The following is a 526382-nucleotide window of genomic DNA, read 5'->3' on the forward strand; positions in this document are numbered from 1 at the left end:
CTTTGGATTACCTAAAATTTCCAGTAATCTTTCCCCTTCAGCCCGTAGAATGATTGCATTTCTTACTTTAATGGCGAAAAGATGTATCTTACAACATTGGAAAGAGCCTAATGCTCCAACTATCTTTTTTTGGTTTTCCCAGACGATATTATGCTTAAATTTGGAGAAAATTAGAAGTAATCTTTATGATTCCTCACTTAAATTTGAACAGACCTGGAGATCTTTTATTCAATATTTTCATTTAATGTAATTTTTTTTCTCTTTTGTTCCATTTTTATATTCCCTTCTTGCCTTTTTTTAACTGTTTTTAATGGAGGTCGGGTTTGAGGACGTCATTTTAAGTTCTTTAACTCTGCCTGTTTCCAAGTTAGCCCATTGCTTTGCTTTGCTTTTAGTTTAGTTGCACGGTGGGGTTTTTTTTGGGGTCTTTTTTGGGTTTTTTTTTTCCTTTTCTCTATTGATATATATATATATATATATATAAATTAGTATACTATTATTTTACCATATTATTTTATGTTTAAATTGCACTGTTTGTATCAATTTTTTCTTCTGTATTAATATCTACTGTAATTTCTAACAGTGTATTAGTGCCTTTATGGTTTACCCTTTGTATACTTATTCAATAAAAAGATTTAAAAAGAAAGAAAGAAAGAGACATACAGTGTGGAATAGGCCCTTCTGGACTTCCAAGATACATTGCCCAACAACCCCTGATTTAACCCTAACCTAATCACAGAACAATTTACAGAGACCTACTAACTGGTACATCTTTGGACTGAGGGAGGAAGCTGGAGGACCTGGAGAAAAACCATGCATTCCACAGGGATGTAAAGACTCCTTACGGATGACAGCAGAATTGAACTCCAAACTCCAAAGCGCCCCAAGCTGTAATAGCATCATGCTTACCCCTACACCACCATGGACTCTGGTTAACCTATCTTACAAGTATTTAGGCAGTAGACTGTAATATGTGACAGTCAACACCCTGCAACATTCAAGTTGAGCATGATTGTGTTCCTACAGGACACATGAGGTTACATATAAGCTTCATGGATATCACAAATCTCAAAGAGAACAATGAATGTAATTTTAGGTTGGCCCTTTAAATAGGAGAAATGGGATTTGCAAGGCCAGGTTTTTCAATGAATAGATAAGATCTATGATATTTTAGAACGGTGAGGATAAAGACAAATGGAAGACCCTGATCACCCATGTCATACAACATTGCACGGTAATAATGAGGATGAAAATCTTACTGGAGTTGAGTTTTGCATCTTGCAACACTGTTGACATCACTCACAAAGTCAAGCAGCACCTGTGGGAGGAAAAGTACTGTCAGTGTTTCAAATGTTGAAACCGAGCATCAAGACTGATACTGTGGTTAACAATCTTTCTTCAGGTCATTCCAATTTCAGATGCAGCATTCTGCTTTTCAGTTGTTCAGGCAAGAATGGAAGGAGGTAGTTTATCAGCTTTAATGTTCTGTTGTTGACATCATTTGAGAGTTGTAAAAGAGCGCCTGAAGGCTTTGAGTGTCAATGCAAGGTGCATTCGTAATAAGGTGGATGAATTGAAAGTGCAGATTGTTATTAATGATTATGATATAGTTGGGATCACAGAGACATGGCTCCAGGGTGACCAGGGATGGGAGCTCAATGTTCAGGGATATTCAATATTCAGGAGGGATAGACATGAAGGAAGGGGAGGTGGGGTGGCGTAGCTGGTTAAAGAAGAGATTAACGCAATAGAAAGGAAGGACATAAACCGGGAAGATGTGGAATCGATATGGGTAGAGCTGCGTAACACTAAGGGGCAGAAGACGCTGGTGGGAGTTGTGTACAGGCCACCTAACAGTAGTAGTGAGGTCGGAGATGGTATTAAACAGGAAATTAGAAATGTGTGCAATAAAGGAACAGCAGTTATAATGGGTGACTTCAATCTACATGTAGATTGGGTGAACCAAATTGGTAAAGGTGCTGAGGAAGAGGATTTCTTGGAATTTATGCGGGATGGTTTTTTGAACCAACATGTCGAGGAACCAACTAGAGAGCAGGCTATTCTGGACTAGGTTTTGAGCAATGGGGAAGGGTTAATTAGCAATCGTGTCGTGAAAGGCCCCTTGGGTAAGAGTGACCATAATATGGTGGAATTCTTCATTAAGATGGAGAGTGACATAGTTAATTCAGAAACAAAGGTTCTGAACTTAAAGAGGGGTAACTTTGAAGGTATGAGACGTGAATTAGCTAAGATAGACTGGCAAATGACACAAAGAATTGACGGTGGATATGCAATGGCAAGCATTTAAAGGTTACATGGATGAACTACAACAATTGTTCATCCCAGTTTGGTAAAAGAATAAATCAAGGAAGGTAGTGCACCCGTGGCTGACAAGAGAAATTAGGGATAGTATCAATTCCAAAGAAGAAGCATACAAATTAGCCAGAAAAAGTCACTCACCTGAGGACTGGGAGAAATTCAGAGTTCAGCAGAGGAGGACAAAGGGCTTAATTAGGAAGGGGAAAAAAGATTATGAGAGGAAACTGGCAGGGAACATAAAAACGGACTGTAAAAGCTTTTATAGATATGTAAAAAGCAAAAGACTGGTAAAAACAAATGTAGGTCCCCTGCAGACAGAAACAGGTGAATTGATTATGGGGAGCAAGGACATGGCAGACCAATTGAATAATTACTTTGGTTCTGTCTTCACTAAGGAGGACATAAATAATCTTCCAGAAATAGTAGGGGACAGAGGGTCCAGTGAGATGGAGGAACTGAGCGAAATACATGTTAGTAGGGAAGTGGTGTTAGGTAAATTGAAGGGATTGAAGGCAGATAAATCCCCAGGGCCAGATGGTCTGCATCCTAGAGTGCTTAAGGAAGTAGCCCAAGAAATAGTGAATGCACTAGTGATAATTTTCAAAACTCGTTAGATTCTGGACTAGTTCCTGAGGATTGGAGGGTGGCTAATGTAACTCCACTTTTTAAAAAAGGAGGGAGAGAGAAACCGGGGAATTATAGACCGGTTAGCCTAACGTCGGTGGTGGGGAAACTACTGGAGTCAGTTATCAAGGATGTGATAACAGCACATTTGGAAAGCGGTGAAATGATCGGACAAAGTCAGCATGGATCTGTGAAAGGAAAATCATGTCTGACGAATCTCATAGAATTTTTTGAGGATGTAACTAGTAGAGTGGATAGGGGAGAACCAGTGGATGTGGCATATTTGGATTTTCAAAAGGCTTTTGACAAGGTCCCACACAGGAGATTAGTGTGCAAACTTAAAGCACACGGTATTGGGGGTAAGGTATTGGTGTGGGTGGAGAATTGGTTAGCAGACAGGAAGCAAAGAGTGGGAATAAACGGGACCTTTTCAGAATGGCAGACGGTGACTAGTGGGGTATCGCAAGGCTCAGTGCTGGGACCCCAGTTGTTTACAATATATATTAATGACTTGGATGAGGGAATTAAATGCAGCATCTCCAAGTTTGCGGATGACACGAAGCTGGGTGGCAGTGTTAGCTGTGAGGAGGATGCTAAGAGGATGCGGGGTGACTTGGATAGGTTGGGTGAGTGGGCAAATTCATGGCAGATGCAATTTAATGTGGATAAATGTGAAGTTATCCACTTTGGTGGCAAAAATAGGAAAACAGATTATTATCTGAATGGTGGCCGATTAGGAAAAGGGGAGGTGCAACGAGACCTGGGTGTCATTATACACCAGTCATTGAAAGTGGGCATGCAGGTACAGCAGGCAGTGAAAAAGGCAAATGGTATGCTGGCATTTATAGCGAGAGGATTCGAGTACAGGAGCAGGGAGGTACTACTGCAGTTGTACAAGGCCTTGGTGAGACCACACCTGGAGTATTGTGTGCAGTTTTGGTCCCCTAATCTGAGGAAAGACATCCTTGCCATAGAGGGAGTACAAAGAAGGTTCACCAGATTGATTCCTGGGATGGCAGGACTTTCATATGAAGAAAGACTGGATGAACTGGGCTTGTACTCGTTGGAATTTAGAAGATTGAGGGGGGATCTGATTGAAACATATAAGATCCTAAAGGGATTGGACAGGCTAGATGCAGGAAGATTGTTCCCGATGTTGGGGAAGTCCAGAACGAGGGGCCACAGTTTGAGGATAGAGGGGAAGCCTTTTAGGATCGAGATTAGATAAAACTTCTTCACACAGAGAGTGGTGAATCTGTGGAATTCTCTGCCACAGGAAACAGTTGAGGCCAGTTCATTGGCTATATTTAAGAGGGAGTTAGATATGGCCCTTGTGGCTACGGGTGTCAGGGGGTATGGAGGGAAGGCTGGGGCGGGGTTCTGAGTTGGATGATCAGCCATGATCATAATAAATGGCGGTGCAGGCTCGAAGGGCCAAATGGCCTACTCCTGCACCTATTTTCTATGTTTCTATCATTTCAAGATTTGCCCCAAAAAAAAGTTCTGGAGAAAGAAAGACACTGTTGGGGAGAATAAAAATCCCACTGAAGGTTTAGAAGACAAGTTTTCCAGGCTGTCAATATGTTCATGAATTTACTCAATTCTGGATCAAACTAATTTTTAATAGCATTCAGAAGTTAAATATCCTACTGGCCATATTCACATGGGGGAGAAGGACATATTCAAAGGAAGAATTAAAGCATAATTCAAAATATAATTGTTAAAATAAAATAGAAACAGGGGTCATAATATTTCAGGCTGATGATTCAGTAAGGTACAAGCTGAATATAGAGGAGAAAGGAAATAAGCTGGGCTAATTGAGTGTATGAGAACAGATTAGTAGGTAAGGAAAATAAATACGTCTCTAAAAAACGTGTAAGGTGCTCCTTCCCTCTGCTGGCCTGCAGGTCACCCTTGAGCAAGGTGTAGCACCTGCTTATCAACACCCCCCACCCCAATTAGGGTCACCTGAAGCCATGGGAGCAGGTGATAAATGGTCACATGAACAGCTGGTGTATATCACGTCCTGGTTATGTGACCACTGACACCAGGCAGACAAACTCTGAAGACTGTTGATAATGGCTGAGGTTAACCTTCTTGTAAAGACACTGCCCAGAAGAAAGCAATGGCAAACCACTTCTGTAGAAAAATCTGCAAAGAGCATTCATGGCCGTGGAAAGACCATGATCACCCATGTCATATGACACGGCACATAACAAATGCCGAATGAATTAATAGACAAAAAAAGAATGAAGTGAATTAAGGACCAAATGTAAGATTTTCTGTTGATCATTGAGGTGATAGTTGGGTTACCAAATCTGCACATGCTGACTCTGTATTGCAGAGAAATTTTTTTTTTTTAATCAAGGTCATATTTTAAAAGTCTGCAGACTTCAATCTAAATGTCACCAGGACCATGGGCTAGTTAACAGGTTATTGTGGGAAGCTTATGTTAAAGGATGGCTACAAATTTCACAGATGTGGGAATGGTACGACAGGACAGCAAATGGTACATTCTATTCAAAATAATGTCAAGAGATATACCCTGCAGCTAAAGACTAACAGCATTATGGCAGTTGCAGAAAGAGGTCATAATCAGGACAGCCAAATTCAGATATTAATAAAAGGCAGTACTAACTTTTTAGAAGAAAATAATATCTGATTAACTTGATTAATTTGAAGATGGAATATAATACAAATGGTTAAGACTCTTGGCAGTGTGGAGGATCTGAGAGATCTTGGGGTCCATGTCCATAGGACACTCAAAGCTGCTGCGCAGGTTGACAGTCTTGTTAAGAGGCATATGGTGTGTTGGCATTCATCAACCATGGGATTGAGTTCAAGAGTCATGAGGTAATGTTACAGCTATACAAGACCTTGGTCAGACCCCACTTGGAGACCTGGTCACCTCACTACAGGAAGGATGTAGATACTATACAGAGAGAATGCAGAGGAGATTTTCAAGGTTGTTTCCTGGATTGGAGAGCATGCCTTATGAGAATAGGTTGAGTGAAATTGGTCTTTTCTCCTTGGAGTGATGGAGGATGAGAGGTGACCTGATAGAGGTGTATAAGATGATGAGGGGCATTGATCATGGGGATAGCCAGAGGTTTTTTCCTAGGGCTGAAATGACTAACACGAGGGGTCTTAATAATGAGTATGAAATTAGACAAAGAAAAACAAAGTGAATTGCAAATCAATTAGAAAAGTGAGAGGTTTGAAGAAAAGAGACAATCTTTCAATCTGCTTAGAAACATAGAAAAATAGTAGGATTAATCGCAGAAGTGAAGACAGCTCCACTAATCGATGAATCAAAACAGTCCTCCATCTCAATACAATATCGTTACTCTCTCTTCACTCTCCTTGATGTGTTTTATGTTTATGTGCTGCCATGTTCAGGAAATCAAGATGCAAAATTCCCCATAAGGTCCCCAGTTTTCCTCTTGCTTTCTGGGAGTAATCTGGGATAGATCGCTATTGCTCATGGATTCTTATCAAGCCTTATGTCCCTCATGACATCTAACATCCCTTCCTTAATATTCACTTCCTCAAGATTATACCTCCTCAAACTTTCTATCTTCTATGTCCTTCTCCATGCTAAATACAGCCGACAGGCATTCAGTAAGATCACTCCTACATTGCCTGGTTCCACATATATATTACCCCTTTGATCCTTAAAGGGACCCACTCCTTGCCTGGTTTACCCTCTTGCTGCCAATATACTTATTCCTGATAAGTAACCTTCAGGAGAATCACAATACATTCTATATTTCATGACTCCTTTTGACTCTTGAAATTTTATTCTTAAGTTCTTTCCCAATCTTATTTCCAATCATTAGCAATATATTTCCATCATTGAAATGTTCTCACAACCTATGGACTCACTTTCAAGGACTTTTCATCTTATGTCCTCAATATTTCTTGCTTACTTATTATTATTTTTATTTTCACAGTTGTGCACTCTGGTTGAATGCCCTAGTTGAGTGGTCTTTCATTGATTCTGTTATGTTTATTATTCTATAGGTTTATTGCATAAGCTCACAAGAAAATGAAACTCAGGGTTGTATATGGTGACATATATGTACTTTGATAATAAAAATTACAATAGACAATAGGTGCAGGAGTAGGCCATTTGGCCCTTCAAGCCAGCACCGCTATTCACTGTGATCATGGCTGATCATCCACAATCAGTACCATTTTCCTGCCTTCTCCCCATATCCTTTGACTCCGCTATCTTTAAGAGCTCTATCTCTTTCTTGAAAGAATCCAGAGAATTGGCCTCCACTGCCTTCTGAGGCAGAACATTCCACAGAACCACAACCCTCTGTGTGAAAAAGTTTTTCCTCAACTCCGTTCTAAATGGTCTACCCCTTATTCTTAAACTGTAGCCTCTGGTTCTGGACTCCCCCAACATCAGGAACATGTTTCCTGCCTCTAGCGTGTCCAATCCCTTAATAATCTTATTTGTTTCAATCAGATCCCCTCTCATCTTTCTAAATTCAAAAACAACCCCAGTCGCTCCAATCTTTCAACATATGACAGTCCCACCGTCCCGGGAATTAACCTCATTCATAATTACTATGAACTTTGTCTTTCATCCTTACCAGAACATGCTGGCCTTGAACTCATCTATCATTATTCTAAGTTTTCCACTCATTCTCATTCCATAACTATGTTAAAATGTGTTGAATTACAGTCACTGTTACCAAAGTGTTCCTCACCTGTTCAGTTTCATTTCTTAAGACACAGTACTGTCCAGTTTCTACTTGGACTTGCGATAGCAAGTTATTAAAAAGCATAAATATGATTTTGTTTCTCATTTGGGAAATGAATGACTTTCTTTACTAGAACAGAGAGGACCAAGGATAGCTTGACAGTAATGTAATTCAAGATCATGTGTTGCCATATTAAATTCACCACTAAAAGCAGACCTACCATTCAATACCTTATCCTTATTGGGAGGTGGGAGAAAATCTCAACAGTTAGTCTTTAGAGAAGTATCAAGCTCAAATGCGAGTCTCTTTTAAACAAGCAGAATTATAGATTTCTGTCATGGGGGTAAAACACAGCATCAGGAATAGATAAAAATACAAAATGCCTTAAAGACAGGAATGATGGTCAGACAGCATTTATGGGGTAATGGAAAGCAGTTCAGATTAATGTGCTTTATCAGGAGTGAGAAAAGGAATAACAATTGAAGAGAAGTGCTGGAGTGATCCACAGGCAAGATCTGTTACGGGGTGGAAAGGCAAGGCAATCAAATAACATGTTGGTGTAAGGCAAATAGCAACTGACTTTATAATTGTGATCCAAAGAATATTGGCAAATTACCTGCCACATATGCTCAATAAAATAAATGGAAATATGTGTGATCCCTCAAACTCGGAGGATAATTCGCCTCAACAAACAGAACCATCAGTCCTCTCAAGCGCATGCGCGCTGTCAACCGGATTAAAAAACTTTCGGAGAATTCAGCCTTCTACTCTGATATTTTTCTTTGTAATTGCGTATTTCGTCTATTCTGTGTAAATTTGCAAAGGGTATGTATATTATATGTTTTTAAGAAGGAAAAAAAGAATGTTAGATATGTCAGTGCGACTGTAGTGGGCTGGTTGCTGGGGTGAAAGGTCGTTACCCAGGCTGCCCGGCCCTTTGGCGCGAGTATTTTCCCGCGGGCTGGCTCTGTGAGCGGAGAGAAACTCGTGTGTTGTTGTGGAGAGGCCTCCTAGGCTCGGTGCTGGGCAATGCGTGGATAGACACGGCTGTCCGGTAGGGACGCGGGAGTTTTGGTGTCGGGGGGCAGGGTGGAGAAGTGACGGGCTCCTCTTTATTTTCCACATTTTTTTTGCTCCCCCCCTTCCCTTCCCGCTCCTACTATGCTTCTCCTGAGTCCGAGCGGAAGGCAGTCAACCTCTGTTCAAATAGATATCTCCTCTCAGTAAGGGAGGAGTCGGGCCTTTGAAAGGTGAGGGTCGGGTGAGGAGTAAGGTGGTGGTGGGGAAGAGAGTGCAGAGAATGGTGCGTAGTGGTTTCTGTCTTTTTTTCCCCCAAAGCTGGTCTCTGTTGGTACTCGAAAATGTTTTGCAAGCAATTATATTCATGCCTTGCAGGGTCTTAAACCTGACCTGCTCAGCGTTTTTAATTAGATTTCATTAACACAATTACTAAGAATGTGTCCATAAACTCTGTGGTTTCGTGCTTTCAACGTGCAGTCTTGGAAGGTTCGATCTATTGACAGGTTGCAGCTAAGCATGCCCCTTTTGATGATGGTTCAGATTTTACAAGAATTGGTCCAACTTCATGAAAATACTTTGACGTGTTTCAGGTATTTTCTTGGAATAATGAACAACCAGTCCTCTTCAGACTTTTGTCATTTGTATGTTATTATGAACTTGCAATAACACTCTTATTTTCACTCAAAAGCCACAACTGGTTTATTGGCAAATTTGAGAGCAGATTTTCATTTTAAAGTTGTTATTACAGCATGTTTAGCCAAGTTAAATATTACAAAAATGTAATTACACAATTATCTTAAGTTAACAGAAGACATCAAAATATTGCAGTTATTTCTTTGGATGCTCTGGGAAATTGTGATTGTGACAGCATGGAGGAAAAGATGATGGCAGTGGCAATGTTCAGTGGGAAAATGTTTTCAGTTATTTATAGTTGGTGTCTTGCTACGTGTTCTGAGGTATAATGAGAAGCTTGTCCTGCATTACTGCTTATACTGATCAAATCAATATGCAGTACCGTTTGAGGCTGTACAAGGTAAAACAGTAATCTAGAGTAAGTGGCAACAGCTGTAGAGAAAATGCACTGCAGGTAGATAAAGTGTAAGATTGTAATGAAGTAGATTGGGAGTTCAAGTGTCCATCTTATTCTACTAGGTAAACATTCAATAGTCTTATGACAATAGGGTAGAAGCAATTCCTGAGTCTGGTAACATGTTTCAAGCGTTTCTTCTGCCCAGTGGGATGGGGCAAAGAATGTCCAGGGTGGATAAAGTCTTTGATTATGCTGGCTGCTGTACTGAAGCAGTAAGCAATGCACACAAAGCCCACGGAGGGATGGCTGGTTTTCGTGACTTTTGTGAGCTGTGGTCACAGGCAGAGCAGTTGCCATACTAAGCTGTAATTCATGCAGGTGGGATCCTTTCTGTGGTGCATCAATTGGTAAGGGTGGACAGGGACATGCTAAGTTTTTTAGACTCCTAGGGAAGTCGTGGTGTTGTTAGCTTTATTGGCTGTGACGTCAATGTAGTTAGACTAAGACAAGGCCACCGGTGATTTTTACTCCTGGAAGCTTGAAACTCTCAACCCTTTAACTTCATTATTGAAGTAGACAGGAGCTGTAGTCAATCAAGAGTGGTCCAATGTGCATGTCGTTATTGGTCCGGTGCTCCTGAGATGAGTTTAGGACCAGTTTCAGCAGTAGGTGAATTGCAATGAGTTGAGGTTGTCTGGGAGGCTGGAGTTAATCCATGCCATGATCAGCATCTCAAAGCCTTTCACGTCTGTGGATGTCAGAGCCGTTGTCAGTAAGCCGTGTTACCTTGCTTCTCTTTGTTACCGGAATGATCACCTTAACGCAGATGGGAGCCTCAAATTGAAGCAGAGTAAAGATAAAATTGTCCAGAAGCACATCTGCCGGCTTATCTACACTGTCTAAGGACACCAACCAGGCCAGGTGCTTTCTGCAAGTTCACACTTTGGGAGACTGATCCTGTGTCTGCAACAGTGATTGTGGATTCAGGTGACATATCAACCCTCTTCTATTCAAACGCATAAAATGTGTGAAGTTAATTGGGAGGGGATGTGTAATTGTTGGTGATGATGCAGACTTAATTTTGTAGCCCGTTGTATCATGTAAGCCCTCCCACAGCTGGGAGTCTATATTGGACTGCTGTTGTCTCTTGGGTTCTTTGATAGTTTTGTGGATGTTGTTTCATGATTCCTTGTGAAGGTCAGGGTTGCCTGTTTTGAATGTTACGGTAAGGACTGGATCTCCTGGTTCCTTTGCTTTCCAGTTTGGGGACACCCAGATTATTCTGTTTGGTACAGTCCTCAACACACTTGCTGATAAAGTCTGATGTTGGTGACATACTCATCTAGGCTGGCAGATGAGGCTTTGAATGTGACCAACTTTCTGACTCAGCAGTAATTTAGCAGCTCATCTGTTTCTTTGGATACATGTATGACTTTCTGTACTCATTCTTCCTATTGCAGCTTTTTGTAAGCAGCCTGGTGGATGATTTACTGAAGTGTGAGTGGAAGCTAGTTTGGTAGGCATCATTATTTTTGTTTAGCAATGGCAGGGGTGTTTGCGATCCTGATAAGACAGGAGATTATTTATTTAAAGATGTAGTACACAATAGGCCCTTTTGGCCCCTCGAGCTGCACCTCACAGCAACCCTTATTTAACTCTAAACTAATCACGGGACAATTTACAATGACCAATTAACCTATGTGCGTCTTTAGACTGAGGGAGGAAACTGGAGGACCTGGAGAAAACCCATGCATTCCACAGGAGGATGTGTAGACTACTTACAGGTGATGTCAGAATTGAACTCTGTACTCTGTCCTGAGCGGTAATATTGTTTTACTAAACCTCTATACTATCATGCTGTAGTATTTTGATAACGCTCTTGAATTTGGCCTGGTTGAAGTCACTGTCAATGATGAAGAGGGCTTCAGATAACCAGTAAATCCAATTGCTATATTAATTACACTAATGCTTTCTTGTTACAATCAATACCATTAAGTGAGTCATGTTAGTATTTATTAATATTCATACTAGGTCACACAAATCACAACTTTGTTTACTGGATGTGGAAAAAGATATAGTTCTCATCTACCAAAAGAAGGGTAAAAATGGATCATCTGTTAACGCAAACTCATTATCTTTTAATTTCATCATTTGACCCTTTGGTCAAATTTGTTTAAATGCTGATTGTGATCTCATGGTGTAATATAGCACAGAAACAGGCCTTTCACCCCCCGACTTGTCCGTATTGACCAAGGTGCCCACCTAAACCTGTCCCATTTGCCTGCATTTGGCCCATATCCCTGTAAGCCTTTCCTATCCACGTACTTGCCCAATAGCTTTTAAATGTTGTTATTGTACCTGCCTCACTACTTTCTCTGACAGCTTGCTCAATATATGAACTACTTTCTGTGTAAATTTGCCCTTTGGATCCCTTTATAGAGTTTATTTCCTCTCATCTTAAACCAATGCCCTCTAGTTTTTGGGTCGCTTTCGCTGGAGAAAAAGGCCAGGTCCTTTCACCCTATCTGAGCACTTAATGATTTGATACACTTGTGTTTAAAAGTTGCCAGTCACAATTGTAGAAAAATACAGCACAGAATCATCCCTTTGGTCCATCTAGTCCATGCTGAATCATTTAAACTGTCTATTGCCATCAAACTGCACTTTTGCAAAAGTCCTCCATACCAATACCATTCATGTATCTATCCAGATTTCTCTTAAGTATTGAAATGGGGCTCGCATGCATCACTTGTGTTGGCAGTTCATTCCACACTCTCACCACCCTCTGAGTGAAGAAGTCTCCCCTCATGTTCCCCTTAAATTTTTCACCTTTCACCCTTAATCCATGACCTCTAATTGTCTGATGTGGAAAATGCTTGCATTTATTCTACATAAACCCCTCATAATTTTGTATACTTGTACTAAATCTCTCCTTTATCTTCTATGTTTCAAGGAATAAAGTCCTAACCTGTTCAGTCTGTCTTGTAACTCCTGTCCTCCAGACCCGGCAACATCCTTGTAAATTTTCTCTACTCTTTCAACCTTAGTTACATTTTTCCTGTAGGGAGGAATAATTTTAAGTCCTAAGTTCCAAGAAATAGTCTTTTTTTTTTATATTGACATACAGCATGGAATAGACCCTTCCAGCCCTTCGAGTTATGCTGCCCAACAATCCTCAATTTAATCCTAGCCTAACTACAGGACAATTACCCTACCAACCTGTTCGTCTTTGGACTGTGGAGAAAATTGAAGCACCTGGAGGTAACCCACACGGTCACGGGGAGAACTAGCGGTACAAACTCCTTACAGGATTGAACCCTAGTCCCTTGTACTGTAAAGTGTTGTGCTAACCACTACACTGCTGTGTCCAACCTCTCCCTATATAATTCAGATGCTTGAATCCTAGCAGCATTCTCACAAATCTTCTTTGCACTTTCCAGCTTAATGGTGTCTTTAATAAGTTAAGGTATATAAAGCTGTTCAGTATGCCAATTGGAATAAGTTCCTGTGGGTTGTCATCTCGTGTCAGCTGCTGAGCATTTCTCCACCTTTGTGTCCAGATGATAGTTTCAAAGTAAAAATGAAATTTGAATGAGTGCATGAGTGGGGCCAGGATCACTAATATTTCCGTGACCATAAAGATTTTTTCCTATTGCTCGCTGGTCTGCTTTGGAATATCTTGTAGTGGCCTGAGTTTCAATCTCTTATTTGCATACTGCCATTACAACATAATGCCTAGAAGAAGATTGGACAATACAATTGAGAGCAGAGGAAAGATCTGATGGCGGTTTATAAGATGAGAGGAATACAGTGTTTTTTTTTCCAAGGTTGAAATGTCTTTATACGAGAGGGCATGTATTTAAGGTGAGAGGGGGTAAGTTCAAGGGAAATGTAGGGAGCCAGTTTTTTTTTACACAGTGGTGGCTGTCTGGAATGTGCTGCCTGTGGTAGTGGTAGAGGGAGATACATTAGGGATTTTTAAGATACGTTTAGGTAGGCACATGAATGTGAGGGGAATGGAAGAATATGGATATTGTGTAACTGAAGAGATTAGTTAGCCATTTAATTACTAACTTAATTGGTTCACCATAACATTGTGGACTGAAGGGCCTGTCCCTGTGATGTTCTGTTTTATGTTATATACTCTGATCTGTAGTTACTTGTGACATGAGATTATATGAATACCATCAGATTGGGATGTCAGAGCTGCCTGTATATAGAGGAAGACTCAGTACAGGTCCACAATCCCTTATCTGAAATCCTTGGGGCCAGCTGCATTTCAGAATTCAGAATTTTTCAGATTTCAGACCCCCCCCCCCGATACCAAGAAACACGTATGCTCAAGTCCCTTATTTAAACTGTCTCAGTGCGGTGGACTTTAGGACCCGGCGGCGCACCAAACCTACGTACATCCTCCCGTATACTTTTAAGTCATCTCTAGATTACTTATAATACCTAATACAATGTAAATGCTATGTAAGTAGTTGTTATACTGTATTGTTTAGGGAATAATAATTTATTTCCAACAAAATCATTCAATAAAACAAAAATGTACAGCTTCAAATGAACCGAATCAAACACAGGGTAAATGACCTATTGGAATAAATGTGGAACGTCACTGTCACTGTCACAATAAAACTTCAGTAACTTGTCTTTGTTTATTTAAATCATATACAGTGGTAGTCCCGACACTATTTTCCTCAGTAAGATGCCACACAGACACACCACGATCAAGCTTCTGCAGTAACACCACTTTCTGTGTTATTGATAATGATAAATGCTTCCTTCTCTTTTTCTCATTGTTACCCATAGGGATATCTGCAGCTCTTTTTGACATTTTCACAGTGAAATTGAACACAAAGTCAACAGTGAACAACAAATGCACGTGTAACCAGTACGAGCGCTGAGCCACAACTGATGTCTGGCGGACTCTGCTAGTGCTGCCACGTCACACCTGAGTGACGTCAGCTGTTGGCGAAAAAAAACTTGGGTTTTTGGAGCTTCTTTGGATTTTGGAATTTTGGATAAAGGAGTGTGCACCTGTATTATATCTTGCCCCCATGGGAAAAGTGCACAAAGCAGTTATTATCTCTGGATCTGTTATCCATAGCAGCTTGCTGGTGCTGTGACAATCAGACTGCTTGCTTCCATCTCTGAAACATCAGTGCTTTTACATTTCCACTCTTCAGTTTGAAATTTTTATTCATGCTAGTCTCGGTAATGATTTTAATCCAACTTCTAATTTCTCATTGTTCTGCTCGTCTCCGGTGCCTCTGATCTGCAGTCTCCATTATTTTTAAACTTGCTCCATCACTCAGCCTATATCCTGTGTAGAGAAGGTTGGGTGCATATAGGCATAGCCGTGGTTATTTGGACAAACCTAATCAAGCTTAAAAAGCAATCAGAAGCACAAATATGTTAGATATTCCCACTCTTCCCCTTGGCAGAGATGGGTAGAGTGCACATGCAAATATATATAAATAGTAAATAACGACAACAGGATATAATGAGACTGAGTCCTTAAAGTGAGATGATTGGTTGTAGGAGCATTTCATCTACCTGTAGTGCTGCCTTCTTGGACATGTAACCAAGGTGCCTCTAATCCACGGTCCTACCATTCATTCTCTATGCTAATATCCCGGATGGTGAGGGTTATTAATGATAGATGTCTCCTTTGATGTCCTCTGGTGGAGAGCGTTGTTCTTGTGATGGAGCTGAGTCTACAGCCTTCCGCAGCCTCCTTCAGTCTTGTGTGTTGGAGCTTCCATACCAGGCAGTGATGTAACTCTCCATAGTACATCTTTAGGGTTTTGCTAGAGTTTGGTGACATACCAAGATTCCTCAACTCCTAATGAAGTATAGCCACTGGCATGCTTTCCTCTTGTGACGAAGTAAACTGGAAATTTGGATTCCAGCATCTCATCTACCTCTGAGTCCACCAAATCATCCCATACTACCTATCTTTGTGTAGTTTAGACTTCTATCTCTCTTCCCTGAATTCTCCAACTAAATGCTCTTTTGCAAATATGTACAGGTGAGAAATATTCAGTCAAGTCCTTGCCTAGTTTCTGGTTCCAGGCACAGATGGCATTTTTTTTCCCTAATAGGTCCTACTATTTCCCTGGTTACCCTTTTGCTTTTGACATAATTAAACCTTTCTTTAATCGTGCCCACCAGTGGCATTTCATATTGGCCCTGAAAATGCTCTCATTCATGATGTTTGTTGTTTGCATTCATCTTTCTCACTGGTTTCCTATGCCTGCTGATCGTAGCTGCTTCCAATTCACTTTTCCCTGCAATTGGATGCTGGACTTCTTAACAGTAAGGCCGCAGTCATTCTGTGTGGGCGGCAACATCTCTTGTCCCATTAGGCTGAGCTCTGGTACTCCCCAAGGCTGTGTGCTCAGCCTGCTGCTGGCACGTACCTGTGTTCCAGCATCCAGCTCAAACTGTGTCATTAAGTCTGCGGTTGACACAACAGTGCTTGGCCTTATCAAGAACCATGACAAGATGGGATATACAGAAGAGGTGGAACTGCTGATGGGTTGATGTGAGAAGAACAACCTAAGCTTGAATGTGGAGAAGATAAAGTAAATCGTTGTGGACTTCAGGGAGGTGCGGACAAACTATTCCCCTCTGCGAGTACGTGGCTCCTCCATAAAGAGAATTCAGTGCACCAAGTTCCTGGGAGTTCATGTCACAGATGGCCTCACCTGGTCCCTTACTATCACCTCGCTAAAGAAGGCAGCACAGCACCTCCACTTCTTAAGAAGATTAAAGCAAGTAAGGCTCCCATCCTCCATTTTGAGATAATCCTGACAAGTTGCATCTCCATCTGATAAGGGAGCAGTCGAGCATTGGACCTGACATCCCTACAGGGGACTGTGAAAACAGCTGAGAGGGTCGTTGGGTTCTGTCTACCATCCATCAAGTCCATCTATCAGGAGGACCCTTAGTATTATTAAGGATCCCTCCCATCCATCCAGCATCCTCTTTAACTTTCCACTATGAGGCAGGAGACTATGATGCATAAAAACAAGAATGGTCAGAACGAGAAATAGTTTCTCCCCCAGGCCATTAGACGTCTGGACTCCTGGCCGTATTGTATTCGAAGTGTCACTAGCTAATCTGCTCTGTGCCTTACAATATTAATGCACTTTCATTTGTTATTTATGTATGGTTCATCTGTAGATTTCATTCTTGCCTTCATAAGCTATCGTGTGCTATGTGCTTTACACCCTGATTCAAAGAAACATTGTCCTGTTTTTATGTACATGTAGTTAAATGACAACAAATTTGACTTTTGATAGGTTGCATCTTGTTAAAATCAACCTCCACCCCTAGTCTGGACCTGAATTTCTAGTCTGCCCTTGCCTTTCTCCCTAACAACCTTAATTTACAACATATAAATTTTATGTACTTCTAGCATGAGACTTTTTTTACATTAAAAATAATAAAGCAAGTTGTTGATGTCAATCATCTTGGATCCTAGATGAGACCACTGTGCCCACATCCTCCTTGTGGTGCCTTCAGTGTTATTTTCCCCTTCCTTCCCACAACCACCTCTCCACTTTCTCTGCCTGCATTTCATCCATGCTGTGAAAGTGAACACATTGTATCGCTCCAAATGTGAACACACACGTTGTACTGGAAATATGGGCTGTGTTGGGAAGAAAAGGTGAAGAAAGGCATGAATTTTTGGTAATAGTGTGTGAAAAGGAGTTTTGCATATGCTGCACTTGAGAAGAAAATTAACGGAGAATATGGGGATTGCACTGTGAAGACCATAGGATAGAGGAACAGAATTAGGCCATTTGGCCCCTTGATTCTGCTCTGCCACTATAGCATGACTGATCCAGTTTTCCTCTCAGCTCCATTCTCCTGCCTTCGTGCCCTGACCTATCCAGAATCTATCAACCTCTTTCTTAAATATACATAAAGTCTTGTTGCTACAGGTGGCTGTGGAGGCCAAATTCCACCAATTCACCACTCTGGCTAAAAGCAGAAAGAGTGTTATAATCTTTTGAAATCTTCATTTCCGATATTAGAGACTTCTTTTTGCCCATTTTCTCCATCCAGATGTGTCTAGTAAGGAGTACATTTTATTGATTACCATACAATGCTAGATTTAATAAAATGTAACTTAATTTGAAGGGGTCTGTAGAACTTGTGACAACAAATTTATACTTGGGCTGTTGGTTCCCATTAGGCTATCGATGACCTCCTCACTCCGTTGTCCTCTAAAGTCGATGGTATGGTTCAAGTTCATCGGTGCTTCTGCAATCCATTGCATCTACTCTACAGAGGATTGGCCTATAGAGGTTCACCATAGCCTTGTTGGCCAGCCTTGCCCGTATCCACCCTACGGGGATGTAGGGTTGAAACTTGATAGCCAACAAAGTTATAACGGGTTTTTAATCATGGCTGAATTGAAGCTTGTAAGTCTGAAACATGGGTTCTGGTGTTTGTAGGCTAAATAGATTAGTGAAGAATAGCCACATTAAACATGAGTGGAAGTAAGCTATTTTCTGCCTTGGGTGACTGCTTTAGAATTAATAGCCACAGAAAACTTTTTGGCCAATAATCAACTCATACAAACTCTTCTTCCTCCTGCCATCTGGCAAAAGGCACCAAAGCATTTGGGCTCTCACGACCAGACTATGTAACAGTTTCTTCCCCCAAGCCATCAGACTCCTCAATACCCAGAGCCTGGACTGACACCAACCTACTGCCCTCTACTGTGCTATTGTCTTGTTTATTATGTATTGTCTCTTTTCCATTGCTGGAGAAATGGTCCAGTATTCACTTCCATAAGTCAGGATAGAATAAATGTAGCACTGCAGTATTCTGTTTTTAGTGTACGTGCTCATCTTTCTGTCTGTTAATATGATCTTCATTTTTTGGAAAGCTTCTTTCACCATTGCTATTCTGTATTTGATATCTGTGTTACACCTGCCATTACTTGTTGTTAGGCTGCCAAGATATTTGAATTTGTTGACTTGTTTGATGTTTGTATTTCCGATCTTGATCACACATTGTGGGATGTTTGTCTTTCTGGAGATGACCATGCTTTCTGTCGTCTTGGTGTTGATTGAGAAGCAACTGAATTATGGTTCTACAGGGGAATGTTAAAAATATCATGGACCACACACACATCAAATGAAGAAGTTCTCAGAAGAGCCCAAGCAGTTCGATCACTCATACGAACATAAGAGAAAGACAACTCAGATTCCTAGGACACACCATGCAGAAAGATGAACTAGAAAAACTCATACTCTGGAAAGATTGAGGGGAGCAAACCTAGAGGAAGACCTTGGCTTCTGTACATCAAAAGCATAGCCAGGTGGCTACACATAGAGGAAATGGAAGTCATCCAAAAAGCGAAGGATAGATCTATATGGAAAACCATGGTCACCAGAGTCCGCATCGGATATGGTACCTAGACATATTATTTACTGTAATGCCTGCACTGTTTTGTGCACTTTATGTGGTCCTGGGTAGGTCTGTAGTCTAGTGTAGTTTTTGTGTTGTCTTACGTAGTTCAGTGTAGTTTTTGTATTGTTTCATGTAGCACCATGGTCCTGAAAAACATCATCTCGTTTTTACTGTGTACTGTACCAGCAGTTATGGTGGAAATGACAATAAAAAGTGACTTGACTATATATTAAGGGTGTTGTACACATTGGATATATGGTTTAGTGTTGATAAAAATAGAATCTTGTGACAATCCAGCAAAGCAGAAGGTTCCTTTCTGGATGGTTATTAATCTTCTTGTCTTAATTTGTTTGGCTTCATTTCTTGTAACCGTGCAAAGTTTTTGCTGTGTAACTAAAATTCTTGTTTAAGACCGTAAGTTATAGGAGCAGAAGTGGGCTATTCAGCCTGTTAAGTCTGCTCTGCCATTCAATCATGGGCTGATCCAATTCTTCCAGTCATCCCCACTCCCCTGCTTTCTCCCCATACCCTTTGATGCTCTGGCTAATCGAGAACTTATCTATCTCTGCCTTAAATACACTCAATGACTTGGCCTCCACAGCCGCTCGTGGCAACAAATTCCACAGATTTGCCACTCTTTGACTAAAGTAATTTCTCCGCATCTCTGTTCTCAATGGACGTCCTTCAATCCTGGAGTCATGCCCTCTTGTCCTAGACTCCTCTACCATGGGAAGTATCTTTGCCGTATGTAATCTTTTCTCTCCTTTTAACATTCGGAATGTTTCTATGAGATTTCCCCCGCCCCATTCTCCTGAACTCCAGGGAATACAGCCCAAGAGTGGGTTCCTCATATGGTAACCCTTTCATTTCTGGAATTTTTCTTGTGAATCTTCTCTGAACCCACTCCAATGTCAGTATATCCTTTCTAAAATAAGGAGCCCAGAACTGCACACAATACTCCAGGTGTGGTCTCACAAGTGCCTTATAGAGCCTCAACATCACATCCCTGCTCTTATATTCTATACCTATAGAAATGAATGCCAACATTGCATTCGCCTTCTGCACCACAGACTCAACCTGGAGGTTAACCTTTAGGGTATCCTGCACAAAGACTCCTGATTCCTTTGCATCTCTGCATTTTGAATTCTCTGCAACTAAATGAAAGTCTGCCCATTTGTTTCTTTCACCAATGTGCATGACCATACACTCTCCAACATTGTACTTCATTTGCCACTTTGCCCATTTCCCTAAACTATCTAAGTCTCTCTCCAGGCTCTCTGTTTTCACAGCACTACCCACTCCTTTACCTATTTTTGTATCATTGGCAATTTCAGCCACAAATCCATTAATACCATAGTCCAAATCATTGACATACATTGTAAAAAAAACAATGGTCCCAACACCGACCCCTGTGGAGCTCCGCTGGTAACCGGCAGCCAGCCAGAATTGGATTCCTTTATTTCCCCCTCTGTTTTCTGCCTATCAGCCAATGCTCCACCCATGTGAGTAACTCCTCTGTAATTCCATGGGATCGTACCTTGCTAAGCAGCCTCACGTGCAGCACCTTGTCAAAGGCCTTCTGATGTGATACAGTGCACCACATCTCCTGCATCTCCTTTGTCTACCCTGCTTGTAATTTCCTCAAAAAATTCAGGTAGACTAATCAGGCAGGATTTTCCTTTCAGGAAACCATGCTGGCTTTGGCCTATCTTGTCATGTGTCTCCAGGTACTCCATAATCTCATCCCTAACAATTGATTCTAACAACTTCCCAACCACTGATGTCAAGCTAACAGGTCTGTAGTTTCCTTTCTGTTGCCTCCCACCCTTCTTAAATACCAGAGTAAAATTTGCAATTTTCCAGTCATCCGGTGCAATGCCAGAATCTGTTGATTCTTGAAAGATCATTGTTAATGCCTCCAATCTCTCCAGCTACTTCCTTCAGAACCTGAGGGTGCATTCCATCAGGTCCAGGAGTTTTATCCACCCTCAGACCATCAAGCTTCCTGAGTACCTTCTCAGTCGTAATTTTCACTGTACGAACTTCACTTCCCTGACGTTCTTGAATGTCTGGTATACTGCCGATGTCTTCCGTTGTGAAGACTGATGCAAAATACGCATTCAGTTCCTCCGCCTCTCATTACGATATCTCCAGCATCGTTTTCTATTGGTTCTATGTCTACCCTCAACTCTCTTTTACCCTTTATATACTCAAATACACTCAAAAACCTCTATAGTTGTACTGTGGAGAGCATTCTGACCGGCTGCATCACTGTCTGGGATGGAGGATCTGCTGCACAAGACCGAAAGAAGCTGCAGAAGGTTGTAAATCTAACCAGCGCCATTGTGGGTACGAGCCTACAAAGTACCCAGGACATCATCAGGGAGTCTCAGGCTACGTCCACACTAGGCTGGATAAATCCGTAACCAAAGCCTTTTCTCTTTGTTTTGACCCTCTGTCCACACTGAAACGGTTTTTTCCTCCCCCGAAAACAGCTTTCTAAAACACTCCCCAGAGTGTTTAAATCTGAAAACGCCAGTTGGGCGTTGTAGTGTGTATGGGGTAACCGGAGGTTTTAAAAAAAAAAACCTGCTGTCCCTTTCATCGGTGAAGAGACTATGGCCGAAGGAAATGTTTCCAGGGTGACCCCTCTGTGGGAATGGGGAAGATGGTGGGGCCATTTGGGGGGTCTGTGTGTCTGTATGTGTAGCTATTGTAGTGGCTGTGAGGCTGGTATTGTGGCGGTGAAAAGTACTGGGGGGGGGGTGGGGGAGCCATCGTATTCCTCATCGTTGCAAATCCCTCTGCAACAGAGTTAATCAGTTTTTCAATGTTGGTCGTCAGCCGGGTCATACTGTCCATGAACTCCCTGTCGGTTGCTTCTATATGCTCCAGTATTTGTTGTTTTAGTTTTAAGTCCTCCTGCGCGAGAGCCAACAGCTGTCCGTCGTTTGGCAATTTCTTTTTAAGTTTTTCTAGTCTGTAACTGGACAAGCGCGCACCAAGTATACAGTTTCCTCTTCGCTTGTTTTCTGTAGATGTGTCCTGCGCATGCCCAGTAGGAGGAGGTTTGCCCAAATACCCATTCTAATGTGGACGGAGGTATTTTCAAAAACGCCTAGTGTGGACGCTTATCATTTTTACGCAAAACGGGCATTTTCAAAATTTTCCAGTCTCGTGTGGACATAGCCTCAGAAGGACACCGTCCATTATTAATGACCTCCAGCACCCAGGGCATGCCCTTTTCTCACTGTTACCATCAGGTAGGAGGTACTGAAGCCTGAAGGCACACACTCAGCGATTCAGGAACAGCTTCTTCTCCTCTGCCATCGATTCCTAAATGGACATTGAATCTTTGGATGCTACCTCACTTTTTTTAATATATGGTATTTCTGTTTTTGCACATTTTTTGATCTACCGTATATCCCGGAGTATAAGCCAACCCCTTTTGTAGAGGTTTTTGATTTAACCAGGAAAGATCACAAGATCTCACATGTATGTACTCAGCTTTGCCAGATCCAGAACCTGGAAATTTTGTAAACCAGTACCTGCTAAGAAAACAGGCCTACACATTGTAAAGTGTTATAAGTGAATTCTTAATAAATAAATCAGGGAAGGAAATTTTGGATTGGGTCTCCAATGGTAAAGAATCCTCTGAAATGTAACCCCCATGAAACCATTTAGCGCCCATCGTAATCTCGTTAAAACATAACACGGGGTGGTGGGATCAGACGTGTACTCAGTACTGAGTTTGCGACCACCATATACAAAAGATTAAAATGAATGTGATATGATGCTGGCTTCAAGCTGAAGGTTGTTGATTTCGCTAAAGGAATGAATAATTCTGCAGCTGCTAAGAAATTTAGTGTAAACGAGAAACAAGTGAGAGAGTGGAGACAGGCACTCTGAGGGAAATGCCAAAGATGAAATGTGCAAACCGCGGGAAAACATGCCAGTGGCCAGAACTGGCAGAAAAAGTTTTAGAGTGGGTGAACCACCAGTGATTGTCTGAATACATTGTTACCAGAGAATGGTAACAGAGAATGATTCAAGTTCAAGTGTTGAAATGGGACGAAAAACACTGTGAGGTCAGCGAAAATTTCAAAGCTACGCGAAGTTGGTGCACCCGATTTATGAACAGACGTGATCTTGTGTTGAGACAAAAAACAGATTGCTCAGAAAATTCCTGTGGGGTGTTGTGTACATCCAAAAACGCTGCGGGATGGACGAAGCGGGTTGCTTGAAGTGGGTTAAAGAGGTGTGGCGTCGACGTCCCGAAGGTTTCGGGAAGGAAAAGTCGCTACTCGTCTGGGACATGTTCAAAGTGCACTTGTCAGGTGAGACAAAAGCAGCATTGAAAGCTGCAAGTACGGACATTGCAGTCATCCCCGGTGGTTTGATGTCCGTGCTCCAGCCACTAGATGTGAGTTTAAACAAACCATTCAAAGAATTCTTGCATCGACATTGGAACGAATTTGACTCAAAAACAGCCAATAAGTATGATCTGTGTTCCGTGTATTCGCTTTTCCAAAGTTGGCACCCTCTGTACAAGCTGACCCCCTGATTTTAGGACCAAAATTTAGGGCCAAATTCTCAGCTTATATGCCGGAATTTATGGTATTCAATATATGTAATTGATTTGTTTATTATTTTTTCTCTTTGCTAAATTATGTATTGTATTGAGCTGCTGCTGCTAAGTTAATAAATTTCATGTCACGTGCTGGTGAAAATAAGCCTGACTCTGATTTTAAAAAAAGCTTTTGGTAACTTCTTTAGTTGCCAGCTTCCTTTTATAATCCATCTTTTACTTCCTAATGATCTTCTTAGTTTCCTGCTGCAAGTTTTTAAAAGCTTCCCAATCTTCTATCTTCCCACTAGTTTTGGCTTCCTTGTATGCCTTCTCTTTTACTTTTACTTTGGCTCTGACTTCACTTGTCAGCCACAGTAGTGTCCTTCTTCCCTTTGAAAATTTCTTCTTATTTGGAATATATCTGTCATTTTTCACAGAAACTCCAGCCATTGCTGCTCTACTGTCCTTTCTGCTAGTATCCCTTTCCAGTCAACTTTGGCCAGTTCCACTCTCATGCCATTGTAATTTCCTTTATTCCACTGAAATACCGACACATTGGAATTTAGTCTCTCCTTCTCAAATTTCAAAGTGAGCTCAATCATGTTGTGATCACTGTTCCCTAAGTGTTCCTTAATGTTAAGCTCTCATCCTCTTAGGATCATTGCACAAAACCCAGTCCCCTAGTAGTGTGCTCAACAACAAGCTGTTCTAAAAAGCTTTCCCTTAGACATTCTAAAATTCTCTCTTGAGGTCCAGTACTGGCCTGGTTTTCATATTAAAATCCCCATTGATTATCATGACACTGCCCTTCTGACATGCCTTTTCTATCTCCTGCTGTAATCCACATCCTGGCTGCTGTTTGGAGGCCTGTATACAATGACCATTATGGTCCTTTTACCCTTGCCATTTCTTAACTCAACCCATAGAGATTCTACACCTTCCAATCCTATGTCAACCCTTTCTAATGATTTAATATTTTATACACAGGGCCACACCACCCCTTCTGTCTACTAACCTATCACCGTATATCCTTGCATGTTCAGCTCCCGGTGGCAGCCATTCTTTAGCCAAGTTTCAGAGATGGCCACAACTTGCCAATCTGTAGCTGGATTTTGCCATTTTGTGCAGGAAATCTTTAACAGGCAAAATTGTGGTCTCCTAATGATATAATAGCAGCAGCCCTTGGAAATAAAACAAAATAAAATGAGATTGAGAATCCATTTTTCTACTTGTGTTTCCTTGCACTTGTGTAAATAAATTGTGCAAATAATCCACCAGAATGTACATTTCAACTTCTCAACCTGGATGAATCAGGAAAGAGCATTTTGAATGTGTTAGACTCGTATGCCGTCAAGATGTCCTAATGAAGGATCTCTACCTGAAACATTGACTGTTTAATCTTTTCCATAGATGCTGTCTGGCCTGCTGAAATTTTCCAGGCCATTGGATGTTGCTCCTGTTAATACCCTGAAACACTTATAATAATTTTATTTTTACATTCTCTGTGAATTTACCCAGAAAATGTGTCTCCAATGAGTTTGAAGAAAGTGTGCAAAATTATACCCTGGCACATTTGGAGGGAGTGAGGTAAAGAAATTAGTGAAATACAGAATACTGGAGGAACTCAGCAGGCCAGGCAGCATCTAGGAACTCTTTTCCTAAATGCTGCTTGGCCTGCTGAGTTCCTGCAGCATTTTGTGTGTGTTACTCAGGTTTCCAGTATCTGCAGGTTTTCTCTTGTTTGTAAGGGGTTCAGTAAGCTGAATACCAAAGAATCTGAAAATGGGTTATTGGAGTTTTTACTTTAGTATAATTACAATGAAGATATGTAGAGTTACCTTTAAAGAAGCACCTTGCTCTATATGGGCTCCTCTCATTTCTATTTTGGTCTCATTTTACCCTTTTACCCTTTTTTTTATTGTAACTTGCAGTAATTTTTAATGTCTTGCACAGCACTGCTGCTAATTAACAGATCTCATGACTTTGTCAGTGACAATAAATCTGATTCTGATTCATTGAGAGACAATTTTAAAGATGGTAGTTTTAACAATAAAGAGCAAATTAGTATTTTTACTGCTTCATATTTATTGCATGAATCCCATCTCTTAATCCTGATAAATGTTCATGCATTTAATATTCACTGTGAATGTTTAGCCCTTAAAAAGATTAATGTCCCATAATTTACTCTGTGGGTCTTTGCATGTGTACTAGGAGCAAAAATTTGTTATTTTTCTTGAATCTTTGATTCTGATTGCACTACATTCTCTCTAATCTTAATGAATTTCATTTTAACGTAGTTTTTTTTGTCATTGAGTGACAGAATTATGCAGCAAAGTAGCAAGTCCGTTTGCTCAATGATTTTGGTATACTGTTCCATGTCAGTCTCCTGCCTTTTGCGTGTTGAGAATATAAAAATTGGAAAATCATTTTGCATCTGTTTAAAACTTCGATTAGGCACCGTTCACCAGGATGTTGCCTGGATTAGCTACACTGTGAGATTGGGCAAACTTGGATTGTTTTCTCTGGAGTGTTGAAGGCTCAGGGGAAGTGAGGCATAGGTAGGGTATGCAATCTCTCTTTCCAGGATGGCAATGTCAAATACTAGAGGGTAGAGCTTTATGGTGAAAGGGGAAAAGAAATCTCCAAGGCAACTTTTCTACATAGTGTTGAGTGTTCTGGTTTAAGATATTGCTGGGCTTCACCAGCATCTACTTATTGTTGGCAAATAAATTTGACTCAATACTTCATTAGTGACATTTTTCTGGTTTAAATTTATGGTAAACGATTACTGCACACAATGTGGAGGTGAGCAAAGGTGAGGCTGAGTTGAGGGTCAAAGCAAGCTGGTGTGATGTGAGGTTAAGGGAGATTTAAGATGAACGGAGCTGAGGTAGAATTGAGGGCCATCAATCTAAGCGCTGGTGTGGCTGATGTGGAAAGATCGGGTATGGGCGGAAATGTGACAGCAGATCTAGGCCCAGAGCATATTGAAGCAACGGAGCCTGGATCCTAGAGTGAGGAATGACCTGATGTTTGGACGATTTAAACACCAGGTCAGATGAATTGAAAAGGCAAGGTGTTAAGCCTAGAGGGGAGGATTGGGACAGTTGTGTTTGCTCCTCTGTGGTGTTTACTCAGTTCTGTGTTGAACTGAAGCTGTGGCCTGCTCCAGGTTTTGTGACTGGGTTCACTTTGTTCTGGATGCTGTTTGCTCATTTTTATTGTTTGCATGATTTTGTTTTTTCCTCTCTGCACATTGGGTGTTTGGTCATCTTTTTTAATGGGTTCCATTGGGTTTCTTTGTTATGTGGCTGCCTGTAAGGAGACAAATCTCAAGTTCGTATTATATATACATACTTTGGTTAATAAATGTACTTTGAACTCTGAAGTGCCTGGAATTTGCTGCCTGGAGAAGTGGCAGAAACTGAAGGAGTAGCAATGTTTGAGGCATTTGGGCGTGAGCAGACAGGAAGCGGTGGGGGGGGTACAGTGTATAGGCAACGTGCAGGCAGCCTGTCCCTGTGCTATACAGTTCGGTTTTCCCTCAATGATCCCTCCGTGTCCTTTCCATTCATCCTGTGCTTAATGTAAAACTTGCACTCGGCAAAAATAGTCTAGAATTCCCTCACTGGGTAGATTAATGTGTTTGTTTCCTCCTAAGTCAAAACATCCAAGGTAGGGGCTGAGATAGGAGCGATACAGTTGAATGCATATATACCCATGAAGTTTACTGATAGTTAAAGGTATTTGTTCAAATGATTTAAATACCTTTATCTTGCTTTCATTCTGCTTTTATCATAATCAGAGTCACGTTATCTGCTTGAAGTGATTCTGGTTGCCTCAGATCTACAGTTTAAGGGGTGTAATACGTTTCTGTTTAGTTTTTAGTGGTATTGTGAAACCTTTATTGCCTTCCCCCTTCTCAGTCCTGAAGAAGGGTTATCAATTGCTTATTCATTTCCATAGATGCTGCCTGACCTGCTGAGTTCGGATTTGATGATGATCTTGATCAACAGGTTTCTTTGAGAAGGAATTAAGAATGTCAAATTGAAACTAAGGATAGTTTTGACTGACTTTGTTTCATTCCCCCAGAGTTCTGAGCACCAGAATGATGGCTGCTGTTCATCCAGCCGCTTCTGGCCTGTTACCACTGTTGGCGACCTTGGAAGACTCCTCTGTATCATCTACAGAGCAGGTTGATGCCTACCTTACCATATCCAGGTCAGTAGAAATAATAGTCAGCAATTTGAAAAAGGTGACGTGACTCTGAAGATAAGATGACCCTTTTTGTCTGATATGGCAGTTTTTAGTTTCTTTTGAAGTTTACAGTATTTAAAGATTCTGTTGTTTCTCGCTACAACATTGAGGGCACCTAATAAATTACATCTTATCAAAATTAGGTGTGTATATATTTTAATTTTGTCCAGTCAGTTACCTAGTTTGTAGAACAGTACAGCACAAAATGGGCCCTTCAGCCCATGAGGTTGTGTTGACCTATATAAACCTACTTCATCCTTCCTGATACTTCTGGCAGGATGGCACTGATGAGACATGGCGGCGTTTTGCGGGGAGCAAGCAAAACTAGATATTCTATTAAATATTTTTTCTGGACTACGATTGCTGCAGTCTGCAGCCTGTCGTCCTACTGAAGGGTCTCGTCCGGAAACATCGACTGTTTTTTTTTTCCCATAGGTGCTGCCTGGCCTGTTAAGTTCCTCCATTTAGTGTGTTTTGCTTGGACTTCTAGCATCTACAGATTTTCTTGAGTTTGCAGCCTGTAGTTGTCCTTTGGGAGTTGTGCTAAACAGAGGTTTAGCGGACTTGAGGACCAAGCCAGGTTAAGGTGTCAAAGCGGAAGCGATGGATGAACGGCTGTTCATCTCACTACTCTGTGAGCCTTTACTCGCCCCAGCTGTGAACTGACTCAGCAGTCATTGGCACTCACCGCAGTGCTGGACCTGGCTCTGTGGATGCGGGCTCACTTTTGGGGGCTGTACAGTCCATGTTCTTTCTGTTATTTGTCTCCTTTTTAATATTTGCACAATCTTTTTTTTTACTTTTAGACATTGAATGTTTGATCTTTGTGGGTTTTTTCATGGATTTTTTTTTGTGTTTTGTGGCTGCTTGCAAGAAGATGAACCTCAAGGTTATGTATGGTATGCATACTTTGATAATAAATGTACTTTGAACACAGCCCATAATCCTCCATTTTGCTTGCATCATATGCCAAGATAAGAATCTCTTAAATCTCCTTCCACCATCACCCCTCGCAGTGTGTTTCAGGCACTTGCCAGTCTCTGTGTGAAGCTACCTCTGACATCTCTCTAAACTCCCCTCCGCCTGCTTTACATGGATGTCCCTCTGATGTAGAGGAGGCTGCACTGGGGAACACTGGGTACGGTGGATGACCCGACAGATTAGCAAATGAGGGGTTACCTCACCTTGAAGGAGTGTGGGGCCCTGAACGGTGGTGAGGGAAGAGGTATAAGGGAAAATGTTGCACTTCTACTGCTTGTAGGTAAGTGCCAGGAGGGAGATAGTTGACCTGGACACTGATTTCTCTAACTTCTAGTAATTTCTCCCCCCTTCCCTTTCTTCCATTTCCCCATTCTTGCTCCCCTCCTACCCCTTTTCTTTGCCTCACCTCCCTATCCCATCTCTCTGGTGCCCCTCCTCCTTCCCTTTCTTCCATGCTGCACTCTCCTTTTCTATCAGATTCCTTCAGCCCTTTACCTCTTCCACCTATCACTTCCCAGTTTCTCACTTCATCCCTCCTCCTCACCTTGTCTCACCTTATTACCTGCCAGCTTCCCTTCCCACTCCCTAACTTTTTATTCTGGCTTCCTCCTGTTTCAGAACCGATTAAGGGTCTTGGCTGGAAACATGGACTGTTTATTCACTTCCATGGATGCTGCTGAGTTTCTCTAACATTTTGTGTTGCTTTGGAATTACAGCATTTACAGAAACTCTCGTGTTTATGGAAATGCTTAACAGCTTAGGGAGCATCTGTGCATAGCGAAACATTGTTAACATTCAGGATGAAAACCATATTTCCAGCATTTGCAATTTTTTTTTTTCTCGATTTAAATCTAAAATACTTCAGCTAATCTTTGTAGAGTAACTAATCATGTTGTATAATAATCATGTTGTATTCATTCATTATTTAAGTCGCCTTAGTGGAGAAGATGGAAAGGAATTTGCTGGTGCAGTTGGCAAACAGTTTACTCGACTCTGTGACGTACTTAAAGTAAGTTTTGGTGCATCAAGGTGAAATTTTACCAAGCCGCTTTCATAGGAGTGTTGAAATTTAAGAATAATTTATTGAGTCTGTCCCCTTGCTGTTTAGTTAGCACTGATGGATCTGTTTAGTCTTGGCATGCTTTTGATTAGTCAGTCTTTCCAGAGAAATTTATTTAGCGGAGCAGGCCTTTCTGGCTCTTTAAGCACCACCACCCCAACAACCCCTGACAGCCCTGATTTACCCCTAACCTAATCACGGCACAATTTACAATGACCAGTCAACCTATCTATCTGGTACATCTTTGGACTGTGGGAGAAAACCAGAACACCCGGAGTTAACCCACGTATTCCACAGGGACAATGTACCAATTCCTTAGAGGTGATGTCAGAATTGAACTCTGCCCCGCTAACAACTACACTACAATGGCACCATCCAAATTGTACAGGTCCCTGTGTTCCAGGAATCCAAAACCTTTCTGCCCATACCATCTTTCTGCACTTTGCCCTATCTGCACTCACTAGTTTGTAATCCAGACTTTATTCTTTTTTTAGAGATTACTGTGCAGAGTAGGCCATCTAGCCCTTCAAGCGGCTACCTCCGATCAGCTCTAACCTCATCACGGGACAATTTACAATGACCATTAAACCCATCCGACACGCCTTTGGGCCATGGGAGGAAACTGGAGCACCCTGAGGAAACCCACACTTCCCAATGTGAGGATGTATAGAGGCTCCTTACAGAGGATGCTGGGATTGAACCCCAAACCCTGACACCCTGAGGTGTAATGTTGTATTAACTGCTACACTACTCTGATTTGATTTTTACTATAGTTTAGATTTGACTTCAAATTGGGAGGGGCTTTAGGCTGGCTTGAGTGCAGTCTGACCCAATACTTCTGCTAGTCTTTGTCACATTAATCCACAGCATGTCTAATTGTAAGCAATTTGAAAGTGAGTTAAATCTTATCTGTTAAAAATATTAATTGTTACTAAATTAAGAACATAATGCATAGATTTTGTGTATTTTTTTTGTTTCTTTAAAACAACTTTGAAATGAATGGAATTGTGCTCAAGATGGGTGAAATGTGACCATGTATAAGTTTATTTGCCCCTAATTTGTGAGTCCAGTAACAAAATGTTTCTCAGCTTAAGCATTGTTGCTACAGTATGCAAGTGTGGAAATCTGCAATGTGCTGACTCAAGCACTAGAAACTTGCACAACCACCAGCGAGCTGTCAGCACCATCTGGCCTCTTGCAGTGAAAGAATTCACTTCTTTGCTAATTGCTTTCATTTAGAAAGTGGAAAACTAAATTAACTAGGAACACTAGAATAAGTTGTTTATTCTTAGCATTCAGTAATTGCAAGCTCTTTGAAAGGCTCCTATCCCTGGGTTGGGGTAATATGTTTCATTTTTGTATGTACATTCCTTTCTGATAACTTGGACATAGCTAGCAGAGGGTGGTTAGTGGAATTGTAACTATGTAAGATAAATTGTATATTTGTTTTTGATATTTGCATTTCTGATGAAGTATTTGTTGGAAAAGTGTGAAGAATATGAACCCATCGGTCTTTCCCTTGGTCCATTTATTAATTTGAATGAGTTGCCAGACAACTCATGGATTAATTTTCCTTGTGTGTGGGGTACCTTGAATGATGAGCAGTATTGCAGTTTTCTTGGTGATAAGCAATTGCTGGTGAGTAATTTGAGAGCCAATCACAGCATGTGTTATGCTGCAGAATGATGCAAATGCCCCAAAAGCCTACCATCCTCCTGTTAGTTAACTTGAAAACTCTCATCATTAATTAGTTCAAGAAAATGCTCTTAGAGTGGAAAAAGAACATGTCATTTGAATTAACAGCAAGTGCGATTGCTGCTCCTCTGAAGCTTGGTTGGCCACATAATAAGATTGTAACTTCAGCTTGACTCTTGAATCTTTTTCATCCCCCTTGCTATATCTATCTGTTGTCCCTTTAAAACTATACAGACTGGTGAGCAGGAGTCCTACAGACTCATGGGAAAAAAAGATTTGCTTTCTTAAAAGAGTGACCTTTACTTTAAAATGGTTGTCTTCATTTCTAAAATATTCCACTAAAGCAGGAATTCCCAACACTTTTTTAATGCCATGGACCAATACCATTAAGGGGTTTGTGGACCTCAAGTTGGGAACTCCTCCACTAAAGGAACCATCCTTCTTTGTCATGGCCCTATTGGAACTCATTTCAGTCAAGTTGCCTTATGCTCTTAATCCCAGTGGAGTTGCTTGTGGAGTGTTCTGGCCTTGTTTTTACAAACATTGGTTGGAGTAGATGGAACATAATGTGTGATGGTTATCTGACTAGAAATTATCTGATAACACTGCTCTAGGTTGTAATTTTTATGCTTCTCTTGGAGTAAATACTTGCTGATATTACCGATTTTGTTTTTCTCTCTTTCTATCTATAATAATAGCTTCATGACTCCATTTTTTAATATGTTGTGCCATTTTACTTAAAAGCCTACTTGTTGATCATGAAATTTCATTTTCTCTTTGTTCATGAAGGGTCATCTTTCCAATTTGGATTTGGAACTTTGTAATGCTGCGCTACAGGCCTTGGGATTTTGTGTCTTTCACAGTAGTATTAGTGCTGCGTTGTCAGGTACTTCTCAATTACAGCTGTCTTTGTGCGAGGGTTTTACAATAGTTTAATGTGTTTTCTGATCAATTGAGATTTATCATCATAATGTGTCATATCATAATACGTGGGTGATCATGTCCTATCCATGACCATGATTGTTCTTGGCAAATTTTTCTACAGAAGTGGTGTGCCTTTGCCTACTTCTGGGCAGTGTCTTAGAAGGCAGGTGATGCCAGCCATTATCAATACTCTACAGAGATTGTTTGCCTGGCATCAGTTGTCACATAACCAGGATTTGTCATATGCACCAGCTGCTCATATGACCATCCACCACCTGCTCCCATGGTTTCTCGTGATGCTGAAGGGGGGTGGGGGGTGGTTGGTGGGGTGCTGAGCAGGTACTACACCTTGCCCAAGGGTGACCTACAGACTAGCGGAGGGAAGGATCACTTTACTCCTTTGGTAGAGACATATCTCTACCCCGACACCCAGTGAGATTTATATTTTTGTTTAATTGTGTAAATTATCCAGTAGTATAACTGCCTTATGCAGATCCCATTCACTTGTTCTGAATTTCCTAGTGTAGTGATAATCTGGCCATACATTTTATTGTAGTATTTAACATTAGAATACCCTCTTTTCTGTTTCCCCTGCAGCACCTGAAGCTAAACAGTTGCTTTTGACACTCTGTGACATTGCAGTCACCTCAACTGATAAGAATACGTGTACAAGGGCACTTTGGGTAATGGCTAAGCAGACCTTTAGTCCTGAAGTCATTGAAAAAGAGGTGAGTTTTACAATGTAAACATCTTTGAATTTTTCTATTTATTTAATTAAACCAAAACAAAATACACCATCCGGACTTGGGATATGCAAGGATTGTAGATCTGAAATATAGGGAGGAGGGGGATTATCTGCTGAAGGATCTCAGCAGGTTGAGCAGCATTTATGGGGGTTAAGAGGGAATGAATTGTCAAAAGCCTGCATTAGGACACAGCAGAGAGGTCAGATCCTCATTATAAAGACGAGAGAGGGTGGGATGAAATGATTTGTCGGTGACAAGTTTTTATGCTTGAAATACGATTCTCATAGCAAGTTTGTTGCTTTTACAAAAGAAATTGTTCAACTGGTTCACACCAGCATTATGACTCAGCTAGCTCCATCATGGGCACAGCCATCCCCATCATTGAGGACATTGTCAAGAGACAGTGCCTTAAGAAGGTAGCATCCATCATAAAGGACTCTCTCTCAATCAGGGACGTCCTCGTCTTGGTACTAATATCCAGAATGAGATACAGGATCCTGGAGACCCATACTCAATGACTTCTTCCCCCTCTACCATCAGATTTCTGAATAGTCCATGTGTACTACCTTCTTATTTTGCACAGTATTTGTTTTTCTAATCTGTAGAATCTTCTACCCTGTACTGCTGCAAAACAGCAAATTTCAAATCATATGTCAATGATCATGATTGATTCTGATTGTATGAATTAAATCTCCATGTTTCAGTTTGAGTATTTGATTAAAAGTAGTTCACTTTAAAATGTGTGCATTATACTTTGGTATATTTAGGTTCCAAAAATACTTTCAGCAGTGGAAACAATATTTACTAGAGATCAGCAGTCAGTGGTTGTTGAACATGAAGCACTAAATCTTATTGTGAGGTAAGTGTGGGGTCAAAGTAACATTGTGTTCAGGTTTTGAAATGTATCTTGCAAAGTAAAGACATTAAATTGTCAATATGGAAGATTTAGTTTAAGATGCAATTCATCAGTATTGTGATTCTAGTAAAAATGTGTACACATTTAACCATAAGGCATGGAGCACCATTCCATTGTGGCTGATTTATTATCCCTCCCACTGTCATTCTCCTTCCCTGCCCCCATAAACCTTTGCCCTTAGTTATCAAGAACCACTTCAAATATACCAAATGACTTGGCCTTCACAGCTGTCTGTGGTAATGAATTTCACAGATTTGCCACTCTGACTAAAGAAATTCCAATCCAGAGTGGTCTCACTTTTCCCAGGAGAAGTGAAACTAGGTCCAGTGCTAGTCTGGACTGACTGGTTGTGAAGATCAGCACTTGGTTTCTTCAGTCCCAATCGTCCAATTGCCAATGTACATTGCTGTTGGGTGGATGTTTAGTAAATAGAGACACAAACAAAGCAGCAGCATTGTGATTCGATACACCATTGCTTTATTCACCTAGTACAGTGGGAAAAGTGAATATTAAAATTTCCATAGGTTAAGTTACTTTGCCATTTAGCATAAAATATCACAAGGAGTACATGTTCGACAGACAGAACACTTGAGGAACTTAAGTCAGGCAGCATCTATGGGGGGAAACAAACAGTTGAGATTTTGGGCCAAAGCCATCAGGAAGGCAGCAAAAAGCTAGACTGATTGTAAATTCAGATTTCATGATTGTATGTTTAGACTTTCAAACTTGTAAAGAAGACATTAGATTTAAGATTGACAGTGACAGAATTTTGCAGTCTCTTTGGCTGAAAGAAGTGTTAGCATCATCTGATTTTCTGTTGAAAATTCCTCAGTTGTGGAGCATTGGGAATAGTCAATTATGAAATATTAAGATTGCAAAATCATTCCTGCATAAACTTTGCAGTTATATTGTGTGAGGGGGAAATTTATAATCATGTCACCATTAAGAAAGTTAACCTTGCACATCCATGTTGTGCAAAATTCCAACTTGCAGAATAAGTTTGTTTTTTTAAAATACTAGTGGTAGGATCCTACTACTAAACATCTTTACCTCTCTTCCCCACCCCTCCTGGCACTTATTCCTGCAAGTGGACTAAGTGCTACACCTGCTCACGCACCTCCTCCATTCAGGGCCCCAAACAGTCCTTCCAGCTGAGGCAACACTCACAAGTGAATCTGTTGGAGTTGTTTATCATGTCTGGTGCTTCTGATGCAGCCTCCTCTAAACAACGAGACCGATCATAAATAAGGGGAGTACTTCAAACACTTCCACATCATCGGCCACGAGCAGGGTTCCTGTTCTGACATGTCGATCTGTGGCCTTCTCTTGTGCCAAGATGTTGCCACTCCCAGGGTGAAGGAGTAACACCTTGTATTCCGTCTGAGTAGGCTCCAACACGATGGTAAACAGCTTTCCCTTCCTCCCACTTCCTCTTTACCTCACCTGACCTTTTACCTATTCTTACTTGCTGTTTTATTTTCTCTTTCCTCTGGGTGCCTCCCCCTGCCCCCCCATCTCCCATGGTCCACTCTCCTCTCCTGTCAGATTCCTTCTCCAGCCCTTGACCTTTCACACCCACTTGGCTTCACCTATCACCTAGCGAGTCTCCTTCCTCTCCCCACAATTTTTTTTTTAAAGTTACAGCACTTTCCCCCATTCTTCTCAATCCTGGTGAAGGGACTCAGCCCGAAACATTGTCTGTTTATTCATTTCCGTAGATGCTGTCTGACCTACTGAGTTCCTCCAGTGTTTTTGTGTCTGTTGCTCTGGATTTCCAGCATGTGCAGAATTTCTAGTGCTTGGGTGGCTTGATAGTATTAATATCATTTATAAGATTTTGATCACAATTGTACTTTTTCCAAATAATTTGATCTTGATATTTAATGTTTTGTAGGCTCTTTAATTGTATTTGACAAGTTTATATCTTGAATCTTAATTAGTAGCTAAATGGGCCACAGTTTTCAATAGCTTAATACAATCAGTGTGGAATATCTGTAAAGATGAAATATTTCCTTTGTTAGATGAATCCTATGCTGTTCACACAACGAAGTAAAAGAGATGGCACTGTTCTGAAACGTTGCTTTTTTTGCTTTAAAGGCTTTTGGAGCAGACGCCTGAACAAATGGGACAGCACGCTGTTCAATGGGTCAAGCTGCTACTTCCTCTCGTCGTTCATTCTGCTCCCAAGGTTCGGTTGCGGGCAGCAACAGCGTTGGAATTGGGGCTACCGCTTCTGCTCCAAAAGCAGCAGGAGGTGGCAGTTGTAACTGAGCCTTTAATGATGGCAGTAAGTATGATACCAGACAGTTCTTTGTATCACAGGAAGAGTCAAATTGTGGCTTCCATATAGAATATGATTGATGTCATCTTTCAGTGACATTTTGTTGTGTGTAGTGCCAACACCACAGCATTTTCCTAATACATGTAAATGTATATGGCAAATAAAGTTGATTCTTGATATTATACAGGGTAGCCCAGAATGTCTGGTTAACAACAACTTACCCCCGCCCCCAAGGCTAAATCAAAGCATGATAACTTTAACCCTCACCCACTTAAAATCCAGCTTCTAAGCTTCATTCTGGAGCCCTGGCAACTTAATCCCCAGGGCATTGCGCAAACCACCATAGTAACGTGACACTATTACTGCTCGGGCCATCGGAGTTCAGAGTTTAATTCTGAAGTTGCCTGTAGGGAGTCTCTACGTCCTCCCTGTGGAATGCATGAGTTTTCTCTGGGTGCTCCAGTTTCCTCCTAGTTTAAAGATATACTGATTGGTCATTGTAAATCGTCTCATGATTGGGCTAGGGCTAAATCAGGAATTGCAGAGTGGTGCGGATCGAAAGGCCAGTGGGGCCTATTCTGATGATGTCAGTGCCTGTTCCAACAATGACAAGTGACAGATAGCAACTGTACCGAACACAGTGATGTGAATTTCATCAGTGAATCAAAAGTTGGAATTCAGATCATTGTGTTCAGTCAAGTTGCTATTTTTTTGGTCTGCAGTGATACTGCTGTTTTATTTAAAATACTGAGACACAGGGGCATGACTCTTGTCAACTATTATTCAGTAGTAATCCTGGGTTCTAGTCCTGAGCATGTAATCTGAATTGCCAAGTGCAGTATAGTTACATGCTGCAGTATTACTTCTCACAATTTATTCCTCAAACTGAGTGACCATATTCCATCTCTATTTGATCAAAAGTAGTATTTCAATTGGCAAGTCATTCTCGTATGTCTTGACCAATATCTGTCCTTTGTCCTTTGATCTTGTATATTTAAAATTAAAATAAAAGGCAACGTAAAATATCATATTACTGAGAGGATGATGAAACTTCACTCCATGGTGGAAGCTAACTTTCATTGTTTAGACCAGCCAGTGAGATCAGGAAAATACTGAGACTACTGGAAACTACGGGATTAGGTGCTTCCCAGCTGTAGTACTGAAGACTTGACCAGCTGTCATTGGCAAAGCTGTTCCAGAGCAGTTACATTACCATCTCCTCAAACAGAACTTACTTAGTAATTGCTTGCCAATTTTCAATTTGGGTTTTGTCAGGACCTTGAGGTTCCAGATTGCATCATAGCCTTTGTAGAAACATGGCCAATTCTAAAGGCAATGTGAACCATGATGGACTTTTGCTATCATGGCAGTATTTAACTGAGTGTAGCAACCAGAGGTAAATACTCACATTGGAGAAAGCCAAATTGCTTCAAGGGGAGTTGCAGCACTGCGGACCATCTGTAGGCCAGGATCCGATGAAACGCCCTAAGGATAATTGAAGAAATGTTAATCAGGCGGAAATCTGATGGAGAAGACAGATCCCCGGAGTGGTTAGGCACCAGGGTTATGCAGGAATGCTTCGGGGGGAAGGAAGATCACCCAGGCAAAGAAGAATGTTGTAGTAGGCCGCCAGGAACGAGGGGTTCATCCTGTGAAGATGATCACAGCTCACTCTATCGGGGCCGGCTGCTGCCCCCGATATACCCCCAATAGCGGAAGATACATCAGAGGGGTCAATAGGTTGCAGCAAGTCCCAATTAACTGGTCTTTCCTTGCACAAGAGGTGTTCGTTGGTGACCAATCATCCCAGCACCAGAATATTGCTGGCAGGAACTCCTCAGGACGCATCTTCATCTTGCGGAGGTGATGGAGTTCTTACAACTCTTAACATTTATGGATTCCCATCCCAAAATGTATGCTATTAATGGACTGGAAATGTATCATTACTGTGGAGTCCAAATCCAAGGACTCTGACCTCAACAGTGAAAGGCTACTATGGCACAAAATGATAGCTCACTTCCACCATTTCTAAGAGCAATTAGAAATGAGAAGTAGATGCTGGTCCTTCCAGTGACAGGTAACAAAGGTGAATTTAATCACTTGCTTTGTTCTTGCAGTATATAATTTTGCTTTCTATATTTTGTACTGAACAGCTGCTGCATTCAGCACAGACTGGTGCAGACATGTGCATTAATCTTCCATTTTGTACAGTATTTTAAGTGGAGTAATATTCTAAACCTTTTTTTAACTCAGAAAATTATTCCAGAGATGCAGAAGCTATTTACATCGAAAAATGAAACATATGTGCTGAAGTTGTGGCCACTCTTTGTGAAGCTTTTGGGAAAGGTAAGATTATAAGTGCCATTGCTTCTGTTTGCTTCCACTAAGAGAAATAAAATTAGAGAAAGGTGTATCAAATAATACTTTCAATTCATGTTACTAAGGATTTTCTGGTTTGTATGAAACTGTTTTATCTGTAGAGAATGTGGGTGGGATATGCAAGTTAATGTTTTGGCCTAAGCTTTTCTTACTGATATTGCAAGTTAATTTAACTGCATGTTTTCCATAAAAATATTTTTAAAAAAAATTTACAAGTGCTAGAAATCTGAAATGGCTCATGGTGGAAATGTTCCAATAAAAGCCCACTTATAGAATTTAAAAATAAAAAAAAAATACTATAAATCAAGAATTGTATCAGAAATTGCTAAATGATGTTTGTTAATAAATAAATTTCCCAAGTTTTCAGAATGTTAAATTAACTTTCACTTTAGCAAAGTAATCATTTTTTCTGCTTGCTTTCAAGTCGTTGCATCGTGGAGGAAGTTTCATTAACTCTCTCCTGCATTTGGAGGAGTTGGGATTTCGTAGTGGTTCTCCAGTTGTGAAGAAAATAGCTTTCATTGCTTGGAAAAGCTTGATTGACAATTTTGCTTTAAATTCTGGTATGTAAAGACTTATTTTTTATTTTGAGGAAATGAGATTAAAAATTAAATATTCCTTGTACTTCACACGCTTTCAAACTGTAGGAAAATACAGTGGATTCTGGTTAATTGGGGTGCATCAGGATCAGTACATCTTGGCCTAATTAGGTGGCTGCCCCAAATAGTTGGAAGTTTCAAGGAAGTAGTTAAAAAGGTATTAAAAGTCAAACTACCATTTAACTAAGTAACAAATTATGTATTTAAATGAATTGCAGAACAAATTATAACACCTACAATACTAAAACAGTATTATAAAACTGTATTAGTTCCTAATTATTGTTGACAGGAACTCATCCAATGTACCTATACATTGCAGCTTTCTTTTGATTAACTAAATGAACAAAATCAGCATGAATACATAGTGCAGATAATCGACTGTCTTTATGCAAGGCTTTCAACGATTGCATCCTCCATTTTCATTGCAGCATTCAAGATGATTGTCGATACCTTCAAATACTTCGTAGTTTCTAACTTCACTGAAGTTGTTTCATTTTCACTCCTAGCAGTTTCTGGTATCTTCAAGCCTGAATGGAGATGACTGTTCTGCTCACTCGGAAACCTCAGTGAGCAGAACAGTTCTGAATTGTCATTCTGCTTAATTTTCACCAGCTATTATTGACAAAAATCACTGATTATTGAACAGAAACTGCTGATTATTAAAACTGTTCACTTGAAGCATGGTGTGGAATCTAACAGTCTTGCTAATGCACGAGATCAACACTAGGTAGAAACTATTTGGCAAGTCTTCTGTCCCCAGTTAAGCAGCATAGTATCCCAAATAAATAAAGGTAATACCGGCTATTTTCTTGATTAGTTTTTAAGTTTTCCCAAATAGGCAGCTTCTCTGATTAACTGATGACCCAATAACTCAGAATCCACTGTACACCATATCTGTTTTTGTGTAGCAGTTACTTTGTTTGCAATCATTTAAGTAATACTGCTGTGCTGTCAAAAAAAAATCTGATCTTGGGTTTCTGACAGTTTGCATAGCTCTTAACTAAGTTGGGCTCGGTCCCTTAAGCAGTAGCTATATGTGAGATAAATATGGATGAGAAAGGAAATTTGTCTTAGTTATAAATTCTTCCAGTTTCCCAGTATAACATTCAGTAAGACTAGTTTTCACTTCCTCCCTGCCTTAGATTTACTTGGTATGGAGAACTTTGATAGAAGCTCTTTGTGAAAGATAATCGGAGTTGTTTGAGTGTGAGGTGCTTTTATCAGTGTCATCAATTCATTCAAACTTAGTTTCCCACTGCAACATGTGTGGTGTATAGAACAGCTTTATAAACATGAAGAAAGGCTTTCAGGAATTTATTTCTGATAATTATTTCTGTCCCTACATCATCCTCTTCAGTAAATCCATCTTGCCTTTTTTTTTTTTGCTTGCAGATATCCTTTGCAGTGCAAAAAGGCTCCGTTTGCTCATGCAGCCACTGAGTTCTATTCATGTTAGGACTGAGGTTCTTGGCCTTGCCAAGCTGGAGGTGTGGTGGTATTTGGCTTTGCGGCTGGGTCCCCAATTATCTGCTAACTTTGAACAGGTAGGAAGTATCATCCAGTTGCATGCAAAGAGGGGAAATGTGCACTTTGACTCTTAAGTATTTTGGCTTTTTGATTCAAGTTCCTTTGTACTCTGGTTTTAAGTGTTTTTACCAATGCTTGTAAGTTGGCATTACCCAGAGCCTGTTCAGGTAGCTCAATGGTTTTGTGTGGGGAAATGTTTACTTTGAAACCAGTTTCTTTTCTGACACAGTGGTTCTGAAACAGTTCTGCAAAATAATGACTGTTATAACTTTTGTATTTGGCGGGACAGTCTAATGTGGGTTATCGTCAAATCGCTGGGCACTGAGATTTGTGCTACAATGCTCAACTATACTTCAAGAGGAATAGGTAATCTTATTTTCAGTTACTGAGATTGCAAAGTTGATCCCATTGCATCTCAGTTAATTTGGATCAGTTTTGGTTTAGCAGAAATTATTAAATTGCCCAATTTTTATTTCAAAATTAGCTTTTTGGCTTAAAGAAATGGGGCAGGTTTGTTGGGGTGGGGAGCATGGGAAGGATAACAAAGGAACAAATTTCTGACAATAGATCATCTCCTGAAGTACAAGTAGATTTCACATCAGATCAAGATTGCTGTGGAATATGAGTAATGCAGGGGGTGGGTGTGCCATGGTTTGAGTGGTTAGCATTTGTGGTGTAACACAGTGTATCATTGGCATTATTTGCTATGTTTTTCAAGTTTATATGTGCAATATAAATGAAACTTGTGTTATGGCAGGTGTGTGTCCCAATGCTACTGAATGCTTTTGGTGCTGATGGAACTACACATTCAACAAGCATATCTTGTAGAACTTCAATCTGTACACCTACAACACCTGCCTCTGCACAGAAGCCAGGTTAGGATTTGTCAGCTGTGTCCCTCTGTAGTGCATAACCGTGTTACCTTTTCATTGTCCTTCCTTACTGATGGTCATGTGTATGAATTCCCTTCAGCCTTTCCTTTTCCAAGTCCCGCAATGTCAAGAATGCAAAATAATTCCAGCTTCTCTCTCATGCCAGTAATGCAAGCCATGCAGCTTGTGGGAGTCGAAATATTACTTCACTTCCTTACGGGTCCTGCAGTCACTGATCTAGTGAAACAGAACAATCTTCAACTCAGCCTGGGTATGTATTGTGCTTGTTGTCATAGGGTTGTTTTGGTTTAATAACGCTTTGTGCAGTATCTGTGCTCAATGACGACCAGATCAAAGTAGCAGTTTCATTTATGTTGCTGTGAACATCAGCTTGGTATAGTGAGCTTCGCAATTTTTTAAGTTTTAGGGCTTGATAGTTGGTTTTAACGGAGAGGCCTTTGTAACAGAATTTTGTTTAGAGATGCAGTGCAGAACAGGTCCTTTGAGCTGTGCAACCCTGCAATTCTTGATTTTAACTCCATCTAATCACAGGACAGTTTACAATGACCAATCAGCCTACTAACCTGTACATCTTTCAACTGTGCAAGTAAACCAGACCACCCAGAGTACAGACTCCTTACAGATAATGTTGAAACTCCAATGCCTCGAGCTGTAATAGTGTCACGCCAACTGCTATGGTACCATGGCAGTTAGCACAACGCCCTGTGGATTAGTTTGCTGGGACCCAGGATGAAGCTCAGAAGCTGGATTTTAAGTGGGTGAGAGTTAAAATGAACATGCTTTGCTTTAGCTGTTAGGAGGGATAAGTTGCTGTTAACCAGATATTCTGGGCTACTCTGTATGATATCAAGGATTAACTTTATTCACCATATACATTTACATATATTGGGAAATTGCTGTGGTGTGTTGGCACTAGACACAATTAAAAGACAACATTCAACAGTTATGCAGAATAAAGAATTACATAAAAATAACAGTACAGATATTGAAGAAAATGTGTATAAGTATCAGCATGTATTTACAATGTAAAGAACATTATAAAAGATGGATTAGTGTGTGCAGTGCAATGCCAGAGGTAATGAGAGTGGGGTCACTAACTAGAATGGCTGATCAGATGAACTGCCTGGGGGGAAGAAATTTCTGATTGTGTGAAGTTTTTGTATTATTAGCCTTGTAGCACAAAGTCAATCTTGCTAGCCCTGGAGCTTTCAAAAGTTCCCTTACTGTGTTCAGTGCTGTGTGAGCCTGCAAAAAATTCTGTGCAGGGACTGGTGTAGCAGCTTAATGGCACCAAAGTGCAATGTACATCTGAGGTGTTCATTTCAAATTCTGTATTCCTTTTGTACCCAAGGATGCACCTGAATAGGCTTATTCCGAAATATCAATGTTTATTCACTGCATATGATGGTTCTGGACTGGTACTGGCTAGAATTTAGAAGAATTGGGGGGCGGGGGGGGGTAAATGATCTCATTGAAACCTATCAAATACGGAAAGGCTTAAATAGTGTGGATGTGAGGAGGATGTTCCCTGTAGTGGGGGAATCTAGGACCAGTATGTAGTGAATCTGTGGAATTCATTGGCATAGATGGCAGTGGAGTTCAAGTGATTGGGTATCTTAATTAGTAAGGGGTTCAAAAGTTATGGGGAGAAAGCAGGAAAATGTGTTTGAGGGGATTATAAATGAGCCACGATGGAATGGCAGAGCCGACTTGGTAGGCCGAATGACAATTCTGCTCCTGTACCTTAAGTTCTTATCAAGGATTTGATTTAGGTATCAAGATGGAGCTGAACAAGAAGTCAGCAGGTGATCACAGCTGGGATTAATTTTCTTTAATCCAATATTGTTAATCTGGCTGGATCAAAGCACTTTGGAGATTAACTCCAGTTTAAGCATGCATAGTATGTTCCGGTAAACCTGTTACACTGTTTTTGCCCAATGACACGTTTTGTTTTTAACTACTTTCATGTTCTGTCAATAATATATACCTCTGTTTCCGACAGACCCTCTGCAGCATCCGTTAATTAACAGCCCTTCGTTCTTTTGCAAGCATGCTGGCACACTGATCAATGCAGTTAAAGATGCATTCATTTCTGTTGGCAAATTGGGTGAAGGTAAATGGTCTCATAACATCAGTTGATGTAATTTATTTTATCTTAATTGTATCCAGTAATAGAAACTAAGGTGTCTTGGCTTTCTGATCTGTGACACTAAGTGAAAGGGTATTGAAGGTAAATATTGAAAATTGGTATCAGTACCTTTTTATTATTCAGGAAAAACAATAGGAACAAGCCAGGTAATTGTAGGTCACCAAGACTAATGTTAGAGGTCAGAAAATCGTTGGAAAAAGCAAAGGGATGAGGTTATTCTTCACTTGGAAAAGTAGATGATTAATTTTCATGGACTGCAGAGATTCATCCAGGGATATCAGCGAGACTTTGATAGGAGATCCTATCTGATTAATTTTACTTTGGAAAAAGTAGCAAAAAGTGTTGAGTTCCTTATTGAAACTTCAGTACAGCTTATAGGGGAGGATGGCCTTGGGCTTCAGAATGATGTTGATCAGCTTGCAAGTAGGCTGGAACAATGGCAAATCAAATTTAATCTTGATAGGTGTATGTTAATGCATTTTGGGAGGTCTAATAGGGAAAGGATATACAGTATGCCATAGGGAGCATTAAGTGACACAAAGGGCCTTGGCGTTTTGGCCCTTAGATCCCCAAAGGTGGTGTTACAAATAGATATGGTAATTTTTTTTTTTTTTTTAGTATGTGTTTGCTAACTTTTCCTTGTTGTCTTCTATAGATACCCTGCTTAACCTTATCTGGCAGCATCTGATCAGCTATGTGAAAAATGGTATTGAGTCAGGTTGGTTGAGTTTTATGTATTTATTTAGCGATACAGTGTGGAATGGGCCCTTCTGAATAGTGACTGAGGCATGCTGCCCCATCAACCCCTGACAACACAAATTTAACCCTAACCTAATCATGGGACAATTTACAATGACCAATTATCCTACCCAGTACATCTTTGGACTGTGGGAGGAGACTGGAGCACCTGGGAAAACCCACGCATTCCGTGGATCAGACGTACAGAAACTCCTTACAAACTGTGCTGGAATTGAACCTGAACTCCGATGCCCTGAGCTGTAATAGTATCGTGCTAACTGCTACACTACTGTAGTGTCTAAGGATAAGGTCTGTTCAGGATCACACCCATATAAACTTAAATGTCTTCCTGGCCACATTAGATATTCTGAAATGATTAATTTCTTAAGTGTGATGTAGGTAGTTACACTGCAACCTTGGAAACTTTACCAAAGAATCTGAAAGCCGAAGTTTCTAATTTTAAGTTGTACTTTAAATTCAGGCTCAAAGAAGGAGCGACAAGTATCGGAGCTATTGACGCTGCTACTACAAGCATTGCAGCAGGTGGTAACTTTGGACGCTGTCACAGCACACAGAGCTTTAGTAAGTACAGTAAACCTTTGGGAAATGTGCTGTACTTTTTATATACAGGTTTCCCCCACTATCCGAATGTAGAGTGTTCCTATGAAACCATTCGTAAACCGAAATGGCGTAAAGCGAAGCAATTGCCATTAATTTATATAGGAAAATTTTTTGAGCATTCCCAGACCCAAAAAATAACCTACCAAATAGCACATAAAACCTAAAATAACACTAACATATAGAAACCTAGAAAATAGGTGCAGGAGTAGACCATTCGGCCCTTCGAGCCTGCACCGCCGTTCAGAATGATCATGGCTGATCATCCAACTCGGAACCCTGTACCTGCCTTCCCTCCATACCCTCTGATCCCTTTAGCCACAAGGGCCATATCTAACTCCCTCTTAAATATAGCCAATGAACTGGCCTCAACTGTTTCCTGTGGCAGAGAATTCCACAGATTCACCACTCTGTGTGCAGAAGTTTTTCCTAATCTCAGTCCTAAAAGGCTTCCCCTTTATCCTCAAACTGTGACCCCTCATTCTGGGCTTCCCCAACATCGGGAACAATCTTCCTGCATCTAGCCTGTCCAATCCCTTTAGGATCTTATAGGTTTCAATAAGATCCCCCCTCAATCTTCTAAATTCCAACGAGTATAAGCCTAGTTGATCCAGTCTTTCATCATATGAAAGTCCTGTCATCCCAGGAATCAATCTGGTGAACCTTCTTTGTACTCCCTCTCTGGCAAGAATGTCTTTCCTCAGATTAGGGGACCAAAACTGCACACAATACTCCAGGTGTGGTCTCACCAAGGCCTTGTACAACTGCAGTAGTACCTCCCTGCTCCTATACTCGAATCCTTTCGCTATGAATGCCAGCATACCATTCGCCTTTTTCACCGCCTGCTGTACCTGCATGCCCACTTTCAATGACTGGTGTATAATGACACCCAGGTCTCGTTGCACCTCACCTTTTCCTAATCGGCCACCATTCAGATAATAATCTGTTTTCCTGTTTTTGCCACCAAAGTGGATAACTTCACATTTATCCCACATTAAATTGCATCTGCCATGAATTTGCCCACTCAGCTAACCTATCCAAGTCACCCTGCATCCTCTTAGCGTCCTCCTCACAGCTAACACTGCCGCCTAGCTTCGTGTAAAAGCAGGAATGATATGATAAATACACAGCCTATATAAAGTAGAAATAATTTATGTATGGTGTAGTTTCACTGAACAGAATCGGGAAATTTGAGCCAAAATCGATTTGTCGGGGAAAAAAAAAATGAGTACGTACATGCATGTGCACACACCATCCTGCGCAAGGCTTCATGGTCATGGTAGTCTTTCTCGGGGTAAACACAAGTTTAAAGCGAGCATCTTTTTTTGTAAAAGTGAAAATCCTCTTTCAGTTAACGAAAACAGGTACTAATGTAGGTCTTTCGTAAAAGCGAAATGTCGTAAAGAGGATGTTCAGAAAGCTGGGGACACCTGTAATCTCACTTTAGTAGTGAAGGATTATCCATACAGCATTTTAGAAACCTTTTGTAAGGTATATCATCTGTGTATGATCAAATGAAACTGGATATTGGTGGTACACTATGATTCTGTGGACAAAGCAATAAAGTTAAAGATTTATAATTCAGTAGTAGACAATTTGTCCTGGCAGATCCACGCTGACTCTATCAAAGAGCAATCCAATTGGTACCACTTTCATATTTTCCCTGCTATTATTTTCCTTTTTCTAGCATTTTTAAGTTTTTCTTTTGGGAAACCTGAATTAGATTTGACTCTTTCAATTCCATAGTATATTCCATAGAAGATACTTTCCCTCTAGTCACCTTTGTCTCCTTTGTGTTCTTCTATATTTATTTTGCATCCTCTCAGTTCTTCACTCTTCTGTAAGTGAGAAGCTGTTGACTGTTACTTTTATACTGAGCTCATCCAATATGACCAATCTGTTTTATCTCACTCTGAAATTCCTTTTGAAAGTCAGTAACATTAGCGCAGCCCTATTTGCCTCACCAACTTTACTTATTTATTGAGATACAGTGCAGATCATGTCTAACCAGTTTTGGAGTTTTTCGAGGAAGCTACCAGGAAAGTTGAAGGGAAGTAGTGAATGTTGTCTACGTGGTCTTTAGCAAGCATTTGACAAGGTCCTGCATGGGAGGTCAGTCAGGAAGGTTAAGTAGCAGAGTATTCAGGATGAGGAGTAAATTGGATTAGATGTTGGCTTTGTCAGAGAAACCAGAGAGGGGTAGTAGAGTGTTCCCTGTTTCACTGGAGGCCTATGTCTAGCGGAGTTCTGCAGGGGATTGGTACTGGGTCTGTTTATCATCCAGATCATTGATATTGATGACAAACAAAAACAACAGACCCAGCACCGATCCTTGCTGATCCAGTTAAGCACATTGTCATCCAGATCATTGCTGAGTCTGTTGTTGTTTGTCACCTATATCAACAGTCTGGATGATAGTGCTTAACTGGATCAGAAAATTTGCGGATGACGGCAAGATTGGGGTTGTAATTGGTGAGGAAGGCTGTCATGGCTTGCAGAGGAATCTTCATCAGTGGGAAAAATGGGCTTAAAAAAAAATGGCAAATAGAATTTAATGCAGACAAATGTGAGGTTTTGCACTTAGTTTGGACCATCCTTGTTCTTGCACAGAGAACAGCAGGGCAGCGAGGAGTGCTGTAGAACAAAGGGATCTTGGAATGCAGGTCTATAATTCATTGGAATTGGTGTCACAAGTGGACAGGGTTGTAAAGAAAGCTTTTGGCACATTGGGTACAGGAGATAGGATGTTGGAAAAGACATTGGTGAGGCCTAGTTTATAATATTGTGCGCAGTTTCGGTCACTTACCTACAAGAAAGATGTAAATAAGGTTGAAAGATTACAGTGAAAATTGCAAGAATGTTGTCTGAACTGGAGGATCTGAATTATGAGGAAAGATTGAATATGTTAAAACTTTATTTCTTGGAACGTAGAAGGTTGAGAGGGATGTGATAGCGGTATACAAAATTGAGGGATATAGATGGGCTAAACACAAGTGTACTTTTTCTACTGAGGTTGGGTGGGACTTCAACTTGAGGTCATGGTTTAAGGGTGAAAGGTGAAAAGCTTTAAGAGGAACATGAGAGGAAGTCTCTTCATATAGAGGGTCGTGTGGTTGCGGAACAAACTATTAGCACAAGTCGTGCACGTGAGCTCGCTTTCAGCTTTTAAGAGAATTTTGAATAGGTACATGGATGGTGGGGGTATAGAGGGCTATGGTCCTGGTGCATGTGGATAGCAATAGGCAGTTTAAATGATTCTAGGCTAGAAGGGCTGAAGGGCCTGTTTCTGTGCTGTACTTTTCTATGACTTTCAACTTTATTTTAAATTTGCAGATCAGAGCTGTTTACTGGTTTGAGAGAGATTTGTAATTTTTTCTTGACTTTTTAATCATAATTTCCTTAATCTGATTAGTTGCTCAGCTTGCTTGATGACATACCAAGTCTTCTGTTTTGACATACGTCAGCAGCAGTTTGTTGCTACAGGCTTTCAGTGAATCCTTTGAGTTTTCTTCAAGGTCATTAGCAAACTCTTATTGTGCTGCAAGTTATAGGCTATATCATTTGGGCACGTGAGTAGTTTCAAAACAAGTCAATTGCATGTACTTCATAATTTCTACTCAAATATGTGTAATTGAAAGAAGCTTTGGTGTAGCAGCTATCACAATTCTTCCTTTAGTCTAAAGGTTTTTTTTGCATTTTGTTACCAATGCTAAACAAAATGTATAAACCCAACATTGAGGATGTTTTAGATCTTCTTGCCCTTTTTTGTTAAAACTTTTCTGTTAATCCTTGGGCACCTTGCCCCCCACCCCCCCCCCATGGTACCATGCTTAAGGGCATCAGGTTTGAGCCTTGTGAATATTGAGAGCATGATGAAAGAAAATATCTGTGCACTTGTCCACTGAAGGAGCTAAGAACAAACATTGAACTCTTCCTATTAGCCCAAACTGGAAATATGAATCTTTGGCTTTGTTCTTTGTATCATTTACACTCTGCCTTTGTCAGCTGAACCACCTAGAAAACTGATTTACCTGCTGAAGGTTTTTTTTTTTGTTGTCCAGACAGCTTTGGGAGTTGTTTTTCTCTGAAATTGAATTTTGCCTGATAAACTACGGTATAGTGGATTGAATAAACAAAATAAGAGTTAGTGGCGGGGGGGGGCGCGGGGGAATCAGTTTATGAACACGTGTTATGACTTGTTTTGGTTTTATTTCTAGGGTCTTATAGAAGCAACTATCAAAGGACTCCCTCAAAAAGTCTTGGGATCACCTGCATACCAGGTTGCCAACATGGACATTCTGAATGTATGAATGTACTTTGTGCTATATTGTGATGTGAAAGTAGGAAAAGAGATGACTGGAATGAGTGAAATACAATTTTTTTTTTTTTTTGACACAAGTATGCATGAAGATGTTGTGGAGTTTTTGTAGAAGGAAGTCTGAAAAATGAGTGCTTCTGTAAAGTTGTGCATGAATTAAGCAATCTGTGTTCATTTTGTTAATTAGAATTGTGTAGCTTTGCGTATAACAAGCATATTAGGTGGCTCAACATCGCCCTTCCCTCTTCATTTTAGATCGTGTCTGATTGTTCATTTTATCAACATTTGTATTTTCAGGGCACTCCAGCACTCTTCCTGATCATCTTGCTCTTCCACAACAGTTTAGTGGAATGTTGTGTGGTTGAAGAAAGGTACATTTCAAGTAATGTGATATTATAATGTGGTATTATAAATGTTAAGGATTTTTTACAGTTGCTGTTATTTTGATTACCTTACTAGATGTGTTTTGAGATGCATTGTTTTTTAATATTTTCAGCAACATGAGGTGGTATGGTAAGTGTAGTGGTTAGCACAACACTTTACAGCACAGGCGACCTGGGTTCAATTCCTGCCACGGCCTGTAAGTTCTCCCCATGTGCTCTGTGTTTCTTTTCCAGGTGTTCTGATTTCCTTCCAGTCCAAAAACGTAGCAGTTGGTAGGTTAATTAGACATTGTAAATTGTCCCATGATTAAGCTAGGGTTAAATCAGAGGACTGCTGGGCAGTAAATAATAAATGAGGAGCCTTTTAAGTGAGTTATCACTCTAAAATTTTAAAAAGGAAAAGTATAGGCCCATGGGGAATAGCAGGGTAGACTCTCAAATTGCTGACCAGTCACTTGTACAAAATGGAAGCGGGTCTTTGGGCCCAACCTCTACCTGCCAACCAGTTAGTACCCTTCTGTATTAATTCCATTACCCAGCACTTGGTCTTTGGCTCTCTGTGCCTCAGTGATTCATCTGCTCATCTAGTCATTCATGATTTCATCAACACAATTACAGGTGGTGGGGGGGAGGGGGGGGGGAATCTTCCTGCAGTCCACTCAAAATTTTATACACTTAATCAGGTCCTGACTTGTCTTGTCTTTGCTCCAGGGAGAACATACCTAGGTGCTAGTCTCTACTCATAACTACTTCATCCCAAGTAATGTCCTGGTGAATTTTCTCTGCACTGTTGCATCTTTGCTATACCTTTGTGACAAGACTGAATGCGGTCCTCTCAGCTGAGGAATCCTAACCATATTATCTATCTGTACAAACAGCTTCAAGGATCTGTGTCCTTGCATTCGGACCTGCTGCAGGGGCGCAACTAGAAACATCAGCTATCCCTTTGTCTCCACAGATTCTACCTGACCTACAGAGTTCCTACAGCAGCTAGCTTGCTTTTTTTGCTCTCCTTTTCCATAATCTGCCACCCCACCCCAAGGGGAAAAAAACTTCCTCCAGCTAATCAAGCTAAATTTCACGAGGGGGAGAGGTACATTTCAATTCTCAGCCTGTCAGCAGCTCCTTAAAATTTGTAACTGTCTTCATTTCACTGCCATTGTGACCTGTATGCCTATACTTCATCATTACAAAGATTAAAAACTGATCTTGGTACTAAATTTTAGGGGTTTGCAGTGTATGTTGAAAGTTTAGGAAGTCTTCATTGCTATTCTTCAACCTCTTCTTCTTAAACCAGAGTTCTCCGTTTGGAGTCCAGGGATCCCTCAGTTAATGGTAGGGGTCTATGGTGTTTTTAAAAAAAGGAAAAGTTGGAACCCCTGTTTCAAAGTTTAAAGTAAATTTACTATCAAAGTACATACAGTATTTTGGAAAAGACTTTGTACTTTTAAAATGTAAAGCAAAGATGCTTTCATAAATGAAAAGTTTCTGAATATCAAAGTTTGCTATAAAGAGCATTAAACAATAAAAAAAAATTAAATCAATATTTGGTTTGACCACCCTTTGCCTTTAAAACTGCGTCAGTGCAGTTTTGCAAGAAAATTGGCTTGTAGGTTGTTCCAAGCATTTTGGAGAACTTCAGTTTTTTTGCAGACTTCAGCTGTCTCAGTTGCTTCTGTCTCTCCAGGTAGTCCCAGATAGCCTCATAGAATCATAGGAAAACCTACAGCACAATACAGGCCCTTCAACCCACAATGCTGTGCTGGACATGAACTTACTTTAGGAAATACCTAGGGTTATCCATAGCCCTCTATTTTTCTAAGCTCCATCTACCTATCCAAAAGTCTTAAAAGACCCTATTGTATCCCCCTCCGCCACTGTTGTTGGCAGCCCTTTCCACGCACTCACCACTCGCTTGGTGTTAGAGATCAGGGCTCTGGAGATCATTCCATCTGAAACCTTTTTTTTTTTAAATACCTAGAATAGTTAGAAATGGTTCATTTATGTGTGCCATCGTCTTATTGCCAGAGAATTGTTTAATATTCTTAACCACTTGAAATCTACCTGCAGTACTTCATTCCTTTCTCTGTGGGTTTAGGCTTGTGGCTTTTCAGTTTGTTACTTCAGAATTTTCTGCAGCCACTTTATGATGACCTTATTAAGACGTAGGAGTAGAATTAGGCTATTCAGCCCATGGAGTCTGCTCTGCCACTGCATCATGGCTGATCCCGGATCCCACTCAACCTCACACACCTGCCTTCTCGCCATATCCTTCGATGATCTGACCGATCAGAATACTATCAACTTCCCCCTTAAATATATCCAGGGACTTGGCCTCCACCGCAGTCTTTTCCACAGATTTACTACTCTAGCTAATAACAAAAATCCTCCTTACCTCTATTCTAAAGGGTCACCCCTCAATTTTGAGGCTGTGCCCTCTAGTTCTGGATACCTCCACGATAGGAAACATCCTCTCCACATCCACCCTATCTAGTCCTTTCACATTCGGTAGGTTTCAATGAGATCCCCCTGCATTCTTCTAAATACCAAGTGAGTACAGGCCCAAAGCTGCCAAACGCTCCTCACATGTTAACCCCTTCTTTCTTGGAATCATTCTCATGAACCTCCTCTAGACTTTCTCCAATGATAACACAACCTTTCTGAGATATGGGGCTCAAAATTGTTGACAATATTCTTATCACTAGGTATGATTCTGGAATTGTTTCTACAACTGCGAATAGCTATCTGCTCCTCCAACTGTAGAAACCCCTAAACATGCTCTCTAGACTTTTCCTCCCTCCTGACCAAAGAGGCGCTTGTGTGGAGGATAAAGCAAATAAATTGCTCCCATTAGATTCTTCTGGACATGGGAATAAATAAATTTAAGGGGTTTTGGGAACTGAATTTGGTTGCTATCATGCACTTAATATATATGTAAACTCCAAAGCTGATTTTGTTTTGTGGTATTTTGGGTGGATAATACTTAATTTTATAATTGAAGATGTTGAAGTTTGCAATAGTACCTTAACAATTAATTAGTTGAATTTTTGTATTCCTGACAAATTAAGGAACATTTCCAGTTGACATGCAATTCTAATTTTTGTTTTTAATATACAATTTAGATTTTTCACTATTCTTGAAACTCTCGTTGGTTACGGATTGTCTGGCCCCACGTGCTCACTGGCATTCAGTGAGTCAGTTTTAAATGTTGTTAACCAGTCTGCAGCCCTGGCAGCAAACAAAGAGCACCTCTGGAGAATGTGGAGCATTGTTGTTAATCCGCTGACCGATCGGGTCACCCAGGTATGTATGAAGGAATACTGTCATTTTCCATTCCAACTCTTGTAAATAGCCTTCAAGAGTTAAGGTGTCATTCCCTGAATAGTTCTGAACAATCTGTACTTTTCACTTTTTGAAGTAAAGCAGTGATTTTATTTCATATTTTTGTGACTTGTATCATTCTTTGCTTCTTTAGACAAATGAGGTAAATCAAGGAGACGCATTAGAGCATAACTTCCGTGCTATGTACATTGCATTGACACTACCAATCAACCACTTGTTTACCAAACAAAATCTTCCACAGGTAATGTTGACTTTAGGTATGGCAAAACTTGTGTTGTATCTTGTTCTGGCCTCAAGTTATGGAAGTTTAGGGTCAGGTGCAAACAAAAATTTGATATGAGGGATTATGGAGCAATACACACAGAATGCTGGCCAAGGCTCTTCATCAGGACTGGAAAGGAAAGTTAAAACCAGAATCCCTCCATAGATCTACCTGACTGCTGAGTTCCTCCATTGTTTTGATTCCTGCACTTGCAGTCTTGTGTCAACAAGGAATTTCTCTTCCTTTATTGTAGAAAAATTAGAAAGTTTTCCTTTAGCAGAGGGGGAGGGAGGGAACGTCGACTCAGACCGTGAGAGGCCTGCATCGGGCATTTTCATGCCTTACAAGGCGAAGATTGGAAGTCTGTATGGGGCGCCACTCCTCGCACAGACACTAGAGCAGTGTGTGGTTAAGTGCCTTGCGCAAGGACACAAACACGCTGCCACAGCTGAGGCTCGAACCAGCGACCTTGAGATCACTAGATGAACGCCTTAACCACTTGGCCACGTGCCCCACACAGAGGATGTGGAGTAACATGATAAAGCTCCCCTAAAGAGGCTTGACAGGGTGAGAATTGATATGCAGTGGCACATAGAATCAACATCGTACATTTAATAGATAATTTGAGAAATCTTGTTTACTGCACTTTGGATTTTAAAAAAGTCCTAAAAGGATGGTGGTGAGGCATTATTAATCTGTTAATAGTCTGAAGAAAGGACATTGGGCATGCTGTCAGGGGTTCCCAAACTGGAGTACACAGACTCCACTGTTAAAGGTAAGGTTTCATGGCATACAAGTTGGGAACCCCTGCTTGTATGTGGTTTTCAGTAGTATTTAGTATTTGTCTATTGATGCTGAAGTGAGTTTAGGCAGGTTTTTGGATAGATAACTTAGATTGGGAGTTTAGACTTATTCTACTAAATAGCTTCACGTAGGGGATGGTGGTGAGTGGATGGACATAAGAGTATTCTGAAAGTCCATTGACTACAGCTAGAACCATTTTCAATCTGCTTAATTGTACAGGTATTTGCTTTGCTTAGTCATTGAAGGTTCCATATACAAAATGGTTTATGTTGAATGTAAATGCTTTTCTTGTAATCTCATGAAAACTGAATTTTATTGTACCCTCCTTCCAGTCTACAGTGAAGTCAGCACTAAGAACATGGGCTGAGTTGTATAAAACATTTGCACGTTGTGCGGCTTTGGTGGCAACAGCAGAAGCCAACGTCTGCTGTGAGGAGCTGAGTGTCAAAATTTTAGCAATACTGGATGATGACTCTTTTTCTGTAAGTATCTTTTTGAATTTAGCAAGGCATTTATTGGATGACATCAAATAGCTGTGGGTACATATGGTTAAGAGTCATAGAAAACTGCAGCACACAAATAGGCCGTTGGGGTCCATCGAATAATTCAACCTGCATCCACTGCTTGTGCTGGCAGTTTGTTCCACATTCTCACCATTCTCTGAGTTTAGAAGTTCCCCCTTAAACATTTCACCTTTCACCTTTAACCAACGACCTCTATTTGTAGTCTCACCCAACCTCAGTGGGGGGGGGGGGGGAGGGTGCTGCTTGAATTTATCCTATCTATACCCCTCATAGTTCTGTATACCAAAACATCAAACTTTCCCCTCTAACTTGGGTCCTCAAGTCCTGGTGAAGTCCTTTTAAATTTTCTCTGCACTCTTTCAATCTTATTGACCTCTTTCCTGTAGGTCCTATAAATTTGATTTTGTTTCCATTGTTATCAGATTTTTCATGGGCAGTTCAATAATTACAGTTGGCGTTGAGATTGGCAGTTTTTTTTATATGGATGCTGGAACAGTAAATCACTTTTAAAATCATAACTGCCAATTTGTGATTTATTCTATAATTACTATGTCCTTTATAGGCATTAGCAGATAATTTTCAGGATGGGCCATGGTGTGTGATTTACCATTTAGTGCATTGTAAATGTAGGCAGTCCCATGTCCATTTCTGCACCTACACATCTCTTGCTCAACATATACTTGCTATAATTAATCTTATTGAATATTCACCCTAATACAAATTAAGAAATTGGAGTTTGAATATATTTTAAACATTGGGTTTAAAAAGGGTTTTACAGAACTGAGTTAATTTGAGTAAATTGATCTCTTATCTCTAAATCTGGCAATATATTAACCAAGTAAAGGAATAGCTGTATTATTAAATTTTCTTTCTCTCTTCAGAGCTTATCTTCGTTGGAGGCAATTGTTCATATCTTAAATGTGATGGTTGAATGTGTTGACTTCTCTCAGTTCTCAAAGTTTCAACAAAAAGCCAACAGTAAGTATTAATATCACACCTCACTGCACTGTCTATTGCAGTATTGGAACCAGTGTGTAGATTTGTGCATTCAATTTTACTGAATGAATTAGTTCTCACACTGATTTAATTTGAGACCTGAGGCAAAAGATCCCTTTGCTGCTTTAAATGGGGCAAAAGATAGCACATTCTGACATTAGAGTTCAGGTTCTTTTTGAAATTAAATGTTTAGAAGTTTTTTCCTTTTATTACACAAACCTGATTTAAATCTGTATCAAGTGAATTATACAAAATTTGCATTCCATGGAGTAATAATCTTACTCAAAGGCTAAAATCATAATTTCAGAAATGTTGAATTTGTTGCACAAATAGTATACTGTCCTTTGTGATTGGATTTGAAAGATTGAATCTGCGTTATGATCTGGACTGAGACAGAGTAAAGAATACATGTTTTATCAAGGGTTTTTGCCTGTGGTATATATGATGCATTTTAGTAGATCATGGTTGCTCTTTACCAAAAAATTGATAAGTCTAAGGCTGTTTCAGCAACAAAAGGATTGTCATAAATAATAGAAATTTTTTCTCTTTTTTTTTCTCTCTCTAGCACCACACACACCTACACACTGGTTAAAGAAAAAACAGGAGCCTCTTGGAAATCTCACTTCATTGCTTAAACTTCTAGTGAAAATCACAGATGCTTTTCATGAGCTAAGTTCCAAGGAATCTCAGTTTGAAATGTCAGTTTCTGGAATGGTATCCATTGGAGGTGGCATTGTCGGCATTCTCTCCAATGTCTTCACTCACCTGTCCGTGGCATCGGCAATTGAAGCAGTGTTCACCAGCTTAGCAGATTCCATATCCACCTTCTATGAAAGGACGTCAAAGTATGTATAATTTTTATGTTCAGTTTGATTTTCTATAGCATTTCACTTGGGTAATCAAAGCCAAGTGCAGAACAATTCTGTTCCTAAGGAATAGCTAGCTATAAGTACTATCTGTTCAATACTATATAGTGAGTTTCTTACTCTTAATCAATTTAATTGAAATGGTTTGTGTATCCAGAAGCTGCTTTAGATAAGAAAAAAATCAATTCAAATTCATAGATAAGACTCAACCAATGAGAAAGCTCCTATTCAAATAACTCAGCACCAAGAGAAGCTTTCAGAGCTTTCCCAAATAATACCAATATAACTACTAGTGAACACACTGAACAACTGCATATACATACTTTGACCACTAAGAAGCATATTAAACTGTTACATGCATATATGAACTACTTAAAATACAAACAGATAATTAATTGTTAAGCTGCAAAGAATTAGAAACAGTTTAATCTAAGAATAAACAGTTGGATACAACAGCATCAATGTCTTAGAGAATCTATCCAACTGGACTGAGAGTGGGAAGGGGGCAGGGAGAGAGGAATCATGGTTGGGAAAAGGGGAAGGGAGAAGAGAGACAGTGGGAAGACCAGAGAGACACTCTCTAATGATCAATAAACTAATTATTTGCAATCGTGACCTTGCCTGGTGTATCGGGGCTGTATGTGTCTGCACCCATGCCACCCTCAGTCCTTGGCACTCCTCTGCCACCTGTGCCATACCCCTTCTGTGGCTCTCCACCTTTGCCTCACCATTCCCAACATCCTGCCAAATGGACTCTCTGCATATTGACAAATGCACTACTGTGCAAATGTCTTAGGCACCCTAGCTATATATACACTGCCTATAAAATGTATTCAGTACCCCCCCGCCCCCCCCCCCCCTTAGAAGCTTGTGTTTTATTGTTTTACAGCATTGAATCACAGTGCATTTAATTTGGCATTTTTTATTTGACACTGATCAACAGAAAAAGACACTTTGGTGCCAAAGTGAAAACAGATCTCAACAAGTGATCTAAATTAATTACAAACATAAAACACAAAATAATTGATTGCATAAGTGTTCATCCCCTTTAATACAACACACCAAATCATCGCTGGTACAGTCAATTAGGTTCAGAAGTCACATAATTAGTTAAATGGAGATCACTTGTGTGCTGTCAAGGCATTTCAATTTGTAGTAAAAATAATGCCTGCATCCGGAAGGTCCAGCTGCTGGTGAGTCAGTATTCTGGCAAAAACTACATGAAGACAAAAGAGCATGACTAGCAACTCCGTGAAAGCATTAATGAAAAGCAGAAGTCAGGAGATGGATATAAGAAAATTTGCAAGTCATTGACTATCCCTTAGAGTACAGTTAATCATCAAGGAATGGAAAGAATATGCAACATCTGTAAATCTGCCTAGAACAGGCTGTTCTCAAAAAATGAGTGACTCCGCAAGAAGGGGACTAATAAGGAATGCTGCCAAGAGACCTATGGCAACTCTGGAGGAGCTACAAGCTTCAGTGGCTGAGAAGAGACAACAACTGTTGCCTGGGTGCTTCACCAGTCACAGCTTTGAGAGTCTGGCAAAGAGAAAGCCACTGTTGGGGGGGGGGGGGGGGGAGATTCAAATGAAATCTCGGCTAGAGTTTGACAGAAGGCAAGTGAGAGACTGAAGTCAGCTGGAAGGAGGTTTTATGGTCAGATGAAACCAAAATTATGCTGCTTGACCATCAGACTATACGCTATGTTTGTTGTAAGCCAAACACTGCACATTATCAAAAACACACCATCCCTACCGTGAAGCATGGTGGTGGCTGCATCATGCTGTGGGAAAGACGTGTGAAGGTGGAGGTGAAATGAATGCAGTAAAATACAGGGAGATCCTGGAGGAATATCTGATACAGTCTGCAAGAGAACTGCGACTTGGGAGAAGATTTGTTTACCAGCAAGACAATGGCCCCAAGCGTAAAGCCAAAGCTACACGGGAATGTCTTTAAAAACAACAACGTTAACGTCCTGGAGTGGCCAAGTCAAGAGTCCAGACCCTTGTCCAATTGGGAATTTATGGCTAAACTTGAAAAAAGCTGTTCACTCACGATCTGCGTGCAATTTGACAGCTTGAGCAGTCTTATAAAGATGAATGGGGGAAAAATTAGTGTCCAGATGTGCAAAGCTGATAGACTAATCCACACAGACTCATGGCTGTAATTGCTGCCAAAGGTGCATCTACTAAATACTGACTTGAAGGGGATGAGTTATGTTGTGTTTAATAATTGTAATTTAAACCAATTTGTCTTTTCAGTTAATCAGTGTCAAAAAAGCCAAATTAAATACACGGTGATTCAATGTTGTAAAACAATAAAACATGAAAACTTTTAAAGAGAGGCAGGGGAGAATACTTTTTATTGGCAGTAATGTAGGGCAAAATACTGCATGACTGTATATAAGTATGCATCTTTATTAAACTTTAGGTGAGTGCAACAAATGTTTCTATTTCTGGCTTATGTTACTTTGGAAGAATGGTTATTAAAATGTGAAAAGTTTGAAGTAAATTTATTATCTATACAGTATATGTTACCATATACTACCCTGAGATTTATTTTCTAGCAAGAATTCACATTAGAACAAAGAAATGCAACAATCAATGAAGCACTATACACAAAGTATGATGAACAACCAGTCTTTTTCAAATCAAAGTATTTTCTAATTAATAGCTATTTAAAATGAAGTGAAAATTTCCATGGAGTGACCAAACAGTAGCCTTGGTTCATGTAGAAGCACAGTGCAAGCAGAGTAGGGTGTCACAGCAATGTAACAGTTAACGCAACACTATTACAGCTCAGGCATTGGAGCTATGAATTCAATTCCCACCGCTGCCTGTAAGGAGTTTTTATGTTCTCCTCGTGACATCATGGGTTTTCACCCGTAGTCCAAGGATGTACTGGTTAGCAAGTTAAATGGTCATTGTAAATTGTCCATGATTAGGGTAACATTAAATAGGTGGGTAACACACATCAAAGTTGCTGGTGAACGCAGCAGGCCAGGCAGCATCTGTAGGAAGAGGTGCAGTCGACGTTTCAGGCCGAGACCTTTCGTCAGGACTGCACCTCTTCCTACAGATGCTGCCTGGCCTGCTGCGTTCACCAGCAACTTTGATGTGTGTTGCTTGAATTTCCAGCATCTGCAGAATTCCTGTTGTTTGCGTTTAAATAGGTGGGTTGCTGGGCGGTGTGGCTTGTTGGGCCAGGAGGGCCTGTTTTGTGCTGTATCTCTAAATAAATATCTCTTCAATTAACTGCATTCTCTTAACTGGGCTCTTTCACTGCTTTTGTGCCCCACTTAATGTAGTTGGCATAATGTAGCAAAACTAATTTAAAAACAAAATAATTGCTGCTTGTCTGTGACCGTACGGACTGTTATACTTGCGTGATCTGCCCACAGTGCCAATGATTGCTCCAAAATTCAAACCGTTTATTAGCACTTAATAAATATACAATTGAGCATTATCGCAGTGATATTAAACAGTCTGCAAAAGATCCAACCTCTGCCAGTCCCAAGCTACAAACGGCATTGAAATATGCAAGAATATGTTACTACTTCCCTTTGCCTTACCATGCCCACTCTCATGTAACCAGTTACCATAATAAATGTGCAACATGGGATACAAAGCAGATGGAGAACAGATGCATGGCTCTTACAGTAGTTATGTTGCTGCCTATATGTGCCTTTAATAATGTTCATGTTACTACATTATCCCTAATTTTTCTTTCTTTCTTTTTTTTTTAGCCCAATTAATGGAGCTTCAAAGGTGTACACGACTCCACTGTCCAATAAGGTATCAAGTTGCATATTTAGCTTTTTAGTGTTTTACCCTGTGCCTCTATCTACTGGCATCGCATGTGAGTTCTTGACTGAAAAGAGTAGATTTATATTTTACTTTGGGATAGTAATAACTTGGTGTTTTGTCTTCAGTGTCCCCCTTCCCCAGGAGCTAGAGTGATGAAGGTAGTGAATGAGAACTGGAATTGTTCATTTATTCTACCCACCGTATCCCTAAAGCAGTGTCAACATGATGTTCTGTGTAGTTCACAATCACCATTCTGGAATGTTTTTCTCCTCTTCTCTCTCCCCACCCCCAACTTGTATTGTCTCTCTCCCCCCCCCCCCCCCCCATGTAAGTTCCAGCTAGTGTTTTTCTCAGGCTTTGACATGAACAGTATCAAGTAAATCATTTTAGACCCACTTCAAAAACACTCCTTCCAGCTCTCAGATCCCAATGATTCACCCTATTTTGACTGCTCATTTGAACTGCATTAGAATTTTTGGTCCTCATGTATGTCACTTTGAAATGTGCATCCTCTTTCCATTTTTACCAGTGTTGTATCACCCTTTGACTGCTGTATCTTGTTCCTGGTCTATCTTTCGTCATTTAACCCTCAATTTTGCCACATTCATCCCATGTTCAGAATGTTCTTCATCACCACCTGCTTCATTGCTTGTATCTGCTATACATTGAATTGCCACTAGCCCTTTCCGACTGGTTTTTGTCCGAGTGATTATTGCTGTTGATTTCTGGTACATGTTGGTTAAACTAAGAGTTTTCTCTTTGGAGTGAAGGAACAAAGAGGAGACTAGATGGAGATATCCCAGATGAGAGGCACAGATAGTCTTTTTCTAATTGTCTAATGTAACAGGGCATAATTTTAAGGTGAGTGGAGGGGAGTATGGGGGTTGGTTATGAGGTAAGTTATTATGAGTGGTGAGTTGTGTGGAACACCCTGCCAGGTTGGTGATGCGACAGATACATTAGGAGCATTAAAGAAACTCTTAGCTGCATGGATGATAGAGAAATGAAGGGTTGTATTGATCTTAGAGTAGGTTCAAAGGTCATCACAGCATTGTGGGCTGAAGTTGCCTGTACTGTTCTGTTCTAAATGTAATGATACCAGAGGTATTATTTTTTTTTTTTTTTTGAGGGGGGTGGGGGGAGAAGAATATCAGCATGTCACTTTTGTCCTTTTCCATGTATGCCAGAATATTAGAGATGGATATTGCAAAGATCAGAATGAATTGATACCATTGATGCAAAAGGATCAAATGTTTTTGACATTTTTTTATTTTATAATGTTAGGTGCTTGGTTGATGCAATAGTTTAAATGTTGTTTTCTCTCTCCCTGCAGCTAGAGAAGTTGCATGCAGACATTCTTCATTGTTTGCAGTCCCGTTACACCTCGGCCTATGACAGCAGCTTGCTGGAACAGTTGTCATCACTACTCAGCACCACTTTCTTGCACAAGAACCGGCAAATCAGGAACCAGACTGCACAGTTTTGGAATGCTACTTTTGCCAAAGCAACAACACTAAACTACCCACAGCAACTGAAGTGAGCGTGCATTTAATGTGTGTGGGGTTGGGGATTGAGAGAGAACTATTTGAAATGTTCACTTGTACTTGTTCTTGATTTTTAAATGTGCTTTCAGATGTTTGGCATATTCCTGTGGTATTTTCGATTTCAGAGCAATGCACAAAATGCTGGCACAATTCAGCAGGTTAGGCAGCATTTATGGTGAGGGATAAACACTTGGGACAGAGACCCTTCAGAACTGAAAAGGTAGAGGGAAAGAGCTAGAACAAGATGGGGGAGGGGAATGAATACAAGCTGGTAGATAATAGGTGTGGGGGGAGGTGGATGGTAGGGGAGGGGTGATGAAGGAAGCTGGGAGGTAATAGGTGGAAAAGGTAAAGGGCTGAAGAAGGAACTGTGAAAGGAGAGGGAGAATGGATGATGAAGGAAAGGAAAGAGGAGGGGCACCAGAGGGAGGTGATGGGCTGGTGAAGAAGAGGTAAGAGGGGAGCTGGAGAAATTATTGGAAGTTGGAGAACTCAATGTTCGTGTCGTCAGGTTGGAGGCTACCTAAGTGGAATATGAGGTACTTCCCATTAATTTGATACTGCCTCTGTCTTTGCATTTTAAACCTGAGCACGTTGATACTTTTCCCTCTAATGCATGTCTTAACAAATTTCAACGTTTAACATTTGATATGGCATTGAATCTGAAAGAAGAATTGCTGTATTTGTTCAGTTGATTTTCTTCTATCGTATACAGCAAGTTTTTGCTTCACCAAAACCTTCCCTTCACTTTAGGCCAATATTAAGTCGGGTCAAGCAGAAAACTCCCATAATTTTGCCTGGTTTTGAGGCATTGGAGTTGACAGAAGAATCAAGTGGCCCTTATTCAGATCTGGTAAGTTGTTTGTGCCTTAGCACAAACCAAAAATTATAGTGCAAGCCAAGAATTCAATGCAAAAGAGCCAGTTTGCCTCATTTCAGTGTCTTTACAGTTGTCTTTCACTAATGGTTATGAGAATGTTTGTTGTCTGTGCGTACAAAATCTGCCATTGAATGTGACTCTAGAGGTTGCTAGCAAATAATAGTTATTTTTTGAATTTGAGAAATGGTGCTGCAGTTGGCAGTAAGGTTCCTTGAGCTAGCTTCATTGTTCACTCAAGTCATGACTGATCTGTCTTTGGCTCTGCTCTCCTCTCAAGTATTTTTTATAGTCCAGAAATCACTTTATTTTGATTAGTGAAATTTTCTAGTCAGAAACCTGCAAGTACTATTCTTTTGCATAGATTCACAACCGTTGCATTAAATGGCTTGACATCTTATCCTTAGATTGTCCCTATGCTCTTTAGCACCAGTGGAAGTATCTTCTATTCGTCCTCTCCCTTCCCAATCTTAGGTCATTTCAGTACTTGTTTCTGAGTTCTCTGAATAATTAAGTTCATCACAGGATTGCTGTTGCATTAAATCTTATCTGGCTGCTTTTGATGTAACTTTGTGACTGATTTCTTAAAATAAAGGCTACTACGTTTTTGTGGCAGCTACACAACAGACTATTGTTATTCAAAAAAGTAGTCTTCTATTCTTCTATTGGTACAGGTAAGAATAGGCATTTAATTTTATTTGGTGATTGAGATGGTGTGGAATAGGCCCCTCTGGCACTTCGAGCTACGCTGCCAACAATCTCCTGATTTAATCCCAGGGCAATTTGCAATGACCAGTTAACCTATCAATCAGTATGTCTTTGGAAACCATAGCACCTGTAGGAAACCCACGCAGTGATTGCAGAGTAACTTGAAATAAAATGGATTTTGTTTTTTCTACTGGGCAAAACAGTTGGTGTGTTCTGATTTTATTTTGTGTGATTTTGAACAGTTTTAGCTATGAAATTTTCCTCTAAAAGTTTCATCCTTTCTGTTAGATCTTTCTATAATTAGGAAGCAAGACCATAAGGCTTTTAATTTATATTTATGATGAATAATCATCAAGTCCCTTTCACTTGCAGGATAAAAATGATTGGATAGAAAAGTAAATGTAGAAATTTGCATAATTATGTCATTAAACTACAGAATACCAGATTGCAAAGCTTGAACAGTCTTGATATCCTTTAGTACACTTTGTTGACTTAGTAAATGCCATTGCTGACTACCAGGTACCGTGTAGAAAATCCTATGTTTGTTCAGCTTCAATGTTGACCGTATCTAATTTTTTGCAGTCAGAAAATTCCCAGCTGGATGCTAAAATCAGTGGTGTGGAAGTAAATTCTGTTGGGAAAAGAAACTCGCTGCTAGCTAAAGCTGAACAATTGAAAGAGAAAACATCCCTTCAAACTCCAGCAAAAGTAGGTTGAATTGCTTTTGAGGGTTAGATTGATCATGGAGTGGGTTTATATAGGATGGTGCATCATCATAGGCCTAAAGGCCCATACTGTACTGTGCAGTTCTGTGTACTCTAGAGGTTATAATTCTGTGCCTCTTGTCTACATTTATTAAATTTTGGAGAGCTGAATTAATACTTAATATAATCACGGAGCAGGATGTGGATCATAGTGAATCAGAGATGGGTATGTTGATATTTTGGAGCAAGTCTTCAAGGATGAGGAGATGTTGCATATCAAGGGATGCATAGGTGTTAATAAATTGCTGGGGTTCTCAATCTATCCCAGGTTGCAGTGAGAAGGAACAGGATAGCTGGACCCCTGATGGCGATCTTTACATCTTCATTAGCTGTAGCTGAACTGCCTGAAGACTGGGTGCTCTTTAAAGTGATTTCTTTATTTGAGAAGGGTAGCGGGGATAAACCAGCAAACTAGGCTAGTGAGCCAGCAAAGTCATTGAAGTTCGAAGGGATAAAGTTAAGGGTTGATTGGGGATGGTTAGCATGCCTGTCTGCTAATTTGATTGAACGTTCTGAGGAGATAATGAGGAAGATTGAAGGCAGGATAGCAGATGTCTAAATGGACTTCAGTATAACATTTTACAAGGTCCTGCATGGTAGGCTGGTTCAGATGGTTAAGGCACTTGGGATCTAAGTTGAACGTGGAATTGTACAGCCCACAAAGTCTTATTTTTAATTAGAGATGCAGCATGGTAACAGGACTTCCAGCCCAGTAATTCCCATTCCCATTCCAACATGTCAGTCCGTGGACAACTGTTGTGCTACAGTGAGGCCACACTCGGGATGAAGGAGCAACACCTTGTGTTCTGTCTGGGTAGCTCCAACCTGATGGCATGAATATCGAATTCTCCTTCTACTGCCTGCTCTGACCTCTTCCCCCTTTTCACCTGCCTAACACTTCACCCTGAGTTCCCTCCTCCCTTCCCTTTCACTTATGGTCTACTCTCCTTCCTCTGATTCCTTCCTTTCTAGCCCTACTCGCCTGACGTCACCTATCACCTTCTAGCCATCCTCTGTCCTTTCTCTCCTGCCTTTTTTTAGTCTGATGTCTTTCCCCCTTGCCTTCCAGTCCTGAAGAAGGGTCTCAGCCTGAAATGTTGAGTGTTTGTTCCTCAGAGACTGCCTGATCTGCTGAGATTTTCCAGCATCTGCAGAATCTCATGTTCAAATAGGGGTAGTTCATATAGAGTAAATGGTAAGGGCACTAGGGAATATTGCTGAACAAAGGGATTTCTTTTGAGGGGGATTAAAATAAGTGACAGCACAAATATAGAGAATTGGAGGGGTCTGAAAGCATGTTTTCCTTTACATTGTGGTATAGAGATGAGGTGTTAAATTCAATCTTTATAAGATGCTTGTTAGGTTGTATTTAGGGTTGCACAAATACGAGAATGTAGTTCTGGAGAGAATGAAGAGATTAATCAAGATGTTATCTATATTGAAGACTTGATTTATGATGAGAAGGTGGTGAACTTTTTTCTTTGAGCAAAAGAGCCTGAGAGTAGGACCTGATTTAAAAAAAAAATAAATAATATAAGACATAGAAAAGTTAAGGTGGTCAGAATATTTCCATGGTAGGGATATTTATATAAAAAAAAAGAGGGCATAGATTTAAAATCTTGCAGTAGTTGATATCTAAAGCATGGTGTCGGAGGTGGTGGTGGAATCGAATAGAATCAGATACGTATCTAAGAGATACTTGGACAGAAACTCAAGTTGGCGTAGCATGGACATTGTGCGTTAAAGGGGGCCTGTATAACTCTATAATTGATCTAAATCATTGAATGAGTTTCCAATAGGCACATTTGTCTCTTTCAAACAAAAATAACCTTTTTCTTTTATCTAGTTGAAACTAGATTTCTCTCCCAAAACTCCACAGCGTGAATTTCTTCTGGAGGAGGAACAATCATTGGACTTTGTCTTTATACCACCTGAACCAAAGCAGAGGATACTAACCGAGCATCAGAAAGAGGTGTTGCAGACAAAGAGGCAAGTTAAAGAATCTGGTGGTCAATATTTTCTTGCCTTGTTTGTTAAGGATGTGTGGGTGGAATGGGCTTTGCCTTTTCACCATTGGTTGGGGGTGAAAGTTATTTATTGAGATAGAGTGGGGAATAGGCCCTTCGAGCCGCGCTGCCCTGCAACCCCCCAGTTTAACCCTGGCCTAATCATGGGATAATTTACAATGACTAATTAACCTATCAACCAGTATGTCTTCGGACTGTGGGAGGAAACCATGCAGTTCACAAGGAGAACTTTAAACTCCTTACAGGCAGCGGCAGGAATTGAACTCTGGTTGCTGGCACTGTAAAGCATTGTGTTAACCACCACACTGCTGTTCTGCCCCAATGGAAAATATTTTACCAGGTCTACTTCCTTGATGCTGTGTTTTGGCCTTTTGGTATGGGCTTTGTTTTACCACTCTAAAGGCTGATTCATACTTGTGCGTACTAGCTTGTGCCATAGTCTAGGCAAGTGGGCTACGCCATTGTGAGCATTTATACTTGTGCGTTGGTGTGTCTGCTTCTCTCTGCAATTCACCACCAAAACGTTAGTTGGCGGTGGGGTTTCTATGCTACTGTGTTGAGTTTCTTCGTGTTGAAACTCAACATGAAGAAACTCAAACTTCAAACAACGGCAGCTGAAACTGAAGGAGGGTGAATTTTCTGTGCTTGTCCAGCCACTGAGAGACATGGATGACAAAATGCATTTCAAATATTTTTGGATGTTGGCAGGTAGATTTGATGATTTGGTTCATCATCTCCAACCATTTATTTTGCATCAGTATTCGCACAGTATACTCAGAGACTGGCAATCACCATTCGAGTTTTAGCTTCAGGTAGAAGTCAACAGGCTGTAGCAGCTAGCTACAAACTAGCGTCAAGCACAGGGTCCTCCATCATTTCGGAGGTCTGTAAAGCTTTATGAAAAACACTGCAGCCAAAGTTCCTTCCCTGCCCTTCAGTCACCCAATGGGAAGCTATTGCAGCGTAGGAGGAAATGTGATGCTACTAAGCAGACCAATCACAGTTGTTGCGGTCTGCGTCGCCGCGACGCGTAGTTACATTTTGGGAGAGGTGCGCATTAGGCTACAGCGTAGGGTTCATGGCTACACCATACCTACGGCATACATTTGATACACAAGTATAAATCAGCCTTAACAGTAGATACAACCGTACTGTTCCACAGCAAGACGTACAGTCTATTTCCAGTAGCCTCATTTTTAATTACTTTAGTTCAGAAACACACTGTGGGGATCTAACACTGTAGACACAAAGAACTGCAATTGTTGGGAATCCTGGAGCAACACAAAAGCTTAGAAGAACTCAGCAGGTCAAGCAGCATCTATGGAGAGAAATGGACAATTGATGTTTCGGATTGAGACCCTTCATCTGGACTGGCTTGTTTCCCATCACGCTTGCTCTCTCACTTTGTAGTTCACTGAAGGGTCATTAATCTACAAAGTTAACCCTGATTTTTCTCCCTGCAGATGTTGCTTGGCTGCTGAATTTTTCCAGCATTTTTAAAAAATTATTTTTCAGATTTCCATATTTGAATTACTGTTCTGCATGTGACTTTAAACCTTTCTGGGTGGTTAAACGTCTCTTTTGGCTTGAACGGGGATTAGTGGTGGGTGCAATTGGGGATGGTCAATACATGCTGCCATTACCAGGAGCATTCCCATCCCATGAATAAATAGGGAAAAATTAATCATTTTTAAAGGGCTTGTTGATTTGAAAATTTATTTCCCACAAAACAGGACTGACATTCCCGCAATGTACAATAACTTGGATGCGTCCCAGGATTCTCACTTGTTTTCCCAGTATGCAGAGTCTCAGGAAGGAAGTCTGTAAGTAGATCATCTTGCATGGTATCTAATAAACCTTTAGTTGGCATGTTTATAACGTTTGTTAATCCCCAGAGTTCCAGTAATGTGATTGAAATTTCAGTTCGTGCAACCTTCGTATTCTTTTAACGAACCCATACCATCAAAAATAATGCAAAGTAACTTTAGCAGGCCATAACAATCAGAATTGCCACTGTGATGTGGATTGGGCAAATGTATGCTGTAGCTGAGTAATTTGTTCAGGTTAGCTTTAGTGTTAAAAGATTTCCACTACTGTTCAATTATGTCTAAGCTTTATTCAAGTTATGGCACAAATAGACCATTTATTCCAGCTGGTCTATTCCAATTTTATTCCATAGTCATTTTGCTGCCCCCTCCATTTTAATGCTATCATTTGTTCTTCAATTTCTTTTCTGTAGTTATTTAATTTCCCTTTTAAATCTACTCATGCCATTGTACTTTCAGTAATTTTCCAGTTGTAGTATTAATATTTTATCTAGGCTCATCACATTTGAAATGGGTCTTCCAAAAAAAAACCCAATATTGTCCTAGTATTTTTATAGAAGTGACTCTGGCAATTGCATATTTTAGTTTTAATTTTGTAAGTACTAGATAATGAGTCATAAGTTGGTGCAGCAAAGAGCCCTCGATTGCTATGCTGTTAATTCTGCTATCTCTTGACCCTCCCCCAATCTTTCAGAGAAAAATTGGCAGGAGAAGTTGAGCAAGTGGACAAAACTTCTGACAAGAAACAGCAGGTGAGTTATTTTACTGCAGGTAATCAAAGCTTTTAAGTGATTATCTACATACTATATGCAATCTGCAGAAAATGAAGGGTGAATATTGGGAGCTCTGACTTGATGTGCATGAGCAATTGATTTGATCTGAAAACAGATAAGCTGCTCTTAAGATTCAACACGATATTACAAGTGGCTCAGCTTAGAATGACCTTGCTCTACCTCAACTTGGGCCTTAACCCTTGGTGTTCAACAAGATGGCCTATTCTGAAGCTCACGAAATGGGTAACAAAGAACTGCCAAGACTTTTTCAGATCTTCTATTTTTTTTTTTGTATCAGTGTAGTTTGGTATATAAGTCTAATCTTCAATTAAATTAGTACTCTTCTGATACATAGTACAACTTCAAATATAGCTTATTGATTAGTATAGTTAAGGCAGTTCGTGGCCATACCTTAATTTGAGGTGAAAACTGCTCTTGGATCAAAAATTAGTTTAATGGAAGACTAAGCAGATGGGTGTCTAGATAAAGATTGCAAAATCCTGAAACGTGTGTGCATCAACATAAAATTTAATTAGAATTTGGTGCAATGAGTTATCACTCATCTAAATTCTGGGTGTTGAACAGGGTAAAGGACTGATTGTGGCACAGGATTGATCCGACTCGGGCCTACTTAAAGGAATGTGCACATGTTGTTTGGAAAGTGTTTTAATTTTGATCCTACTTTGTTCTTTGTAAAAATTTCAAAAATGTATTTTTTTATTTTTTAGGCTGACAGTGTGGTAGCAGAAAGTGAGGTGATTGCCCCAGTTACAACTGAAGAAGGCACTGGAAGCATATTGCTTGATCAAGAAGAACTGCAGGATTCTGCTGATCAGGAGAAAAGTGGAATTCCAATTTGTCTAGATTCTAAAGGTTCTGATGGCAGTGACGAACAGGAGGAAACTAGAAATGGTGCAGCAGTTTCCCCATCAGACTGCATTAGGGGTGACGTTGAAGCAGTCAGCCATGCAGATGTCAGTGGCAGTTCCACCTCCTCTGAAGTTGTCTCTGGGACACCACAAAAAACCAGCAGTCGTCGGCAGTCATTTATCACGCTGGAGAAGTTTGATTCTTCTACCCCGTGTTCCTTCAGCAAGTCGCCAATAAGTAAATTTACTCAGGTAGCTGCTAAAGCTCCTGTTCCTCTGCAGGGTGAAGTAATGGAGGTGGAAGATACACCACAACTTGAAGTGGGTAAGGTTTGCCAGGAAGTCTCTCTGAACACGTCGCTCTCTAGAAGTAGACGAAGTAGACGCTTAGGAAATAAAAATGAACAGTCAGTCATGGAAAAGGCAACCAAACGCAACAAGACTTCTAAAAGTATGAGGTCTTCTGAAGAAGAGTCATCTGACATCAAAGAAAATTCTTCAGCTGATAATGTACATACATTAAAAGAAAGCGATTTGCCTGAGGTTGACTGCAGCCAAAATTCTGAGTGTCAACCAGTAGTTGTTGGGGAGAGAAAGTTGGCTTCTGCTGTCATCTCAAAGGAAAATCCATCATCAGAAAGACCTCCAAGTATGCAAGATAAGGCTGATGAACAAAATTCTAGAACACCACTAATTAAAACACGAAGGCAATCTTCTAGGAAGCATTTGGAAGTGACAGTGACTGATCCAGCTATTAAAAAGGTAAAAAGTGAGAGTTGCAAACTTCATAAAAGATCACAAAATGATGGTGTGGAGTCTCCTCAGAATGGGTCCTCTGGGAGTGATGAGTTGACAAAGGAGGAAGATAATTCTAAAACTTCATCTGACAACTCAGAAACCAAAAAGAGCAATGCTTCAAAAGCTAACTCTCAAGAACCTCTTGTCAAATGCCGTCCTCGCTACCTCACTCGTAGGTCGTCCCAAGGCCTATCTGAAGCAGAAAACAGCTGTTGTGATGTGACTGAAACTGAGAGTTCTGAAAGCAGCTCCAAGCCTCAGAAAGGGCCAAAGAAAAGGAAAGTATTCAAGGGAAAAACAAAGACAAAAGAGCTGTCTCCTGAGAGCAGCAAGACAAAAACAGCAAAGCAACACAAACTAATGATGGGTGGTCAACCATGCTCAGAAACTGAAACTGGTGAGGTTAAAATTTTGAAGGAAAAAGAGGTGGAGCATCAGGATGTATCAGCGACACAAACTGACGATGCAAGTGATGTTAATCCTGTGCAGAAAGCTATGGAGGTTCAGGCAGTTGAAGAGTCAAGTGTAGAGATGGATCCCAAAATGGACCCAGTAGCATCTGATGAGAGGGAACAACCTGAAGCTGTTGAAAATGTGAAAGTTGCAAGTAATTTGGAGCAGTGCAAATTTGAAGAAGCTAGCCCAGTGGTCAATGTTGAACCTTTGCCTTCTGAGGCAGGAAATTCATCTTCTGAGATGTCATTTAGTGATTGCTCAAATCCCCCGCATGAGCAGCATATACACAAAAAGGACCAGCAATTAAAAGGGTGCCATTTGAGAAGTAAAAGGACACGGAAAACTAAAAGCTGTGATTGTTGCCAGAATCCCTTGCAACAGCATGGGAAGTCGCTAGCTGAAAGCAAAGAAAATACTGCCAAGCAAGATTCGCATTCTGATGGGCAGAAAGAGCATAATTCACACCTGATTTTTTCCATATCTTCTGCAGAGAGATTATCAGAAGGTTCTGAGTTGATTAACACTGGAACTGATGACAATGGACCGTGTGCATTCAGCACACCCATAAATGAGAACAGTGCAAAACATCCTTTTGGTCCATCCTTCAGTACGGTTACATCCAAAGGGGATTCCAGTGAAGAAAAATGCATTTTACCGGGCTTTGAAGCCTCTGCAGAGCAGAAAGTGGAGCCACGTTCTGCAGAGCAAAAAATAGAAGAAGCTTTGCATTGTGAAAAGAATGAGCAAGTGGAAGTGATGGAGGCAGGGGACACTGCAAATCAGAAGTGTCACATGTCAGAACCAGTAACTGAACCAGTGCCAGTACCAGAACCAGTTACTGATAATGCTGGGGAGCCTGCTGCTTTGTTAGGTGAGCCATCAGTGATTAAAGAAGCTCAAGATGACAGCTGTGTTTTAGACCATGGTCAAGTGACTAAAGCAAGTGAGTCTGCCTCACTTGACGAAGTGACTGATGTACTGGCTGGACCAGATGAGAGTGAAGAGATGAGTGCTGTCGACATGCCTATGCAAGGTGAACCGGAAACTGCAGTGCAGTTCAAAGATGCGGAATCTGGCGAAAATGAAGAGTCACAAACCGAGGCAGAAATAACAGCAGCAGTTGATCTCCCCAAACCGGTGATACCTGATAATAATGAACACAAGTCAGAGCAACTCATGGAATCACCACAGAAGATAAAAAATGATGGCATGTTTCTGACAGGTTCAATGCACAGCCCTTCAGGAATGCAGGCATGTTGTGTCTGGTCACCTACAGCCTCACCTTCCACAAGTATTCTTAAGAAAGGAATTAAGAGGCAGACTGAAACTGATTCTCCTTCACCACTGAATAAGGTATGTAGCCCCCTGGTAAGCCTCAGGTTCGCTCAGCTCACTTTTGTCTAGGGGGAGCAGCCTTTGGCCCCGCCAAACTGGGTAATCAAGTTTGTGTGGATGCTGTGTGATGTACCCCACCCCGCCAAATAACAGATAATACACCATATGCGATTAAATGATTACACTTCATAGATCTTACTGGAACTATAGAGATAAAATATAAAAGGAAAGTAAAAGGCGCTAAACTTATCAGAGTTCAACCACTTCGTGCACAACCGTTGGAGCTCAATTAATGGGGTCCTCTTTCCACCATTCGATCTCCTCCGACTTCCTCGACCCGCCGCCTGGGACCAACCATGGTGGTCAACCAGACGCTCCACAGGAGTCTGTATTCGTCTCCTCTCCTCGCCGAAGACCCTGGGCCGTGGGATCCGTCCCGCCGCCCAGCTTACAGCTTCGCGTCTCCTCTCTCTGTCCCCATCCACCTTCTGCCCTAAAGCCCGCGAAACAATAGCTTACAGACACACAAGAAAGAATAACATCTATCCCAATTGGTTAGCAAATGAATACAATGCTCTTATCAGTAATATAACCCAAACAAACTGCGAGAGAAAAGCACTTTCTCAGCAGTTAACGTAACAAAGAAGGCATTTTATTCTAACATAACAAAGAAGCCATTTTTATTAGCTTTGGCAGTAACATAAAAGAAGAAACTCGTTACAGGTAATTGCATATTAAGGTTTTCAGCTTGGAAATATATGCTTGCCAATTTGGATTTGACAGGCTGAATTATGAATATTACATATTTTGCCCTTGGTCTGTACTGAATTGACTAATTTTCAAGAAAGTGTCTGAAATGCCTGCAGTGTCTCCTTGGGAAATTGATCATTGTATTTCATTGACCCTTGTTTGGTGAAATACGTACGTGGGCTTGGCTGTTTCTGATAGATTATTGGGCTGCTCACACACTTGAAGAATGGTAGCTTCTGCCATTAAAATTGTTGATTGTGACATGTACTGAGATGCGTTGAAAACCTTGTCTTGTATACTCTCCAAATGTCAAGTTATTGCAGTGTATTGAGATAGAACTGGATTTATAAAAAATCAGAATGCAGAATAAAGTATAACATCTGCAGAGAAAACATAAGATGCCAGCCATAACATAATTAGACCATAAGACATTGGAACCTAATTAGGCCATTCAGCCCATTGAGTCTACCATTTGATTGTGGCTGACTTATTTTCCCATTCTCCCTTCCATATGGTACTGGTACTATACAAAAGTCTCGGGCATATGCAATGCCTACAAGAATCACCCCCCCCCCCCCCCCACCGGCCCTGGAAGTTTTCATGTTTTATTGTTTTACAACATTGAATCACAGTGGATTTAATTTGGCTTTTTTGACACTGATCAACAGAAAAAGACTTCCTTTGTGTCAAAGTGGAAACATCTCTACAAAGTGATCTAAATTAATTACTATTATAAAACACAAAATAATTGCTTAAGTATTCACCTCCTCCTTTTAATATAACACACCAAATCATCGCTGGTACAGCCAATTGGTTTTAGAAGTCACATAATTAGTTAAATGGGGATCACCTGTGTGCTGTCAAGGTATTTCAATTGATTGTAGTAAAATTACACCTGTAACTGGAAGGTCCAACTGCTGGTGAGTCAGTAGCCTGGCAAAACTACACCATGAAGACAAAAGAACGCTCCAAGCAAATCCATGTAAAGGTTATTGAAAAGCACAAGTCAGAAGATGGATACAAGAAAATTTCCAAGTCACTGAATATCCCTTGGAGTACAGTTAAGTCAATCATCAAGAAATGGAAAGAATATGGCAGCTTTAAATCTGCCTATGACAGGCCGTCCTCAAAAACTGAGTGACCGTGCAAGAAGGGATCTAGTGAGGGAGACCACCAAGAGACATATGACAACTCTGGAGGGGTTGTGGGCTTCAGTGGCTGAGATGGGAGACACTACACCTACAACAAATGTTGTCTTGAGTATTTCATTAGTCACAGCTTTATGGTAGAATGGCAAAGAGAAAGCCAATTTTGAAAGAAGCTCACATGAAATCTCACTACTCTGAAGTCAGATGGAAGAAGGTTCTATGGTCTGATGAAACCAAAATTGAGCTTTTTGGCTATCAAACTAAACACTATGTTTTGCCTAAGCCAAACACCACACATTATCAAAAACACACCATCCCTACTGTGAAGCATGGTGGTAGCTGCATCATGCTGTGGGGATGCTTCACTGCAGAAAGCCCTGGAAGGCTTGTGAAGGTAGAAGGTAAAATGAATGCAGCAAAATACAGGGAAATGCTGGAGGAAAACCTGATGCAGTCTGCAGGAGAACTGTGGCTTGGGAGAAGATTTGTTTTCCAACAAGACGATGGCTCCAAGCATAAAGCCAAAGCTACACAGGAATGGCTTAAAAACAACAATTTCCTGGAATGGCCAAATCAGGCCAGACCTCAATCCAACCGAGAATTGGTGGCTAGATTTGAAAAGGGCTGTTCACTGACGATCCCCTTGCCAATCTGACAGACCTTGAGTAGTTTTGTAAATAAAAATAGGGAAAAATTGCAGTATTCAGATGTGCAAAGCTGATAGAGACCTATCCACAGAGACTCGAGGCTGTAATTGCTGCTAAAGGCGCATCTACTAAATACTGAAGGGGTGAATACTTATACAATCAATTATTTTGTATTTTATATTTGTACTTGATTTAGATCACTTTGAGATGTTTTCACTTTTACACGAAAGAGAAATTTTCTGTTGACCAGTGGCAAAAAAAGCCAAATTAAATCTATTGTAATTCAATGTTGTAACAATTAAACATGAAAACTTCTTGGGGTGGGGGGGGAGAGTGAATTCTTTTTTTAATAGGCACTGTATAGCTAGGGTGCCCAAGACTTTTGTATAATACTGTAGTTGTCAACATGGAGTGGAGATTTTGTAAATCTGGCTGGAGCAAAGGATGTTGGGAATGGTGTGGGACAGATGGCAGAGGAAGGCCGGGGGTGGGGGGGTGCAGACACACCCAGTTCTGAGGCACCAGGTGAAGTCATTTGTTTCTGAACAGTGTACTGAACATTATAGAATGATTTCCCCCTTCTTGCCTCTTTCCCACTCTCAGTCCACAATAGAGGCCCAAATCAGAACCAGGTTTATCATCACTGACATATGTCATGAAATATGTTTTTTTTCCCCCAGCAGTACATTGCAATACGTAAATTTACTACAATAATGTGCAAATATCTTGGGCACCGTAGCTCTGTCTGTGTATGTATATCCCTTTAGAGCAGATGACAAGGGATTTCTTTAGCCAGAGGATGGAAAATCGATGCAATTTATTGCCGCATAATGGCTGTGGAGATCAAATCATTGAGTATATTTGAAGCATTGGTTGATAGGTTCTTGATTAGTAAAAGCATCATGATAACATGGAGAAGGCAGGGGAATGGAAGATAATCCAATCATTAATTAGTGGATTGTAGCGGTGGCTACACACAGCGCTAGAATAACCACACGGAGTCGATGAGTTAGAGTTGCGATGAAAGAGATTTATTCAAATTTCGCGGCCTGCTTTAAAGCCTTCCCGTTCCCACCCTGCCTGGGGCGGGACTGCTGTGGGGAATCATATTCCCAGACCCTTTCTGCGCGCGGGATTTTCCCCCTGCTGGTGAAGATGGCCTGGCGCCCTTTTTGGGGCCGGCCCTCTGCCTGCACGCGCTGTTGTGAGCCAGTTCGTGGGTGCCAGAAAGTGGGTCGCCACATAACCCCCCCCACCCCCAGAACCGGCGATACCTCCCCCAATGTCCACAGTCTGGATCAGCCTCTGTTTGGGAGGTCTGCCCCTGCGCCGCGGTGCCTGAGCCTGGACCGGCTGCGCCAAGTCCACATGGGCCGGTTTGAGTTGGTCCACCGTGAAAACATCCTCTCTTCCCCCCAATGTCCAGCATGAACGTGGACCCGTTGTTCCTGATCACCTTAAACGACCCCTCGTAGGGCCGCTGTAGCGGTGCCCGGTGTCCGCCCCGTCGTACAAAAAGAAACTTACAGTTCTGCAGGTCTTTGGGTACGCAGGTCGGGCTCTGTCCGTGCTGTGAAGTGGGGATGGGGGCCAGGTTACCGAGCCTCTCCCGTCGTCTGTCCAGGACTGCTGTGGGTTCTTCCTCTTGCCCCCTTGGGGCTGGTATGAACTCTCCTGGGACTACCAGGGGTGCGCTGTACACCAACTCGGCCGACGAGGTGTGCAGATCTTCCTTGGGCACTGTGCGGATTCCGAGCAGGACCCAGGGAAGCTCGTCCACCCAGTTAGGCTCCTCCAGGCGGGCCATGAGAGCCGATTTCAGGTGACGGTGGAAATGCTCCACTAGTCCGTTTGACTGTGGCTGGTAGGCAGTTGTGTGGTGTAGCTGAGATCCTAAAAGGTTGGCCATAGCCGACCACAGGCTGGAGGTGAACTGAGCGCCCCTGTCGGAGATAATGTGGGCTGGTACCCCGAAGCAGGCTACCCAGGTTGCGATCAGTGCTCGGGTGCAGGATTCAGAGGTGGTGTCGGTGAGCGGGACTGCCTCTGGCCATCTGGTGAACTAGTCTATCATAGTTAGGAGGTACTGCACTCCTCGCGACACTGGCAGGGGCCCCACGATATCCACATGGATGTGGTTGAATCTCCGGCGGGTGGGTTTGAACCGCTGTGGCGGAGCCTTGGTATGCCGCTGCACCTTGGCCGTTTGGCACTACATGCACGTTTTGGTCCATTCACTGACCTGCTTATGAAGTCCATGCCACACGAACCTGTTGCCGACTAGCTGGACGGTTGTCCTGATGGAGGGGTGCGCTAAGTTGTGAATGGACTCGAAAACCCGCTGGCGCCAGGCTGCTGGGACGACGGGGCGGGGTTGGCCGGTAGCTACGTCACACAGTAGGGTCCTCTCACCTGGGCCTAAGGGGAGGTCTTGGAGCTGCAAACCGGAGACTGCAGTCCTGAAACTGGGGATCTCAGCGTCTGCCTGCTGTGCCTCTGCCAGCGCTGCATATTCCACCCCCTGGGACAGGGCCCGTATGGTAGGTCTGGAAAGTGCATCCGCCACGATGTTGTCCTTTCCAGAGACATGCCGGATGTCCGTCGTGTACTCGGAGATGTAGGACAGATGTCGCTGCTGGCGGGACGCCCAGGGGTCGGACACCTTCACGAACGCAAAGGTAAGCGGTTTGTGGTCTGTGAATGCGGTGAAGGGCCTACCTTCTAAGAAGTACCTGAAATGCCGGATTGCCAGGTATAGTGCCAATAGCTCCCGGTCGAAAGCACTGTATTTGAGTTCAGGTGGTTGTAGGTGTTTGCTGAAGAAGGCCAGGGGTTGCCAGCGACCCTCGATGAGTTGTTCCAGCACTCCACCGACTGCTGTGTTGGATGTGTCCACCGTGAGGGCAGTAGGAACATCCGTTCTGGGGTGCACTAGCATCGCGGCGTTTGCTAAGGCTTCTTTAGTTTTAACGAAAGCGGTAGCGGCCTCTTTGTTCCAGGTAATGTCCTTGCCCTTACCCGACATCAGGGTGAACAGGAGGCGCATGGTTCGGGCTGCTGAGGGGAGGAAACGGTGGTAGAAATTCACCATACCCACGAATTCCTGCAGGCCTTTGATTGTGTTGGGTCGGGGGAAGTTGCGGACCGCGTCTACCTTGGCGGGCAGCCGGGTTGCCCCGTCTTTAGTAATCCTGTGGCCCAGGAAGTCGATGGTGTCGAGTCCGAACTGGCATTTGGCTGGGTTGATTGTAAGGCCGAATTCGCTCAGGCGGGAGTAGAGCTGGCAGAGATGGGACAGATGCTCCTGCCGACTACTGCTGGCTATGAGGATGTCGTCCAGATAGATGAATGCAAAGTCCAGGTCGCGTCCCACTGCGTCCATTAGCCGCTGGAAAGTCTGTGCGGCATTCTTTAGACCAAACGGCATTTGGAGGAATTCGAAAAGTCCGAGCGGGGTGATAAGTGCTGTTTTGGGGATGTCGTCCGGATGTACAGGGATTTGATGGTATCCCCGGACGAGGTCTCCCTTGGAAAAGATCCTTGCGGCCGTGTAGGTTTGCTGTGAAGTCTTGAATGTGCGGCACAGGGTAGTGGTCTGGCGTTGTAGCCTCGTTCAGTCTGCGGTAGTCACCGCATGGTCTCTAGCCCTCCCGTTGCCTTGGGCACCATGTGAAGGGTGTCGGACCGTTGTATGATCCCCAATTCCTCCATCTTCTTGAACTCCTCCTTCGCCAGTCGGAGCTTGTCGGGGGAAAGCCTTCGAGCACGGGCTTGGAGGGGTGGTCCTTGGGTCGGGATGTGGTGCTGTACTCAGTGTCTGGGCATGGCTGCCGTGAACTGCGGTGTCAGTCCTGATGGGAAATCCGCCAGGACCCTGGTGAATTCGTTGTCGGACAGCGTGATGGAGTCCAGGTGTGGGGCTGGCAACTGTGCTTCACCCAGGAAGAACGTTTGAAAAGTCTTGGCGTGGACTAATCGCTTCCCTTGCAGGTCGACCAGCAGGCTGTGGGCTCGTAGAAAATCCGCCCCCAGGAGTGGTTGGGCCACGGCGGCCAGTGTGAAGTCCCACGTGAACCGGCTGGAGCTGAACTGTAGCCGCACCGTGCGGGTGCCGTAGGTTTGTATTGTGCTGCCACTTGCGGCCCTCAGGGTGGGTCCCGGTTCTCTGTTGCGGGTGTCGTAACTCGGAGGTAAGACGCTGATCTCGGCTCCGGTGTCGACCAAAAAGTGGCATCCTGACTGCTTGTCCCAGATGTCCAGGAGGCTGTCCTGATGGCCAGCCGCCATAGCCATCAACAGTGGCTGGCCCTGGCGTTTCCCGGGAATTTGCAGGGTGGTCTGCAGCGGCGGGCCTCTGTGCCCCACCGCTGGTGGTAGAAACACCATTGTTCGTTGGTCTCCTCACTCCCTTTGCCGGGTTTTGTAGGCTCTGCTGCCGGGCCTGGTCTGGTCTTTTGGGCACGCGGCTTGGTGATCTGTGCGACGGATGCCCCTCTCTCTTTCCTGGCATTCCACAGCACATCTGCTCAGGCCGCCACCTCCCGGGGGTTGCTGAAATCTGCGTCGGACAGCAGCAGGCATATGTCCTCGGGCAGTTGCTCTAGGAACGCCTGCTCAAACATGAGACAGGGTTTGTGTCCTTCAGCCAGGGCCAGCATCTCGTTCATTAATGCTGATGGCGGCCTGTCTCCCAAACCATCCAGGTGCATTAAGCGGCAGCTCGTTCGCACCGTGAGAGTCCGAAAGTCCTTATGAGCAGGGCTTTGAATGCTGTGTATTTGCCGTCCTCCGGGGGCGACTGTATAAACTCCTCGTGCAGCTGTCTCCTGGTCGAGTGAGCTCAGCATATAGTAGTAACGAGTGGACTCCGAGGTTATCTGCTGAATGTGGAATTGTGCTTCTGCTTGCTCGAACCATAATTGGGGTCGCAGCGTCCAGAAGCTTGGCAGTTTTAACGAAACTGCGTGAACAGATGCAGCATCGGTCATCTCTGGCCCAAATATCGTTTGGGCCGTCGGGGTCACCAATTGTAGCGGTGGCTACACACAGCGCTAGAATAACCACACGGAGTCGGTGAGTTAGAGTTGCGATGAAAGAGATTTATTCAAACTTCGCGGCCTGCTTTAAAGCCTTCCTGTTCCCGCCCTCCCTGGGCGGGACTGCTGTGGGGAATCATATTCCCAGACCCTTTCTGCGTGCGGGATTTTCCCCCTGCTGGTGAAGATGGCCTGGCGCCCTTTTTGGGGCCTGCCCTCTGCCTGCGTGCGCTGTTGTGAGCCGGTTCGTGTGTGCCAGAAAGTGGGTCGCCACAGGATAGTTAATATTCTATTGTTTTAGAAAGGCTCTAAGTATAAGTTTGGAGATTAGAGGCTGGTGATCTTGACATCAGTAGTGGGTAAATTATTGGAAGGTATTCTAAGGACCTTGCTATATAAGGATATTTGGCTAGCTAGGGCCTGATAGGAATAGTCAATGTGGCTTTCCGCATGGTGGGTCATGTCTAACCGATCTTGAGTTTTTCAAGACAATTACTAGGAAAGTTGTCGAAGGCAAGGTAGTGGATGTTGTCTATATGGACTTTAACGTAGTCCTACATGGGAGACTGGTCAAAATGAGAGGGATCTTCACTCAGAGTGGTGTTAAGTGTGGAGTGAGCTGCCAGTGCAAATGGTGAATGCAGGTTCAGTAGTAATATAAGAGAAGCTTGGATGGGGATATGAAAGGGCTGTGGTCCAGGAGGGACTTGGCAGAATATTAGTTTGGCATAGTTTCTCTGCTCTAGTGCTACAGGACTCTTATGACCTATAACTATTGACTCAAGAGTTGAAAGTTTGAAATTACTTGAATCAACTTTGCAATTTAGGTTTGGTTAAATCTTTTTTTGTTTAAACTCTAATCCTGAAACTGAGACACAGGAGACTGCCAATACTCAAATCTGGAGCAAAAAAAACCAGTTTGCTGGAGTAACTGCATGGTTTGGCAAACGTGTACCTGTGACCAAGAACCTTACAGATTGTGACTTGACGGTCACCTGGTTCCCTTGTACAATTCATCACCCAGCAGACGTCGTGCATGTACGCAGCTTCACCTGCTGATTTCCTCAAGCAGTTTGTTTTTTTCTTAACTTTCTGCTCTATAAACATGAGCAAAAAAAGCTATTTTTGGCTGAAGTCCATTAGCTTCACTAATGTCCATTTGCTTCACTAATCTGCTTTCTTAAAAGGTTTGAGCTATTTGTGACTCGAGGTGTTTTAATGTTGTATGGTTGTCTTAGGAATGGTTTAGAGAGTAAACCGGAATTGACAGCACATTGGTGCTTGCATCTCCTGAGTCACTTTTTTTAGGAAGTGATTTGAGTCTGCTACCAACGTCCTTTGATCGTAGATGATCCACAGGTCATGTGCGGTGGTCAGTACCTGGAATTCACTTTATATTTTCTATAAATTTGTGTTTTTGTATTATTCATTGAAGGAAGGTCAAACATAACCTGCATGAAATAATTTGCTATTAGCTTGTTCTCCTTCCTCATCCCCCCCCCACCCCCCCATTTTCCACTTTCCTTCCTAGTCCTGATGAAGGGTCTTGGCCCAAAACATTGGCTGTTTATTCATTTCCATAGATGCTGCCTGACCTGCTGAGTGTGTTGACAGATGGAGTTCGCATTTCAAAATCATTTGTGTAGCATTGTTGCTTAGTCACTAGTATATTTTGTGAGGGATGTTTCTGTTAATAAGCCATTTTGTTAATCCACAAACTTTGGCAGCTTTTACATTTTGGTAAGAAAACTTAGAAGTATTATAAATAGCTGTATTTGACCAGACTTGCTGAAATGCGGGTTTCCATTACAAATAGCTTGGATTTAATCTGTATTAATGTTGTCAAAATAATTATTCATCATATGATGAAAGAATCATGTAAGTGCTTTTGTGTTGAATAAGGACTCAGAAATTTGTCGCCAATGTGTAATTTGTGCTATTTTCAATAGCATTTGATAATCTAGCGTGGTGAGCTCTACCACTTAGAACTTTGGAGAAATTGGAAACCCATTTGGTTTAAGCAACTGTTTAAAATTAGTATTTTTATTTTGCATCATAAGATTCCAGTTATTTTTACTAATGCACTTTTTTCCTTTTTCCAGATCCGTAGAGTTTCATTTGCAGATCCAATTCATCGGGAAGGCTTGGCAGATGATATTGATCGTCGTAGCCCAGTAGTGAGATCCCATTCTTCAGGAAGTTCCCCTGCATTAAATCACTCAATCTCTAATGGTTCTATTCGGTCCAGTTTTCAGTACAAGGTAGGGGTCATCGTCATTCCTATCAGATAGGATACAATAGCTATTTTGCATCTCAATTAGTCCTTCCAGATGGATCCAACAGTTTTTGCCATCTCTTAGAATTACTTGTGTCTGTACTTGAAATCAGCTAGCATTGTAAACATAGAATTTTTCTCTTAATCATTGTTTCCAAACCACCTTCAATTCAACTGCTACTCTCAGTTTAGAATCATAGATAATACTGACTATTTTGTGGGGTTTAATATGCAAATATTAATTGAAATTGCATGTATTATTAGTGCCAACTGTTTTGGCTTTAGAGCTTCAGTATAACTCCATTCTAATGTTACTGCTAAGTTTAAATCAGTTATCTAAGATTCATATGTTCCAAGGCCCTCTTTGGGTTAAAACTGTAACATGGCTATAAGCTACCATTTTTGACAGTGACGTTAAACTAAGGACCAAATGTCAAGATGCACAATGAAGGCAGTTTTAGTGTCATCCAACATTGAAGACCAAAAGACATGGCCCATTTGACCCATTGAGTCTGATCCAACATTACATGATGACTGACTTATCCCCCCTCCCCCCTCCCCACTCCAGAATCTATCACCCTGTGCTGTCAATAAATGCAATGGCTTGTCCTCCACAGCTGTCTCTGGCAATGAATTCCACAGACTCACCACTGGCTGAAGAAATTCCTCCTCACTTCTGTCCTAAATGGACTTCCCTCTATTCTGAAGCTGTGCCCTATGATTGTAGACTCACCTATGCTACAGGAAATATCCTCTCCATATCCAATCTATCTAGGCTTTTCAGTATTTGATCAGTTTCAGTGAGATTCCTGTCATTCTTCTAAACTTCAGTGTGTACAGGCCCAGAGCCATCAAATGCTCCTCATACATTAACCCTTTCATTCCCAGAATCATTCTCACGAGCCTCCTCTACATCCTCTCCAATGCCAGTACACCATTTTTTTTAAGATGAGGGCCCAAAACTGCTCATAATACTCCTCTGACCAATGCCATATAAAGCCTCAGCATTACATCTTGTTCTTATTTTCTAGTCCTCTCAAAAGGAATGCTAACATTGTATTTGCCTTCCTCACCGCTGATTTCAAACTACAAGTTAACCTTCAGGAAGTCCTGTACAATTCCTTCTACCAAAGTGCATGATATACTTTACTACACTAAATTCTATCTGTCACTTTGCCCATTTTACAAATCTGTCCAAGTCTTCTGCAGCCTCCCTGCTGCTGCTCCGCCCATCTTCGTATCATCCACAATCCTGGCCATCAATGCTGTCTTCCAAATCAATGAGATATTTCTTGAAAAGAAGTGGTCCCAGCACCAACAGCTGCAGAACAATACCAGACACCAGCAGCCAACCTGAAATTCCCCCTTTCTCATGCCAGCCAGCCAGTCTTCTATCCATTTTGGTCCTGTAATATCATAGGCTCTTATCTTGTCAAGCAGCCTCATGTGTGGCACCTTGTCAATGGCTTCTGAAAATCCAAGTAAATAACATTCACTGTTTATCTTGTAAGCAACACCAGAGTGGCATTAAACAGATTGTCATTGGTGTATATTTCAGTTGTTAACCTTTTTTAAATGTGTGATCTCACCTTTATTAACTTACTAAAAATGATAAACTGGAGTATTGTTTGCATTGTAGGATTTTGCATTTGCATTTGTCTGTTCATTAATGAAATTGAGTCAAATCATTGGTATTTTCTTTTTGGAAAAAGTAGTCTGCTCATGTTCCTGATTTTTACTGCGGCACAAAATCTATTTTATTTTTGAATGGCAGGCATCACTTTGTTTCCAGCCTACCAGGAACTACAAAAACACTTGTTATTTTGCAGCAAAACCTCCCCATTGCCTGATTACTTTCTCAACGATTTTATTGGATAGTTTTATTTAATAATTTAAAGTAAGTGTAAACACGAGGCAACACCTCACCTGTGAATCTGCTGGGGGTGTCTAATGTAACAGGTGCTCCCAATGTGGCTTCCTCTACATTGGTGAGGCCCGTTGTAAATTGGGAGACTGCGTCGTTGAGCATCTCTGCTCCATCTGCCAAAAGTGGAATTTCCTGTTGGCCCAACATTTTAATTCAGATTCCCATTCCCACATAATCATAGTCATACTTTATTAATCCCGGGGGAAATAGGTTTTCGTTACAGTTGCTCCATAAACAATAAATAGTAATAGAACCATAAATAGTTAAGTAGTAATATGTAAATTATGCCAGTAAATTATGAAATGTCCAGGACCAGCCTATTAGCTCAGGATGTCTGACCCTCCAAGGGAGGAGTTGTAAAGTTTGATGACTTCCTACGACGCTCCATGTTGCATCTCGGTGGAATGAGTCTCTGGCTGAATGTACTCCTGTGCCCAACCAGTACATTATGTAGTGGATGGGAGACATTGTCCAAGATGGCATGCAACTCAGACAGCATCCTCTTTTCAGACAGCACCGTCAGAGAGTCCAGTTTCATCCCCACAACATCACTGGCCTTACAAATGAGTTTGTTGATTCTGTTGGTGTCTGCCACCCTCAGCCTGCTGCCCCAGCACACAACAGCAAACATGATAGCACTGGCCACCACAAACTCTTAGAACATCCTCAGCATCGTCCGGCAGATGTTAAAGGACCGCAGTCTCCTCAGGAAATAGAGACGGCTCTGACCCTTCTTGTAGACAGCCTCAGTGTTCATGTCAGTCCTTAACCTCTTGTGCCAAGATGAGGCCACCCCAGGGTGGAGGAACAATACCTTATTCCTGATTGGGTAGCCTCCAACCTGATGGCATGAATATCAATTTCTCCTTCCGGTTTTAAAAAAAAAAATCCCTCCTCCTCCCCTCTTCTGTTTCCCCACTGGCCTCTTACCTCTTCTCACCTGCTTATCACTTGCCCCTGGGTCCCCCCCCCTTCTTTCTCCTCCTCTTTTTCCTATGGTCCACTCTCCTCTCCTATCAGATTCCTTCCTCAACAGCCCTTTACCTTTCCCACCTGTCTGGCTTCACCTAGGAACCAGCTATCCTCCTCCTCCCTTCTCCCTTCTCCCCTCCCCCTTCCTTTCCAGTCCTGTAGAAGGTTCTTGGCCTAAAACATAGTATGCTTATTCTTTCCTACAATCCCTTCCTGCTTATGTTTGTGGCACTTTTCACGCTCTTAAACTTTTCGATGATTTTAAGTTCCCTGGCCCCCGCCACTTTATTTTCACCATGGATGTCCAGTCCCTATATACTTCCATCCCCCATCAGGCTCAAAGCTCTCTGCTTCTTTTTGGATTCCAGACCTAACCAGTTCCCCTCTACCACCACTCTGCTCCGTCTAGCGGAATTAGTCCTTACTCTTAATAATGTCTCCTTTGGCTCCTCCCACTTCCTCCAAACTAAAGGTGTAGCTATGGGCACCCGCATGGGTCCTAGCTATGCCTGCCTTTTTGTTGGCTTTCTGGAACAATCTATGTTCCGTGCATATTCTGGTATCTGTCCCCCACTTTTCCTTCGCTGCATCGACGACTGCATTGGCGCTGCTTCCTGCACGTATGCTGAGCTCGTTGACTTTATTAACTTTGCCTCCAACTTTCACCCTGCCTTCAAGTTTACCTGGTCCATTTCCGACACCTCCCTCCCCTTTCTAGATCTTTCTGTCTCTATCTCTGGCGACAGCTTATCTACTGATGTCTGCTATAAGCCTACTGACTGTCACAGCTATCTGGACTATTCCTCTTCTCACCCTGTCTCTTGCAAAAATGCCATCCCCTTCTCGCAATTCCTCTGTCTCCGCCGCATCTGCTCTGAGGATGAGGCTTTTCATTCCAGGATGAGGGAGATGTCCTCCTTTTTTAAAGAAAGGGGCTTCCCTTCCTCCACCATCAACTCTGCTCTCAAACGCATCTCTCTCATTTCACGCACGTCTGCTCTCACTCCATCCTCCTGCCACCTCACTAGGAATAGGGTTCCCCTGGTCCTCACCTACCACCCCACCAGCCTCCAGGTCCAACATATTATTCTCCGTAACTTCTGCCTCCTCCAACGGGATCCCACCACTAAGCACATCTCCCCCCCCCCCCCCCCGCTTTCCGCAGGGATCGCTCCCTACGTGACTCCCTTGTCCATTCGTCCCCCCCGTCCCTCCCCACTGATCTCCCTCCTGGCACTTATCCTTGTAAGCGGAACAAGTGCTACACATGCCCTTACACTTCCTCCCTTACCACCGTTCAGGGCCCCAGACAGTCCTTCCAGGTGAGGCGACACTTCACCTGTGAGTTGGCTGGGGTGATATACTGCGTCCAGTGCTCCCGATGTGGCCTTCTATATATTGACGAGACCCGACGCAGACTGGGAGATCGTTTTGCTGAACACCTACGCTCTGTCCACCAGAGAAAGCAGGATCTCCCAGTGGCCACACATTTTAATTCCGCATCCCATTCCCATTCTGACATGTCTATCCACAGCCTCCTCCGCTGTAAAGATGAAGCCACACTCAGGTTGGAGGAACAACACCTTATATTCCGTCTGGGTAGCCTCCAACCTGATGGCATGAACATTGACTTCTCTAACTTCCGCTAATGCCCCACCTTCCCCTCATACCCCATCTGTTATTTATTTATATACACACATTCTTTCTCTCTCTCTCCTTTTTCTCCCTCTGCCCCTCTGACTATACCCCTTGCCCATCCTCTGGGCTTCCCCCCCCCTCCTTTTCCTTCTCCCTCTTTTCCTTCCCCCTAGGCCTCCTGTCCCATGATCCTCTTATATCCTTTTGCCAATCAACTGTCCAGCTCTTGGCTCCATCCCTCCCCCCCCACCCCCTGTCTTCTCCTATCATTTCGGATCTCCCCCTCCCGCTCCCACTTTCAAATCTCTTACTAGCTCTTCCTTCAGTTAGTCCTGACGAAGGGTCTCGGCCCGAAACGTCGACTGTACCTCGCCTGGCCTGCTGCATTCACCAGCAACTTTGATGTGTGATGCTTATTCTTTTTCTTTATTTTTTATTTTAATTTTTTATTTATTACTAACAAATGAACAAAAAAAACACAGCACATCCACAAAAACCACAACCATAACAAACTCAAATCTAATTAACTATTGAGCAGCAAAAGGGAGAAAAATATAAAGGCAAAAGTAAACATACACAGCAGAGGTGCACTGCACCAAAAAACCTCAGTCCTCACCCCGTAAGAAAGCCAATACAGGGCCCCATATCCTTTCAAAGATGTCCCCTCTGTCCTCATTACATAGACTCAGTCTCTCCAAATGTAAAGTATTTGCCAGTTCTCTCAGCCACAGATCGTACGTAGGCTGATTTTCCACATTTGCAGGATTAACTTGTTAGCAATTACAATTCCAAACAATACAGCTGCTTTTTCATACATATTGGCTGAAGATAGGGAGTTTGTTGCTCCAAGGATGGCTATGAGCGGGTCTGGTTCCCACCGCTTCCCAAAAGCCTCAGAGAAACAATGAAAAATACTTTTCCAGTATGCATAAAGCTTACAACATGACCAGAATGAATGTGACAAGTTACTGTTCACAGAATTACACCTATTACAAATTGGCGAAACATCAGGGTAGAAATTGCAACTTTTCTTCGGAATAATGGAGTCTATGTAGTGTTTTAAACTGTATAAGTCTGTGTCTGACGTTGACCGAACAATCAAAAGTCAATATTACGTTAAACGTAATGTTGACTTTAGGAAAACCCTTCGAATTTCTTTGGTGGGGAGGGTTAATGCAATCAAGATGATTGTACTGCCATGATTTCTTCATCTTTTCCAGTCAATTCCATGGTCTATTCCTCTGTCATATTTTAAGCAATTGGATTCAATTATTGTACCTTTCATTTGGAATTATAAAGCCATTAGAATTACTAAAAAAAACACTTGTCAAAGCCCAAGGAAGTAGGTAATTTTGCCTTACCAAACGTTAAAATGTATTACTGGGCTGCCTACCTATCCATTCTTGGTGGAAAGAAGGCCCACCCTCTACCTCAGACTCGTGCCCAGCATGGTTATTCATAGAGCAAATGTTTTGTGAGAAAACTTGTTTACCAGCTCTCCTTAATAGCCCCACTGCAGTTAATAAGTCACATTTTAGTAACAGCTTCGTGGTCAGCAGCACTATAAGAATTCAGAAGCAGATTCAACTCCACATTAAGGCCCCAAAAACTTATATTGACACTTCGATCTGTGACAATAGTTCATTTTTGTCTGGCCTGAGTGATACTGTTTTTTCCACCTGGAAATAGAGAGTCATCTGTAGTGTAGGTGACCTATATATTAATAGAAACTTTGCCTCATTAGCCCAGTTACAAGCGGTTTACAATATCCCTGCATCTAGTTTTTTTTTTAGATATCTACAAATTCAAGATTATGTTAGGAAATATATACCTAACTTCGAGGTTTTAGACAGACATGGGTCCCTGGAGGCAATAAGTAAATTTGATCCTGTTATTCGTAGTGCGTATCCTATTTTTATCAGATCCTACATAATGGAGCTCGGGTGAATACTGCAGGTCTTAAACAGGCATTGGTGGATGAACTGGGTATAGATTTGACAGAGGAGGTCTAGGATGAGTGTTTAAAAGATTGTCCGTCAACGTCAGACACAGACTATATAGTATGCTTATTCATCTTTATAGATGCTGCCTGAGCGACTAAATTCCTCCACCTTTTTGTGTGTGTCACCTTTAACTGTAAAGTACTTTCAAGATAAACTTGTGCATGTTCATTTAGGAATTTCAGAAACCTGCATACATTAATAAGTAAAATACTGTGTGCTTGAAATCTGAATGTAAGGCATTGCTGGAATTACTCAACACAATGTGTAGAGGAAGCACCAATTACTATTTCAATTCCATGACCTGTTATCAGATCATTGCCCTTTTAACAGTAACATTTTTTTTTGCTCTGGAGACCTGACCTGAGTATCTCCGTATTCTGCTAAAGATTAGCTTTAAAACACAAGCACAGTTGAGTGTTAGTGTTGGTTATGGTGGTGCTTTTACCTTTGGATGAAAGCAGCTAAACATGTTGCTAGTAAAGAAGGTAAGTGGCGTGTTAGCCTTAATTAGTTGAAGAATTGAGTTTGGGAAGTTGCATTGTGGTTTTTCAATGTATATGTGATAAATAAGTTAACCTGAAGTTTTATTACATTCTAGTTCGGCTGTATCTGAGCATTTAATTCAGTTTTGGTTGCCCCATTGTAGGGCGTATGTCAACACTTTTGGAGCGGGCACAGAAGTAGTTTTAACAGGATGTTGCCTGGATTAGAGGGAATGTGTTATAAGGAGAAGTTGGACAAACTTGTAATTTTTTTTCCACCTGGATCGGCTCGGGAGATCTGATGGAATTTTGAGATTAAGAGGCATGCTGTACATAGAATAGCTAAGTAGTATCTTTTTCCCAGCATTGAAATGTCTAGGACATGACATGTAACAGGATGAGTGCAAGTTCAAAGGGGATTTATGGGGCTAGCTTTTTTTAAAGAGTAGTAGACTCCTAGAGTCCACTGCTTGTCGTTGTGGTGGCAGCAGCAAATACAATAGACGCTTTCAAGAGCCTCTTAGATAGGCTTATAAATGTGCAGGAAGTGGAAGAATACGGATGTTGTATAGGCGGAGGGATTAGTGTAGTTGGGCATTTGATGACAAATTTAATGTGGGACAGTTTTGGCTGAAGGACCTTTCCTGTGCTGTACAATTCATTGTCATAATATTAAGATATAAATCTACTTGCCATCTTTTTGATAGTAATGATTACAGTTCAAAAGTTGTCAAACACTTTGGCGTTACCTCGGTGGCATTTCTTCCTCCATGTTCTTGGAACAGGGTTTAGTTTTGTCTTGCCTAAAGTTAAACATGTGAAAATGCAGAGTATTAAATGTAAACAAAATGCTGGAAATACTTGTAAACAACAGGAATTCTGCAAATGCTGGAAATTCAAGCAACACACATCAAAGTTGCTGGTGAACGCAGCAGGCCAGGCAGCATCTCTAGGAAGAGGTGCAGTCGACGTTTCAGGCCGAGACCCTTCGTCAGGACTAACTGAAGGAAGAGTGAGTAAGGGATTTGAAAGTTGGAGGGGGAGGGGGAGATCCAAAAAGATAGGAGAAGACAGGAGGGGGAGGGATGGAGCCAAGAGCTGGACAGGTGATTGGCAAAAGGGGATACAAGAGGATCATGGGACAGGAGGTCCGGGAAGAAAGACAAGGGGAGGGGGGGAACCCAGAGGATGGGCAAGAGGCATACCCAGAGAGACAGAGGAAGAAAAAGGAGAGTGAGAGAAAGAATGCGTGCACAAAAACGAGCAACCGATGGGATATGAGGGGGAGGTGGGGCCTTAGCGGAAGCCAGAGAAGTCGATGTTCATGCCATCAGGTTGGAGGCTACCCAGACGGAATATAAGGTGTTGTTCCTCCAACCTGAGCGTGGCTTCATCTTCACAGTAGAGGAGGCCGTGGATGGACATGTCAGAATGGGAATGGGATGTGGAATCAAAATGTGTGGCCACTGGGAGATCCTGCTTTCTCTGGCGGACAGAGCGTAGATGTCCAGCAAAGCGGTTTCCCAGTCTGCGTCGGGTCTCGCCAACATATAAAAGGCCACATCGGGAGCACCGGACTCAGTATATCACCCCAGTCGACTCACAGGCGAAGCGCCGCCTCACCTGGAAGGACCGCCCGGGGCCCCGAATGGTGGCAAGGGAGGAAGCGCAAGGGCACGTGTAGCACTTGCTCCGCTTACACGGACAAGTGCCAGGAGGGAGATCAGTGGGGAGGGATGGGTCCCATGATCCTCTCGTATCCCCTTTTGCCAATCACCTGTCCAGCTCTTGGCTCCATCCCTCCCCCTCCTGTCTTCTCCTATCTTTTTGGATCTCCCCCTCCCCCTCCAACTTTCAAATCCCTTACTCACTCTTCCTTCAGTTAGTCCTGACGAAGGGTCTCGGCCTGAAACGTCGACTGCACCTCTTCCTAGAGATGCTGCCTGGCCTGCTGCGTTCACCAGCAACTTTGATGTGTGTTGCTGGAAATACTTGTGTTAGTTATCTGTGAAAGTGAAACAGCACCTAATACTGTAGATCTTCTGTCAGAAAATGCTTTATTACTATATGTTTATATAGTGTGATTACCTTAGGGTAATTCTTTCTAATTATCCGCGTACTTAATTTTCTTAGTACAACACTACTCCAACAAAAGGATTCCAGAGTCCAAGTACTCGCAATTCAGGCTGTAAGAGTTCGAAGAAATGTCTGGTAAGTTTTTGAAGGCAGTCACACATCAAGAAGATTTGTCTTGGTGGTAAATTATGAGAGCAAATCATTTGTTTTTCTTTCTTTATATGACTAATTATGTTGTACAACCCCATAGATGCTAAATGCCTTGTTATGTCACACACGCATAAACCAGTTATTTAAGTGCAATCATTCAGACTGCAGGGAAATCGCAATTGAGCCCTATTCTTGTCACAATGACTGTTCATATTCATTCATTTTCACCTGGAATAATTTGTATTTAAGGCAGCTTTTTATGGTCAAATATTGGGGCATCAAAGATGCATGTACAAACGAGATCCGCCACAAAGTGAGTTGGGAGCATTGAATGTGTAAGAGGCTTTAGTGTTCTCATTGTGTTCCAGGAATGACTGGTACTGTTTCTCATTATAAATGCTCATTCGATAGATATCATACCACGAGATTTTTTTTTTTAGCAGATTTTGTTTCCTACCCCTCCCCATCTGCTTTCTAGAGCAATTGAATTAGCTGTTCAGTTAAGATTAGTTAATGCCACTCAGTCTACAATAAAGCCCGTGGACTTTCTCATTGAATTCTGAATGTTAGAAAACAGGCCACTAATTGATTGAATCTGAAAGCATTAGCTTTAGAATTGAACTAGGTCTCCATTGCTGGAGATGTTGCAAATGGGAGATTTGTACATGGAACCCATGCTATACAGTAATAATGGCATTGTTATAAATAAGTACAACATTGTGATTATCCTTTCATTCTCCCAAGATCTCTGAGATGAGCAAAGAGTCTGTGACATCATCTTCAGCACGTGTGTATCCTGCTCTGGTTAGCTGTTCTTCACCCGTCGAAACTATTCTACCTCAGCTTGCTTCTAATATGTGGTATGTAAAGGCACTTGTTCATGGTGCGTATTGTGGCATCCTAATTAAAACTACAACAATTTTGATAAACTTCCTGTAGTTAATCACTTAATATTAAACTGATCAATACAGGGTGTTGCTAATTACTACTGGTGTCCTTGCGTTGGGCGCCACGGTAGCAGTTAGCGTGATGCTGTTACAGCACGGGGTGTCGAGAGTTCAAAGTTCAGTCGTGGCATCCTCGGTCAGGAGTTAGTACTTGCTCCCCGTGGAATGGGGGGGTGGGTTTCCTCCCACAATCGTAACAACGTACAGGTTAGTAGATTAATTGGTAATTGTAGATTGTTCTCTGATTAGGCTAAGGTTAAAAACCGGGGGGTTGCTGGCAGCGTGGCTGGAAGGCATATCCTGTGCTGTATCTCAATAAAATAATATAAACTCCTGTGTTTTCTTTCTCTCTCCTAATAGGGCCCGAGGTTTGGGCCAACTTGTAAGAGCTAAAAACATCAAGACTATTGGTGACCTGAGCTCGCTCACAGTGGCTGAAATTAAGTTGCTACCGATCCGTTCCCCAAAAGTCTTTGTAGTAAGAAAGGCTCTCAAGGCCTTTTATGAACATCAGGTGAGTTGATTCCTATGAACTTGCAGATTCCATCTGAAGTTGGAATATGCTAAAAAATTTAACCCAAATCCCCAAGTCTGTTTCAGAATCAGAATCCACTGTTGCTACTTAAGTCACCCCAAGGTGCCTCGGAAGAAGTACTCCAGTAATTTTTGTGTGAAGGATACTTTGAAATGCTTTTGTGTTTTTTTTAAAAAAAAAACAACACATTTCAGGGTGCTTGATGGTTAGTGCAGACTGGGTGAATTGAAGGACCTGTGACTGCTGCACCTACACTAATATTTGATTATTTGTTATCAAGTCATAGAATACGACAGCACAGAAACATGCCCTTCGGTCCATCTAGTCCTAGACCATCTAATTGCACCCCAGGCCATATCTTAGCAAACCTCGTTCATCCATTCACCTATCCAAGCTTAAATGTTACAATTGAACCTGCAGCTTCTACTTCAGCTGTCAGCCTGTTCAGCATTCACATCACCCTCTGACTGAAGAAGTTAGGCAGAATGTAGAATAAATCACTGTGTCTTGATTGTTGGATACAGTTAAGAAAAATGTTTTGGTTTGTTTTTGCTCCAATACTAAACTGTTTAGCAGCCTCCTATTTGAGAAGCTGCGCAAAATAATGAATCTCAAGCTACAACTGCTATTTTAAATTTAGTCTGTTATTTTAATTTAACTTTGTATCCTGTTAACTTTGCATTAGCTCTTTTCCCTAAACACCACTTTATAAGGTTGCAGAGCTTTTTATTGCTAGTGCCAATGACTCGAGCTCTCCTCTTTTTTTTCTGTTACACGTATATGATTAAGTTCAACTTGAAATTTGATAGGGAGAAAGTAAAGTCTGACATAGCAGTATTTTAGTGGAAATTAATGGTATGAGAGAGGAGTTGGCCAAAATAAATTGGAAGGAGATGTGGGCAGGGATGACAGTAGAGCAGCAATGGTGCGAGTTCGTAGGAGATGAAGGATAGATGTATTCCAAAATAAAGAAATACTCAGTTGGCAAAATAATACAACCGTGGCTGACAAGGGAGGTCAAGGCAAATGAAAAAGCTAAAGAGAGGGCATACAACAAAGTTAAAATTAGTGGGAAGATTGAGGATTGGGAAGCTTCTTTAAAACTTACAGAGAGCAACTAAAAGATCATTTGGAGGGGAACGATGAAATATGAAAGCAAGCAGTATCAAAGTGGATAGTAAAAGCTTTTTCAAGTATGTTTTTTTTAAAAAAAAAAAGAATATAAGGGTATAAGAAATAGGAGCAAGAGTAGGCTAAAGGAACTTGGGAGTCCTTTTGCAGAACAACCTAAAGTTCAACTTGCAGGTAGAGTCGATGGTGAGGAAGGCAAATGCAATGTTGGCATTCATTTCAAGAAGTCTAAAATACAAGCACAGGGATGTGATGCTGAGGTCTTATAAGGCACTGGTGAGGTATTGTGAACAGTTTTGGGCTCCTCACCTAAGAAAAGATGTGCTGGCTTTGGAGAGGGTTCAGAGGAGGTTTGCAAGGATGATTCTGGGAATGAAAGGGTTATATGAGGAATGTTGGGGTCTGGGTCTATACTCGCTGGAATTTAGAAAGATGGTGGGGGTTAGTGGCATCCCATTGAAACTTTTCGAATGTTAAAAGACATACAGAGTAGATGCGGAAAGGATGCTTCCCATGATGGGGGGTGTCCAGGAAAAGAGGGCACAGCCTCAGGAGAGTGGGTTGTCTATTTAAAACATGCAGAGAAATTTCTTTAATCAGAGGTAGGTGAATTTGTTCCCACAGGCAGCTGTGGAGACAAGGTCTTTGGGTGTATTTAAGGCAGGGGTTGATATGTTCTTGATTGGACAGAGCATCACAGTTTACAGGAAGAAGGTCAGGTAATGGGGCTGAGGAAGATTCAGCCATGATTGAATGGCGGAGCAGAGCTGATGGGCCATATGGCCTAATACTACATGTCTTACGGTCTTATTATCTTCATAGCAGCTAGAGTTGTACTTTCCATGACTGTCCAGTGCTTTGTAAGAATTTTTATTACCTCTTGGATTTGTCATTTAGTTGTAATGGATTTGTATACAAGTATTTCTAACTTAAACTAGTAGGAAGACATTTATTGTTCCTTTTTCTTCTCCAAAGGAAGGGGGAAATTTTTAACAATAGTTATCCAATATTGATTACTTTGCAGCTCTCAGTGACAGTTGGAGTACAATTTTATCATTGCCCTCAGAGCACATTTTTATCTTGTCAGCATTACCTTTATTCAGCATTCTTAACAATTTTGAGGGATGTGTTAGGGTAGCAGAATTTTTGGATGTATCCTTGATGTGGATCCTGTGATTTATTTATTCTCCCCCTGTCAATAACTCCCACTCCTTTCAACTCCACTATTCCCAACCCACATCTATCACTACTCTTCATGAGGAAACTATAATGTCACGGACATTTCATAGTGCATGCAGTTCCAAGCATGTTGTTTGGTGCAGTTGGTCGGAAAGAAAACATGACCAAAGACATGGGGTTTTAAGGAGAGAAGAGATTATTGGTATCTTTAGACAAGCTGTCAATGGACAAAATAGTGGTAAGGGGCTGTTTTGGGCCCCCTTGTTCAAGAAAGGATGTGCTGACACTGGAGAGGGTTCAAAGGATGTTCATGAAAATGGTTCCAGGGTTGAAAGACTTACCATATGAGGAGCGTTTTATTTGGGATTCAGAAGGTTGAGGGGTGACTTCATTGAAAGCTATTAAATGTTGAAATGCCTCGAGTGGATGTGGAGAAGATTTCCTGTGTTGGGGGGGGGGCAGGTTATACTAAGGCCAGAGGACACAGCCTCAAAATAGAGGGGTGTCCACTTAGGATGGAGATAGGGAGAGAAATTCCTCAGCTAGACTGCTGAATCTGTGGAATTCGTTGCCACAGGAGGCTGTGGAAGCCAAGTCATTGTATATATAGAAGGTAGAGATTTATAGATTCTTGATTAGTCAGGGCATGAAGGGATATGGAGAATGAGGCTGAGAGGAATTGAATCAGCTATGATGAAACGGCAGAGCAGAGTCTATGGGCCAAATGGTACATTTGTGCTCCTATATCTTATGGTGTTATGGAATGAGAGGAATGTAGCGTTTTGAAGAAATATCCAATGGATATAATTTCCAATATTTACAGCATATCAAGATTTAACAGCAGTATCACATTCAGGCAGCTGACTCAGGACTGAAGACATGCAATTTATGAAGACAGTCATACCATCACAATCTTTCATCTCTGTACTTGCTGTTATACAGTGGCTCAAGTTTCAAATTCACTCATGCTCATATTTCTCTCAACCTATTTTAATAAACCAAATAAATCTTCTGTAAATATTGGAAATTGTATCCATTGAATATTTCTTCAGTATCACGGAGTTCTGGATTGCCTTCCTGGTGTCTTGTTTTCTATATTATATTAATTGTTTAATCCTTTATCCCCCTGCTCAATGCCCCACCAGAGAAAATCTCTTTGTTTAGAAGAAGACAACGTATTTGAAGGTGAAAAATTGGTAAATGGCACAGATGACACCATCAACTCCAGTGCTGATGAAGAAAAGCTGGCCACAGGTAATGCTGATTATCAGTTGTCAGGGTGTGGGGGGAATTACTGAACTGTAACATTTCCAGTCAAATTGTGTGTTTGTTTTCCCACAGAGCTTTCACTTCTGAAGTTAGTTTCTCTAATGTTGGTATCTTGAGGCTTCTATTTATGCAACGCCTCGTCAGGTTTTTATTCTTGCTTTCAAATCTCTTTCCTGTTACCTGTCATCTTTACCCCAAATAACATACCGTTGTAATCTCCAAAATGTAACCAGAATTAAATAATTTTAAACACAAGGAAATCTGCAGATGCTGGAAATCCAGTGCAGCACACACAAAATGCTGGATGAACTCAGCCCTACTTCAGGACTGAAAGGAAGGGGGAACATGTCAGAATGAAAAGGTGGAGGGACGGGAAGGAAGATAGTTAGAAGGTGATGGGTGAAGCTAGGAAGGTGGGAAAGGTAAAGGGCTGGAGAAGAGAGGAGAAAGGGAAGAAGATGAGGACCCAGGGGGAGGTAAGAAAAAGCAAGAGGCCAGAGTGGGGAATAGAAGAGGGGAGGGAGAGTGATTTTTTTTCTCCGGAGGGAGAAATCGATGTTCATGTCATCAGGTTGGAGGTTACTCAAACAGAATATAAGATGTTGCTCCTCCACCCTGAGGGGGACCTCATAGTGACACAAAAGGAGACCATGGACTGACATGCCGAAATAGGGATGGTAATAGGAATTAAAATGTTTGGCCACCAGGAAGTTCCACTTTTGGCAGATTGAGTGGAAGAATGGGTTTATTTGCTGTGCCTCGTTTTCATAGTAACTTGGGCTATGCTAAAATTGGGTTTCACCAAGCTTCAGAAGTTGAAAATTAGGGGAATCTAAGGGGTTAGGTGGAAACATACAAGATCAAGATCGTGGCTAGTTTTGAACAAGTTATTGAAACAAGACTTCTTTCATTAGAGAATGGCTCAAAAACCAGGGGACTTGGATTCAAAAAAAAATATTTTTCTTGGCAGTTATAATCTGGCATTTATTGCATGTAGGGTTGGTGGAAGAAGTGTTTTCAACATTAGGCATTTGAAATGAATAACTTGCAGAGCTATTGAATGGCAGGGGATAATGTTCTACTTGAAGTAAACCATAGGCACTATGGGGGGAGGGGGAGGTGGGGGGGGGGATTGAACTCAGTGCTTATGCCAGAGTATTTCTGTGCTCCTGTTCTCATCACAGACTTGTCCAGACTGCAACAAAAGACTTGCTTTCTAGGGCTAAGAATGCCCTTCACGTGAAGCGGCACTTAAGTCATTATGGCACTCATGAGCTCTAGTAAAATAAAATCTGCAACTTTACGATGGGATAGCCGGCAGTTTGTGGTTGCTGGAGGCCAGATATTAACCCTCAGACATCACTGAACACAGCGATGTCCTAGACCCGGCCAATTGCTGATGCTAAATTTATGGACTTGTAAAGTACTAATGAATTTAATGATTACTGTTTTCTGTTTCATTGACACTCAACTAGATTTTGAAATAGTTTAGCAAGCTACAGAATTGTAATTGCAATTTCATTGAAGTAGAGAATAAAACTTAAGTGGCTCATTTTCAGCTCCTCCCACTTTCCACTCAGCAGTTACTTTTGGCTCCTCCAATTTCCTCTAAACCCAAAGTGTAGCCATGGGCACATGCTTGAGCCCTAGCTGTGCCTGCCCTTTCAGTGGCTATGAGGAACAGTCCATGTCCCAGGCCTTCATTGGTAATACTCCCCATTCCTTCTGCGCTACATTGGCTACTGTATAGTGTTGTCCCTGAAAATTTGACTCTGTGTCTTCAGGCTCCTGTACCACCGCCTTGATGGTAGCAAAGGAGGGGGCATGTCACGTATAATGGGGGTCCTTAATGATGACTGCTACCTTTTTGAGAGTGACCTCTGCTGGGGTGACTCGTGCCCATGGTGGAGCTGGCTGAGGTCACAGCTTCCTGCAGTCTTTTCTGATCCTGTGCAGTGACCCTATCCAGTCCAGGCAACGATGCAACCTGCATTTGACAGAGCAGTGTAATGCATTTTATCCATCTTTTGTATAGAGGCAAAAGGGTAGTTGATTAAATTATCAAAACACCATTTAGTATTTGTTTAAATTAACTAGTCTAAACTGTTGACATTCAGCAAGATGTAGCTTTGTTGGGACCATTGGTGGGATTAGAATCCGGCACGCTGATTTTAGAGGGAATTTATAGCTGTTAAAAACATGGCACACCAGTCTGGACATGTGCTATTTTCCAGCAAGCTAAGGCAGTACTTGTATGCTGCTGCTTTCAGTGTAGAAACTTCTATTAATTTGGCTTTTGTATTCTTTCAGACTTAAGTGAGACTGCTCCACCTCCTGTTACTCCTCCTTCCCTCGTCTCTGAAGTTAATGCGCTCCATGCACGCTTTTTCTCTGAGAACTTGAATGAGCACTCCGGGAGTCAACTCTTCACGATGCATCATCAGCTGAGTGGTATGATGGACTGCATCATGGAAAACCTGCAGTCTCGTTGGAGGTCCCTACCACATGAAGCTGCAGACTGATGGTGTCAAGCTGTGTGAACTGGTAAAACTCGTCTTAAACAGTGGAGGTTATTAAGCTGCCACATCCCATCCCCTTAAAACAAGCTACAGCTTATTATCGGGTAACTATTTGCCACAGTGTTTCATCCCAGCTTTACTCATGGTAAATATCAGTCTTACATTGTGCTCAGGTGTGTCCTGTTGCTCTGCCTCCATTTTAAGAATTGTGACCTTGAATTCCAGCCTTATCTGGTGTTCAAACTTCATTTTTCTTGAGGATATCCTGGTAAAAGTGGCACTGGTCATTGGGGAATAAGAAATCAGCCGTGAACAGCACCTTCTCTGTAGAAGCTTGTCCTCCTCTTAACTGCTCGGGCTGGTTTCAGAAAGAGCAATTTTCTTGGTAAATGGGGGTAAAGTGTGATGAGGATATTGTATAAAGGAGTTGCCTGTAACTAAGTATTATTTTGATAGACTGCTTTATAGAAAGATAAAGTCAGTAGTAATTGCAGAGCAACAGTGGTGAAAATGGATGGAATGATCTTTCGTAGAAGCAGTGGGATAGAATAATATATATACTAAAAGGACCACACAAGGAGATTTCAATGAGTGTCTCATTGCCATTATGTACATTGGGAGAAGTTATAAAAAATGTATTCGAAATTTTCTGCAAGGAAAATAATTCTGTGATGTTAAATTATATTATTTTACCAATAAAATTTTGCATTTTTTTTGTGAACAGAATACATCTGTTGTTTCTCTCTCTGGCCATTTCTTTTATAGTGATGTCTATAGATGCCAGAGTAAATTGGGGCACAGGAATGAAATCGGAGCTGCACATTTTTAAAAAAAAAAAACAACTTTTTTTTAAACCTGTGCTTGAGCTCACTGTATACTCTTGTACAAATAAAAACCATTACAATTTCTCTTGTCTGTTATGTTTTCAATTTTGTTTGCTGCTGATTTAGCTTGAGGTTTACGAGGATCACTTTTCTGAAAACAGTACAGATCTTGGTGAAGGCCTTAGAGCTGTGTTACAATGAGGATGTAACGGTTATCTGCACTGAGCCAACAATTGGCATTCTGAGATCTGAGAACCCGGTAGATTGGGAATGAATCTCCAGTGGATTAAAGTCGCACCTTCACTAGTGGGTTATAAAGACCATACAGTGGTGTAGCATAGGAACAAGCCCTTTGGCTTATGTGCTGAGCTACTGCTGCCTTGGTACACTAGTCCCTAATTCAAGCATGTAATTCTGATCCCTCTAATAGCTGCTTATCTATCTGTTTATCTAAGGGCCTCTTAAATGCCTCTATCGCATCTGCCTCTTCCACAAATCCTGGCTTTCAATTCTGGGCACCCACAGTTGCCTTTAAAACCAAATGCCCTACACATCTGAACATTCACCTGCTCATCTTAAATGCATGCCCTCTTGCATTAGACATTTTGACACTGGGAAACAGATACTGGTTGTCTGCACTTAGCATTGTCTCTTGTAATCTTATAGATTCTCCTCAGCTTCTTCCGCTTCAAATGAAAGTTTGTCCAATTTCTCTTATTAGCGCATGCCCTCTAATCCAGGCAGCAAAACCTCAAACATTCATCCTATAATGGAGTGATCAGAATGAATGCAGTACCCTAGATGTAACTGATCCAGAATTTTTTTTTAAAGCTGCAACATAACTTCCTGACTCTTGAACCTGATGCTTCATATGTTTGAAAGCTGATTTCTGTAGGAGTTGGTGGGCAGCATTTCAAGCCCAGCTATCTGCAGATGCTAACTTTGAATTCAAGGGTAGATGAGAAGTTGGGTATTCTACAGTGAATTATTTTCCCCAAACTTGCATCATTCTCCTTCCTCTATTTTTATTCGGCACATTCTGAAGTGCAATATAACTTCTGCCTTGATGGACTCAATACTAAAGTACCGATACATAGGTGGCTGCATTGTACACGGTTCCTAGGATGTATGGCTGTAAGTCATCACAGCCAGGATGTTGGAGCAGAGGCTGGCTGGGGTGTCGGAGGAGCTGACCTGGCTGCAAGTATTGTTGCTGCCTGCTACGTGGAAACATTGGCGCAGTATAACTAGGAGATTGTCTCGGACATTTCACTTGCGATCAGAAGACGAAGACAGTGATAATGGAAGTCACCACAGGCCTTTACCCTTGTCTGATGGAGGGACAGACAACATGGCAGCTGAGTAGCCTTGATTGTTGCGAAGGCTAGGCCTCAAGCTTTGGGCTTGTTTGCTGCTGCAGACCAGGTGAGAAGATACAGAAGTGTTACAGCATGATGTCCGCGCTTGGCTGGGGCCTGGCCCCTCGTCGGTGCTGCCCTCCTGTGTTCGAGCGGTGGAATGACAGACTGGATTTCACATGTCCGCTCACTGCCAGGAGACTGTATCATCAATTGCTGGGCATTATCTCTCAGGGTCTTCGACTATATGTATATGTATTTTTTTTTTGAGTGAATATGCTTTGATTGCTAGTTTGAATTGTGTTGCTCACTATTTTGAATGTTTCACACCTTAGCCCCAGAGGAACGCTGTCTCATTCAGCTGTATCTATGTATGATTTGAATGATCATTAAACTTGATTTGGTTTTCATCTTGAGCTTTTTCAACAGCTTTGCCAAACTCTGACCACCTACAAGGAAAAAGACAGTTGCAAGTAGTCCAAGTTGAAGCAGGCTGAGAACTTGTTTGTCCCTGTTCACTATCACTGACAAACAAAATATGCAATTCATTTCGGTAACAATGTGAGGAATTAATTTCCTGTGGTTCAAAAATTTCATTGATTTTAAAGCCACTATAAGTGCTTGGTTTGGATGGTAATCGTTTCAGATTACAATTCTTTAAAGAAGGGTATGAATGGCAGTCCATAGCATTGCATTTTTTTTTGCTGAAAATACATGAAGTAAGCCACAAGAAATGGAATTGTAACTCTGCAAATTTGTAGTATTTTAATCTTGAATACAGTTATTCAGCATTTAATTTTGCTGACCTTTGTTGGGAAATGTTGCATTGCACAGCACTATACAAAACTGGGTTGGGTAGAAGTCTGTAAGGTGGATTTCCTCTCTGTAGTGAGGTTCTCATTAATGGGAGAATGTGATCATGAGAGAACTTGTCTGGCTTAAATTATAGTTAATTGCTGTTGAGGGGGAATGTGGGTTCTGAGTTTTTCCCTCTAATTCAAAAGAGGGCACCACTAGCTTAGTGGTTAGAATGACGCTATTATAGCTGGGGATGTCGGGATTCAATTCCGATGTCATCTGTAGGGAACCTCCATTCGCGTGGATTGTGAGTTTTCTCTAGGTGTTCTAGTTTCCTCCCACAGTACAAAGATGTAGTAGTTGGTAACTTAATTGATCATAGTGTCCTGTGACTAGGGTAGTGTTGAATTGGGGGTTGCTGGGGCAGTTCAGCTCAAAAGGCTGGAAAGGTGGGGAGTTTGATGTGGAACTATAAACTACACCAGATAATGTAGAATAATACTTTGTCGAACTGTTTGCCAACATGCAAAACTAGCAACATTAAAGCTATAGATTACAGATCAAGTCCTCAGGGAAATGTATGGCAGAAATGTGGAAAATGTCCAGGGGATATTTGCATGGTGTTCTGCATAGGTACGTTCCAATGAGACAGGGAAAGAATGGTAGGGTACAGGAACCATGGTGGACAAAGGCTGTTGAAAATCTAATCATGATGAAAAGAAAAGCTTATAAAAGGTTCCAAAAAACTAGGTAATGATAGAGATCTAGAAGATTATAAGGCTAGCCCGAAGGAGCTTAAGAATGAAATGAGGAGAGCCAGAAGGGGCCATGAGAAGGCCTTGGTGAGCAGGATTAAGGAAAACCCCAAGGCATTCTACAAGTATGTGAAGAGCAAGAGGATAAGACATGAGAGAATATAGGCATCTGTTTGTCTCGTGAGATTTGTGCCTTGGAAGGTTTCCAGGGCGCAGGCCTGGGCAAGGTTGTGTGGAAGACCGGCAGTTGCCCATGCATCCCCTCTCCATACCACCGATGTTGTCCAAGGGAAGGGCACTAGGGCCGGTACTGTTTGGCACTGGTGTCGTCGCAGAGCAATGTGTGGTTAAGTGCCTTGCTCAAGGACACAACACGCTGCCTCAGCTGAGGCTTGAACTGGCGACCTTCAGATCACTAGACCGATGCTTTAACCACTTGGCCACACGACAACACGTGAGAGAATAGGACCAATCATGTGTGAGAGTGGAAACGTGTGTATGGAACCGGAGGAGATAGCAGAGGTACTTAATGAATACTTTGCTTCAGTATTCACTACGGAAAAGGTTCTTGGCAATTGTAGGTTCTGAATTACAGCGGATTAAAATGCTTGAGCATACAGACATTAAGAAAGGGGATGTGCTGGAGCTTTTGGAAAGCATCAAGTTAGATATCCCCTCTGGGATCGGATGGGATATACCCCAGGCTACTGTGGGAGGCGAGGGAGGAGATTGCAGAGCCTCTGGCGATGATCTTTGCATCATCAATGGGAATGGGAGAGGTTCTGGAAGATTGGAAGGTTGCAGATGTTTTTCCCTTATTCAAGAAAGGGAGTAGGGATAGCCCAGGAAATTATAGATCAGTGAGTCTTACTTCAGTTGTTGGTAAGTTGATGGAGAAGATCCTGAGAGGCAGGATTTATGAATATTTGGAGAGGCGTAATATGATTAGGAATAGTCAACGTGACTTTGTGAAAGGCAGGTCGTGCCTTACAAACTTGATTCAATTTTTTGAGGATGTGACTAAACACGTTGATGAAGGTAGAGCAGTAAATGTATATGGATTTCAGCAAGGCATTTGATAAGGTACCCCGATTCTGCAGGGAGCGCTCATGGAGTGAGGTCGTCTCTCTGGCTTTGCTCCATTCCCGTTATCCTTTTTAACCTATGATCTCCTTGATCTAATCAACTTTGAGTACACCAGAAGACTTACTTTATCTCTCTGAATTATCGATTAATTGACTTCCTTTTGTCAATCGCAACTTTTGAGCTTAAAGAAATGAGTACGAGATCTAAAACCAAAGATGGGAAAGACGCTGATGGGAACGGAGGAAAGAAGAAAGGTGACTCTAAACCAACGGAATTAACTTACGAAGTTATGGTGAAGTGTTTGGAGGAAATGTTTAAGCAGCATCGGATAAAATTATCTGAAAGTTTAACTGCTCAATTTGAACAACATCGTCAAAACCGTAATGAAGATTTAAAATCAATCACGGAATCTTTGAAATTCCTGAATGCTGATGTTCAAAAACACGATGCAAAAATTTCTGAGCTGGATACTAAATCTCAGAAGACGGATGCAAAAGTTGAGATCTTAGAGAAGAATCTAGCTTAGACTACTAAACAGCTCCAACAACTTAAATCCAAAGTTATTGATCTTGAGAATCGATCGAGGAGACAAAATTTACGTTTAATTGGCCTACCCGAGGATGTTGAGGTTGGAGATCCTGTAATATTCTTTGCTAAACTTTTAAAGGATTCATTCGGTTCAGTTTTTCCCAACGATCCTTCATTACTCGATCGCGCCCATCGTATACCGTGGGTAAAGTCGGCAGCGGCTGTTTCCAAACCCAGACCAGTTATTCTTCGTTTCCATTATGTTAATGTTAAAGAACAACTTCTCCAGATCGCTCGTCGACAAGGGATGATCAAGTATCACCAGCATTCCTTCAGAATAGTTCAAAACTACAGTCCTGAAGTGATGAAGGAACGACTGACTTTTAAACCTTTAATGTCGGAATGCTATCAAAAAAATCTCAATCTGGCACTACTGTATCCTGCACGACTCAGAATCTCTCTTCCCGATGGAAATCGTCGTGTTTTCCACTCTACAACTGCCGCTCGGAGCTTTTTGGATGATAATTTCCCATCTGATACAGATACCCTCTCTTAATCTGTGTTGGGTGCTTCCAGCACCAATTTTTTTTCTCTCTGGTGTTTTCCTTCAAAATAAACCTTCTACTACTGTGCGATGAAGGTTTTTTATAAGTTTAAGATTTTTGTTCTTTGTTCTTTACTATAGTGATTATTCTATAACTTATATAGAATATTTATCTTCTGTGAATAACATCACTTTCCCTTAGTTAACCTTTTGTTTTAATTTATCCTTTTTTGATATTACTAATGATCCGATCCGACGGTCATTTGTAGTTATATGCTTCCTATTTTTGATTTTCGCATAATTAAAATGACGACTTGTCTTTCTTTTTCTATAATTTTTATTTTTTTTTCGGGACGCCATCTTCTTATGCTTCTTCTTCCCATAATCCATTTTTCTTATTTTGGAAGCGTTTTTTTATTTACTCGTTTATAATTAACTAATTATATGCACTGATACTGGTTTCTTTTATTTTATATATTTTAGTAATTTTTACTATGGAGACTAATTTACAATACTGTTTATTTATCACATATTAGTCTTTGGGAGGTCACTTATCTAACATATATTTTTGGAGTTGCCCCCTGCAGAAATGGGGTTAAAGTTAGTATTAGCGCTTTTTTCAGCCTTCTCTGGCTCAGTTCGGGTTTCTATTTGGGGTTGGGGGAGGGGGTGGTCTTTTTCTTTTTTAATTTTTTCTATTGGGCTGATTCAGAACTACAAAGATGTCCCCAGTGTCGAGATTTCCGGTTCCTCTCTAATCATGTATTCCTCTTCCGATTTCATGAGCTCACATTATGGTTAACCCCTTACTCACCAAAGGGTTAATTTTTAGTTATGGCTCACTCTATTAATTTTGTCTCTTGGAATACAAATGGTTTAAACCATCCAATAAAACTGAAAAAGATTTTCAAAATATTCCAAAGACTGAATGCTCATATTATCTTTGCTCAAGAGACTCATGTAAGGAAAGAGGACAGTCAACGCTTCTTTAAGTTTTGGAAAAGACAACAATACCACTCAAATGCTCAAGCCAAAATTAAAGGCGTTTCAATTTTTATTGATCCCTCAATTACATTCATTCATCAAGACATCATTTCAGATCCTAATGGCAGATTTCTGTTAATTACGGGGGTACATTTTAATAAAAAGGTCGCTATGGTTAATGTTTACGCTCCGAATGTGGATTATCCTGAATTCTTTAAACATTTACTTACTTCCCTTCCTAATTTAAATGAGTATATGTTGATAATGGGCGGTGATTTTAATTTATGTTTGAATCCCATGTTGGATAGATCCACAAGTAGTCCGGCTTTACCGAATAAGTCGGCTACTATTATCAACTCTTTTATGTTGGATGCTGGGATTTCAGAAATTTGGAGATTTCTACATCCAAATGATAAGGAATTCTCCTTTTTTTTCACATGTTCACCGTTCTTTTTCTCAAATTGATTATTTCCTGATTGACTCTCGTTTGATTCCATATGTAGTTGATTGTAATTATGACATTATTGCTATTTCAGATCATGCTCCATTGAAACTTTCCATCAAGTTAATGGATACCTTTTGTACTACCAGACAATGGCGATTTAACCCTATTTTGCTTCAAGATCAGGCCTTTGTCAAATTTATAAAGGAGCAGATTGATTTCTTCTTTTCAACTAATACTATGGATGAAGTTTCCAACGGAACTGTTTGGGATGCCTTTAAAGCTTATATCCGTGGTCAGATTATTTCCTATTCGGCCGGTTTGAAAAGACGTATTAACAATGAAATACTTCTACTGGTTGATAAAATTAAAGAAGTTGATGATAAATATGCTATTTCTCCTAGCAAGGAGCTGTACAAACACAGAGTTGAACTCCAATTGGAACATAGCTTATTATTAACATCCTTGATCGAAAATCAATTAATGAGAACTAGAAGTGATTTTTATATTCATAGTGATAAATCGGGTAAATTACTGGCTAACCAATTGAAATTTGATTCGGTTAAACGTCAAATTACTAAGATCCGCAAACAGGATGATACTTTCACAGTTGATCATGTTGGGATAAACCAAACCTTTCAAGAATTTTATACCTCTTTATATCATTCTGATTTTCCTCATGATTCTAATTTCATGCATGATTTTTTAAGTAAATTGAGTTTTCCGAAACTATCTCCCAAAGATTGCCTATCATTAGAAACTTCCATTTCAGAGGAAGAAATAATAACTGCAATCTCATCATTAAATTCCGGTAAAGCACCCGGTCCCGATGGGTTTACAGTGGAATTTAAAAAATTTGTTTCCTCCATTCTTTCTTCTAAGTTGTCTAGAATATTTAAGGAAGCAATTAGTTTAGGTAAATTACCACAATCGTTTTATGAAGCCTCTATTTCCTTAATTCTTAAAAAGAATAAAGATCCTACAGATTGTGCATCCTATAGACCGATATCTCTTCTGAATGTAGATTCAAAAATTTTTTCAAAAATTCTAGCTACTGGACTGGAGAAGGTGTTACCTCAAATTATTTCCATGGATCAAACCGGATTCATCAAAAATCGCTATTCATCTTTTAATATTAGGAGGTTAATGAATATTGTTTATACCCCCTCACTTACTACCCCGGAATGTATTATCTCATTAGATGCTGAGAAAGCCTTTGACAGAGTTGAATGGCCTTATTTATTTAATGTTCTTGAGAAATTTAATTTTAATTTGACATTTATATCTTGGGTTAAATTGTTATATTACTCCCCGGTAGCCTCGGTCTGTACAAATAATTATAGATCTCCTTTTTTTTCGTCTTTTTCGCGGTACTAGGCAAGGTTGCCCTCTTAGTCCTTTACTATTTAATATTGCTCTTGAACCTTTAGCAATTGCTATCCGTGACTCGCCAAATATTGTTGGTATTACCCGTGGAAATTAAATACATAAACTATCATTATATGCAGATGATTTGTTGTTATATATCTCTAACCCGGAGAAGTCAATTCCTGCTATCTTAGATCTGTTAGCTCAATTTAGTAACTTTTCTGGTTACAAATTGAATCTTAGTAAGAGTGAATTATTCCCTTTAAATAAGCATGTACCTATTTATGGATGTTTACCATTTAAATTGGTTACTGATTCATTTATATACTTAGGGATAACAATTACCAAAAAATATAAAGATTTATTTAAAGCTAATTTTTTACCTTTAATTGATCAGATTAAACTTTTATTTACCAAGTGGTCCCCAATCTCTTTGTTTTTGATTGGTCGGATTAACGCTATTAAGATGATCATTTTGCCTAAATTTTTGTATATATTTCAATCGGTTCCAATTTTTATCCCAAAATCTTTTTTTGATAACGTGGATTCAAAAATTTCCTCATATATTTGGCAGAATAAAAATCCTAGGTTAGGTAAAAGATATTTACAGAAATCCAAGAAGGGGGGGGGACTTGCCCTCCCAAACTTTAGATTATTATTGGGCAATTAATATTCGATATTTAAAATTTTGGCTACAAGATTTGGATGCATCTTTAAACCCTCATTGGGTAAATCTTGAATCTAATTCATTACAAGGGTTTTCCTTGGGTTCGGTTTTAGGAACTTTACTTCCTTTTACTTCTTTTAAATCATATAAACGAATGAATAACCCAATAGTTAAACATACTTTACGTATATGGTTTCAATTCCGAAGATTTTTTGGGTTTAATCAATTCATTCTAGCAAGTCCCATTATATCAAATTTTCTTTTTCAACCTTCCATGATGGATCAAGCTTACTTTGATTGGAAAACCAAAGGTAAAATATCTTTTCGTGATTTATTTTTGGATAACTGTTTTATGCCTTTTGATCAACTTTCTAATAAATATAACTTACCCAGATCTCACTTTTTTAGATATTTACAGATTAGAAACTTTTTAATTACTGTCTCTCCTAATTTTCCACACCCATATCCAATGGACACTTTGGAAAAAATCTTAGACTTAAATCTTTCTCAGAAAGGTGTAATAGCAATTGTATATAATATAATTATGAATTTATGTCCTGATGCCTCTAATAAAATTAAAGCTGACTGGGAAAGAGAACTTGAGATTAATATACCAACTGAAAAATGGGAAAAAATTCTTCAGTTGGTGAATTCATCCTCTGTATGTGCTAAGCATAGGTTGATACAGTTTAAAGTAGTTCACAGGGCTCATATGTCCAAAGATAAACTATCTCGTTTTTACTCTTATATTAATCCAATATGTGACAGATGCCAGTCTGAGATTGCTTCTTTAACTCACATGTTTTGGTCATGTCCCTTGTTGGAGAAATATTGGAAAGATATTTTTGATATTATTTCAACGGTCCTAAATCTAGACTTACAACCTCATCCAATTACTGCTACCTTTGGATTACCAATGATAGACTCAAATAATTTAACCTCTTCATCACGAAGGATGATTGCATTTCTTACTTTAATAGCTAGAAGGTCCATCTTGTTGAATTGGAAAGAGATCAACCCTCCTACAGTATTTCATTGGTTTTCACAAACTATGGTGTGTCTGAATTTGGAGAAAATTAGAAGTGCAGTTTATGACCCTTCTATTAAGTTTGAAAAAATTTGGAGGCCATTTATTCAGCATTTTCATTTGATGTAATTTGATCATTTCCAAACTGGTTTTATTTCTCTGTACTGTTGTTGGAGGGGAGTGGAGGCGTCGACACTGAGGTTTTCTTCTTTTCCATTTTTAAGTTGTTAGTTTTGCCCAAGTCTTTTAGTTTAGTTTAGTTTTTTTTTCTTTTGGGATGGGTTTTTTTTGTCTTTCCTTTTTTTTTTTGCTTTATATTATCCGTGATCAGTTCTACACGTATGGGAGTTTTGGTAATTTCCACTATTTGGTTTTGCAATTACTCTTTTTTTTAAATGTAACAATACATCTCATATTATCTGTATTATTGCTATGTTTTGTTTCTATATTTTGAAATTAATAAAAAGATTGAAAAAGAAAGAAAGATAAGGTACCCCATGCAAGGCTTGTTGAGAAAGTAAGGAGGCATGGGATCCAAGGGGACATTGCTTTGTGGATCCAGAACTGGCTTGCCCACAGAAGGCAAAGAGTAGTTGTAGACAGGTCATATTCTGCATGGAGGTCAGTGACCAGTGGTGTGCCTCAGGGATCTGTTCTGTGACCCCTACTCTTGGTGATTTTTATAAATGACCTGGATGAGGAAGTGGAGGAATGGGTTAATAAATTTGCTGATGACACGAAGGTTAGGGTTGTTGTGGATAGTGTGGAAGGTTGTCAGAGGTTACAGTGGGACAGTGATTGGATGCAAAACTGGGCTGAGAAGTGGCAGATGGAGTTCAACCTAGATAAGTGTGAGGTGGTTCATTTTAGTAGGTCAAATATGATAGCAGAATCATATTAATGGTAAGACTCTTGGCAGTGTGGAGGATCAGAGGGATCTTGGGGTTGGAGTCCATAGGACATTCAAAGCTGCTGCGCACGTTGACTGGTTTAGAAGGCATATGATGCATTGGCCTTCAACCGTGTGATTGAGTTTAGGAGCCGAGAGGTAATGTTACAGCTATATAGGACCCTGGTCAGGCCCCACTTGGAGTACTGTGCTCAGTTCTGGTCACCTCACTACAGGAAGGATATGAAAACTATAGAAACGGTGCAGAGGAGATTTATAAGGACGTTGCCTAGAGCAGCGGTCCCCAACCATCGGGCCACAGAGCATTTGCTACCGGGCCGCAAGGAAACGATATGATTTGGCGATATGAGTCAGCTGCACCTTTCCTCATTCCCTGTCATGCCCACTGTTGAGCTTGAACGCACGCGTGGTCATTAACAGCGCATCATCCATGTCAGCGCAGGAAGAAGATCAAGTCCTCGAGCTTGCAAATGACGACGGGCTGAAAAGTATGTTTGACATAACATCTCTGCCGGCATTCTGGATCATAGTCAAGGCAAAATATCCTGAGATAGCCATGAAAGCGCTGAAAACGTTGCTTCCATTTCCAACATATCTCTGCAATGAATGCAACGAAAACTAAATAGACTGGACATAAGGAACCTCCGAGTATCGCTGTCTCCCATCACCCCTCGATAGGACCGTCTTGTTGCAGGGAAACAAGCCCAGGGCTCCCACTGATTCAGCGATACTGGTGTGTTGCAATGATTTTATATGTTCATACGGGGAAAATATGTGCTGTGTGTTTAATATCCAAACGTTACTTAAAATGTTATGATGCTATTGACTGATAAGTGACTTGTATAACCATATAACAATTTAAGCACGGAAATAGGCGATCTCGGCCCTTCTAGTCCGTGCGGAAAGCTACTCTCACCTAGTCCCACGGACTCCATTCCTTTCTTGTCCATATACCTATCCAATTTTTCTTTAAATGATAATATCGAACCTGCCTCTACCACTTCTACTGGAAGTTCTTTCCCCGTCCTTCCCTGATGATTGACTTATCACTATATTCATGCGAGGAAAATATGCGCTGTGTGTTTAATATTAAATTTGTTAAATAAACCCTCTTAGAAATGAAATTGAGTGTATTATTACCAATATTCCGGTCGTGATGAACACCCCCCCCCCCCCCCCCCCCCCGAGCAGAATCGGCAAAAACGATTTGCAGAGAATAATATCGGCAGGTACATGTATGCGCACTGGTGCCTGCGCAAGGCTTCATGGTCATTGTAGTCTTTTTTTGACTGCTATTCTTGTCTGTTGGTACCCCCCCCCCCCCCCACCCCGGTGTGCCGGTCCGCAAGAATATTGTCAATATTAAACCGGTCTGCAGCGCAAAAAAGATTGGGGACCCTTGTCATAGAGCAACAGGGGATGAGAGGTGAGCTGACAGAGGTGTGTAAGATGATGAGTGGCATTGATCATGTGGATAGTCCGAGGCTTTTTCCCAGGAGTAAAGTGGCTATCATGAGAGGGCACAGTTTTAAGGTGCTTGGAACTTGACACAGAGGAGATGTCAGGGGTAGTGTTTTGCGCAGAGAGTGGTGAGTGTGTAGAATTGGCTGCCGGTAATGGTAGTGAAGGCAGATAATTTCTAGGTAATTTCTAAAGTACGTACATGTTCGGCACAGTATTGTGCTGTAGGTTTTTTGTTTCTAAGTTACAACTGTATAAAACAAAGTCACAACAATGAGTTCCTTGCAGAAACAGCTTTATTTGACCCCACAGTTGGTTATCAGATGAGATAACGGTACATATACAAGTCTGCCATTAGTGTGAAAGGTAGGAGGCTTAATCATTTGAGGGTTTAAAATTTTGGCTTTTAAGATCCTTTGGTGACATAGATTTTTTTAAAAAATGCAATCAAGATTTCTTGTACGTTGAAGAGTTTGAGAGCTTGTAGTTGAACATGAGTGAAATTCTAACATTATAGTACAAATCTGCCATTCAAAAAAAAGTCCTAGTGAATGAGATTATCTAATATGGTTTGAGTGCACATAATCAAGGTCAAATTTTAATCAAAGCACAGATTTCATTACTATAGGAAAACAGTTAATGCAGGGGCAAAACCTATGGACAGCACTTTCATGTGCCTAGAGTTCATCATTCTCATTCATTTCTGTTTTTTATATAATCTGCTGGAGGGTAAATTAACTTAATTAGTTATAGTCCATTTCTATTTACTGCCCCCATTCATACCCAGCTACAAAATCAGGGAATTCTATTTGAAAGGACCAAGCACTAAGTTTGGTGTTGCATAGGTTTTGCATATTGCTTTGGAGTGGGGAGGTTGAGAGCTATCTTATATAATTGGCCTGGTTTATATGGCTTCCACATAGTTGGCAGGTAGCATGCCTGTCACTCCTGTCCTTTGCACGGTTCCGTACATCCATCCTTCGTCAATAGACTGAACGTTCATAAGGACATCACCATCTTTGAAAGAGACTTCATCTGCGTCAGCTGCTATGTAATCATATATAGCACGGTAGGTTTTCTGTGAAGGGGAAAATAGAATTCACATTACTAGATGTTATTAGTAGGAAGTTTAACTGTACAATGCACATGTCTCTTCCTGAATTGCATAAATGTTTTTGTATCCACGTATCAGTACTCAAGTTACAAGTTATGCTCTGTCTTGTATTGCCAGTCAAAGTTGATGTATAATGATCGCAAAAAGTACAATCCTGGGTTCATGCAGATTGGGTTACAGAGAACAAGCACAAAAGGCCAGTTGATGAACATTACATAATTTGTGGCCAATACAAAACTATGCAATGTTCTACAGAATAAGTGCCATGATGGACCATGGAGGGGAGGAAAGAGACACAGAATAAACAGTTGTTTGAGGAGAGTATGAAGTTAATTGAACATTTATTTTTCTCTAACGCTTGTGTTCTAACACCCTACATGAAGAAAACAGGTGACAGAGGAGGAGTGCCGGGGCAGGGGGGTGGTGCAGGTACAAACACATCCAGCCTTGGGACACCAGGGAAGATCATTTTGATTCCAAACATTTGCTTTATTGGTCATTACAGATTGTGTCTCTGGTACTTTCCACTCCTTCCCCTCTACCTCTCGCTGTCCCCTTCCCACTTTTAGTCCACAACAGAGACCCATACCAGAATCAGCTTTATCATCACTTACATATGTGGGCTTCTCTAAGCAGCTGCCTAGCACTCTGAAAATTTAAATAATTGATGCCCACAAAGCAGGAGAAGGCTATAAGAAGGTAGCAAAGCATTTGCAGGTAACCGTTTCCTGAGTTCGTAATGTAATTAAGAACGGTTGAGGTCTGGAAGACCAAGAAAACTTTCTGAGAGAACCGCTCGTACGATTGCTAGGAAGACAAATCAAAACCCCCATTTGACTGCAAAAGACCTTCAGGAAGATTTAGCAGACTCTGGAGTGGTGGTGCATTGTTCTACTGTGCAGTGCCACCTGCACAAATATGACCTTCATGGAAGAGTCATCAGAAGAAAACCTCTCCTGTGTCCTCACCACAAAATTCAGCATCAGAAGTTTGCAAAGGAACATCTAAACAAGCCTGATACATTTTGGAAACAAGTCCCATGGACTGATGAAGTTAAAATAGAACTTTTTGGCCTCAATGAGCAAAGGTACAGTGGCATGCAAAAGTTTGGGCACCCCTGGTCAAAATTTCTGTTACCGTGAATAGCTAAGCAAGTAAAAGATAACTGATTTCCAAAAGGCAAAAAGTTAAAGATGACACATTTCTTTAATATTTTAAGCAAGAAAACTTCTATTTCCATCTTTCACAGTTTCAAAATAACAAAAAAGGAAAAGGGCCGGAAGCAAAAATTTGGGCACCCTGCATGGCAGTACTTAGTAACACCCCCCTTTGGCAAGTATCACAGCTTGTAAATGCTTTTTGTAGCCAGCTAAGAGTCTTTCAATTCTTGTTTGGGGGATTTCTGCCCATTCTTCCTTGTAAAAGGCTTCTAGTTCTGGGAGATTCTTGGGCCGTCTTGCATGCATTGCTCTTTTGAGTTCTATTCAAAAGGTTCAAAGGAACATCTAAACAAGCCTGATGCATTTTGGAAACAAGCCCTGTGGACTAATGAAGTTAAAATAGAACTTTTTGGCCGCAATGAGCAAAGGTATGTTTGGAGAAAAAAGGGGTGCAGAATTTCATGAAAAGAACACCTCTCCAACTGTTAAGCACAGGGGTGGATCGATCATGCTTTGGGCTTGTGTTGCAGCCAGTGGCACTAGGAATATTTCACTGGTAGAGGGAAGAATGAATTCAATTAAATACCAGCGAATTCTGTAAGCAAACATCACACCATCTGTAAAAAAAAAAAGCCGAAGATGAAAAGAGGATGGCTTCTACAACATGATAATGATCCTAAACACACCACAAAATCCACAATGGACTACCTCAAGAGGGGCAAGCTGAAGGCTTTGCCATGGCCCTCACAATTCCCTGACCTAAACATCATCGAAAATCTCTGGATAGACCTTGGTGAGACCACACCTGGAGTATTGTGTGCAGTTTTGATCCCCTAATCTGAGGAAAGACATCCTTGCCATAGAGGGAGTACAAAGAAGGTTCACCAGATTGATTCCTGGGATGGCAGGACTTTCATATGAAGAAAGACTGGATGAACTGGGCTTGAACTCGTTGGAATTTAGAAGATTGAGGGGGGATCTGATTGAAACGTATAAGATCCTAAAGGGATTAGACAGGCTAGATGCAGGAAGATTGTTCCCGATGTTGGGGAAGTCCAGAACGAGGGGCCACAGTTTGAGGATAGAGGGGAAGCCTTTTAGGACCGAGATTAGGAAAAACTTCTTCACACAGAGAGTGGTGAATCTGTGGAATTCTCTGCCACAGGAAACAGTTGAGGCCAGTTCATTGGCTATATTTAAGAGGGAGTTAGATATGGCCCTTGTGGCTACGGGGGTTAGGGGGTATGGAGGGAAGGCTGGGGCAGGGTTCTGAGTTGGATGATCAGCCATGATCATAATAAATGGCGGTGCAGGCTCGAAGGGCCGAATGGCCTACTCCTGCACCTATTTTCTATGTTTCTATGTAAAAGAACAGTGCATGCAAGATGGCCCAAGAATCTCACAGAACTAGAAACCTGCAAGGAAGAATGGGCGGAAATAGCCGGCTACAAAAAACGTTTACAATCTGTGATACTTGCCAAAGTGGGTGTTACTAAGTACTGACCATGCAAGGTCCCCAAACTTTTGCTTGGGGCCCTTTTCCTTTTTTGCTATTTTGAAACTGTAAAAGATGGAAATAAAAAAAAGTAATCTTAAAATATTAAAAATGCGTCATCTTTACCTTTATTCCTTTTGGAAATCAGGTCATCTTTTACTCGCTTAGCTATTCACAGTAACAGCAATCTTGACGAGGGGTGCCCAAACTGTTGCATGCCACTGTATATGTGCCTGTACTGTACAAGGTCAGAAATCAAAAGGTTGAGCATGGTGGGACTTGTGCTCTGAGCTGCATATATTTTAATGCAAGGGGTATTGTAGGAAAAGAGATGAGCTTAGGGCACGGTTCAGCATATGGAATTATAACGACATGGCCATTAGCGAGACTTGGTTGCAGGAGGAGCAGGACTGGCAGCTTAAAGTTCCAGGGTTCCTTTGTTTAGATATGATAGAGTGGGAGGGATTAAAGGGGGAGAAGTGGCAAAATTAGTCAGGGAAAATAACACGACATGCTCAGACAGAACAGACTAGAGAACTGAGGAATGAGGGTTTATGGGTAGAACTGAGGAATAAGAAGGGTAAAACCACATCAGTGGGATTATATTATAGATGTTCCTAACAGTCTGTGGGATTTAGAGGAGCAAATTTGTGGAGAGAACGTAGACTGTTGCAAGAAACACAAGGTTGTGTTCAAGGGGGATCTACTTCACGCAGGGTGGCGAGAGTGTGGAACGAGCTGCCAGTGCAAGTGGTGGATTTCAACATTTGAGATGAGGATAGATACGTGGGTGGCTACAGGAAATTGGACACCATGTTTGAATAGCAAGAGGACAGGCTTGCTTGGATCAATGCCACCATGCAGAATGACTGAAGAAATTGGGAGTTTTGTCATTCGACTAAGGCCATACAAAGAACAAACTCCAGTAAGTGCAGGGAAGAGCTTTGGAATTAAAAATATGAGTCAGGATGAGGAATGCTTTCTTGCAACTGCTGTCAAAGGCAGAGCTGAATGGTTTTGATACACAAAATTAATGCTGGAAATACTGGAGGCAGCATTTTCAACAACAGCTGTAGAGGAAGAATCATAACATTCATGCAATAAGCCATAAGTTAATGGTAGCAATAACAATGGTGAAACTGACTGTGAGTTGTGGTTGATGGCAATGTGGACATATAATGGAGGAAAGGCAAGGACAAAGAAACAGGTTCTCCCCGGGTCATGTACAACCTGTACGTAAAAGAGACCAGCACAACAGATTTACTGGATTCTGTGAGGCTACAGAGATCTTCTATTACCTCTAACTAAGAGAAAGGCTTTATTTCTGTGAATGGGTTGTGACCAAAGTTTCCAAGTTGCAGGTTTGGAAATGCAAACTGAGTTAAAGGCAATCTGTTAAAAAAAAAACACTCCTGTGTTATACCTAACATGTTATAGAGCATGTAAACTTTAAATTGCTCTGTACCTACACTTGCACTAAACCAGAACTAATGGATAAATTCATTGTAGAAATCACTTACGCCAGTTGTTGAAGGGTGAGAAGGAATAGATGACACGGTGGTCTGTTGTGTAGCAACAGAGGATGATCTCTGCTGTGGCAGCACGGTGGTTTTGGCTTGTTGGTACGCTGAAATAAATCAAGGATAGATTTTTGTGAATCAGATGAAGTCGATCAATGACAGCTTTCTCCGAGCAGTTTTTGAAATGATTGTCAGTTATTTCAGCTCAACACTTGGTAGAAATTTAACCCCAGTCACTTTAATAAAGACTGTCTTGTACCCTTGGGTTCTAGTGACTTTTGCAATATGTAGCATTAAGTAAAGCAGAAATTGGCTCTGAAGTCCGATGAGTATGTTTAGGATTATGGCTCATGCTGCAGTTTGCCTCCTTTCCTTTTCAGTGCTGGTATTCCTTTGTTCTAAGCCCAACTTACAAAACTACCAATTTTCATCTTGAATATACTGTACAAATGAACACTTACAGCCCTCTAGTGTAGGAGATTGCAAAAATTTTTAAACCATCTATATAATGTAGCCCTTAAGTGACTGTAGTTAAACTCTTCAGGCTGAAGATAGACCTTTGCATTTACCCTATCCAACCATTTTTTAGAAGTTTGTGTTTCAGTGAGATGACATCTTGATTATAAAGACCTGACTAAGTACACAATGTATAAACTTTAATGCATTGACGTTGATAAATGCAGTTTGTTGGAAAGTTCCAGCTCACAAAACTAATACATTGAAAAGCACTGTCCAACAAAATAAATATAGTAGAAGTAATTTGCCATTGCTATCCAACTATCTTTTGAATTCTGTGGGCTCAAATGAAAAGAAAATTATAAGCTCAGAGTTCAATTAAGGCTATTTCATTCCATGCCTTGCCTATTTAACTGTGTATCAATGCTTCTTAAATGTAGTAATTGTACGTGAATTACAGATAACAGATATTCTGTATGTTTAAAAATAAGCAATCCTAAGATTGCCTTTAAATCACCTGCCTCTCTTCATAAACTATACCATGGGATATCTATTCTATCTATGCCTTTCATACCCTTCTACCACTGTCTGGTCATATCCTGGCCTCCTTTGCACCAGGGGAAACAATTCCTGCTTTTCTAAGCTCTTGCCATAACTGAAGTTCTCTAATCCAGGCAATATCCTGGTGAACAATCCAGAACAATCACATCATTTCCAGTGGGGTATTCAGAGCAATCCCAAGTGCAGCCTATCCAGTGCTTTGAAAAGCTGTGACATACAGTAACATCCCAACTCTTGTATTCTATGCCCTGACCTATGAAAGCAAGCATACCACATGCCTTCTTCATCACCTTATCTCCCTGTGTTGCCTCCCTCAGGGAACTATGGACTTCAACCATATCAAGATCTACCTGTTTGTTCATCAACATACCTTAGTGTCCCACCATTTGCTGTTTGACTGCTTTTATTTGACTTCCCAAAATGCATCACTTATCAAGATTAAAGTTAAATGTTGAGAAACTCAAGAACTTTGTTGTTCAGCAATACTAGGGTGTCCTTGTACATTAATCACTGAAAATTAACATGCAGCAACTACCAACATTTAGAAAGGCAAACACTATGTTGGCCATTACTGCAAGAGGATATGAATACAAGAGTAATGACATCTAATTTCAACTACATAAAGCCCTGTTAAGATCATACTTAGACCACACCATCTGTTCTTTCTAGCAAAAGAAGGGTATTCTTGGCTAAGAGATTATGCAGCTGATGTGTACCAGATTAAGTTCTAGGATGGTGGGTTTCTCTTATGTGAAGGAGAGTAATAAAATTCAGCTGATAATTTCTGAAATTCTTCATTCTAAGAAGTATGAGATGTGATGTGTATTTGGAAAAATTAGGGCACCAGGATAGTGTAGCTGTTAGTGTGGCCCTGTTCCAGCTCAGGGCATCAGAGTTTGATTCCAGCTTCCTTTGTAGGAAAGTTTGTACGTCCTTCCTGTGAAACACGTGGGTTTACACCAGGTGCTCCAGTTTCTTCCCACAGACTAAAAGTGTACCAGTTAGTAGGGTAGTTGGTCATTGTCAATTTTTCCTGTAATTAGCTAGGGTTAAATCAGTGGGTTGCTAGGTGGCATGGCTTTGGGCTTGAAGGACTTGTTCCAAATTGTATCTCAAAATAAAAAAAAAGTCTTGCATTTTATTTTAGTTTTTTTATGTTATCTGGCAAAGTAGACATATGGATAATGTTTCTTCCGTTTGGAGTATCTGGAACCGGAGGACACAATGTCAATTTAAGGGATCACAAAACTGGGGTGACAGGAAATGCCTCCTATTGAGCAACGAAGCTTTAGAAATTATCCAAGAAGGGTCAATGGAAGCAATGGCTAAGTATCTGTAAGGGCAAGATCAATAGATTGTTGGTTATTAAGATTGAGTTTATTAAAGAAAGGTGACACTTCCAGTCATGATCTTTAGTGAACGGTGCATGAGGCTCAAAGGACTTCATGGGTCACTCTCTGTACTTTTTATGTTTCGTGGACTGGAGACGATGCCTTACGAGAATAGGTTGAGTGAACTAGGCCTTTTCTTCTTGGAGTGACAGAAACTCTCGCTGCTTGGCCTTAGCACTGCCATATGTCGCTGGATTCTGGATTTCTTCACAGAGAGACCACAGTCAGTCCGTGTTGGCAGGAACATCTCTGACTCCATCACACTGAGCACTGGATCCCCACAAGGCTGTGTGCTTAGCCCATTGCTGTTTACACTGCTAACACATGACTTTGCAGCCAGATTCAAGCAGAACCTGATCATTAAATTTGCAGATGATACCGCAGTGGTAGGGCTCATTAGCAAAAATGATGAAACTATGTACAGGGAGGAGGTCAAATACCTAGAGAGCTGATGCAGGGATAACAACTTGATGCTTAATGTCACCAAAACCAAGGAGATGATTGTCGATTTCAGACGGTCTCAGCCTGAGCACACACCCCTCAGCATCAGCGGTTCCACAGTGGAGAGAGTGGAAAACATCAAGTTCCTTGGAGTGCAGATCTTGGACAATCTTACCTGGTCCAGGAACACCACTGGGATTGTGAAACAGGCCCAGCAGAGATTGCACTTTCTGAGGAAGCTTAAACAAGCATCACTCCCCACTAACATCTTAACTACATTCTACAGAGGTGTAGTTGAGAGTGTGCTGACCTTTTGCATCACAACCTGGTACTCCAGCTGCAGTGCTGTCGACAAAAAAGCCTTGCAGAGGGTGGTTAGGGGAGCAGAGAAGGTTATTGGGGTCTCCCTACCTTCTGTCCAAGACCTCTTTCAGAGTCGATGCCTCCAGAAGACACGGTACATCATTAAAGACCCCTCACACCCTCTCCATGAACTGTTTGTTCTTCTGCCATCAGGCAAACGTTACAGGAGCATCAAAACTAAAACCACAAGGCTACTAAACAGCTTCCTCCCACAGGCAGTCAGACTGCTAAATAGCTGACTCTGCTTTGGACACTTTTAACTTGCACTAGACACTTACAACTGACGTGGCTGTTGTGTTTTACTATTTATTGTTATGTTTATTATTTAGTGTTGTGTTTGTTATGTTATGATTTCACTGCCCCTGAGAAACGCTGTCTCATTCTGCCCTGCAGAGCTGATGTGTAGTTAGAATGACAATAAAGTTCTTTGAATCTTGAATGAGAGGTGACCTGATATAGGTGTATAAGATGATGAGAGGCATTGATTGTTTAGATAATCAGAGGCTTTTCCCCAGGCTGAATTGGCTAACGTGAGGGGACATAGTTTTCAGGTGTTTGGAAATGGGTATAAGTTAAGTTTTTCCACACAGAGTGGTGGGTGCATAGAATGCATTTCCAGTGAAGGTGGTAGAGGTGGGTCCAATAGGGTCTTTTAAGAGACTCTTAGATGGGTACATGGATCCTAGAAAAATAGAGGGCCGTGTGGTAGGGAAATTCTAGGCAGTTCCTAGAGTAGGTTACATGGTTGGCACAACATTGTAGGCCGAAGGACCTGTAATGTGCTGTAGATTTCTATGTCACAAGATTAATCATGGATTATCAATCATTCAGTCTATCAACCATTATACATTTTCAACCACACACCCAGGTCTTCTTCTATTCCCTTTTCCAATACTGACATCTTTAATACTTCAAATTCAATTTGATGAGTTGTACCAAATGTCAAAGATTTAATTAAAAATATTCCATAAACTTTTGGAAGCATAGTAAATGAAGTAAGGATTTTACTTGATCTGGCTGCAACATTATCTTATTTAATATAGAACAGTAATTAATTTTAAACTTGGTTACTAACTTATGGTTGATGGTGACTGGAATAAGTTGTTTCCATTGTAATAGCTAATGGTGTGTTCAGGTTCAGAAAGTTCAGATTTCTCGTCGCCTCCACTCAGGCTCAGGGCGCTAGCAGAACGTGAGTGTTCACGGCTGCGACGCTGGGCTTGAACTGAAAGCAAGCACATCACAATGAGTGAGCAAATAGTTCTGATATCTGCCCAACAGCACAATATCTCAAAACACCATCAGCGCCATCGTATTTTATTTTATTACAATGATTAGTCACAAATGTATTTCTCATTTTCAAAATTTAATCAAATTTTACACTTAAATATCTAATTCTTAATTGAAGGTAAAACAGACTTACAATCTTGCTTCATGTAAAATAAAACAAATTTGCAACAACAAAGAGCATGCCAGAAAGTCTATTGTACAGAAAAAAAAATTGGTGTGTACATACTGCTCAACATATGTAGACTCCGGGACTGAATGTTGTCTTCAGCTGGGTCATAATCAAAGACAGAGCCAGGATTTGTACGCCATACACGTAGACCTGTTGACACAGAATTTATGGGCTTAAATATACAATTGATAATGGCCAGGGTAGGTTATATCATAATAAAATCAGAAATTGCTGACAGTACTAAACAGATCAGGCAGCATCTGTGGAAAGAAAATCTATTTAATACAACCATGAAGGTCCTTTGACCTGAAACATATCTGAGTAATAATCTAGCAGCTCAGACAATTTATCTTTGGGTTTGAACTCTACCATGTCACAGGTGTTATTAAATTTAATTAAATTATTCTGACATAAAATGTTAGTATTAATAAACTACTGGATTTTAATAAAACTACATTTGATTTAGGAGTGTCATCCATTACAGAGGGAAATCTATTATCCATTCATGCTACAACCACGTTGTGATTTTTCTTCTGCCTGAGGTAGCCAACAAGCCAGAACTTGGGTAATAACTGCTGACCATGCCAGTGTAGTTCACATCCCTAGATGACTAAAGAAATGGAGTAAACCGAATTATATCAGATATCAGATAAACTGCTCACATTTTATTTATTTCATAATTATTGCTTTATCATAAATTTACAATTTGCCATGAATTCTGATGACTTGCTCTACCAGAATTCTATATCAGAATGACGATGATATTGGAATATGCACATCAGGAAAATGGAATTAATGTTTTAAATTAACAGAACAATCCATGTAACGATGTTTGTGACTTCATGAAGATGATATTCCTACAATATAGAACAGATTAATTAACACACACAAAATGCTGGAGGAATCAGCAGGTTAGGCAGCATCTATAGAAATAAACGGTTGAACTATTGTGCAACTTTCTGAAATCTATAGGCACATTTTATATAGCTTATTTCTATTTAAAGAAATTGTCAGACAGAACTGGATCATTTGCTCTACATTAAAAGCAGCTTGGAGGTGCTCTGTGAACGTAAGTACTATGATGATATTCTCCAGGAGATACCAGGAGCTTCAGAAAATGTGAGTACATTTTCTGCCTTACAAAAAAGAATCATCACATTGATGATGTCATCAGTACTCAAGTACACATACAGCTTGAAGAGGATACTTGGGCTGATAGTAAAGTCAGTCAGAATGCTGCATATTTTAGTCTAAGAAAGAAATAACAACAATCACTTCTCTTTGTAGTTCTTAACTCTTTCATTTAGATTATGAGAACACTCAGTCCTCTTTTATTGTCATTTAGAAATGCATACATGATTAAGAAATGATACAATGTTCCTCCGGAGTGATATAGAAAACAGGACAAACCAAAGACTAACACTGACAGAACCACATAATTATAACATATAGTTACAGCAGTGTAAAGCAATACCATAATTTGATGAAGAACAAACCATGGGCACAGTAAATAAAGTCTCAAAAGTCCCCGAGTTGATCGACTCCCAAGTCCCCGATAGCAGGCGGCAAAAGGGAGAGGCTCCCTGCCATAAACCTCTAGGTACCGTCAACTTGCTGGTGCCCTGGAAGCAGCCGACACTGAGTCCATCCGTCCAAAAACTGCAAGCTTCCAAACTGCCTTTCCGATACAGCCTCCCGAGCGCCATCCTCTGCCGAGCACCTTCGACCTTGCCCCAGCCGCTGAAACAAGCAAAGCCAAGGATTTCAGGGCCTTCTGCTCCAGAGATTCCAGTTACCACACAGTAGCAGCGGCAGCGAAGCGGGCATTTCAGAAGTTTTCCAGATGTTCCTCCGTACTCTCACGTCCATCTCCATCAAATCAGAATTGTGCATGGTCCCCTACTTGACAGATAACAGACATCACCACCAAAGTGGCCACGCGCGCGGCCGTCGCGCCGCCATCTTCTCCTCTTCTCCACTTCAACATTTTCTCATGTTGTCTGAACGGCTTCCCAATGAGTGTGAGGATGTGAATCACAGTTAAGCTTTTTTGTCTCAGCTGCTGTCTCTACTTGCTCCTTTGTTCTGGGCAGATTCAAACACGTTCGGTCTGAGATGCTTCATCTGTGATCTTCCAGCAAATTATGTTGTAGAATGTGGCACTGTATGATACTTGAATATATTAACTTAAAGATTCATGGTTAAACTTGAAAAAATGTATGACTTCAATACTTATGAACACTCACGGAACCATTGATCAAAGCATTTGAAGTGGAGTGTTACGTCGGAATGAATAAATGCCTGTTTTTATTGCAGATTGCGAAGGTATAACAAAAGTTGTGGCCTGTTTCTGATACCAAATCTACAAGGTCTCACATCCTTTTACCAAGAGAGCTGACAAAGAAGTTGTCACTATCTTTAATTCATCAATATTAGCTCTTGAATGTTTCTCCTGTCCTTTGAATCCTCTTGCCAAATTTGTCATTCCACTAATTGTCTCAATTGAAATGACCTTACAATTTCTGCATTTTTTCAGTAAACAAAACACCTTTTGACTTTTTAGAGCAATCCCTAGCCAATCTTGGTCAAAAGCACAGCCTTCCTTTGCTCTCTATGCTTGCCTTCAAGAATATGGTGAAGAACATTCCTACCCTCTCCATTTACTCTATGAAGGGGCATACATGATTGATATGCTCACTCCTGGGCCACTTACAATATCCTACCTCCCCTGAGCTGCCATATTGTTCAATTTCTTGCTTAAACTCTTCTGTGTGTTTGAATATCCGGTTAATGGAATCTCCTCGAATATCCCACTGAGTTTTAATTTAAATTGTGTTGTCCATTTGGGGTTGCCAACTTCCTGTGCACTCTGAGACGTTGATGCCACAGCCATTTTTTCTTCCTTGATTGAGTGCTGTGGTTGGCGCCAATGCTCAGTAGGTGATTTGAAGAGCTTCTTCAAACTACAGTCATAAGAGTCGATTGTCATCTCTGCTGATTGAAGTGTATTTAGAGACAGTCTGTTTGCCAGCATTGTACAGTTGTTAAGTATTTCCTAGGATTGGAGGCACCAATAGGTTCATGACAGTGTGCATGGTGGTTGTCCATCGTATCTGACAATGACAGGAAACCTGTGCGTGTGAGTTTTTAAAATGGTAAAGCTGTTGCGCTGGCTCAGTTCCATTCTCTCGACCATGGAGGTCAGGGTCCAGTGGTATGACTAGTCATCATAAACTGGGGTCTTCCTCGGTCGCAGTGGATGTTCATGAGTTCTTTGGTGCCTCTTCATGCACTTTGCTCTCCACGGAGTGTTGGCAGAGCCTCCTTCCTGGCTTCTGAATCTTACTGTAGATCTCATCCACCCAGTCTGCCAGAGCAGACCTCACATGCTAGGAGAGGCATATCCCTATCTCACCAGGGTACGAGGCATCACTGGCTACCCTCACCTGTCGAAACAGTGCACCAGAGTGTGGTGGCTGTTGCATGCAAACAGCTACTAGGAGCTACAGGTGAGAGCTGAGTTTCCCATGTGGACCAAAGGTGAGTGACTGCCGTGGAATGGACACGACAAGCCCCTTTACCATAGGTGCTACACCCTTTTCTGGACAACCACTACGCCCATATTATACCATGTATACTCCATTGCATTTTATCCAGTACTATGTGAATTTCAATCACACACAACATTGATGGGCCAAATGGCCAAATTCTGCTTCTATTCCTTGTAGTTGATTATCAGCTAGTGTCGCTTGTACTCATTTAGTCACATGTTTAATTATAAATATACAACATATCATACTTGCTCTTTTTCCATATCTTCATTCTCTTTCCCTTAACAATCTATCTAATCTATTTTTAACTGGTGGCTGTGGTGAGAGCTTTGAGTCCTTCCTGATGGGGGATGGAGGTGTATAGGGACAGGACATCCATACTGAAAATGAGACGACTGGGGCCAGGGAACTTAGTCATTGAAAAGGTCAAGATCGTATGAAGTGTCACTGATGTAGGTAGAAAGGGTCTGAACCAGCGGGGATAAAACATTCTGGGTAGCCGCCAATCTGATGGAATAAACATCAATTTTTGAGCCGGTAATTGCCCCACCCCCTCCTTCACTATTCCCCCATTCCTGTTCCCCTCTCTCTCCTATCTCCTGACATGCCCATCAATTCCCTTGGGTTCCTCCCCCCCCCAACCCCCAACCCTCCTTCCCTTTCTTCCATGGTCTTCTACCTTCTATCAGATTCCCACACCTCCAGCCCTTTATCTCTTTCACCAATCAACTTCCTAGCTCTGTACTTCACCCCCTCCCCCCCTCGCCCAGTTTCGCCCCTCACCTGACACCTTGTACTCCTTCCTTCCCTTCCCCACCTTCTTGCTCTGACTTATCTTTATTTTCCAGTCCTGATGAAGGGTCTCAGTCTGAAAAGTTGACTGTTTGTTCATTTCCATAGATGCTGCCTGACCTGCTAAGTTCCTCCAGCATATTTTTTTTTACTTTTAACTGTCACCTTTGTCACCTTTGCTCACGTGGTCTGCAGCCAGACAAGGTTCACTACACAAGAGATGGTGATACAGAGAGAGGAAGGAAAACATAACAAGAGGTTAGAAATGCATTCATGGGAAGATGTACTTCCTGTGAGTACATTTTTAACTTCTCACTATGTACTTCCTGGGAAGACAACAGAAAATAAGCATTCATTATTCCCTTTCCAGTTCCTGACTTGCTGAGTCTGGCAATGATCTTGTTGCCGAAATATTCCAGCTTCCCAGCAAGCAGAAGAATAGTTCAGGGAAATATGGGATCTACCAGTTCTGCAACGCCATCCAGTCATGGGGTAACTACACTTGAGCTGACATAAAGTTTAGTTTGGGCAAGAAGAGAGTCACCTTCCCCATCCTGCAAATCTCTCCTTTATCCCACAGAAGAGGAGGGTAAGAAGATAATAAAAACTCCATCACAGCAGTACCTTTTTTTTAATTTTCTTTTAATAATGAGTCAGCTTGCAGTTCCTGCAGGAAGCCTTAGGGTGACAGTGGAGGACACATTTAGCTTCTAGTAACAAGTGGGGGAAAATGCTCTTCTAAACATAAAATATTGATGGTGTAAGGAGATTGTAATGATTTTACTCCTGCCAAAAGTCCAGAAGACGTTTAAGATTTCAATGTCCCACAGCCCTGAAACAGTGAGGCTTTACAATTTGATCTAGCTAATGGCATGTTTTGTATTTTGAGAGCAAACATCTCTACATACCTCTGAAAAAGATAAGGTCCTCTTTATAGATAATAGATCAGCAAACCCCTCCAGACTTGTCAGTAATTCTCTACTCACTTCCCTCCATGCCAGTGATTCCTCTGGGATAGTTATTCCTTCTGATATAAGATTTTCCTCTCAATCCTCCTTTGTCCCCTCTCTTTTCCTGTTATTCCTCCACTCGACTCTCCCTCCTGTTTTTGCCTGCCCCTCTCACTTTCTTTCCTCTCATGATACATTTGAGATTTTACTAATACAAACGAGGGAGAGCCAAACCTGAGACACAATTTATGAATTATTTACCGGTCAGGACAATTCATTAATAATTTGTAGAGCAAGCTCAGGATGTTTCATTATTTACAGGTCTCCATCCATAGTTCTGATTTGTATATTGGAATAGTCATTTATAATGCTGGAATTGAAATAGATTCATGTGACTGAAGAGCACAGCAGTGATCCATTCGGCCCATTTCCCCTGTGCCAGTTGCTTTATAGCACCACAATGCAATGAGAATGTATTTTATGTTAGATTTAAAAATATTCCAAAAGAATGCATCAGCAAAATTAAATATTTATACACTGCTCCCTTACAGCTTACAAGAAAATAATAGCCTGAGAAAAGAAAGTGTTATCGATGTCAATATATCCAATGATAAATTAAATTTCTGGAGGAAGTCAGCAGGTCTAGCAGCATCTGTCAAATCCCTACATCTGAAATGTAGGTTCTCGACTTGAAGCATTAATGATTCCTTTGCCACCTCAGATGCTGTTAGACCTGCTGAATTCCTCCAGCCAGTTTGTTTTTTTTTTGTTTCGGATTACAGCATCTGCAGTCTTATTTCCAGTGAGATAGCTGATCAGCCAGGAGAGCCTCTAGTCTCTGGTGAATACTTCTCAGTTTGAATCTGAAGCAGAATGGACCAAAGAGCGACTGATTATAGCACTGAACTGTGTATCACATGGGAAATTAATGACACATAGGATAAGTGCACATTGTAGAAATGTGCTGGAAAGAAAGCAGAATAGGGAAAGGTAAATGAATGCAAATAATCAAACACAAATACAAAATATTCTGGCCGCTGGACATCTGAAATAATAACAGAAAATGCAGGAACTATCCAGAAGGAGAGGTAGCACTCGGGGAAAGAATAAGTTGATATTTCAATTCAATGATGTTTCATTAGGTTGGGAAAAGTTTAAAAACAAGATGCAGAGACAGTTGGAGATGGAGAAATTTTCTCAATTGGATAATCCGTTCAACAATTTTTTGTCATTGACCGCTTAAGGAAGAGAAGCTTTCCAGCATTCTCAATTTATTAATTGTTACTTTAGCTCAGTAACCCCCTCCTCAAATGGCTGTTTGTTTTCATATTTCTCAATTATCCCACTTCTTTGCCTCTTTCTCTTGCCGCCTCTCATCATGAACCATTGCTTCTGATCTTTCTCCCTTTCTCTGTACCCATAAAACCTATTTTCTTCCTACTTTTCACCTCTTGTGTAACTGTTTATTTGTTTACTGAGATGGTGTGGAATAAATCCTTCTGGCCCTTCAAGCCACATCATCCAGCAATCCCCCGATTTAACCCTATCCGAATTATGGGGCCATTTACAATGACCGATGAACCTACCAACTGGTAAGTCTTTGGACTGTGGGAGTAAATCCATGTGGTCACAGGAAGAAAGTAGAAACTCCTCTTGGGCAGTGGCAGGAAATGAACCTAGATTGCCTGTACTGTAAAGCACTGTGCTAACCACTACACTACCGTTCTGCTCTTCTTCTACTGACTGTCCTGAACGTTTCCATCATTTTCAGGAAATAATAATAAATAACATCAAACACTTCCCAAAGGCAGTGATGTAAGAATGGGGGAGACCATTGCCGCGCCCTCTGCTCACATACGACTGCATGGCCAAATACCCAGGTAATCACATTGTCAAGTTTGCTGATAACAGCCATAGAGAACAAGGTGGATGATCTTAAAGGGAGACTCACCTACTGCAGGGAGATGCAGAACTGCTGTGTATTCTGTTTCACCGAGACCTGGCTCTCCCCTGCCACCCCCGACTGTGCCATCCGACTGGAGGGATTTTCGATCCATCGGATGGACCGCACGGCATCTTTGGGCAAGGGGAGGGGAGGTGGTGTCTGCCTACGGACCTGAAACACCTGTCGGTGAGGTGTCGTCCCTACTATCTGCCATGGGAATTCACCTCGGTCATACTGACAGCGGTCTACATTCCCCCCACCCCAGGTGGACATGGAGTGTGCTCTGAACACACTGTATGCCAACATCAGTGAACTTGAGACCAGGTATCCGGAGGCTTTGCTCATTATAGCCGGGGACTTTAACCAGGCCAACCTCAGAAAGGCGCTGCCAAAGTTATACCAACATGCCTCCTGCCCCACTAGAGGCCCGAATATACTTGACCACTGCTACACAGCAGTCAAGGATGCCTACCATTCCGTCCCACGACCTCACCGGAAAATCGGACCATCAGGCTGTACCCTTCCTCCCGGCTTACAAACAGAAACTGAAGAGGGAGGTTACGGTGTCAAAAATAGTGTCGCATTGGACGGAGGAAATGGATGAGGTCCTCCGTGACTGCTTTGAACCGGTAGACTGGTTAGTATTCAAGGACTCGGCAGCTAATCTCAATGAGTGTGCCTCAGCTGTCACGGACTTTATTTGGAAATGCATGGAGGACTGTGTGTCTCACAAGACGATCCGGGTATTCCCTAACCGGAAACCTTGGATGAATTATGAGGTCAAGTCCCTTTTAAAGGCTAGAGCTGTGGCTTTTAGGTCCGGGGATACCAGTCGCTACACGGAATCCAGGCGTGAACTCCGGAAAGCCATTAAGGGCGCCAAGAGGCAATATCGAGCCAAGTTGGAAGCACAGGCTAACCAGAGGGATGCCAGTAGACTATGGCAGGGTCTAAATGAGATCACTTGGTGCAAAGAAAAGGCTGGGAATATCAATAACTGTGGCGCTTCTCTTCCTGACAAACTTAACGTATTCTACGCAAGATTTGAACAGAAGAGGAGCATCCCGCTCCCTCCGGATGAACTGGACCTGGTGGCATCGAGATTCATCATCACCGAGGAGGATGTTAGAAGGGCCTTCCTGAAGATAAATCCAAGGAAGGCGACGGGCCCAGATGGCGTCCCAGGACGGGTTCTCCGGGCCTGTGCAAGCGAGCTAGCTGGAGTGTTTGCTGACATCCACTGCTCCTTGCTTCAGTCTAAGATCCCCTCGTGTTTTAAGAAGGCAATGATAATCCCGGTGCCGAAGAAGAGCAAGGTGGCATGCCTGAATGACTATTGACCTGTGGCTCTGACATCAATTGCTATGAAGTGCTTTGAGCGATTGGTTATGGCACACATCAACCACAGCCTACCGGTCAACCTCGACACTTCGCAATTCGCCTACCGGAGCAACAGGTCAATGGCAGATGCCATCTCTCTGGCCCTACATTCCTCCTTAGAACACCTGGAGAATAAAGACGCATACGTAAGGCTCCTTTTCATTGACTACAGCTCTGCCTTTAATACCATCATTCCAAATAAACTGATTCCTAAGCTCCTAGGCCTTAGCACTCAGATCTGCCGCTGGATCTTCAACGTCCTCACAGACAGGACCCAGGCTGTAAAAATAGGGGACAAGCTCTCCTCTACAATCACTCTGAGCACCGGTGCCCCACAAGGTTGTGTACTCAGCCCCCTGCTGTACTCACTGTACACCCATGATTGTGTAGCCAAGTTTCCATTGAAATCAATATATAAGTTTGCTGATGACACAACAATTGTCGGCCATATCTCAGGTAATGATGAGTTTGAGTACAGAGAGGAAATTAAGAACCTGGTGGCATGGTGCGAAGACAATAACCTATCCCTCAACGTCAGCAAGACGAAGGAATTGGTTTTTGACTTCAGAAGGAGTAGCGGACCACACGACCCAATTTACATTGGTGGTGCGCAAGTGGAACAGGTCTAAAGCTTTAAGTTCCTTGGGGTCAATATCACAAATGACCTGTCTTGGTCCAACCAAGCAGAGTTCACTGCCAAGAAGGCCCACCAGTGCCTTTACTTCCTGAGAAAACTAAAGAAATTTGGCCTGTCCCCTAAAACCCTCACTAATTTTTATAGATGCACCGTAGAAAGCATTCTTCTAGGGTGCATCACAACCTGGTATGGAAGTTGTCCTGTCCAAGACCGGAAGAAGCTGCAGAAGATCGTGAACACAGCGCAGCACATCATACAAACTAATCTTCCGTCCTTGGACTCACTTTACACCGCATGCTGTTGGAGCAGTGCTGACAGGATAATCGAGGACGCGACCCACCCAGCCAACACACTTTTCATCCCTCTTCCCTCTGGGAGAAGGCTCAGGAGCTTGAGGACTCGTGCGGCCAGATTTGGGAACAGCTTCTTTCCATCTGTGATAAGACTGCTGAACGGATCCTGACCCGGATCTGAGTCATACCCTTCAAATATCCAGACCTGCCTCTCGGTTTTTTTTTTGCACTACCTTACTTTCCATTTTTCTATTTTCTGTTTATGATTTATAATTTAAATTTTTAATACTTACTATCGATTTGTAATCCAGAGAGCGGGAAGCGCAGAATCAAATATCACTGTGATGATTGTACGTTCTAGTATCAATTGTTTGGCGACAATAAAGTATAAAGTATAACAGTGGTGGGGCTTATCACCACCACCAAGATGCCTAGAGGGAGGAGGTGGAAGAGCTCGAAGTCTGGTGACAGGCAATCAACCCCTTCCTCATTGTCATCAAGATAAAGGAGATGGTTATTTACTTCAGGAGAACTCGCACCATTCACACCCCCTTTTATATTGGCGGCAGAGCAGTGGAAACAGCAAGCAGTTTCAAACTCCTGGATATGCACATCTTACACAACCTCTCATGGTCCCAGAACACATCATATACAATCAGGAAAGTTCACCAACACCTTTTACTTTGAAGGTGCTGAAAAGAGCTGGCCTGTGCTCACCAATATGCACAACCTTTTGCAGACGTGTAGTAGAGAGCATCCTAGCATGCTGTATCACTGCATGGTACAGAAACTGCAGAAAAAGGTTTTTCAATGGTTAGTCAAAACTGCCCAATGCATCACCAGCACCAGTCTACCTGCCATCAAGAACATGTACTCAGAAAAGTGCTGGAAAAGGGCCAGTAACATCATGAAGGATCTCACCCATCCTGCTGATGAACTGTTGGTCCCACACCCATCAGGGAGGAGGTTACATAGCATCCACACCAGGAGCATTAGACTCAAAAACAGTTACTTCCCCCAAGCGGTAAGACTGATCAACACCTTCACCCACTAACCCACCTCCACTCCCCCAACTACCACTACTTTATCATTTCCTGTGACAGTCACCTTGTGTGCAGGCACTCCAGCATCTAGCATCATGTTATGGACATACAATCAATCTATGTATATAAGTTGTGTTGAGTATTTATATTTATTGTGTTTTTTAATTATTGTTTTCTTTATCTCATTGTGTTTTTTTTGTGCTGCATCAGATCCACAGTAACAATTCTTTTGTTCTCCCTTACACTTGTTCTCCAGTACACTTTCAAAAACACCCAAACAATAATCCCTCCTACCTACTCAATGTCCATATCCCTCCATCTTCCTTACATCCATGTTCCTATCCAAACAGCTCTTAAAAGCCTATAATGTATTTGCCTCTACCACCATACCAGGCAGCACATTCCTGGCATCCACCACACTTGGAGTAAAAAAACTTACCGTTCGCATCCCTTTTGAACCTACTCCCTCACACCTTCAATGCATGCCCTCTGGTATTAGACATTTCAAACCTGGGGAACAGGTGCTCCCAGTCTGTTCTGTCTATGCCTCTCATCATCTTATAAACCTCTATCAGATCTCCCCACAGCCTCCGGTGCTCCAGAGAAAACAACCCAAATTTGTCCAGCCTCTCATGATAGTACGTGACCTCTAAACCAGGTAGCATCCTAGTAAATCTCTTCTGCACCCTCTCCAAAGCCTCAACATCCTTCCTATAGTGGGGTGACCAGAGCTGTATGTAAAACTCTTCCAGTATTTTTAATCACCTTGAGCAAATCACTCCTCAGTCATCAGTGTCTGAGGGGACACATGGCAAAATGTACACTTCTCTGTTTTTGTAACTATCTGATTGAAGTAGAATGGGTTATAAAATTATTCATGCCCACTAAAGACCTGTGAGGCTTTCTTCGTTTTCCACACGTCGCCTCTGCATCTCCACAACCCGTCTTTGGATTCCACGGTAGCTTATGTCACTGAAATCCTGCATGTTTTTCTTCACACGCTCCGTGATGGGATCGTTAACTACAGAAGTGAAGCTTCCCTTGGTCTTCTCAAAGTCTTCATGGTATTTTACCTTAATATTAGAAATACATTGCCAATGAGTAAACCTGCTCTACAGATTGAATTAATCACATAAACTAGCCAAAACTAAAATGCTGGCTTATTAAAAAACAAGGCAACAGAACTGGCACATCCATTAGAATGCTTAAATGCAAAAATCTCTGATTAGAAGGGGAGAATTCATTCTGCAAGAAAATGAATTTCAAGGTAGTATATTGTAACATAAACGTACTTTGATAATAAATTTACTTTGACTTTGAAAGGCAATAGCTTTATTGCGTCACTCAATATTACTCCAATTGACTTCAGTGCAGTATGCCCAGGACTACTGCAGGATCTGAGCCACACAAAGTTTCAAAGGACATTTGTTATCAAACTATGTATACCACATACAACCATGAGATTCGTCTTCCTGCAGGCAGCCACAAAACAGAAAAAAACACAATGGAGTTCATGAAAAAACCCAAACAATCATACATCCAAAGTATAAAAAAGAAAGAACCAGTTGTGCAAACGATAAAAAAGCAAGCAAACAGTCCACAGAAAATGAATTACAGAGATCCTGAAAGTAAGTCCACCGCCACCGAGCCCGATGGCTGCAGGACACGGCCACGGAGCCAGTTCAGAGCCTGATGGCTACAGGACACAGCCACAGGGCCAGTTCAGAGCCTGATGGCTGCAGGACATGGCCATGGAGCCAGTTCAGAGCCTGATGGCTGTAGAACACAAGCCACGGAGCCAGTTCAGAGCCTGATGGCTGCAGGACACGGCCACAGAGCCAGTTCAGAGCCTGATGGCTGCAGGACATGGCCACAGAGCCAGTTCAGAGCCTGATGGCTGCAGGACATGGCCATGGAGCCAGTTCAGAGCCTGATGGCTGTAGAACACAAGCCACGGAGCCAGTTCAGAGCCTGATGGCTGCAGGACACGGCCACAGAGCCGGTTCAGAGCCTGATGGCTGCAGGACACAGCCACAGAGTCAGTTCAGAGCCTGATGGCTGCAAGACATGGCCACAGAGCCAGTTCAGAGCCTGATGGCTACAGGACACAGCCACAGGGCCAGTTCAGAGCCTGATGGCTGCAGGACATGGCCACGAAGCCATTTCAGAGCCTGATGGCTACAGGACACAGCCACAGGGCCAGTTCAGAACCTGATGGCTGTAGAACACAGCCATGGAGCCAGTTCAGAGCCTGATGGCTGCAGGACACGGCCACGGAGCCTGTTCAGAGCCGGATAGTTGCAGGCCCCAGCCATGGAGCCAGGTTTAGCACTGAGGCGAGTGCTGATGCTCGCAGGCCGCAGCTGAAGAGTCAGTTCAGTGCAGAGGTGAGTAAAACCTCAAGGAGTAGTGGGCTGAACCCTAACCTTTTCCTCAAGTGTGAGGAAAACCGTTACTGGGCAGTCTCTAACAATTTGCTGACTGTTATGAAATGCAAAGGGGCTGGAGTTTGGAACAAGGAACAGAATGCTGGAAGAACTTAAACAGTCAAGCAGCATCTGTGGAGGTAAAAGGTATACCTTAACAATTCAAGTTAAGACCCTGCATCGGGACCTTTTTGGACCCACTGCAATCTTCCAGCATTCGTGGCAGATTAGGAACTGACTATGTCACCAGCCATACACTGGAACTCTTTATGGTTGACACTAGATCAAGTGGACAACAAAAAAAAAGTGGAATTTTGAAACAAGGCTACAGCAAAAAAAAATACAAAGGTTCTGCATACCACTTCATATTTTAGTTTATTACACTATTCCAATCCACACTAAACACAATTTCAGTGAAATAGATTACACTGAGTTCACACAAAAATATTTATCCACACACATTTATGCATATTTGTGTGGTGGTCAAGGCTAATACAACAGGGACAGTTCAGAGACTTTTAGGTAAGCACTTGGACGTCAGAAAAATGGAGTGTTATGGGCTGCATAGAAGGGAAGGGCTAGAATGATTATGGAGCAGGCTTGTATAGGTCAGCACAACATCGATGGCTGACATGGGTCTGCGCTATGCTGCACTGTTCTATGAACAGGAAAGAAAATAGGTGAAGGGTCACAGTCTTATCTCTTTCTATGAGGTGAGGAGTTATTAAATTGAAACTTCAAAAAATCACATGATAAAGTTTTGAGTGAATGAGGTGATTTATCCTCAGTTGTCTGTTTCACAGAGGAACCTTGGTGTACAAGTCTGCACAGTTTCAAGGCATCATTGGTAGGTAAGGCATTCAGAATACAGGAGTTCATTAGGTGGGACATCAAACTTGAGTGCAGGGAGACTAGGGGTAAAGTATTTCAGAAGAACAGACTTGACAGAAGTATGAACATTTATGAGCTAAATAACCATAACAGACATGGACAGTCTTAAGGTATGGGAAGGAAGGTTCAGAAGGTTCTGTTCTGTGTCTAACACAGAGACTTGTTGGAAGCTCAGATATACTGACAAAAGGGTGGTGAAGGTAGGATAGCTCGTAGCACTCAAGAATTCTTGTGAGCAGTTTTGGGGCCCCCTATCTAAGAAGGAATATGCTGGCATTGGAGAGGGTCCAGAAGAGGTTCACGAGAATGATCCTGAGAAAGAAAAGGTTAACATATGAGGTGCTTTTGATGGCTCTGGGCTTGTACTAACTGGAGTACAAATATTGAAAGGCTTGGAGAGTGTGGATATGCAGAGGATGTTTCCTATAGTGGGTGAGTCTAAGGTCAGAGATCTTTCGGCTTCTGATATTTTAATCTAAGGTTCTTTCAAAAGTCAGGAAAAAAGCGTGAAAATTTGTTGCTTCACAATCATTTTATTAAGCCAATAGAAGAAAGAGAAAATTGAAATGAACAATGAGAGTGGTCTACTAAATGAAGGGAACGACAAAAAGCTGAGATGGTGCTAAGCATGGAGGAGCTATTTTTATACCCATAGATGAGGAAAAATTCCATTCAAATTCATAGATAAGAGGCAACCAATAAGATACCCCCTGTTTGAACATTGCAGTACCAAGAAAATTTCTAGAATTATACCGTATGACCACTAGAGGACACCGTGAACCACTGCATATACCCACTGTAACCAGTAGGAGGCATATTAAACTGTGACATGCAAATAAGAACTATATAAAGTATAAGCAGACAATTGTTAAGCTGCAGAGAAAATAACAGTTAAGCAGTCTAATTTAAGAATTAAACAGTCAGATCCAACAGGTCTCAGCCTCAGAATAAAGGGACATCCATTTAGAACAGAGCTGAGGAGGAATGCCTTTAGCCAGAGCGTAGTGAATCTGTGGAATTCATTGCCACAGCTGGCTGTGGAGGCCAAGTCACTGGGTTTACTTAAAGGAGGTTTATAGGTTCTTGATTATTCAGGGTGTCAGAGTGAAGGCAGGAGAATGGGGTTGAGAGGGATAATGAACGAGCCACGATGGAATGGTGGAGCAGATACGATGGACAAAATGGCCATAATTCTGTTCTTATGCCTTATGGTGTTATGGTCTAAGTATGTACACGAGCAGATGAATTATCAGGGCATTCAATGTCATAGTTCAGTCGCTGTAAAAAGAGATTAGTAGAGATGATTGTCATGCACATGGTGGACCTAACAGTCTGGTTCCAGACTATATGACCCTATGGAACAAGATATTAGGGTAAATATGCCTAGTTCAAGAGATCTTTTTTAATAGGCATCCATTAGTCTCATGAGACCATGGATTTGCGCCTTGGAAGGTTTCCAGGGCGCAGGCCTGGGCAAGGTTGTATGGAAGACTGGCAGTTGCCCATGCAGCATGTCTCCCTTCTCCACACTACCGATGTTGTCCAAGGGAAGGGCGCTAGGGCCGATACAGCTTGGCACCGGTGTTGTCGCAGAGCAACGTGTGGTTAAGTGCCTTGCTCAAGGACACAACACACTGTCTCAGCTGAGGCTCAAACTAGTGACCTTCAGATCACTAGACCGATGCCTTAACCACTTGGCCACGCGCCACACTAAAAAAACCCCTTTGGGAAATTCATTATTAACTATCGGGGAAAAAAGACAATACAAAAGCCATTACCACAGGTACAGAAACATGAGAGAGAGGTGGGGGGGAGGGGGAGGGAGAGGGCATTTGCTGGAATCTAGAGAACAGGAAAAACATACCGTAGATATGTTGCGCTGAGAATCCCGTACACGCCTCATCTCTGGTGTGTCCAGCACATAAGACGCCCTGCCTTGCACTTGTTTGCGGAAGCTGTCGGAGTACAGAACCTGCAAGGTCAAGAGTGAAATGCTGAGTGCAACCTCCACATGACAGATACGCATAACTTATCTAACAACTCTGCACTGGGGTGCTGGGTTAGCTGCTTTGAGGTTAGGAGTATGACTGAAGCGAGTTAATGAGTTTAATTTTCAGTCTTTGGCTTTAAGTTACAAGAGGGAAAAAACAATAGTATATTTCTGTATGATATCACAATGTTTCATGTCCAATTGTTTGGTATTCGGTGGTGGAAGTGCAAAATCATGTAGCATTCTTATTAGTGGTGATTATGTGTTTTCTCTAAAATTACATCCATATTGATAGTCAAGGTTTGTTTATTTAAAACTGTAAACAAAAAAAAAGCCAAATAAATCAGAATGACGCCATCTTTCATTCCCTGATGCCAGCTGGAAATTTTCATTTACCTCAGAACATGCTTCACAACTGGAACAGTCACTTGCTCACAGGTTTCTGCCAATACCCATCTAGGCCCAAAAACATTCGATTTTCCAATAACCCTACATACTACCCTGTGCCAGCACTGCCACAGTCATGAGCATTGGCAAGGCATTATATGAAGACCATGGTAGAGGGAGAATTATCAAAATATCGAGTACAGGAAATGGGATGTCAGGCTGAAGTTGTATAAGACATTGGTGAGGCCTAATTTGGAGTATTGTCTGCAATTTTGGTCACCTGCCTACAGAAAAGACGTAAACAAAGTTGAAAGAGTACAGAGAAAAGTTACAGGGAATTTGCCGGGACAGGAGGACCTGAGTTATAGGGTGAGGCCTCTGCTCAGTGGAATTCAGAAGAATTGGGAGGGGGGGGTGGTGACCTCATTGAAACCTATTGAATGTTGAAAGGCCTCGATAGCGTAGATTTGGAGAGGATGTTTCCCAGGGTGTGGGGAGTCTATAAGACCAGGGGATACAGCCTCAGAATAGAGGGACATCCATTTGCAATAGAGATGAGGAGGAATTCTTCAACCAGAAAGTGGTGAATCTATGGTGAATTCATTCCCATAGGCAGCTGTGGAGGCCAAGTTATTGGGTATATTTAAGGCAGTGGTTGATAGATTCTTAAGTCAGGGCATGAAGGGATGCAGGAAGAAGGCAGATGATTAAGGCTGAGAGGGAAATGGATCTGCCATGATGAAATGGTAGAGCAGACTCGATGGGCCAAATTCTGCTCCTATGTCTTATGGTCTCAGGGCCTTAAAATGAGCAGAGGTCTTATAGAGGCATATAAAATTATGAGGGGTATCCTGTAGACATGTGGACGTTTTCCCCTTAGGTAGGGTGAGACTAGAACTAGATGCCATAGGTTTAGGGTGAAAGGTGAAATATTAAGAGGAACCTGAGGGGGAGCTTCTTCAGTTAGAGTGTGGTGCAAGTCTGGAACACGTTGCCAATGGAAGTAGATTCAACTGCAATATTGAAGAAAGATTTGGATAGATATATGGATGAGAGGGTTATGGAAGACTATGGTTCAGGTAGGTGGGACTAGGCAGTAAAATAAGTTAGCACGAAACAGATGGGCCGAGGGGCCTGTTTCTGTGCTGTAGTGTTCTGTGACTATAGTCTTTTTCTCCACGTTTACAGTTTCAGTGCATTACAATGATTTCGATAATTGTCTACTTCAGCGTTAACATTTCCATAACTGAGTAGCTGAAAAACAATCAAACAATGAGAACAACAAACCAGGTGTTCCCAACCTGGGGCCCACAGACCCCTTGGTTAATGGTAGAGGTCCATGGCATATAAAAGGTTGCGAACACCTGCAATAAAAGGTCTTTTTCTGTGTTTTCCCTCTCACGCCATAAACTAGTTTAGTTGGCACTGGGCAGCCCAATGTTACTACCATATAGGGTTTTAGTTCATGTCAGTGGCACACTAGCCATTCAAAGTGAAATGCCGTGGGTCAATATGATATTAAGAATTTTTAAAAGAGCATCAAGATAAAAATGGGGGTGGTTAGAATGCAACAGAAAACACTGAAAATGGTTCTGTTCTTAAAGCTGCAGAAAGTACCGAGCTAATGTTTTCTTGATTGCGTTTAACGCGTTGCATCTCTGGTGTATATACCACTGAGGTCCCTTTACCCAGGTTTTCTTTGTACAAGATCTGCAGAAGCAAAAAGCACCCAAAATAACAAGATAAAAATCCAGCAGTCTTTTGCAACTTAACAGAAATAAAATCAAAATCAAAATTTAAAATCATGAGTTATTGAAAAAAGAATATTAGTTTCAACTGAAAACGATGAGATGGATTTAGCAAGAAGGTGATGGATGAGAAAGGAAGGACAGGGCTATGCCAAACTTCAATCTAGAAAATTACTGCTTCCTAATAGCAGTTACCATCCAAGGAAGCCTACATATCAAAAATGTTAATATTGATTGATCAGTTAATCACTTCAGCACAGATATGCATTGATGAGATAACTCCAGATATCTTATAACATTTATAAGTATAAAAAATGTGTCTATCCAGCATGAAATTAACCTTATCAGGGGTTGTATTTCAGGAAGTTCAGAATTCAAATTCTGGAGGAGCTCAAATCTAGTGTCCCCAAGGGATCCTAACCCCAATGGAAGATTGGTTCCAAAGAGTTCCCATCCACTGGAGGATTAGTGCAAATAATCCTGAGGAGTTGTTGTAAAATCTAGAGGAGGAATCATTGTAAAAATGGAGGATCTCACGGAAACCTATTGAATATTGAAAGGCCTGGCTACAGTGGACCTGAAGTGGATGTTTCCTATAGTGGAGAAGTCTAAGACCAGAGGGCACAGCCTCAGAATAGAGGAAGATACATTTAGAACGGAGATGAGGAGTAACTTCTTTAGAAAATGGGTGGTGAATCTGCAGAATTCATTGCCATGGATTGCTGTGGAGATAGAGTCATAGAGTATATTTAAAGCAGTGGTTCTTGATTAGTAAAGGAGTCAAAGGTTATGGTGAGCAGACAAGAATATAGTTGAGACGGATAGTAAATCAGTCATGATGGAATGGTGAAACATTTTCAATTGGCTATTTCTACTATTTCTACTCCTAAGGTCTTATGGCTAAAATATCCCAAATTTGATGGAGGATGCAGTGACTCCCAAATATGGTGGAGGATTGGTTTTAGTGAATCCCAAATCCAATGGAAGATTGTTTATAAAGGATCCCAAATCCATTGGAAAACTGCTTCCAAAAGATCCCAAATTAATGGTTCCTAAGTGAGCAAAATCCAGTGGAATATCTGTTCATTGTTCCTGGATTATGTTTTTAAATTAAAAAGGTAGTTTAAAATTAATTCACATTCCTACAGAAGCCTTCTATTGCATATCATTGAATTATTTATAATACTTGGCACAGCCCCAATGTAAGTTACACAAAAGGTCACTCATTTCACAAATTAGCATATTGAAAATATAAACATGAGATGAGGAAGCAAGAGGAGAGAGTTGTGCAACTTGTGTTTAGCATTGTGGTAGAAATGGATAGTTATTGGGGTGAAATAATTGGTTAGCACAGGAAATCAAAGTAGCAGCTACCGAGCTGATGTTCTTCTGTGTCTCCTTTATACGCTGCACCTCCGGCAGGTCAGAGATTGCAGTTCCATGCCCAATACCTTCCTTGTATTTGATCTACAGAAAGTGTAGATCAAAAGAGAAAAGGCAAACTGTGAGCACACCAACAAACAGAAAAGCACAGACTGCAACAAACTACATATGTAGTTCCGTTAAAGAAAACTTCAGACAATATTATGGAAAATTAATATTAACTATTCTCAAAGCAGTCACAGTCATAAATAAACATAAGGAAAAATTAGTCAGACCTTCTGAAATACAAAGTGATAATGTTATGAAATGAGGCTGGCTTAAAGTTGAAAGTTGGTTAGTTAGAAAATGGAATATTGGTTAATTGAAATCATACCTTGTTCAAAAAATACAATTTAAAGCTGCATCATTAGTTTAAAGCTGCTTAACAGAAGATAATTATAGAGGAGGAATCCACAGGTCATGACTCTGAAATTTCTAAAGTTTACATTGATGAAATTAATGCCACCAACACTAACTCCCGTTTATCTGTTCAGAAATAGCGCAGTTCATTTGTACAAGTCTGTTTGGCACAGTATCAACTTCAGATACTTCTCTGGCAGCCAAAAATCCCATGGAACCATAAATCTTTGTCCATTTCCATTCTACAATAGGTTTACCTCCTAAGGTCTGTGCTTCTTTATTAATGTGGCCTATACATAGGCTTGTGGTAGTCATGTATGCACTTGGCATCACAACTCTCCATAATGTACTGGATAACCCCCAGGCGCAGGAGCAGGAAATCTTACCTGATTGAGTCCCTGTTGTCACCCATTCTAACTTATCAGGGAAAAGCAGAAGCCTCAATCCTTTAAAAATCAGTCAGACACCTCCCAGATATAATGGGAAAACTGTGAAACCAAGTTTTATTATTCTTCCAGTAATTGGGCTAGAGATCAAGCCAGAGACTGGCAGAAGCAATGTGGAATTCTACTTGCTCTCCTCCCAGATACGTTGAACTAATGGTCGAGCTTAATTACATGAAACACATGAGACTTTAAAAAAATATATAAGCTGTTTACTTTAAAAAGATGCCATAGTTCTAAGTTCTGAATGTAGAAAAGTTTGGACAATGGTGCCATTTTAAATCAATTACCCTGCTGGCACCCAGCACACATGTACACTCTGTTCAAATGCTCTGCTACCCCTCACCCAGACTCATTCACCAACATGCTCATCCTGACCTGGTCACCTTTCATGGTTTTTTGATGCTGTTTCACATATTTATACAACTGTTTGTCTTATTATAATAATTGAGTAACATTATACTGTCTTGCACAAAATATGCACCTTGCACTTTATGTCAGCCTGTCAATCTTCAGTCCATGTCACCCAGGGACTTGCGTTAATACTGTTTTGTGACTCCATGTCCTAGATCATAGCTGTATGTGCTGTGTGTAAAACATATGCAATGTTTTGAACCTCCGCCCCAGAAGAACAATGTTTGGCTACTGTATGTATGGTTGAATGACAACAAAATTGAACTTGAATTTACACTAAAGGCACATTATTTTACTGCTTAGGCTGATGTTGAATCATTGGATCCATAAATGAAAAAAAATTCATAACCTAATCTCAAACTCAAATAATTACTTTCATGGTTTTCAGACTTGGAGTTCAGCCTTAAATACCACCCGTTGTCCTATTGTCCTATTCAGTCGATTATCATCATCATTATGTGCTGTGTCGATCACGGTCTATGACCATGATTGTTCTTGGCAAATTCTGCAGAAGTGGTTTGCCATTGCTGCCTTCTGAGCAGTGGCTTTACAAGATGGGTGTCCCCAGCCATTATCAATACTCTTCAGAGATTGTGTGCCTGGCGTCTCTGGTCATATGCCCAGGACTTGTGATACTTGCCTTAAATATCGGTCCTTTTGGACATTGGACTCTATAAAATCAATGTCCTTCAAAAGTGAGGCATTTCAGTGAAAAGTTAAAATGTTGCAATGATTAGAGAGAACCTTTTAAAAGAGCATTGACCAAAAATACAGACAAAAACTCTCACTCTAGTGTTAAAAGGGATCAGGTAGAAAGGCAGGTTTGGTGAGTTAATAGGGATCAAACCAGCAACTACCGAACTGATGTTCTTCTGTGTCTCCTTAACACGCTGCACCTCAGGCAGGTCAGAGATTGTTGTTCCTTGTCCAACACCTTCCTTGTATTTGATCTACAGTACATGTCGATCCAGGGGAAAAGACAAACCAAAAGCACATGACAGACAGCACTAACACTTTACATTTACACAGCACCATTAACAAAGTAAAGTAGTCCAAGACATTTCACAGCAGTCATGAGGAGAAGAATTAAGACAGTCAGGAAGACTTTGATAAGAAGAAAAGTGAGAGAGAGTGGTGAAGTCACAGATGGAATTTTAGAGCTACAGTAAGCATGCAAACTTTACAGAGCTTCAAGCTACAGAATGAACCAATTTACACATTAGGTTCTCTTCAATGTTCTCATTGGTAAAGGCATTGTCTAATCCAGTACAAAGTCAAATGAACCAGATACGGCTTTGATTTAGATCCAGGTGTTGAGAGTGCTGCACAGTAGCCTATTAGTTAGCACAACGCTTTACGGTGCAGGTGACCCAGGTTCAATTCCCGCCGTTGCCTGTGAGGGGTTTGTACGTTCTCCCCGTGACTGCGTGGGTTTCCTCCCACAGTCCAAGGACTTATCAATTGGTAGGTTAATTGGTCTCTGTTAACGTCCTGTGATTAGACTAGGATGAAATCAGGGGGATTGCTGGACGCTGGGGATCAAGGGGCCCAGAAAGGTTGTATCTCAAAGGTATGGTATGTTACCATTGACAAAACACCCCTGGGGAAGGAGAGGGAGAAAGGAAACTCATATGTTAGTCTTTGTTGAACAATCAATCTAAAAGATTGAGTTCTATAGTACAGTAATCAGCATTGAATAAGTCCTTCATCATCTAAGCTCTTACAAGAAGGATCACTTGGATGCTGGAGAACTGCCAGAGTTTGAATCTCCAGCCTGTTCACAACAGAGGAATACAATAGGGCAGCAGTAAGTCACTAGACCCCTCCAGCCTGCCCTGTCATTCATTGATCTACACTGGCTTCTATCCCTCTTCTGTATTGGTTCCTCATAACCTTCAATTCTTCAATCTTTCAAATATTTATCTATATCTACCTTAATGAAATGGCCTCCAAGCTCTTCAGAGTGGAGTATTTCAGAGTTTCACAACACTCTACATGAAGAAATTTCTACACACAGTATTTCAGGTTTAAATGACCAGCTCCTTAGTTGCTATGTTCCACAACTTCCCCGTTAGAGAAAATTCATTGTTCTCTATGTGAGAACCAGCTTTCAATCCATGCTAATATACCCCCTGCGGTAATTTTGGCTCTTAATTTTTCTACCAACCTCTTAAGTGGCATGTTGACAGATTCCTTTTGGAAATCTAACTACCTGACATCTATAGGCTCCCCTCTATCAACTCTCTCTGTACATTCCAAAGCATGTGGGTAAATGTGTCAAAAACTTTCATAAAACTTGACTTAATAATATTCAGTTTTCTCAAACAATTATTTATTTCCTCTTTGATTTAGCATCTTGCCAATGACAGATGTTAAACAAGGGAGGACAGAAAGGTGGGGGAGGGGAGGGGTATGATTGGGTGTTTTATTTATAGAGTATTCCAAACGACATAATAGAATGACATGGAATGTCACTTTAAACATTTATAGCTGGAATTGCCACTTTACTTTTGTACTTCTGGATGCAATGTAGAATAATCAAACTCTGCCAATCCCAATGGAGCTGAATTGCGGAGGCAGAACATAAAATGCTGATGTCATTACATCACAAAGTCAGCATTGCTGAACAAGGGGAGAAATTCCAGGGAATAGCTAGTGTCTGAGTTTCAATAGGCATTTATTAATAATAAATATATAGAACAAACTATGGTCTACCACTTGAATCTAAGTTCATATTTTATTAATTGACTATTTTTTTAAACATAAAGTTTGTGAAATGCTAGTTAGTTTGAATCTTAGAAAACTAAATACTACATTTTATATATAAGTGAATATACCCTACTTTACCATGTAAGTTCAGCACAATGACTGCAGTACCTAAAAATTATTTATTAGAGCCATCTGTTTTTGCTATCATCATCATCGTTATGTGCCATGATGTATAACATAGGCGATCATGGTCTTTCCATGACCACAGCTGTCCTCAGCAAACTTTTCCACAGAAGCAGCTTGCCATTGACTTCTTCTGAGCAGTGTCTTTACAAGATGGGTGACCCCAGCTATTATCAATACTCTTCAGAGATCATCTACCTGGTATCAGTGGTCGCAAAACCAGGACTTTGGATGACAATTTAGGCGCTGGGCTAGATTGAAAAGGTCAGGATGTTGGGTCCTTAGGCGAGGGATGGGATGGTTCAGCTTGCAGCTTGATCAGTGCTGAACTAAGGGTTTAGGGATGGACTCTCTATTGACCTCAGTTCAGAATGTTATTTGCTTGCATATAGTGTTTGCATGATTCGTTTTCTTTTACTGCACATTGGTTGTTTGACAAGGTTCTTTTTTTTTAAGGTTCCTTTTCAGTTCTTTTGCCTGTAAGGAGATGAATCTCAAAGTTGTATAACGTACACATACTTTGATAATAAATGTACTTTGAACTTTAAACTTTGTGATATGCATCACCTGTTTTCATTATTTTCATTATTTCATTAAATCCTAGATTTGGAAAAAGTGAAAATCTGGATTGGAAATTTCAAATATTTAATCAGGAATCAAAGATGTTAAAAAGTTTCCCATTTATGTGATGCATCGTAACCACCGGTAACTGATGCCTACACATATATTTTCTTTCATCTCAGTAGTCCGTATGTGGTAAAATTGATAGTTAAGAAGTTATGTCAACTCCACAGCAATGCTTCAGTAATTAGAAGAGTTAAAACTGAAAAATAACATTGGAAGACATAGTATTAATGGCATTTAGTGAAGGGAAGTGATAAAGAGGAAGGGGAACGAAATTCTGGAGTAACAGAGGGAATCAAATAGGCAACTACCGAGCTGATGTTCTTCTGTGTCTCCTTAACACGCTGCACCTCCGGCAGGTCAGAGATTGTTGTTCCTGGTCCAACACTGTCCTTGTATTGGATCTACAAAGTGTGCAGATCCAGGGGGAAAAGACAAGGCCATAAGCATATGATGAACAATGAGCACCCACACCTTTGAGAGAGCAGAACACTTCATGGCGACAAAAGGAACAAATATCAAGCAAAATATCACATCAAGCACATGTTGAGGAAAGATAGGACAGAAATGAAGGAACACCTTGAAGGAAAGAATAGAGGTTTGGAGAAGAAGCTCAGTACAAGTGACACACAATCCTTACACAAACATTGTCAAGTAACCGAATGCACAGGTTATACAATGAATGCTCCTATGTAGTCCAGTAGGTAAAGATGTTTCACACCAGAATGCACAATCCAGAAAGTGGTTTTGCTTTAATTTAGTATTGAGGAGGCAACATATTAAATATCACAGTTGGCTTCAGTGTCCCTGATTAGCTGACATTGCCTATGCAAGTTTCTGTTTATGCAAATTTAGGATTCATTGTTACAATGATAATCCTTGTAGATGAACAGCCTACACTCTATCTAAATTCAGAGGGGAAGGCTGAGATTGTGAGGGTGGGGGGAGGTGGGTGATGCTGGTGGAGACTGAGTCTGTAAAGCAATATATGTCAGCCCCTTCAATGTAACAGGGTCAAAAGAGTGAATATACTGCATATGGGCAGCAGCAAACTACACACAGCAGGTGAAAAAGGGAGCCGCTTGTAAAACAAGTAATTTTATCACATTCACTCTCTTATGATAAACTCCAATCCCTCCAACGCCCAAAAAAAAAAGGCTAGCACATCAATTTTTTCCCTTTCTCACTTACAAAATTAGAAGTCACGGATTCAAGATAAGAGAGTAGAGCTATAAGAGCTCTGAGAGGTAACTTCTTTACAAAAAAGGTGGTGAGTACCTGGAATAAACTGCCAGAGGAAGTGGTTGGTGTGGTTACAATTGCAGCATTTAAAGAGGCATTTGGAGAGGGACACAGGGGGAGGGGCTTGGAGGCTTATGGGCCAAATGCAGACAGCTGGGACTAGCAGGGAGGATCTTGTGGTCAACATTGGTCAACAGGTCCCTCTCTATGCTGTCTGGCTCTCTGACTATATTTACAAAGTGGAACAAAAAACAATCCACAAGAACACCTGAGGAATTTGATAAAGGTTTTGAAAAAAGGATTTAATTGTAGTTAGTGAAATAAAGTGGTAAGTGCTGGGTAGTAAGGAGAAGTGAGTTCTATACTACTGAAGGGAAATATCATATGGGCTGCTACCGAGCTGATGTTCCTCTGCGTCTCCTTTACACGCTGCACTTCCGGTAGGTCAGAGATTGCCGTTCCTTGCCCAATAGCTTCCTTGTACTTTATCTACAAAGTATGTAAATATGGGGGGAAAAGACAAACTGTAAGCACATGACAGATAGCAGCAACAACATCTTGGATTGACACAGTGACTTCAACACAGCAAAATGCCTCCCGATGCTTCACCGGAAAAAGTATAAAAGATGATTTCACATAAAGCCACAAAGTAAGCTTTGAAGGAGTACCTCATAGGAGGAGAAAGATCTAGAGAATAGAAGAGATATTGTGGAAAAAAAATCTGGAGGTAGAATGGCACATAGACTTTATGCAAATACTGAGACATGGAATGGACCAAACTATAGACTTGGCTGTCGGACTTTGGCTTAGTGCATAACAGTAAAAGGCAGTCTACAGTTAAACCCCACAATCATTCGCTTCAATTGTCTGTATTGATGGTGTATACACCGAACTGCGCAAAAGTACTGTGCACATAATATATAGCTAGGGTGCCTAAGATTTTTGCACAGTACTGTATTTTTCAACGTGGAGTGGATCTAGTGGGAGCAAAGGATGTTGGAAATGGCAAGTGTGGAGTGCCACAGGAGGGACGTGGGGCAAGTGACAGAGAAGGAATGCCGGGGTGGGGGACGCAACAGGTGTAGACACACCCAACCCTGAGACACCAGGCAAGGTCAATTGATTCTAAACAATTGGTTTATTGATCATTACAGAATGTCTCTCTGCTGCTTCCTGCTCCCTCTTCTCTCCTTTCCCCTTTTCCCAACCATTATTCCCCTTCCCACACTCTGTCCATAATAGAGACCCATATCAGAATCAGGTTTATCATCACTCACATATGTCATCAAATCCCATTTTTTCCCACAGCAGTACATAAAATTACTACAGTATTGTACAAAACTGAAAGACACCCTAGCTATATAAAGTATACCTGCCCAAGACTTTTGTACAGTACTATATGGCAACATATGCAGAGCTGTAAATGTCAGAGATACTGTTTCAGGAAGGGAATCAGGCACCTATCCCAAAATTAAAAATACAAGAGATTCTGCAGATGTTGAAAATCTTGAGCAGCAGCCACAAAATGATGGTCAACATTGGTCAACAGGCCCCTCTCTATGCTGTCTGGCTTTCTGACTATATTTACAAAGTGGAACAAAAAACAATCCACAAGAACACCTGAGGAATTTGATAAAGGTTTTGAAAAAGGATTTAATTGTAGTTAGTGAAATAAAGTGGTAAGTGCTGGGTAGTAAGGAGAAGTGAGTTCTATACTACTGAAGGGAAATATCATATGGGCTGCTACCGAGCTGATGTTCCTCTGCGTCTCCTTTACACGCTGCACTTCTGGTAGGTCAGAGATTGCCGTTCCTTGCCCAATAGCTTCCTTGTACTTTATCTACAAAGTATGTAAATATGGGGGGAAAAGACAAACTGTAAGCACATGACAGATAGCAGCAACAACACCTTGGATTGACACAGTGACTTCAACACAGCAAAATGCCTCCCGATGCTTCACCGGAAAAAGTATAAAAGATGATTTCACATAAAGCCACAAAGTAAGCTTTGAAGGAGTACCTCATAGGAGGAGAAAGATCTAGAGAATAGAAGAGATATTGTGGAAAAAAATCTGGAGGTAGAATGGCACATAGACTTTATGCAAATACTGAGACATGGAATGGACCAAACTATAGACTTGGCTGTCGGACTTTGGCTTAGTGCATAACAGTAAAAGGCAGTCTACAGTTAAACCCCACAATCATTCGTTTCAATTGTCTGTATTGATGGTGTATACACCGAACTGCGCAAAAGTACTGTGCACATAATATATAGCTAGGGTGCCTAAGATTTTTGCACAGTACTGTATTTTTCAACGTGGAGTGGATCTAGTGGGAGCAAAGGATGTTGGAAATGGCAAGTGTGGAGTGCCACAGGAGGGACGTGGGGCAAGTGACAGAGAAGGAATGCCGGGGTGGGGACGCAACAGGTGTAGACACACCCAACCCTGAGACACCAGGCAAGGTCAATTGATTCCAAACAATTGGTTTATTGATCATTACAGAATGTCTCTCTGCTGCTTCCTGCTCCCTCTTCTCTCCTTTTCCCTTTTCCCAACCATGATTCCCCTTCCCACTCTCTGTCCACAATAGAGACCCATATCAGAATCAGGTTTATCATCACTCACATATGTCATCAAATCCCATTTTTTCCCACAGCAGTACATAAAATTACTGCAGTATTGTGCAAAATTCAAAGACACCCTAGCTATATAAAGTATATATGCCCAAGACTTTTGTACAGTACTGTATGGCAACATATGCAGAGCTGTAAATGTCAGAGATACTGTTTCAGGAAGGGAATCAGGCACCTATCCCAAAATTAAAAATACAAGAGATTCTGCAGATGTTGCCAATCTTGAGCAGCAGCCACAAAATGATGTAGGAACTCAGCAGTAACAGCACCCAATGAAGGGTCCCAGCCTGAAACGATGACTGTTTTCTCCTCTCCATAGTTGCTGCCAGATTGCTGAGTTCTTCCAGCATTTTGTGTGCATGTCCCAAAATTAATACTTGTCAAGAAAGTTCTGCTAACACAAGTACTGGAGATGAGGCTTACATTGCTGGTCCTGATAGATGAATGCCCTGTTCCTTACCTATATGATCCAGATGAAATTTATTTGAACTCTAGGGGTACACAGTGGCCAAGTGGTTAAGGCATCTGTCTAGTGATCTGGAGGTCACTAGTTTGAACCTCAGCTGAGGCAGCATGTTGTGTCCTTGAGCAAGGCACTTAACCACACATTACTCTGCAAAAGTACCGGTGCCAAGCTGTATCGGCCCCAGTGCCCTTCCCTTGGACAACATCGGTGGCGTGGAGAGGAGAGACCTGCAGCATGGGCAACTGCCGGTCTTCCATACAACCTTGCCCAGGCCAGCACCCTGGAAACCTCCCAAGGCGCAAATCCATGGTCTTACGAGACTAATAGATGCCTACTTTTTTAGGGGCACACAGTCCATAACATGTAATTTATGAAATGAGTGCTGAACTGATATTGTAATCATGATTTTGTGAAATACCTCTGTTTATATTTCTCAATGTAGATCACTGTAAAGTATGTTTTAAAACATTTGACTGGTTAACTTATTTCCATCAAGAAAAAACCTTAGTCAGTCTCACAATCATGTTCCAATAATCAGCAAGGTTTAAAATATAAAACTTCTTTAAAATAATGAGACCATTATTTTGTTTAGTGGCAGGAATGGGAAGTGGTAAGGCAGGGGAACAATGAAGTAAGGGAAGAGCAAAATCAAACTGGCATCTACCGAGCTGACGTTCTTCTGTGTCTCCTTAACACGCTGCACCTCCGGCAGGTCAGAGATTGCAGTTCCATGCCCAACACCTTCCTTGTATTTGATCTACAATGAATGTAGATCCAGGGGAAAAGACAAACTGTAAGCACATCACAGACAATAACCACCATTTAAATGCACATTTAACATTTTAATACATCTAATGGCACTTGACAGTGGGGATCACAAACAATATTTGACGTTAAGCAACAGAATTAGACATTAGGCAGACTTTAAGGAAGGTTTCTTACTGGAAGAACTAGAGTGGTTTAGTGAGGTGATACTGGAGATACTATAATATTTATGTAGTACATGCAAGAATGAATTTCTCAAAACATACCACTTAATTCAAAAGAAATGTATGACTAAATTGAATTTAATAGTTTCAAAATAGAGAAAAAAATCTTCATTAAAAATAGCTGACTTGATTTTTTTTTTCCCTTTTCTGAATCCTAAAGATAAAAAAATCAGATTTTGATTTGGAGGTCTCTTAATTTGGATTCACAAACAGTAAAATCTCAGTTCTGATTTCAAAATGGACTGAGATCTATCAATGCACTAAGCACATGGTTTTTCAGTGTGGGATATGACCTATGATGTTGGTGGTGTTCCCTGTCACAAATATAATTTTGTTCAATCACTTTCCATTCATCTAACTCTGCTGCAGATGGTCACAAGCCAGGCTGCAAAAGGAAGAGGGTTGTGCATGGGGCTAGCAACCCCATCCTGTGAAAACCTAGAACTACAGAAATGCCAACAGAAGCTCCAAAGAGCCCATCCCTGGGACATCACAAAGTTGGCTGCACCTGGAGTCAAGGTGAAAGACTGGCCCAGGACAGAGGACTCTGATAAGTAGCTGTCAGTGGCCTATCCCCCCCATAGGGTAAGTAAACACTTTTCACTCATCTACTGCAATGGCCTGCACAAGAGGGTGAGTAGTTTCAAGTTCTTCGGAATACACATCACCGAAGATCTCACCTGTACTGTACATACCAGCTGTGTGGCAAAGAAAAAGCACAACAGCGTCTGTTCTACCTCAGGTGACTGTAGAAGTTCGGCATGAGCCCCCAAATCCGCAAGACCTTCTAAGAAGGGCATTATTGAGAGCATCCAAACTGGCTGTATAACCGTCTGGTACGGGAACTGCACCAATCTTAATCGCTGGGCACTGCAGAAGAGCAGTACAGACAGCCAAGCGCATCTGTGGAAGTGAACTTCCCTTCACTGAGGACATTGAGGAGTGTAAAGGAGTGTAAAGAAGGCCTGGAAGATCATCTGGGACACCAGTCTCCCCAACCATTAACTGTTTCAGCTGCTTCCGTCTGGCAAACGGTATCACAGCATTAAAGCCAGGACCAACAGGCTACGGGATAGCTTCTTTCTTTAAGCCATTAGACTTATAAACTCACATGTCTATACATTGCGACGAAGTCATATTGAAAAAATTTTACTCCTTAATATTCTGGGACGAATGTAAGATTTAAATAAATTCAAATTCAATTTCAAATATATTTTAAACTCTACTTTCAAACTGTTTAAACCTTGATGACTTTCCCTTCAACAATATCTGAATGTTGAAAGAAAATAGCAAAAAGCAAAGTAAATCTCACAAATAAATTTCAGGAGTTAGAATAAATTAAAGAAGCCTAACGATTAATGACATTAATTGTATTCAGTGGTAGGAAGCCAAAGAGCAGTAACACAGTGAGGGAGAGTAGTCATCGATGAACAAACTGGTAACTACCGAGCTGATGTTCTTCTGTGCCATTTTTACACGCTGCACCTCCGGCAGGTCAGAAACTGCAGTGCCTTGCCCAACACCTTCCTTATATTGGATCTACACACGATATAGATCCAGGAGGAAAGGACAAACTGTAAACACATGACAAACAGCACACACAGACTTTCTGCAAACAAAACCTAGACAGACAATGCATGAAGCTATTTGCACAGTTTTCTCTCCTCTGGCTTGGTTTTACTGGAATCTTCCAATCTATCCAAACCATAGAATCCAAGGAGACCGACAAATATGCTGGGAAACGAAGGCTGGTAAAATGGGTGAAGTTACTCACCCGCTCCTTTGCGTCCCCAACTCATATAAATTCTAAAGTGCCATGAAGCTTCTTATTCTCCATGGAGTTTTCATTAACATTCCCAAATCAAAAAATGTAGAAGATAAAATTTGAGATCTACTTTTTCTATTTCTATTACAATCTCAGGGCTGCATACTTCGATAATAAATGTACTTTGAATCTTAGGTAAACTGCTTTTCTTGTACTGATGAGAGGCCATCAACCTTCGTCTCTCTCGCCAGATTTTCTGCCTGCCTTGCTAAATACTTCCACCATTTTCTATCACAGTTTTTTTAAGATATGCAGTTTCAGTGCCAATTAGGTAGCTGTGACTGAGCTGCCATTTTAACCCAAGGTCTGAAAGTACAAGTTAAAACTACTGAAGTGGGTAAGGTTTCAAAATTGCACACGTAGAAGGGCAATGAGTTAATGAGGCTGGCACAATGAGTAGTCAATTAGTGAATGAGATGTGATGAATTTTGGCTGAAAGATGAAGGTGAGACAAGGGGTTAAAAAGGCACAGTGTATGCAGGAACTGACAACTCTGATGTAGGTAAGAAGAAGCCCTTTGAACCTTTTCTACCATTCATCAAGATCTTGGCTGATCTTCTACTTGAGTACCATTTTGCAGTAACGTTTTCATTTCATATTCTTAGATTCTCTCAGTAAGTGGGGACAGGAGAGGTTCCAGATGATTAGAGGGTTGCAGATGTTGTTCCCTTATTCATGAAAGAGAGTAAAGATAGCCCAGGAAATTATAGACCAGTGAGTCTTACTTCAGTGGTTGGTAAGTTGATGGAAAAGATTCTGAGAGGCAGGATTTATGAACATTAGGAGAGGCATAATATGATTAGGAATAGTCAGCATGGTTTTGTCAAAGGCAGGTCGTGCCTTACGAGCCTGATTGAATTTTTTGAGGATAAGACTAAACACATTGATGAAGGTAGAGCAGTAGATGTAGTGTATATGGATTTCAGCAAGGCATTTGATAAGGTATCCCATGCAAGTCTTATTGAGAAAGTAAGGAGGCATGGGATCCAAGGGGACCTTGTTTTGTGGATCCAGAATTGGCTTGCCCACAGAAGGCAGAGAGTGGTTGTGGATGGGTCATATTCTGCATGGAGGTCATTGACCAGTGGTGTGCCTCAGGGATCCGTTCTGGGACCCCTTCTCTTTGTGAGTTTTATAAATGACCTGGATGAGGAAGTGAAGGAATGGATTAGTAAATTTGCTGATGACACAAAGGTTGGGGGTGTTGTGGATAGTGTGGAGGGCTGTCAGAGGTTACAACAGGACATCAATAGGATGGAAAACTGGGCTGAGAAGTGGCACGTGGATTTCAACCCAGATAAGTGTGAGGTGGTTCATTTTGGTAGGTCAAATATAATGGCAGAATATAATATTAATGGTAAAACTCTTGGCAGTGTGGAGGATCAGAGGGATCTTGGGGTCCGAGTCGTTAGGACACTCAAAGCTGCTGCGCAGATTGACTCTGTGGTTAAAAAGGCATACGGGGCATTGACCTTCATCAACTGTGGGATTGAGTTTAAGAGCTGATTGTAATGTTACAGTTAAATAGGACCCTGGTCAGACCCCACTTGGAGTACTGTGCTCAGTTCTGGTCACCTCAACTACAGGAAGGATGTGGAAACTATAGATTGGGTACAGAGGAGATTTACAAGGATGTTGCCTGGATTGGGGAACATGCCTTATGAGAGTACGTTGAGTAAGTCACCAGGCACCTCAGGCCTGCCTCACTATTCTATGTAATCATGGCTAATCTGCCCCAGGGTCTGACACCTCTTCTGCACTAGTTCCAAAGAGTCCTTAAGTCCCAATCTTTAAAAAAAGTATTTATCTCCTATCCACAGAATTCCAGAAATTCACATTCTCTGCAAAAATTAATTCCTACACATCTCAGTTTCAGTGATCCGACAGACCCTTCCCTTGTACAGATGCGACACCTTACCACCTAACATGTCAACACCCTCCCTCCTTGTGATCAATAACCCTCATTTTTCAAGCTCATGCAAGAGACTGTACTAGGGAATTGAGAGATTTGAATTAAGGCTGGGATAAGTTCGCTCCTTAAGAAGAAGGTTGTGAATGGAATGCAAAATAAAAATACACAAAATACACAATTAGATTAACAAAGACAACTACAGGTTAGGTACGTTACTTGTCTGCACTTTTTCTATATCTCTTGATAGGATACGTGATTAATCAGGGCATGGTTCAAAAATGCACACAATATGACAAAACACACAAAACGCTGGAGGAACTCAGCAGGTCAGGCAGCATCCATGGAAATGAATAAGCAGTCGACATTTTGAGCCAAGAACCTTCTTCAGGACTGAGCAGGAAGCGAGAAAACCCCAGAATACAAAGGTGGGAGGAGGGGAAGGAGAAAGCCATCAGGGTGGAGGCTACCCAGATGGAATACAAGGTGTTATTCCTCCGCCCTGTGGGTGACCTCATCTTGGCACAAGACGAGGCCATGGACCAACATGTCAGAAGGGGAATGCGAATTGGAATTAAAATGTTTGGCCACCAGGAAGTTCTGCTTGTGGTGATTGGTGCGGAGGAACTCAACGAAGCAGTACCCCGATTTACAACAGCTCTCAACAATGTAGAGGAGGTCACATCAGGAACACTGGACATAATACACAACCCCAGCAGATTTGCAAGTGATGCGTTGCCTCACCTGGAGCCCTGAATGGAGGTGAGGGAGGAGATGCACGGGCAAGTGACAAGAACCAGCTTTTTTGATCCAACCAGTCTATGATGGCATTTAAACTTCTCATATTTTCTCCTGTCTTTCCTTAATTAAGTGCATCAGCACAAGCTTCTATTCCCATCTCCCTGAATGCATCCCCACTTTTCCCTCAAATGCATTCATACATTATGATCTTGCAATTTATTGTCTACCTGAACGACACTTTCACTATTGTTTCACCTTGACTGACCTCAGTCATGATGTAATGAACTGATCAGTACAAATAGTATTCATAACAAGCTTTCACTGCTCCTTCAGACATGTGACAATAATAACCAATTCCAATTCATACTACTGGCTTTAACCATTCTCTATGGCAGAAGATTCCACATGCTCATCATTCTCTATTTCAAGAAGTTTCTTTTGAGATTTCTATTGGATTTCTTGGTGACCATCATATATTAATAGACTCTAGAACAATCTTCAGTTCAGGTGTAAAAAATATATATTCACTCTGTCAAAGAATTGTCATTGCTTTAAATATTTCAACTCTCTGTCTTGATCTCTTCAAATAAAGTATTTATCTTGTCAAGACTTTGGTTAATGCAATTGAGATCAAAAATTAGAAAATATATTCAAATTAATCTGAAGAAAAAAGACAAGAAAAATAGATAAATTGTATTTAGTGCTAGGAAGGGTTTGGTAGTAAAGGTAGATTATGGTGTAACACAGGGGGAATCAAACCAACAGCTACCGAGCTGACGTTCTTCTGTGTCTCCTTTACACGCTGCACCTCAGGCAGGTCAGAGATTGCTGTTCCTTGCCCAATACTTTCCTTGTATTGGATCTACAAAGTGTGTGTAGATCAGGGAGGAAAGAGCATATTGTAAATTCCAGACAGACAATGACAAAGCCGAACTGTACATCACAACATATTAGACACTGCAACAAACCACCACTTCAATCAGCAGTACCATATAGACAAACAGAACAAACGTGAAACTAATCAGCTAAAATTAATTTGGTTCTATTATATTAACTTGCTTGTAATTTTATGAAACTTTGAACATTTTATTTTCAAAAACTGATACATTAAACAATTGATTTTCCTAAACAGATTGTTCAATTAGTTTTAATCTTCCAAAAGATTTTATGTTTTGTTAAATTAGATGTGTGGTTCCTGCTCTTGTGTTAAATAATTGCAGCAATATAGTGTAACTACAAGAGTTTTAAAGATATTTTTTAAGTGTGACTAGGCTTTTCCAGTTCTGAATATTAGCTTGAATAATGAACTCTGCTTTTCTTTTCTCATTGGTGTTGTCTGACCATGTAAATATTTTCAGAATTTTCCGTTTTAACTTAGAATTTCTCAATTTTGATTCATCATTTACAGGTTGGGGAGTTGTGCAGGGCATTCCCAACTAGCTGAAGTAAAAAAAGCCTCCATCATTAGCCTTTTGTTAAAGAAATCATTGATTAAGCTAACACAAAAGCCTGAAAATGAATTTGATATTCTTGCAATAATGGACTACTATCAAGTTCTAAGTCCATACCAGCGGTTTGATTTAAATATTCAAACACTAGCTCTAAGCTTGCATTTCCAAATAATAATCATGCTTGGATCATCCCAGCATTCCTGTTTTATCCAATAACTCCTAACAGTTACTAATTAGGAGATCTCAAATATGAAACCATTTTGGAAATTGCAATAGTTAATGCTGTTTTATGTGAATTCGAGAGTGATTCCTGATTTGAAGTTCCCAACAGCGAAAACTGATTTGGAGTTCACAATGCTGTGACATATCTTAATAATCCAAATAGTGAGTCTTGAATTAGAGATCTAAAACCCGGTCATCTAAATCTGAATTGGAGGATCTGATTTAGATTCCTTCAATAACCAACATCCCCCACCAGTTGTTTTTCTTTTGTCCACAAGCCGTTTGATAACTTCATCATGTAACCTGTATACCTGCAGAAACATACATCTACAACCAACATCCTCTGGCACTAGGTCACTTTTCGTGTGAGTCTACCTCTTCCAATGTACCTTCCTCATGTTGCTTAGCAAAACCCGTAAAGCTGTTCTAAATGACAATGAGGTTTAAATGATTTGAAAAGTAAATATCGGAAAACAATCCAAATAGTTTAGTTTAGTGAGATAATAGTTAGATAGTGGGGAGGGAATGTGGGTTAACACAAGAGAATGAAACCAGCAACTACCGAGCTGATGTTCTTCTGCGTCTCCTTTACACGTTTCACCTCAGGCAGGTCAGAGATTGCTGTTCCTTGCCCAACACTTTCCTTGTACTTGATCTACAAAGGGTGTAGATCATGGAGGAAAGGACAAACAGTAAGCACATTAAATAATAGGATACATATTTTAGACAAATTACTAACCACATTAAATCACACGCTAAGTTGGATCACAGATCCAATGAACCACATCACACACAGGTTACTGGGCTGGGGATTAATCTGCACACTGCATTTGAAAGAAAGGTTAATCAAACTGATAAATGTCAAAACTCTTCCCATAATATTTGTTTTATACCATTTATACCATTTGTGTTAACATTATCATTAACCATATACTCAAAGTGTAACTTATTTAATGCTTTGGAGCAAAATTATGATTTAATTTCAAAGGATAGTATGTAACATAAAATTAAGTATTTTAGCTGGAGGAACTAAGAGAGCTTAGAAAAGTTAAATGTTGTGCTGCTATTAACTGACTGCACCCATTTACAAATAATTAAACTGGCCAGTGATGTAGTAGCATCGCACTGGACTTCGAGGCGAGTGGTCTGGGGTTCAAACCTGTGCTGGGTTGAGCACTGAGCTAACAACTGGTCCTCATAAAAAAAAAGACAAATGCTAAAGGAATGGCAAGGTTGCCACCCGATATGCCACAAGGCACGGTAAGGAACAACAATAATGACTTATTTAAAATTAAAGGGGATGAAATCCTGATTATCACCCATAGCTTGGTTGGAAAGCGTTGAAATCTATTGTTCTTTGCTTTCATTTGCTCCCTGCCAACTTTGTGATAGAAGAGCAGGAGAACGGAGATGAAACTCTGCTCTCAAGTTCTTTGTGAAGGTGACTAAATACAAATCAATACACACAGGATAAATCTAGAACTAGGACACTAGCTTTCCTCATCGATAGAGTAACCCAGCCTATGCTTTAGTATGTTTAAGATTTGAGTATTTTTATGACTCTTGAAGCAGCTGACAACAACAAAATGCTCCACACAAAGGTGCTTAACTCTGCCAAGAATGTTCCCAAGCCTGGCTGCAAAAGGAGGAGGGTTGGGTATGGGGTCAGCAGCCCCCACCTGTAAAAACACAATGCCACAGAAACTCCCAAGACCTCATCCCTGGGAGAAGAAGGATCTTCACCTAGAAGACGTATGAAGTCACGAGGTGAAAGCGAATCATCGGCCTGGACCAGAGGACTCTAGCGAGCTGCTATGCCCCAGCAGAGGTGATCCACCACAACTTTGGCCATGATGGACTTAAGAAGAAGAAGACACAAAGTGCTTTCACTATTTATTTAATGCTCTTAGGGCATTATTTATTTTAGCCAGATTCCTAGATTCCTAGATTCTACCATTGTTGATCTGTTAACTAAGATCAACAATGGTAGAATCTGTTGATATTATGTTTGCTTTTATGGATCGGCCTTTGATTAGGACAAGTTTTGATTCCATTTTTGGGTGGTGTACTTTACTAAACCTACAGGTTATTTGGGAGTGGGTTAGATTTTATTTACTCCTGTTCCTTTTGCATTATTCAGGATGATTTGAGCAATAAGCAAAAATGTTTTATGAAGCCTTTGTGATCAAAGCTGGTTTTTGCTCTGAATAGTTTCACAAAGCGTTAGATGTACTGGTGCTTTAAATATGCTTTGCACTTACAGAGGTATGGGACTCAGAGCTCTGAACTAATGATAAAGCAACTCAGAAGCATAGGTTTTTAATATTGGATGGTTACTTTAAAAGCAAGTGCGCTTGGATTGTAGTTCCCAAATGATTACAGCACTGGTTTTTTAGCCAAGAGTCAATACGTGGACCTTCAAAAACCATTGGGTTTTGTTGCCATGAGGGAAAATAAACCTCCAAGAACCACATCCTTGTCATGGTTTGGAGGCTTGTATGCCTCATTGACCTGGAGAGCTATGTTGGCTGGAATCAGGGTTTTATGCTTTGGCTCTTGGCTGGGTCACCAGTGCCAAACAGGTCAAAGGCTAAGAGTGGTCCACCAGTCCACCAGGTTCGGGGGTTCAGATCAGGGCTAAAAACCCTAACTGGTAAAACAAAACTGTTATGGAAACAGCAATGGAGAATTGTTCTGCATCTAAGTGTAATGGTATTCTGGAGTCTCCAACCAGGACTTGCATGACTGACCACGAGGAAGCTAGTGACACAATGAAAGAACTCTGAATATTGCCGGAGATGGAGGACCTCCCGCCAGTGGCATAACAGGCAGTAAGAAAGTAAGAGAAAACAGAGAATGGTAATTTGTCATTTGTTGCTAACACTAAACATTTGTCAGAGTTTTGGTCACTGGTTTTATTTCTCATTCAATATCCAGTTCACCCACAATCCACGGGGAGGATGTACAGAGACTCTTTATAGAATGGCGCCAGAATTGAACTCCGAAAACCCTGAGCTGTAATAGCGTCATGCTAGCTGCTACACTACCGTTCCTCCAACATTTTGGTGTGTGCTATCCAACAGCAATGTTGCAGCTCAGTCTGAACTATAAAACAAACCTCACTGAATCAGATCTTCCTTTTCAGGATTTGGCCATTTCTGCCAAGGCCTGCTTTTATTGCACTTCCTCAACCGTGCGGAGAATTTGTCCCATCAAATGCATTTGATCTATATAAGTGGGTTATTTTAACAACACATACGGGACGAAAAAAAAAGAATAGCTTACAACTTCTTTAATTAATTAATTTAATTGTCTATTCTATGGGCATCGTTATTTATTTTTCTTTTAAATTTACAAACTGGTATCGTGTGACTTAAACTTGTGTTTTCTGCATAAGTAGTGTTCTCCTCTGGATTATAGTAACATAATAATTATACTACTGTGTCACTGCCCAGAGTCCCTTTAACATCAGAAAGAAAGAATTGGTAATAAAGACTTTCAAAAATAATTCTTCAGCTTGGAATCATAAATCATAAGCTGGGTTACATGTGAACACGACGTATTCTATAACTGTTACAGTTAGGAGGTTAAATGTCACACCAGTGAAGGAATCCATGAAAGGCTGGGAGTACTATAATTAGGGGATTATCACAAACTAGGGAATGGAGGATTGGGGCCATCAGGGATTATACCGAGCTAATCGCTTCTTGGGTCCTTTTGACTCTCTCCATCTCTGGTGTTTCTTTAATTGATGTTCCAGTACCAACATCTTCCTTATATGCGATCTTTACACACAGAAGTAGGGTATAAAAATGAAGGTCAGAGAATTTCATCTTATTTTCTTACTTTGGCACTGTAACTGAGTAGGTTGTGATTCGTTAACAAGTGGAAAGACAACTGAAACAATAATACTTAAAATAGCTGAAAATAATCGAAGTAGCAGAGTTAACTAACCAAACCATGAATTAAACAAGGACAAGGAAAGCCTTTAACAGGTAAAAGCAGATGAGGCTACTGTTAGAATATGTTCAGCTGTGGAAAGAAACTAAAATGATTGTTAGATTACTGCAAATTGATAAATTTTGTTAACATGTGTCTCTGTATATTTAAAAGGAAAGAATAAATATTCAAAGGGTGAGTATGTTAGCACTGGAAAAGTATTCAGGTAAAAAGTACCAAGCTGAAATTCTTTTGGTTTTCTTTAGCTCGCAGGATTTCAGGTGTGTCTTTTACTGTGGTGACCTTTCCTTTAATATGTTTAAGCTCTGAAGTGTACTGAAGCTATAAAACAGAGTGAAAATTAACAGTGAGAAAACAGGAAAGAAAAGTTGCAAAGACAACAGGGAGAGACGGATCTGCTGTCGCCAGTGGTAGGTGTTTGCCACCTACCCTACTCAGCTCCACTGACACCATTGGAACCGATTGTGTAGAGGCGGCAGGTGGGGGGAGATGCAAACTTGCACCCACTTACCACTGATGACAGAAGATGAATTACAACCCATGATAAAGCTGACGAAATTCTGGACTGTAACAGAAGCTTTAGATAAGAGTGGATGGAGAGCGGATGTTTCCTATAGTGAGGGAATCTAGACCAGAGGCACAGCCTCAGAATAGAGGGACATATCTTTCGAACAGAATTGAGGAGGAACTTCTTTAGCAAGAGGAAGCAGAGGGCAAGCCTCAGAATAAAAGGACATCCCTTTAGAACAGAGATAAGGAGGAACTTCTTTAGCCAGAGGGTACTGAATCTGTGGAATTCTTTGCCAAAGGTGGCTGTGGAGGCCAAGTTATTGGATATATTTAAGGTGGAGGTTGATAGTTCCCAGTTAGTCAGGGCATCAAAGATTATGGGGAGAATGCAGCCGAATGGGGTTGACAGGGATAATAAATCGCATGATGGAATAGCAGAACAGGCTCAATGGGCCGGACGGCCTAATTCTGCTCTTATATCTAATAGTCTTAATCTATATGTTCACATGTCGTCTGTTACAATGTGATCAATTGGGAAAGGGTGGAAGGTACAACACCAGATGTTTTTGCATCCTAGTCACTGCAGGGAAGTGAAAGGAAAACAAATAATGCTACAGGTGCTGGAATCTGAAGCATAAACTGAAATGCTGGAAGAACTCAGCTTGTCAAGCAGCATCTGTGGAAAGAGAAACCAAATGAAGTTTGAAGTCAGTGAAGTTTTCTATTTCAACAACATCATCTTTGTCTGGTAGAGCTTTCCCAGCATTTCTGCTTTTGTTCGAGGCGATCATGAAGGTAGACCAGGTGCATGTTGGCCTTCCTTGTCAGAGAATTCAGATGCAGGAGTGAGATGCATTACTGCAATTGTACAGAGTGTGATGGAGTGCCATTCGAGTGGGCTTTGTCTTGGATGACGTTGAGTTTCTGCAGTTTGTTTCGCTGCACTCTCCGAGATGGAAGCGGTGCTCAGACACAGTGGTCTCTCTGGGTCCAATCAGTTGTTCATCCTTTACGCCTTTTTTACCATCGCAAAACACTGCTGGTTATCAAGAACATTAAAGTACTGCAGGTCTATCCCACTAGCGAGTTGTTCAATAGTGATGGAGCTAGACTTGTTGCAAGCGGCGTCGCATCCTGTTTCAGCCACCAGGGAAGGAGGTACCAGAGGCAGTGTGCGGAGACAATGCACGATTGTCTGGGATGTTTTCCTTGCAGTCACAGGACCCTGTTGGACATCAGTAACGCGGAGTACTGCAAATTTGCTTCACTGGTTCATTAGTGAAATTGACAGCAGGGAGCTGCCTGGCCTCAGTTGTAGTGTGAACCAGGGACTGTTGCCGCCCATGGAAGGAGATGCCGGAGGCCGTGTGGCGCAGTGCCTGCGCTGGGCTGGCCCCTCCCGTTGGTGCTGCTCTCCAGTGTTTGCTTGGTCGAAGACAAGTTGGGTTGCGTTTGTCTGCGGCCGCACTTTTTTTTGTGCAATGGTCGGACTGCTGTGGACTTGTTCTTGCCAACAGCATCCTATGCATTATCAGTCTACAGGACATGACACTCAATATATTTTTTTTATGTGATTGTATGTTCACTGCCATCTTATAAATGCTATGTGTGCCCTGTGCTGTGTATGACCTGTCAGTACCATGTTGTGCACCTCGGCCCCAGAAGAATACTGTTTCGTTTGGCTTTATTCATGTATAGTTGAATAACAATTAAACTTGATCTTGAATTTAAGTGGGGACTATTCCTATACGTCTTGCAGATGGTGAAAAGGAATTGGGATTAGGAGGCCGCTCAGCGGAGGAGGGAAAACGAGTGAAAGAAATGCTCCTCCATCTTGAATGAAAGTAGTCTTTTGTTACAGCCCTTTTTGAATTTCGTGAAAACATACAAAGCAAAGAATATGCACAAATAGAATGCATGTTTACCATCTCAGGTAGACATGTTGAACACCAGTTGTCCAGACAGTAACAATGACAGTGCTAATCTCTTTCCAGGCCAACGACAACAATCTTGCAACCTGTCTCAAACCAAGGTGGGACTTTTAATCTCTAGACTTGCATTACACTGAATAGACGACATGGCAACAATGCCTTGTTCTCTGTTCCTTTCCATGGCCCATGTCTTTGCAATGGCATAGCCAGGTTGATCCAACAACCAGAAAAAAAGTCAGAAACCAGAAAAAAAAAGTCTTGGTTCCTGAAGAAATAGCCCAAACTATGTGTCAGTGAGACTTTTTGACTTACCATGCTGATGTTCTTCTGGTTTTCCCGGACTCTCTGTATCTCAGGTGTGTCAATTACGGGAACGTAATGAGACATGGTCTTTTCTGCTTCGGCCTTGTATTGTTTCTGGGATAACAATTCAGAGCAGTATGAGACATAGCAACACACAGGCAAATTTCTCTCTGTGTTTCAGAAGATTCACAACAGTAACACTTCACCCAAAATAAACAGGAAGCCCCTGTACTGTAAAAGGAACAACATTCTCCTGTGCTTTAGTTTAATGAAGTTGCTTATTTATTGGGTATTACTTTTAGTTAAATAGAAAAAAGGAATTTTATCGGAGAGCAAAGATGTGTTTGCTACCACTAATTGCATATGTACCTACCAACTGGCTTAGTCCTCCTCCTGTTTCATAGACTCTTACGAAACATAATTTTAATGTATTGGCCATCAACTTGACTCACTTACGTTTGCTTATAATTACTTATTTAGGAATACAGCGCAGAACAGGCCCTTCAGGTGCTTCGAGCCGCTGCCCAGTAACCCCCACTCTAACCCTAGTCTAGTCATGGGACAATTTACAATGACCAAATAACCTACTTACTGGTACATCTTTGGACTGTGGGCAGAGACTAGAGCACCTGGAGGAAACCCACACACGCACACGAGGAGGAACCCACAGACTTGCTTACAGGGGATGCTGGAATTGAACTCTGACAAACCAAACTGTAAACGCATCGCGCTAACTGCTAGACGACCTTGGCACCCCACTTATTCACAGGAATTTTTATAGTCAGAATTATTCAAAGGCATCTGTCAGATCTTCACCAAATCGCATGCCATCCTTTCTTTGAAATAAACTTTATGTCCTTCATAGTTGCTGGGTTTAAATTGTGCAAGTCTCTATCTGATGACAATGTGGGATCACTTTCACTAAAAAACACTGCAGAGGCTGAAGGAGGGAACTCAGCAGCATCTAGCTACTGAAGGGCAATGAGCAAAGCAGAATAAATATCAGGAATGCTCACAACTAATAAATAAATACAAAAAAAGTGTAACTTTAACATTGCAAAAAAATACAACACACAACTTCAAATATACCTTGACCGCAACTTCATGCTCTGGTATCAAACGATGCACTGGCACCCAGCAGAGTGGTGAAGTATCATATTGCATTTGGTCCTGGACTTTGAATGCTAATTCACATACCCATAATGCACTTTAAAAATATATCAACTTAAATTGTGTATCATGTACGGTAGTGTGGTAGTTAGCACAACGCTTTACAGTACAAGAGACCCGGGTTCAATTCCCCTCACTGCTTGTGAGGTGGTTTGTATGTTCTCCCCATGACCACGTGGGTTTCCTCTGGCGCTCCGGTTTCCAAACAGTCCAAAGACTTACTGGTTGGTAGGTTAATTGGTCATGGTAAATTGCCTCGTGATTAGACTAGGGTTAAATCGGGGCATTGCTGGGCAGCGTAGCTCAAAGGGCTGGAAGGGCTTATTCTGCGTTGTACAGTATCTCATTAAGTAAATAGAACGAGGTATTCGGCTCATTGAGTCTGCTCTGCATCCAATCAAGGCTGGTTTAATGGGTCAGGGCAATGGATAACGGATCACAGACACCACAAGTCAGAAAAATGAAGCTACATTGTGATTTGCTCTATTTAATGCAGACAGGTGCCTGGGAACCATCCTCTTGTGCAAAAAAATATTATATAATAATCATCACTGAGTAACACTGGCAGTGGGGGAGGCATTTGTTAATTTACTAGCTCATAGTGGTACTTAATATTTTGAGAAGTCTATCCAATAAAACTTTCATTACAAATAACGTTATGTAAAGCTAGAAGAAATAGTTGCTACTCTAACAGTACCATGTGGTTGGCTGTGGTTACACACTGATTAGTCAGGACATCAAAGTCACAGGGAGAAGGCAGGAGAATGGGGTAATAAATCAGCCATGATGGAATGGCAGGGCAGACTTGATGGGCTGAATGGTTTAATTCTGATCTTATGTGTTATGAAAATTGACACAAACTTGTTCCCATTGATTTTAAACTCCTGCCATCTATACCTCTACTCATAGGGGTCTTGTCTCTTCTTAACTCAGCTGCATAAACATGGGATGTATTTGTGCTCTAATTCTGCACTGTTGGACATCACCCAATTCATTTGGTTCCACTTTGGGCAGCAATACCTTCAGCTCCCCTGGACCCAAGGTCAGGAAGCCTCTCTCTAAATCACTCAGCTTCTCTCCCTCTCCTTTCTCTATAATATTTAGCATTGCTTTTGGTCAGTTCCCTGATACTGATATCTCCTTAGGAATGATTTGCTATCTTGAGAATACTACAAAAGCAAAAGTTGCAGTTATGGTACTGTTGTGGTAGGAGAGCTGGAAATACATGATTTATCAAAGATGCAGAAATAAGACCTTTGGCTCATCAAGTCTATACCAACCATGAAGCATTCATATACATGAATTTAATTTTATCCACACACCCCTACATCGCCGTCAACTTACCCCAGATTCCACCTCTCATTTATTACCTAAGGCAAGGATTCCCTACCTCTTTAATGCCATGGATGAATACTATTAGGCAAGGGGTCTGTGGAACCCAAGTCAGGAACACCTAGATTTTAGGGGTAATTGAAAGTGGCCGTTAGACTTAACAATCTGCATTTCTTTGGGATATGGAAGGAAATCAAAGAACTGGAGGCAGACACAAACAGACACAGGGGAAATATACAAACTCCACACAGATTGGGCCAGTCACTAGGAATGAACCCTGTTTGTTGGGGCTGTAGGTCCCAGCTCAAATAGCCATGACAGGCTGCTGGTCTTAATTTGGTGTGGCAAGTAGATTTCTCCAAGGGTTCCCAAGTAAATGGGCTGAACTTCGGAAAACATGACATATATGCAGAAATCAAGACAGCCAAAAACTGTGTAGTCCCTAGGCCAACTATTAAGGCAATAAATCCCAGTGGCCAAGCTTTTCAATTCCTATCCCCAGTAGCTAACCATTTCAATTCCTACCACCATTCCCGTTCCAATATGTTGGTCCATGGCCTCTTTGTTGACCAGTTAACCTAGCCAGTACATCTTTGGACTATGGGAGGAAACCAGAGCACCAAGAGGAAACCCACATATACCATGGCGAGGATGTACAGAGGACGCTGGAAATGAACTGCCAAACTCTGACGCCTCAAGCTGTAACAGCGTGGCACTAACCACGATGCTATCATGGCACGCATTCTGGCACCATCTCCCTTCCTTTCCAGTCCTGATGAAGGTTCTTAGCCTGAAACCCTCCACTGTACATTCACTTCCATAGATGCTGCCTGACCTGCAGAGTTCCTTCTGCATTTCGTGTGCGTTGCTGGGGAGAGAAATGTGCTGGGAACAGAGGAGAATCATCTCTGCACCATTTGGTAGTGCACAGTTTCCACATGTCAGCCATCCGCTGGGAAAGGATGGCTCACCCTCTTGCTAATAATATCCCAGCATATGTCTTGCTCCCATTCTTTCCATACACATTTGGGGTCTTCCCTAACCCAGTGGGCAGTGGAAGATCAGTCATCATCTCTAGTCGAGATGTGATCAAAAATATCTGGTTTCTGAGAGGATATGGAGATTAGTCAGAAAAGATCAGCCAGAACCAGGCTGAAGTGCAGAGCAAGCTTAATGATACATTGGACATATACTTACTTATTTATATATTTATTGAGTTACAGTGCAGAGTAGGCCTTTCTGCCCTTCAAGCCACGCCAACCAGCAAACACATGATTTTTTAAACGGTAGCGTAATCACAGGATGATTAACAATGACCAATTAACCCACCAACCGGTACATCATTGGACTGTGAGAGCATCTGGAGGAAACCCATGCTGTCATGAGGAGAACGTACAAACTTCTTTCAGACAATGGTGGAAATTGAACCTGGGTTGCCTGTGCTGTAAAGCGTTGTGCTAACCACTATGCTACTGTGCCACCCCTTCCTGCTTCGAGTCCTGATGTAACCATGCCTTAAATGGTCTTAAATACTTCCAGTAAGGTGACAGCGCATGCAAACGAAGCGGCTTCTCAGGGGCCGACCAAAGGTGCTTTTTTCTTTGTAGAATTTGTTTTTTTTTAAGATTCAAAGACAATTCTACTCCAAAAACGTTGGATACTGCAGGGCTACTCCATCAGTGAGCTGGCTGGTGATTGGAGTAACTGGACTGGTGTTGGCAGCAGAGCCGGCCGAGGTGTCAAAGGAGCCGGTCGGGATATCAGAGGAGCTGGTTGGGATAGCGGAGGAGTCCACTGGTGTGTCCGAGGAGCTGGTTTTGGTACAAAGGAGCTGACTTGCCTGCAGACCATGTTGCTGCCCGCTACTCGGAAGCATTGGACTTGGTGCAGTATAATTGGGGGCTGGTTGTCTCAGATACTTAACTTGTGATCGCAAGACTCCATTGGACAGTGATAGTGTAAGTTGCCGCAGGCCTGTTACCCTTGACTGGTGGGGGGACAGTTGACATGGGAGCTGTGTAGCCTCAGTTGCAATGAGAACTAGACCTCAAGCCTCGGGCTTGTCTGCAGACCAGGTGAGAGACGTGGAAGAGCTACAGCTTGGTTGAGGTCGTCTGGGGCTTGGCCTTGCCATGGGTGCTGCCCTCCTGTGTTCGAGTGGTGAAATGACAGGCTGGATAGCGTGCATCTATACACTGCTAGGAGCCTATTCCAGCAATTATTGGACATTGTCACTCAGGGTCTTGGACCATATATGTTTTTTTGAGTGAATATGCTTCTTTGCTTACTATTTTGAATTATGTTACTCGCTATTTTTGAATGCTTTATTTGTTATTTTGAATAGTTTCACACCTTGGCCCCAGAGGAGCGCTGTCTCGTTTAGCTGTATCTACGTATGGATTGAATGATAATTAAACTTGATTTGATTTGATTTGAAATATGTAGAACGAAGGATGGGTGCTTTGCCTGAAGTTGGTCCCGCTCTGTCACTTACGATGATGGACAAGACACAAACACACAACAGGAATTTCACAGGGGCATCAGATCATGTTTATCAAATACACAGGCTGTGGAGCCAATGACAAATGGAGAGGGATTGATGTGTATTTACCTGACTGCTCAGGTATTTCACATTTTGAGCATGGATAATGTCAGGCGTGTCAATGACTGTGGTGTAGTTCGACTTCTCCTTTTCAGCCAATTGTTTGTATTTTACCTAAAAATAAAAGATCAGGCATTAGAAAACATCTTGGTAATATTCCAGTCAGCTAATGAATCAAAATCAAGAAACTCAGCAAATGCTGGAAATCCAGAGTAAAACACACAAAATGCTGGAGGAACTCGGCAGGTCAGGCAGCATCTATGGAATGATAATCAGTCAATGTTTTGGGCCGAGAACCTTTTCGGGATTGAAAAGGAAGGGGGAAGATTCCAGAATAAAAAGTTGGGGGAAGGGAAGAAGGATAGCTAGAAGGTGATAGGTGAAGCCAGATGAGCGGGAAAGGTCAAGGGCTGGAGAGGAAGGCATTTGATAAGAGATGATAGTGGACCATGGGAGAAAGGGAAGGAGGAGGCGACCTGGGGGAGGTGATCAGCAGGTGAGACAAAGTAAAAGGCCAGACTGGGGATTAGAGCAAGAGGGGAGGGAAGAGAGCTTTTTTTCACTGGAAGGAAAAATCTGTATTCATGGCATCAGGTTGGAGACTACCCAGATGGAATATAAGATGTTGCTCCTCCACCCTGAGGGTGGTTTTATCTTGGCACAAGAGGAAGGCATGGTCTGACATTCGGAATGGGAATGGGAATCAGATTTAAAATGATTGGCCACCAGGTGGTTCCGCTTTTGGCGGAAGGAGCAGAAATGATCGACAAAGCAATTTACGACGTGTCTCACCAATGTAGAGGAGGCCACATCAGGAGCACTGGACACAATAGATGACCCCAGCACATTCACAGGTGAAATGTTGAATCAATTTAGTTTACTGATCAGCCAAGCTGAACCAAGTAAACATTGTCTTAAATCTGTTGTTTGAATGCTGTTTCTGTTCGCTAGGTTGTAGGCAGAGATAATGAAGGAGGCAGCAATTCACATCTTACAAAATCCTGTAAATATTGGAAGCGACTTTTCAAATATATTTCTGCTTTGTACTTTCCTTGCTGTCTTGGTAACAATTTAAAATTAATAAACTCACTTTGGGATTCCTAAAGAAAAAAAGTCACGATTAGATAATTGTCTGTAGGATCTTGATGTGCACTGATTAACTGCCATGATTTTCATATTAAAACAAATCTGGGGAGGTTGGAATTTGTGAAAACCACTTTTTTTTTTCTATTTTCTCTTTTTGCTGTATCAAAAACTTCACTGGTGTTCTCCTTCTTAAAATATAAATGTAGGAATAAAAGTTCCGAAATGTTACGTGCTGAAACTAATGCCACGTGGCTGGAATGGGGATACAACCCAGCTGACAAATCTTTGAATTCTGTGCAAGCGAAATTATCATTAAACATTGTGCCAAGCAATTACAACTCAAAATCAATCACTAAGTTAGACAATGATTGCTATTACGTTAATGGGACGTTACTGACATTAGACCATAGAACATTACAGCACAGTAAAGGCCTTTCAGCCCATGATGGTGTGGCGACCATTTAACTTAACGCAAGGACATAAATAAAATTTTTATATCCACCATCTACTCACCTGGCTTAAAATATCTGTGGCGTTCTTTGCTCTGGCCATGTCAGGTGTTTCGTTTGCATGTGCCACGAGCCCCTTACCCTTTATTTCTTCCTCCAACGATCTCTTGTACTCTTTCTGAGATAAGAGAAAGAAGAGACAACTTACCACATTGTTTTATAACTCTGTGGAATTAAGGACTGTGGAAGACCTGCAGTCATGAATTATTTGAGAGTTGTTAAGTTCAAGCAGAATTGTGTTGGTTACATATATAATTCTATTTCGAGCATTGTAGTGGCAAGTTGCTGCTGCTGGCAACCCTGATTGATTTGTATGACGTGCTCTCCACTCCCGTAATGATTGTTCTAAAAGTTGATTATATGTATTCAATCCTATATTAGCAGTTAGGAAACATACAATCTTGAAGCGATAAAAACTTAAGTGTGAGTTAAACGTAATTGAGTGGTCAACAAAAGATATGACATCCCCAGCTGCAAAATGCCAAATACGTAACTTATTCCCTTTGCTTTTACTATACCCCACTCATGTGACCAGTTACCATAATAAACATGCAAAACAGATAGAGAACAGATACATGGCTCCTACAGGTTTAAAAATTACTTTCCATGTTTTTCACTCCAACAGCGATGTTAAAGACTTTGATAAATAGGGAATCTGGACACATTTTATTTAAAGGAAGCTAAACATACTGATTAACCTACAGATGAGGAAATAATGAAGAAGAGTTATTTCCTCCTAGTTAGATCTGCGCAAATTTAATGGCTCTGCAGAATCACAATCTGAATGTGCTATTTCGTGGCAGCAATATGGTGCAATACCCAATAAAAAATAATTAATTACAGTAAGTATATACGTATACAAAAATTTAAATTAATTTAGTGTAAAAAGAGAGGAAAATTAGCGAGGAAGCGTTCAAAGGTTCAATGTCCATTCAGAAATCGGATGGAAGAGGGGAAGAAGCTGTTCTTGAATTGTTGAGTGTGTGCCTTCAGGCCTCTGTACCTCCTTCCTGATGGTAGCAATGAGAAGAGGGCATGTCCTGAGTGATGGGGGTTCTTAACGATGGATGCTGCCTTTCTGAGGCATCACCGTTTGAAGGTGATTTATTATATATGTGGTAAAACAGGTGTACACTTAAGGTAACCACATATGACATAGTTTTGCTATTGATACATTTGTACCAAAGGTGTTAGATTGACTGTTGTTTATTTAATACTTCAGCAGTATTGTAAACATATGATTTTTGTAACTGGAATTAAGTGTAATTGAGCAAACTTAAGCAGGCTTAAGTGTGTTGAAACAATTTAAATGTAATTAAGTGATCAACAAAGAAGATATTACCCTTAGCCCACTCCCCAGCTACCCATAATAAACGCACAACACAAAATACAATGCAGACAAGAAATAGATACATGGTTCCTACCTAAGTGCATCATTTGCTTTAAGTCTAATAGGCGAGAATTTACTGGGCAGCTAGTAAGTATTCCCACACTTTGGATGCCAACATAGCATATCTACAACTCACTAACCCTAACCACATGTCGCTGGAATGTGGGAGGAAACCGGAGCATCTGGAGAACGTACAAACCCCTTACAGAGAGAGGCAGGAATGAAACCCTGATCTTACACTCAGTGCCATAGAGCATTGTGTTAACCAGCATGCTACCGTGCCTAGCTCCGTGGTGGGTGGGACTCTGAAAGTTACTTAACAGAAATGACGGTGGAGTGATAGATCTTCACCACATTTACATCAAATTGAACATTTGCCATTGTCATAGCAAAGTACTGCACTGCCTCAACACACCAGCATGCCGGGTTCAATCCTAAACTCTGTTGTGGAGTTAGCACAACACCCCTGCAACCGTTATCCATAGATGCTCAGGTTTCTTCCCACATCCCAAGCTCATGCTAGTTGTGAGGTTAACTGGCTCTTGTAAATGACCTAGCCACAGGTGGCTGGAGGAAGAATCACAGGATGTGTGAGTGAAAAGATTTATTCATTGAGAAAAGGGGTTCCCAACCTTCTTTAAGCCATGGACCAAAACCATTAAGCAAGGGGTCCCTGGACCCTAGGTTGGGAAACCCTGATTTAGAGATACAACACAGAACAGGCCCTTCTGGCCCAATGAGCCACACCGCCCAGTAACCCACCTATTTAACCCTTGTCTATTCACAATGACCCAATGAGCCACACCGCCCAGTAACCCACCTATTTCACCTTTGTCTATTCACAATGACCCAATGAGCCACACCGCCCAGTAACCCACCTATTTAACCCTTGTCTATTCACAATGACCCAATGAGCCACACCACCTAGTAACCCACCTATTTAACCCTTGTCTATTCACAATGACCCAATGAGCCACACCGCCCAGTAACCCACCTATTTAACCCTTGTCTATTCACAATGACCCAATGAGCCATATCACCCAAGAACCCATCTATTTAACCCTTGTCTATTCACAATGACCCAACAAGCCTTATCACCCAACAACACACCTATTTAACCCTTGTCTATTCACAATGACCCAGCGAGCCACTGCACGCAGGAACCCACCTATTTAACCCTTGTCTATTCACAATGACCCAATGAGCAACATCACCTAGCAACCCACCTATTTAACCCTTGTCTATTCACAATGACCCAATGAGCAACATCACCTAGCAACCCACCTATTTAACCCTTGTCTATTCCCAATGACCCAACGAGCAACATCACCTAGCAACCCACCTATTTAACCCTTGTCTATTCCCAATGACACAACAAGCTGTAGCATCCAGCAACCCACCTATTTAACCCTAGTCTAATGACAGGACAATTTACAATGACCAATTATAGCAAGAAATATGTGTAGGAATGGTACTGATGGGATTGCTTTGAGAGCTAGAATAAACTCAATGGGCTGAATCACCTTCTTCTAGGACATTGGAAAATGTGGAAAAATAACCTGCAGGGCCACTGACCAATGTGCCAGCAATAACACTAAGAACTGTATAGCAAGGGAGTGCTTTGGTTCTCCAATTATAACACCCATACCTCATTCAAAATGTACGTCGCATTCTTTGCTCGTATCATCTCTGGAGTTTCCTCTAATACCGTTAAGCCTCTGCCCTTGACTCCATATTCCAGATCCTTCCTGTACTCTTTCTAGGTAAGCAAATGAAAGAAAAGGAAAGCTGCAAAGAATCTGGGAATAAATCCGATTTACTGCTCGTCATGCAATATTACCATCAAGTTTTTGCACAGCCACTAAGGCAAGAAAGACAACAGAAAAAACTAACATCTTTGCGGTATAAAAATGGAAGAGATTACAAGCACACAGTTAGATGACAAGAATTCAGGGTTTCACAGAAAACAGTCACAAAAGTACGTTGGATGAGCTGTCTTTAAATAGTAAAGCCCTCTAATGGCTTGGTTACACACTTAGCGGTAAGTGAATAGGCAAGCCAAAGAGTAGTATATTACTTCAAAATGTTTAAAAATTATATAGTAGCATCTTTCCCATGATTTATTGCAATAAATATTTTAAATTTTATGTAATTCAACAAAATCTAAAGGTATATATTAGTGATTATACTTTCACATTGTTAAAAGGAAAAAGAAGAAAATGGCTGTCTACCTCACAGCCTATCTTAGTAGCATATCTGACATGCAACATTGCCGGTGTAATCTCCAAGCCAGAAAGGTTCCTGCCTTTTATGTGCTCTTCCAAATCCTTTTTATATTGTTTCTATTGATATTTGGAAGAAAGAGAAGAATCAGAGAAAAGCTTTTTAACGTGAAGGAAAAGTATATTCAACAGGCATTCAATAATTCTCTGAGATGACCCCTGGAAAGAGTGTCTGTATATAGGAGGGTCATGGAAACTGGTTACAAATCATCTGTTGACAAGTCACTGAAACTTAAATGATAAAACAACATCAATTGAGAACATTTGTAAAAAGTTTCAGGCTGGCTGGAATTTGAAGGTGAGGAAACGAGGTTTTCCTTGCGGAGATGATGATGGCAGAAGACGAGAGATCTGAAAGTGTTATGTGCCGAGAAAGCTTTGGAGAGAGATCATCGAATGCAAGGTGGAACTTAGAGGATTAGGGGAACTCACAAGTCATCAAATAAATTCTCTTTGCAAATAGAAGTGTGATACACGCAGTGGCCAGATTATTTGGTAGACCTGCTCATTTACGCAAATATCTAATCAGCCAATCATGTGGCAGCAACTCAATGCATAAAAGCATGCAGACATGGTCAGGAGGTCCTGTTGTTGTTCAGATCAAACATCAGAATGGGGAAGAAATGTGATCCAAGTGACTTTGACTATGGAACGATTGTTAGTGCCAGATGGGGTGATTTGAGTATTTCAGAAACTACTGATTTCTTGTGGTATTCACGTACAACAGTTTCTAGAGTTTAGAGAGAATAGTGTGAGAAACAAAAAAAGAACATCCAGTGAGCGGCTGCTCTGTGGGTGAAAACATTTTGTTAATGAGAGAGGTCAGAGGGGAATAGCCAGACAGGTTCAAGCTGACAGGAAAGCAAAGGTAACTCAAATAAGCATGCGTTACAACAGTGATGTGCAGACGAGCATCTCTGAGTGCAGAGCACATCGAACCTTGAAGTGAGTGGGCTACAGAAGCAGAAGACCAACCTGGGTTCCACTCCTGTACCTAATAAAATGGCCACTGAGTGTATACGTCAGCTTTCTTTTTAAATCGTGAAGCAAGATAGATGCAGGGAAACACCTTTCATATTTGGATTAATTCTTTTGTCATTAAAATACTTCCGTGCCTGGCAGCAAATCCTTGTTTTCATGAGACATTTTAAGTCAACAATGAAACACTTAACATTGAAGGGGTCAGGCTCAAGTTTAACTGTTGATGGGAAGCCTGCTTCATTCCATTTATTTATTTATTTAGCAATACAACATGGAACTGGCTCTTCTGGCCCTTTGAGCTGTGCTGCCCAGCAACCCACCAAAAAGATGCTGTACCTCAGAGCAAACTTAATGAAACAGCCTGTAATATTTCCCTTAATGAGAAAGAGTCAATGGAATTCTAATAGATTCATTAACTTGCATTGAAAATACTGAATCACTGTGAGAGTAAGGGATTGGAATAACTTAAGAGCATGTGAGGCATTTGGAAGTAAAATCACACTTCAATATTTATAAGGCTTGAATTTAAAATTTTTTACTTTTTGGCTTGGTTTTCATGTTTTCTTTTCCTAGTCATAATGTTTGTCAAAATCAGGCATTTTCAGTAAGTAAGAACTTTAGATAAAGGCTTTGGCTTTCAGCTTCTACGTTAATTGTTCGTTCATTACGTGCCGTGTCATATGGTGTGGGCGATCATGGTCTTTCAATCACCATGATTATTCTTGGCAAACTTTTTCTACAGAACTGGTTTGCCATTGCCTTCTTCTGGGCAATGTCTTTACAAGACAGGTGATCCCAGCCATTATCAATACTCTTCAGAGTTTGTCTGCCCGGCATCAGTGGTTGAAAAACCAGGACTTGTGATTTGCACCAGCTGCACATATGACTATCTGCCACCAGCTCCCATGGCTTCACATGACCCTGAACAGAGGGTGGGGGGTTGGCTAAGCAGGTGCTACACCTTGCCAAAGGGTGACCTGCAGGCTAGCGGATGGAAGGAGTGCCTTACACCTCCTTTGCCGGAGACGTATCTCCCAACCCTGTCACCCACTTTACAATATAAGTAGTAGTACAATGAATTTGAAGTAGTAAAATGGATTCAGCAGTGGCTGGATGGGAGACACCAGAGAGTAGTGGTGGATAACTGTTTATCAGATTGGAGGTCGGTGACTAGTGGTGAGCCTCAGGGATCTGTACTGGGTCCAATGTTGTTTGTCATATATATTAATGATCTGGATGATGGGGTGGTAAATTGGATGAGTAAGTATGCAGATGATACTTAGATAGGTGGAGTTGTGGATAATGAAGTAGGTTTTTAAAGCTTGCGGAGAGATTTAGGCCAGTTAGAAGAGTGGGCTGAAAGATGGCAGATGGAGCTTAATGCTGATAAATGTGAGGTGCTACATTTTGGTAGGACTAATCAAAATAGGACATACATGGTAAATGGTAGGGCATTGAAGAATGCAGTAGAACAGAGGGATCTAGGAATAATGGAGCATAGTTCCCTGAAGGTGGAATCTCATGTGGATAGGGTGGTGAAGAAAGCTTTTGGTATGCTGGTCTTTATTAATCAGAGCATTGAGTATAGGAGTTGGGATGTAATGTTGAAATTGTATAAGGCATTGGTAAGGCCAAATTTGGAGTATTGTGTACAGTTCTGGTCGCCGAATTATAGGAAAGATGTCAACAAAATTGAGAGAGTACAGAGAAGATTTACTAGATTGTTACCTGGGTTTCATCTCCTAAGTTACAGAGAAAGGTTGAACAAATTGGGTCTTTATTCTTTGGAGCGTAGAAGGTTGAGGGGGGACTTGATAGAGGTATTTAAAATTATGATGGGTATAGATAGAGTTGACCTGGATAGGCATTTTCCATTGAGAGTGGGGGAGATTCAAACAAGAGGACATGAGTTGAGAGTTAAAGGGCAAAAGTTTAGGGGTAACATGAGGGGGAACTTCTTTACTCAGAGAGTGGTAACTGTGTGGAACGAGCTTCCAGCAGAAGTGGTTGAGGCAGGCTCGATATTGTCATTTAAAGTTAAATTGGATAGCTATATGGACAGGAAAGGAATGGAGGGTTATGGGCTGAGTGCAGGTCGGTTGGACTAGGTGAGAGTAAGAGTTCGGTACGCACTAGAAGGGCCGAATTGGCCTGTTTCCGTGCTGTAATTGTTATATGGTTATAATATAAATGGTAAAGTTGTAACTAAATTGTTAATCATTAAAACAATCCCTGCGCAATCAAATTCTTCTATTGCATTGCTCAACACAATTTAGTAATTTCGTCCCCTCTCTCTCCTCGAGTTACCCTCTCACATTACTGGCCATTATGTTCCAATAAGATTTACTTTCTTGTAAGTTGCAGGAAAATGAGTCTCATGATGACATATATAAATTGTCATAATAAATTTACTTTGAAATTTGAAATACATGAGAAACCTGACAGGAGTTGAGGGCCCAACTTACAGGAGGAGGTTTGTCAGGCTCAGACTTTATTGAAGGGTAGGAGACCGCGGGGCAACCGAATAGAGGCATACCAAATCACGGGGGGCGTAGAGAGGGTGAGCAGACATGGTCTGTTTCCAGGGGAGGGGAACATAAAATCAGGAGGGCAGAGGTTTAAGGTGAGGGAGCAATGATTTAAAAGGGACCCGAGGGGCATCTAGAGGGTGGTGAGTATATGGAATGACTTGTCAGAGCAAGTGGTTGAGGCAGGTATAATAGTAATATTTAAAAGACAATTGGACAGGCAGATGGATAGGAAAGTTTTAGAAGAACATGAGCCAAATTTGGGCAAATGGGACCACTTTAGGTGGGCAAGTTTGTCAGATTGGGAACACCTGCTCTATGACAATTAAATGTGAGTGGACAGTCATCAGACAACATCAGCATTTCAGGAAGTACATTATCAAAGCAAGAAGCATTTTTGATAAGGGTACAAGTACTGAATTTTAATTATATGGAAATATACTTTAAAATTACATTTTTGAAGTAGTTCTTTGGCAGTGTTTGTTCAGTTACTATAGGTAAAATTAAAAAACTTCAAGCCACAGTGACAATGTACAGTTATAAAACTTAATACAAGTTTGACAGAACTTGTATATAAGTATCATTCCAATTTCCAAATAAAACATTCTTCAAGACCATTGGAAGTGTCCAGTTAGTTGAAGAATACAAACACCTAACATTTGGAAATCTTGTATAGTTCTCTTCAAAGACAGTTACTGTTGAAAAATACCACTAACAGCAGGACAGAGACATTGCGTAGGTTCCCAGTGATAATGCTCCCATTTCTTGGCCTTACCTCACTCTGCATGTGCTGAGATTCCTTGGCAGTGATGTAAACAGGTGTTTCAAAGTCCAACATTGCCTTCCCCCTTTCCTTCTCGTATTGCTCTTTGTATTTGATCTGAAACATTGTACAGTGTGGCCACTCTTAGTAAACGATGATGCTTTACGTTTTGCCTTTACAGTTCCTATTCTACCCTATACCCCATCCACTAAAGTCCTAGTAACTAACTCTTTCAATAAGCATATGTGGCCCATGTAACTTTAACATCATAAGTAATTGGCTCAACAAAGAATAATTAACCCAACAAATAATTTAGAAAGTTAATTGTAATTAAATATGATATTAACCAAACATAGTGATGGATTTCACTGTTAAAATAACACTTTGATGCCAATGTATTTCCTAATTTTGTAAAACAGAATGTCCTGTTAATGTACAAGGCTTCACCAAACAGTGTTGAAATTGCTTTGGACCAGTAAGTTCTAGATCCAGTTAAGTAATAATTTGTTTTTGTAAATAATGGTAGTTCTATTCTCAGACTTGAAGTTCAATGATGTTTAAAATAGGACAGGAGGGAGCAGGAAGTCAATGCTCCTATCCTGAGCATTAACAGGGACTTGGTGACACTGCTCCCTTGCACCTTCAGGGACCTGGATTTGATCCTTGGGTGCTGCTTTTGTGCAGCTCATTTGATTTTCTTCCTGTGTGTTTCTGTCAGGTGCTCACATTTCTTCAAATGTCTGGAAAGCTACTGTAGATCAATGTAGATAAGTGACAATAGCATCATGGAGAAGCTGATGGGCATATAAGAGGGATAAAGCGCAGGGAATATGTATAAAAGGAGAAAAATGAGATGGACAGGATGGTCCTGTTGGAAAATAACACCAATGTCATGGTCTTTACAGTTCATGTTCTCAGTATTACTTTTATTTGCAGTTTGGGGCTGAGAGGGAAATGGATCAGCCATGAAGAAATAGTGGAGCAGAATCGATGGACTAGATGACTTAATTTCTACTCCTATATCTTATGGTCTCATGTTCTAGTTCGTCTCCTTTTGCATGTTGGTTATTTGTCAGTCTTAGTTTATGTATAGCTTCTCATAAAATTATATTATATTCCTTTTTTCCAGTCAATGCCTGCAAGAAAATGAATCCCAAGCTGGTATATGATAACATGTAAGTACTTGGATAATAAATGTATTTTGAACTTGAACTTCGAACTTATGCTTTGATATTGGCACTTACTTTGAACTTACAGTAGAACTTCAGTTTCATAGTAAGCATTCTGCTATTATACCTCCTAAATTCAGGATGGGACTGACCACAGTGAATAGAATAAAGTTAGACATGCATCTGTTCACTTCTCTTAAGCTGACTTACTTGACTCTGTAACTCAGTCGCCTCTTTCAGATGAAGATGCCCCGGTGAGTCGGCCACCAGCTGGTAGTGACCTTTACTCTTCTCAAACTCCTTCTTGTACTGGTACTACAGGAGGGTCAAAAACCACCTCAACAAAGAGACTACAAAATCTGTACAGTTTGGCCCACCTACAAAAATGTGCTAAAATATTCATTAAATGTAAAAAAGGAAAGGAAAGAAATCCAACCAAAAAACCAAATATGGTGGATAGATTATGACCCATTTGAGTACACACAATGGTTGTGAACATTTCCAAATGGAAAGAAGCAGAATTACCGAGAAATGCCTTCTTTTTTTTGGCTGAGCAGACACAGCAACCATTAACAAAGTGATTTCCTTTGAACTGATTATGCCACAGATGTTGATTAAATTGATTTGCTAAAAGTCAGGGAATATTTTTAAAACATAAAACTAATTATAGGAGAGTTTAATGTTGTAATTGAAGCAAAAATGTTAAAATATGCATTTATATTATGTACATTATGACAGAGATCATTTTTGAAATGTTTATCCATGAATATTTAATATTTTTGAATTTTTCAATAGATAATGAAAAAAATTAATAAGATTCTTTACACAGCTATTGTTGGAAATGCCTTGTAAATTTTTCAAAGTATTTTAAATCTTTGCTTTTCTTTCCCAATTTTGTTTTGGTATCCTTTGTGGTAAATTTATTTTCTTCCCTCACAGAAAGCTGAAAACACAGTTACTCTTGTCAAAGTGTACATTTATGTAGGCAGTTATCAATGGTTATTCCAGGGATTAATCACTACTGTAGCCATTTATTCAGTACCTCAATTCTGTTATGTAGAGACTTGTTGAGGTTCATCGCCATCACTATCAAGCATTTAGCTGCACAGTTGTTAAATTTTAACAAAAATTTTGGTCATGTTTTGGTCTCTCTTTGTATGTCTCAAGAACTGATAACCATTCATATCAGTTCTTGTTGAATTATTTCAATATTGACAATGTTAATATTATAATAATTTCACAGGAACTAACAGGAATGGTTATCAATACAACCATTGGTTAATAATATTACTATTATTTTTGATTAATATTGTTAATAATATTACAAGATTTTTATGCTAACAGTGCTTTATAAAAGCAATATTTTTGTTAAATTACTCCAAAAACAAACATATTTTGAAAATTGTTGGCTATTCAGAACCAGCGTCAGGTTAATATCACCAGTTTATGTTGTGAAATTTGTCTGTTCCAATATTGTATAACAATTTGTTTCCCATTCAAATACAATCCAATGAGTTAATCCACTCCCAGCTCTCTCCCTGGGGAAGATGAGGGGAGTGGAAGCCCTACAAATCTAAACATTTTCTGATTCATGCGAAACTTTGGCTTTCTAATGGTTGGCCCTTCATCATGGGAAACTTTGGCTTATTAATGGTTGGCCCACCTTCAAGGGAAACTTTGGTTTGTTAATGGTTGGCCCACCAAATGACATCATGTCACTTTGTCTGTCACTGCTGTGCATTCCATTCCTCAAACACAGATGTTTAAAACCCACATCTGAAAATGTTAATGTTCACGTCTGAAAAAAAAGATTTCATTCATTTCCTGAACAACTGCAAGAATAGTGGAATTGTATTTTTAAGAAAAAATTATAGTTTGTTAGAATTTTAAAAAATGTGAAAGTTATGGATTTTTCAAGGGTGGAAATTAGTAATTCAAAAAGAAAAGTAAGTTTAAAAAGATGTGAGGTTTTATCGACTATATATTGTTATTTATGACTGATAAGAAAAAAACAATAGCAAGGGATGGTAAGTAGGTCACTACCAGGGGTGTCCAGCTGAAAAATCTAGTCAGTTTTAGACAGGAGGCAAAGTGTTAAAGATTTTGAACGCATATTAGACCAAGCCAGGAATGAGTTATGATGTAAACATGGATTTGTTAGCTCAAGTGCTTACTTGACTTGACAACTTGCTAGTGGAGAGGTTATGCTGCATCTGTAAAGATTCAGACATATCTGTCACAGGCTTGTGCATCTTCTTCAGATCCTCCTTGTACTTAATCTAGAGGAGAAGGGGAGAATGAAACATTAGCTACATGATTCAAAGATTGATAATGATTCATATCAGTTCTTGTAGAATCATTTCAATATTGTAAATATTTCACAGAAACTGATAAGAATAGTATCAATAAAACCATTGGTTAATAATATATCAATATAATGCATTACAATACTATGTTAACAATACTATCATTGAAGTATTTTAGCTGCAAGATATACTCTTAACTTGCCAAGTTTGAGCCACTGCACTACAAAGATCCACCGGCTTTACCATCAGTGTTTATCTTCAAAACATTCAATCTAAAAATACTTCTTTTCCCCCAATATTCAATAGCCAAGTGTTTTGATAACCTTGTTAATTTGAGTCAGCACTTAGTGGATGAGTGAGAGAAAGCACTAGTTTCTCCTTCCTTTGTTGCATCTGGACAATGAAGTTTGTGACAAGCAAACTTGTAGAAAAGAGACAATTATACAATTGATTCATGCAACTGGGTGGAAGTTATTTACTTGCCGTCTAACCCTTCTAGTTTCTTGAGATGTGATTCTATGTTCAGGCCAGGGTTGCCTCTGCTGATATTCTTCAGTGCTGGCTGGAATTTGTAGGGGCAATAGATAGGGACATACATCTGTGGATGAGATTATGACCATGGGTACTGATTTACTGTCAGCCAAAGCCTCAAAGCTCCAGGGACCTGTGTTTGATCTTTAGATGCTGTGGGTTTCTTCCCATGAATGAAGAACTACAGCAGGTCGATATAGATAGGTATCAACTGCATCACAGGGAAGCCGATGAGCATGTAAGAGAGATGAAGCTATGAGGGGTGATTGATAAGTTTGTGGCTTAAGGTAGAAGGAGTCAATTTTAGAAAACCTAGCACATTTATTTTTCAATATCACCCCCTCCTACATTTACACACATAGTCCAGCGGTTGTGGAGCATACGGATCTTGGATCTCCAGAAAGTGTCCACAGCAGGAGTGATTGATACGTTCGTGGCCTAAGGTAGAAGGAGATGAGTTATACAGCTCTCGTTACATGCACGTGCAGTTCAACTCTTTGAGTGATTATGCAGAAGGTTTGAAGTTAATAACTCATTTCCTTCTACTTTAGGCCATGAACTTATCAATCACCCCTGATGAGTTATTAACCTCGCTTGGATGTTGTTAGGATGCTGCTTGGCCTGCTGCGTTCACCAGCAACTTTGATGTGTGTTGCTTGAATTTCCAGCATCTGCAGAATTCCTGTTATAAGTGGATAGTTTATAACTTCTTCCTCGGGAAGATATTGTTAAGATTGGCACAAACAAAACAATCAGATGGCACTGTGACAGGGCAGGAACACTTGCTGTCATACAATTCCAGTATTCCTCATTCAATTCCATCCTCTGTACATGCTCCCACAGTGAACTCATGGGTTATGTCTGTGTGTCCTGGGTTCTTCCCACATCCCAATGGTGGACTGATGGGTTAATGGGGGGGGGGCTAATGGGCACGAGAGGGAATAGGATTTAGAAAAATACATCCAGGAATGGGATTGATGAGATTGCTCTGAGAACTGGCATAGACTTAATAGGATGAGTGACCTCCTTCCACATCAAAACAAAATATGAATATCAGTTGCTTTCAGACCATCCTCCTCTCCGTCCTGTTTTTCATTAAATGGGAATCTGTATAAATCCACAGCATGAATTGTGTATTTTTAACCATAGGAGGTCAACGATTGTTAGTTTTTTTTACTGACTAGAGTAACACTTTTTTTGTCTCCTGAACCTTCAAGCCATTTAGAAAACATAGTTTGACTCTGGAAGGGGAAATTTCTCAATACTCACTTCACTGGCAAAAATGGTTGCATCTTTCATTGACTTGTATCCGGAGCTCTCCTTCAAATCGAACTGTGGTCTCTTTCCCTTAACCTCCTTATCAAACTTTTCTTTGTATTTAATCTACATATGAATTAAAAATCCCTGTTAGTATCCGTGCCGCTCCCACAATGGAAATGTCAATCTGTTGAATTCAATACGATCAAAAGAACAGTAAGCGGAGTGGTTATTGAACATTTTCAAACAAATAAAGGTGTGGAAAGGAGTGTATTTATTACTAATCAAATTACAAAGATAAGGCCATTCAGGGATATCAGTACTGGCAACAAAATGGACAAACAGCTGCAAAAAGAGGTCACGAAGGAAGGAATAAGTAAGAATGTGGGCAAAAAATTGCTATTCATTCAAAAATCATCATTGAAAAAGGAAAACCCAGTCTTGCCAGATGTTTTCAGACACTTGCAAGAAACTTGTGGATGTTCAATGCCCGAATATGAACGACTAATGACCAGGCCATGTAACAGTGGTGTTGCAGAAACATCCTTCCACTCAACCATCAGTAAGACCAAGGAATTGATTGTGGACTTCAGGAAGGGGAAAGTCAAGGGAAATGCACTCGAGTCCTCATCGAGGCATTAAAAGTGGAAAGGGTGAGCAGTTTCAAGTTCCTGGGTGTCAACATCTCTGAGGATCTGTCCTGGGCCCAACATATTGATACAATTTCAAAGAAGGCACGACAGCGGCTATATTTCATTTGGGGTTTGAGGAGAATTGGTATGTCTCCAAAGACACTTGCAAATTTCTACAGATGCACTGTGAAGAGCATTCTAACTGATGGCATCACTGTCTGGTGTGGGTGGGGTGGGGGGGGCTACTGCACAGGATTGGAAAAAAATGCATAAAGTTGTAAACTCTGCCAGCTCCACCTTAGGCACTGCCCTCCCCAGCATCCAGGACACCTTCAGAAGATGCTGTCTCAAAAAGGTGGCATCCATCATTAAGGCCCCATCACCCAGGACATGCCTCTTCTTATGGGTATCAGCAAGGACGAGGTACAGGAACTTGAAGACACACACTCAATGTCTCTGGAACATCTTTTTCACCTTTGCAATCAGTTATCTGAATGGACAACGAATCCTTGAAAGCTATCTCAGTATTTTTTTCTCTCTTTTTACATTACCTATTTATTTCTTTTATTTAAGTAAATTTATTGTAACTTATAGTTTTATTATTACGTATTGCAATGTGCCGCTGCTGCTAAATGCCAAATTTCACAACGTATGCCAGTGATATTAAACCTGATTCTGAATCAAATTTTCATAACGTACTAGGATTGATATTATGAATAGACACAAAATTTTTCAATGTTCCACTTCTGGCCGTGGGGCACAAAATGCAGATGGTAAAATCCTTCAGAAATCCTCAATTCCTACAAAAGTGGGAGTAAACACTTCAAGAGAAGGGAGAAAACATTCACTCAAAATAGTTCAATATGAAAAAAAAAGGTATCCTTCCTTCTGTATATCCTAAAATAGAATGCAATTGGTCAGAAAATGGAAAAAAGTCAAAGATTAAAGAAAAAAGGGAGATTTCAGAAATTCTCACCCAGCAGCTATGAATTCCACTGTACTGAACAAAAATCAGAATTTACAAAAATGTAAGTAATTCAAAAATAAGGAAAAGAACAATGAAGTATTAAAAGGGGAAAAGCTGGGAAGAGGCGAGAAATGTATTAGTGTCTCAGACAGTTAGCTGGAATTATCGAGGAGGCGCTGATTTGAGAATTATTTAAGAAACAGCAAAATATTTTTATCTGATAGGTCAAAACCTAGTGAAAAATTGATATATGTTCATAGAAAAAGACTCAACAAAGAAAAGAATGTTTGTCCTTTGTTGAACAGTGGGGCAAAATAGCTATCTAAATTGTGCGTGTGGAGTCATACAGGGTAAATTAAGCAGCAAAAAAATGACTGCACCCAAAAGGTTGGGTTCTTACCTCAAATATTTCCCTTTACTATTCAACTGATCTGGCTTCTTTGTGAACGTGCAAATATCCTTGGGTTGTATATCAAGTTTTATAAGTACAAACTAATAAAGATTAACTCTCAGAGTACAATACAAACTGCAGGAAGACTGTACAGGGACTCTTGACACTGAAGTTTATCTTACATCGCTTGAGAGTATGTTTGCTTTCTTTGCAACCCTCATCGTAGGAGTGTCATATGAAGCAGCTCCGTGGCCTCTGAGTTTCTGTTTGGTATATTCCACCTATGAAGTGTATCAAGATGGGCATGATCAGAGTGATAGTCAATATTTATTAAGGGCTGCTCAGATATAACTGCAAGCTTGGCACAAAGAAAGTATTAAATTCACAGCAGTTAGTTATGGTTTTCACTCCTGGACTAATAACAGGTTAGAAGCAATATAGAAATTGGTTCTACTACAAGGAAAAAAACTCGTAATAAAAATACGTTTAACAACACATCCTTAAGGGTGAGATTATTCCTTTGTATGTTCCTTCCTGCTTGTTACACTCAGAACCAACCTTTGAAATGAAACTTTGGAAAGTGAAGAACAACCAATACTGCTCGATGTCATTTTTTATACTCAATATAATACATTTTGGCTTTTCTCAAATGCTTTTGAGGTAGTTATTGTTTCCTCATAAATGCAGTGATTGGAACTTTTGTCTACCAGTTGTAGGAACTTTTTTTTTTGCAACATTGTGGTTACTGGGGCATCATTAAATTAATAAGAAAATACCCTCACAAAAGCACTCAGAGGCCACTTTAAATAGGTACCTTGTGTACCTAATAAAGTGGCCACTGAGTGTATGCTCATGGTCTTCTGAAGCTGTAGCCCATCCACTTCAAGGTTCAGCATGTTGTGTGTTCAGAGATGCTCTTCTGCACACCATATTGTAGTGTGTGGTTATTTGAGTTACTTTTGAGTTTCTGTCAGTTTGAGCCAGTCTGGCCATTCTCTTCTAACCTCTCTCATTAATAATGTGTTTCCACCCACAGAACTGCCACTCGTCAGATATTTTTTTGTTTTTTGCACCATTCTCTGTAAACTCTTAAGACCGTTGTGCATGAAAATCCCAGGAGATCAGCAGTTTCTGGGATACTCAAAGTACCCCATCTGGCACCTACAATCATTCCACGGACAAAGTCACTTAAATCACATTTGCTCCCTATTTTGATGGTAGATCTGAACAACTGAACCTCTTGACCATGTCTGCATGCTTTATGCATTGTGTTGCTGCCACATGATTAGCTGAATAGATACTTGTATTAATGAGCAGGTGTACAGATGCACTTAATAAAGTGGCTACTGAGTGTATGAAACATGGCCTCTGAGTGATGGGTATAAAAGGAAGGAACAAGTTACACGTTTATGTATTGGACATACTAGGATGAATAATTCCTTGCTCAGAATTTATATGTGTAACATGGGCATTTGTAGGGAGTACACTTGCCAATAAACAATGCAGTATATACTATTTTAATCCAGTTCCTATGAGGTGCAAAGGAACCATCTAATTGCTAAATTGAGATCTTTGGGACAGACACAGTTTAACATGTAAAGTTTGTTTGACGTGAGTGTGGAGTGTGGAGCAAATAGGCAGGAAGTATACCCACTAAGTTCCCCTTCCCAAAAATGAGAGAAGTCAGAGGAGAATGGCTAGACTGGTTCAAGCTGACAGAAAGGCAACAGTAACTCAAATAACATGTGTTACAACTGTGGCGTGCAGAAGAGCATCTCTGAATGCACAGCACATCAAACCTTGAAATGGATGGACTACAGCAGCAGAAGACCACATGACCACTCAGTGGCTATTTTAGTAGATACTGCAGATACCTAATGAAGTGGCCACTGTGTGTTTAATGACTTCTTTACACTTGCTTACACAAACCAATGGTTAAGTGTCTGTCTGAATCTCTAAATTGATTTTGTTTTTTCTATCCCTTACTGGCCCATTATACATAATAGTCAACACATGGAAAGGATTGTGTTGTTTCCTTCTGTGCCTTATGGTGCACTGGATGACATTTTTTGCCATTTCCATAGCAATTGACTTTTTGCCACTTCCGTAGCATTTCACTGTTTTTTAACGAGGCCAGGCTGCTAGCTTGATGCTCAAGCCAGCATGAATAGAAAGTGTGCAAAGACCACTCACCTCGAAGTCTGGTGTTGATGCCATTACATGCTGGCATACATGGCATGGATAGTCAGTCCAAACAATTATAGAGTCACTGAGTCATAGATCACTAAGGCACAGAAACAGACCCTTCAGCCCATCTGGTCCATGCCAAGCTGGTATTCTGCCCAGTCCCATCAACCTGCACCCTGGACCATAGCCCTCCATACCCCTCCCATCCATGTACTCATCCAAATTTCCCTCAAATGTTGATATCAAACCCACATTCACTACTTCTGCGGGCAGCTCATTCTACACTCTGAGTGAAGTTGTTAACCCTCATCTTCCCCTTAAACATTTCACCTTTCACCCTTAACCCATGACATCTTGTTCTAGCCTCCCCCCAATCTCAATAGGAAAATCTTGCTTACATTTACCCAGTTTATACCCCTCATAATTTTTTATACCTCTATCATTATACCTCATTCTCCTACACTCCAGGGAATAAAGTTCTAACCTGTTCAACCTTTCCTAATATCCCAAATCCTCAAGTTCTAACAACATCCCTGTCAATGGAAGCATAGTTATTCCCCAGTCAAGGGTGCATTCATCTGTTCCCCGTTTAATTCTATCAGACTATCCCTCTCATTTTTAATCAATTAACCAATACTTGCTTTAAATTAGTATAATTAACTTATTGATTACACTGTTCACCTTAGCTAGTCATTGCAGTAGCGAGTTTCATACTCTAACCTTTCTTTGGGTGATGATGTTCGGTGTTTGTGTCTGAATTCCTTATTTTCTATTAATGGCCCCTGTTGAGTTGAGTTTTGCTCTTCTGCATACACTCTCTGATTCTGTTGAAACCTTTTCTAAATGTAGAGGCCTCTATTAAATCACCTCTCAGCCTTCTCTGTTTCAGAGACCCCGGCAGCTAATCTAGTCTACCCTGCTTATCCCTGCCAAATAATTGGGCTCTGTGGTAAGGTAGCAGTTAGCATGACGCTATTACAGCTTGGGGCGTCGGAGTTCAGAGTTCATTCCTGACATCCTCAGTAAGCAGTCTCTGTATGTCCTCCCCGTGGAGAGCGTGGGCTTTCCCCGGTTGCTCCAGTTTCCACCCACGGTCCAAAGACGTACGGGGTAGGTTAACTGGTCATCGTAAATAGTCCTATCATTGGGTTAGGGTTAAGTTGGGGTTGACAGGGGTTGCTGAGGCAACGTGGCTTGAAGGGCTGGATGGGCCTACACCATGCTGTATGTCAATAAGTAAATAAATAAACAGGAGGACTAGTTTAGTATTACTGTGCTCCCAGTTACATCTATTATCTAAACAAAGTCCAGGCACTTACCCCAAAAATATATATATATATATACAGATTGATAGCAAATGTCCTACACAAATAAATAATAAGCAAGGAAGAAGTGCAAATTACGGCGTAAGAGGTTATACGAGAAACCTATTACAGGTTTAATAGCTAACATGAAGTGAGGGTAGGGAGAATTCAAGTACAAATGAATCCTAGATCAGAAGTTCCCAACCTTGGTCCATGGACCCTTCTGTTAATGGTAGGAGTCCATGGCGTAATAAAGGTTGGGAACCCCTGCAACAGATTAACCTTCATGATTTATAATACAATTTGTATTAACTTAGTTTGACTGACTTAGTTTTGCTTCTTGAGGTTTGTCATAGAAACCAGTAATGGTAACAGTATCCAATAATGGAAACTCCCACAACAGTAGAATTATATTCTGTACCCTGTTATTGCTTTTCTCTTGTACGTCTTCAAAGTTCTCAGATTTTTGAAATCATATTTCTGGGTGGTTTGCAAAATAAGTTTTTCACTGTACCATGCTACATGAGACCTTACAAAACCAATATGTCTAAAGCAGTTAAAGACAGCTTGAGCATGCTGAGGATTGATAAGATCTGATGAGATATAACTGAGTCTGTTGCATTTTGACTTTATCGATAATCTTAATCCTCACAGACTTGTCATGCTTGTCTGGTTATTAAAAATATCCCAGCTTTTTGTTTACATGTCTCTTTTACCTGGCTGGTAAGTTTGGAGACCTCTTTGGCAAGTTCAATATCTGGGCGTCCAAGGCTGATTATACCACGGCTTGCCTCCTCACGTGCTTTTGTTCTATATCCAATCTGTCAGAACATATAGAACTCCTGTAACTGACTGTACAAGTATCTGGGAAACATTTAATAGTGTTTTGTGCAAAACCATGAAATGTACTTACATCACTTATAAGCTTGGCAGCCTCAGTGGCTTTAATAATATCTGGTCGATCTGCCACAGAAGTGTATGCCAACTGGGATTTGGCCTCCTTCTTGTACTGAATCTGAAAGATGGAAATATTTTTCATCATCACCACAGTACCTCATGAGACTGCAGCTTGCTGAATCACTTCTACACAAATTGCTTGTCCTTTTGTTCAGGTTTGTTTGTTTTGTGTACTAAAGAGAAAAATAAACAACAGCTACTTGAGTTTGTGGTATCAGAATATAAGACAATGAAGATATAGGGACCTATTTAACGTTGGAAGGCGTCAGTAGAGTGGATGTGGACAGAATGTTTCCTATGCTGGGGGAAACTAAGACCAGAGGACACAGCCTCAGAATACCTTTATTTTATTACTTATTGATATATAGCCATGCCGCTCAGCAACCCAGACTAATCACAGGACAGTTTACAATGACCAATTCATCCACCAACTGGTACGTCTTTGGACCGCAGGAGGAAATTGGAACACCCGAAGGAAACCCACGCAGTCATGAGGGTCATATTGAGGGACATCCATTTAGAATAGAGATGAAGGTGGAATTTCTTGAGCCAGAGGATGGTGAATCTGTGGAATTTGTTACCACAGACAGCTGTGGGGGCCAAATCATTGAGTATATTTAAAGCAGAGGTTGATAGGTAAGGCCATCAAAGGTTACAGGCAAAGGCAGGAGAATGGGGTCAAGAGGTATTATAAGACAGCTTTGTTCAAATGGTGAGATCAGACATGATGGGCCAAATGGCCTAATTCTGCTCCTACGTCTTATGATCTTCCAGTTCTCTTGAACACTACCCCATTATTCCTTTTTATACACTATTTATTCTGGGGATTTATAGAAGTTTATGTCTTTGCACTGGACTGCTGCCACAGAATGACAAATTTCACGTCGTATGTCAGTGATAATAAAAGTGTTTTTAAACCTTTATTTGATTTTGATAAAAGATGGGGATCATTTGTTCGTTATTATCATTTGAGTTAGTTGATATAATTTTTCCACGATCTAATCGTAAATTTTTTTAGTATATTTTCTTTTCTTGCTGGCAGTTTGATGTTTATTTTTAGAAGCTTTTTGTATGACGCATGGCTCCGGGGTTGTATACCTAATGGGTTCTTTTCTCTTCTCACTTTTCTGCTTAGTAGGTTTTTTTTGTTATCACAAAATTTTTTTTCAATCTTTAAGATAATGTTTTTTTTGAGGCATTGTAAGTGTTGTTACTTCGATGTACTCGTTATTTTTCCTGTATATAACAATAGAAAGATTTGAAAAGAAAGAAAAAGTGATTTTGATTCTTTAATATTTCAAAGCCAGGGAGAGAAAAGGAGGTGAAAAGAGGAGTAAAGGAGGAAGTAAGAGGAGTCCTGGTGAAGGCTCTCGGTCTGAAATGTCAGCTATTTATTCCTCTCCACAGATGCTGCCTGACCTGTTGAGCATTTTGTATATGTCACTAAGGAAGAGTAAATAGTACTAATAACTGGTAGATAACGGTACTAGGGCATCACAGTGGCCCAGCAGCTGGGGCACCTCTATTACAGCTCAGGCGTGCAAAGTTTGGAGTTCAATTCCGGTGCCATTCTGTAAGGAGTCTCTGTACGTGGAATGTGTGCTGTGATTAGGCTAGGGTTAACCAGGTCTGTTGGGGGTTGCTGGGACCACATGGCCCTACTGTGCGCTGTATAACTAAATAACAAAGCAGACACTGGACCATTTTGAAAGGCACCAGATAAGGTGACTAAAGTTTTGATGGAACATATTAATTTTGACATCTGTGACCTTTCTTACAATGAAGTCAAATATTAGTTCAAAATCTGCCCAGTTTCTAATTATTGTTTGATTGAAAACCTGTGCAGTTAACCTAGATTACCAAAGTTCAAAAAGTTCAAATTAAATTTATTATCAAAATATATATATGTCACCATATAAAACCATGAGATTTCTTGTGGGCATCTACAGTAAATAGAAAGAAGTACAGTGGAATCCTTGCAAATCCGTACATGACAGAGACAGACAAACAACCAACGTGCAAAAGACAACAAACTGTGCAAATACAAAAAGAAAAAAGAATTATAATAAATAAGCAATAATTATCAAGAACATGAGTTGTAGAGTCCTTGAAAGTGAGTTCATGAGTTGTGGAATCAGTTCAGTATTGGGGTGATTGAAGTATCCCCTCTGGCTCAAGAGCCTGATGGTTGAGGGGTAATAATTGTTGCTGAACCTGATGGTGAGGGACTTGAGGCTCCTGTACCTTTTCCCTGACGGCAACAGTGAGAAGGGGACATGGCCTGGGTGGCAGGGGTCCTTGATGATAGATGCTGCTTTTCTACAACACCGGTGAATTAACTTCTCACCTATTTGCGGCAAATTAAAGCTCAGCGGATGTTATCTGTCTTAATTCAACAGATGCCTTACTTAAATTATACTGGTTCAATTGCTGCCTTAGGCTGTGACAATAGTTAATTGACTGATTGCATCATGTAGGATGAATGCATAGGTATGAGATAGCTTCACCCTAAGAATGGTTCTGGGTCTTTACTCACTGGAATTTAGAAGAATGAAACCTACCACACATTGAAAGGCCTAGATAGAGTCGACTCAGAGAGAATGCGTCCAATAGTGGGAGAGTCAAGGACCAGAGGACACAGCCTCAGAATTAAAGGATGTCCTTTTAGAACCGAGATGAGGAAGAATTATTTTTAGCCAGAGGTGGTGAAACTGTTGAATTCATTGGGTGTAGTTAAAGTGGAGGTTAACAGGTTCTTGATTAGTAAGGGCATTAAAGGTTACAGAGAGAAGGCAGGAGAATGGACTTGAGAGGGATAATAAATCAGCCATGATGGAATGGTGGAGATACTCAATGATCTAATTCTATTCATATCTCTTATGGTCTTGTGGTCCAAGAACACTTGTCCTTAGTTTATTAATATGGACCTCATATTCACAACTCATCTATAACTGGATTTCATTCCGCAAGAAGATGAAGACTACAGAACACTGAAAATGGGGAAGTAAACATATTTGAATGCTTACATTACTCTGAGTCTTGGCCACATTCATCGCGTGTCTCACTTCAGGAGGTTCCATCATTATGGAATAGGAGGACTTGCCTTTATCTCTCTCAAACTTCTCCTTGTACACTTTCTGTGGTCAAACAAAGAAATACAAACATTAAATGATGCTTTCTTGAATTCTTAACAATCTCTTGTTTATTCAAAACTCCAGGTGAAATGGAAGAACATTAAAGTTGAAGAATGTTAAAAAATGGCAGCTAGCTTACCTGTTACACTCACTGTTGAGTCTTTCCCATGTTAAAATGATGATGTAACACACTGACACACAGACAAGCTGCATCTTATCCATGATGTAGGAGAATTATACCCACATGCAGAACACTCAGTTTTATTTCAGCTGTGCCAAGTTGAAACACAGGACAATCCTGCAACTTAGTCAATCATTTCTAAGACATTCGGGCAAGTTGGAAATCAACCACCACATCCACCTCAAATTTCTTATTCCTGTCCAGGAATCCCATTGACCACAAAGCTGTCAACCACAGATAGTCTGGAATCTGTTCAGATTCCTGACTCGAGCGGAGAGGAATGGATTCAGTTGGATATTTTCAAATCGTCATAACATTTGACAAAACGTCACACGATCAGAACTGCCCAATGCACTGTAATCCACAGTTTGGACAACAATGAAGAAGGCCTATCTTGTGGGTGTCCTTTCAGCTTCCTAAAAATATCAGTAACATGACAAACTGTGACAAGAAAGAGACCATCACCAGCCTCCTGATGGACTGCCCAGCTTGCATAGAAGGTGTGGAGTTACTATAGATACTTCAGTACCTATTCTGCACCATCAAAAGCTCGATATCAAACAATTCTGAGCTCCAAGGGACACACACTGATACTGACATAAGATTTTGCTGAAATTTTGGTGAGAGGCCCTGTGATCTGCTCAGAGCTTGCTGACCTTCCAGCAGGGTGAACTATCCACAACTCACTGGGTTGTGGCTTTGCTCATTTCACGGTTCAGGGGTACATGGTAGATCCAAGTGAGCTGCAATTGATGCAAAGGACATATGGAAGAAGGCTGCTGAACAATGCCACCCTCACCGAAACTCAGTTCATTCACTGTGTGAGAGAATATAACCCACATTGTATGTTATAATAAAGTTTCCTCAATATGTGGAGGACCTGAGTTATAAGGTGAGGTTGAACAGGTTTGGTCTTTATTCCCTATAATGTAAAAGATTGAGAGGAGATTTGACAGAGGTATACAGAATTATGAGGGGTATAGATAGGGTAAATGCCAGCAAGGCTTTTTCCACTGAGGTTGGGTAGGACTACAACTAAAAATCGTGGGTTAAGGGTGAAAGGTGAGAAGTTTAAGGGAAATATGAGGGAAATCTTCTTCACTCAGAGGGTTGTGAGAGTGTGGAATGAGCTGTCTGTATAAATGGTGCATGCAAGCTTAATTCCAACATTCAAGGGAAGTTTGGATAGGTACATGGATGGTAGGGGTATGGAGGGCTATGGCCCCTATGCAGGTTAATGGGACTAGGCAGTTTAAATGGTTTGGCATGGACTAGATGGGCCAAACTTTTCTATGACTGTTTTGATAGTAATGGACAAATTAAAAATTTATAAGATTATGAAAGGCATCAACCGACAGCTGGGTATCTTTTTCCCAGGGTCGAAATGTCGAATACCAGAGGGCACAGTCTCAGAATTGAGGGATGTCCATTTAGAATGGAAATGAGCAGGAACTTCTTTGGCCAGAGGGTGGTGAATCCGTGGAATTTGTTGCCAATGAGAGCTGTGGAGGCCAAGTCATTGGGTATATTTAAGGCAGAGGTTGGCAGGTTCTTGATTAGTCAGGGCATGAAGGGATATGCGGAGAAGGTAAGAAATTGGAGCTGAGAAGGAAATGGATCAGCTATGACGAAATGATGGAGCAGACTAGACTGGCCAAATGGTCTACTCCTCTCCTATATTTTATGGTCTAATATAGAGTCAAAGAAGGAAATTGGAACTGTGAACATACAATTGTGCTGGAGACTGCACTGAGGAACCTTAAAACCCATTGAAGATGCGTAACCTCTGAATACAATGAAATCTTCACTGAGCAATAGAATGGAGGGAGAAGAGGTCATCACAAGTCTTCATTTTGGAATAATAGCCTTGATTCCCTATGGGTATCACTTCCAAGGCCATAAAGAAAAGTAAGAAGACAGGATAGGAAATAAAACAACTATGTACACACAACAGTTGAACACTGAACAGTTAGTGTGTCCCCGAATTTCACTCTTTTAGGTGAGGGGCACAGAGAATAACATGCCAAGCTAATACAGAATGGTAACAACTTACGATAGCCTAAACATCTCACTTGGTCAGGACTTACCCCACTGAGTAACTTGGACACCTCCTTTACATGTGAAGTTCCACGAGTCTCAGGTAGCTTCATGTAAGCAGCATTGGGAAGTTCTTTCTTCACAGCCTCTTTGTACTTTTTCTGAAATGGAAGAATCAATGAATAAGCAATGAAACAAAGACATTCCAAACATACTTGCATTGGAAGAAAATGAGTAAATCATTTCAATGGCTTTAACAGATAATAATAATATAATATCTTAACTTCCTCAAAATAGGGAAGTTCTACTTTATCAGAATTTACCAACTGCAGAGTAAATTATAGAAATGGCACTTAAACACATGACGGAAACATCAATGCCTTTGAATGGAAAAACCTACAAAAAGCAGTGGATACGACCCGGTCCATCACGGGTAAAACCCTCCCCATCTTTGAGCACATCTACATGGAGTGTGTTGCAGGAAAGCAGTATCGAATCATCAAGGACCGCCCCCCCCCCATCACCCAGGTCATGCTCTCTTCTCGCTACCTCATTCAGGAAGAAGGTACAAGAGCCTCCGGGTTCACGCCACCAGGTTCAGGAACAGTTATTGCTCTTCAGCCATCAGGCTCTTGAATGAAAGAGGATAATTTCACTCAACCTCACTCTCCCCATCACTGCACTGTTCGCACAACCTGTGGACTCACTTTCAAGAACTCTTCATCTCATGGCCTCAATATTTATTGCATATTTATGTTTTGATTTTGTATTTGCGGAGTTTGTTGCCTTTTGAACATTGATTGTTTGTCTGTCTCGTTGGGTGTGGTCTTCCATTTATACGATTGTTTCTTGTATTTACTATGAATGCCTGAAAGAATCTCAGGGTTGTGTATGGTGACAGATATGTATTTTGATAATAAATATGCTTTGAACTTTGAAGTTTGACAGTCTGAATTCCTGTGATCAAGGCGAGCTTTGGGGTGCAAACCATCTCTTCCCACTTTCTGTCAGATCACTAAGTGTGGAATTTCTATTAGCAGGATGCACAATGCACCCTCTTTCCATTCTTCTGTGTCAAAGGACATGGCCAGAGGAGTCAACACATCTCTTTGAATCCCTCCACTCACCCCGTTATAAGCCATAGCAGAAGGATTTGCTAGGAATGGATTCAGGAGAGTATTTTCATCTTCTGCCCCTTAGGAATGGAGAATAAATCTTTGTGACAATGTGGTATCTTGTGTTAAATTATTGTAACAAGTGCTTAACTGAAGATTCGATGATATGATTTCAATGAATTTTAATGTTATAGAACAATGAGTGGGTGGTGGAGTGGAGATACATTTCTAGCAGAGGAGGTGTAAGGAGCTCCTTTCCTCTGTGAGCCCATAGGTCACCCCTGGACAAAGTGTAGCACTGAGCAGTGTGTATATCACAAGTCCTGGTTATGCGATCACAGATGCCAGGCAGACAGTTCCTGAAGAGTATTGATACTGGCAGGGTTCATCCTTCTTGTAAAGACACTGTCCAGAAGAAGGCAAGAAATTTGCCAAGAATAAACATGTTCATGGATGGAGAAAAGAATAACAACAACGTGAAGGGGTCCTCCCCACTGGCAATGACCCCTTGCAGATTAAGGAGAGATGGAAGAACATGATCGCCCATGTCATATGTCATGGCACATAATGATGATGATGAGACCAATGGGAAGATATGAACACTATAAATGGATTAAAATAAATATAGTCTGTAAGAGCAAAATACGAGTATATCACCATCACATTTGGAACTAATTTACATGTTTATGCATGCTTGGTGATGTCAATGCTATTTGAAGCGTGTGCAATGTTTTGAGATAAACCCGCAAGGCATTTTTTCAGTGATTGCTTTGGAGATTTATTCTGGTTTTCACTGATTACTTTTGAGCCTTGGTCTGGTGTGTTATTGACAGGTGAATTTCCACTCTCAGAACCTCGTTTTTTTTAAACCTAATTTGTGGAGAATTGTTTCAGTTTCTTGGACATAATAGTTGTCAGTAAACATTTGCACTCTAACAACAGAAACAAAGGAAAATTTGCAACTTAATCATACGGCATGAACGAGTTAAGAAAAGAAGATAGGGAAGGAAATTGTCCCGAAATGCTTGAAAACCCTTCAAATACCACATACCCACTAGCGTATCTTCTTGGTCCCATGAAGAACCTTGTGGCTTGAATGGGAGACATGAAGTACTTAGTATCACTGAGGCCTCCATTAGTCAGGGTCGACCATGGATGTTGTGTCCTAGCTCTCTTGATATGCACACCAGGGCAGTACAATATGGAAAGTAAGGTCTTACCTGTGTGGCCAGCTCCCCCTTTCCACACATCTGATGAACCCAAAGGGACAGCAGAGACCAATGCACTTTGGTACCAGCAGCATCGCAGGAGATGCCAGTCAGCATTGAACTCAACGTAGGACTGCCTTAGGGACCCGAGCACCTCATTCGAGCTCCTTCCCCATGAGAGGCTATAGCTGCAAGGCAGCGGACATATGAGATGAGAATTTTCCTTCTTCTAGATGAGCTGCCAATCGTGGCTGGTAAGCCCCATCTGCCTAAAGGTCGCATAATAATGCATACCACCCTACTTTTATAAAGCTGTACATTCTCCAAAAGCAACAAGAGAAAAGTAGATCTGTTGACCATACTAAATGCACCAGAGCCTTATCATGGCTTATGAAAGCATTATAGCAAGTAATCACAGTACCTCAGACATGAGGGTAGAGACAGATTTAGCATGAAGCATCTGTGGTGTGTCTGGAACTGGTTGGTAGATGCCTCTTTCCTTTTCATGTTTCTCTTTGTATTTCACCTGGGAATGGCATCAAACAAAGAAAATATTAGAATCAAAGTCACTCTTACAACATCATATAACAAAGATGAACCCCCTCAGACCCCTGCACAAAAGTGAATTGATACTTTCTCCGGCTCTTCTCATGGAACCCTCAAATCCTTCCTTTCCTCTGCCAAATTTGGTGCTAACAGTGTAGGAGCTCATGAATGTTTCCCCTGCTCTGCACCATTAATTAAATCATGGACTCTTTTTATTTTGACTGTAGTGGATACTTAATGAACAAACTAAAACTGCTAAGAGACTGAGGAAGGGAATTAACACTATGCAACATGCTTCCGGAAATAACTGAATTCCAAGTCAAGAGAAGGATGTTCGATCCTTTATCACGAAACCAGCAAAGGCGAGTGATCTCACCTGGCGATACTAGGGAAACTAGCAGAATTAGTGATAAAGGCGAAATAAATGAAATAAGTGGTCAACAAAAATATTAATTCCCTGGCCCATCCCCCCAACTAAACTAAGTTAACTGAGGACAAAGCGTGACTACGTGACTATATTCATTTGCTTCTGTCATGTCCCCACCCACATGACAAATTACCATAACCCAATGGTTTTAAGAACTCCTATATCTATCTATCATGTATCTATTTTCTGGGACGGCACAATAGTGTAGTGGCTAGCACAACACTTTAAAGTACAGGCAACACGGGTTCAGTTCCCACCACTGCTTGTAAGGAGTTTGTACGTTCTCCCCGTGAACGTGTGGGTTTCCTCTGGGTGCTCTGGTTTCCTGTCACAGTCCAAAGACATATCAGTTGGTAGGCTAATTGGTCATTCTAAAATGTTCTGTGATTGTGCTATGATTAAATCGGGGGATTGTTGGACAGCACAGTTTGAAGGGCCGGAAGGGCCTACACTGTGCTGTGTCCCAATAAATCAATCAATCAATCAATAAATAAAACATGCAACACAAAACACAATACAGACAGAAAATAGATACATGGCTCCTACAGTGACTATTGGAGTTCTTAAAACCATTGGTTTACTCTTTTACTCTTGAAATAATGACCCTTCTCAGTGGAACTGCATGCAAAATCTTGCCCTGCTTGCAAAATGTAGAGCAAATGGCTTCTTCTAAAACTTGCGCATTTGAGCAAGTGTTGCTGTGGTTAGTATTGTGTGTAGCATGAAAAACAGAGAACTGAAAACCATGCGTGTAGATTTTGAAAGCAATTTTATTTCAAAATACATATATTGTAGAAAAGGGTGTACCTGTACTCATTATATATTAATATGACAGGGATAATTATTCATACACCTGAACTAATTGAACTAAAGGTAATTTCACTATGATTGCTGAGGAAATTAAAATCTGGAGGACAACCTAACATCTGTCATGCACCTGGCCCTTATAAGGACACTTATATTGGAATGCTGTTTCTGGATTTCATTCAACACTATTGTTCCATAAACGTTGTTGAACAAACTCCTGCTCCTCAGTCTAAGTACACCACTGTGTAACTGGGTGTTGGACTTGCTAACCAACAGACCTCAGACAACTGCCCCCCCCCCATCATCCTCAACACGGGTGCCCCCCCACCCCCAGGGCTGTGTGCTGTGTCCATTGCTGTACACTCTGCTCACACGTGACTGCACGACCAAACACCTGAGTCATCCCATTGTCAAGTTTGCCGTGACATGATAGTTGTGGGGCTTATCACCAACATGGAGGAGCTGGAAGTGCTTGAGGCCTGGTGCTAGGCAAATAACCTCTTCTTCAATATCAGCAAGACACAGGAGGTGATTATTGCCTTCAGAAGAACTTGCACTATTCACGTTCACCTTTACATCGGTGGCACAGCAGGGGAAATTAAGAGCAGTTTCAAACTCCTGGGAATGCGTATCTCACACAATCTTCCTGGTTCCAGAACATATCCTGCACAGTCAGGAAAGCTCACCTACATCTCTGCTTTCTGAGGAGGCTGAAGAGAGCAGGGCTACGTAAATCCATACTCACATCATTCTACAGGTGCACAATAGAGAGCACCCTGACAAGCTGCATCACTGCCCAGTACAGAAACTGCACTGTGGCAGACGGGAAGGCTCTACCACCGGTAGTCAAAGGTGGCCAAAGCACCGCTGGCACCACCATCAAGGGCATGTATACAGAAAGGTGCCAGAAAATGGCCAGCAACATCAGGTAGGATCCCACACAGCCTGTTCGCGGACTGTTTGCCCCACTCCCAACAGGGAGGAGACGAGGTAGCATCCACGAACAAGAGCTTGCTAGGAATCAATAACAGTGATATTTCTTACTTTAGTGTGGTGTTGTGCAACGGATTCAAGCTGAGAATTGGGACTTTTGAACTTAGTTCACATGAAGAGAATGAAAAGCTTGAAGCCTGAATTGTGAATGTATTCCAACCGTGAAAGATCCACGTTCTAATTTACACAAATCAGCACTTACGTCACTGGCCAGATCTGTATTTTGTACGGCCAATGTCATGTTCTTGTCTCCCAGAATGGGCACGGAGATCTTGCAGCCCTTCAAGTATTCTCTGTCAAATTTGTAGTCCACCTATCACAAACAATAAATAGATTGAACTAGCAGGTCCGTGCACATACCAGTATCATTTAAGAGATTATTGTGCTACTGAGTGATTCAGCACTTCACCTAAGGCATATGGTGTCACATCCTGGAGCCTCAGAAAAGCTCGATACAAATTACTTGCGACTGCTTTATTCTAATAGGCTATCTTAGATCAGTTGTTTTACAATGTTTAACATAAATTCTTGGTACTGTGAATTGTTGTTTTTATTTTGAGGTTCTTATGAAAAATTCACCTGCGGCCATATTTTGTTATTGCAAGATCACAGAGATATATAAAATCACCGCATGAAGAATTTTTAAAATTCCACTAGACAACAAAGATTTTTTCTTCCTGAATACTTCTGGGTGTACCTTATGGATTTTGGGGTGCTGATCATGGAATCACCATGAAATTTCCCTATCACACACTAGTTTTCAAAATCACCTCCATTTGTTACTTCAATTCATAATTCATGCCATTATGCAATTAAATGCATTATGTTCAATAAGAGTTAATTTCTTGTTTCTCCAAATTCCTACATGATACAAGTAGTCTGAAATTATATTGCATTAAGTTTCAAGTGGTCTATCATCAACAAAACATTTCGGAGGAAGCAGCACTTTCAAAAAAAATTGTTGTCCAGTGATAATGAGTCCTATCTCTTTTGGTATCCAGATTTTTCAACTGGATCAGGAGACAAACTCACCAGTACAGAAATATATACATTTCTGAAAAGAGGCATCGTTGAATCTTCCACATACCTCGCTCTGCTGCTGTGAAGCCTTGGATGCCTGCACAAAGTCAGGTCTGTCCATGGTCCATATCCATTTCGCCTTGGTGGCCTCATATTTCTTCTTATAATCAAGCTGCAGATCAAGTCAGGGAAATACATTGAAAACCAAGTACATGCTATCATGTATAATGCTACTCAGCTCAAGGTAGCTTTCATATCTCCTACAGCCCAGCCAATTCAACACCAGCTCTGTCAGTGACTCCAACTTTTAACTAGTGATCAATGCTCTTCACCCCTGACACTACTAACTAATCCTCTCCCTAACACCTCTTCTGATGTACTACCTTCTTGCCTAACTCTCCTTCCATAACACTAGTGACTTGCTCTGCACCGGTTAATCAACAGTGCATTTGACTTTCATCCACCACTGGGTTTGTACAATGTGAAAGTGGTTTTAAATGAATGCATTATTTTAAATATATATGGTATATTTCTAACTGTTTCTAAAGTCTACATGGAATTCAGTAAAGCTACTGACAAGGTCCCACATGGAAGACTGCTCAAATAAGGTTAGATAAGGCTCATGGGATGGAGGCAATTTGGGAAAATGATTAACAATTAAGATTAAAGATTAGTTTTATTTGTCACATGTGATATGAAACATTGAAATGTATAGTGAAATACGTAATTTGTGTCAACGTCCAACATGGTCTGAGTATGTGCTGGGAGTAGCCCGCAAGTGCTTCCAGCGACAAAATAGTATGACCACACCTACCCATACATCTTTTTTGGCATGTGGAAGGAAACCAGTGCACCCATCGGAAGAATTCCACATGGTCACGGAGAGAACACACAAACTTCTTACAGATAGCAGCGGGAATTGAACCCTGATTTTACAGTTACACGAACTGCTACACTACCATTAATCCATAATTCATTTGGTAATAAATGACAGAAAATGATGGTGGAAGGTTGCTTTTGGATTGGGGGCTGGTGACCATGGTGTACCACGTAAACTAGCAATGGGACATTTAATCTTTGTCCTATATATGAACAATTTGGATCTGAACCTAGGAGGTACAATTAATAAGTTTTCTGATGACATATAAATTGGTATTATTGTAGCTTTAGTGAATAATATGGATTAACTGGTAAATTGGGAAGTGTAATATACTGTATCTGGGTGGGGGGGGTGATGTGGAGATATGTCTCTACCAAAGGAGGTGTAAAGTGTTCTTTCCCTCCACTAGCCTGCAGATCATCCTTGGTCAAGGTGTAGCACCTGCTTAGCCCCCGAATAGGGTCACGTGAAGCCATGGGAGCAGGTGGTGGATGGTTGTATGAGCCACTGGTACATATCATAAGTCCTGGTTAAGCGACCACTGACGCCATACAATCTCCGAAGAATATTGATAATGGCTGGTGTCATCCATCTTGTAAAGACACTGCCCAGAAGAAGATAATGTCAAACCACTTCTGTAGAAAACATTGCCAAGAACAATTGTGGTCATGTATAGACCATGATCGCCCATGTCATACGACACGTGACATAATGATGAAGATGAATATGCTGTACGTGGATTTTATTCTGAATAAATAATGTATTTGGGAATACCAATAAGGGCAGGACATATATCATGAATGGTAAGGCCATTGGGAGAAACAGAAGCATAACGCAGACTCTGCCTGTGAAGTTTCCACCCCTTGAGCAAATTAAAAAAAGATGTTCTTTAAAGTTAGGCTAGTCTGCTACTGTGCAGCTTACAACTTCAGGCAATGTTAATATTACTCCTAGTGAGTGCCTACAGATCCTTTCTTCAAACAAGTGGATTGTGAAGGCTCGATCATAAGAGATAGTTAAATAAGAGATAAATAAAATTTAGAAAGATTGGGGAATTGAAAACTATATGAACACCCGGAGAGGAGGTGTTAAAGCCTGAGGAAAATAATCATATCAAACATTAGGGTTGTCTTGAGGGCCCAGGTGGTCGACTCTTGCTCTTATTGTCTAGTGTAAATGTGTCAATAGTTTTATTATTGCCAAAGTCACATTCTGAACTTGTAGTGTATGAACATAAGGGATTCTGCAGATGCTGGAAATCCAGAGTAATACACACAAAATGCTGGAAGAACACCGCGGGTCAGGCAGCACCTATAGACGTGAATAAACAGTCAATGTTTCGGGCCGAAACCCTTCATCAGGACCTATTGTCATCAGTCTTGATGAAGGGTCTCGGCTCAAAACATCATCTGCTTATTCCTTTCCATAGATGCTGCCTGACCTGCTGAGTTTCTTCAGCGCTTTCTCGTGCATGCACTCTGTGTGAAACATTGCAATACGCAACAATATAACCTAATATTACCTGAAATATTTGTTTGTAGATTTTATGAAACATTGCAATAATGCAACAATATAACCTAATAGTATCTGAAATATTTGTTTGTAGATTTTATGAACAAGAGCCAAACTGAGATTTAGACACGAGGTTTTCTAAAAGTCTTTGCACTTAGGATGTAACAAGATTATTAAGCAATTTAAAACCAACCTGCCAGTCAAGGAACTAGCAGGATCTGGCACTTCGGAACTGACTAAATTCACTGCTGCCATCAGGTAGAAGGTACAGGTACCTCAGGACTCGCACCACCAGATTCAAGAGTAGTTACCGCCCCTCAACCATCAGGCTCTTGAACAAAAGGGGATTAACTCCACTCATTCTATTTCTGGTGTTCCCACAATCTATGGTCTCACTTTAAGGACTCTTTATCTTGATATTTCATACTAATTTTTTTATTGCTGTTTGTTTATATTTGCATTTGCATAGTTTGTTGTCCACTCATCCTGTTTACAATTCCTGTTCTATAGATTTGCTAAGAATGCCAGCAGAGAAAGAATCTCAGGTTGTATGTGGTGACGTGCATGTACTCTGATAATAAATTTGACTCTGAACTCCATTACATGGATTCCTTTCAGCTCTTTGCTTAAATATTACTTGAGTATATCAAGTATTATTAGGGTTTTCATCCCGGGAATACAACGTTTGCATTTCTTACTTGCTGAAATGCACAGCTTTTTTAAGTGGTCCAAAAATCCAATAATGTTGTCCTCCAAAAGCAAACTGTATTCAGGAAATGGGAGCATCTCTGCAGACTCTGTTGTTGGAAAGGCATTTGTGGTTTTATTCAAGGGATATAAACATTGATTTTGTGTCTTATATGTCCAGTGACAAAGAAGGAAGCCAATTGGCCCAGTGGATTCATTGGCACCCAGAACAGCAACTACATTAATTCCATTACCACTCTAATTGTCTTGCACCTGCACAACTTAATCTTCTTCATACTCCCCCATCAGATTCCCTTTTGATTCTGTTTGGCCACTCACTTGCACTAATGGTAATCCATCATAACTAATTAACTTACCCATACATCTTTGGGAAGCAGGAGAACAGCAGCATTTGGCAGGAATCTACACACTTATGGAAGTACATATAAACACCACAAGCACAGCACTGGAAGATCAAACGCAGACTCCTGGAATCCTGAGGCAGCAGTACTAACATTCAACCGCTGTTTCACCTGCGACTCTTCACTGACTTCATTTGAAAACTGTTCCTTACCCTTAGCAATAAAGTACTTTTGGATTCCTCACTGTAGAAAATGCAATATAAACATTTCTTAAGTTAAAATATTGATAACACCTACATTAGTTGTGTTCTTGTATGCATTCTTGGCAGACGTAATTTGCATGGCATCAGCATCAATATTGATTTGAGATTTGTTCTTTTCATATAGTTCTTTGTATTTCAACTGTCAATGAAGAACAAGTAAAATTCTGTTAGCCACAGGAATTCTAATGTTATCTTTTATAGGACCATTTGGTCTGCCAGGAGTTTTACACTAAACGAATAATTGGCAGACAGGCAAGCACTAGAACATGTTGCTATTGGCTTCTACATTCAAAGTTCAACCTTACCAGTGTCAAGATTTGTTTTATTCAATTCAAATAGCTTTCAATCTTTTGATTTTATTTAATACAGAATTTCTGAGAAAACAACCTTGAAGGGCTACCTGGAAGGTTATACTCTGTTAATAACAAAATACACCTGGTGTCTAAATTACACTTTATTAGATACACCTGTATACCTGCGTGTCAATGCAAATATCTAAGCAGCCAAACATATGGCAGCAGTTCAATGCATAAAAGCATGCAGACGTGGTCAAGTGGTTCAGTTGTTGTTCAGACCAAACATCGGAATGGGGAAGAAATGCAATCTAAGTGATTTTGACCATTGGTGCCAGATGGGGTGGTTTGAGTATCTCAGAAATTGCTGAGCTCCTGGGGATTTCACCCATAACTGTCTCTAAAGTTTCCAGAGAATGATGCAAAAAACAAAAAAATAAAAGTCCAGTGACAGGCTGTTCTGTGGGGGAAAAATGAGAGACGTCAGAGGAGAATGGCCAGACTGGCTCTAGCTGGCAAGAAGGTGACGGTAACTCAAATAACCATGCGTTACATTAGTGGTGTGCAGAAGAGCATCTTTGAACACACGACACATCGAACCTTGAAGTGGATGGGCTACAACAGCAGGAGACCATGAACATGCACTCATTGGCCACCTTATTAAGTACAAGTGATACCTAATAAAGTGGCCACTGAGTGTAGCAGTCTGGCCAGTGTCAGTTGTTTGTGGTGAATTGTGTGACTGAGGCGGATAGTACGGAAGAGTTAAAGTTCAGACGGAAAAGGTGCGAAAGGAAAGACGTTTGTGGGCTGTGGATGGAAGATTTATTCAGACCAAACCTAAAGCTGATTTCAGTTGTTACCACTAACAATTCTGATTCAGATATATTTTTTAAAAAGTTGATGCACCTTTTTATAGATCTGCCAAAAACTAACACAAGCTGCAAAGTTTTCCCAGAACTGAATGGAAAATTAAAACAATAAGATTCAAACCATAAGGATAAATAATTCAAGGAGAAAGCTGTGAAAACATTGATAAAAGAAGAAGGCATTGCTAAGGGGTATGAAGGTGTAGGAAGGAGCTTATGCTGAACATTTCAACAGAAAGTTGGGATAGTCAATAAAATCAATAAATGAATGGAAAAATGTACACTTTCCACTGTATTAATATCCACATAACATTATTTAGTTACTACCTCTCAACAAGAGAAGCTGAATTTAACCTTCTTGCTGGTGTCATCATTTATATTAATATAACCTTCCCTATTCAGCATGACCCACTAAAATAAAACTCAGTCTAATTTACTACATGAGGTATATTGTAATGAGCTTACCTATCACAGAAAATAATTCTGAGTTTGGACCATTACATACTGTAGAATATTTCTGAGTAAATACTCCTGGAAATATAACAGTGTATTAACAATAGATACAATGTCATGGATAAAAGAGTCAGAGCCTGCAATCAGCAGCCACGGATGGCAAAGTCCCTGCTGATAGACTGACATGGCTCTAATTTTGCTTCAGACAAAAAGTCTCCTTGTCATTGTTGAGTAATTGCTGAATTTGCACATTAATTGCCCATTAAAACCCATCACAATAAGCTGGCAACAAAAGCTAACGGTGTAGGTTAGTTTTAACTTTGTGATTTTTTTAATGAGGGGCCACTAAACACACCTACTAATAAATTGCTGAGTATATTTTTGCAAGGAATCATTTTCTATTCCTAGATTAGAAATTTAAAATATTAATTTTATTAATGTTTATTAATTTATATTAATATGATTTTTCTTAATTTCTCTTGATTACTTTTTAAGCATGTAATATGACCAATTAATCCTTTTATCTTAATACAATTTTCCTTTATTTCTCTTGATTCTTTTTCAAGTATGTAATTTGACATCAATTAATCCACTTAATTTCTACCATATCTTACCGATTAAGGTCCCTCTGACCCATGGCCCCCAGTTGCATTGTTCTTATCTTGTATGTCAACAGTTAAAGTACTAAGGGCTCTAGTGAGACTGGTAACATTACTTACTTCCCCTATAAGGAAAATTTGCAATTTGCCATTGTAAAGAGTGTCATTGACATGACCAATGAACATTAATACGTTAAGTAACTTTCCACAATGAGTTTAATGCACAGTTAATAGGCAAACCAATACTTTCTCAGAAGTCATTTAGACATTAAAAGGGAAATGTTGTTTGAAAGGAGCAAATGTCAGAGCTGTATAACCAACTGTATAAGCTGTATAAGCAGAAGTCTGCAACTCACAGAGAATCACTTAATTCACTGACATATAATGTAAATGGCTCGAGCGACTAAGTGTGCAGATACTTACAGCACTGATTCTGTCCTTCACCTTCTGCATGTGTAGCAGCATTGGTGTATCGTGGATAGAGGTATATCCCTTGGGTATATTCTGGATGTGTTCCAGTTTATACTTTATCTATAAATGCAAAAAGAAATGGTAAGTTTTAAAATAAAATTGTGATTAGGATGAAAATTCTTTACCTGAATTACAGAAGACCCTACACTCTTCCTTGGCTCCACATCTTAGAAATTCAGGGAAGTATGTATATTTTCCCATGTATAAAATAATCCATTCATTCAATTGCAATGCTATACATCCAATAGGTGGTGGGGTAGAGATACATCTGTAGCAAAGGAGGTGTAAGGCGCTCCTTCCCTTCGCTAGCCTGCAGGTCACCCTTGGGCAAGGTGTAGCACCTGCTCAGCCAACCGCCCACCCTCTGTTCAGGGTCACGTGTAGCCACGGGAGCAGGTGGTGAATGAGCAGCTGGTGCACGTCACAAGTCCTGGTTATGCGACCGCTGACAATCACTGAAGAGTATTGATAATGGCTGGGGTTACCTGCCTTGGAAAGATGCTGCCCATAAGAAGAAAGTAGCTTCTGTAGGAAAATTTGTCAAGAACAATCATGGTCATGGAAAGACCATGATTAACTGTGTCATACCACATGAAACATAATGAACAAACAAATATCTCTAAGATGTTTGTCATACTAATTTATTTGCAGAAATTAGAATAACTAAATTTTAAAATACCATGCAAAATTGGCAAGTCTGAAAATAAATTAACATTGGTAAACCAGATAGAAATAATAGACCTATGAAATAGTGATATAATGGCAAGGTTATGAGTTACAAAAACTGTATTGACTGCATGAAAAGTAGACAACTCACATCACTGATCAAATTGGTCGCTTTTTTAGTTCGGATGTTGATGGGAGTGTCCAGAATGGATGTATATTTGTCTTTTGTCTTTTCGTAGTTCTTCTTGTAGTTCCACTGTACACAAGGAAAGCACAGGGTTAATGTGGAACAGCAGACACAAATCCAATGCACGTGTTTAATCAAGAGCAAAGAAGCTAGCAGGTTATGGAAAAGAAGTGATTCCCTGTGAATTATAACCATATAACAATTACAGCACGGAAACAGGCCATCTCAGCCCTTCTAGTCCGTGCTGAACTCTTACTCTCACCTAGTCCCACTGACCTGCACTCAGCCCATAACCCTCCACTCCTTTCCTGTCCATATATATATATCCAATTTAACTTTAAATGACAACATTGAACCTGCCTCAACCACTTCTGCTGGAAGCTCATTCCACACAGCTACTACTCTCTGAGTAAAGAAGTTCCCACTCATGTTACCCCTAAACTTTTGCCTTTTAACTCTCAACTCATGTCCTCTTGTTTGAATCTCCCCCACTCTCAATGGAAAAAGCCTATCCGTGTCAACTCTATCCATCCCCCTCATAATTTTAAATACCTCTTTATGAACTAGCAATATTTGTAGCCCAGCTTTCACTGCTTATTCCTTGGCATTGTGAAAGAAGTTCCAAAAGCTCTCTTCTGGAAAGCACTTTAGGGTTATTAAACCAAAAACTGCATGCTATCTTAAAAGCTTCTTCCCCCAGGCAGTTTAATCTGATCAACACACATCAAAGTTGCTGGTGAACGCAGCAGGCCAGGCAGCATCTGTAGGAAGAGGTGCAGTCGACGTTTCAGGCCGAGACCCTTCCTGACGAAAGGTCTCGGCCTGAAATGTCGACTGCACCTCTTCCTACAGATGCTGCCTGGCCTGCTGCGTTCACCAGCAACTTTGATGTGTGTTGCTTGAATTTCCAGCATCTGCAGAATTCCTGTTGTTTGAGTTTAATCTGATCAACTGTTCCAGTTATCTACCATCCCCCATCCCCTCTATCTGTTACCCCAGTCACTCATTACACTATAGACACTTCAAACCACTTTTTATAATGCTGTTTACATTGTAAATACATACAGGTATCTATGTATCTAAGCACATTCTATTCCATATCTGTCCTTTATCCTCAAGCTTCATTTTTTATATAATTCTTTATTATTTATAATCGTTGAATTTTTTTTGCATGTAGCACCCTACCCTGACCAATACACCAAAGCCCAAATTCTTAATACCTGTAAATGTATTTTTGTGACAATATTCTATTTGAGCATGCATTCTATCTAAAACTCAAAGCACAGAAAGTTGAGGATGTTAATTGTTGATGACTACAATTTGACCTCCCTTTCCCAGTATTAAGGAATTGCAATTAAAGAATTGGAATAGTAGTACTTCTGTTTTATAAGTTTATATAATTAAGGAATGAACAGAAGCAAGAAGCATTTTACAAAAACAATAGTTTTACCTGGCTTCCCAACACCGTATTGTACTTGGCAGTCAGTATCTCGGGACGCAAAGGTTCATTACATCCTCGTCTCAGTTTGAGCTTGGCCTCAGATTTGTATGTTTTCTGTAAAAAAAAATGCACATGCAATCAAATGATGGTATTACATTAAATAATTCAAATAAATTACCTAGAACTCTGTTAGTAAAAAGACCCTCACAGGCTAATAAAGGTCAACCCAACAAAGTAAGGCCAATATTCCAATACAACTTCTACATAAAGTACTTAACGGCTAGTCAGTCTGAACTTTTTGCTAGAAGGTTTTGTAGGATTATCCAGGATTTGGGGTATAATACGAAGTCTGTCAGTGAAATGCACAAAAATTTTGAGAGAGTTTGGATAGGGGAGATGCTCCCTTGTTGATTCCTTATGCTGGGTTGGCTTGAACAAGTAGCCACACTCTCCTAACAAGAAGCACAGGGGACTGAAGTGAGAGAAAAGACATTTTAGCACAGAATTTAGTGACAGTACAAAGGGCTGTAGAGGTTCAGTCACTGAGAATATTCAATAAGCAAATCAGTAATTTAAAGATATTGAAGGATTCAGATTTGTGGTGTTAGTGAAAGGAAAGTGAAAGTGGGATGATAGATCACCCCTGAATGGTGGAGGAGACACAAGAGACAAAGGACCTGTTCCTGTTTCTATTTTGCAGAAATACTCTTTTTCTTTCCAGAGAAATGCTAGACTTACTTAAAACACCGATCATCACATTTCCTGAAATAAAAGAGAAACCAGGGCATAAAAATTATATGCTCTGACTCCAGGACAAGTCTGAAGAAGGAAACTGTTCGTAGTCACTTGTACAAAGCCAACATACACAGATTGACTGTATGAGGCACTCAGTTAGAGGGATAGAGTTCCTCTTGTCCTCACCTATCACCCCATGAGACTCCGCATCTAACACATCAATCTTTACAACGTCAGTCAACTTCAATGGGATCCTACCATCAAACATTATCTTTATCTCACCCCACTCTCCACTTTCCTCAGGGATCACTCCCTTCATGATTCTCTTGACCATTTGTCCCTCGCCACTCATCTCCTTCCAGGTAAGAGACAGAAATGCTACACCTACCCATTCACCTCCTCCCTCACCTCCATTCAGGGGTCTAAACAGTCCTTAGAGGTGAGGCAACACTTCACCTGTGATTCTCTTGGGGATGTTTATTATATCCAGTGCTCCTGATCCTTCCTCCTCTACATGGTGAGAACTGCTTCATCGAGCATCTCTGCTCCATCTGCCAAAAGCAGAATTTCCCAGCAGCCCAACCTTTTAATCCCGCTTCCTGTTTCCAACCATTTTAATTCCTTTCTCTATTCCTGTCCTGACATGTTGGTCCGTGAAATTCCCTTTTGTCATGATGAGCTCTCACAGGGTGAAGGAGCAAGACTTCATATTCCGTTTAGGTAGCCTCCAACCTGGTGGCATGAACATTGATTTCTCCTTTCGGTAATTTTTACCTCTCCCTTTCCTCTTCCTCTATTCCCCACTCTGACCTTTTACCTCTCCTCCTCACCTGCCCATTACTTCCTTCTGGTGTCCCTCCTTCTTGCCTTTCTCCTATGGTCTACTTTCCTCTCCTATCAGGTTCCTTCTTCTCCAGCCCTTTACCTTTCCTATCCACCTGGCTTCAACTATCAACTCCCAGCTATCCTCTCCCCCTACTCCCCACCCACCATTTTATTTTGGCATCCTCCCCCTTCCTTTTCTGTCCTGGAGAAGGGCCTCAACCCAAAACATCAACAGTTTATTCACTTGCCTGATCTGCTGAGTTTCTCCAGCGTTTTGTGTAGGCTGATAGACAGATATAGTTGCAATTTATATTCCATTTCCAAATTCAGACATATCAAATCAGTGAAACTAAAATTTGGAAACACAGGCCCCAACACAATCAGCCTCATCTATGAGCCTCTGGCACATATTATTGAGAATTCTATACCTGTGTCCTCAGGAAATTTTACTTTGACTCAAAAGGTCAAAGCGTTGATATCTGGGCTAAAAAAGACTCCAGAAAACTTCCTTTTAGTTACCTGAACTCAAAGAATCAAATCCTCATCTTATTTCCACTAAAGCTGTGCTGTTGACTCTTTACAACAGTTTAGCCAATCATCGTTAGGTCGCATCTGGAATTTCCAGCTGACGGACGATTTCCCTCCACGCCGCTCTGTCCCGACACTTGTCCACAACATCCCTAGTCTTGTCCAGCTTGGTACAATCCTTGATGTTATCCAGTCACGTTGTTCTTTGCCTTCCTCTTCCTTTCTTTCCCTCCACCTTTCCACATAGCAAGTCCGACAAGATGTTATCTCTTCGCGTAACGTGTTCACAATAAGAAACTTTTAACATCATGATATTCTCCAGCAGTATCCGTGGTCTATCAACTTTGGACAAAACCCTCTCATTTGAAACTTTCTCTACCCAGCTGATCTTCAACATTCGTCGATAGTACCACATTTCAAAAGCATTAATTCGTTTCACGTCATCCTTCTTCAGTCTATGTTTCTGATCCATACCTCAGTACTGACCATACGTACGTAACACTAGAGGAAATGGATTCTACTTTGGATGTCGACCTTCTGAGTGCATAGTAGATCTTTTAGCTTCATGAACTGGGTATTAGCCATACCTATTCTCTTTCTGATCTCAACTTCACATCTCCTGTCATCTGTCAGACAACTGCCAAGTTAATCAAACTTTCGCACCTGTTCAATGTCTTGTCCATTCACTTGTAATGATACCATCATGAATAAGCCAGTATTACAGCTAAATCTTAAAATTTTGCATAACCGATATTGTAAATATTAGTTGTTCACCGTCTCATAGATTCATAGAGCCAAAGAGTATGAAAAGTGCCTATATTTATGTATAGGAGCAAACAGTATGGAGACAGGTCCCTTGACCCACCAGTTTATAAAGGAAACTACTTAGAAGTTAAAAAGTCTTTGGTCAAATTTGAATGAACTGCTTTAAGGAAACACATTTTCTCTCGAGGTGAGAAAAGTTCATTTTTTTAAAACCAGAATTTTACCTTAAAATAACCTCTTGGTTCCTCTGTGCAGCAGTTCAAAAAAGTCGCAAATAAAAGAAGAAAATGATTAGTTAAGGTATAAATGTAAACTACAAAGATGACAAAAGGTTGAGTGACATTTGCCAGTGGTTATTTGAGGCATGAGAATTAGGAAGATTAAAAAAAGTATCTCTAGGCCCTCAAATAGTTCATATCAGCGAGAGACATCAGTGCAATATGAACGGAGATATCAAGGCTCCCATGATTCAATCATTGGGGCTCCATGTGGCCCTAGGGTCACAATGTTGGTCACCTATAACATCAGTAAGTATCATAAGCATACCCTCCTCAACATCACATACCTCATCTAAAATGGCCATTGCCTCCTTCGCGTGTCTGATGTGTGGAGTATCTGCAGTGTACTTGAAGTTGTTTCGGAGTTTTGCGACAGATTCCTGGTATTTGTTCTGCAAGAAAGTATATTTTAAATTTGTCACTGGCATAGTAAAATAAATATTGTAACAGAATGAAAGATCAAGATATTTATTTATACTTGGCAAACAAATTGTAATTCAGTATGCATTTTACATCTGGAATTAGTAAAACCTATGTGTTCCTTTCAAGGATAATAGGTATTTTCCATTACTTAAACCACAAGCGCAGGTGGCGGGGAGGAGATACGTCTCAACCAAAGGAAGTGTAAGGCACTCCTTCCCTCCGCTAGCCTGCAGATCACCTTGGGCAAGGTGTAGCACCTGCTTAGCACCCCACTCAACCTCCCCCCTCCTCCACCGATCAGGCTCATGTGAAGCCGCGGGAGCAGTGGTGGATGGTCGTATGAGTAACTGGTGCATAACACAAGTTCTGGTTATGTAACCACTGACGCCAGGCAGACAATCTCTGAAGAGTATTGGTAATGGCTGGGGTCACCTGTCTTGTAAAGACACTGCCCAGAAGAAGGCACATGTCCAAAGGTGACCTGCAGGCTAGCAAAGGGAAGGGCTAAATTGAGGGTCGCTGGGCAGCGCAGCTCAAAGGACCGGAAAGGCCTATTCCGTGCTGTATCTCAATTAAATAAATAACCAAAATTTGTTCATGTAAATATATTAGCCTTACCTGGCTGTAGAGCACCTTGTTCTTCTCTGCCAGCATCAAATCAGGAGTGTCCCATGCATAACACCCAATTCCTTTCAACCATTGCAAGTCTTCCTTATATTTCACCTGGTTGAGAAGAAACAATTATTAGAAGTAACAATTATTGGAATTCTTTGAGGAACTAACAGGCAGATTTGACAAAGGACAGTCAGTTGATGCTGTTTAGTTGAACTTTCAGAAGGTCTTTGACAAGGTGCCACATGTGAAGTTGCTAAAATAGCCAAGAGCTGATAGAGTAACAGGAAAGGTACCAGTATGGACAAACAATTAGCTGATTGGCAGAAGGCAAAGAATGGGAATAAAGTGGGCCTCTTCTTGTTGGCCGCTGGTAACTAGTGGTGTTCCGCCGGGGTCAGTATTGAACCTACTACTATTTACATTATATGAGAACAATCTAGATGATAGAATTGATGGCTTTGTGGTCAAGTTTGCAGATGATACAAAGAGAGGGAAGAGACAGGTAGTATTGTGGAAGCAGGGAGTCTGCACAAGGATGTGGACAGATTCTGAAAATGGACAAAGAAGTGGCAAATGGAATACAGTGTTGGGAAGTGTACAGTCATGCACCTTGGTAGAAGAAATAAAGGCGAAGACTATTTACTAAGCGGGAGTGCTTCAGAAATTGTAGATACAAAGTGACTTGGGTGTCGACTTCGGATTCCCTAAAGGTTAACTTGTAGGTTGAGTAGGTGGTAAGGAAGGCAAATGCAATGTTAGCATTCATTTTGAAAGGAGTAGAATATAAAAGCAAGGATATAATGTTGAGGCTTTAGAAGGCATTAGTCAACCACTTTTGGGGTATTGTGACAGGTTTGGCCCTCATTTCTAAGAAAGGAAGTGTTGACGTTGGACAGGGTACAGAGGAGGTTTACGAGAATGATTCCGGGAATGAAAATGTTAATGTATGTGGAGTGTTTGATGGTTCTAGGCCTGTATTCACCGGAGTTTAGAAGAATCGTGGGTGGGGGGGGGGGTGGAATCATTGAAACCTACCGAATATTGAAAGGCCTAGAGTGGACATAGTGAAGATGTTTCCATTAATGGAAGAGTCTAGGACCAGAAGGCACAGAACACAAGGGCACCTCTTTAGAGCAGAGATGAGGAGGGATTTCTTCAGTCAGAGGGTGGTGAATATGTGGAATTCATTGCCGCACACAGCTGTGGAGGCCAAATCACTATGTATATTTAAAGCAGAGGTTGATATGTTCTTGATTAGTAAGGTTACAGGAGAATGAGGTTGAGAGGGAAAATAAATCAGCTATGATGAAAAGCAAACTTAATGGGCTGTATGGTCTAATTCTGCTCCTATGTCTTATCGTCTATTATTATTCTGAGAGAAATGTCTTGTGAATAAATGGTGCATAAATCAACCATTTCAGATTCAGATCAGAATGAAGACCCATTTGACATGAATGAGTAAGATCACCTGTTTGCTTTCAAAAATGTTTCTGAGGGAGAGGGGGAGAGAATGAGAAAGAATGAAAGAAAGAGAGAAAGCAGGAAAGAGAGAGAGAGAGAGAGATAGATAAACAGTTTTGTACACTTTCCAGTCTTACAGATTAATAATAATCGCATGGATATGAATTGAACCCAATCAAAAGTTTTAGAGGCAGGAGAGAGACAAGATACAATACAAATGATATTTTTATCAAGCAAATATATATGGTTCCTTCAAGATTTATAGATATGAACATCATAAAGATGTTTTAAAAAGTTATTGTGACACATATTGAGTGGAAAATCAAAAAATACCAGTGTAAGAATCTAGTTGTATGTGTCATATGAAGTAATGTATAAATGCTGAATTCTATTTTTGAAATTTGATGGCATGATCTCAGCATTTTTGTATATTTAGTACATCCAAGAGAGGGAAAATATCTAATGAAATTATTGTTTTAAACTAGGAGTTCTGAACCTGAAGTCCACAGACCCCTTGCTTAGTAGTATTGGTCCATGGCATAAGGAAGGTTGGGAGACCCTGTTTTAAACCAACACTTACTTTGAATACATTTTACTACATTCCTTAAAATACTAGTTTGTCTCTAAGTATTATTTTTCACATTATCCAACTGTGCATCATTTAAGGTGCTGATTAAAACTATCACTCTGAGATTGCTATGACCATTACATTTTCTGGTGAAATCGATATACAACTGAAACAAGAGACTCACATCGCTGATCGCTTCAGTCACAATCTTGTGATGGAAATACTCGGGTAGATCAGCAATTGATCTCCACAGCCCCAGCTGTTGGTTATACTTCTCCCTGTATTTCACCTGGGATCAACAGAAGGAAAATGCCATTATCCAGAGAAAAATAAATAAGTTAGGAAACAGTCTGCCCAGGGAGTAAGGGATCTGACTTTTTCTAATGTGGCCATCTTGGTTTCTTCATGAATGCCCATATTGGATATTGTTTCGAGTCTTTTGTGTAAGAAACCAAGAAACAGGATTTCACTAACTTCTGGTAATGTTCCCAACCCTTCTCTCTTCATCTATTCCTCACTCTTGCTCCCATCACAGGTAAAGTCCTTCCTACCATTGAGCACATCTACATGAAACACTGTCATAGGAAGGCAGCATCCATCATCAGGGACCCCCACCATCCAGGTCATGCTCTTTTCTCACTGCTGCCATCAAGAAGGTACAGGAGCCTCAGGACTCACACCACCAGGTTCAGGAACGGCTGCTATCCCTCAACCATCAGGCTCCTGAACCAGCGGGAGTAACTTCACTCACCCCAATCACCGTATTGTTCCCACAAACTATGGATTCACTTTCAAGAACTCTTCATCTCATGTTCTCAATATTTATTGTTTATTTATTAGTATTGTTTGTTGTCTTTTGCACATTGGTTGCTTGTCCTATTGGGTGTAGTCTTTCATTGGTTCTATTGTGTTTCTTGAATTTACTGACCATGCCGACAAAAAAATAAATCTCAGGAGTGTAGATGGTGATATACATGTATGCTGATAACAAATTTACTTTGAACTTTGAAATTTATTTTAAAACTATGTATATGTCACCATATACTACCTTAAGAATCATCTTCTTTCAGGTGTTCACAGTAAAACAAATAAAATACAATAGAATCAATGTAAAACTACACACAAAGACTGACAGACAACAAATGTGCAAAAGAAGACAAACTGTGCAAATAAATAAATAATACTGAGAACATGAGTTATAGAGTCCCTTGAAAGTGAGTCTGTAGGTTGTAGAATCAGTTCAGAGTTGAGGTGAGTGAAGTTATCCACACTGATTCAGGATGGTTGAAGGGGAATAACTGCTCCTGAACCCGGTGGTGTGATACCAAATGCTCTTGTCCTGATGGCAAGATGGCATATAAGAGATTCACTCTGACTGCATTATGCAAATTCTTTCAACTATGTTGTAAGATCTGTTTGGAGGAATGCTAGGGAAATTGTAAACAAAAAGTTATGGGAAATCTCCTCCACTCTGCAGAAGGGCAAGGAGTTCCAGGAGTTAGACCCAGCTACGATGAAGAGGGAATAATATATTTCAAGTGCATGATTATGTTTTATTTGGAGGGGCATTTAAGACGAATTTGCAAGTGATATGGAAGCAACAGGCTTGGAAGCCACTTGCTGATTTAATTTCAATTACACAACTGTCAATTTATCAATATCACCTCCCTGCTAAGATGGCAAATAAGAGGTTCACTCAGAATTGAACTCTGAACTCCAACACCCCCAGCTGTAATGGCATTGCATGAACAGTTATGCTACCATACTTTATGAAGTAAGAAATATTTATACGATCTGTATCTACATATATGCATGTGATTTTATAATTATTTTAAGAAAAGCTATATTTTGTCTCCAAATCTTTATCTTGCCAGGGTAAACCTACACAAAGCTGCAGGACAGGACAATATACTTGGTCAGGTACTGAGGGACTGTGAGGCCCAGCTAACAGAGGTCTTAACGGACATCTTTAATATCTCTCTGAAACTGTCCACTGTCCCTGCAGCCACCATCATTCTGGTCCCCAAGAGAGAACAGTAGCTGGCCTACGTGATTATCGCCCTGTAGCACTGACTTCAACAATCATGAAGTGCTTTGAACAGCTGGTAATGGATCATATAAAATCCCACCTTCCAGCTACATTGGACCCTTCCCAATTTGCCTACTGCTCAAACTGGTCCAGTAAGGATGCCATAACCTCAGCCTTCCACTCTGTCCTTGAAAACAATGCCTTGTTTTTCATCGACTTCAGTTCAGAGTTTAATGTGATCACTCCTCAGAGACAGGAAGGTAAACTGACCTCGTTGGGACTCATCACCCCTCCCTTTAACCGGATCTTGGACTTCTTAACAGTCAGCTTTAGTTGGCAACAGGATCTGAAGCTGCATCACGCTGAGTACTGCTGCCCCCTCTCCCCCACCCCGGGGCTGCGTGCTCAGTCTGCTGCCTCAGGACAGGACTGTACTGCCAGATCAAGTTCAAACCACATCACCAACTTCAGTAATGATACGACAGTGGTTGGCCTCATCAGCAACAGAGAGGAGGAAGACAGACTTGTTAAATGGTGTGAAAACAACAACCTGAGTTTCAATGTGGACAACACAAAAGAGATGATTGTGAACTTCAGGATGACACAGGTTGACCATTCTCCGCTGCTCATGAATGGCTCTGCCGTGGAGAGAGTGAAGAGCACAAAGTTCCTTGGTGTGCACCTGACCTGGTTGCTCAACAGCTCCTCACTAGTCAAGAAGGCACAGCAGGTGTCTACGCTTTCAGAGGGGGATTGAACTGTGCATGGCTCCTTACTCCATTCTAACAATTTTCTACAGGAGCATCATTGAGAGTGTCCTGCCTGGCTGCATCATCGTGTGATACGGAGGCTGCAAGGCATCAGGCCACAGGGCCCTACAGAGGACAATAAAAACTGCTCAGAGGATCACCTGGCTCTCCCTCCCCACTCTTTGTGGTATTCTTCTCATGAAGTGAGGGGGTTTACTCCCACTGCTCAAAGATGTAGCAGTTAGTAAGTTAATTGGTCATTGTAAATTGTTCTCTGATTAGGCTAGGGTTAAATTGGGAGTTGCTGAGTTGGGTGGCTCGAAGGAGCATAAGGGCCTATTCCAGGCTGTATCTCAATAAGTAAATGATGAAATCCAAATACCTTGATAATTAAATAGACAGGTCTCCAGGGTGCACTCCTGATCTCAGACATGCATTCAGATGCTGATGTAAAGTTGGTGATACTCTTTTCTCCACAGGCAAGAGCCAGTACTGAAATGAACATCACTGCCATATGGGTAACACAAGAGCGTAGCAGTTAGTGCCACACAGGGACTATGACATGGCTTCAAGTCTGCCGCAGTCTGTAAGGAGTTTGTACGATCTCTCTGTGACTACAGAGGTTTCCCACATCCCATAGGCATGCAGGTTAGTAAGTTACGTGGGTGTGAGTGGGCTGGGCAGGCTTGTTGAGTTATAAGGGCCCGATCGCTAACTAAAATAAAACAACTGGTTCTTTTGGCTTTTTCTTCAAACAAGGCCACTATTCCACTTAACATACTGATTCAATATGACCTTTAAAACAAAAAAAAAAATCAGAAGACACCATCCACTCAAAACATGCCAAAATACCTCACTGATATCATCCGTGACCTTGCGATGGTAGATGATGTTCAGAGCATCTTTCACTGTTGCGCACCGCCCTTTAGAATGTTCAAAGGCTTCCTTGTACCGTAACTTTGAGGAACAAAGAGTACACGGATTTAACACTCGAACAAAAACAGATGAGCACTACGCAACTTTTACAGTGAAAAGCATAGAAATTCAATACATACATCACTGGCATTGACATAGGCTTTCTTGCATGACAACAGCATTGGTGTGTCTGGGATCATTACGTATTTGCTCTTCATCTTTTCATATTGTTCCTTGTATTTTTTCTAATAGACAGAAGAAAAAGGTCAATCAGAATAACTGCTATCTAAACATTTCACACATATTATTATTCAGCACTGGGTGGCAGGGTGGAGATCTGTCTCTACCAAAGGAGGTGTAAGGCGCTCCTTCCTTCTGCTAGCCTGCAGGTCACCCTTGGGCAAGGTGCAGCACCTGCTTAGCTCCCCCCCACCCCCTGGATCAGGGCCATGTGAAGCCATGGGAGCAGGTGCTAGATGGTCGTATGAGCAGCTGATACACGTCACAGATCCTAGTTATGCGACCATTGACGCCAGGCAGTCTCTGAAGAGCATTGACACTGCCCAGAAGGCGGCAATGGCAAAGTACTTCTGCAGAAAAATTTGCCCAGAACAACCATAGTCACAGACCATACCCGCCCATATCATGACACGTCACATAATGACGATGGTCATTCAGCACAAGGATTAGTTGTATTCATTGCAATTGTGCTTTTATAATGTTTATAAGTTTATGTTTTATTTTAATGCTAAACTTTCTTGTTTAAATAGCTGCATACAAGTGCTTTGAACATACAGGTAGAACATTCCAGAAATAGGAACGGGGTATACCATGACCCCCTAAGCATGCCTCACTATTCAATCCCACCATGTCTGACCTGTACTACCCCTCCCTCCCTTCTCTGTGCCACTTCCCTATAGCCTTTAATTCCATGATCTTTCAACAAAAAAAATCCATCTCCAAATTAAAGTCTATAGCTATCCAGCTTCCCCAGTCCTCTGGAATAGAAAACGCCTGAGATTCAACAAATGACAGTTTTTTAGCAAAGGAGTGTGGAACTGCGAGTTCAAATTGGACCTTTCAGCAAAAGATGACTTCCATGGCCATTAGTAATCATAGGAATACAAAGAGACCATGCAATCTATTACTGCTTTCCAATGTAACCCCGTACATTTTATTTCATTTGCAGTGTTTTGCTATAATCTGGACCTGCCTCATGTCCAATTTGAGGTTGTTTTGACAGCAGTAATGGTGAGGATTCTTGGTCAATAAGATTCAGCTCAATAACTTTTCAGTAAAATTATATGATTTGATAGTCAATTTCTTTTATTTTCTGAAGTGAATACATAAAAAAGACACATATTTCTTCCATCGGCAAATATCGACCGCTTACCTCACTGGCAAAGTGTTTGACATGCTTGGCATGTTCCAGCGATGTGGTTTGTACATGAGGTGTGTAGTGTGGTCTGTCCTTTGTAGCTAATTCAACATACAAGTACTGGTGGAGAAAATGAACCAGAATTAATAAAGGATGTTATAATAAACTATACATAGCAGGTCTCACACAGTCCATGCATTATTTCAAACCAGCACGCCAAAACTCTAGAACTGAACCTTCGAACCTCTCATCTCTGCTAATGAATCATTTGCTCTTTTGAATTAGAATATTTCTGACTGAATTAAGGAGAGAAGTAAACCATCTGGTTATTTAAAGCAGCTTGGATCCTAACTGTTATGTTTTGTCACTGCAAAACATTAAACTAATTCAAAGGAAGACAAAGGAGTCTGAAATGCGGGTCTATACTTCGAGATTACTTTCAGCAAGGTGCATGCGTATCGTGTGATAGCATGAGGACGTATGCAATTCACATATTTCTCCATATTACCTGCAATTAATTATTTAAATGAACAAGAATGCTTAATCAAACAATATATATGCAAGATCACACAAATATTACTAAAGTATTAAATACACAACACTAACATTTGTCAGTCTTTAATTTATAATCTTACTTGAATTATTAACTTTAAATCTGTGTCCTTAATATTACCTACAGCTAATTCAATTATTCTGAGCAATTCCATATAAACCTAATTATTTTTCACCTTTATTTTGCACCCATGAATACCCACATCTGCAAATTCCAGTTGATAATTTTCTTTTGATCAGTGGAATAAACTGGTTCTAAATCATCATTATTGTTATTATTTGAGCATCTGTAATCAAAACTGGCATTAAAGGTGACAGTATAATGATTAGAATATTCCCAAAGAAGGATGAAAGGGAGCGAGTGTCAGAAATCACAGTCAGAATGCCCTCATGCAGGAGTTCTCAACCTTTGTTATATCATGGAGCCTTCCCATTAACTGAACGATTGGTGGGCCTCAGGTTGGGAAAACCTGCTTGAGTGGAGGGATGGGATACGTACCTGGCTTTGAATATGCTGACCATATTTGGCTCGGTTGAGATCCACCGTTCCCAGTGTTGTTGTGTACCGAGTCTTTGCTTTGTCTCCTGCAGCACGGTACACCAGCTAAAATTGGCAAGAAATGTGTAAGTGTGTGATGAATGCCAACAAAAATAATAATAAAAATGGCTTATGTTTGAACCATTCTCAGATCTGAGTGCATAATACAATTCAAAATCATACCATAAGTACTTCTGTAATGAGTTAAATCCTCATGTAGCAATTGTTATGAATATAGACCGCACATATTATCCCTATTCCTGGAATAGATGTGGTCCCTCCGCTTGATTTTTGTTCGACAAAGGGGAGATGGAATTATGAGAGGTAAACAGTATCAAGGGCCAAGACGGCCCCGATTTACCAGAATGGCCAAATAGACTAAAGAGATTGCTTTTGCTAAAGATACATTCTTCCAAAGAACCCAGGTGAGGTTGGTAAGGACAAATATTAAGGATTCCCAAATGCCTAATGGAGCGGCAAGTCATAAACAGAAAGAAGTCTGCAGGTGCTGGAAGTTGAAAGGAACACACGAAATACTGCAGGAACTCAGGTCAGGCAGCGTCTATGGAGAGGAATAAACAGTCGACATTTTGGGCTGATGACCCTTCTTCTGGACTGGAAAGGAAGGGGGAAGATGCCGGAATAAAAAGGTGGGGAGAAAGGCTAGCTGGAAGGTGATAGGTAAAGAACAAGATGGTGGCGAAGACAAGCTTCCAGGAAGGATATGTGGCCGTGGAAGCAGGTCCGGGTCAGTAGATAGTCAATGAGTCAGAGGGCAGCTGAGATCACAAAGGGAGAGCAGTGAGAGAGGGTCTCATTGAACACCTGTCGAAGAAATTTAAACGTCTTCAGGGTAGGCATAGCTCAAAGAGACTTCGCAGTAGAGCAGCCAATTATAGAACATAGAACAGTACAGCACAGTACAGGCCCTTTGGCCCATAATGTTGTACCGACCCTTAAACCCTGCCTCCCATATAACCCCCCACCTTAAATTCCTCCATACACTGTCTAGTAGTCTCTTAAACTTCACGAGTGTATCTGCTTCCACCACTGACTCAGGCAGTGCATTCCATGCACTAACCACTCTCTGAGTAAAAAAACCTTCCTCTAATATCCCCTTTGAACTTCCCACCCCTTACCATAAAGCCATGTCCTCTTGTATTGAGCAGTGGTGCCCTGGGGAAGAGGCACTGGCTGTCCACTCTATCTATTCCTCTTAATATCTTGTATACCTCTATCATGTTGCCTCTCATCCTCCTTCTCTCCAGAGAGTAAAGCCCCAGCTCCCTTAATCTCTGATCATAATGCATACTCTCTAAACCAGGCAGCATCCTGGTAAATCTCCTCTGTACCCTTTCCAATGCTTCCACATCCTTCCTACAGTGAGGCACCCAGAACTGGACACAGTACTCCAAGTGTGGCCTAACCAGAGTTTTATGGAGCTGCATCATTGCCCCGCAACTCTTAAACTCTATCCCTCGGTTTATGAAAGCTAACACTCCATAAGCTTTCTTAACTACCCTATCTGTGAGGCAACATTCAGGGATCTGTGGACATGTGCCCCCAGATCCCTCTGCTCCTCCACGCTTCCAAGTATCCTACCATTTACTTTGTACTCTGCCTTGGAGTTTGTCCTTCCAAAGTGTACCACCTCACACTTCTCCAGCTTGAACTCCATCTGCCACTTCTCAGTCCACTTCTGCATCCTATCAATGTCTCTCTGTAATCTGCAACAATCCTCTACACTATCCACACCACCAACCTTTCTGTCGTCTGCAAACTTGCCAACCCACCCTTCTACCCCCACATCCAGATCGTTAATAAAAATCACGAAAAGTAGAGGTCCCAGAACTGATCCTTGTGGGACACCACTAGTCACAACTCTCCATTCCGAATGTACTCCCTCCACCACGACCCTCAGCCTTCCGCAGGCAAGCCAATTCTGAATCCACCTGGCCAAACTTCCCTGGATCCCATGCCTTCTGACTTTCTGAATAAGCCTACGGCGTGCAACTTTGTCAAATGCCTTACTAAAATTCATATAGATCACATCCACTGCACTACTTTCATCTATATGCCTGGTCACCTCCTCAAAGAACTCTATCAGACTTGTTAGACATGATCTGCCCTTCACAAAGCCATGCTGACTGTCCCTGATCAGACCATGATTCTCTAAGTGTCCATAGATCCTATCTCTAAGAATCTTTTCCAACAGCCTTCCCACCACAGACGTAAGGCTCACTGGTCTATAATTACACGGACTATCCTTACTAACTTTTTTGAACAAGAGAGGACAACATTTGCCTCCCTCCAATCCTCTGGTACCATTCCCGTGGACAATGAGGACATAAAAATCCTAGCCAGAGGCTCAGCAATCTCTTTCCCCGCCTCGTGGAGCAGCCTAGGGAATATGCCGTCAGGCCCCAGGGACTTACCCGTCCTAATGTATTTTAACAACTCCAACACCTCCTCTCCCTCAATATCAACATGCTCCAGAACATCAACTTCACTCATATTGTCCTCACCATCATCAAGTTCCCTCTCATTGGTGAATACCAAAGAGAAGTATTCATTGAGGGCCTCGCTCACTTCCACCGCCTCCAGGCACATCTTCCCACCTTTATCTCTAATTGGTCCTATCTTCACTCCTGTCATCCTTTTGTTCTTCACATAATTGAAGAATGTCTTGGGGTTTTCCTTTACCCTACTCGCCAAGGCCTTCTCATGCCCCCTTCTTGCTCTCCTCAACCCCTTCCTATACTCCCTAACATCCTGCAAGAAATCCCTAAACATCGACCACGTGTCCATAGTACATTTCCCTGCAAAAACTTCATCCCAATTCAGACCCGCAAGTTCTAGCCTTATAGCCTCACAATTTGCCCTTCCCCAGTAAAAAATGTTCCTGTCCTCTCTGATTCTATCCTTTTCCATGATAATGTTAAAGGCCAGGGAGCAGTGGTCACTGTCCCCTAGATGCTTACCCACTGAGAGATCTGTGACCTGAGCTGGTTCATTACCTATTACTAGATCTAATATGGCATTCCCCCTAGTCAGCCTGTCAACATACTGTGACAGGAATCCGTCCTGGACACACTTAACAAACTCTGCCCCATCTAAACCATTGGAACTAACCAGGTGTCAATCAATATTAGGGAAGTTAAAGTCACCCATGATAACAACCCTGTTATTTTTGCACCTTTCCAAAATCTGCCTCCCAATCTGCTCCTCAGTATCTCTGCTGCTACCAGGGGGCCTATACAATACTCCCAATAGAGTAACTGCTCCCTTCCTGTTCCTGACTTCAACCCATATTGACTCAAAAAAGGATCCTGCTACATTACCCACCCTTTCTGTAGCTGTAATAGTATCCCTGATCAGTAATGCCACCCCTCCTCCCCTTTTCCCCCCTCACTATCCCTTTTAAAGCACTGAAATCCATTCCTGCCCTGGTGCCAGCCAAGTCTGTGTAATGGCCACTACATCATAATTCCATGTACGTATCCAAGCTCTCAGTTCATCACCTTTCTTCCTGATGCTTCTTGCATTGAAGTACATGCACCTTAGCCCTTCTACCTTACTACCTTTACACCCTTTATTCTGTTTCTCTTTCATCAAAGCCTCTTTATATGCTAGATCTGGCTTTACTCCATGCACTATGCTTGCAGTTCTTGCATGACCTTTATCCTCCTCCACCTCACTATCTGCTCTAACACTCTGGTTCCCCTCCCCCTGCAAATCTAGTTTAAATCCCCTGGAGCAGCACTAGCAAACCTTCCCACAAGGATGTTAGTCCCCCTCCAGTTCAGGTGCAACCCGTCCTGTCGGAACAGGTCCCACCTTCCCCGGAACAAGGCCCAATTGTCCAGAAACATGAAGCTCTCCCTCCTGCACCAACTCCTTAGCCACGTATTTAGCTGCATTATCTTCCTATTTCTAGCCTCACTAGCATGTGGCACAGGCAGCAATCCTGAGATTGCAACCCTGGAGGTCCTGTCCTTCAACTTTGCACCTAACTCCCTAAACTCTCTTTGCAGGACCTCCTCCTTCTTCCTGTACGCGTCACTGGTCCCTACATGGACCATGACATCTCACCCTCCCTCTTGAGAATACTGAGAACTCAATCTGAGTTATAAACACTAAGACTTCACAATTCATCAGTCAAGAGTATGTGTTAGCTGTGCAGGGCTTGCCTGGGTAAAGTCATCTGTACAGATGGGTTAACAACTCTGTACTGGTGACAAGTAAGAAGATCCTCAGACACAATGATAGGTCACTTAGGTTAACTAGGCTGAACTGACACTCAATAATGCCGTGGACCTCTTTGGCTATGGTACTGGATTGTCAAGTCTACCACAGAAAGTGGCTGGCTCCAATTAGGAATCTGAAGTTTGACTTCACCTCTTCAGTCAGAACAAACACAAAAGGATTTGGGCCTTGATAAGGAGGAGAGAAGAATAGAAACCTCCGACGAGCAACACAACAAAGCATAAACAATGTGAATGCAAACGTCGATGTTTCTCACCTTGATACGGGCTTAATGTCTGGGAGTGCTAGATGGATCCAGGCCTAAATTCGACGGAGCTCAGGAGATCGGAGGGAGGGATCTCAATGAAACCTAGCTGAATACTAAAAGGACTGGTTAGAGAGGATGTTTCCATTTGTAGACAGGCACATGGATGTAAGAGAGATGGAGGGTTATGGGATATGAAGGAGGGAAGGTTTAGATTGATGGTGGACCTGATTTATATAGGATGATACAACATCATGGGCCACAGGGTCTTAGGTACATACATATAGCTAGAGTGCCTAAGCAGAGTACTGTAGCAGTTTTATGTGTTGTACTGTACAGCTGCCACAAATTTCATGACAATGTGAGTGATGATAAACCTGCTTTTGATATGGGTTTTATTGTGGACTGAGGGTGGGAAGGGGGCAGGGGCGGGGGAATCCTGGTTGGGAAAAGAGGAAGGGAGAGGGGAAGGAGCAAGAAGCATCAGAGAGACACTCTTAATGATCAATAAACCAACTGTTTGGATTCAAATGACCTTGCCTGGTGTCTCGGGGCTGGGTGTATTTGCACCCACTCCAACATCCACCCCTGGTAATCCTTCTCTGTCACCTGTCTCAGACCCCTCTCATGGTGCTCCAACCTTACCATCTCCAACATCCTTTGCTCCCAACAGATTTACGAACTCACTCTCCACTCCAAGTTGACAAATGCAGTATTGTGGAAAAGTCTTAAGCAACCTAGTCATATATATGTACCTAAGACTTTCACACAGTACTGTTGGAGAGTCTAGGTTCTGAGGACACAGCCTCAGAATAAAGGGACGTCCCTTTAGAGCTGAGATGAGAAAGAAAATCTTCAGCTAGAGGGTGGTGAATCTGTGGAATTTGCTGCTACAGAAAGCCGTGGAGGCCAAGTCACTATTTAAGGAAGAAGTTGCTATTGTACTGAATGGTCAGGGGTTAAGGGTTATCTCTGACCCATGACCTTAAACCTACGCCCTCTAGAATCATTCTACACCATCCTAGAATTTTAAATAACTACCCATTAGCTATTAAAAATGGCAAAATATTGTATTCTCTTGATCAGTATGGGGTGACCCCAAGACTATATACTTACATTGCTCAAGTGAGTCTTCAGTTCTGTCACACGTCTGTATTCAGGAGTATTCAGAACAGAAGTATGTTTGTCAAGCATTTTCTTGGCAACTTTGTCATAGCCAGACTGAAAAACATACAAAAAGAAGTTAAAATGAAGGTTTTATTTTCTTTATTTCTTTTACTACATTACGTGCTTAAATGATTTCAATAATGTCATCTACTTAAATACCCGTTGTTGCTGGACTACAGATTTCTTTTAAAAGAACTAATGAAAGCCCTTCATACTGACAATTTACCAAGAGTTATAGAAAAGTACAGCATAGAAACAGCCCTTCAGCCCATCTAGTCCGTGCCAAAATGTTTAAACTGTCTACTCCCATCAAGCTACACCAGGACTATAGCCCTCCATACCCCTCTCACCCAAACTTCTCTTAAGCATTGAAATCAAACTCGCAAGCACCACTTACATTGGCTGCTCATTTCACACTGTCACAATACTCTGAGTGAAGAAGTTTACCCTCATGTTTCCTCTTAAACTTTTCACCCTTCACCCTTAATCCATGTCCTCTAGTTGTAGTCCCATCCAACCTCAGTGGATAAAATCTGCTTGCATTTACCCTATCGATACACCTCATAATTTTGTATACCTCTATCAAATCTTCCCACAATCTCTGTGTTCCAAGGAATAAAGTCTTAACTATTCAATCTTTCCTTATAACTCAGGTTCTCCAGTCCCGGCAATATCCTTGAAAGTGTTCTCTGTACTCTTTCAACATTATTGACATCTTTTCTGTAGTCATTGACCAAAACTGAACACAATACTCCAAATTAGGCACCTGCTTCTGTCTCTCTCTCTCTACAGATGATTCCTCGCTTACTGAACATTATGAGCTCTTTGTACTTCAGATTTGCTGCTTCTGCCTCACAATAAGGGATGTTAAGGAGCTGAAAATGTAACGTGATTGTGGCTCACACTTACTGACATAACCTAGCCGCAAAGCAAGGTGAAGGGCTGCTCTCTAGACCACTCTCCAATCTGCTTTAACATTAACAGGCACCAAGCATTGCATCACTAGAAACTTACTCTTTGTGGGTTAATTTAATCTTGCAGTGTACTCTGCTTCTGAAATTCAGTTTTGTCAGTCTCAGTACAACTAAATCAGATATAATTTCCAACAAATATCATGTTTCCAATTTGCTGTCATCTATTAAAAATAAAATTCTCCATCCCCTATTCATCCCAGGACTGATGAGTGCTACGTTTGTTTGGTTACAAAAGCAGGATTGGTTTAAACCCTTCCCTGTTATAGAATCCCAGATGTTTCCCATTGCAATTCAGTAATGAAGACCAAGCTTTACTTTGGCACATTGTATTTTGCAACAGAAATCCTTGCATTACAGTGATACCTCATTGTAAAATCACAATTGCCTTTCACTTACAGTACCTGGCACTGGTAGAAGACAGGTGGACACTAGGATTACAAAAGGAAAGCATACCCAGAACTTGTGGAAATCACGCACTCGGACCATTTCAGGAGTTTCATACAGGAAGCATCCGGTGCCCTTCAGCCACTGAAGATCTTCCTTGTACTTATTCTATTTGTGAGATAGTCACAGTCTTAGTATTGACCATGAAGCACTTAGTTTAAAGTTTAAACAAAATGTGCAAGAAGCAAGAATGGATTTGATGCTTACATCGCTGGTTATTTCACCCACATATCGATGATGGATCAGCTCAGGAGTGATAGGAAGAGAAATCATCTCCCCCTTGTGCAAGAAGTACTCGGACTTATAGGACAGCTATGGCAAAAAACAAAATCACATTTAATAAACACAAGAGATCCTGCAGATGCTGGAAATCCAAAGCAACACACACAAAAATAGGTCAGGCAGCGTCTATGGAAATTAATGAACTGTCAATGTTTCGGGCCGAGACCCTTCATCAGGACTGGAAAGGAAGGGTGAAGATGCCAGAGGAAGAAGTGGTGGGGGAGGATGAGGAGGACAATTAGGTGATAGATGAAGCCCGGTGGGTGGGAGAGGGGACGATGAAGAAAGAAGCTGGGAGGTGATGTGGAAAAGGCAAAGGGCTAGAGGAGAAGGAATCTGATAGGAGAGGAGAGTGGACCATGGAAGAAAGGGAAGGAGGAGGTGCACCAAGAGGAAGCAGTATGCAGGCGAGGAGAAGAGGTAAGAGGCCAGAGTAGGGAAACAAAGAAGAAGGAAGCAGGAGGTGAAAAAAATTATCTAAAATTGGAGAAATCAATGTTCATGCCAACATATTGGGCCTCCAATTCGGTCACATTTAATTCTTTGGACCCCTTTAAATCAACTCGGTGTAATTGCTAGGGCAAGATTTGTTCAGTTGATAAACTTACATCGCTGACTGCTTCCTGCGTGGCTTTGACTTGACGAATTTCCGGAGTGTCAGGAGAGGGATGAATCTTGTCTTTCAGCGTGTCATATTTTAATCGATACAGTCGCTGTAAAAGGGTAAAACAACAAATGCATCATGCGCACAAAGACATATAAGACATTGAGATCTGGTGATAAATAAGATTATCTCAGCAGTACCTGGTTCAAGATGGCATCTGCTTTCTTGGCTGCTGTGATGCTGATGGTGTCAGGGATCAATGTGTAGCCTTTAGCTTTCATGTGTTCATAAGCTTCTTTATACTTCAGCTGGAAGGAAAAAAATGTGAATTTTCTTTTGGAATTGCTGTCATTTTACAAATAATGTCTTAATTATAATTTAAGATTAGAAAAGATAGAGAGGGATATACGTATATATCTGTTACAATGGATGGCCTTTGATTCTATAACATTTAATATTGAAATCTTTCTGGGTTACTTTTTCCAAAACAGTTTTCCTAATTGTTCATCTTAAGTGAAACACAAAATCAGGGGAAAAACAGATGAGTAATCTCTCTGTTAGCTAAACTCTGTCAGCAAGCACTCAGGAACAGAGGAGAGGGATTTCACAACGGAGGGGTTCTCCATAAGTGTGCATGCTTCTGTCTGCTTCTTTGGAGTCAGCCACCCTCCTGGAGTCATGTCCCATTCTACTTAATTCCTAGAATGACATGTAGACCTTGATCCCATTTATGAGCCAATGCTGGCAAAGTTCCAGACCACAACACAGAAAGTTCACCATGCAAAAAATCAGCAAATGAGACCACCTCCCAACGTCACAAGTGAGTTTCCATAATGATAACCAATCAGCTGATTGATAAGTAAATGAAGGTCAAGCACTCGGAGGACACACCACAATTAACAGCACACTGATAATGTCTCCTCGCATGGTGACGAAACTTTTGCAAGTCAATTGCCAACATCAGAAAAAACTCAACCCAATTGTGCCCTATTCCTAGCCACCCTCTGTTCCTAGCCGTCCTCTCTTGGCTTCTCTTCCTAGCCCTGGTCGCAGACTTGTGGTACCTGAAGGATGATCATTGAGCTAAATGAAACAATAGCTATGCTCTTCCAAGACTCACTTGTGGTTAGTTTGAGCAGTGAGTTTTCGAGTTATTCTTTGAAGTGTCCCAATATCAGAACGAGAAGCTTAACAGAAGAAATCAGCATGTAGTCCTCCTTGTTATTCCTTTCCCTTGGACTTCCAGAGAGATGATTGCGCATTCAATCACAGTGGCTTCCACAGGGCCAACTAAAGATGTTATTATCGTTCTTAACCATATTTTACATGATTACAAGACCCAGTTGGACATTAAGAACTTAAAAGTACCGCAGGTCTACCCCATCACTGAGTTGCTTGCTGGCAGAGAAACTGAAGGAGCTGGACTTTGTGCAGATTTTGCCTACTGCCTGTGTTGGTTTGAGTTGGTGCACGAAGGTGAATGATCAGCTTCATCACTTTTCTTGTGAACGCAGCTCCCTGTTGGACATTGTTAATGTGGAGTGCTGGAAGTCTGATCCACAGATTTATTGGTGGACAGCAGGAGCAGATGGCGGGGAGCTGCCTGGTCACAGTCATAGTGAGAACTAGGCCTCAAGCCGCGGTGTTGCCTGTTTACAGCCGCTCAGGAAAGAGGCGGAGTCAGTGTACTCCACCAGAGGTGGTGTGGAGGGTGGAGTTGGTGCTGTCCCCATTGTTTGCTTGGTATAAGGCACTGTATTGTGTTCGACTGCAGGCTCCTGCAACATTCCTGACGCTCAGGCTCACGGACTGTATATTTTTGTGGCAAAACATTAATTTTGAAATATGAAGGGACAGAAGAAGCTTTAATTTATAACTTGAAAGATTTCAGCTCTGACAGTGCAGCACCCCTTTGGCAGGGCATTGGTCTGGCTTCCATGCATTAGTTTCGAGAACCCATGTTCTTCAGACCCAGAGGTGAAAGTGCTACTGTGGATTCTTGGCTAATTGCAAGGAGGAGGTATGAAGAAGGAGGTACGTTTTCCAGATGGCTGGAAAAAAAGATGTTCTCTGCCCAAGGGCTTGGTGGAACATAGTGGAAGAGCCTGATACTCTGATCTAGTGGGCTGTTACACTGGACACAAAGTCTAATGATGATATTGGCATTAAGAACAAACTAGAACTGCAGTTGAAAAGCTGCACTGACAGCAACTTAAAGAAATTGGATACATCAAGTGTATTATCAAATCTCAAAGCCTGTTCAGTGGATTTAGCAACTTCCGAAGACATAATGATTGTAAAATGTGCTTATCCTGGGAATTAAATCATATGTCTAGATCCAGTAAACGTGTCCAAAGCAAGGTATGAACAGGGATGAAAACCTCCTCAGATATCCCCTCTGCTATCTGATTCCTGAATGTATATTGAACCCCTGAACATTACCTCACTAACTTTTTATTTCTATTTTTGTACTACTTATTTAATTTGAATATTTTACATATATAAACCTGATTCTGATTCTGTAAAGTGCAGGAATACCCAGTAATAGGAAACCTGAAGTCTCATTTGGGGCAAGGATTTGTGACGACAGATGACTCTGGTACCACTGAGAGGAAGTAGGTGATCATTGTGCCTGTGTGCTGTACTGAGATTGTAATTTTTATCCCTGAGTGGGTTAAATTTATGGTTCAGTGTGTTGATGCCATTGATAATAACACACATTAGATGAGGCAAATCAAAGCATCTCTGTTAAGCAAACAGCATTAGATTAAAACTCAGGGCTGAGTAAGATCAAACTGTATAACAATGGTTCTAAGAGAGAATGCTATTCGTACAGTACTTACATCACTGCGGTTATGGTGAACATTCCTGGCATGTTTTAAGGATGGCATATCTGCTGGAAGGGTATAACCCTTGGGGAGATTGCTTCTACCAACGTCACGGTACAGGTTCTGCAAAAGAATACAGTCAGCGTTAAATAGATGGGAAGGCTTCAAAGGACCAATGGAAAACTTAAACAGAATCCAGTATTTACCTCACTCTGTAATTTATTGGCTTCTCTGGCTCTGTCCAGCTCCATAGTCTTTGTGGTTGGGGCAACCTTGCCTTTAATATTTATCATATAGTCATTCCGATATACCTTCTGCAAAACAGAGGGCAAAGAATTCATTCAACTTCAGTATTTTGTGCACTAATTACCACAAATGGTTTTGAATCTTGCTAATTGTAATCCTGTATCTATCCTGTATGGTTTAGAACTGATTTTAACATTCTTTTACTTGTTTTTAAAGCTCTTAATGGTCTGGGACTGGAGTACAACACAGAGTTTTTTTTGTTTTATAATCCCGTTTCAGCTCTCAGGTCTTCTTTCGCCAGTCTCTTAAATTTAAACAATCTCCTTCAGAAGTTAATTGGTAGGTCAACTTTTTTGAACTACGCTCCGAAAGTGTGGAATTCAATACCTAAAACTATAAGGGATGCAGATTCCGTTGACACTTTTAAATATCAGCACAAAGCCTATTTATTCAACCTTGCATTTAACTAACATCTCTTTGTATTTTATTTTCATGTTTACTTTTATTTTTTATTTTATTTTCATGATTGTACTTTTATCCCAGCATAAAGCACTTTGAACTACATCATCTGTGTGAAAATGCTTGATAAAGTTATTATTACTATTATTATTAACAGCAAAATCAGGATGTGAACATAATTGGAAAAAATCCATAGCAGCAGCAGCTAACAATTCCACCCTGGGCTGCAGGATGTGCCCTAGCTGTATTCCTTGTCGCGTTCTTCAGGAAAAGGAAGCTTCGGTCACTTTTGGCTCATATTTGTCATAAAAGTGTGCAGTGGATCAAAGGAGCTGCAGCAGATTTTCCCCCTGCGTGGAACAGCTATATGAGGATCAGCAGTCTTGTAATTTGAATTGAACTGACTTTATTTCTTACATCCTTCACATACAGCAGAAGTAAAAATCTTTACATTATGTCTCCGTCTAAATGTGCAATGTGCAATTTCTAGTAATTTGTAATAAATAGTATGTACAGTAAAATATACAACAGAACAGACAATATAGCTTAGAAATACAATTGAGTCAGCATGAATTAATCAGTCTGATGGCCTGGTGGAAGGAGCTGTCCCAGAGCCTGTCAGTCCTGGCTTTTATGCTGTGGTACTTTTTCCCGGATGGTAGCAGCTACAGTTTGTGGTTGGGGTGACTCGGGTCCCCAATGATTCTTCAGGCCCTTTTTATGCACCTGGATCTGTAAATGTCCTGCATAGTGGGAAATTCATATCCACAGATGCACTGGGCTGTCCACAGCACTCTCTGTGGAGTCCTGTGATTGAGGGAAGTACGTTCCCACACCAGGCAGTGATACAGTCAGTCAGGATGCTCTCAACTGTGCCCCTGTAGAAAGTTCTTAGAATTTGGGGACTCATGCCAAACTTCCTCAACCGTCTGAGGTGAAAGAGGCACTGTTTTTAAACTCACCACAGAGTTTAAAAACAGACTCAAAGTAAGTTTTTTTATCAAAGTACATATATGCCACCATATGCAACCTTGAAGTTCATTTTCTTGTGGGTGTTCACAGTAACCACAGAAACACGATAGGATCAATGCAAGACCATATCCAAAAGCGTGGATAAATTACCAATATGCTACGGACAAACTGTGTAAATACAAAAATAATAATAATAAATAAATAAGTTGTCCTGTCCAAGACTGAAGGAAGCTGCAGAAGATCGTGAACACGGCGCAGCACATCACACAAACCAATCTTCCGTCCTTGGACTCACTTTACACCGCATGCTGTCGGAGCAGTGCTGCCAGGATAATCAAGGACACGACCCACCCAGCAAACACACTTTTCGTCCCTCTTCCCTCCGGGAGAAGGCTAAGGAGCTTGAAGACTCATATGGCCAGATTTGGGAACAGCTTCTTTCCATCTGTGATAAGACTGCTGAACGGATCCTGACCCGGATCTGGGCCGTACCCTCCAAATATCCGAACCTGCCTCTCGGTTTTTTTGCACTACCTTACTTTCCAGTTCTCTATTTTCTATTTATGAGTTATAATTTAAATTTTTAATATTTACTAATTTTTACTATTTTTAATATCTAATATTTGTAATCCAGGGAGCGGGAAGTGCAGAATCAAATATGGCTGTGATGATTGTATGTTCTAGTATCAATTGTTTGGCGACAATAAAGTATAAAGTATAAATAAACAATAAATATCAAGAACATGAGATGAAGAGTCTTTAAAAATGAGTCAGTTGGTTGCGGAAACTGTTCAGCGATGGGACAAGTGAAGTTGAGTGTAGTTATCCTCTCCGTTCAAGAGCTTGATGGTTCAGGGGTAGTGACTGTTCCTGAACCTGGTGGTGAGAGTCCGGAGGCATCTGTACCTCCTTCCTGATGGCGGCAGTGAGAAGACAGCCTGGTTGTGGGGGGACCCTGGCGATGGATGCTGCTTTCCTACAACAGTTCTCCGTGTAGACCTGCTCAATGGTGGGGGGTGGGGGAGTGCTTTACATGTGATGGACTAGGAAGTGTCCACTACTTTATGTAGGATTTCCTGTTCAAGGGCATTGGTGTTTCCATACCATGTTATGATGCAGCCAGCCAATATCCATTGAAACTCATCATATTTTAGATGTCATGCCGAACCTTTTTTGAATGTCGAACTTTGAGACTGTTGGTGTGGGTCTTGAGGCTCCTGTACCTTCTTCCAGATGGCAGCAGTGAGAAGAGATCCTAGCTCGATGGTGGGGGATTCCTTAATGATGGATGCTACTTTCCTTCAAATTGGTTATTTTTCAAACCCTATTTGTTTATTTATATTGTGGAGGATTGCCTCATATTACGCTCAACATGATTCTGGAAGTGTTTTCGACAAGCATGATTTCATAGCAAAGAATTCATTCTACAGTGTCCAGAAGTACCTGATGAGAGTATTGGCTGTCTTTCCAAAGTCAGTAATGAGCTGACAGTGTTCATCGCAGATGACAAAAACTGCCCAATTATTTTATTGTCCTGTTAAAGTCCCTCCAAGAGGACCACAACCTTGTCATAGGGTTTGGAGGCTTGTATGCTTCAATGACCCGGAGAGCTATGTTGGCTGGAGTCAGGGCTTTGTGTTTTGACTCTTGGTAGGGTCACCCATGCCAAACAGGTGAAAGGGTAGAGGACAGGCTAAGAGTGGTCCACCAATCCTCCAGGTTCTGGGGTTCAGCTCAGGGTTAGCAACCCTGACTGGTCAAACAAAAGTTGTTACAGAAACAGTCATGAAGAATCCTACATCTGTTGAGCGATGGTATTCCTGAGTTTCCACCTGGGATCTGCATGATTGAAAACCAAGAGGAAGCTACTGGCACAATGAAGGAAGCCCTGAATCCCGCCAAGATATCTAGTGATGAGAAGAGAGGACAACTCCATCATCAAGATGGTACTTCATTGGACCCTGAAGGACAGAGGAAACATGGGAGACCAAAGACAATGGTGCCGTACTGTAGAGACAGAAATTAGGACCCTGAACCACACCTGAGGTTGTTGGCTAAGGATATATAGAGATGGAGGATCTTCTTTGATGCCCTGAACACCAGTGGCATACAGGCAGTAACTACCTATTAAAATAGATCAACATATCGAAATACTAATTTAGACAGATCATTCCAAAATGTTTCTATACTGAAGGGTATATGGCTGATATCTATTAGATATACATCAAGTATCCAAATATTAGTGAAACATGCATGTATTCTTAAGCTAATTATGTATCCATAGATAGAAGTAATTCTCCAGATACTGGAAACTTAGAGCAAGATACACAAAATGCTGGAGGAAATTCTTAAGTCAAGCAACACCTATGGAAGGGAATAAACAGTTGAGATTTCGGGCCTCAGCATTCTGTGTGCATTGCTCTATGCATCCACAGAAACATTTGGGTCTGAAGCAGTGATCTGGATCAAGCTGGACCTGACCCATTGCCTAGACTCATTGTCTGAGATACCACCTGGCCAGGTGCAGTGGGCCTGACTCATTGGTCCTCTGTATCTGGGAAGTGGAGGTGCCTATGGGTTGACTCCTCGCTGAAGGCCTGCTCCAGAGTCCAGATCGACGCATTCAGGAATGGTTCAAATCATTAAAAAACACATTAGGTACACTTAAACCAGGAAAAAAATGCTAACAAATAATTAAGACATTAAGTTTAAAAAGTAAAGTAGCTCACTTTTTTTACAGGCTTCCCCAGGATAAAATCTAAAAGGTGTGACTTATTTACTGAGATACAGTGCGGAATAGGCTCTTACGGCCCTTCGAGCCGCACTGTCCAGCAACCCCCGACTTAATCCTAACCAACGACAGGACAATTTACAATGACCAATTAACCTACCAAACAGTAAGTCTTTGGACTGTAGGAGGAAACCAGAGCATCTGGAGGAAACCCTCATGTATCCTGTTGTATTACCAGAGCAGGGCTCAATGTTGCCAACAGTTAGAGAATGGAAGGATAAATGTGTTGGCACTTGATTGGAGCTATGAATGACTGTAGCTGCCATAGAATTGAACAAAGGAGGATGAGAAGTGACTGATAGAGGTGTACAAGATGATAAGAACCATATATCCAGTAGAAAGCCAAAAAACTTGTCACAAGGTGGAAATGGCTAATTCTGGAGGGGGACGGCATAATTTTAAGGAGATTGGAGGCAAGTAGTGGGGGGATGTCAGAGGTAGATTTTTCACACAGAGTGGTGAATGCATGGAATCCCCTGCCAGGATTGGTGGAAGAGGCAGGTACGTTTGGAACATTTAAGAAACTCTCAGATAGGCACATAGATGATAGAAAAATGGGGAGTAATATAGGGGGAGGGTTAGATTGATCTTAGAGTAAGCTAAAAGTTCAGCACAGTATTGCGGGCCGAAGGGCCTGTACTGTGCTGCAGTGTTCTATTTTCTAATTGGCAACAGTTACTTCATTCATTTAGCTGCACGTAAGCTACCTGTTATATTTGATTTATTTATCTTGCTGTAGAGCAGGGAGTAGGCCCTTCTGGCTCATTGTGCCACGCTGCCCCAGCAACCCTGACAAACCCAATTAACCCCAACCTAATCGCGGGACAACTTACACTGACCATTGAACCTATCCGGCACGTCTATGGACTGTGAGAGGAAACCGAAGCATACAGGGAAAACCCATGCATTCCGTGGGGGAGAATGCACAGAGTTTTCTTACAGATAGTGGCAGAACTGAAGTCTGAACTCTGGAATGCCCCAAGTTGTAATAGCGTTGTGCTAACCGCTAGCTACCGCGACGTCCAGTTAACCAGTTATGAATGATAAGAAAACTATCCCTGCCACACTATGTTATTAGAAAATGCTTATCTTTCTTTTCTCACCAACTGCTATCAGCAGAACTTAGAGCTTATCGCTGTATAGAGGGGGTGGTTTGGCGTAGGTGCTGGCAAGAGTTGGTGCTGTTCCCCAACAGCCCCCAGAAGCCGAGCTGCATTGTGGTCGACTGTAGATTTCTACGGCATTCATGGACTCGGTGTTGCCCGGAGAGAAGCATATTTCCGTACATTATTTCATCTTTCCATACATTATTTCAAGACACTTACTTCACTCAGCTGTTGAGAACTGTTGACAGCTTGTGCATAGACTGGGGTTTCCATAACGGGTGTGAAGTTCAACCTTGTTGCCTCAGCCTTTGCCTTGTACTGAATCTGCAGGGGGGTAAGCAGAATTCACCAAAACTATAAAAACCTGTTTAAACAAGTGATCTGAGAGAAAGCTTTTATATGCAATATAAAAGTCACAGCAGGAGTATGGCTCATTCTAACATACATCACTTTGCAGATCATAGGATTTCTTGGCATGAAGAATCAGTGGAGTGTCCCACACGTTGCATCCAATTCCTTTAAGCCAGTTAAGGTCATCTTTGTAGAGAACCTGGAAGGAATATAAAAGACATCAATGAACTTCAATGACACAGGAATGAATTTTACCTACTTCAGAAGCCATTTCTTGCTGAAAGAAAATAGCTTTGGAAATATTGAAGGACAGCCTCCTTGCACACTGACGGTAGGTTATTTGAAGGTAAGTCAGGCTATGCAATCTGTATAGATTGTATCAGATGGTGGGCAGCCTATTCATTGACTTGATAGGGCATGTGGGAGATGTAGCACAAGTCTGCAGGGAATATTTGTGAAGCCTGAGACAACAGAAATGCCTCTTTCTTGAAGCCCTGAGTTGGTTGGGTCAACCATGCATGTTATGCCCTAGCCGTCTAAGTGATGCTCAAGCCAGTGCAGTACCATATGTAGAGCAGGGTGTTGCCCATGCAGTAGGCTCCCCCTCTCCCCACAGCTGGCATATCCAAACTGCCAACCATGGCTGATGAACCCCATCTGCCCAAAGTAACTGGGTTCAGGGCACCAGGAACCCGCATTTGCCCCTCCTCCTGTCAGTAGAAACTGTTCTGCTGGGCTTAGTAGCTAAGGCACACGTGAAGGCCAGGATCTGGACTTGGTTGTCAGAAGCTATTTGAGAAGTAGAGTAGAGCTACTAGGACCTGATGTTTCATTCCCCATGGTAAGTCGGCTCTCTCGATGTTGGCAGTGGGCTTGGAGTGGTGACAAGGAGGGAGGGTAGGCACATCATCGGGGTCATCAGGTGGGCACCCTCCTTCTTTGTCGTTTCGTTGATAAGCCCACGACGTCTCCAGAGGACTCAACAGTGCTACCAGGCATCCCAGATACACCCCCCTCAGTTCCATACCCTCCTCTTCATCTTGCAGCCCAGTTGTTGTCTTTCCTTTTAATCCAAATCCAATTGCTGCTTTCTTCTGCTGCATTTGACAAGGACTAGACTGCTTGTTAGACGGAGTGACCCCTCACCCCCATCTTCTTCGATAGACTGGTCGTAGATGTAGCAACAAATCCCCTGCATCCCACTTCTACAGGGAAAATCTTGGTCTTCCAGCCATTCAGGACAGCTTCAGTTGCCAGTTCAGAGTACTTGGTCTTTTTCCTCTCATAAGCTTCTTTGACACCATCTTCCCATGGTACTGTCAATTCCACAACATACGCCAGCTTCCCCGTTGTGGACCACAGGACCATGTCTGGCCGGAGTGTTATAGCCGCAATGTCTGGGGGAAACACAAGCTTTTTTTCCAAGTCCACATCCATTTTCCAGTCCCAAGCAACGTGCAGAATGCTTACATCTTTTGATGTTATATGGTGTTCTGGAGGTTGGCCTGCTGGTACAAATCGTGTGATGTACACCATTGGGAGCATTTAATAGGTAGTGGGAGCTTATCCCCACTACCACCCCCGGCTATAATAAACTGAAGAAACCACCCTTTCTTATGCTCATAGTATTAGACTAATCTCCTGTTGGTCACATTATAGCCTCAATATAGGAATTATATGGAAGTTTTAGAGAGGGTGCAGACAATATTTACCAGAATACTGCCTGGATTAGAGAGCATGTTTTATGAGGAATATTTGAATGAGCTCGAGCTTTCCTCTTTAGAGTGAAGGACGATGAGAGGTGATAGAGGTGTCTAAGATGATAAGAGGCATAGATAGCAATGGACAGCCAGCACTGTTTTCTCAGGCTGGTGATGGGTAATATGAGAGGACATGCTTTTAAAATGATTGGAGGAAAATTTAGGGTGATGTTAGAGAAAGGTGTTTTACACAGAGAGTGGTGGGTGTGTGGAACACACTACTGGGGATGGTGGTAGAATCAGATACATTAGGACATCTAAAGGACTCTTAGAAAGGCACATGGATAAAAGAAAAACACGAGGGAAGGGTTAGGGTGATGTTGGAGTAGCTTAAAAGTTTGGCACAACATCGTTTGTGAATGGCCTGTACTGTGCTATCTTCTGTTACGTACCTCCCTCCCCATTCCCGGCTCAGACACACTTGTGACAGTGATGTGAGATGTCCAGTAACTGAGCAGTCAACAAGTCATCCACGTGAAGTTAGAGAGACAAATCCAGCAACGACGTGTGATTTGTAATGGTACTTTGGATAGGTATTGCCAAGCGTCTCTGTAATCTCACTGTGCTGTTCTATACATTCCTGTACTCCCTTGTTCCTTCTCACTTGGTGTCATGGACCTCCTGCTGGAGCACGTTACTATGGGCACCTTTTACTCTCTAGTTGGGAAAAGCAGAACTCCTATTTCTTCCACCCTTATTTGCACCTCTCTGACTTCCATAGATGCTGCCGGATCCGATGAGTTCCTCCAGCATTTTGTGTGTGTTGCTCTGGATTTCCAGCCTCTGCAAAATTTTCTCATGTCTATGGCTTCCATACTACCCAGCAAACACTCAGCCCCTTTTTGAGAGAACCGAGAATAAGATCCAAAGAAAATGAAGATCCAACATCTGCCTAAGAGTCAGATATTGGTCATCAGAAAAACTTAGTCTTGTCCTGCATTAAATTGAGAATTTGTGTTCTAGAGGACTACAGAATGGAAAATAATGTGAATAAGCTATTCTGAAGTAAGAAAAGATAAGCTGGAATCATTTAAGGAGAAAAATAAGAAAATGCGTAGAGCAGGGGTTCCCAATCTGGGGTCCACAGGCCCCTCAGTTAATGGTAGGGGTCCAAGGCATAAAACAGCTGGGAACCCCTGGTGTAGAGGAACATTGAATCCTTCTGAGGGATAAACTTGGGAGCTGAATGGCCCTCTTCATTCTCTTTTATTCTGTAATATGTTGCTGTAGATGATAAAATATTCAACCATGGAGTATTATTGAGAAACAAACACTTTATAAAATGGTTCAATAATTCTACATCTCCCTTCTACCTTTGTAGAACGTGTGGTTGTGATTGTCTTCCTCAGCAATGTTCAGAAATCAAACCTCAAACCTGTCTGATTATACATTTACCAGTTGAATTAAGCAGACAATTCCACAAAAGCAGACCACTTGGCTCATTGACCCTGTTACAGCACTTTGGGACAAGCATCCAATCAGAACTATTTTTGTTGCTCTTAAAACCCGTGCCCCGCATTTGCTTCCCAGTTCAATGTTGCATTGTTCCCTTTTGAGATCCAAGTCTGAATCTTCACTACACTGGCAGGAAGGTTTTCAGATAGATACTAATAACTTTTTTGTTGTTCCTCAACAAAATTCAGTGACATAGATTCAGTGGGGTGGGATAAAAGACACAGCCAAATACTTACATCACTTAACTGTTCGCTGACTTTCCTGGCATGAATGTTAATCTGCAGATCTGGCAGACATATCCATTCATGAAGGTACTTGCGATAGTCAATATCGCTGACCTTAGCCTGAGTGTCTCTGGCAGCAACCACCTCCATCATATCGGGCATGATGTGTATCTTCATCTTGTTCTTTTCATAATTACCCCTATACAGACGCTGCAGAAAATATAATGCAGAATGGTCAAGGATCTCTGAACTTTCACCCTTTTGTCTATCCTTATTCAGCAAAACTTCTAAAACAGTCTCTTGTCTATTTTGGGATAGAAACACAACACAGCAAGTTACTGTAATTTGAGGGTAATATTTTACACTCTGAGAAACTTTAATGGCCTAATGGAGACCTGAATGCTTCCTTTGCCACAGATTTATAATTTTAAAAAAGCTACATTTGATATATTAACACAAAATAAATGCAGTAAATTTAGGATTAAGAAGGCCTCCATCAGTCAGTTGACTGCGAATGTTGCATCCTCACTGTCTAGATACACAAGTCTGGGCAGTACAATAGGCAGAGCAAGCTGTGGCGCATGAAGCAAGCTCCCCCTCTACATGCATCTGATAAACCTAAAGCAATATCAGAGACCAATACAGTTAGGCATCAGCAGCATCGCTGGAGTTGCTAATCAATGCTGAACTCACTGTAAGACTCACTTAGGGACTACAGCCCCAGATCTTTTCCCAAAGGGATACTCCTAAAACCTTCCCCATGAGTGGGTATAGCCCCATGGCAGCAGAGGTTTGAGATCAGAGTTTTCCTTCTCCTAGATGAGCTGCCAACCACGACTGATGAGCCCCATCTGCCCGAAGCAACTGGTTTTAAGGCGTTAATAACCCAGCTTTTCCCCTTCTCTTGTCAGTAGAAACAGTTCCACCATGCTTAGTGGCTAAGTTACAGGTGAAGGCCAAGAGCTGGACCTGCTTACCAGAGGCTATTTGAGGTGCATGCCATTGGGAGCATTTAATAGGCAATGGGAGCTTGTCACCATTACCACTCCCCTCTATAGCAACAAGCTTAAGGAAAACAAGAACTACTTAAATAATTAGGTATCGAAGTTTACAATGAAGGAACATTTTTCCTCATCTCTTACATGAATGTTAGTGTGATATGTGAGTGCTATGTACTTCTTTTAGTCTGAAACCATCTATGATTCTGGTCTTGATCCCTTACAGCATTTCTGAGAATGTAAACTTTCATTTGTAAGTAAATGTTACAGTGAGTGGTCATGGTCACTTTGTTAATAGTCATGTTGGATAACCATTGGTTATTGGATTCTCTACACATATCTAATCTAGGAGAAATTTTTGCACATATTTTGAGAAGGTGACATTACATAATAATAAAACTGTTCAACCTCTAGTGTATCTAATCTCTGAAATAGTGAAGAATAACCCTTTTTGTAAAACTGGACACTAACTGTCATATTGGCCAAAAAATAGTAGGATCACATTTGGAGAACAATACATATTATTCGGGTCCAGTCATTTTGAATACACTGTGTAATCTGAACACCGACTTACATCAAGGATTAATTTTCCAGTTTTCAGACAGTGCAGTGTATGAGGATCTTCCTCCACAGAGTTTGGCAGCGTATAAAGAGCCTTAAACTTCTCGTATTGTTCCCGGTACTTTATCTAAAAGTTTGAGCACACACAGTTTAAACAAAAGAAATGAATAGAAAAAGACATGATGATACTTTTTGATCATTGTCAATAGCATTTACCTGGGCTTAGTGAAAATATATTTAGGTTTACACATATGGTTAGAATTCTCTTCTTACCGGACTAAGAATATTTTTCTGATTCTTGGCCAAAGCTATTGAGAAGGAATCACCAGGGATCGTGTAGCTTGTTGCTTTGATTGTGTCCCAGGCATGTTTGTAGGCATTCTGGCAAAATAAAAAGTGCGTGAATATGGTCTATGATAAATATTTCAGTAAAAGAGAGCTACACGTACCCCTATGAACACAAGCAAGTAGCTTGCTACACATACCCCTATGAACAAGTAACATTGAATATTGATAACCAATAAGAGAGCAAAAACAAAAGGCATCGACGCATTCTTTATAAATTTGTTAAGGGATTTTGACATTTAACAAATATAAGCCAACTGCAACTTGCAATTTGTATGACTAATAAATACAGGCAGCATTAAGCTTTGTTTATGAAATACCAGAAGCATAATTAATTCATGAAAAGGAGCCAAGTATTGCATTGAATTTGAAACCTATAATGTCTCCGTTCTCCCTGCTCACTCTCTGTACTGAAATCTTCCCCCTTCTAGCTTTGAATGTAATTTTAACTGTCAGTTATGGCTCTGTGGAGAGCACTCTCTCTTCTGGAATAGCATGTTGTGGGTTTCAAGTCACACTGCTGAAACTATTCCTTGAAATAATTCATGGTACCTTACCATGAACTATGGGTGGCAGGGTGGAGATACATCTCTACCAAATGAGGTGTAAGTTGCTCCTTCCCTCTGCTAGCCTAGAGGTCACCCTTGGGCACCTGCTTAGCCCCCCGATCAGGGTCATGAGAAGCCATGGGAGCAGGAGGTAGGTGGTTGTATGAGCAGCTGGTACATATCACATGCCCTGGTTATGTGACCACTGATGCCAGGCAAACAATCTCTGAAGAGTATTGGTAATGGCTGTGGTCACCCGCCTTGTAAAGACACTGCCCAGACACTGCCCAGAAGAAAGCAATGGCAAACACTTCTGTAGAAGAATTTGCCAAGAACAATCATGGTTATGGAAAGACCATGGTGGACCAGTTATACGACATGGCACATAATGATGATCCTTACAAAAAAGTCAATAATTTTCATTGATTTGAGTGAAAATAATCCTACCCTAAATTGTATATTATGAAGAAGACTAACCCTTCATATCTTTCTGTGGGAGATAAGTGGATGGGTATGGTGTAGTGGAGAAACTAGTCTAGTAATTGCAACAGTTAAAATTATGGCTTTTGTATTATTTATGGGAATATTAATGAGTGACAGAAGGTATTGGGCTGACTTAGATTGTATGTCTTAATATCCACTTTTGATAGCAGGGGATCTGAGTAGATTTGATATGAGTCAATCACTGGATTGGGATGTTGCTGGAAAAGTTCTATGTCCTGGAACAGTTAAGGAAGTCTGAAGGTCCATTCACTGGTATATTATACATGGCGGAACCAGCTTGACCAGAAAAAAAGTGATCGATGAGGACAAACGTGGCTGTGAGATTTACCAAATTACAGCTTTTTAAAAATATGTGATCAGCAGTTTTTATCTTGGAGTGTTAGTCCCAATTGTCCCTTCAATAATTTTATGACCTCGTTTTGAATCAGCCATGTCACAAATGGAGTATTGTGAAGTATTTTATCTTCCCTGTTTCTTTTGTGTGTCCCGTGCCTCCTCTAATAAACATAAGAAAGTAGGATCACAAGTAAAGGCTGATTTGTCCCAGGCCTCAACTCCTGCAGGTAGCATGAGGCTTTACAGCACCAGCGACTGGGGTGCAACTCCCACCGCTGTGTGCAAGGAGTTTGTACATTCTCCCTATATCTGAGTGGGTTTCCTCAGGGTGCTCTGGTTTCTCCCTTCCTTTCCAGTCCTGAAGAAGGGTCTGGGCCCGAAACATCAACTGTTTATTCATTTTCACAGATACTGCTAGACCTGCTGGGTTCCTCCAGCATTTTGTGTGTGTTGCTCTGGATTTCCAGCATCTGCAGAATCTTTTGTTTATGGTTTGTGAGTATGGGGACACATACAGGCTGCCCCCAGCACATATTCGGACTCTGTTGCTCATTGACACAAATGACCTGTTTCGTTGTAGGTTTCGATGTACTTATGTGACAAATAAAGGTGATCTCTTGTACCACACACAAAATGCTGGAGGGACTCAGCAGGTCAACATCTATATAAATGAATAAACCGTCGACGTTTCGGGCCAAGGCCCTTCATCAGCTCTGGATTTCCAACATCTGCAGAAACTCTTTTGTTGAAAATAATCTCTTATCTCTGTGCCAGTTCTCCTTAGCTCCCAATTCCCTACTTTCAAAAAAATGTATCTTTTTCCTCTTCAATCCCACCCGATAATCTAGCCTCCACTACCCTGAAAAATTCCAGTGATCACCACTATCCGCAAGAATCTCTTAGATAGGCACATGCATGAAAAGAAATGGGGTGGGAGTTATGGGGAGGGAAATGTTACAATGATCTTGGAGCAGGTTAAAATGTTAGCTCATCATCATGAGCTGAAGGGCCTGTACAGTGCTGTAGTATTCTATGAAAGCTGTTACGCTGAAATATTTGGAAGGTGACCAGCTTGGGCATTGATCACTGTTTGACACCAAGTTTAAGCCCAAAATGAGAAGTCCTGATCTCTATTGGTGAATATACCCTCATTCAGTACGCTTAATGACTGCACATTTGCTGGCCTATGAACTGTGCAGGTTTTAAAATTTATTTTTATTTAAAGATACAGCACGGTCCTTTGAGTCACAACCCCCAACTTAACCCTAGCCTAATCGCGGGATACCTCCAAGAGGACCATAGCCATCGAAGCATGCAAGCCTCAATGACCCAGAGAGCTATTTCAGCTGGAGTCAAAACTTTACGCTTTGGCTCTTGGTAGGGTCGTCCATGCCAAACAGGTCAAAAGGTAGGGCATAGACTAAGAGTAGTCTACCAGTCCTCCAAGTTCAGGGGTTCAGCTCAGGGCTAACAACCCTGACTGGTAAAGCAAAATTGTTATGGAAACAGCAACAAAGAATCCTTCTACCCCTGAGTGCGACAGCATTCTTGAGCCTCCACCCGGGATTTGCATGACTGACAGTACTGAAAACTGAGATGAATTTACTGACACAATGAAGGAAGCCCTGAACACCAAATGAGATAGAGGAACTCCATTGCTGCCCTAAACGCAAGCTGTGTAGTAGGTAGTAAGTAAGTGATCATGGGGCAATTTACGTTGACCAATTAACCTACTAATCTGGAGGTACAGAGACATGTTCCACTGTCCCTGATCTTGGTACACGAAGACTGAGAAGGAGACCACTTTAACTGGGACACTGCGGAGGTTCTGGTGCGGGCAAACACGAAGCAGGCACGAAAATTTTTAGAAGCGTGCTTCTCTTCTGGCAACTCTATAAACAAGCATATCAAAATAGATGCCATCTATGAACCCCTAATAGCCAAAGAAATGTGAGCCGCAGAATTCAAAGGGCAACTGAAGGGGTAACCAATCAGGACCGAAACAAGCAAAAGAGGGCCCAGACAAATGTGAGCACTTCCAGAGAGAAACACCAACAACTGTACACTGAGGATGTCACCTCAATAGGTGATGAAACGTCTGCAGGCTAATTACCAAGCTCGGCAAACACCACAATGTCAAACTTACTAAGCGGCACATCCTTGAACTATGTGAGGAAACCAGAGGACCCAGAGAAAAACAACGCGTTCCTCGGGGAGGACGTACAGATTCTTTACAGATGATGCCGGTACTGAACTTGAGCTCTGATGCTCCAAGCTCTAATAGTGTCGTATTAACTGTTACCTACTGTGGTGCGTGTCTGTACAAAACTTACGTTGCTAAATATAGTTTTAAGTTCATTGGTCCGGTTGTAATCCACGGTGTCCAAAACTGTTGTGTATTTGTCTTTGGTCTTCTCATAATCCTCTTTGTATTTATTCTGGAAGAATCAAAGAAACAGTCAGCCTCTTGATTAGCTGGAGCTTACAGTCAACAGCATATTGTGAGGCATCTAATAAATAAAAATAAATATTAAAGGAAAGACTATTATTGGTATCCAATGATGGCCTTTGCCACCTTCCACCCACTTTTTGATGGTATTGAATACAGCCAATATGGCAGGAAAAAACTAAATAACAAATGTTGTCAAATGTGCTAGCTTCATTCAGAAGGCCTGCTGTGGGCAATTAAATTATTTTGAAATCATATGGGTGCACAAGGTTGAAATAAAGGGGATGGCATCGGCGTAGTTTAAAAATCCAAGCATTCAAACATTTAGGTCCTAAGTTGAACCTAAACTAACAAGCTGCGAACTGCATGTGTTTCTGAACTTAAGCTGGCTTGGTAGTAGGCTTTTTAAATATATTCAGTACTGTGTAAAAGCTACATATGTATATAGCTAGGGCACCTAAGACTTTTGCACAGTACAGTATTTGTCAATGTGAAGCAGAGAGAGAGTTCACAAATCGGGAAAGAGCAAAGGATGTGGGGAATGTTGAGGGTGGAGTGCAGTTAGAGGGGTGTGGGCCAGGTGGCAGAGAAGGAGTGCCAAGATTTGGGGGGGTGTTGGAGGGGGTGGCAGATGTGCAGACATAATCAGCCCTGAGACACCAGGTAAGGTTATTTGAATCCAATTGGTTTATTCACTACAGGAAGTCTCTCTGATGCTTTCCGCTCCCTTTTTCTTTCCCCAACCATGATTCCCATCTCCCTGCCTCCTTCCCACTCTCAGTCTACAATAGACACCCATATCAGAATCAGGTTTACCTTCACTCACATATGTCATGAAATTTGTTTTTTTTTTGTGGTAGCAGTACAGTGCAATACATAAGATTACTTTAGTACTGTGCAAAAGTCTAAGGTGTCATAACCATATGAATATGCCTAAGGCTTTTGCACAGTACTGTATTATTCACCTGATGTGAATGTACCTGGCAGTTCATCCTAATCACCACTGGAAAAAGTGGCTTCTTATGCCATTTGTGAGGTAGTTGCTCTGGTCTAGAGTCACATACAGGCCTGACTAGGTAATGCTGACATCTAGCCATCCCTAAAACTTGTTTGTCAACTGGGGATTTACAAACAATACATCTCATAATTTCATAACGACCATTATTGGTAATAGCCTTTATTTCTACACTTATTTAATTAACTGAATGTCCTATCCAATGTTCACCCCTAACCTAGCCACCACTAACTCAGAGCTAAACTAAATCAGAGAAATTTCACATAAAATGACAAAATCTAAGTGTATGAGAGAACTCTGCTCTTATCAAACTTTGCTTGACAATGTTGTCCTGGGCTTTAAGAATAATACTTACATCACTAAAGTGAATAGCATTGTGGACAGCAGTCACATAGACTGGTGTATCTGTAACAACGGTGTAGTTCTCAAAATTCTTCTTTCCACCACTTCTGTACTTAATCTGTAATAAATCACATTTCACATTGCATCAGTTAAGCAAATCAGTTTAGAAATGTGTAATTGTTTATTTCAGCCCTGTGCAACTTTTCACACTGTGAAATAGCAAATGTTTAGGATCATTTTGCATTATTTTAGAAATCTGGCTGAGCATTCCCCAGTGAAATGTGCATCAGGTGACATCATTCCACTTCCAAAGCTCTGCTCAATATATCAGGGGCACATCCTTCACCACCATCGGTAGTTTCTACAAGATACCATCATTGAAACGGTACAACTGATGGCCTAACTTTCAAAGACTCTTCGCCTCATGTTCTTGATATGTATTGGTTATTTATTTATTGTTAATAATTTTTCTTTTGAATTTGCACGTTTGTTGAGTTCTGCATTCTGGTTGAATGCCAAGTTGGGCAGTCTTTCATTGATTCAGTTATAGTTACTATTCTATAGATTTCTTAAGTGTGTCCACAGGAAAATGAACCTTAGGGTTGTATATAGTGACATAGACGTAATTTGAACTTAGAAGAGGCGCTGCCTCAACAAGGCAACATCCATCTTCTCGCAGGTACCACCACACAGGAGGTACAGTACTAAAACCTGAAGTTTTCAATAAAATTCTATTGTACTTCTTTTTTTCCCCCTGTAAATACCTGCAAGAAAATAAATCTCTAGGTAGTATATGATGACATATACATACCTTGACAATAAATGCATTGTGATTGAATGTTCCCTCTAAGGTGTGCGCATGGACACATCTTTTGCTACTAGCACACAGAGGAATTTAAATTGCATACAAAAGGTTGTCACACTCTACCTTAGAGGGACTAGCTTGGATGGGAATCTTGGTCACCATGGGCCTGCTGGGCTGAATGGCCTGCTTTGTTGCTGATGATTCCATCTCCACCCTACAAATCCCTTCATGCCCATTCTTGGAGACAACACTCTGAAAGCAGAATTGAACCTCACCACCCCCCCCCCCCCCATCTTACCTTTGGCCTCGATGAAACCAATCTTCCCAAGCTCTACACCATAAGGACATAATACCACTTTAATAACATTCAGGGGGTTGGGCAGTCTCAGGACCACGTCATACTATAATTTGCCACCTACTGTTGAATTGCAATCAACCTTTATTTATACAAAAAATGCTTGGACACTGATTTAGTCAAACCGAAGATTTTAATTGTGATGTTTACTGAAGCTGACACTAATTTGAGACAATACAAATACAGTTCATTTCTATACCGCACTTTGCTCATTGTTTCTTTACCTTCGCAACGACACTCATCTACCACCAACACTGTCACTATCCCCACCAAACTACATGCAATAACAGTTGACAGGGAAGTTCAGAGCTTCCTTTGGGAGGCTCATGTCTTGTGATCAGGGATTTAAAATCCAAGAGAACTGCGAGCTCTTGTCTTTTGTTTGAAGTTCAGATTTCCCCTGACAACCTTCACTGAGGTTAGAGTATTGGAATTTTATGAATTACTAACGAAAGAATATAAATGTGAACTGTTAGTGAAGTTGTCTTTTGTCTTATATACTCACTACCAAACTCTGTAGCCAAATCAGATATTAACATTGCAAAATAATGTGATCTTTCTTAGAGGTTGCTTTGCAAGTAGGTATTGGTAAATTTCCTAAGTGGTTATTTAATGCAAGAGAGTCAATTGCACAGATGGCAACAGTATTCTGTTTCTGAATGGGACTTGATTTATGCTGCCACAAATTTACAAGCTCTTCACCTTTGACTCACTTCATTTAATCATTTGCTCAGAGGCTATATATCCCTTACCTCACTCTGTAGGTCATAGGACTTCTTAGCATGTAGTATTTCTGGCGTGTCCCAAACATAACATCCCATGCCCTTCAGCCAGTTCAGGTCATCCTTGTATACGTACTGTAACATGGAAACAAAGCGTTGGTAAAAGATGAAGCCTCCCTCGATCAGCTCTTGTTAGTTCCACATCTATCGTGAATCATAACAGGAATAAACAAGCATCGTCTACCTGCAGTGGAATTCACATAGAATTTTCTGAACATTTCTGTGCCACTGAGTATTCTGTTTTGCTCGGAGGTAAAGATCATCAGCATCAATGTGAGTGGTTAGCAGTGCTTCGACCATTTTCAATGTGTGCAATGTGTGACAGTACTACTCAGCCATCATGGCTGAGACTTCAGATACAAAGTTACTTTGAAAAGCAGTCGGGACAAGATTCCCAAGCTGTCTAAAACAGTGGGTTTTCCTGTCCCCAAAGTGTTGACCAAATTCTGAATCTTTTCTTTACAACATTCCAATTCATACTGTGATGCATTATCAATTACTCCAAAAGACTGGAAGTAGAGTAAATACTGAAAGGCTTTTATTAACAGTAAATGAACCAACGTCCATACTGAGTATCTGTCCTGGACTGAGGGAGGAGCAGTGACACAATCGTCTTTATTCAGGGGTCTGTGGGAGGAGCCACAGGAGCAGTCAGCAGAGGGGCGTGTCCAGACAGGTAACCCAGTTACAACCCATATATATGGTTTACCACATACTGTCATATTCATAAGTGGTATATCTTCTCCCCTTTGAGGGATAGATATAGATTTCATGGTATTTAAGGATTATCCAAATCAATTGTAAGGCCTACAGTGAAAACCCATAACAGTGGAGATATGCAAGCGCAAACGTTCAAATTCCACAATGTCAGTGAGCTATATTTTCCTTTTGGTTAAGGCTCATAAATCTAAAGATGTGATACATACATCACTTAAGATCTCCTGAGCATTCTTGGCGCAAATGACGTCGTGCTTATCAGGCAGGCAGGTCCATTCATGAAGATAGGTGCGGTATTCAATGTCGCTGAGAATGTGCTGACACCTCTTTGCCACTATGTTGCTTATCATGTCAGTGGGAATGTGAAGTGCAGTCTTAGTTTTCTCATAATCCCGCCTGTAATCCATCTGAAGAAGAAAACAAGTCACAGAGCATGCAATATGACATTAGAATCTTAGAAATAATCTTCCACGTCATTTATAAGATACAAACATGCGGTTGGAGAATGATTTTTGTAAGTGATCACCCAATGAAGGATCAAAAGTTTCCAAATTTGAATGCAAGATATGCAATATAATTTATTTTATTCAGAGCAAATAGTCTTTTTATGACATTAATTTTCTTACTATTTTATCAAAAATGGCAACCAATTTAAAACAAATTGGTTAAAATCTCTGTTAATATCTCCCTTATGATGTTATGAGCCATTAATTCTAACAATGTTTTCCTGAAATCACACTGCAATTAGCCTTTATTACAAATATTTGATATTTAATCTGTATGTCCTTTCTACAGAGTAATTGCAATTAGCCTTTCTTAGAAATATTTGATATTTAATCTATGTATCTTGTCTAGGTTGCAAAGAGTAATATTACTTTTTTTAAAACAACAAAATACTAGAAATGAGATCAAGGTAGACTGAAAAGAATTCATTTAATTATTGACATACCATGTTCCTCATTTTGCCCATAGCCATTGAATGGATTATTGCGGGGAAATCTTTGATATCACCACCAGCCAGGTAATGTCCCTTGAGCTTTTCATACAGTTCCTTGTACTTCAGCTGGAGAATCAAATACATGCTTTATGAAGTCTTCGAATGAACACCAAAAAAAAAAATTCAAAAAGTGAATCAGTTTCTACTTACATTGCTGCTCACATTTTCGGCACGTTTTGCAACAACCAAAGGAAGATAGTCTGGAGGCAAAGTGTATCCTAAAGCTTTGCTGGTCTCCCATACATCCTTATAACACTTCTGCAAGGCACGGACCACATGCATTACACACAATGCACTAGTTTAAACCAATAGCAAATGAAACTATCTTTAATGTAGCTTTCTGACATGAGTATCAAATAAGGCTAATTGTGTATGAATTTATAAAGCAACAAGGTACTTTACAATTATTATATACAAATTGCTTACCTGACTAAAATGCTTTGCCATTTCCCTTGAATGTTCCAGCTGAGGTGTGTCAGTGGCTCCGATATACTTGCCTTTCTCAAGGTTAAATGTTTCCTTGTACTTCAGCTGATGAAAATAAGATCAACAAGCTTCTTAGAATGATGTTAGTAAAACAGCAGATCCAACATTTAAAAGCAGGGGAAGAAACAAGAGAAACAGCAGATACCAACTGTAAAATAAATTCAAATAAATGGAGCCAGTCACTAGGTGGAAAACTAACTGCACACGAGATCAGCATTGATACCATATCTGCAACATGCTGCAGATGTTTACAAACAATTCCCAAATAGTTTCAGGGACCAGTAGGTAATCATGGGCACATATGACCATTCAGTCCCACAATTCTGCTCAACGACACAACAAGAATAAGACCATAAGACTTACAGTCGGAGCAGAATTAGCTCATGTGGCCCTTCTCATGGTCCTTCTCAACCCCTTTCTCCTGCTTTCTCCTTGTAACCTTTGACTCTTTGATGAATCAAGAACCCATCAACCTCTGCCTTAAATATACCCAATCACTTGGCCAGCACAGCCGTCTGTGACAATGAATTCCACAGATTCGCTACGTTCTGGCAGAAGAAAATTTTCCTCGTCTCTGTTTTAAATGGAAGTCCCCCTATTCTGACACTGTGCCCTCTGGTCCTAGCCTCCCCCACTATAGGAAACACCCACTCTATCTAGCCCTTTCAATGTGCTTCATTAAGATCCCCTCCTCATTATTCTAAACTCCAGCAAATACAGGCCCAGAGGCATCAAATGCTCCTCATACGTTAACCTTTTCATTCCAGGGACCATTCTTGTGAACCACTTTTGGACTCTCTCCAATGCCAGGGCATCTTTTCTTTGATAAGGGGCCCAAACTACTCACCATACTCCAAGTGTGGTCTGACCAATGCCTTAAAAAGCCTCAGTATTACATTCTTGCTTCTATATTCTAGTCCCCTCGAAATTGATGATAACATTGCATTTGCCTTCCTTACCATTGTCTCAACCTGCAAGTTAACCTTAAGGAAATCCTGCACAAGGATTCCCAAGTCACTTTGCACCTTTAATTTTTGAATTTTCTTCCCATTTAGAAAATAGCCCAAACCTTTATTCCTTCTGCCAAAGTGCAAGACTATGCACTTTCCTGCACTATACTCTGTCTTGTGCTTCTTTGCCCAATCTCCAAATCTTAGTTCTTCTGCAGATACCCTACTCCTCAACTCTACCTGCTCCTCCACTTATCTTTGTATCATCTGCAAACTTGGTCACAAAGCCATCAATACCATCATCCATATTATTAACATATAACATGACTCCTGTTTCCCTAAATACCTTCTGTTTGGCCAACTCAAGAATACAAAGTGCACTCATGGAGGCAGAAAAAGCAGTTCAAAGACAATATCAAGACCCACCTGAGAAAGTGCCATATCAATCCGAATGATTGGGAGAAATTAGCACAGGATAGGAAAAACTGGAGAAAGACTGTCTATGAGGGTCTGCATAGCTCAAAGAATACCTCCACTTTGCTGCTGAGACTAAGCGGCTTCAGTGTAAGGAGAGATTGGGAAAGGCCCAACCAGCTCCATCCACCAGCACACACCAACATTGCAGTAGGACTTGTCGATCACAGAGCAGCCTCTTCAGTCATCTCAAGACCCACAAGTGACCAGATCAACCACCAGGAGAAGAATCATACTCGACTACAAGTGATCACTGATGATGATGATGATGATGATAATAATAATAATGATGATATAACATGAAGAGAAGCGGTTCCCAACACCAACCCCCACAACACATCACCTTGCATCAACCGGAAAAGGTCCCCTATATTCACACTCTTTGCCTTCTGCCTGCCAGTCAGCCAAACTTCTGTCAATCAACACACATCAAAGTTGCTGGTGAACGCAGCAGGCCAGGCAGCATCTCTAGGAAGGGGTGCAGTCGACGTTTCAGGCCGAGACCCTTCGTCAGGACTAACTGAAGGAAGAGTGAGTAAGGGATTTGAAAGTTGGAGGGGCAGGGGGAGATCCAAAATGATAGGAGAAGACAGGAGCGGGAGGGATAGAGCCAAGAGCTGGACAGGTGATTGGCAAAAGGGGATACGAGAGGATCATGGGACAGGAGGTCCGGGAAGAAAGACGGGGGGGGGGACCCAGAGGATGGGCAAGAGGTATATTCAGAGGGACAGAGGGAGAAAAAGGAGAGTGAGAGAAAGAATGTGTGCATAAAAATAAGTACTGATGGGGTACGAGGGGGAGGTGGGGCCTAGCGGAAGTTAGAGAAGTCGATGTTCATGCCATCAGTTTGGAGGCTACCCGGACGGAATATAAGGTGTTGTTCCTCCAACCTGAGTGTGGCTTCATCTTTACAGTAGAGGAGGCCGTGGATAGACATGTCAGAATGGGAATGGGATGTGGAATTAAAATGTGTGGCCACTGGGAGATCCTGCTTTCTCTGGCAGACAGAGCGTAGATGTTCAGCAAAGCGGTCTCCCAGTCTGCGTCGGGTCTCGCCAATATATAAAAGGCCACATCAGGAGCACCGGACGCAGTATATCACCCCAAAGCTTCTATCAATGTTAGAATCTTTCCTGTAATACCATGGGCTCTTAACTTGTTAAGCAGCCTCATGTGTGGCACCTTGTCAAAGGCCTACTGACAATCCAAATAAACAACACCCACTGACTCTCCTTTGTCTATCCTGCCTGTTATTTCCTCAAACAATTCCAACAAATTTTTCAGGCAAAACTTCCCCTTAAGGAAGTTATCCCGAATTTGCTTATTTTGTCATGTGCCTCCAAGTACCCCTAAACCTTATCTTTAGTAATACAAGCCCCATTTCCAGAAAAGTTGGGATATTTTCCAAAATGCAATAAAAACAAAAATCTGTGATATGTTAATTCACATGAACCTTTATTTAACTGACAAAAGTACAAAGAAAAGATCTTCAATAGTTTTACTGACCAACTTAATTGTATTTTGTAAACATACACGAATTTAGAATTTGATGGCTGCAACACACTCAACAAAAGTTGGGACAGAGGCATGTTTACCATTGTGTTACATCACCTTTACTTTTTAATCATTTTGGAACTGAGGATACTAATTGTAGTAGGTTTGCAATTGAAAATTTTGTCCATTCTTGCTTGATATAAGACTTCAGTTGCTCAACAGTCCGTGGTCTCCGTTGTCTGATTCTCTTCTTCATGAGGCGCCATACATTTTCAATAGGAGATAGATCTGGACTGGCAGCAGGCCAGCCAAGCACATGTACTCTGTGTCTACAAAGCACGCTGTTGTAGCCTGTGCAGAATGTGGTCTGGCATTGTCCTGCTGAAATAAGCATGGACATCCGGGGAAGAGACGTCGCCTTGATGGCAACATATGTGTCTCTAAAATCCTAATATACGTCTCAGAGTCAATGGTACCTTCACATACATGCAACTCACCCATGCCGTGGGCACTGATGCACCCCCATACCATCACAGATGCTGGCTTTTGCACCTTTCGCTGATAACAATCTGGATGGTCATTTTCATGTTTGGCACGGAGAACTCGACGTCCATTTTTTCCGAAAACTAGCTGAAATGTGGACTCATCTGACCACAGCAACACGGTTCCACAGTCTTTTGGTCCATCTGAGATGAGCTCGGGCCCAGAGAACTTGCCGGCGTTTCTGCATAGAGTTGATGTATGGCTTCCTCCTTGCGTAATACAGTTTCAAGTTGCATTTCTGGATGCAGCGATGGACTGTGTTGAGTGACAATGGTTTTCCGAAGTACTCCCGAGTCCAGGTGGCTATAATTGTCACAGTAGCATGACGGTTTCTTAGGCAGTGCCGCCTGAGGGCTCGAAGATCACGCGCATTCAACAGTGGTTTCCGACCTTGCCCTTTACGTACTGAGATGTCTCTGAATTCTCTGAATCTTTTCACAATATTATGTACTGTAGATGTTGAAAGGCCTAAATTCTCTGCAATCTTGCGTTGAGGAATGTTCCTTTTGAACTGACTAACAATTCTCTCACAAATTTTGGCACAAAGGGGTGAGCCACGACCCATCCTTGCTTGCAAAGACTGAGCCTTTGATGGACGCTACTTTTATACCCAGTCATGATACCTCACCTGCTACCAATTAGCCGGCTTAATGTGGAATCTTCCAAACCAGTGTTATTTGAATATTCTGTGCACTTTTCAATCTTATTTTAACTCTGTCCCAACTTTTGTTGAGTGTGTTGCAGCCATCAAATTCTAAATTTGTGTATATATACAAAATACAATTAAGTTGGTCGGTAAAACTATTGAAAACCTTTTCATCGTACTTTTGTCAGTTAAATAAAGGTTCACGTGAATTAACATACTGCAGATTTTTGTTTTTATTGCATTTTGGAAAATATCCCAACTTTTCTGGAAATGGGGCTTGTGGACTCCTACATCTTTAGGACCACTGAAGTCAAACTAACTGTCCTATAATTTCCTTTCTTCTGCCACTCTCCTTTCTTAAAGCTTGGAGAGACATTTGCAATTTTCATGACCTCTGGAACCATTCCAGATCTTAATGATTCTTGAAGGATCATTACTAATGCCTCCACAATCTCTTCAGCTACCCCTTTCAGAACCCTGAGGTGTAGTCCATCTGGTTCAGGTGACTTATCTACCTTCAGACCTTTCAGCTTCCCAAGCACCTTCTCCTCAGTAATAGCAACTATACTCACTTCTTACCCCTGACACTCTTGATTTTTTGCCACTCTACTAGGCTCCTTCACAGTGAAGACTGATGCAAAATATATTAAGTTCATCTGCCATTTCCTTCTCTCCTATTACTACCTCTCCAGCATCATTTCCCAGTAGTCTGATACACACTCTTGCTTTTCTTTTACTCTTTATATCTCTGAAAAAATGTTTGTATCCTCTTTTATATTATTGGTTAGCTTACCTCTATAGTTCATCTTTTTGCTCTTTATGACCTTTTAGTTGGTCTTCTGTTAGTTTTTAAATTTCTCAATTCTCTAACTTTTGCTATATTATCTACCTTCTCTATTGCTTTTATGCTGTTTTGACTTCCCTTGTCAGCCACAGTTGCATCATCTTCCCTTTAGAATATTTTGTCTTTGGGATACCTCTTTTCTCTGCCTTCCAAATTGTTCCCAGAAATTCCAGCCATTGCTGTTCTGCTGCTCATATCCCCTTCCAATCAACTTTGGCCAGCTCCTCTCTCATGCCACTAATTCCTTTTACTCCCCTGTAATATGGTTACATCTGATTTTAGCTTCTCCTTCTCAAACGGCAGTGTGAACTCTTATCATATTATTTATTAAGATACAACGTGGAGGAGGCCCTTCCTGCCCTTCGAGTCACGCGGCCCAGCAACCCATGATTTAACTCTAGCCTAATTCCGGGACAATTTATAATGACCAATTAACCTACCAGCTGTCATGTCTTTGGACTGTCGGGGGAAACCAGAGCACCCGGAGGAAACCCATCAGTCATGGGGAGAATGTACAAACTCCTTACAGACAGTGGCGGGAATTGAACCCAGGTCACCTAGTTGAAAAGCGCTGTGCTTTATCATATTATGATTACTGTCTCCTAAGGGTTCCTTTACCTTAAGCTTTCTAATCAAATCTAGGTCATTACATAACACCCAATCTAGAACTGCCATTCCCCTAGTGGGCTCAACCACAAGGTGCTCTAAAAAGCCATCGTGAGGGCATTCTACAAACTTCCTCTCTTTGGATCCAGCACCAACCTGATTTTCCCAATCTACCAGCATATTGAAATCACCCATGACTATTGCAACATTGCTCTTTTTACATGCCTTTCCTTTCTCTCATTTTAATTTGTAGCCCACGTCCTGGCTACTGTTTGGAGGCCTGTATATAACTCCCATCAGGGTATTTTTACCTTTGCAGTTTCTTAACTCTACCCACAAGGGTTCTACATCTTATGTCACTTCTTTCTAAGGATTTGATTTCATTTTTTATCAATAGAGCCACCTCCCCCCTCTGCCTACCAGCCAGTCCTTTTGATACACGGCACATCCTTGGATTTGAATTCCCAACTGTGATTTTCTTTCAGACGCTACTCAGCGATGCCCACAACATCACACCTGCCAACTTCTAACAGCGCTACAAGATCATCTATCTTATTCCGTATACTGCGTGCATTCAAATATACCATCTTCAATCCTGTATTCAACTTTGCAATTTTGGCCCCCTGTTTTACAATAACTCATCCCACTGACTGTAATTTTGCCCTATCATCTGCCTGTCCTTCCTCACATTCTCACTACACACTGCATCTAGTTATAAACCAACTGCCCCATCCTCAGCCCCATCACTCTGGTTCCCAGCCCCATGCTAAATTAGTCTAAACCCTTCCCAACACCTTTAGCAAACCTGCCTGCAAGGATGTTTGTCCCATCGGGTTCAGGTGTAACCTGTCCTTTTTGTATAGGTCATACCTTCCTCAGAAGAGATCCCAATGATCCAGAAATCTGAAACGCTGCCCCACCGCACTATTTCTTTAGCTATGCATTCATCTGCTAAATCATCCTATTCCTACCCTCACTGTGGCACAGACAGCAATCCAGTGGAGGCCTTGCTTTTCAGCTTTCTCCCTAACTCCTGAGATTCCCTCTTCAGGATCCCCTGCCTTTTCCTACCTATGTCGTTGGTACCAATACGTACCATGACTTCTAGCTGTTCACCCTCCCCTCTTAGAATGCTGTGGATGTGATCCGAGACGTCCCGAACCCTGGCACCTGGGAAGCAACATACCATACTGGGTCTCTTTCACGTCCACTGAATCTGCTATCTGCTCTTCTAATTATGCAATCTCACATCACTACTGCACTCCTCTGCTCCCCGCTTCCCTCTGAGCCACACCACCAGATTCAGTGCCAGAGATCAGGTTACTGCAGCTTCCTCCAATAGTCACCAACAACCCCACCCCCACCCCCCACAACAGTATATAAATGGTATCCTTATTATTGGGGGGAACAGCCAAAGGGGTACTCTGCACTGGCTGCATATTCCCTTTCCCTCTTCTGACAGTCAACCAAGTACCTGCCTCCTGCATTTTAGGGGACTATCTCGCTGTAGCTCCTGTTTATCACATCCCCATTTTCCTGTGTGAGCCAAAGGTCATCCAGCTGCAGCTCCACTTCCTTAACATGGTTGCTAAGGAGCTGCAGATCATTGCGCTTCATGCAGATGCTGTTATCAGGGAAGTTGGAGGTCTTCCAGAATTCACACATTTCACATAAGGAACACAAGGTGATAGGTGAGACCAGGTAAGGGGGAAGGTGTGTGCGTGGGAGATGAGGGGTGGGATGATGTGACAAGCTGGGGGGTGATAGGTGGATGAGGTAAAGGGCTGAAGAAGAAGGAATCTGATAGGAGAGGACAGGGGACCGTGGGAAAAAGCGAAGGCGCTGGAGAGGCCGAAGGAGATGATGGTCAGGTCATGAAGGCAAAGGCAATGGGGGGGGGGGGACAGAGTGGGGTAATGGCCAGAAATTAGAGAAGTCAATATCCATGCCATCAGGTCAGAGCCTTTGCAGATGGAACATGAGCTATTTCTCTTCCAGTCTGAGTTTGGCCTCCTCGCGGCAGTGGAGGAGGCTACGGGCTGATATATTGGTATTGGAATAGGAACTTGAATTAAAATTGGTGGCCACTGGGAAAGTCTGCCTCCTGGAGTGAGGATGCCGCACTGGGAGCACCTGATACAATAGATGATACCAACAGGCTCGCAGATGAAGTTTGCTTCACCTGGAAAGATTGTCTGGGACCTGAATGATGGTGAGGGAAGAGGTGTAGGACTTGTCTTGCTTGTAAGGATAAATGCCAAGAGTGAGATCAGTGGGGAGGGATGAGTGGACAAGGGAGTTACATAATGAGTGATCTGCTGTAAAAGTGAAGGGGGAGGGAAGGGAAAGAAATGCCTAGTGGCAGGATCTTGTATGAGATGGGGGAAGTTGCGGAAAATGATGTGCAGGATACAGAGGTTCAAAGGGTGGTAGGTAAGGATGAGGGGAACCCCTATCCCTGTTACAGTGGCAGGGGCATGGAGTGAGGGCAGATATGTGGGAAATGGAGAGGATGTAGCTGAGGACAGCATAGGTGATGGGGGAAAAGCTTCAACCTGAGAACAGTTGCAGTGGAGATGGAGGTTCTGAGAGAAGGAAATAGCATTTTTGCAAGTGGCAGGGTGGGAATAGGTTTCAATGAGAGTTAGTGGGTTTGCAAATCAGGTCAGAGAGATCAAGAAAGAGGAGAGAAATGTCAGAAATGAACAAAGTAAATCTGAGGACGGGTTGGAAGTTGGAGCCAAAGCTGATGAAATTGACAAGCAGGAAGCAGCACCAATGCATTCATCAATGCAGAGAAGTAGTTGTGAAGCATTACCTGTGTAGGCTTGGAAAATGGACTGCTCCACATACCCAGCAAAATGGCATACATAGCTGGGGCCTATGCTACACCTTTGGTTTGGAGAAAATGAGAGGAGTCAAAAGAAAAAATTATTGAGGATAAGAACCATTTCGAACAGGTGGAGTAGGGTGGGGTGAAGGGGAACTGGTAAGATCATTTGTCCAGAAAGAAGCAGAGAATCTTAAGGCCTTCCTGATATGGGATGGAAGTGTATAGGGACTGGATGTCCATAGAGAAAATAAGGAGATCAGGGCCAGGGAACCAGAAGTTATTTAAGTAATGGAGAGCATGTGAAATGTCATGGGTGTAGGTAGAAAGGGACTGAACTAAAGGGGACAAAATAGAGTTGAGGAATTCGGACACAGGCTGCCTGATGTGCTGAGGTCCTCCAGCACTTTGTGTGTGATTAAATGCCTTGGCTGAAAAGCAGCATATTTACATGGTTTACCCTACAAAGTACAGTCACATTTCATAGTTTTAAAATGATTCATAATGAAGATGAAATTCCTTTTTCATTGTACAATCCGAGGACAGAGAAATACAAACAGGTGCACCAAGTTTGCCTCAGAATACAGGGATATCCCTTTTCCTGTGACATTGAGCTGCCCTCCTGAAGTACTGCTTTCAAATGCAAAGTGTATTCATAAAATGTTCTGAGATACTTACATCACTCAAATTGTGGGTGTTAATCTTAGCCAGAACCACCTCTGGAAGGTCAGTGATGGAGGTAAAATTAGCAAAGTTGGCGATGGCATTTCCTTTATATGCTCTCTGGAAAAAAAAGCAGGAAAGGCAGGTAACTCCAGGTACATTATTCCAATTGAATCACATGAGAAATGTCTTCAACAAAACATACTGCCTGGGGTACTTACATCACTTAATATTTCCTGTGCCTTTTTCACCTTTTGATGGTCGATTGAATCCAGTGGAATCCAGCCACAACCACGTACCCATTCAAGATCTGACTTGTACAAGAACTGGAAAATGAAGTACAGTAGTGAGTTCATAAGGCCATGAGACATAAGAGCAGAATCAGGCCATTTGGCCCATCGAGTCTGTTCCATCATTTCATCAAGGCTGATGTATTTCACTCTCAGCTCCAATCTACTGCCTTTTCCACATATCCTTTCATGCCCTGAGAAATCAAAAATCTATCAACCTTTCGCCTTTTCAGAATTCTACAGATTCACCACTCTGGCTAAAGCAGTTCCACCTCATCTCCACTCTAAATGCATGTCCCTGTACTTTGAGGCTGTGTCTTCTGGTATTGGTCTCCCACCATAGGAAACATCCTGTATACATTAACTATACCGAGGCCTTTCAACATTCAATAGCTTTCAGTGAGATCTTCCCTCCTCATTCTTCTGAATTCCAGTGAGTACAGGCCCAGAGCCATCAAATGCTCCTCATATGATAAGGCTTTCAACCCCGGAATCATTTTCATGAACCTCCTTTGAGCCCTCTCCAATGTCAGCACATCCCTTCTTAGATAAGGGGCACAAAACTGCTGACAGTTCTCCAAGAGAGGCCTCACCAGTACCTTTTACAGCCTCAGCATTACATCCTTTCTTTTATATACTTATCCTCTCGAAATGACTGCTAACATCACATTTGCCTTCCTTATCACCGACTCTACCTGCAAATTAAAATTTAGGGAATCCTATGTGAAGACTCCCAAGTCCCTTTGCACCTCAAATTTTTGAATTTTCTCCCTATTTAAAAAATTATCTATGCTTTTATTTCTATTTTTTATTTTATAAATTCCGTGAAAAGCAATGTAGGACACATTGGGCTTCAAATTTAATTTCAGATATGGATCTATAATAAATCTGAAATCTTGATTGAAGGTACAGATAGAATACGAAGAAAAGCTATTTTTAAATGCGGGGAATAATTACGATTATTATAGGGGCCAGCTGGTGGTTTAGTGGCATCAGCACAGGACTTTGAGGTGGATGGTCCTGAGTTCAAATCCGGCCAGGTCCCAATCTGGACAGCAGCAGTATCTGTGCAGAAGAAAGGCCTGGCAATCAACTTCCATATCTTGCCTCGAAAACCCAACTTACTCTCCATAGGGTCGCCAGGAGTTAACAACACTTAACAATAACTATGATCTGAGGTTGATAGAAACAGAATCATTGCAAGGAAACAAGTACTTGGCTTGTTAAGATCCCAATCATCAAACACCAATTTATATAAATCCATACTAACCCCATTTTGCTTTCCCCATAGGAACAGAACTAGGCTATTCAGCCCATCAAGTCTGTTCTGCTTTTTGATCATGGCTGCTGTATTATACCTCTCAAATCCATTCTCATCAACAAATACCACACCTACACAGTAGGGTGATTACAGTGACCAGTTCTTGTAACAACCTGCCTGCAAATATTTGGATACCCTGTTAGTTACAACACTGTGACAACAGTTTGTAAATTGGGGCTTTCCAGAAAGAAGTGGATAAGTACTTGGGTGAAAATACTTTTCTGAATTACAGGGGAAGAGGGACGAAATGAGACAACAAGATTGCTTGACAGATCCCATGGGCCATGCGAGCTCCCAAAATGTTATGGTTATGATGTTATTGTTGCACGTACTGAGATAGAGTGAAAAGTTTGCATTGCATGCTGTGTATACAGATCAGATTATTACACAGTGCACTGATCTAGAATAAGTTAGAGCAATGCAGAATAAAATATAAAAACTACTGAAACATTGCACAGCAGGTAAGCAATCAAGTGCAAGATGATAATTTGATAGATTGGTCTTGATTTCACTCCTCAGCTAATTCCCAGCTTGACTATTAAAGCAATGAGGAAACAAATGATAATGAAAGAAGGATGGCAGAGAATGGTAGTTTGCATCAACCTTTGACGTGCCAAATAGCAACTGAAAAGCAAGAACTAATGGATGCCATGAAGATACTCACAGTACATGGACAAAGTACCAAAGTGAAATACTGCTGTCCAGTAAAATATTTCCAGCATGTCAGAGAGATGGAGGTGTGTGGTGTAAAACTAATACTCACATCACTCTGCAAATCGTAGGCTTTCCGTGCCTGGATCACATCATTCTGGTCTGGGAGACAGGTCCACTCATGTAGGTAATGCCTGTAGTCAATTTCACTGACTCGTGTCTGGCATTCTTTGGCCATCAGGATGTCCAACATGTCAACAGGTATGGTGTACTTGGATTTGACTTTCTCGTATTCCTTCTTGTACTCCAGGTCACTCCGCATCCTACCGACATGCAGGCACCAAACCATTTTGGGGTCATCACTGACACTGCGGCTTCCAATAAGATGCCCAAGTCCTTTGACGTATTCAGCTTTATATTTGAGCTGGAAAAAAATAATGATATATATCCAGTTAGCTGGGGAAAGAAATATAGAAATAGGGGAAAATCAGACTACTTTTACGATATAATGAATAATCATAAAAATCTGCTGAAGCAGGTATTGACAATCTGTTGGTAATATCCACAGTAACCACATTTATTTTAATCAACCACCTCTTACCCACAGACTCTACCAATCACTCAGGCACCGAGGGAAATGTACCGAGGCTAACTGACCCACCCGCCTGCTCATCTTTGGAACTATTCATGAACAGATCATCACAGAATCAAACATGTTAAATTGAAATTCAGGCTTAATTGCCTTTCAACCAAACACTAAACAAAACAGTAACACGAGAGATCTGCAGATGCTGAAAAGCCAAAGCAACACACACAAAATACTGGAGGAACTCAGCAGTTTAGGCAGGAAAAGAGTAAACACATTTCGACGTTTTGGGCTGAGACCCTTCTTCAGGACTCAGTGTTCCTCTGGGGCCAAGGTATAAAGCACAGTCACAAACAACACATCTAGTTACAAAAGCACATAAAGTCACAAAATAATATTAGCAATATTGTATTAAAACAGAAAATATACTCCAGTGGACATCTCATTCAATTATTAGAACAAGATTGTGAAAAAGGTCTGAAACTTGCATACCATACTGATCTAGGTTGATTATGTCATTGTTACCGCTTTCTTAACAGAGACTTTTCCCTGAATGATCTGTGCCGTAAACTTGTTTGCACAGTTCAGACCAAGACCCACCTCACTCTGTATGCCTTGCGATGACTTGGCATGACGGATTGACAGAGCATCAGCTGGCATTTTGTAACCAATGGCCTTCAGCTTCTCCCATCCATCCTTGTATAATTTCTAATGAAGGAAACAGAATACAATTACTGCACCAAAGATGCGATGGTTAATATGCTAAAGAAGGAATACTTTAGTCAAGATCCTCCTTGGAATCCTGTACTAGCATTGTGCTAACTGCTACACCCATTTTCGCAGGGAAATGAGCAACAGAAATGTGGAGGATGTTTAGCGAGCACTTAGCTGGGGTACTGGATAGGTTTGCCTCACTGGGACAGGGAAAGGATGATAGGGTGACGGATCCATGTATTAAAATTACTTGTGGTAAACAGTGTGAAAAACACATATATACAACATTCATAAACTAGTTTTCCAGGGAGCTGGGAACCTGAGCCGCAGGTCATTAAAGGAAGAATCGGACAAGAAAGCACTGGAGATGTAAGGGAAAGTATTGAAAGGCAAAATCGAAATAACAGGTATGACGGGTCGGATAGTTTGAAGTGTGCATATTTAAATGCTAGGAGTATTATGGATAAGGATGATGAAGTTAGGGCATGGATCAATACATGGAAGTACGATGTTGTAGCTATTACAGAGATTTGGTTGAAAGAGGGGCATTAATGTACCAGGTTTTTGAGGTTTTACAAAAGACGGAAGAGGAGATGGGGGGGGATGGATTTACACTAATAAATCAGGGATAATATTGCAGCTGCACTCAGGAAGTCATAATGGAGGGGTTAGACACTGGGTCCATTTGGGTAGAACTCAGGAATAGGAAGGTGTCAGTCACACTGATGGGATTGTACTACAGATCCCCTAGTAGCTATCAGGACATTGAGGAATAGATACGTGAACAGGTTAAGGAAATGTATAAAAATAATAGGGTTGTTGTCATGGGGGATTTCAACTTCCCTAAGATAAATGGGGACATTCTTAGTGCAAGGGGTTGAGATGGGTCAGAATTTGTTAAGTGTATCCAGGAAGGTATCTTAAATTAATATGTGAACAATCCCAATGAGAGGAGGGGCTGTACTAGGCCTGTCCAGGTGACTGACCTTTCAGTGGGTGAGCAGTTAGGGAACAGTGACCACAACTCCTTAACTTTCAGGATAGCTATTGGTAAGGATAGTCATGGTCTTTGTGGGAGAGTTTTAAATTGGAGTAGGGCAAATTATGAAGGCATTAGGCAGGAACAAAGAGTGTTAATTGGGAGCACTTTTTCTCTAGCAAGTCTACGTCAGGCATGTGGAGGGTGCTTAAAGATTATTTGCACAGAGTACCGGAAAGGTATGCTGCTGTTAAAAGCAAGGAGGGGGATAAGAGAACCTTGGATGACTAGAGAGGAGATGAATTTAGCCAAGAAGGAAAAGGAGCCAAAAAAGAACAAAAGAAGGGAATTAGGAAAGCCAGGAGGGCCATAAAAAGTCCTTAGCAAGTAAGATTAATGGGGAATCCCAAGGCATTTTATACATACATCAAAAGCAAGAGGATAACTAGGGAGAGAGTGGGATCACTCAAGGGAAAAAGCAGGAAACATTTGCCTGGATGCAGCGCATGTGAGTGAGGTACTTAATGAGTATTTTGCTCCAGTATTTACCAAGGAAAAGGACATGGAGACCAGGAGGTCATTGCTGAGTGTACAAATAAGTTAAGGCATTTAGAGGTAAAGGAGGAAGAAGTTTTGAGCCTCTTAATGAGTATTAAGCTGGATTAGTCCCCAGTGTCTGATGATGGGATTTACTCCAAGTTATTGAAGGAAGCAAGAGATGAGATTGCTGGGACCTTGACCAGTATTTTTGTGTCCTCTCTAGCCACAGGTGAGGTCCAGGAAGACTAGTGAGTGGCTAAGTTGTACCTCTATTTAAGAAGGGAACGAGGGAAAATCCTGGGAACTATACGCCGGTGAGTCCCACGTCAGTTGTAGGGAAATTACAGGAGAAAATTTTTAGGGATAGGATATATGAGCATTTGGAAACCCATAGCCTAATTAGGGAGAGCCTAATCTAAAAGATAAGTTGATAAGAAACTCAATAGTCAATTCAAAAAGACATTTTTATTGAAAAAGTAGGGAGAATGTAGAATTCACTGTCACAGGGAGTTGCTGAGGCAAATAATACCTATGTTTTTTAGTGGAGGCTAGATGAGCTATGAAGGAGTAAAGAAGGCTACACTGATAGATCAACACACAAAATGCTGGAGGAACTTCGTAGGTCAGGCAGCATGTATGGAGATAAATAAAGAGCCGATGTTTCAGGCCTAGACCCTTCATCAGGACTGGAAAGAAAGGGGGAAGATGCCAAAATATGATGGTAAAGAGAGGGGAAGGAGGACAAGCTAGAAGGTGATAGGCGAAGCCAGGTGGCTGAGTGGGGGCGGGGGGGGGGGAATAAAGTAAGAATCTGGCATGTGATAGGTGGAAAAGGCAAAGGGCTGGAGAATAAGGAATCTGATAGGTGAGGAGAGTGGATCACGGGAGAAAGGGAAGGAGGTGGGGCACCAGTGGGAGGTGATAGGCAGGTGATGAGAAAAGGTAAGAGGCCAGAGCGGGGAATAGAACAACAGGGAAGGGGGAGGGAAAAAATTACTGGATGGAGAGATGGATGTTCACACCATCAGGTTTGAGGCTATCTAGATGGAAAATGAGGTATTGCTCCTCCACTCTGAGAGTGCCCTTATCATGGCAAAAGAGGAGGTCATAGACCAAGCTACTGAAATGGAAACGGAGATAGAAATTAATATGGTTGGCTGCCGGGAAATTCCACTTTTGGTGGATGGAGCAGAGGTACTCAACAAGCGATCCCCAAGTTTACGTTAAGTCTCACAACTTACACCGATAGTTTTAGACGAGGAAGGATAAGAGGAAGCGGGTGTGCATAATAAATGTTAGTAAGGACCAGAAGAGATGAATATTCTGTTTATATATGACGTGTCACAGTTACAAGGCCTTTAACATGAAGGACCATCAGAGGTTAGTTTGAAACTAAGATCGCAAGCCCCAATTCAGTAAGGAAATCAAGACAAACTACTTTTCACAGAAAGATGTTAAGAACATAAACTCTCCAACATTTCAGTGATTAACAGTGATAACCTCATAAAGAATTGTCAAGAGGTCATTGAACATTACAGCACAGAACAGGCTCTTCTACTCATCCAGTCCATGCTAAACTATTAATCTGCCTAGTCCCGTCAACCTACACCCAGACCATACCCCTCCTACACATGTACCTATCCAAATTTCTCTTAAATATTGAAATTGAACCCCCACTCAGCAGTCCTGCTGGCAGCTCCTGCCACACTCCAGAAACCCACTGAGGGACGAAGTTCCCTCTCAGATTCCTTTAAACATTTCACCTTTCACCCTTAACCCATGACCTCTAGTCGTAGTCTCACCCAACCTCCGTGGAAACAGCCTGCTCGCACTTACACTATCTGTACCCCTCATAATTTTACATCCCTCTATCAAATCTCCCCTCATGCTCTCGGGTTGATGGGTATTAAAAACAGAATTTTAAAAGAACTGCACTGACATATTTAAGGGGAAGCCGGACATCTAACAAAGGAGAAAAGCGTTCCCCATTAATATCTCCCCATACTCCTATCAATTCTGTCACCACACTACCATTGACAATTGATCAATCAGCACATGCACACTAATGGGGCTCGGGAGGTAACCTTAGTACCCAGGGTAAACATACATTCTCTGGTATAGGTAACACCACTGTGCTTCCCAAGTGAGAATATAGTCACATGAATTAGGTGAAGAGGATACTCTGATGGAAGGAGACGTCCAGGGGCCATTGGCTTGCTTCTGTACTGTAAATTCTAAATATTAGGATTGGTAGTTTTCATTATTTTCTAACAACAATATCACAATTTCTGGGTTATCAGGGCACGGTGGTGTCGTGGTTAGCACAACGCTCTACAGCACAAGCACCCCAGGTTCAGTTCCCGGCATTGCCTGTAAGGTGTTTGTACGTTCTCCCTGTGACGACTTGAGTTTCCTCTGGGCACTCCAGATTCCTCCCGCAGTTCAAAGACGTACCAGTTGGTAGGTCAATTGATTATTGTAAACTGTCCCGTGATTAGGCCAGGGTGATATCGGGGGGTTTTCCAGGCAGCTTGACTTGAAGGGCTGGAAGAGCCTATTCCACACTGTATCACAATCAATCAATTGGTCAATCAATCAATACATAAATAAATAAATATTATCAGAGAAAAGCATCAACTTTTGTCAAAATTTCACCTTTCTTCTGCATTGCTATTTAGTCTCCATCAGCTTCCAAACCATAATTTTGAAGATTTTTAAGTTTTTACGGTATATGATAGCTGTTAATAATCCCTCATTTTAGAGAATATGGATGGCCTTAAACTTACTGGAATATACATAAGGATTATGACTTGATTGAGGAGTCAGACTGTGATCCAACTATGACAAAGAAGTCCAAAATAAAATCTGGGCGTGCCCACGTGCTACTTACTTCATTCAAGTTCTTAGCAGCATTCCGTGCTGCCTCCATCGTAGGTGTATCGACCAGGGTGTAGTTTGTCTTAGTGGCATTCCATTCCTCACGGTATTTTTTCTAAGCAGTGAAAGGGAAAATTTGTGTGAAACAGTTCAGCCTAATGGTTCCAGTTTTTAAAATGTTGTTTCCAAAGTGAGAGAACGTATACTAACATCGTCCAGGATTGCCCCACTTTGTTTGGCGGCAACATAATCAAATCTGTCAGTCACAGGTGTAAATGCAAGGCTGTCCGCTTTAATCCGATAGTTTCTCTGGTGAAGACAGGATAATAGAGGTCAGTAAAAGTACAGGTGAAATATTTTCTATTGCTGCTACAAAACTAAGCAAGTATGATGCAGTGAACCTGCTTCATGATTAGATGACCTATTTACTAATAATTATACAATTCATGGACAAATCCACATTAGAAGGATCATTCATTGTGGAATTTGTTCAATTACCTGTAGAGATAATTATTCACCTGATACACTCCAATTGTTTTCGTTCGCTATTTTAAAGCATTCATATGTGCAATGTTACAACTAGAAAATGTAAGCATTAGCTGGTCACTATCAAGCTTCCATACATCATTCAAATATATAGGCTAACTTGTTACCATTGTTCTGTGCAGCAGATGTCTGGTTGCTGCCTGTGGTCACATTCCGACCCATCCTCTTTTCTTCCCTGATGTACGCTCACTCATTCCCTCAAACAGTAATTTTGAGAGTAAAAGCTTTGCCCTGTGAGCAATTGCAACTTTGCAGGTATTGCGCAATACGTGAGGTGGTACTGTGAGCAGAATACAAAGGCAGACTACCTGATCTAACTCTTGCTCCTCACATCCTAGAACATTCAACCCTTCTCTTTCTCCCTGCCTATGCATATCTAGCCTCTTAAATTCAGCTATCCTATTTGATTCAATCACTGCTGGTGATGTCCAGTTCACTTCTAACTATTCTATTGACCTCTTTTTATTTCTTCCTTTCTCTTGAACTACTGGACAAGTTGATGTTTTCCCTACATTTCATTATCTTAAAGATCTTTTTTTAGTACATGTGGTAAACCATGTATATAGGTTGTAACTGGGTTACCTGTCTGGATATGCCTGGACACGCCCCTCTGCTGACTGCTGCTGTGGCTCCTCCCACAGACCCCTGAATAAAGGCGATTGTGTCACTGCTCCTCCCTCAGTCCAAGACAGATATTCTGCATGGACGTGTGTCCATTTACTGTTAATAAAAGCCTTTCAGTATTTACTCTACTTCCAGTCTTTTGGAGTAATTGATAGTGCATCAGTACAATCATCATTTTTTTAATTTTAAGAGATCAGAATTCTTGCTTATTTAATCTTTCTTGATACTTAATAGCTTTCATTTCTGGAATCATTCTTGCAAATCTTTTTATATCCTTCCTTTAATATACTTCCTCTATAATATGCAGACAGGGACCCTGGATTGTAGCTCAACTGTCCATTGCCAAGTATGCAAGTCTACTACCCAAACGGTGAGGATAATAACTATCGAATGACAGAAAGAAACCATTCAGACAATTAAGTCCCAAGTTGGCTCTATATACCGTGCCTATAAAAAGTATTTACCCTCCCTTGGAAGTTTTCATGTTTTATTGTTTTACAACATTGAATCACAATGGATTTAATTTGTTTTTTTTTATATCCTGATTAACAGAAAAAGACTCTTTCCTGTCAAAGTGAAAACGGATCTCTAAATTAATTGCAAAAATAAAACATAAATTAATTGATCGCATAAGTACTCAACCCCTTCAAGCCAGTATTTAGTAGATGCACCTTTAGCAGCAATTACAGGCTTGAGTCTGTGTGGATAGGTCTCTATCAGCTTTGCTCTCTAGACACTGCAATTTTTCCCCATTCTTCTTTACAAAAGTGCTCAAGCTCCGTCAGATTGCAAGGGAATTGTGAGTGAACAGCCTTTTTCAAGTCCAGCCACAAATTCTCATTTGGACTGAGGTCTGGACTCTGACTTGGCTGTTCCAGGACATTAACTTTGTTGTTTTTAAGCCATTCCTGTGTAGTTTTGGCTTTATGCTTAGGGTCATTGTCTTGTTGGAAAGCAAATCTTCTCCCAAGTCGCAATTCTCTTGTAGACTGCATCAGGTTTTCCCTGTATTTTCCTGCATTCATTTTACCCTCCACCTTCGCAAGCCTTCCAGGCTCCCGCAGTGAAGCATCCCCACAGCATGATGCAGCCACCATCATGCTTTATCGTAGGAATGGTGTGTTTTTAATGATGTATGTTGTTTGGCTTACAACAAACATAGCATTTAGTCTGATGGCCAAAAAGCTCGATTTTGGTTTCATTAGACCATAGAACCTTCTTCTAGTTGACTTCAGGTTCTCTGAAACTCTAGCCGATACCTCATGTGCGTTTTTTCAACGTGGCTTTCTTTTTGCCATTCTCCCATAAAGTTGAGAAGCACCCGGGCAACTGTTGTTGTATGTGCAGTCTCTCCCATCTCAGCCACTGAAGCTTGTAACTCCTCTAGAATTGTCATAGGTGTCTTGGTGGCCTCCCTCACTCAACCTGTTCTTGCACAGTCACTCAGTTTTTGAGGCCTGCCTGCTCTAGGCAGATTTACAGCTGTGCCATATTCTTTCCATTTCTTGATGCTTGACTTAACTGTACTCCAAGGGATATTCAGTGACCTGGAAATTTTCTTGCACCCATCTCCTGACATGCTTTTCAATAAGCTTTTTGGGGAGTTGTTTGGAGTATTCTTTTGTTTCCATGGTGTAGTTTTTGTCAGGATATTGACTCATCAGCAGTTGGACCTTACAGGTACTAGTGTATTTTTACTACAATCAACTGAAACATATTGACTGCACACGGCAATCTCCACTTAATTAATTATGTGACTTCTAAGACTAATTGGCTGCACCGGTGAAGATTTGGTGTGTCACTTTAAAGAGTGTAAATACTTATGCAATCAATTATTTTGTGTTTTATATAGATGCATGTTGTAACAGTTCATGCATCATATTAACTGCATTTTGTCTCATCAGACATAAAAATAAAAACAACAAATTCATGTTAGGTTTCCCCAATCAATTCAGTAGATTCCAGTTAAATGGGATACATTGGGACTAGTACATCTTGGCCTAATTAAGCGGCTGTCCTCATCAACCAAAGTTTCATGGAAATAGTTTAAAAGATATAAAAATACTGATTAATTAAGAAAAACATTTTTTGGTTTATGTAATGTGCCTAGTGTCACTTTACGCTCATACAATCTATACAGTATATGTGCATAAGCTATCTTATGTATTTATATTTATTGTGTGTTTTTTTATTATGGTTCTCTTTATCTAATTGAGTTTGTAATGTGCTGCATTGAATCTTGAGTAACAATTATTTCAATCTCCTCTACAATTGACACTAACCATTAAACAATCTTGAATTGCTTGAATGTGACAGCTCAAACACAGAAAATGATCTCACAAACTTACATCGCTTAAGATATCCTGGGCATGTTTTACTTTTTTAACATCGATGGAATCTGTAGGGATCCATCCAATGCCACGCATCCAGTCCATATCGCATTTGTAAAGAACCTGAATCAAATGAAAAGAAAATCGTCAACTTATATGAAACACAGAGCTGCATATCACAGGACAGACTCTTGGACCCCATAATGTCTGTGCTGTACAAAATGAAACTAGTCACATCTACCTGCACATGATCTGTGGTACTGTGCAAAATCTTAGACATACATGAGATATATATATATATCATTTGAGTGCCTAAGACTTCTGCACGGGACTGTAGTAATTTTATGTATTGCACTGTAACGCTGTCTCAAAAAAAACAAGTTCATGACATATGTGAGTGATGATAAACCTTGATACTGATATGGGTCTCTATTGTGGACTGAGAGTGGGAAGGGGGCAGGGAGAGGGGAATCATGATTGAGAAAGGGGTAAGGGAGAGGGGAGGGAGCAGGAAGCATCAGAGAGACATTCTGTAATGATCAATAAACCAATTGTTTGGAATCAAATTGCCTTGCCTGGTGTCTCAGGTCTGGGTGTGTCTGTATCCATACCACCCCCACCCCGGCACTCCTCCTCTGCCACCTGTCCCACACCCCTCCTGTGGCACTCCACCCTCATCATCCCAACATCCTTTACTCCTGCCAGATTTACAAACTCACCCTTCACTCCAGATTGAAAAGTACAGTATGGCGCAAAAGTCTAAGGTATATATATGTGCCTAAGAATTTTTCACAGTAATCTGTAATCCTGCATTCTCTACATGTTTATGTGTCTGTCTGAATGCTTCCAGCATGGACCCTGGCAGTACGTTCTGGACATCTATCATTCTCTGTGTGAAAAACATGTTTATACTGATCTTCTTTTCCCTGACTCTTGGTAATGCTGTTTTGCATTCAGGACAGGGATGAACAAATGATTTATTGACCAGATTTCCTTCTCCCATTTTTGGAAAGTTCAGTTCATTGGTGAACATTTAAACTGCAGACAATATGTTATCATTTACACACAAAAAATTATAATCCAGCCATGTGATTGGTACACTGACTCTGAAATACTGAGTGGTCTCAATAGATACCCTGTTCACAGAGCACCAATCGCAGTAATCTTCAATTGATCTTATAGGCACATGTGATTAAGTTAATAGCTTAGTAGACCAGAACCCTGGACAAATGAGCTGGAGATACAAATTCAAATATTTTTATAGCTGGAGAATTTAAATCCAGTAGGTTATATAAACTATACATATGGTGACCAATAAATTTAGGATTATAAAATTTCATATAGTTCACTGAAGTCCTTCAAGAAAGAAAATCTGGTTCCATTACTACTCTGGTCTTTATCTAACTTCAGATCCATAGTAACATAGTTAACTACTCTCATTTTCATAGCTCTCCCAACTGTGCTGAGAGAAAGTCATCACACATGGCCAGCATTCCATAAAGTTGGGGTATTTGTTTAAGTCACATCATTATTAGTTGCAATGGAACAATCTTTGAGTATTCAGCACAAAGGAGGGTGGGAAAGAGTTGCCCTCTGAAATTAAAATCAAATAGACTGGATCCGTCCTTGGCTACAACCCAGACTCTTTTGAGTTAGTGGTGGCAGGAGGTCACTAAACAAACTGTTATCCATCATGGGACAGTCTGGCACATCCTCTCCATGATCTACTGAGTAAGCAGCAGAGCACCTTTTGAACAGACTCATTCAGCTTTGCTGTCACACAACAGAAAATTTTTCCTACCAAATGCAATAAGCATTTATAACAGTTCATCACTGTGTGACAGTTTCAAGCTCCACCCTGTTTAATATCTGGAGGTGCTGGCACAGAAAATTATTGTTCAGAATGGAATAACGAGTCATAGGAATGTAAACTCCACATCTCTCTGTACTTACGTCGCTCTGCAACTCATAGGCTTTCTTTGCTTGGATCAGATCATGCTGGTCTGGGAGGCAGGTCCACTGGTGCAAGTAATGTCTGTAGTCAATGTCACTGACCAGGTTCTGGCATTTCTTGGCCGCCAAGATTTCCAGCATGTCCACTGGCATAGTGAACTTGGCTTTGTTTTTCTGATAGTCCTTCTTGTACTCCCTGTCACTCTGCATCTTGGTTGCATGTATCGACCAGACCATCTTGGGATCATCATGGATGTCACGGCATCCAACAAGGTGCCCAAGCTGACTGCGATATAATTCTTTATACTTATACTGTGAAGAAATAGTATAATCACATCAATCATTATTAGCACTTTATTCTAAAGTAGACATGCTGTCCTTACTCCTTACTAGTTGTTTTAAGTTTATAGTGTAATTGAAAAGTTACTCAGGTTGAGTGACGTTGGCACAATGTACCACGGTGACATGGTAGTGTAGCTGAGATGTAATGCTAGTACAGAGCCAACCACTCACATTCAATTCTGTTGCTGTCTCCATGGAGTTTTATCAGTTCTCCCCATGACAACATTCGTTTCCTCTGGATTGTCCAGTTTCCGGCCACGTCTCAAAGGTGTGTGGTTAGAGGTAGTGAATTGTGGGCATGATACATTGGCATTGGAAGGGTGGGGACTCTTTTGAGCTGCCCAGCACAATGCTCACTGATTTGATTTGCTGCAATGATGCATTTCCCTATATGCTTTGATGTGGATGTGATATATATTTATATATTTTTATATGGCGGGGTGGAGACATATCTCTACCAAAAGTGGTGTAAAGTGCTCCTCCCTTCCGCTAGCCTCCAGGTCACCCTTGGGCAAGGTGTAACATCTGCTTAGCCCTCCCCCGCCCCCCCAATCAGGTTCATGTAGAGCCATGGGAGGAGATGGTGGATGGCTATATGAACAGCTGGTGCATATCACAAGTCCGGGTTATGCGACCACTGACGCCAAGCAGGCAATCCCTAAAGAATATTGATAATTGTTTGGGTTACCTGTCTTGTAAAGTCACTGCCCTGAAGTAAGAAATGGCAGACTGCTTTGGTTGAAAAATTCGCCAGGAACAAACATGGTTAAAAGATCATGATCACCCACGTCATATGAAATGGCACATAATGATGATGGTGATAATATTTTAAAATTAGTACAAAGTATTTATTGAGTTTCTTTTTCTGAACTGTTCACTTCAAAAACTGGATAGTTAATGCCAATTTTAAATAGCTTTGTTGTCTTTAATTGCAAAGGTTTCCTGCCAAATCAGGAATTGTAGTGTCTAATATTGTACAATTATGATTAGAATGATGAACTCTGAGACTTTGGAACAACAATCTGAATGCGGAAAGAACAACATTCATACCAGGACTAAGAAACAATACAAAGGTTTGCAAGTGTATGGAGAGCTTTAGGTACAGGTTCGTAGGTGACAGGTGGAACCAGATGAGGAGGGGATTAAGGGCAGATTGAAGCGTGGCAGATGAAGAGTTCCTACAGAGGATGGTAAGCGATGGTGGAACAAATTGAAGACTAGATGATGGGCAGAAGGAACCCGCTGAGGGGAGGGTTGGAAAAAGTTGAAGAAAGCAAGAGGAATACAAGTTGGATGGGTGTGTGTAGAAGGAGAGCACTGGGGGCATTGGCTACCTGAAATTGAAACTTTGAATATTCATACCACTGAGTTGTTAAGTTATCCAAGCGAAATGGGAGATGTTGTTCTTCCAATTGGCATTTGACCTCTGAGTAGCAATGCAGAAGGTTAATGACAGATAGGTTGGCTTGAGGATGGGACGGAGGGTTAAAATGACACGCAACCGAACATCCAAGATGGCCATTGTAGACAGAGTGTGGGTACCCCACAAAACAGAAGCCCGTGCTTGGTTTCACCAGTGTAGAGGTGGTCACATCAAAAGCACAGAATAAATTGCACCAAAGTGGAAGAGGCGCAGGTGAATTTCTGGCTCACCTCGTGGGGCTTTTATGTCACTGGATGATGCTCATTGAACAGATAAAGAGACAGCTATTACTCCCCCCACTTCAGTTATTGGGGTAAGTGCCAGGGAATGAGAAGAAATTATATAAATAAAAAAAACTGAGCCCTACATTCATATATTAGTTTAACTTCTGTGGAACTTTTATTGGAGAGAATTTTAACTTTGGTTGAGTGTGTAGAACTGAATACAAGTGGAAAGTTAATCTACAAATCCTCATGAACATGAAAAAGCTCTGACGAATACCCCTGCAGACTCAATCAGAATGGTAGAATCATCATGCTAGAAGCTGATGGCAACACAGGGTTAATTAAAATAATGGTTGGACGTTGGTTATTTTTATAATTAAAACACTATAGATGCAGCAGTTTGGATCAATGGTTACTTTCAAATAATTTTCTAATGTTATATTAGAGGACATGGTAGCTAAGGCTGACTACTTTGAACAAAACAGCTACCACAGAGTATCCATTCTGACTTGGAATAGAAAACGCTACTTACATATCTGGAGAATATATCATATTGGCCAGTTTTGAGACCTTAATGCCAAAGATGGCTACAACAGAGTACAAGGAAAGGTAGGTTGGCATAAACTTTCAAAACACTGAATTGTGAGTTATTATATTGGGGGGGTGGTTCTTATTGAAGCCTACTGAACTTTGAGTGGATGTGGAGAAGCTGTTTACTGTAGTGGGAGGGTCTAGCAGCAGAGGGCCTATCAGAACAGAGATGAGGAGGAATTTCTTCAGCCAGATAGTGGTGAATCTGTGGAGTTCATTGTCACATTGGCTGTGGAGGCCAAGTTATTGATATATTTAAAGGAGGTTGATAGGTTCTTGATTAGTCAGGGCATCAAAGGCAGGAGAATGAGCTGTGAGGGGTAATAATTCAGCCATCATGGAATGCTTAGCAGACTTGCTGGGCTGAGTGGTGCAATTCAACTCCTTTGTCTTATGGTCTTATCGTCTTAGCAGGGGAGTCAAAATTATGAGCAGAAGGCAGGAGAATGGGCTGACAAGGATAATAAATCAGCCATGATCAAATTGTGGGGCAGACTTAATAGGCTGAATTCTGCTCCAATGTCTTATGGTCTTGTAGAATTTTGGTAAGAGATCACATTACTTATCTATGTTAAGAAAGTAAATGTTGCATCATAAAGAAATCAATATTTTACTAAAAGTAAAGGAGCAAAACCATCAAACAGAAACAGTATTTATTTCTAACATATTAGAATTGAGAATTAGGGAATTAATTCTGAACCAATATTGAGCAATAGGGTTTAGCTAAGACTGGAGAATATTGTGCATTTCAGGTTTCTAGCTAATGAAAAGGATACTGAGGTGCAGGAAGGCATGAAAAAATGATTTGCAAGAAACATAACAGAAATATGAGTATGTTCCATTAAGGAAAAAGTAAAAGTAATATGGGTTTAGAATTTCTCAAGAAAGTAAAGGCAGAGTGGTGATCAGCTAGAATGCAGGACAGATGTAACAGCATGACCAGAATTAAATCACAAGCAGCTTCATTTGCTGGTTAGTAGCATGAGAAGCTTTTAAATCTCTGGTTTAGCTTCGTTTAACAAGAAACTGGATCCATTTATGAAAAAGAAGGGATAGAAAGCAAAATTCACTGGGCTAAATGCAAAGCATGTGTGAGAGCTTCTATAAAACATAATTGCCAGCATGGACTAATGGGACAGAATATTTTTTCTCCATTGTGTATTACATACATTCAACCGACTCAAAGCCTTCTATGTGTTGAAGTCAGAAACAGGTGGATGGTGGAAATCCAGAGCAATACACACAACATGTTGAGGAATTCAGCGGGTCAGGCAGCATCTCTGGAGCTGAATAAACAGACGATGTTTTGGGCCGCGAACCTTCATCAGGATTGGAAAGGAAAGGGGAGGGAAAGGAGAATAGCTAGAAAGTGATAGGTGAAGTTAAGTGGATAGGGAAGGTAAAGGGCTGGAGAGGAATTAATCTGATAGGAGAGAAGAGTGGACCACAGGAAGAAGGGAAGGAGGAGGAGATCCAGGAGGAATAGGCAGGTGAGACAAGGTAAGAGGCCAGGGTAGGAATAGAAGAAGAGGGGAAGGAGAGGGAAAATAATTTTTTTTCCGGAAGGAGAAATCGATATTCATTGTATCAGATTAGAGGCTATTGAGACAGAATACAAGGTGTTGCTCCTCCACCCTGAGGATGACCTCCTCTTGGCGCAAGAGGAGGCCATGGAACGACAAGAAGGAATGGGAATGGGAATGTTTGGTCATCGGGAAGTTCCGCTTTTGGCAGATGAAGCGGAGGTGCTCGATGAAGTGATCATACTGACTCAATTTAATATGACATAATTTACAGTTGATAGCACAGCTGTCAAACCTCATTTATACAAACTCTTACAATAGGCCTCCATTTCACCAATGAATCAAATGTGGTCAACTCTTAAGGCACTGAAGGAGAAAAGTGAAAAGCCACCAACTCTCACAAACTTTCCATGAATACAATTAAATACCTAGAACTGAAATATCCAAATAAGATATAATGCTGATAAAAGAATCTTTTGATGTGAGCTTCAACTGCTGAAGTTTCTGTTAGAAATGACCTTTGCAAGTTTTGCAGAGTCAAAATGGTCCTTTATAATCTATTGCCACACATCATTAATACTTACGTCACTTGCAATATCTCTGGAAGCTTTTGCACTTTGAATAGACATAGCATCAGCGCGATAATTGATAGACTTCTTCACCTTATCCCAGTCCTCTCTGTAAAGTTTCTATGGAAGAACAGAAAGAGCAATTGCTTTATATCTCACATACAGGACAACCACCTAAAGATAATAAATTGTAACCCAATGCTGTGCACTATGTCACAACTTTACACGTATTAACCTGATTAATATTTAGCAGACTTTGGGTTCCATATCAGAATTTTTGGGATGAACGTTTACTCTGAAATTAAATCATCAGATATGGACAGCATTGTCATGGTCAGTAATTATCCTAAGCTCTCAGATATTAATGATTAAGATATACGGATACATTTGGAAGTCAAGGTGACATATGATATTAAGGGTGGGGGGTGAACTGAGAGTGAGGATGTGGTCTGCTCCGGGCTTCGTGTCTATGAACTCACTTTCATTCTGAATGCTGTTTGCTTGCTTTTATTGTTTACACAATGTTTTTTCTCTCCCTTTCTCTGTACATTGGGTGTTTGGCAATCTTTTTTTTTAATAGGCTCCTTTATTTTGTGGCTGCCTGTAAGGAGACGAATCTCAAGGTTGTATAATTGTATGTATACAAAATAGGTACACTTTGAACTTTATATAAGGCGGTTGAAAATCTAAAACAAAAGTTGCAGACGGTGGAAGTATATTAAAAGAAAACAGAAGATATGAGTGCTTCCAATATTTTTTCTTTTTACATCAGGCTGTTCTGTAATTATTCTGTTGAGCAACTCTTCCAATGTTGGTATATCCCCAGATATTAGTAAAGGTTGAGAAGGTTATGTTGGGTCCAAGTCTAATGTCAGATTTATTCTTGTTATAAATTATTGTAAAGATTTGGCCCTTGAACAGAAAATCCTATAAAAAGTGGTCCATCACGTGTAAAGCCCTCCTCAACATTGAACACATCTACACAGAGTGCTTCTGCAGGAAAGCAGCATCAATTATCAAGGACCCTCGCCTCCCAGGTCATGCTCTCTTCTCACCATTGCCATTAGGAAGGTGGTGCAGGAGCCTCAAGCCCTTCAACCATCGCGCTCTTGAACCAGAGCGAATAACCTCACTCAAAAGTTCAAAGTTCAAAGTAAATTCTATTGTCAAAGTACAGTACATATATGTCACTATAATCAACCTTGAGATTCATTTTCCTGTGTGCATACTCAGCAAATCTATAGAATAGTAACATTAAACAGGATTAATGAAAGACCAACCAGCCACCTTCACCATTACTGAACTGTTCCCACAACCAATGGGCTCATTTCAAGGACTGTTCATCCCATTTTCTCAACATTTTTTGCCTAGTTATTTATTTTCCTTTTCTTTTGTAAAGTAAAGGCATCCGCTAGTCTTGCGAGACCATGGATCTGCACCTGGAAAGTCTTCACTCTCCAGGGCACAGGCTTGGGCAAGGTTGTATGGAAGACCAGCAGTTGCCCATGCTGCAAGTCTCCCCTCTCCATGACACCAATGTTGTCCAAGGGAAGGGCATTAGGATCAATACAGCTTGGCACCAGTGTCGTCGCAGAGCAATGTGTGATTAAGTGCCTTGCTCAAGGACACAACATGTTTCCTGGGCTGGGGTTTGAACTCACGACCTTCAGGTCACTAGTCCAATGCCTTAACCACTTGGCCACGTTTGTATTTGTATATTTTGTTGTCTTTTGCACATCAGTTGCTTGTCCTGTTGAATGCAGTCTTTCACTGATTCTATTGTGTTCCTTGTATTTACCGAGTATGCCCACAGGAAAATGAATCTCAGGGTTGTAGATGGTGACATACATCTACTTTGATAATAAACTTACTTTGAAATTGGAACTTTGAACTGAGTGGATTGATAGACGATTATAGAGGTCTGCCAGTGTAGCAGTTACTGAAGTCACTAGATAGCGCCAGCAATCACTGGACAGGATTCGATTCCTGACACAGTCTTGTACGTTCTCCCTGCGACTATGTGGGTTCCTCACACATCCAAAAATGTACCATTAGGGCTAAAGATAGTCAGCCGTGGGCATGCTATGTTGCCGATCAACACTTGCAGAATGGCCCTGGCACAATCCTTGCTGATTGGATTTGATGCGAACGGCACATGGCACTGTATGTTTCGATGTACATGGACAACGAAAGGTAATGTAATCTTTGCTTTGATTCTGTGTTCACTTTGGCCTAACTTGGCAAGAGCAACACATTTTCTTTGTATGCTTTTTTATTCCAGGTACCTAGTAATCCCATGGTCACTAGCACCACCTTTGTAACTGAATTTATTTAACCACTTGAATGTAAATACCTCAGATGGTTTGGGGGGGGGAGTAGTTGGATCCCAGTTTATGGATCATTAATGCAAAGATTAAAGGTAAAGAGGGATGAGCTTTATTTGCCAAATGTGCACTGACACATAAAAACATATAGTAAAATACACCGTTTGCATTAAATCAAATCAGTGAGGATTGCACTGAGGGCAGTCCGTAAGTATCACTGTGCTTCCAGCACCAATGGAGCATTAAATCAGTAACATAACCACAGTGCTAAATAAAATGCCTTGTGGGGTGGCATGAAAGCACAGAGGTTAGCACATCGCTTTACAGCAGCAGCAACATGGGTTCAATTCCTACCACTGCCTGAAGGGAGCTTGTACGTTCTCCCTCTGACCATGTGGGCTTCCTCCGGGTGCTCTGGTTTCCTCCCACAGTCCAAAGACATTCAGGTTAGTAGGTTAATTGGACACATGTGTGTAATTGGATGGCATGGGCTCATTGGGCCGGAAGCGCCTGTTACCGTGCCGTATCTCTAAAAAACTAACAATCCAGCAAAATTGTATTCTACGTGAATTAATATTATCCACTTACCTGACTAATATTTTCAGAATTGGATTTTGCCAACAATATCCCTGGAGTATCAGGCAGGACATGAATCTGAAGTTTGTCTTTCTCCCATGCTTCTCTGTATTTTGCCTGAACAAAGAGAATCAAAGTAAACTCCACATCCAATCCATTTAAAATTACAAGAGGAAGGCATGGCGTTGTTGAGTTATCTTAGGTTTCTTACATCACTTAATTGTTCCGCGTTGGTTTTAGCCTGGACAATACTGGGTAGGTCGACAATGCTGGTGAACTTGAGCTGATCAGGAGGCTGACGGTAGAGTCGCTCACTGAGGATCTCCTGGGCTTTCTGCACTTTCTTAACATCAAGGGAGTCATGGGGCATCCATCCAATACCACGCATCCATTCCATATCGGATTTGTAAACCCACTAGAGAAAGGCCACACAGAGGGTTACATTGATATGTAACACAGAATCATTTCATTTAACCCACAAATGCTGCTCAAACAACTGAGATGTTCCAGTAGTTTCTTGTCATTTTGCTGTTCATTAATCCAATCAGACCATGGGAATATTTATGTTGTTTGTACCTTTCCTCATTAAAGCTGTCAGTGTTATGTGCACATCACTTCTCCGTCAATTCCATAAATTCGCATCCTACACAAAGGCTAATATTCCACCTTAAGCTGCCACTCTCTGCAGGAGGATGGCAGAAGATTTTGGTTGGGGGAGTTGAGAGACGTATGAGAGACAATAAGTTATGGGGACATAAGTTGGCAAAAGAGACTGACGGGAGTGCTCAATGACACAGCATTGACTTGATAGGCCAAACAGCCACCTTTTTAGTTCATAAGAATTTTTGGTATATTAAAATTATGTTCTTGATTCCCAAGAATAAATTGGGTGTTAATCAAAATATATGATTTAAAAATAGGATATGTGGGGAGTAATTACTGATTTTATTCAATCAAAGAATTAAAACTCCTCCCTGTATTGTCTGCAACCCTGTAAGATCACTGCACTGCTTGAACCTCTGTTGTACATCTAGCTTGGTTTACTCCAACAGTAATATTTACAATAGCTGTCAGTAATAAATTTTGGCATTTTATTCATCTCGTTTCATTTAAAGTCACTTAAAGCCTGACCATTTGATTAAGCTTCCTGGCACTAATTATAAGAATATTGTAATTATAAGTATAAGTACTTTGACATTACATTTTCGCTTATAATGTTATTATGACGTTCAAGGTGGCAAAGTAATACTGTTGACTGAACTCAATTCCAAGTGCATTTTGCTTTCTGCTCCCAGTTCTGTGACACTTCAAGGCATTCACTGATCATGTTGTAACATGTGTATGACTGTAAATCATATTGTCTTGTGGGCGGCACGGTAGCACATCGCTTTACAGAATCAGCAACCTGAGTTCAGTTCCCGCTACTGCCTTTAAGGAGTTTGACTGCTGGAGTGGTTTGTCTCACATTCCATTTTCATGGTTTGAGACAGCTTCTCAAACATCAAACGCATAAAATATTTGTATAATTTCATGTTTATTCATCTATTGAGATACAGCACGTAAAAGGCCCTTCCAGCCCTTTGAGCCACACCGTCCAGCAATCTCTTGATTTAACCCTCGCCTAATCACAGGACAATTTACAATGACCAATTAACCTACCAACTGGTACGTCTTTGGCATGTGGGAGGAAACCTGAAAACCTGAGTACCTGGAGGAAACCCGTGTAGTCACAGGGAGAACATACAAACTCCTTACAGGCAGTGGCAGGAATTGAACCAGGGACTGTAAAGTATTGTGCTAACCTCTACCCTAACATGCCACCTCAGCTCTTATTTCATTCTGTCCTGTAGAGATTCAAGTCAAGCTGCTAATACCTCATTGGTTATCATGTATTTATTGGCATCCCTTCCAGCCTTGCTACCTTGTCAGACATCTTTTAATGATTACAGAGAAAAACAGTGCAGAGAGAATTTACAAGGATGTTGCCAAGGAATAAACTCCAAACTGATTCAGCCTTTCCTGAGGACATCAGTTATCATGAAAGGCTGAATAGCTTTGAAATTTAGTCTGTGACGTACAGGAGAATGAGTGGAGATCTTTTAAAGGTGCACATTATTAACAGGAGTATAGAGAGGGTGAATATTTGCAGATCTTTCCCCCCTTCAGTTTGGCTGAAAATAGAACTGCAGGTTGTGGGTTTAGGATGAACGGTGAAATACTTGCAGGGAATCACTGGGAGAGCTTTTTTCACTCAGATGATGGTGCAGGTATGGAATGAGCTGCCAGCAGAAGTGCCAGATGTGAGTTCAGTTGTAAATTTAAGAGAAGTTCGGATATGTACATTACTGTGCAAAAGTCTTAGGCACATCTATATAGGAAGGGTGCTGCCAAAGACTTTTGTATTTGTTAACGTGGAGCGGGGAGCGAGTGTGTAAATCTAGCGGGAGCAAAGGATGTTGGAAATGGCGAGGGTGGGGCGCCGCTTGAAGGGCGTGGGACAGGTGGCGAAGAAGGAGTCCCAGGGGTGGGAATGGGTAGTGCAGGTGCAGACACACCCAGCCCTGAGATACTGGGCAAGGTCATTTGATTCCAAACAAATTGGTTTATTGATCATTCAGAATGTCTCTCTGGTGCTTCCCACTCCCTCCTCTCTCCCTTGCCTGTTCCCAACCAGGATTCCCCTTGCCCTGCCCCCTTCCCACCATCAGTCATTAATAGAGAATCAGGTTTATCATCATTCACATATGTTGTGGTTTTTTTCTGCGGCCAGCAGCAGTACAGTGCAAAACATAAAATTACCACAGTACTTTGCAAAAGTCTTTGGCACCCTCATCATCTACAAGTACATGTGCCCAGGACTTTTGCACGGCCGTGTATATGGATGAGAGGGGCATGGAGGGCTATGGTATGGGTGCAAGGAGATGAGGACCAGGCCGAAGACCAGACTGACACTAACGAAGTGGTCTGAAGGGCTGTTTCATGCTGGAGTGCTTTATGACACACTTGTACTCCAAAATCCCATTGTTCAACTACCTCATTTGTCTCACAGTTTCTTAGTATTGTGATCATCCATTCTTCCCACCAAAAAGCACTATCTTCCATACACTCGCAATTATTTAACCATTCTGAAAGACTTTTTGATGTTCAAGAGTTCATTTTGGATAAGTACATTAAACAATTGCACATATTACCCCATGATTAAAATTCAGAATTTCTATCCTTCAATCTGCAATACTAATTAATTAATTATGCTAATAACTCACTGGTAGTTAAAGTTAATATTCTAAAAGTGTATTTTTTTCAAATATTTATATAAATATTGTTTTTCAGGAATTATATTAATACTCACATCACTCTGCAAATCATAGGCCTTCTTTGCTTGGATCACATCATGCTGGTCTGGGAGGCAGGTCCATTGGTGCAGGTAATGCCTGTAGTCAATGTCACTGACCAGGGTCTGGCATTTCTTGGCCAACAGGATGTCCAGCATGTCCACTGGCATGTTGAACTTGGTCTTGGTTTTCTCAAAGTCCTTCTTGTACTCCCTGTCACTCTGCATCTTGCCCACATGCATGGACCAGACCATCTTCGGATCATCATAGATGTCTCGGCATCCAATATGGTGCCCAAGCTGACTGCGATATAATTCTTTATATTTATACTGTGAAGAAATAGCACAAATACATCATCTATAATTGGCATTCTGCTCTGAAGCAGAAATATTATTCTTACTCCTTAGAGATCATGAGTCGCTTATTATCTTTACTTCATGGTCTAATTGAAGAGTAGGAACAACTGTGTTAAAACGGACACACTATTTTGAAGTAAAAATTTGAAGTAATTGGCAATTATAAAATATTGTACAAGCACATTCATTGGCTGTCTTTTTCTGAACTGCTTCCACTTCAAGAAACCATTTAGCTAAAGGCAATATGGCATAACTGTGCAGATTTTAATTACAAGAGTTTCCTCTTTTGTAATCAGAGATTGTATTATCAAGTTTGACAATCCATGATTTTCCCCAAGATCTTCCAATTTTAAAAAAGGATCTTAAGCAGTAAAACCAAACTCTCTGGATTTCAGTTGACTCAACTTTGATGGAATAGCAGGATTACCTGCCATGGTGTCTGACTGGCAACTGCAAGTCATTCTTGGCAAGTGATTAAAGCTCCCTGACTTCATTGAACCATCACCCCTGAGGACTGACATGGTTACTCTGTTAGAAACCTTAAAGCAGGTGATCATATTAGAACTGACAGTTCCTTGGTAAGATCAAATTGAGGAGGTGTTTGAGCTTAAGAAAGTCAAATACCAGGTGCTGGTAGAGCAGTGACAGAGACAGGGCTGGAGGGCACGACACGAGTCTATAGAGGTGGGCTATAGAGGCTTTACTGGCTACTTGCTCTGCAGAACCTAATCTCTCCTTGGCATTATGGGGGTTGCAAAGAAAAGAACCATCAGGACTGTCACACAGGCTGCTGAGCCAGTCTCCTGATGGCTGTGGATCAAGAGGTGTGACCCATGGACCAATACTACAGGGACACAAGCCAGGGCCTCTTCAACCCTGTGTGGGTGAGAGTGTCTGATATTGAATGACCCGATGACCCCAAGCTGCATCTCTGATGATGTGTCCCAGTGCACCCTGGGATGTATCTCAGAATCATACCTTGTGTATTTGAGGGAAATTCCTGGTGATAGTGTGGATTTGGGTGCAGGTGGGAGTTTAAATCTAGTAAAATCCCGTGATAAGTACAAGCTACTGACTTGCTGACCTTATAAAAGAAGAACCAAAGGAGAAAAGCAGAAATTGCTTCCTGGAACTCAGTTGGAATTATAAATATGTTAGTAAGACTAAGCAACTTTTATTCAGCAGTGTTACGAGTTTTAGCCCTGGCTTGGGAAATCTAACAGTTCCAATTGCACAAGTATAGTTATGGGGAGAAGTTAAATATCTTTACAGCCGCCAGTACCTCAAAATCACAACTCCCCTGCCTCTTGTAGGCATCCCCTTGTACATACAAACAAGCAGACTTGAACAGGGCAACTGTCAAAGTACTTGTTGTCATTAGCTCAGTGATAATTAGGATAAAGGCAAAACGTTAGCTCTGCATACAATTAGCACTGTGTAATTGCAGTAATTTAGAAAATTTTAAAATATTTTGTTATATCGAATCAACTAACTGTAACGTCAGATAAATAACCTATCTAAGACTGCCAATTTCAACAATACTAATATCCCACATAACAATCTTCGGACTTGACATACAAAATCGGTTTCCAAATATGCAGTTTACACAATGTGAAGAGGACTGTAATAAATTTAAAAAAATGTGAGGAACTGATGTAAGATTTTATCATGGCAGAGAATAAGGAAAAAGAGAAGATTGCATATTAATTGGAATAGACGGCTATGCAAATGGATTGGTGGATGAAAGAGAAATAAACAATTCATTGAAGGATGTGAAACAAGATGACAAGACCACAATTAAATCAACAGTGGATTCCAGTTAATTGGGATGCATCGGGACCAGTAATTAAGTGGCTGCTGTGATTAGTCAAAGATTCACGGAAATAATTTAAAAAGTATAAAAAAAAGACAATCTACTGTTTAACTGAGTAACAAATTATTTATTTAAATGATGACGGAATTGATCCACTGTATGCTGCCGTGTTCTTTTGATTGACGGTAAATTAACATCAGTGCAGACACCTAATGCAGACAATGAACTGCCTTCATTCAAATCAAGTTTAATTGTCATTCAACCATACATGAATACCCATAAATACAGCCAAACTAGACTTCATTACTCCAGGGCCAAAGTGCAAAACACAGTACCAACAGTCACACAGAACAAAGGACGTATAGCATATACAAGGTAGCAAGCACATAAAGATATCAGTAAGACGCAGCCATGAAAAAAAAGCCCAGACCCGAGCCATGAATGCTGCAAAAGTCTACAGTTGACCACAAATACAGCTTGTCTTCTGCCGAGCGAACACGGAGTAGGTAGCACCATCTCCTGCCTGGATGTCGCGTCACACTACCCCGGTGGAGTGCACTGGCCTTGACGGCTCTCTACTGGTGGTTGTAACCAGGCAACACCAAGGCTTGAGGCCTAGTCTCTGCCATATCCAAGGCCCCGTAGCTCCCCCGCTGTCCAGCCCGCCCTCTACCAATAAATCAATGAATCAGACTTGTGGCATTCCACATTAACAATATCCAAAAGGGTCTTACAATTACAATAAAAGTGACCAAGACAGTCACTCATAGTTAGACTGTATGTCTCCTTTGACTCAGGCAGCAGCACGATGCATAGCTCCTTCAGTTTCTCTAACACTGAGGTAGAAATGGGTTAGACCTGCAGTATTTTAAGTTCTTAGTATATAGCGGGAACGTACAATCATAAAAAGTATGTTTAAAAGGGACAATAACATCTTCTATTGACTCCATAGAAGTCACTGCAATTGAATGCACCACAATTCATACAGTGCTTTTGACAAATACATCCTCCAAATCTTCATTTTCATTGTAACATTCAAGATGATTATTGATGCCATGAAATTCTTCATATTTCTTATCTTGTTGAAGTAGTGAATTTATTTGATTTTAATTCTCAGCCTTTTCTGGCATCTCCAAGCCTGAATGCTTGAAACCCCAGTGAGCAAAATAGTTCTGAATTGTCTTACTGCTTATTTCTCAACAACTATCAGTGACAAAAATCACTGCTTTTGGACCACAAGCACACACAACTGACACTATTTAAAAATGGTTTGCTCTAAACACGGTATTGTGACTAACAGCCATATAGTTAGAAACTATTTGGCAACAGTCTCCTGCCCCAATTAAGCAGCATAGTGTCCCAAATAAACTAAAGGAATCCCAGCCATTTTCTCAATTAGATTTTTTTCTTTAAGAATTGGTTCAAATAAGCAGCTGCTCCAATTAACTGATGACCCAATTAACCAGAATCCACTATAGCAGGGTTTATTTCCAGAGAATTGGAAATAGAATTTAGTGAACATGTGCAAAATTAATGTAAACCTTGGTTAAACCATACATGGAATTCTGTATAAAGTCCTGGTCAACTTGCTATAAATAAAAGATTTACAACGTGTAAAAATGAATATGTAGTAGTTAATAGAGGATGAAATGAGATGGCTGAGAGGTTGATCTAATAGTTTGATAAAGGTGATGAGAAATGAAGGTTCATAGCAAAACCAAATCCACACATAAAATCCAAAAGAGAATTCAACAAGAAATTCTGTTCCTAGAGAGCAATGTAACATGAATACCATTAGCCAGGAGATTTTTTTGAGATGTTTAGTTTAAGAAACTGGATAGGACTGAGAGAGAGAAGGAAACAGAAAGTAATTTTAGTTGTGTTACATGTGGAAGGATGCAAGCAAGCTTGAGCAAATCATCATTCCCAACACTGGTTACCCTGAAGGACATTGTCAAGCTGGAGAGGGTGCAGTAGAGATTTACGAGGATGGTGCCTGGACTAGAGGGTTTGAGCTTATAAGGAGAGATTGGCCACGCTGGACCTTTATTCCTTGGAGCATAGGAGAATGAGAAGTGACCTCACAGAAGTTTGTAAAATCAGGAGGGGTATGGGTAAGATGGATGCGGAGTCCAAAACCTAGAGGGCACAGATACAAGATAAGAGGGGCGAGATTTCAACATGACCTGAGAGGTAATTTCTTCACCCAGGGGGTAGTGAGTAGCTGAAATGAGCTGTCAGAGGAAGCATTCAAGGCAGTTACAGTTCTGGCATTTAAGAACCATTTGGATAGGTACATGGAGGGGAAGGGCTTGGTGGTTCATGGGTCAAATGCAGGCAACTGGGACTAACAGGGAGGATCAAATCATAAACACAGGAGAGTCTGCAGATGCCGTAAATCCAAAGTAATACACACAAAAATGCAAGAGGAACTCAGTAGGTCAGGCAGCATCTATGGAAATGAATACACAGTCGACGTTTTGGGCTGAGACCCCTCTTTAGGACTGAGAAGGAAGAGGGAAGACGCCAGAATAAAAAGGTGGGGGCGGCGAGGGTAAGGGAAGGAGGCTAGTTAAAAGGTGATAGATGAAGCTAGGTGGGTGGGAAAGATTGGATACTTGGGCTGGCATGGACCAGTTAAACAAAAGGGCCTGTTTCCATGCTGTATTAGTCCATGACTCTATGCAACATTTGGTATAAATGACTTGTTCTGTACAGTACTTTATGTACACATATCAGTCTGAAGGCAGGTATTATTAACACGTTTTGGTCCTAGTGACACAGATTATGGTTTATAGCATGCCCATCAAACAACATTTTAGCAAATTCCTCAAATAACTTTTTGTATTTGTCTTATCAAAAGTAAACAGGTGTGCTCAAATCTCAGGGCAAAGGTGCATAGAAAAAGGTACCAATTCCCAAAAACTTGCCTTGAATACCAATGATTATACAGAACTGAAATATCTAAAACACATATAATCAGAGAAAAGAATATTATAAAAGATTTAGAGCCATTAGTTAATTGTTGTGATTTTTAGTCCCTACTGCTTCTATTAGAGACATTGACTGTAAATTTTTTCAGTCAAAATAATTTGCACAAACACAGAAAAATCAACATTTAGTCAATTGTTCTATACTCACATCACTTGCAATACTTCTGGAAGCCTTTGCACTTTGAATAGATATAGCATCAGCATGATAATTTGTAGATTTCTTCATACCTTCCCAGGCATCTGTGTAAATTTTCTATGAAGAAGCAGAAGTATAAATTACTCAATAGCAGTATGACTTGAGGAAGATGCTGAATGATTAGTCTGGTACAGCAAGTCACGCTATTACCTACATGATGCTAATTCATATCTAGCAGTCTTTGAATTCTACAATAAAATTTCAGAGTAAAGTAATGTAAAGCAGAATGGGTAAACAACAATTTTACTCTGTTAATCACTTCAAAATTAATAAATTAACCCTTAAGATAGAAGTTGTTTCATACAAATGTTTTAATTAGAAATCTAGTTACTTGTCTGGTTGATAGTTAACACACTCTATAAATGTTCCTCAAGGCAAAGACCTTTTAAACTTGAACTCCTTAAAGCCTCTCCCTGACATAGCATTCTCAAAAAAGAAATTTGGTTTGAAGGCTAAGTATAACAGAAATATAACCTCTTTATTGTTCATCAATTCACCAGTTATGAGCAATATTGCCAAAGTCTGTAGCTAATTATGGAAATTACTAGCTAGTCACAACACACACTGGGACAAGCTGGGAGGCCAGCAGGGAGTTTGCTGGGCCGAGGGTCTATATCGAAGTTATATCGCTCTATGACTCCGTGCCTTTAAGATTAATTTGTATTTCTTGCTAAAGATAATTGAAAATACTTTAGCCTCATTTTCATTACCAGTGGGTTCCAAATTTATTGACAATGAGGATGGTCTTAGAACCTCAGTTCTCTTTGCAGGCATGTCACCTGATTACTAGGCCATTTCAGATGCTGTTGTATGTTTTCATGTTGGCTTTTTGGTCACAAGGGCTATACTCAGCAAGGGCAGCAAATTTCTGCCTTTTAAAATGATAAAAAAAAATCAATGTCTTCAGCAAACCAGTACTTTCAAGTGCACCAGTACTGGTGTGAGCATTGTAGCCGAAGTATTCACCAGTGAGAGGAAACTTGGATCTAAATATATATAGGCATCCGTTAGTCTCATAAGACCATGGATTTGCACCTTGGAAGGTTTCCAGGGCGCAGGCCTCGGCAAGGTTGTATGGAAGACCAGCAGTTGCCCATGCTGCAAGTCTCCCCTCTCCATGCCACCGATGTTGTCCAAGGGAAGGGCATTAGGACCCATACAGCTTGGCACCGGTGTTGTCGCAGAACAATGTGTGGTTAAGTGCCTTGCTCAAGGACGCAACATGCTACCTCAGCCAGGACTCGAATTAGCGACTTTCGGATCGCTAGACAAACGCCTTAACCACTTGGCCACGTGCCAACACGATCGAAGTATAACATAGTTAAAAATAAACTTGACCAATCTGATAACCGCGTAGAAAAGGCTGATAAGCTAGAACATGTTAGCATTAAGAAAGAGAATATGCTGGAACTTTTGAAAAACATTAAGTTAGGTAAGTCCCTGGGGCTGGACGGGATATACCGCAGGTCATTACAGAAAGCAAGGGATTGTTCTGCCTTTGGCGATGATATTTACATTTATTTATTTATTGAGATACAGCGTGGAATAGGCACTTCCAGCCCTAGAAGCCACGCTGCACAGCAATCCCACGATTTAATCCTTGCCTAGTTACAGGACAATTTACAATGACCAATTAACCTAACAATCGGTACATCTTTGGACAGTGGGATGAAGCCAGAGTTCTAAGGCTGTGAGGTAACATTGGAACTCTGTAAAACTCTGGCTAGACCATATTTGGAGTATTGTGTTTATTTCTGGTCACCTCATTATGGGAAGAAGGTGGAAACTTTAGAGAGGGTGTAGAGGAAATTTACTGCACTTTGGAGTGAAGAAGAATGTGTTAGAAGGTGTATCACAGGTAGGTGTATTTACACAGAGAACACCAGGTGTGGTAGTACAGGCAGATACATTAGAGACTTTTAAGAGACTCTTAGATAGGCATATGGATAAAAATCAAATGGAGGGCTATTGAAGAGCGAAGCATCGTGGAGTATTTTAAAAAGGTCAGCACAACATTTTGTGTCAAAGGGCCTGTACTGTGCTATTATTTATTTATTGAGATACAACACAGAGCAGTCCTTCTGGTCCTTTGAGCACGCTGCCCAATAACCCTCGATTTAACCTTAGCCTAATCACAGGACAATATACGATGACCAATTAAGCTACCAGCTGATACATCTTTGGACTGTAGGAGGAAACTGGAACACTCGAAGGAAACTCACGCAGTCAGGGGCAGAACGTACCGACTCCTTACAGTATAGGCAGCAGAAGGAGGTTAAGTCAATAAACTTATTGGTAGGATTTGAAATTCTGTTTCTAACCATTAGTTCAGTAACATAACCAAACGCTGATTTTCCATCTAAAATGTCCCTTGATTAATGGCAAAATTTATATCATGTTTATTTTAAATACATATTTTACCTTACCTGACTAACATTGGCAGCATTGGTTTTTGCCAGCAATATTTCTGGAGTATCAGGAAGGACGTGAATCTGTAATTTATCCTTTTCCCATGCTTCTTTGTATTTTAGCTGTAATTGTTCAAGAAAAAAATTAAATTCAAAATAAATCCACATGGGATCAATTTGAATTGTATAAAGGAAAGCATAAGGCCTTGCGGAGAACCCAAAACTCCGTAGCAAAGTTTAAAGGAAAGACAGAAAATGCTGGAAATATTCACCTGGTGGCATCCTCTGGTAATGCCCACCATCTTTAGCAAACTTCCCCACCAGATGCAACTTGTGCCCCCCTTTTCTAAGGTTTCGAAGTAAATTTAATATCAGAGAGTGTATACAGTACACAACCTAAAATTTGTCCTCTTCACAGACATCCATGAAACAAGAAACCCCATAGGACAAAAGAAACATTGAAGCCCTGAAGCTCCCTTCCCTCCCCCTCCCTCCTCCAACCTCCCCTCTCCCTCCCCCTCCCTTGCCCTCCCTTCTCTCTCTCTTCACACAAAGCATCAACACCTTGCCCACCCCCATCTTTCAGGATTCTAAAGGAACTGCAGTGTGCTCGATTCCTGGGAATGCTCTTCCATCACCACCAGCACTCTTTCCCCTTCTTATGCCATCTTCCTGAGTAACTTCTGGAGATGCAATATCTGCCCGTTGATCTTAATCCTTCATCCAGAGACCAGCACGTCAAGGTGAAGCAGTAATTCACTTGGACCTATTCAACTTCAGTGTGCCTGACAATACAATCTGCATTATATTGGAGAAATTAAATGTAGAACCCTTACTTTTTTTGTCCTTTTATTCTTGTCACTTTTATTCTCCATCACACTCCGATTCTCTGTCTATGGTGTATTACTCTATTCCAAGAAAATCCCTGGATTTTCAGGGAAGAACATCCCAGCAGAAGTTGGACTTTCCCAGCATTACTTTGTATTTCAGATTTCCAGCAACTACACCATTTGGTTTCTCACAATCCTTGTGCTGTCTTTCTTTTCCTTCCTTTCTTTCACCTCATCCAGATAGGTCAGCTTCTCTTACAAGCTTTCCTCAGCCTATACCAATCTCTTTAATCCTGCTTTTCTTGGTGCTTATCCTACCATAGATGCTTGATTTCCCAACTCTTAATGCATTCAAAGGAAATTCGATTAGACATGTTACTGCGGCCTCACCTGCTGTGTTTTCCTAACCATTTCCCATTCTTATTGAGTGATGTTAAGTTTCTTACATTACTTAATTGTTCCGCGTTGGTTTTAGCCTGGACAATACTGGGTAGGTCGACAATGCTGGTGAACTTGAGCTGATCAGGAGGCTGACGGTAGAGTCGCTCACTGAGGATCTCCTGGGCTTTCTGCACTTTCTTAACATCAAGGGAGTCATGGGGCATCCATCCAATACCACGCATCCATTCCATATCGGATTTGTAAACCCACTAGAGAAAGGCCACACAGAGGATTAGGTTGATACGCAGACAGTCATTTGGCCCAACCAAAATATCACAATATTTATGCTCCACTCAGTCCTGTTCATGCTTTACCTCATTTAATCGAACCCTGTAGCTCTTTAATCTCTCCTCTCTCATATTAGTGTCCAGCCTTATTTTAAAAGCATTGATATCTCAACTACTCCCTATGGTAGGGAATTCTGTATTTTGGATAAAGGAACACCTTTTATATCCCTATTGACTTTCTAGTGCCTGCCTAAAATCTTGAATTCACAGGCACAAGAACAGCTTCTTCCCCACTGCTATCAGACTTCTGAACCAGTCACCTTTTTCACATCCCCTTCTCTGTAATGCCGTCATATTCTCCAACTCTTAATTCAGCCTCTCTTAGTTATTCCACTATTGTCATTTTGGACAAGGGTTCCCTACCCTTTTTTTACACCATGGGTCAATACTATTAAGCAAGGTGTCCATGGACCCTAGTTTGGGAATCCCTCTTCTTTATGCACTACAGTGGATTCTGGTTAATTGGGGCAGCTGCTTATTTGGAACAACATTTAAAGAACAAAAAACTAATCCAGAAAATTACCAGGATTCCCTTCATTTATTTGGAACATCATACCACTTTGAGGCAGGAGACATGCTGAAATGTTTTTAACTAGTGGCAGTCACGTGTACTTGTGTGGCTGTTAGATGCTGTGCCATACTTAAAGTGAATATTTTTAAATGGCGTCAGTTGTGTGTGTTTGTGTTCAAAAGCAGTGAATTTTGTCATTGATAGTTGGCAGGAAATAAACAGTAAGACAATTCAGAACTGTTTTGTTCACTGTGGTTTGAAGCATTCATGCTTGGAGATGCCAGACACAGCTAGGAGTGAAAATGAAACAATCTTCGCTACTTCAACTACGAAGAATTTGAAGGTATTGACAATCATTTTGAATGTTACAATGAAAGTGAAGATTTGGAGGAAGCAATCATGGAGAGCATTGTACAAAAGCAGTCCATTATCTGCACTAGGTGTCCATGCTGATTTTGTTCATTGTGTGCACTGAATGAATTCCTCCATCAATTAGGAACTAATACAGTTTTATGGTACTGTACTGCTATTGGTAGTATTCTAATTTGTTCTGCATTTCATTTAAATACATAATTTATTATTCAGCTTGTCTTTTTATACCTAACTGGGGCAGCCAGTTAATTGGATCAAAATGTACTGGTCCAGATGTGTCCCAATTAACCGGAATCCACTCATTTCATATTCCACTACTATCCTTGCACTATTCTGTTGTTTTGCACTTGTTGCTGTATTTAATATTATCTTTACTATCTATTTTTTTACCATGCGCTTCACATGATTAAGGAATTTCATCATACTGCAGCGTATATGTGACAATAACTTAATCTGAATATTTACTGATGAAATCCATTTACACTCTTCACCACAAGTAGGAACGTTCTCTCTGCATCCATTCTAACATGGTTTCATAATACAAATGCCTCAAATAGATTATCCTGGTACGCTGCTCTGGAAGGTTGGCTTCTATGGAATCTACTGAAATCTGGTCAAGTGGAATCAACATTGGTTTGGAGGCAGGAAGCAGAAGGTGGGGCTTTAAGATTGTTTCTTAGAATGAATAAACACAAGATATTCTGCTGATGATGGAAATCCAGAGCAACATTGACAAAATGCTGGAGGAACTCTGCAGGTCAGGCAACATCTACGGAGAGGATTAAACATTCAACTTTTCAGGTAGAGACCCCTCACCAGGCCTGGAAAGAAAGGGGGAAGAAGCCAGGCTAAGGTGGTGGGGGAGAGGGGGAAGCAGTACAAGGTAGAAGGTGATAGTTGAAGCCAGGTAGTTGGGTTAAGGGGGATGAAGTGAGAAACTGGGAGCTGATAGGTGGAACCGGTAAAGGGCTGAAGAAGAAGGAATCTGATAGGAGAAGAGAGTTCATCATGGGAAAAAAGGAAGGAGGAGGAGCACTAGAGGGAGGTGATAAGCAGGTGAGTAGCAAAAAAGGGATGAGAGAGGGGACAAATTGGGAAATGGAAAAGAAGGGAAGGGGAAGGAGGGGGAAATTATCAGGTTGGAGAAACTGATGTTCATGCTGTCAGATTGGAGGCCCAGGCGAAGCAACACCTCATATTCTATCTGGGTAGCCTCATAGCTCTGCATAGTTAATTGAAAATGGCATTACAGGTAGACTGAGTGGTGAGAAAGATGTTTCACGCACTGTTCTTAATTATTAATGGTGCTGCATATAGGAGTTAGATATTATTTTGCAGTTATATACTGTAAGTCATTGCTGAGGCTGCACTTGGGAGTACTGTATATGGTTTGGTCATCCTGTTATAGGAATTCTGTAGTTAAACTGGAAAGAGTGCAGAGAAGATTTACAAAGATGTCTCCAGGACCAGGGGACTGGGTTACAGAGAGAGGCTGACCAGGCTAAGTTTTTATTCTGTGGGACAACAGGAGAACGAGGGACTACCTTACTGAAGTGTTAAAATTAGAAGGTTCGTGGAGAAGGTGGATGGTAACCATCTTTTCCTCAGAGCAGGAGAGTTCAAAACTAGCGGGTCCTAGTTTTAAGGTGAGCGTGAAAAAGATCTTAAAGGGACTTGGGTGGGGTTTGATGTTTTTCTTTGAAAGGCTTCAATGGTTTTCATTGTTTTGTGGCTGTCTGTGGAAAGACAAGTCTAAGGGTTATATACTGCATATATGCTTTGATAATAAATGTACTTTGAACCTCTCAATAGATGGAAACAGTGGCCAGAGGAAGCAGTTGAGACAGGTAGAATAGTACCACTTGAATCGATAAATGGAGGGGTGGGTCTCAGAGGAATATGGGCTGAATGCAGGAAATTGGGACTAGCTGGGTGGAAGTGGTGGTCAGCATGGACTCATTCAACCAACGATTCTGTACACTGTGGTGCTCTACAACCTCATGAATTTAACAAACAGTTCATTCTGTCCACTTTATCCTGATATTTCCTGCTTTATCATTGTAAACATTCTGTGTGTGCTCATCATTGGCTCTATATTCTTTATCATTGTAAATATTCTGTGCCTGCTCACCTTTGCTCTATATACTTTTTATCAATGTAGCAACCAGAGGCATACACAGCACACCGTGCAGAAAAAAAAAGGTTTTTTTTTGCAGCATTTACAATACTTTCTAAATCTATCCCTCAAGAAATTAAAACCTAGTGCTTGGTTGACATTCCTTCTGGCCTGCTATTTTGTCATGTATATTTAATCGTTGACACATTTGTACTCCAGCATCCCCCTGTTCCTCTACTTCATGTAATCTCATAGCTTCCTATTAATGTGGCCACCTATAGTTCACTACTAAAGACAACTAGCTTACATTAATCTGTGATTATTTACTCATTCTGAAAGATTTATTGATGTCCGAGAGGTAGTAAAATAATACTCACATCACTCTGCAAATTGTAGGCCTTCTTTGCCTGGATCACATCATTCTGGTCTGGGGGGCAGGTCCAACGGTGCAGGTAATGCCTGTAGTCAATGTCACTGACCAGGGTCTGACATTTCTTGGCCAACAGGATGTCCAGCATATCAACTGGCATGTTAAACTTGAATTTGGTTTTCTCGAAGTCTTTCTTGTACTCCCTGTCACTCTGCATCTTGCCCACATGCATGGACCAGACCATCTTGGGATCATCATAAATGTCTCGGCATCCAACGTGGTGGCCAAGCTGCTTGCGGTAGACCATTTTGTATTGATACTAGAAGCAAAAGAAGTACAATTCTTATTAAGATCATGATCAGAAAAACCACAATCATGGTCCTAAAGTTAGGTGAAGCTACATTCTTAGTATACATTCCATTAAAGTTCAGCTTTAGGAAAGACATTAATGTACACAGACATTCCTATACCAATTAAATCTCAAGTAACACACAAACTGCTGGAGGGGCTAACAAATCAAGCAGCACCTATGGAGAAGTGAACAATTGACATTTTGAATCAGGACCCTTCATCTATAACAAGGATTCCCCACCTTTTTCATGCTGTGGAACAATGCCATTTACCGAGTGGTCTTTGGACCTCAGGTTAGGAACCCCTGATCCACAATGATAGGTCTCGACCTAAATCAACAGCTTACCGCACAGATGCTGCCTGACTTAGAGTTCTTCCAGCACTCTATGTGTTGCTGTAGATTCCAGCCTTTGCAATGATCTGTCTCTAATTAATTCTCAAAAATAGATCCTATTTTTCATATACATGAAGATTTCTGTTAGTTTTTTTTAAACACCTATTGTATAGTTATGGAAAATTTTGCCCCAGTGCCACCATTTAAATAAATAAAAGCTGGTATGATAAATATTAGGAAAAAATTGCAAAAAAAATTTTCTTTCAACTTCTTGCTCTTTTGATCCAAACATCTTTTCTCCTTCTTCCTTTCTCATCTATTGGATTTGATATCAAATTCACCCAACCTTTCTAATGGCTTCCACGATTCAAAAAATAAATGTGAATAATTTTATGAGTAGTGTTTTGAATAGAATGAAATCAGTTTGCACCTCATTGAACACCTTTAATAATCTGCATAGAATTTTACTTCTATATTTGATCCACATCATCCATGTCTTCACATCTCCAATCCCTTTTCCCTTCACTACCGCTAACCTCCTAACCTTCCCTGGGAAAGCAGTAAATTGATAATATTAGGCTGATATCACAGTTGTCACAGCCCACATCCAATTAGTGAAGTCAAATGTTCAGGCTCCCAAATACTTTCTGACATCTTCCCCCTTGTTTCTCAGTCCTGAAGAAGGGTCTCAACCCAAAATTTCAACTATGTATTCATTTCCATTGATGCTGCCTGACCTGCTGAGTTCCTCCAGCATTTTGTGTGTATTGCTTTGGATTTCCAGCATCTACAGACGTTCTCATGTTTATTACTCACTAATATCTTGAGGTGTTTGCATGTGGGGTCTCTCCCCCTTTTAATCTATCTTTTTTCTCCATATTCCCAATACACAATTTTTCAATTCTTCAATTTTATTGCAGAATGCAACATCTAAGTGCACTTCCTGTCCACTTGGATCCCTAGTGTCCTGCTTCACTCCGTCTGCTGCTATTAATTTCTGAATGAAAGTATTACCCTAATTGCCTGAGCAATTCTTAGCCACTACTAGCATCATTTAAACCCGTGAGCAAACTTACATCACTGGCAATATTTCTGGAAGCTTTTGCAGCCTGAATAGAGATGGCATCTTTTCCGAGTTCATAGCCTTTCATCTTAGATTCTTCCCAGGCAAGTTTATATAATTTCTATACAACAAAAAAAGAAAGCAATAGAACCGTCAATACAGCATAAAAACAATAATCAAGCTATTCAGAATCAAATGTTCCCACCAAATACATGCATCTTGCTAGACCCATTCCATCCAAGACCAAATTTTTAAAAAAATCCTCCTTCTCCATTAAATCCACACTTAATGCTCTCCCTCTTCTCTTCCCACACCAACACCCAGCCCCACTTCTCACCTCTCACTCTGAACCTACACTCTACAACTCCTCGTTGGACAAAGCTGACCTCACTCTCAAAACTTGGGTTAAACTCTTCTCTTCTCCATCTCAACTTGACTTGGGGTGACAATAGGGGCAGAAACATTAGGAACATTAGAGAACATTAGAGACTCTTAAATAGGCACATAGATGAAAGAACAACCGTGGGCTATGTGGGAGGGAAGTGTTACAAGCATTGTTGTTGAGTGCCGTCGAGACGCTGTCCACTCATGACAACCCTACTGTAATTGTCCATAGGGAAATAGAAATGACCTTTGTTCACTTCAACTCTATGCAAAAGTAGATTGCTTGGCCTTTCTTTCGCACAGATACTGCTAGTGCCTAGGTTGGGACCCGGCCAGATTTGAACTCAGGACCCAAAGTCCAGTGTTGGTGCCACTACACCACCGGTTGGTCTAACAAGGGCTACTCCTTAGTAATAATGATCAGTTAGGTACATAGAGGATCTGAGTGTACTGACAAGTACCCTTATTGTCTCAATTAAAAATCACGCAAATTTACGCAAACAAATACCTGTGTGTTTCCTTGACCTTTCTTGAACAGTCAAAGAATAGAAAAGGTAATACCCAGGCAAAGGAGTCTATGCTGGCCAGGTATTCCTGATCTACTCTTCACATGTCTGATGTGGGGTTATTTACTTCAGTGATCTGTGATGGTTCATCTCCAGAGAGTTGTCACTCCTTTGCATTTGAAGCCTTTCATTTTTATCTTTCCTCACCAGTTCAAATGTTGCGCTTCAATCTTGTTGGCTTGAGGTCACCTGACTGACTTAGGTCATCATCTTATTGGCTCTGCTCCAGGGCTATGACCACTATTATTCTATGACCTTTGCCCTCAGCCTCATACCTTTCGTTCTTTTCAATTCTGAATGGGTCAAACCTGGTAACCCAGACATAGAGCCTAACAAGATTATAGGCTGCTCCTCCTGCAAGCCAGCCACTTTACATAATAAATAGTTACTTGTCTGAGAATGGATTCAGATTTTGAGGGTTATTAGCAGAAAATACTTGTGCTCATGTTCAATTGCTCTGATTAAATTATCCCAGAGCAAGAATCAGATCATACAGTTCACAAAATGGCAGCTGCAAGGACAGTCTCACAAGATGGCCACCTCCATTCCTATTCCCTGATTATTGTTCTTTCTGGCCAACAGAAGTGTTAGATTGATCTTTGAGTAGGTTAAAGGATCAATATAACATTGTGGGCCAGAATCTATGTAGACTTACAATCATTTTGCCAAGTCCCTCCTCACTGGTGTCACATTTCTCCCTGATCTTCATAAACTATCACCCTACTCTTCTCTGAATCCATACAACTTCCCTTATTAGGCCCATAAATACCACATCCCTTACTTTTACCCATTACATACATATTTTCCATTCCATTTAACTCTCCCACTTCACCACACACATTCCACAACCACTGGGTCACATCCACATCTCACCAAATTCCCTATGAGCCTTCAGCCTGCAATCCTCCAACCCAACTACTCTCTCCCCCTACCAGTCTGTTGCCTCTACCTTCCTTATAAGATTGAGGTAAATGTTTACTTTTGGCTTTCATTTACACCCAGTTGATGTTGATAAGATAATGCAGAATTGAAATTAGTGCAGCAATTACAAAATGCAATTGCAAAATTATTCACTTATTGCTTTTCAATAATTTAACATAAATTGATCTATCAAATCATTTTATTGGAATGGGAATGGACAGTATTGTGACAACAAACTGGCAGGAACTAAGTCATTGGAACTAAATTCAGGCATGTGTCTTGACAAAATATATTCTCTTCATATTTGTGTGGAAAAATAAGTATCTACAAAGTTTGTACATAATGAATACAATCCCATCAATTGCTAAAGGGTTATTTTGAATTGCTTACCGAACTGATGTTTGCAGAGTTCTGCTTGGACAACAGCATCTCAGGTGTGTCATTTGGAAGGTGAATTATGAGCTTGTCTCTCTCCCAATCACTGTGGTACAGTCGCTGAAGGCAGTGGAAAAGAATGGATTATTTATTTTTCCAGTAATAAACAAATAAATATAATGATTGTTTAACACATGGAACAAGCTCTTAATAATGGCAACACAGATTAAAATGGTGCAATACTTGGTAACATAGATACAACTTTCAGTATATATTGGTTAATATAGTTGTATGCCCTGGTTGGTGCGGTCTTTCATGGATTCAATTATCATTATTATTTTGTTATGGATTTATTGAGTATGCTGGCAAGACAATGAATCTCAGGGTTGTATGTGGTGACATAAATGTACTTTGGTTCCTTAAGGTAGTTATAGTTGAGGGTAGAAACTCCCACTACCTATTAAACGCTCCCATTGACAATGCATAGGGTACTTACACTGACTTTTGCTGACTTTACAAGAAATACTACCCCGAAACATTTGAAAGAACACTCACAATTAAGGTTTGTAGATCCTACAACTCAAGTTAAGGTCAAAGTCAAATTTACTAGCAACATATGTATATGTTACCATATACAAACTTGAGACTCTATTTATTTCTTCATTGAGATACAGCGAGGAACAGGCCCTTCTGTCCCTTCGAGCCGTGTCACCCAGCAACTCTTCACCCCCCCACCCCGATTTAATCCTGGGCTAAGCACCAGATATTTTACAATGACCAATTAACTCACCAACCAGTACTTCTGTGGATTATGGGAGGAAAGCAGAGCATCTGGTGGAAACCCACGTGGTGACGGGGAGAACGTTCTATCTCCTTACAGGGAGCAAGGGGAATTGATTCCTGTGTTGCCAGTACTGTAAAGTGTTGTGTTAACCAGTATGCTACCGTCCCACCCCAATTTTCTTGCTAGCATTTACAGAAGAAGAAAGGAATACTGTAGAACTTACAGAAAACTATACAGAAACATAGACTGACAAGCAATGTGCTAAAGAAAACAAATTGTGCAAATAAAAAGAATACTGAGAAAAACTTGGATAAGGGGCAAGGAGGAAAAATATTAAAATCTGAAAGTGTGTGCAAATGGGGCATATTCATTTCAATTGTGTGAATGTTAAACAGAATGAATGCATTCAGAAAATGTGGCTATAGACTGAAATACCCAAGTAAACCAGATGTCTGGATTATATTTACTAAAGCGCTTGGATTCAAGAATCACTCATAGGATTGATTCATGTGGAGTACTGTAATGGTCCATTTTAAGAAGTGGCTAACAAGCAATGAAAGATTGTGCTAAAGAACCTACAGTAATTCTCCATAACGCAAAAGTGAACTACTCAACGTTAATATTGGTGAGGCTTAATTTCTTAATACAATCTCATTGGTGAGGCTTAACTTGGAGTATTGTGTACAGTTTTGATCACCAACCTATAGGAAAGATGCACATAAGGTTGAAAGAGTACAGAGAAAATTTACAAGGATGTCGCTGTGTCTGGAGGACCTGAATAATGTGGAATAATTGAATAGGTTAGGATTTTATTCCTTAGAACATAGAAGTTTGAGAGTCAATTTGACAGAGATATACAAAATTATGAGGGCTATAGATAGGGTAAATGCAAGCTGGCTTTTTCCATAGAAGTTGAGTGGGAATGCAACTAGAGGTCATAGGTTAAGGGTGAAAAGTGAAAAGTTTAAGAGGAACATGTGGGGAAGCTTATTTACTCAGAGGGTCATGGAAGTATGGAATGAGCTGCCAGCACAAGTGGTGCATGCACGCTCAATTTTAACGTTTGGATAGGTACATGGATGGTAGGGCTGTGCTCCAGGTGCAGGTCGATGGGAGTAGGCAGTTTAAATTTAGAGCCTGTTTTCATGCTGTATTTTTCTATGACTCTATGACTCAATCACTATTAATATGCTTAGAACACATACTGACTCAATATGAATTGCCACAGAATTAATAGAAATGAAACAAGTGGTTTAATAAATAAAATCCTTACATCACTCAGTTGGTCTGCATTGGTTTTAGCCTGGACAATACGGGGATCGTCAACAATGCTGGTGAACTTGAACCGATCAGGAGGCTGACGGTAGAGTCGCTCACTGAGGATCTCCTGGGCTTTCTGCACTTTCTTAACATCAAAGGAGTCATGGGGCATCCATCCAATACCACGCATCCATTCCATATCGGATTTGTAAACCCACTAGAGAAAGGCCACACAGAGGGTTACATTGATATGCAGATAATCATTTGACCCAACTAGAACACATACAGTCACTGCAAGAATCAAGACCAAGTCATTAAACCATGTTGGATTATTATTCAAATTTCCTTTAATTCAACAAAGTAATTGATTAAAATCTGGTATTATAAATTTGAATTTGCACCACCTCAGAGATTTAATACTGGGTATTCAGATGGGAAAATCCATCTCTGATCACAAACACTGAACACAGTGTGAGTGTTACTCACCAACTATACTTACTTCGGCACTTTGAAGTCAAAGGGTGACTCAGCCTTATAGCTCTTTGATGTCTATGCTCCTCTTACCTACCGCCCGCTATGCCACAGGCGTTTAGAGCAGCAATAAAGGTTTTCCATCCATGACAGTGTTCAGGGCTTCCTTCATCATGCCAGTAGCTTCCTCTCGGTTTTCACTACTGTCAGCCATGCAAGTCCTAGGTGGAGACTCAAGAATGCTGTCACACTCAGATGTAGAAGGACTCTTCATTGCTGTTTCCGTAACAATTTTGTTTTTACCATTCAGGGTTGTTAGGCCTGAGCTGAACCCTAAAACATTGAGGACCAGTGGACCACCCTTAGTCTGGCCTCTACCCTTTGACTTGTCTGGCATGGGCGACCCTACAATTAGCCAAAGCAAAAAGCCTTGACTCCAGCTGGCACAGCTCTCTGGGTCACTGAGACACACAGACCTCCAAACCACAACAAATGGTTCTTTTGGAGGTGTGCTCCTCTAGTTCAGTCTGTTTTGAACATTCCACATTTTTAAAAAATTTCTGTTTCTTGTCTTTGGCTCTCATCTCTGGGAATTCCTCCCTAAATCTTTCCATCCATTTATCATCCTTTAAGAATGGTACTCATTAAAATCCATGTCCAATTTTGGGTATCTATTCAATTTGCTCCCTATGTGGCTTGGTTGAAATTTTCTTTGATAACATTAACATAAAGTGCCTCAGGACAATATGCTGTGATAAAAATATTATCAATTATAATGTTGACAAACTAACTAGGTCACACAAGTCAAGTAACCTCTTGTGCAATAAGCTTCTCAAGATCCTTTGGATGAAGAATCTATTGTGTTTGGAACAAAATAACAGGTTTCAATTTCAGTTTAGTGTCAAAGGAATAGTATTGCTTAGAAACTAGATTTCACATAACTCTGTATTACATAGAATACAGAGGAGGATCTCAGCAATAAAACCCAAAGGAAATGATACTCCCAGTTAGTTTAAGCATGCTCTGTGAAAGCTGTAAGATAGTTGAGAGTCTGATAATGGAATAAATCTGCAATGTAGACACATATGATATCAGTATGTGGATTATGATGTAGGATAAACATGAGGCAACGTGGCTGCAATGTCGAAGTGTTGGGATGGGCGGTAGTTTTTGATGGACTCTAGATCACGGTCTCTGGGGGTTTTGCTATGGTGGGTGGTGGGAGTTGATGCTTTTGCTGTTGCTTGTGAGTGGGGGGCCTTTGGGGTTCTAACATTTCTGTCATTCATTGAGGTTCTTTTTCTTTGTTTCGTGGATGTCTATGAAGATTAAGAATTTCAGATAGTATACTGCATACGTTCTCTGATATTAAATTGAACCACTGAAATACACACAGAAGCACTTGGGCCTTTTACTCAATGAGCTTGACTTCACCAAGAATAATTGTTAACATGGTCTGCTAGAAATTAATTTGTGTGCAACTTTCATTTGAAATTCTGGTGCCATACAGCAAATTCCCAGCCTTTTATATTTCCACCCTGTTTAATTTTAGCCTTATTTCCTCCTGTGATCAATTCTGGATTTATTTGTTGTCTTTTGGCATGAAACATAAAATTTTGATAAACCAGTTCTCCAAATAAAAGATGGGTGGGGGGTGGGGGAAGAACGGGAAGTACTCACATCGCTCTGCAAATCATAGGCCTTCTTTGCTTGTATCACATCATTCTGGTCTGGGAGGCAGGTCCATTCGTGCAGGTAATGTCTGTAGTCAATGTCACTGACCAGGGTCTGGCATTTCTTGGCTAACAGGATGTCCAGCATGTCTACGGGCATGTTGAATTTGGTCTTGGTCTTCTCAAAGTCCTTCTTGTACTCCCTGTCGCTCTGAATCTTGGCCACGTGCATGGACCAGACCATCTTGGGATCATCCTGGAGGCTGAGGCAGCCAATGTGGTGACCAAGCTGCTTGCGGTAGGCTTCTTTGTATTTGTACTAATGGTGAGGAAAAGAGGTTTGGTTTAAACATTGACAGTGATTTTGGTGTCTCTCAGACAGCAATACCAAAATCTGTAGTAGTTGCTGAACAGCTCTTACCATGCTTGCAATATCTCTGGATGCTTTTGCTGCCTTGATTGGAATGGCATCGGCACGCAAGTCATAACCTTTAAGCTTGGATTTCTCCCATGCTTCGTGGTAAAGTTTCTAAATTGACAGACATACGTGATTTATTAGATTTTGTATATGAAAAACATTAAACCCAAGTTCCAATCTTTATGGTCGTGTTGGTTAATACCTGGCTAACGTTGGCAGAATTACTCTTAGCCAGAAGAATTTCAGGTGTGTCTGGCATAACATGAATGGTGGTTTTATCAGCATCCCAAGCTTCAGTGTATAAGCGCTGCAGAAAGAAAACACAACAGTTAATTATCCTTCCTATACCATAGTAACAAAAGATAAATGTTTTACCTAGCCAATAAGTTCTAGAGATATTTGATTGGGGATTGAATATTTTCCTGATTGACTGGAGTGATATTTCATCCACATTCAAAGTTCAAAAAAAAGTTATTATCGAAGTACATACATGTACTGAACTGAATTGAACTAAACTGAACATTCCTGGACTGTTTCAAGGACTGTGGTTTGATGTTTAATATTCTATGTGTTATTCACTCATTTTTTTTGCCATTTGCGTAATTTTTGCGTAATTTTTGCGCATTGGGTGTTTGATGTTTTCTTTGAAAGGGGTTCCATGCTATTTCTTTTTGTGGCTGTCTGTGAGAAGATGAATCTCAGGGTTGTATATATATTTTGATAATAAATCTACTTCAAAATGCACTTTGAATATGTCATCATATACAACCCTGAGATTCATTGTCTTGTGGGCATTCTCAATAAACCCAAAGAATAATCACCATAACAGAATCCTCTAAATATTCCTCTAAGGTATTAACTGACCTGAAAAGAGGAAGGAAGTTGCATGTATATTTCTGTCTATCCATATAATGTTCCTTATGACAAATAATCTTGACTATGCAGTACTAATTAACATTCTGAAGTCCTAATATATATGAAATTACTGTACTTAAGGGTTATTTATTCTGTAAAAAAGGATTGAAAGTAAATTAAATCATTGCCTATAATTTTCACTTACTTTATTTAGATTCTGAGCATTGTTTTTGGCTAATACCAGCTCAAGAGAATCAAGAACGCTTGTAAACTTAAATTTATCAGGGTGCTGTCGGTACTTCTTCTCACTCAGGATCTCCCCAGCTTTTTTAACATTCTCAACCTCCAGTGAACCTTCAGGACTCCATCCAATTCCACGAAGCCATTCCAGGTCTGACTTGTACACCATCTGTAGGTCCAAAGAATTGCTTCATTAAGGAATAAATTAAATCAGGCAGGTGACTAGACTTTCAAATGAAATTTGGACTGCATGTTAAATCTCAGGCTAAGTTGACTTAACCTAAGTTAACTTCAGCTCTAATAGTATTATGTACGTGCGAAACTTTTGGCAGTTGTTCAATTTGGCTTTTAACTCTGTTCACCAAAGGCTTATTCAAATAGAATTAAACCAAGAGATGTTGATTTTTTTTTATTATTTATTGAGATACAGCACAGAACAGGCCTTTCCAGCCCTTCGAGCAGTGCCACCCAGCAATCCCCCTGATTTAATCCCAGCCTAGTCACAAAACAAGTTACAACGACCAATTAACCTACCAACTGGTACACCTTTGGACTGTGGGAGGAAATCCCTATGGTCACAGGGAGAACGTACAAACTCCTTACAGGCAGCAGCGGGAATTGAACCCAGGTCACTGGTACTGTAAAGCGTTGTGCTAACCATTATGATAACATGCCACCCAGGTCAAAACCCCTCATGTGGGTTCACGGTCAAGAATGCTCACCAACACCTCTATTTCTTCAGGAGGCTAAAGAAATTCGGCATGTCCCCATTAATCCTTACCAATTTTATGGATGCACCACAGACAGCATCCAATCTGGATGTCTCACGGCTTGGTATGGCAACTACTCTACCTATGACTGTAATAAACTGCAAAGGGTTGTAGACACAGCTCAGCACATCACCAAAACCAGCCTCCCCTCCATGGACTCGGTTTATGCTTCTTACTGCTTCAGTGAAGCACTCAGCATAATTAAGGATTCCACCACCTCGGACGTTCCCAATTCTCCCTCTCCCACTGAGCAGAAGATACAAAAGCCCGAAAGCATGTACCTCCAGGCTCAAGGATACAGTAGTTTCTACCCCACTGTTATAAAACTATCAAATGGTTCCCTAGTACCATAAGATGTCATCTTGTCCCCACAACCTTCTTTGTGATGCCCTTGCACTTACACGCTCTCTGTAGTTATTACACTTTATCCTGCATTCAGTTATTATTTTACCTTTTATTATCTCAATGTTATGAATTGATCTGTATGAACAGTAAGACCATAAGACAAAGGAGCAGAATTAGGCTATTCAGCCCACTGACTCTACTCTTTAGCCAAGCTTTTCACTGTACTTTGACGCATGTGACAATAATAAACACATTCCAGTTCCTCCAGCAGCTTGATTTTTGGCTTCAGAGTATTAGTAAACAATTTTTCATATTCTATTAATGCAACACAATACTCAAAGTGCAGTCTGATTGGAGTACCGTGAGCAGTTTCGGGCCCCTTATCTAAGAAAAGATGTCTGGTATTGGAGAGGGCCCAGAGGAGGTTCACAAGAATAATCCCAGGAATGAAAGGTTAATATACCTATGAGGGGCATTTGATAGCTCTGGGCCTCTACTCCCTGGAGTTTAGAAGAATGGGGGGTGGGGTGGAATCTCATTGAAACCTATCGAATATTGAAAAGCCCAGACAGAGTGGATGTGGAGAGAATGTTTCTTATAGTGGTGGAGTCAAGGACTACAGGGCACAGCCTCTGAACAGAAGGACTTTCATTCAGAACAGAGATGAGGAGGAATTTCTTTAGCCAGGGGGTGATTAAATAGTGGAATTCATTGCCACAGACAACTGTGCAGGCCAAGTCTTGAGTATATTTAAGGTGGAGGCTGATAGATTCCCGATTAAACAGGGCATTAAAGGTTACGGGGAGAAGGCAGGAGATTGGAGCTGAGAGGGATAATATATCACTCATGATGAAATGGCAGAACAGACTTGATGGAGCGAATGGCCTAATTCTGCTCCTTTGTCTGCTAGTCTTATCATTAACAATGTGAACTTTTCTTTCATTTTTTCATTTTGTGGAATGTAAGAACTCCAGTTCAATTCTATTCAATCAAGTCTCCGATACGTACAAGTAGGTCTTTAAGCAGTAGACTTACTGAGCAAGAAGCAATATTAGTCTGGATAGATTCTAACTTTCTTCATTATTCACTTGCCACATATTTTTAAAGATCTTTCTACTTCTTTGCAGCACTCCCTTTGGATCCAGAATTACCTGCTTCCACTCTGGTTTTATGGGTTCTGAGGTGTTGATGAGGCTAGTGTGGTATTTCCGCAGATGGGGCGGCAGGTGACTGATGGGGGAGTGGGTGGGTAGTTTTGGAGGTAGTGCTTTTCACTCTCCCCATACACACCCCAGTGCATAACCTCAAGGTTCCCAACTGCTCCCTTCCATTTTGAGTGGTCACAGCTTAGAGACCAGAGTCTGTTTCATTTTTACAATGCAAGTTGTAAAATGATAAAAAAAACAGCTTCAAGCTCAAAACAGCTCAGGTCAGACACTGTCCTTGCTGAGTTATTGTGACAAGTTTTACTATGAAAAAGACTCCAGGTGGTCAATTAATGACTGTATTTCTCAACATGCCTTGTCCATATTGTTTCACCATGCCGAAAGAAGGCAAATGACAAATCATGTATATCATGGACCATAAGACATTGGGGCAGAATTAAGCCATTCAGCTCATTGAATCTGCTCATGATTCGATCATGGCTGATCTATTTTTCTTTCCCAACCCTGTTCTTCTGCCTTCTCCCTGTAAGCTTTGACACCCTTATGAATCAAGAACCTAAGGACCTATAAACTTTTGTTTAAGATGTGCCCAATGACTTGGTCTCCACAGCCATCATTGGCAACGAATTCCACAGATTCACCGCCCTCTGCCTAAAGAGATTCGTCCAGATCTTTGTTCTACAGAACATCCTTTTATCCTGAGGCTGTGCCCTCTGGTCCTAGACTCTCCCAGCCTCATGATTTTCCATGCGCATTCCTAAACAGTTTATGCAGTTAAATTGTCCCCTAGTATTTTTAACATTGAAGCAATTGAATGAACTGTAGGAATCCAATACTGAGCATCTCAGAATTACAGCACAGATAATGAAAGGAATGAAATGGCGTTTAAAGTGACAGCTTATTTCAAATAAATAGCTTATGGAGGACTGATGAATCACACTTTTACATCCAGAGGAAAGTGTGAAAAGACCATAAGACCATAAAGCAAGAGAGCAGAATTAGGCCATTTGGCCCATCAGATCTGCTCTAACATTTCATCATGGCTGATTTATCATCTCTCTCAACCTCATTCTCCTGCCTTCTCCCAGCAACCATTGATGCCCTGACTAATCAAGAAACTATGAACCTTTGCTTTAAATACACTCACTGTCTTGACACCAAAGGCATCGGTGGCAATGAATGCCACAGATTCACCACGCTCTGGCTGAAGAAACTCCTTCTCATCTTTGTTCTAAAGCAAGGGTTCCCAACCTTTTTTATCCCATGGACTCCTACCATTAAATGAGGGGGTCCGTGGACTGCAAGTTGGGAACCCCTGTTCTAAAGGGACATCCAATTTTTCTGAGGCCATTCTCTCTAGTCCCAGACCCCCCAACTATAGGAAACATCCTCTTCACATCTACTCTATCCTGGCCTTTCAAAAGGCAGATCTTTCACCAGAGAATCGCTTTGCTCTGAGACAAGCTGCCAGCTGGTCCACCAGACAACAAATGAATGGCTGCCTTCATTGGACTGTAATCGGTGTATAATCCAGAATCTCTGCAGGAGGACTGAGATCTCTGTGCAAAATTGATATCTGTGAATTGTATTGTGATGGGATCCTGAATTACCCCTATGAACTATGCTTTTGAAAAGAGAGAGAGAGTTAATTACCGACAGCTTGTTTGTAAAAGAGAGAGAGAGAGAGAGAGACAGAGAGAGAGAGAGAGAGAGAGAGAGAGAGAGAGAGAAGAGGTGAAGATTAATGGTTGGACTGTCACTTTAAGGCACTGGAAGTAACTTTGGATTTCTACTGAGTTGGAGTTGGAGTTGGAGACGTCACCGAGCAGCTCATAAGTTGCTATGGTGACTGAGGGCATTATTAAATGGACAATTAATGTTATGATTTTTAGCAGGTTGTTGATACTTCTTCAAGGACTTTTTGCCTGCTCGCATTTCTTCACATAGAGAGGAAGGAGGAGTTATTTGAATGACAGTTGATGCTCAGCATGGAGAGATAATATAGGAGGTCAGATGATAGACCTCAGACACATGTTCTGGACACTGAATGAGCATTATTGTGCCCGTAGGAAAAGTGGGTTTTGGAGGATCGATCCGTCGCTCTTGCAGTGAAAATGAAAGGGGTTGACTGGTGGGGAGTTGTCCATGTGTCCACCCTCGCCTGGGGGATAGCTCCATCACAGAAAATCGGTCCCCTTTGTTAAAGTCACAGTGGGTGACTTTTAAAGGATTTCAAAGGACAACGAGAAGATCGATGGCGTCAGCTCACTTGAAGACTCAGATCTCTCCCTCTCTCTCTCTCCATCACTACTCAACTCAATACCAAGAACTGAACTGAACTGAACTTTACTCATCATCGTAAGACTGTATCTTTTTACCCCTAGACTTAAGGAAGCTTGGTTTTTCATATATATATATTTCCACACTTACTGATATACTTACTTACATATATAAAATCATTGCTAGCCTGTTTGGTTTATCTACATTTATATTACTGTATTGCATAGTTACTAATAAATATTATTAGTTAATAGCAATAAAAGCGTTTTCCATCTCTGCTGGTTCTTTATTCCCGTCACGGAGTTCGTGACAGTATACAATCAGATAATGAAATAAGCTGCCACACTAACACCAACAAGGCCAAGTTCTTTTGAATACTAAGGAAGAAATTTCCTTTTTCTTAACAAAAGATCAGACTTGTTGAGATAATGGAGGACTAAATGCTTTCCTCAAACAGAGAGCTTAAAAATACAATAGAAACCTGCACAAGTTCTTCATTTATGAGGAATGTAATTTCTCAAATATTCTGACCAATTTCTTAAGAATTCCAAAAGGGATTTTTGAAGGTGTACTTACATTGCTCTGCAAGTCATAGGCCTTCCTTGCCTGAATTACATCGTTCTGGTCTGGAAGACAAGTCCAGCGGTGCAGGTGATGCCTGTAGTCAATATCACTGACCAGGGTCTGGCATTTCTTGGCCAACAGGATATTCAGCATGTCCACTGGCATGTTGAACTTGGTCTTGGTTTTCTCAAAGTCCTTCTTGTACTCCCTGTCACTCTGAATCTTGGCCACATGCATGGACCAGACCATCTTGGGATCATCCTGAAGGCTGCGGCAGCCAACGTGGTGGCCAAGTTGCTTACGATAGGCTGTCTTGTACTTGTACTAAAGCAGAAGTCAAGAAAACTATGTTGCTTTCATGTAATAAGTTCAACTCAAGGTAACTGCACTTGGAAAGTGGCAAGATACGGTATAGGCGTTCACTAGCATAAAATAAACTGGTTCACTTACATCGCTGGCAATATCTCTGGAGGCTTTTGCTGCTTTGATTGAAATGGCATCAGATCGCAAGTCATAGCCCTTCTTCTTAGACTCCTCCATTGCAAGTCTATACAGTTTCTGTTGGGACAGACGAGGCAATATTCTTAGTGATAGTTTCTAAACAAAAGTGAACTCCAAAAGTTCTCATGATCTTCTACAGATGTACAGTTGAGGACATCCTAACAAGCTACATCACTGAATGATATGGGAACTGCACTGCAGTGGACAGGAAGGCTCTACAAAGGGCAGTCCAAACTGGCACCAGCCTACCTGCCAGCCAAGGGCAGGTATATAGAAAGGTGCTGGAGAAAGGTCAGCAACATCATGAAGTATCCCACCCACCCTATTCATGGCCAGATTGCCCCACTACCATCGGGGGGAAGGCAATTCCAGGACCACCAGGCTCACAAGCAGTTATTTTCCCCAAGCAGTAAGGTTGATCAATACCTCCACCACTGCTTTATCATTTCCAGTCAGATTCATTGGTCATTGTTGAGACCGACTGCAGTGGAGCTGCATGGTCTAGGTTGCCACACAGACCAAGCCCTCATGCATCAGCGTTGCCGGTTGCGGCCGCTGGGGAAGGAGACGCCAGAGACAGCTCTGTACTGCTGGATTCTGTACTGGTTGGGGGCCGGCCCCATCCCGTCAGTGCTGCCCTCTAGTGTTCACTCAGTGGAAAACAAGCTGGATTGGTTCGTCTGTAGCTGCACTTGTGCGAGATGATGAACTGCTGTGTGCTTGTTCTTGCAGGAACATGGCTCCAGGACCATGTCCAAGCACCATCAATCTACAGGCCATGACACTCAGGGACTTGGGCGATATTATTATTTCTTTCCTATTTTGTTTCTAAAAGTATGTTTTTCTGCCATCAGAATTATATGCAGTATATGTACTGCGTGTTGTATGTGACTGTTGGGATTGTATTTTGCACCTGGGCCCTACAGGAATGTTGTTTTATTTGGCTGTATTCATGGGTATGGTTGAATGATGATTACACTTGAACTTGAACTTCACACTTGTGTACTGGAAATGATGCTCAACAATCTTGAGCCTTGAACTTCCTTTAACTCATTTCCAGGTAAAGTGCTGGGCAAAAATCTCTCAATGTGCAAAGTAGGAGGCTAAAGATAGAAATTTCATTTGAATTCCAGGTAGTCAGTAATGTGTTTGGGGTTAGCTTTCCAAACAGCTACACAAGTACTCATTCATATCCACCCTGGCCTAGACAAGTTCATTTCCTGGTTATTATAGTTGGATTAATCTCATAGACCTGAATTAAGAATGTTGCCATCTGAACTACAGATTCAGTAATTCACAACACGAATATTGTACCCATGGGTGGCAGGGTGGAGATACGTCTCTACCAAAGGAGGAGTAAGGTGCTCCTTCCCTCCACTAGCCTGCAGGTCACCCTTGAGCAAGATGTAGCACCTGCTTAGCCCCCGCAATCAGGGTCACGTGAAGCCATGGGAGCAAGGTTGATGATTGTATGAGCAACTGGTGCATATCACAAGTCTAGTTATCTGACCACTGACTCCAGGCAGACTGAAGAGTATTGATCATGGTTGGAGTCACCTGTCTTGTAAAGACATTGCCCAGAAGAAGACAATGGCAAACCACTTCTGTAGAAAAATTTGCCACGAACAATCATGTTCATAAGACTATGATCACCCATGCCGTACGACACAGAATATAATGAGATGATGATGATGACCTACATATTTACCCTAAATATAAAGTAACATTGTGAGTGATTATCATTTGAAAATGGCGTTACACACTTACATCACTGCATGTAATCTGGTTCTGTTTTGCCAATGTAATCTCTGGAGTATCCGGCATGACATGGATTTTGGTTTTGTCTGCTTCCCAGGCCTCAATGTATGCCCGCTGAAAAGTAAATCATTACAAGGCTTAGCATTTTGATGGTGAACATTCAAGGTACAATTTCCAACAACCAAATGAAGAGTCCGACCTTGTTCATAATGTGCGCATTATTCTTTGCTAGCATCATATCCATGGAGTCATTCAAGCTGGTGAATTTAAACGCTGCTGGATGCTGGCGGTAATTTTTCTCACTCAGGATCTCACTCGCTTTTTTGGCTTTGATTACATCTAGTGAACCATCAGGAGACCATCCAATACCCTTCAACCATTCGAGGTCTGATTTATATACATTCTGGAAGATAATTTTAAAAAGTCTTGTTTAACCTTAAACACAAGAGATTCTGCAGATTTTGGAAATCCTAAGCAACACACACAAAACGCTGGAGGAACTCAGCAGGCCAGGCAGCATCTATGGAAAAGAATAGAGTTGACATTTCAGATCAAGACCCTTCAGCAGAACCTGCTGATGGGTCTCAGTCTGAAACATTGACTCTTCATTCCTTTACCTGACCCATTGAACTGCTTCAGTATTTTGTGTGTGTTGTTGTTGTTGTTGTTGTGTAACCTTCATGTTTATCAATGCTGTGGTTGACAATAATAATAACATCCGTGATGTTAGAATTTACATGAGTAAGCATTTCAGGTCAGTAAGATGAGCAAAAATTGCTGTAAGTATTTAGAGGTGAGGTAGAATCAGGGTGCAACAATAGAGTTATTCTTTCAGAAGAACATACATTAGCTTCTGTTCCTATTAATGCTACCTTACCAATTAAGTATTACCAGCTTTTTGTGCTTTTAATTTCAAATATTCAGCGTCCTCAATATTATTTTAAATACAAGTCACTATATAGTGTCACAGAATACTATAGCACAGGTCTTTCGGCCCATCGAGTGCATGCTGGCCTGGTCTTCTGCCAAGTCCTATCCACCTGCATCTAGCTCATAGCCCTCCAAATCTCTCCTATCCATGTACCTACCCCTATTTAAAATTCAAGTTTATTGTCTTCTGACTGTACATATATACAACCAAACGAAACAACATTCCTCCAGATCAACGTGCACCCACAAAGCATATATCACACACAGCCCATAAACCAAAATATTACCATAAATAAGTTGATGAAGTATAATTCAAAATGCCTATAGTGCACAGCACAGGTAAAGAGTAAACGGTAAACAGCTTGCTGTCCCAGTGATGAGACCTCAGTGGCAAGGTATTCATTCAGGGTTTTCAACTTCTCTTAAATGTTACAATTGAACCTGCATCTACCACTTCTGCTGGCAGCTTTTTCTACTCTTGAACCACCCTCAATACATAAAATACGTACACTGCACTGCAAGCTCGACTATCTTGACAGTAAAATACTATGTCTGTATAACATCTGATCACAATACATTGCTTTTGAAGCTAGTGTGGCAACAAATACCTCACAAATAGGCAAATCACCATTGTTTATGAATGAGATGGCTGAGGAAGTGGAATTGGGCAGGATCCATCCACTGTTGCAGTCAAGATGGTATCAAACTTCGGCCTCTGTCTAGATTGGAACTCAGACTTAGCTGCTTTTTAAGTTCATATTGATGGTCTTGGGTACGGAGAGGGGAGTCAAGGGTCAGGTTAGCGTTTAGGGACAGGGATGTGGAGGAGTTAGAAATCAGGCCTCCACTCTGCGTTCAAAGGCTAGTGATGTGGAGGAGTGAACAAGGACATCCATGGATGTTGGGCTGTCCCATGTTGGTGGGGTCCCAGGCAAAAGGAGGTGTGAGAGCTGGTCAGTATGCACCCCTGGAGTTTGGGGCCCTGTTACTGGCTAGCCCCATAGCTGCTACCGAAGATTGGAGCCTGCAGATCGATCAGGTGTCCAGAAGTCAAAGATGATGGCCGAAGCTTGGAGACAAGAGGTCTGTCTTGGAGTTAGGGGACTCTCGGCGGGTAGTAAGTTAAGTGGTACTGAACTACGAGGTTAGTAGATTCATTGTAAACTGTCCTGGAATTAAGCTGGTGCTAACTGGGTGGGTTGCTGGGCGGTGTAGCTTGTTGGGAGAGAAGGACCTGTTCTGCGGTGTATCTCTAAATAAATAAATGGTATAACGAGACCATTAAAAACTTTCACTGGTTTTCCTATCTCTCAAGCCACCTCTCAGCAAAGGCACATATCAATGGTGAAACTTACCACCATCTTCAGTGTGTGGACTTTTGAAGAAAAGATGCTTACAGAGCAAGAACTCAAAAATAGCTCAAAGGTCATGACCCAGTCTGGAATACACTGATAATCTGAACCAAAAACGAGCTCTTAAATTATAAGGATTATCATCCTGAATTACTGACACTTTCTTGGGTGTACCAAAAGAATTTAAACATGTTCAGCAAGCAATCCAAACAATTCTTTCCCTACACCATAGGCAGACATACCCAGTGATAATGGTAACGTCAGCAGTCCATGTTACCAATATAAGACTGGCAGTACTAGGCCAATGAAAATGCAAATTTCAATCTTCCAACTTTGTTACAAAGGCTAGGTGCATTCTTGGATTATAATGAAAGTTATTTCACAATTTTTCTGATTAACTTTTCAAAAATATTCAAGGATATAAAAAGGCACTCACATCACTCTGCAGTTTATAGGCCTTCTTTGCTTGGATCACATCATTCTGGTCTGGGAGGCAGGTCCATTGGTGCAGGTAATGCCTGTAGTCAATGTCACTGACCAGGGTCTGGCATTTCTTGGCCAACAGGATGTCCAGCATGTCAACTGGCATGTTGAACTTGGTCTTGGTTTTCTCAAAGTCCTTCTTGTACTCCCTGTCGCTCTGAATTTTGGCCACGTGCATGGACCAGACCATCTTGGGATCATCCTGAATGCTGCGGCAGCCAACGTGGTGGCCAAGCTGCTTCCGGTAGGCTGTCTTGTACTTGTACTGTTAAAGTCAAAATTGTCATTTTCACTTAAAAAGCAATAAATCCCATGCTTTCGTGTATAAACGCTACATCAGAAATGATAGGAAAATTGTCCAAAATTTGATATATATCAGATAAACTAAAGTAATAACAAATATCAATCACTTACATCACTGGCAATATCTCTCGATGCTTTAGCAGCTTTGATGGAGATAGCATCTGCACGCAGGTCATACCCTTTTTTCTTCGATTCTTCCATTGCAAGCCTATATTGTTTCTACAGATAAACAAAAACAGATGAAATAGACTTTCACACTGCAACATTTGTAATCTTTTATCCCCTTTAGAAATATTTGCACCTACTTACATCACTGAAATTGAGTTTGTTCTGGTTTGCCAACAGGATCTCTGGTGTGTCTGGCATGATGTGAACATTAATCTTATCCTTCTCCCATGCTTTTGTGTACAAACGCTGCAGAGAGATATTTTTATAGGGATAACATTAATCAACTTTCATAATTTATCACTGGCGAAATTATTCATGTGTAACACAGATGATCCGATAATTAAGTGTCCCATACACACCAAAATCCAAATGATGTACCTAAGATACATCAGGAGTTTCCAACCTAGGAACTATGGAATTATGATATTGAAGTCAGAGCAATATCAATCAATGGGCGGGGGGGAGGGAGTGGAGGGGAAGACAGACCCCTTACTTAATTGTATTGGTCCATGGCATAAAAAAAGTTTGGGAACGTTTGATGTAGATCATGGTGGAACTCACATAGCAAGCTGTTCAACACTTTTCCTAATGTTAAATCATGTAAAATAGAAGGAAAAGTGTTTTGAGACTTCATGTCATCTTGAAGTGTTTCAAGAGGCTGGTTGTGGGATGTATCAACTCCAGCAACCCCAGACGACCTTGACTGATTGCAATTCACCTACACCAAAACAGGTCCATGGTGAATGCCATCTTTCTGGTCCTATCCTCAGCTCTATATCATCTGGATAACAGAGCCATGAGGTCAGAAAACTGTTTATTGATTATAGCTCTGACTTCAGTACCCTAATTCCAAATAAACTTCTAAACTCTGTACCCTCCTATGACACTAGATCCCTAACCAAAAACAGACTGCTGTCAGTAAGGATAAGCAATGAAATCTCCACCATGAATTTTCTCGACACTGTGCTCTGCAATGCTGTATTCTCAGCCTCTAGCAGTACCGGCTATAAACCCACAAATGCGATCAAGTTCTGCTTTAATTCCACTTCCAAGTCTCTAGACGACACCACTGTAGTGAGCTGTATCTCAAATATCTAAAGCAATGACACTCTTAGATAGGCATGTGGATGTAAAATAACTGATATGTGGGAGGGAAAGGTTTGATAGAACGTGGAGTAGATTAAGAGTCAGCACAACATCATGGGTTGAAGGAACTGTATTGTTCTATGTTTATTCGTCCAGCCTGTCATCATCAAGTTGAGGTTAAGTTGACACCAGTTTTGGTATTGTTGGCTAATTTTGAACATTATCTATCTATGTTCTATGTAATGAAGATATAGAGTACAGGGAAGAGATAGAAAGCCTAGAGGTGGTTGTCAAGGCAACAATCCTTCCTTCAGCAAAATGAAAAAGTTGATGACTAAATTCAGGAAGTAGGTTGGAGGACACACCCCTGTCTGTCTCAAAGTTGAAGAAGTGGAGATGGAGGAGAGCTTCAATTTCCTGGGTAGCGGAGTGGAGACACATCTCTAGCAAAGGAGGTGCAAGGCGCTCCTTTTCTCTGCTAACTTGAAGGTCACCCTTGGGCAAGTTGTAGCACTGGCTTAGCTCCCCTCACCCCCACCCCCCCCACCAGATCAGAGTCACATGAAGCCAAGGGACCAGTTGGTGGATGGTCGTACGAGCAGTTGGTGCATATCACAAGTCCTGTTTATATGATCACTGATGCCAGGCAGACAATCTCTGAAGAGTATTGATAATGGTTGGGGTCACTGGTCTTGTAAAGACACTGCTCAGAGGAGGGCAATGGCAAACGACTTCTGTTGAAAATTTTTCTAAGAACAATCATAGTCATGGACCATTATTGCCTATGTTATATGACACAGCACGTAATGATCATGATGATGAAATATCACTGGGAATTTTTCCTGGGCCAATCACTTAGATGCTACAGCTTAGAAAGAACATCAATGCCTCTCCTTGCTCAGTAATTCAGCATGTTCCTCATGAGTCTTACTAACTTCTACAGATGCAGCTAGATAGGATGTTTTCTGTGGTGAATATTGCAACGCCCTGCCCAAGATTGCAAGAAATTACTAAGAGTTGTGAACAGAGACTAGTTCATCATGCAAACTAGTCTCCCCTCCACTGGCTCTGACAACTTCCAAGAAGCTTGTCGCTATTCTAGATAACACACCTGGCTTGACTAGCATCCAACCCACCAAACCAAGCATCCAGTCCCTTTGCAATTTATCAAGTTGTGATTCTGTTTGACTACAAGTTGGAGTGGAGTCACCTTCCATCTCTACCGTAGGAGAGTAGGATAAGAAGAACAGACGTACGGCAACATTGCCACTCACCTCATAGCTAAAAAATACATCTTCAGCATCACTGAGTCAAAATTCTGGAACCTTCTACATAGGAGTTCATGACATGGACTGCAAATGTTTAGTCTGCCATCTCATTAAGGCATTAGAAATTGATAGCAAGTGCAGGAAATATTATGAATTAATTAAATAATTGCCAGATTTATAATAATCTTATATAACAGTTTTACTCACTTGACCTAATTGTTCAGCTGTTTGGTTTTGATTTCTAAAAATCAGGAACCTACTCCTGCTTGATGCAAATTGTACCTTGTTCTCAGACTCTCACCATTCGTGGAAGTTTGGCAGTGGAGTGGCTTTAAATAAGTTCTGTTGTAAGTATAGATCATTTTCAACAATCTAAAACATGGTGTGCATACAATGACAGCTGTAGTTCCTTACATGAGCAAGTGCCTTACCCTGTCGAGATTGTGGGAATTGACCTTTGCCAATGTCATCGGAATGGAGTCCATCAAACTGCTGAATTTAAAAGTACCAGGGTGCTGCCGATAGTTTTTCTCACTTAGAATTGTTCCAGCTTTCTTCACCTTTTCATATTCTAGGGATCCATCGGGCATCCAGCCAATACCCTTGAGCCACAGCAGATCTGACTTGTATTGGTTCTGTTTCACACAAACAAGTGAGAATCAGGATTAGGGATAAAACATTGGGAAGATCATACTTCAACCAACCTGTGCATCAAATTGATTTTCCAGTGCTGTTCTTGCAACCATCATGTAAATCATTCATCAAAACAAATTCTAGGCCTCACCGCTGTGGTCTTCAAAGAGGGGTGCTCTGGAAGTAGTCTCGGGTGGTGACACTGAAGCCCTGATAGCCTCCTGATAGCAGTACTATCAAAAGTCCTTACGAACGTGTCCACTGTTTCTGATAATAAGCCCATAAGACACGGGAGCAGAAGTAATCCATTCAGTCCATCGAGTCTGCTCTGCCATTCCATCATGGCTGATTTATTATCCCCCTCAACCCTGTTCTCCTGCCTTCTCCCCATAACCTTCAATGCTCTGACTATTTAAGAACCCATCAACTTCCACTTTAAATATACCCAATGACTTGGAATCCACAGCCATCTGTGGCAATGAATTCCACAGCTTCACTATCCTCTGGCTAAAGAAATTCCTCCTCATCTCTGTTCTGAATGGACATCCCTCTATTCTGAAGCTGTGCTCTCTGATCCTAGACTCACGCATTATAAGAATCATCTTCTCCACATCCACTCTAACTAGGTCTTCCAATATTTGATCGATTTCAATGGGATTCCCCCTCATTCTACTAAAGTTCAGTGAGTACAGGCCCGGAGTCATCAAATGCTCCTCATACTTTAACTTTTCATTTCCAGAATTATTCTCCTGAACCTCCGCTGGACCGTCTACAATGCCAGAACATCTTTTCTTAGATAAAGCTCTAAAACTGCTCACAGTACTCCAAGTGCAGTCTGACCAATGCCTTATAAAGCCTCAGCACCACATCCTTCCCTTTGTATTCTAGTCCTCTCAAAATGAATGCTAACATTGCAGTTGCCTTTCTTACTACCATTTGAACCTTCAAGTTAACCTTTAGGGAATCCTGCACAGGGACTCCCAAGTGCCTTTACACCTCAGATTTTTAAACATTTCTCCCCGTTTCGAAAAGCCTAGCCTTTAATCCTTCTACCAAAGTGCATGACCGTACACTTCCCTACACTATATTCCATCTGCCACTTCTCCAATCTGTTAAATCCTCTGTAGACTTCTTGCTAATTCAAAACCTATCTTCAGGTGGTGCCCCTCCACCTCTCTTCATATTGTCTGCAAACCTAGAAACAAAGCCACCAACTTTGTCATCTAAATCATTGACACATAATATGAAAAGAAGCGGTCTCATCACAGACCCCTGCAGAATCCCACTAGTCACAGGCAAGTAACCAGAAAAGGACCCCTTTATTCCCACTCTTTGCCTCCTGCCAGTCTGCCAATCTTCTATCCATGCTAGTATCTTTCTTGTAATACCATGGGCTCTTATCTTGTTGAGCAGTCTCATGTGCGGCACATAGTGAAAGGCCTTCTGAAAATCCAAGTATACCACAGCCACTGACTCTCTTTTGTCTACCCTGCTTGTTATTTCTTCAAATGATTCCAACAGATTGATCAGGCGAGATTTCCTGTTAAGGAAACCAAACTGACTTTGGCCTATTTTATCATGTGCCTGCAAATATCCTGAAATCTCATCCTTAGTAATCGACTCCAACATCTTCCCAATCACTGAAGTCAGGCTAAGTGGCCTATAATTTCCTTTCTTTTCCCTCTCTCCCTTCTTAAAGAGTAGAGTGACATTTGCAATTTTCCAGACCTCTGGAACCATTACAGATTCGAGAGATTCTGAAGGATCATTACCAATGCCTCCATACTCTCTTCACCTATCTTTTTCAGAATCCTGGCTTGTAGTTCATCTGGTCCAGTTGACTTATCTGTATTCAGACTTTTCAGTGTTCCAAGCACCTTCTCCTTCGTAATAGCAACGACACTCACTTCTGGCCTGACACGCTAGCATTTCTACTGTCAAGTTGGGTTGATACACTACCAATTGTCCTTTCCCTTTCTCATGCAGTAAAACACAAAAACATTTGATTAACACCAAAAGCAACAGAATAGGCTCTTCAAGGATATCTCAACAATTTCTCTTTGAAGTGTAATTGCTATAATCTGCTCACTCCATGAGGAGCTGTTGAACATTTTGTTAAGAATATAAGTGCTGTAAATACATATAGGGATTAAATACTCACATTGCTCTGCAAGTCATAGGCCTTCCTTGCCTGAATTACATCGTTCTGGTCTGGAAGACAAGTCCAGCGGTGCAGGTAATGTCTGTAGTCAATGTCACTGACCAGGGTCTGGCATTTCTTGGCCAAAAGGATGTCCAGCATGTCCACTGGCATGTTGAACTTGGTCTTGGTTTTCTCAAAGTCCTTCTTGTACTCCCTGTCACTCTGAATCTTGGCCACGTGCATGGACCAGACCATCTTGGGATCATCCTGAAGGCTGCGGCAGCCAACATGGTGGCCAAGTTGCTTACGATAGGCTGTCTTGTACTTGTACTATAACAAAGGTCATGAAAAGTACAGTTAACTCCGTGTAATTAAAAATTTAACACTGACATTTTACGTTCTATGACGAAACACACAAGGCCACTTACATCGCTGGCAATATCTCTGGAGGCTTTTGCTGCTTTGATTGAAATGGCATCAGGTCGCAAGTCATAGCCCTTTTTCTTTGACTCCTCCATAGCAAGTCTGTACAGTTTCTATGGGAAGCAGAACAATATACACAATATCACACCTGTAATCAACAGTGTCCTAGATGCAGTTTGCCCTTTGGATTGTGCAGAATATATTTCTGCTTTTACAATTCCTTCCACCATTTGTTAAATTTTTCATAAAAATGTTCTGAATAATTGCTGCTTTTTACTTTTTAAAATTTATCTTATATATTTTTAATAAATGCACTTCTCCTTTTGAACCCCTTGGTCTGTAACTGTTCACATTTTTAGATCATCTCCTTCTCCTGTCTTGCTCACCTGTAAACCTGAATGTATGGCTCTTTATGCTGCATTTTTCTAAACAACAAACAGTAAGTTACTTCACAAATGAGCAAACTATTAAAGTTAATTTCACTATTATATGGAAAGGTTGAATAGGTTAGGATTTTATTCCTTGTAATGTAGAAGATTGAGAGGAGATTTGACGGAGGTATACAGAATTATGAGGGGTATAGACAGCTATGGGTAAATAACCTCACTGCCTTGTGAGCAGCCAAGGTAGCGGGAGGCAGCAGTCACAAGTGATAAGCTGTCACCGATTAACATTCACTTGCAGAAACTGCAGCAAGATCTGCTGCGGCTGTAAAGCCATAGCAGGTGTTGCACCTCTACAATGGACTGACCCATAGCACTCGCTATATTTCTATTGCCCTTCGAGACAGACATCATCATAGATAGAGTAAGTGCAAGCAGGCTTTTTCCACTGAGGTTGAGTGGGACTACAACTAAAGGTCATAGGTTAAGGGTGAAAGGTGAGAAGTTTAAGGAGAACATGAGGGGACACTTCTTCACTCAGAGGGTGGTGAAGATGTTGAATGAGCTGCCAGTGCAAGTGGTGCATGTGAGTTTGATTTCAACGTTTAAGAGATGACTGGATAGGTACATAAATGGTCGGAGTACAGAGGGCTAAGGTCCCAGTGTAGGTTGATGGGAGTAGGCAGTTTAAATGGATTGGCACAAACTGGACAGGCCAAGGGACCTGTTTCTATGCTGTACTTTTCTATGACTCTATGATTCTATTTGTTCTGTTGGCATCTAGGTTACTCGACCTGCACAATAAACATTAGATTATCTTAATCATGTTAATCAATATTTGGTAACCATCTTGAGCCCCATTAAATGCCCTCCCTTACTGTAGTAAAATGCTATTATCAAAAGTGTCTTCAAAATAATTTCTCACACTTACATCACTGCAGGTAATCTGATTCTGTTTAGCCAATATAATGTCCGGTGTATCAGGCATGATGTGAATTTTGGTTTTGTCTGCTTCCCATGCTTCAATATATGCGTGCTGAAAAACATGTGCAGGCAAGTTAGTTTTCTCATGGGCCAAACAAATTTACCGATAAAAATATATATTTTCCAACTATCAAGCAGAATAAAATAATTCAACCTTATTCATAGTGTGTGCATTATTCTTTGCCAGGGTCATATTCATGGAGTCAGACAAGCTGGTGAACTTAAATTTCGATGGGTGCTGACGGTAGTTGCTCTCACTCAGAATCTCACCAGCCTTTTTGGTCTTGACCACATCTAGCGATTCAAGGGGAGACCATCCAATACCCCTTAGCCACTGAAGGTCCAATTTGTATTGATTCTAGAATGAAGGACAGAAATTTTTGCAGAGTTACTCTATTTACACCACGGAAATTAGTTCAAGCTGAGAATAGGTGTAATGGTTTGAGATTTGAGTGAAGGGCAGGAGATATGTTATCTTATAGCAGATTTTTTCTCAACAATCATTTCCTGTCACTTACAATTGTGGCAGTGCCTTTTGCCTGATGCAAGATGAGCTTCCTTGCACATGTAAGCTCACACAATATCAGCAAAATCAAGGAGTTGATTATAGACTCCAGGAGGAGGAAACCAGAGGTCCTAGAGCCAGACCCCATCAGGGGATCAGAAGTGGACAGGGTCAGTAACTTTAAATTCCTCGGTGTTATAATTTCAGAGGATCTCTCCTGCCATTATGAACAAAACACAGCAGCACATCTACTTTCATAGAAGTTTGTGAAATTTTGGCATAATATCTAAAACTTTGAGAAACTTCTATACAGTACATATGTGGTGGAAAGCTATTGACGGCTGTATCATGTCCTGGTATGGAAACACCAACATCCTTGAATGGAAAATCCTACAAAAAGTAGTGGATACAGCCTGGTCCATCATGGGTAAAGCCCTCCCCACCATTGAGTACATCTACACAGAGCACTCTCACAGGAAAGTAGCATCCATCATCAAGGACCCAAACAATCCAGGTCATGCTTTCTTCTTGTTGCTGCCTTCAGGAGCCTCAGGACCCATACCACCAGGTTCAGGAACAGTTATTACCCCTCAAAAATCAAGCTCTTGAACAGAAGGAGATAACTTCATTCAACTTCACTTGCCCCATCACTGAACTGTTCCCACAACCTATGGACTTAGACTTTTCATCTCATGTTCTTGATATTTAATGCTAGCTTGATTATTTATTTATTTATTCATTCATTCTTTTAATATTTGCATAGTGTGTTGTCTTTTGTGCACTGTATTTTTTGTCTGTCCTGTTGGATGCAGACTTTCATTAATTATATTGTGTTTCTTGGATTTACTGTATAACAATGGAATGAATCTCAGGGTTGCATGTGGTGACATATATGTACTTCAATAATAGATTAACTTTAAACTTTTGAACTTTGGCTTCCTCTACAGTGTTCTTAATCCACCAAATCTCTCTTAATTTGTAGAGTGATAGCATTATAAATAGGGAGGAAATAAAAGTAGATTGCTGTATTAAGATCCTTTTACATGAGGGGAATGTGAGTGGGATTATCTTCACTCCGAGGATAGGATGGTGAGAGCACGGAACGATCTGCCAGAGCAAGTGGTGCGTGCGGGGTTGATTTCAACACTTAAGAGAAATTTGGATAGGTACAGGGATGGGATGGGTGTGGAGGGCTATAGTCCAGGTGCAGGTCGATGGGAGTAGGCAGATTCATGCTTCTGCATGTACTAGATGGGCTGAAGGGCCTATTTCCATGTAGTCGTATTCTATGACTCTATGACTGCATCCTTTTGAATGGTTTACTTGACTGTTTACTTATTCCCATAGATGCTGAGTTCCTCCAGCATGTTGTGTGTGTGTTGCTCTGGATTTCCAGCATCTGCAGAATCTCTTATGTTAAGGATAGATTCTAGTCCAATGAGCTCCTATAATATAGCACTTCAGTGAAAAGCTGTAAGTGTACAGTATACCAAAATATATGCAGAACTGCAAATACTGAGGTAAACTAGGACAGGTCAAAGTTATAGTTTAAGTAGTAGTTCCACATTATCAGCTTGCAACACCGTTTCACTACTTTACTGCCTCAATGCACTTTTCAGCACATTTACAACCTGTGCCATCAACATGAGGCTAATTAGTTCTGTCTTTACATTCTGTTTGATATTTATGCGAAGTACTAATTAGATCAGTGTGTAGTGTGTAGTGGCTCTACCACAGGGCGTGATGACCCTGCCTTACACGAGTCCCGGGCTCAGCTGGCTTCGGCTGACAGTACCCGGTATGGGCCCCTATCCAGGGTTACAAATCTCACTGCCTTGTGGGTATCCTTGAGAGAAGAGAAGGCTAAGGAGTAAACCCTACACAAATCCGGAGTGGAGCCCCTAAGGTGGTTGGATGACGTATCATGTCACCTCCCGGCAGCTCCTGCAGCCAAGCTGATGCCAAATCTACTGCTTCACATTTCTTTGGACCACATCCACGAGGCCAAGAAGGGGGTCTTGATGTCTGGGCAGCCCAGGATCTCCATATTCATCATTCAGGCCTGCGCTCCAGAAAATCGGGCGCATCCATTGTCTACTTGGACAGACGGAGCCATTAATTAAATTAATTAATTAGATCATCAGTCAAAAAGAATAGGCTTTACCTTGATAGGGTAACAATCTATTAGAATTTGTTCCCAGTAATAAGCCTTTGACTTGCAAAGCGACAGGAAAGTACTTCATGCAGAGCCCGGAATGTCAACTGCTTATTCATTTCCACAGATGCTGCCTAGCCTGCTGAGTTCCTCCATCATTTTGATTTGTGTTTTGGTCTGGAATTTCAGCATCTGCAAAATCTCTTGTGTTTATACTTTACGCAGTTCTTCCCCAGGGTAGCTGGTAAGTGCTGATGTGATCCTATATGGTGAGGGCAAGAATATTGATGGGCCTTTTATTCATGTAATATTTGGGGATGATGTAATATTTAATAATGTTTGGGATAAAAGAAGTCCTGCCAATGAAATTTAACCTTGGAATGAAACTTTTGAGAGGTAACTAAGCTGTTAAGTTAAAAAGAACTGAGTATGTTACCTATTGTTACCGCAAAAACTATTAAAACTTGATAACTATTCTTTTTAAAACATTTTTTATGTCTCATATTAAAAAACACAGAAACACTTTTAAACAATTAAGAATGCTAAAGCAAATTCAATGAACACAAATGATGTTTACAGTCTCATAATTGACACTCTCACTCACAAATCTAATCCTTGATTCAGATTACTAGGAAACTGCCACAATTTTATGCACCATTACTAAATTATTGGTGCATGAAAAGAGTGTTGTAAATCGAAATCAGCCAGCAAATTTGGGATATCTGTACATACGCAGAAGCCCTAAACTTCTGGACCTTTACTGCAGTGATTGCTGGCTGTCTGGGACAGGAATCCTATCATGTGTAACTTGCTGGCAAGTTCTCAACAAATTTACCTATGACCTGAGCATTTCCTACATTCTGGAGTTAGCAGGCCATCCCTTCAGATTTTTAAACAGTTGCATAGAAAGCATTGGACTATAAAAGTTATTTATTAATTAACCATTTTAAACCAAAGCAATATTTGGGTACCACGGTAGTGTAGTGGTTAGCATGACCCTATTACAGCTCGGGGTGCCAGAGTTCAGAGTTTAATCCCAGCATCCACTGCAAAGAGTCTCTGTACATCCTCCTTATGGAATGTGTGGGTTTTCTCCAGATGCTCCAGTTTCCTCCCACAGTCCAAAGTTGTACCTGGTAGGTTTATTAGTCATTGTAAATTCTCCTGAGATTAGGGTAGGGTTAAACTGGGGCCGTTGGAGATTCGGGGCAGTGCGGCTCGAAGGGGCAGAGGACCTATTCTGCGCTGTATCACCAAATAAATAAAAAATATATATTTCAAACATATTAAGGAACTAACATTAAGGAACTAACTCATCGAATATCCTGACAAGTTTCAAGAAGCTTATATTTACTATCTTAACTTTTGCTCTGTCGGTGTTATTTCAAATCTTATGCTGGAAAAAGGGTCGTGTTGGACTTGAATCACTCACATCACTCTGCAAATCATAGGCCTTCTTCGCCTGGATCACATCAGTCTGGTCTGGGAGGCAGGTCCAACGGTGCAGGTGATGTCTGTAGTCAATGTCACTGACCAGGGTCTGGCATTTCTTGGCCAACAGGATGTCCAGCATGTCAACTGGCATGTTGAACTTGGTCTTGGTTTTCTCAAAGTCCTTCTTGTACTCCCTGTCACTCTGCATCTTGGCCACGTGCATGGACCAGACCATCTTGGGATCATCCTGAATGCTACGGCATCCAACATGGTGGCCAAGTTGCTTGCGATATGCCGTTTTATACTTGTACTACAGTAAATAAAGTCAAAAGTTATTTCTGATTCTAAACACCTTAAGAAGTGAAATGGACAAAATTGTTTTATACGCACGTCACTGGCAATGTCCCTGGAAGCCTTTGCGGCCTTGATGGAAATTGCATCATTTCTTAGATCATATCCTTCCTTCTTTAGTCCTTCATAATCCTTTTTGTATAATTTCTATGAAACCAATGGACAAACATATTAAAAAATGTGTCATTCTAACTGCATAGCAATTCCCCAAAGCTAAAGTTTGTTCCAATCAGATACATAGGCCATTTAGAAATATTTGCCTAATACTACACACAACCCACTAGGATTTGTGATATAGGCTTATAAATTATGGGCATTACCTTGTTAATTGGTTTATTATTGACTCCTGTACTAAGAAACAGTGAAAAACATCTGTTTTGGATGTCATCCATACAGATCATTCCAAAATATCAGGATAGTACAGAAGGAAATGCAATAAATGAACACAGCATAGTGTGTGTACAGAAAAACTGCAGTGTAGGGTGTAGGAAGACAATTAGGGTTCAAAGGCTACAATGAGGCCAAGTCTTCCATCACTTCTCCTAATATTTCCTTCTCTACCTTTGCATTCATGTATGACTTATCACAGCACCATGAATCAGATTGGAACATTTTCAATACTGACAATTTAATTTACCGACAACTTGTGAGCTTCAGTAAAAAAATTAAAGATGTAAATAAATGAAATCCATGAACTGAGAGAACCAGGGCAACACATGCAAAATGCTGGAAGAACTCAGCAGGTCAGGCAGCTTCTGTGGAAATTTATCAACAGTTGATGTTTTGGGCTGAGACCCTTCATCAGGACTGAAAAGGAAGTGGGAAGATGCTAGAATGAAAAGGTAGGGGAGGGAAAGGAGGCTAATTAGAAGGTGATAGGTGAAACCAGGTAGGTGGCAAAGATGAAGGGCTGGAGAGGAAGGTATCTGACAGGAGAGGAGAGTGGACCACAGAAGAAAGGGAAGGAGGAAGGAACCTAGGGGAGGGGATAAGGAGCTGAAAAGAAATGAAATGTCAGAGTGGGGAACAGAAGAAGTGGGGAGGAGGGAGGTGGGGGGAATTTGTTTACTGGAAGGAGAAATCAATATTCATGCCATCAGATTGGAGGCCATCCTGATGGAATATAAGGTGTTGCTCCTCCACCCTGAGGGTGGTCCCATCTTGGCACAAGTTGACACGTCAGCCGTGGACCAACACTTCGGAAAGGAATGGGAATCAGAGTTAAAATGCTTGGCCACCGGGAAGTTCCGTTTGTGGTGGATGAAGCGGAGGTGCTCGATGAAGCAGTGCCCCAATTTACGACGGGTCTCACCAATGTAGAGGAGGCCGCATTGGGAGCACTGGACACGAAAGACGACCCCAGCAGATTTGCAGGTGCAGTGTTGCCTCACCTGGAAAGACTGTTCGGGGCCCTGAATGGAGGTGAGAGAGCAGATGAATGGGCAAGTGTAGCAGTTAGGCTGCTTGCAGGGCTATGTGCCGGAAGGGAGATTTGTGGGGAGGGATGAATGGACAAGAAAATTGCGGAGGGAGTGATCCCTGCAGAAAGCGGGGTGGGGGGCAGGGAGAAGGTAAATATATGTTTATAGTAGGATCCAGAAGGTCTTCAATTCTCAATCTGATAGCACAATTCTCTTTGGGAACAATGTATATTAAATTCGATGTTGGCCTGTTCATAGATGCATTGCTAATTTTAAAAGTAACAATAATTGACAGAAAAGTAACCTATGGGCTATCATCATTTCTTCTTTTGCACTATTTGTTTATTTGATCATTTATAGTAACTTTATTTCATTGCATGGTACTGCTGTCACAAACACCAAATTCCAGGCCATTTAGGTCAGTGATTCTGATTTCACAATCAAAGCACGGATATCCCTTTCAGACCTGCAACCAGTTCAGACTCAGCGCTCCTCAAATACTGGCCCCTGAAAGATCTCTCAATCACTTTATCCTGCTTCTAATGACTATGCCGTCAATTGCCTAGAGCACAACACCGGTACCTTCCCAAACCTCTCCAAACCTTCTTTCCATGGTCTCCTTTTTTGCCAAGATGTTGCCATCCTCCGGGTGGAGGGGCAATACCTTATAATCCATCTGTGTACCCTCCAACCTGATGGCCTGAATATTGATTTCTCCTTCCAGTAAAAAAAATTCAGCCCCCATGCCAACCTTTTATTTCTTTTCACCTGCCTTTTACTTCCCTCAGGTCCCCTCCTCCTTCCCTTTCTCCTATTGTCCACGCTCCTCTCCTATCAGATTCTTTCTTCTCCAGCCCTGGACTTTTCCCGCCTAACTGGCTTCACCTATCATCTTCCAGCTAGCCTCTACCCCCACCCCTACACCACCTTTTTAATCTGGCTTCCTTCTCAGTCCTGAAGAAATGTCTCAGCCCAAAACATAGGCTGTTTATTCATTTCCATAGATGCTGCTTGACCTGCTGAGACATTTTGTGTGTATTGCTTTGGATTTCCAGCATCTGCAGACTTTATAGTTTTTGTGCCTAAAACCTCCTTCTTTAAAACATGTATCCATTTCATCAACTTGTCGAACACCTTCCAATTTTTACAGTGCCAAAGGTTTGTCTGATTACTTTACTAAGAAGCACTTTGTTTATCAATATGGTGTGTTAAATGTATAAAGCAGAACTACATGAACATTTTTAGCACCAGAACACTTGAATATTGAACTCTATTTGGGTAAATTATTTATACTGAAATGCCTTGCAGAGAATTATTTTCGCTGAATACAAACCCAACTTGGCAGTGAACCGGCACTTACCTCACTAATGTTCATTGCATTTGCTTTGGCCAGTTGGAATTCAGGAGAATCAGGCATAATATGAATCTTGGTCTTGTCCTTCTCCCAGGCTTCTGTGTAAAGCCTCTGATATAAATTGAAAGAAAGAAAATTAAAATGACAGGTATATGGGATCAACGTTTTTACTAGCAAAACCTTAGGGATAACCAGTAAATGTTACCCTTGCCATAACTTAAACGTCCTTAGAGAAGACTTAATTAGAACATACTGAAACAGTTCTACCTCAGGTAAACAAAATTATGAGGGGTATAGACAGGTTAAATGCTAGCAGGCTTTTCCACTGAGGTTGGGTGGGACGAGAACTAGAGGTCACAGGTTAAGGCAGAAAGGTGACATGTTTAAGGGGAACAAGAGAGGGAATTTCTTCACTCAGAGAGTGGTAAGAGTTTGGAGCGAACTGTCGGTGCAAGTGGTGGAAGTGGGTTTGATTTGAAAATTTAAGAGAAATGTACATGGATAAGTACATGGAGGGGTATGGAGACCTATGGTCTGTGTGCAGGTCGATGGGACTAGGAGATTAATGGTTTGGCACAGACTAGATGGGAGACAGAAAAGGCTTGTCAAAAGAGCAATATTATGATAGTTATGGGGGATTTCAATATGCAGGTGCATTGGGACATTCAGGTTATTTGGTTATTAGTACTGATCTTTCAAAGATCACTAGATCTGGAATGGTTCCAGAGCACTGAAAAATTGTGAATATCATTCCAGTCTTTAAGAAGGGAGGGAGACAAAATACAGGAATTCATAGGCTGGTTTTCCTGACATCAGTGTTTGTCAGTGTTAGAATGTATTAATAAGGAAGATGTTTTGAGTATTTGGAGGCACATCATAAAATAGGCCAAAGTCAGTATGGGGTTTCCTTAAGGCTTGTGTGACTAGTGGTGTTCCACAGGGGTCCATGTGGAGTGCACTACTTTTTACGTTACATGTAGATGACAGAATTGATAGCGTTATGGCCAGATTTACAAAGATAGGCAGAGAGGCATGTAGTGTTGAGGAAGCAAAGAGTCTGCAGAAGGGCTTGAACAAATTGGGAGAATGGACAAAGAAGTAGCAGATGGAATACAATGTGAGGAAGTGCATGCTCATGCACTTTGGTCGAAGGAATAAAGATGTCAACTATTCTCTAAATGGGGAGCAATTTCAGAAATTGAAGGTGCAGAGGGAATTGAGAGTTCTGGTGTGGGATCCCCCAAAGATTAACTTGTAGAGTGAGAAAGCAAATGCAATGTTAGCATTTACTTCAAGACAATTAGAACATAAAAGCAAGGGCACACTACTGGGGCTTTACAAGGTAGAGGTCTGACCATATTTAGAGTGTTGGGTGCAGGTTTTGGCCCCGTCTTTAAGAAAGAATGTGCTGGCATGGAGAGAGTCCAGCAAAGTTCCATGAGAATGATCCTGAGAATGAAAGGGTTAATATAGAAGCTTTTGCACAGATGTAATGTAATCTTAAACTCAAAGGATGGATTAAGCAAGTTCAAGGTGCCAATTGGCTATATCTGCTCTTGCTTCTTGCATTTTATTTATTCTTCTTATATATATTGCAGATTCTTTGTTGCTTAGGATAAAATTCTTGGAAAAAAATTGAATACGAAACTTGACACTTTTACAAAAACTGGATGCTTCAATAACGTAGTCTTGCCTTATTCATTGTAAGCGCATTATTCTTTGCCAGGGTCATATCCATGGAGTCGGTCAAGATGGCGAACTTAAATTTTGATGGATGCTGCCGGTAATTGCTCTCACTCAGAATCTGGCCAGCTTTTTTAACTTTGTTTACATCTAATGATTCAAGAGGAGACCATCCGCTTCCTTTTAGCCACAGAAGGTCTGCTTTGTATACAATCTGGAAGACAATGGAAAATCATTTCAGAACTCTGTAAAGGGGCAGAGATTTTATTTTCATTTTTGTCTGATTGTTCTGGAGTAGGTGCCAACCTACACTGCACCAGGCAGCGGCACAGTAGCATGGTGGTTAGCACAACACTTTACAGAACCAGTGACCTGGGTTCAATTCCCACCACTGTCTGTAAGGAGCTTATACATTCTCCCCGTGACTGTGTGGGTTTCCTCCCCAGTCCAAATACATTGCTAGGTTCAATGGTTATAGTAGATTGTTCCATGATTAGGCTAGGATTTAATCAGCAGTTGCTGGGCAGTGCAGCTGTAAGAGCTGGAGGGCCTATTCCACGCCGTACCTCAATAAAACAAAAAATATAAAGATTGTAAGACATCCTCCCATCACCATTTTAGGTGTATCATCTCCTTTGGCCACTGAGACTCATCATGCTTCCTACGTGATATTTGGAGGTACTTCAGCTATAGTAAGTATGACCTTTGTTGAGGTTTCTGGCAGTTGCATTGGGTAAATACTAGACCCACTGACAGGAGGGAAATGAAAAGCCCTGGTGAGATTCAGAGTATTGACTGTACACAGGGGAAAATCAAATACAATATTTTCTCAGCAAAATTCCAGGCCGGAAAGTGGATTCCAGTCTTCAGGGTAATTGCAGTCAGAGAACTACCTAATTTACATGGATATATCTAGAGCTTTCAGAATTTTGTAGGTTTTATGGAATAGATAGAAAATACTCACTTTAATTCAGAAAATCGGTTAAATCTGTAAAGGTTCCCCAAACATCTAGACCAGGGGTTCCCAAAGTAAGGTCCACAGATCCCTTGGTTAATGGTAAGGCTCCATGGCATTAAAAGGTTAGGAACCCCTGACATAGACGTTAACCAAATTGAAAACTTCAAAATTGAAATTGATAGATTTTTGTTTACAAGTCTGTTCATGTTTATGCAACCAAGATTAATTGATGTTGTTAAGATACAGTTCAGTTTTATCTCATTCAGGAGTTCCCTACTTTTTTCATGCCATACCTGTATACCAATACCATTAAATAAAGTTAAGTTAGGAGGGCTGAAAGTTGCCCTCCTGCTCTGATATTCTTAGGTCTAAGTCGTGCTATGTAATCAATGAGTGGAATCCAAATTTTTTTGAACATTGTGAGAAAAGCTTACTGTTCCTTTCCATTCCTTGTGGCACATCTGGCAGCAACCTTGCCATTTCGTTAACATTTTCGTCTGTTTTTAATGAGGTTGAGTTGCTAGGTTGATGCCCAACCCAGCGTAGATGGAAAGTATGCAAGGAGCCAGCTGGATTCAAACCCGGGACGGCTCGCCTCAAAGTCCAGTGTGGATGCCACTACACCACTGGCCGGCTTAATGAGAAAAGTTTGCTAGATCAAAACTCTGTGTGATCAGAAATGGATTAAGTTTAGCCCTATTCTGTTTTTCCTATTGAATTGCACCCTGTAATTCAGAATAACATTAATGACTAAATGCTGCTGATATTGTACTTACATCACTCTGCAAATTATAGGCCTTCTTCGCCTGGATCACATCAGTCTGGTCTGGGAGGCAGGTCCAACGGTGCAGGTGATGTCTGTAGTCAATGTCACTGACCAGGGTCTGGCATTTCTTGGCCAACAGGATGTTCAGCATGTCCACTGGCATGTTGAACTTGGTCTTTGTTTTCTCAAAGCCCTTCTTGTATTCCCTGTCACTCTGCATCTTGGCTAGGTGCATGGACCAGACCAGTTTAGGATCATCTTTAATGTTGTGGAAACCTACATGGTGGCCAAGCTGCTTGCGGTAGGCTGTTTTGTATATATACTGCAAAAGATAAAGACATTAAAAATAGTTCCAAACCATCATTGTTACTTCCAAAGGTGCAATAAAGGCATCCATATATTCTTAATGACAGTTATATTTTTCAAAGGTTGACACAGCTAACAAATATCTGTTAATTAGGGAAATGTAACACCTTGTTCACTATTGAGAGGTTTATCATGTCAAGAGTGGTTTTTAGAGAAAGCTAATTATTGGGGAAAGGGTTGGGGCAACAAGGAGACCATAGGCATGAGCTCAAAGCCCAGCCTAAAGAAAGATTTTAAGCAGATTTAATAAACTCTGCAGAGCAACAGAAAAGTAGAATTTTGAAAAAGTATAGAATCATCTTAACTAAAAATAGTCATCGAAGTGGGAAACAACTTACTGGGATTGATTCCACTCTGAATGAGGGTCTAAGAGTGCTTAGTCTGAAAGGTTGGTTGAGTACATGTGTATTGGCTGGAATTAAAACACTGAGCCTCAGATCTGCGACGTTTAGGTCTAGAACTGCAGTCACAAAGAATCTACCTTGGGCAATACAGGGATTACAGTATGTAGCATTAATGCTTGAATAATTGATTTAGGGATGGTACTAAATGCCAATCTTCAGTTAAAGTGAGAGCTGTGGGAGACAACTTTGACAGTAAAGCCAATGATACATGCTAAAAATCACTAATTTCTATAAGAAGCATATACATAAATAGTTTTGCTTTCCTTTAAGTTATACTTCAAATAACTACCTAGAGGTCAATGCTAGGTTGCTGGGAGATGGAGTGTGACTAGGGTATTACCCTTACGAATACTGGGAAAAGTACCTATGTCTATTGAGCCAATATTGATACGAATCAAATCTCTTTAAGGTGAAAATAATGAAAAATCAGACACTACACTTCAGGACCTCAAATTATTTAACATCTTGCTTTGTTTTCATTCCTGTCTGAAGAACATAATTCTAATTAGTCAGGAGTTGGGTCCATTTGGCACAAATTATAAACATACTTTGATCAGTAATACTAGATGGAATTGCACAGAGATTATTCGGTATCATTTATTTTTTGAAGAATTATGTGGAGAGAAAGTAATGTGATTGATGGCTTCACATTTCAATGTAAACAGCCAAAGGTGGTCTGTACAATTCACCAAGAAAAACTCCACCGGAAACATGAAAGTTAGAAAAATTCTTTTTAACTAATTCTGTATACAAAATTGTGAGGGTGTAGATAGGGTAAGCGGAAGTAGGTCTTTTCCACTGAGGTTCCAATGAGACTACAGTGAGAGGTCTTAGGTTAAGGGTGGAAAGTGAAATATCTAAGGGGAACATGAGGGGAAACATCACTCAAAGGGTGGTGCAAGCGTGGAACTAACAGCCAGTGTAAGTGGTGGATCTGGGTTTGATTCCAACAGTTAAGAGAAATTTGGATAGATAAATTGATGGGTGGGATTTCGAGGGCTATGGTCTGGTTGCAGGTCAATGCAACTAGACAGATTAATTGTTTGGCATGGAGTAGATGGACCGAAGGGCCTGTTTCTGTGCTGTATTGTTCTATGACTCTAAGAAACAATAGGTTCCAGGAACAAGAATCAAGAGAAATTGACAGCAACACCAGACGTAAACTCAAGGACATGTACAGAGTAAAGAAAGTGAAATAAAAATGGTTATTTTGGGAGAAGTTTATTGGGATGTTGTTGAAAAGGGATTAGTTTGCTGAACAAAACACCCAATTTCTGTTTTAAAGTGATATTCATTTGCAAAACGAGTACTGAGCCAATGGATGTTAAATTTACTTCTGTAATTAATATAAACAGTTTAAAACAACTTTCACAGTTTGAAATTTGTCAAGTGTTTTTTACTTACATCACTTGCAATATTTGAGGAATTTTTGGCAGCCTTTATTGATATGGCATCAGGCCGGAGGTCATAACCTTTCCTCTTGGATCTTTCCCATTCAAGTTTGTACTTGTTCTGAAACAGGAGGGTGTTTGTAACTAGTTATTCAGGATGTCAATTTAAACTTCCATCAAATAGTTATTATTTTTAAATAGTTCTTACATTACTGAGCATGATTGCATTGGCTTTTGCTTGTATGATGTCTGGAGAATCTGCTGGTACATGGACCTTAATTTTGTCATTCTCCCAGGCCTCTATGTACAGATTCTGTAAAATAGAAGTAACTTTTAGTTTGTTTAAAAATAACTATAAGAAACCCAAAAAGAGCTTTACACATTTAAACTTGGCCTCAGCCAAGACACTGTTGAATCCAATTGACCTAATGCCTTTGGGCTAGGGAAAGGAATATTATCAACATGTCCACCAATGACCACCCTCTAGCAAATTTCATTGAAAATGTAGTGAGATTAAGACCAGGGTCAGCTTGCCTAGGAGGTTTCCTTGTGCCAAGTCGACACCACCACCCATCTTCCAGTCCTTTGTATTTAACAGCTTTATTCCGCCTTTATTAGGCTCAGACTCTCAGGTAGTGTAGTGGTTAGTACAGGGGATCAGGTTCACTTCCTGCCGCTGCCTGTAAGGAGCTTGTACGTTCACGTGGGTTTCCTCCCACAGTCCAAAGACGCTGCAGTTAATAGGTTAATTGGTCATTGTAAATTGTCCCATGATTAGGTGGGGATTAAATTAGGGGTTGCTGGGCAGCGTGGCAGGAAGGGTCGGAAGGGCCTATTCCGTGCTATATCTCAATAAATAAATAAATAAATTTTATAGGTGCTTGGGTGGCATGTACTCAGATTAGGCAGCATGGTAGCGTAGCATTGAACACATTGCTTTACAAGGCCAGCGACTGTGGGTTCAATTCCCGCCGCTGCCTGTAAGGATGTTCTCCCCAGTTTCCTCCAGGTGCTCCAGTTTCCTCACACATTTCATAGAAGGGTTATTAGGTCATTGGTCACATGGGCATAATGGAGCAGTGCAAACTCATGGGGCTGGAAGTGCCTGCTACTGTGCTATCTCTCTAAAATATAAAGTAAGTGGGGAAAAAAATCACTTTAGCACCAAAATACTTTTCCAATGATCTACCTTCTTCATCCGTTCTGTGTTAGTCTTGGCCAGGACCATTTCCATGGAGTCAGGCAAACTTGTGAACTTGAAGTTTTCTGGATGCTGGCGATAATTCTTCTCGCTTGCAATGTCTGTTGCTTTTCTGGCCTTTTCAACATCCAACGAACCAATGGGACTCCAGCCAATCCCCTTCAGCCATTGAAGATCAGCCTTATAATTGTTCTATTTTTTCAAAAACAACGATGATTAGGTTTCTGTGCACTCAGCATAAAACAAGGCAAACCCTGACTACATACGTCAGCAGGTCAAAATCACCTTTAATGATTAATTTGACTGTGCTGTCTTACTTATCAATTGCAATACAGCTTTAGAGAGATTAACAGGATACAAAAAAGACACTGAATTGACCCCAACTCAGACTTCACCATGCCATTTGTATTCAACCTTTGAAATCCAGTTCTTACAGAAACTAACATAAAAGCGAATGTATGCATACAGTGGGAAAATTAATAATCATGCAGAGAGAAGCTACCCAAATATCAGATGGCTCATAAACAGGGAAAATACTGAGAGATGAGCGTAAAAAGGTTTTGTTCATTCGGAGAGGAATTATGACCTAGAGCAGAGGTGGTGAACTTATGGCATGCGTGCCTAAGATAGCACGCGCAAATATTCTGTTGGGACATTGATTTGTTGTCAGAAAAGTTCACTACCCCTGATCTAGAGCTTACTGTCTGTAAGGAGAGTGGAAACAGTGTAACTCAGTTTAGAAATGGAAGAGCACATGGGAATTTTCGTGACTATGGACAGTGAATGAACAATAATTTTCATGATGATGGACATTGATTGGGAGAATAGGACTGACTGGATTTTTGTCCAAAGAGTTGTCATGTCATGGTTGGCTTACTCTCCTCCTAGTACTGTAATAGTTCTGGAGTCTCCTGACTCAACAAACACTTGGCTTCATTCTATTCATCTCTAAATAGATGGTGACAGTCTTAGTTATCCACAGGCATGGCCTCCAAATCTGATAATCTGGCTGGCTTTTCAATTAGGAAATGGAAAAAAAATGGATTGGCAGGATCACCACTTACTTGCCATTTAAGTCCTTTCTGCTCATTCTTAATCCTTTTAGCAAACACACTACTTAATTCAGTCCCTAATAAGTACTGTAATGACTGGCACCAGGCAGACAATCTCTATCTTGTAAAGACACCACTGCCCAGAAGGAGGCAATAGCCAACCACTTCTGTAGAAAAATTTGTTGAGAACAATCACAGTCATGGAAGGGCCATGATCATCCACAATATAATCACATGGCACATACCAAATGAACGTACGAACAACTGCTGGGTCCGATGTTTCAACATTTCGACATTCAGCAGCCAGTATAATTTCAAAACCAAGATGAAAAGATCTTGCTTTGAATTTACAACTACATTATTGAAGAAAAGAAGTTGTATGCTCAGTGAAAGCAGGGAAATCAGAATGTCTAAGCTTTTACTATTATTGAATAGAGTGTATTGACAAGAAGGGACTGAAACTGAATTTATATTCTTTTGAAGAGTTCCAAAAAAAAAATGTGCTTACATCACTTTGTAGATCCATCATCTTTCTGGCACGGTCCAAGTCCACTGCATCAGGTAGGTAAGTGAAGTGGTGGAAAGTTTGCTTGTAATGGACATTAGTGGCTATTTCCTGGGACTTCTTAGCAGCTAAGATGCTCAGCATGTCCAACGGCGTGTGATACCTGGTCTTGCTCTTCTCATAATTCTTCTTGTATTCACGGTCAGACTGCAACTTTGCCACATGCATGGAATGAACCAGCTTGGGATCGTCCTGCAGGCTGCGGAAACCAACATGCTTTCCTCTAGCCTTTTCGTAAGCATGCTTATACTTGTACTGTAAGAAAGAAATTGTTAAAATAAATTAGTAATCAGTTAAAAAAAACATCCAAATTACAAATGAGAGAAAACTGAAGGAACAGAATTATGAAGAAAAACTGTATCTCAGAAACCCTTTTTAATATGAAACTCTCCTCAGATTTCTTTCACTTTACTGCCCTTCAAAAATACTGTGAATTGCCAGTGGCAAAAGTACAAAGAAGACATTAGTGAAATAAAAGGCTGTGTGACTTAGACCATAAGACATAGGAGCAGAATTAAGCCATTCAGCCCATGGAGTCTGCTCTGGCATTCCATCATAGCTGATTTATTATCCCTCTCAACCTCATTCTCCTGCCTCCTCTCTGTAATTTTTGACACCCTGACTAATCAGGAAAATATCAACCTCCACTTTAAACATACCCAATGTCTTGGCCCCCAAAGCTGTCAGTGCCAATGAATTCCTCAGATTCACGACATCCTGATGAAAGAAATTCCTTCTCATCTCCTTTCTAAATGGACGTCCCTCTATTCTGAGGCTGTGCCCTCTGGTCCTAGACTCACCCATTATAGAAAATATACTCTCTAAATTCACTCTCTAGGTGTAATGTCCTAATAAGATTTCTACTGCTTTGCTGTAGGTATTTCATTTTAGCACTTTTCTGCAAACTCAGTGTGTCCTGCTGGTAGAATGTTTTGGTTTCGGCTACAGATGAGAAGCCCTGCTGTTCAGTTTAGCAATGTTGAGCCAGCCAATCAGGATGATGGGTCCAGGCAAAGGTTCACGAGAAAGCGAGGCGGAGAGAGGTTTGTGACAGACAGTAGTCTGGTTTGGTGGGTGCTGCGTAGGAGGACAGAAGGAACGATGCCGCAGAATGCCATTGGAAGGACAGACCCCCTTGCAAGAAGTGCTTTGTGAAGGCGAATGGCTCCAAGGAAGAGGGCCAATACTCCAGAGAGAGAGTCAGTTGTTCCGAGATGGACTTTAAGGGAAGTTCGGAATGTGGCGGTGCTTTCACACGGTCCGTGGGTCCAGTGCGTGAGTAAGAGAGACACCCTCGGACACTCCAGTATGAGCTCCAACAGTCACATGCTGGTTGGACTGGTTTAACTGGAAAGGTCTTTTATTTTTTTCTTCTTTCTTTTCTTTTCCTTAATAACAATTTGATAAAGCTGAAATTGGTATATATACTTTCTTTATAATTTTGTGCAGTGTATGATCTATTATTTCTTGCTGACTGATAACTGTGTATGGGCAGTATTTATTCAAATCAAGGCTGTTTGAACTCCAAATCATACCAACCTTAGACATACATGTTTATGAAAGGTGGCCTTCTCGCTGCTGAGTCTCGTGGGTTTTAGCAGAGTTAGCTAATGAATTGAGTTTGTATACAAGCCCAGTGAGAGGGTTAGATAGGCCTTTTAGTATTTAAGAGGTGTCAGTGAGAAATCCACCCCCCCATTCTTCTAAATTTCAGAGAGAACAGGCCTTGGGCCATAAAATGTTCCTCATACATTTATCCTTTCATTCCTGGAATCAATCTTGCCAAACTTCTCTGGACCCTCTCATATGTTAGAAATCTTTTTTTAGACAAGGGGTCCAAAATTGCTCACAGTACTCAAAGTATGGTCTGACCAGTGCTTTATAAGGCCTCAACATTACATCTTTGCTTGTGCCCTTTTAGCTTAGAATATGGTCACAACATTGCAATCTTCATTGAAGAAATTTGCTTAATAATGTATTACTTAAGAAGACAAGTCATGAATATATGGCATAAGTCACATAATCAGGTCTATTCTCTTTTAGTTAGATCAATATTCCAACAACAATTGTGTAACTATAATATCCCAACCTACTCAATGGCAATGTCGTAACAAAGCCCATTCAAAGATTCAGTTGGGTCAAGCAGTCGAGAGCAAGGTTTAGCTACAATACTCAGTCTCGGCTTATTCAATTGTCTGTAAATAGTGGCAAATCCATTTGCGCTCAGCTCATTGGCTTCAGGACACCTAATGTTCATGCACTTAGAGGTACAGAATGAGACGATTCAGTCCATTTTTCTGTCAATCTTTTTTACTATGGCTTTCTTCCAACATTCTGCATAGGACACTCCTTCAGCTGTCGACATTGCCAAAACTTGTGGATATCCTTTTGATGTTGCTGGGCAGTTTGGGAGATAATCCATGCTTTGCCTCTTCAAACACATAGAGACACAACAAGTTCTTGAGAAGCAACACATACAAAATGCTGGGGGGACTCAGCAGGTGAGTTTTCATCTGTAGAAATGAATAATCAGTCGAATTTTTGGGCTGAATTTTTGGAAATGGAAGGGTGAAGACGCCAGAATAAAAAGGTGGGGGGGGGGAAGGAGGATAACTAGAAAGTGATAGGTGAAACCAGGTGGGTAGGAAAGATAAAGGGCTGGAGAGGAAGGAATCTGATAGGGGAGGAGAGTGGACCATAGGAGAAAGGGAAGGAAGAGAGGACGCAGGGGAGGTGATAGGCAGGCGAGAGGAGGTAAGTGGCCAGAGGGGAAGGGATTTTTATTTAACCAGAAGGAGAAATCAATATTCATGCCATCACATTGGAGGCAACCCAAATGGAATATAAGGTGTTGCTCCTCCACCCTGAGAACAAGAGGGGACCATGGACCCACATTGTATCTGCCTCAGTAGTCTCCTCATTTTATGCCATTTGTAATTGTAGCCAGACTCCAAATCATGGCTGAGAATAATTCCCCAAGAGCTCCACTGAATAGCTATGTCTCATGGGGATTATTTGATCAACTTTGCTGAAATGATGTTACAACATCCTCATTGGAAACACAGACTGTCAAATCGCCAGCTGATTGGACCATACCACTTCAGGTGAGGAATAACCAACAGAACATAAAACGAAGGAAAATAACAGATCTGTATAATGGTATCAAAGCACTTACATTGCTGGCAATATCAGTAGAAGCCTTGGCAGCTTTGATTGGAATGGCATCAACACGAAGATCATATCCCTTCTTCTTTGCTTCTTCCATGCTTAGTTTGTACATTTTCTGTAAAGGAATGTGAATAAGATAATCCTTTGGGTTTGAAATTTATGAATTAAAGTCATCAAGACAGAAAAATATGTAATTATATCTAAGTAACTTGTTATTATTATATACATACTTCCTTAAGGTTGTCATAGCTGGGGAAGGGGGTGGTGAGGTTAGTGGGAATAAGCTGCCACTACTTACTAAATGATCTCAATGACGTCCATCTCACATAGCCTCTGACAACCAGGTTCAGCTCCTGGTCTGCTCCTAATCCCGGAAGAACCGTTTCTACTGACAGGAGAAGGGGCAAAGGGAGGTTACCGATTCCTTAAAACCAATCGCTTCAGTCAAATGGGGCTTGACAACTGTGGTTGGCAGCTCATCTGGGAGAAGGAAAACTCTGTCTTCAATCCTCCATTGCCTTGCGGTGAAGGCTTCGGAGTAAACCCCAAGGAAAAATCCAGAGTTGGATTCCCTAAGGCAGTCCTACATTGAGTTCAAATCCTGACTGGCATCTCCTGCGAAGCCGCTGATGCCAAACTGTATCAGTCTCTGCTGTGCCTTTGGATTCATCAGCTGTGTGGAGAGGGGGAGCCTGCTGCACAGGCAAGAGCTTGCTCTTCATATCATGCTGGCCCTGGCTTGTGTATCACGTAGACAGATAGGACATAACATCCATGGTCGACCCTGACTAACGGAGGGCCTCATTATATTTATACATCAGTACTTAATAGAAAACAAGCTACTCCAAACTCAATTATACATTCTTGAAACTCTGCCAGAACAATTCTAAAAGATCACAGGCACACAAAGACGACTGAATGCTTTTTCCTATGCTAACTAATAGTTCTTAGTGTCATGCTTCTGCTTTATAAAAGTGACCCTGTAAGTTCCGATGGTTTCAACAAGATTCCACCAACAGACCCACTTTCTCTCTTCTCCTTCAGCATTTTTAGCACTCGTGAAGTTTTAGTCCGTCTTCCTACTTCCAGATAGCATTCCCTTTTTTGCAGAACTTTTCCGAGCAACTGCAAGAGGAGCCATCAACTATCCTCTCAGTTCTTTCCTTTCCGACACCCAGGGGCCCAAAGAGTCCTTTCAGGAGAAGTAACAATTCACATACCCTTTTTCCAATTGAGTGTTCACATATATTGCTCACAATGTGGTCTCCTCTAGATTTCTTATCCCTGGTACAGTTTGGGAAAAATGTTGAATGCTTTCACGAAGGCCTGAGCTTCCTATTGTCTGCCATTTTGAACCTCCAGTCCACTCCACTCCCACTCTGATCTCTCTGTCTCTTGCCTGCAGCATGATATAATGTCCAACCTTATCTTAAGGAACAATACCTCTTCTGTCTGGATAATTAATTAATTAGGTAATTTATCTTTCTATCTATTAAATTATTTAGAGATACAGTGCGGAATAGGCCCACCTGGCCTTTTGAACCGACCACCCAGTAATCCCCAACAAGCTCAATTTAATCCTAATCTAATCACAGAACAATTTACGATGATCATTTAACCTACCTGGCATGGCTTTATTCTGTGGGAGGAAACCAGAGGATCTGGAGAAAGCCCACTCATCCCATGGAGAGGACATTAGAGAGGATGCCACGATTGAATGCTGAACTCCAACACCCCACGCTGCAATCGCATCACGCTAACCATCACACTACCATGGTACCCAATACATCGAAGTCTACTGAATTCAGGTGTTTAATTCAACAGTTTCACGTAATTTGTTCTCACTGCTTGTATCAGAACCAATCAATTCTGCCAGAGGTCATTCATCCAGAATACTGCCTCGGGGTTTTTTCTCTCGCCGTAAGCAGGGTGTGACCTGCTCTGCACTTAATGCCTTGCAGTTTACATCTCCTACACTCCACTCTTTAATTTTTCTGTCTCGGATTGGACTTTACTCATAGGTTTTTAGTTTCCGTAATCATGGTACCACTCTCTGACTGCCGTCCATTAACCCAGGTTGCTTCATCAGCAACATATTCCTATAGCAACCTTGATCTCACCTTGTCAGAGATATTCCCTTTGTCCTATCCATCCTTCCCTGCCTTGTCTGCCACATGAAACCAACTTGCTTTTCCCTCTTTCCTCATTCTGATGCATGGCGTGTGGCCGAATGGTTAAGGCATTGGACTAGCGATCTGAAGGTCGTGAGTTCGAGCCCCAGCCGACGCAGCGCGTTGTGTCCTTGAGCAAGGCACTTAACCACACACTGCTCCAGTCCACTCAGCTGAAAATGGGTACTAGCAAAATGCTGGGGGTTAACCTCGCGATAGACTGGCATTCTATCTGGGGAGGGGTGGAGTCTCATACTCTCGGTCGCTTCACGCCACGGGCACCGGCCTGATGAGCCTATAAGGCTTGGGACAGACTTTTAACTCATTCTGATGAAAGGTCTTTGACCTAAAATACTTTTACTCTCTCTTTTTGCACTAATTATATATATATATATATCTTTGTATAATTTATAGTTTTTATTATGATGTATTACAAAGCACTGCATCCGCAAAGCAACAAATTTCACCACGTACATCAGTGACATTAGATTTGATTCTGATTCTGAACTCAGTTTCTCTTTCCATAGATGCAGAAATCCTCCAAGAGGACCACAAACTTGTCATGGTTCGGAGGCTTGCGAGCCTCAATGACCTGGAGAGCTATGTTGGCTGGAGTCAGGGTAGGGTCACCTATGCCGAACAGGTCAAAGGGTAGAGGCTAGACTGTGGTCCACCAGTTCTCCCAGTTCGGGGGTTTAGCTCAAAGCTAGCCAGCTCGGAAGATGCGGAAACGATTCCAGCAACTTCCAGCTTTTTACGTCTGATCTGCAGCATCAGATCTTCTGATTCCCTTTCTTGTATCTCCCTTTCAATATAATTTGCCGTCTCACTTCATTTCACATTCTCTCAGAGTTTGAAGCAGTCTGCATTTCATTGTTACATTGCAATTTATACGCAAATACATTGAAGTTTTTCAGTTGAAACCAACACTGTCTGATCCATTTTACTTACCTGGCTCATGTTATACTGGTTCACTTTAGCTAAGGTGATCTCAGGTGTGTCTGGCATTACATGTACTTGAACCTTGTCCTTTTCCCAAGATTCCTTATACAAATTCTATAAGGTTAAAGACTGGTGATTAATAAAGCATTCTTTGAATTAGATAATGAATTACTTTCAAAATTAATGCGTTGTAAGTACTCATACCATATCCATGATCTTGGCGTTTGTCTTCGCCAGCTCCATTGGCATGGACTGCATATCAATGGTATATTTTAATGTCTCTGGGTGCTGACGATACCTTTTCTCACACAGGATATTTGAAGCACGCTTGTTCTTTTCATTTTCCAGCGAGCCAAGGGGGATCCAGCCCGTGCCCTTTATAAAATCATTGTATTCTGACTTATAGAGGTTCTGAAATAACAAGCACAAGGATTAAATCATCATATACATACATGCTGGCTATTTTCAAACAAAATAAAAGTGGCGCAGAAAGCAATTCTAATTGTAATCGTTTGGGTAACAAACACCTTGACTGTATTTTTGTTTAATCATCCTTTTTTTCTACTTTACTTACATCATTCTGAATATTCATCATATTTCTGGCCAGTACCAAGTTCACTGAATCCGGAGGAGCAACGTAGTGATGGACTAGATGTTTGTAGTTACTGTTGCTGACCGCTGCTTGAGACTGCTTAGCAGCTGTGATGCTGACCATATCTAATGGTGTGTTGTACTTTGTCTTGAACTTTTCATAATCCTTCTTGTACTCACGGTTTGACTGTAGCTTAGCGACATGCATGAAGTGGACAAGCTTGGGATCATCCTGCAGGCTACGGAAACCAATGTGCTTTCCCCTCGATTTTTCATAGGCTTGCTTGTATTTGTACTGCCAAATAGAAACAGGAAACGTATTAATGAGGGAACCCTTATACCCAATTCAGTGCACTGTCTTTGACACATTTAGTATCACAGTAAATGCATATCAGCATTAACAGTGTTCTAGATTCAGACACAAAGACAGGTAGAAGAGTAGGTTGTGAAGTGGCATAAGGAGGCTACAGTGGGATTACAGATAAGTTAAGAAACCGGGCAAAGATCTGGCAACGGAGTACAATAGTGGAAAGTAAAAAAAACCTGTCTGTTTGAGAAGGAAAACTGAAGCATTTAAACATTGACAGACTGCAGATATCAGATACAAAAAGAATTGAGTGTTCAAATACATGAACCTCAAATGACCAATATGCATGTACAGTAGGAAAGATAATTGTTTATTGCTAGGGAAACTGGATACAAAAACTGGGAGGTGATGCTACATGTTTATGGGGCATTGGTGAGAGCACATCTGGACTATTGTGCGTTATACTGGACAATATGTAAGGATGTGAGTGCATTGGAAGGATTTCAGGGAATTTTACTCAACTGGAACTTGAAATGCTCAGGTTGTCTTAGAAGGGAAGAGTGGACAAGCCAAGCTTGCAGCTGCTAAAATTTAAAATATGAGAAAAAACTTGATTGAAACATCTAAGATCCTGGGGGAGGGGTGGTTCTTGACAGAATGTATGTAGAGAGGGTGTTTCCTCTTCTGGGAGAATTAGAAATTTGGGGTACTGTTGAAACACAGAACAGAAATTCAAGGCAGAGATTAGGCAATCTTTTTTTTCCCCCGAGAGAGTTGTGAGTCTCTTGAACTCTTCCTCAAAAGGCAGTAGAAAGAGACTTTGACTGTTTTTTATCAGAGGCAGGTAGATACCGAAAAACAAGAAGATGAAAGTTTACAACTTATGAATGGTGAGGTTACGTTCAGATCAGCCATGACCTTATTAAATTGTAGAGGAAGCTTGGGGATCTGGGTGGTCTATTCTTTCTATCTGACTCAATAAAAGAAAAGCAGAATGATCTCGTCCCACATGAGACTCAGGATTGTTCATATGTGAGGTTAATCATAGAGGATAAACTAAGAGTATTGAGTTCAAAAGTGTGCAAGTCACCTGGACACACTTGCTCGGTAAGTAATTGAACTCAGTCATCCTAAGCTCCGGAACCTGGGCCTTAGCACTCAGATCTGCAACTGGATCTTCAACTTTCTCACAGACAGGATCCAGGCTGTAAAAATAGAGGATAAGCTCTCCTCTACAATCACTCTGAGCACCGGTGCCCCACAAGGCTGTGTACTCAGCCCCCTGCTGTACTCACTGTACACCCATGATTGTGTAGCCAAGTTTCCACCGAACTCAATATGTAAGTTTGCTGATGACACAACAATTGTATTCCGTATCTCGGGTAATGATGAGTTTCAGTACAGGGAGGAAATTAAGAACCTGGTGGCATGGTGCGAAGACAATAACCTATCCCTCAACATCAGCAAGATGAAGGAATTGGTTGTTGACTTCAGAAGGAGTAGCGGACCACACGACTCAATTTACATTGGTGGTGCGCAAGTGGAAAAGGTCAAAAGCTTTAGGTTCCTCGGGGTCAATATCACAAATGACCTGGCTTGGTCCAACCTAGCAGAGTTCACTGCCAAGAAGGCCCACCAACGCCTTTACTTCCTGAGAAAACTAAAGAAATTTGGCCTGTCTTCTAAAACCCTCACTAATTTTTATAGATGCACCGTAGAAAGCATTCTTCTAGGGTGCATCACAACCTGGTATGGAAGTTGTCCTGTCCAAGACCAAAAGAAGCTGCAGAAGATCGTGAACACGGCGCAGCACATCACACAAACCAATCTTCTGTCCGTGGACTCACTTTACACCGCACGCTGTCGGAGCAGAGCTGCCAGGATAATCAAGGACGTGACCCACCCAGCCAACACACTTTCCGTCCCTCTTCCCTCCGGGAGAAGGTTCAGGAGCTCGAAGACTCATACGGCTAGATTTGGGAACATCTTCTTTCCAACTGTGATAAGACTGCTGAACGGATCCTGACCCGGATCTGTGGCCATACCCTCCAAATACCCAGACCTGCCTCTCAGGTTTTTTGCACTACCTTATTTCCCATTTTTCTATTTATGATTTATAATTTATATTTTTAATATTTACTTATTTTAACTATTTTAATATTTTTATATTTAATATTTGTAATCCAGAGAGTGTGAAGCGCAGAATCAAATATCGCTGTGATGATTGTACGTTCTAGTACCAATTGTTTGGTGACAATAAAGTATAAAGTATAAAAGTGTAAGTATAAGCAAGTTCCTGAATTGTTACATGCATCAGAAACTGGTAGCTACCACAGAACTTCCCTTTGTTGAAATAAAAATTAATGGACAGAATATTGTCCATGTGACAAAAGACCAAGTTATCAGAAGATTGATGCTAATGAGAGAGATAAGTGAGACAATGGAGCAGCATTCAGAAATGTTAATGAGAGACGAGAGAGATTAACAAAAAGAGACACATTTCCGAGTATTGTCAGACCGGTTGCTTTGAACCTTAACTGTTTGAGGTTTGATGGACAGGTGATACCCCAGCAGGGGGATAAAAGGAACAGGTTCGCTAAGGCAAGAGAGACACCACGAGATCACGAGATAACGAGACCCTGGAAGTGCAGTGTGCCCCCACAAGTTGGTAAGAGTTTTGGAGGTCTGATTGAGGGACCGACCATAGACGCACAGGGTGAAAAGGTACAATCGGCGGAAACCTGGTGTGTGTGTCCGCCCTTGCCTGGGTGCCGGGTTCACTGCGGAAGGACGATCGTATCCGAAACGGAGGGGTCACAGTCGGTGATCTCAGAAGACAGTAAAAGGGCTCGCCCGAAAGCTAACTGCGAGGAACATCAAAGGTCTGTTTTGAATCAGGAAATTTGCATATTCGCTCTCTCTCTCTCCAACGGCACAACAGCGATTACTGCGAACTGTACTCAGCTGAACTGAACTCTGCGTCACTTGAGACTGATCATTTTACCCCTAGACTGCGATAGAGCTTGATTGATTCTTATTATCCTAGTTCTGTGTAAACGTGTGTTTTACCATTGCTAACCTGTTGCATTTATATCCTTACTATTAGAGTACTGTGTTACTTATTTCTTTAATAAAACTTTCTTAGTTCCAGTAATCCAGACTCCAACTAAGTGGTCCATTTCTGCTGGTTTGGCAACCCAGTTACGGGGTACGTAACATAAGTGGGGTTCTCGTCCGCAATTTTGAACGCTAAATTTGGGACTGGGTAAATTGATTGGGTTAAAATTCCCGAAAGAAAGAAAAGGCAAACAGCAGAAATGGAGATTGAGGAATTTCTAAAGGCGCCGACCTTGGAGGCATTAGAGGATGCCAGGAAATCAGAATTGGCAGCTGTGGCCAAACGGTTGAATCTTTTTAAGGGGAAGTCGACAATGAGGAGAGCGGAGATGCACAGAGCTATCGTTGAGCATTATGTATCTAAAGGTGTGTTTCCCCAAGGGGAGCTGGAGGTGGTATCTATGTGAAAACCTGGTGCAGAAACAGTACAGCTGCAGATTGAAAAATTGAGACTCGAGCATGAGTTCCGGGTAAAACAGTTGGATCGAGAAGAGAAGGACAAACAGTTGGAGCGAGAAGAGAGGGACAGGCAGTTGGAGTGAGAAGAGAGGGACAAGCAGTTAGAACGAGAAGCGAGAGAGAAACAGAGGAAAAGAGAATTTGAGCTGGAGAGGTTAAAGATGATGGCAGCGCAGGAGCCCATGCCGAACCAAGGTGAAGGGTTCAGGGTGACCCAGGAGGTTAGGCTGGTTCCCCCATTTGACGAGACCGATGTTGATCGGTACTTTCTACATTTTGAAAAAGTCGCTGCAAGTCAGGACTGGCTGAGGAATAAGTGGACTGTTTTGCTTCAGAGTGTACTTAAAGGAAAAGCCCAACAAGCTTACTCAGCTTTGTCCGCAGAAGATGCCCAGAGGTATGATGTGGTGAAAGAGGCCATACTCAGGATTTATGAGTTGGTCCTGGAGGCATACCGGCAGAGGTTCCGGAATGCGAGGAAGCAGTGGGGCCGCACATATTTAGCGTTTGCCTGTGAGATGCATATATATTGTGAGTGTTGGTGCGCCTTGAAAGGGGTCAATGGGGATTATGACAGACTGCTACAGCTAATCCTGATTGAGCAGTTTAAAGGTTGTGTCCCTGAAGGTATGAGACCCTACCTAGATGAGAAAGAGGCAGACACTTTAACCGCAACTGCTAAGTTAGCGGATGAGTACACGTTGACACATAAAACGAAGTTTACCCCAAGTAAAGGCTACCAGAAGGGTAGTCAGGACGGCGGAGAGAGTCTGCCAGAAAAGTCAGAAAGTAAGCTGGGGACTAGTGAGAAGGATAAGGTAGACCAGGAGCAGTTTGGTAGGAAGTCTCCTGGGGTTGTCTGCTATAATTGTGGGAAAGCCGGACACTTTGCGTCCAGGTGCTTTGCCCCAAAGAAGGAGACGGGGAAAGGGAAAACGACGGTTCCGACTGGCTGTATTGAGCTGGTAAACAAACCGCTAGGGAAGAAGAGGTCTGATAAAGTTCAGGAAGGGCACGAGAGGTTTATCTAGGCCGGATTGGTGTCGGTGAAGGAGGGGTTAAACCCAGTTCCAGTACGGATCTGGAGAGACACTGGAGCTTGTCAGGCATTGATATTAAAGAGTGTGTTAGACTTTAGTTCAGAGACCCAGAATGGGGAGGTCAGGGTGATAAAGTGCATTGGAAAAGGGACTGAAGCAGTACCTTTGTACCAGATACACCTAAAAAGCAACTTGGTCTCCGGACCGGTCATGATCAGGGTGAGGCCCGAACTACCGATGGAAGACATGGAGGCTTCACTCGGTAATGACTTCGCCGGCGGAGAGGTGTACCCAGTAGTAAGATTGACGAGCCAGCCTGCCAGCATTGAGGCCCCACCCATGGACTCACAGGTTTATCCCGTTTGCGCAGTGACTCGGCCTGTGTCCAGAAAGGCTGCCGAAGCGAATATAGATTTAGCTGGGACGCTTTTACCAGCCTTGTACCAGGAGGGGTTAGAAAGTGAAAAGAAGGGGCATAGTGAAACGGATGCTGAGGTAGACCTATCATTAGCAAGGAAGGAATTTGTACGGGCACAGGAGCGAGACGAGGAGCTGATGGTTTTGACGGAGACAGCTCTCTCTGAAGCAGAATTAAAAAGGGAGCCAGTAGGCTATTATGTGAAGGAGGGAGTACTAAGGAGGAGATGGAGACCAAGTACCGTGGCCGCAGATAAGGAATGGGGGGTGGTGCCGAAAATTGATGGGGATGAGATTCTTAACCTGGCCCACAAGATACCCCTCGGTGGACATTTTGGGGGGAGGAAGATAGTCGATAGAATCATGAAAGAGTTTTACTGCCCGCACAGGAGGAAGGATGCTGTTGACTACTGTAGACATGAGCTAACACAGTTACAGGCTTTTGATATGCTAACAGCTTGCCACGATAGGCGAACAGACCTAGTCGGTGTTATCACGAAAACTAATGAGGCTAGGGTGCCACCTGATAAGGGGAAAACCCATTTCGAAAAGATAAGTATGGTGCCGACCAGATGGGAGAAGTCTATTGTTTTGGCCAGCTTTGCTGATAAGGTCTCTCCCTTAACCCCCGAGCAGAGCAACCCACTAAGACAGCTAATTAAACGGCACGCACACGTATGTCCGGATGTCTCGAGGCGATGCAAAGAGCCGGGACATGGTGTTGTTGTCACATCAGGTCAGCCTAGTGAGCAACACCCCTATAGGATGATTAATTCAGTGACAAAAGGGCTAAAGAACACAGAAGCGTATACTGGCGATGTAGTAGTCTGGAGTGACATGTGGGAGGAACTGTTTAAAAAGCTGTTTGAAGCCAGCCTGACAGTGAACCTCGCAAAAAGTGAATTCAGCCATGGAAAGATCACTTATCTGGGATTTGTGGGAAGACAGGGTCAGCTGGCACCGATGCAGGCTAAGGTGCGGGCTATCTCTGAAGTCCCCACCCCAACAGACAAGACAGCCCCGAGAAGATTCTTGGGGATGGTGGGGTACTATAGGAAGTTTTGCAAAAACTTTGCGGATATTACCCTCCCTCTTACTAAGCTCTTGCCAAAGAATGCGAAGCTTGTGTGGAACGACCTTTGTCAACAAGCCTTCGAGAGTCTGAAGGTGATTTTGTGTCATTATCCTGTGCTGAATGCACCTGATTTTTCAAAACCCTTCTCCCTAGCAACAGATGCTAGCGACGAAGCAGCCGGGGCGGTGCTGTTGCAGACAGACAAAGAGGGGGTTGATCACCCAGTCGCTTATTTTTCTAAGAAATTTAATATCCATCAGAGAAATTACTCCACTGTGGAGAAAGTGTTGCTGGCCATCATACTAGCATTACAACATTTTGAGGTTTATATTTGCCCGGCACGGAAACCACTGGTCATTTGCACTGATCTCAACCCATTAGTGTTTTTGGCCACTATGAAGTTTGCTAATTGGAGCCTGGTCTTAGAGGATTATTAAAATAAAACATATAAAAGGAACGGAAAGGTGATTGTTGACTGTCTGTCAAGGTGTTGACAACTTAAAGTTCTCTGTATTAGCCAAATAACTGATGACCATGTATATTTGTGTGTATCTAATAATATATTCATGCCTATAATTTTTACCCTAGTAAAAATCCTTTGAAGGATAGGGGTGTGACAAAAGACCAAGTTATCAGAAGATTGATGCTAATGAGAGAGATAAGTCAGACAATGGAGCAGCATTCAGAAATGTTAATGAGAGATGAGAGAGATTAACGAAAAGAGACACATTTCCGAGTATTGTCAGACCGGTTGCTTTGAACCTGAACTGTTTGAAGTTTGATGGACAGGCGATACCCCAGCAGGGGGATAAAAGGAACAGGTTCGCTAAGGCAAGAGAGACACCACGAGATCACGAGATAACGAGACCCTGGAAGTGCAGTGTGCCCCCACAAGTTGGTAAGAGTTTTGGAGGTCTGATTGAGGGACCGACCATAGACGCATAGGGTGAAAAGGTACGATCGGAGGGAACCTGGTGTGTGTGTCCGCCCTTGCCTGGGTGCTGGGTTCACCGCGGAAGGACGATCGTATCTGGAACAGAGGGGTCACAGTCGGTGACCTCAGAAGACAGTAAAAGGGCTCGCCCGAAAGCTAACTGCGAGGAACATCAAAGGTCTGTTTTGAATCAGAAAATTTGCATATTCGCTCTCTCTCTCTTTCCAACGGCACAACAGCGATTACTGCGAACTGTACTCAGCTGAACTGAACTCTACATCACTTAAGACTGATCATTTTACCCCTAGACTGCGATAGAGCTTAATTGATTCTTATTATCCTAGTTCTGTGTAAACGTGTGTTTTACCATTGCTAACCTGTTGCATTTATATCCTTACTATTAGAGTACTGTGTAACTTATTTCTTTAATAAAACTTTCTTAGTTCCAGTAATCCAGACTCCAACTAAGTGGTCCATTTCTGCTGGTTTGGCAACCCAGCTACGGGGTACGTAACACCCAATATTCCCAAGATGTTTTGATGGCAGCAAATGAAATTTGGAAAGTCAAAGGTTAAATCATCCAATTTTTTTTTCTATTTTATTGCAGTTCACTAACTGAATGTGCAAAGAGTCCTATGCACATTCAATTCTATCACATTGAGAAGTACAACAAAAAAATGGAAATTGAATCAAAAAGGTCAGGAAAATTCATATGCTATATGCAGTACAGAAAGGAATATATTACAAATAAGCATTTTCATGTGTTTTCAATGTCCAAAGTGAAAATTGTGCCTCCCAAGTGTAAATATGTAATGAACTATTTCTGAATAGATTATTAATGACTACTTACATCACTAGCTATGTCCCTTGAAGTCTTTGCAGCCCTTATAGAAATAGCATCAGGCTTCAGGTTATAACCCTTCTTCTTTGATTTCTCCCAGCCAGATCTGTATAATTTCTAAAATACAGAACAGAAAGATAAGATTTTAACACCGTGTAGTTATTAACTAACTACTGAAATTGTATGAGCTGTTTATTCCTGCACCATTTTATGAGAGAGAACATGTATAACATGAGTGACATACATCTAACTTTATTCAATGCGATGTCACACAATATTAATGCTGTGGTCATGTCCTAAGTACCCTTCTCTGAGTAGAGAGTTGTCTGCACTTACTAAGTCTCCAAGCTGCTAGCTCCACACTTACCTGGAAAGAGTTTCCAATGGCAACTTCCATCACCATGTCAACACCTGATTGGTGAGGTGCTCCTGTCATAAATAGTAAAGCCCGTGAACCTAGTGATGTTTTGACACCTGGTGATGCCAAGTTGCAAGGCTTACTAATTATCAAAACATTTAAGATCTTGGAACATTTGTGACTGTCTCTGATGCTGATAAACAGCAAAAAATATTGAAACATTTATTAAAAGAATGAATCAGGAATGCTTAAAATGATTAGAAATTCAGAAACTGAGGTTATTTTTATTAAAGAAACAAACAATAAAAATGATTTAAAACAATTAAATACCTTGAAGTTACCTCAATTATTTCAAAAATGTAAAATTATCCCTGACAGGAATCCCTTGTTAATGAAATAAATGGAGTATCTCATCCTATATTAGCAATTCAGCAACCAACTTTTCCAGCAATAAAACCTAGAATATAGAACATAACAGCACAGTACAGGCCCTTCGGCGCACAATGCTGTGCCAATCTTATGGCTACTTCACGATCATTCGAACACTTTCCTCCCACATATCATGCATGTACCTATCTAAGAGTTTCTTAAATGCCCCTAATGTATGTGTCTCTACCACCACCCCTGGGGGGACATTCCATGCACCCACCAATGTCTGTGCGCAGAACCTACCTCTGACATCCCCCTATACATTCCTCCAACTACCTTAAAATTATGACTCCTTGTATTACCCATTTCCCCCCTGAGAAAAAGGTTTCTGGCTATCTACTCTACCTATGCCTCTTATCATCTTGTACACCTCTATCAGGTCATCCCTTATCCTCCTTTACTCCAAAGAGAAAAGTCCTTGTTTGTCAAGCTATTGGCATAAGACTAGTCCAGGCAGCTTCTTCTAAAGCTTCCACATCCTTCCTATAATGGAGCAACCAGAACTGAACACAATTCTCCAAGTGTGGTCTAACCACAGTTTTCTAGAGCTGTAACATTATCTTGTGGATACCGAATAATCTGGAAATCTTCAAGAAGTTAGTACTGCATCATTAGAGCTTAAGGTTCAGGAACCCTTAGGGAACAATGATCACAATATGATTGAGTTCACATTGAAATTTGAGAGGGAAAAAATAAAATCCACTATGTCGGTATTTCAGTGGAATAAAGGAAATTACAATGCCATGAGAGGGGAACTGGCCGAAGTTGACTGGAAAGGGACATTTGCAGGAAAGACAGCAGAGCAGTAGTTGCTGGAGTTTCTGTGAAAAATGAAGGAAGTGCAAGACAGATATATTCCAAATAAGGAGAAATTTTCAAAGGGTAGAAGGACACTACAGTGGCTAACAAGTGAAGTCAGAGCCAAAGTAAAAGCAAATAAGAGGGTATACAGGGAAGCCAGGGCTAGTGGGAAGGTAGAGGATTGGGGAGCTTTTAAAAACTTGCAGAAGGAAACCAAGAAGGTCATTTGGAAGGAAAAGATGAATTATGAGAGGAAACTAATATCAAAGATACAAAAGCTTTTTTTTAAAGTATAGAAAGAGTAAAAGAGAGTTGAGGGTAGATATTAGACCAATACAAAATGACGCTGGAGATATTGTAATGAGAGATGCAGAGATGGCAGAGGAACTGAATGCATATTTTGCATCAGTCTTCACAGTGGAGGATGTCCGCAGTATACCGCACATTCCAGAGTGTCAGGGAAGTGAAATTTGTGCAGTGAAAATTACGACTGAGAAGATGCTCAGGAAGCTTAATGGTCTGAGGGTGGATAAATCTTCTGTATCTGATGGAATGCACCCTCGGGTTCTGAAGGAAATAGCTGGAGAGTTTGTGGAGGCATTGATGATGATCTTTCAAGAATCAATAGAATCTGGCATTGTACCGGATGACTGGAAAATTGCAAATGTTATTCCACTATTTAAGAGGGGTGGGAGGCAGCAGAAAGGAAACTATAGACCGTTAGCCTGATATCAGTGGTTGGGAAGTTGATGGAATCGATTCTTAAGGATGAGATTATGAAGTACCTGGAGGCACATGACAAGATAGGCCAAAGCCAGCATGCTTTCCTGAAAGGAAAATCCTGCCTGACAAACCTATTGCAATTCTTTGAGGAAATTACAAGCAGGGTAGACAAAGGAGATGCAGTGGACATGGTGTACTTGGATTTTCAGAAGGCCTTTGACAAGGTGCCGCACATGAGGCTGCTTAACAAATAAGAGCCCATGGAATCACAGGGAAGTTACTAGCATGGGTGGAGCATTGGCTGGTTGGAAAAAAACAGAGAGTGGGAACATTCTGGCTGGCTGCCAGTTACCAGTGGAGTTCCACTGGGGTCGATGTTGGGACCACTGCTTTTTACGATGTAAGTCAATGATTTGGACTACGGTATTAATGGATTTGTGGCTAAATTTGTCGATGATACAAAGATAGGTGGAGGAACGGGTAGTGTTGAGGAAACAGAGAGCCTCTAGAGAGACTTAGATAGTTTAGGGGAATGGGCAAAGAAGTGGCACATGAGATACAATGTTGGAATGTGTATGGTCATGCACTTTGGTGGAAGAAATAAACAGGCAGACTATTTTTTAGATGGGGAGAGAATTCAAAATGCAGAGATGCAAAGGGACTTGGGGGCCCTTGTGCAAGATACCCTGAAGGCTAACCTCCAGGTTGAGTTGGTTGTGACGAAGGCGAATGCAATTTTGGCATTCATTTCTAGAGGTATAGAATATAAGAGCAAGGATGCGATGTTGAGGCTCTATAAGGCACTCATGAGACCACACTTTGAGTATTGTGTGCAGTTTTGGGCTCCTTATTTAGAAAGGATATACTGACATTAGAGAGAGTTCAGAGAAGATTCCTGAGAATGGTTCCAGAAATGAAAGGGTTACTTTATGAGGAATATCTAGCAGCTCTTGGGCTGTATTCCCTGGAGTTCAGGAGAATAAGGGTGGATCTCATTGAAACATTCCAAATGTTATAAGGCCTGAACAGATTAGATATGGCAAAGGTATTTCCCATGGTAGGGGGTTCTAGGACAAGAGGGCATGACTTCAGGATTGAAAGATATCCTTTTAGAACTGAGATGTGGAGAAATTACTTTAGTGAGAGGGTGGTAAATCTGTGGAATTTGTTGCCACGAGCAGCTGTGGAGGCCAAGTCATTGGGTGTATTTAAAGCAGAGATAGATAGGTTCTTGATTAGCCAGGGCATCAAAGGGTATGGGGTGAATGCAGGGGAGTGGAGATGACTGGAAGAATTGGATCAGCCCATAATTGAATGGCGGAACAGACTCGATGAGAAGAATGGCCTACTTCTGCTCCTATATCTTATGGTCCTATGGTCTTATCTTCAGAACAACTCTAGCAACTGACCAGAGTCTAAGTGATTGCAATGGGAATCTCTCTGAGAGTTTTGGGATTTCCATTTTTATATGAGGAGTCCTCAGAAATGAATTAGATATTAGTCTGTGTTAGAGTGAGTTTTTGGGTAGGTGATTCATTTACACTTAAATGACTCTGGCCACCAGTCTTCTGTTTGACAAAGTATTGTGGATTGAGTTCACAACAATGCATTTTCTAAAAGCTGTGAATATCAGAATACTAGCCAGACGCTGCGGATGGAAGTGTGAAGTTTACAGGTAGTTTCGAAGACAGCCTTATCTATACTTTATAAATATGAATTGTCATCTATGTTAGCACGTAAAATACCAAATAAATATATTGTGGATTTAACTTGCACTCCTAAAGGCTGGGAGTACCAACCCAGACATGCATTCGTCAGGAGGAAAGGATGAAATCAGAAGGTGGGATGTTTATGTAGCTTCAAAAGAAAGCATTGTTGATACATTGTCTGTAACTTTGTAGGTAGGGATTGCCCTTTGTGTTTAGCAAATAAATATTGAGCCCACATTGGGCTAGCAGACCTTTCCACCGAAAGCGTCTCCGTCAGTAAGATGCCTGCTGTACCTTGCTTTGTCGAATAAAGAAGCTGCTTTGTATTGACCAGTAACTCTGTCTCTCAGGTGATTTCATCCATGCCACAACAGTTTGGACCTTATTGCAAAAATGGGTGTGCTCAACCAGTGGTCCAGCACTAATTTCAAGATTACACCCTCCTGGTCTTGATATTCCCCATGAGAGAAAATAATTTCTCCACTTCTAACCCCTTTTTCATTTATAGCCCGAAGGGAAGATAATCCACACTGACATGGATTTTGGTAAGGCCTTTGACAAGGTCCCTCCTTGGAACGCTGGTCCAGCAGGTTAGAGTCCAAAGGAAAGTTTTTAAATTGGATCCAAAATTCCCTTGGTGATAGGAAACAGAGGGTGACATTGAGAGATTATTTAAGTGGCTGGGAGCTGGTGATCAATGGTACATCACAGGGACTGGTGTGGGGTTTTTGCTGTTCACTATATACATTAATGAGTTAGATGTGAATGTAGGGGGCATGACTTTTCAGATGACATACAAATACGTTGTGTTGTGATGGTGAGGGAGATTATTTTAAGATATAGAAAGACATTGATCAGCTGGCAAACTGACCAGAGCATTGACAGATGGAGTTTAATCCTGATACGTATGAGCTGGTGAGTTGTAGTGGAGTGGCATTGTGGTTAGTCAATTAAGACTACATCATGAAAAGAAGAGCCCATGGAAGTATTAAGAAATATAGAGACCTTGAGTCAAGTCCTTCAGATGGCAGTACAGTCAGATAGGATAGGGAAGAAAACATATGGAAAGCTTGCCTTCATTTGCCAGGAGATAGAATCTAAGAACAAAGTTGTGTTTGTATACTTTATAAAGTATTAGCTAAGCCACAACCAGAATATTGTGTGCAGGTCTGGCTACCACACTATAGGAAGGATGTGATTGCACTGGAGAGGATGCAGAGAAGATCATCAGGAAATTGCCTGAGATTAAATGTTTCAGTCATGAGGAGAGTCTGAATAGGGTGTGTTTATTTTTATTGGAACAGAGGAGTCTCGGTGAGAGCTAATAAAGTTATAGAAAATTGTGAGAGGTACAGATAAAGGAGATAATTTTAAAAATTCTCTACAGTAGAGGTGACTAGGATAGATACACTGAAGGTGAAGAGTAAGCTATGTATATAGAACGTCAAAACATCTATACTGCAACCTTCTCGACACTGCATCATATGTTTCTGCTTTTACTACTCCTAAATTCCTATTATTTTAACATACTTGGGTCTCACCAAATCCTCAAAACTGGACAAGCAGCAGGATTAAACCAACAATGACAAATATTAGTTACTTTCACCTTCAACACAATGACTTGCCTCGCTCATGTTCATCTGGTTGACTTTGGACATCACAAATTCTGGTGAATCTGGCATTATATGGACCTTGATCTTGTCTTTATTCCAAGCTTCTGTGTACAATTTCTGTTAAAAAGAATAGGCCCATGTGATTAAAAGGAAAAGTGATAACGGATGTGTCTGATGAGGGATGAACAGAACTCAACAAGAAGTTGCCTCTCTCGGTGAACAAAATATTCCACAGAATGGTGACCAGTACACTCTCAGGTTCATGGGAAATTTCGTAAAGTGGTTGAACTACTGGATTAAAACCTAAAGGCTTTACTTAGAGATCCAGATATTGAGTTTAAATCCCAGTAGCAGTCGGGTTTAAAATTACTTAAGTAGCAAAAAGGGCAGATAGGACCACTACCCTCCTTGATTGTTGCAGTAACCAGAAGAGATCTTTTAGAGAAGGAAATTTACCATTTCAATCTTATCTGACTGATAAACAGGGGTCACAAACAGCTTTGCTTACTTGGATGTATATTAGACCTTTATAATGAACTAGCTGTTCTAGTCAAGGAGAATATCAGGATAAACAAACAAAAACAATGGCCTTGCCAGCAACACAAGGATCCAGGAAGTGAGCATTTTATAAATGTGGTAGACCATGATTCCAATAGCAGTATTAGATTCCTGGATCTCAACAGGCAGGTAGATGGGATTTGTACAGATCCTAGGCCCTCTTTTCAAAAGCAGGGAATTTTTTTTACATCTTGCAGTCGCTAGCAAAACAACAGCACTTTCAAAGTTCAAAGTAAATTTATTATCAGAGTGTGTCAGCTGAGATTTATTTTCTTGTGGGCATACTCAATAATTCTATAGAATAATAACCATAACAGAATCAACGAAAGACAGCCCAGCCCAAGCATTCAACTAGAGTGCAGAAGACAACAAGCTGTGCAAATACAAAAAAAGAGACAATAATAGTAAACAAATAAGCAATAAATATTGAGAATGTGAAATGAAGAGTCCATGAGTGTGAGACTATAGGCTGTAGAAACATTTCTTTCTTTTCAAATCTTTTTATTGTTATATTATACAAAAGAAATAACACGAGTACATTGAAGTAACAACACTTACAATGTCTCAAAAAAGACATTATCTTAAAGATTAGAAAAAAAATTGTGATAACAAAAAAACCTACTAAGCAGAAAAAGTGAGAAAAAAAAACCATTCGGTGTACAACCCTGGAGCCATGCGTCATACGAAAAGCTTCTAAAAATAAATAAACCACCAGCAAGAAAAGAAAATATACCAAAAAATTTACAATTAGATCATGAAAAAAATTTATCAATTAGCTCAAATGATAATAATGAGCAAATGAGCCCCATCTTTTCTCAAAATCAAATAAAGATTCAAAGGTTCAACTTCTAATTTTCTCCAAACTAAGACATAGCACCACTTGAGAGAACCATTGTGGCAAAGTGGGAGCTGATGTATCCTTATGTGGAAACATTTCAATGTTGGGGCAAGTGAAGTTGAGTGAAATTATCTGCTTTGGTTCAACAGCCTGATGGTTGAGGAGTAACATCTGTTCCTGAACCTGGTGGCGTGAGTCCTGAGGCTTCTGTACTTTCTCCTTGATGGCAGCAGCAAGAAGAGAGCATGGCTTAAAGTGGTGGGCATCTCTGATAATGGATGCTACTTTCCTGCACCAGTGTTTCCTATAGATGTGTTCAATGGTGGAGAAGGCTTTACCCATTTATTCAAGGAGACAAGTCATGCCCTAAGTTATTACGATCATAGAACTGTGTAGGAATCCATCAGAACTCAATGCACTATATAGTGGCACCAGTCCATTGCTACTGAAGGCTCTAGAATGAATTTTGGAGGCAAAGCTTTGAAAATATGACATGGAACTGGCCATAATTGAACCCCTATATCCATTGACAACACAGTGTTTGAGACAGGCACATGTCTGGGTTTACTACAAGCTGACCAACAGCAGAGGCTTTTTACTCACAAAGAGCAGAGGAAACAAAATTTCTGACAGAAATCTGTGCAGTATCTCTCAACCAAAACAGAGTAATCTCTTTATAGAAATGCAGTGAGATAGGATGGGTACTTAGAAATATGTATGGTAATCTCTGGCATCAGGCTTGATTGATACGACAATTACTCAATTATCATCACTTTTGTGTTGAGTAATGTTGCTACTCCAGAAAGAAGACTGCCTTCCTCCAATTCTATCACACCCTCCCCTATTTCTCCTCACAATAATAAGAGGCCCTGCGATAAAGACATTTTTAGGGCATCATGAAGCTTGACAGGCCACCATTCACTTTGTCCTGTGCCCATGTCAGACAGGGATCTCATCATATCTGTAAATTCAGATTAAATATTTATGGTAATTAATCAGCCAATATTTTTGCTGGTGATTTCTATTTATTTATTCATGTCGGAATCATGTGCAGAGTAAGAACAGTGTGTGGCTGGGCTGTGGTGTGCCTGAGGACTGTTTCGCCCAAGGTAGTGAGTTGGGCTGAAAACCAAGGATTGAGGTGCATTTATTTAAAAAGAGTTTTAAATGCCATTCTCAGGACAATACTGTGATGATTACCTTATCCAATATCTGTGCATTATTCTTGGCCAAGACCATCTCAAGAGAATCAGGAACGCTTGTGAATTCCAATGTGTCAGGATGTTGACGGTACTTCTTCTCACTTGCTAATTGAGTTGCTTTCTTTGCCTTCTCCACATCTATAGAGCCAATAGGGATCCAGCCAATTCCTTTAAACCAGTTATTATAATCCATTTTATAATTGTTCTGCAAGGAGACAACAAAATGCATTAAGTAGTAAAGTTCCACAAATTCTAACATTTTTACTTGCCTTTTGAGATAATCATGTCATAAAAATTGTGCTAAAAGCAAAATCAAGAAATGAACATAAAATTAAAAATAATGGCAAAGAGCTGATGAATTTACTATTAAAATTTATAGAGGTGAGTTTAAAGACATTATTATACCAGAATAAGGGTTGAGTTGCTTAGAATGGGATTGAGAAGAAAAATCTTCATTCATAGAGTTATACTGTATGGAAACAGGTACCTTCCCCAACCTAACATATTGGGTTCCTTTCTCTCCAGCCCTTTATCTTTCCCACCCACCTAGCTTCAACTATCACTTTATAGCCATCCTCCTTCCCTTCCCCCCCCCCCCCACCTTTTTATTCTGGCATCTTTCCCCTTCCTTCCCAGTCCTGAAGAAGGGTCTCAGCTTGAAACGTTGACTTTTTATTAATTTCTATAGATGTGACCCGACCTGCTGAATTCCTCCAGCATTTTGTGTGTGTTGTTTCAGTTACTTGTCTAGCCCATTCTAAAGGTAAATTTGTGACATCTACCACCAGGATAGACAAAGACTGCAAGTACACAGGAACACCATCACCTGTTGGTTCTCCTCCAAGTTAGGCACCATCCTGGTTTGGAAAAATATTGCCAGACCTTCATCATCACTAGATCTATAAGCTGGAACTCTTTCCCCAACAGTTGTGTCCTCACCAAAAGGACTGCAGTGGTTTAGGAGGGCAGCTCTCTACCAGCTTCTCAGTGGGTATTAGAGATAGGTGACGGAGGCTAGCTTTGCAAGCAATGTCCAGGTCCGAAACAAAAATCAATACACACTGAAGACCAGTCATTCTGGTAAGAATGAAAGGCTTCTGAGCTCCATGAAGCAAGAAATCATAATTCTAAAGCTAACTGCTACACTAAATAAGGAACAAAAGAACAGATATTTTTGTTATTGGTAGCAATAAAAGAAGTGTGAATCTTATAAATTTCATCATCTGGCCTTACAAATCAAGCCAGATTTGGCCTATGATGGGATTACTTAATGCCTGTTGATTTTGATTACATCCATATAATTTGGTATATTCAATTACATTTAATTCTACATATATAAAGTTAGTCTTTACTTATAATTTTCTATTTCTGTCTCATATTTTTATGATTATGTTCATTTATCTTTACTATTTATGCAAAGCACTTTGAGCCTGCATCCCAATGTATGAAAGGTGTTAAATAAATAATTAATCAATCAAAATCAGAAAGTACTGAAAATACTTGGTGGCTTGGGACAGCACCCATGGAAAAAAATCAGTTAATATTTCAGGCCAATATCATCTCATTAGACAAATACCAGATTTGTTTCGCAGTTGCAGGTCCTGTATGAATCTGTTGAGTATTTCCAAAAAATCATAATTTTCATCGAAAGCTTTGACTTACATCACTCTGTATGTCCATCATGTTTTTGGACAGGACCACACTCATAGCATCAGGCAGGCATGTGTAGTGGTGGATCAGATGCTTGTAGTTAATATTGCTGGCCACTTCTTGGGATTTCTTGGCCACAGTAATATTCACCATGTCCAATGGAGTGTGATATTTGGTCTTGCTTTTCTCATAGTCTTTTTTATATTCACGGTTAGACTGAATCTTGGCCACATGCATGGAATGGACCAGCTTAGGGTCATCTCGAAGGCTGCGGAACCCAACATGTTTACCTTTTTCCTTTTCGAAAGCTGCTTTGTACCGATACTGTAATGATATGACATGAGAAAATTAACACACTTGTTCACTTATATTAGAAAACATAGAAAAACTACAGCACAGAAACAGCCCTTTTGGCCCTTCTTGGCTGTGCCGAACCATTTTCTGCAAGTCCCACTGACCTGCACACAGACCATATCCCTCCATACACCTCCCATCCATGTATCTGTCCAATTTATTCTTAAATGTTAAAAAAGAACCCGCATTTACCACCTCGTCTGGCAGCTCATTCCACACTCCCACCACACTCTGTGTGAAGAAGCCCCCCCTAATGTTCCCTTTAAACTTTTCCCCCCTCACCCTTAACCCATGTCCTCTGGTTTTTTTCTCTCCTTGCCTCAGTGGAAAAAGCCTGCTTGCATTCACTCTATCTATACCCATCATAATTTTATATACCTCTATCAAATCTTCCCTCATTCTTCTACGCTCCAGGGAATAAAGTCCTAACCTATTCAACCTTTCTCTGTAACTGAGTTTCTCAAGTCCCGGCAACATCCTTGTAAACCTTCTCTGCACTCTTTCAACCTTATTTATATCCTTCCTGTAATTTGGTGACCAAAACTGAACACAATACTCCAGATTCAGCCTCACCAATGCCTTATACAACCTCATCATAACATTCCAGCTCTTAAAATCAATACTTTGATTAATAAAGGCCAATGTACCAAAAGCTCTCTTTATGACCCTATCTACCTGTGACGCCACTTTTAGGGAATTCTGTATCTGTATTCAGGTTGGGGCAACTGTAACAAAAATCAATTTCCCTCAGGATTAATAACTTATGACTATGACTATGACTATTCCCAGGTCCCTCTGTTCTACTGCACTCCTCAGTGCCTTACCATTTACCCTGTATGTTCTACCTTGGTTTGTCCTTCCAAAGTACAATACCTCACACTTGTCTGTATTAAACTTCATCTGCTATTTTTCAGCCCATTTTCCCAGCTGGTCCAATTAATTGAAAACAGAAGTTCCATTGTTGTGCTTAATGTTAATTTAAGTAACCTCTGCGAACTATGCTTCATATCTTCAATAATTCTTTTGCAAAAATAACAATTTATGTTCTGTGTGCCAGAATATATGAAATTTTATTTCATATGAAGCTTTTGGATTGTTTTCTACTCTCTCTTTCCCGTTATTATTTGAAATATATTCCCTCTTGTAACTATTTTGCTAAACAATGGATATAATTTGTCTACTTCGAACACAGAATCATCCAGGTTTGTCAATGAAAATTGTGTTTCCTTGCCATTTTCATATTGAAACCTCTACACACTCACTACAAAAGCTGCATCTGTTAGCAGGTGGCACAAAATGTTAGAGGAACTTAGCAGGTAAGACAGCATCCATGGAGGGGAATAAAATCGACATTTACTCTTTTCCATAGATGCTGTCCTGCCTGAAGAGTAAATGCTGAGTTCCTCCAGCATTTTGCAGGTGTTGATTTGGATTTCCAGCATCTGCAGAATCTCTTGTATTTATGTTCTGTTAGCAGCCTTCTCCCTGTTCAATATTTCCATTTTACTTGCACTCTTTCAATTCATGATTGGATGTTCTGCAAACAAGGAAATACTGTCCCTTATACCAATCAGAGGTAATTTCCCACCACTAATCTACCACTAATCTCTGCAGAGTATAACTCCTCAAAGAATATATATATATACTTAAACTACTTCCCAGGTTCCTTTCCATGGAAGTTAATTGAGTCCAATTCCAAGAGTTCATCTGTGAATCAGCCTCTGGAAATCTACTGAACAGACACTGGCTAGTTATCGAAATGCTAGTGACTCGAATAATAGCTAAGTGCCAGAAGATGATTTTACTTACATCACTTGCAATGTTTCTTGAAGCTTTGGCTGCAACGATTGGAATGGCATCCTCCCGGAGATTATGACCTTTAGCAATAACCTTGTTCCAGGCTTTCTTGTACAGTTGCTTGAGAAGGAAACAGAAATAACTTTTGAATGCAGAGCCCAATGTTGGTAGTTTAGTGGTCATAATGGATTGTCAGATAAATAAACTCTAACTTCAATGATATTCAAAAAGCATCTCAGTCACACTATGTCTGAAATGACAGCATTTCCAGGAAATGTTATAAGGACATTTTAAGGATTGATCAATTATAATTTTAAACATTGAGAATTTACAAAATTTCAACATTTCTACAAAGACCAGGTTAAATCAGAATACACCTTAATGGGCTGAAATCCATTAGACCATAAGACATAGAAGCAGATTTAGGTCATTCGGTTCAGTGACTCTGCTCCGCCATTCAATTATGGCTGATTTGTTACCCATCTCAACCCATTCTCCTTCCTTCTCCCCACAAGCTTTGATACCCTGAGTAATCAAGAACCTAACAACCCCAATGGCTTAGTCTCCACAGCTGTCTGTGGTAATGAATCCCACAGAATAATCACCTAAAGAAATTCCTTCTCACCTCTGTTCTAATGGGGCGTCCTTGTAATCTAAGGCTGTGCCCTCAGGTCCAAACCTCCCTTACTGCTGGAAACATCCTTTCCACGTTCTCTCTGTCTAGGCCTTTCAATATTCAGTTGGATTCAATGAGAGCACCTCCCATTCTTCTAAACTCTAGTAAGTACAGCCACAGAGTCATTAAACACTCTGCATGCATTAACCCTTTCACTCCCACGATGATTCTTGTGAACCTCCTCTGGACCCTCCCAATGCCATCACATCCTTTAAGGGGCCGAAGTGGTGATAACATTATACTCCAAGTGTGGTCTGACCAATGCCTTATAAAGCCTCAGCATCACATCCTTGCTTTTATATTCTAGATCTCTAGTGAGGCATTTGCCTGCCTTACTACCATCACTACCTGCAAGTTCACCTTTAAGGAATCCCTCGCTAAGACTCCCTAGTCCCTTTACACCTCTGATTTCTGAATTCGCTCCCAAATTAGAAAACAGTGTACTCCATTAATCCTTCTGCCAAAGTGCACGACAGTACACTTCCCTTCCCTGTATTCCATGTAAGAAGAAAAAGAATTTTTGCCCTCACAGCATAGAAATCTACAAACGTTTGTATTATTATTAAAATACCTTTACTCATCAAAGTGGTGATAACATTATTCTAGTTACCTGGTTAGTTCTAGGTAATGTAAATGCTAAAATGTGCATTTTTATTATTGGTAACTTTGTTATAGCCTTCCTCATCCAAATGTATTTGCCCCAAGCTTTAACTGTAATGGACTAAGGTGAGTTATATTTTTGAACCATCTTGATATTTACAATAAAAATGAATAATGTTTTATAGAATAATGAACATTTATATTATAAATTGCACAACAATAAAGATCTTCTAATTATATGGTAAATCTTGTCCTTCTATTTCTAGTCATCAGCTTGAAAAATTTTCTTCACTTTGTGACGCATATTTATCTGCTTTTGGTTGCTTCTATCACGTTAGCAGTAGATTTAAGTTGCCATGGCAATGCCAGCCCCCTCATGCCAAATACTGCCTTTTTTGCTTTACAGGTATAATTACCGCAAGTTCATTATGAAACGATATGAAACGGATCTGCTTAAACATTAACTAATTGCAGATTCATGTGAACTACTTCAGTGTGGTCCTTACCATACAAAATCTGGGTACTTACATCACTTAAGTTTTGAGCATTGACTTTCGCCTGTTGGAACGGGGGATACAGAGGGTCAAGGGTATACTTGTGTTTTATCTTTTCACCAGCTTCTTTGTAGTTCAGCTGAAAGGAAAGGGGGAAATTATTAGCATATGGACCAAACTGTTAATCACTCAGTACCAAAAGTGAATGGGATACTTTCTGAAAAACAGCCACATCAGTGTAGTAACTTAATGATCAACCAGGATTAGTAGTTTAGGAATTTCTTATTTGTCAATTTCCCATCATGATTTTAAACACAGTTTAAAGAAAGTTTCCATTGATCTTTGGTAAAAATATACACTCGGTGGCTACTTAATTAGGTACCACCAATACCTAATAAAGTGGCCAGAGTGCACGTTCATGGTTTTCTGCTGCTGTAGTCAATCCAGCTGTTCTGCATACCACTGTTGTAAAGTATGGTTATTTGAGTTACTGTCACTTTCCTGCCATTTTGTACCAACCTGGCCATTCTCCTCTGACCTCTCTCATTAGGAGGTGGCATCCATTAGTCTCGCGAGACAATGGATCTGCGCCTGGAAAGTCTTGCCCATGTTGCACCGTCACGGTGAGGTGATGCTGGAGTGTCCTCTCCAGGGCGCAGGCCTGGGCAAGGTTGTATGGAAGACCAGCAGTTGCCCAAGCAGCAAGTCTCCCCTCTCCATGACACCAATGTTGTCCAAGGGAAGGGCAAGGGCCGATACAGCTTGGCACCGATGTTGTCGCAGGAGTTGCCAGAATGAGGTTGAAGACAACGTCGGACTGCCTTAGGGACTCCAGCTCCGGATTTGTCCTCAGGGTTTACTCCCGAAGCCTTTCCCATAAGTGGGTATGGCCGCAAGACAGCAGAGGTTTGAAATCAGAGTTTTCTCTCTCTTAGATGGACTGCCTTCCCAGGCTGATGAGCTCCATCTACCTGAAGCCTCATTAACAAGGTGTTTTCACCCAGAGAACTGCCACTCACTGAATGTTTTTTTTCATTTCTCGCACCTTTCTCTGTAAACTCTAGAGACTGTTGTGCATGAAAATCTCAGGAGATCAGCAGTTCCTGAGATATTCAAACCACCCCTTCTAGCACCAACAGTCATTCCACGGTCAAAGTCACTTAGATCATATTTCTCCCCCATTTTGATGTTTGGTCTGAACAACTGAACCATTTCCATGTCTGCATGCTTTTATGCTTTGAGTTGCCACTAGAGGCAGGTGTACTGGGGCCACTGAGTGTAGTTTGTGTCTAATAATCAACTGCCATTTTGAGTGTGTACGTTACAGGATAATAAAGGGGTTTTTCCACATAATAACAAAATCTTAAATAATGAAACTAAGTTTTTAATATTTAACTTATAACTTGGCTATCTTTTGACTAGTACAAAAACCAAACTCAAAGTCTATTAAATACATTATCAAACACAGCCTTCACCTTTAAAACAAATGAGTAATACACACAAGATGCTGGAGGAATTCAGCAGGTCAGCCAAGCATCTATGGAAGGGAGTACTGTATACTTCTTTATAAGTTTCCTCAAAAACATTGTAATCACCGAATTACATTTACATAAGGTGCTTCCAGCTGTGACGAAGAAACTGAAACAAATTCCATTGTGTCTGCTTTCTGGCAATCTGGTAAAGAAACCAAAAATCTCTTTATGGTTGATTGTTGGATTTCAGGGCAATACAATTGCTGTGAATGTCTTTGGCTCCTGTTGGCCAGGTGTCATCATGGATGTTGCTTGTCCATTGTCGACGTCAATGAAGGCCTTGACACCATGGCAATAGTGTCAAGACTAGCGGTTGATTTGGATTTAAGTGAGGGAGAGTTGCGCAGCGTCAGCCTCACTCTCGCTTCCCAATTCCCATCTGGATCTAGTGGTAAGACAAAAGTCCAGACGGCTGGAGATGGGACTAGGCGCAGTGGATGACCAGGACGTCTTCTGTGTCTTGTCCTGCTCTACACATTTCACAATCCTTGCAGAGACCGCCTTCTTGACCGTTGGACCTTCCATTGGTCTCGTCCGCTCAATCCGCCGGAGTCTGTCTTCACATGCTGGGATAGACAACTCCCTATCTCACCGAGAGTTTGAGACCCGTCGGCCACCCTCACCTGGTTTAGCCAGCTTGTCGAAGCCATTGCCTGGGGTGTGGCCACTGTCGCACGCAAACAACTACGGGGAGCCACAGGTGAGAGCTGAGTGCCAGGTGGGGACCAAAGGTGGACTAACCGCCTTGAAAAGGATGTGACATGTTCCCTCAACAGAGGTGCTACCCCTCCCCGACACCCCATACACCCCGTGTAGTATCATGGGTAATACAAGGAAGGAAACCCTCCACCCACCTTCACGCCATTCAGCTCCAATCCCAGTTTTGCCCTCATGTCCCCATGAACGTCCCCTCACCAAATGGGTGCTCACCCACACCCATTTCACCAGGGCAAAAAATCACAATTCCACCGTCAGGTGTGCAAGAGTATGCTGAACTATTACTGGCATTTTTGCCTGCTAAGGCTAGCATTGCGTGTACCACTGGCCATATTATAAGTTCAAAGTTCAAAGTACATTGATTATTAAAGTATACAACCTATACAAAGTATACAACATATACAACCTTGAGATTCATCTCCTTACAGGAAGCCACAAAACAAAGGACCCGTTAAAAAGAAGACCATCAAACACGTAATAGAAAGGGAAAAAAAAGACAAATCGTGCAAACAATAAATGTAAGCAAATAGCAAGCGAGTCCTCAGGCACGAAGGCTGCAGCAGCCGAGCAGGCCACAGCCTCAATCACCGGAACAGAATTAGGTTGTTCACACAGGAAGAATTAGGCCACTTGGCACATCAAGTCTGCACCACCACTCCATCACGGCTGATTTATCCCTCTCAGCCCTGTTCTCCGGCCTTCTCCCCGTAATCTTTGACACCCTTACTAATCAAAAACTTATCAGCCTCTGTTTTAAATATACCCAATGCTTTGCCTCCACAGCCGTCTGTGACAGTGAATTCCACAGATACACCACCCTCTGGGTGAAGACACTCCTCTCCATCTCTGTTCTGAAGAGATGAGGAAACTATGCTCCTAGTCCTCGACACTCCCCTTCATCTCTGTTCTGAAGAGATGAGGAGGCTATGTTCCCAGTCCTCAACACTCCTCTTCATCTCTGTTCTGAAGAGATGAGGAGGATATGTTCCCAGTCCTCGACACTCCTCTTCATCTCTGTTCTGAAGAGATGAGGAGGCTATGCTCCCAGTCCTCAACACTCCTCTTCATCTCTGTTCTGAAGAGATGAGGAGGCTATGCTCCCAGTCCTCAACACCCCCTTCACCTCTGTTCTGAAGAGATGAGGAGGCTATGTTCCCAGTCCTCAACACTCTTCATCTCTGTTCTAAAGAGATGAGGAGGCTATGCTCCCAGTCCTCGACGCTCTTCATTTCTGTTCTGAAGAGATGAGGAGGCTATGTTCCCAGTCCTCGACGCTCTTCATCTCTGTTCTGAAGAGATGAGGAGACTATGCTCCCAGTCCTCGACTCATACAAATGTCTCAGGGCAGAAGATTCAAGGACAACCTCTCTTCACAACAATACACTGTGTCTTATACACTCAACATTAAAGAAAGGGAAAAGCATTTTAGCAGCATTTTAAATCATTACACTAGGATCCATATTACATACAAGTGGAGCTTGTAGAAATGATAATGAGATGAAAATACTCACATCACTAAGCTGCTTTGTGTTGCTCGTGGCCAGAACCATATTCACGGAGTCAGGGACACTGGTAAACTTGATGGTTTCTGGATGCTGACGGTATTTATGTTCATCCAAGACCTCCCCTGCCTTCTTGGCCTTCTCCACATCTAGTGAGCCAATTGGAATCCAGCCGAGCCCCTTCTGCCAGCAATTGTAATCCTGCTTATACAAATTCTGCCAAAATCAAGAATTGTAGAGAATCTTGAGCACCATGGGTCCAAATAGGTCAAGAAAGCAAGTCCAATAAAGTGTTATAATCCAAATGACTATTGATGCTGAAACTACAAAAGCTCTAAACTGTAAGCTTGATATAGTTTTCTAGCCTAGAAGCTGCATGATATTTAGTGTGTAGCAGCAAAGCTAATCCAAAAATGAAACAAAACAATTGCTGGTAGCCTGCGACAATACGACTACTAAACTTGAGTGGCATGCCCACAGCTCCGATGATCGTTTCAAAAGTCGAAACGTTGATTTGATCCTTTACTAGCAATTAGCAAACATACAAATAAACATTATTCAGCGTTATCTCAGTGGTCAACAAAAGATATGACCTCCCAAGCTATAAACTGCCACGAAATAAGGAAGAATATGAAATTTATTCCCTTTGCTTTTACTACGGCCCCACTCATGTAACTAGTTACCACAATAAACCCTGCAGCACAAAACGCAAAGCAATAGAGAACAGATATGTGACTCCTACATAGTGGATAAATGTGGCTGTGATATAGATTAGCAAAGATCTAACAGGCAGTTGAAGGCTTTGGGAGAGAGGTTTACCAGAATGCTGCCTGGATGAGAGGATAGTTGCTATAAGGAGAGGTTGTACAAACTTGGGCATTTTTTTTTCTGTAACGGTGGAGGCTGAAGGGAGACCTTTATAAGATTATGACAGGCACTGTTAGAATTGACAGATGGTGTCTTTTTACCAGGAGTCAAAATGACCTCCACTGGTATGACATAGAAACATAGAAAACCTACAGCACAATACAAGCCCTTCGGCCCACAAAGCTGTGCCGAACATGTCCCTACCTTAGAACTACCTAGGCTTTACCCATGGCCCTCTATTTTTCTAAGCTCCATGTAGCCATCCAGGAGTCCCTTAAAAGACCCTAACGTTTCGGCCTCCACCACTGCCGCCAGCAGCCCATTCCACACACTCACCACTCTCTGCGTAAAAAACATACCCCTGACATCTCCTCTGTACCTACTTCCAAGCACCTTAAAACTATGCCCTCTTGGGCTAGCCATTTCAGCCCTGGGGAAAAGCCTCTGACTATCCACATGATCAATGCCTCTCGTTTTCTAAAACTATCAGGTCACCTCTCATCCTCCATTGCTCCAAAGAGAAGAGGTCGAGTTCACTCAACCTATTCTCATAAGGCATGCTCCCCAATCCAGGCAACACCCTTGTAAATCTCCTCTGTACCCTTTCTATGTTTTCCACGTCCTTCCTGTAGTGAGGCAACCAGAACTGAGCACAGTACTCCAAGTGGGGTCTGACCAGGGTCCTATATGGCTGCAACATTACCTTTCGGCTCTTAAACTCAATCCCACAATTGATGAAGGCCAATGCACCATATGCTTTCTTAACCACAGAGTCAACCTGCGCAGCAGCTTTGAGTGTCCGATGGACTAGGACCCCAAGATCCCTCTGATCCTCCACACTGCCGAGAGTCTTACCATTAATGCTATATTCTGCCATCATATTTGACCTACCAAAATGAACCACCTCACACTAGACAGTATGCATTTTAAGCAGAAGGGTCTAGTTTAGTTAAGTGTTTAAACACTTGTTTAATTAGTTCTGCACAACATCATGGGCTGAAGGGCTTGTCCCTCTACTGTACCGCTCGATGTTCTAGACCTGCAGAGCAGACTCAGTGAACTGAATAACTTGTATAGTTTTAGATTTAGAGGTCACCCATTTCAAATGGAGCTAACATGTCTGCTTTCTTTCAGACAGATCTGTCGCTTTGGATTTTCCTACGTTAGAAAACTGCCAAGATGGAGCCTTTTAATATAATTCAAGGTTGAGATTCACATATATTCAAATTATAAGGGAGTCAAGGGCTTTTTCAAAGAAATTACTTGAGCCACGCCACCCAGCAATCCTTCAACTTAATCCTGGCCTAATCATGGGACGATTTATCAATTAACCTATTAACCAATACTTTCTTGGACTGTGGAAGGAAACCTACACAGTAACGGAGAGAATGTACAAACTCCTGACAGTCAGCGGTGGGAATTGAACTCAGGCTGCCAGTACTGTAAAGCATTGTGCTAACCACTACTGTTATGCTGCCCCAAACAAAGTGGCTTTGGGGAAACAGTGTGAAAGTGATGTTGAGGCCAATATCGAATCAGTTATGATCTTATTAAATGACAATGTACTATTGACCCACTCCAGCTCCTGTTTCTTGCATTCGTGCATTTTTAACAGTATGTGAGCTCTGGTAATCTAAAAACTGTCTGATTGTTACTCAAAATTAAAAATCAAATCAGAAAATATTAGAAATACTCAACAGATTCAGGCAAAGCCTAGGGAGAATGCTAATATTCCATCCTCCCCTCCTCCATCCATCACCTCTCCTTACCTGGGTCTACCTGTAGCTTGCTAGTTCAACCACTTCCCTTCACCTTTTTTTACACTGGCCACCTCTCAGTCTCTCATCTATCTTCCAGTCCAGATGAAAGGTCTTGATGCAAAATATTGTCTGTTTAATTTCCCCTCCTCATGATTGCTTATGCATTCGATCCCTCCAGAGCCTTGTTTATTTTTTTGCTCTAAATTCCCATAATAAATGCAGTCATTTTTGCCTCCAATACACACTGGGCTTGAAGCAAAATGGCTGGAGCAGAGTGCAGAAGACCAGAGTGGCTGGTGAGCCTTTGTTAGAAGCACTCCCGCAACCTGGAGGAGAGACACCGAGTGATACTTAGCACTACCTGACAAAGGAGGGAAGCAATATCAGCAGCTCCACTTCCAGATCTAGCACAGTTTCCTTGTCCTTATTGTGGATGTCTATGTCACTCACAACTTAGACTCTGCAGCCAGCTATGAACACATAACAGAACCCAACTGTCACTGCCAGATGCAATGGAGAACCAATCAGCACAGGTTACTGGGAAAGATCACTGGTGTAATGTGCTAACTCCATTTCACTCACCACAGCTGCCGCCTGAGCTTGCTGGATATCTCCAACCACTATGACTTTCATTTAACATTGCTACTTACATCACTCTGTATGTCCATCATGTTCTTTGACAGTACCAAACCCAGGGCGTCAGGCAGGTATGTGTAATGGTGGAGCAGATGCTTGTAGTTAACATTGCTGGCCGCTTCCTGCGACTTTTTGGCCGTAGTGATATTGACCATGTCCATCGGTGTGTGATATTTGGTCTTGCTCTTCTCATAGTCTTTCTTGTACTCACGGTCAGACTGAATCTTGGCCAAGTGCATGGAATGGACCAGTTTAGGGTCATCCTTGAGGCTGCGGAAACCCACGTGTTTGCCCTTAGCCTTTTCAAAGGCCTCTTTGTACTTATACTGGAACAGATATGAATGCACAAGGAGAAATTCAGATTCATTTCTATGAAACAAATTATTACAATCCAAATTTAACACTTCATTTATATTTTATGTTGAAATGGACACGGTCATTTTGTAGTTCTCAGGAAGGCTCTCTTTCTGAAAGTGATGGGGTTTTGCTACGTTCCAATGCAAACAAAAGCATGTCTCGCCATATCTAGATTTCCACATCAAGGACTACAGGTAGAAGCTGAACTGCCCACCTCAGATTTTTGGGCCCTCAATGGCTGCAGGAAATTCCTACCCTCACTCTGCAGTGGCAGGACTTGTTTCTCTTATAAATAACGTATCAGCCTCAGCACAAGGCAGACATTCAACTTTTACAGCTAACACGTTTATTTCATTATAATGAAGCACATTTTGGTACTATTTCTTACTCTTACCCTAAATCAAAAAAGTTATCAGTCCATGGCCTCCTCTTGTGCCAAGATGAGGCCTCCCTCAATGTGGAGGAGCAACACCTTATAATACATCTGGGTTGCCTCCAGCTTGATGACATGAATATCAATTTCTCCTTCCAGTAAAGAAATCCCTCCTCCTTCCCCTCTTCTTCCATTCCCCACCCTGGCCTCTTATCTCTTTAACTGCCTTTCACCTCTCCCTGGTCCCTGTACTCATTTCCTTTCTCCTATGGTCCACTCTCCTCTCCAACCAGATTCCTTCTCCTCCAGTCCTTTACCTTTCCTACCCACCTGGCTTCACCTAGCACCTTCTAGCTAGCCTCTATCCCCTCCTCCCACTTGTGTATTTTGGCATCTTCCCGCTTTTCTTTCAATCCTGAAGAAATGTCTCGGCCCGAAACATTGACTGTATATTCATTTCCATAGGTGCTCCCTAACCTGCTGAGTTCTTCCAGCATTTTGTGCTTGTTGCCAAAAATTTTTTTATCAACTTTGCTTCCAATTTTTGCTATTCCTTAACATTCATGTTTTCTGATAAAGTCCTTTGAGAATTGTCTTACCTTCCTTGATTTCTTTATGTCCATTTCTGGGAATAGACTGCAGGTCACTATCTATTGCAAGCACACTGAATCCACAGCCAATTTGACTATCAGTACCCCCACATACTTCTTAGAACATAGCACACACCAGGCCCTTCGGCCTGCGATATTGTCGACATTTTAACCTACTCTAAAGATCAATCTAATCCTTCTCTCTCACATCGCCCTCCATTTTTCTCTCATCCATGTTCTTGTAAGGGCTTGATTTTTTTCTTCCATTTTTATTTACGTTTCATCTGTTCCATAAATGTTAAATTTCCTGCCTGTACTTCCCATGACCAAGAATTCCTCTTTCCTCGACTAATTTCAGCTCTCCACAATAACAGAAAGATCCTTTGACCATGCCCACCCACTTCCATCACTTTGGATCTTAACTCTTCCCATTTATTCCAGAATAATAATATTTTTCTCAAACTCCATTTCAGTTTCTACATTCAAAAAATTACCCTTGCCATTTATTGTTGCTACATCCACTATGACTCCATCGTAAAATGGATATATCCCTCCCCACTCATTTCAAAATTGCAAAAGGCCCACTTCCTCTGTGAAATCCTAAGTCGTTCTTCAGCCACCACAACATATGCACCAGAGCTCATAGTTCCTTGCAGTGTAAGTACAGGGACTTCATTGCCTGGGCTTCCACTTCCCTTCCCACTCCAAACACCCCTTCCAGGTGAAGCAATGATTTCCTTTTATATCTTTTCTATTTAAAATGATGTGATTCAAAACCCTGCTGCCTGCATCCACATTCTAATGGAGAGTAAAATGCTGTCTTAATTGCTGACTTGGAATCCAAAGGCCTGGACCATTGATTCAGAGTCCTAAGTATCATGGTTGCTGGGGAAATTAAATTTAAGTAAATTAGTCTGTGAAGAAAGAAAACTAAGGATAGTTGTGTTGTCCTTATCTGGCTTGACCTGCCCTAATTCAAACTATTAGTAACATCCTTGACTTCTAACTGTCCCCTAAGAAGCTTATCAATTTGTCTGTTTGAGGATAATTTGTAATGGCCAAAAAACATTACCCTTAACTAGTGATGCATATCTGAAAAGATATTCAAAAATTAACATTGGGTCTCTGTTTATTCAACACTTCTTTGCTGATCTCCATCAGACTGAATTCTAGGAACAGCTCAGTTTATAGATTTGTATAAATGTTTTAAAGTTATTCCTCACACTTGTGCACTTCTATAATCTTTGCCCAACCTACACCATGATTTCTGTTCTCCATTTCTGGCTTCCCCTACGCTCCCATTTAATCTCTGTCCTATCAGGAGGATCCCCCAGGACTCAATTGATACAAACTATTGATGTAGAAATAAATAGCCTACAACTAAACTGCATTTATACAACAAATTGAATACAGTGCAAAGAGGAGGTGCAGGAGCCTGAAGACCCACACCCAACGATTTAGGAACAGCTTCTTGCCCTTTCTGAATGGTCCATGAATACTACCTTGTTACTCTTTTTTTTAAACACTATTTACTTATAATGAATTTTATAATAAAGCTTATGTCTTTGCACTGTACTGCTACTGCAAAACAATAAACTTCATGTTATATAAGCTAATGACAATAAATGTGATTCTGATTTTGTTTGACATTCCTTGTGGAATTTTGTGATATTCTTGTGATATTTCTCTGGAATTTTGTTTTTTTTTCCTCAATTTTATTAATCTGAGGTTTCAAATCCCTTTGCACTTCTAAAATATTTAGAGTATAATAATACCATATTTTAATCAAAGTGTCATTGAATTTGCTCTGGAATACTAACCTATTCTGCTATTTTAATTAAAATTATTCTCAGCTTTCATTGTTCTTCTGAGTTTCACTTTGTAATCACCTTGAAATTTGTCATTGTTTGGACTAGATCCATTCTCACAATATGCACCATAGAACAATATAACCACAGAGCTAATTTCCACAGGTCTATTCCATCCACTGTCACTTCATTCCTTCATTGTCCAAAGATCTACATCCTGTCATTAGGTATATCCCTTCTCATCAATATCATATTTCTTTATATATTTAAGGAACAGGCATGGTTTTCTTAGTCTTTCTTCGATTTATTACTTATATCAAAAGCCATGAATCAGAGACTAATTTTGATGGCTACTTACGTCACTGGCAATATTTCTAGATGCTTTAGCCGCGACAATAGGGATGGCATTTGGTTCCAGGTGATATCCTTTAGCCAGTGACTTCTTCCAGGCATTTTTGTAGCAATTCTATAAAAATAGAGGACTGTATTTCAGAAAGCATTCTTTTTGTGAAGACCTGAATATTTTCAAATGCTATCCATCCTAATCTTCCTGTAGCATCAACACAAATGGAGTTCATTGAATTTTTGTTAACCTGTGGTTTCCAAATTTTCCTGTTCTTTTGTTTTTTCTTTCTCTTTAGTTACCACTCCCATTGCCATGCAAAATGTTTTAGAAAATAATGATTTAGCCTAAATACTGCTCAGCCTTTGTACTGCAGACACAAGCTCTGTTTTCAATTGCAGCCCCTTTCCAAAAAATCTTTCTTGGTCACTACATGCTTTTGATACTGGTTGAAAATAGGAATATTGACTTCCTTTATACAGAAAAATGTTCTCCTCATATTCTGGTTAAAGAGCAATTTAGATTGTTCTTTTATGTATCATGGTGGCACAGCATTCAAAGCTGCTGCCTTCACAACTACCAGGGGTACAGGTTCAATTCTGGCCTCTGGTGCTATCTATGCTTGCTGTCCCCATGACATGCTGCTTCAGTTCCCTCTCATCCCCCAAGGGCATGCTAGTAGGGCAAATGGCTACTGTTAATTGCTCCTTAGTGTAGGTAACTGGTGAAAATAATCAGGCTGGTGGTTGTGTGAAAGAATAAAGATCTGTAAGGGAATAAAAACAGGGGGAATTAGACCGATATTTTTCTTTTAATTTTAGAGATGCAGCACGACCAACAAACCCATGCCACCCAGTTACACCCATGTGACCAATTTACCTGCTAATCCTTTTTTTGTCTTTTGGAACGTGGCCGTAAAACAGAGCACCCAGAGGAAACCCACGCAGCCTCAAGAAAACGTACAACCTACTTACAGAGAGCAGTGGAATTGAACCCAGATGGCTAGCGCAGTAATAGCATTGCACGAAACACTACCCAACCATGCCACTGCTAAATTGTTCTACTGGAATAGGGCATGGATATGATGGGCAAAAATGCCTTCTTACATATTGGAATTAATATGTAAAATATGTTAATTTATCTAGCGCTTAAAATGTTAATTTAGTTTCTAAAAAAAACAAAGGAATGATTCAAGCAGGTAAATGTTTCGGAATGTGGTCCTTACATCACTGAGGTTGAAAGCATTACATTTAGACTGGATGAACTGAGGCACATCAAAGGGCAAGGTGTACTTGTGCTTGATCTTTTCTCCTCCAGATCTGTACAGTTTCTGCGAAGAAAAAACATACGTTAAAACATTAATAACAAAATCCTATATTAAAAATTGTAAGGGTTAAATGGAGGCAGGAGTGAACTGGATTCGCACCAATTTGCCTACCGTCACAACAGATCAACAGCAGATGCCATTTCATGGGCTCTTCCCTCAACCTGCAACACCTGGACAGTGAGGATGTTCGGCAGCCACCCCCTCAATACTAACTGAGTAAAGCTCGGCACTCAAAACTAATCAATGAGCTTCAAGTTCTTGGTCTCAATACCTCTCACAACTGGGTCCTCGATTTCATCTCTTCCAGACCCCAGTCAATACTTCAACTGGCAACAATCCCGCCACAATCTCCATCAGCACAGGTGCACCACAAGGCTGTGTGCTTAGCCCCCCAGTCCACTCACTTTATACTTACGACTATAGGGCTAAGCACAGCTCCAAAGCCATATTTAAATTTACTGGCAGCAGCACTGTCATTAGCTGTATCAAAGGTGGTGACAAATCAGCATAGAGGAGGGAGATGGAAAATCTGGCTGAATGGTGCCACAACAACAATCTCTTACTCAATGTCAGCAAGACCAAGGAGCTGATTATTAGCTTCAAGAGAAGGAAACCGGTGGCCCATGAGCCAGTCCTCATTGGGGAATCAGAAGTGGGAAGGGTCAGCAACTTTAAATTCATTCCCCTACAGTGGAATGACATTTGCAATTTTCCAGTTTTCCAGAACCATCCTAATAACTAGTGATTCCTGAAAGATCACTACTAATGCCTCCACAATCTCCTCAGCTATCTCTTTCAGAACACTGATGTGCAGTCTATTTGGTCCAAGTGACTTATCTACATTCAGACTTTTCAGCTTCCCAAGCACCTTCTCCTTAGTAACAGTCACTCCTGCCCCCTGACACCCTCGAATTTCTGGCAAGCTGCCAGTGACTTCCACAGTGAAGACTGACACAAAATTCTTATTAATTTATGTTGCAGGTAGCATTAATCTAAGCACGTTCAAGTGTACATTGTGTTTTCTAAAATTTGTCATTTCAGAACTTACTATTCTTTGTAAGTATTCCAAATTATTATTATTATTATTAATATTTCTTTTAGTATTTGCACAGACAGTTGACAATTTGCACATTGATTGTTTGTCCATCCTGTTGGGGGCAAACTTTCAATGATTCTATTGTGTTTCTTGCATCTAATGCGAATGCCCACAAGAAAATGAAATTCAGAGTTTCATATGATGATAGAAACATAGAAAATAGGTGCAGGAGTAGCCACTCGGCTCTTTGAGCCTGCACCGCCATTCAGTATGATCATGACTGATCATCCAACTCAGAACCCTGTACCTGCCTTCTCTCCATACCCCCTGATCCCATTAGCCACAAAGGCCATATCTAACTCCCTCTTAAATATAGCCAATGAACTGGCCTCAACTGTTTCCTGTGGCAGAGAATTTCACAGACTCACCACTCTCTGTGTGAAGAAGTTTTTCCTCATCTCAGTCCTAAAAGGCTTCCCTTTTATCCTCAAACTGTGACCCCTCGTTCTGGACTTCCCCAACATCGGGAACAATCTTCCTACATCTAGCCAGTCCAATCCCTGTAGAATTTTATACGTTTCAATAAGATTCCCCCCTCAATCTTCTAAATTCCAGAGAGTATAAGCCTAGTCAATCCAGTCTTTCATCATTTGAAACATCAATCTGGTGAACCTTCGTTGCACTCCCTCTATGGCAAGAATGTCTTTCCTCAGATTAAGGGACCAAAACTGCAAACAATACTCCAGGTGTGGTCTCACCAAGGCCTTGTACAATTGCAGTAGTACCTCCCTGCTCCTGTACTCGAATCCTCTTGCTATGAATGCCAGCATACCATTCGCCTTTTTCACCGCCTGCTGTACCTGCATGCTCACTTTCAATGACTGGTGTACAATGACACCCAGGTCTCGTTGCACCTCCCCTTTTCCTAATCAGCCACCATTCAGATAATAATCTGTTTTCCTGTTCTTGCCACCAAAGTGGATAACCTCACATTTATCCACATTAAATTGCCATATGCCATGAATTTGCCCACTCACCTAACCAGCCAAGTCACCCTGCATCCTCTTAGCATCCTCTTCACAGCTAACACTGCTGTCCAGCTTCCTGTCATCCGCAAACTTAGAGATGCTGCATTTAATTCCCTCATCTAAGTCATTAATATATATTGTAAACAACTGGGGTCCCAGCACTGAGCCTTGCGGTACCCCACTAGTCACTGCCTGCCATTCTGAAAAGGTCCCGTTTGTTCTCACTCTTTGCTTCCTGTCTGCCAACCAATTCTCTATCCACATCAATACCATACCCCCAATACCGTGTGCTTTAAGTTTGCACACTAATCTCCTGTGTGGGACCTTGTCAAAAGCCTTTTGAAAATCCAAATATACCACATCCACTGGTTCTCCCCTATCCACTCTACTAGTTACATCCTCAAAAAATTCTATGAGGTTCGTCAGACATGATTTTCCTTTCACAAATCCATGCTGACTTTGTCCGATCATTTCACCGCTTTCCAAATGTGCTGTTATCACATCCTTGATAACTGACTCCAGCAGTTTCCCCACCACCGACGTTAGGCTAACCGGTCTATAATTCCCCGGTTTCTCTCTCCCTCCTTTTTTAAAAAGTGGAGTTACATTAGCCACCCTCCAATCCTCAGGAACTAATCCAGAATCTAAAGAGTTTTGAAAAATTATCACTAATGCATCCACTATTTCTATATCCGTATGATATATGGGTACTTTGTTAATAAATTTATTTGGAACTTTGAACTTGAACCTTGAGTGAAAGCCCAATTCTTCATTAAATATGATAGGTTTAGAGGAGGCTCCTGAATATAACAATGCAAAGGTGTTCAGTAGGTAGTTTCAAGACTGGTCCAAGATACCTTCAGGCTCTTGCTTCAAGTGTACAAAGAGAAATGGGAATTACAGATCTAGCTTGTTGTTTTGTGTTGGGTAAGATGTATTTATAACAATACTCATGTAAATCCCCAAGTCCAAGCTAACAACCATTTATCTCCTAAAACATGCAGTAGAAAAAGCTGTCATTCCAACTTCGATGCATTAAGCACCGAAACTTCTTCAAATTACCTGCGTTGCAGAAGGAAAATCTTCAGCTGATGGTCAGAGGGGAGAATTGACAGCTTTTTTTTCCCTGCCCAGATCATATTTCCTACTGAACACAAGATGAGGCCAGTGCATTCAATTCCCTCTGCCCTCTTTCCTGAAGAAGTTGTAACAAGGTGAAGGCATTGAGGAGCAATAGGACACCAGAAAGATGAAAGTAACAGAGATTAGTTTGTGAAGATCCACTTACATCATTAAGCTGCAGTGCATTTGTTTTAGCCAGCACCATCTCTACAGAGTCTGGCACGCTGGTGAATTTGAGAGTGCCAGGTGGCACTCTGTAATGATGTTCATCGAGGACTTGTCCAGCTTTCTTCGCTTTCTCCACATCTATCGAGCCCAAGGGGCTCCAGCCAGTGCCTTTAAACCAGTTGTTATAATCAGATTTGTAGAGATTCTTCAGACAGAAAAAAAAAATCAAATTACAAGAGAGTATTAATTGTCCTATCACCCCAACCAAATCAAACAGTAAACATTTAACTTAAAAGTTGTACAAAGCAGATAATTTTTTAAATGATAATTTTCCAAGCAAATGAGATTTTAGATGAATATTACTGCAAAGATATTAACAGAATGTTTCATGTATTTAATATTTCAATTATATTTGAATAATCTTGTGTGTGTGTATATGTGTCGATATATAGTCTATATAGCTTAATTAGACATTTTTGTTCATTTAAATAATTATTTCCAGGTTATATGTAAAAATACATTAATTGCATACACCATCACACTACCACTTGATATATGTGTGCCTAACAAAGTAAAACGCGGTTTCACCTGTATTTTCGGACACCCCACATTTTCTTTTGAATTAGTTTAATGTCTTGACGTTACAAAACATAAAAGAATGGATCAAAAACAGTGTAATAAATCTTGTGAATAGAATTTTGTTGCAGAACTTCACAAGACAGGAGCTCATGTTGCAGAGTTGCCCTTTTGGATACAGTCACACATTTCTTTTCCTCTAACGAGAATCTACTAATGGGTGCATCACAAAATTTGCCCTCTTTAACTACCTCACCTCACAAAAATAGAGTTCAGATATAAAATGTCTTTTGTATGTAAGTTCTAACTGGGTGCATATATATTTGGGTATTAAAACAAATTCTGCTGAAACTAGAATTTGAACTTGCTAATCTTATTGGCCTTTATCTACTTGTCCTCTGGAAGCTTCACAGCCATCCAGGAACTCTTTGCTTTGGCATTATGCATCCTTTCTCCTGATAATTGGCATTCATGCCTTCAGATATCCAGACACAAGGTACCCCATGTAATCCTATAGTCTACATATTTACATCAGCTTTGGATCTCCAATTCCTTTTCATGTGGCTTCGGTCAAATTTTAGCCATTAGATTATGAAGACACGTAGTCCTCTTTTATTGTCATTTAGTAATGCGTGCATTAAGAAATGATACATTATTTCTTAAAGGTTTTGTGAAGAACATTTCATCACTCTAAAGCTGGGGTTCGCCAACAGGGGGGGGGGTCTATTGAACAGGATCAAAATAAACTGCAGATAGTTGTAAACTTAGTCAGCTCCATCATGGACACTAGCCTCCGTAGTACCCAGGACATAGTATAGGATATCCGTAGTGTCAAGGTGCAATGACTATCACTAAGGATCCCCATCACCAAGGACATGCCCTCTTCTCATTGCTACTCTCAGGAAGGAGGTACAGTAGACTGAAGGCATACACTTAATTTTTTCCCTCTGCCATCCAATTTCTGAATGGACATTGAACCCATAAACAGTACCTCACTATATTTTTTATTCCTATTTTTGTCCTACTTACTTATTTAATACAAGGGTGATTGATAAGTTAGTGGCCTAAGGTAGAAGGAGATGAGTTATTAACTTCAAACTTTCTGCATAATCACTCAAAGAGTTGAACTGCATGTGCATGTAACAAGAGTTGTATAACTCATCTCCTTCTACCTTAGGCCATGAACTGATCAATCACCCCTGCTGTGGACACTTTGTGGAGGTCCAAGATCTGTATGCTGCACGACCGCTAGACTAAGTGTGTAAATGTAGGAGGGGACTATGTTGAGAAATAAATGTGCTAGGTTTTCTAAACTTGACTCCTTCTACCTTAGGCCACGAACTGGTATATATAAATTTACTGTAATTCCAGTTTCTCCTCTATTACTATGTATTGCATTGTACTACTGCTGCAAAGACAAGAAATTTCACAACATATGCTGGTGATATTAAACCTGATTCTGATTTCCAAACTTTTTTATGTCATAGACAAATACCATTAAACAAGAAGTGTGTGGACCCCAGGTCTGGAACCCCTGCATCTAAAGGTGCACTGTAAAAGTTAATATTGCTGTTTATCCTCTTATTTTTTGGGGGATTTGTACATGCAATGGGCCAGATCAGGGCTATCAACACTCCTTACTTTAATGTAATCAATTTTAAAGTGATTTACTATGGTCAGAAACTTTCAGTGATAACATTTAATTCTTTGTTACACGAGCAAAAGATGAAAAGTAACTACTGAACTTTTGCAAGCACACTAGAAGTAAAATAACTTGAATATCTATGTTTTTTCAAAGGTGTTTGCTGATTGACACACACTTCTCTGTCCCAGTGTCCAAAGGCTTAAATGGTGCTAATAGTAGAGGGCAGTTCTGGTTGAAGGTGGGATATTCCTGAGCCGCCCTCAGCCAACAAGCAGGAAATTATCTCATTGAACACTATGAATCACGTCACTCTGTATGTCCGTCATGTTCTTGCACAGGACCACATTCATGACACCAGGCAGGTATATGTAATGGTGGATTGGATATTTCTCCTTACTGTGGATGTCTATGTCACTCACAACTTGGTCTCTGCAGCCAGCTATGAGCACATAACAGAACTGCACAAACCCAACTGTCACTGCCAGATGCAATGGAGAACCAATCAACCTATCAGCACAGGTTACTGGGAAAGATCACTGATGTAATGTGCTAACTCCGTTTCTCTCACCACAGCTGCTGCCTGAGCTTGCTGGATATTTCCAACCACTATGACTTTCATTTAACATTGCTACTTACATCACTCTGTATGTCCATCATGTTCTTTGACAGTACCAAACCCAGGGCGTCAGGCAGGTATGTGTAATGGTGGAGCAGATGCTTGTAGTTAACATTGCTGGCCGCTTCCTGCGACTTTTTGGCCGTAGTGATATTGACCATGTCCATTGGTGTGTGATATTTGGTCTTGCTCTTCTCATAGTCTTTCTTGTACTCACGGTCAGACTGAATCTTGGCCAAATGCATGGAATGGACCAGTTTAGGGTCATCCTTTAGGCTGCGGAAACCAACATGTTTGCCTTTTGCTGCTTCATGAGCTTTCTTGTACTTAACCTGTGGAGTAATTGTTCAAACAACAACAGAAAATATTACCTTACTTGCCTCAGTATTAGAGCAAATTGGCCTTTGTAATAAAGTTATATGCAAAGTCAAAAGTAGTCTGGGTCATTGTTTCCTTTTTATAGACATCTAATAAAACCTCCCCAGAAACACAATACCCTTTGTGTTTAAATTAGACCTTCCAATACTAATTTCCTGTGTAGTATTTTTTTGGGTGTTTCCATATGGCAGTAACATATTTAAGTAGAGTATCAAATGTGTTAAACTAGAAGAGAAAAGCATTTGCAAACACACTTGTATGCTGCATTATATAAAAATAATTGAAGATTGTTAATTAAACTGGAGTCATTGAAGGATATTTCTTTGCTAGCCAGAAAAGCTTTTGCTCGTCAACTTGATAATGTTGTGATATACGTTCATGAGAGCAGACTTCCACTGGATGCATGGTAACTTCCCTCACCCTCTCATGAAGAAAAAGGGAGAGAAAACCAACTGGATGGTAAGTTTACTGTGCTCAGCCTCCCAAAGGTGCGCCATTCTCAATGAATATGAGATTACGAGTTGGAGATGAGTGTACAACATGTCAACTCCAGTCCATGAAATACCCAAAAGAAAAGTAATGTGAACATTGGTCACTCATGAATACTTCTTTAAAGAAAAAAAAATCCAATGGGACATAAGATGATGTGGAGTCAAAACACTGAGCCACCACTGGAGTCTATGACCTAGGATATGTTCCCCCTGCTGCTGTAATATTTCTGGAGGCCCAGTGGAAATCCTCATTGCTCACAGCTTCTGTGAAACTGAGCAAAGTGCAGTGAAAATCATCTCCAGGTGAAATTCTGAGCTCATACAATCTCATTCCATTAAGGATTACTGCCTGCTTCTGCCTACGGATTCCCTACTACATATACTAACTCATCTCTTATCTGCCCTCAGCAACAATAGGCCCCAGTGACAATAACATTGTGATCCTTGCCACAGAGCGCAGCATCCATCATCAAAGACCCCCAAAGATCCAGGCCGTGTCCTCCTCTTGTTACTACTATCGAGAAGGAGGTACCAGAAGCCTTAGGTCCCACACCATCAGGTTCAAAACCAGCTGTTACACGGCAACCATCAGGCTCCTGAACCAGTATGGATAACTTCAATCACCAATACTCTGACCTGAACCTACAACCTACAGACTCGCTTTCAAAGACACTTTACAACTCATGTTCTTAGTATTATTTTATTATTTGCACAGTTTGTCTTTCTTTACACACGTTTGTCAGCCATTGCTGTTTAGGTACAGTTTTTTTAAAAATTCTGTTGTATTTCTTTTTTCCTGTAAATGCCAGTGAGTAAATAAACCTCAAGGCAGTAGATGGTAATATATACATACTCTGATGATAAATTCACTTTGAAAGTTGTACCTAGAGTCAATTCCTTTATAACAAAATGATTTGCTATTGTAGTAATGTCTTGAGTAAATGAAAGTAATTATATTAAAAAATGAAATGTATCAGCATCACATCCCCAACATACAATTAAAATGTTTATTGACCATTGCCTAAACATGCATTTGCCTTTAATGCTCAAACTCAATATTCAAATTCAAAGCAAATTTATTATCAAAGTATATATATGTCACCATATACAACAATGAGCTTCACTTTCTTGCAGGCACTCACAGTAAATACAAGAAACAAAGCAGAATCAACTAAAGACCACACCCAGCAGAATGGAAAAGCAACCAATGTGCAATTGACAACAAACTGTGCAAATACAAAAAGAAAAAAATAGTAATAATAATAGTAAAAAAACAATAAATATCAAGAACAAGAGATGGTAAGTCCTAGAAAGTGAGTCCATAGGTTGTGGGAACAGTTCATTGTTGGGGTGAATGAAGTTATTCCCTCTTGAAACTTCAACCATTACATTCAAGAGCCTAATTGTTTAGAAGTAATAGCTGTTCCTGATTGGTGTGAGTCCTAGCTCCTGTTATTGCAGCAGTGAGAAGAGAGCAAATTTATGCTTTTTAACCTTAGCCCTACCAGATTCACAAGGGAATGAAAAATACAGAGGAAAGAAATGTAACAAGGTAAATGTATGAACATTCTATACTTACGTCGCTGGCATTACGCCCGGAAGATTTAGCTGCAATAATTGGAATAGCATCAAAGGTGAGGTTATAACCCTTTGCTAAATCTTTCTTCCAAGCTTGTTTGTAGCAGTTCTGCAAACAGAAATGACCTTCAATTCAATTTATTCGGTTGGGAAGCATACTAATAAGTGTAGAACTAGGAACATTTAAACTTTGGATGTATCATAGACTCGTTGAATCATGCAGCACAGAAACAAATCCTTTCACCCATGCCAACCATAATGCCAATTTGCGCTAATCTCATTTGCCTACGTTAAGCCTATATTATTCCATGGCTTTATTATCCAAATACCTGTCCAAATGTAATTGTATCTCTGTCTACAACTCCTAATAGTGTTTGTTTCAGATAATCATCAGCCTTTTTGTTAAAAAAAACTTTGCTCTCGGATCTCCTTTAAATTTCTCCCTTCTCACCTCAGACCACTGCTCTCTATTTCCAGTCTCACCAGTCCTGGGCGAATTCCCTTTCCCATTCTGATATGTCTGTTCATGACCTCCTCTACTGCCATAATGAAGCCAAACTCAGGTTGGAGGAGTAACACCTCATATTCAGTCTGTTGGCACGAACATCAAAATTCTCTAATTTCTCCCCTCTACCTCCTTCTCCCTTTTTCCATTCCCCACTGTGGTTAGCTCTCACCCTTTTTCTTCTCCTCACCTGCCCAAAACCTCCCTCTGCTTCCCTTCCTCCTTCCCCTTATTCCATGCCCTGTCCTGTTATACATTCTTCTTCACTTCTTTCTCCTTTACTTCTTCCATCTACCACCTACCATCATGTACTCCTTCCTCTCCTCCCACCTGGCCCCTGCCACCTTCCTTTCCAGTCCTGATGAAGGGTGTTGGCCTGAAACATCAACTGTTTATTCCTCTCCACAGATGCTGTCTAATTTGTTGAGTTTATCCAGCATTCTGTGTATTTTGCTCAAGATTTCCAGCATCTGCAGAATCTCTTGTGTCACTGACTAGATCTAACTCATCTTTGCCCTCATCATTTTATAAACCTCTATAAGACTATGCTCCTTTAAGGTTCTCATAGCCGGGGGTGGTAATGGGAATAAGCTCCCACTACCTCTTAAATGCTCTCAATGACGTGTGCCTCTAATAGCCTCTGCCAACCAAGTCCAGCTCCTGGCTTTCACGTGTGGCTTAGCTACTGAGCCTGGCAGAGCCATTTCTACAGACAGGAGAAGGGGCAAAAGTCAGTTACTGGAGCCTTAAAGCCATTCGCTTTGGGCAGATGGGCTTGCCAGCTGTGGTCGGCAACTCATTTAGGAGAAGGAAAACTCTGATCTCAAACCTCTGCTGCCTTGCGACTATATGGAAAAGGCTTCGAGAGTAAACCCCCAGGAAAAACCTGGAACTGGGGTCCCTAAGGCAGTCCTACATTGAGTTCAACTCTGACTGGCAACTCTTGCTCTTGATGCCAAACTGTATCGGTCTCTGCAGTTCGTTTACGTTCACCAGATGCGTGGAGAGAGGGAACTTGAACATGGGCAACACCTTTCTCTCCATATCGTACTGTCCAAGCTTGCATATCTAGACAGCTAGGACACAATATCCATGGTCAGCCTAACCAACTGAGGCCCCAATATCATGTAAAGTCATCCTTCAGTTTCCTATGGTCTAGTAAGAATAAACCCTTATAAACTACAGCCTTCCTTTCCAAGCAACATGCTGGTGAACATCCTCATGCCACGTTACATGATGGACGGTGATACAGTCAAAAACAAATCTTCTTGTACCAAATGTCTGACAGTTTTTATTGTGACTCAGTAATTGTCAAAGATACCAACTCCAGGCCACCCATTTTTCAGCCCTTACCTTGTACAGTGTTACATTTAGAAATTACAAGATTTATTGATAAACCACCTCATAGAGGATGGTGAATGTCCGGAATGCTTTATTCCAGGATATCATGAAGTCTGGACCACTAGAGCTATTTAAGGAAGAGGTAGCTCAGTAATTGAAAGGTTTAGAAACTGAGGCCAATGGAAAACTGGCATAAGAGAAAGACATGAAGCCAAACAGCCAGCATCACATTGACTGATGAGGAAGGCTCAGAAGACTATACCTGCTCCAATTGTGTTCCTGAGACTGTATCAGGTCATGGTCTGGTGTTCTACAGTACCTATTGATGCAGGCCAGTGCATCTCCAACCCGAGATTGATATCTATTGGAGGACTGCTAAGTGAAACCCAGATGTCTATGCTTATCAGAAACTAAATCCGGAACAATATTGACAGATATAGGAGAACAAAAGAGGCTCGGTATTGACAATTACCACCATGGACCTGTTCACTTAGGTCGTGGGGGATCTGTTTAACTTAAAGCTGGCTGAGGTTTTCAAAGTTGGCAAAATTAATAAATTTAAGACAAATCAAAAACAAGTCAATAATGATGGCTATGAAACTATTAAGTTGTTGTAAAGACCAACTTGGTGTTCTGATGTCCTTTAGGGAAGAACATTTCCTGTTCTGGGAAGTAAGATTAATTTAAAGAGCTCTTTCCCTGACTAACATAGTAACAATAGACCAAGTGACCTTTTCAGTCGTAAACATTGATGGTACTTCCTGGACAGATGAAAGACACAGAGCTATGTTGTTGACCTCTGAAATGGTCTAACATACTTCTTAATTCAAGATCAACAACAGACGGCCAGTAAGTGCTGACCATAACATTTTACCCACACTCTGTAAACGAATAGAAAAAAAAACTAATAACATAGAACGGCCTATGTGAACCTACTCCACAATCAACCTAAATCTTCCCTCCTGCACAGCCTGCAGCCTTCCATGTTTCTTACATCCATGTGCCTATCTAAGAGTCTTAAAAGTCCATGTTGTGTCAGCCTCTCCCATCACCCCAGGCAGTGCATTTCAGGCACCCACCACTCTCTGCGTAAAGAAAAGTTATCTCTGATATCTGCCCTGAACTTTCCTCCACGACTTAAATGGATGCCGTCTAGTATTGCCTGATGATGCCCTGGGAACAAGATGCTGGCTGTCCACTCTATCTATGCCTCTCAATCTTATGCACCACCAACAAATTGCTTCTCATCTTCCATCGCTCCAAAGAGAAAAGCCCTAGCTTGTGCAACCTTAAGATACAGGAGCAGAATTAGGCTATTTGGCTCATTGAGTCTGCTCTGCCATTTCATCATGGCTGATCCATTTTCCCTCTCAGTCCCAATTTCCTGCCTTCTCCCCATATCCCTTCATGCCCTGACTAATCAAGAATCTATCAACCTCTGCCTTAAATATACCAAATGACCTGGCCTCCACAGTGCCTGTGACAACAAATTTCACAGATTCACCACTCTCCAGCTAAGGAAAGTCCTCCTCATCTCAATAACATAAGATATGTTCCAGAGCATAAGATACATTCTCTAACCAGGCAGCATCTAAAGCTTCCTCTTGTAATGAGGTAACCAGAAAAGGTAAAATACTTCTGAAGAGCTTACTTCCATGACTTTCTGGGGCAGACAACTCCAGAGATTCACCACACTCTGTGAGAAGAAATTTCTATGTACCTGGATTTTTAATGACTAGTTCCTTCCCTTTAAATTATGTCCCCTTGTGCAAGACACCCTCATGATTACATGAGTGCATGCATCTTCATATCAATCTCTTGATGCGGCTTCATAGGATCTGATATGCCTGATCAGCTCACCCACATCCTTCTATGTTCCTCCATTCAGTTAGATCATAATTGACCACAATTTTATTTGGTATAAAGACAGCTGCTGTGATTGAACACATCTATTAAGATCATAAGAATCACAGATTAATACTGCAGGTCGACCAAAATGCCCATCAGGTCTTATAACATTTGCCCTGTTTGGCCCACATCCATCTGAACTTCTGAGCCTTTCTCATCCTCCCTCCCGCTGAAAGATACTTACATCACTGATGTTTAACGCATTGACTTTGGCCTGAATGAACTCTGGCACATCTGGAGGGTAGCTGTACTTGTGCAAGGTCTTCTCACCCTTTGCCTTGTAGTTTATCTGGATTACAGAGAAATTACACCAAAGTGAGACTGCAATTTTTAAATTTGATTAGCATACTATAATAAATGTTCAGAATAAAATGGTGTCAACATTTTGAAAAAACCAAAGGAAATGTGCAGAAGTATGAATGTGTGAAGTCAATAAAAAAGGAATCCAGACAGATGAGAGAAGAAAGAAGGTTATAATTAATAATGTACTAATCGGGGGACCACTTCATCGAGCATCTCCATTCCTTCACCACAAGCGGTACTTCCTGGTGGCCGAATATTTTAATTCCCATTCCATTCCCATTCTGACATTTTGGTCCATGGCTTTTGTGTCGAGATGAGGCCATCCTCAGGGTGGAGGAGTAACAACTTATGTTCCGTCTGGGTAGCCTCCAATCTGATGGCATGAACATTGATTTCTCCTTTCGTTAAAAATATTTCCCCTCACCTCCCCTCTTCATCCATTACCCACTCTGACCTTTTACCTCTTCTCACCTGCCTATTACTTCCACCTGGGTCCCCTCCTCCTCCCCTTTCTCCTACGGTCTACTCTCCCTTCCTATCAGATTCCTTCTTCTCCAGCCCTCGACCTCTTCCACCCACCTGGTTTCACCTATCACTTTAAAGCTATCCTCCTTCCTCTCCCCCAACATTTTTATTCTGGCATTCCCCCCTCTCCCCACTTCCCCTCCACTACATTGCTGACGATGGGTCTTGGCCCAAAACATTGACTGTTCATTCATTTCTATAGATGCTGCCTGACCTGCTGAGTTCCTCCAGCATTTTGTGTGTGATATCCAGCATCTACAGAATCACTTGGGTTTATAATAATTTTATACATTCTTATTGTGCTTTTAGTATTGTACTTCAGGATCAAAACACATCTGACTGCTTCACTGCTGTACCATGAGGATCACAAAAGCTTTGAGCATGGGGTCCGATCAATCAGTTTAACTGACACAAAGGGGTAGAATGAGTGGTGACGGGAGGACAAAAACACAATGATTCCCCACTTAAACACAGCTGAATGATTCCTGGAGATGAGTGTTCATAAATAATGTGCAAGGATGATGTTAATATTGCCTTTAACACTATCTGACAGTAGTCAATATAGAGGAGACCATAAGCAATATCAGAATCATCTACAATTGTTTAGTAATGTGTCAGAAAGGCTCAAGGTAGCAAACGGAAATAGAGCTGGATCTGAAATAGGTAGAGATCAAATCCTGCATCTCGTGTTTGAGCAATGGATAATGGTGAAATGAGGCATTATCCAGAAAGTTGTCAGAATAAAGCATTATTATTATTAGTAGTAGTAATATTATTATTAAGAGTAAGCAAGGAGTAGGCCCTTCCAGCCCCTTGAGCCGTGCTGCTCTGCAATCCCCCGATTTAGTCCAAACCTAATCACAGGACAATTTACAATGACCAATTAACCCACCAACTGGTATGTCTTTAGACTGTGGGTGGAAACCGGAGCACCCAGAGGAAACCCACATGAGAGAACATACAAACTCTGTTCAGGCAGTGGCAGGAATTGAACCTGGGTCGTGGAACTTTTTAAAAAAGGAGGGAGAGAGAAACCGGGGAATTATAGACTGGTTAGCCTAACTTCGATGGTGGGGAAAATGCTAGAGTCAGTTATCAAAGATGTGATAACAGCACATTTGGAAAGCGGTGAAATCATCGGACAAAGTCAGCATGGATTTGTGAAAGGAAAATCATGTCTGACGAATCTCATAGAATTTTTTGAGGATGTAACTAGTAGAGTGGATAGGGGAGAACCAGTGGATGTGGTATATTTGGATTTTCAAAAGGCTTTTGATGAGGTCCCACACAGGAGATTAGTGTGCAAACTTAAAGCACATGGTATTGGGGGTATGGTATTGATGTGGATAGAGAATTGGTTGGCAGACAGGAAGCAAAGAGTGGGAATAAACGGGACCTTTTCAGAATGGCAGGCAGTGACTAGTGGGGTACCGCAAGGCTCAGTGCTGGGACCCCAGTTGTTTACAATATATATTAATCACTTAGACAAGGGAATTAAATGCAGCATCTCCAAGTTTGCAGATGACACGAAGCTGGGCAGCAGTGTTAGCTGTGAGGAGGATGCTAAGAGGATGCAAGGTGACTTGGATAGGTTAGGTGAGTGGGCAAATTCATAGCAGATACAATTTAATGTGGATAAATGTGAGGTTATCCACTTTGGTGGCAAGAACAGGAAAACAGATTATTATCTGAATGGTGGCCGATTAGGAAAAGGGGAGGTGCAACGAGACCTGGGTGTCATTGTACACCAGTCATTGAAAGTGGGCATGCAGGTACAGCAGGCAGTGAAAAAGGCGAACGGTATGCTGGCATTCATAGCAAGAGGATTTGAGTACAGGAGCAGAGAGGTTCTACTGCAGTTGTACAAGGCCTTGGTGAGACCACACTTGGAGTATTGTGTGCAGTTTTGGTCCCCTAATCTTGCCATAGAGGGAGTACAAATAAGGTTCACCAGATTGATTCCTGGGATGGCAGGACTTTCATATGATGAAAGATTGGATCGACTAGGCTTATACCCGCTGGAATTTAGAAGATTGAAGGGGGATCTTATTGAAACATATAAAACTCTAAAGAGATTGGACAGGCTGGATGCAGGAAGATTGTTCCCGATATTGGGGAAGTCCAGAACGAGAGGTCACAGATTAAGGATAAAGGGGAAGCCTTTTGGGACTGAGATGAGGAAAAACTTCTTCACACAGAGAGTGGTGAATCTATGGAACTCTCTGCCACAGGAAACAGTTGAGGCCAGTTCATTGGCTATATTTAAGAGGGAGTTAGATATGGCCCTTGTGGCTAAAGGGATCAGGGGGTATGGAGGGAAGGCCGGTACAGGGTTCTGAGTTGGATGATCAGCCATGATCATACTGAATGGTGGTGCAGGCTCGAAAGGCCGAATGGCCTACCCCTGCACCTATTTTCAATGTTTCTATGTTTCTAACTGTACAGCATTGAGCTAAACACTATGCTATCATGCCGCCACAATGTAATCCTTTATTCATGATTTCCTTTAGTTCCGGATTATTTCCATAGCTGGAAGGGTGAGAGATGAAGTGGTTGGCAAAAGGCAGCAGCCTTACCACTGAAAGCAAAAGGAAAATATAAATTTTGTCTGTTTTTTTGTCTTTTATCAATCACCGCTCTCCGTCATGAAATGTGAGAGAGGACGGGTATACTCAACATGGTTTAGCTAACATTGAACGACAGTGAAAGATGTACAGGCAAACAGAGTACAGGGAACCCTAACAAGAATGGTGAAAAAAAATTTGCATTTTAATCACCAATGTTATTTCTTTCAGTTTGACTTTCAGAAATGGTTATTCCACAAATCTGATAATTGGGAGGTTTGATGCCTATGAATTTCCATTTAGTATATTTGAACGTGAGCCATATGAACACAGCTTGGGGCATCAGAGTTAGGAGTTTAATTCCATCATCATCTGTAAGGAGTCTGTACCCCTATAGAATGTGTGGGCTTCTCTCCCGCTGCTCCTGTTTCCTCCCACGGTCCAAAGATAAACCAATCAGTAGATTAATTGGTCATTGTAAATTGTCTCGTGATTACGCTACGGTTGCTGTGCAGTGGAGCTCGAAGGGACAGAGGGCCTATTCTGCATTCTATCTCTAAATATATAAATAAAAAATACATAATATACTTTCAGATCTAACATGATCACAGATCAAAGATTTGATTTCAGCAGGTTTTCAAGTTACTGTATGCTCTGTATTTTGAAGTTATTATTACTAATAAGCTTCAGAATAAAGCTATTTTACTTACATCACTTCGTTGCTCTTGGTTGATCTTTGCCAGCACTGTCCCTGGTGAGTCCTCTATTGAAGTGAATTTGATTGTATCTGGAGGCTGGCGGTATTTTTTCTGTAAAACAAAATTAAGGACATTTTTAAGAACCCATTGTGCTTTGTGTTATTTTATTCCATGCAAGCCACAGGAGCAGAATTTGTATGTAGGTACATGCACTCTTTAAGTTAATCATGTTTCTTCTCCTCCTCCAGTAAACAATTTGTACATCCAATATTTGCAGGCTGCTGTGAAAAAGTCAAATCCAAAGCCAGCTTTTATGTTTTTATATGATGACCTACCTCATTCAGGATATCCATAGCTTTCTTGGCCTTTTCAACATCCATTGAACCAAAAGGAATCCAACCAATGCCCTTCTGCCAGTTGTTATAATCTGCTTTGTACACAGCCTGTTATGAAAATAAATCATAGAGAGAATATAGTTTATCAATGGTTACATGATAATGGTACAATATAACAGGAAATACTTATAAAGTTTAAATGTATTGAATGGCTCTATGCACAATCTCTTAGGTCAGAAATTGACCAACATTACCCCAAATGGAAATCACAGAAATTTCCCAAATGATGTAGCCTATTATTCCAATCTAGACAAAGAAAGAATCTCTTGAGCCTAACTCCATACCCTAGCTCTCAGTCTATCGTTCCGGGGGAAACAACATTTAATGTGCAAATCTGCCTGCTTTTTAAAAATGAGGTTGGGTCGGTCTACAACCAGAGGTCATGGGTTAAGGGTAAAAAGGTGAAAAGTTTAAGGGGAACATGAGGGGAAACTTCTTCACTCAGAGGATGGCGAGAGTGTGGAATGAGCTGCCAGTGCTAGTGGTGCATGCAAGCTCAATTTCAACATTTACGCAAAGTTTGGATAGGTACATGGATGATAGGGGTATGTATGATCCCGGTGCAGGTTGAGGGGAGTAGGCAGTTTAAATGGTTTTAGCATGGATAGATGGGCTGAAGGGCCTGTTTTCTCTGCTGTACTTTTCCATGACTCTATGAGGAGGGTTACTGCCTCCAGCACCATTTGAACTGTTATTTGAGTGGAAATATTTTACCTCCAATTCCCTTAATCTATTCCCTTAGTTATTGATCACTCTGCTAAATGAAATTGATCCTGCGCAGTTAACCAGCTCTGGCTTGCATTTTACACATTTTGATGAAATTTCCCCTCAGACTCTTATTCCTACAGACTGGTCAAGCTTTCCTCAAAACTACAATCTTCCAGTTTTGCCAATATCCTTGTAAATCTGCTCTGCACCCACCTTAATATTAATCACATCCTTTCTGTATGAGCAGAAATGCATGCCTAACAAGTGTTTTACACTTTCTGGCACTGTATCCCACCTCTTCTTTCCATAGACTCATAATCTGGTTTTACCTATAATGTTGAACAGACACTTACATCGCTCTGCAAATTGTAGGCATTCTTAGCCAAATTCAGAAGCACACCATCAGGAGGCATAAAGTAACGATTTACTGGTTGCTTATAGTTTGTATTGCTGGCAATATCTTGAGCCTTCTTGGCCTGGGAGACGTTGATCATGTCAAGTGGAGTATGATATTTTATCTTTGTGTCTTCATAGTCTTTTTTATATGCACGCTGAAGAGAGGAAATCAATCTGGTCAGTTTCGGTTACTATGGAATGAACATTATTGAAATGTAACAGAAGCAGCAGTATCCAGTTTACAAGAGTGGGACAAATAATTGCTCAGCTAAGACATGTAACCAGTTCGCTGTTTCAATTCTGGCCTACAGGTGAGCCTAACTCTACTGTCTACTTTTCTCTAAGTTAAGTTTTTGCTATAAGTTGCATTGTCCAGAATGTGATGCAGGTAGATATTGTTCTGATGTAAACAGTTATCCCAAAGTATGTTATGCAAGTGGACATTAAAGGTGCATATGTTGAATGTGGGTGGCAGGGTGGAGATATGTCTCTAGCAAAAGGAGGTGCTCTTTCCCTCCACTAGCCAGCAGGTCACCCTTGGACAAGGTGTAGCACCTGCTTAGCCCCCTGATCACATGATGCCACAGGAGCAGGTGGTGGATGGTCGTATGACCAGCTGGTGCATATTATTAGTCCTGGCTATACAACCACAAACACCAGGCAGACAGTCTCTGTAGAGTATTGATAATGGCTGGGGGGCACCCACCTTGTAAAGTCACTGCCCAGAAGAAGGCAATGGCAAACCACTTCTGGAGAAAAATTTGCCAAGAACAATAATGGACTTCGACCATGATCAGCTTCCTCATATGACATGGCACATAATGATGACGAGGAACAGGTTTATAGTTCTAAGGAAAATACTCATTTGGTTTAAAATGTGGCAGGATAGTACAGGAAAGTGGGAAGGAATGAGGGTGGCTGTTACATTGCCCAGTGTAAGATAAAATAAGGAAAGGGTAGAATAATCCTGAACGCCCTGCTTGACGAGGTATCTAGAGGTATGGACTCCTTACCCAGATGAATAGTTTTAAAGATTCAAGGTACTTCTATAATCAAAGTATGTATGCAGTACACAGCTCTGAGATTTATTTTCCCACAGACAGCCATGAAACAAAGAAAAACCATGGAACCCGTTCAAAGAAAAACATCACACCCCCAACGCACAAAAAAAAACAACAAATCATGCAAACAGGAAAAAAAAACAAGCAAAAACACAGATTATAAAACATCAACTCTGAAAGTGACTGAGTCAGTCCAGGCATATCCTGTTTAGCTCAGTTCAGTTTAATCTAGACTGTGTCATTCATTAACTCCTACCACAGATTTTTAATTTACCATGGAATTTAAATCCAACTGCTTAAATAAATCAGGGGTAAAAAAAAAAGCAATTTTCAATCGTGATGATACCAAACCACCAGATTATCATAAAAAAACAGTTTCAATAATGTTCTTCACTGAAGGAAATTCACCTGCATTATCCAGTCTGGTCTATGTAATTTCAGACCCACTAATGTAGTGGCACTTTATTACCACCTAAAATTATCTAGCAGAGTTCAAAGGGTAATTAGGGATGGACGATGTATGCTGGCCGAGACTTGGAAGCAAAGACCACAGCTCTTGATAAACACAGATATTGTAGTTGACCGTTGGACTAATCAGAGAAATTTCACCTTCCAGCACATTTGTGATTAAATGAGCTAGAAGAAAGTTAGAATTGCTACCCCTTACTTTGAACTTCCTCACACCAATTTACAGAAGTGATAACTTTTCCTCAGCAGCTCCACTTATAGCATGTCTCAGATAGATAATTCAATGTCAGAAATGGGCACTAGTTGTACTCTGTGCTGTGATACGCAACTGAAGCCAGGTCAAGCACTTTAGCACTCATGTCCCAATTGTGGGTCCCTTCTCACTCACCTCACTTTGCATCTTTGCCACGTGCACAGAGTGCAAGATCTTCGGGTCGTCTTCAATGCTCTGAGCGCCAATGTGTTTCCCGCGAGACTTCTCGTAGCCTTGCTTATACTTCACCTGAGCGAAAAACATTTCGAGCCTTAGGGTGTCAGGAATAGGACTTCAAAATCGGATTCAAAATTTAACTATAATTACTATGATTATTCTCTTCATGCAAATGTTTTTGAGAATGTTAGATATGGAAGTGACCGGTATAGTTCCCAGATTGAGTTAAGTGCCAAGTAATCTTGTTCTGTTTTACATTAGCAGTGTACCTTGCCTCCAACATCCAATAATCTAATACTCAGGAAAGGGCATTAAAATGAAATTTGAAATATTCTCTGTTGTGCTCTCTCTATCAGATTATGTCTGAACTATGACCTTCTGCAAAACACTTTTTGTTTTATTTCTCCAGAATTACAGGATTCTCAAATTCTCAGTTTGGGCACCTGTGGTAAACCATATATATGTTGTAACTGGGTTACCTGTCTGAACACGCCGCTTTGCTGACTGCTCCTATGGCTCCTCCCACAGATTCCTGAATAAAGGTGATTTCGCCTTGCCCCTCCCCCTCAGTCCAGGGGCAGACACTCACCATGGGGATCGTATTGTACAGCGAATAAAAGTCTTTCAGTATTTTACCCAACTTCAGTCTTTTGGAGTTATTGAAGGTGCTTCAGCACCTTTGGAATCTGCCTAGTGCAAGGCCACAGGAATTGTCACTAATCATCTTCCTCCAAGCAAGAGAACTGTCCTTTTTAAGTACACACACTCACCAGGTCTCGATAACTGCCTGTACCTCAAGTAGGAAATGCTGTTAGCTGAGATAGCAAAAGTTATGCTGGTAGGTTAATTAGGTACAGATCTTAAATATGAGAAATTCTACGGATGCTGGAAATCTTCTTCTCCAGCCCTTTACCTTTCCCAATCACCTGGCTTCACCTATCACCTTCTAGCTATCCCTCCCACCACCTTTCTATTCTTGTGCCTCCCACTTCCTTTCCAGTCCTGAAGAAGGGCCTCAGCCCAAAATGTCAGCTGCTTATCCATTTCCATCGATGCTGCCTGACCTACTGAGTTCCTCCAGCATTTTGTGTGTGTGCTTTGGTACAAATCTTAGTTAATTTCAAATCTTAGTTTGATCTGTATTATAATTATTTAACTACTACAGGACCTTACAACAGATTCAAAAGATGGGAGTTGCTGCTCCCCAGAACGTCAGACTAAAGAATTTAAACCTGTAGTACTAACTTCTATTTCTAATTAAATTAACTCCATCACTCATGAGACAAACCTCACTAACCAGTCAGTAGCCTCCAACCTGATGGCATGAAAATTGACTTCTAAACTTCCGCTAATGCCCCAACTCCCCCTCGTACACCATCCATTATTTGTTTATATACACACATTCTTTTTCTCTCTCTCCTTTTTCTCCCTCTGTCCCTCTCACTATACCCCTTGCCCATCCTCTGGGCTTCCCCCTCCCACTTTTCTTGCTCCCTAGGCCTCCTGTTGCATGTTCCTCTCATATCCCCTTTGCCAATCACCTGTCCAGCTCTTGGCTCCATCCCTCCCCCTCCTGTCTTCTCCTATCATTTCAGATCTCCCTTCCCCCTCCCACTTTCAAATCTCTTACTAGCTTTTCTTTCAGTTAGTCCTGACGAAGGGTCTCGGCCTGAAACGTCGACTGTACCTCTTCCTAGAGATGTTGCCTGGCCTGCTGCGTCCACCAGCAATTTTTATGTGTGTTGCTTGAAATTCCAGCATCTGCAGATTTCCTCCTGCTTGAGCTAACCAGTCAGTTTTTGGTTTTGTGAGTGAAACTATTATAATGCTGATGGCCACAGGCCAGCGTAGGCAGTTGCAATAATTTCAGATTTCTCAGTTTCTTTGTGTTTTTCTTTCTTTCTCTGTCGATTTCCAATCTACCAGCACAGTCGCTCAGTGGTTAGTGTATCAGGCGGTTCAGTAGTCTAGTCTCAGGGAGGCACAGTGGCATGGCAGTTAGAGCACCTCTCTGCAGTGCCAACTTCATTGATGAAGGTTCAATCCCCGCCACTGCCTGTTTGTATGTTCTTCCTGAGAACCTTTGGTGTTTCTCAGGGTGCTCCAGTTTCCTCCCACATTCCAAACACAAACGGTTAGGGTTAGTGAGTTGTGGGCATGGAATGTTGATGCTGGAAGCATAGCAACACTTCTGGTCTGCCCAGCACAATCCTCATTGGCTTGATTTGATCTGACGCAAACGGTACATTTCATTGTTTGTTTTGATGTACATGTGACAAATCAATCTAATCATTACTGTTATTTAGATTTTCCATCACTCTCCTCATCATGCACCTTTTCATTGGCTGTTACAACATTTCCCTGCATCCTTGTGGTTCACCAAGCAGCTTTCTCCATCATTTTAACATAATAATTAGCAGACTGATCAATAAGGGTCACTGTTGCTGAATGTAGACTTGTGTAGTCCCCTCTCACTGATCCCAGCAAAAAGATCCATTCATCTTCCAATAATGGTAACAGAACATATCCAGAATATTAACCCAACATCAACATTCTGTACATTCCCACCATCTTATATAGAATTATAAGGAACAGAGATATTAGGTGCAACTGCCATATAAGCAACATTCTTTGAGTCTGCAGATAGGGTACCCACCACACTTCCTGTAACTTATGTAAAAATACCACGATAGCAACCAGGGAATTTAACATCAAGTAATTAAATAAAATATGGAGTTACCAGATAGTCACTAAAAGCTCGTCATTTTCATTAATGCCCTGCAGAGATGGAAATCTGCTATCCTTAGCCGAAAGGTGATCCATATTTTCGGATTTCCTCACAACATTGGAGGAGGCCAATTCACCCATTAAGTCTGTGCTGGATTTCATCACAGTCCCATTCCCCAGCAAGCAGGACAAATGCTACACCTGCCAAGCCACCACCTCTCTTATCAGCATTCAGGGTCCTAAAAAGCACTTCCAGCTGAGGCGATGCTTCACCTGAAAGAGGTCCTCCACTGTATCCAGTGTAGCTTCCTCTACATCAGTGAGACCCGATGTAATCTTGGGAACCATTTTGTCAAGCACCTTCCCTCTGTCTGCTACAGAAGGTGGGATTTTCACTGTGGCTTCCCATTTCAACTTGAATTCTCATTCCCATTCCAACATGTCAGTCCGTGGCCTCTTTGCTACCATAATGAGGCCACACTCTGGTTGGAGCAGAAACACCTCATATTCCATCTGGGCAGTGTTCAACCTGACGGAGTTAACATTAATTTCTCTAACTTCCAGTAATTTCTCAACCCTCTATTTCTTTTTTTTCTCTCTTTTTCCATTCATCACTCTTACCCATGTCTTGTCTCCTTGCCTGTCTATCTCCTCTCTCTGTTGCCCCTCCTGCCTCCCCTTTTCCCATGGTCCACCCTCTTTACCTATCAGATTCCTTCCTCTTCAATCCTTTACCTCTTCCACAAATCACTGCCCAGCTTCTTACTTCTCCCATCCCCTCCGCTCATCCACCTACCTTCCCCCTCACCTAGTTTTATCTGTAAACTGTCAGCTTGTACTCTCCCCCCACCCCACCTTTTTATTCAGGCTTCACCGCCCACTTTTCCAGCCCTGATGAAGGTTCTCGATCCAAAACATCAACTCTTTATTCCTCTCCGTAGATGCTGCCTGACCTGCTGGGTTCCTCCAGCATTTTGCATGTGTTGCTCTGTTTCCACATTTATTTCCAAAGCAACATATGTCTGCTATTTATTTATTGATTGAGATACAGTGCTGAACAGGCCCTTCTGGCTTTTCGAGCTGTGTCACCCAGCAACCACCCGATTTAACCATTGCCAGGCAAGTTGCAATACTCATTTAACCCACCAACCAGTACATCTATGGACATTGGGAGGAAACTGGAGAACCTGGAAGAGGCCCATTCGGTCACAGGGAAAACGTTCAAACCCCTCACAGACACCGGTCACAGGGAGAACGTTCAAACCCCTCACAGACAGAATCACAGGGAGAATGTTCAAATCCCTCACAGACACCAGTCACAGGGAGAACATTCAAACCCCTCACAGAATCACAGGGAGAACATTCAAACCCCTCACAGACAGAAGCACAGGGAGAACATTCAAACCTCTCACAGACAGAATCACAGGGAGAACGTTCAAACCCCTCACAGACACCGGTCACAGGGAAAACGTTCAAACCCCTCACAGACAGAATCACAGGGAGAATGTTCAAACCCCTCACAGACAGAATCACAGGGAGAACGTTCAAACTGCAGACAGTGGTCACAGGGAGAACGTTCAAACCCCTCACAAATAGAATCACAGGGAGAACGTTCAAACCCCTCACAGACAGTGGCACCAGTTGAACCCCAGTCCCAGCTATCATAAAGCGTTGTGCTAACCACGAAACTACCATGCTGTCCCAAGATCTACCTACCCCACGTTAGCTGTGCCTACTGTAGAAATGCTTGCTCATGTAACAGCCAGCACATCTCTGCAACAGGGGAGAAAACCAAAACACTCAGGGGAAACCTCTGTCTTCAGAGTGAATTCGTCAAACTCCACAAGGCAGCACTGAACTCAAGACTCATCATTGCTGCTGACTGCGACGCCGACTATCAATCTTCTCAGTTCGGGAAGCAATCAAGGCGAATAAATGCAACACACATCAAAGTTGCTGGTGAACGCAGCAGGCCAGGCAGCTTCTCTAGGAAGAGGTACAGTTGACATTTTGGGCCAAGACCCTTCATCAGGACTAGCAACTTTGATGTGTGTTGCTTGAATTTCCAGCATCTGCAGAATTCCTCATGAAGGTGAATGAATAATGCATTTGCCATTGATGTTCACATCCTGTGAACAAGTGAATAGAAACCATGGACCAGAGTAACACACGCAAAATGCTGGAAGAACTCAGCATGTCAGACAACATCTATGGAGAGGACTAAACAGTTGACCTTTGGGTTGAGATCCTTCATCAAGAATGGAATGGGAGGGAGCACAATCTGGCAGCTGACAGGTAAAACTAAGTGAGGTGGAAGAAGAGTGGCAGTAGGGGATGTGTAAGCACACACCATCCATTAGATCTGATCCTAGCTCCCTAATTCTGTTGCCCCTATCAACATACCATCTTATTTTCATTCTTAAAGACTTACTCACCCTCTCCTGAAGTTTAGCAATATAATCAACCTCAAACATGCCTTGCAGTAGCAGTGCTTGACGTTTTGCAATAAGCCATTTACGTTGAGGTTAGAAAACACTGCAACTACTTACATCACTTGCAATATTCCGTTGTGCCTTTGCTGCTATAATAGGTATGGAATCCATTCTGATGTTGCAGCGCTTGGCCTTTTCTTTGTCCCAGTCAAATTTGTAACAATTCTAGGATGGAGAGAAAGAAGCAGGTAATAAAGAATGGGAAAGTCCTTTGAAAGATTTTACAAAGAGACATTTAACAGATATAGGATCTGATGCAGTCCATTCGTTCGTTATGTGCTGTGTTGTATGACGTGGGCAATCATGGTTTTTCTTTCCATCACCATGATTGTACTTGGCAAGATTTTCCACAGAAGTAGTTTGCCATTGTCTCCTTCTGGGCAGTGTCTTTACAAGATGGATGTCCCCAGCCATTCTCACGTGACCCTGATTGGGGTGCTAATTCGGTGCTACACCTTGCCCAAGGGTGACCTGCAGACTAGTGGAAGGAAGGAGCACCTTACACCTCCTCTGGTAGAGACGTATCTCCACCTGGCTACCCGTTTGATGCAGTGCAGGAATAAAAGGGTTAGGAATTCCAATCTGGTCAAGGAGCCAATTCTGATGTTCTAGTTTCCAGGTTTTTAACAAAGCTCGGACAAAAGGTGGAAATCTAACATGCCCATAATCCACAGAAAACTTAATGGCTTAAATAAAGTGAGGCCACTTCTGTGGAAAAGCCAAGTGTCTTTATGGCACTACTCACATAGAAACATAGAAAATAGGTGCAGGAGTAGGCCATTCGGCCCTTCGAGCCTGAACTGCCATTCAGTATGATCATGGCTGATCATCCAACTCAGAACCGTGTACCAGCCTTCCCTCCATACCCCCTGATCCCTTTAGCCACAAGGGCCATATCTAACTCCCTCTTAAATATAGCCAGTGAACTGGCCTTAACTGTTTCGTGTGGCAGAGAATTCCACAGATTCACCACTCTCTCTGTGAAGAAGTTTTTCCTCATCTCGGTCCTAAAAGGCTTCCCCTCTATCCTCAAACTGTGACCCCTCGTTCTGGACTTCCCCAACATCAGGAACAATCTTCCTGCATCTAGCCTGTCCAATCCCTTCAGGATTTTATATGTTTCAATAAGATCCCCCCTCAATCTTCTAAATTCCAATGAGTATAAGCCTAGTCGATCCAGTCTTTCCTCATATGAAAGTCCTGCCATCCGAGGAATCAACAGACCAGAAGGAGCTAGAGTACTTCCTGAGTTTCCTTAAGTTCCTGATCACTGTAATAGATCACAAGGGGAATATATACAGAGGTTCCTCCTTTGAACTAAAATGTTTTATACTGTAAACATTACCATTTCACATATTTTCAACAACTTCTTCCTAAGCTCTTTCTTGTCCTATAGTATGTTGGGGCACAACTCCTGATCCCTCACATTGTCTATAGTAATGCAGGAACCTGCCAATCAACTCTACCATCTTTGTCTTGTTTCTTTCAGCTTACTAAAAACTCCCCTGCCGCACTTGCAATCAATGACCCTTTGACATTTAGATAGAGTGTGGAATAGGCCCTTCAGGCCCTTCAAGCCACGCTGGCCAGCAACTCCCACTTTAATCCGAGCCTAATCACAGGACAATTTACCACAATCAATTAACCTACCAACTGGTACGTCTTTGGACTGTGGGAGGAAACTACAGCACCCGGAGGAAACTCACATGGTCACAGGGAGAACTTACAAACTCCTTACAGGCAGCAGGGAGTACTGAACCCAGATCGCTGGTATTGTAAAGCATTGTGCTAACCACTACACTAACATGCTACCTAAATTTGCATCTGTGTCACCTGGGGGATAACAGATCGCTGTCTATTGTTGAAATGGCCAAATCTGGTTGAAGAGAGTGAAGGTGAAGATTATCCAAATAAATAAATGCTGTTCAAAAGTATATATGAAAAGCAGAAAACCATATAATTCCTATCTCTTTCCTTCCCACCCTTCACATTGCAATTTTATAAAACTGTGAAGAGTTTTGACATCAAGCCCAAATCAGACAAAAATCCTTCCATTACAACACAGAGATTATGAAGGCAGCTTTTGTTTACAATATTCTTACACAGAAATAGATATGATTGAAGTGCACAGTATCTGCTTACATCGCTTAGATTGTATGCATTGACTCTGGACTGGATGAAGAAAGGACCGTCATGGGGAATGGTACACTTGAACTTTTCTTTCTCATGGTCTGCTTTGTAATTCAGCTGTAAGAGAGTACAACGGAAATCAACAATAGGAAACTACAGTACTCCAAAAAGTACAGTATAACTTTCAACAAAACTCCAACAGCCAAGATGAGGAAGGCACTGAATACGGAGATCACATTGTAACCTGACATCAAAAATGTCATATGTTACATATTTACAATATTAAAAGAAAAGGAAGTGTAGAAATACTCAGCAATGTCCATGGAGTTTATGGTAATGACATTTCGTCAAGTAAACAATTTGAAATATTGACTCTGTTTCTCATTCTGCTAACGCTGCTTGATTTGTTGGATAATTCTGGCATTTTCTAGATATATTTCAGACTTCTGGCATGTGTGGGGTATATTTTTTACATACGTTTGCAACAGGGTAGATTTGGTTACATAGAAGTAAAGTTTTTACATTCAGTAGGTTCCATCTTTGTTCTGTGTGTAAAGTAAAAGTGAAAGATATATGAATGAAACTCAAATAAATATAGGTAAAATGTATTTCAAAAAATGGAGGGTTATATGTGAGTAAAGGGTTAGATTAATCTTAGAGTGTATCAGCACAACATTGTGGGTCAAATGGCTTGTTCTGTACTGTAATATTCTATGTTCATAAATACATATGGAGACTATGGGTTTGACTTTTATCAGCTAACCATTGGGAAGCCATACACGTTCCTGTTTTGAGATTACAATTCATAGCTGTGTTTGAATAAAATCCTTAACTGTAGATCTGAAATTAGTACCTGCAGTACTTTCCAAATGGAGCTTGAAAAACCAAAAGGCTAAACCCAAGAGTAACAATAATATGCGAGAGAGTTTGCAGATACTTACATCACTCAGCTGTTTGGCATTGATCTGGGCTTGCACCATCACTGGACTATCAACCACTTGAGTGAACTTGATTTTATCAGGATGCATTTTATAAACTGGCTGCAATTCAGTCAGATTAAACAAACGTTACTTGCATATTTTGGGAACAAACACATGTTGAACCATCATTATCTTCTCATTCATAGATTTAAATATGTACAACTTCTTCAACACTGGAAAATGACAGAAACCTGTTAGTGATTTGAGAATTGATTGGATCACAGACACATTGAGTTGAAATGGTCTCTGTTCTTCTAAATTTCTGTACTGTGGAAAGCATTCTAACTGGTTTCATCATCTTCTAGCATGGCAGGGCCTCTGCACAGAATCAGAAAAAGTTGTAGAAGGTTGCAAACTCAGCCATTTCTACCATGTGTACTGGCCTCCCCAGCATCAAGGACATCTTCAGAAATGATGCTTCAAAAAGACAACATCCATCATTAAGAACCCCCGTCACCCTCTTCTTATTACTACCATCAAGGAGGTACAAGAGTCCGAAAATACACCTGACATTTTTGAATATATGACAACTATGACAAGAAGCATGACAAATAGCATATCAGAAAATATATCCACTCAGAGAAATTAGGATGGGCAAAAAATGCAGGCCCACATTCCATGAATGAATAACTGAAAATATTGATAATTAGAATTCTCGGTTAATTTGCTAAATAAAGATATTAGTAATAGAAAATATTTCAGACACTTACATCTTTACATTTATAACTGCTCTTCATAGCTTCATACTCTGGGGTAAGAGTTTGAGGGAAGTAACAGCTTGTTTTATCCAGTTCATAATCTGCCTTATAATTTTTCTTAAAGAGAAATGTGACATTATTATAATTCAGAAGTAACAAGAGCATAACATTAAAATGTGCCAGTTGTTGTGGGCATAATTTCTGTTTACTTACATCACTTTTCATTGCTTCAACCTTCAAACAATGAAGCATGTGTGGATCCTCATGGCTGCCAAGATAATGACCCTTAACTTCTTCATCGTACTTCTGTTTATATTTTACCTAAGAATGGAAAGATTCATCCTGTCGATGTCAGTCCACTTCAAGAGGTTAGATTTGAATTCAAGATTGCTAAATAACACTGGGACTTACATCACTGAAGTGCTTCAAAACTTTGTCTATTTTGAACTTTGGAGTTTCACAATAATTGATGCTTGTCCTGATAGCTTTATCATAACCCTCTTTGTACAGTTTCTGAAAGAAAATGACACAGTGACAGGCAATTTCAACAGAAGTCATTTATTGAATGTCTAGTCCTGTATAATGTAAATTGCCTCTCTGTGGTTTCACTCCGACTTTTTCTTTGAAATCCTGTCTCTGGAGGCAGTGCTTCAATAAGGCGGGATCCAACACTATGGACCCTGGCAATCTGGGTCATGCCTTCATCTTGTTACATCAGGAGGAGAAGCAGCTTCTTCCTCTCCGCTATCAGATTTTTGAACCGACCATGAACACTATCTTGCTGTTCCTTTTTATGCTATTCTGTTATTTTGCAATTTAGCATCATTTTTATGTCTTTGTACTGTAATGCTGCTGCAAGCAACATATTTTACATCATATAACTCAATCCCTGTTAAGACAGTGAGAAGCTGTTATAGGCTCAACAGGCCTATGCTTATGCCAGTTTCCGTGGTGTGAAGTGACTGAGAGTACGAGACTCCCCCACCCCCACCACCCTCGGATAGGGCACCAGTCTATCGCCAGTCAGTTGACGTTCCGGGCCGAAATCCCTCAGCAGGACTCATTGAAGACTGCATTGAACAGTCCTGCTGAAGTGTTTCAGCCTGAAACTTCGACCGTACTTTTCCTTCCTAAGGATTCTGCCTGGCTTGCCGAGTTCCTCCAGCATTTTGAGTATTTTGCTCAGATTTCCAGCATCTGCAGATTTTCTCCTGTTCGTGATCTCATCCACAGGACTTGTTCATCCATCAAACCAGTCAGCCTCAACCATTTGCTCCAAGCCTTCAGTGTCCTTGTTGCCTGTTCTATTTAGTATCTGTTCTCTCTTGTTTTGTGAATCCTTGTGGCTTGTTATTCTGCAGTTTATCATTAAAGCAATCACTCACCGCTAAATCGTCTCCACTGCTCTGCATTTGGGTCAAGCCTCCTGACAGAACTGTGCGGTTCAGTGCAAGTCAGACAAGATGATGAAGCACACATAATACCCATGTTAAATTAGTGCAGTGTTCTTTTGATGCTGCAGAGGGATAGGTGTATTAACTTAATACACAACATGAGAAATCAGGTCTAAACAGTGGCCTTGCAAATGAGATAATTAAAGAGATTATCAATTATTTACAGATTTGTTAGTGACCATCTTGCAGCTGAGCTTCTTGTACTATAATGAGACTGTGCTGTGAAATTGCCAGAATCTCAATTACTTTTTTTCAGCTTAGTTTTGTAGCAGCCACTTTATTTCTGGTTCCCCTCAATACTAAAAGAAGCAGGAGGAAGGAAACAAGAGAAAATCTGCACATGCTGGAAATCTGGGCAACAGGCACAAAATGCTGGAGGAACTCAGCAGGCCAGGCAGCATCTAGGAAAAGAGCACAGTTGATGCTTCCAGCCAAAACCCTTCGGCAAGACGAAGAAAAGATCACTTTAACAAGCGAAGCCAGAAGAGGAAGGGCCAAAGGGCTCCAAGAAAATTCTCTTGGGAACAACGTTTCCTTCAGAATTGTGCTGGTGAGTCACCAACTCCCACTGCAATAAGCAAGTCATACAATGACATCTCCAAAACAGAGAAGTAAATTGATTTTTGATATTTATGTTCAGTGACATTACTTAATCCCCAGCTTCCACTACATTTCCAGACAGAACTAAAAGTATAATTTTTATTCTCTATAGATCCCACTTTAAAACACCACATTATTTTGCACTTCTGACATAAGCAATATTTTGCTTTTGCATCTCCAGTGATATGGAGGCCTAGTCATTGGATAGATTTAAAGTGGAAGGCGATAGATTTTTGATCAGTCAGGGTATCAAAGGTTATGGTGAGAAGGCAGGAGAATGGGGTTGAGAGGGATAATAAATCAGCCATGATGGACTGGCAGAGCAGACTCGATGGGCTGAATGGCTTAATTCTGCTCCTAAGATCGTACAACAGAGGAGCAGAATTAGGACATTCGTCCCATCGAGTTCGCTCTGCCATTAAATCATGGCTGATTTATTATCCCTCTCAACCCCATTCTCCTGCCTTCTCACTGTAAACATTGATGCCCTGACTAATCATGAACCTATCAACCTCCGCTTTAAATATATTCAATAACGACCTCCACAGCCACTTTTTGCAATGAATTCCACAGATTCACTACCCTCTGGCTAAAGGAATTCTTTCTCCTTTCTGTTCTAAATGGATATCCCTCCATTCTGAGACTTACCGTTTGGTCCTAGACTCGCCCTCTACAGGAAATATCTTCCCTCTATCCAGACTTTTCTATATTTGATAGGTTCCAATGAGACTCCCCCCCCCCACCCCATTCTTCTAAACACCACCAAATACAGGCCTGGAGCCATCAACCAGTCCTCATACATTAACCCTTCCATTCCTGGAACTATTCTCTTGTACCTCCTCTGGACCCTCTCCAATGCAGCCATGTCTTTTCTTAGAAAAGGTACCTAATACTCCAAGTGCAGTCTGACTAATACCTTATAAAGCCTCAGCATTATATCCTTGCCCTTTTATTCTAGAAATTTTATTGCCATACTGTTATCTTTGGATTCCTCCAAGGAGTGATTTTTGAAGTCATCCTCTTACCCATGTACATGCTGGCCCTGGCTTTCTATCGATTCATTTATTCTTGATTTTAACTCATTTTCTTCCACCCAATTAACCATGTTTATTCATTACATACAAGATGATATGTAAAACAACATTGTTACTCACATCACTTGCTGATCTCCCGGCGAGCTTGTACTGCTGCAGGAGTGGATTTTCAGTAGCAGGTAGTGTGTTGTAATCTGTTTGATGTTTGGTCTTCTCATAGTTCTTCTTATATTTAACCTGAGGAAATGCAAAAAAAACACACCATCAAAAAGGCTTGAACAGACAGAGTCTCTTTTCTCCTGAAATGTTATGTAATGAAGTTTGCTGATAATAAAAAGCAGGTAGCGCGGGGTGTCTGAACAATGAGATTGTTTCAGGGATATTGACTGGCTGAGCGAATGGCTGAGGATGCGGCAGATGGAAAATGATATGAAAAGAAATCATTCCAGGTAGAAAAGAGTTGAGTAAATTAATGAAAAATTAGTTTTCTCGGGGTCCTGAGATGTCCTTTGCACAACTCATTGAAAGTTAGCGTGCAGGTTCAGTATATCGGTGGTTGTCCGTCATGCCCGACGATGACAGAAAACCCGTGCACGGGAGCTCTTAAAGTGAAAAAGCCTTTGCACTGGATCAGTTCCACTCTCTCAACCTCAGAAGTCCATATCCAGTGGTACAACCAGGCAACACAAACCGGGGTCCTTCTTCATTGCAGTAGATGACCATGACATCTTCTGTGCCTCGTCATACCCCTCGCTCTCCATGGAGTGTTGCAGAACCACCTCCCTAGCCATTAACGGTCAGCTTCAGCAGGCTGTGCAGGTTCAGGAAGTGCTTAAGAAATAAGTCAAGTAGTAGGTTGAACTTTATTGCAAGGGGATTTCAGTAGAAGGGAAAAGATGACCTACTGTTATAACCTAGGACTGTGCCTGGAATATTAAGTACAGGTCTGGTGTCCCTCCCTAAAGAATTTACCTTGCACTAGTTGGAGTGTAACAAAGTTAAACTGATTGATCCCTGGGAAGAGGATTGCCTCAGGAAGAGACATTAAGCACACTGGGCCTATAGTCCCTGAAATTTATAAAAGTAAGAACTGACCTCACTGAAGCTAAATATTTGTGGGGATTCTCAAAGTCAATGTAGGGTTGATGTTTCCCCTATCAGGGGTCAGGGATCACCAGGTGTCATCATCACAACATAACAACTGAGCTATCTGGAACTGAGATGAGACATTTCAGAGGGTAGGGAACTCCAGAGTCACAGCAATGAGTGAACAGAGTGGAATTTACCAATCTATGGAAATCTCTACCCCAAAGAGCTGAGGAAATCCAGTCATCCAGACAGAGACTGATAGATTTTTGAGTGGTAGGGAATCAAGAGATATAGAGTTACTGCCACAAAGTACTATTGGGATTAAATATAGAGCATGACTAGTATAGCATGGGAGGTGGCACCATCTATTACACTCGACACTACTTGCCCATCTCTGAGATTGAAATCAGGCTGCAGGACACCTCTCTGCTTCTGTTATTGATTTTGCTCTGCTCTTGTGAAAGGCTGAGGGTGACCTAATAGAAGTTTTTTAAATTATGCAAGATTTTGGGGGAAGAGCACAAAGAATATGATGTAGATAATATTATCCACATTCCAAGAAATACAGTTCTGGTCACCCCACTATAGGAAGGATATGGAGGCTTTGGAGGTGGTGCAGAAGGGGTTTACCAGGATGCTGCCTGGTTTAGAAGGCACGTGCTGTCATGAGGGGCTGTAAAAATTTGGGTTGTTTTCTTCGGAGTGGCAGAGGCTGAGGGAGATCTAACAGGGGTTTATAAGATTATGAGAAGCATAGACAGAGTAGACAGACAGTATCTTTTTCCCAGGGGCTTGCATTGAGGCTGAGAGGGGATAGATTCAAAAGGGATGTGAGGGCTAAGTCTTTTACTCAGAGAGTGGTGTTTGCCTGGAATGAGCTGCCTGATATGGTGGTAGAGACAAACACATTAGAGGCTTTTAAGAGACATTTAGATAGACACACGAATATGAGGAAAATGGAGGGATATGCACTTTGTGTAGATAGGAGAGACAAATTTTTGAGAGTTTTTTGATTTGCTTTTTAGTTGGTTCAGTACAACATTGTGTGCTGAATAGCCTGTACTGTGTTGTACTGTTCTATGTTCCATATTCTATTTTCTATAAATTCAAAAGGGAATTCAAAGCAAATTTTCTCACCAATTGAGTGGCAACAATGTGGTGTTCACTCCCAGTGAGCTGTTGATATGGGGAGGATGGATTTAAGAGAAAGCAGAACAAGTATATGAAAGAGAGTGGGATTGAATGGAAAGCTGTTAAACTTAGATGAGAAAAGACAGGAGGGGAACAAGTGGAATTTAGATGGACAGGTTGGGGGAAGTGACCTGATTCTGTGCACATTCATTTGCTCGTTATGTGCCGTGTCCTATGTAATAAGATTTAGTCCTTTTGTCCAGGTGATGATTTTATTGGGATGCAGCCTGGAATTAATTTCAGAGATGGCATGTAGCCTAGTGTGCAACATCTGGTGCCACCATTGCCACTTTACTGATGGAGACTGACATTCACACCTGCCCTCAAGCTTCCTGCTACCAGAACTTTACATACAAAAGCAATAAGTAACTGTAAGTACAGTCAGTTTGGATAAGTGCATGGATGGAATGGGTATGGAGGGCCGATTGATGAGAACTAGGCAGAAAAGACAGTTAGGCACAGACTAGTTGGAGTGAATGCCCTATTTCAGTGCTCTGGTGCTGCGGTGGGGTGGGGAACCATCTCTACCAAAGGAGGTGTAAGCCACTTCTTCCCTTCACCAGCCTGCAGGGTGTAGCACCCTTGGGCCAGGTGTAGTGCCTGCTTACCACCCCGCCCCCCCCCCCCCGAATCAGGGTCATGTGAAGCCATGGGAGCAGGTGGTGGATTGTCGTATGAGTAACCGGTACATATCACAAGTCCTGGTTATGTGACCACTGATGCCAGGCAGAAAATTTCTGAAGAGTATTGATAATGACTGGGGTCACCCATCTTGTAAAGACACTGCCCAGAAGAAGGCAATGGCAAATCACTTCAGTAGAAAAATTTAACAAGAACAATGATGGTCATGGAAAGACCACAACATGGATTCTCTTTAACAGATAAAACTTAATCTTGCTTGGGACAATTTTTTTTTCATAAACACAAGAGGCTCTGCAGATGCTGGAGCTCCAAAGGAAACACTCAAAGTGCAGGAGGAACTCAGCAGGTCAGACAGCATACATGGAAATGAGTAAACAGTCGATGCTTCAGTCCAACAAGCTTCTTCAGGACTGGAAAGGAAGGAGGAAGACACTAGAATAAAAGAGTGGGGAGAGAGGAAGGAGGACAAACTAGAAGGTGACAGGTGAAGTCTGGTGGGTAGGTGAAGAGTCTGAGGGCAGCAGAGATCATAGAGGGGGAGCAGTGAGAGAGGATCTCAGTGAACTCCCATGGAAGAGAAGATTTAAACTTCTTCACGTACCTCAAAGTGACTTTGCAGTGGAGCAGTAAATCATAGATGCAAGATTTTTTTCATGCCTAACTATACATATTTGCTGGAATGCTATTTTAGACCTGAAAAATTAACTACAGAATTGCCATTACAGGTAAGTTCAAGAATCAAGATTTTGGTTACCTATAAATGCAATGCTATTGGTATTATTTGATTGTGTTATTTCTTCTCTTTGTTTTTAAATAGAGGTGATAGTCAGTTTAAAATAGAAAATATGAAATGGAAGTAAGTCTGAATTACTTACCGCGCTGGCAGCATTTCCAGCACGCTTATTGGCCTCATATTCCGGAGTTTCAGTCTGCATGAAGTAAATTTGGTCTTTCATTTCCTCATAGCCAGCACTATACAGTTTCTGAAGGAATAGGAAGTAAAAAACACACATACAAATCCATTGTTTAGTTACTTCATCATCTTCCGAGTACTCATGATTGATATCATCAAACCACATCCAAAGCTAGTGGTGTTTTAGATATAAATCCAAGCATTTCATCCTAATCTTGCACAAGACTTTAGCTAGATTGAATTTTTCTCTGAGCATTTAAATTTCCCTCTGGTGGAGGTATGTAGAGACCCCTTGTTGTGTATTTTACATTTCAGTAATATTTGAGTAATCTTGTATATATATAATGATTAAGCATTCTTGTTCATCTAAATAATTCATTACAGATTATATGTATAAATACGTGAATTGCATACATCATCATACTGTCACGTGATACGTGCACACCTCGCTTAAAGTAAACACAAAGTTAGACCTACATTTTGGACTCCCGTGGCTTCCTTTAAATTAGTTTAATGTTTTGAAGTTACAAAACATAACACCTTTGGAAATGATTCAGATTAAAGATACACTTAAAGATGAGCTTTATCTGTCACACGTACACTGAAGCATCAAAACATACAGTGAAATGCTTTGTTTGTGTCAACAACCAGCACAGCCTAAGGACGTGCTGAAGTCTCGGCATGCTTCCGGTGCCAATGTAGCATGCCCACAACTTACTAACCCTAACCTGTACGTCTTTGGAATGCAGTCACAGGGAGAACGTACAAACTCCTTACAGAAAGCAGCAGGAATTAAACCCGAACCATTGGCACAATAACTGCTACACTACTGGTATCAGAGGGAGATACCCAGAAAGAATTGTCAGTTCAAAACTTATTTAATTATGTGGACTTAACGCTGGTTTTGTTTGCCTTAAGGTTAATGGAAGTCAATATTAAACTTCCTTCGGAGTTGCTTCTGCCAGGATTTTTATAGTTACCCAGACGAACCGGTTTCTCAATATGTGAAGACCCAGAAGAGCACAAGTTCCTCTGGGAAACTACAAAACTCCTGGAAGAAGCACAAAACAAGAAACGAGGAGAGGCTTGATCTCAGTGGAAGACTCTATTAACAAACATATACTGGACACAACTTATGACCCTAGGCACCTGCAGGATCGGGACAGAGGGGTGAGCCACAGATACCCGAGAAACCAACGCTAACAACCAGCGATACTCAGGGATATGGGCCAGCGGGGATCACTCAGCAATCTGGTCGGCTAGGACACAGCAGAGACTAGTGGACAGCACAACAGCCAACCAATCAGAACAACGAGCCGGACCAGCTTAAGTGAGGGCACTCAGCAAAATCAATACACTGATGATGTTACCTCGACTTGTGACAAAGTGTTTGTGACCTAACCTCCAGGCTCTGTGAACAACCCTATAAACAAGCAGCTACCAATATTCTCTTTCATTTAATGGTTTTTATTGTTATATATTGCAATGTACTGCTGTCGCAAAACAACACATTTCACGATATATGGCAGCGATATTAAACCTGATTCTGATTCTGAATCTGCCTGCAAGCAAATGAATCTCAAGTAGTATATAGTCACATACAGGTACTTTGATAATAAATTTACTTTGAATTTGACCTTGACAACCACCTGGCATCTCTGGGCAACACCTGGTAAAGTATTCCAAGTGAAACTTCAAAGGAGGACACTGCATATGGCTCACCATGTTCATAAAATGCTCTGAATGTTGGCTACCTACTCCTGCTTTATAGGTCTTTCCGCTTGGCCCCATGAATGTCCAAAGGTGCAACAGGGTGTTAGATATACACAGATAGTACTGTCCCTCTACAAACACCTAGACAGGAACTGGGTGTGTGAGATCAGATATCAATGGTCAAAACTAGACCGGTTCTGATTCTCTTTTCATTCCAACGCACCATTTTGAGCTCACTGTCACATCCAGCTGGCTTGATTATTATCTTGTGGTGTACCTATTGAACCTACCCCTCATAAACACCTCCCTGCCCCCCCCCCCACACCCACATTGCCCACCTCAGCACGCCTGCAAATATGGCCTGGGTAATTCTATGAAATAAACGTCAACAGACGTTCATTTAAATTTGCACTTAAAGAAAAATAGTGAAACTGAATACGGAAATAAAATTGCTTTTTAACTTATTACCATCTCTTTGTTGTCCCACAAGGTCAAGACCTAATCTATAGTTAAACCAATCCTGTCTTTAATTGCAAACTGTAAGTCTTCACTTTCCAGCAAGGGTAAGCAGTTCACGAACGAGTTGCTTGAGCTGTTTAGTTAAGATTTTTTGTAGCATTACTAACTTTGTGTCATCCAAAGTCAGCTGCATGGTTGAATCTGACACTTATAATTTTAAATTTCTGGGCAGTTTTGACAAGGACACTTACTGTACTCAAATTGTCGGAATTCATGCGTGCAACCGCAACATCATAGCAAGGTGTCTGGCTCCATTTGCCTTTATTTTTATTGTAGTCTTCATGATATTTAAGCTGTAAGAAAATGGAATATTATATTAATTTGATATATTTTGAAAGCATCAGTTAATTTTGCTGCAAGGTATCATGAAAGCATTTTTCAATAACTATAAATTCAGTTGTAAAAGTCAGATTTAATGTGAATCAAAATCACCGCTGTTGTTCATTTGGTGAGAGATGTGACCAGACCTGCTGAGTATCTACAGCATTTTGTGTTTTTTTTTTCCAGATTTTCAGCAATAGCATTGTAATATCCCTAACAGAAGCTAAAACTTCAGCGACCAGATGAGCACAAGAGATTCTGCAGATGATGGAAATGCAGAGTAACACACACAAAAGATAAATACTCAGCAGATCAGGTAGCGTTTATAGAGGGGAATAAAGACCCAGCATTTCGGGCTGAGATCCTTCATCAGGGCTCCACGGTCTCCAATGATGGTGCTCGACCTGCTGATCTCCTTCAGCATTTTGTGTGTGTTACTACAGGCAAGTTGAATGTTAATTAAATGCAAAGAGTGATCAATTTGCACCCTTCTTATTATTGAATGTCACAATATAATTAACGTAAAAGACACTGAAGTCACTATCGGTGTAATTTTCCTCACAGCATTTTCAAAGCGATCCTATGTTATATTGTACTTGGCAACAGGGTGGCAGGGTGTCTCTACCAAAGAGGGTGTAAGGCACTCCTTCAGTCCACTAGCCTGCAGGTCACCCTTGGGCAAGGTGTAGCACCTGATCGGGATCGCATGAAGCTACGGGAGCAGGTGCTGGGTGAGCAGCTGGTGTTTATTACAACTCTTAAGTATCAGAGTTGTAATGTACATGCATATATTGATAATAAAATGAACCTTTGAACCTCTGAGGTCCTAGTTATGCAACCACTGACACCAGGCAGAGAATCTCTGAAGACAATCCATAATGGCCGGGGTCACCCATCTTGTAAAGACACTGCCCAGAAGGTGGCAATGGCAAACCACTTCTGAAGAAAAATTTGCCAAGAACAATCATGGTCAATAGACCATGATCATCCACATCATACGACATGGCACATAATGATGATGACTTGGCAATAGTGGCCCTATGCCGATCACCAGTACTAGAGAACTACGTTTCTACAACTCTTGCAATATTGTGTGCTGTATAACTTTCATTCACAACGTTGATGTCCACTTAGGTCACTCCCTAAAATTCCACCCTCCACTCTCCTTCTCCCTACTGAAAACCCTACCCTTTAAATATAATTCAGCCCCGCCCCATCCTGACACCCTTTCTGCATAATGTCCGCTGTTTTGACGGGCTGTGCCTCTGGTGAAGTGACTTCAAGCATCTACCCGCCTTCAAGAGGAAATAAGAATGAAAGCGCTGGATGCTGGTGCTGCTACTCACATCACTGCGTTGATTGAAAACCTTTTTGGCGAGTTCTACATCTGGCGGCTCTGCCAGCGGAGTGTACTTTGACATTCGATCGCTGTGTCCTTTCTTGTATTGGCTCTAGGCAGGAAAAAAACATTCAATTAGTAAAAGATAATGATAAATTGAGGGCAGTGGTTAGCACAAGGTGTCTGGCACAGAAGCATTCATACCAGGTTCCTGATGCAGCAGTGTGCTAACATCTCTTTTTTAAGCACAGCTGGGTACATAGCTCTGCAGCTTCAGATAGGAGAGCAAAGAGCGCTTTCAGATAGCCACGCTCTGCGGGGCACTACTAAGTGCGGTACTGCTGTACTGCATGTCAAATTTCATCCCTGTGGACCAGAAATCTGTTAACACAATTCCCTAACAAATGGCCGAGTGGTTGAATATTTTGTTCAGTGGCATTAGAGCAAACCTTTGCAAATTTCATGTGCTAAATGACTGTAGGAAGCTATTAATTTTCATTGCTCTTTCTTTACTAATGACTGTATTTGCAAATGAAGCACATTTCAATACTTGTGATCAGAGTAACAGAAACCGCCTACACCTGAAATACCAAGTACATTTACCCAATTACTTACATCACTCAGTGTTTTCTGAGCGTTGGCAACTCGTCTCAGCTCTGGACTGTCAGTGTAAGGGAAGAAGAAAGGCTTTTCCTCTTCCCAGTCTTCTTTGTACAATTTCTTCCAGAGAAAATCAAACAATTAAAATCACATCAGTTAAATGTTTGAGGTTTCACAGAAAATGGCAGAACCAGTTGTGATATATTTGCTAGTGTTACAAATATTTGTTTTACACAAAATATTCAAAATTCTGGAACTGAGAAAAATACCCTCATTTTAGTCTGAAATCTTTATAATGTATTTTGCAACAGGTTGAACTATGGCACAACACACTGAACTGAGAAGAATGTAGAATTCATGCTGTTTTTTTCTTCACATGACTTGATTATATTATTAGGAAGCAGTTAAAATAAAACAATTCCAGCCTACAAAGGAGATTATTCTATCTCACTCCAGCATCGTTCTCCTAGCATCATTGCAAGAAAGACCCCAGACAGACCTTGGGAGAAGGTTATCTGGGAAGGTCTTCAATTTCTGATTGGTGAGCATTGGTCTCCAGCAGAAATCTTATTGGTCTGTGACCTGATTGGAACACAAGAGCTCAGGACCCACAATACCATGTTCAAGAACAATTACTACCCCTCAACCATCAGGCTGCTGAATAAAAGGGGATAACCACACTCAATGGCTCCATCATTGAAATGTTCCTACAACCAATGGCCTCACTTTGATCACTCCAACCTGATGGCATGAACATTGATTTCTCTAACTTCTGCTAATGCCCCTCCTCCCCTTCTTGCCCCATCCCTATTTTATTTATTTATTCATTTATTTATTATTTCCCCCCTTTTTTTCTCTCTCTCTTTCCCCCTCACAATCCCTTCATCCTGCTCTCCATCATCTTCCTCTGGTGCTCCCCTCCCCCTTTCTTTACCCCGTGTCTCCAGCTATGTTTCCCTTTAGCAAATCAACTTTCCAGCTCTTGGCTCCATCCCTCCCCCTCCTGTGTCTTGTCCTATCATTTCAGATCTCTCCCTCCCCCTCCCTCTTTCAAATCTCTTACTATCTCTTCTTTCAGTTCATCCTGACGAAGGGTCTCGGCCCGAAACGTCAACTGCCCCTCTTCCTATAGATGCTGCCTGGCCTGTTGTGTTCCACCAGCATTTTGTGTGCGTTGCCTCACTTTAAGGATTCTTTCTCTCATTATCTCATGTTCTCATTACTTATTACTATTTATTTATATTTGCATTTGCACAGTTTGTCTTCTGCACTCTGGTTGATCTTCAACTGATCCGGTTCTAATTACTACTCTAAAGATTGCTGAGTACACCCACAGGAAAATGAATCTGTGGGAACATATATGTATTTTGATAATAAAATTTACTTTGAATTTTGAGAGCAACGGGTAAAGCTAGGTTTTCTGAATAAAAAATTACAGTGTGAGATGAGGCCTAATGGCAGCTATGACAAACAACATAGCAAACAAGTTGCATCTCGGCAAAAAAAAATTAAGAATCTAGAATCTTTAACCTATAAGTTATTTCTATAAGTTTTTCTGCTCTAATTTCATTTCCTGCATCTACAATTTTCAGAAGTGATGTCTACAAAAGAACAAGACATATTTTGGATCAAAGTCACTATAATATCAAGTGTAATTATCATTCAACCATACATGAATACAGTCAAACGAAGCAGTGTTCCTTTGGGGCCATGGTGCAAAACACATTACCAGCAGTGCAAAGCACATTGCACATAGCATTATTAAAACACATATAGTTAGAAAGATAAAAAGTTAATATAGCCCAAATCCCTGAGTGGCATGACTGTAGCACTGAAGTTAAGTTGTCCTGGTCCAGTTTGTTCTTCCACCAAGTGCCTCTTCACCTCTTCACCCCTCCCACCAATGCTAGCAGACTTATGGAGTAACCCCTAATGGAGCAAGTCAACAGACTTTTTGTCCCTCTTCCCTCCGGGAGAAGGTTCAGCAGCTTGAAGACTCGTATGGCCAGATTTGGGAACAGCTTCTTTCCAACTGTGATAAGACTGCTGAACGGATCCTGACCCGGATCTGGGCCGTACCCTCCAAATATCCGGACCTGCCTCTCGGTTTTTTTGCACTACCTTACTTCCCATTTTTCTATTTTCTATTTATGATTTTTAATATTTACTAATTTTAACTATTTTTAATATTTAATATTTGTAATCCAGGGAGTGCGAAGTGCAGATTCAAATATCGCTGTGATGATTGTACATTCTAGTACTAAATATTTGGTGACAATAAAGTATAAGTCTCGGTGTAATGTGTGAATATATATACCCTTGTCCAAACTGCAAAGTCTGGAGAGGTCCAGGGTTTCAATCAAAGAAAAGGTATATCAGCTACCCCAATTAGTCTCCACAAAGATGGATATCCAGATCCTAACCTTTGCCTGAATCCCTGGACATCAGGTGAAGCCAGATAAGCCATTTTTGAGTGGACAGTGGTGTAAGAAGAAACAGAAGACCTATAGCTTCTAGCATTATAACCCCAGACCTTTCATGGCCTTGCAGGTTTATGAAGTATCTGTACTTCCACAAGCCCATCTCAGAAACTTGCACGGTTCAAACCTCTTTGGAGTCCTAGCCAGATTCCCAACAGAATCTCATAGAATCCCTCATTAATGTTTTTATTTCTCATAATGGTAACTAATATATTGACGGCTTGGTGGCGGGGTGGAGGTGCGTCGCTACAGTCATGGTCATGGATAGAGAAAAGGCTGAGGAAAAAGGTGTGAAGGAGGTATGAAAGACAGATGGAAGACCATGATTGCCCATGTCATACAACACAGCACATAATAATGATAATGTCGTAAAACCAGATAATTAATAGCAAAAGTTCACAAGTGCAAATTTCACTCAATTACTACGACTCAATTTAAGATTCTATTACCGGGCTGAAATTTTCCGCAAATTTCACGGCTCGCACAAGCTCAGGTGCATCAGGTGGCAATTGGAACATGTCCTTTGACTCTTCCCATTTTTGTTTGTATAGCACCTGGAACAAGCAGATGAATCATCATGTCACAGATCTGAGATGGATGTGCAATGAAATTATAATGTTAAACAAAAATATGTATAATAATTAAACACAAGTCATATTACCTTGCTAACCAACTGTGAAACATTTTGAGCATGCTCTATATCCCAGGCTTTTCCATCAACGTGGCACATGGTCTTGGCTTTGTCACCATCTGAACGATACTTAACCTTTTCAATGAAAACAATATAGTATGAAAAGATGTAGCCTTTTCAAAGTATTACACTGAGCTCACTGTAAGGATACAGCCATTCAGACAAATTCTCCAACAAAATATTTCCAAACAAAATGTCTCCAAACAAAACTCCACACAAGTTTTCCAGCACCTATTTCATTAATTCCCATCAATACATCCTTCTAGTCCTTTTCAATTACCTGCATTGATAGAGGACTCAACTTTAATTCTGTACACATACTAGGCTTGGAGTATAGGAATATCAAATAAAAAGTCCATTTGATCTATCTTTTAATTATGCCTTCTAGGTCTTGAGAAGACATTCCAAGTCTACTTAATTTTATAGAAGTCTTTCTACATACTTTTCTAATAATAATACTCTTTTATCTAGCTTCACCCACAAAACCCCAAGTCGAATCATTGCTTTGAATGTGATTATCAGTGGCTCCAGTATTCTACATTTATAGCTAGCAAACCTTAACCACAGTTCTCTACTTTCTGTTTTATATTCAGTGAGGGATTCCTTCCAATTTTACTCTGGCATAATTAAGATAGAACCTCCCTCAATTAATCATTCAAAAATATTAAAAATAAGGTTATGGATACACACGTACACATTCCTCCCATAACAGTAGGAGGGAGAGCCACTGCCAGCATATCTATGGTTCATCCAATTCTTGTCCCTGTTCTCAGCTTGATTACACATCCACATTGAAGGTATTCTGAAAATCTATACCTACTGTACCTACTACGGCAGAATCCTCTACTCATTGTCACTGTGAAAAGTATCCAATAGCCTGAACGAAGGACTATTCATTTTTACATAAAAACATAAGAAATAGGAGCAGGAGTAGGCCATCGGCCCATCGAGCCTGCCCTGCCATTCAATAAGATCATGGCTGATCTGTCTGTAAACTCAACTCCATCTACCTGCCTTTTCCCTATAATGCTTAATTCCCTTGCTATGCAAATACCTGTCTAACTGTATCTTAAATATATCTGGTGAAGAAGCCTCAACTGCTTCCCTGGGCCGAGAATTCCATAGATTCACCACTCTCTGGGAAAAACAGTTTCTCCTTATCTCCATCCTAAATATTTTCCCCTGAATCTTGAGGCAATGTCCCCTAGTTCTAGTCTCACCTAACAATGGAAACAATTTTCCTATTTCTATCTTATCTATCCCTTTCAAAATTTAGTATGTTTCTATAAGATCCCCTCTCATTCATCTGAATTCCAGAGAGCATAGTCCCAGGCGACTCAATCTCTCCTCATAGGTCAACCCCTTCATCCCTGGAATCAACCTGGTGAACCTCCTCTGCACTGCCTCCAAAGCCAATATATCCTTCCTCAAGTATGGAGACCAGAACTGCACACAGTACTCCAGGTGCGGCCTCACCAGTACCCTGTATAGTTGCAGCATAACCTTCCTTCTCTTGAATACAATCCCTCTAGCAATGAAGGCCAACATTCCATTTGCTTTCTTAATAACCTCTTGTACCTGCAAGCCAACTTTTTGCGATTAATGAACAAGCACTCCTAAGTCCCTCTGCACAACAGCATGCTGCATTTTTTCACCATTTAGATAATAATTTGCTCTTCTATTATTCCTTCCAAAGTGGATGATCTCACATTTACCAATGTTGTTTTCCATCTGCCAGACCTTGGCCCACTCACTTAACCTATCTATATCCCTCTGCAGGCTCTCCACATCTTCTGTACAATTTTCTTTTCCACTCAGTTTAGTGTCATTAGCAAATTTTGCTAGGCTACACTCAGTCCCCTTTTCCAAATCATCAGTGTAAATGGTAAACAGCTGCAGGCCCAGCACTGACCCCTGTGGCATCCCACTCACCACTGACTGCCAACCGGAGAAACACCCATTTATACCAACTCTCTGCCTTCTTTTGGTTAACCAATCCACTATCCATGCCAAAATACTTCCTCCGACTCCATGCATCCATATCTTATTTATAAGTCTCTTGTGCGGCACCTTATCAAACACTTTCTAGAAATCCAAGTATATGACATCCACCTGTTCCCCTCTATCCACTGCACTCATTATGTCCTCAAAGGACTCCAGTAAGTTGGTCAAACAGAACCTGCCCTTTCTGAATCCATGCTGCATCTGTCTAATGGAACCACTCCTTTCTAAATGTTTCGCTATTTTTTCCTTAATGACAGCTTCAAGAATTTTCCTGACTACAGATATTGAGCTAACTGGCTTCTAGTTGCCTGTCTTTTGCCTACATCCTTTTTTAAAAAATGGCATGCCATTTGCTGTCTTCCAATCCGCCAGGACCTGCCCAGAGTCTAGAGAGTTTTGATAAATGTTTACCAACACGTCTACTATAAACCCCGCCAATTCCGTCAGCACCCTGGGATGTATCCCATCAGGACCAGAGGACTTGTCTACCTTCAGGCCCTCTAGTTTGCTCATCACTATTTCTTTAGTGACAGTGATCTTATCGAGGTCCTCACTTCCCATTTCATCAAAAACATCCTTCTTATTAGATGTGTCCTCCACCGCGAAGACCGACACAAAATAGTTGCTCAATGCCTCAGCCATTTCCTTATCACCCAATATCAATTTCCTCTTCTCATCTTCCAAGGGACCTACGTTGACATTAGCCACCCTCTTCTGCTTTATATATTTATAAAAACTTCTGCTATATGTTTTTATATTTTGTGCTAATTTACTTTCATACTCTATCTTCCCTTTCCTTATTTCTTATTTAGTTGTTCTTTGTTGCTTTTTAAAGTTTTCCCAATCCTCCAGTCTCCCATTACTCTTTGCGACTTTGTACACATGAGCTTTTAATTTGATACTATCTTTTTATTTCCTTAGTTATCCAAGGCTGGCTCTCCGCACATTTACTGTCCTTACTTTTGACTGGAATATACTTTTGTTGAGCACTGTGAAAAATCTCTTTGAAAGTATTCCACTGTTTCTCAACTGTCCTACCAAATAGCCTGTGCTCCCAATCCACATTAGCCAACTCCTCCCTCATCCCAGTGTAGTCTCCCTTGTTCAAGCATAATACACTAGTTTTCGATCCAACCATTTCATCCTCCAACTGTATGTGAAATTCAATCATACTATGATCACTCTTTCCAAGAAGATCCCTGACTACAAGATCTCTAATATTACCTGTTTCATTGCACATGACTAGATCTAAGGTAGTATTTTCCCTTGTAGGTTCACTTGTAGAATTTTTGTTTGTTTCCATGATCTCTAATTTAATGAATTCACAGGACCTTTATTGTCACTGGCAATCCTTGCAACTGTTGTCCTCTTCTACATGTCCTTGAATTGACAACGTGGTTAAAAAGCAACCACGTTGATTAATCTGAAGAGATGGTTAGGCCAGACCAGACAAAGATTTATAAACAGTGGGCCTTTATTTCAACAAGATTTCCTCAACCAATCTGTCAAATCCTCTTAAGGTCTTATTTATTTCAATTCAGTCACTTCTCGATCTTCTGAACTCCAGCAAATACCAGAAGACATAGGAGCGGACTTAGGCCACTTGGCCCATCAAACCTGCTTCACTATTCCATCTTGGCTGATTTATTATCCCTCTCAATCCTAGTCCTCTGTCTTCTCTCCATAATTTTTGATGCCCTTACTAATCAAGAATCTATCAACCTCCACTTTAAAAATACACAATGACTTGGCCTCCACAAAATTCCACAGATTCACCGCCCTCTGCCTGAACTAATTTCCCCTCAACTCAGTTTTAAATGGAATGCCCCATTATTCTGAGATGGGGGCCTTTGGTCCGAGAATCCCCCACCATACAAAACATCCTCTCCACATCCAGGTGTACCGTTTAAGATGGCATCATGGTTGGCACAGATATTGTGGCTGAAGGCTCTGTTCCTTTGCTATACTGTTCTATGTTCTCTGTTGGATGCACATGCTACAGAGTAAGATAGGCCAGTTTAAACAAACTGAGGGCTTAGGCTGGGTATCTCCGGTGGCTACATCAATGGAAGACCAAACTTTTATCTCTCTAAGCTGTATATGAGTAGACTAGTTCGTCAAAAGTGGTTCATAGAATTGTGGAATCATAGGAAGTCACAGTACAAATGAAGGCTATTCGGTCCTCTGTGTTCATGACAGCCATGAATGGATTTCAGTTCTTTTTCCACTTCTCAGCTCTTGAGCTGACAACTATGTAGTTTGCAGTTCATTAAGTAATTATCCGTTGAGGACCGTCAAATCGCCATCAACTCATGGTGACCATATGGGTTTTTGTGGCAAGATAGGTTAGTTGATTTGCTAGGCCTTTCTTCTCTGCAGATACTGCTGCCTCCCAGGTTGGGACCCAGCCGGATTTGAACTCAGGACCATCGACCTCGAAGCCCAGTGTTGATGCCACTACACCTCCGGCCAGCCCAAGTGATTATCTAGGTATATTTTAAATGGTTTCAGCTTTTGTCACCATTATAGCCCATGAGTTCTCGTCCCCCAGTCTTCATGGAGAAGAAGTATTTTTTAGTTTCCATTTAATCTTTCTACCAATTAACCCAAAATTATGCTCTCAAGTCACGGACTCATTTGAGAATAAAAATAGGTTATTCCTCTTCGAACTGTATCTTACAGATCTACAGCAGATTTTCCATCATTGTCCTTTGTTGCAAGATAACCAACTCCTGCTTAATCAATTTGTCCCCATTAACAATAATTCTCTGGACCTGGCAATATCATCACCCACAGGTTCTCTCCAAGCCGTACACATCACTTTCTCAAGGGCAATTCCAGATGATGAAACATGCTGACTATGTCAGTAACACCTCCAAGAGGATCACAACCTTGTCGGGGTTTGGAGGCTTGCAAGCCTTAACGACCTAGACAGCTATGCTGGCTGGAGTCAGGGCTTTATGCTTTGGCTGTTGGTAGGGTCACCTATGCCAAATGGGTCAAAGAGTAAAGGACAGACTAAGAGAGCTCCACTGGTCCTCCAGGTTTGGAGGTTCAGCTCAGGGCTAACGACCCTGACTGCTCAAAAAAAAAAAATTGCTATGGAAACAGCAATGAAGAATCCTTTTACATCTGAGTGTGATGGTATTCCTGAGTCTCCGCTCAGGACTTGCATGACCGACATAGTGAAAACTGAGCGGAAGCTACTGACATGATGAAGGAAGCGCTGAACACCATTAGTGATGGAGGACTCCACTGCTGCCCTAAACGCCAATGGCACAACAGGCAGTAAGTAAGTATGCCAGTAATACAGGATCATAAAATATGCAAAAATAAATTTTAGAAATCCTTGACAACCTCCTCTGCTATCATGTCTTTCATGGTTTGTGGAGAAATTGATGTTTGATTAAATCAATTTGAGAAAGGTCTTGGGTTGGCATTTGGCCTCAGTGTCAGTGCTGGGCTAAGTAATCTTGGGCTAGTGCTGGAATTAATAGAGGAAATCATGATTAGTTCGAGATGGTGGAGTGGTAGAAGAAAATAGAAGGCATTTAATTCACACAGATTGTCAACATCCATTATTTTTCTACCAAATAAATTGATAATAGGTTTTGAGATCTAAAGTGGATGATGCCACCAAGCAAGACCATTAACCAGCTTCTTACCTCGCTCAGCTGTTGCTGCACCTTGCGAATTCTCCTCAATTCTGGCGTGTCAGTGGTGATGGCATAAGGTTTCCCTTTCTCACTTTCAAATTGTTCCTTGTATTTGTTCTAAAAGAGAGATCACATTTCTTCAAGCCCGAATCGTGAAAGTCATCCTTCATGCACCCTTTATGACAATCACTGTAAACGTACACTGGAGTAATTTACCCATGTGTATCTCTCCCAGTGGCAAATAATCACCATGGACATTACTGCCTGATATTTGCATGACTACAGTGCAGCTGAGTACTGCCGTCAGCACGGGACCAGCATGCCAAAAACTCAGAGCTCGGCACTTCCTTACTGGCCTTTGCTGCTTCAGCCACTGACATATACTGTACATATAATGGCCTTGTCATGATGCCACATTAGCCTATGGAAGACATGTTGAAAGTGGAAAAACGTGGGGAAAAATGTTTCTCCCATGACCAGTGATCAGTAGAAGAATTCTAGGTAGACAGCTAATGCCCATTTACAACATATGCCATCTCCAAAACTTCTGTCAACATTAGAGGAGCTTAGTTTAATATGTCTGAGGCCTAGGGTCACAACTGCAAGTGTCAATGTAAAATAGGTGAGCACAGTCCATTGAAATGGCTTAATTCCGCTTCTATATCTTATTGTCTTAGATATTGTGGAAAGCAAAGTTATCTGTACTAGTTACTGACTGGTCTAATCACTGGTCATTAAATGGATAGTTTTAAAACTCAGAAAAAGAGAAAAGAAGATTCACTGGAGTCCAATATAAATATGTACTGATAGATAATTCAATGTGGTGCTCTTCCTCAAGTTTGGTACATATTATGAAATAACCTGCAAGGTGCCACCGTAGTCACTGTGTAAACATCTCAGTTAGGCTTTTACATTTCCATTTCTCTTGACAATGACTGCCTTGGTAGGATTGCTCATCGGAAAACAGCAATCTCCAAACAGTAAATGCTACCTATCCATGGCAATCTGGGATTGTGTGTCCCCATACTCGTGGAGCAAGTTTTCATAAGATTGGAGAGTTCCCGCCCATAGTTTACAAAGATTACATTTCATGTCATTGATATGAGGCCCAGGCCGAAGGAAGAAGATATACTGGCAGAACTGAGCAGAGAAGGGAAGGACAAGTCAAGGAAGTTGCATAAATTACCAAATGAGGAAGTGAAAAATTCCAAAATTCAGCTTGAAGGGAACTTAGGTGGCCAATGCATGATAAGACCATAATGAATTAGCTGCAAAAACTAAAAAAAAAAGAAAGAATGGGGCTGAAATTGCATTCACTTCTAAGGGTTGAGGAAGGAGATCTTCAACATTATGGTGAGCTTGGGGAAGCATATCAGAATCAGAATCAGATTTATTATCACTGTCTTTTATGAAATGAAATTTGCTGCGATGGCAGTGAAGAATGCCATAGTGAACTGGAAATTATGAAAAGGCCATCAATTTAACTAGATTAGAAGCAGAGAGCGGGGATCACATTAGCATCACAGCACCAACAACCCGGGTTCAACTCCCGCCACTGCCTATAAGGAGTTTGTATGACCAGTAGGTTTCCTCCAAGTGCTCCAGTTTCCTTCCACAGTACAAAGACATACAGATTAGTTGGTTAATTGGTCACATGCTTGTAATTGGGCTCGTTGGGCCAGAGAGGACTGTTACAGTGGTGTATCTTTAAATTAAAAAAAGATGAAGAGCAGCAGAACTGAAAGGGAGTGAATCAGATGATTGGCTGTGTGAACTGGAAGAGGAGGCATCACCGAACTAGAATTTGGAACCAGCTTAATGTCAGATTAAAGCACCCAGAAAATGGGTACAGGCTTAATCTAATTGCTGGGCCCTTTAATGATCAGCACTCCCCGGCTGCGTGGTCCACATCGACACGCACAGTATGTAAGTGTGGCAACTTCTTCATTGAAGCTGGTTTCTACATCATTGGTGAATTCTGAACATAGCTGGTATTAGTGGCAGGGCTTGAGCAAGTCTAGCTCTGAGAAATGTTTCACAGCCGTTTGAACCATATCACCAGGCTGAGCCATCCCTCAAACCTGCAAAATGTTTCAAGTGTTTGCAAGAGGTGCTGGTTCTTCACAACCACTGAATAAATAATTTAAATAATCTAATCTATTTAAATATTTTAAATTAAAACATCCCCAGAATTTCGATGTGATGCCCTCTTCAGTCATTGGCATGGTTCATCTGACAAGGAAATACGACTCATCAACAAGATTCCAGATCAGGGGTTCCCAACCTTTTTATGCCATGGACCCCTACCATTAACTGAGGGGTCTGTGGACCCCAGGCTGGGAACCCCTGCTCCAGAAGGATGGAACATTGAGGGAAAAGATATACTGCCACCAAATTAATACAGGTTTCATACCGGGCTAAATAGGTTCTGCATCTTGAAACTGTGTTCCAGGTAAGGGGTCATGAACTTTGATGTGTCAACCTTCCTTCTCTTTTTCACTACCCTGACCGGCAGCCCGGAATCAGGTTGTCCATGGCGAACCTTAGAGAGTGAATAAAACAGAAATCATTCTTCCTCATGAACGGATTAACCAGTCAAACATTCTGCAGTTACTTGATGTGACATTGTTCTCACCTCATGAATTACTTTCTGTGGCTCTGAAATCTGGTTGGAAAGGAAAATGCTAATTTAGGATTTGAATAAAGGGACACAACTAGTACAGCACATAGAATTGGTTTCATTTCTATGAACCAGGGATGCTCAGAACTCTCTGCTTGATACACCTGTTCCAATCAGAGTAAAAGACTGTGCACTGAATGTTTTATTTGCACTTCCATGCAGGTGACCCTGCAGAGTATGGAGGCTGCTGGACATGTACATCCATATCAGATGCTTAAGTCTTGTTTTAGCATTTCTAAAGGGACAGAATGTACACCTTAGCCAAATACCTTTAAACTCAATTTTTCACAATTCCTGACATTTAATCCTAGAGAACATTCCCTGTCTTAGGTCAGTTAGGATCAGTACTTTATTTTAAGCATGTGAAATGTCAGAATAATAGTACGGAGAATGATTTATTTCAGCTTTTATTTCTTTCATCACAGTGGGTCAGAAGTTTACAATACATACACTGTTAGTATTTGGTGGCATTGTCTTTAAATTGTTTAACTTGGGTCAAATGTTTTGGGTTGCCTTCCACAACCTTCTCACAATAAGTTGCTGGAATTTTGTTCAATTCCTCCAGACATAACTGGTGTAACTGAGTCAGGTTGGTAGGCCTCCTTGCTCACACACACTTTTTCAGTTCTTCCCACAAATTTTCTATTGGATTGAGGTCAGGGCTTTGTGATGGCCACTCCAATACCTTAACTTTGTTGTCCTTAAGCAATTTTTCCACAACTTTGGAGGTATGCTTGGGGTCATTGTCCATTTGGAAGACCCATTTGCGACCGAGCTTTAACTTCCTGTCTGATGTCTTGAGATGTTGCTTCAATATATCCACATAATTTTCCTTCCTCATGATGCCATCTATTTTGTGAAGTGCACCAGTCCCTCCTGCAGCAAAGCACCCCCACAACATGATGCTGCCACCCCCATGCTTCACGGTTGGGATGGTGTTCTTTGGCTTGCAAGCCTCACCCTTTTCCCTCCAAACATAACAATGGTCATTATGTCATAGTCATAGTCATACTTTATTGATCCCGGGGGAAATTGGTTTTCATTACAGTTGCAACATAAATAATAAATAGTAATAGAAATAATAATAGTAATATTACTATTAATAAATAGTAATAGTCATAGAAATAATAAATAGTAATAGAATAGTAATAGAAAATAGTAATAAATAGTTAAATAGTAATATGTAAATTATGCCAGTAAATTATGAAATAAGTCCAGGACCAGCCTATCGGCTCAGGGTGTCTGACCCTCCAAGGGAGGAGTTGTAAAGTTTGCTGGCCACAGGCAGGAATGACCTCCTATGACGCTCTGTGCTGCATCTCGGAGGAATGAGTCTCTGGCTGAATGTACTCCTGTGCCCACCCAGTACATTATGTAGTGGATGGGAAACATTGACCAAGATGGCATGCAACTTGGACAGCATCCTCTTTTCAGACACCACCGTGAGAGAGTCCAGTTCCATCCCCACAACATCACTGGCCTTACGGATAAGTTGTTGATTCTGTTGGTGTCTGCTACCCCTAGCCTGCTGCCCCAGCACACAACAGTTCAATTTTTGTTTCATCAGACCAGAGGACTTTTCTCCAAAAAGTAAGATCTTTGTCCCAATGTGCACTTGCAAACTGTAGTCTGGCTTTTTTATGGCGGTTTTGGAGCAGCGGCTTCTTCCTTGCTGAGCGGCCTTTCAGGTAATGTCGATATAGGACTCGTTTTACTGTGGGTATAGATACTTGTCTACCTGTTTCCTCCGGCATCTTCACAAGGTCCTTTGCTGTTGTTCTGGGATTGATTTGCACTTTTCGCATCAAAGTACGTTCATCTCTAGGAGACAGAATGCGTCTCCTTCCTGAGCGGTATGACGGCTGTGTGGTCCCATGGTGTTTATACTTGTGTACTATTGTTTGTACAGATGAACATGGTACCTTCAGGCATTTGGAAATTGCTCCCAAGGATGAACCAGACTTGACAACATTTTCTGACCCCAATCTGATAGAACAATTGTGGGAAGAACTGAAAAAGCGTGTGCGAGCAAGGAGGTCTACAAACCTGACTCAGTTACACCAGTTCTGTCTGGAGGAATGGAACAAAATTCCAGCAACTTATTGTGAGAAGCTTGTGAAAGGCAACCTAAAACACTTGAACCAAGTTAAACAATTTAAAGGCAATGCTACCATATACTAACAAAGTGTATGTAAACTTCTGACCCACTAGGAAAGTAATGAAAAAAATAAAAGCTCAAACAAATCATTCTCTGTACTATTATCCTGACATTTCACATTCTTAAAATAAAGTAGCGATCCTAACTGACCTAAGTCAGAGAGTGTTTTCTAGGATTAAATGTCGGGAATCGTGAAAAACTGAGTTTAAATGTACTTGGCTAAGGTGTATGTAAACTTCTGACTTCAACTGTACCTGGCCCACTGCTGGAGCCAAGGAATACATCATCCTCCAGGTAGGAGTCTTGCTCAGTGTCCTAGGGTACCATTAGATGCAAATTGTGATTCTCTTTCTTGAGGTATCTATCCCGCAATTACTCTCCAAGCACTCTACATCCCACTGCCCAGGTTTCCAACATCTGTCCACATCCCATCCTTCCAATATTTCCCATGGTTACCACCTACACTCTGATCCCCATCCACCCAACCCCCACCACCACCGTTAACAATTCTCTCCATGATCTCTGAATTTGGCTCCTCAAGGTTCCCCCCATAATGGTGGGAGGTTGTGGGAAAACACCCATTACATGTAACACCTTGGGCCTTGTGTGTGCTCGTATATATCTTCCATGAGCCTAGCCAAATGATCACATTCTATCCTTTGGGCACCCTATACACAAATTCACCACAGAGAATTCCCAATCATCCATGATGCCAACGTTCTTACCTCACGAATGACTGTCTGTGGTTCCGTATACTTGCAGAAAAGAAAAACAATAATTTAGTGACTGGATAAATGATCACATTTGCAGCAGCTCACAAGATTCATTCTGATCTTCGCTCATCTGCATTAGCAAAAGCTCCCTTCCGGAAAACGCTATTGGGCTAATAAAATAAATATTTCATGCCATCTTAACAGTTTCTTCCCCCAGGCAATTAATCTGATCAACCATTCTAGTTAGGCCCCCCACCCCCCTCCTCTCTATCTATTAGCCCCATCACTGCACTGCACTAACTATAAGCCACTTTCTATAATGCTGTTTACATTGTAAATAGATGCTGATATTCACACGCATTTTATTCCACACCTGTATTTCTAAGTTTATTTTTAAATAATGCTTTATCCTGTGTAATTTTTGAATGTTGTTCAACACAAAGTCCGCTATGGATGGTCCCAAGCCCGGATGCGAAAGGAGGAGGGTTGGGCATGAGGCTAGCAACTCCATCCTGTAAAAACCCATTGCTGCAGAAACACCAACAGAAGCTCCAAAGACCTCATCTCCAGGAGAGGAAGGACCCTCGCTTTGAAAGGCGTATGAAGTCGCGTGGTGAAAATGGAAGCCACAGGTCCAATCAGCCTCTGGCCCAGGACAGAGGACACTGGGGTGCTGCTGTTGGCGGCCCATGTCGCTTAAGGGGTGATGGGCTTAAGAAGTGCCAACACACCAGAGCAATTTCCTAATGCATTGCAATGTTGAAACAGGTTCGCAGGTCTGCCAAGTGAGATGGGAAATGTACTGACTTCAAATAGGCATATTAATCATTTATTTACAAACAGTAAAAATTCGACCAAACATTCATGTTCCCCAAGTCACAGACAGTACAAAGCAGAATACTCAACAAGCATACATGCATTCAACAAACATACTTAGCTAAAAGTGCATGTGGTACTGACCTTCCCAATCTTCTTGCCTTAAACAAAGGAAGAAGAGAGCAAGCCCTTTCCATGTGCTATTTTATATACCCAGGATATTGGAAACTGGACACTATGCAGATATGCAATGGGAAAAGCAGCTGCCGCTTCTAAACTAATCAATCACAACGGAAGTGACTTTCAACAATCAGAATAAAGCACACAGGACATACATGTAAATGAATATGGCAGATAAAGTTGATCCTTGATCCTTAAATATTCTCTAATTATTCTCACCTCTATTCGCTCCTTTCGAACGATTGTCTGTGGTTCCGAATACTTGTAGGAAAGAAAACGAGCAAGTTAGCAGCTAGGCAAATCATTGAAGCACACAGGATTTATTCTGCCCTTTGATTAACAAATATTCACTAATTATTCTCACCTCTGTTCTCACCTCTCGAACAACTGTTTGAGGTCCATAGGACTAGTGGAAAAGCAAAAGATTGCCATTCAATAGTTGATGCAAAGAGCCACATTCCACCCCAATTAACAACATGCAATGTATAAATAATATTCACCAATTATCATTCTCACTTTCAGTACACACATTTGTAGCTCTGAAATCTCATAAGAAACCATATTTCTTTGAGTAGCTAAAAAAGTTGTTACGATTTGTGCAATAAAATATGAAACAATTCTACAATTCAAGGCTAACACCTCCAAATACTTGCAAATAGTTCAGATTTATTACTATGCTCACCTTTCGAATGATTATCTGTGATTCAGGACCCTTATGAGAAAGGAGAATGTTAATTAAACAACTAAATAAAAGGCGTCACATTTTCTGCAGCAAAGTTTGCATCCGGTAATTTTGCTGAGAGTCAGATTTGGAAGTTGCCATGCAATATCAAGCCGCCTGCTACAAAGCATTAATGGACTACTGCGATCACTATTGCAAATAACTGAATTCATCAGCAAGCAGGAAACATTGCTAACATTAAAAAATAGAAAAAGTTAAAATAGTCAAAGGACCAGTAGAGAGAGAGAGAGAGAGAGAGAGAGAGAGAGAGAGATGGATTTGATGTTTTAGGTTGATGGAACAGGGTGGATGTCACCTTTCATATCGATTCCGCTGAAAGGTGATCTATGTAAAACCATTAATGCCGTTCTACTGTCTGCAGATGCTAATTGTTCTGCAAAGTGTTTCCAACATTTTCTGTGGAGTTTTCCTGACTTGCTGCAAATGTAGCATGTTTCCTAACATTCTTCTAAGAATATCATACAAATAATCTCAAATTGAATTGTGAATATATTGTACAGTATGAGAAACATTGTTTAATATGTCTATTTCAGAACTCCTGTCCATTTCTTTAAATCTATTCAAATTATATTGGCTAGTCCATTTGCTATACTACTAACTAAAGGTAACTCCTTATTCCACCTATGTGTATATTACCACTAAACCACAGGAAAACTTTACCTTTAGCTTAATGTGAAAATGCCATATATCTGAATTATAATAGAATAAGGTTATGTCCAATCTGTTAATTTGTCCACTTGCTCTGTTTGATCAGCTGTATAGATCTAACATTTTCAATATTCATTTTTGACTTATTCTCGTTTGAAACGTTAATTTCAATTGCATTGAAATTATTTGCAATTCTTCCAGCTTTACAGACTATATTTTTCGAGAAAAATTTTTCTTCAGCATTGAGGCGTAGTTGTGGGTAAATGCCCCACTTCAATTGAGATGAATTTGTGAAAACATTAGTTTCCTGTCAAAACTGGAAAAAACTCAACCTTGTTCCTGCAATCATAATCTTAGATCCTAATGACGTTTTGTGTTAAACATTACCCTTGTAAATAGCAATATTGCTCAACAGACATATTACAATGCAAGCGTTTTAAATTTCAAGCAGACTGAGCATCAAAAGGCATTGAGCAATTTTTTTAAGCATCCATGGATCATACTGTCACCATGCTGATACTTACTGAATGCAGCATCTCCCCTTCACCCCATAGTATGGGTGACACAGAGGAGGAGTCCACCGTAACAGCAAGATGTCCTACAAAGTTTCCAGGTGAGCCAACATTAACTCGATTGGATCAAGAGCTTTGGAGTTTGCTGTATTATAGAATTTCCCAGATTTATTCCTGCCATTTCGTGATAGTGCAGTTCACTTTGCTTTCAAACCCACTTAATGCATTTATTAGGTCAGCTTTCAGAAAACTATTGCTTCAGAATTGGAACGTAGTTCAATTAAATTCAAGATTCCGGATCATGCATCTTTTAACCTGCAATAAGTGACTCGTAAAAATGTGAGCCTCGTTCTAAATGCATGATTTAACTGTGTATGCATAAAGGGTTAAATTAACAAGGTGCACATATTCTATCAGCTCTCATTATTTCCCCCAGTTTCATAATATTGCTGCCACAATCCTCAAGTAGTCCACATATACAAGTAGCAAGTGGATATAAAGATCAGATCTCACTTGAAACAAGAAGAAAGTAACTTGACTCAGTGTCAACCAAGACTTTGAGATGAGAGCAATGGTGAGTACTAAGAGAGGAAGGTCATGAACGAGCATAACAGCTGCTGCCTTGAACAACAGAAAGTCTTGACACGACAGAGAATTTTAGCCAATCTCTGCAAGAGAAAGTGGAAGGAAGTTGCATGGCTTGAGATGCTCCTGAGAGTGTCCTTTTGGTCAAAACAATCACAACACTGGCAGAGAAAAGCCAGATAAATGCGGTAGAGCTACAAAAGCTATCTCCAGAGTATGCATGGCAGGAATATTGTGAGCAGTTTTGGGCCTCTTATCTGAGAAAGGATGTGCTGACATTGGAGAGGGTTCAGAGGAAGATCACAAAAACAATTCCAGTATTTAAAGGCTTATTGTATGAAGAACAATTGATGGCTCTGGGCCTGTACTAACTGGAATTCAGAAGGATAAGGGGCGGATCTCATTGAAACCTATCAACTGTTGAAAGGCCTCAAAAGAGTGGATGTGAAGAGGATATTGCTTATGCTGGGGGAGTCTAAGACCTGAGGGCACAGCCTCAGAATAGAGGGACATCCATTTAGAATGTAGATGGGGAAGAATTTCTTTAGCCAGAGAGTGGTGAATCTATGGAATCTGTGGAGGCCAGGTAATTGGGTGTACTTAAGGCAGAGGTTGATCTATTATTGATTAATCAGGGCATGAATGGATATGGGGAGAAGTCAGGAGATTGGGGCTGAGAGGGAAATGGATCAGATATGATAAAATGCTAGGGAAGATTCAAAGGGCCAAATGGCCTAATTCTGCTCCTATATCTTTATGGTCTTAAAATAACTTTCAGCAAATTCAGCTGCATGAAGGTTATGGTAAAAAAAACGTGCAAAGTTAGTTTAATGACTCAGAAGCTGTGGCCAGTGAAGCAGCTAAGCATTAAACAGTATGCTTATATGTTCTGCATAGACATGCTTTGTTGGGGAACAGTATAAGAAGAGGTCAGAATATCTACTTGAACTCAAGCTTGGGAGCACACTATACAGTCAGGAGCATGAACCTTTCAGTATACACACAGAAAACAAGAAAGTGCTTTAAAGAGCAGATAACACAGAGGAAATTAAGAGTATTATGGTGATGAAAATTGGCCTGTTCTAAGATTCCACAGATTCACCACCCTCTGGTTAAAGAAATTACTCCTCATCTCTGTTCTAAATGGATGTCCCTCTATTCTGAGGTTGTGCCCTCTGGTCCTAGACTCCCCCACTATAGGAAGCATCCTCTCCACATCTACTCCATCTAGGCCTTTCAATATTTGATAGGCTTCAGTAAGGTTCCTCCACTTTCTTCTAAAAAGGTGGAACTTTCATGTAAGGGATACTGAAGCATTTCATCTATTGCAAAGTGCAATTACAAGTGCAATTTTCCATCACAGAGTAAAAACCACAGCCAGATTTCCAGAATAAATTCCAAAACATATGGAGAGACTGGCATGAGCTGTTCTTATAGCTATAACAGAAGCTGTTTGTCAGAGGTATTTCAATTTAAAATGACAAAATGTTTTAACTATCAGGAAAATAAGGGGGCATATGCTCAGCACGACACTGAACACAAGTCGTATTTATTTTTATTTGTTTACAGAGATACAACATGGAATAGGCTCTTCTGGCCCTTGGAGCCCCATTGCCCAGCTATCCCTGATTTAACCCTAGCCTAACCACAGAACAATCTACAATGACCAATTAACCTACCGACCGGTACATCTTTGAAATGTGGGAGGAAACCGGAGCACCCAGAGGAAACCTGGGCAGTCACGGGGAGAACGTACAAACTCCTAACAGGGAGTGGTGGGGAACAAGAAAGTGGATTTCATCAGAGGAAGGATACTGTATATCCACAAACAGAAGCCACTGAGCAGAAATCGATACAGCACTGAAGCCAAAGGTAACGAGAGTGAGTTGAGCATTTATAACACTTACGGTGCCAGTAATGAATGGCAAAGTTCAAAATGACTTTAGGTAAAAATGTGACTAAATTATCATTGCATTGACATGAATGTTAAAATGTCAGCATCTGCTCAATAATAAACAAGGTCAGAACTTAAGCAATTCTGCCCTGTATCCTTAACAAAGGAGGACAGACATTGAAGAATAGGCCAGATGAAATGTTTATTTAGTCGAACAGTCAGGAAGTAGAGCTGCTAATGGCTCTAGTTAATTAAGCTATTTGTTTATTACTGATGTACAGCTCACTTCAGAAAATAGAAATTTGACCAAAAAGAAATTTAAAATCACCTAGTGACATGCTGCTGCTAAAGAAAGGAGAAAGGTTCAATATTCAAAGTAAGTTTATTATCAAAGTACATACAGTATCTGTTACCATATACACCCTGAGATTCATTTTCTTGTGGGCATTCACAGTAAATCCTAGAAACACAATAAAATCAGTGAAAGACCACACCCAAGAGGAAGGACAAACAACCAATGTGCAAAAGACACCAAACTTTACAAGTACAAAAAGAAAGAGTAAAAAAGAAATAATAATAATAATAATGGATAAGAAATAAATATCAAAAACATGAGATGAAGAGTCCTTGAAAGTGAGTCCAGTTCAGTGGGAACAGTTTAATTTTGGGGTGAGTGAATTTGGATGAAGTTATCCCCGCTGGTTTACAAGCCTGATGGTTGAGGGGTCTCTATACAACTACAATGAATCATATTTTGTACGCCACAGTTCCTGAGATTACATTGGATTGCGTAGATGGATTGAGAGTTTAAAAGAAGCCAGCCAGGCTAGGCTGCACAATTTTTGCACCATAGTCCCCGAGGAGACGTTGGATTGTGTAAAGGGAGAGACAGTTTAAAGAAGCGAGCGGGGGTAGCCGGTTCATTTTGCACGCCAGAGTTTCCGAAGAGATATTCGATTGTGCATTACTAGGCACTTGGCAAGATCCAATAACAAAGAAGCCAGTTTTAAGTAGAACTGCCACTATAGGGGCAGGCAAGTGTTAGAGTGGAGAGTTGAGGCTTTGGCTCATTGAGGCTGAGATTGTAAGTAGATTTTTTTCTTTATTTATTCTTTCTTTCTTATTGCACATTTAGAGCAGTGGGCATGCCCAGCAGGTTAGTAGAATCCTCCTCTTGTGGGATGTGGGAAGGCAGGGAGACCTTCAGTGTCCCTGATCACTTCACCTGCAAGAAGTGCGTCCAGCTGCAGCTTCCAACAGATCATGTCAAGGAGCTGGAACTGGAACTGGATGAACTTCAGATGATCCGGGAGGCTGAGGGGTTGATGCACAGAACATACAGGGAGGTAGCTACACTCCAGGAGCAGGACACAGGTAACTGGGTGACTATCAGGAGGGTGGAATGGGATAGGCAGCCAGTTCAGAGTACACCTGTGGCCATTCTCCTCAAAAACAGGTATACCACTTTGGATAATGATGGGGAAGGGGGGGGGGGAAGACCCAGCAAAGAAAAGCCACAGCCATCAGGCCTCTCGAACTGGCTCTGTAGCTCAGAACAGAAGAGATGAGCTGAAGTGAAAAGGGATTTGTTGGTTACGGGAAAAGAAAGGAGGTTCTGTGGAAGAGATTGAGATTCCTGAATGTATGTTGTCTCCCAGTTGCTAGGGTCAGGGACAACTCAGATTGTGTCCACAGGATTCTTAAGTGAGAGGGTGAGCAGCCAGAAGTTATGGTCCATATCGGTGCCAATGACATGGATTGGAGGGGTGATGAGGGTTTATGGTAGAACTAAGAAATAACAATGATCTGACTATGTTAAAAGGGTTATATTGTAGACACCCAACAGCCTGTGGGATTTAGAGGAGCATGTTGGAGACTGCTGCAAGAAACATAATGTTGTGACAGTAGGTGATTTTAGTTTTCCACATATTTACTGGGACTCCCATCCTGTAAAAAGGCTGGATGGGAAAGGGTTTGTCAAATGTGTTCAGAAGAATTTCCTCACTCGGTACATAGAAGTCCCAAATAGAGAGAGTGCGATAACCTATCTCCTATTATTGAACAAGACAGGACAGGTGACAGAGGTTTGTGTGGGGAACACTTTGCATCTAGTGATCATAATGCCATTAGTTTCATGATAATTATGGAAAAGGATTGGTCTAGTCCTCAGGCTGACATTCCAAATAGGAGAAAGGCCAATTTTAATGGTTTCAGAAAGGATCTGGTAAGTGTAAATTGGGTCAGGTTGTTTTCTGGCAAAGGTGTTCATGGTGCGTGGGAGGCCTTCAAAAGTGAAATTTTGACAGTACAGAGTTTGTATATTCTATCAGAATCAAAGACAAGGATGACAAGTTTAGGAACCTTGATTTCGAGAGATATTATGGCACCAGTTAAGAAAAAGGTGCATAGCAGGTACAGGCAGGAAGGAACAAAGAGGTACTTGAGGATTATAAGAAATGCAAGAGAACACAAGAAAGAAATCAGGAGGGCTCAAAGAAGACATGAGGTTGCTCTAGCAGACAAGGTGAAGGAGACTGCTGGCGGCAGTGGTGGAGGCAGAAATGATGGGGTCTTTTAAGAGACTCCTGGATAGGTACATGGAGCTTAGAAAAACAGAGGGCAATGGGTAAGCCTAGGTAGTTCTAAGGTAATGATGTGTTTGGCACAGCTTTGTGGGCTGAAGGGTCTGTATCGTGCTGTAGGTTTTCTATATTTTCTATATTTCCATAGAGACCTACGGGCTTCTGCATATATATTAAGAGCAAAAGGATTGTAAGAGACAACATTGGTCCTCTATAAGATCGGACCGGTAAACTGTGTGTGCAGCCAAAAGAAATGGGGGTGATCTTAAATGGATATTTTGCATTTGTATTTTCTCTAGTGATGGACACAGTCATAGAAATGAGATAAACAGCAGTGAGGTCATGGACCCTATACAAATTACAGAGGAGGATGTGTTTGCAGTCTTTTGGCAGATTAGGGTAGATAAATCCCCAGAACCAAATGCGAGGCTGCTGCAAAGATTGTAGAGGCCCTAGCAGAGATATTTAAATGTTCCTTAGCCATGTGTGAGGTATGAGAAGATTGGAGGATAGTTAATTTTGTTCTGTTGTTTAAGAAAGGTTCCAAGAATAAGCCAAGAAATATAGGCTGGTGAGTCTGACATCAGTAGTGGGAAAGTTATTGGAAGGTATTCTAAGGGACTAGATTTTTAAGTATTTGGATAGACAGGGACTGATTAGGGATAGTCAACATGGCTTTGTCTGTGGAAGGTCATGCTAACCAATCTCATGGAGTTTATTTTCGAGGAAATTACCAGGAAAGTTGATAAAGGCAAAGCAGTGGATGTTGCCTACATGGACTTTAGCAAGGCCTTTGACAAGTTCCGCATGGGAGGTTGGTCAGGAAAGTTCAGTTGCTTGGCTTTCAAGATGGGGTAGTAAATTGGATGAGACATTCGTTTCATGGGAAAAGCCAGAGAGTGGTAGCAGCTGGTTGCCTCTCTATCTGGAGGCCGGTGCTGCAGGGATTGGGGCTGGAGCCATTGTAGTTTGTCATTTATATCAACAATCTGGTTAATAATGTGGTTAACTGGATCAGTAAATTTGCAAATGGTAGCGAGATTGGGGGTGTGGTGGACACCAAGGAAGTATATCAAAGCTTGCAGCAGGGTCTGGACAGAGGGTAGAACAGAGGGATCTGGTAATACAGATCAATAATTCCTTGGAAGTGGTGTCACGGGTAGATAGGGTCATTAGGAAAGCTTTTGGCACAATGCCCTTTATAAATCAATGTATTGAGCATAGGAGTTGGGATGCTCAGCTACTCAGCTACTAAGCTTAATAAGACTATAACTAGAGGTCATGGGTTAAGGATGAAAGGTGAAATGTTTAAGAGGAACATGAGGAGGAACTTCTTCACTCAGAGGATGGTGGAGTGTGGATCAGGCTGCCAGCACAAGTGGCGAATGCGGGTTCAATTTCAACATTGAAGAGAAATTGGACAGGTACCTATTTGGGAGGGCTATGAAGGGTAATGGTCTAGGTGCAGGGAATCGGCAAATTAATGGTTCAGCATGGACTAAATGGGCTGAAGGGCCTGTTTCTGTGCTGTAGTGTTCTATCATTCTATGACTCTATACCATTAGCAGGCTAGATACAAAATAAATCAAGTGTAAGCCTGACCTGTACCATATCCATTGAAGCACAAACTGGAAAAGGGTTACAAAGCAATGGATTAATAAATATGATTCAGAGTGACTGGGCAACTCCAACTGTGTTGGCCCTCAACTGGACAAAGACTACCTGCTGTGTGTTGATTAAAAGGTGATATTGAATCAACAAGTAATTTCTCAGCTCGCAGTCGGATTGGAACTGCCCCATAGGTTTGTTTAGCTAATGTGAACAAAGAGACTCTGAAATGTTTGGCAATTAATGATTTTTACTTCTATCCAAAGCTAGTAGCATGGAATTATTATAGTTAATATTTCAGATCAGAATGTACGGTATACTGCAAGATACCTCAGAGTATGGAGTAGAAGCTGATATCCATCCTTTGATGGACAAATGTCAAGAGAAAACAGCTGAGTTTATATCATGCCAATTACTGGAGAGTGAGAGAACTAATTCTTCAAGTTTATTGTCATTCAGCCATATACATGTATACTATCAAATGAAACAATGTTCCTCTGGACCAAGGTGCACAACACAGTACATGTAACTCACTCACACACAACACATAAAGTAATATTGCCACAAATAATAAAATATATGCCAGAAGTCTGACATTTAGCAACATGTTAAAAAGTAAACAGCAAATGTGGAAAATGGACTGTATGCCTATGAACGATCTGTGGCTGAGAGAACTGGCAAATACTTTACATTTGGAGAGACTGAGACTATGTAATGAGGACAGAGGGAAAATCTTTGAAAGGATATGGGGCCCTGTATTGGACTTTCTTACGGGGTGAGGACAGAGGTTTCTTGGTGCGGTGCTCCTCTGCTGTGTATATTTACTTTTGCCTTTATATTTTTCTCCCCTATGCTGCTCAATATTTAATTTGATTTTGTTATGGTTGTGATTTTTGTGGATGTGCTGTATTTTTGTGTGTTTTTTTTGTTTGTAATAAATAAAAATAAAAATATCTTAAAAAAGTAAACAGTATAATGCTACTGGTGCTTCACAAGTGTTGAGATCTGGGTGTTGGCAGGGAGTTCAGTAGTCTTATGGCCTGAGGGAAGAAGCTGTTTTCCATCCTAATAGTCCTTGTCCTAATGCTGCGGTACCTCCTGCCTGACAGTAGAGGATCAAAGAGATTGAGGGACAGATGAGAGGGATCCTGAACAATCCTTCCTTAAATTGAGGAGGAGTTGCATATAAATTTCATAAAATCCACCATCCTCCAGACTTAAGTGGTGCAAGATTTTCAAGACTATTGAATATCATCCAATTAATCCTCCAACACATTGCATTATTAAATTATATTTTTATAGTTTATTTTACAATAGTCATGTAATATATTTTCCAGAGTATGCAATAAGATTTAAGGGAGCAAAGGAAGCAGGTAATTTTCCAGTGAACATGGGAAGCAGTGAGTTTAATGGGAGCACAAGAATTGTGCCTCTGATATGTAAGAAGGAATAGGGGCCCAGAAGCCATGTGTCAAACTCAACTGGTAGGGATTTCCAAACAATCGGCAATCAGAGTTTTACGTTATTAGGAACTTGTTGTCAAACTAAAGACTGAGAGTCAGAATAAATGGGCCTTTCTCTACCCGGAGGGGTAGGAGTAGACTTCATAGGATCAGCTCTTGTCTCTCAATCATAAATTGCTTATATCAAGAAACTGGAGGAAGGGGTATCCAAACTTGCTAATGGTTCCTTACAGGGGAGATAAGTTCCCACCACCTAGTAAATGCTCCCAATGGTGTGCATCTCAGATAGCCTTGACAACCAAGTCCAGTTCCAGGCCTTTACGTGTGGCTTAGCCAAGCCCGGTGGAGCCATTTCTACTGACAGGAAAAGGGGCTATTGGCGCCATAAAACTAGTCACTTCGGGCAAATGGGACTCGTCAGCTGTGGTTGGCAGCTCACCTAGGAGAAGGAAAACTCTGAAATCAAACCTCCCTAGCCTTGCGGCTATGCCCATTCAAGGGGTAGGCTTTGGGAGTACTGGAGCTGAGGTCCCTAAGGCAGACCTACATCGAGTTCAATGCTGACTGGCAGCTCCTACAATGCAGCTGGTGCTAAACTGGATCCGTCTCTGCGAGCAGAGGGTGAGCCTTGCCCATGGGCAACAACTTGCTCTCCATATTGTACTGCCCTGCCTTATGGACCACATAAACAGCATCTATTGTCAATCCCATCCAACGGAAGCCCTCTGAATGACACAAAAGTAGGTGCGAGTGCATATTAAGCTGAGGAGATCAGGACTAAAGGATATAGATAGGATGAGTGAGTGGGTGAAAACTTGGCAAGTGGAGTTTAATGTCAGGGAAGTGTGAGGTCATGCACTTCAGTGAGGGCAACCTAAAGGCAGACTACATTCTAAATGCAGAGCGAAGTACAGCAATCCAGGTAAACTTTTGGATGAATTGCAACAAGTTAGCAGGCAGGTGCAGCAAGTCATTAGGAAGGCAAATGTCATCTTCGTCTTTATTTCAGGAGTTTTAGGATTTAAATGGGTGGGGGTTGGTGGAGATATGTCTCTACCAAGGGAGGTGTAAGTCACTTCTTCCCTCTGCGAGTCTGAAGGTCACCCTTGTACAAGGGGTAGCACCTGCTTAGCCCCCGATCAGGGTCACGTGAAGCCATGGGAGCAGGTGGTGGATGGTTGTATGAGCTACTGGTGCAAATCACAAGTCCTGGTTATGCAAACACTGGCATCAGGACACCAGGCAGACAAACTATGAAGAGCACTGATAATGGCTGGGATCACCCTTCCTGTAAAGACACTGCCCAGAAGAATGTAATGGTAAACCACTTCTGTCGAAAAACTTGCTAAGAGCAACTATGGTCACAGAACCATGATCACCCATGTCATACAACATAGCACAGAAAGATAATAATGATGAGATAATTAGAAATAGCTAAGTATTGTTACAATATACTGGCACTGAAGACAGTCCAAAATTTATTCAGTTGGGTAGTTCCTGGGAAGAGAAGATTGTTCTAACATGAATTACCGAAGAAATTAGTGCTGCATTCTTTGAATTTTTAAAGGAGGCTTGGCACGGCAGATAAAGAGATATTCATACGTGTGGGAAAACCTTCAACTAGGGGTTGATAGAGGAAGGTCATAAGTGGAAGAACAGAGTTGTCATTCCAAATATGTTGAGGAAACAATGAAAGTTTTCACACTGAGCTCTGCAGTATTATGAACATGAAGGTGATATCCATATGTTTTGTTAACTTGCTGTGGTGAGCTAAAGATCTAGAAGCATGGAAGGCAAGTGCCAACATTATAGGGCTAAAGCCAGCAAAGACACCTTTGCAGAATTGAAATAGGACCAGTAAATGATGAAGATTCTCAGCAGATCTGCCAGCCACTGTGAACAGAGAATTTCAAGTGGATGTCATTTACAATATTGGAAACGGCCGGTAAGCCCTTCCTAAAAAAGAGCACTATTATTATTGAGAAGAGAGAACTGATCATCTCTTAATATTTATAGATAGTCACTCAGAAAGAATCAAGGAGAGACATGTTAGCACGACGCTGTTACAGCTTGGGGCGTTGGAGTTCAGAGTTCAATTCTGATGTCATCTGTAAGGAGTCCGTACTTCCCCGTGGAAGAGTGGCCGTTCTCCGGGTGCTCTGGTTTCCTCCCACAGCCCAAAGATATACTGGTTCATAGGCTAATTGGTCATTGTAAATTGTCCGTGATTAAGCTGGGGTTAATCAGGAGTTGCTGGGAGACTTGAAGGGATGGAAAGCCCTGTATCTCAATAAATAAATAAATATCAGATCATGAACTATGACAGAACATGTTATTGAGGAAAGGAGATCCAGCTTCTCATGTCATAGATTTCACAGGAGCTAATTATCCTTTGTTTCATTTACCTTATGAAACAAAAATTAAGCACACACTTTTGTCACCATCAATTTCATTTGGTGCTATGAAGAGATCAGTGAGAAGCACTGAAGAAGCACGTTTTACCAATTAAGAATGGAACAATGATTAGCAAAGTCCTTATTAAACTGCAGAACAATGCCATAATCAACAAGTTAAATAACATGCAGAACAAATATGATTGAGCTTAGTTCCATGAAATCTTGAAGGAAAGGTGTAAAGAAACTGTTGAGAAGAAAGAAAATGATGACAAAGTTGTGGACAAAACCTTTGTTTGTGTCTTAACCACAACCTAAAATGAAGTATCAATGGCAAGGTAACCCATCTTGTGAAAATAGGAGACATAATCAGAAGTTTACATATAATTGGCTCGATCCAAGTTAAGGACGTGCACGTGAACATTGGTGTTATATGATTGTGGGTGTGTTCCATAAATTAATCCAGTGTGGACTGTCAAGAGAACATCATAATACTGTATTCTATTGCAGTGAATCCACAAGTGACACCTTTCACAATTCTTGATGTGGATACAAACCCAATGGCACAAGGTACTTTGTTAAGATCAAAGAGACTCAGAAAACCTGTGTACAGATTAAATTTGCAAAATCAGTACATGAAAAATGGGAAAGCAGAAAAGTTTATGTGAATGTGTAGCATGCATTGGGTGGGGGGGGGTGTGGGAAGATAGAGCTACATCTGGAGGTGTAAGGTGATCCTTCCCTCCGCTAGCCTGCAGGTCTCCCTTGGGCAAGAGGTAGCACCTGCTTAGACCACCCGCGATCAGGGTCACGTGAAACCATGGGAGCAGGTGGTGGGTGGTCGTATGAGCAGCTGGTGCATATCACAAATCTTGGTTATCTAACCATTAACACCAGGTAGACAATCTCTGAAGAGTATTGATAATGGCTGGGGTCACCTTTCTTGCAAAGACACAGTCCAGCAGAAGGTAATGGCAAACCACTTCTGTGAAATATTTTACCAAGAATAATCATGGTCATGAGACCATGATCGCCCACGTCATACAGCGAGGTATATAGTGATGATGATGATAGCATATTGCATGGGCAGTGTAGTTAGAGCTGAATAAACAAAGTACATGCATTCCAGATCCTCTCTGTGTCTCTGCAGAATTCTCGGTAATACCTGCTGTTAGAACGTGTAGGAAAATGTCCCCACTAATGACTTGAATTCCTACTAAGCTCTTCTGGATTGGCTCCTGCTTTGAATTACTCACTAGAGAGTTATGTTGGAGATAGTAATCAGTAGGTCCTCTTTTCAAGCATGAACAGTTTGTTTAAATCTGCTTAGAACCTGATTTTTCTACAGCAGTTTCCTCTATGTTGATAAGGTAAGGGTTGGTTCATGGTATTGATCACTAGTAAGTCAAAGATCAGCAAATCATACCGTCATTTGGCACAAAGACTGGAGCTTCCATCTTATCCTTGCAAGCATCAGTGACAGACTGCACAATTTTGCTTTGATCATTATCATGAAAAAAATGATATTCATCAGCATATTCTCATGCAATGTGGTGATCTTGATCTGACAGCCCAGTGACCCATATCAGGAACACACATAAAACTGCTGCTTCATGCACGCCTGCACAGGCATTTACCTTTGTTACCTTTTTAATCTCTGTAATCTTTTTTCCCTTTGTCACCTCCTCACCTCCATGAGTATAGTGCTACAATGGGGCAAATCCCACAGAGAATCAAAACCAAAATGGTATCACTTTTGTTTTTGCCCAGACATTTTCCAGCTCTATGTGAGTCCATTAGGAATCCTGCAGTTTAAACTACCTTAATATCTTTTATTCCTATTATGCTTAGGAAGTCCTTTTAAATGAGTCATAATATATAGGAACATAGCAGCAGGAATTATCATAGAACCATAGAACCATAGAAACTACAGCACAGAAACAGGCCTTTTGGCCCTTCTTGGCTGTGCCGAACCATTTTCTGCCTAGTCCCACTGACCTGCACACGGACCATATCCCTCCATACACCTCCCACCCATGTATCTGTCCAATTTATTCTTAAATGTTAAAAAAGAACCCGCATTTACCACCTCGTCTGGCAGCTCATTCCATACTCCCACCACTCTCTGTGTGAAGAAGCCCCACCTAATGTTCCCTTTAAACATTTTCCCCCTCACCCTTAACCCATGTCCTCTGGTTTTTTTCTCCCCTTGCCTCAGTGGAAAAAGCCTGCTTGCATTCATTCTATCTGTACCCATCATAATTTTATATACCTCTATCAAATCTCCCCTCATTCTTCTATGCTCCAGGGAATAAAGTCCTAACCTATTCAACCTTTCTCTGTAACTGAGTTTCTCAAGTCCCAGCAACATCCTTGTAAACCTTTTCTGCACTCTTTCAACCTTATTTATATCCTTCCTGTAATTTGGTGACTAAAACTGAACACAATACTCCAGATTCGGCCTCACCAATGCCTTATACAACCTCATCATAACATTCCAGCTCTTATACTCAATACTTCGATTAATAAAGGCCAATGTACCAAAAGCTCTCTTTACGACCCTGTCTACCTGTGACGACACTTTTAGGGAATTTTGTATCTGTATTCCCAGATCCCTCTGTTCCACTGCACTCCTCAGTGCCTTACCATTAACCCTGTATTTTCTACGTTGGTTTGTCCTTCCAACGTGCAATACCTCACACTTGTCTGTATTAATCTCCATCTGCCATTTTTCAGCCCATTTTTCCAGATGGTCCAAGTCCCTCTGCAGGCTCTGAAAACCTTCCTCACTGTCTACTACACCTCCAATCTTTGTATCATCAGCAAACTTGCTGATCCAATTTACCACATTATCATCCAGATCATTGATATAGATGACAAATAACAATGGACCCAGCACTGATCCCTGTGGCACACCACTAGTCACAGGCCTCCACTCAGAGAAGCAATTCTCTACCACCACTCTCTGGCTTCTTCCATCGAGCCAATGTCTAATCCAATTTACCACCTCTGCATGTATACCTAGCGACTGAATTTTCCTAACTAACCTCCCATGCGGGACCTTGTCAAAGGCCTTACTGAAGTCCACGTAGACAATATCCACTGCCTTCCCTTCATCCACTTTCCTGGTAACCTCCTCGAAAAACTCCATCAGATTGGTCAAACATGACCTACCACGCACAAAGCCATGTTGACTCTCCCTAATAAGCCCCTGTCTATCCAAATGCACGTAGATTCTGTCTCTTAGTACTCCCTCCAATAACTTACCTACTACTGACATTAAACTCACCGGCCTATAATTTCCCGGATTACTTTTCGATCCTTTTTTAAACAACGGAACAACATGAGCCACTCTCCAATCCTCCGGCACTTCACCCGTAGACAGCGACATTTTAAATATTTCTGCCAGGGCCCCCGCAATTTCAACACTAGTCTCCTTCAAGGTCCGAGGGATCACTCTGTCAGGTCCCGGGGGTTTATCCACTTTAATTTTCCTCAAGACAGCAAGCACCTCCTCCTTTTCAATCTGTACAGTTTCCATGGTCTCACTACTTGATTCCCTCAATTCCATAGATTTCATGCCAGCTTCCTTAGTAAATACAGACGCAAAAAACCTATTTAAGATCTCCCCCATTTCCTTTGGTTCCGCACAAAGCTGACCACTCTGATCTTCAAGAGGACCAATTTTATCCCTTACAATCCTTTTGCTCTTAATATACTTGTAAAAGCTCTTTGGATTATCCTTCACTTTGACTGCCAAGGCAACCTCATGTCTTCTTTTAGCCCTCCTGATTTCTTTCTTAAGTATTTTCTTGCACTTCTTATACTCCTCAAGCACCTGATTTACCCCCTGTTTCCTATACATTTCATACAACTCCCTCTTCTTCTTTATCAGAGTTGCAATATCCCTTGAGAACCAAGGTTCCTTATTCCTATTCAATTTGCCTTTAATCCTGACAGGAACATACAAACTTTGCACTCTCAAAATTTCCCCTTTGAAGGCTTCCCACCTACCAATCACATCTTTGCCAGAGAACAACCTGTCCCAATCCACGCTTTTTAGATCCTTTCTCATTTCTTCAAATTTGGCCTTCTTCCAGTTCAGAACCTCAACCCTAGGACCAGATCTATCCTTGTCCATGATCAAGTTGAAACTAATGGTGTTATGATCACTGGAACCAAAGTGCTCCCCTACACAGACTTCTGTCACTTGCCCTAATTCGTTACCTAACAGGAGATCCAATATTGCATCCCCTCTAGTTGGTCCCTCTATATATTGATTTAGAAAACTTTCCTGAACACATTTTACAAACTCTAAACCATCTAGACCCCTAACAGTATGGGAGTCCCAATCAATGTATGGAAAATTAAAATCCCCTACCACCACAACTTTATGTTTCCTGCAGTTGCCTGCTATCTCTCTGCAGATTTGCTCTTCCAAGTCTCGTTGACTATTGGGTGGTCTGTAATACAATCCCACTAATGTGGCCATACCTTTCCTGTTTCTCAGCTCCACCCATAAGGACTCAGTAGACAAGCCCTCTAATCTTATTCTCAAGTCTGTTCTGCCATTCTGTTCAGTCAAAGTTCTACAACTCTGCTTTATTTTATTCCACATTGATACCCTGATCTAATAATAAATGCCATGTCAAAAGTTGTGTATGACCTCACATCAATAGCTATCTATTTATTTAGTGATGCAGCGCAGATTTGACCCTTCTGTTACGTCAATTTACACTCTTAAGGGTACAATCTGTCACATCATCTTCTTCCAAAGTTAGATGTTGAAGTCATCCTGACACTACCTGAGCAAAGGGAACGGGTTGTTCCTTTACATTCTGCTCATAATAATCCATCAATAACACCAAAATAAATTACCTGCTCATGTATTTCTGTGTTGCTTGTGAGAGTTTTTGTCCACCAACTAACTACTGCATTTTGCACGATGCAATGCTGACTCTTTCTCAAATGTACTCTGTTGGCTTGAAGTGCTTTGGGACATGCAAAGGCTGTGGAAAATGTTAAATTAAGACTTTTCCTTCTTCAGTTTTTCAGTGGTTTACCATTCAAATTATAAGTTTTTTAAGTTATTTTTTTTTCAGTATCTAGACTTCAATGCCAAGGCCAGAATTTGTTTGTCTTTTGCTAAGTACACTTCAAGAGAAAATAATCGATTGCTGTGCTTTTTAAATATCACTTATATGAAGTTGCTCTAGACTGGGGGCTCCCAACATTTTTTATGCCATGGAGCCTTACCATTAACTGAGGGGCCTATGGCCCTTAGGTTGGGAACCACCGCTCTAGACGGACAGAATAGACAACTTGAAATAAATTAGGAGGGATATAGATGGGGTAAATGCGTAAATGCAAGCAGTTTTTTTTTCTACTGAGGTTGGGTGAGAGTAGAATTAAAGATCGGAGGTTAAGGCTGAAAAATAAAATATTTAAGGCGAGTCCGAGGGGGAAACCTCTTCACTCAGAGGGTGGATCGAGATGCCAGCAAAAATGGTGGATGTGAGTTTGACTGCAACATTGAAGAGAAGTTTGGATAAGTACGTGGGTGGAAGGGGTTTAAGGGCTATGGTCCAGGTGTGGGTCAATGTGACCAGGCAGACCCTTCAGCCCATCTAGTCAATTTAGTATGGACTAGATGGGCTGAAGGGTCTGCTTCTGCACGTGATGCTAAATGACTCTGAGTATGACTAGACAAATCAAGTGAGAATTGCACTTCTCCTTCCCCGACTATCAGCAGTGAACAAAATAGGTGTTTTAATGCAACGCAGTTGTTTCTGTGGTCATCATTACCCTGAGCTGTTGATTTTTTTTTCCAAATTAATTGGAATTGAAATTGGTTTATCACAGGTACCATGAAAAGCTGGTCTTGCATGCTGCCCATACAGAGCAATTTGGTAGTACAAGAGAAAAACAGTAAGAGAATGAGAATAATATATTACAGTTCCAGAGAAAGTACAGAGCAGGTAATCAATAAAGTGCAAGATTATAAGATCACGTGAGGTCAACAGTCCATCTTATCACACAGGAGATCTATTTGGAAGTCTGGGATAGAAGCTATCCTTGAACCTGGTGCTTTCAGGCCTTTGTATCTTCTGCGCAATCGGAGAGGGGAGAAGAGAGAATTTACGTTCTTTTGCTGTCACGTCAGGATTTGAGTTCAGGTCCCTAGATGTCTAGTTCAGTAACTTATCCTCCATAGTTTTTTTAAAGAGTAAAGTTTAAAGAATAGGTATCCTCCGTAAAGGATGTTGGTTTTACAATTCAGCATCTTTTGTGTCTATTGTGTGTAGCTGAAGACTTGGCTCCAGCAGTGCTGGAAGATGAGGTAAGATCTGATAATGCTTCTGTAACCTTCAGGAACACAATTAACCAGACATCCACCTTCCATGTTGTAAATTTTCTGTGACTGTCTGATTTTGAGTTTCACAGGTTGAGGAATCCAGGTCCGACCCTGACTTAGTTGCTTGTCATTTAGAGCATTCATTTTCTCTGTGCACCTGGGTAAGTTTCCTTCGGATGAGCTAGTAACCTACTCTAAATTACCCCTTGGTGTAGGTGGGTGGTAAAAGAACTGAAGGGCAGTTGATGGGCATTTGAGTATCTCTGAGTTGTAAGGAAACAGGAGATAAAGAACGGAAGTGAAGTGATTGATCAAACGGGAGCTGATATTAACCCAGTGAACTGAATAGCTTCCTTTTCTGGTAATAATAAATAAGATGAAACTGACATCAGTGATATGGGGGACTCTGAAGAAGGTTATCAAAAACTATGAAGTATTGAATTTTGGAAAATCATATCTAAGTAGAACTTTATGGTGAATAGCAGGGCGCTGGGGTGTACTGTAGAAAAGGATGATCTTTAAGATCAAGTACACAGTTCCTTGAAAGTGGAATCAGTGGTAAACAGGATGAGTTCAGTTAGGAATGTCATTGTGTGTTGTACAAGACACTTGTGAGACTGTACCACTTTTTGAGGCCGCAACAACTTTTTTTTACATATACACAAAGGGTGGGATGCATGTGGAATGAGCTGCAGAGAAAATAGTGAGGCAAGCACAATAACAACATCTAAAAGATAGTTGGACGGGTACTGTATATGGATTGGAAGGGTTTAAAGGTTACGAACCAAACACTGGCAAATGCATCTATTGGGCAACTGGCTTTCCACTTTTCCACATCTACAAAATGTGGCCCAAATGATGGGCCTCGCCTGGTCCTTACGTCCTGTGTAGATCAGCTGATGGGGGTATTTGCAGAGTTTTTAATACCTCCCTACTTTAATCTGAGGGTCCTATTTGTTTTAAGAAGACCGCACTCCTACCAGTACATAAGAAAACCAAAGTAACATGCTTTAATGACTACAGCCTCATGGCTCAAACATCCACCACCATGAAGTGCTTCAAGTGGCTGGTCAAGGCACTTATTAACTCCAGGATCCTAAACAACCTTGACTCACTGCGATTAGCCTGCTATCAAAACAGATCTGTGGCAGGTGCCATCTCCCTAGTCCTACACTCATCTCTAGTGTGTCTGGAGAGTGAAGTGCCTATCTTAGACTATTAAGCAACGCTGGGGGAATTCAGCAAGTCAGGCAGCAACTATGGAGTCTGAGGAAAGGTGCCTTCATTTTCCCCATAGATGCTGCCTGAGCCATTGTGTCTGTTTTTGACCACTGTTTATTGACTACAGCTCTGCCTTCAATACTATAGTTCCAAACAAACTCAACTCAAAACTGCTAGAAGCGAGAAATTCTGCAAATGCTGGAAATCCAGAGAAACACACATAAAATACTGTCTTGGCCCACAGCATGGACTATTTATTCCTCTCCACAGATGCTGCCTGGACTTCTGAGTTCCTCCAGCATTTTGTGTGCATTACTCTAAATTCCTAGACTTGGGACTCAACACCTCCTTTTGCAAATGGATCCTGAACTGCTGCACCAACAGATTGCAATCTGTAAGCATAGGCAGCAACACCTCCACAAGGATTATTCTCCACACAGGCACCCTCCAAGGCTGCATCTTCAGCCCCCTCCTCTACTCCCTGTACACTCAAGACTGCTTGGTGAGATTCCACTCTAACTTCATCTACAAACCTACAGATGATACCATCACAGGCTGGTGAGCCAGAGAACATGGAGAGCCGAGTCACATGGCGTTATGACAACAACCTTTCTTTCAATGTCAGCAACAAAAGAAGGAGCTGGTCATTGACTTCAGCAAGAGGAGGGACAATGCACATGCTCCTCTCTATATGAATGCTGCTGAGGTTGAGTGTGTTGAGAGCTTCAGGTTTCTCGGAGCGAATGTCAATAGAAGCCTGACATAGTCCAGCCAAGGCTATGAAAGCTCGCCAGTGTCACTACTTCCTCAAGAGGCTAAAGAAATTTGGCATGTCCCCTTTGACCCTCACCAATTTAGATCAATGCACCACAGAAAGCATCCTGTCCGGATGCATCACAGCTTGATATGGCAACTGCTCTGCAGAGTGTTGTGGATACAGCTCAACATACAGCGGAAACCAGCCTCCCCTCCATGGGTTCTGTCTACATTTTTCAAAGGCTTGGTAAAGCAGCCTGCATAATCAAAGATCTCACCCACCTCAGACATTCTCCCATATCCCTTCTCCCATTGGGTAGAAGATAGATAAGCCTGAAAACACGTACCACCTGGCTCAAGGACAGCTTCTATCCTGCTGCCTTAAGACTATCGAATGGCTCTCCAGTACGATAAGATGGACTCGTGACTTCATAACCTAATTCATTCTGACCTTGCACGCATTGTCTACTTGCACTGCACTTCTTCTGTAACTGAAAAACTTCATTCTGCACTTTGATATGGTTTCCCTTTGCATGGCCACATGCACTGTTGTAATGAATTGAGTGAGTCATTCATTGCACCTTATACATGTGACAATAATAACTATCGTGACTTGCATCGAAGCCGTATGACTCTATGACTGAAATGATCTTTATCAATTCTGAATCCAATTGTATAAAATTTAATATACAGAAGAATTAAAAGAATCTCACTTCACAGAAGGCTAGTTGTCCCACTGTGTCTTACACATTGAAACATCTAAATTATTAATCTTACACTCTGACTTTTTCAACAAAAATCTTTATTTTTTCCACTTTCCATTTTTTGAAAAACCCAGTTCAACCATCTTTTCGGGATTATTACAAAACACAACTTTCCTCCTCATATCATAATTAATTTTTCTTTGATCATTCACTTCCTAATCTCTTCCCTTAATCCATATAAATACTTGATCATTTTGAAACCCTTCATTAAATCTTCTTTTATCTTCAAAAGGATTCATCCTTTCAAATTCCTTCATGTAACTGGACCCTCATTTTCAGGGAATTGTTTTGCCACACTTATCATATTAAGGTGAGTTACATATCTAGAAAGATGAGCAAAAAAACAGTTCAATTTCAGGAGTGACTTTCCACACCTGTTAATTACTGCGGTTAACTTTGAAAAGTAATCAAAGAGAGAGGTTAGGGAAATCTGAGTTACCAGTGGAAGGAATCAGTGGCCCAACAATGAAACAAGGATTGAAACCAAACCAATTTAAACACATTCTAGGATCAATATAAAATTATAAAGTTGGTCAGAATTATGCCTACAACATATTTGTAAGTGAAATAATTTGCGTTTCAGAGTTGCAAGAAATTAAGTCTTTTTCTGAAGACAATGCTACATTTAATTCAATTAAAGATTTTTAGAACTCCCAAAACTCTATTATAGTCATGGTGAATGATATTTATTGTATATCCCACAAAAATTATCTACAGTAACTATAACTTCATAATGAGATCAACAGCAGTGCTGGGATATGTGAATAATCTCCTCAGATGACCTTTTGCAAATCCTATAGTGTTACCTGATTTACATCATGCATGTTGAACCTGTTGTTATTTTGTGCCCTGATCTATTTAAAGAGGCATTAGCTCATTACAGCCAGACTGGAGCTAACTTATATTTCCTACACAAGATTGGAATCACCCTCTGATTTTCAGAGCTGAAGCACTATACCAGCCAACAATTTCTAATTCAAATATCTAACATGACCTCATGGACTCTCACCAGAGCTGGAATTGTCAAATAAGTAACAACAGAATGAGACAAGCGGGGCATGTTTGAAAAACAATTCTTCACAATGATGGCATGAGAACTGCTTTTGTTTTCAGTAATGCCAAATGAATTCTTATCCACACAAAGCATCATTGCCCGTTTCATAGGTTATAATATGAACTGGCTTTGGCTTAATGTTTGAACAATGGAAGATGAAGGTGGGAAGCAGGTTGTATGAGATTAGTAACAAAGGTATGGATAACCAAGCACCATGTACACTGTACTGGAGACACAGGATGTGCCTCAGGACACCTTCATTTAGTTCAGGCAGTTTTAAGCAATGTATGTAGAATGAAATGAAATGAAGTTATTCTATATAATAAGACAACAGCAAAAAGGACAAGAAGTTTATCCCAGATAAACAGCAAAGTGACAAATATTCACAATTCATAAACAAAATCTCCTTCAGGTTTTAAAGCAATAAAATAATTTAATACTCTTTCCAATGACTGCTTTAAGTTCTTCACAATGATTTTTAGGCAAATGATGAACTTATGAATTTTGAAAAAAAAAATTGTTTTAAATACAATCATGCAGCCAGGTCATTCTGAATCTGCGGAAAGAGAAATTGATACTTCTGATCAAAGGCCACCAATTTTGATTGAAATATTAACTATTTATCTCTTTCCATTGGTGTTACCGGACTGCTAGGTTTTTTATTTTCTAGTTCCAATGATCTGATGTTTTAAAAAATGATTTTCAAGTACAGTTGGGGAGAGGAGAGGAGAGGAGAAGAGAGAAGATTCAAGTAGTTCATGTGGGGGAGAGGGAGAGGAGGAGGGGGAGGGTCAATGCTTCTGCTGCTGCTTATATGGGGGGAAGGAGTTTGGGGGTTCTGATGTTTCTATCATTCACTCTTTACGGGTTTCTTGTTTCGTGGATGTCTGTGAAGAGTAAGAATTTCAGGTTGTATATTATATACATTCTCTGATGTTAAAATGAATCATTTAAACCATTCATTTTTTTAAATGATTTTCAGGTATGTGTGGGGAGAGGAGGGAAGGTAGAAATCAACATGCAGGTAGGTGCATCTTCTCTTTTCCTACACTAGGGTTACCACAATCAACCAAAGTGCTCTGCTACTGGGCACTGGACAGATGGAAGAGACCAAGACAGGCCGCACAGCCAGTGGAGCTACTGCCTCACGGCACTGGTGACCCAGGTTCGATCCTGACCTCCAATGCTGTCCATGCAATGTTTGCACATTCTCCCTATGACCCTGTGGGCTTTCTTCCATATCCCAGAGATGCACTGGAAGTAGGTAATTGGTCTTTGTAAATTGCCCATTATAGAATCTGGGGGCAGTTGAAGAGAATGTGGGGAGAATAATCACAATGGGTTGGGTGCAGATGGGTGTGAATGAGCGACTGATAGTGTAGACTTGATGGGTAAAATGTTCTGTTCTATGCTATATCATGACTTGGACTGAGAAATGACCAATAATATCATTGGTCTATTTGGCTCAATATCACCTTAAGCAGTGGGCTGTATGGGGTGTCCAGGGAGGAGTTGCACTTCTGATGAAGGGAGTTGCTGTGTCCATTCCACGCATCTGGCTCACCATTGAACCCACTGGACACTCTGCTCTCACTGTGGCTCCAAGTAGCTGTTTTCATGCAACAGCGACCACATCCCTGTGCACTGCTTCAACAGGCAGGCTAAACCAGGTGTGGGTAGTTGGCGGCCTTTATGCCCTGGTGAGATAGGGACTTTCCTGTCCTAGAGGCAAAGTCAGGCTCTGACGGACTGGGCGGATGAGTTCTACGGCAAGATCCAATGGCCAGGAAGGAGGTTCTGCAATGCTCTGTGGAGAGCAAAGGGCATGACAAGGCACAGAAGATGTCATGGTCATCCAGTGCAAAGAAGAAAGACCCCAGTTGTGATGCCTTTCATACCACTGGACCCGGACTTCTGAGGTCGAGAGAGTGAGCGGCCCCAGTGCAACAGCTTTTCCACTTTAAAAAATCTCCCGTCCAGGTTTCCTGTCATTGTTTGACACAATGGACAACCACCACCTTGGCTGTACACTTAATAATTAAGTCAAACTTGGCAACGCCCTAGCCATCCTGTTTTAATCCTTCCACAAAGCACAACTTTATGTTATCAGTAACTGCTTAAATACTATCTGCCAAATAGCTTCTCATTAAAGCTAACAATCTAAGAGCTTTTCAACTCACAAAGACTGACAGCCCATATGAAGCAATCCCTAGCAGTGATATAATTAAACAGGTGGAATAAATCCAGTGGGTATTAATGGAAAAAGACTAAAGATTAGCTTTATATGTCACACGCACAGTGAAACATACAGTGAAACATGTCATTCTGCGCCAAGTCAAGTCAGTGAGGATTGTGCTGGGGCCAGCCCACAAGTGTCATCACACTTCCAGTGCCAGCGTAGAATGCCCACAACTTGCCAATCCTATCTCTAACTGTACGTCTTTGAAATTTTATTTTATTTATTATTTTATTTTATTAAAATACAGCGCAGAGTAGGCCTTTCCGGCCCTTCAAGCTGCGCTGCCCAGCAACCCTAATTTAACGCTAGCCAAATCACGGGACAATTTACAATGACCAATTACCCTACCAACCAGTACATCTTTGGACTGTGGGAGAAAACCAGAGCACCCAGAGGAAACCCACACAGTTATGGGGAGAACGTACAAACTCCTTACTGGCAGTGTCAGGAATTGAACCCTGATTGCTGATCACTGGCACTGTAAAGCGATTGCCCTATGCTTCCATACTGCCCTAAGTGCACCGATTAGTTCTGGCAATTAATAAGTGAGCCACAAGGTGAAACCAAACAAAATCCAAAATTATGAGCTCAAAATTACTGAGAAAGCTTCATTTACCAAGGAGACTGGAAAAAGTAAATCAGGATCTACTAAAATCCATATAATAGCCAATATTGTCTAAAATTAATATTTAGCAGTTAATTAAAATAAATGACGATTTAATAACATAATAGCCAATGTTGTCTAAAATTATCGTTTAGTAGTTAATTTACATAACTAATAATTTGATAACTCATTGATTGTTCATCATAAGCCCTTCACTGATGTGAGACCATATTTATGTTTTAATATTTATGCTACAGAGGAAAAGTAACAACAAAATGAAAATATAAAGAAAATCCACATCATTTAATTATACAAAATTCTTATTTCATCTCTCCCAGTAGACTTTCTAGCCAACAGGTTGAGAACTGACTCCTCAGCCTGTTTGAACTTGGATGCTACATTTGTGTGTGAGCTCAGCATGCCTTCATGAAGTGCTGACAACCAACGCAGACTCTGGCATGATGAAAAAAATAGCACTGAATCATATCATAGAAAGCAGAGGGAAAATTTAGTTTCCTAGTGGAATAACTTAAGCGATTTTAATTTTAAGTTTACAGGCAAAAGGATTTGTTTTTGTCTGTTTAATCTTAATAAATCCTTCAACATAAAATGCAAGGTTCAATTTAAGAGATGCTGACACATAAAAGGCTTGGCTAAAGAAATAAAAATTATTCTGGGTAAGGGTAACAGGATTATTTTACATATTCGTCTGCTGTTAATTATTTTAATGAACTCTCTTTACCTAAGATCAGTTGCCAACTCTGTTCAACAGATCGACAAATCAATGGGGTAAATATTGCCACTTTTGAAGAAAATATTACCATGAAGTTTAATGAGTTATTAAAGCAAATATGATTGTGAATATGACTTACAATTATTGATGAAAGAGATCACTGGCAATTATTTTTAAATGCTTGCTGTTAGGTCAAAGTTGCAATGAGAAAGTACATTTATTAGTTCTTTAGGGGTAGCAACAGTTCTGTAATTGTATTCCACTTCTTACCGTTCCAGTCTCTTCCACTTCATACTCTTCATACTCTTCATATTCCTCATATTCTCCTTCTTCATCTTCCATTTTTCCTGCCTGTCAGATTCTAAATCAAATGGCAAAAAAATAATACATGGGACAAAAGTTGGATAAACCAATGGAAATTATTTCTATGGCGTCTGCAATGGTATCAGTGAAGAAGTTTGAAGGAGGCCAACATACATATCTGGAAAGACATATAGCTAATGGCTGACATACCAGGCACAAAAATACTTGTTAGATGTCAGCGTTTAAGTATAAGCATCGACTTCACAGAAATGAGACCGGGCACGATCCAATTGCTGCAGGAATCTCAGTTTCTGCAACTCTTTAGTTTACAGCCAAAGAAAAAGGGTGAAAGGCATTAATGTTAAATGATTAAATAAATGAATTTCTACTGATGACAGTGCACAATTTTGATCCAAGGAATGATTTGCATGCTCAGTTAACAGCAAGGCACAGTGGGTGATTCTGTAATGGGGATTGGAAGGGAAATATCTCGATCAACCACTGAGAGTTTCCAACAGCTGTTACTCAGCCTAAGAGTTATGTATCATATTAAGTTGATACTGCTGCGTGATTGGATGGTTTAGTTTAGCTTGCCGAGTTGCAATTCCTTCTGAGGCAACCAGAACCCATGGTTAAATTTAGGAACACAGGCTGTTCAGCTTTTTTTCTGAAATTGCTAAGAAAAATATCCAAAGACCTGGTTAACTTACTGCAAAAATCTCAGAACAAGAAACCATTATAGATTGTACACCAAGAGGAGAATGTCATAAACCAGAATCATGGAGAAGGTTTTTACTGCATGTTAAACAGAGGTCAAGAATCCAATTATTCCATCCTGGCGAGGCACGCTACAAATTAATTGAAGCACAGATTAAAAGCATCACTGCCTTACAAAAATACAGTTAATCACAATCAAGATAGAAATAACCAGATCTTACCCGTTATTTTTTACAGGTAAATTTCCCCAGCAGCTACAGCCTGCCCAACGCTCCCCTCCCAAGAAACGCTGGTCAAGAGCTACTGGCTGTAGCAGCGTCTAAATTATCCTGTGAACCAGTGGACCAATCAGTGAGGGCTTTACTCAGATTTCAGATGCTAAATATACCTAGTGACCCTTGTAGCAACCACCTGTTCAGTAAGCCCACTGAGTGACTCCACTCTCACAGGCCAAAGGCTTGAATGATCTCAGACAATACAAATTCAATGGCTGGAGCTTTAGGACCAGAACACTATCTAAGCCAGCTTCTTTTCTAGTTACTAGCAGTGGAGACTTTCTCTATTAAAGGTTAAGCTGCTTCTGTGGAGAGTGCTAACATCTGTATAGAAATTAAAAGTGCATGTAAAAACTTGTAAGTTGCACTTTTCAACATTTATTTTCCATCAGTAGTGATCCCTTCTTGATGTTATAGCTGTGTAAGAACCCAATGCTGTTACCATGGATGGAAACACCTCTTAGGTCATCAGACGCTTTACATTTACAACGGAATGCAGAAAACCTTAATAGAATTAACCTATTAACAGGAATGTGCACAAAATGCTGAACTATATCTCATATACATTCCTGTTCCACTGAAAAATCCCTTCATTCCCTGCATTTTGTCATTCCTATTTTCAGAATTTCTCTAATCTGAACATGAAAAGAACAACAGAACCAGAAAATTCCCCTGGAAATCCTATCAAAAGTATGGATACAGCCCAGCCCACTGCCAGTAAAACCCTTCCCACAAATGAGCACAGCTGCACAGAGTGCTGTTGCAGAAAAGCAGTGTCCGTCATCAGCGACCCTCACCACCCAGGGTATGCTTTCTTCTCACCATCAGGAAGAAGGTACAAGAGCCTCAGCAGGTTCGGGAACAGTTACTATCCCGTAACCATCAGACTCTTGAACCAAAGGGGGTAACTTCACTCAACTTCACTTGCCCCATTATTGAAGTGTTTCCACAATCTATGGACTCACTTTCAAGGACTCTTCATCTCATGTTCTTGATATTTATTGCTTATTTATTTATTATTATTATCTTTTTCTTTTTGTATTTGCACAGGTGGTTGTCTTTTACACACTGGTTGAATGTCCATGTTGGTGCAGTCTTTCACTGATTCCATTATGGTTACCACTCTGTTATGGATTTATTGAGTATGTCTGCAAGAAAACAAATCTCAGGGTTGCATATGGAGACATACATGCACTTTGATAATAAATTTACTTTGAACTTTGAGTCACCTCCACCATACATTATCTCATCTTTCCTCTTGATAATCAATCTTCTTGATTCCCTTTTTGTTTAAAAATCTATCTTCATCATCATCATTATGCGTTGTATTGTATGACAAGGCGATCATGGTCTCATGACAATTAATGTTCTTGGCAAATTTTTCTACAGAAGCAGTTAGCCGTTGCCTTCTTCTGGGCAGTGTCTTTACAAGACGGGTGACCCCTCCCCAGCCTTTATCAATACTCTTCCGAGATCGTCTGCCTGACGTCAATGGTCACATAACCAGGACTTGTGATAAGCACCAGCTACTCACATGACCATCCACCACCTACTCCCGTGGCTTCACATGACCCTGATTGGGGGCTAAGCAGGTGCTACCCCTAGTCCAAGGGTGACCTATAGGCCAGCAGAGGGAAGGAGTGCCTTACACCTCCTTTGGTAGAAACATATCTCCGCCCTGCCACCCTAAAAAAATCTATCATTCTCTATAAACGCCTATCCTTACTGTTTGCGGTCTGTTGGCCAGGAAGTCAAGCATCCAGTTGCAGATGGAGGTGTTGCATCCCAGTGTCCAGATCTCATTGAGTTTGCTTGGAATTATAGTACTGAAGGTAGAGTTGTGGTCAATAAACAAGAAGCTGACACAAATGCCTTTGCAGTCCAGATGTTCCAGAGATGAGTGCAAGGCCAGAGTGATGACATCCGCCATAGACCTGTTCCTGCAGTAGGCAAATTGCAGAGGGAGAAGGATGTCTGGAAGGCTGGAGTTAATGATCAGCCCCCCCTATGCACTTCATGATAGTCGATGTCAGAGCCACTGGGCGGTAGTTCATTAAGGCAAATTATCTTGTTTTCCTTCCTTTCGGGATGATAGTGAGCTTCTTAACACAGGAAGGAACTGCAGCCTGCAGCAGGGAGAGGTTAAAAATTTCTGCAAACATCCCTGCCAGCTGATCTGCACAGGATCTACGGAAATGACCAGGGACACCATCCAGGCCCGGTGCCGACCGTGAGTTCACTCTCCGGAGACTGTTCTTACAGATGCAATTGTGACAGTGGGATCTTCCGGTTTGCAGCACCTTTCTTACTTCAATTGTTGTAGAAACGATTTCATATCATATCACCTGGCTACTTCCAAACAATGCAACGCAATCTGTGCATTAACTCATGGATACTTTTTGGCTTGAAAGCTACTGACATGATGAAGGAAGCCATGAATATATATGTCAACGTGGACAAGTTTGTCCACGTATTTGTATTTGTCAACATGGAACAGAGAGCAATTTTGTAAATCTGGCGGGGCAAAGGATGTTGGGAATGATGAGGGTGGAGCACCACAGGAGGCGTGCAGGACAGGTGGTAGAGAAGGAGTGCCACTATTGAAAAAGACTCACATAAAACCTCAGCTAGAGTTTGTCAGAAGGCATGTGGGAGACTCTGAAGTCAGCTGGAAGATGATTTTATGGTCCGATGAAACAAAAATTGAGCTTTCTGACCATCAGACTAAATGCTATGTTTCATGTAAGCCTAACTCTGCACATCATCAAAAACATACTATCCCTACTGTGAAGCATGGTAGTGGCTGCATCATGCTGTGGGGATGCTTCACTGCAGCAGGCCGTGGAAGACTTATGAAGGTAGAGGGTAAAATGAATGCAGCAAACTACAGGGAAATCCTGGAGGAAAACCTGATGCAGTCTGCAAGAGAACTGTGACTTGGGAGAAGATTTGTTTTCCAGCAAGACAATGACTCCAAGCATTAAGTGAAAACTACACAGGGATGGCTTAAAAACAACAAAGTTAATGTCCTGGAGTGGGCAAGTCACAGTCCAGTCCTCAATCCAATTGAGAATTTGTGGCTGGACTTGAAACAGGCAGTTCCTTCACAATCCCCATGCAATCTGACAGAGCCTGAGCAGTTTTGTAAAGAAGAATAGGGAAAAATTGCAGTGTCCAGATATGCAAAGCTGATAGAGACCTATCCACACAGATTCAAGGCTGTAATTGCTGCCAAAGGTGCATGGACTAAATACTGACTTGAAGAGGATGAATAATTATGCAATCAATTATTTTGTTGTTTATATTTGTGATTAATTTAGACCACTTTGTAGAGATTTGTGTTCTCTTTGACATGAAAGAGTCTTTTTCTGTTGATCAGTGTCAAAAAAAAGCAAATTAAATCCATTGTGATTCAGTGCTGTAAAACAATAAAACATGAAAACTTCCAAGGGGGGGGTGACTACTTTTTATAGGCACTATATATGTGCCTAAGACTTTTGCACAGTACTGTATATAACTTCTCTAACAGAGGAAAACTTCCCATAATTTATCTTAGACAGTACATGAGAAAATTCTGCCAGAAATGTGGTAACAGGAAATTAGGAAGTGGATCAACACTTTGAATATATTATGTGAAATGTTACCCACCACATTTGTAAATTTCATGGTTCTAAGTTATCTAAGATGAATAAAATATTCCAAAACCTAACTATGACTCTTGCTGCAGCCACTGAAGTAATTCAAGACGGGAACTCTTGTTACTTGATAAATGCTTTTCAGAAACACTGAAATCCAGTGGCAGACATCGTCAAGACACCAAAGTATGATTTCATTGCTACAAGTGAACAATTTTAAAAGAATGTTTATCTTTAGAAGATGTAATAATTTGCACTGAGTTACTCTGTAATTATTACATTCAATTTCTTATCTGCAAATCAGCTTGATTATCCAATGGAGGTGCTGTGCAGAGAGTCAAGCAGATGACCAACCTCCATCATGGACTCTCCTGGCTGCTGTTCAATACCTCACAGTATTTGGTTACATAGTAAATTTGCTCGGAGGTTACAACAGTTCACCTTCATTAATTTCTCAGCCAGAATTGATTTATTGTTTTGGATGCGATGAAAAGAGAGAAAAGGAGAACAAATTACAGTCATAAAAATACAAACATTCACAATTAAGTAGCTGTAGATAAATAATGTGCCTTTGTACATAACATATTAATCCATTTCTTAAATTCCTGTACCATACAGTACTGTTCAGAAGTCTTAGCACATATATATAGCTGGGGTGCCTAAGATTTTGTACAGTATTGTATTTGTCAATGTGGAGTGGAGAGCGACTTTGTAAATCTGGCAGGAGCAGAGGATGTTGGTGCGCCATGGGAGGGGTGTGGGACACGTGGCAGAGGAGTAATGGGGCAGGTGGGGGGGAGGGGTGGGTGGTGCGACTGCAGACACACCCAGCCCCAAGACACCCAGCAAGGTCATTTGATTGCAAACAACTAGTTTATTGATCATTACAAAATGTCTCTCTGGTGCTTCCCCTCCTCCTGTCCCCAACCATGGTTCCCCTCTCTCTGTCCCACTTTCAGTTCACAATAGAGACCCATATCAGAATCAGGTTTAGCGTCACTCATATATGTCATGAAATCTGTTAATTTTATGTGGCAGCAATTTTTTACAGAAAATTTCTATGTGAAATCATCATACTGCCATTTTAGCATCCTGCCAGTGGTGGCTACGCAGCCACCATTTTACATTTTCTAACTATTGACCCTACACGGTAGCCAGGGCACCAATAAGAAATAACAAAAGCTCACAGGGTTTCAGCAATAAATGAGTTACAAGTTCATTACATCCAAGTCTCTTAGGTCATCCACGATTGTCCAGCAATTACACATTTGCACACATTTCTGTCCTTGATAACAGCCCTCCATTAACTGCTCTGATGACAAGATTGCCTTCTTTGAGCCATCTTTCAAAGATTTACCAGATTTTCAGAACAGAACTCTTAGCATATTCTCAAATATGAAATAGACAAGAATTATGAGAAATATGAAGCAGGTCAAGCCACACCTAGAATACGTGAAAGATAATAACGTTTCAGACTAGTGACCGCTGATCTGAAACATCTGATGAAAAATCAACTGCAATTAACGAAACTTGGTGTTTAACACTTAACCCTGCTGAGATCTGTGTAGTGTTTTACATTCCTTTTAGGGGATTTTCAGAATCAGGTTTAATTATCACTGGCATAAGCCATAAAATTTGTTAACTTAGCAGCAGCAGTACAACACAATACATGATAAATACAGAAAAAAAATAAATTAATTACAGTAAGTATATAGTAAAGTTTAATTAAAATAGTGCAAAAACAGAAAAAAAAACAAGTGAGGTAGTTTTCATGGCTTCAATGTCCATTTAGAAATTGAATGACAGAGGGAAAGAAGCTGTTTCTGATTCGCTTAGTGCGTGCCTTGAGCTTTCTGTACCTCCTTTTGAAGTAACAATGAGAAGGGGGCATGTCCTGGGTGATGAGGCTCCTCAATAATGGATGCCGTCTTTCTGAGTCACCGCTCCTTGAAGGTGTCTTGTTTACTACAGATTTTTATGGCATAAATGGTCCACATTGCAAACTGAAGAGCATCCCTGGCTATTATTTCAGATGTGCTCAAAACGGCATAGTTACAGGACAAAAAGGAATGTCAAAGTTCAGAATTCAATTCTGACATCATCTGTAAGGAGTCTGTACGTTCTCCCTGTGGACGGCCTGGACTTTCTCCGGGTGCTCCAGTTTCTTCCCACATTCCAAAGATGTACTAGTTAGTAGGTTGGTTGGTCATAGTAAATTGTCCCATGACTAGGCTAAGGTCAAATCAGGGGTTGCTGAGCGCTGCCAGAAGGGCCTATTCTGTGCTGAATCTCTAATCCGGTGGTTCCCAACCTCGGTCATGGACCCCTTGGTGAACGGTAGGGGTCCATGGCATAAAAACATTAGGAACCCGGCGCTAAATAAATAATTAAATAAATACGACATGCATTTTCACCCACTACAAGGAACAAACTGGGACATGAATATTTTCTCGCTTTTTGTACCTAAGTAATCACTGAAATAGATCAGCTGTGTGCTTAAAAAAAGAAAGGGGATGTTTGGGATTGCTGAGCAGTGCAGCTCGAAGGGCCGGAATGGGCTTATTTATTCCATGTTGTCTCTTTAAATAAGATAGAGAGAAAGATGGGGAAAGAGGATTGATGTATAATTCTGCTGGAAGCTAGCATGGAGCTGATGGGCTGAATGGCTGCCTTCTGTGTTCTACTAGGCCACCATATTCACAAACTCATTACGCTCACAGAGAGTGGCTGGTGGAGCACATTGGTAATTAGAACACAGTCCCCGTGCGGACGCTGGCAAATAAGTTATACATGAAGCGCTCAAATAGCCTTATTTTGCTGACCATCAGACAAAAATAATGCAACTCCTAACTGCACGAGTTTATAAATATCTCAGTTTACAGCTCAGGGTCCAGTAGTCAGTGACCAGTTTCAAAAGAAAAATCCTTGCACTCTGAATGATTATTGGAGTCCAGATCTCACTTTGACTGGTTATTAAATGTTCCAAGACTCAAACTGTTTCAGCATGACTTCACCATTGACTGTCCCAACCTACCAGTTCCTTCATCTTCAAAGCCGGTATCCTCCTTTCAGATGATTGATTGGAGCAACTGTGCTGTTCCCCCACCACTGGAAAAGATGCATCAGCACTGCGACAAGAGTTGTTTTTAATTGGCTGCCATGCGCTATGTATCCCATATGCTTTGCATAGTACCAGCACAGTCACACTGAACGTGAATAGCAAGAGAGAACAGGAGTTTAAAATTCAAAGCATCATAATCTGTCGCTTCTGCTTATTGATGGTAATAATAACCTGCTTTATTACGGCATGGGGTAAATTTTAATTATGATAGAAGTCATTAAACCACATTAGTTTCAAAATGCAAAAGAGTATAAACTGAGTTGAATTTTCCTTGACTTTCCCGGAACAAATAGTGATTTTTACTTCCATACATAGGTTATTTTCAGGGATCTTGTCCTGACTCTATTGCTCAGTTGAAATCATAAAGAGAGAAAACACATTAATATTGATTTTATGTACAGATAAGGCCAAAGAGAAACATCTGTGTGCATCATTATCTTTTATCCCAAATTTAATTGTCTTGGTCAGAAATTGCTGGGCAAAAGCAGAAGCAGAGACCTGTACAGACCCAAGCCAGGCTGTGAAAGGAGGGTCAGGCATGGGGCTAGCAACCCCATCCCATAAAAACCCAGAACTACAGAAACAATGACAGAAGCTCCAAAGACCTCAACCCTGGGAGAGGAAGGATCTTCGCCTTGAAGAAGTATGAAGTTGTGTGGTGAAAGCCGCAAGTCTGTGGAAACCACAGGGCCGATCGCCCTTCATACTTCAGTCCTAAAGAAGGGTTTTGGCTTGAAACAGACTGTTTCTTCATTTCCATTGATGCTTAGCTCCTCCAGAATTGTGTGTGTGTTGCTCAGTATTTAAGATGCAGCCTCAACAAAACCCAGTGCAATTGTAACAAATACTTCTCTATGTTTTTAAACACCCATGCTGCATCAGTCTGCTAAACTTCTGTTTCTTGCACAAGAACACCCAAATTCCTCTGCACTTCCTTCATTTACAGTCTCTCTCCACATCGATACTAGTCTGCCTTTTGATTCATCTTACTAAAGTGCTTGACATCATAAATGCAACTCCATTTGTACATACATATATATGTATGCTAATCTTACGCATTTATATTTATTGTATTGTTTTCGTGTTTATTATGCTTGTTGTGTTTCTTATGCTACATTGCATCTGCAGTCACACTCACTTAATTCTCCTTTACACTTGAGCACTGATGAATGACAATACACAATCTTGAATCTAGAATCCTTGCCAAGTTGTTGTCCACTCACTCAATCTTTCCTGTTGCAGTCACAATATCCTTATCTTCCTGTCTCTGTCTCTGGAGACAGCTTATCCACTGATGTCTACTATAAGCCTACTGACTCTCACAGCTATCTGGACTATTCCTCTTCTCACCTTGTCTCTTACAAAAACGCCATCCCCTTCTCGCAATTCCTCCGTCTCCGCCGCATCTGCTCTCAGGATGAGGCTTTTCATTCTAGGACAAGGGAGATGTCTTCCTTTTTTAAAGAAAGGGGCTTCCCTTCCTCCACTATCAACTCTGCTCTTAAACGCATCTCCCCCATTTCACGTACATCTGCTCTCACTCCATCCTCCCGCCACCCCACTAGGAATAAGGTTCCCCTGGTCCTCACCTACCATCCCACCAGCCTCTGGGTCCAACATATTATTCTCCGTAACTTCCGCCACCTCCAACGGGATCCCACCACTAAGCACATCTTTCCCTCCCCCCCCCCCCGCATTCCGCAGGGATCGCTCCCTACGCAACTCCCTTGTCCATTTGTCCCCCCCATCCCTCCCCACTGATCTCCCTCCTGGCACTTATCCGTGTAAGCGGAACAAGTGCTACACATGCCCTTACACTTCCTCCCTTACCACCATTCAAGGCCCCAAACAGTCCTTCCAGGTGAGGCAACACTTTACCTGAGAGTCGGCTGGGGTGATATACTGCGTCCAGTGCTCCCGATATGGCCTTTTATATATTGGCGAGACCCAACGCAGACTTTTTTCTCCCTCTGTCCCTCTGAATATACCTCTTGCCCATCCTCTGGGTCCCCTCCCCTTGTCTTTCTTCCCGGACCTCCTGTCCCATGATCCTCTCGTATCCCCTTTTGCCAATCACCTGTCCAGCTCTTGGCTCTATCCCTCCCCCTCCTGTCTTCTCCTATCATTTTGGATCTCCCCCTCCGCCTCCAACTTTCAAATTCCTTACTCACTCTTCCTTCAGTTAGTCCTGACGAAGGGTCTCGGCCTGAAACGTCGACTGCACCTCTTCCTACAGATGCTGCCTGGCCTGCTGCGTTCACCAGCAACTTTGATGTGTGTTGCTCTGTATACCTATATGTGTCTAAGACTTTTGCACAGTACTGCATATCTCATCCAGGGCAATGGTGATTTTTCTTTTGCTTCTGACAACTGATTCTGTATCAAGAAGGGTGCCCATTCAGAACAGAAATGCGAAGAAATTTTTTTTAGTCAGAGGGTGGTGAATCTATGGAATTTGTTGCCACGGGCGGCAATGGAAGCCAAGTCATTGGGTGTATTTAAGGCAGAGATTGATAGGTATCTGAGTAGCCAGGGCATCAATGGTTATGGTGAGAAGGCGGGGGAGTGGGACTAAATGGGAGAATGGATCAGCTCATGATAAAATGGCGGAGCAGACTCAACGGGCCGAATGGCCGACTTCTGCTCCTTTGTCTTATGGTCTTAAGCTCCGCAATCTCGGCTGGACAAACTAAAGATCTCTACTTCGCAACAGAAGGCATTTGAGTGTTTAATTGGCTCAGATTATGAAGCACTTACCAGTGGGATTTTTACTCCAGAGTCCTAATTTTACTTCTTTTGATGTCTGCCCTCATGTTACAAAGTTCAAAGTACACTTATTATCAAAGTATGTATACTATATACGACCTTGAGATTTATTACCTTACAGCCACAAAAAGGAAACCCAATAGAACCAATTTAAAAAGAAGACTGTCAAACACCTAACGTGCAGAAAAAAACAAATCATCCAATAGTAAAAGTAAGCAAATAACATTCAGGACTGAAGTTCACAGAATAGCCACAAAGCCAGTCACAGTCAATTCAGGAGCCTGTTAGCTGCAGGCCACAGCCTCAGTTCAGAGCAGAGATGAGTTAACCTTGCAAGCAGCAAGCTGAACACTAGCCTGTCCCTCGCCTCCAGATCCGACACCCTGACCTTCTCAATCTTGCCTAGCACTTAAATCGGCCAATCAGAGGGTCATGCTTCACTCTCAAACCTTGGGGCCTGGTGTTTAAATACCTTCTCGGACTCAGGCCCTGCCACTTCGATTCCGCCAATACCCGACCTTGTCAATGTGTCCCAGTGCTTAAATTGGCCCGTTCCCCACTCTCTGAGCCGGGCCTGCCACTCCAACTCTGCTTCATCTCGGTTCTGCCACTTAGAATCACCTCCAAGTCCGCTCCAGCAGCCGAACACTGGCTCGTTCCCCACTCTTGGGCCTGAGGCCTGAGCCCTGCCGCCTCAGTTTGGCTCTTGCACACCACACCGCAACCATCCTGCACCTTCGAGACTTCGGTTCACACCAGGTCATACAGGTGAGTCAAAAGCTCAACTCCAAATGGGAGGTTACAGTCTATTGATTGCAGCGACCATTTGAGAAAAAGCATGAGTAATAAAGTCGTTAATAGTTGTGACTGCCGTCAGCAAGTCATCGCTGTACTTCACCAGTGCCAGCTTAATCCGGAGTCTCTCTATTGGTGGACATAATGGTATTGTGAGTATGCCTTCAGCAAGGATGTGTAACCCAAGGTTTCTATCCAAATATGGTGTGAGAATCCATAATCAGAGCTGAACTTCTCAGACAGCTTGTAAAGTTGAAAGGAAATGCTCAAGTATTTACTTATATGCACAACATAAATGAAATTTGGACAGGTACCAGCAAAGTAAAGGAGAAGAAGGTAATGAGCCAAATCGGGGTAAATGGTACTAAGACCATAAGACGTAGGAGCAGAATTAGGACAGTCTGCTCTGTTATTCTATCACGGTTGATTCATTATTCCTCTCAACCCCATTTTCCTGTTTTTTACCCATAACCTTTGACACCTTTACCTAATCCTGCTGCTGCTTGTAAGGAGTTTGTATGTCCTCCCATGGCCTGCATGGGTTTCCTCCGAGTGCTCTGGTTTCCTCCCACAGTCCAAAGACATACTGGTTGATAGGTCCTGATGAAGGGTCTTGGCCCGAAACCTCAACTATACTCTTTTCTATAGATGCTGCCTGGCCTACTGAGTTCCTCTAGCACTTTGTGTGTGTTGCTGGTTGATAGGCTAATTGGTCATTGTAAATCGTCCCATGATTAGGCTAGGATTAAATCGGGGTTGTTGGGTGGCGCGGCTTGAAGGGCTGGAAGAGCATATTCCGCACTGTAACTCAATAAAAAAATAAATGTTACAAGTCATTACATACCTCTGCAGTACAACTTGGTAAGAATTTGGTGAGTACTGGAATTTTTCTCAATCAAAGAATCTTTTTTTGTGTGTGCTGATGCCCAGAGATTCCTGCATCGGTCTATGACCCTGCAGTCAAAAGAGAAGGATGCAGCTAACTGGTATGATTGGGCTTGTCAAGTCAAGAAGTTTCATGTAATATCATTAAATAAACACAGTAGATGCTGGAAATACTCAACAGGTGAGGCTGAATTTCTGGGAAGAGAAACAATCACTTGTTCAGCTCAAAGAGCCCTTCTCATACATGCAATCAATCAATCTAGCTTCTTGACTCTTTCCAGCAATTTTGCTTTTACTGTAGAATTCCAGTAACTGCATTTTTATTTTAATTTTGACTTTGTTTAATACCCCATGGCAATATGCAAGAAGCTGCGGACAGGACAGGACTGCATTTAAGTTCTGTGCAAAATAATTTTCATTTAAAGAGTGAGTAATGTTGGAAAATTAAAGAATAGACATGCTTACAGGGTTGACCATGGATACAAAGACAGAGAGAGGTTACAAGGTGCAGAATACAAAGAACATACTGGTGTACGAGTATGTGTAGCATTTTACTTCATAGAATCACAGAGTCATACAAAATTATAGAACAGAGGCAGACTCTTTGGCCCATCTAGTCCATGCTGAACCACTTAAAATGACTACTCCCATTGAACTACACTGGGACCATAGTCCTCCATACCCCTACTATCCATGCAGCCATCTAAACTTCTCTGAAACGTTGAAATCGAGCTTGCATGCACCACTTGTTCTTGCAGCTCATTTGATACTCTCATTACCGAGTGAAGAAGTTTACTATCATGTTCCCCTTAAACAGTTCATCTCTCACCCTTAACCCATGACCTCTAGCTGTAGTCCCACCCAACCTCAGCAAAAAAGCACTGCTTGCATTTATCCTATCTATACCCCTCATAATTTTGTATACCTCTATTAAACCTCCCTTCAATCTCCTAAAGTCCTAACCCTATTCAATCTCTCCTTATAACCCAGGTACTCCATATCCGGCAACATCCTTCTAAATTTTCTCTGTACTCTTTCAACCTTGTTCAGATCATTTCTGTAGGTCAGTGACTAAAACTGCGCACAGTACTCCAAATTCCTTCCTTCCTTCCTCCCTTGCGCCCATAACTCCTGGTGGAGTCTTCGGGGCGCTGTCATGACAAGCTTTGCACCAGTCTGTTCCATCTGTTGCGTTGTGTGTCAGAGCCTGGGTCACCGCAAATGTTCTCCCTGTCCATTCTTTAATGTTGTCCGTCCATCTTTTCCTCTGTCTACCTCCCCTTCTTTTCCCCTCCACAGTTCCTTGTAGAACAGACTTCGCAAATTAGGTACTCCAAATTAGGCCCCATCAATGTCTTATACAATTTCAATATAACATCCCATCTCCTGGATTCAGTACTTTGATTTATGAAAGACATTGTGCCAAAAACTTTCTTTACAACCCTATCTACCTGTGGCGCCACTTTCAATGAACTATAAACCTATATCCCAGATCCCTTTGCTCTACCATATAACTCAGTAACTTAGTGTATCATCAGTACACAGAGGATTTTGTGTTTCATTATTTATAGTATTGCATTTACTGTATATTATTTTATCTGTTCCATTTTTTCAGTTTTATTTAACTTTTTAACAGAGTTCTGAGCCCCTGGCCATACACATCCCTGGAACATCTGGGTAATAAGGACACCTACATCAGACTATTGTTTATTGACCACAACTCTATCATTGACATCATAATTCCAGAAAAACTCATCTCCAAGCTCCTTGACCTGGGAGTACAACACCTCACTTGCAAATTGATCCTTGACTTCTTGACCAACAGACAAGAATCAGTAAGGACTAGCAGCAATAACTTTTGCCATTATTATCCACAACAATCGTGTCACACCAGACTACATCTTCAGCCCTCTGCTTTACTGCGTATACGTTCAGAATTGAGTGGTCATATTCTGTTCTAGCTCCATTTCAAAGTTTGCAGATGATATAACCATACTGGATCAGATCTCAAATAACGATGCATCAGTGTACAGGAAGGAGACAGAGAGTTGAATGACAAGGTGTTATAGTTCAAGGTCGAGTTCAGGTTTAATTATCATACAACCATATATGAATACCCATGAATACGACCAAATGAAACAGTGTTACTCTGGGGCAAGATGCAAAACATAATACCAATAGTCACACATAGCACAAGGTACATATAGCACATACAAAATATCAGTAAAACACAGTTACACAGAAGAATATAGTCCAAGTCCCTGAGTCCATGAATGTTGCAGCAGTCTAGAGTTGGACACAATACCGGTTTTTTCAGTTGAAGGAACACTGGACGACAGCACCAACTCTAGCAATTCTCTGAGTCAACCTAGAGAGCTGCCTCAAGGTCAGTTAGTGATCTCACATGCAGAGGTCTGAATTACTAGTTGGAGACAGGAGTTCAAGTTCCATCACTGGAGTCTGAGAATTTAAATTCAATTGATCAAATAAACAGAAACTAGCATTGGTGACGCTCACTACAAATCTGGTGGATTTTGTAAAAAGCCATCTGGTTCACATATAACGATTAGGAAACCTATCATTATATCTGATTGTGCTATATTTCAGACACATTGAAATATACCGTAGTACAGTATAGCCAGTCCAGTCAGACCCTATCAATACTTCTAACTTCTACAGATGTGTGGTGGAGTTTATTGTCTGGTTGCTTTATGGCCTGTTATGGAAACATCAATGCCCTTGAGCAGAAAATCCTACAAAATCCGATGGCCCAATCAGTGGCAGGAGCAGGCCACAGGTGACGAGGCCTCCTGCAGGTCGGCAACGCTTGTTTAAAAGTACAGAAGGGACAGGTAGGGTGGCCATTGTTAAGAGTAGGCCAGTGGTGAGAGTAGGAGTGTCAGGCTTTGGCCCTCTTACGGTACCTAGTATAATACATGTACCCGATGTGTGTTCATGCCGGATGTTGGAGTCCTGGGAGACCCAGGATCTCCCAGGGAGCTACATCTATATGAAATGCATCCAGCTGCAGCTCCTTAAAGGCTGTGTTAGGGATCTGGAGTAGCAGCTGGATAACCTTCGGCTTGTACAGGAGAGGGAGGAGATAACCAATCCAAGTTACAGGGAAGTAGTCACCCCAAAGTTGCAGGAGACGAGTGGGTGGATGACTGTCAGGAGAAATGGATACGTGAATAGGCAGTTAGCGCAGAGCACCCCTGTGATCAAAAATAAGTATACTGTTTTGGATACTGTTATGGGGGATGGCCTTCCAGGGAAATGCCACAGAGACCAAGTTACTGGCACTGAGCATGGTTCCATGGTGCAGAAGGAAAAGAGGGTGAAGAGGGGAACGGTAGTGATAGCGGACTCAGTAGTCAGAGGAACAGACAGAAAATTCTTTGGACAGGGACGGGACATCCGAATGATATGTTGACTCCCAGGTGCCAAGGTCAGGGATGTCTCACATCACGTCCACAACATTTTGGAGAAGGAGGGAAAGCAGCCAGATGTCTTGGTACATAATGGTACCAATGACATAGGAAGGAAAAGCAAAGAGGTCCTGAAGAGACAATTTAGTGAGCGAGGTAGAAAACTGAGAAGCAGGACCTCCCGGGTAATAATTTCTGGATTGCTGCCTCTGGCATGTGCCAGTGAGGGTAGAAACAGTATGATTTGGCAGATTAATGCGTGGCTGAGAAGCTGGTGCAGGGGGCAGGGCTTCAGGTTCTTGGATCACTAAGATCTCTTCTGGGAGAATGTATGACTTGTTCATAAGTGATGGGTTGCACCTGAACCCGAGGGAGCCAATACTCTCGCAGGCAGGTTTGTTAGAGTTGTTGGAGCGCGTTTGAACTCATTTGGCAGAGGGTTGGGACCGAAGTGAAGGGACTCAGGATAGGTAGATGGTAAAGAAGCAAAGACAGCAAGCAATCAGACTTTCAGGAAGGGCAGGCAGATGATAGGACAGAATTGCAGCCAGCAGGATGAGTATCAGTGCGTTAGGGATGCAGAATCAAAAAGGGTAGCATATACAGTTTTCAAAGTGTTGTACCTCAGTGCATGGAGTATAAGAAATAAGGTGGATGATCTTGTTGCACTATTACAGATTGTCAGGTATGATGTTGTGGCCATCACTGATCGTGGTTGAAGGACGTTTGTAGTTGGGAGTGAATATCCAAGGTTACATGTTATATTGGAGGGATAGGAAGGTAGACAGAGGGGATGGTGTGGCTCTGCTGGCAAGGAATGGCATCAAGTCAGTAGAAAGATGTGATATAGGATCAGAAGATGTTGAATCCTTGTGGGTCGATTTAAGAAACTGCAAGGGTAAAAGGAGCTTGATGGCAGTTATAGACAGACCTCCCAACAGTGGCTGGGAGGTGGACCACAGATTACAACAGGAAGTAGAAAAGGCAAGTCAAAAGGACAATGTTTTGATAGTCATGGGAGATTTTAACATACAGGTTGATTGGGAATATCAAGTTGGTAATAGATGTCAAGAGAGTGAGTTTGTTGAATGCTTAAGAGATGGCTTTTTAGAGCAGTTTGTCGTTGAGCCTACAAGGGGATCAGCTATACTGGGTTGGGTGTTGTGTAATGAACTGGAGGCGATTAGGGAGCTTAAGGTAAAAGAACCCTTAGGAACCAGTGACCACAATATGATTGAGTTCAACTTGAAATTTGATAGGGAGAAAGTAAAGTCTGAAGTAGCAGTATTTCAGTGGTGTAAGGGAAATTACAGTGGTACGAGAGAGGAGTTGGCCAAGATAAATTGGAAGGAGCTGCTGGCAGGAATGTCAGCAGAGCAGCAATGGCATGTGTTTCTGGGAAAAATGAGGAAGATGCAGGATATGTGTATTCCAAAGGTGAAGAAATACTCAAATGGCAAAATAGTACAACCGTGGCTGACAAGGGAAGTCAAAGCTAATGTAAAAACAAAAGAGAGGGTATACAACAAAGCAAAAATTAATGGGAAGATAGAGGATTGGGAAGCTTCTAAAAACTTACAGAGAGCAACTAAAAGAATCAATAGAAGGGAAAAGATGAAATATGGAAGCGAGCTAGCAAATAATATCGGTGGATAGTGAAAGCTTTTTCAAGTACGTAAGAAATAAAAGAAAGATAAGAGTGGATATGGGATTGCTAGAAAATAAGGCAGGAGAAATAATAACGGGGGACAAGAAGAAGGCAGATGAACTAAATGAGTCTTTTGCATCAGTCTTCACTGTGGAAGGCACCAGCAGTGTGCCAGATGTTGCAGTGTGTGAAGGAAGAGAAGTGGGTGCAGTTACTATTACCAGGGAGAAGGTGCTCAAAAAGCTGAAGGACCTAAAAGTACATAAATCACCTGGACCAGATGAACTGTATCCTAGGGTTCTGAAAGAGGTAATGTTAAAAATTGTGGCAGCATTAGAAACGAACTTTCAAAAATCATTGGTCTCATGATGCCAGAGGACTGAAAAATTGGAAATGTCACTCCACTCTTTAAGGAAGGAGGAAGGTAGCAGAAAGAAAATTAAAGACCAGATAGCCTGACCTCAGTGGTTGGGAACATGTTGGAGTTAATTGTTAAGGATGAGGTTATGGAGTATTGGTGACACAGGATAAGATAGGAAAAGGTCAGCATGGAGGGGAAATCTTGTGTGACGAACCTTTTGGAAAAGCAACACTCACAACACACTGGAGGAACTCAGCAGGTCGGGCAGCATCCGTGGAAAAGATCGGTCAGCATTTCGGGCCGGAACCCTTCGTCAGGACTGTAGAGGAAAGGGGCAGAGGCCCTATAAAGAAGGTGGAGGGAGGGTGAGAAAGAGAAGGCTGGCAATTCCAGGTGAAAAACCAGTAAGGAGAAAGATAAAGGGGTGGGGGAGGGGAAGCAGGGAAGTGATAGGCAGGAAAGGTGAAGAAAGAATATGGGAAAACACAATGGGTAGTAGAAGGAGGTGGAACCATGAGGGAGGTGATAGGCAGCTGGGGGAGAGGGCAGAGTGACATAGGGATAGGGGAAGGGAGGGGAAGGGAATTACTGGAAGTTGGAGAATTCTATGTTCATACCAAGGAGCTGGAGACTACCTAGACGGTATATGAGGTGTTGCTCCTCCAACCTGAGTTTAGCCTCATCATGGCAGTAGAGGAGGCCATGTATGGACATATCTGAATGGGACTGGGAAGCAGAGTTGAAGTGGGTGGCCACTGGGAGATCCTGTCTGTTTTGGCAGACGGAGCGGAGGTGCTCGACGAAGCGGTCCCCCAATCTGCATCGGGTTTCACCGATGTAGAGGAGGCTGCACTGGGAGCACCAGATGCAACAGATGACCCCAATAGAACCTTTTGGAAACCTGTAAAGAGATTACACATAGGATAGATAAAGGGATGTTGTATATTTGGACATTCAGAAGGCCTTTCAAAGTCACACATGAGGCTGTGTACCAAATTAAAAGCCCATGGTTTTACAGGAAAGTTACTGGCATAGTTAGAGCACTGGCTGATTGGTAGGGGGCAGCAAGTGGGAATAAAAGGATCCTGTCTGGTTGGCTGCCGGTAACTGGTGGTGTTCCACAGGGGTCAGTGTTGGGACAGCTTCTTTTTATGCTGTATATCGATGACTTAGATGATGGAATAGATGGCTTTGTTGCCAGGTTTGCAGTTGATACAAAGGTTGGTGGAGAGACAGGTAGTGTTGAGGAAACAGGTACGCTGCAGAAGGACTTGAACAGTACAGGAGAATGGGCAACAAAGTGGCAAATGAAATACAATGTTGGAAAATGCATGGTCGTGCACTTTGGTAGTAGACATAAATGTGCAGACTATTTTCTAAACAGGGAGAAAATCCAAAAAAAAAAATCTGAGATGCAAAGGGACTTGGCAGTCCTTGTGCAGAACACCCCAAAGGTTAACTTCCAGGTAGAGTCAGTGGTGAGGAAGGCAAATGCAATGTTAGCATTCATTTCAAGAGATTTGAATACAAGAGCAGGGATGTGATGCTGAGGCTTTATAAGGCACTGGTGAAGCCTCACCTTCAATATTGTGAACAATTTTGGGCTCCTCATCTAAGAAAAGATGTGCTGGCATTGGAGAGGGTTCAGAGGAGGTTCACAAGGATGATTCCGGGAATGAAAGGGTTACCATATGAGGAATGTTTGATTGCTCTGGGTATGTACTCACTGGAATTTAGAAGGATGAGAGGGGATCTCCTTGAAACCTTTCGAATGTTGAAAGGCCTGGACTGAGTATCTGTGGAATGGACTTTTCCTTGGTGAGTGTCTGAGACAGCAGGGCACAGCCTCTAGATAGAGGGGCATCCATTTAAAACAGAGTTGCGGAGATGCCAGAGGGTGGTGAATTTGCACCTTGGAAGGTTTCCAGGATGCAGGCCTGGGCAAGGTTGTATGGAAGACCAGCAGTTGCCCATGCTGCAAGTCTCCCCTCTCCACGCCACCGATGTTGTCCAAGGGGACCCATACAGCTTGGCATCGGTGTCGTCGCAGCACAATGTGTGGTTAAGTGCCTTGCTCAAGGACACACATGCTGCCTTAGCCAAGGCTCGAACTAGTGACCTTCAAATCACTAGATGAACGCCTTAACCACTTGGCCATGTCCTATGGTCTTATAACAAGTAGTGGATACAGCCCAGTCCATCACATGTAAAGCCTCCCCAACGTTTAGCACATCAATATAGAGCACTGTCGCAGGGAACCTCACCATCCAGGACATGCTCTCTTCTCCATGCTACCATCAGGAGGAAGGTACAGGAGTCTCAGGACCCACACCACAAGGTTCAAGAACAGTTACTACCCCTCAATCGTCAGGCTCTTGCACCAGGGGGGAAATCTTCACTCGCCTCCATCACTGAACTGGACTCATTTTCAAGGACTCTTCATCTCATGTTCATGATATTTATTTCTTATCTATTATTATATTTTTTTCTCTTTCTTTTTGTGTTTGTACAGTTTGACGTCTTTTGCACATTGTTTATTGTCTACCATTTTGAGTATGGCCTTCCGTTGATTCTATGGTGTTTCTTGTACTTTTTTGTGAATGCCCACAAGAAAATTAATCTTAGTGTTGTATATGGGGACATGTGTACTTTGATAATAAATTTACATTGAATTTTGAACACACTGCACAATAGACAGAAATGGATGTCCTGGACCAGGGCTTCCCAATCTGGGGACCATGGTTACTTGGTTACTGGTAAGGGTCCGTGGCATAAAAAAAGATTGGGAATCCCTGTCTGGATGTTCACCTTTCCTGTTACACCAACAATAACAACATTGTCTCTTCTACAAATGAAATGGGACTTTAGACACATTCCCTAAGCAGCAATAAATACAATCAGACACCTGTCTACCAATTCATTCACACCATCTAAGTCAGTCTCACTTTAAACACTGGTTCTGAGGATGAATTTGAAGGGCATATGTGGCATTTCTTGAAATGAAAGTATTCAGAGAAGAAGTCAGAAGAATGACTCCCAGATCTCACGATGACAGTGGGGTACATTGAAGAAACAGTGGCAATTGTGATTCTTGCATGTGTAACAGATAGAATGACTGAGCAGGAAAAGCTTAAAGGACTTGCTGAATTGATAACTGGCAGCTTCATCTCTGAAAACATGAATAAATGATTACTGCTCTAATTAGACTGGAAGGTCTCATGCAAAGATCTGTAACAGAGTTATTCAACATTGTGCAGAAATAAATAAGCCAGTGATGAGGAGAAATTTCAATTATCCAAGCGCAGCCTGAGAGAACACACAAGGATTGCTTAAGGAGAGAGGCATTAACGGAATGCATTCAATGCAGATTGGAAGTTTAAATACGGAAAGTATTTATAGATTTTATGAAACTTATTTTGAATCAGTATTTATAAATATGATGGAGATACGCCTCGACCAAAGGAGATGTAAGATCCCCCTTCCCTCCGCTAGCCTGCAGGTCACCTTTGGGCAAGGTGTAGCACCTGCTTCACCCCCAGTCAGGGTCACATGAAGACATGGGAGCAGGTGGTGGACATCAAAAGCCCTGGTTATGCGACCACTGATGCCAGGCAGACCACCTTTGACAAGTATTGATAATGGCTGAGGTCACCAGTCTTGTAAAGTCACTGCCCAGAAAAAGGCATTGGTAAATCACTAATGGAAAAAAAATTGCCAAGAACAATCATGGTCAAATAAAGGCCATGATCACCCATGTCATACAACATGGCACATAATGATGATTTAAAAACCCATTGGAGAAAAGATGGAAATACAAAATAAAAGTAAAGAATTGTAAATATTATAACTTTATATCCAACCTAAAATATGCACAGTAAACCCTTCAGCATCAGTAAGGAGTAAAGGCAAGTTAAAGTTCTAGGTACAATTTTTTGAAACAAGAAGGTAGCATAGTTCAAAGTTCAAACTAAATTTTATTGTCAAAGTACATATATGTCATCACATACAAAAATGAGATTTATTTTATAGGGGCATAATTTAACATCTGAATAAACAACTCACACTATCTTCTATTTCCATGATGCTGTGTATTCCCAGCATTTTACTTTTGAGATAATAGACTAAGATTGGGATGATGATTCCAAGATCAGTAAAGTGAATACAAGAAAAAGCACAATGATTAGAATATAATTAGTTTTAATTTAATATGCAGCCTGCAGAGGGGTGTGAGACGATTTAGCCAAGATAACTTGGCAACAAGCATTAACTGGCAAACAAAAAGAAATTGTGGAAACAATTCAGAGTATTGGTGCAGGGCACTCTAGGAACATTCCTGCGGGGATAAAAGCTGTGTTTGAGGTCATGCTCCTCTGAATAGATAGATTAGTCAGTCATTAAACCCAGTGAAGATACAGAACTTTAAAAGCATTAACTCAGAAGTGTGTTGAGAAAAATCACAATTTCAAATTAATTTTACGGCAAAAGTATTGCACATGACAAAGAATCTTGCAGCCAGTAGAACAAAAAAGGACTTTCCCCCCATAATTATATAAAAGAATTTATTCATGAGACCAATCAGCAATGAATATAATGAGATTACAATAGGTGAGCCAATGTCAGGCTCTACCGTAAACACATTCCCTCACTGTTTACCTATATGTGTACAAGACTATACAATTATATAGCATTTAGTAGGAAGAAACCATCAGGGAAACCAACACTAAAGTTACCCTTGGATCTCATGGATTATTTCCAAGATAGGTACCTGTGCAATCTCCCCATATTCTCTGGATCCTTGGAATGAATCAGGAAGAAGAATAAAGTCTTTAGAGGTAAGAAATGATGAAGAATGTCAATCACCCTGACATCAGATATCAGGAAAATGCTGGAATTGCAAATAAAAGAAATAGTGACTGTCAATTTAAAAAGGAACAATCGTAATTATTTCACTATCGTCACCTTAGTATTTATTTTATTTCAATACTTCAGATTGCACCACAATCTTTGCACCACCCTGCTGTCTTATGTTTATCATTGTATTTGTTGTAACCATGTTTACTCTGTGAGTTTCAAATGCAAAAGGAATTTTATTACCCCTGGTGTATAACCTCCAAGAAGGCTACAACCTTGTCGTTCGGTTTGAAGGCTTGCGTTCCTCAATGACCCGTAGAGCTATGCTGGCTGAAGTCAATGCCTTGTGCTTTGGCTTTTGGTAGGGTCATCAATGCCAAACAAATCAAAGGATAGAGCCAGACTAAGAGTTGTCCATCGATCCTCCAGGTTCAGGAGTTTAGGTCAGGACTAACAACCTTGATTGGTCTAAAAAAATTATTACGGAAACAGCAGTGAAGAATCCTCTTTTACCTGTGTGCGATGGTATGGACAAAGGAAGATGGAGGACCATCATTGCTGCCATAAAAGCCAGCGGCGTAAACAGGTAGTTAGTACTGTTGTACGTGGCAATTAATTTCATCTAATCTGATTTGATTAAGTACTCTCAGCATGATTTTTATAAAAAGGAAACTGTCAAGTCTACGTGAATTTTAGGATGTAAGGGAATGAAGTTGTGGCAGAGCGTTCGATAAAAGCACTCCTTACACTTGCGCAATTACATAGATACACACACACACACATTGAGTTGACATTCTGCTGTCGCTGTGCTGACTGTGCGCACTTCAATATATCCCCCCTCCCATACAGTTTGTTAATGCATCCTAAAGGGTTTGGTTTTATGGAGCCTTTCTCACCATAAACGGGGGAATATTCTATTTTTTTAATAATGGGGTTGTGTAAATGTGTATATTTTGTTTGTACATTGCAATTAAAGGTACATACTTATGTTTATTTTGTAATATGATTGTAACTACATTGTGGAGTGCATCATATTCTAATTCATATGTAGACTTAAGTTAATTATGTGGGTAATTAAAGATAGTATGTCCTGATGCCTGATAAACGAGGCTCTTCGCCCTCAGTGGGAAAGAGATCGAGGCTACCAGGAATTTACAATGGACAAAGTACAGGGCTGTGATAGTTTTTTCTAGCAGACATCATTTTGTAGCACTGGCAGATGCCTTTTTGCTAATTTTGTAATTTTGACGCACCTAATAAACGCACTTGCTCTAAAGTGTTAAGTGACTCCGCCCATTTTTCCTTTGGTCAAAACCCGAATGGACTTTCAAAAGCTATTTAAGAAAGGGTTTAAAAGGAAGTTTATTATCCAAATTAAGAAAACATTGGCAGTGACATATTAGCATGGCTAGAGGATTAAATAAGGCAAACAGAAAGTAGAGGTATGTGAGTCATTTTCACTTTTGAGAGATATTAATACTGGGTCCCAAGGGATTAGAAATTAGGTCTCTAACACTGAAGGGATGGGTGATGGGGTGGAGGTGTAAGACACTCCTTCCCTCTGCTAGCCTGCAGGTCACTCTTGGGCAAGGTGTAGCAGCCGCCTAGTACCCTGATCAGGGTCACGTGAAGTCATAGGAGCAACTGGTGTATATCACATATCCTGGTTATGCAACCACTGATGCCAGGCAGACAATCTCTGAAGAGTATTGATAATGGCTGGGGTCACTGTCTCGTAAAGACACTGCCCAGAAGAAGGCAATGGCAAATCATATCAGTAGAAAAATTTGCTGAGAGCAATGATGGTCATGGAAGGACCATGATCATCCACATCATACAACATGGCACATAGTGATGATGATTATTGATGGAGAGCCTGACTATAATGTGTTACGTTTAATGAAGATGAAAGACTGGTGGGAATGTGACATGTGAGGAGGATGCAAAAAGTTTGCAAAAGCATTTTGACAAGTACTCGGGAGAAAAAGCAAGGCAAAAGCAGTGGAGAGATTTGTTTTGGTCGGATAAAAACAGAACTGCCTCAGAATTTGTTGGGAGCAATAGAGGTATCGTGGACAAACAAGTAATTTGACACAGAAGCTGCCACTGGAAAACTGAACAGTCTGTAAGACCCACAAGGACACGTTATGCTGACTGGGCCTCAGGTAGAATAACAGGTTTCCTTTACGCATGGTGCAACGGTGAAACACATGGAGAGATTAGGCCCAAAGGTTGGTCATGGGGATGGGTTAGAAGAGAATGCTTGGTGTGATGTAGACAGGATTAGGAGAGTCGGTAGTGGCATTTAAGGTGGATTATCAGCCAAAAATTAAAATTAAAGGGAAGCACAATATGAATAGACACACATTATAACTGTATTATGAAATGCATTTTTTCCTCAGAGGTTTTCAAGGTTGCAGCAAGGAGAGAAATAGAGCAGGTGAAGTAAAATTAGACAATGACAAAGAATTCAGTGAATTATAGTTTTATTGAGTCATTTGATGTTGAATTGTATTCAATACAATTGAACATCAAATGTGAATCAATAAAAAAGGCCAACCTGAGAGAAATTTCTAATATTGCATTCCAGGTCCTTTTTAAGTTATGTTGAAAACAGACAGGTGTAGTAGAACCTAGCTATGGAATCTAGATTTGTATTGTACTCCACTCTGGTTAACTTATCTGATACTGGTCAGACCCACAAGGAAGCACATGGAGTTTCCGTAGAATTTAACCAATTTTCCTGTAAATTTTATATTGCACACAAATTGAATCACATAGCACAAAGAACAATGCTGTGCAATCTCAGTCTCCAACTGGTTAAAAAAAAAACAAGAAACAGAAAAATTTACAACCGATTCAGAAAACAAATCGTGTGTTGTCTTTAATGAAGAGCTTAGGATATAAATTTTGCTGGCAATCAGAGTCTGTAGGGCACATTATAGAATTATGACTCATTAGAGTGGAGTTTAGAAGAATGAATGGTAATCTTTGTGAAATTAACAAGAATCTGAGAAGATAGACAGTGTTTGTAAAAAAGGCTATTTCTCTTAGAAGGAGTGCAGAAAACTGGCAGATAGTCTCAGGATCATTCATTAAGGACAGCGGTCCCCAACCAACGGGCTGCAAAGCATGCGCTACCGGGCCGCGAGGAAACGATATCATTTGGCGATATGAGTCAGCTGCACCTTTCCTCATTCCCTGTCACGCGCACTGTTGGGCTATTACGCATGCCAGGTCATTACGCGTCCATGTCAGCGCAGGAAGGAAATCAACTCCTCGTGCTTGCAAATGACAACGGGCTGCGAAGTATGTTTGACATAACATCTCTGCCGGCATTCCAGATCAGTCAAGGGTGAAAATCCCAAGATAGCCACGAAAGCACCGAAAACATTGCTTCCATTTCTAACATATCTCTGCGATGAATGCAACGAAAACTAAATTGCGGAATAGACTGGACATAAGGAACCCCGTTCGAGTGTCGCTGTCTCCCATCACCCCTCGATAGGACCGTCTTGAGCCCAGGGCTCCCACTGATTTAGTGATATTGGTGTGTTACAATGATTTTATATGTTCATACAGGGAAAATATGCGCTGTGTGTCCAATATCCAAATGTTACTTAAAATGTTATGATGCTATTGACTTATATAACCATATAACAATTACAGCACGGAAACAGGCATCTCTGCCCTTCTAGTCCGTGCCGAACGCTACTCTCACCTCGTCCCACCGACCTGCACTCAGCCCATAACCCTCCATTCTTTTCCTGTCCATATACCTATCCAAATTAACTTTAAATGATAATATCGAACCTGCTTCTGCCACTTTTACTGGAAGTTCCTTCAACACTTTTTTTTATTTCAAAATATACTTTATTCAAAAAATATATACAATAAACCATTCAATAACTTCCCATCCTTTACATACGTTTCCATTATAGTCAGTACATATCCGTACTTATGGCCACCCACGTGGCACTCCAGTTGTTCACCTTACCACACCATTGTTGAGGGGTATACTCCCCGCCACTCGATCCCTCCCACTCCCACGGGTGGAGAAGCCTATACCGTGGTCCTTCCCCACCGGGCCCTTGCGGTGGCTGCACCGAGTTTCAGTGCGTCCCTCAGCACGTACTCCTGCAGCCGAGAATGTGCCAGTCGGCAGCATTCTCCCACGGACATTTCCATGTGCTGGTAGATCATCAAGTTTCGGGCCGACCAAAGACCGTCTTTCGCCGAGTTGATGATCTGCCAGTAGCACCGGATGTTGGTCTCCGTTTGCGTCCCCGGGAACAGCCCGTAGATCAGAGAGTCCTCTGTTTCGCAGCTGCTGGGGATGAAACGTGACACTAGCCCGTCCATCCTTCTCCACACCCTCTCTGTGAACTGACAGTGTGCAAAGAGGTGGGTCACAGACTCCTCCTCACTGCAGTCCTCCCGTGGGCAGTGGCGTGTGGAGACGACGTTCCGGGCGCACAGGAGGGATCTGGCTGGGAGGGCCCCTCTCACCGCCAGCCAGGCGAGGTCCTGGTGCATTTTGTGAGATCTGGCGATGAAGCTTTTTGTCAGATGAACTGGACGGTCTGCTCAGGGAACCACCCCACTGTGTCCATCACGTCCTTCTCCTGCAGTGCCTGCAGGACATTACGTGCCGGCCACTGCCTGATGGCCCTGTGGTCAAAAGCGTTCTCCTGGAAGAACTTTCCTACGTAGGACAGGTATGGCGGCAATGACCAGCTGACTGGGGCGTTGCGCGGGAGTGGGGCCAGACCCATCCTTCGTAGCCAGGGCGACAGGTAGAGCCTGGGCACATAGTGATACTTGGTGCCCGCATACCTGAGTTCTACACACAACCTGATGCAGCCACATACGAAGCTGGCCATCAGGGTAAGGGCGACATTGGGGATGTTCTTGCCCCCGTTGTCCAGGAACTTGTGCATGACGGTCCGTCTCACCCGCTCCATCTTGGATCCTCAGACGAATCTGAAGACAGTTCGGGTGATTTCCGAGCTGTAGGAGCGGGGGACGGGCCACACCTGCGCCAAGTACAGCAGCCCTGAGAGCACCTCACACCTGATGACCAGGTTCTTGCCCGTTATCGTCAGGGAGCGCCCTCCCCACAGTCCCAGTTTCACCTTGGCAGTCCGCTCCTGCCAGTTCTTGTTGCACGCCTCAGGCCCTCCGAACCATATCCCCAACACCTTCACGTGGTCAGACCTGATGGTGAAGGGGACGCTGGATCGGTCGAGCCAGTTACCGAAGAGCATGGCTTCGCTCTTCGTGCGGTTGACCCTGCCCCCGACGCCAGCTCGAACTGTTCGCAGATGCCAATCAACCTCCGAACTGACCTCGGATCAGAGCAGAAGACGGTGACGTCGTCCATGTACAGGGTTCAACACTTATTTCATGCTCCCCTCTCCTCCCCTGATAATTGACTTATCACTGTATTCATGCGAGGAAAATATGCGCTGTGTGTTTAATATTAAATTTGTTAGATAAACCCTTTTAGAAACGAAATTGAGTGTATTAGCCACTTATTACCTATATTCCGGTCGCGATTAACCCCCCCCCCCGAACAGAATCGCCAAAAACAATTTGTAGCAAAACAATCGGCACGTGCACGTATGTGCAAGTCACACATGCGCACTAGTGCCCGCGCAAGGCTCTATGGTCATTGTAGTCTTTCTGGGGGTAAACCCAACGTATTTGACTGCTACTCTTGTCCGTTGGCAACCCTACCCACGCGCCCCCCCCACCCCCACCCCCACCCCCACCCCGGGTCGGCCGGTCCGCGAGAATATTGTCAATATGAAACCGGTCCACAGTGCAAAAAAGGTTGGGGACCCCTGCCTTACAGGCAGCGTGGGAATAGATGTTATCTTCCTTCAGAGAATTTACTCTTGGTTAAGTATCAACCACAACCCCTTTGCTAAATCAATGCTGACTATACCACATTAATACTTTTATGACTTTTAAATGAGTATAGATTCCATTATAGTTCCTACCACTAACATGAATACATAATGTACATTAGTCCTTGACTAGTTCACTGGCATAACTCACTATAATCATGCATCTGTTTCAAGACTATAAGACATTGGAGCAGAATTAAGCCATTCAGTCCATCGAGTCTGCTCCATTCCACCATGGTTAACTTATTACTCCACTCAATCCCATTCTCCTGCCTTCTTTCTGTAACCATTGATACCCTGGCTAATCAGGAATCTATCAACTTCTACTTTAAGTATCCCCTATGACCTTCCTGTGTCATTGATACCAACATGTACCACAACTTCTGGTTGCTCACACTTCCTCTTTAGACATCCTTGACCTTGGCACCTGGGAGGCAAAACACCATCCAGGTGTCCCTTTTATGTTCACATTATCTCCTGTGTCCTCCTTGAATAATAGAATTCCTTATCACTACTGCACTCCTCTTCTCCTCCACTTCTTTTCTGAGCAACAGAGTCAGACTCAATGCCAAGACCCAGTTGCTGTGGCTTCCCTAATCTCTTATATAATCAGAGGCAATATCCTAAAATGTATTAGTCAATCAATACTCTACCTTACATATTGGAAGACAGGTCAAAAACATCAAACAATTATCTGTCTTAGTCTCTGTACAAGCACAGGGACAAAGTAATGACTTCAGTATTTTCCTTCTCATTACTTGTGAGTAGACTACGTACATCTTCTCGTGGCCCCGTCCATACTGGATAATTGTATGATTCTTGATACTACAAAATAGTTCTTTTCATATTTCACCAATTTAGTTTCCTAGTTTCTCTTAAACACAAGAAGCTTTGCGGATGCTGGAAATCCAAAGCAACGTACTCAAAATGCTGGAGGAACTCCTGATTAATGGTCTCAGCCTGAAATGTGGACTGTTATTCTTCTGCATTGATGCTACCTGACCTACTGAGTTCCTCCAGTATTTTGTGCGTTCCTGGACCCTGTTTTGTTCCTTTCTGAACTCTTCATATACATCTTCGTATCTTCCACGTCCTTTGGTACTCGACATGTGCACCTTTAGCTTAAAGCAAATAGTGAAGATAATATCTAAAATCCCACCCCTGCCTCACTTTGCTTCTCAGTTCTGCTTTATTTCCTATTGCCAGATTGAGTTATACTCTTTCATTGGGCCCTTTACACACTGCACAAGAAGGGGGTCTTGCACATGTTATATATTACAGTACTTGTTGGATTTTGGTGTTTAAATCCAAGGTTCTTTTAGAAGTCAGGAACCAGCCACAAAACTTGTTACTTCATGATCATTTTATTAAGAGTTGATAGAACAGAGGAAGCAGGAACAGAACAATGACAGAAGTCTACTAACCAAAGAGACAAAGGAACAAAGGATTGTGCCTAACATAGAACAACTATTTTATACCAAAAATTGTAAAGCAATACACACAAAATGCTAGAGAAATTCAGCAGGCCAGGCGGCATCTATGGAAAAGAGTAAACAGTCGATGTTTCATGCCGATACCCTTCATTAGGACTGATGAAATCACTCAATCCCTAAATGTAGAACAAAGAAACTTTCAGAGCTTTCCAGAATTGCACTTTGTATAGCCATGAAAAGCATATTAAACTTAAAATACTAGCAGATAATTAATCGGTGAACTACAAATAACAATTAAACAGTCTAATCTAAGAATAAAACAGTTTGATCCAACATACTCATTTCACTAACTTCTTGCCAGTTTATTTGGGAGCAGTTATGGAATGACCATTTTACATACCTTATTCATTTCATATTTTCTTTGATATGTTGCTAATAATATTTATATTTTATTTTGTTTATTTTATTTAGCAATACAATCAGAGTAGACCCTTCCAGTCCTTTGAGCTGTGCTGCCCTAGCAACCCCTGACAAAACCAATTTAACCCTAACCTGATCACAGGATAATTTACAATGACCAATTAATCTACCTGGTACATCTTTGGACTGTGGGAGGAAACAGGAGTACTCAGGAAATACCACACGTTCCACAAGGGGACAGAGACTCCTTCCAGAGTGGTGTTAGAATTGAACTCTGAACTCCAGAACACCGAGCTGTAATAGCAGTGTGCAAACGGCTACACTACCATGGTGCCCCCCAATACTTTCTCTTTGAATTCAGCTTTGATCAGTACAAAAAAATCAGTTTTTGTTACTAAACTTCTGTCTCTGTCACATTTTTTCCTGCTTCTTGATGCTTTTGGTATCTTCTGGAGGGGTGTGTAGGGTGTCAGGGAGGGGTAGCACCTCTGGTGGGGTAACATGTCACGTCCTTTTCAAGGCGGTTAGTCCACCTTTGGTCCCCACCTGGCACTCAGTTCTCACCTGTGGCTCCCCGTAGCTGTTTGCATGCGACAGCGGCCACACCCCGGGCAACGGCTTCGACAAGCCGGCTAAACCAGGTGAGGGTGGCCGATGGGTCTCAAACCCTCGGTGAGATAGGGAGTTGTCTATCCCAGCATATGAAGACAGACTCCGGCGGATTGAGCAGATGAGACCAATGGAAGGTCCAACGGTCAAGAAGGCGGTCTCTGCAAGCGTCGTGGAACGTGTAGAGCAGGACAAGACACAGAAGACGTCCTGGTCATCCACTGCGCCTAGTCCCATCTCCAGCCGTCTCGACCCTGTCTTGCCACTGGATCCAGATGGGAATTGGGAAGAGAGAATGAGGCTGATGCTGTGCAACTCTCCCTCACTTAAATCCAAGTCACGCGCTAGTCTCAACACCATCAATAATGGTGTCGAGGTCTTCATCGACGTCGACGACGGATGAACAAGACAAGAATCTTCTGGAATTGGTCAAACCTGCTCTCAGTGTATCCTTTCAGAGTTCATAGTCATGTTTCTCCAACATAATGATAAGTAGTCTGTGATTCTTCCTTTCCAAAAGTAGTCTGAAAGTGGTCTAATAGGCAGCAACTTGATAAAACCTACCCAGCAAGCTCTGAGCACAATTATAGATCCATGACATTTTGTCAGGACTTGCACTACAAAACAGGCTTAGAGCCAAAGAGCGCTAAAGCACAGAAACAGGCTTTCCAGCCCATCCGGTTCATGACGACCTGATCTGCCTAGTCCCATCTATCTGCACCTGGAGCATATCCCTCCAAATCTCCCCCATCCAGTTATCTATACAAACTTCTCTTAAATATTACAATTGCACCCAGATCCACTACTTCCATTGGCAGCTTGTTCCACAGTCAGGGGTTCCCACCCTGGAGTCTACAGACCCCTCAGTTAATGTGAGGGGTCCAGGGCATAAAAAATGTTGGGAATGCCTGCTCTAATTGAAGAAGTTTCCATTGGAATTCTGCACAGGTGTGGCCCATATCCTGCTCATCTGCTATGGCAAACACCTGAGCCACCTTCTGTTTCTTCTGAGGATTCAAGATGGAATGCTTCTGATAGGTCACAGTGCATGTCCCCAACGAACAGGAGGCAAGTGTACCCAACATTACTTTCATCCTAAAATATAGTCCAAGGGAGTAATAGGGTTTTTCTTTTTTTTTCCCTTCAATCTTTTTTTATTGATTTAAAAGAATAAGGATAAATACAAACCAGAGGAGAGATCATCTCAAATACACATTTCAATAATAGTACCAACAAAGAAAGGAATATACACTGTCAAAATCATATATAGTATTAAGCTAATTTAAAGAGAGAAGAGAACCACTTCTCCTCTTAACAATTCATGGGAAAAAAAAAGACTCAAGGTTTTCTATTATTGAGAAAAAAACCCCCACTAAACTAACCTAAAACCACAAAAAGGGGGACTGGGCAGTCCATTTTGAGGATACAGTTAAAAAAAAAGGGAAAATCCTTCTGATCAAATCTAAAACTTCACAGAGAAAAAAAATAATTAACTGGAAAAGTAAAAAGAATTATATCATATGAAAATATTGAATAAAAGGTCACCAAGTTTGCCGAAATTTAAAAGATGTATCAAACGTCCGACTCCTTATTTACTCCAAACTTAAACAAGGCATAATGGAGGAGAGCGAAAAAAAAAGTAGGTGGATTGGGATCCTTCCAGTACAATAGAATAGCTCTCCTAGCCAATAAAGTTGAGAAAGCTATCATGTGTTGAGCAGAAGCAGGAACATTTCCTGCTTCCGTTGGAATAATCCCAAAGATTGCCGTAAGTGAATTAGGTTGTAGGTCCAGACCGATGACTTTTGATAACGTTCTAAAAACATCTCTCCAAAAGTTATTTAGCTTTATGCAGGACCAAAAGATATGAGTTAAGGTAGCCACCTCAGTGTTGCATCCATCGCAGGTAGGATTTATATTAGAAAAAATATACGCTAGTTTATCTTTTGACATATGCGCCCTGTGCACTACCTTGAACTGAATCAAGGAGTGACGGGCACAAATAGATGAATTATTAACTAAATGACATATTTTATTCCATTGTTTATCTGAAAGTGACTTTTGAAGTTCCAATTCCCAAGCACGTTTAACCTTATCATTAGACATCATTTGTAAATTCAATAGCTGTTTATATATGATGGCTATCAATCCTTTTTGGAATGGTTAAGCTGAAAGATAACATCTATCATATTTGGTAAATGAGCAAATGGGTAATTCGGTAACAAATCGCGTATAAATTCCTAACTTGTAAGTATCTAAAAAATGGTGCATTAGATAAATCATATTTGTCCATTAGCTGAGAAGAAGAAATTAAACAATCCCCTAAAAACAAATCTAGAAAAGTTATTATTCCCTTAGTTTTCCATGTTTAAAAGGCCTGATCTAAAATTGATGGTTTAAAAAAATAATTAAAATGGATATTACTAGAAAGGACAAAGTTATTTAAGTCAAAAGATCTGCAAAACTGAAACCAAATTTTTAATGTATGTCTAACAATGGGACTGAGATCTTGTCTACCAATCTTAGGAAACAAAAAGGGAAGAGGAGCTCCCAGTAGAGAAGCCAAAGAGAACCCTTTTACCGAGTTCTCCTCCATGTCCAACCGTGAAGGACAGTCCTGCATATCTGTACAGTGAATCCAAAAAGTAATATAACGGATATTAATTGCCCAGTAATAGAGTCTAAAGTTTGGTAAAGCCAAGCCACCATCCTGTTTAAATTTTTGCAGTAAAGGTTTACTCAATCTAGAGCTTTTATTATTCCAGATATATGATAACATTATAGAATCTATTCTATCAAAAAATGTTTTCGGGACAAAGGATGGAACAGCTTGAAATGTGTATAAAAATTTCGGTAGAATTGTCATTTTTATAGCATTTATTCAACCAATTAATGACATCATCATAGGCGACCATTTGGAAAGCGTTTGTTTGTGTATATTCAACTAAAGGAAGAAAATTATATTTATATGTCTTTAAAATTCTTAGTAATTTTAATACCAAGATTGGTAAAATAATTTTAGCAATATTAAAAGGTATTTGATCATATTGATCTGAATAATTATTAATAGGAAATAATTCACTTTTATGTAAATTTAATTTGCATCCAGAGAAAATACTGAATTCAGTAAATATGGATAACATAGAAGGAATAGATTTCCCAGGGTCTGAAATGTAAACTAATGTCATCTGCGTACAATGAAACCTTATGTACTTTATCCCCTCTCTTAATACCCTGAACAGAGTTGGAATCCCTACGAGCGATAGCAAGTGGTTCTAAAGCCAAATTAAATAATAAAGGACTAAGAGGACAACCCTGACGGGTTCCTCTATATAGTCTAAAATAAGGAGATTTTTGATTGTTAATTAAGTACTGGAAGTACTTTGGGAAGTACTGGCACTTTTAAGGAATATAAAAGTGGATAAGTCTTCGGGTCCGGACAAGATATTCCCTAGGACTTTGAGGGAAGTTAGTGTAGAAATAGCAGAGGCTCTGACAGAAATATTTCAAATGTCATTAGAAATGGGAATGGTGCCGAAGGATTGGCGTATTGCTCATGGGTCCTAAGAGTAAACCTGGCAATTATCGGCCTGTGAGTTTGACGTCAGTGGTGGGTAAATTGATGAAAAGTATTCTTAGAGATGGTATATATAATTTTCTGGATAGACAGGGTCTGATTAGGAACAGTCAACATGGATTTGTGCGTGGAAGGTCATGTTTGACAAATCTTATTGAATTTTTTTGATGAGATTACGAAGAAAGTTGATGAGGGTAAAATGGTGGATGTTGTTTATATGGACTTCAGTAAGGCTTTTGAAAAGGTTCCACACGGAAGGTTAGTTAGGAAGGTTCAATCGTTCGGCATTAATATGGAAGTAGTAAAATGGATTCAGCAGTGGCTAGATGGGAGACGCCAGAGAGTAGTGGTGGATAACTGTGTGTCAGATTGGAGGACGGTGTGTAGCGGTGTGCCTCAAGGAACTGTACTGGGTCCAATGTTGTTTGTCATATATATTAATGATCTGGATGATGGGGTGGTAAATTGGATTAGTAAGTATGCAGATGATACTAAGATAGGTGGTGTTGTGGATGATGAGGTAGGGTTTCAAAACTTGCAGAGAGATTTAGGACAGTTAGAAGAGTGGGCTGAAAGATGGCAGATGGAGTTTAATGCTGAAAAATGTGAGGTGCTACATTTTGGTAGAACTAATCAAAATAGGACATACATGGTAAATGTTAGGGCATTAAAGAATGCTTTAGAACAGAGGGATTTAGGAATAATGGTGCATAGTTCCCTGAAGATGGAATCTCATGTGGATAGGGTGGTGAAGAAAGCTTTTGGTTTGCTGGCTTTTATTAATCAGAGCATTGAGTATAGGAGTTGGGATGTAATGTTGAATTTGTATAAGGCATTGGTAAGGCCAAATCTGGAGTATTGTGGACAGTTCTGGTCACCACATTATAGGAAAGATGTCAATAAAATTGAGAGCCTACAGAGAAGATTTACTAGAATGTTACCTGGGTTTCATCACCTAAGTTACAGAGAAAGGTTGAACACGTTGGGTCTTTATTCTTTGGAGGGTAGAAGGTTGAGGGGGGACTTGATAGAGGTATTTAAAATTATGAGGGGGATAGATAGAGTTGACGTGGATAGGCTTTTTCCATTGAGAGTGGGGGAGATTCAAACAAGAGGACATGAGTTAAGAGTTAAAGGGCAAAAGTTTAGAGTTAACATAAGGGGGAACCTCTTTACTCAGAGAGTGGTAGCTGTGTGGAACGAACTTCCAGCAGAAGTGGTTGAGGCAGGTTCGATGTTGTCATTTAAAGTTAAATTGGACAGCTATATGGACAGGAAAAGAATGGAGGGTTATGGGCTGAGTGCAGGTCGGTGGGACTAGGATAGGGTAAGAGTTCGGCACAGACTAGAAGGGTCGAGATGGCCTGTTTCCGTGCTGTAATTGTTATATGGTTAAATAGCTATAACCACAGCCATCGGGGCTTGATCGGTCAGTTTGATCCAGGAAATAAATCCTGGACCAAAGTTAAATCTCTCCAAAGCCTGAAATAAACAAGGCCATTCCACCCTATCAAAGGCTTTCTCTGCATCAAGAGAGACAATACATTCAGATTCTTTAAATAATGTTTAACAATCTTCAAATATTAAAATGTGAATACTGTACCTATTTTTAATAAATCCAGTTTGATCATTTGAAATAACAGTAGGAAAAATATTCTCAAGCCTATTAACCAGAATCTTAGAGAGAATTTTAAAGTCCACATTCAATACGGAAATTGGTCTATAGCAGGCACACTCAGATAGATCTTTTCCTTTTTTAAGAATCAATGAGATTGATGCCTCATAAGAAGTTTTCGGGAGATACCCAGAGGATATAGAATCAGTGAAAGTTTGACATAGATGTGATGTAAGCATTTCAGTAAAAGTCTTATAAAATTTCACTGTATATCCATCTGGTCTGGGAGCTTTCCCTAGTTGCATAAAGGATATAGCCCTAGCTATTTACTCAGGTTTAATAGGTGCATCTAATGTGCTAATATCTTGAATAGATTTTAGGTATATTTAATTTTTGCAAAAATCTATTCATAAAGATAGCATCAGAGAATTCAGATTTATAAGGATTAGAATAGAAATCCATAAATATTAATTTCATGAAAGTCTAATGTTTCAGTTCTATCTGGTCTACGTATTTTCAAAACCTGTCTTCTGACCATATTTGCCTTCAACTGACCAGCCAGCAATTTACCTGATTTATCACCATGTATATAAAATAGACTTTTGGATTTAAAAAGTTGCTGCTCAATGGGGAAGGTCAAAAGCAGATCAGGCTGTGTTTGGAGTTCAACTCTTTCCTTATATAGACCTTCACTAGGTCTTACTGAACACACTTTATCTCTTTAATTTTATTAGTAATGTCTAAAAGTTCTGCTTTGGTTTTCCTTCTTAAGCCTGCTGAATATGAAATTATCTATCCCCCTAAGAAAGGATTTCATCATATCCCATATAACCAAATTTGACATACCTTCAGTTGTATTAAATTCAAAAAATAAAGAAACTTGCTCCTTGATAAAACTAACAAAAGTTGGATCTTGTAACAATATGGGATTCATTTTCAAAATAAGGGAGGGAGGAGAAGATGGCGGCGCGACACAGCATGCGCAGCCGTTCTGAATCAAGATTTGGTGGAGACAGCCGTGAGAAGCACGGAGGAGCATCTGGAGTAACTTCTGAAATGCCCACTTCGCTGCTGCTGCTACTGTGCAATCAAGAATCTCCGGAGGGGAAGGCTCCAAATCCTCGGCTTTGCCTATTGCTGGGGCTGAGGTCGAAGCGCTAGGTAGAGATGGTGCTCGGTGTCGGAGAGGTGGTCGAAGGCTCAGAGTTTTCGGACGGACTCGGAGTCATACTGTGGTCGGATGCTTCCAGTATGCTGCATCGGCAAGTTGGCGGCACTGGAGGTTCACCGTCTGTGTGAGATGTTGGGACTTTCGAGAGACTTTGAGACTTTTACCATGCCATGATCTGTTCTTATCAAATTACGGTATTGCTTTGCACTGTTGTAACTATATGTTATAATTATGTGGTTTTTGTTAGTTTTTTAAGTCGGTTTGTCATGTGTTTCTGTGATATCACTCTGGAAAAACATTGTATCATTTCTTAATGCATGCATTACTAAATGACAATAAAAGAGGACTGTGTGTCCTCATAATGTAATCTAATATTATCAGAAATCCTCAAAGTTAATTTCATAGGTGTGTGATCCGACAACGCAATGATGTCATATGCACAATTGGCAACGGAAGACAGCAATCGTGTATCGAGAAAAAAATAATCAATTCTTGAATATTTATGATGTACATGTGGGGAAAAAAAAGAAAAATCTTTATCATTAGGGTGCTTATATCTCCACATGTCAACCAAACCATATTCTAATAGAAAAGAATTAATATAAGTTGCCGCTTTATTAGGAAGCAACGGATTGGTTGACCACCTATCAATCGACGGGTTAAGACAACAGTTAAAGTCACTGCCCATAATCAATTTATATTCATTTAGATTCTGGAGTGCAGAAAACAGCTTCTTAAAAAATTCAGGACTGCCTAGATTAGGTGCATAGACACACACCAAAGCCACCTTTTGACCACATAGCAAACTAGTGACAATTAAATATCTTTCAATCAAATCAGTAACAGTATTAAAATGTACAAAAGGGATTTTAGAGTTAACAAAAATAGATACACTTCCAATTTTATTTATTGATAAAGAATGACATAAAGGTCCCTTCCAGAATTTAAAAAAGCGATTTTCATCCTGTCTCCGTACACAAGTTTCTTGCGCAAAAATAATATCCACACGAAGTGCTTTTAATTTTTAAAAATCTTTTTACACTTAATGGGATGATTCATGCCATTCAAGTTCCAAGAAATTATATTAATTTTATTAGCATCCATGTTAAAGGTTTAATTAAAAAATTTTATAAAGAAAGCTATTGCGCAAGCGCAAACTAAATCCAAAGGAAAATAAAACAGCACTGACTTGACCAGAAGTGACGACATGATTGATACAAGATATAACCTCTCAGAACAGCCCAATCGAGAAAAAAACTACTCTAATAGCCCCACCTCTCTCCCCCAAAGACCCAGAAGCCTTCCAATAGAACGATAGCATGCTAACCTATGACCCTAACCCCAATCTCCACTTTGCAGCTATATTAACAAAGTTATGTTTACACCACCAACTGTAGACATAATAAAAGAAATGAACAAATTTCAAATATTGTAATGTTATGGCTAACAATAGTTAAAATGTAGTTGGTGACGGCCATCTCAAATTCATCTAAAGTACATTAATCATGTATTCAGAAAAGGATAAATCCAAGCAAATAATATATTACAACTGAAGTTTAAAAAAACTTACAAATCATAGAAATAGAAGTAAATATATGTATCAAACCCAGCACTATATTAAGGCAAGCAAGAAAAAAATTAAGTCAACCAGGTCTTGTGCAGACATCCATTAAATGTGGAACAGACTTTCTTCAAAGAGACTATAGATTTATACTAACTATTAACAAATAAAAAAAATTAAATCAACCAAGTCTTGTACGGACATCCACAAACCGCAGAACAGCCTTTCCTCAAGGCATCTATAAACATCTCCCAGCCTGTTCAAGTTGCATTCAACATAGACTTAAACCTTTTAATAAATTCCCAACCTTCATCTGGAGAGTTAATCTTTTGTGGCTGAGAGTCAGGTGGAAAAATTATCAAACGTACTGGATAACGGAGTGATGGTGACATTTTGTTTTATATAATTCAACTATCACTTCTTGGTATTTCCTTCTTTCGGCAAAAACCTCGGGAGCAAAATCTTCCACTATACGAATTTCTGTTGCATTGTAGATTAGCTTAGCCCTTTTTCTTGCCTCCCGGAGTATAGCTTCTTTGGTTGTAAAATAGTGTAAAATCAGTGGACATGGACGCAGTTCGGATGAGGGTTTAGATCGTGGGATTCGATGAGCTCTATCGAGTACAGGATTTGCTTCAAGAATCTCGCTAAAAAGTGAATGTAGCATATCTGAAAAGAACTTTAACAGGTCACCGGTTTCAGTATTATCAGGCAAGCCCAATATACATAGATTCCTCCTGCGAATTCTGCTATCTAAATCGATCATTTTTTTTCTTCGTTCTTGATAATTCCAAAATAACTTCATTAATTTTCTTTTCCACAGATGACATCTTCAATTCTTGTTTATTAATATTTTGCCTGAATAACTCCTGTTTCCTCTCAATTCGATGAGTCTGTTTGAGCGTCGGAAATTGAAATTCCAAATTCTTCAAAGATTCGTGAACAGTAGAGATGGATTTTTCAAGCAATAGGGTTTTTCATGTTGGATCAAGGTCTTTATGGTAGTGAGAAAGTCAGGATCTGATTGAAGTAATAAGAAGAAAGCATAGCCCAGATGGTAGGGGAAGCTTTCCTCAGACATTGCCTCTTGTAGATGTCCTTGATGGTTGGGGAAGCTGTACCCATGATGGAAACAGGCAGCATCCACCACTCTTTGTAGCCTCTTGCATGTAAGAGGAGGAGAAGATGGTGGCACGACGCAGCGCGCATGGCCTCTCCGGTGAATGATATCTGTAATCTGTCAAGTAGGGGACTGTGCACAATTCTGATTTGATGGAGGCAGATGTGAGAGTACGGAGGAACATCTGGAGAAACTTCTGAAAAACCCGCTTCGCTGCCCCTGCTACTGTGTGGTACCGGGAATCTCCGGAGCAGAAAGCCCCGAATCCTCGGCTTTGCTTGTTTTGGCGGCTGGGGCTAGGTCGAAGGCGCTCAGCACAGGATGGTGCTCAGGAGGCTGTATCGGAGGGGCTGGTCAGAGGCTCGAAGTTTTCGGATGGACGGACTCGGTGTCGGCTGTGGTCGACTGCTTCCAAGGCATTGGCAGTTGTCGGTGCCTTGGAGGTTTATGACAGGGAGTTTCTCCCTTTTGTCGCCTGCTATCAGGGACTCAGGAGTTGATCGGGACTTGAGACTTTTTTGTACCATGCCCATGGCCTGTTCTTTATCAAATTATGGTATTGTTTTGCACTGCTGTAACTATATGTTATAATTATGTGGTTCTGTCAGTGTTAGCCTTTGGTTTGTCCTGTTTTCTGTGATATCACTCTGGAGGAACACTGTATCATTTCTTAATGCATGTATGCATTTCTAAATGACAATAAAAGAGGACTGAGTGTTCTCATAAACTAATTTCTGTGCATTGGAGTTTTTTTTTAAAACCCAGGTTGTGATGAAAACAGTCAGAATGCTTTCTGCTGTATTTCTGTAGAAGTTTTTCCATGGTGAATCTCATTAAACTTTGAAGAAAGTTGTGCTTGCTACATAGGTTCATACATGTGCTGGGCTCAGGGTAGATCCTCCAAGATATTGACACCTGGAAACTTGAAGCTGTTCCCCTTTTCCACCACTGATACTCAGGTGTGTGTTCACCTAACTCCCCTTCCTAAAGTCCACAATCCACTTGGTTTGGCTGATGTTGCATGCAAAGTTGTTACAGCACCATTTTCCCAGCTGATCAATCTTACTCCCTTTCATTACTATCCATGAATCAGTCAACAACTAGGGTGGCACGGTAGTGTTGTGGTTCAGACAACACTTTACAGAACCAGCAATCCAGGTTCAATCCCCACCATTGTCTGTACAATAGACAGTGAGATAGATAGTTCATTGATCCCAAATGACATTATAGTGTCACAATAGCATTACAAGTGCACAGATATACAAACATGCAAATATTTAAAGAGAAGTAAAAAAAATAAATTTTTTTTTAAAGAAGTTACATCAAACAGGCCTACAGGAGGGGTCAACACTTCCCTGGCTATGGGTTGACTCATTATAAAGCCTAATGGCTAAGGGTAAGAATGACCTCATTTGCACTCTTTGGAGAAGCACAGTTGTCTTAGTCTATTACTAAGAGTGCACTGTTCAGCCAAGGTGGCATACAGAGGGTAAGAAACATTGTCCAGAATTGCCCGGATTTTCCGTAGGGTCTTTTGTTCTACCACAGCCTCCAGTGTGTCCAGTTTAGCTCCTATAACAGAGCCAGCCTTTCTAATCAGTTTATTGAGCCTGTTGGCATCACCCATATTGATGCTATTGTCTCAGTACACCACCACATAGAAGATTGTACTGGCAACAACAGACTGGTAGAACATGTGAAGCAGAGGCCTGCAAGCACCTCAAAGTAGAGGCGACTCTGGCCCTTCTTGTACACAATCTCTGTGTTGGTGCTCCACTCAAGTCTATCATCCAGGTGCATCCCGACGTACTTGTAGGTCATCACACATCCACGTGCTCACTGTCAATAGTAACAGGAAGCAGTGTAGGCTCAGTCTTCCTGAAGTCCATCACCATCTCCTTTGTCTTACTGATGCATGTTTTCCCTGTGACTGTGTGGGTTTGCTCTGGGTGCTTCAGTTTCCTCTCACAGTCCAAAAACATACTGATTGGTTGGTGTTTTTTTTTTAATCATGTCGCACCAGACAGTCAGCCATTCTTGTCTGGCACGTGGTGTCAGTATTGGTCTCCTTTTGGATTAACCGGGTCACGATATGGATGTTCCTGACTCGACTCTTTTTTACGAGGCCGAGTGGCTAGCTCGATGCTCAACCTGGCACGGATGGAAAGCGTGCTCGGGGGGGCGTGGCCCGACTTGGATTCAAACTCGGGAACCTTTGCTCCGGAGTCCGGCGCTGATACCATTGCGCCATCAGCCGGCCATTGGTAGGTTAATTGGTCATTGTAAATTGTCCTGCGATTAGGCTAGGATTAAATCAGGGATTGTTGGGGGATGTGGCTCGATAGACCGAAAGGGCCTATTCCATGCTATATCTCAATAAATAAATAAATAAACAAACAAACAGCAGCAGCTTCAGCAAATTTGTAGGTGGCATCAGAGAGCTCTGTAGATATAGAGAGAGTCAAGCAGAGAGGTTAAGCACATCACCCTGAGGCGCATCTGTGTTGATGACCAGGAAGGAGGATTGTGGTCTCCTAGTGAGAAAGTCAAGAATGCAAGTGCAGGAGAAACTATACCAAGTCTTGGAATTTGAGAACAAGTTTTGAAGAGATGATGGAATTGAATGCTATGTAAGCTGTAGTGCGACGACACCGGTGCCAAGCTGTATGGGTCCTAATGCCCTTCCCTTGGACAACATCGGTGGCGTGGAGAGGGGAGGCTTGCAGCATGGGCAACTGCCGGTCTTCCATACAACTTTGCCCAGGCCTGCGCCCTGGAAACCTTCCGAAGCGCAAATACATGGTCTCACGAGACTAACGGATGCCTATAAAAAGCTGTAGTCAATGAACAACAGCCTGACGTATCTATTCTGCCTGTCCAGATGGTCCAGAGCAGAGTGGACAGCCAGCAAGACAGCGATAGGTGGTCCAGGTCCTTACTGAGGCAGGAGTTGGTTCGAGCCATAACCAACTACTTCATTACAATGAATGAAAGTGCATTTGGATAGTGGTCATTGAGACAGGTCACTGTACTCTTCTTGGGCACTGATCTAATTGACGTCAACTTGAACCAGGTGGGAAGCTCACACTGTAGACAGAGAGGTTAGTCAGTGCAGCTTTTAAGCACTCAACCAGGTCCACCTTCTGATCCTGATCCTTTGCAACGCTTAAGCTGCCTGAAGGATGTTCTTACAAACACCTCCAAAACAAAGAGGTTTCTGGGGATCTGCATGGGTATTTAATTATTCTCCCTCTCAAAGCACGCAAAAAAGTCATTAAGTTTATTCAGCAGAGGTTTATCATTGCTATTAACGCTATTCATTCTCACCTTGTAGAGGTGATGGCGTGAAAACCCAGCCACAATTGTCAAGCATCTCTAGCATCTCACAGTGTCTCTAGCTTCATCCAGAATTACCTTTTCACTCTCACAATACCCTTCCAGAGGTTGTACCTGAACTTTTTTTTTAGGTCCCTGGATTGCCAGTCCTGAATGCAAAGTATCAGCCCTCAACAGACCATAGATCTTCTGGTTCATTTAGGGCAGGGGTTCCCAACCTGGGATTCACAGACCCCTCACTTAATGGTAAGGGTCCATGGCACAAAAAAAAGGTTGGGAACCCCTGATCAAGAGCTTCTTCCTTTGGAAGACCCCATCCTTGTCTTTGATGAGCACACATTCATCCACACAGGTCTTGGTGATTTAGTGATGACTGTGACACATTTGTTCAGATTCACTGATGAATCCAAATATGGTCCAATCCACCAATTCAGATTATACACACCTCTGCCTCCTTTGTCCATCTCTTCATGGCTCTCTCCACTAACGCAGCACTCTTTTGAGTCTCAACCCATACACAGGGATCAGAAGCATAGCCAGGCTGTTGTATTTCTTGAAGAGCGATTGTGGGATTACTCAGTAGGTGCACCTGATGATAGTGTAACAGTAGTACAGTGTATTTGGTCTGCTAAGTTACAGGTGACACGCTGATACTAGGTAACAGAAGCTTCGAGCTGGCCTGGCTAAAGTCTCATGCAATGATGGCCATCAGGTAAGCTATTCTGTGCTTATTAATCACAGTGCACATTTCCTCCAGTGCCTACTTGATAACTGCCTGGAGTGGGATATATGAATGTAAAGAAAGCTAGAAACTCTCTTGTATTTCTTGTTTGCATTTATGATGAACAAACTGTATTTCTGAATTAAAAACTCCCAATTCAGAGAGACAGCTTTAAGTACAGTAGCCTCAAAGATATAACAACAACTCTGATGCACTCGCTGGTATCTTCACCACAGACACTGCACAGCATAAGACGCAGTTCACTACCTGCGCAGACATGGTCAACAAATATCAGTCTAACTTCATAACAGAATAAAATAAAGCTAAACCATTTCTGTATCATATGAAAATTTGAAGGAATTTCTTTGTGACCAAAAATAATATCTGATTTGAATTCGCAAACACGAGGAAATTTGCAGATGCAGGGATTTCAAGCAACACACATAAAAATTGCTGGTGAATGCGGCAGGCCAGGCAGCATCTACAGGAAGAGGTACAGTCGACGTTTCGGGCCGAGACCCTTCATCAGGACTAACTGAAAGAAGAGATAGTAAGAGATTTGAAAGTGGGAGGGGGAGGGGGAGATCCGAAATGATAGGAGGGGGAAGGATTTGGAAAGTTGATTGGCAAAAGGAATATGAGAGGATCATGGGACGGGAGGCCTAGGGAGAAAGAAAGGGGGAGGGAGGAAGCCCAGAGGATGGGCAAGGAATATAGTGAGAGGGACAGAGGGAGAAAAAGGAGAGAGAGAGAGAGAGAAAAAATTAATAATAATAATGAATGAATAAATAACGGATGGGGTACAAAGGGAAGGTGGGGCATTAACGGAAGTTAGAGAAGTCAATGTTCATGCATCAGGCTGGAGGCTACCCAGACAGAATAGAAGGTGTTGTTCCTCCAATCTGAGTGTGGCTTCATCTTGACAGTAGAGGAGGCTGTGGATAGAAATATCAGAATGGGAATGGGATGTGGAATTAAAATGTGTGGCTACTGAGAGATCCTGCTTTCTCTGGTGGATCCTTTTTCTTTGAAATGCACACTTTAACATCAATTCAGTTCTTTAAATGAAGGACTGCCATAATTTTATTAGGCAGGGTGTCCAGGATTTAATTCTAGTACCAGGAAAGGAAGGATAACGTATTTCCAAATCAGAGTGGTGTGCATGATATGGGGGAGGGGGGGAGAACATGGGTGATGTTCTCATTGTAGCTGTTGAACCTTAGCTTTTTTGATAGTTGAATTTAGGATATTGAGGAAATATTTTCACCTGAAGAGTGGAAAAGGTCAGGAATTCACATCTTGAAAGAGTAACATGGTCATAAACCCCACAGTAAGGGTTCCTAATCTTTTTTATGCCATGGATCAATACCATTAAGCAAGAGGTCAGTGGGCCCCAGGTTGTGAACCCCTGCTCTACAGGCATTTAAAAGGGAACACTGACAAGCATTACAAATCTGACAATGTTCATTTTCAAACCCTACAGAACAGGAGCAGAAATGTGGTGACATCTTACAAAGTTTTTTTTTGCTTAGCCCTGACACAGTGGGCCAAATGGCCACCTCCTGTACTGTATTTCCCATGATTATTTCAATACTGGACTATCAGATCCAGTAGTTAAAAGTAGTCTTCCAAAGACCCTTAATATTGGCTGCCAGCTCTGCTCTAATAAATTCTTATTAATTGGTTTTCTCTTAGTTTAGCATCAAACAGCAAAGAAACAGACTCCTCAGCCCAAGATGTCTCCGCAAGACAGCTGCTTTTGCATCTCTCCACACTAATTCATCTTACTCCAATTGATTTGTATCTCATACTGCTGTTACCGCATCTCTTTCACATTGTCTGATTCCCTTCCAGTCATCCCACTAAACCATGCGGCTGATATGCATTGATCACTCCTTATCGTTCTGTGCATTCTTAAGGCTGACTTACACTTGTGCATCAAATGTATGCCGTAAGTACGGCGTAGCCACGAACCCTACGCCGTAGCCTAACGCGCACCTCTCCAAAAATGTAACTACCCGTTGCGGTGTTGCAGACCGCAACAACTGTGATTGGTTTGCTTGGCAGCATCACATTTCCTCCTATGCTGCAATAGCTTGCCATTGGGCGACTGAAGGGCAGGGAAGGAACTCTGGCTGCGGTGCTTTCCATAAAGCTTTACAGACCTCCGAAATTGTGGAGGGCCCTGAGCTTGATGCCAGTTTGTAGCTAGCTGCTGTAGCCTGTTGACTTCTACGTGAAGCTAAAACTCGAATGGTGATTGCCAGTCTCTGAGTATACTGTGTTTACACTGTTGCGAAATAAATGGTTGGAGACGATAAACCAAATCATCAAATCTACCTGCCAACATCTGAAAATATTTGAAATGCATTTCCTCGTCCACGTATATCAGTGGCTGGACAAGTACAGAAAATTCACCCTCTTTCAGTTTCAGTCACCATTGTTTGAAGTTTGAGTTTCTTCGTGTTGAATTTCAACACGAAGAATCTCAACACAGTGGCATAGAAAACCCACCGCAAACTAGCATTTTGGTGGTGAATTGCACAGCAATGCAGACACACCAACGCACAAGTATAAATGCTCACAACAGCGTAGCCCACTTATGTAGGCTGCAGCGTAAGCTAGTACGCACAAGTATAAATCAGCCTTTACTCCTGGTTCACCCAACGTGGTCCGATGAAGAGTCTCAGTGGTTTATTCCACTCTGTAGATTCTGCCTGATTTGCCAAGTTCCTCCAGAATTTTTTGTGCGTTTTGAAGAATTCCAGCATCTGCAGAATCTCTAGCGTCCAGCCTACACAGAGCACCAAACCACCACCCTTTTCAGGTGTGCCTGAGCTTCACCTTACCGGCTCCGCATGCAGTTTGCTATTTCCACCCCGGATCATCCTGCTGCCTTTGTGCATTATGCTCCCACCACCTCCTGTACCCTTGAAGTTCCGGCTTTGTTACGTCTTCTCAGACTGTTAATGGCTGCCACCAAACTGGTGCACTGACTTGTCACTCTGTACCGCTTCACTTTCCGCAGTCCACCTCCAGTTAGGGTGTTCACTCTGTGCTCAATCACTATTGTGTGTTCCTTGTCCAGCCCAGTTCCCGCTTTACTCAACATGGGCCATGAGGCCAATGACCCCTTTTAGATCCACTTGAACTCCACCCTGCCTTTTTTCCCTTTCAGGTACACCTATGCCACAACCTGATTTCTTCCTTTCAAATCCCCAGTCTACTAGTCTAACAGATTTTTGCTAACAAATTCATATTTTTTAACATTTGTATGCTGTTTGCATCATGGATGAATCTGACAAGCTCTCAAGACCATTTGGCTAGCTGAAACTATACTTATTCCAATTAGGCACAACATATCAACTATCTATTCAGTTCCATAAATGCTGCCCGACTTGCTGAGTTCTTCCAGCACAGTATGTATGCGTTACTCTGGATTTCCAGCATCTTAAAGACATATGGTAAAATAGTACAGCACTGGACCAGCCATTTGGCCCAAAGTTGTGCTGATATTGATGCTAATTTATATTGAATATCCTAGTATATCAGTAATCATTGGCTTATAAATACCTCAAAGGACCATTTTTCATTAGAACAGATGCAATAACATTCTAATATTGTACTTATGTAGACATTCCTTGCTCTTTACTCCAAGCAAGGTACCTACATGAACCACGACATCTGGCTCTTCAACCTTCTCTTTAAGAATTCTGAGGACTCAGTTCGAGAAATCTCATCTAGATTGAACACATAATGTGAATATATGGAGAGGCACACCTCCATAAGTCTAGCAGGCAAGCACAAATCACTCAGAACATGACAAACCATTAGACACAGAAGCTAAATACAGAATATAGACTGCCACAGTTTAACAGTTAGTTGTTATAATTATGACAAAAAAAACACATTTGGAGACACAAGTATCTTAATCAGAAATACAGCCTATAAAATGCTTGAGATTCAAAGGAAGAATTTAATGCAGAGTAAATGCTTTTTAAAAGATCTACAGGGTCATTTGTAAACAACCATACAGTATAGCTATGATTCATCATTCTCCTAGTACTCCTGTGATTCATCTTATTGGAAACTGGATAAATGTGACACAAAACCTATTTAGCTCAGAGGACCGTGACGTCAATGTTTGTTATCTATCATGGTTATTTAAAATAGAAAACAGAAGGGTAGGATTGGAATGCAGTAGACATCCAATCGCAACATTTCTAGACAATGAACAACAGCTGAATGAAGGAAGCAAGTGATGGAAAGCTGGCTGTGGTCAGGCCAAGGCTGCTGAAGGTCATTACACTGCCCTTCACTTTCTGATTCAAATTCAGGTAAATATTTGCTGCTAGGATATATGCAGATCAATATCTTTGAAAGAGATTCAAGAATATGACTTAAGTAACAGTTTCATGGAGAGGGAGCAGCTATCTTAGTAACTTACTGAGAAAGGACTGCAAACTTGGACAGCTAGTTACATTGTAACTGTAGACTATATGAAATCCTTAGTACATTGAACTTACAGAACTGGAACAATTGTTTACCCTGGATGGGGGAGGAGATCTAAAAGAGGTTTACAAGATTACGAGAGGCATATATAGAGTGGACAGAGTATCTGTTTCCCAGGGTTGAAATGTCTAATACCAAAGGGCATGCATTGAAGGAGAGGAGGTAGGTACAAAGGGGATGTGAGGGGCAATTATTTTTTTTAAACTCAGTGTTGTGAAAGCCTGGCATGCACTGTTTGGTATGGTGGTAGAAGCAAGTACATTGGAGGCTTTCAAGAGACATTCGGATAGGCACATGGATGCAAGGAAGATGGAGGGCGATGGACATTGTGTAGGTAGGAGGGATTAATGTTTGGGAGCTTTTGATTTGGTTTTTAGCTGGTTCAGCAAAATATTGCGGGCTGAATGGCCTGTTACTATGCTGTACTCTTCTATGTTCTGTGTTAACTCTACAGCCTAAATGGGCCTTGCCATTGTTTGTGTCTTCTCCCACCCCAACATTCAAGCAACACATAAAAAACAAGAAATGAGGCATCTGCAGCATTTTGAAAAATATTTCTGTCCAATCAGGATAAACTGATTCATTTTCCTTGATCTTGCCTTGTTTAAAATGCATTTATGCTGTTATCCTCTACTAAATCCTTAGATAAACATTCGAGTTTCTTTTTATTCTGGCTAAATTCTTCTAATTCACGTTTAGCACAGCTTTTGAAAACAATTTAGTGCACTTACATATTCTTACAGATGCCCTTTTTTTTCCAAAGCTTTCTTTTTGTGATGTGGGTTTTGCTGCCATCATTTGTTACCTTTGGAAGTCTGGTAATGAGCCATCCTCTTGAACCTTTAAATTTAAGAAATCATACTCCCAAATGCTGTTCATTTAGGGAAACAAGAGCAAATATTTGACTAATCATGTCTGCTCCACAATTTCAAAGGTTGATGTTTGACCATCTCAGTGCCACCTTCTTGTGCCAATTCTACGTCTTTTGATTCTAATGTAACACTGGGTATCCACTGTCCTCTTGGATAGATCATTTCCAAGATTCACTGTCCTACAGATGACAACATTCATCTCAGTCCTGAATGGCCTACTGCTCATTATGGGACTGTGAACCCTAGGTTTTAGAGATCTCGCAAAGTAAATATAACTAGTACATTTACCTTGTCCAATCCATGACAGAATTTTGTGTCTCTCATCAATTTAACCTCAAGTGAATATAGGTTGGAGAACAGTACACCATGAGACAGGCTATTTGACCCATAATGTTGTGCTGATCTTTATGCCAATTTATTCTAAATGTTGTCCTCTTCTGTATCATCCATACCCTTTCATATTCCTGGTGTCAATCTAAAAACCTCAAAATCCACCAAACTATCTGCTTCCACTACTATCCTGGTAATCCATTCCAAGCACTTACCTCTCACATCATAAAATCTTGTCCCTCAGGTCGCCTTAAAACTTTCTTTAAAAAGATGTCCTCTGATACTTGACCATTTCTACCCTGGGGAAATGGTTCAATCTACTGACCCTATCTATGTCTGTTGCAATTTAAAAAAATCTTTATCAGATCTCCCCACAGCCTCCGATGCTCAACCCAAGTTTGTCCAACCTTCCCTTATAGCATTTAATCCAGGAAGAATCTTGGTAAACCTTTTCTGCACTTTTTCTACAGTCCCCACATCCTTCCTATAACATGGCAACCAGAACTGCACACTCCAAGTGTGGTCTGACTGAAGTTTTGTTTAGCTGCAGCATGATTTCTGCATGCTGTTGTATTTAATGCCCCTGCCATTAAAGGCAAGCATGCCATATACCTTCTTTACCAACTTATCCACTTGAATAACCACTTTCAGTGAACTATACACTTAAACCCATCCCTCTGTTCTTAATTGCTTGTCAGTGGGCAATCCCTCGTCCATGGAACCATTCTGGTGATTCTCCATGGACTGCCCTTTTGAATTAAAGATCATTTCCACTCTAATTCTGTGGGAAGTGATTTGGGAGGCTATTGTAGAACTACATACAAACTATTTCAAAATTCAGACACGTACTCCCTGACAGAATAGGCAGGTGGGCTATGTGGGAAGTAGTTCTGCTCTGACCATCAATCATGTTAGGTTTCAGTGAATTCCTACCATGTGGGTGTCATTTATGATGATGGCTGTACCATGCCATGATGCATCCAGGTTGGATGGTTCTATGGTGCATCTATAAAAATTGGTAAGAGTCAATGGGGGCATATGAGATTTCTTTAGCCTCCTGAGGAAGTAGAAGCACTGGTGAGCTTTCTTGGCTGTGGCTGAACCAGGACAGGCTATCTGTAATGTTCACACTAAGGAATTTGAAGTTCTCTACCCGGTTGACCTCAGCAGTTTTGATGTAAATGGGAGCAAGTGCACCATCCCTCTTCCTGAAGTCAATGGCCACCTGCATTGTTTTACTGGCATTGAGAGAAAGCTTGTTGTCATGACACCATGTCACTGAGCTCTCTATCTCTTTCCTGTAGTTCAACAAGTTATTTGAGATACAACTCACTATGGTGGTATCATCTGCTAACTTGTAGATGGAGTTAGAACAGAGTTTGGCCATGTAGGGTAGCTGTCTGAAGAGACAGCTTTGTTGAGCACCAGGAAGTCAAGGATCCAATTGCAAAGGGAGGTATTGCCTCCCAGGTCTCAGTTTGGTGTTAATTATAATTTGAAAGCAGAGCTGTAGTCAATAAACAATAGTCTAATGCATGTATCTTTACTGTCCAGATGCTCCAGTGATGGGCCAGGGAGAAAATGCCCACCATGGATGTTTCCATGGTAGGCAAATTTTAGTGGGTTGAAGTGTACCATGACAAGCCTCTAGAAGTACTCTACGGCAGTTGATATCAGAGCCACTGAGCAATAATTAAGGCACCCTTGTGGTCTTCTGAAAGCAGGTGGGAACCTTAGATTGAAGCAGGGACAGGTTAAAAATATCTGCAAATAGCCTTACCAGCTGATCTGCACAGGATCTAATGACACAGCCAGGAACAGCATTCAGGCCAGTTGCTTTTCATGGGTTCACTCTCCAGAAGACTGATCCAACATCTGCAATGGATTTGCTCTGTTCAGGTGCAATGGAGGATGTGGGAGTGGGTGGTGACACACGAATCCCCTTCTGTTCAAACCAAACATAGAATCGTTAAGGCCATCGGGAAGGAATATGCTATTAGCAGCGATTCTGCCCAACTTCATATTGTTGCTTGTTACAGCATGTAGGCCTTACCTACAACTGACAACTGGTCTGGGGCTCTGTTTTGGACTAGTATTGTCTCTTGGCATACCTGATAACTTTATGATTGTTGTAAAGGTCAGGGTCACCTGATTTGAATGCTAGATACCTAGATTTCAGCAAGGAGTGGAGCTCCTGTTTTTTCCATGAGTTCCAGCTTGGGAACATACAGAGTGGCCTCTTCAGTACATAGTCGACAATACACTTGCTGATAAAGCTCATGACAGTAGTGACATACTTATCTAGGCTGGCAGTGGAGCCTTTGAACATGGACCATAGATTTCCTCTAAAACTCCTGAAAAATGTTCAGGAGAACTAAAGAAAATTTCAACCTCCTGTGAATCTAAAGGTCCTTGGGCTAACAAGATGCAACACGACTTTAGAGTGACAATGTTAACTTCTTACTTCATTCGTAGAGTTAGCGTTTGATCAACCCATGTACCTAGTAACTGTTAAAAAAAGCTTCACAAAACTTGGTCATCCTCAAGGAAAGAAAACCTCAAAGGGTAAAGTAAACAGCTATAAACAAGTTTAAATGCAACTAAAATCTAAATATTATTAAAGACTCATCTTTGATCTCCTGTGTTAAACATGCATGCATAGTGAGTGTCTGTCGTACGTAGGGTTTAAAACTCATTCCATTTAAGTCATAATGATGTAAGCTAATTGATGATTTACCGGCAATTTTTATGATGTTATGTTCCAAGCTCTGCATAGCAATTATTCGTTCAAGCTGAAGCTGAAATAAAACACTGAAGCTACCAAAACTTGGACCAAAATATTATGAGTTAACTTAAATCTACAGAAAGTTTCACTGGTCTAAATCCAGCTAAAATCTACATTTGCCATAGATAAGGGCCACTGCTTTGCTGATTAATCTACAATTATTGCATTAAAATTTATAACAACAAGCTTGCAGAATGTAACTGTTGTGGCCATTAATGCAAACTGGGATTGATTTCCGAAGAGCTGAAATAGTTGTCCTCCAAACCTGAACCATTAGAACTCTCTCCCGGTGAACATCTTTGAACAACAAAGCACTCATAATCCTTTCAATGCTAGGTGTTAGGAGTCAAAGTTGAAGAATTCTTAGAAACTGTTATATAAAAGGAGAATTGGCTATAACAATACAGACTGAAACATCAGAGACCTTTTACAGAAAATAATCAAAAGGTTATTGAAATAAACAGGGTACCCTTTAAAAAATCCATTAAGTTCCTTGAAGACTTTTAAGTATTAATTCTGAAGTCACTTTTTTTTTTTGCTTTGACAACAGAATTGCAAGACTCCAGTCAGAAATTACATATGGTATCCTTAAAGGTGTGCATACATGGCAAGTGGTTAAGGTGTTCGACTAGCGATCTGAAGGTCAGGAGTTCGAGCCCCAGCCAAGGCAGCGTGTTGTGTCCTTGAGCAAGGCACTTAATCACACAGTGCTCTGCAATGACACTGGTGCCAAGCTGTATGGGTCCTATTGCCCTTCCCTTGGACAACATCAGTGTCGTGGAGAGGGGAGACTTGCAGCATGGGCAACTGCCAGTCTTTCATACAACCTTGCCCAGGCCTGTGCCCTGGAGAGTGAAGACTTTCCAGGCACAGATCCATGGTCTCGCAAGACTAATGGATGCCTTATTTATACATTTATCCTTAAAAGACAAAATATTCATCAGATATTCCAAAACATCTCTGCTTTCTTTGCTCCACAATTAAACAAGTACTACGTCAAAGAACCTAAATGCAAATAAACTTTCTGATTTACACAGTTGTGCAACTGTAGTTCACCATAAGATGCACGAGCATGAAAGCTGTTGGACTGTTGTCAATGGTTCAATGATAAAGAATCTTCTAACCCTCCCAGTTTGATATGCAAAGAATTAAGGTTGCCCTTAATGGCCAGAGAGAAAAATAGGTTGAAAAATGAATGCTGTACTATCCACATCAAAAACAGAAACTGCAATTGTTAGAACTAAATTACTTAAAATGTATATATAAAAATATGCAAAGGATGTTCTTCATGCAAAACAAGTACATTCACAGAAAATGCTTTAAGAGCTCAATAAACAGCATTCATGGAAAGTGAATCATTAATAATGATTCAGATCATGGGCCTGAAATAACAATTCCATTTCTCTTTTCACAAGATATTGAGGGTTTCCAGCTTTTTTGTTTTTCAGATTTCCAGCAACTGAGTTCTTTTTAATCAAAAATAATTTTAATGCTAATTTTTTGTCATAAAACAAAGTGACACATTGGGTGCATGAAATTCAAGTTATTCATAGAATTGCTTTCACACAAATTCACAATATACATAAATTTATTTCATAATATGTATTGTTGCAAAAATTAAAAAGTTTCATCCTGCGCAAACTTGAACTAGAAGAGATATGCTAAAAATCATAATTAGGTAATTTACAGGAAGGAAAGGAAAACTGGTCACTTCACATTGTCAATTTACCAGTCTAGAACATTATCATTTCATGAAATATGCATTGACCATATGGTGAAGATAAATAAATCTTTAGTACAGCCATTGATATCAAAATGCATTTGGTGCTTCTTGCATTTTCAAATTGTTCTTGTGCTATACATGAATGTTTGCACACATTGTACTTTCTCCCCCAAAACAATGCCAATTACATAATCAGCTTCCTTGGGGCCACTCACAGAAAGAAGTACACATCCATTTGTTTGAGTGTGGTCAACCACTGCACAGAATTATATACATTTGAAATGAAATTTACCCCGCTCAGGAAGGCATCACAGTGTTCTCAGGAATTTCAACATTCTGGGTTGAATGGTTTGGGATTTCTTTACACTTTTGCCCTACCTATCTAAAAATACATCCATTGGAACAAGTAATTTCAAATGATAGTCTTTAATATAATTCATAATCTTAAATATGTTTTTGAGCTGGATCACATCATCCACAAATCAGTCTCTAAAGGAAGAGAACTTTAATATATATCACACACAATTGTTTCATGTTAGTCTGATGTGACAAAATGTAAATGACCATAAAGATAATTAAAATTAGAACTCAAGTGAGTTTCCAAATTAATGTTGTTTAGATCATTTGTTACAGTTCAAACAATGCCATGTTGAAACCATACTTAAACAGTATAAGTTATTTAACTGTATAAATTATTTCTTCAACCAGCCCAAACCTGCAAAATAATTTCAAACTCCATCAGAATGAAAAGGAAGAGCTTTTATTCCAAGTCCAAAAAACACAAATATTTTCTGATGGTAGAATACCAGAATTAGATTGGAAAATTGGCAATGTTTTTCAGATGCTGCTGAAACAACCAGTCTCATTGTGCTAAATGTTAATATCCATAATAAAGACACCCTACAATTGTATTGAAACATCTTTCCAATTCATCCATAATTATTTTTACTTAAGAAAGAATTTGTGTGGAGATGTTAGTGCTTAAGTGGAAAACCTGGCATATGATTTAAAACAAATATTTTTCAACCTGCTTCCCAATAGAATGTTGATTATACTTTTAGTGAATTTTAGTACCAATCTACATTGTGCATGCAATGTACTCAAAAGCAAATTTTGCAGATTAGGCAATCTTATATAAAACATACAGATCGCTGTTTATTCTAAAAACAATGAAAAATGGCTATAATGTTTGGGTTTCCTCAGCACAGTGATCTCAACCGTTACCAAACTTTAACAGCAACTGGTAGCTCAGTCAGAACATGGTGTTTTCAGATGTAAGTAGTGTAACACTGTTCCATTGAGATTATAGCTTATTTAATTAAATAAAAAGGAAGTGAAGAGCAATTAAGTTGATAATGCTGGAACACAAATCACTTTTCTCCCCTTTCGAATACTTACCAAATACTATAAAACTCTACCCTGAGCAAAATGTGCTGGTTCCAAAGGAAAAAAAAGTCAATTAATCACAGCCATCTTTAAAAGAAAAGCTACAAATGATCAACCGAAGTCAGTCTTCAACTCAATCTTGATCCTTAAGGAAAGTCTTTCCAAACATGTACTTGTAGCAAATGCAAAAGTAGTAAACTTTATTCAGTCTTAAAAATAAATACCAATAAATCCAGCAAGTAAGGAGCTGTTACTGCTGGAAGATTTATACAGTTCAGATTTTAATGGTCCATGCATCCTGATCTGTGGAGGTCATCTGACCTTAAGTCGTGATGTCATCCATTCTAATCCTTGACATAACCTGTGGAGAGAGACAGAACAATTACTGCATGCATGGTTCAGTTTTGGAATGAAATATTCCAGAGCTCACATCAATTCATCAAAAAGAGAGTACTGAAGAAAAGAAAACAGCAACAAGATATAAAATTTTACAGATTAACAACAGACAGCTCTCAACATATTAAAATTTATCAATCATACTACAGGAAGCTGAATAATTTTAGATCTGTTACTATTTTTACTTTCAAAACTGGCAACAGCTTTCCTGTTTGCAAATGTTGTAAAATTCCAACCATTGCTTCATTAAATGTGGTGTTTTTTTCAGAAAATATCCTTCCTTTGCAATTTTTCAATATCACTGATTAAAAAGAACCACTAAGTTAGACTTTCTGTAGCAATAGTTCCTATACATGTATAAGCACGGGAAATTTTATCTCCCTAAACATCTGCCTTCACTAAGTTGCTCCAAAGATTTAGAAATCAGTACATGTTTCCCTTGGAGCTTGACTTACTTTGTTTTGTCAAGGGACAGCATTTTGAGTAGGTACAGTTTATTTTGCAGAGGTTACATTACAAGGTGAAAACTCTGATTCATTGAATGAATCAACAATAACCTGGAGCTCAGTCTCCAAAAGGGAGGATATGCAACCATGTGCGGTAGGATGTGATGTATTTTACAAACCTGTTCCATTTCATCAGAAATCCTGAAGGCGATATGCAACCCTTAAAAAAAAGACTAAGAAATATTCAGTTATGCATCGCCATGTTTCCATTCAGCTCTTCCTCGGGATTTGGAGTTGGAATTAAGTCCAGCAATATTAATGAAATAATGTCAATGAAGGTTCTAATAAAAGGTCATCAGCCTGGCACATTAATTCTGTCTTTCTATCTATTGCTGGTAATATTCAGCTGGTCAGTGTTTTACTTTAGGTTTCTAGAACTTGAATTTTGTAATAATAATCCTTTTCCCAGCTGAAATTAATACTGCAATTACAGAGTTAAGCCAATTTTTATTTAGCCTTAGACCCATTCTCAGTGCTGAAAAGTCTTACTTTTCTAAATAAAGGGCTAAATTATGCCATTGAGGCAAATGACCATTGGGGGTGTTTTGTTCTACCCCAGAGTGTTTGAAGGGTTAATGTCAGAAAAATGTACTGTGATAAGACTATCCACTGTTACAAGCTCAAAAAGTAAAAATAAAACAAGTTACTTCAGAATAGCCAGAGATCATTAAAAATAAAAATCCATGACTGCATAATTTGTTTTCTTAGTTACTCAACCAAAAGCAATTAATGGATAAAATACTAAAAACTTACCCTTCGCCTGTCAAGGCACAACAAGCTTGGATATGCCACTGATGATCTTTAATTGAGGTCAACTTAAGGTACTGAGAGATTTCAGCTACTGTCATGCATTCTTTGATGTCTTGTTTGTTTGCAAAGATCAACAGTCCAGCTCTCTTTAGATCCTGAATTTCAGAATACAAGACAATGTCATTTCCCTGAGAAAATGGAGTACTTCATATAGATTGGATTTTAAAAGTTTATTTTTTCATAAATGGTGATGAACAAATTCAAGGGATTGTCAAATAATTTTGGCAGAGAAAAATCAATTTCACAGAAAATGCACTAATATGGAAATCCAATGAGAGCACAATTTCACTTAATGTGAAAGCATAATATTTTAATATTTGTCATGCAACATCTGTTCAAATGTGCAGAAGTCTTAACTTTACAAAAGTAAATCACCAGGTTCAGGGACAGTTATTACCCCTCAACCATCAGACTCTTGAACTAACTTCACTCATCTTCACTGGCCCATCACTGGACTCTTCTCGCAACCAATGGACTCTCATGTTCTCGATAATTATTGCTTATTTATTTATTATTATTGTTTCTTCTTTTTGTATTGGCAGTTTGTCTTCTGCACTCTGGTTGAACGCCCCAATTGTGCGGTCTTTCTTTGATTCTATTATAGTTATTATTCTATGAATTTATTGAGTATGTCACAAGAAGGTGAATCTCAGGGTTGTATATGGTATTTTCTATGTACTTTGATAATAAAAATTACTTTGAACTTTAAAGGATTGGAAATATTCAAGTTGGGTAAGGTAACGAAACACATGTACTAAAATCAGGTGTAGTTCATTTCAACAACAAATAATAGGGTCAAAATGGCCTGTACGATCTATTCAAAAGTATCTTCAAAGGCTGGAGGAGCTCAAATTTCAAAACTATGTTTAACAAAGTCCAACTATCTGCATATACTGAAATTTCTGTATTTTTTAAAACAGTATACAATCACATCATCATGTTACAGATTAACTGCCCAGGGAATGGACCTCAAGATATATGCCTACGAAGTTTATCAAAGGGCAAGAATAGGAATATCACACCAAATTCACCTTTTGAGATAAGTGACCTATAATTCACCTGAAGCAGAACGGCTCATTTTTACAAAACCCTTTAACACCATGGATAGAAACATCATTGCACTCTGAAATTCACTGACTTACAAAGATAGTTACACAATGAAAGTTGAAGTTCAATATGAATGTCCATAAACAACACCAAAACTGAAGTAATGTGTACAATTTTGTATTCTCAAAATAGGAAGTTGAATTAAAAGTGCACTACTTCTACAGGTTCCATAGCATCATGGTGAAGTTAATGGACTGGCATCCAATTGGCGGACCATTGGTGGATTCAGAAGATTCAACTTCACCAAAATTTGCAGAATTTAATTTCAAATGTTTAAATAAATACTAGTAACAGTGATGTAAAACTGTTGGATTGTTAATACAAACATTGGCTTCATTGACATTGCCCATGAAAAATATATTCCTTGGCAACACACACAAAATAATGGAGGAACTTGGCAGGTCAGGCAGCATCTATGGAAATGAATAATCAGTCAGCATTTCAGTCTGAGACCCTGCATCCTGCTCATCCTTGACTAACTGGCTTGCCTGTGATCCCATAGCCCTCGTGATGTAGTTGGCATTTTATCTGCCCCCTGGAATGTCCCAATAAACAACTTATTTCAAGGAGAATGAGAGATGAGAAATTAATGCCGGCCTTGCAGTAATGTTCACATTCCACAAATAACAATCCAAGGACTGACTTACTGAAAATGCAGCACTTCCACTATTATTGGGCTATTTCAGGTGCCTAAAACCATAGTTTATTGACTGAGATGAGTTCTGTCGATTCAGTCAAGCAGATACCAAATAGCGTTTCAGCTTTGCAGATAAACAAAAATAAACTCCATCAAAAACAGGCCATTGCTTTGATAAGGTAGGGTAAAGAGCTCCAGGCACTTAAGATTTTTGACTTTCAAATCAACTGAATAAAGTCAGGCTGACAGATCAAAAATAATCAGATGAGCCAATTGTGAACCTAGGGTCAATTACATTGGTAAAACTTTCCTTCTGCAAATTATGTGGAGCAATTAATGCCTTACTTATGTCAATCAAGGACATTAACAACAACCAGTGGCCGTGACATCTAACACCAATTGCTCTGAAAAGCTGGTCACAGCACACATTAGTTGTAACCTACCAGACAACTTTGACCCACTGCAATTTGCCTACTGCCAAAACAGGTCCATGGGAAGACACCATCACACTGGCTCTACGCTCATCTTTGGAGCATCTGGACGGTTAAGAAACTACATTATTCACCCGAGCTCCATTGTAGGATCTGATAAAAATAGGATACTGCACTACGAGTAACAGGATCAAATTTATTTATTGCCTCCAGGGACTCATATTTGTCTAAAACCTCAAAGTTAGGTATATATTTCCTAACATAATCTCAAATTTGTAAATGTCTAAAAAAACTAGACGCAGGGATATTGTAAACTGCTTCTAACTGGGCTAATGAGGCAAAGTTTCC

At 41.1% G+C, this 526382-nt stretch overlaps 3 protein-coding genes across 16 annotated transcripts in view; 1 reads left to right on the top strand and 2 right to left on the bottom strand.

Moving 5' to 3' along the window:
* The first annotated feature begins 8426 nt into the window (after nucleotides 1-8426).
* rif1 (replication timing regulatory factor 1) lies at nucleotides 8427-100347 on the top strand. 4 transcript variants are annotated; one of them, XM_072258663.1, is made up of 36 exons: nucleotides 8427-8483; nucleotides 27806-27934; nucleotides 29882-29960; nucleotides 32496-32592; nucleotides 33228-33358; nucleotides 34144-34235; nucleotides 36390-36579; nucleotides 38827-38919; nucleotides 39377-39515; nucleotides 40944-41095; nucleotides 41836-41953; nucleotides 42117-42221; nucleotides 43974-44084; nucleotides 44776-44838; nucleotides 45340-45440; nucleotides 49694-49780; nucleotides 50092-50165; nucleotides 53300-53480; nucleotides 53653-53760; nucleotides 54918-55067; nucleotides 55991-56087; nucleotides 56671-56950; nucleotides 60720-60768; nucleotides 62114-62316; nucleotides 63078-63177; nucleotides 64492-64617; nucleotides 66520-66662; nucleotides 68434-68523; nucleotides 69221-69278; nucleotides 70028-72775; nucleotides 82441-82599; nucleotides 91769-91846; nucleotides 92606-92721; nucleotides 93169-93322; nucleotides 96799-96907; nucleotides 99233-100347. In XM_072258663.1, the coding sequence occupies exons 2-36, from the start codon at nucleotides 27822-27824 to the stop codon at nucleotides 99442-99444; spliced, it is 6906 nt and encodes a 2301-aa protein (XP_072114764.1). In that variant the 5' UTR covers nucleotides 8427-8483; nucleotides 27806-27821; the 3' UTR covers nucleotides 99445-100347. The 4 variants fall into 4 exon arrangements, with proteins under 4 accessions (XP_072114764.1, XP_072114766.1, XP_072114763.1 ...); XM_072258665.1 differs by lacking the exon at nucleotides 8427-8483 and adding an exon at nucleotides 8577-8712 and having other exon boundaries at nucleotides 42051-42221; XM_072258662.1 differs by lacking the exon at nucleotides 8427-8483 and adding an exon at nucleotides 8629-8712.
* Nucleotides 100348-112471: 12124 nt separating this feature from the next.
* Nucleotides 112472-467609, bottom strand: neb (nebulin). 11 transcript variants are annotated; one of them, XM_072258666.1, is made up of 153 exons: nucleotides 466793-466990; nucleotides 466550-466640; nucleotides 440809-440838; nucleotides 440491-440532; nucleotides 440346-440387; nucleotides 439143-439172; nucleotides 436215-436244; nucleotides 435993-436121; nucleotides 433589-433696; nucleotides 427890-427994; nucleotides 427678-427782; nucleotides 424764-424868; nucleotides 424156-424260; nucleotides 422680-422781; nucleotides 420219-420326; nucleotides 416542-416658; nucleotides 413745-413846; nucleotides 413547-413654; nucleotides 413346-413450; nucleotides 412597-412695; nucleotides 411668-411772; nucleotides 409583-409690; nucleotides 404265-404378; nucleotides 402305-402502; nucleotides 401184-401291; nucleotides 400861-400959; nucleotides 396943-397047; nucleotides 393006-393113; nucleotides 390578-390889; nucleotides 387719-387925; nucleotides 384265-384369; nucleotides 383055-383162; nucleotides 379583-379894; nucleotides 376315-376521; nucleotides 372589-372693; nucleotides 370797-370904; nucleotides 368646-368957; nucleotides 366982-367188; nucleotides 364398-364502; nucleotides 358762-358869; nucleotides 350546-350857; nucleotides 350176-350382; nucleotides 349981-350085; nucleotides 346866-346973; nucleotides 343634-343945; nucleotides 342062-342265; nucleotides 341081-341185; nucleotides 340886-340993; nucleotides 338722-339033; nucleotides 336998-337201; nucleotides 335311-335415; nucleotides 332569-332676; nucleotides 332177-332488; nucleotides 328239-328442; nucleotides 328032-328136; nucleotides 326723-326830; nucleotides 326313-326624; nucleotides 323950-324153; nucleotides 321306-321410; nucleotides 321108-321215; nucleotides 320647-320958; nucleotides 318128-318331; nucleotides 317938-318042; nucleotides 316120-316227; nucleotides 315682-315993; nucleotides 310510-310713; nucleotides 309652-309756; nucleotides 309453-309560; nucleotides 309039-309350; nucleotides 306901-307104; nucleotides 304859-304963; nucleotides 302611-302718; nucleotides 300857-301168; nucleotides 297199-297402; nucleotides 295941-296045; nucleotides 293467-293571; nucleotides 288174-288485; nucleotides 285036-285239; nucleotides 284837-284941; nucleotides 281940-282044; nucleotides 277253-277564; nucleotides 275318-275422; nucleotides 272010-272108; nucleotides 271813-271914; nucleotides 267290-267397; nucleotides 266216-266527; nucleotides 264063-264167; nucleotides 263857-263961; nucleotides 254732-254836; nucleotides 254456-254563; nucleotides 254258-254371; nucleotides 253518-253715; nucleotides 252562-252666; nucleotides 250663-250767; nucleotides 249177-249281; nucleotides 245384-245491; nucleotides 245124-245237; nucleotides 243564-243761; nucleotides 240207-240311; nucleotides 239981-240085; nucleotides 234394-234501; nucleotides 234203-234310; nucleotides 231560-231667; nucleotides 231364-231468; nucleotides 230681-230785; nucleotides 230483-230581; nucleotides 229005-229109; nucleotides 223340-223444; nucleotides 222304-222408; nucleotides 221051-221155; nucleotides 220848-220952; nucleotides 217402-217506; nucleotides 215192-215296; nucleotides 214438-214542; nucleotides 211029-211133; nucleotides 209543-209647; nucleotides 208678-208785; nucleotides 206075-206179; nucleotides 202404-202508; nucleotides 201519-201629; nucleotides 198965-199069; nucleotides 196271-196381; nucleotides 193895-194005; nucleotides 190825-190926; nucleotides 190628-190732; nucleotides 186603-186701; nucleotides 184443-184556; nucleotides 182511-182615; nucleotides 180547-180651; nucleotides 179180-179284; nucleotides 174845-174955; nucleotides 174262-174372; nucleotides 171228-171341; nucleotides 169638-169742; nucleotides 164534-164638; nucleotides 161997-162101; nucleotides 161513-161605; nucleotides 158383-158475; nucleotides 156917-157009; nucleotides 153119-153211; nucleotides 151348-151440; nucleotides 149331-149423; nucleotides 147980-148072; nucleotides 146653-146745; nucleotides 143683-143775; nucleotides 141561-141653; nucleotides 140056-140148; nucleotides 137926-138033; nucleotides 133637-133817; nucleotides 122211-122303; nucleotides 121770-121919; nucleotides 117483-117589; nucleotides 112472-113271 (listed from the first exon to the last, which is right to left on the bottom strand). In XM_072258666.1, exons 2-153 carry the CDS (start codon nucleotides 466619-466621, stop codon nucleotides 113098-113100), a joined length of 20451 nt encoding a protein of 6816 aa, XP_072114767.1. In that variant the 5' UTR covers nucleotides 466622-466640; nucleotides 466793-466990; the 3' UTR covers nucleotides 112472-113097. The 11 variants fall into 11 exon arrangements, with proteins under 11 accessions (XP_072114767.1, XP_072114768.1, XP_072114769.1 ...); XM_072258667.1 differs by lacking the exons at nucleotides 146653-146745; nucleotides 147980-148072; nucleotides 149331-149423; nucleotides 466793-466990 and adding an exon at nucleotides 467521-467609; XM_072258668.1 differs by lacking the exons at nucleotides 147980-148072; nucleotides 149331-149423; nucleotides 151348-151440; nucleotides 153119-153211; nucleotides 466793-466990 and adding an exon at nucleotides 467521-467609.
* Nucleotides 467610-520544: 52935 nt separating this feature from the next.
* Nucleotides 520545-526382, bottom strand: part of arl5a (ADP-ribosylation factor-like 5A) — a 46475-nt gene continuing 40637 nt past the window's right edge. The window contains exons 5-6 of the mRNA XM_072258678.1: nucleotides 523803-523954; nucleotides 520545-522508 (exon numbers count right to left, since the gene is read on the bottom strand). Coding sequence (XP_072114779.1) covers nucleotides 522460-522508; nucleotides 523803-523954 — 201 coding nt within the window. The 3' untranslated portion in view covers nucleotides 520545-522459. The remainder of the gene's footprint in view (nucleotides 522509-523802; nucleotides 523955-526382) is intronic.

This window comes from Mobula birostris, chromosome 5 (genome assembly GCF_030028105.1).
Source record: "Mobula birostris isolate sMobBir1 chromosome 5, sMobBir1.hap1, whole genome shotgun sequence".
In the NCBI taxonomy this organism is placed as follows: domain Eukaryota; kingdom Metazoa; phylum Chordata; class Chondrichthyes; order Myliobatiformes; family Myliobatidae; genus Mobula; species Mobula birostris.

What these genes read in the sequence shown, in the direction of transcription:
- rif1 (XM_072258665.1), top strand. Translation starts at nt 27,822, where the DNA reads ATGATGGCTGCTGTTCATCCAGCCGCTTCTGGCCTGTTACCACTGTTG. An exon ending in CAATTTTGCTTTAAATTCTG is followed by an intron (nt 39,516 to 40,943) that starts GTATGTAAAGAC and finishes TTTTGCTTGCAG; the next exon opens with ATATCCTTTGCAGTGCAAAA. An exon ending in GTTTCAACAAAAAGCCAACA is followed by an intron (nt 56,088 to 56,670) that starts GTAAGTATTAAT and finishes TTCTCTCTCTAG; the next exon opens with CACCACACACACCTACACAC.
- neb (XM_072258666.1), bottom strand. Translation starts at nt 466,621, where the DNA reads ATGGAAGATGAAGAAGGAGAATATGAGGAATATGAAGAGTATGAAGAG. An exon ending in ATTCTGAAAATATTAGTCAG is followed by an intron (nt 282,045 to 284,836) that starts GTAAGTGGATAA and finishes GTTCTTCCATAG; the next exon opens with AAACTTTACAGAGAGGACTG. An exon ending in TCAGCGAACAGTTAAGTGAT is followed by an intron (nt 240,312 to 243,563) that starts GTAAGTATTTGG and finishes TATTCCTTCCAG; the next exon opens with GTTCTCTACAAAGATGACCT.